Source organism: Marmota flaviventris, chromosome 1 (genome assembly GCF_047511675.1).
Source record: "Marmota flaviventris isolate mMarFla1 chromosome 1, mMarFla1.hap1, whole genome shotgun sequence".
In the NCBI taxonomy this organism is placed as follows: Eukaryota; Metazoa; Chordata; class Mammalia; order Rodentia; family Sciuridae; genus Marmota; species Marmota flaviventris.
Window position 1 is genome coordinate 81,160,412 of NC_092498.1, and position 576,716 is coordinate 81,737,127.

The window sequence follows — 576,716 nt, forward strand, 5'->3', positions numbered from 1 at the left end:
AAGAAAAGCGACTGAAAGAATAACCCCGGGAAAGGGGGTGGAGAGGAGGCGGCCCCAGCGCCCCGGCCCCCGGCAGGTCGGCGGCCAATCCGCTGGGGGAAGGGGTGGAGAGTCGGCGGCTCCGGCGGAGAGAGGCCTAGGGGGGTGGGGAGTCGGCCTGGCTCGCACCGCCCTGGCCCCGCCCCCGGCCCGCGCCACCGCCCGCGCCGCGCGCCGCCGCTGTCAATCAAGGGCGAGTCAGCCGGGCTCGGGCGGAGAGAGGAGCTGCTACGCCACAGCCCAGCGGCGGCCATTCGCGGAAAAAGAGGCAGAGCCTGTGCCAGCTACAGCCTCCTCCGAGCCACCGCGGGCGGGCGGGACCGGCCTCTCCTCCCGCCTCGCCCCCACCCCCACCCACCTCTATCCCAGTGTCTCCGTCTGAGGGTTTGTCCTGTTAATGCGGGATGAGCGGTACGTATTCTCCACCCCCCTCGGTCTCCTTCACCGCCTCCCTCTCCCTCCCTCCCCAGACCCTGCTCGGTTCTCCCCCCTCCCCCGGGGCCGCTGAGATGCTTTAAGGGGAGGAGGAGAGGGAGGGAGGGAATCAGGGGGAGGGAAGGAGGGTTGTGTTTTGTCTTAATGTCTGAGCTAGAACAACCTCCTTCTGGGTGTTGCTCTGGAGCCGATGGGTCGGGTTTCAAACCACGTTTTGTGATATCCCCCTCCTCCCTTCCCTCCTTCTCCCCCACCCCCTGCCGGTGTGCAGGGATCGCCGGTTTATGGAGATTAATGTTCGGGGGGAGGGGGGAGAAGTGAAGAGGGGGAAGACAAATAATAATAATCCTAATAACCTGTTGTCGTGTATGTGTGTATGGGGGGGTTTGTTGCAGATCAGAAGAAGGAGGAGGAGGAGGAGGCGGCGGCAGCGGCGATGGCTACAGAAGGAGGGAAAACCTCTGAGCCAGAGAATAACAATAAAAAAACCAAAACCTCAGGCTCCCAGGTAAAAGCCAACATACGGAAAAAAAAATCATCACGGAACATTAGGGAAGAAAGGGAGTTATGCCCTTTAAATGCCCAAAAGTAAAGAGCAAAATAAAAATGTTTATCCACTCAAAGCATCTTAAAGTGAGGAACTTAAATTGTAAATTCATGAAGATTTCACATATTTGAGGCTATAACGTTGTTTAAAATTACATCAGTAACTTATACTGTAAGAAAAAGGTGTGTATTTTCCCAAGGGCATTTTGAGCTTAGGTGAATAACACTTTAGGAAAGTTTGTTAGAATTTTTTTTTTTTTTTTTTTTTTACTTAAACTTTGTATTACAGGTTCTGTTTCCTTATCCATATAGTTCTTACCTGTGTTTGTTAATATTTCTTTTTTTATTTCTGCCACTTCTTGAGTAAGTTCTGATATGTAGAGCTGTCAAAATAAATAAATGACCCCCTCCCAACTTCTGGCCTCCACTAAATCCGCCCACTTTTTCCCCCCCTCTCCTTTACCATTCCATTTTGGTTAGGACTCTCAGCCCTCTCCTCTGGCTTTACTGGCAGCTACTTGCAGCAAAATAGGGACTCCTGGTGAAAATCAAGCAACTGGACAACAACAAATTATTATAGATCCAAGCCAAGGATTGGTGCAACTTCAGAATCAACCACAACAGCTAGAACTGGTAACAACGCAACTTGCTGGAAACGCTTGGCAACTTGTTGCCTCCACTCCTCCTGCTTCAAAAGAAAATAACGTTTCTCAACCAGCTTCTAGTTCATCTAGTTCTTCCAGCAGTAATAACGGGAGTGCATCTCCTACAAAAGCTAAATCAGGTAATTCTTCCACCCCTGGTCAATTTCAAGTCATACAAGTACAAAATCCAAGTGGTAGTGTACAGTACCAAGTGATTCCACAACTTCAAACAGTGGAAGGTCAGCAAATTCAAATCAATCCAACTAGTAGTTCATCTCTACAGGATTTGCAGGGTCAGATTCAGCTAATTTCTGCAGGTAATAATCAAGCTATACTCACAGCTGCTAATAGGACATCTTCTGGGAATATTCTTGCTCAAAACCTCGCAAATCAGACAGTTCCAGTCCAAATTAGACCTGGTGTTTCAATACCACTGCAATTACAGACCCTTCCTGGTACTCAGGCTCAAGTTGTAACAACCCTACCAATTAACATTGGAGGAGTGACTTTGGCTTTGCCAGTGATAAACAACGTGACTACTGGAGGAGGGACTGGACAAGTTGGCCAGCCTGCTACTACTACTGATAGTGGGACTTCTAATGGGAATCAGTTAGTTTCCACACCCACAACCACCACTGCTTCTGCCAGTACTATGCCGGAATCACCCTCCTCCTCCACCACCTGCACAACCACCGCTTCAACATCTCTAACAAGCAGTGACACATTAGTGAGCTCAGCAGATACAGGCCAGTATGCAAGCACATCAGCCAGTAGTTCTGAACGCACCATTGAAGAATCTCAAACACCTGCTGCTACTGAGTCTGAAGCACAGAGCTCCAGTCAGCTTCAGCCTAATGGAATACAGAATGCACAGGATCAATCAAATTCTCTTCAGCAAGTGCAAATTGTAGGCCAGCCTATCTTACAACAGATCCAGATCCAACAGCCTCAGCAACAGATTATTCAGGCTATTCCACCACAGTCATTTCAACTTCAGTCAGGGCAGACAATTCAGACCATCCAGCAGCAGCCTTTGCAGAATGTTCAACTTCAAGCAGTAAATCCGACTCAGGTGCTTATCAGGGCTCCAACTTTAACACCTTCAGGGCAAATCAGTTGGCAAACTGTACAGGTTCAGAATATTCAGAGTCTTTCAAATTTGCAAGTTCAGAATGCTGGGTTATCCCAACAATTAACCATCACCCCAGTGTCTTCAAGTGGTGGCACAACTCTTGCTCAGATTGCTCCTGTGGCTGTTGCTGGTGCCCCAATAACTTTGAATACTGCCCAGCTTGCATCAGTGCCTAACCTTCAGACAGTGAGCGTTGCCAATCTGGGTGCTGCAGGCGTTCAAGTGCAGGGAGTTCCAGTTACAATCACTAGTGTTGCAGGTAAGTTACAATGTGTTTTCTGTTTAACTACAGTATAAACAGTTTTTAGTAATGATCAACTAGTGCTTCTCTTTGCTAACTCTTAGATTTGATATGATCTTTGAAGTAAACAAATGATCATAAGGAATTAAAACCAAACAAGAATACAGTATGAACAGCCATAACTATAGCAATCAGTGTGACCTGTTCACATCTGTAGATTTTAGTGTCGGGTTTTATGTGTTAAATTTGTTAAATAGACCATTTTAAAAATTCTTCCATGAAACAAAATTTTCTCATTAGAATCCTAATTGTCTTCTGTAATTTAGACATCATGTTTGAGTACACTTGAACTCTTTAGAAAGAACTCTAGTTAAAATGATGTTCACCTGTTCTTCAGGAAAAGTAGGTTTAAATTGAAGTATGTATAGTTGAGAGTCTGTTGAAGTTTGAGTTCTGCTGTGTAATAAGTCTAGCTTTTTTTTTTTTTTTAAACTGGAAGTTATTGCTCAAATTTCAGCATCTTGTTGCCAGTGTTTTGTATTTTATTATACTGTGTTATTATAAAGTAGATATTGTTGCACTTAAGGAATAGAATTTGAAGTTGCAAATTGTTTCATTAACTTTTATGCCTACTTTTTGCTCTAATCAGGATTTGCTCTAGACTGTGAATTAATAGTTCTTTCATTAAAAATTTTTATTGTTTAAGTTTTGAGGTCATTGTATTATTTGTAGATGTTTAATGTGTGGTTGGTGGAAAGCAATATAAAAATGTAGACAGTAAAATGTCACTAATTTGGACTAACTGTAGAAAGGTCATTTTTAAACCAATTATAAAAGCAGTTGTTATTTGTTATGCATATAAATAGATACTGCTAAAGTACTTGGAAAACTAGTCCCTAGTAAGTAGTTTAATCTTTTTTGAAACAGTCTTATTGTACCTAATACTTGTTGACTTCTAGTAATTAAATATTTTTCATTGATTCTGGTTTGGTGAAAACCTAGTTGTGGTTTTAAGTGCTGTTGATACTTTTAAATCTTGTTAATTGAATATTTCTATTTTGGTAATCTGAAATAAACAAGCTTGTCACTTTTGAATGACCTTTCTTAACACAAGTTGCGAAAAAAATATACTAAAAGTTAATACATAGAGTAGATGCATACATGTAAAATTGGAAATTGCCTGATAGGACCTATTGATTCAGGAGAACATAGACTACATTTTTTTTTTCCTAGATACCCACTACCTCTAGACCAGTGCCATCCAATAGAACTTTCTGTGCTCTTGGAAATGTTCTCTCCCTGTCCTATCAAACATGTTAGCCACTAGTGACATGTGGCTATTGAGCACTTTAAAATGTGGCTAGTGCAACTGAAGAACAGGATTTTAAATGTTTATTTGAGTAGCCACATTTAGCTAATGGCTCCTATATTGATAGCACAGTAATCTTTTTAGTATTTTGATTTGATACTTTTTCCTCTATCACCATTACAGTACAATTATGTAAGTGATTCTCTGGCTTATAATCCTTAACTTGCTTTGTTCCTACTCATTTTCTAAACATTAACAGTGATTGGAGCATTTCAGAACAGTGTCTGCATTTGGTAGGTTGAGTGACAGTTTGCATTGTCACAGCAAAAGTTATTTCATCTTGACCTTTAAGTGTTAGTTAGTGAATTGTAGTAATTAAGAGAATTGAGTAATTTATAATTTAGATTAGAAGTAGCCACTTCTGCTCTTTAATTAATGTATGTTACAATCCAGAGGTTTCCCCTTCCCTGTTGAGAGTAAGCCAGTGTTCTGACCCCTCAACTCAAACTCACTTGAGTGGTTCATTTTAAACACAGGATCCAGCTTCTGGGATTAAGAATCACCTGGAAAATTTGAAAGAATCAAGGGTCTAATCATCAGCAGTAAACCAGAAGACAGAATATGGAAACAGAAGAGTATAGCTTGCCTCAGAAAATAGATTGACTGGCAAAAAAGGAAAAACTTTAGTTTTTAATTTCACAAATATATTTTGAGGATGGCTACTGTATGTTGAGCACTCCTAAGAGATGTGTTTATTTCTTTATTTTAATGGGTGATTTTTTTTTTTTTTTTAACTTAGAGAGTTCATATGCTTTAGGAGCTCCACTTTAAAAATGAGGAAAATTGAACTTTACATATTTGGATTTTTCCCCCTGAAGCCCAAGGACTTTAAGTTTTGTTGATGTTGCAGAGTTAATGTTCTAGTAGATCAGCTCCATTAATTTTTAAAAGAGATCCACATTACAAAGACCAGAAATTAATCCAGGTTTAGTTGTTTGCAGATTTTATCCTAATGCCTATCATGGTAGTTGCTTTTTGAAGTATGGTACTCAAGGTGATTGAGAAGGGTTGGGGACATAGTTCAGTGGTAGAGCACTCACCTAGCTTGTGTGAGGCCCTGGGTTAAACGCTCAGTACTCAAAAAAAAAAAAAAAAAAAAAAAAGAGAGAGAGAGACACACATAACAGTTTGGAATTGGGAGTAGTGCCCAGGAATGATTATAGTGGAGCTAATAAAATTGCTCTGTTTTCTTTGGTTTTGTGTTTTTAAGACTTTAAAGAGTAGAAGACCAAATATTTTAATGCTTTGAGAAGAGGAGAACAAATACTTACATATCCCTTTTATAAATGAACCCTGGAATTTCAGATCTGTAACTTCGTATCCCTATTCCATTTTAAATACCTTCTTGGTTATTTCATGTTTTTCTTCATGAGAATGTTTAATTTGTAGAAGTGTATTTACTCTTAATAGTCACAAGTTTTAAAAAATATTTTTAATTTTTAATTGACACATAATAGTTGTACTTATTCATGAGATATAGTTTGACATTTCAGTACATCTGTACAATGTATCACCCACCTCAGATGTTTATCATTTCTTTGTGTTGGGAACATTCAAATTCTCTCTATTAGTAATTTTGGAATATTCAATTAATTGTCAGCCACAGTTATCCTACTGAGGTTTGGAACATTAGAAATTACTACTCTTATTCAACTAACTGCCTGTGTACCCACTAACCATCCTCTCTCTGTCACCTCGCCTCTTCCCTGGTTCTGATAACCACTGTTCTGTTCTTCATGTTTTTGAGATAACTCTTTCTCTCTCAACATATAAATGAGAACACTGTCTATATTTGAAAACATTATTGGTCAGCTTTAGCAGAATGTTATAGGTAGCTCAAGGACAAAGGTTAAAACTTCTGCACCATCCATCCTCATTTTACTCTTCAGGGGGTATGGGGGAGATATGAATGATATGGACAAAGAATGGAAAAAAATCCTACAAAGCAAATCTAATGAAACCAGTTCTTGAATCTGGGGAGCTTTGCACTTTGTATTATGAAATGAGACGCTCTCTTTTCTTGCTAATGTACTCAAAATAGTATGTTTCTGTGCTTTGGTCTAATCTAAAAATTCTGATTTTTAGGCTAAGCATCTTTAACAATTAGTTAAAATTGTAGTAGGAAGTAAATACATGTGCTTTCTGCATGTTTCTTTATTGGGATTCTGAGATTAAAGGAAAAGTGGGGAACCTTATTTTAAGTTAAGCACAAAGATAACAACTAATTGTACTTTGGCTTAAGGACCTCTTTTGTTTTAACTAAGTGAGGAGAGTGCAGGTTTTGTTCAAATGAGAACTATCTTCATATTGTCCCTAGTTACCAAGTGAACTTCAGGAGTTAGACCTTAAAGAATTTAGAGTTTTTAGGAACCATTGGTATATATAATTGTAATTAACTTGGGCTGGCCAGAGCCAGTGATTTAGCTTATTTTGGGCTATAATCATCACATATAGTAACACATCATGCTATAGGCCTTTTGCTTGATGACTGGATACTGCTTTGTTAATTTTAGTGGAAATTACATTTGCTATGCTAGTTTTCCCACAAAGGAAGTTCCGACTTGATAAGATATTGCTGACGCTGAGACTCTTACCGAATTCCTTTATTTTTGTGGGGGCATTGAAGTTTAAACCTGGGGATATAGTATGAAGCCAGAAATTGGAAAGCCAGTTCTTCATTACTGGTAAATATGGGGACCAAATAACATAATTGAAATTTATGTTTAATTTATAAAACTAATTTAATCTAGTAGAATTATCCTCTTACATCCAGAGCTACTAAAAGTAGAAACTTGGCTTGAGATTTAACACAAATAAAGTTTTATTTTGCCATATAGGTTATATTAATTTGGATTTCACTACTAGGCATCTTAAAAGGTCTGTATATATACATAAACTTATACTCAATTTGGTGGTTTTTCAGACAAGTCAGATTTACTTTTGTAACTCTTATTTTCTTAAAATCTTCTAACACTCTTTGTTACAGATTAGAATTTGTTAACAAGGGACTTACATGTTATACCCTAATGAATGATTTGGGTTCTGAACTACCAGATTGGTTTTAGCCATTAGATAGTTTGTTCCTGTAAGATGAAAAGGACTCAAGTTAGAGACAACATTAATTTTTTAAAAGGGCATCTTCTGCAAAGGATTTCAGGATTGAGAAAGGAGCAAGGGAAAACACTTTCAATCATTTGCTTTCTAAATTCTAAATCAGGCTGGATGTTATAGCACTTACCTGTAATCCCAGTTAATCAAAAAGCTGAGAGAGGAAGATTGCAAATTCAAGGCCAAACTGGGCAATTTAGCAAAACCCTGTTACAAAAAAGAAGGTCTGGGGATATAGCTCAGTGGTAGAGCACCCCTGGGTTCAATCCCCCCCCCCCAAAAAAAAATATATATATATAAATAAATAAATAAATTAGTGTGTGTGTGTATATATATATATAAAAATCTTTCGAGTTTTGGGGCACTCCAGAATAGTAGATTTAAGAGAAAATAGAAAAGGAAGTTTGATTAGGAAGCTAGGGGAAGGGGATATATGTAGACATTGTAGAATTACAGAGATTTATAAAATGATAGTATTTTTTAATGGGAAAGGATCCTTGGCTTACTAGCTCTGACCTTTTGCTATTGCTGCTAAAGTCTGTTTATAAAAGCATTTTATTGTTTTAAGTGAAAGCAGAAATATGGGTCAGGTGTTGTAGTCTCCAATAAGTGGGAATGACACATTGAGGATTGATTAAAAATGGGGGGAACCTGGCCTGATACCAGACCATACACATATATGTCCTATTCTGTACTCTTCTGAACTGTAATGTACATGATGAGAGTTGTTTTACTACCTAATGAATGACCAAAGTGTGTCAAAGAAAATCTGTTTTAAATGCAAATTGCTTATAGAAGTAGGTGGTGGTAGATGAAGGCTTAATGAAGTTGTAGTTACTAAGGAAACTTCAAAATAATCGAGTTGCTCCCATCCTCATTCCTTAGCCCTATTATTAGAAATGAGTAAATTGAAGCCCAGAAAGGTTGAAAGACTTTCTTGTATTTTATGGCTAAGTGAGAGCTGGAATCTTGACTTCTGCTCCAGTTGTTTTTCCGGGTTTGTTATCCAGATCTCTTGTGAGAAAATGTAGCTGAAGTTTAGAAATCAAGGAGGGACAGCTCTCCACTTGAATTTGTCTTTCACAGGCTGTTCCTGTCTTCACTGAATATTCCAGCTCTTGTATATTAAGTATGATATTACTGGTGAAAAATAGAATTCTCTAGGTTTCCTTGTTACAGAATTTAATGGTGGGAACTAGGTGATAGTATTTTTCTCTTTCTTGAAAGAGCATGTTCAGAAAAAAAGATGTTAGTAAATTATTTTTATACCTTTATTTTATTTATTTATTTTTTTTAATGTGGTGCCAGGGATAGAACCCAGTGCCTCATGCATGCTAGGCAAGTGCTCTAGCCATAACTCCTACGTGTAAATTTTACATGTAGGTAAGGAAATCCTTGGGCTATAATGAAGTATCTTTTCCCAAACTGTAGTTAGAAATGGCTTTTTCTTTTAAATGAAACTTGTGAAGGAAAGAAGTAGACATTTATTGTTTACCTAATATGTGTTAGGTGCTGGACCAGCGTTTATATGGTCTTATTAAACCTTACAATATTCTTATAAGTATTGTGTCCATTTTATAGACAGCCTTACTGAGCTTTAATTTCTTTAGGAAACTATGACTGCCAGTAAGTGGGAACAGCATGATTCAAAGTCATCTTTGATTCCATTCCTATTGTTACATAAGAAGCTACAGGATAAGTCCACAGACTTTTGCGTCTGATATCTATGCGGAAATCTTTAAAAGGGCTGATTGGTGACTTTGAAAATTGAAATATTGACTGTGCAATTAAGCTCTCTCCTAACACCAATAATTTGTGGTACTGACATATAATAATGAACAGAAGTGGTAAATTCCAACTAGTGTGGCTACATGGAGACCTTGTTAAGCTCAGATTTATTGTATGTGGAGAATAGAAGGAGGAGCATAGGATTAAGAATGAAAACAAAAAATAGCATGTATCAGTGGTAAAACAGCCCTGGGTTCAATCTGCAGTACTGCCCTATCCTCATCTTCTTTCCTTAAGCTTTCTAATGAGTATACCAAGAAAGCAATGGCAGCACAATGACACAATTTCTGAATGGTTCATAACTGGTCACACAATCAGATGAAACCTGTTAATTGATTGTCTACGTTAATAGTTGTCTTTGGCATTTTGGCATGGGATTCTACCTTTGATACAGTCCTGTATAACTTTCTTTTTCAAGTACCAGTCTGGAAGATGACCTTATTTTATTTACTGAATTCAAAGATGAGACAAAGCTTGGAGATGGTGCTAATATGATAGGAGATAAAATTGAGATTCAGGGTGATCTTAAGAGGCTCCAATGCTGGGAAGATAAATACAACAGATAAGATCCTGTACTTAAAAGTGGGGAGTATTATATTTCTATAGGATAAAAAACCTGGCTTGCAGCAGGATTGTGAAAATGATTAGGGTTTTATTGGTTTAGTGTGGACTGAGAGTAGAGTATAGGTTTTTCTGTACTGCGTGCTTGTCATACTGCTTCTGCAATAATGTACACAGTTCTGGGTGGCATGTTTTAAGTGAGACATTGACAAACTAGCAAGCATATCAAGAAGGTTCCCAGAATGAAGAATGTGGAAAATATTTTATACTGGTAATAATTAAAGAAAGGCACTTTTTATTGTTAAGTGAGAACAAGAGAAAATGTGACAGCTATCTTTGGATATATGAAGGCCTGGTTTTTTTTTTTTTTTAAACCTAAATAGTTCTGTTTTGTTTGGCCCTGGGAAACACAACATGCATGTGTATACACACACACACACACACACAGTCTAGAACTAAACCACAATGGAATGATGTTTCATTAGTGATCTTTTGTCATTAAAGATTAGCTGTCCATCTGTCAGAGATTACTGTAGACTATTTTAAAAGACTTTCTTGTATATAAAGTTTGATTAGATGAACTGTGAGTTGACTTTCAATTTTAAAACTTAACATTCTATGGATATTTGAGTTTATGGACATATATACATCTGTCCAACCTGTGGTCAGAGAGTTCTATAAGTCTTAAACTTACCTGATAGAATAAGTAGGGTTTTGAGGAGGAAGTTTGAAGGTGATGTTTACCATTTTTCTTATCAGAGGCTATATAATACAGATTAATTCTATGATGCAATGAATGTTAAACTCATATATTAATATATTAATATGTTCTTCATTGTTTAGGTTTGTAGGTGCTGATGATAGACCCAGCCTGATTCCCTCTTAAAATTGGGATATTTTTCAGTATTATTTGCCCTTTAATTTGGTGAATATCAAAGCATTAGTATTTTAAACATACACTTTGGCACCCAGCACTGATTTGGTACTTATTAGCTCTTTAGTTACAGTTCTGTTTCTGATACTGTTACATTAGTATGAACAATATGATCACTTCTTGAGTGGAATTGGAGAACAGTTGGAAAGTCTGGGATCCTGAGATCAAACTCTGAGAAGCACTCACAGCTTTAAATTTGTTAATTTACCCTGTGGAGTATACAAATCCAGAATGTCTGTCTTTGGGGGTTCAAAATATCTAGCACCAGAAGTGTATGTATGTATGTATGTATTTATTTATTTGTTTGTGTGTGTGTGTGTGTGTGTGTGTGTGTGTGTGTGTGTATGTTTGGTGGTGCTTGTTTTTGAATTGAGACCAGAGAACCTTTTGAATAGGAAAGAAGTGTGATTCATACACCTGAAGGGTCTTTTCCTCAGAGATGATGATAAATGTAGTCAGGTATGGTTCAAGGAGCAGATTTGTTGTTTATTAACTTCAGAGGCAGGTACTGAGAGCATAGCAGAGGACTGAAAATTAAAACTTTTTGTATTTTTGCTTCCATGGTACCAATTAACTGTTCCACCCTGGGCAAACTTTGTATTTGGAGCTTCATCCTTGTTTTCATTTGTCGAATAGCAATATTAGTTCCTTCTGTCTTTACTTCATAGAGTAGTAAAGATCAGATGTATGTATAAAAAAACCTGTTATAAATAAAACTATATATGAGAGGTGATGATCTGGTACACTCTTAACCTAGTAACATCCACTAAAACAATGTGAAGTAATAAAGTGGGAGAAAGTTATTTTAGGTATGGATATTAGTATTTACATTGGAAGTAAATGAGTGGTTTACATAAGAGAAGTATCAAAACTTTGGCAAAGTTCAACCAAGGATATGAGGAGAGGTGTATGTACAAGTGAAAAAAGCAGTATTTCCATGTAGTAAGAATTAAATGTCTGCTTTGTGCTCTCAGCCTTTATTAGATTCTGAGAATACTCACCTGTCATTAAAAGGTGCTTATGTTGGGGAGATAAGGCTTATTATATACATGAAACAATTATCTGGAAATTGCAACTATATGAGATTTTAAACTTAAGTACTGGGTTTTGAGGAATGGCAAACAAGCATGAGACAAGTGAGATCAGGGTATTGGAGTAAACAAGTGACAAGTGAGATCAGGGTATTGGAGTAAACAATCAAGTCTTTCTTGAATGGATATAGGACTTGATAATAGGCCTCAAGGATTGGTTTGAAAACTGGACATCTGAGACTTTGAAAGTGGAGAGGTGAAGGAAGATGATGTCTTGAGTCAAGCTGCTGAACATGGAATGAACTTGACAGGGATCAAAGCATAAAGACCTCACTTGGAGCTTAGAGCTAACACAGGGAGTGGTATTCCATAGAGGTACAGGGGTATCCCAGAATAGTAGCTCATCCTGTGCTCAGTAGGTAGTATGACATCCGTGTTTCAGCTGGAGAAGTTGTATTTATTGAACCAGTTCCTAACATTTTGAAAAGGAGATTTTGCCAAATCAATAATAAAAGTAAGTTCAAATAACATCAATCTAGTGTGTAGAAGGAATTAAATGGGAATATTTGTGATGCAAATGATATATACTAGAATGTTTCTCTAACTAAAAGTGTGGAAAAGTTAGAAAGGAGCCCAGGAGCCCAGTTAAAAGGGTTTTGTTGAGGTAATTAAGTCATAAAGTCACAGTGCCCTCCAAAGACTATGGCAGTGAAGGAAATGGTTACTAGATATGAAAAACAGATTATTGAACTTTTTTTTAGTACCTAGAATGTTGAGAAATGGTAAGGGATTAGATAAAAACATCAGATTTGTTCTTTTCCCTATGTATCAAGTATGGTAATTGGTATTGAAACACTAATGATGAAGTGAGACATTTTCACCTTTACAGGATATATAATCTGTTGTGGGAGAGACTGTTTTTTATTTTCTTCTAAGATATACTTTGTACATTTTAATATATTTAACATTGAAATACACCTTATACTAAAAATCATTTCATAGTTTAATAGACTTTTTTCTTTCTTGAGGTCATTCACATCTTAGACTCAATGGAATATGATGTATATATAGTTTATTAGATTACAATGTGACATTTGGTTTATAAGAGCTATGAGTGAAGTGTTATGGAAGCCCATAGGAAAGGAGAACTGGTTCTGGGAATGTGTTCATGGAGAAGTTTATAACTGAGCTGGGATTTAAAAGAAAACTGAAAATTTGCCAAGTCAAAAGAAAGAGGAGTACTATTTCAGGTTATATTGGATGTCACATGTAGTTTGAAAATTCAATTAGTATTGTGTATACTTTATGGAATTTACACTTAGATTAAGTAATAATAGTATATATTAACAAATATGTATACATATGTATATATGTACATACACACACGTGTATTTTCTTCTCACGCCCTGGTGAACATTTCTCCATACATATGATCTTGATACTAGGAAAAATATACAGGCAGAGAACTTAGACTTAATAGAAGAATGGAATGAATGAATAGATCCTTGAAATAGATTCAAGATTCATACTTAAAGAATGAGAGTTTATGATTATAAAAGGAAAAGTGATCAGTAAAGTGAAATAAAGAGAATTTGTATCAGATTGCTTTATATATTTTTGGTAGACAATTGCAGGCAAAAACTTTAGAAGAAAGGGGAATTTGAAGAGAACTTGAAAGTGCGTACAGACTCCAGTTTGTTTCTCTCCATCTGAGGTTATATAGATGCTTCGTAAGGAGGCCATCAAGAGGGGTTTAGCACAGTTCTGTAAATAATGAGACAAGTCACCATAGCTTTTTGTTCACAGAAGCGGAGCTGCTTTTGCACAGGAGTATAGGAACCAGATAGTGATCTATGCTGTGGTAAGTGGGTACCTGTGCTTGGTTTGGGGCTGTGGGAGGGCTGGAAAACCCTTGTTTTGGTATAGTTGAGGATGTTGACACCAGGGAGTTGAAGGAGAAAAAGGAAGAGGAAAAGATTAGATGAATGTGATGTCAAATACTAACTGGATATATATAGGAGAAATATCTAAGATGCTTTATAAATCCTGTAGGTTTTCCCAGATAGCTAAATGTACTTATGAAGCAATTTGAGACATTTGACAGATATTGTCATACATACTATAAATTATAATGTTTGTTGAAACAGACATCTAAGTATTTGTGATTTTAGTTTTATGATGTTAAAGCATGCTGTAATTTTATTTCTAGAATTTCTCTTGTCCTCATTAGTAGGCTACAACTACCTATATTTATTTTTATAATAGAGCAGGTAAATGCTTTTAGTAATTCCTTGATAGACTTTTATCCATTTCACTGACTCCCACTAGTGGACTGTATCCATGAATTCAGTAAACAAATAGATACTCAGCATCTATATTGTGTGGCTTCATGTGTTCTTTATAAGGTTTAATATCATGGGACTGATCTCCTGTCCCATATATTCTAATGGGGAAAGAAATCATGCTGTTTTATTTCGTGAATAAGACAAGTAGTAAAGGGGTACTTCTTTCATCCTTATATTTTATATTTTGGCTGACATTTACTGCATGGTTGTAGTATACTAGATTATAGATGCAGCATGTGATGTAGTAACTCATTTAATCTTCAGAACACACTATAAGGTAAGTGTTGTCATCCCTCCTTTCAGGTGTAAAAAACTGATCTAGAGAGAAATAACTTGCTCAAGGCCATCTGGTAAATGATGGTTCCAGAACCCTATACTTTAACCTCACTGTGTATTCCCTATGTACTATAGTGTTTGTCTCCTGTGATCATTTATGAAATTAGTTCATTGGTTGTCTTTTATATGTTATACACTGTTTAAACACTGTGTTTATGGTAACTCATTTTTTTTTTCCACAATCCTATAAAGAAGGTAATGGGTGGTGACCTCAATTTATAGAACAAGGAACCGAAGCCATCAGAGGTGAATTTACTTAACAAGGTCATTCAGCCAGTAAGTTAGGGAACTAGGAAGAACAAATTCTTTATAAGATTGATCTAGGGCTGGGGATGTAGTTCAGTGGTAGAGTACTTACTTAGCATGTGTGAGGCCTGGGTTTGATCCCCAGCACTGGGCAGGGGTGGGGGTGGGGGGGTAGCGAGGGGAGGACTGGTTTAGATATCTAGATGAACAGAACTGTAATTGTAGTATAGTATGTTCAGTAAGGCACAGACATTCCTATATCTTTAAAAAAAAAAAAAAACTTTATTCATTTTTTATGTGGTGCCAGGGATCGAACCCAGTGCCTCATGCATGCTAGGCAAGCGCTCTACCACTGAGCCACAACCCTGGCCCCCAAACTTCTATATCATCAGCTGAGTGTTCCAGTCCTCATTTCTTTGGGGGCACAGGGCACATTAGTCACAGAGGGAATTAAAATGCCAAAAAAAAAAAAGTTTTTATTACTTTGATATCCCATTTTGATTGGAAATTTGAGGGTAGGAAGAATATTTTATATCTGTAGAATTTGTATTCTTCAGGTAATTCTGCATGTCATTTTATGTGAAATTAACTCAATTGACAGGGATGGTGCTGTGGCTTTATTGTTTTGTAGTAGATAAATAATAAGCAAGATCTGCCACTGTATATCAGACATTGTTCTAGATGCTGGGGAAATAAAATATGCCCATTCTCTATTCATGGGGACTATGCTTTATCTAGGTAAGTTGTGTTTTATCTCAATCTTAGAATGTCATTGGCTTTTTGAGGGGGAAGCAAGCCTGTTGTTGTTGTTGTTTGTTTTTTGTGGTTCTGGAGCTCAAATCTAGAGCCTCATGCATACTCAGCAAGCACTCCCCCTCTGAAGTACATCTCCTACCTGGTATTTTTAATTATTGAGGAAAAAAAATCAAGGCTCAGAAAGTTTAAATACTTTGCCCAATGTTACAAAATTAATACATGAAGATATTGGGGAAGGAACCTGAAGTCACTCTTGCTTTAAATCTCTTCCTGCTGTTTCATCATAATTTGTTGAGGCAAAGGAAATCATAGTTTCCATGAAAAGTTTTAAAGGAATTTTCTCTCTTTCCTTTTTTTTTTTTTTGCAATAAACTACCAAAGAGAATTGAAGACCAATTTACATTTTACAGAGGTTGATATATCAGAGTTCATTCACAATATTAAATTAAATAGATTAAATTTAATTTAGCTTTCATTTTCAAAACGTGATTGAGTTCATTTGTTTATCTGTATGTATGTTCATAGTATGTGTGCACATATATTCATTTACATATATATTTTCTTGTTAGAAAAATATTGAGGAATTGGGTATGATAGCACACACCATAATCCCAGCTACTATGGAGGCTGAGGCAGGAGGATGTCAAGTTCAGTTGGAGCCAATCTGGGCAATTTAGCAAGATTTTGTCTCAAAAAATAAAAAGGGTAAAGCTCAGTGGATTGGATTTGATCCCCAGTACTGGGGGGGGGGGGGAGAGACAAGAAAAGGGGATTATATTCTATGCCTATTCACCTTCTGTGTCCTCCCAGCACTACTTTATAATTAAGGTGTCACCCCATTTTGGAGTATTTACAAAAATTTGGTACACCTCTTCACATTTTCACCCTTACCCTAAAGGCACAAATAAAACTTGATTGTCAAAACCAAAGTATTCAAACAGCTTTCAGTGCTTTTTAAAGGCTTCTTTGGCAGCTGCCTGTCTTGGTACTGATAATCATGTATAATTTTCACATTGGAAGGCAAATATGTTTCATTCTGTAAGCAGTTTATGATTAGTAGAGGTTAACTGATACTATTTAAGAAAAACGCTCTGTACTGGAGAGCAGGTGTCTTTGTCATGCGTGATCTTTGGGAATAGCATCTGTTTTTTCTTTAGTGCAAGAAAATGCTAGTGTGTGTGTGTGCGCGCGCATGTATGTGTGTGTGTGTGGTGGTGGTGAAATAGTTGAGATAACTTTCGTTTAGTGTTAGAATACTGTAATTTTAAGCACAAATGTGTGGAGACTAGATTGGACTTAATTTTATTTCAGTGAATCAAGGGGAGTACTCAGATAAAATATCTAATTATTAATATTGTGAGTTTTAAAACTAATTACTAATATTGTGAGTTTTAAAATTGATTACCTTTTGAAAAACTGTCAGTATTTATAAAAAAAAGTAAAGTTTTGTTTTGGCAACTCTTTGAAGCCACATGTAATATTGAGTCTGTATCTATAGATAAAGATCTTTAAAGATCAATATCTATAGGTTGAAATTGTTGTTAAGGACTTACAGAATTTGTTTTAAGAAAATGATTTGTTTGCCAGCATCCTTCTAACTAGGCACAAGCCCTGCCTTGAACAACAACAAAGGTAGAAACCAGGCCTCTACATCCTTGGGCATTTAGATTGATGCAAACATTAAAGATGCCTGCTCAGAAACCAGTTGCCCTTTAAATCTGGGGAGTGTGCTTCCCTACCCCTGAGAACTCTAGCTTAAAAGCACAGTCCTGTGATAGTGCATACTGCCACAGTAACTTTCAGAAAGCTCTCCTGTCCGGTATTACCTTCTGACCTTTCCAAAAACCAATTCCTGATTTTTAGACCAAAGATTTTTATCCCTTGCGTTCTCTCTTTTTAATAACCATCTTAGCTTACCTGTTTATTACTTTAGCACCTCATGATTGGACTTCTAGTCAGTCTGTCCCATGGACAGTAGTTATGAAATCTAGAAATTTAGAAGTGGTGTTAGGTACATTTATTTTGAAATCTCCATTTCAAAGGAGAAAATATTTTACTTCTTATTCTAGAAAGGGAAGAATGTCACAATTGTTTTGTACTCCTACAGGTCTTATAAGAGGAGTGGTATCTTGTCATCTGCTAGAATTTTTTGCTAATGATATTGAGGCAGGGAGCCTACCAACTACCAACACAAATTTGAGATCAGGTTTTAGCTGATACTGTGGGAAAAAAGTACTATAGATGCTAATGTCAAGAATGCATTTACACAGTGGCTCCTTGTGAAGAATTTTTTAGTTAATAATAAAAGTAGAAACATTCGAAAAGCAATTTATTTAAATTATTTATTATTTTTAATAGATAAATTGTATGTGTTTACATGATGAAGTATATGTACATTGTGGTATGGTTAAATCTAGCTAATAAACAAATGTATTACTGCACATAATTATCGTTTTTCTGGTGAGAATACTTAACACCCATTCTCTAAAAGCAATTTTAACTACAATATTTGCTTGGACTTTATATTATAGGTTAACAAATTTATAACCATTTAAAAAATATGTAATTACCCATGATTACCAATAAATAAAAGATTTGTTTTGGTAATATGTCTTAGAAAGGTTACACTAGCATACTACTATTATTAAGAAGTTAAAAAGAGAAAATTGTGCATTCAAATACTACTTACAAGAACTATCAGTAATGAATTTGTTTCATTAGTTATTAAGAATTCTGCATGCTTTTAAATATGGTATTAGCCCCACACTTGTAGTAGTAAAGGTTATTGAGCAATTAATCTTTAGCGGTTGGGAAAGCTGTTTTTCCTCATAATAATCTTGTAGACTTGACTGAAAGTAGAGCTGACTTTATGGTGTTGGTGAAAGTAGCAGTGGTCAGAAACTAAGACCGAGGTTCAGTACCCTGTTCTGTCAGTTGTTGTCTGTCATTTTGGATTTCATTTAACTTTCTTGAGCCTCATTGTAAACATTATAAAATGAAAACAAGCTGCCTGCCAGACAAGGTTTTTCTGAGGATTAAACTGAATGATATGTGTGAAAATATTCTGTAAAGGCCAAAGCACTAAATAGTTAAGTTTACCTTTAGTCTTATACATTACTAAATGTGTATGCTTACTTAGCATTTTGTACTCTTATTTCCTAGTGCATGGCCATTTTTGTATCTGTGACATAGTACAATGCTGGTACATAGTGTTTAATAAATATTCAGTAAAAATAATTTTTTTAATGTATTCTCATACTTTGACTCTGGGGGATTTACCCAGTTCTTAGATAAACAAATAGTCTGCCATTGTGATTTTCAAATACAAACCAGTCAATCCAGAGCCCATATTTCAATCACCTCATAATTATGTCCTAATCACCTAGAACCAGGTACCAGACAATTAGGAAGTATGCCCCAAAACCCTCTAAAAATCATTTGAAGTAGTTGTCCTGAGCTTATTCTTTTTTGCAGAAAGCAGAAAGTGTGGCTCTGACTCTGGTATTCCCCACCCCTCCAATCCGTGGCATGGTCTGTTCCTCTTGGGAACTGTCAACAACAAAACTGTCTCTTCAATAGCAGTCAATTTTTTATTAATACATTATTTTGTGTATTTAATTTTTGCAGTACTGGGGATTGAATCCAGAGGTCATTTCCTGCTGCTAAGCTTATATCCCCAGCTCACCCCACCTTTTTGGTTTTTTTTTGAGATACAGTGTCACTAGGTTGCCCAGGCTGGCCTCAAACTTGTGTTCCTCCTGCCTTGGCCTCCTGAGTCACTGTGATTACAGGCATGAGCCACTGCACCTGGCTAATAGATTATTTTTAAATACTGGGCTACTAAATTATTTTTTTAAACAGTCCTTGTGCCAAAGAATCTTATCTTTAAGAAATAGTGTTAAAGTTTTCTTGGAAATAATTTGCATCAAGATTCAGAATGGTATTGAGATATATATGTTTGTATGTAAAGGTAAATATGTATGTGTCTGTATATAAAAATATTTTTTAACCTTACTGGAAGATGACAGGAATTCTGATCTCTAAGTTACCCTTACAGATCATTTTTGATTGATCTGTAAGGGTAACTTACATGTTACCCTTTTTTTAAAAAAATAAATTTTAAAAGTGAGACCCACATTGGAGATATAGTTTATCCAGATCAAACCTTTAGTTGTTGGCAATGCCAGAAGAACTCAGATCTAACTCCTTGAGGCATAAGTAGATACTCAAGTTCTATAAGGTTTTTATTAGGAAGAATATTATTAGAGGCAAGTTTTTCTTGCATCTCCTCTTCTCAAGGGAATAAGTTCTTAAAGTAAATGTTGTTTTCTCCTATCCCAGGTGACAGTGATTTGGTTGCTAAGTAATTGTTACAATTGGTGTAGCTTCTCCACTAGCAAAACTAAAATTTAAAATCTAATATGGTCATTTAAATTATTTTACATGCAAGTTTTTAGAGTAAACCCCATATAGTTTATGCCTGAATCTTGCTTTTTCGTGTGTGATTTTTCTTTTATTTTGCTTTCAGTATTAGATTCACAAACCAGGCAGCCTTTAAGCTGCTCTAAATGTTTTATCATAAACATTTTATAGCAAATGTAATTAATGATTAATAGTCATATTGTGAACAGGTAATATGGAGAAATTATTGACTAAAGAGATCAATGAATTATTGTGAAAAAGTGATTTAGGAAATGGGAATTTTTAAGGGTTTTTGGGTTTTGCTTTTGTTTATTTGGGGCTCATAATTTCAGAGGTCTTAGTCCATAGACGGCTGGCTTCATACTTTGGGCTTGAGATGAAGCAGGACATCTTGGCAGAAGAGTGCAGTGGAAGAAAGCATCTCAGGACATGCTATCAAGAAGCAGAAAGACTACACTCATCAGGGATAAAATATATACCCCAAAGACACAACTTCAGGGACCCACTTCTTCCCGAAACACTATCTGCCTACAACCACCACTCAGTTAATCCCTATCATGGGATTAATGCACTGATTAGATTAAGGCTCTCATAACCCAATCATTTCACTTATAAACTCTCATGCATTGTCTCACACATGAGCTTTTGGGGGATACTTTGTATCTAAACCATTCAGATAGGTCTTCGTTACCCTCAGAAAACTAAACGAAATGTAATTATTTTGGAAGGATAAATTAGTTTAAATTAATGTATTCTTGATGTAATGCTTAAACAAGGGTATAACTATTATTGAATCTCTGCCCATGAAAAAATTTTTTTATAGTGCATGTTAGTTTGTTCTAGGATTGCAAGTCACCTGCTCCCCAGGGAACCCAATATGATTTTTTAAATCATATTGAATAAAATATTTAGCAATTTCATTTTATAGTCCAATCCTAAATCTTGGTTGAATGATGTAGAATTATCTGGTTTATTCAGGAACTCAAGAGTTCTAAAAAATCTTTGATTCCCTGTCAGATTTTTCATATAGCCTTTTTTTTTTTTTTTTTTTTGGAGGGGGGTCAGCTTTTACACCTGGTTTCTAGGAATCCCAGAGATGTGCTTATTGCCATAACTTCCAGCTTTTGTAATGGAAAATACACAACTATAAATGAGATCTAATTAAGTAATGGTCCATTATACCACCACTAATACTTTAGTGCACTGATCATCTTGGCTTCCTCCAGACTTCCTCCATAGATTCCTTGTTTATTGTTGGTGCTTAATAAATATTTGAGTAGATTCAGCTTTACTGAAAATTTTTGAATAAAATTGAGTTTCTATAGGCATATGGGCATTTTCCTGAACTAAGTTATTTCAGGGACAAGTAGTTACATGGGCTGTAGAAAGCATATAGAAATTTTGGAGTTAGCTGCATGCAGTAGTGCCCACCTGCAATCCCATCAATTAGGGAGGCTGAATCAGAAGGGTTGCAAGTTCAAGGCCAGCTTCAACAACTTAGCAAGACCCTAAGCAATTTAGTAAAACCCTGTCTCAAAAAATAAGAAGGGTTGGGGATATAGCTCAGTGGTAAAGTACCCTTCGGTTAAATCCCCAGTTGCCTCCCAACACCCCCCACCAACAAAAGGAATTTTGAGTGTCTCTTTTGGAGTGTTTGCTTTTTTTGTAAATTAAATAAAAGACCATTTTATTATTTCTCTGGTAACATGAAAATATGAATATTCTGTATTATGACAAAATCTGGTTTTTTTCAGTGATATATATCTGCTTTACATTTACTTTGTGTTTTGTAACTGCTAATGAAAGTTAAACACGTTTTTGCTTGTGTTTTATTGTTAATAGTTCCTTTTCATACTGAAACATTGGATGTTCAGTGGATATCTGTTTTCTCTCTAGATGCTATAACTCTGGCCAGATTTTATTTTTTAGAATTTAAAATCATACACAATGCTTTGATTACTAATTAAAACTAAAATTTTTATATGACACAAATTTAGTAGCATCACAAATTTAGAAGCACTTAGTAACTTTTCAGGTTTCTTATGATGAAGTATTACTAAGTACAGTGTAGTGGTGTAGGCCTATAATCTCAGATACTCTGGAGGCTGAGGAAGGAGGATCCCAAGTTTGAGGTCAGCTTGGGTAACTTAGCTAGATCCTGTCCTAAAATTAAAAAAAAAAAAAAAAATTAAATTTAAAAAAGGATAGCTAGGGATGTAGTTCAGTGGTAGAGTACCCTGGGGCCTAGTCTAGTCCTCCAAACTGTTAAAAAAAAATTTTTTTAAAATATATAAATAAAAGCAAATTTTTTAAAAAATTATTTTTTTATTTAATTGTTATACTTGACAGCAGAATGCATTTCAATTCATAGTATACATATGGAGCACAATTTTTCGTTACTCTGGTTGTACACAAAGTAGAGTCACACTATTCGTTGTCTTCAAAAATGTACCTAGGGTAATGATGTCCATCTCATTCCACCATCTTTGCTACCCTCAGGCCCCCTCTCTTTTTTTCCCTCCCCCTTGCCCTATCCAAAGTTCCTCCATTCTTCCCATGCTCCCCCACCCCCACCCACATTATGGATCAACATCCATTTCTCAGAGAAAACATTTGGCCTTTGGTTTTTTGGTATTGGCTTACTTCACTTAGCATGATATTCTTCAGCTTTAGCTCCACCCATTCACCTGCAAATGCCATGATTTTATTCTCTTTTAATGCTGAGTAATATTTCATTGTGTATATATAGTTTCTTTATCCATTCATCTATTGAAGGGCATCTAGGTTGGTTCCACAATTCAGCTATTGTGAATTGTGTTGTTATAAACATTGATGTGACTGCTTCACTGTAGCACACTGTTTTTAAATTCTTTGGGTATAAACCAAGGAGTGGGATAGCTGGGTCAAATGGTGATTCCATTCCAAGTTTTCTAAGGAATCTCCATACTGCTTTCTAGATTGGTTGCACTAATTTGCAGTCCCATCAGCAATGTAAGAGTGTGCCTTTTTTCCCACAACCTTGCCAACACTTTTTGTTGCTTGTATTCTTAATAACTGTCATTCTGACTGGAGTGAGGTAAAAATCTCAAGAGTAGTTTTGATTTGCATTTCTCTAATTGCTAGAGATGTTGAACATTTTTTCATGTATCTATTGATCAATTGTGTATCTTCTTCTGAGAAGTGTCTATTCAGTTCCCTGGCCCTTTTATTGATTGGGTTATTTGGTTTTTTTTTTTTTTTTTTGGTTTTTTTTTTGGTGTTAATATTTTTGAGTTCTTTATATATCCTGGAGATTAGTGCTCTATCTGGTATGCATGTGGTAAAAATTTGCTCCTGTTCTGTAGACTCTCTCTTCACCTCCCTGATTGTTTCTTTTGCTGAGAAGAAGCTTTATAGTTTGAATCCATCCCTTTTATTGATTCCTGATTTTATTTCTTGCGCTCTATAGGAGTCTTGTTAAGGAAATCAGAGCCTAATCCAACATGATGAAGATTTGAGCCTACTTTTTCTTCTATTAGGCGTAGGATCTCTGGTCTAATTCCTAGATCCTTGATCCACTTTGAGTTGAGTTTTGTGCATGTTGAGAGTTAGGGGCGTAATTTCATTTTGCTGCATGTAGATTTCCAGTTTTTCCAGCACCATTTGTTGAAGAGGCTGTTTTTTTCCCAATGTATGTTTTTGGCACCTTTGTCTAATATGAGATAACTGTATTTATGTGGGTTTGTCTCTGTGTCCTCTATTATGTACCATTGGTCTACAAGTCTGTTTTGGTGCCAGAACCATGCTGTTTTTGTTACTGTTGCTCTGTAGTATAGTTTAAGGTCTGGTATAGTGATGCCACCTGCTTCACTCTTCTTGCTAAGGATTGCTTTGGTTTTTCTGGGTCTCTTATTTTTCCAGATGAATTTCATGATTGCTTTTTCTGCTTCTATGAGGAATGTCATTGGATTTTGATTAGAATTGCATTAAATCTGTATAATGCTTTTGGTAGTATGGTCATTTTGATAATATTCTGCCTATCCAAGAACAAGGGAGATTTTTCCATCTTCTAAGGTCTTCTTTAATTTCTTTCTTTAGCATTCTGTAGTTTTCATTGTAGAGGTCTTTCACCTCTTTTGTTAAGTTGATTCTTAAGTATTTTTTTTTAAATAAAAGCAATTTTGAGTATTAAAAAAAAAAGTTAAGCCATTCTCTGAATTTAAGTGCAGGTTGAACATACCTCACCTGAAATCCATAATGCTCTGAAATCAGAAGCTGTTCTCTTTTCTTTTTAATGGCAGTCATCAGATTGAACCCAGATAAATTGGAAATGTTTTGAGCACTGACTTGATGGCGAGAGTGGAAAATTCAACAACTGACTTTGTGTGATAGGTTGCTATCAAAATGCCAGCACACTGAAAATATACAAAATTATTTTCAGGCTATGTGTATAATATGTGTATGAAATATAAATGAATTTCATGTTGGACTTAGGTCACATCCCAAGATATCTCATTATGTTTATAAAAATATTCCCAAACCTGAAAAAGAGAATTGAAATCCAAAATAGCTGTGGTCTCAAGCATTTCGGATAAGGGATTGTCAACCTGTATTTACTACATCTAGAAATAAGAACAGTTTCATGTTCTTTTCCTTTTTTCAGAATCATCAAAGGTAAACAGGCCAGAAGTATTCTTTGATCACAAATAGATAATTTTCTGCCCAAGTTGATAAAAGCACATGACTTTTTTTCCCAAGGGATAACAAAATACAAATCTAAAATAGTAATTAAGCCTCCAGTGTGATTAAGGGGAAAGGGATATGATTGTAATCAATCGTTGGTTCTTTTCATTAGTTGTTCTTTTATTTATATCATTCATTTCTCATCTGTTGCCATACATAATGGTTAAGTGCACATATGTGGAAAGATTCTTGAACTATCTTAGTATGAGCAGTAAATTACATGAATCTAATTTTAAAAAACAGCAATATACAAATACATGGTCTTTTGGAGATAATTATTGTGTTGAAGACACTAGAAGAATAAAATACTCTTGATTTAAAGAGTTTTTAACTCTTAGAAGTTTTGATTATACTTTTATAGTGAAGTTCATTCCTTTCCTTGTCTGAATTCTCCTATAAAGTATTCAAATTAGTCTATAAAGTGCAGAAATGGTTGTCCTATCAAAGCTCATATATATAAATGAGATTTTGTTTTTTCAGTCATAGTGTCAATTAATCAGGTAAATGATAAAACCTTTTCTTTGCTTATGTTCTGATCTCCCCTCCTCTTCCATGGTTAGAATGATCCCCATTAAATTTTTATAGGAAAATTGTGGCTAGTTCATCTACACTTGAAAGTAGAAAGCTAGTATTTCCTCCTTGCTCAATATGCTGTTTGGAGATGCAGCTTAAAATAGCCATCTGTGGGGTTAGGTTAGACTGCTCTATGGCAGTGTAACAGTCTTGGACTAGCCTCCCTTGGCCCTACTGAGCAACTATTTTAAGCTGTGACCCTAAGAACTGACAGGGCATACTCTACCCTCTTACCTCTGAGTGCCAGTTCTGTATTTCCAGGGCTGGACAGATCAGCTATAAACTTCTTTGAAATTAAGGCTATCATTGTAATTTTGGAAATTCTTTTACCCACCTACCCTGGCTGCCAGATTGCCTTGATATATCAGGTTTCATTAAAATAAATATCATTGTAGGGGAGAAAAGATGATTAGGAAATCATAAACCCTATGTTTTACTCATTTATTTTAAGTAGTGCTCATTTGGGTGAACTTTCTATGCAAGAGAAAGATCCCAAGAGTCATTGATGATCACTGTGATAAGATTATGCTATTTTTAGATGGCTAATATACTAAGGTCTGATTCGGTGGTTGCTTTTGCCCATATTCTCTTCTCATGTCAGATTGCTTTTCCTTGTGTTTTTTTTTTTTTTCATTTTACCCATTTAATGTTTAGTATCTAGATTGCTTTCTCTTTTTCTCTGTGTGTTCCCACTTGAACAGCATATCTCTTTGTGATTATTTATGAACATTCCGACTTACAAAGTATAAACACAGTTAAGGGTAAGTGCTAGAACATAAAGGTGGAAATCTTTGCCTTCTAAAAGCTTAGGTTCTTGTTGAGGGGACACAGTATTCATTCATATAAAAGGTAGAACATAGGAATAATAGATGATGACATGTATTAAAAGTGAAATGAATGAAAAAAGGTAGTGATACTGAAATTAAGAGTGGAGTGAAGTCACTGAGAGCCATAGCAGAAATCCAAGACTTCATGAAACCCAGGAGACTTGAACTGATTCCTAAAGAAAAGAAGAGCCTTCACAAACATGAATAAAGAAGCAAAGCATATAGACTGAGGAGACAGCAGGTACAAAGAAAGGAATCTGGAATATGGTTCACATATTTAAGATAGAATGGGTAGACCATCTAAACTGTTGTGGAGCTTTTGTGGGAAATGCTAGAAGATGAAGTTGTCCAGATTGATAGAAGTCTGGTTTTAGAATGGTGGTGTCAGACCAAGGACAGGTGACAAGTCATTGAAGAGATGTGTGAAGGTGTATACTTTTTGAGGGGAGTTTCACTTGTAGTGCTGGATAATAAAACTAAAACACTAAGAGAAATAGGGAAATCAATTTTTATACCACAGATTTAGTCCAGATATCAATGATAAAAATCTGAACTTGATTTCAAGGTGTGATTTTTCAGGAGTCCTTAAGAAAAATTACAGTATTTGATTCATGATTATAGAGAGGAAAACTAAAGGAATTTTAGTAAGTGTAAGTATGGATGACCATGGGTATAATTGTACCACTGAAAGAAATAACATTGAGAAAAAGAATGGGGTGAACTTGAACTTTCATATTTGTTATGTTAGATTTACTATTTAGCTAATAGTAAATCGTTTTATTGGAAATGTTTAGTTTGTATTTGGAGACTAGATGTGAGAAGGGATCAGAATTGGCATTCTAGATTTGGAATTCTGCAGAGAGCTGGTGATTGAAATTGTGGTAATAAATGGAATTGATGAGACAACAGCTTTTGTTTGAAGTTCTGACACTGACCTTTGGGGACCAAAAGGAGACAGTTGAGCTAAGAATAAGAGCTGAGAAAGAATGAGTGAGTGAGAGAGAGCGAGAGAGAGAACACAGGATGATCTGTCAACAACGAAGAGGAATCTCAGTGTCGAATGTTATTAAGATGACTTGAAGAGTGAGAAAGTTTAATGGGTTTTGTATTTGAATTATTTGATGAGATCTAAGACCTATATTGTTCAATATGATAGCCAACATGTGGTTTTTTAAGGTAAAAGTAATTAAAAATTTACATCTTCAGTTGCATTAACCACATTTCATGTGCTATTAGCCATATGTGTCTAGAGGAGACCATATTGGAAAGCACTAATGTAGAACATTTTTATTGCCCCAGAAAGTCTGTAGGGGAGTGCAACTTTATAAAACTAAGGGATTTCTAAATAAAAAATTGGGGTGAGGGTTTAAATATGAGGGCATAGTGACAATATTAAGTGTATAATATACTTCAGAAAAGTTTGAAAACAGAGGAAGAACAACAGTATCTTGGAGGCTGATAGAGAAAGGCTTTGTAAGGCCATGATTTTGTTTTTTCATATAGTACCTATTTGTTGAGGGCCTGTTGTGTGCCAAGTACTGTGTTAGGTATAGATGATATAACACAAAAGAAGGCATGACAGAGTGTGTAAGTATATAATTGGATCAGGGATGTTAACGGGTTGGAAATCAGATTAGTTATGATATAGTGTGGTATTTTTTTAAATGGAAGGACTATCTTCTATGAGAACATTTAAATGTGGCTTTATAATAAAATGAGGGACTTTGTGAGGAAGGGTCCCTGAAGGAGGTAATGCAGGATAGTTCAGGTAGAATGACATCAGCCATACTGGCAAAGAAACATCTAATGCTGAAGGTCAGGCTCATGTAATGGCATGGTATAATCTGGGATTTATGGATAACTTCAGGTGCTGTGACCACGAGTTCATGTACTCAAGTCAAGGTGGTAAGGACCAGGTCAGAAATATTCTTTTCTTGATAAGGAATTTAAACTGCATCCTGAAAGTTACAGGCAGCCTTCAAGGGACCTTAAGTATAATATCATGGGCGAATTTGCGTCTTGGATTGCTTAGTGTGTACAGTGGAGAAAGGAGGACAATCTGGTTTCACAGAAATTGAGAGTATAGGAAGATGAATCTTCGGATAGGGAAGGACTTGAGTGTGTATTTTTCTTTTAAGATCTGATACAGATCTTTTCAGTTACTGAAATGCTCTTAATCTTGTATTTGTTGTGCCAGAGAATCTAGAAACCAAATAATAATCAAAATTAATTGGTGAGGGTTGACTCAGAGGATAGGGAAGTAGGTAATCTTTTGGACTAATAACCTATCCCAGCAGGTTATGTGTGAAGTATGAGAAAGGGTAAGGTTGTCATTAGGATTTTCCTCGGAACTGAAATTTCGTCCACTTCTATTGTGGTTATCTTTCTGATATTTGGAATATTGTCTTCCAGTTACAGTTGTTTTTCAAGATGGTAGTTCTCAATGAATGTTGATAAATTCTTACTATTCAGTACTTTTTTTCCACGTAGATAGATCAGGGAGATCTCTAGTTCTGCTGATGAATATAATCATTTCAAACCACACCAATATATTAACTTCTGAGCAAAATTAACTGTGAGCTTTTAACTCCCTTAACACAAATTTTAATACTTTAGTCTGTTTGCTTTTCAAAATAAAAATCAGGAAGAAAGGTTGGAAGTATAGTGTAAGAATTCTTGCCTAGCATACAAAAGGCCTGGCTTCAATTTCTAGTACAGCAAAACAGAATTGCATACAATTTCATTGAAAACAAAAAATTTAATTACAGGGGCTGGGGCTGGAGCTGGAGCTCAGTGGTAGAGTGCTTGCCAAGAGTGCGTGAGGCCCTGGGTTCAATCCTCAACACCACATAAAAATAAATAAATAAAATACAGATATTGTGTCCATCTATAACTAAAAAAAAAAATATTTAAAAAAAAATTGAATTACATACAATTTCATTGTGGCTAGTGAGGCCTGACTAGCCCAGCCCTAAAGTTCATTAAAAAGAAAGGAAGGAAGGAAATATTAAAAATTTGTTTCCAGTCAAATTAAGCATCCACTTATGTATATTTTGTACTTACAAATTATGTATTTTATAATTATTTTTATAAATTAAATTGTAATTATAATTATATGTACACATAAAACACATATGTATTCTGGTGTCAAGGAATTTCTAGTGATAGATAAAAAAGTTTGAGATACCACTTTTATCTGTTTTTTTGCAAACAGCATTCTCTTTGCTTGTTTTTTGGTTTTTTTGGGGGGGGTTTTATTTCCCCTTCTAGTACTGGGGATTGAATCCAGGGCCTAGCACATACTAGGCAAGTGTTCTACCACTAAACTATATCCCCAGTCCTTTCAAAATTTATTTTTGAGGCAGAGCCTCATCAAGTTGCTCATGCTGCCCTCAAACTTGGGATCCTCTTGCCTCTACTTTTGTGTTTGCTTGATTTTTTTTTCTTTTCTTGCTTTCTTTCTGTTTATTTATTTATTGGTACTGAGGATTGAATCCAGGGCCTTGTGCTTGTTAGAGGCAAGTGTTCCACTACTGAGCTACATCCATCTTTTTTTATTTTGAGACAGGATCTCACTAATCTGTCACCTGGGCTAGCCTTGAACCTGTGATCCTGTAGGGAAACACATAGTTGTAGCCTTGCATAAAACAAAGAAGTGTTTTGTATAATTTCCAAACCTCTAGGATATTATTGTTTTCACTTTCTACTGTGGAATCTTTTTAGTTGGGTCTATCAAATCTGTCAAAGCCTATTCCTAAATTTATATTGTCTTCTTTTCAAAAGATTTAATCTCAGAGTCATGTAGTTGTTAAAGGTAACATACAAGGTACCATATTTTAATTTTCCTATGTTCAATTTTAGTTTGTGATAGTAATGATATGAATGAAAACCATAAACATTAGTTGAGTTCTGATACTGTTTGATAATTATTAAATAGGTGGTTTTCATTGAAATGATAGTTGGGTTAATTTATTTATAAGTAGGTAGTAGACAGTTGAGGTTGCTTAGTTTTTCCATTTTCTGGGTTATATTACCTACCCAGTAATGTAACCTGATATTCACTATAACAAACAAACAAAAAGCTTGGAAATCATTATGTTTTCCATAGGAAGAAATAGGCCCAGCTGGCTACAGTGGCATACTCTTGTAATCCCAGTGGCTGGGAAGGCTGAGACAGGAGGATCATGAATTCAAAGCCAGCCTCAGCAACTTAGCCAAGCCCTAGGTGACTCAGTGAGGTCCTGTCTCTCTAAATAAAATATGAAAAAGGGCTAGGGATGTTGCTCAGTGGCTAAGCATCCCTGGGTTCAATCTTTGGTACAAAAAATTTAAAAAAGAAGAAGAATAGGTCCAGTTGGAGTATCTTGGGTCTGTTTTCTTATCTGTAAAATGAAGGTGTTAATGACTGACTGATTTACCTCAGTGGGTTTGTGTAAAGAGCATGAATCATGTTAATAATAGGTGAAGGAAATTCACAAGTTGTATCTTTATATTTTTTATTTCTATTTTCCTCTATGTTCCTTTTTGTTTAAAGTGTCCAAAGTTTGGTTAAAGTGTGTACACCATAAACAATATTTTCAACACATTAAACTAGGGGTCCTTAATAAGTAGAGCTACATAAAAGACCTGACTCCTTATACATAAATGGCAAAGGATATAAACACACAGTTCAAGAAATATTCAAATGACCAGTAAACATTTGAAAAACATGTTCAACTCTATTTATTTTTTAGTTTTTCGGCGGACACAACATCTTTGTTTGTATGTGGTGATGAGGATCGAACCCGGGCCGCACGCATGCCAGGCGAGTGTGCTACTGCTTGAGCCACATCCCCAGCCCCTCAACCCCCTTTTAAAGAAAATACTTTCAAATATTATATATTTATATTACATATAAAATATAATATTTAAATATTATATATTATATATCCTTTCAGATTTTTTCCCACTTTTTTCTCTTTTACTACATGTGAATGTCATTGTAGGAGCCTTATAGTACTATAATATAAACATTTACTAGGAACTCTGTTTTCATATAACCATATGCTTTAAAACAGACAGTACTTAAGTATTTCTATTGTTCTTTTTGACTGCTACATTACATTCCATCTTTCAACTCTTTCACAGCATTTATCTTCCCCCCCAATTCTTAGTTATTTGTTTCTGAATTTTCACTGTTAGAAACAGTTGCAATAAATATCCTTTGGTATGTGGAAAAAGAAAAGTTAAACAGAATGTAAGGGAAATGGGATTGCTGGAGAGGATTGAGTTTTAAATAGAACAGTTGGTGTAAGGCAGACAACATTGAGGAGGTGACATTAAACCAAAGATTTGAAGGAAGTAAGGAATTTTTATATACATAGTTTGGGGAAAGACTATTCTAGGCAGAGATAGAGAGCAGAAACATCACTTTGGAACTATGCTTATTATATTCAAGGAACAGAAAAAGGAATCAGCATGGCTGAGGTAGAATACACCTGGAGATGCTTTTAGGGAGGTAAATGTGACCAGTTTATGTAGGACTTTATAGGCAGTCATTAAGCAGAGTAATGACTTGATTTGACTTTACATTTTAGAGTGATCCTTCTGGCACCCTGGAACTTATTAATAGATAGGGCAGTGGTAGCAGAAAGACCACTTTGGAAGCTGTTGTGTTGTATTGTGATCAAGCAAGTGTCTTTGACAAAGTGTCTGGGATGTGGCTCAAGCGGTAGCGCGCTCGCCTGGCATGCATGCGGCCCCGGGTTCGATCCTCAGCACCACATACAAACAAAGATGTTGTGTCCGCCGAAAACTAAAAAATAAATATTAAAAAATTCTGTCTCTCTCTCTCTCTCTCTCTAAAAAAAAAAAAAAAATGCAAGCTGTGGGAATGATGGAGAAGTCCTTGAATGTTGGATAATTTTTGAAGGATGAGTCAGCAGGTTTGGTAATCAAATATAAAACAAAGCAAGAATCAAGAGTCATGGTGATTTCAAAGACTTTGGTCTAAGAGTTGATCAGATGGAGTTGGAGTTGTATACTTCAGAAATTTAAATTCTGATAAGGCCAAATTTATCAGTATTTTCCTTCATCTTTTGTATTGGAGTCTTGTTGAAAAGACTGGTTCTTCTGTATTTTCTTATAATATTTGTTATTTTGTTTTTACATTTAACTCTGTATGTATGTATGTATTTGTAGCATTAGGGGTTTAGTCCAGAGTCTCTCACATGCTAGGCAAATGCTCTACGTTTGAGCTACATCTCCAGCTCTATTTTTTTTTTTTTTTTGTCTGTCAAATAATTTAAAATTCTTACTGAATTTCTCTTTTGCATGAGATGCAGTAGTGTTCTCATACTTCTAGTGGAAATGTAAAGGAATGCAGCTCTTTTCATACACTCCTGAAATTCCATAGTCTGTATGAAATCTTATAAATGTTTCATACCTTTTGACCTAGTAATCTCACTTCTGGACTATCCGTTGAAAATAGTGAGTAAAAGTATTTTTGTTCAAGTAACTCATTATTTATGTTACTTATCATAAGTGGAAATAATCTAAATGTCTGATTGTAGAGCAGTAGTTTTATAAGTTATGTTGTATGTATATGATAAAATAATGTACACTTATTATCTTAAATGTAATAGCTTGGAAGTACTTATTAAGAATAATACAGAATCATTTTGTAGTAGAATTGCATCAGTATCAAAATGTGCTGAACAAAAGATTAGAAACAAATACATCAAAATGGTAATAAGTGGCAATCTATGGGTAATGGCTATATGCATGATTTTATTTCTTCCCTCTTAGTTTTCAATGGTGAGCATGCAGTATTCTTAAAACTCTTAATTAATTAATTAATTAATTTTTAATGGATGTGAGATTTTTCAAAATTTTGGTATTTGACATCTCAAACTTTATTATTGGCAAGCAATACTGTTAGCTGCCTTGCCTGTGAGGTATATTTTTAATACTCTTTTTTAAGAGAGATCTTGCTGAATTTGTTGAAAGTATGTTATAGGATAAATTCAATACCTGAGGGAGAAGAAATACAGTGACTTTGGTAGCAGGTTGTGACTTAAACCCCAGCTCAGCTCTTAAGTTGCCTGAATTCTGTGTTAATAAAGCTGGAGGGAATTAAGGTAAACGTCCACTTGCTCTTCTTATCATCTTGCCACCAACGTTACGTGTATATGGCAGACTAGCTAGCATCTAGGAGCATTCTGATGTATTACTGGCCTTGTTTCAGAAGAAAGCTTCTGCGTTTGTTTGAATTTTAAATTCCCATTCACTTTATTTAAGAAACAGTCACTGAATATTTCCAGTGTGCCAGGAACTTTGATAGCTAAAGTAAAAATGACACAAAACCACACAGATGTTCTCTGTCCTGAGCGGCCTTTGTTGGAAATAATTCTGTGACTAATACTATGATGGAATATCTGATTAGTGAAACTGGGAATTCTTAAATTCTAACTCAATCTTTATCATCTCTTGGGGAGCTAGGTATATGAGAAATCAAGTCAGAATGATACTTTGTTGCCTTAGGCAAGTTCCCCTTCCTCAAAACCCAGAGAACTAGGCTTGTGTACATAGAATATGTATTTTCCTTTATTAGTTAAACCTGCTTTCCCTTCTTTTTCTAAACTTATAAGCCTCAGAATTTAATACTCTATTGAAGTAAAAGACCACTCAATTGGTGACAAAGGTAAATGTGCAAGAAGTGAGTTTTTTGTTTTTGTTTTTCCTCTCAAATACCCATTCTAAATGTTGTTGAGTATCTCAAAGTCTATTGTCTTGCTGCCTTGGCCAAATTTCCATATTTGAGAAAAAAGAAAAGCCTAAAACAGTGGAATAAGAGAGATTGCCTGACTGCTGCAAGCAGCCTTGGAGTGCTTTTTTCCTCTGTTAGCATGGGAGAAAGAAAAAAGAAGGCTATACTCAGCCTGTTCTACCATAGTGTGTAACCACAATACCAAGAAATTTTGAGTTACTTAAAAATTTATTTCATAAAACTGTTTCAGAAGTATCAGGTGTCTGCATCTGTGCTGAGTATATACAGACTTTGCCCCTTGTCTGTATTCCCCCAAACAATGCAGCAAACTACTTATATAGCATTTACATTGTATTAGGTATTTATTATAAGTAATCTTTTAAAAAAAATAATTTAAAGTGGGTGGAGAATGCATAGATTATGTACAAATATTGTGCTATTCTGTATAAGGGACTTAAGCATCTGTAGATTTTGGTATCTGTATGTTGGGCAGGGCATGAGGGTGGGGATCCTGCTGGAACCAGACCCTTATCAATATTCAAGATGGCTGTGTTTATATTTAGAGAAGGGTATTCCCACAGAGTTCAGAGTGCTGTGGATACAGAGAAGGTTGAGATTACTTTGGCTGGGAGAGTCAGGGGTTTAAATTTGTTTAGTTAAATGCATGCTGTTTTCTTACTTGGTAATTTTTATTGTCTTTTCTTGGTTATTCCATATGTTTAACGTACTGTAAGTGCAGTTTTAAAAAACATTCCTTTATTTTTACAGCCAGGACCCACATGTTTGTTTCTGCTAATATGTTTTATCCTTATATTGCCACCCACTCAGTGGAGACTCGTAATAATAGCTAACATGTAATGAAAATTTTGTACCATAAGAGATTTGTAAGTATTAATGTAATTAATCTTTACATCAACTCTCTGAGATGGGAGCATTCTTTCATAAACGGATGATTTTTTTTTGTTTTTCAGTCTATTCATTTACTTGATATTGCTACCTCTGATGGTCAGAGTGTAGAACTATGTTGGAAAAAGGGTGATTATAAGATTTACTCAGTTTTACTTCAGGGTAATGTTAAACCATGCAAATAGATACTTTTTGGTCATATTATGCATAGTTTTTTTCCTAAGTGAAGAAGCTGAGTTAGTGTATATACTAATTTGAGAGGTGAAGCCTATGTTATAAAACATGAATGAATAACAATATCCTGTCTTTTTTATTGCTGTAGTGATGGTAAGTAATAGTCATTAGTGGTTTACATTTAGAAAACCAGTTAACTGTGCATAATACAAAAATGACTTTTCAATAAAGGGATTAATTTTGCTTAAATGATTGAGAAATAAGAAATGTCCATAAAAGTTAATCCTTTGTTATTCTTTTCTTCTGTATTTTCTCGGCGCGATTAATACATGTTGTTTACTGTAGAAATAGTAATAATGCTTTGTATTTATGTAGCATTTTTCATCTGAGGATCTCAGAATGTTTTTCAAATATCTCATGAATCCCCACAGTACTTCACTGAGATAGGTAGGTGGCAAGTATTATTATCTTCCTTTTACAGTTGGAGGGAGAAATTAAGCCACAAGGAAGGTTAACTGATTTATGTATGGCCCCATGAACTAGAGAAAGAGATACTCTGAGCTACTAAAATCAAAATTAATATTAAATTTTAGGAGAGTTGGCATATATGAGTCATTAACTCTTTTGTACATGACACAGATTATTAGAACAAATATATTAGTTTTAAAATACCTACATGGGGACTGGGGATATAGCTCAAAGTTAGAGTGCTTGCCTAGCATATGTAAGGCCCTAATTTTAATCCCTGTACTGCAAAAGTAAATAAATAAATTACATGGAATTATTTCCTTTCTTTAGAAATAGAGAATATCATTTACTCTCTTTTTTCCCCCTGTTCCTTTTTAGGTCAGCAGCAAGGACAAGATGGAGTGAAAGTCCAGCAAGCTACCATAGCTCCTGTAACGGTAGCAGTTGGAGGAATTGCTAATGCCACAATAGGTGCTGTTAGTCCTGATCAACTCACTCAAGTGCATTTGCAGCAAAGCCAGCAGACTTCTGACCAAGAGGTGCAACCTGGCAAGAGGCTTCGAAGAGTTGCCTGTTCCTGTCCTAATTGTAGGGAAGGAGAAGGAAGGTAAATGCTCTGTTTTCAACTCTTTTAACTCTCAAAGTTATAAAATCAGTACTCCCAATGAAATCGTTGGCTACCTACTTTGATTCCTAGAACCTCACTGACTTTGTTGCCTAGAATCTGAAATATGATATGAAGGGAATTAGACTATTCTAGGAGTGAGACTTGAGTGATCCTCTGCCTTGTACCTCATATTTTTTAAAAAGTGGATTTCTTTTATTTTGTAAAAATTTTAAACACCCTTGTTAATATAAAAATAACTCACACACCGTGACATTTTCCCATTTAGAGTATAGTTTGGTGGTTTTTATGTATTCACAGAATTGTACAAATATCACCATAATCAATTTTAGAATATTTTTTTATCCTCAAAAGAAGTCCTATTTTTTTTAAGAAGTCCTGTGTTCTTTAGCTCTCAATCTCCCAGCCCTCTCAGCCTACGCAAATGTGAGACTAATTTCTGCCTTTATAGATTTGTCTGTTCTAGACATTTCATATAAATAGAATCATGGAATTTATGGTCTTTTGTGGATGGCTTCTTTTATTTAGCATTAATGTTCTCAAGGTCTTTCCATATGATGACACGATTAATACTTCATTCCTTTTTTATGGATGAATAATTCCATATTGTGGACTGTATTTTGTTTTTCTCATCACTTGGTAGATATTTGGGATTTTTTCCCTGTTGAGAATCATGAATAATGTGTTGTAAACATTTGAGTAGAAGTGTTTGTGTGGATACAGGTTTTTCATTTCTCTTGTGTATGTGCCTTGGAATGGAATTGCTGGGTCATGTAGTTTAACCATTTGAGGAACTGCCAGGCTGTTTTCCAAAGTGACTGCACCATATTACATTTCTATCAGTGGTATGTAAGAATTCCAATTTTTTCATATCATTGCCACACTTGTCATTATCTGACTTGTTATATCCAATTGTAGGATTAAAGAGGGATCTCACTGTGGTTTTGACTGGAATTTTTCTGATGATTGTTGATGTTGACATCTTTTCATGCATTTCTTGGTCATTTGTATATCTTTGGAGAATAGTATCCTTTGCATCAAGCACCAATGGTTTTGAATTCAATTTTTTTTCTGTTTTCTTTTTTCCCCCCTTGGTTATTTCTGGTTTTGGTGTGATATTTAATTCATTGTCAAATCTAAGACCATGAAGAATCCTAATTTTCTTTTGAGAGTTTTATAGTTTTTACTCTTCAGATCTTTAATCAACTTAGGGTTAATTTTTGTATGTGGTATGAGGTAAGGGTTTTGTCCAACACCATTCATTTATTGACAAGACTATCCTTTCTCCCATTGACTAATCTTGGTAACCTTGTCAAAAATAATTTACCATAGACATATGGGTTTATTTCTGGACTTTTAATTCTGTTTTATTGAGCTTTATATTTATCTTTATGCCAGTATCACACTGTCATGATTACTGTGACTTTGTTATAACTTTTGAAATCAGGAAATGTGGTGTCTTTCAACTTTTGTTATTTTTCAAAATTTCACGTACTTAGCAAAACTTTCACTTTTATGTGACTTTTAGCATCAACTTGTCTGTTTTTATGAAGATGCTAGATGAGATTCTGATGAGAATTACATTGAATCTGCAAATCAATTTGGGGAATATTGCCAAGTTAACAATATTAAATCTTTTGACCAATGCAAATGAGAGGTTTTTCTAGTGATTTAGATTCTTGCTGATTTTTTGTCAGTGTTTTATAGTTTTTAGAATATAATTTTAGCATGTTTGTTAAATTTATTCTGATTTTATTCTTTTTGCATATTATAAATGACATGGTTTTCTTGATTATTCATTCTAGTTGTAAAACATAAACTTTTAATATATTGATCTGCTGGCCTAAAACTTTTGCTAAATTTTTTCATTAGTTCTAGTAGTTTTTTTTTTTTTTTTCAGTAGATCCCTTAGGATTTCTATATGTACGTTTATGGCATCTGTGAATAAAGATTTTACAATTTTCCACTCTAGAGAGAGAGTTCAGTTTCTCTCTTCCCCGCTCTCTCCTTCCCCTCACGTTAATTGCCTTGTCTAGAACTTTGAGTACAATGTTGAATAGAAGTGGCAAAAGTATACATCCTTGTTTTGTTTCTGATCTAGCTCTGAGTCCCTTTATCAAGTTAAGGAAACATCTTTCTATTCCTATTTTGTTGAGTATTTTTATTATGAAAGGATATTTGATTGTCTCATGTGCTTTCCTGCATTTGTTGTGGTGATCATGTGCTTATATTTTTATTTTACCAATATGTTATATTAATTGATTGTCAGATATTAAAGCATTTTGCATTTCTGGAACGTATCCAACTTGATCATGGTGTATAATTCTTTTTATATGTTGTTGGATTCACTTTGATAGTATACTGTCAAGAATTTTTACATCTATACCCAAAAGAGATACTGGTCTTTGGTTTTCTTTTCTTGTAATGTCCTTATCTGGTTTTGGGAATAGTAATACTGGCCCCATAGAATGACTGGAGATATGTTCTCTCCAGTTTTATTTTCGAAAACATTTTTGAAGAATTGATATTCTTTAAATGCTTTCTGGAATTGACCAGTAAAGCTCTTTATCTTGGACTTTACTTTTGGGTAGTTTTGATTACTAAATCAATCTCTTTTCTCATTATGGATTTATTCTGACCGACTGTTCCTGAGTCAGTTTTACATTTTGTCTCTAGAATTTGTCTGTCTAGTAATTCCTTTATAATTCTTTTTATTTTTGTAAGATTGATAGTGATGTCCCCTTTTTCATTAATGATTGAACTAATTTTGAGGTGAGCCTATATATCTAATGAAGCTGTTAAATCTCCCGATCCTCTTTTGTAATAATATTTATTTGTTTGAGACACCCTTAGACTTGAACTTATTCAGCTTCATTGTAAATTGTCACTTCCTTTAGGAAGAGATTTGGAACTCTCTGATGGTGTGCTTATCTCTTTCTGGGCAAAATTTGAGTCATGGCTTTCTAGCTGGTGGTTGAAAGATGGCACATTTCTCTCTGAGTGACACCCTGTTTTAGGAGCTGAGTGCATGGTGGCAGGGGTAGCAATAGCCTCAGGTCTTCTCATCTTGCCTCTTCCAGCTTAGAAGCTCCAATTTTTGAATTGTGAATGAAATAGCTTACTGTCCATTTGGGTCATAGATTTTTCATCTTGTCACATCCAAGGTAGTGCCTATGTTCCAGGGTTGGGGGCTGATGGAAAAAGGGAGTCTCAAGATTTCTCAGCCACACACTGACTAGAACTTAGTCACAACAGTGGGTAGCTGGGGGTAGGATGAGAAATGCTGAATCCTGCTCCTCCTGGGGATATAGCCCTTCAGCTAAGAGGTGGGAGGAAAAGGAACCCTGTTCTTGGCTGCATCTGTTTCCTGTGTCATGAAGATGGGAGCAAGAGGGGAAGGATTGAGTCTTGGTTCAAAAACCATAGGCTTGTGGTTGCTCTTACCAGTTCTGTTAGATTTTCTTGAATAAACGTGTGTTTACTGTTATTTGTTCCTAGAAGGACCATTGCCAGAAACAAAAATGGTATTTTGTTTTATAATTTTTACCAGTTTTGCTGGCAAGCAGATCCAAGGAACTCCTCCTCACACTGTCCTGCTGGAAATAAAATTCTGCACCTTATACTTTGAACAGGAGTTAGCCATCCTTTTGATATTTTAGAGGAGAATTTTAAAATGTCTTAAAAAGCTTAAAGAGATTATTCCCCCAAGGTGAGAGCCTGTGAGGGAAGGAACCTGAGGTCCATAGTAGACGTAAGCACTGAGGAAGTTTACAAGTTTTTAATAGCAATTTTTGTTCAATACACAAACCCGATTTATTTATTTTATTTGGTACTAGGAATTGGATTCCAGGGTGTTTAAGCACAGAGCTACCCCATCCTTTTCATTATTTTATGTTTCGAGACAGGGTCTTGCTAAATTGCTAAAGCTCTCAGTTGCTAAGGCTGGCCTTAAACTTGAGATCCTCCTGCCTCAGCCTCCCAAGTCTCTTTGGGATTTCAGGTATATACCAGCACACTTGGTTATTTTTTCTTTAATTGAAATCTTTCTGACTTTAACTGCTGTTGTGAGATTATGATTAAACAAACCTATTCAGAAAAGCATCATTTAATTATCTTGATTCCCTTTTAGTTTTTCATAGTTATAAACTTAGTTTTGAAAATGTAACTATTATTTGGTTTTGTTTTTTGGCAGGAGCAGTAATGAACCTGGAAAAAAGAAACAGCATATCTGTCATATTGAAGGATGTGGAAAAGTTTATGGCAAAACATCTCACCTCCGAGCACATCTTCGCTGGCATACTGGAGAAAGACCTTTTATATGCAACTGGATGTTTTGTGGTAAAAGATTCACAAGGAGTGATGAGCTTCAGAGACATAGAAGAACCCATACAGGTTAGTTGGTTTATTTTAGTAGGACTTGTATGTTTTACTTGTTTTTTTTGTTTGTTTGTTTAATACTTAGCTAACCTGTTGCTAAAATGTCCATCTGTCAGATTAGAAATATGCAAATGAAGAAGAAAGAATTCACTTTAGCAATTATATAAAAGATGTTGATGATAAAAATTTTTTTACTTCATTCCTGAAATGTGTTTTTTTCTACTTTTTGTAAGCTTTATCAATGTATTTAAATGATGTGGAGGAATTTGTTCCTTTTGCTTATCTTGTGTTCTTAGTTTGTTGAATTCCCATAATATTTTTCATCAGTGTTTAAATAGATAAACAGACAATTGGATTTTGATCTTAGAAGTGACCTTCATTAGTTTTGTTTTGTCTTTACAAATTCAGAAAATTCATCAAGAATAATATAACACATACCCAGTTCTCACTCAGAACTGACAGTTGTTGATATTTTATTTTCTGAGGGTCTAGGAATGTGAGACCCTGAGTTCAAATCCCAGGACCACAAAAAATAAAAAATTATATTTAGTAAAACAAATCTCTTTCAAAGTCAATATTGAAGACAACAGCTCCAGTGAATTTATTAATGTGTTAAAGTTTTTAGTGCATCTCTAATACCTTTACACAAATTATTCATGATTCTCTATATAAAATAATGTTTTGTGTAAATTAAAAAATGTTCCATAAATATGTTTCAGTCATAATTTTACTATGTTTTAAAAATTATTCAAGCACATATATGTGTATATTTTCAAGTATGTGTGCCTTAACAGCTATGTAGTATTCTGTCACATGACTGTACTACCTATATTAATTCATTTCCCAGTCTGTTGAGGTTATTGTTAGTTTTTTTTTTTTCTTTCACAAACTTTGTTGCTGTGAATATTCAGTGAACATGTGGAGAATTGTATTACTGGATACTAGAGAATGTGTATATGTGGTTATGCTAAATAATAGCTAAAGGATCTTCACAGTGGCCATTACAATCTGTACTCACTAGTAGGCGACATTAGTTTCCACTTTGCTGTGTGCTCACTTGTTAGCAGCATCAGGGCTCAGAAGTTTTTGTCTATCTACAATGGTTTCTATTTTTTTTTTATTTGTATTTTTCCTAATTATCAGTGAGATCAATCATCTTTTCATATGTGTGTGGGTCATTTATATATTTTTTTTCTGTTCATTTTTCTTTTCCTCATTTGTCTTTTGAATTGTTTTCTTTTTTCTTATTCATATTATATGTTGCAGATTCTATATTTCAAACAATTTTTTTATTGTGCTGTACTTTGTCATGCAGAAGTTCTATAGTTTTATTTAGTTAGATATAAATCTTTTGTTTTTTGCTTTTTGTTTATGACATTTTCTTCTTTCCCAGGATTTTTTAAAGTTTATTCAAACATTTTCTTTTAATGGCTTTAGTTTTCTTTTTATTAATTTGGCTTTTTAACAGTCAAGGTTTTTGGTTTGTTCAATCAGTTCTTTTTTTTTTTTTGGATGATCAAATGAATCAGGGCTGCAATTTTATTTCTCTTCCGTATGGAAAGTAATTCCTTTTTTGGGGGGCGGGCATACTGGGACTGAACCTAGGGGTACTGAAGTATATCCCTAGCCGTTTCATTTTTTTATTTTGAGATAGAGTTGCTAAGTTGCTGGAGGCTAACTTCAGACTCTTGCTTCTCCTGCCTTACAACCTCCTAAGTCACTAGAATTACAGGATGTGCCACTATGCCCAACTAGGAAGTCATTTATTGTCTACTCATTCTTTCTCTATTGATCTGTAATAATTATCATAGGTTTATATTAGGTCTTGACATCTGGGAAAGCAGTCCCCCTACGTCTGTCTGTCTGTCTGTCTCTCTCTCTCTCTCTCTCTCTCTGTCTCTCTGTCTCTGTCTCTCAGAACATTCACCCACTCTATTTAGAACATGCCTGTCATATATCAGTATTTAACTGCTGAACAAATTAGTTTAAGTAAATTATTGAATTAACCTTAACTTATACCAAGTATATGTGGAACAAAAGGAAGACAACTGACTCTTTTTCTTTTCATGGCAGGGAGCTGGGGATTGAACCCAGGAGCACTCTACCACTGAGCTACATCAGTCCTTTTTTTATTTTAAGACAAGTTGCTGAGGCTGGCCTCTAACTTGTGATCCTTCTCCCTCAGCCTCCTGAGTCAACTGAGATTAGAGGCATGTCCCCATGACTGGCTTAGAACTAACTTTTTTTTTTAATCAATTACCATTTATTAGATATTTTGAATATGTTGATTATAGCAGCAACTCTATGAGATAGAAATTAGCTCCTTTGTACAGTCTCAGAAAAGAAAAAATGTTAAATGCAAAATTATCTGATTTGACATGCACACATAGTAGTAACAACAATGAGTATTAGTTTATTGGCTCAATCCCTGGAGGACTTAGTACTAAAGCAGTGAGTTATAAGTTTTTTATAAAAGTTTTTATACCTTCCTGTATTTTATGAGGTTTTTAATGCCAACTCACCCTTGATATTGTCAACTATGATGTGATTAAAATTAATTCCTTAATAATGTTATATCTTTTGTGGGAAAATTATCTGCTATTTATGTCTATAGAAGAGGAATGTTGTATTTCCACCCTGGAATAGCAGTAAGAAAGTTTAAGGAAGTTAAGAAAAATTACAACTTTGATGTGGAATCTCACACTGTGATTGCATCATTTTGTCCAAAAAGATAATGTGTTTATAAAATCCTGATGTGCCACACATCTACATTCACACAGATATACAAGACAGGTTTACTAAAGGATTTACGTGTACATATGCTTTCAAGTTAAATATTAACAATTGTTTAGGCCATCTCTTTTTAAAAAAATATGATTCATGCCATCATCATCATCTACTAGCTTGATAATTGAGAATCAAATATACATTATGCATGTTTATTGATACAAATGTCTTAAATACACCCTATCCAAAATTGCTTTTTTTAAAAAAATTTTGTAGTTGCAGATGGACACAATACCTTTGTTTTATTTATTTATTATTTTATGTGGTGCTGAGGATCAAACCCAGTGCTTCACACATGCTAGGCAAGTGCTCTTCCAGTGAGCCACAGCCCCCCAAAATTGTTTAATTAAAATTTGTTAGGGACTAGGAATATAGCTTGATGGTAGAGCATTTACCTGTCATGTACAAGGCCCTATCACCAGCACCATGAAAAAAATAAAACATAGTAACACAAATAGTAAACTCAATATCAGCATACTTACAAATGTTACTTTTTAAAAAGATTTTAACATAATAACTTCTACATGTTTACTGAGTTTGTTGAAAACAAAATGAAGAAGTTGTAGATGTGGCTCAGTGGTACATCCTTTTGCCTAGCATGTGTGAGGCCCTGGGTTTGAGCCCAACACCACCAAAAAACAAACCAACAACAAAAAAAGTGTGTGTGTGTGTGTGTGTGTGTGTTTGTGTGTGTGAGAGAGAGAGAGAGAGAGAGAGAAAATACCTTTTGGAATAACTGTTGAGTGTTAAGTTGAAAGCCTTGACCATCCAGGGCAAGAACCATTTTATTCAGTGTTTAACCACTACTATCAGTAGAAACACATTGAATTACTATGAATGAATAAATGAGTTATTTTTAGTCACTGCTGAATATAGTGAATGATGTATTTGTTTGGGGGAAGAATGTAAAGGTCTTCAAAATGATACATGCATGTAGTGTTTAAAAATCAAATCCTATAAAGGAGCTTATATTTGCCTGGATTTCGATCTCTAGCACTGCAAATATTTTTAAAAGATTGTTTTTTTAAGTTACATTCTTCTTCATTTCATTAATTATTCTTTTTCCTCCTCCTCCTTGTTGTTGTACTAGAGATTGAACCCAGGGGTGCTTTACCACTGAGCTGCGTCCCACTTTTTATTTTGATACAGGGTCTTGCTAAATTGCTACAGCTAGCCCCAGGCTTGTGATCCTCTTGCTTCAACCTGCCAAGTAGCTGAGATTATGGTTATTCACCACCACACCCAGCTAGAAGATTATCTTTTCAAACTTTATATAGGCCACACATTATCTCTTGATTTACCCCTCTATAATATAGATATTACATGTCTGTTCTTCATTTTTTTTATCCTCTTAATTTCACTCACCTAAAAGGTTACCCTCTCTTTCTCTTGAGGTTTAAAATGCTTATATTTTCATCAATAAATGCTAATCTGTTTTTAATAGCTTAATTTTTTAAAGTTGAAAATTATTTAATAATTACATTATGATCATATATGTACTGTTATTGTTTTCTTCATATTGTTTTTAGTTTCTCTGGCAAGTTTCTACTTTTTTTTTTTTGTATTACCTAACTTTATCACTTTTGCAATTATTTCAAGTTTTCAAGAATAGAACCAACTTCATTCATTTTCTCTATATTCTGGAGATTCCATGTTTCTGATTGGACATGGACTGATTGTGTCGGAGTGCAGCACAGCTGTAATCATGAGATCTTTCTTGCCTGCTGTATGGTTTAGATCTCATATTGGTTCCAAAGATCTCATCATTTTTCTTGGTTTACTCCTTTCATTGCTGGAAAAATATTCTGAAATGCTTCCTAATCAAGAAAAGAAAGGGATAGTGATTTTGTCTGAAAACTTCTTTATTTTGCTTTTCCACTTAATTTGACTAATATAGTGTTCTAGATTCAAAATCATATTCCCTTAAAACATTAATTGCATTACTCTGTTGTCCTTTTCTTCTGTTTTACCAATTAAAAATCCATTGTCATTCTCTCTTTTTTTTTTTTTTTTTTTTTAAGGTGATGTGATTTTTTTTTTTTTTCCCCTACAACTTTGTTACTTTTTATTTTGGAATAATTTTATGCTTAATAAAGTTGAAAAGATATGTGAAGTTTTTATGTATTCTTTATGAAAGTTCCCTTGATGCTAACTTCTTATTAACCACAGTGACTTATGAAAACTAAGAAATTATCACCATACTGTTAGTTAAACTACAGACTTTGCCACAAATACACTTCTCTACGTTTAAATCTAGAATAACACATTGTATTTATTTGTCATGGCGCCTTAGTCTCTTGCAATATTTGGGATTTCCAAGTTCTTTTCTTATCTTTTATTGTCATTACACTTTGACAAACACTAGGTTAGGTATCTTGTAAGATGTGCCCTAATTTGGGTTTATCTAATGTTTTCTCATGATGAGACTAAATTATTAGATTGAATTAGATTATGAATTGTTGGAAAGAATATCAGAGGTTAATGCCTTTCTCATGTCATTTTATGAGGTGGATACCCAATGTAATTATGTCTTACCAATTTTTTTTAGTTGTAGATATATACAATGCCTTTGCTTTATTTTTATTTATTTTATGTCTCTTTGTTCTTTTATTTTCTGTGACATTCTTTACTCTGTCATATATTTCTATTGAATTGTTTTTTTCATTTCCAACAATGTCTTTTATTGTTCATGTTTTTTTTTATTTTTAATTTTTTTACTGCTTGCTGTTTTCATAAGATGGATGCAATGCAGGTGCTTGCTGTAAATATCTTGAGTTTTTCATATGTCATTCAATATAGTTTTTTGTCTCTATCTGGCTTTTTCTGAATTGTACAGTGAAACTTCTTTTTTATTCAAGTTAATCATGATAATTAAAGAATATGTTTAAGTGAAAGATTATGAAAACTTTATTATAGGCTGGTCACTTTCATTGTAAGCCTCTTGCGTGGGGCACTGTATCAACACTGGAAGATGTCTAATTAGCAAAGTTCAATAATATAACCCAAACCCAAGTAATGTTTCTTTAGATACATACAGATCCTCAAATATTTTGCTCCAATTTTTATTTATCCAAAAATTGATAGTAGGACTTATATTCCATGTATAGACTTTTTCTGTTTTATACTCTTTGTTTCCTTCTCACCATTTTGAGTCCCAGACTCTTCTTACAGGTTTCCTCAGAAGATAGATTGGCTCTCTTCTATAACATCTCTTCTTTGATAATCTCTGTTTTCATTTGCAAAAGTGTGACACCATCATTTTGTTGATAACTTCCTTTTCTATTTTTGTTGTAGTAAATATTTAACTTGTTTTTTCTTAACCTTCAAATTTACCGTTAATTTTCCTGTTAATTGGAAAATAGTACAACAATGTGACCAAGTCACATTGTCTATAATACATATGTTGTATAGATGTATATATTTAATGTGTTCATATGTTAATGTAGTTTACTTTTATGAATATTTTATTGTAGTTATCTTGCACACTTACTATACTATTAGAGAACTTTCACTTTTTAAGAAACATCTTTGATTTTATGAATTTAATTTTAAGTTCTGTGATTTGAAAAAAAAAATGGTTATTTCACACTAATGTGTTTGGCACATGCATACCTAATGTTTATTTTAAAACTTAAAAAAAAAAAAGAAAATTGGATCAAAAATAAGAACTCCATCACTTCCACTGAAATTTCCCCCAGTATTGTTTATATAGATGCCTCAGAAGTTAGTGAAATGGTCCAAACTGTTGTCTTTTAGTTCACTGTCAGCCACAATGGATCAAGCTGTCTGCAGCCTGTCAGTGCCATTTGATTACACTAAAAACTCTGGGGCATTAGTCTGTTTTCTTGAGCATCTGAATGACAATAGTGAAAATTAAACAATAACTGGCAACTGAGGAGTGAAACCAAACTTGTAAAACAGTGCATAATATGGGTGAGTTTCAGAGGTGTTTTTCACCAGTGTTTCTGATCCTGTGGGTGCTGCATAGGTATAGGCAAAAAACATAACTGCACAACTGGCCTTTGTTTTTTTTTTTTTTTTGGTACCAGGAATCAAACCTATAGAGGCTGTACAAATCCAGCCTGTTTGTTTGTTTGAGACAGGGTCTTGCTTAATTGCTTAGGAACCTACTAAGTTGCTGAAGCTGGCTTTGAACTTGTGATCCTTCTTGCCTTAGCGTCCCTAGTTACTGAGATTTTAGGTGTGCACTGCCACATCCAACAGAAGACACTACTGAAGAAACTCCTGTATCTTGAGAGAGAAGTAAGAAAAGAAAATTAAAGGAAAAAATCTTAAAAGGAGCCAAAGGAAAATAACACATTTTACATATGGGGGAACAAAAATTTGAATGATGGCAGATTTCTCCTCAGAAACTTTGGAGGCCTGAAAAAGAAAAGATCTGTCAGTTCAATATTTTATATCCAGTGGAAATATCCTGAGTAACAAAAGCCAAGTAAAGTTATTTTCAGATGAAGGAAGACTTAAAAAGTTTTTGGCATCAAATTTGCTCCAAAAGAAATGCTAAGGAAGTTCTTCATGGCAAAAATAAATATTGCTAGAGAGAAACTAGAAGGAAGAATAAATAATAAAAATTAAATGTAACTCCTATAAAATATGATATATTATAGAATTAGATAATTCTATAAATTAAATTAGAATACTAACTATTAAAATAATACAAAATATGGGGCTGGAGTTGTAGCTTAGCAGTAGAGCACTTGCCTTACATGTGTGAAGCACTGGGTTCAATTCTCAGCACCACATATAAAGAAGTAAATAAAATAAAGGTACATCAACAACTAAAAAATGTTTGTTAAAATCCAAAATAAAAAGGAAAGGGGAAAGGAAAATGAAAAACGAACAGAAAACAGATAATAAGGTGATAGACTTAATTCTAGTCAAATCAATAATTATATGGTTTAAACATACTAATTAAAATTGTCAAGATGACTTTTTTTTGTTTTATTTTAGAGGAAGGCCCCACTGGTGATTGAATCCAGGGATGCTTTACCACAGAACCACATCACTAGTCCTTGTTATTTTTATTTTAAGACAGGGTCTCGCTAAATGACTGAGACTGGCCTCAACTTTTCCTGCCTCAGTCTGTCAAGTAACTGGGATTACGGTCATGCACCACTGCACCTAACTATCAGATGGCCTTTTTTTTTTTTTTTTTAATGAACCAACTAATTACACTCAAAAACTCACTTTTAAATCTTATTCCAGCAAAGTTCACATTTTATTCAAGTGTAGATGAAGCCCAACATGGAGCCACATACTTGTAGTAATCCCAGATACTTGGAAGGTTGAGGCAGTTCACAAGTTTAATCCTAGTCTGAGCAATTTAGCCAGAATCTGTCTCAAAATAAGTAAAAAGAGCTATGGATGTAGCTCAGTGGAAGAGCAAGCACTAAGGTGCATGTAACACAAAGAGAGATCATGTTCTGTGCTATGAACACACCTTAACAAGTTAAAAAGAACAAATATCATTCAAAGTATATTCTCATCATCAGTGAATTAAACTACAAATCAAATAAAAATATCTGGAAAATCCCCAATGTTTGGAAATTAAATCACACATTTCTGATTAACTGATGGATCAAGAGGAAGTCTCTAGGGAAATTAGTAATTTTTTTTCAACTGAATGAAAATACAAATACTAAGACTTACAGGCCGGGTGCAGTGCCACATACCTATAATCCCAGTGGTTCGGGAAGCTGAGGTAGGAGGATTGAAAGGTCAAAGCCAGCTTCAGTAACTTAGTGAAGCCCTAAGCAACCCAGTGAGACCTTGTCTCTAAAATAAAGTTTTAAATGGGCTGGGGATGTGACTCAGTGGTTACATGCCCCTGAATTCAGTCACTGGTACCAAAAACAAAAACAAAAAAAATGTGTAGGATTCAGGTAAAGTGATGCTTAGAGTGGATTTATACCATTAAATCCTCCTATTAAAAAAAAAAAAAGGAATGCCGAATGCCTTCAGTCAGTAAACTAATAAGCTTTCATTGTAGGAAACTAGAACGTGAGCAAATTAAATCCAAAATAAGAAGTTAGGAAATAATAAAAAGCAGAAATAAATTGAAAATAGAAAAAAATAGAGAAATTTAATCAAACCAAAGGTGGAATGGATAGACATCATTATCCAAAGTACATGTATGAAGACACAAATTGGTACAACATACTTTATATACAACCAGAGATATGAAAAATTGTACTGTGTATACGTGTAATAAGAATTGTAATGCATTCCAGTGTCATTTTTTTAAATCAATTTTTTAAAAAGAGATAAAACTAGTAAGTCTTTTTAGGTAGACTGTCAAGAAAATTTACCAACATTACTAAAGACCCAGTAAACATTAAATGAGTAATAAAGGAGTGCTGAGCATAACTCTGCTTTCTAAATTTGAGAATCAACTCCTTAAAAGACACAAACTACAAATACTTGTTCAACAAGAAATAGATAAACATGAATAGTTCAATATTTGTTAAGAAATTGGATATGTACTTTAAAACTTTGAACAAAGAAAACCCAGGGCCCAGATGATTTGATTGTCCAATTATATCACTTAAGAAAGAAATATCAGTTCTACACAGTCTCTGAAAATTTATGAGGAAATACTGTACAACTCACTGTGCAAGGCCCACAGTGACCTAGCAAAACCAAAGACTTCACAAGGTAAGAAGGAGAACACTGCAGACCAATATCAAAAGTTTAGGTGTCAAAATTCTCAACAAAATGTTGACAAACTAAATTCAGCAATATGTAAACAAGATAGGCTATCATAACTAAGCAAAGTTTAATCCAGGAATTAAAAAATGTTTGAACATTTGAAAATCAGGTAGTATAATTACTAATGAAAGAAAAAAATCATTATTACTTAAATACAAGTAAATATTTGGCAAAATTCTGCATTTGTTTTTATAAAGAAGAGTTGAAGAAAACATCACACATATACCAGCTTAAAATAGCATGCTTTATTATCTCAGTTTCTTTAGGTCAGAAGTCTGAGTGGGCTCAGTTGATGGCCCTTCTCAGCATCTCACAGAACCAGAATCCAGGTGTCAGCAGGGCAACATTCTTTCATGAAGACTCTAGGAAAGTATCTGCTCCAAACTCATTCCACTTGGCAGTTAAATTCAGCTTTTTGCAGTGGTAGGACTAAGGTCCCTTTTTCCTTGCTGCTTGTCAACTGGGCTCCCAGTGTTTGCTTTTAGAGGCAGACTACCCATATTTTTTTTGCATTCTTGACATGTGACCCCATCCAGTTACTCAGGTCAGGTCCCTCTCACACTTTTAATCTCTCTGACACCAGGTAAAGTAAGTCCTCTGCTTTGACCAGCTCATGTGACCAGCCAACTTAGATAATTCAGAACACTCCCCCTATATTAGTTCTATAAGCTTAGTTACATCTGCAAAGTCTCTTTTACCGTGTAACACATTTATAGGTTTCAGGGATTGGATGTCTTTATAGGATCATTCTCTCTACCATAGTAACCAGTACCAACAGTTTTGATAATTAGATGCATTAATTATAAAAAGTAATCATATATTGTTAATAATTATAAAAGTAATTATTAAAAAAATATCATATATACTTAGTATAAGCACTGTATGTCCTTGAGTTAAAGTATACTGATAATGTTTGCTGAGGGTGGGAAATTTAGAAATTGTCTGACAAAACAACTTACTTCTCTGTGGAAAAGGTTAATAAACTGAAATGAGTCATTCCCTTAATGAAAAGAATTATACAACATAATTTGCACATATGAGATTCTAGGAAACTTTTCTTGCTTAAGATTAACTGGATGCCCACACCACTGAGTAGATGGGAAATCCTAACACAAACCACATCACCATTATTTCCCTTTTATCTTACCATTTGCCACTGAGTATCTGAGCGCTAGAATTTCTTTGGGACTGATAGCTCTACATGGTTACAAGTAACTCTCAAGAGAAAGGAAGCTTCCTTAAAGTGAGAGGCTCACTTGTTTATTTTTCATATCAGCAATGCCTGGCATGTTGTAGATAATCTACAGATTGTTATTGAAAAATTACTGAGTTTATGAATATCATAGTTAATACATATTTGTTAAATGGCCACTATGTACAGGTTGATCTCCAGCTATGTACTTATGAATGATTCCATGTCTTTAGGCTATCACCATCTGATTTTGATAATTCACAGCCTTTGTTGCTATAAAATAACATCAGTCTTTAGTTGCACTCTGGTAGAATAGCATAAAGAATTCAGACTGTAAATCTAATACCTGGCATGACTCTCAAGCAAATTAATTTCTGAAACTCAACTTTTTCATGTATAAAATAAAATATAAAATCAGATGCTGACAATTTTTCCAGTTTTAAATCTTGTTAACAGATTTTTTTTCTTTTAAATTTCTCTACTCCTTTCCCTCTCCGTCCCTCTCTCATGGTGGTGGTACTCTGTGGCACACTACCACTGAGTTATACCCCCTCAGCCCTTTTTATCTTTTAATGTTGAGACAAGGTTTCACTAAGTTGCCTAGGCTGGCCTCAAATTTGTAGTCCTTCTGCCTCAACCTACCAAGTAGCTAGATTGATTACAGGCTGTACCAGTGTGCCCAGAACAGTTATTTTTCTTTTAAAGAAAAATAAGAACATTGAAAAGGTAAAGGAGTTCAAGATTGAGCCTGAACTGCATTTAATATTTTCACCCTTACCTAAATGTCATCTGTATTTGTAATATTCATATCCCTTTACTGCCTTTTAGTTTGAATATCTTTTAAGAATTCATCTAAGGCGTTTAATTGTTTACTATTTCAAAAAAGTAAATGCAAACATATAACGGGAAAATATCTGATGTGGACAAACTTGAGCTTATAGATTTTGTCTTGGTATGTCAAAAGTAGATCCATAAAATGAAATCAGCTGAACTGAACTTTCTTATTATCCAAGTTCTGACAGACTGGAAAAACATCACTTTGTTTTATTAACTAACAATTTTAGAAGCTAATAGTCACCCATTTTAGATATCAGAATATACCAGTTAACCATATTTTTAATATTCCTTGTCCATTTTACACAAAAATAAGATGACCTTTTTTTTTTTTTTTTATAGTTAATTGTTTTTATTCCAGAGAACTGAAGTAGTTCTACTAGGACTGTCTTACATTTTGAAGACCGTATGTTTGTATAAGTGCATGAAGATCCCTTTGTATAATAGAAAGTAATATTATTTTTCTGTGAAACCTAAAAGCTTTATTTAATTTGAAATTCAGCATGTTCTTGCTTCCCATTTTTACCTTGTGAAAAACTCAGTACAATACTAAATTCCTGGCTTACTTTATTTAAAATAGTTCTAAAATATTTCATGCCTTGGGATTAAAACTGAAACCCAAGTAACAGTTTTAAAGATGAGTAGACATGATCATCTATTAGAAGCATTCTTCTGGTTGGGGAAACTGAGACCCAAAGTAGTTTTTTCACTTGTTCAGCTTTTATTGTTCAGCTTTTATTTAGTTCATAGTAGAACCAAGACTTTAACTTAAGTATCGTTTTCTCACTCACTGATTTTTCTCCTGTAGGACTTGTTTGATGGCATTTTAAAATAAAAACAGAAAACATTGTGCTTCTAAGTAAACTATACAAAAAAAAAAAAAAAAAATCATACCATAGAAAAAGTATGGTATGACCAGAAGAGAAATTATTGAAAATTACAGTTTTATTTAAGTTAAATGTATATAACTTCATTTACTGTTTTTCCTTATAGGTGAAAAAAGATTTGAATGCCCAGAATGTTCTAAAAGGTTTATGAGGAGCGATCATCTCTCCAAACATGTCAAAACGCACCAGAATAAGAAAGGAGGCGGGACAGCTCTTGCCATTGTTACCTCGGGAGAACTGGACTCATCTGTTACAGAGGTGCTTGGCTCCCCAAGAATTGTCACAGTTGCAGCCATTTCTCAAGATTCGAATCCAGCAACACCCAATGTTTCAACCAACATGGAAGAATTCTGAAAAGATATTTATAACAGAGACCTCTAGTGCTGCACTTAAGTTTACACACCTTTGAAAATCTGGAAATGGGCTGGTCAAGTGGATTACAGAGTAGGAAATCATGTTTTTATTCTTGGCTTCTTTAAGTATTCCAGGGTTTTGGTTCAACACATAAAGTGTTGAATTTTTAAAAATACAAAAACAAACTAATATACTGGAAACAGGTAGAAAAGTATTTCCTCCATACTATAAGTTGTAGTTATTTGGAAATATGTATCACATAACCTTTAAACAGAATCCTCCCCTCTCAAAGATCATGTATTAATATGTTTAAAAAGACAGACCTCAGTAGTTTGCAGGCTGGACCTTAATTGGACTTTTTTTCTTTGAAAGTACTTTGTTATAAATTCAGGCAGTAATAATTTACGTGATTTTTTTTTCCTCTTTCTCTATAGCACAGAAAACACATAGTTAATTGATGATAGAGATAATATTATATTTCCTTAGCTTGATTTTTGGAAAATCAATTCAAAATAGTTTTGGCCGTCTTTTCTAAATGTTAGAAATCCTTCAAAAGTTGAATTAGATTAAGTTCCAAAACAGTAATCTGAGATGTATCTCAGATCTTTATTACCACTACATTATAGTAGTGTGTATGCAGACAATCAGTGAAATCCAATTACTTTCTCCATTTTGGAGACACAGAGGAACTTAGAGCTAAATCTTAGGTTAAATTTTAGGTTGAAACCTTAGGAAAATGCTGGGAAGAAAATGATTAAACAACTCATAATAGCTTCAGAAAAATAAAATGAAGCAACTTAATGTGCATTGTTTTAAAGTTAGGATTGATTACATTCCTAACCCTAGGTTGAACCACAAAATTTCATTTTAAATGTTTATATTGGACATATTTGCATAGATTATAAATCATTTTGTAGTTTCATATTCTGTAAATATGAGTTATGTTGACAATGTGCAGAATTCTTTATGCTTTGACTTGGTAGCCAAAGAAAGAATTATCACACTTTTTTCAAAGTCAGCAGAAAATTATTTTTTAACTACATTATAATTTTTTGTTTTCCTTTACTAAAAATTGGCCATTCCCATTTTATTTTGAGTACTGTGCTAGAAGGTTAATTAGGAATTTATATCACAGTAATGTCTTCATATTATGTCAATAACTGAATTTTTCCTAAAAGTCTACACAGCCTAATAAATATATAAGAGATATATTATGAAGCAGAAATTATTTTTGAAGAATCAGAATACATTACAGTCAAATAGTGACTAAAGAAAAACATATTTCATCGTTTATGCAAGGATCTTATAGAAAGGGGTCTTATTAGGAAAGATGGCCAAAAGTTTCATATGAAAAAAATTGGATTATTCTGATAGCTTAAGCATTAGTAAGATGCTTACCGTTTTTAAAATTATTTACACAGAATCAAAAATAACATTGACCATTTAAAAACTAAAGTTTTTACCTGCTTGGTTTATTAACATCATTGGTTTGGGGACTGTTTGAATATAGGTACATGTTTTCTTGTGCATTCTCTATTATTTCAGGAAAAGTACTACTCATGTGAATTCTCTTCCAAAATTGTGATGTTTCTTGTATTTTTGATGAAGGAGAAATACTGTAATGATCACTGTTTACACTATGTACACTTTAGGCCAGCCCTTTGTAGCGTTATATAAAACTGAAGGTCTTTTGTGCTTTCAGTTTGTATAAAAAAGCTTTGAGATTAAAGGAAAAAAAAATTTTTACACTGTGGTTATAAATTTCAAGTTTCTTAAAGCTTTTGTAGACTTGTAACAAAGTCTTTAAATTTTAGTTGGATTTTGTAAATTGTTTTGTATATTTTATTTAATGTACTCTTAACAACTGATGTATCTGGCTTTAAGACATCAGAATCAGTTTGTTGTTTTGTTTGGTACAGAGGAGCATTTGGTAGTGTTCATTTTAATTTTATTATATAGGAGCTGAAACATCAAATATATATTTTATCTATCATTATGCTACACAATCAGTGCTATAAATTTTTTTATGCAAAGAAACTTTCTTAATGTTTTAATCATGTTTCCTCCGAGTGACACTTTTTGTTGTTGTTAATACCAAGTATGAGTACTCTGAATCATTATTCCATGAACCAGTTTTAATGCAAACCCATGTATGTTCATCAGAGATGGAAGTTATTTTTAATCAACAATAAGACCTATTATAAATTTATCAAACTGAATCTGGATAGCTTTATAGCATATAAAATATATTAATTTGTGTTAGCAGGTGCACATTTCACCACTGAAATTAGAAATATTTTGACAGTCTGTTCTGCATAACATTCTGAGTCCACTTTTCTGTCTATAAGAATCGTAAATTTCAGTGTCCTTTATTTGACTCAGTGGGATATAGCTGTTATAAGTAATAGGGCACAGATGTGCAGTAGAGTCTTGTTTAATGGCATTTCACTGTTCATTCCCTTTGCCACCATTATAAAACTTTTCTTTATTGTAATTATCAGTGCAAAGCTATGTATTTATCATGGTAGAACTCCAGTGTTAGAATAGTTTTTTCTTACAGTATACTTTCTTTGGTTAGGTTTGTGTATGTGTTGCTGATTACATTAGAACTTGATGTTAAGTCATTATTTATCACACTCTCATGAGAGCAGTAATAAAAGTGTGTAATCTAGGAGAAAAAGTTAATTTGTCAAACTTAGATAAGCATGATGTTTAGGTCCTATTTTTCAATTTTATAACTGTTTTATTGCAACAATATTTGTATTTAAGTCTCCATTTTAATGCCTTGTGGTGTTTTTTTATGCATGTCACTAAGTTGTCATCCCACATTGATGTGCAGCATAGGGTATTAAATCTACATAATGATTTTAAAACAGAAATAGTTGATGGTAAAATGTAAATGTTTTGCAAAAATTCCTTATAAAAAGTTTCGTAGTAACATTTCACTTGTAAATTTTTTTGTAAAAAAAAAAAAAAAAAAGCAGAAGAAGAAGAAAGAAAATGGAAAAAAAAAGAGAAAAAAGATGAATCCAGGAAAAAACCTTGTTTCCCATATCCTAGAATTTAGACAATTACTCTGCCAGCAAAGCCTCTGGGGCTGTAATTGACATTTTTACAGTGCTGATTTGTATAAAATTTGTTTTTTGTGGATTTGGAAATAAAAATCATGTACAAGTTGTTGCCTGCAATAACAATTGCAAGTAACCTATTAAAAATTCCCTTGAGTTTAACATGTTTCATTTAATTATGTATACTATAAAGCAGCAATAAATTGTTTGAACTATCAACCTTTTTATCACAGTGAACACTGAAAAGTAAAATGCTTCTCACTAGAAAATGCATTGGTAATCCCTCATAATTCCTGGTATTCAGATGTGGTCACCATTTCTCTGAACATACCGCCAAAGAATACCATTTCAAATTGCATGTTAATTTGTAACCATTGCTTTGAACATGTATGGAAATTAAATTTTGATTTAGAGATACTTTTTATTAAATATTTTCAGCAATAAATGTTAGGAAATTGTAGGAAGATCTAAAGCAAAAAAATCATTAAAATATTATTTAAGCTCTCAGAAGCACTAAGAAGTAGATCATGTGTATATATGCTACATAGTCTGTAAGCAAAAACTCTTTTCCTCTTGGGTGAGCCTTGCAGATCTCATGAAGAACCTAACTGACATAATGAAGACTGGTGACTTTAGTGAACAACATCTCCAAACGCTCAGATAAACAGCAAAGGCGGGCAGGGAACAGCTGAGGGATATCTGGCCAAAAGGAAGTAAACTGGTCCACTGGCCAAGAACTAGAGTCTTTAAATCTCTAGGAATCAGGGTCCATTATAGTGTATTGGGTAAAGAGCTTATATGGCAAAGCCCTAAAATCATGGTTATATTACAACTTAATGTATGTTCATAACAATGACTAAATCAAGGAGCGGTTAAATTTATGTCACTCTGCCAAATAAGACCACAAAAAATACATTTTGTTAATAGATTTTCTGTCAAAAACAGAAGTGTATATTTCTGTTACCTGAAAAATTTACATTTGGAGGCAACAGGAAGATAATGTATAAAAGAGTATAATGTGGGCTGGGGTTGTAGCTCAGTGGTAGAGTGCTTCCTAGCACGTGCAAGGTACTGAGTTTGATTTTTAGCACTGCATATAAATTAATTAAGTGTCCATCGACAACTAAAATATTCTTTTAAAAAAGGATAGTGCGGGGCTGGGGTTGTGGCTCAGCAGTAGAGCGCTTGCCTAGCACATGTGGGGCATTGGGTTCAATCCTCAGCGCCACATAAAAATTAAAGGTATGTGTCCAACTACAACTAAAATATTTTTTAAAAAAGGATAATGCAACTAGAAAATTAAGAAAATATGTTTAAATTTTTTTTAATATAGTAGCAATCTGGCTTTTTAACTTCTAGAAATTTTAACCACACAGGACAATCACAAAAGATGGGATAAATCACTTTATCATAGCTTTTTGACATAGAAATTTGTTCTAATAAATAGGGAAGTTGAAGCAATGCTAAAGAACATTACTTTGTATGTGTGCATATACGCCTGTATGCAGGGGAGTACAGAATCTAGGCAAGGCAAATGCTCTACCAATTAATTATGATGCCCAGCCTGACACTTCTGTATCCTTGGAGTGGTTCACAATGCCATCATTAAAGATGACTTCAATATCATGGGGGGGGGGGAGCTTATTCAGTATAGCTTATTATTTACAAGTTCAAATCTTAATCATAGGGGTGCAGAGGCTTCAGATGTCTTACACGAAATGTGAAATATTTTGTTCCTCAATGAATTTGAATAATGTATTGCAGTATTTACTGCTGGAGGAATAATGTCTGCTTAATATACACATAGCCAACTTGTAATTGTGTAGCAGAATATCTATGGCTTGATTTTCCATTCTTTTTTAAAAAGTTTTGCAGATTAGCATAAGCCTTGGGCTCTGCTAATGAAATCATTCATATTTGGATACCTGAGAGTAATCTCAAGTGGAAATAGTGGAAGAAACCAAGGAACAGAGAGAAAGAGGGGAGAAAAAGGAAGGAGCCTACAGACCTGTTTAGAATGCTGAGTTGCTTTCCATGGTGATAGCAAAGCACTGTGACAGAGATCATTAACTCCCCTATGGGGAGTACCCCACGGGGAGTCTGAGAATTAGGCTGGCTGGGTTCCTGGTTTAGGTGCTTACTAGCCATTCATCCTTGGCCAAGTTATTTTATTTTTCTGCATCTAAAACAATACCTCATGATATCTTATATCTATTAAGAAGTTAACAAAACCATATCAATCACCTAATAGTAATGTGTAATATGAGGATTTATTACTACTAATTATAAGTGAATCCAAAAGTCAGAGGTTATCTTAGTTCAGCCTACTATGGCAAAATAGCATAAACAATAGAAATTTATTTCTCACAGTTCCTAGAGGCTGGAAGTCCAAGGTCAGAAGTGCCAGCAGATTCAGTGCCTGCTGAGAGCCTGCTCCCTGGTCCATGCATTCTGGACACACTTCTAGCTGTGCCCTTGAAAGTAAAAAGGGCAAGACATCTTTCTGGGGCCTCTTGTAAGGACACTAATCCTGTTCAAGAGGGCTCCACTTTCACGATCTAATCACTTCGTAAAGGCCCATCTCCTGATAGAGTGGTAATCAGGTTTCAACATACAAATTTTGGAGGACACAAACACCCAGACTATCAGAGAGGGCATGGAATAGTTTCCAAACAGACCAATGCTGAAATTTTTTGCAAAGAAGCAAAAGTGAATTCTCAAAATCTCAAAGGAAAAAAAAACTTCAGTGGAAATTCCTCATTTCAACCATGTATTTTTCTCAAACTACCAGTAACGATAGCTAGGCCTAAACTACATCTGGAGGTCATTGCTTTGTTCTTAAAAATTTACAACCATCAGTCAAAATTTAAACATATATTAAATGAAGGGCTGCCCTATTCCTAGTTCAGTTCATTTCCCTTAAATGAACATAAAAGCAGTCAGGCATAGTGGCACACACCTGTAATACCAGCTACTTACAAGGCTGGGTAGTAAGCTAGTGTGGGGTACTCTAACCTCAAAATTATATGATGATCGTCTTCCTGGAGCATCCCAATCTACGTGCCACACTATAAACAGACTGCAGAGATATTGGAACACAGGAAGACCATGTCTACAGGAGAGATCCCAGGCTGAGGTAATGGGAGGCCAAACTGAAATGAACAGGATTCAAGACAGCTAAGAAATCAGATCCGGGAGCTAAGTTCAGACAAAAGCAGCATACAAAGAAAAAGAGCAGTTGTTTCAATTCTTCACTGAATCATGCCTTTCTAGGTGGTTAGTTTGGTTTAGATTGTGTTATTTATTATCTTGCTATGAAATGCCATCTAATAAACATTTTATTTGTAGTAGTAGTAGTATTTTTTGAGATGTGGAAGCCATAATGAAGTTATATTTTCTGCTGGTAAAATTGTTCCTAGCTTGTATAATTTTATGCTAGAACTAAATACATCAGTAATTCATGGTGCTGTGTCTGTAAAGGGCATCAAGGCTTCCAAGAATTTGGTCAATTTAAGTTTGAACACACTACTGTTGAGGAAAACACTGTAAAGACACACAATAAGCTAACTGGAAAAACATTCCAATTCAATTCAGTGCTATTGTAAAGAGTAAACAACTTTACCATAGCTACGTTATGTCTTCCCAGCTTTTTTATGTTAGGGTATTCTTTGTCAAGTTCATATGTGTATATGTGATGTGGAGCATCATGTGTTTTTCTAATTATGGTTGATAACTCAGTAAATTTGAAAGTTTTTTTGTATTGCAGTTGTTGCTTTTTTCTTGAATTATGTGGACATAAATATAACATTGTGAGAAAATTAAGCCCTATTATGATGACCTATATATTAGCTTGCTTAAATTTTCACACTTAAGGAGCAAATCATGACTAGTACAGGATCTGGAGTCCTACAGAAAGAATTTCTCTTTGTTTTATTTGTTTGTTTGGCTTTGCTTTTCAAAATATTGTGAATGCCAATTTGTACTATCAGTGTATATAAGTACATCTATTAGTTCCATAAATAGCTGGAAGTACTTTTATTCTTGTGTCCAATTGTAAATGTAAACTTTGACTTTAAAAAACAAATAAGCAAACCTCAAAATTTTGTTTAAGTTACCGTTTGTAGACATAGGTGGTGGTCTGTACTTTTAGGAAAAATGTTATCTCATTTTATAATATTAATTTTTAAATATTTAATGTTTAAATTTGTTTTGTAAATATTAATTTTCATTTAAACTTTATGCATATCTGAACCCATGATCTTTGACATTTCTCTAAAGAATCAGTGATGTGAGAAAAAAACACCAGAGAATATATTCAAATAAAATTATCTTCAGCTTATGCATTTTATTCTAAGTGAAAATAATGATCAGGTTTATGATTCATTTGTTTGGGTCTCTTGTAAGAGAAACATAAAATGTCATTTAACTCTGGCATTATTCAGAATATTTCCAAAATAATTATGATCTTTAAAAAAATCTAATAACTTCATTGCTTTAATTTTTTTGTAGCTGAACGATAGCTAGGCCTAAACTACATCTGGAGGACATTGCTTTGTTCTTAAAAATTTACAACCATCAGTCAAAATTTAGGCATACTTATATATTAAATGAAGAGCTGCCCTATTCCTAGTTCAGTTCATTTCCCTTAAATGAACATAAAAGCAGTCAGGCATAATGGCACACACCTGTAATACCAGCTACTTAGAAGGCTGGGTAGGAGGATTCCAAGATCAAGGTGAACCTAGGCAATTTAGTGAGACACTATCTCAATATAAAATTTTGAAAAGGGCTAGGTATTGCAGTTAAGAGGCAGAACACTCTTGGGTTCAATGACTAGTACACAGAAAGAAAGAGGGGAAAGCAATTATTGGTTCTCATCAGATACAAAGGAGCTATGGTCTGAATGTCTGTGTAATTCAGAAATTTGTATGTTGAAACCTAATCTTCAAGGCGATGATATTAAGAGGTGGGCCTTTGGAGGTGAACAGGAGATGGGGGTGCCCTCATAAAAGAGGCCCCAGAGAGCTAGCTAACCCTCTTCACCACGTGAAAGCGCAGAGAGAAGTTGCCATGTATGAACCAGAGAGTCCCTCCCCAGATGCCAAATCTACCAGAATTTTCATCTTGGATTTCTTAGTCTTGAGAACTGTGAGAAATAAATTTTTATTGTTTATAAGCCACCTAGTTTATACTATTTTTGTTGCAGCAGCCCAAACAAACTTGGACAATGGGTGACAGTAAAAATACTAAGAAGCCACAGCACAGTTTCATCCATCTGAAGGTCTCAGGGCAACTCTCCCTCCTCCCTCCCCTTGCCTTTATTGTTGATCTAGAGAAGATCTCAGGGTGGTAGTAAATTAATTAAATTTTACATAAGTAAAAATATAAATGAGCTGGATGTCTTGGTGCATATTGAGGAATTAGAAGTGCTAGCACCTCTTGGTATGGAATTAGTTCAATGTTTTAAGAACCAGTGTGGTAATACAAATGTCCCTCTGTAAAGTGGACCCTGGGTGGGTGGGTTTATGTTCTGCCTATGCCCCAGACTTTAATATGTGGATAGAAAACCCAGACTCCAAAACATCCAATTAACTGCTAATATAATTTGTGAAAAAGCCCATGCAAGTTACATAGCATTTTGCTAAGGCTTGTGAAAATCAAGAGAAAGGGAAAGTGGAGAAGTCATTTCACTTCAAGACAGTTGGGGTTGATTCAAAAATACCTGTAAAACTTGGATAAGAAAACACTTCATATTAAATTATGCTGGGCAAGGTGGCCCATGCCTACAATCTCATTGACTCAGGAGGCTGAGGCAGGAGGATCACAAGTTGGAGGTCAACTTCATCAATTTAGGGAGACCCTCAACAATTTATTGAGACACCGTTTCAAAAAATAACAATGTGTGTGGGGGTGTAGTTCAGTTCTGGTTTTGGGGGCGTTGTGTTTTTTGGTACCAGGGATTGAACAGAGGCACTTAACCCACTGAGCTACATCCCTAACCCCTTGTAAATTTTTTTTTTTTATTTTTATGTTTTATTTTGAGATGGGGTCTAGTTAAGTTACTGAGGCTGGCTTTGAACTTGAGATTCTCCTACTCTGGCTTCCTGAGCCACTGGGATTACAGGTGTGCACCACTGCACCCGGCTGTAGTTCAGTTCCCAAGCACCCTTGTGTTCAATCCCTACTACCAAAAAACAAACACACACACAAAAACCCTTTGGATTATTATACCTTTACAATTTTAAAAGGCAAATCAGAGAAATGGGTTAAGTTTTGCAGTTGGGGTGTTATATGAATAAATGTGATTGCTCCTTAAACTTTCTTTTCAGAGATTTTAAAAAGTATCTTCACAGTATTTATTAAATCTAAGACATGGTTGATTATATACCACTGAAAATACTCTGGCAATCATACAGCAACACAGTGCTTTAGTATAACTTACAAATTTTCTTTTGCACTATGAAAGGTCTTTCCAAGATTCACTTAGATATATTATCATGTATTGCTCTTTTACATATTTAAAATATAAATGAGCTGGATGTAGTGGTACATGCCTGTAATCCCAGCAGCTCCAGAGGCTGAGGCAAGAGGTGCATAGTTCAAAGTCAGCCTCAATTATTTAGCAAGATCCTAAGCAACTTAGTGTGAAACTTAGTGAGACCCTGTCTCAAAATAAAAATTAAAAAGGGATGGTAATGTGGCTCAGTGATTAAGTGCTCTTAGGTTCAATCCCAGTATCCAAAAAATACACACACACATACACACACACACAAATATGAAATTGTGTCTTCTTATCACTTTCTAATCATATTTTGCCTGAGAGTGGTAGTATTAAAACTATAACATTAAAGCTACTCAGGAGGCTGAGGCAGGAGGATCATAACCTTGAGGTCAATGTAGACAATTTAGCAAGACCCTGTCTCAAAAAATCAAAAAGATAGTGATGTGACCAGCGATAGAGAGCCCCTGGGTTCAATCCAGGGGTCAGGGTGGTGGGGAAGCCCTTATAATTATTTTTGATACTCCTCCTCTCAATAGGTGGAGACTAATTAATTCCCTTCCCATTGAGTGTTGGACTGCACTGAATGACTTTCTTCCAATCAATAGAATACAGTGGATGTGACAGTATGCAATTTCAGGGACTCATTCATTTGAAGTCACTGTAGTTTCTCTTTTAGTTGTTCTCCTGATTGGACACTTTGGGGGAGACCATATGCCATTTCACAGCCAACTGTATCCAGAGGTGGTGAGGAGCTGGCACATCTGTGAGCCTGGAGGAAATAGGGCACTCTATTTAGAGGCTGCAGCCTCAGCCCACATTTTGACTACAACCTCAAAGGGAGCCTTGACCTAGAATACCCAACTAAACCCCTTACAGATTTGTGATCAGCAGAAACCACATGAGCCGATAAATGTTGTTTCAGGTTGTATTTTGGAGGTAATTTGTTATACAACAGTAGATAATGAATATAGCATGAGTCATCAATTCTCAACCAATACCATCTTCTGCATCATGATGACCATTGATGATACAGCTTTTTTTTTTTTCATGGTTGTTTTGGTTTTTAAAAATTTTTTAAATCTTTCCCCTTTTTATTGGCACATTGTAATGATACATAACAGTGGGATTTGTTATAATATAGATGAGGCTTTTCTTTTTTTTATTTTTTATTGTTGGTTGTTCAAAACATTACAAATTTCTTGATATATCATATTTCACACTTTGATTCAAGTGGGTTATGAACTCCCATTTTTACCCCATATACAGATTGCAGGATTACATCAGTTACACATTCATTGATTTACATATTGCCATACTAGTGTCTGTTGTGTTCTGCTGCCTTTCCTATCCTCTACTATCCCCCCTCCCCTCCCCTCTCCTCTCCTCCCCTCCCCTCCCCTCTTCTCTCTCTACCCCCTCTACTGTCATTCATTTCTCCCCCTTGTATTATTTTTCCCTTTCCCCTCACTTCCTCTTCTATGTACTTTTGTATAACCCTGAGGGTCTCCTTCCATTTCCATGCAATTTCCCCTTCTCTCTCCCTTTCCCTCCCACCTCTCATCCCTGTTTAATGTTAATCTTCTTCTCCTGCTCTTCGTCCCTACTCTGTTCTTAGTTACTCTCCTTATATCAAAGAAGACATTTGGCATTTGTTTTTTAGGGATTGGCTAGCTTCACTTAGCATAATCTGCTCTAATGCCATCCATTTCCCTGCAAATTCTATGATTTTGTCATTTTTTAATGCAGAGTAATACTCCATTGTGTATAAATGCCACATTTTTTTTATCCATTCGTCTATTGAAGGGCATCTAGGTTGGTTCCACAGTCTTGCTATTGTGAATTGTGCTGCTATGAACATCGATGTAGCAATGTCCCTGTAGCATGCTCTTTTTAGGTCTTTATGGAATAGACCGAGAAGGGGAATAGCTGGGTCAAATGGTGGCTCCATTCCCAGCTTTCCAAGAAATCTCCATACTGCTTTCCAAATTGGCTGCACCAATTTGCAGTCCCACCAGCAATGTACAAGTGTACCCTTTTCCCCACGTCCTCACCAGCACTTGTTGTTGTTTGACTTCATAATGGCTGCCAATCTTACTGGAGTGAGATGGTATCTTAGGGTGGTTTTGATTTGCATTTCTCTGACAGCTAGAGATGGTGAGCATTTTTTCATGTACTTGTTGATTGACTGTATGTCCTCCTCTGAGAAGTGTCTGTTCAGGTCCTTGGCCCATTTGTTGATTGGGTTGTTTGTTTTCTTATTGTCTAATTTTTTGAGTTCTTTGTATACTCTGGATATTAGTGCTCTATCTGAAGTGTGAGGAGTAAAGATTTGTTCCCAGGGTGTAGGCTCCCTATTTACCTCTCTTATTGTTTCTTTTGCTGAGAAAAAACTTTTTAGTTTGAGTAAGTCCCATTTGTTGATTCTAGTTATTAAATTTTGTGCTATGGGTGTCCTATTGAGGAATTTGGAGCCCGACCCCACCGTATGTAGATCGGAGCCAACTTTTTCTTCTATCAGACGGCATGTCTCTGATTTGATATCAAGCTCCTTGATCCATTTTGAATTAACTTTTGTGCATGGTGAGAGAAAGGGATTCAGTTTCATTTTGTTGCATATGGATTTCCAGTTTTCCCAGCACCATTTGTTGAAGATGCTATCCTTCCTCCATTGTATGCTTTTAGCCCCTTTATCAAATATAAGATAGTTGTAGTTTTGTGGATTGGTTTCTGTGTCCTCTATTCTGTACCATTGGTCCACCCGCCTGTTTTGGTACCAGTACCATGCTGTTTTTGTTACTATTGCTCTGTAGTATAGTTTGAAGTCTGGTATCGCTATACCGCCTGATTCACACTTCCTGCTTAGCATTGTTTTTGCTATTCTGGGTCTTTTATTTTTCCATATGAATTTCATGATTGCTTTCTCTATTTCTACAAGAAATGCCGTTGGGATTTTGATTGGCATTGCATTAAACCTATAGAGAACTTTTGGTAATATCGCCATTTTGATGATGTTAGTTCTGCCTATCCATGAACCAGGGTATATTTTTCCATCTTTTAAGATCTTCTTCTATTTCTCTCTTTAGGGTTCTGTAGTTTTCATTGTATAAGTCTTTCACCTCTTTTGTTAGGTTGATTCCCAAGTATTTTATTTTTTTTGAAGATACTGTGAATGGAGTGGTTGTCCTCATTTCCATTTCAGAGGATTTGTCACTGATATACAGGAATGCCTTTGATTTATGCGTGTTGATTTTATATCCTGCCACTTTGCTGAATTCATTTATTAGCTCTAATAGTTTCTTTGTAGACCCTTTTGGGTCTGCTAGGTATAGAATCATGTCACCTGCAAATAGTGATAATTTAAGTTCTTCTTTCCCTATTTTTATGCCTTTAATTTCTTTCGTCTGTCTAATTGCTCTGGCCAGTGTTTCTAGAACTATGTTGAACAGAAGTGGAGAGAGAGGGCATCCCTGTCTTGTTCCAGATTTTAGAGGGAATGCCTTCAATTTTTCTCCATTCAGAATGATGCTAGCCTGAGGCTTAGCATAAATTGCTTTTACAATATTGAGGTAGGTTCCTGTTATCCCTAGTTTTTCTAGAGTTTTGAACATAAAGGGATGCTGTACTTTGTCAAATGCTTTTTCCGCATCTATCGAGATGATCATATGGTTCTTATTTTTAAGTCTATTGATGTGGTGAATAACATTTATTGATTTCCGTATATTGAACCAGCCTTGCATCCCAGGGATGAATCCTACTTGATCATGGTGCACAATTTTTTTCATATGTTTTTGTATCCGATTCGCCAGAATTTTATTGAGGATTTTTGCATCTAGGTTCATTAGAGATATTGGTCTGAAGTTTTCTTTCTTTGAAGTGTCTTTGTCTGGTTTAGGTATCAGGGTGATGTTGGCCTCGTAGAATGAATTTGGAAGTTCTCCCTCTTTTTCTATTTCCTGAAGTAGCTTGAAAAGTATTGGTATTAGTTCCTCTTTAAAGGTTTTGTAAAACTCTGCTGTATACCCATCCGGTCCTGGGCTTTTCTTAGTTGGTAGTCTTTTGATGGTTTCTTCTATTTCCTCAATTGATATTGGTCTGTTTAGGTTGTCTATATCCTCCTGACTCAATCTGGGCAGATCATATGACTTAAGAAATTTATCTATGCCTTCACTATCTTCTAATTTATTGGAGTATAAGGATTCAAAATAATTTTTGATTATCTTCTGTATTTCTGAAGTGTCTGTTGTGATATTGCCTTTTTCATCCCGTATGCTAGTAATTTGAATTCTCTCTCTTCTTCTCTTCACTAGCATGGCTAAGGGTCTGTCGATTTTGTTTATTTTTTCAAAGAACCAAGTTTTAGTTTTGTCAATTTTTTCAATTGTTTCTTTTGTTTCGATTTCATTAATTTCAGCTCTGATTTTAATTATTTCTTGCCTTCTACTTCTTTTGCTATTGTTTTGCTCTTCTTTTTCTAGGATTTTGAGATGAAGTATGAGATCATTTATTTGTTGGTTTTTTTTTTTTTAAGGAATGAACTCCAAGCAATGAATTTTCCTCTTAGAACTGCTTTCAATGTGTCCCATAGATTCCGATATGTTGTGTCTGTGTTTTCATTTATCTCTAAGAATTTTTTAATTTCCTCCTGATGTCTTCTATAACCCATTGATCATTCAGTAACCTATTGTTCATTCTCCAAGTGATGTATGCTTTTTCCTTCCTTCTTTTATCGTTGATTTTCAGTTTCATTCCATTATGATCAGATAAGATGCATGGTATTATCTCTACTCCTTTATATTGTCTAAGAGTTGCCCTGTGACATAATATATGATCTATTTTTGAGAAGGATCCATGTGCTGCTGAGAAAAAAGTGTAACTGCTTGATGTTGGGTGGTATACTCTATATATGTCAATTAAGTCTAGGTTATTAATTGTGTTATTGAGTTCTATAGTTTCCTTATTCAACTTTTGTTTGGAAGATCTGTTCAGTGGCGAGAGAGGTGTGTTGAAGTCTCCCATGATTATTGTATGGTGGTCTATTAGACTCTTGAACTTGAGAAGAGTTTGTTTGATGAACATAGCTGCACCATTGTTTGGGGCATATATATTTATGATTGTTATGTCTTGTTGGTGTATGGTTCCCTTGAGCAGTATGTAGTGTCCCTCTTTATCCCTTTTGATTAACTTTGGCTTGAAATCTATTTTATTTGATATGAGTATGGACACTCCTGCTTGTTTCCGAAGTCCATATGAGTGATATGATTTTTCCCAACCTTTCACCTTCAGCCTATGTATGTCTTTTCCTATCAAATGCGTCTCCTGTAGGCAGCATATTGTTGGGTCTTGTTTTGTGATCCATTCTACTAGCCTGTGTCTCTTAATTGGTGAGTTTAAGCCATTAACATTTAGGGTTATTATTGAGATATGGGTTGTTCTTCCAGCCATATTTGTTTATTTCTGTTACTAAACATGGTTTGTTTTCCTCTTTGATTATTTTCCCCCCCTTTACTGTCCTACCTCCCACTGTTGGTTTTCATTGTTATTTTCCATTTCCTCTTCCTGTAATGTTTTGCCAAGGATGTTTTGAAGAGGTGGTTTTCTAGCTGCAAATTCTTTTAACTTTTGTTTATCGTGGAAGGTTTTAATTTCATCTTCCATCTTGAAGCTTAATTTCGCTGGATACACAATTCTTGGTTGGAACCCATTTTCTTTCAGTGTTTGAAATATGTTATTCCAGGATCTTCTAGCTTTCAGAGTCTGTGTTGAAAGATCAGCTGTTATCCTGATTGGCTTACCCCTAAATGTAATCTGCTTCCTTTCTCTTGTAGCTTTTAAAATTCTCTCCTTTTTCTGTATGTTGGGCATCTTCATTATAATGTGTCTAGATGTGGATCTCTTATGATTTTGCACATTCGGCGTCCTGTAGGCTTCTAGGATTTGGGATTCTGTCTCATTCTTCAAGTCTGGGAAGTTTTCTCGTATTATTTCATTGAATAGACTGCTCATTCCTTTGGTTTAGAGTTCTGTACTTTCCTGTATCCCAATGACTCTTAAGTTTGGTCTCTTAATGTTATCCCATATTTCTTGGATGTTCTGCTCATGGTTTCTTAACAGACTTGCTGAGCTGTCTATGTTCTTTTCAAGTTGAAATACTTTGTCTTCATTGTCTGATGTTCTATCTTCTAAGTGTTCTACTCTGCTGGTAGTATTCTCCATTGAGTTTTTAAGTTAGTTTATTGCTTCCTGCATTTCTAGGATTTCTGTTTGTTTGTTTTTTATAACCTCTATCTCCCTGTATAGTTGATCCTTTGCTTCCTGGATTTGTTTGTGTAATTCATTGTCGAAGTGATCTTTCATTGTCTGATTTTGCTGTCTAATGTCTTCCTTGATACTCCGGATCATCTGAAGCATGTATATCCTGAATTGTTTATCTGACATTCCATCTGCTGCAGCTGTTGCCTCTTCTAAAGTTGAGTTGACCTGCATTGCTTGTGGTCCTTTCTTTCCTTGTCTTTTCATACTGCTTGCGTTTCTTTCTGCTTGGTGAAACTGTTGTGTTTTTGAAATGTTTTTTTTCCCCTATATATTTATATTGCTCTTGTATAGTTGAAAAGTCTCCCTTGCAGGGTCGGGCGGCGGTCTGCCTACCTTGCATGCGCAGGCGGCTGCTCTGCTCTCTCCTTACTCCAATTGGAGTGTCGTGACTACCACGCCGACAGGTCACTGGGCCTGTTCTGGGCGCGGGCGGCGGCTCTGTTCTGCCCCTACTCCAATTGGGGTGACGAGTGTACCACGCCGGCAGGCCACCGGGCCTGATCCGCCGGTCGGTTGCAGGTCTGCCTACCCTGCAGGCGCAGGCGGCGGCTCTGCTCTGCCCCCCCTCCAATTGGTGTGACTTGTCTACCACACCCGCAGCCCGCTGGGCCTGTTCCGGGCACGGGCGAAGGCTCTGTTCTGTTCCTACTCCAATTGGGGTGTTGTGACTACCACGCCGGCAGGTCGCTGGGCCTGTTCCTGGCACGGGCGGCGACTCTGCTCTGCCCCTACTCCAATTGGGGTGACATGTGTACCACGCCGGCAGGCTCCTGGGCCTGATCCGCCGGTCTGTCGCAGGTCTGCCTACCTTGCAGGCACGGGCAGCGGCTCTGCACTGCCCCTCCTACCACACCTGCGGACCGCTGGGCCTGATCTGCAGGTTGGTCGCAGGTCTGCTCACCCTGCGGGCACGGGTGGCGGTTCCGCTCCGCCCCCACTCCAATTGGGGTCATGTGACCACCACACCGACGGGGCGTGATCCAGGCGCGGGCGAAGGCTCTGCTCTGCCCCTACTCCAGTTGGGGTGACGTGTGTACCACGCTGGCAGGCCGCTGGGCCTGACCCGCCAGTCTGTCGCGGGTCTGCTTACCTTGCAGGCACGGGCGGCGGCTCTGCCCTGCCCCTCCTACCACGCCCGTGTACCACTGGGTCGCGGGTCTGCCCACCTTGCGGGCGCAGGTGGCGGCTCTGCTCCGCCCCCTCTCCAATTGGGGTCAGGCGACCACCACGCCGGCGAGCCGCTGGGCCTGCTCCGGGCGTGGGCGGCGGCCCGGCTCCTCCCCTCTGGCTCGACGACAAATGGAGAGAGACTCGGGTGTCTATGCCTCACCCTCCCTACCAGGAGACCAACTGTTTCTGTCGCTGCTGGTATTGATGAAGTTCTCTCCTCCGCCGCTTTCTGATGGCATCAGATCTCTGCCATGTTGGTATCCTATGCGAATGGCAGCATTTCGTTCCCTTTGCCAGGTAACCAAAGCAACTGGTGAGTCCTGACCGGCCCTCAGCAGGACCCGGACCGAGAAGCAGTTTCTGCGGGCTCCTTAGCCCTGGGCCAGGGCAGTTCCGGGAGCTGGAACTCGGCCGCTCCGTGCTTGGTGTATGCTCTGATAAGAGCAGGCTCCAAGAAGCAGTTTCCGCAGGTTCCTTAGCCCTGGGCCAGGGCAGCTCCGGGACTAGATGAGGCTTTTCTTGAAAGCGTGCTCCACTTTCACCTCCAGGAGTTTCCTCTATACTGACTCTATCCATTCTGCAAGTTCTGCTGCAGGTGTATGGGCAATAATAAATAACTACAAAGGACTTGTCTCCTGGTGGATCGCAAATGTAAGAGAGACCCTAATTAGAAAGACACTAAAATGTGGGGTGAAAGGTACATCATGGAATCAGTGAAGTACATTTAAAGTCATGCTTCTTATTTCCTTTTTGTTCTACCTTTCTCCTGTTAGACCTTGATCTTCTGCGTCTCAGGACAAACCACGTGTTCACAAAGGCTTACTTTGTCTGCATCCTCCACTTTACAGGAGGAGTGAAAGGCTAGGGAGATGTTGGGGAAAGAATGATCGGTGCAACTACAGAAATGCTTTACCCAACATCTCCCAGCCCAGGCAACCCTGGCTGTGATTGTCACAGAGGGGAGCACCCTCTTGAAACCCGCCTGAAATTACTGGTGGTAGTTGGGGGAGGGGATCGTTGGTGCTGGTAGAATTGGAGGCATGAATGAGGACACATTAAACCTTGGAGACTTGAGAATAAGCCAGTTTCATGTGATATTCTATATCCTGGAATAGTTCATTACCAGCATAACATATATTTAAGAGGAAAAGCAAGAATGCAAACAATACTTACTGGTTTATTAAGAAGACTTGGCTGTGTCACAATGGGTACACACCAAAGAAAATATAAAGGAAAGAAGCAGATCTATCTGACCTTACCACTGCAATCTCCTCTTTCAATCCTTCTCCATGAAATAAGATGCCACCCAGGAAAGGATTTTGTAAAGTGGTGAGCCCTGGCAAATGTAAGGCTTAATTACATTCGTTTTCCATCCTGCCTCCATGCTGGGAGAGATCACAGAGCCTCATTTAATTCCCACCTGTGCCTGATTTACAGCCCTTTCTCTGGGCTTTCTCTTCATTTCTAATCTCAAGGAAAGGTGTAAGGAACAGAAATAGAAATAATAACGCTTAATACGATTTAGGAGATAATTCAGAAGTAATTGTGCTTAAGACCTTTATAATTTTACTCTCTTACATATTGTTGGGAAGAATTTATTTAATCTGTCGATCTTTTTCCCTCTCTGGAACTAGGATTCCTAAAATAAATCTGCTTTTCCATCCTGATCCCCTCTAATTTAATTTATCTCTTTTTACAGGTTTCCTCTAGTCCTTCTCCCTTCAGAGTTCTAACTTTTCTCAAACTTGAATTTCTTGGTTCTAGAAGTCCTTTCTTCTTAGCATTTCTGTAGAGCTCCTTTCAATTTAACAAATATTTGAACAATGATATTGTTAGAGGGTCTATCTATGCTAGATGCTGCAGGAGGTAAAAAATTAATGACACAGTCCCTGACAGTGCCCACACAAAGGGCGTGGTTACTACCCATGAAAAATAAGAAAGCAACAAATAAGTATAATGCCAGGCAGAGCATGTTACACTGGAACAGGAGATTACTCCAGGTGTTGCGTGAGTATTTTCTCTCCTGAGAGTCTTGGCTTGGTTGCTTTTTCTGTCAGTCTTGGTCCTCAATAGTTTTTTTTCTGTCTAGATATTACATCATCAATCTTTGAAAAATCTATCAGTTTTATATGATACTTTGTCCTTTAACTCTTAAATTCATGCTTAAATACCACAATGATGATGCAGTTTTTTTAGTTTAGTTTGTTTTAAATTATTTTGTCCAAACCAGCAATAGTAAGACACTTTCGTTTTATTTCTGCTCTGTGTGGTCTTGACCTTATTAGGCTACATTTCTGCCTGTAACCTGCAAGTCCTCATTTGGGCTCAGCCCCTCTTTGCCTCCATCCTCATGTGCACCAAACAGCTGGTGACCTTAACAGCAGCTGCCTGATAGATTTGCCTTCGCCCACTTGTTTCTACGTCTTGATATCTCTGGACCAGATATTAAAATTCCTCAAGTCACATGGTTTTCTTAGTTTCACTCTGATTTTCCTTTTCTCCTTCCAAAATACTAAGTTGAGAACAGTCAAGGGCTTCTCCAGAAATAGTTTGTTTAATGTTTAGCCACACACTTAAAAAAAAAAAAGTCATGAAGTCTCTATCAGGCATGGGAAATCACATTAGTATAAAGTGCTATTTCCAGCACTGTTGTATATATTGGGGCATCTGAAACAAAACCATTTTCATATGTTGCTTGGTTGACTACCAGATACTCCCCTCACCCGCTTTTCCTCACTAAGAGAACCTAGATTTTGCTCAGACACCTCCTAGTGGCCATATCCTTAAGAAGAGATTGAAGATAAATCTTTGGTAAGCTAACCAAGAAGGTCTCATTTCTCGTGACAAATGCCAAGATTTAGACATGGGCGTGAGATGTCATTCTGGCCAAGCATATGTAGAAGGAAGTTTTCATAAGGCTTTGGGAGGTTGTTTGTGGGTTTTGTTGTTGTTGTTGTTTTGCTAAAAATGAAGATGTTCTTTGCTATGTTTTAATTGCCCCCTTTAAAAACTCATGTTAGAATATAATTGCCATTGTAACAGTACTAAGAGGGGGGTCTTATGGGAAGTGACTAGATCACAAAGGCTTCATCCTTATGAATGAATTGATGCTGTTATGGAGGTTATAAGGGAGTGGGTTCCTGATACAACAATGAGTTGGTCCCCCTTCTTGTGTATATATGGCATGCTCCCCTGCCCTTCCTCCCTTGTTATGATGCAACATTAGCCTTAATCAGATGCTGGCATCATACTCTTGGACTTCCCCATCTCTAGAATCTTCAGCCAAACTAATTTCTATTCTTAACAAATTAGCTGGTTCGTAGTATTTTGTTATAGCAGCAGCAAGCAAACTAAGATGTTTCCTTTTTTTGTGGGACCTAGTCACCTGCGTGGAATGCTAAAAAGCGTAGCTGCCACTTGGCAATCATGATAGAAGAATCACTGACTCACTGGGACCATAGTCTCATCCCTGCCTCATTGAATCAAACTGCCCACAAACTCTGTACATTCGGAGTTCTTGCGTGAGATTATCAATGTCCTTCCCATATATCATTTTTTAGTTAGATATTTTTGTTTACAGCAGTAGAGAGCAAAGCATTCTGTCTGACATGGCTTGTGGTAGAATTAGACACAATACTGAATCACTTTCAAGTCTACTTTTGTTGTTCTTTCCTCCTCCCCTCCAGGTACTCTGTTCCCCTTCAGTTGTGTGGAACCCTCCTACTCTTCTTGAACATTTTATCAAACTTGAAAAGAATTGTAAAATTGGATCATGTATCCTCACAGAATAATTGTGTGATTGGAACTGATAGGTTGAGGGAATTTTTAGGCATTAGCAAATGGTAGAAGTAACTGTATTTAGGATTCTGGAAATCATCATCTACTATTATTTATGAGGTTGGTACTGAAGACGAAGTCTGAATTCATCCTTGTGTTCAGCAGGAATCTACTTTCCCAAGAAGAGACAGTATTTATCTTGCATTAGGCAAGTTATTTGACTTCTCTCAGTGTCAGCCTCCTCATTTCTTACATAGAGATGATAGTTGTAGTATCTCAAGAGTCACTGTGAGGATTGTATGAGATACCTTGTTGTCCTCTTCAGATCCCTGAGCCATTCCTTCTTAGAGCTCTTGCCTTACTGTCACTCTTTCCAACACAATTTTTGTAAGTATTTTTAGTGCTTTCAGTAGCAACAGAGATGATCTTTCCAAAGCTTTATTTCTGGAAACCTCTTTTCTTACAGTGATCCTGAAGTTCATACAACTCAGCTACTGACCTACATGCTCCTACCCTAGACCTCTTCATTTCCAATAACTACAAATACTCAATTGTTTCACTTCCAACATCACATTCTCACTACCATATCTTATCCTTCTAGCAATCTTTCTCAGCTACTCAGACTTCAAGTGTCTTTAACTTCATCTGGTTGAGCAATCCATTGATTCTGTTTTTTTTTCTTTTCTTTTTTATTAAATTGATTTTATTTTTTTAAATACACAACAGTGAGATGCATTATAATTCTTATTACACATATAGAGCACAATTTTTCATATCTTTCTATATAAAGTATGTTCACGCCAGTTCATGTCTTTATACAGGTACTTTATTTTGTGTTTTTTTTTGCATTACAGTTCTTATTACACATATATACCACAATTTTTCATATCTCTGTTTGTTTATAAAGTAGGTTGACACCCAATTTGTGTCTTCATACATGTACTTTGGATAGTGATGTCTATCACATTCCACCATCCTTGCTAATCCCCTGCCTCCTCCCTTTCCCTCCCTCCCCTCTTCCCTATCTAGAATTCATCTATCCCTCCCATGCTCCTCCTCCCTACCCCACTATGAGTCAGCCTTCTTATATCAGAGAAAACATTCGGCATTTGTTTTTTGGGGGATTGGCTAACTTCACTTAGCATTATCTTCTCCAATGCCATCCATTTACCTGCAAATGCCATGATTTTATTCTCTTTTGTTGCTGAGTAAAATTCCATTGTGTATGTATGCCACATTTTTTTATCCATTCATCCACTGAAGGGCATCTAGATTGGCTCCACAGATTAGCTATTGTGAATTGTGCTGCTATAAACATCGATGTGGCTATGTCCCTGTAGTATGCTGTGTCTTCTTTGTACTGCCCCTAATCTCTTCCTATTGTTACTTCCCTCCTTACCCAACTTAAATACGTAGTAAAATATTAATGACTGGGACTGAGGTTGTGGCTCAGTGGTAGAGCACCTGCCTAGTGTGTGTGAGGCCCTGGGTTTGATTCTCAGCACCGCATATAAATAAATAAAGGTCCATTGACAACTAAAAAATATTTTTTAAAAATATGAATGACTAACTTCCATGTGCCCTCAACTCCCCTGCCCCAACCTCCCTCCATCAAACTATTTTGGCAAAACCAACCAATTATGGTTATATCCAGCCAACTCAGTTCCTACAACCATGCAGTTGAATAGAGCTAGAGAAAAACATCCAAATCCATGATAATCAAACTCAAATGGAATCTTAGTACTGCTTTGCAAACTGTTCATTTTGATGGCTCATTCACCTTCCAAGTCTTCTGAACCATTCTTTCACATCTTCTCTGTTATCAAGCTTTGAACATCTCTTCTCTATTCTGCACTCTCAGTTGATGACCCTGCTTCTATTTCTTTTTTTATTATTATTAGTTGTTCAAAAGATTACAAAGTTCTTGACATATCATATTTCATACATTTGATTCAAGCGGATTATGAACTCCCATTTTTACCCTATATACATATTGCAGATTCACATCGGTTACACATCCACTTTTTTACCTACTGCCATACTAGTGTATGTTGTATTCTGCTGCCTTTCCTATCCTCTACTATCCCCCCTCCTCTTCCCTTCCCTCCCCTTCCCTCCCCTCCCCTCCCCTCCCATCTTCTCTCCCTACCCCATCTACTGTAATTCATTTCTCTCTCTTGTTTTTTTCCCCTTTCCCCTCACTTCCTCTTATATGTAATTTTGTAACAATGAGGGTCTCCGTCCTTTACCATGCAATTTCCCTTCTCTCTCTCTTTCCCTCCCCCCTCTCGTCCCTGTTTAGTGGTGATCTTCTTCTCATGCTCTTCCTCTCTATTCTGTTCTTAGTTGTTCTCCTTATATCAAAGAAGACATTTGGCATTTGTTTTTTAGGGATTGGCTAGCTTCACTTAGCATAATCTGCTCTAGTGCCATCCATTTCCCTGCAAATTCCATGATTTTGTCATTTTTTAGTGCAGAGTAATACTCCATTGTGTATAAATGCCACATTTTTTTTATCCATTCATCTATTGAAGGGCATCTAGGTTGGTAGTCTAGCTATTGTGAATTGTGCTGCTATGAACATTGTTGTAGCAGTGTCCCTATAGTACGCTCTTTTAAGATCTTTAGGGAATAGTCCAAGAAGGGGAATAGCTGGGTCAAATGGTGGTTCCATTCCCAGCTTTTCAAGGAATCTCCATACTGCTTTCCAAGTTGGCCGCACCAATTTGCAGTCCCACCAGCAATGTACAAGTGTACCCTTTTCCCCACGTCCTCGCCTGCACTTGTTGTTGTTTGACTTCATAATGGCTGCCAATCTTACTGGAGTGAGATGGTATCTTAGGGTGGTTTTGATTTGCATTTCTCTGACTGCTAGAGATGGTGAGCATTTTTTCATGTACTTGTTGATTGATTGTATGTCCTCCTCTGAGAAGTGTCTGTTCAGGTCCTTGGCCCATTTGTTGATTGGGTTATTTGTTATCTTATTGTTTAATTTTTTGAGTTTTTTGTATACTCTGGATATTAGGGCTCTATCTGAAGTGTGAGGAGTAAAAATTTGTTCCTAGGATGTAGGCTCCCTGTTTACCTCTCTTATTGTTTCTCTTGCTGAGAAAAAACTTTTTAGTTTAAGTAAGTCCCATTTGTTGATTCTTGTTATTAACTCTTGTGCTATGGGTGTCCTATTAAGAAATTTGGAGCCCGACCCCACAATATGTAGAACGGAGCCAACTGCTTCTATTTCACCAGAAAATAAATAATCAGAAGAGAAACCTTCACTAATGTCCATCCCCACATTTACCAAACTGCCTGAATCTTCCTCTGCCTTTCCTTCTGCTTCTATGGACGCATTTCCACTCTTTACGTCTTGATTTCATCCTCTTCTTACCTGCTCAGATAACAATTCCTTTTCTTTCTCCATAGCACCAGCGATTTTCTCTTCCCTACTGAATCAATCTCATCAGAAAAATAAAATGCAAGGAGATATGTTTTTAAACAGGAAAGGATCTTTCAAAAAGAAAACTCCTGTGCCCTTGCCCCCTTCCTGATTTATTTCTCCACTCCTTCTAAAGTTTCCCATTCTCACTATCTTCAAATTTTCTTTTTCTATTCTCTCTTAAATTCTGCACCTCCCCCTCTTTGGTCCTGGGGGTTGGACCAGACTTTTGACCTCACCATTCCATTGACATAGTTCTTTGCTTGGTCATAAATGACCTCTCCATGTGACTAAGTCCAGAGGTTGATTCTCAATCTTCATCTATTGGCCTTCTCAGAAACATAAAGCACAGTTTCCAGAAATCCTTTTTTTTTTTTCCCCCTGGAATTTCTTTTCCTCTCTTGGCTTTTAGAACTTCACTTTCCCTTGGTTTTCTTATAGCAGCATTGTCTTCATATCCTCAGTCTTCTTTACCTGTTTCTCCCCTGCCCCAGGGTTTGGTCTTCATATGATCTCTTCCAGTCTTTTGACTTTAAATATCATCGCTGTGCTAATGACCCCCAAATTTATTTATCTAAATTGCACCTAACCCCAAAATCTATACATTCTATCCAACTGGTATTTCAATATCTCCACTTGCACATTGAATGAACATCTCACCTTTAACATGTCCACAAACAAACTCCTGGTTTCCTTCTTCAAGCCTGTGTTTTTAAGTTCCCTTATCTCAACACATTTCAAATCCAACCCTCACTTTGTCAAAAGAAAGATTGGATTAACCCATAATTGTTGCTTCTTATAGATCCTATATCTAAACCTTTAACATGCTGTTAGCTTTACTTTCAAAACGTATTCAGAATCTAACCACTTCTTATAACTTCTCATCACCCCCAATATTAAAACTGGTCTAAGCTATCATCATCTCTCACCTGTTATTACTATAGTTATTACTTGACTCTTTATTTTCTAGACACAGCAAGCAGCTAGAATCAGCCTTTTAAAACCCAAGGGAGATCTCAAACAATGGATCTTCCTTTGTATTAATTAGAATACAGGCTAAGGTGCTTCAACACAGAGATCCAAAATACCATAAAAAAGAAAACATTGATTTCTCTTCTATGTAACCGTTCAAAGGTACATGGGAAGTCCTGCTCCAGGAGTCCATCCTGTGAACCGAGATTTCTCTGTCTTGTTCTTCCTCCTATAGTACAGGTTTGCTAATGATGAATTCTCTCAGTTTCTGTTTCACTGAGAAATTTTTTATTTCTTGTTTGTTTTATTCTTCCAGCATTTTAAAGATGTCACTCCATTGTCTTCTGCCATGAAAGAAGTCTGTTGTAATTCTTTCCTTATAACACTGGTCCTCTCTCTCTGGTTGCCTCTAATATGTTCTCTGTCTTTTGTTTAAACAGCTTGACAGGATACAACTAGGTGTGTGTGTGTGGGGGGGGGTGTTTGCTTGGTATGTTTCTTGCTTGATGTCCTCTAAGTTTCTTAGATTTGTAGTTGGACATTGTTCATTGATTTCAGAAATATATATCAGCCATTTTTTTAAAAAGATTTCTTCTGCTTCATTATTTTTTTCTCTAATCATCTCTTTTTAGGATTCCAAGTCTGAGTCTGACACTGTTTGATATTGTTCCACAGCTTTTTAAAATTCTCTTTGTTTCAGTTTGGGTAATTTCTGTGGATCTATCTTCATGTTCACTGATTCCTTATAAGATGATCCTGTCATAGGCATTCTTCATGTCTGTTTCTGTGTATGTGTTTTTGTTTTGTTTTAGCATTTCCATTAGCTTTTTTAAAAATAGTTTTATCATTTTGGTGAATATCTTTATCCAATCTTTTCCATTAGTAACTTTAATAATTACTCATTATTACTTAAATCCCTGTCCATGAATTCCAACATCTGTTGGGTGTGCTAGTGCATGCCTGTACTCCCAGAAACTAGGGGAACTAAGGCCAGTTTTTGCCGCAGTCTGGCTGGGCACAAAATCACGAGCCACTCAAGCAGGAACAAACTTTATTTCTGAAACTCCCGCCAATGCCACGCACGCTCCCAGGAAATATGCCGAACCACACACGCGGCGTTCTCCTGGGCCACACTACACCAACAGGAAAATCCCTTCTGCGGAAACCCCTCCTACTGCATTTCCCCAACCAATGGGAACTCTCAGGGAGAGCTCCAAAGTAGCAGGCTGAGGCGGACAGCAGGGGTCTAATATCCAATTGAATGCAGATCTTAACATAATCATCTCAATGGCTTGCTGGTGTCACCTTTCAACCAAAAATGCCACACATCAATCCTACTTGGCTATGGCTCTCATCAAGTTTTAACGAAATCAGAGTCACCCAAACTAGAAATTTCATTTCTTAAACTAAGGCCAGTCCAAGGCTCATCTCAGCAACTGAATGAGACCCTAAGCAACTGAGTGATATCTTTCCTCAAAATAAGAAGAGGACTGGGGATGTAGCTCAGTGATAAAACACCCCTGAGTTCAAAACCTTGTACCAATAAATAAATAAATAAATAAAAAATCCCAACATCTATACCATATTGGAGTCTGTTTCTATTGGTTATTTTCCCTCTTGATAGTGATTTATTTGTTTTGTTTTTGTTTGTGTATGCTTCTCTCTCTCTCTCTCTTCTCTCTCTCTCTCTTTCTCTCTCTCTCTCTCTCTCACACACACACACACCACATATATTTTTTAAACTAAATACCAATAAGAAAAAAATAGAATTGTACTCTAATTTGGGTTTGCATTTTTCCTTTGTGAGGGAGGTTGAGCATCTTTCCATGTGTTTAGGGGTTATTTGCATGTCTGAATATGGTTCAACCTTCCATATTCATACTTTTGTCATCAAGTTGGAAAGATAAGAAATGGAGACAGGCAAATAATTTTCCTTCCTCCCTCCCCCCCCCCCCTTTTTCTTTCATTATTGGAGATTGAACCCAGGGAGCCTTACCACTGAGTTATATTCCTAGCCCTCTTTTTAAAAATTTTGAGGGTCTCACTAGGTCGTTTAGGACCTCACTGTGTTGCTGAGGTTGGTCTTCAACTTGCAATCCTCCTGCATCAGCCTTCAGAGTCACTGGGACTACAGGCCTGTTCCAACATATCCAGCCAGGCAAATTCTAAGAACACAACATAGGTTGCATACCTCATTTACTCTCACTTTCCTTTAGATATAAGGGAAATTAGGAAATGAAATATCTAGTTTGGGTGACTCTGATTCTATTAAAACTTGGAATGGGAGTCAGAGTTTTATTACCAGGAGCAATAAAGGATGAGTGGAATCTGGAGACAGCAGTTTCTGCGACATTTTTAAAGAAAATTCCAGCCATGCCAGGTGTGGTGGTGCACACCTATAATCCCAGAAACTCAGAAGGTTGAGGCAGGAGGACTGCAATTTCAAAGCCAGCCTCAGTAACTTAGCAAGGCCATAAGCAACTTAGCCTTCAGAACCTGTCTTAAAATTTAAAAGGCTGGGGATGTAGCACAATGGTAGAGTGCCCATGGGTTCAATCTCAGTACCAAAAAAAAAAAGGAAAAAGAAAAATTTCAGATGATGCCACAGCCATACATGATTTTGCTTCTTGTTTCTTATTTGTCTTCATCTCCTACTCTTCTCTCTCATTGACCTTGCTGTTTCTCCAAACACCAAACAGCCTCTCTTGTCAGTCTGCTTTCTCTTCCTTGCACCTGGAAGAGTCTTCTTCCAGAATCTGTGGCTCACTCACTCTCTCTCCCTGAAGTTCCTGCTCAAAATTGAGGATTCACTTGAAAACTGATGCTAACTAGCACCTTCCCCACCCCTGGCCCTTCACTCTTCTTTGCTTTTCTTCTTAGAATTTATCATTGTCTGGCCAGGTGCAGTGGTGTATGCATATAATCCCAGCAACCTGAGGCTGAGGCAGGAGGATCACAAGTTTGAGGTCAGCCTGGGCAACTTGGCAAGACCCTGTCTCAAAAAAACAAGATAACCAAAAACAACAACAACAAAAGAGAGAGAGAGAGAGAATAAAAAAGAAAAAAAACGGAAAAAACAACTTATCATGGGGCTGGGGTTGTGACTCAGTGGTAGAGCGCTTGTCTAGCATGTGTGAGGCACAGGGTTCGAGTCTCAGCACCACATATAAGCAAATAAATAAATAAAGATCCATCAATAACTAATAAAAATATTTTTAAAAACCCAACTTATCATAATCTCACAGAAAAAACATGCTGTGTCTTTGTTTAGTTTCTCATATTTTTCCCTTTCTACCTATTAATAAATCCTTATAATGCTTATAACTTGCCAGATATTTGGTATAAATTATTATTCTTTTTATGTATCCAAACTAAATGACTTCTCTCAACAACCCTATGGTGTGATATTCTACCTACTGGTGCCACACTATTGCTGCAGAACACATCTGGCCACAAACATGTTGCTAAAATGAGAATCATCTATTCTTGTTCATACACTGGTGGGCTGGTTGAGCATAGGCAGGACGTAATTGAACTTTCCCCTAAGCCATGAGTTGAGCCCAGGTGGCTCTTTCCACCAGCAGGCTATCTGGACATGTTCTTCCACAACTGGCAGAGGCTCAACAAAGCAAGCCTCCATGGCAGGACCAAGGAGGCAGGACATGAGGAAACCGAGGCACCTACAAGGTAAGTAGCTGGCCAAGGTCATGCATCTAGTACATGGTAGAAGTCGACTACGATTGGCCTAGTCCAGCCAGGACACCATATTTTGCGGTATAATTGTTGCTGCAGCATAATAGTCACGCCGTGTTTTTCTCAGTCCAAAAATTGGTTTGTAACCTTTCATATTGTAATTGTCATGTGGTATGATTCTGTCATTATGCTGCTTAAAAAGTAAAAAACAGCAATGCATTCAGCCGTGACATATGGATGCACAATTGTCTTCTCACACTGCCTTCTCACATTGTGAGAGGGGAGGCTAGACTTCTCAGTGCACTTGCATTGTCAGTGTATTTCCAAAAGCTGACTTATGTGGGTTGTTCAGAGTGCTGCAGCACTAACTGCAAACACATCTTCTATGTGTGGTGCTGAGATTAGTATGCCAGATAACAAAATCTATGAGAGTAATGCAGAATCTTTGAACACAGATATAATTGCGCACATCTCTCTTTGCAACACTGTAGCAACTTTTTTTCAAGTGTAATATTATTCCAACTACAATGCAGAAATCGTTCATGTACTAACTTTTTATTTTCAGACTGAAAAAGTGTTCACTAAACTGTTATGAAGAAACGCTGTGCATTGGTTTGGACTACTCAGTTTTAATGTATATTCATGAGTATTCCATGCATTATAATCTTGCACCAAACACAGTTTAGTAACAAATTATTTTAAAGTAATAACAACACAATTAAAAAAAAAAAAAAAAACTTCACAGGTGGGTTTGGTGGTGCACACCTCTTATTCCAGCAACCTGAGAGACTGAAACAGGAAGACTGAATGTTCAAGGCCAGCCTCAGCAATTTAGCAAGGCTTTCAGCAACTAAATGAAATCCTTTCTCAAAATAAAAAATAAAATGGACTGGGGATATAGCTTAGTGGTAAAGTAGTCCTGGGTTGAATCCCCAGTACAAAAAACAAAACAAAATAAAAAAATCATCATAAAATGGTTGCATCCCACTGTTTTGCAAAAAACAACTCCTTCACCCCCCCCAAAGAAAAACCACCCCCAAATGGGCAAAAAATCTGCAATAATTATTCAGTGAAATATAGTAAGTATATATATATTATAATATTATAATCACAGTATTAGGGCAGGATTTTTGTTGAGTTTGTTGTTGCAGTCTCAACACCTAAAACACTGCTTGGCACTTAGTGGGTGCTCAGTAAATATTTGTGGAACAAACAAATGAACTCAGTACAACACAAGGCACATAGCTGGTTCTTAAGAAATGGCAGATGTAACTGAGAAAAAATATTCAAAATTTGGGAATAAGATAAAGGAAAGATAGCATGGTCTTTCAAAACCATACTGGAATGTTGTTTAACTGGTACACCAAAACGTTATTTAATTATCTAGAGAAATGTTTTGTTTGTTTGTTTGTTTGGTTTTTGCGAGGGGTGCTCATTTTCTACTATGGATTAAAGACCCAAAGTCTGTGAAGCTATATATATGTATATATATTTTTTGATTCAGTACATATGTAAATTATTTCTGAAAAACAAATTATTCTGGGAACCTCCCAAAATCCTCCCCCTAAAACTTAACATTACATTGCCCTGCAGGACATAAATGAATATTGCATTTAACCTATCAATCTTATTTCAAGTCTCTGCAATGGAACCAACATCAGTGTTTCATTGCTTTTCTCATTATTGAGTTGAATAAGTCTTTGTCATGTTTTTCTGTAATTTGAGTTACATATTTAACTTTTTGAAAAGTGTACTTTAATATCAGCTGTATTATTTAAAAACTTTCCTGCTGAGGGTTGGGGATGTAGCTTAGTGGTAGAGCACTTGCCTAACTTGTATGAGGCCCTGGATTCCATCCCCAGCAACATGTGCACATGCTTGTGGCTTCCGCACCCCACACATCCTACTGAATCTGAAGGTGGTTATTCACTTCCAATTTAATTCAACTATTATATATTTTTTTTTCCTGTTTCTTTGGAGTAGGGGAATGCAAACTAGGAATACAGGAGTGAGAGGAGGGTCTGAGAACTTATTGCTAGGCTTTCATTCCAGCAACTTGGAGCCCAAAAGGTATCATGGACTAGACAAAGCAGGCTTGAAGTAATTATAAAGGCTTTCCACAAGCTTATGTTCATTCAAAATTCTGATCATATAACTAGAAAGCATATAGATGGTTATGAGAGACAATTATTATTTTGAAGAGAAAAATATCTGAGGCTCAAAATCTTCCTATAAACATAATCAACAGTCTAGTATTATATAAATTATTGAGGGCAACACTATCAGTAGCATCTATGGAAGAGAAGGGGTTCAAATCTTTATTTTATAATTAATAATTAACAAAGGGGAACCACTAAGAAGTTTTAGTTCAAAGACTCCCTTCTCAAAACTCTGGCTACTTAAAAAACGGGAACTTTCTTAAGAGTCTTTACAAGTTCCTGGCTTGGTGGTGCACACCTGTAATCCCAGCAGCTGAGGCAAATTTAAATCGAAAATTTAAAGCCAGTTTCACAAATTTAGCAAGTCCCTAAGCAACTTAGTGAGACCCTTGTCTCAATCAATCAATCAATCAATAAAATAAAAAGGGCTGGAGGTGTGGCTCATTGGTTGAGCTCCCCCAAGATTCAATCCCAGGTACCAAAAATTAAAAAAACAGTAATAATAATAAGTAAGTCTCTACAAGTACCACTTATAGACTATACTGAAATTCCATTTCATTTCAGTATTATGAAGACTTTTTTTGTGTGTGTGTGCCAGGGATTAAGCCCAGGGGTGCTTAACCGCCGAACCACATTCTCAGCCTTTTTTATTTTTCAATTTTGAGACAGTGAGACACTGTCTCACTAAGTTGCTTAGGGCCTCACTAAGTTGCTAGGCTGAACTGCGATCCTCCTGTCTCAGCCTCCTGAGCCCTGGGAGTACAGCATGGGCTACCATGCTATGAAGACTATGTTTTATCTAGTATTTTCCTCCCGTGCACTTTTACTCTTGAAAACTACAGACTTTTAGAACACACTGGAGTTTACGAAGAGCGCTTTACATTCTTTTTTTGGGGGGGGAGGGGGCGGTAATAACATTCTGGTGTTAGATTAAGGACGGGAATCAGGATTTTAGATACCAAGATCTTGGACTTCCACAACTCAGAAAGTTGAACGTGAGTTGACTCTTTTCTGGTAATACATGGATTATCTCGAGTAAAGGGAATAAAAACCCTGGACTTGAGCCCCGAATACCATTACATAATTCCCTTGTGACTTCGTGGCTTAGTTCCTTACCTATACAAGACTGACCAGTCGGAGCCCTGGCTTTCTAGAGGTCACACGAACTAACTAATCGAGGTAAAGGATTCAGCCTGGAGCTCCTCCCAAGATAGCACTGCTTAATTGAGAGCAGCTAATCAATACCGGGCTGTCACTGGGAGCCCCACAAAGACGTCGGGTAGGCAAAGGAGTGGACAGCCGTGGAGTGAACGGGTGGCGCAGACCCAATCAGGATACACACTTCTCCCCGCCAGGTTTCCCTCAGGCTGCGGACCTCGCCGGTGCTGGGCGGGGGCACCGGGCTCTCACTCCGCCCCAAGGAGCGGGGGCGGGGACGCCGTCCCCTGGGAAACGGGACGCGTTGCTTGTCCCGGGCCACCGCCTCGGTCTGCCGGGCTCGCAGTGCGCACAGTCTCGCGGCAGTTAAATAGAAGCAGGTCGGGGACGAGGGTCCGCGATCGCAAGGCAGGTGGGCACCTCCGGAGGTGAGCTGTGTCGGGGTGACCTCCTCCACTCCAGACTGCAGAGAGGTGCGCGCCAAGAGCTGACTGGCCGCGCGTTCCCTTGGATGTACCAAATGGCAGCCCGAGGCGCAAGCTCCGAGACTCAAGGTTTTCTGGAAGTCCCGACTTTGCGCCAGACCCCGGGGACCCGCCTGCAGGCCTCAGGTTCTATGGAGTTTGAAGAGGAGGAGGAGGAAGAGGAGGAAGCGGAGGCTAGGAGAGCCCGGAGTTTCGCTCAAGACCCGCGAGTGCGCTTCCTCCAAGGCCACCTGGAGCAGATGCTGGGACTCCGGGAGGAGAACTGGAACCAGTATTTGGCGAGTGAGGAAAATCGGCAGGTTCTTGGGGAATTTTTGGAGAGCATCAGCCCTGTCTGCCTTGTGTTCAGCGTCGCCACCACTGGGCGGCTCGCGGTCTCCCGGGAGGTAAGGGGAGAGGGGACCTGCCACGTCTCTGGACTGGTAAAACGGACGCTCTAGGTGGGAAAGTCCGGAGTGCCTCCTCATCCCGCACTCCCCGGGGCGCTTAAAAAAAAATTAGTTTGAGTTCTCTAGCCTGGAATTCGCAGAACCCCTCTCCTCTCACGTGCTCCCCTTTGCAGTTCAGTTTTATAGTTTTCAGTCCTTTTCATCTGACCGAGAATCTCCCATTGAGCTTCTTGAGACGGTAATGCAGGAAATCCAGGGTTTTCTGTAGAAAATAATTTCCGTCTCAGTCGCTCGTGGGTTACTCTGAAATCATATCCTTTAAAACATGTTTGGTAGAGTTCTTATAACTTATCACTGGTTAGTCTGACTACCTGTCAACCACATTCCATTCCGGGGAGAAATATCAGTCCTTAAAAAGGAGCGTCCAGGCAATATGTGCACAACTTGGTGATCCTTCCTTTCTCCCTCTTTTCCTCCTTTCCTTTTTATTTTTGAACTTATGTTGCTTGTCCACTAAAATCTGGTTACTATATCAAGAACAGCATTTGTAGTTAGCATTTTTCCTATGTGAAGAGCTTGGAGGAAGATTCGAGATCTTTAGGCAGTTGTGTCTCAGGTGAATGTTGTAAAGTGATATTAGCATCCTAGATGTCCTTAGGATAGTTGGAAAATAGGATCCCAGACACTAAAGTGTGACATGAAGATTGTCTGAGGGTTTTGTGAGTTTTGAAAATTTTTGTTTTGGTATTCTTCTAATTGTAACTTATTATTTAAAAGTCCTTCAGCCAAAAAAGTACTTTAATGTTGAGGAAGCTAAATAGAAATGACTCAATAGTTGTGAAAATGTTAGAATATCTTGGTTAAACACTTCTAATCTTTGCCTTGAAGACAGAAATACAAATTAGACTCTTGTGCCTTGTGTTTATCTCAGTTTGGCTTATGTCCAAAGAAGAGAATATTATTAAAAATAATTTTTAAGATTGAAACATTGTATCTGCTCTGTTTTAAATTATGAGATGTTATGCTATGTGTTGATTTGCTGTAATTGACATGCCTTTAAAGGTGGTATTTCCACACCAATAATACTGTGAAATTAATGTTATAAAAAAACAAAGAAAATTGTATGTACTTTGGAGAATAGGGAGGAACAGGAGAATGACCTTGTTTGTAAAGGTGGGCAAGATGCCAGGTTTTGTTTCTTATGTTAGCAATCTGGCTACAAATTGGGAATAGCAAATCCTGCTTGTTAACCAGGAAACTATATAGTGAACTTGCATTAATTATCTTGCTCTTGTTTCAGATTCCAAGAGATGCAAAACATAAAGTTGTTTATATTGCTAAGAAGATTACTGAAAGCATTGCAGTAAATGATTTATCTCGAACGCTTTTATTTGGAGAATTACCTGCATCATCTCTTGGGCATATAACTGCTTTCCTAGATGAGGTACTAGTCAATTCAAAAATATTTGAATTTTTCGTTTATCTCCATGATCCTTGGAATTATTTGACTATTGAAAAGAAAGAACACATAGAAGTCAGCAGTTTCTTTAGCCAGGTGGTTGGAGAGTAACAGCATTTAGATTGTTTCTGTAATGAGCCAATACTGACCCTAACACTCAACAAGTGGTAACTTGTTAGGTCATTCCTCCTTCCCTTCTTCCTCACCAAGTAATGGAAGTATATGTAAATCAACTTGAATTGGCTAGGTTCTTGCTCTTAGTTGTAGATTTTAAACTTCCCCTTCAGATACGATAAGCTTACACTTGAAAATGGGTATTATCCATTTTTCAGATTCTTGTTAGAAACTAACAGTTTGAAACTGTGATAGAAAGAATTAGAAATATTTGTCTTAAAACTCCCTTAACCCTTTGCTATTATTTGATCTGGAATCTCCCTCTGAAGGCCCATGTTTTCAAGACTTGGACCTCAGCTTGGTGCTAAAGGTAGGTAGTGGAACCTTTAAGAGGTGGAATCTAGCGAAAGGAAGTGATGTCATTGGGGCAATAAGGATATATAAGGACCCCAGCCAATTCCTTTCTCTTGGCTTCCTGGCTGCTGTGAGGTAAGAACCTTTCTCCGTCACCCAATCTGGCCATAAGGTGCTGCTACTTTGCTACCAGCACAAAAGCAATAGGGTCAACCAACTATATGGACTGAAACCTCTGAAACTGTGAGTCAAAATAAACCTTTCCTCCTTTAAGTTGATTATCTTGGGTACATTATCAGAATGACAGAAAAATGACTGATACATCCCTTTACATCAGGAGATGTTCTTTGAACCTATCACTGGTACTTTAACGTGCATTTGAATCACCTGGGGATTTTGTGGAAGGTAGACTGAATTTTTTGGCCTTCAGTGGAGCCCCAAAGTCTTTATTCCTTACCCGATGCTTTTTGCAGGCTATCTTTGGAAGTGTAGGTGTCATAGAATTAGAGCCGTGGTTTTCAAGCTTTACTGAACCTTAGGTTCACCTGGGGGAATATTCTAACATACCAATGACTGATAGCAATTCAGAATGTCTGTGGGAAGTTGTTCAGGCTTCCCAGCTGATTGTAAGGCATAGTAAGCACTGGAATCAGTGGTTCAGATACCTGTCCATGAAGTCAATTGTAAAAATTGTTTATTAAATTAGAACTCAGTAATCAGTCCTGCCAAGGCTATATGGTAGGTAAAATTGCTAGTACATTTATTAGTTATGATTTACCAATTTCCCTTTATCTCTCTTCTACTTCCTGAGTCTTGGCACTGTCTTCTTGAAAGGAGGTATTTTCTTGTTGTCTTCAGGCAGGCCAAGTCTCTTGCAACTAGCTCTAGTACTCTGCCTAGGCTCCCCTCTCCCTGCATCCACTAACTGGTTTTAGCTGATTATAGGGAGAGGCTGGGAAGAACATTTTCTATCTTTAGTACCTGGAACAGTTTTTGGTATGTAGCAGGTGCTCAAGAAATTTTTAGTGAATCTGATGAGTTTCTGTTGTAATTTGCATCTAGATGGCCATCAGCTGGGGCTTAGAAGGGCAAGACTACACTCTTCATGGAGATTCCCGCTCTACCATCTGTGTTTTGCAAAAGAGAGAAAACTGTCGAATTCCTTTGATATTTCTATCTCAGTACCAGAATCTGCTCTGCATTTAGAAAAAGGGTTAGATGAAAGAGTATGCCAATGTGTACATGTATTGGAAATATAAAACATCCAGAATTTAAGTTTAATAAGTGGTTTAGAAGGGTCTAAAATGAGCACTGGGAAAAAGAAAAAAAGTAAAGACATCACATTATTATGTGGTATGTATCAGGTGTTCAAAAAATTTTTATTACAAGGTTTATATTTGGTATGAATGAGGCTATAAGGTCTGACTATATATTTTTAGGTTAAAAGATCCAAGGATTTTCATAGCTTAGTACCCACTGTAATACAAAATTAGCTGTGTTCTAGAATGTGTCAGGGACTCCTAAACTTCTTTTTCCAGCCAAGATCTCTCTCCTGTCCTCCAAACTTGGAGAGCCACATTCCTTCCAGACACTTCCACTCTGTATAATTGACCTCTCAAAGTTGAACTTCTGGCCTTCCTCGACCTTCCTTTTCTGGCTTTACTTGTAGTTATTCCCAGATTAGTGGAGGTGAGTCCTTACAATTGTTTAAGGCAGAAGTCCTTGGAGTCATCCTTGACTCTGTGTCTCAATGTTATATTGATTCTGTTAGGAAATTGTGTATGTTCCGTCTTCAGAATACTTCCCAAATCAGTCCCCTGCCCCCCTCCACTGCTTCTTCCCTGATTCAGTTCACCTGTACCACTACCCTGTGTTACCGCCTTAGCCTTTTAAAAGATCCCCCTGCTTCTGTTGTGGCTCTCATTCACAACCTATTCCCAGCACAGCATTGGAATGAACTTTGTTGAAATATGAACCACAATATGTCACTTCTCACTGCCTTGGCTCCTGTTTTACTCACAATAAAGGCCCAAGGACTCATCGCCATTAAGACTTTCCTTTGGTGGCTGCTGCTGGGAATCTGCATTACTAGCATCACCTGGAACTATAGGACCTCAGATCCCACCATAGAGCTGCTAAGTCAGCTGATTGAGTAGAAGTGCTGAAAGCACTGGCCCCAAGTTTGTGGTCTGGCCTCTTCCTTCCTTCTCAGAATTCATCTCACTTGCTAACTACTAAACACCTCAGGCATACACTTGCCCTAGGGCCTTTGCGCTCACTGTTTCCTCCTCTTTCCCTGAATCTACTCAGCTAACCCCTTCTGGTCCTTTAAGTGCTGGGCTCAAATAGCTCTTTTCACTGAAGCTTCCCTCCTGGAAAGTAGGGGGGTTTTCCGAGGTGGAAACCAGGGTGAGGCAAGGACATATCCAAATCAGCAAAATTTTCATCATAGAAAAGCAACTCCAAACCAATGCATTAATTAAGATAAAATATTTTTAACAGTGAACATCTTATTAACTTGGCAAAAGAAATGGGTCTAATGAAACAGACTGAGGACCTGATACAGAGTAGATGTGAGCTAGTGAATTTGGAAGAGGTGAATTCAGCAGGAATAAAGGTGATAATACACATTCAAAGTCATAGCAAAATCCATATTACTTTGGAAAAAAATATACATAACACTAAACTATTTTTACAACTTTGTCAAGTTCCACTTTGCCACATTTGAAAATGTATTTTATTATTTTGACAAACATGAAATTACCTCCTAGTCTCATACTTTTTACTATTTAGTTAGTTTTAAAGGTAGAGTCGATTGCTGGAAACATTGTATTTTTTTTCTCATTTCTGGCATTATTTTAGCAACAAAATCCCCGAGTTTTGTTTTTTGTTTTTTGATTTTTGTTTTTGTTGGTTTTTTTTTGTTGTTGTTGTTTTCTTCCTCTGCACTGTCTTATTTGATACTCTTATTACAGCTTGAATGCAAATTTGAACTTCTAGCTCTTCTCCCCCACATCTCAACAAACACAAGAACCTCACACACAGGCCAAGGAAGCAACACACAGAAATATGGTTAGAGCATTCCTTACAACATTGCTTATAATATAAAAAATAGAGGGACTGGGGTTGTGGCTCAGGGGTAGAGCTCCCACCTACAATTAAAAAAAAAAATTACAAAAAAAAAAAAAAAGAGAGAGAGAGAGAGAGAAAGTAGTTACCAAATAGGGGAATGGGCAAAGTAGGAACATGCAATAGTTGCTTAAATGAACTAAGTCAAGATGTATTCACCTGAACAGACTCATTTTTAAAATGAAGGTGAGCGCAAAAAGTAAACTGGAGGTCAGTAATACTACCACTGAAATTCTGTGTGTGTGTGTGTGTGGGGGGGTAGGTTCTTGGGATTAAACCTGTGGCTTCATACTGCTAGACAAGCACTCTACCACTGACCTATACCCACAGCTCCTCTGCACTTTTTTGTGTTTTTTAAGTACTGGCATTCAAACCTACGGCTTCGAGGATGCCAGGCAAATTGTCTACCACTAAACTACATTCCTAGCCACAATTGATGATTTAAAAAAAAAAACAAAAAACTGTACTATATATTGTATGTAAGAAAATATACCCTAGGTGTGGTGATGCATACCTGTAATCCAGAGGCTAAGGAGGCAAAAGGATCACAAGTTCAAAGCCAGCCTCAGCAACTTAGTGAGGCCCTGTCTCAAAAAGTGGTCTGGAGATGTGGCTCAGTGGTTGAATGCCCCTGAGTTCAATCCCTGCTTATCTGCTCTGCACCCCCCCCCCCCCCCCCGCAAAAGAAACATGAATGAGGAGGGGTACACTACAACTGTAGAATAATGATCATCTCTTAAAAAGAGAAGGAAAGAGTTTCAGAGAAGATAATACAATTTTATTTTAACCTTCTTGAATAAGGATAAATAACATTGTAATGCAAATTTTTTTAAAAAATAAAAATGCCCTACAATCAACATTTAATGTAAAACATAGGATTAGTAGCACTACTAATCCATATGGAGTCTGAGGCAAAAGGTAAAGTGTTCATTAAATTTTTTGACAATTTTTCATGAAAATCTTTGAAGTGTGTGGGTGGCAATGGAGATTGAATCCAGGACCTCATACATGCTAGGCAAGCCCTCTAGCCCTGAGCTACATCCCCAACCTTTATTTTGAGACCAGTCTTGCCAAGTTACTGAGGGTGGCCTAGATTGCAATTTTACTGCCTCAGGCTTCTGAGTAGCTGGGATTATAGGTGTGCACCACTACATCTGGAAAATTTTGATGTAAAAATAGTTTTTAAATGTCCATCTTGATTTCCAAGTTCTTTGGTGCCCTCTTAAATTTTGTTCTCCAGGCAAGTATCTTAATTACTTTATCCCAGCTCATTCTTGAATCTTTGACTCACTAACATGTTCCAATCCCCAGAAATATTGTGTGGCACCTAGTAGGAGTTTGGTAATTATTTATTAAAGGAATGGAAGTTAAATGAAGGCTAAATGATGTGTTCTTATTAGAGACAAAACACTTCAGCTTTTTAGAGAAAAAAGCATATGATGTATGATGTCTACTTTTTGAGCAACATTTGAAAAGAATAGTTGGAAAATTCTATGCTGATAAGCCTAAAATTGCCAGTCATCATTTAATCAATATCGATTGCATACCTAGTTGGTGGCAGTTCTTGAACACTTGAGATAAGTAATGTACTTTTTGCCTTCAAAAAGAGTCCAGTGGGCTTGGGGTGTACCTGAGAGGTAGAATGCATGTTTAGTGCATGTGAGGCCCTGGGTTCCATCCCAAGCACTGGGAAAAAAAAAAAAAAAAACCAGCCTAATTAGGCAGAGAGAGAAACCAACAGCAATATGGCATGGTAGTCAGGGCTGTAATGGGGTTTAGCGGGGAGTGGTGGGAGTCCGGTGGCATCTTCCTACATTGGAAAGAGTGACAGGAGGTGAGGAGTCTTGAAGAAAATGAACCTAGGTCTTAGTTTGTCTGGGAAACTTCCAGTTTTAGCCTGTTACAGATAAGTTAATATGTGTTATTTTTAGTGCTTCCTTTTACTCTCAAAAGTATCCATATGTGGTATGCTGAATTATTTGGTTGCTTTGATGGACAAGGAGAAGATAGCTCGATGTAGAATATGGAAGCCATTCTGGGTATCAGAAGAAATATGCACCCTGGCACAAAGGTGGGGAAATGCAGGTTGAGTTTTTAGAAGTTTATGTACCCAGATAGGGGGATGAGCTGGGAGCTGGGAGGTGGGAGAAACAAGACTAGAGAAGCTGATAGAAAGTAAACAGACTTGTGATTTTTTTTTTTTTTAATTCAGATGGCTGCCAGCAAATCCCATTAGCCAAACTTAAGTCCTTGTGTTTATTGAAAGACGGTAACAGAAGTGCATGTCCTATGGAGGTTTTTGTCAGGTGGACCAAGTGGCTTAAACATTTGTTTCTCACCATTCTGGAGGCTGAGATCAGAGTGTCAGCTGGATAGAGTTCTTGGTCAAGGCTCTCTTCCTAGAGAGAAGTGGTACTGGGAAGGAGGGGGAGAGAGACTTGTTCATTTATCTCTGGTTGTATTTGCTCTTAGTAAACATGTCCAAATTATTTTGGGTCACAGAGAAAGTTTGGGATTTTCTTTACAAATCACAAAAACTGGACAATTTCCAATTGAACAAGAAAAACCCACAGACTAGTTGAATCAGTTTGTATGTAGCTATTAAAATTTATTATAATTAAAAAGCAAACTCCAGACCTATTTATCTTGTTTTATTTAAAGAAATGCTTTAGCTGTTTGCCTGAATAACGGCTTTTTCCAGAGCATGCAACTCAATCTCATAGCATTTTTTTCCCCCTGTAGTTCATAGCAGGAACATTAAGAGAAGCTGGCCGGGTCACAGAATAGTAGAATGAAAGTCTGAAACAGATACCCAGTAGGAATGTTGACACTGGAATTGTCCTCAGACCTGACTTTTAGAAAAAGCTTTGGTACTGGGGATTAAGTCTAGAAAGTAGCTTCTTAGTGGGTCTGTGCATGTTCATCCTTACAAGCCTATCTCTTCAGTCTGGTTTAAAAAGCCCCCGTCTTCCTCAGAGCCTGATTGTTGTCATTTCTCTCTAGGGTGCTAGTTCCAGCCCCACGTAGCCCAAACTGGCAGTTTCCCCTAAGCACTAGGATTCCTTAGTGCCCCATAATTCTGTGTTTCTGGCTGCAGTTTTCTGGAATGCTCTCTGTCTTATTCAGTTCAAGCTGTTGTAACAGAATACCATAGCCTGGGTGCCTTATAAATAATAAAATTTATTTCACATCCAGGCATGGTGGGGAATGCCTATAATCTCATCCACTCGGGAGGCTGAGGCAGGAGAATCACAAGTTCCAGGCTAGCCTCAGCAACTTAGTGAGCTCCTGTCTCAAAATAGATTAAAAATCAAAAAGGGCTGGGGATATGGCTCAGTGGTTAAGTGCCCCTGGTTGGTGTGTGTGTGTGTGTGTGTGTGGGGAGTATTTCACATAGCTCTGGGCTAAAAGTATGAGATGAAGACTGAAGATACTGGCAGATTTAAGCCTGGTTTATAGTTGGCACCTCCTAGTTTTGTCCTCATCTGTTGCAAGGGACAAATGAGCTCCTTTGAACCTTTTTTTCTTTTCTTTAACAAGGGCACCACCAATCCCAGAGCCCTCATAACCTAATCACTTCCTAAAGACCACTCTTTCTAATATGATCAACTTGAAGGCTAGGATTTCAACATATATATTTTGGGAAGACACAAACAATCTGACCATTGGTCTTGTCTTACCTCATCCTTTTGTCTTAAAGATTCAAGCCAAGTGACAATTTTTCTAGCAAGTCTTCCTAATATAATTGTATCCCAGAGTCAGGTATTTCTTCCATGTTTTCATGTTCATCCTGAACACACCTCTAATTATGGCAATGCTTACATTATGATTTCTGGTACTTCATCTATCCACTGAGCTTGTTGATCAGGGACTATTGATTGATCTCCATATTCATAGCTTGATGGATAGTAGGTGCTAAGTAATAATAATATCATTTGGAGAGATCTGTTTCAATACCATTTGAAAACAAAAGTGAATTTTCAGTTTTTCAGAATATTGTACAAGTCAAACATCCTCAATCCAAAAATTGAAAATCTGAATATTTTTTGAGCACAAACTTGATGCTACAAGTGGAAAATTCTATGCCATGGAATTTTGTTTCATGCACACAGTTATTAAAAATAATTGTATAAAATTACCTTCAGCTTACACAATAAAATGTATATGAAGCATAAGTGAATTTTGTGTTTAGACTTGTGTGTCAATCCCAAGATACCTCATTATGTATATTCAAATATTCCCAAGTCTCAAGAACCCTGAAATCAGAAACCCCTCTGGTCCCAGGTATTTTCAGTAAGGGGAGTTCAACCTGTGTTCTCCATGTGAACTTTAAAAAAGGTGGAATAACTATTTTCTGAGCATTTCAGCTAATTGAAATTTTATAGTTATAATGTGTATAATGTATCAGGAAAATATATCATACAAATGCATTCAAAATAAATAGTTATTGGAAAGGAGCAAGAAAGCAAGAAGAAACCAACTTTGGGAACTCAACCTGAGTTTCTTATGTAAAATAGGCTCCGGAAATACAAAAAAAAAAAAAAAAAAAAAACTTTTTAAGGGAGTCTGCACAACTTCTTGTTAAATACATAACCGAATGAACAAGCAATATCATTTCTACTACAAAGACCTTATATCTTATGTCAATTTGGTATCCTAGGAGATTTATGAAATTGAGTGGTTTTGTTGCCAATTTTTATGACAAGAAAATCTTTGAAGGAGCATATTGTCTTTAAATTAACTGCTTTTTAAAACATTTTTCTTTCTCTAGATATTAGTGCCTATTCTTTCTAATAAGACCAACCATAAATCCTGGTCGTGCTTTACTTCACAAGATATGGAACATCATGTAGAAGTCATGAAAAATAAGATGCATATTTTTAGAGGCAAAATGTCTAGAAGAACTCTTCTACCAATTCCCACTATTGCAGAAAACATTGACCTGGATCAGAATTATTCAGAGACCAAGTATGTAATTGTGTACATATTTCATACAGGATATTAAAATGGAGAGCCAGCAAACCCATTTATTATCACATCCTTAGCAAACTATTTGCAAAGTAATGAGTTATTTTAGCTACATTTTATTTTTAAATGTTATTTTATTTCAAGGTATACTTTCTAAAGGAAAACCTCATTATCTCAACAACAATATTCCTTTAGTAAAATATTTTTTGAGGATATGGCATATTAGAGACCTACTAAACACAGAATAAAATGCCATAGCTTCAGTTAAGAATGTAAAAATAATGGATTTTGAGGAAATAATATTTAGGAAACTAGTTTACAGATGCATAAAATACCTATTAAAATTCATATCTGTATTTGGATAATTCACTGTTGGATTATCATTTCAATATTTGTAGGCTGCAGTCAAATGAGAGGAGAATACTTCATGCAGTTGAATCTGTGGTTATTAATTGGTCACATCAAATCCAAGAAATTGTAGAAAAAGATTCTATGCAGCCTTTGCTGAGTGGTCTTCATCTCACTCCTCAAAGTGAGCTGGATTTCTGGACGATGAGGAGAGAGAATCTATCATGCACTTATAATCAAGTAAGTAGAGAGTCCTAGAAATTGTAAATTGAATAAGCAAAGAACTGTAGAGTGAGGTCTCCTGAGTAGTGATATCCAGTAATTTTAAAGGTTTAAAGCAATCTTTGTATGACTCAGTGTTCTGCTCTGATTTTACACCAAAGTGTATATGGTGTGCATTTTTAAAATTAATGGGGATTAAAGTAATTTTGCCTTTATGTGAATATTTTGACAGCATTTGAGATAATTGGAAATGTTTTGTGGCAGTGGAAAAAGAATATTCCCCAAGGGAAATGGTGAAGATGCCAAAATTCAATTAATCTAGTTGATTTAATTGATTTGGGAAGGAAAAGTGTCTTGCTTACTGGATACACAGCTTTGGAAGAGCTAACTTTGGTTCCTCTACTGGGTGCTTGATAAGAGACATCATTATCCAAAGTACATATTTGAAGTCACGAATTGGTGTCAACATACTATATATACAACCAGAGATATGAAAAATTGTGCTGTATATGTGTAGTAAGAATTGTAATGCATTCTGCTGTCATTTATTTTTTTAAAAATAAAAAATGTTCTAAAACGTAAGATGATCATTTACATGTTTTTTAGAGATTTTTCTGAAACAGATTAAGAAAGTTGGCATGGACTATGTAATGGTTTACGTGTGTAAACTAATTTTTTGAAATTTCAAATGAAAACTAAATCAAAATAAACTTATGAAAAAATTTTTAAATTATTTTTAGCTTGAAACAAAGTATGCCTTTGAGTATTAAATACTGTGTATATCGTATTGTGTGAGTGGAGGATAATTTAAATATTTTATTACAGACAGATTTAGTCATCTAGCTTACATTTATTAAAATTTTAAAAATATTTTTAGTTGTTGTTGGATCTTTATATGTGGTGCTAAGAATCAAACCCAGTGCCTCACACATGCTAGGCATGTACTCTATTACTGAGCCACAACTCCAGCCCCTTTTAAAAGTTTTTTTCCTTATTTAATTTAGCTTAAGGCTCCTGTTGTTCTCAAGATGGTCAAGATTCTGAAAACCAAAAAAAGCAGCTATTTTTCTACTTTGAAGGACATTTTCATGACTGTGGAAAATGGTAAAGACTCTTGTTCATGAAACGATGATGCTTGGTTCTTCTAACGATAGATTCATCTCACCCTTTATTCTCCAGCTATACTAAACTATTTTTAGTTTATCTGGTATATAGTGGGTACTTACTCAAATGGCCCTAGATTGAAGATCTTATTAGAATATCTGAGTGAAGGGAGGTGCCTGGGTATTTGGCAGAGGGTAAATGAAAGCCCCTACATAGAGGTTTTCCTATCAGCAGTCAGGCTGGGATTGTCTAGTTTTCTCCTGATCGGTGAATCTGTGCTTGATCTCCACCAGTTATTTGGCTTACAAGCACTCAAAGGCATCATTGATCTTTTGGTGAATATTAAATATGAAAATTATGAAAAGGTATCCAGTTAAAAAAAAAAAACTCTTCTCCATCCTTGTCCTCCCACCATTTACTTTGAGTTTTGCCCAAATAGAACAGTTCTCCCTAAGGTTTTTGATTTCTGTTCATATTTCTTTCTCTAGTTTAAACAAATATGGATGTACATAAAACTGAAGTTTTAAATAAGACTAAAAATAATATAAACAAGGCAGGCTTGGTGGCACACGCCTGTAATCCCAGTGGCTCAGAAAACTGAGGCAGGAGGATCGCAAGTTCAAAGCTAGCCTCAGCAACTTAACGAGGTCCTAAGCAAGTCCATGAGACCCTCTCTCTGAATAAAATATATAAAAGCTCTGGGGATGTTCAGTGGTTAAGTGCCCCAGGTTCAATTCCCATTACCAAACAATAAAAACTAAAAATAATAGCTGTTTTTGTTTGTTTCTAACACTAGAACATTTCACTTTTTTTCCCTACGTGACATTTAGAAAGTTAAGAAATAATTCAAATTTACTTTGGAAGTATTTTGATATATCTTTAGGATTATTGCCATGAATTTGGTTAGAAAAGATGGTGTAGGGGGACTATTTGGTCTAGGTTATCTCAGAATAGAATTGGTGTTCTAACTCTGCTTATTAAACATTTTAAATTTGCCAAGTCTCTGTCTGGATTTCATCGGCCAAACTGGCCAAAACACCATGGTTTTGGTGTGGTATTTCTCATTCTTGTGATTGTTAGTATTTTAGACCAAATAGATCTTTGTCATAAGGGGACATCCTTGCACTGTAAGATCTTAGCATTATCCCTGGCCTCTATACTGCTCCCGTTTGAGTTGTGCCAAAAATGTCTCCAGACATTAGCAGATGTCTCTTGGGACCAAAATCTCCCCTAAGAACCACTGGATAGAGGTTATCATATACATTATATTGTATGGAACACACAGTAGCTTTGTCCTCAGTGAATAGATACTATTAGCATTTATTTTGTGTGTGTGAGTATAAGATGAGCATTCTCTGTGGATAAAACTGCTACAGAAATAAATTCCAGGGGTTCTCATAGTCTTACCAGCAAATGTCCTGGAGATTCAGAAAAAAACAATTTTCAGTTGAGCCTATGGCCCAAAGGTATGGTCAGTTAGAGGTAGAAGGCCCGTCTCAAAAATGTCCTTGGTGCTCTACAAAATTATCAAACATGCTTAACATGTTTTAAGGGCACTTGCCTATTAGATGCAGTTATTTAACTTTGAAGTTAATATTGACAAAAATACACTAATTTGAAAACATGAGTATATCTGGGACATGGGTATGCTCTTTTCACAAAACTTTATTATTTGTTTTGTTTTTGCCACGCTGGGGATGGAACCCAGGGCTTTGCACATGGTAGGCAAGTGCTCTACCACTGAGCTACATGCCCAGCCTGCAAGGCTTTATTGTTGGTGCACAGATAGCTTGGTTATATGTATATCAAGCGGAGTAGTATGGGTGAGTGACAAAGGTCAGTGGGTGTTTGTTTTTTTAATGATCTTTTGGAATAACACATGAAAATAAGCTTTAACTTCATTCTCTACCTTCCTAAAAATAACCATTTTTCAGTTAATCAAAGGTATCTGTAGCCTCAGGAGCAAAGTGAAGTCTGATGGAGATCTATTTAGGGTACATTAAGAGGACTATCTTTAACCAAGAGAAGGTATGAACTTGATTAAGCAGTCACTAGCAGTATTGAACTATTTTTTCTTCATATCTATGAGATTTTTAAGAAGCATTGCTTTTATCATGCTTGACTGATTTTTGTTGTAAAATTCACACAGCATAAAATTAACCATCACACAGTGTAAACTCAGTGACATTTAGGACATTGCAGTACAACTATCTCTTCTGTCCAGTCCCAAAATATTTTCATCACTGTTCTTAATAATTAGTATCTTTGTGAGTACTGTAATAGAAGTTTTCTTAACCATTGCATCAGTTACTCTTGTAGGAAACTGGATTGGCCTGATAAATGATTGATTTGCGCTTGTCCCACGTACTGAGGAGGAATGAATGTTTTGGTGATGAAGCTTGTAATCCAACTCATAAAGTGACAGCAACATCACAGAGCTGTTTTATTCCCACAGTGTTTCCATGGGGTTGAGTAAATCTTTTTATACTGCAAGGATTTCCCCCCCTGAGTCTTCAGCCACAATTACTTATGCTATGTGAGTAACTAGACCAGCGCTCTCCTGAGTGGCTGCGTTACAAATGAACGGTGTATAAAGTTTTTCAAACTGCTCATATGTGGATTGTAAGATAAATAATGAAAAAGGAAAGATGATAACATTTAAGTACAGCCATGTCGTTGGACATGGTTCTCTTGAACTTGTAAAGCGAGTTTAGAAAAAAAAGAGACTACATCCTCTGCATGACAGTTCTCTTTCCTTTCAGCTCTTCTTGAAGCTCAGGACATAGAACTTTATCTGAGCCCTCTGAGAAGACACATTGAACGTCTCCAGGAAACAGAATTCCCACAGATCCACCAGCTAGTCGCCCCATTATTTCATACCATCTGTCTCATTTGGAGTCATTCCAAGTTTTACAGCACCCCTGCTCGGATTATAGTCTTATTGCAAGAGTTTTGTAATCTCTTCATTGAACAGGTATGAAGCATCAAAAATAGGAACAAGAAGAATCATTGTACCTCGAGCAGTGGTGCACACCTATAATTCTATTGGCTTGGGAGGCTGAGACAGGAGGATCGCAAGTTCAAAGCCAGCCTCAGCAATGGCAAGGTGCTAAACAACTCAGTGAGACTCTCTAAATAAAATAAAAAATAGGGCTGGGGATGTGGCTTAGAAGTTGAGTGCCTCTGCTTTCAGTCCCTGGTACCCACCCACCCCCAGTCCTCTTCCTCCCCCCCAAAAAATCATTGCCATGAGGTAGGTTGTATTGGATTAGTGAAGAAAAAAATCCAGATTACTATAAGAACACCATTTCCCTCTGTTTTCAGAAATGACTTTTATGGTTACAAAAGCCAGTAGCTTTTTTTTTTTTTTTTTTAATCCAAAATCCCAAAGGAGCTCTGGAAATTAGTGAGATACAGTCAAAGAACATATTGTTGGTGGGTTTTGTTTAACATCCTACTTTCAAAGAGATTTAAGGCAGATTCCAATAAAAGGTCAGTATGCAAAGTACCTTCTCTTTGGTTTCCACAAGATGCTGGCTGATAGAAGACTGTTAGGAATGAAGTGAAGTAGAGCATCTGCCCCCACCCCCAAATCATCTTTGACAGTTGTGGAATTGTATTAAAAGAATTTTGGTTCACTGTTGATCTTTAAAAATCTTTTATAATTATTTCTCTACCCTTAACATGCCAATTTTTTTTTTTTTTTTAAGTAGATCAGCTCCCTCTGCTTCCCCATCCTTTTCTGTGTGAAGTTTCATCCTTCTTGGGTTCATGGTGTCAACATATTGCATAATTTGAGAACTGAAAGATGCTTGGGTTCTGCAAAACCTGGTTGGTCTTAGTTGGGAGTATGTCCGGCTGCTCTGGCTACCATGATTAAAGAGTATAGACATGGTGCTTTAATCGGCACAAATTAATTTTCTCAGTTCTGGAGGCTGGAAGTCTGTGAGGAGGCTGAAGCAGGTTCATGTTCTGCTGAGGGCCCTCTTATTGGTTTGTAGGCAGCCAGCCACTTTCTTACTGTGTTCTAACTTAGTGATCATCTTCTCCTTATAAAGTGACAGTCCTGTTGGATTAGGGCCCCATCCTTATAATCTCTCTTAACCCCGATGATCTCCTGAAAACCATAGATCCAGAGATAGTCACATTGGAGTTAGCCTTTCATCGTATAAGTTTGGGAAGGACAAAATTCAGATAGGTTTCAGATGACTAAACAGATTTGAAAGATGTCATTTGCTCAATTTCCTTGAAGTTAGTGGAGAGCCAGACTAGATAAGCGATCTGCAGACTTGTGGTTTAGAGTTTCTGGAGTGTGAGATGAAGTTGTTAAGTCCCTCTTCCTCACCCCTTGAAGGAGGTGAGTGGTGTGTGGAAAAGTCTTGAGACTTGAACCAAGATAGATGCTAATCTATTAGAACCACTTAGGTAGGTTATATTACCCCTCTCTGAGCTTCAAGTTAATTTGTTGCTATATTTTATTGTCATTTCCTCTGGTTTCATTTTATTTCTGTTCCTGGTGTCAGACTTCATTTTGCTCCATTTCTAGGCAAGTGTCCTGGGCCCCAATGACTCTGATCTCCATGTGAAACACTGCTATCCCTGTTGGAGGGCCATAAATACAACTACTACTCCTCCAAATCTCCTTTTAGGAACCCTCTTCTCATAAAATTATCAAAACCATTTTACTGCAAAGCTCCATTAATGTACAAACTCAGAGGGGGCTTTTCATTGGTATAGGTTGCTTTTAAGAAGTCCTGGCTGCCTTTAAGCCTATAAACCTATTATCCGGGCCCCTAGTCTGTGTCAATAGCCAGAGTCTGCCAAGCTCCCGAGAGAATTCTGTGGCTTCTCCTGTTCCTTAGTTCTGGCTTCAGTCCAAAGGTTCCATTGACCTGATTTCTTTGATTGTCCAAATGGCAGATCCAGGATTTTTTAGTCAATCTGCCCTAATATGTTAAGAAGCAAAAATCCGCAATGAGCCAACACTCATTCCTGGATTCCTTAAAGAGCTAAGTGCCCTCTCTACTCCCCAATTGTTTGCTCATTTAATTTACATATTTAACAAACACTATATGGTGCTTATTGTTTTGCCAGGAACTACTTAATCCCTTTATAAAATATCAAATATTCAATTCTCAAGACTGTGGCATAGGTATTTTTAGTAGCTCCATTTTATAATTAGAAAACTGAAGTTGAGAGAACATAAATGGCTTTCTCAAGGTTACCTAAGTAGTAAGTGATGAATTGTATGTCCATTCTATGATGCTCCATATTTTTAAAGTTTTTATTTCTAATTAAAACATACATGATGTGCAAACAAGAATTGTAAAACATTCTTACAACATTTGTAGCAATGGGAAAAGTTTAACAATTCTAAAACCCTGAAACTCAGCATTTAACAATTTTTTCTTCCCCTAAAACTTATGCATAGTTATGCACTTTATGATACACACAATTTTATTACCTTCTTTGAAAATGACTTTTTGTTGCTGGATATACAAATTGTTGCCAGCCTTCTCTATTATAAACTACATGCGGAAAAAATTTTATGCTAAAGCCCCTTTTCTTTAACTTGGATAATTGGCTTAGTGTTAATTCAAAAGGTACAATCTTTTCATGACTCTTGAGCAATATTTAATATTTGCAAATTTTTTCCTAAAAGGATATTATTAATATGCTTGAAGTTTTACTACAACTTGCCAACTTTGAGCATTACCATTTTTAAAAAACTTGGGGTCATTTACTGGGAATTTAGCAGTATCCTGTAGTTTATTTGTACTTTGCATGATATGTGTGATTGTACATTTTATGTACTTTTTCAATTGTGTTTCTTCATCTATCCTTCATGTACTTCGCTTTCATGAATTTATTGATCCCATCGTTTCAGTAACGATAAACCATTTTTTAATTTGTTATGTAACTAAGGGTCATAATCTGTTATTAGAGGACATAAACTGGCATTCTGTCAGCTGCATTTTGCATAATTTATTTTTGTTACTGGGGAGTTAATCTAGGGATGCTTACCAATGAGCAACATCCCCAGCCTTTTTAATTTTTTATTTTGAGACAAAGTCTTGCTAAGTTGGTGAGGCTGGCCTTGAACTTGTGATCCTCCTTCCTCAACATAATGAGTTTCTAGCATTACAGGTGAGCACCTCCATGCCTGGCTTTTTTTTTTTTTTTAATTGCCAGTCTTAAATTTGATAGACTCCATTTAAATTCCAGTGTTTAGCCTCCACTGAAAAGTCAGAGATATTTTCACACTGGCTGTGTCATCCCGTTATCACAGTTGATTGCTGGTGCTTTGGGTGCCCCTTTCAATGGATCAGTTGCAGCCCAGATTACTGTCGTCCTCACAGTCTGCTGCTGCTCCTGATCTGCTTTACTCATCATCTGCCTGACCCAATGGATGGTTTCCAGTCACAGACAGAAACCCTGAATTACTTTAGAAGCAAATGTGCTTCTCCTTACTTGTTTCCTTACAGTGATCATTAACATTGTCACTTAGGTTAGCTCCACGCAAGGGATCATTGGATTTCCTGACATGGTGATACACATAAGTTTCAGCGATGGGGATTTTCTTAATGCCTTGACTAATTTCTCTGCTAATCCAACTTAAACTTCTAGTTCGTGTATGGTTACACCATAAGTCCACCACTCTTCTATTCTATGGTTTGATATCTCTATAGGTGAATATTGTTATCCATAAGATCTTGGGTGGAGAAGAATCAAAGTCTGAGCAGTCAAGCCTGGAGAAGAGGTATCAGTATTGAGCAAAAGAATCTATAAAAGCATATAAAGAACAGAGAAGAAGCAGGTGGGAAATGGGTGTTATTAGACAATATCATTGATCAATTGGCTAATTGATATGTAATTGGCTTACTGATATGTAAATTGATTAGCAGTACAGTTGTCTCTCAGTGTCCACAGAGGACTAGTTCCAAGATTCCCATGGCTACCCAAATCCTTGGATGCTCAATTTAATTGTATATGATGGTCTAGCATTTGTATATAACCAATGCATGTCATCTGGTATACTTTAAATCACCTGTAGATTACTTCTTATACCTACTACAATGCAAATGCTATGTGAACGGTAAAAACCAATAATACTGTATTGTTTGGGAAATGATGAAAAGAACAAGTCTGTTCATTTTCAGTACAGATACGATTTTTAAAAAATGTTTCCAATCTGTGGTGATTTGAATCCATGGATGTGGAGGGCTGGACAGGGCTGACTGTATTTGTTTATAGAACCTTCAAAGTAGGACCAGTTCATACTCAATCCTGTGGCTTTTTGTTTGTCCTGATACCATTAAGTATAAGATAATAGAGGTGTGTTTGGGTCTGCTCCAGAAACATTTGTAGGAGGTAGAAAGGAATTCAGAGTTTAAGAGCTAAAATGGATCTTGAGGTTCTCTAATTCATCTCTCTCATTTGCAGATAAGGAAATAGATCCTCTGAGACAACTTGCCCAGGTCTCTTGACTCCTGTGCGTTTCCCTCATAGTCTCTGCTGCCCAGTCCAATACTGTAGACCGGGTTTTATAATCTAGGATGTTAAGAGCTAGTCAGGTATATTATTTTAGGAGATCTTACTCAACAGTGGGCATATGAGTAAACTGAATTGGCTATGATGATCTTGTCTACATGCAGGCCAGCCGGCTAGCACAGGAATGAATACAGGGGTGGCTTGTCCAGTGATGTTACTTTGAGTTTAAGTAATTAGGTAACAGGAAGCTGAGAAGGGAAGGAAATTGAGTTCTCTCTATTCTCAACTTACTAAAACATCAAAGCATCATATACATAATGGTAAATGGAGTATACCATATACTATTCCAGAGTGTACACTGTTTTGAAATTCACACTATGAAGGGATCACTGGTGGTTCTCCTCCCTGTTCTGTGTTGGCAGCCTTCATGTAGAGATTAATTTCCAGCCAGAGGAGGAAATAAGAGCATAGACTGGGAATCAATGGCTGGAATTTGAAGTATTCTGATCAGTGTGGTTTTAGACACTGATCTTTTGGGCACTGGGAATTGAACCCAGGGGTGCTTTATCACTGAGCCCCAGCTCTTTGATTATATTTTATTTTGAGACAGTCTTGCTAAATTGCTGAGGCTGGCCTAAACCTGCAATCCTACCATCAAAGCCTCCCAAGCTGCTGAGAGTCCAGGTGTGCGCCACCACAGCTGGCGAGTGATTGTCTTATTGCTTTAAAAATGAGTGCCATACAGTCTGTCTTGAATGTAAAACTGTTGCATTAATGGGTTAGGAGATCATATGTCTACATTTAGGGGGGAAAAGGACCTCCATATGCAGCATGGAACTCAATGGTTTTAAAACATTCCATTCTTCACTGAGATCTTGAAAAACCTTATCAGCAGCCACAAAATTAAAGATACATAATTTAAACCTATAATCTATATGAGGTTAAAATGCACCAGAAAATAGTATACAAAAGAAACTCAGAAGGCAGTTTTTGAGGTCCTTGAAGGGAGGAATTCTAAATGTTCATGACAAATATAATGAGACCTAGATGGTGGTCCTCACAGGTGCTGGCTCAGAGCTCCATGGATCAGCTGGTCTTTTTCCTTTATTCTTTTTCTCTTTCAAAATAGTTAATGCAACATATCTCAGATTAAACATCTTAAAATGCCACTTAAGCCCCAAGAAGAGAAGTTTGCTAACCCAGGAGAATTTTTAGTGGCATAACCATCTAATCGGCTCTTAGTCATTTTTGCAAGTGACCCTGTACTTCAGGTAAAGTGATGATATTTTAAAAACCCACATTTTGACAGCTTTCCCTGCTGGCTTGTGTATTTCCTTATATGAAATAATTGTGCAGAATATTTGCTGGCAGAAATACCTGTGCAAATTCAGATTACACAGTTGTCATATAGCAAAAATTTAGTCATCGCTAGAATGTATAAATCCAGAAATAGTTGGTGTTTCCTGCATTATTATTCTACCTTATAAAATTTATGTCATTGAAGCCCAAGTGTCTGAATTTCCAGAATTCATGCTTTGTGTCTCAGCATTGCCAACCCAATTGTAGATGTTGTCATTTTAAAACTATGAATTGAAAAAGATGGTAACAGTGAACTTTTAAACATAGTCCTTTCCTTGAATCCTAGGCAATAGCTTATCTTTCACCTGAGGACCTCTTGAAAGGAGAAATCGAAGACTCCTTGGAAAAGGTGCAGGTTGCCATTAACATCTTAAAGAGTTTCAGACATTCTTTTTTCAACTATAGAAAACGATTGACAAGCTATTTCATGGGAAATAAAGATGTGAGAACTTGGGATTTCCCATCTCATCTGGTGTTTTGCAGATTTGACAAGTTCCTTGACCGTTTAATGAAAATAGAGGTATTTATTTATTGACTTTTTTATTCATATTGTGGGTGAGGTAAAAAAGCCAATAGCTTTCCACAGGATTCATGGACCAGCTTCTATGTGATGGGAGGAGGGCTCCCTTCTTATTCTCATGAGGAGCTCACAATGTCAGTGCTATAAGGATAGAAGAATGAATTTAAAAGATTTAATTTGGCTTTTATTCATTTTTCATTCTGTTATTATACCAATTATAAGTCTTTTTATCTATTAGTCTTTTTAAAATTCTAATTAGTTATATATGATAGTAGAATGCATTTTGACATATTGTACACAAATGGAGCACAACTTCTCATTCTTCTGGCTGTGCATGGTGCAGAGTCACTCCAGTAGTGTAATCACACATGTATATAGGGTAGTAATGTCTGCCTCTTTCTACTGTCCTTCCCATCCCTACAACTCCACCCCTTCTCTCACTCCCCTCTACGCAAACCAAAGTTTCTTCATTCTTCCCTACCCACCCCCATCCCGCTATGGATCAGCATTCACTTATCAGAGAAAACATTTGGCTTTTGTTTTTTTGGGATTGGATTATTTCACTTGGCATAATATTCTCTAGTTCCATCAATTTACCTGCAAATGCCATAATTTCATTCTTCTTTATGGCTGAGTAATATTCCATTGTGTCTAGGTACCACATTTTCTTTATCCATTCATCTGTTGAGGGGCATCTAGGTTGGTTCCATAGTTTAGCTGTTGTGAATTGAGCTGCTCTTATGGTTTACTAAGCTCCTGAATGCTACAAATCAGGAAGTTGTAAAAGATTCCCTTTTCCCTGATATGTTCAAGAGGAAATATATAAAACATGGTTTAAATTAAGATTGCAGGAAGATGATATGTCATGAGGAAGATGATATGTCATGAGCTGTGTAATGTTTTGAACAACCAATAAAAAAAAAAAGATTGCATACCTAAAAACCCATTTGATAATTTAAAATAATTACACTGTCTTCAGTATATGGGACTTACTGGGTAAGATATTTTTAAGTTTGGACTGAAAACATGGCCTTATTTTCAAACTCTAATAATTTGGGGCTTTTATCGTTGATATAAAGTTCATTGAATTTCTTTCAAAATTAGAGGTCTACGTTTTGAAAAATTCTAATTTTTGCTTAGCCAGCCGGACCATCTCATAAAGTCACTTAAATACCTAAGTAAGAGCAGCTTGCTCGTCCCTTTTATAACAGTCTCTGGAGCTCTCTTCCAAAAAAGGGACCTGCCTCACTATAAAGTGTAGGTGCCTGAAAATGTGAGTTTTGGATATCTCCTGGGGATCCGGCTTATAATTAGGAAGGTATAAAATTATAGGAGTCACATGTCTAACCATGGTAAGTTAGGGGGTCCTTGTATTGTGAGATGCTTTTCAGCAAATATAAAAATGGGAATTTGATTTTAAAACTTAATAATCACTTGGTTCAATTGTATCAGGAACAGTTTCTGTCATCTAAGTGTCCGTGGACTCACTGATTCAGAATGTTTGAAAATGTTCTCAGTTTGAAACTTTTGTGTTTTTACAAAGGATGTATTTGTCACCATGTTGGAATTTGAAAAGCTGGAAAGACTGGAATTTGGCGGTATCAGGGGAACAATTTTAAATGAGCAAATCTGCAAGATGAGTGAAGAATTTATAGAACTCTGTAAAGTCTTTAAACACAGCTCTTATGACCCGTCTGATTGCAACAACATGGTAATATTGTACCATTGCATTTTCATTTCCTAGGATTCTATATTTTTAAAGCTGGAAAAGGAAGGAGTTGCAGTGATAATAGGTACCATCTAGTCTGGCCCCTGTAGGACCAAAGAGGTTAAATGACTTGCCTGAAGTCTCTTAGCTTCTTGTGGTGGTGGGTCACAGATCAGAACTGAGGCCTTTGTATTTATTCTGGAACTGTTTCTGATATAACTAGACCTCAGTCTGGATTTGTTTCCTATGCATATTGAAAAGGAAATTTTCTATTGTAACTCATTTTAGTCTCATTTTTTTGATGTCCATGTAATTTATATGTTTTATTATAGTTTTTTCCCAAATCACTGAATATATTTTTGGTCTGTTTATCCAATTAGTTTCACCCCTTTCATTGCATCTATTACTAACCTATATGTTGTCTCTTATAATGTTATTTAGAGCTATTTATAATTTTATGTATTCAACCTCAGGAAATAGCAGTAACTCTCAGACTTAATCTGATTTAAATTGTGATTTAAGCTGCTTCTGTTCTCTGCCACCTGTGAGCATCCTGAAGCTCTAAGAAAAAAATAGAATTGTTTTAGTGGTTTGCCACAAACGGTGAAGGCTGAGTTAAAAAAATTAATTTGTTTTTTAAAATACAAAATATGAATTTATTCACTATTGTGTTTGTATTTGGCTAAGTAATTGAATCTTTAAAATCTACAAATCTATGTTAGCTTTATAATGATGGCATTCAGGTAAGTGTAGTCAATGGTAAGAGGACACTGCCATGTTGGTACCCTACAATTTGTGGATAAGTGGGAGAAGCCTACTGACATTCTGAGCCTGTCCTGATAGCCTGTGTGATGGCTGGCACTTGGAAGGCATTCAGTGAATGGGACACTTCCAGGAGCCAGTGACTCTGCCTGCCTGAGTGAACTATTGGAGGAAGACTGTGAAACTGGGCAGGAAATTTGAGTAGTAGGAGAGTTGTGCTTTCCTCATAATTATAGAAACTGGCAGGTTTCAGAATGCCAGGGTGAGAGACCTTGAGCAGGTTTCACTGATGTCACTACTTTGTCAATGCCCGGATCCTGATGTTCTTCCTTTGTCTGCCTGTGCAGTCACAAGAATGTGGGTGTAGACAGTGCATTTGTTTTAACTCATCTATCTGCTTGCTATTTGTATCTTGGAGGCCTATTTTACTTTGCACATAAGTAAAAGGACAAGGTCTGGGTTGGAGACCTCAACCTTCCCTTAAAGTCCCCCTTCATCTCCTATCTGATTACCTTGCTCTAAGATATAGTCTAGAAGCTGCTTAATGTTCATCATTCCTTAAAATTAACACAAGAATTAACTAAAATTTTACTTAACTGGTACACTTATGTTGAAGAAGACCTTTTTTTTGGGAAAGTGTCTCAATTATCACTACTGCCTAAAAATATTGCATCTATTATATATATTTGCATAATAAGCTGTTCATTAGGTGTGTTTTATCTGAGTCCATTATACATTGATTTTTATGGTGAAATTAGTAATTTTTATATGCATACATGTGGTACACATATGAAAGCAAGCACCCCTGCCCTTCCACTCCCAGTGCACACACCCTCATGCATCCTTCTCAGACCCCATTGACTGTACCATGCTTACATAGCAGGATAGGTCATGATTGGCGGGCCATCTACACTTTGGTACAGAAATGGTTTAAATGTATTCCATTAAATTAAAGAAATGATAACTAATTTACTTTCTGAAATGCTGTTTAGTTTTCTCTTCACCAATCTCAAGCCTGTTAATCAGGCTTTCAGTCTTAATTGGTGTGACAAAAGGTCTGCTGCTGATGGTCCATGTGCAGAATGTGGGGATTTTCTCAGTGTTAAATTTTGTATATGAGGTGTCTTCCTGAGCTCCTGTGTTAATGCAGGAGAGTTTGGAGGTAACATGATTGCATCATGAGCTGTAACCTAACCAGTCATCCTAGTTTGAATGAATTGGGTAGTAACTGAAGGCAGATGGGGTCTGGCTGGAGGAGGTGGGTCACTGGCATATGCCCTAGAGGAGGTTTATCTTCTCTGTGGAACAACACCCCCCTCCCTACCCCACTTCCTGGCCACCATGAATGGAGCAGTGCTTCTCAATCACACCCTTCTGCCATGATGTTCTGCGCCATCTTGGGCCCAGAGCAATGGAGTTGACCCACTATAGATTAAACCTCTGAAAATTGTGAGCCCCAAATAAATCTCTCCCTGGTCTAAGTTGGTCTTGTTGAGTATTTTGGTCACTGACAATAAAACTAGCTAACACATTTAGGCATTTAGATAAACATACTTTTTGGCTTCTCAATTATTAATACCAAATGGAAAGGTTACTTTAGGTATTTTCTTTGGCCTTTCCCACTTGAGATCTAGACAATTGTGAGACTGGATTTCTTTGTTGAATATGTTTAACAGCTACTTTGATACCATTATACTCAGTAGCTGTTCTTTGCTGGCATTCTGCATTGTCACTTAAAAAAAAATTTCTTGAATTACTAAGCAAGGATGGTGCTTGCTTCTTGAGGGGAATCTCGTGATTCCATTTAATCTCTTACACAGAGCCAATTAATATTTACTGAGTGCTGGGCATTGTGCCAGAATCTTCACATACTTCCTGCTAAATTCTCACTATAACCCTGAGAGTGGTTTCCCAGGCAAATGAAGGTTGAGTAAATTACCTGACATTGCAGTTTCCAGGTGATGGAACAGAGATTCAAATCCAGAGCTCTCATCTTCAAGCCCTGTGTTCTTTTCTCCTAGCTTCAGTATTTATTTTCCTCCTTACATCCTCACTGAAACCAAGGGAATAGGTTCATTTTAAAGACCTGTGTCCTGGGATGGAGTGGTCCACGTTTCGGTGTCCATTTTCCTGCTAATTTTCTAGGAGGGTTGTTCTGGTACCTAGCCTGCCATCGTATCGGGATCGAAGACACATTTTTAAAGGATTTGTGTAGTTTATCTGTACCAGCTATCTGAATCCTAGAACTAATCCATTTTCCCATTCTTGTCTACTGAACTATTAATTCTTTTAATATTGCTGTATATAGTGTTTTCTGATTTATACAAATTTCTTTTAGTCATCTATAAGATTTTGATATATATTTTTTTTCAATGTGACATTTAATGTTTAAAAACATTACTTTTGATTACTTTTGGGTGCATAGCACTTGACTAGCCTGTGTGAGGCACTGGGTTTGATCCTCAGCACCACATTAAAAAACAAACAAACAAAAACAAAGGCATCCTGTTCATTTACAACTACAAAAAAAAAAAAAAAAAAAACCCAAATAATACTTTTGTAAAGGTAATATTTACAAAAATGTTACCTGGCACCATTCTTACCTCTCAGTCTTTCCCCTTAGTTTTCCATTATTCCTTCCCAAAGGCATCTCTATTATGAATTTCTCACAAAATGTTCCAGAGAGATTTGATGGATATAATAATGTATATGTAGGTTTTGTTTGTTTTGTTTTCTGATTTTGCACAAATAGCTCCTTTGCATATCATCTATACCTTGCTTTCAACATTTTAACACTTAATATATTTTGACAGTCATTCCCACCTCCCCACCCCCATCCCCAGTACTGGGTATTGAACTTAGGGGGGATTTACCAGTGAGCAGCATTCACAGCCCTTTTTATTTTTTATTTTGAGACAAGGTAACACTCAGTAGCCCAGGGTAGCCTCAAAGTTTTGATCATCCTCCCTTAGCCATCCAAGTCAATGGGATTACAGGTGTGCACCACCACACCCAGGTTAGCAGACATTCTGTATCGCAACAATAGCATTGCTGCTTTTTAAAACAATTGCACATGATCTAGTTGATTCCATGGACTATAAAATGTTATTACAGTAGTTGATGTAATTATTTTAAAATTTAGTTAGAAACTTCTGCTTCTGGTAGAAGTGTACTTTTTCCTCCTCTTCCCACTAAATACAACCAAAATACTGGTCTTTATATTAAAAAAAAAAAAAAAAAAGGCCAGTATTTTTACTTTGAAAAGTGAAAAGGCAGCAAACTGGCTAAGGACTTTAGCACTCAAGAAACAACATGGTGATGAGTTTGCTGGGTTTTCTTGTTGCCCAGACTTGGAGCTGAATACACTGGCAACCTGGAAATACTAGTGGGCACAAATCAAGAAAAATCCAGTAAAAGACTATTTTTTATATTTTCTAACTGAAGGACTAAGAAGGGAGCCACCTACTAAAACAGAAAACTTAGAATGCAATTTCTCCAGTCTTGCCAAAACCACAGAAGAAACTGTCCCACTACTACCCCTGCCAGGAAAGGCTATGTGGAGAGTCTTGAGATATAGCAATCTGTATTAAAGTGCTCCAGCCTCTGCTGAGAGGTATTAGAGATAGGCAAGGAGGAGCCATGATTTTCATCTTTCCTGGCCAGGGATGAGCACTACTCTGTGGTGTCCAAGGAGTCCACATGGGAATCCTGAATCTTCTTTCTCCCCCAGTAGCATCCTCATTCCACTGGGCTTGTGTCAGAGGAAGCCCTGATAGAGAGTCAGGACTTTTACTGTGGCAAAATAGTAACAATACTGTGTGCACCATGGTGTTAGTAGAGATTACATAGGGAGCTAGACCTCTCACCCCAGCCTAGCTAAGCAAGGGGTCTCCCTACCCTTGGGCATAAATAGATGCTGAGTGGAGAACATCAACTTCTCTCTCCACCTGACAGTAATGAGCCTAAAATAGCATTAGAAAGTCAGCACAAGCAGGGTCTAAGGGCCAGGGTTGTGGCTCAGGGTTAGTGTGCTTGCTGTGCATATGTGAAGCACTGGGTTTAATCTCTGGCACCACATAAAAAAAATAAACAAAAGTATTGTGTTCATCTACAACTAAAAATTTTTTTTTTTGAAAAATCTTTAAAAAAAAGTCTAAGATCCAGTCTCATAGCAATTTGAAAATGTGTAGACGTCAATTGAATATTGCTTTTTATGTAGGGAACCAAGATCTTAATTGAACCACAAGACAACCAGTTGATGCCAGCACCAAGAAAATGGAGATGTAGAGATTATCTGACAAAGATTTTTAGATTGCCCATGCTAAATGTGCTTTAATAAACAATTATGAACAGGTTTGAAACAAATGAAAAAAATCGCCTCGGGAAGTATGAGTTTTTGAAAAATAAGAACAAAATTATTTTGCCTAATCGGGGTCCCTTGAGATTTGATGAAAGTTTTATGATTTTTTAATTTCTACAAAGTACATCATTGAGATTTTGATATGCCGCAGTCCGGCTGCAGCAAAATAACTGGGGGGTGATGAACAACTTGCGTACATTGATACAGCAGGAGTGGGAGCCGTTTATTGTAGGACAGGAGGGGTATATATGCATTCCACACAGCTTATCTTAATTAACATAAACTAGATACAGCAGTCAACCAATAAGGAATCTCCACACTTAATGGCTCACTGGCGTTACTTCACAAACCACTCCCTCTGGCAAAATGCCAGGCGCAATCCTGACTTGTTTACAGACCCTAACATTGATAGGGGTTATATTGATTCATATTAGCTTTTTTGTTGAAAGCTACCTGAGAAAAACAACTTAGGAGGAAAGGTTCATTTGGCTCATGGTTTCAGAGGTTTTTGTGTCCATGGTTACTAGGCTCTCTGGATTCCGGGCCTGTAGTGAGGCAGAACATCATGGCAGGGAGGGTGTGGTGAAGCAAAGCTGCTCATCTCATGATGGTCAGGAAGCAGAAGAGGCCAGGGATAAGATATAGTCCCCAAGGGAAATCTCCACTTTCCAGGACCCACTCCCTTCAACTAGCTTCCACCACTGATAGTTCCCACCACCTCTCAATACACTATTCAACCATCAGTGGGTTAACCCCTCAATGAAATCAGAGCCTCATGATCCAATTACTACCCAAAGCACCACCTCTGAACATAACTACATTGGGGACCAAGCCTTTAACACACGAGCCTTTGGGTGATATTTCGTATCTAAACTACAGGTAACTCAATAGATTACTTTGGATAATATCTTAATGATATTCTTCTGGTCTGTAAATGGATGTCTTTCTACTACTTACACCTTCTTTAACTTCTTGTAGCAATTATTTTGCAGTTTTTGGTGTTCAAATCTTTTGTCTCATTGGTTAAATTCATTCTCAACTACTGTATTCTTTTTAAAGCTATTGTAAATGTAATTATATTCTCTTTTCACTAGGGATTGAACCAGGGCCTTATACATGCTAGGCAAGCATTCTATCACTCAACTTCATCTCCAGTACTATTTTACAAGTTTTATTTTGAAGCATGGTCTTGCAAAATTGATGAGGATGGCCTTGAGCTTGTGATGCTCCTGCCTTTGCCTCTCCTGGAGCTGGGATTGCAGATGGTGCACCCTTTGAATTACCCAGTTTGGAATTGTTAATATCCTTTTTGGATTGTTCATTGTTAGTATATGTGTTTTAGTTGGTTTTCCCACTAAAAGTCAGTTTTTCCGTTACCAAAAGACCTGACAAGAACAATTTTAAGGAGGAAAAATTTATTTGGGGCTCACAGCTTCAGAGGTCTCAGTCATAGATAGCTGACTCCATTCCTTGGGTCCCAAAGTGTGGCAGATCATCGTGGCAAAAGGGTGTAATGGAGAAAAGTGTCTCAAGACATCACACTGGGAAGCAGAGAGTTTCCTTAAACAAGGACAAAATATATACCCCAAAGGCACACCTTTGAACCCACCTCTTGTAAACACACATTGCATGTGGGAATGCAAATGTCTTTATGAGGTTATTTCTCTCCTTTGTGTATATAGTCCCCAAGGGAAATCTCCACTTTCCAGGACTCCCTTCAACTAGCTTCCACCACTAACAGTTCCCACCACCTCCCAATAGACCATTCACCTATGAAGTCATCAGTGGGTTAACCCCTCAATGAAATCAGAGTCTTCAGAAGGAAGATTACTGGGTTACATAGTAGTTCTACTCTTTTTCCTTAGGAACCTCCATATGGTTTTTTCATAATGGTGATACCAATCAATAGTCCCACCAATATAAAAAGAATTGTACATGTCCAATGGGTATTTATTCTAGGAATTTAGGGTCATTTCATTCTTTAATTTGATTTGAAATCAATATTTATAGCTTTCAGCATAATTTCTATATTAATAGGCCAAAAAAAGAAAATTCCTTTCATCATGTTAATACAGAAAACAAATTTGAACAAATTCAACACCCATTCATGACCAAAACAAAACAAAACAAAACAAAACAAAATAAACCCTTAGTAAAACAGAACTTCCACAACTTGATTTAAAAAATTTTTTTGCAAAAACCTAAAGGAAACTTAATCCCAAGTCCTGAACACAAAGCATATAAGCTGCCTACTTATCATCCCTCTGAGATATTTAATAGACATCTCAAAATTAACAAGCTAAATTCTTGCTTTACCCATCCCCAAACCTAATTTATTTGTGTGTTTTACGGGAATTGAACCCAGGGTAGGGGAGCCTTACTCCTGATCACTTTTGCTAAAGTTTTGAGGACTATATTGAAAAGGAGTGGTGAGTGAACAGACTTGTCTTATTTCTGATTTTAGAATAAATGCTTCTAGTTTTTCTCTAGTTAGTATGATTTTAGCTTTGGGTTTGTCATCAATGGCCTTTATAATGTTGAGGTAAATTCGTTCGATCCCTAGTTTTCTTAGCATTTTTAATATGAACCAGTGCTGGACTTTATCAAAGGCATTTTCTGAACCTATTGAGATGATCATGTGATTTTTGTTCTTAATTCTATTTAAGTGGTGAATTATATTTATTGATTTGTGTATGTTCAACCAACCTTGCATCCTGTTATATTGATTCGTATTAGCTTTCTGTTGAAAGCTCTGTCCATGGCCTTGTATTTGCCATCTTCTGGCCTCAGCTTTCTGAGTTGTGGGATAACAGGGGTCTGCCACTGGCTCCAAATCCACTCTTGTCTGGCTTCTCCACAAAACTTGGAGTCATCCTAAACCCCACTCATTTCCTCACAAAGTGCCAAGTTCTTTCACATATACCCTGAAACCAGATCCATAATTCACTGGTTTTGCACTTGGCTGTCCAGGATGCATTGGTCTCTTCTCCACACCACAGCTTGAGAGCCTTTTACATGCTAAGTAAAATCATGACTTTCCTCTAATTAAAACCCTTCAATAGCTTCCCATGATGCTAATAAAGTCAACTTTGTAGTTTTCAAAATATGGAAACATTTTTATAATGATTCCTAAATAATACTAGGTCATCATTTATTCTCCAGTAAACATATATTGAGAAACAGCTATGAGCTGGGAACCTCATGAAATATTGGTACCATAACTGAAAAAATAAATCTGGCTATTAGGCTTATAGATTTAAAATCCAGGGGACAATACAGGTAGGTAATTATTACAAAGTGTGTTTGGTGCTAGAGTATGAAAAATGTAGGGCTGTGAGAACATTTGCAAGGGGTTCTTTTCCAGATATGAAAATAAATCAAGACCTGTAACATAAATAGAAATGAATCAAGTGAGGAGTTGGTGAGAGGTGGGGGCTGGGAGAAGAGATATGATAGGTGTTGCCAGATCCTAGAGTATAAAATTTAGAGAAGTGGCAGAATACTTAGGAACAGTGATTAAGGTTCAGACCACACAGGGTTACGCTCACTTTTGGATTTTATCTTAGGAAATTCAGAATTCTGAATCGAGATTACAAATTAAAGGATTATGAATAGGAGTGACATAAGATTTCTATTTTAGAAAGACTATTAAGGTTGCAGTTTGGTGGATGAATCGGAACAAGACTGTTGGCAAAGAGTAGTTAAGAGAGTGGCTAACATTATTCTAACTGTTCAGATGAATAGTGGTGGTCATCAGGCCAGGGTCGTGCCTGGGGAGATGGAAAACAAGGACCAAATCAAGATGACAGAAGAGAAGATGGGCAGCATTTGCCAGAGAGAGTGAGTCTAAGGAGTTACCCAAGTTTCTACTAGGGTGTGTAAAAAATCAGAACAACTTTATAGATAAGACAGTGAGTTCACTTTGTGCAAGATAAGCTTGAAATCCCAGCAGGACTTCCTAAGAGAGAGAGAGAGGGGTCCTGTCTGCAGTTCTAAATTTGGTTTCAGGAATGCACAAGTAAGGGGGAGAGATCTGGGATGGAGCTTAACATTTTTTTTTTTTCCTTCTGAAGTTGTTGCTGATCTCTAAGTGTTGGATAATGTTTGAGGATTATAAATTGTGTGCCCTGTGTTAATATACCAAGAAGCTGGACATGTCAGGCTTGTTAAAACTTGTTGGGAAGTTGTGTTTACTTTTAAGTCAGTGATCCTTGAATGGAGAGACTGCTTGGCTATAATTCAGGAGAAATAGAGACTTCCTGTTGGTGCTAAATATAACTGGTGTACAACACACAGTGTTCTAGAACTCTGCCATTGTGCACTGTTTTCCAGTGTGTGTGGAATTCAGCGTCACATGCTATCTTGGTCTGTTCAGGTTATTACAACAAAACAGTGTAAATCCAGTGTCTCATAAACTTGAGAAATTCAATTTTCATGGCTCTGGAGGTTGGCAAGTTCAAGATCAAGGTCACAGCAGATTTGGTGTATGGCAAAGGCTGCCTCAGGTTTTTAGAGCCTTTTTGCTGTGCCCTCAACTAGTGGGTGGGTCCAGGGGTCTCTGCAAGGCATCTGAATGCAGGTAATAGTCCCCTTCATTTAGAAGTGCTCTGCCCTCCTTTCCTAATTTCCTCCCAGAGGCCCTACTTCCTAATATGTTAGGATTTCAACATAGGAATTCGGAGGTAGGAGTTCACAGACAATCATAAGTATATTCCTCCATAGAAACAGCATCATAGTTGAGAGTCGGGCTCAGGACCCAGACCACCTGGCTTTAATTCTGGTCCTGTTGTTTACTATAAAGCGGTAACTCCTTTTTTTTTTTTTTTTTAATTTTGTTGTTGATGGACTTTTGTTTTATTTATTTATATGTGGTGCTGAGAATTGAACCCAGTGCCTTGAACATGCTAGGCAAGTGTTCCACTCCTCGGCCACAACTCCAACCCTGTGATTCTTCCTTTTTACACACCCTAGTACAAACCTGGGTCACTCCTTCTACTCCTGTCTCTGGCAAGTGCTATCCATCTTACCTCCTGTCTCTTGAGCAGGTTCCTGTCTTCCATCTCCTTGGACATGACCTTGGCCTGGTTCTTTTGCAAATTATTTAACTTCTCTGAATTTTTTGTCACTTTTAAAATGGAAAAAAAAAACTGCCTTTGACATAATGTTGTGAGAATCAAGTTAATGATAAGAAGCATTAACAGAACTAAATAAATGTTGTCATCATGATTATTAGTGACTGTTAACAATTAGAGTGCAGTTCATGTGGCAACAAAGGCCTTTGTTAATTCAAGTTAGTAGCAGGTGCTTCAGAGGACCCTGACTGTGATAGCCCCAGAGTTTCTGCATTCCTCCGACAGCTTTGCAGAAGATGGAATTGCAGTGCTCTGAGGATGCTAGTTATTCTCTCAACACTTCCTTCCTTCTAGTTATGGGAGTGAGTGGTTTCATATTATGAAACTGGGAGCTTGCTGCATATGAATAAGAAACTGAAAAGAAGCAATATTTGTTTGTCCTGTATCACTAATGTTTTCTCACAGACCTGTGGATTTTTAGTGCTCACCTGAAGAAATAGCATTTCCATGTAGGTTTTCTGTTCTGAAAAACTACCAAAAATATTCCCACTTGTCAATGGACTAAAGTTGTAATGAGGCTAGGTTCTTCCTCCTCCTCCTCCTCCTTCTTTCTGTTCAGAAAGCTTTACTTTTTGTTTATAATCAAAATGTGTTGGGGGAAGTGAGACACATGGATGCTTATGTGTGGGTATGGACTGAAGTTCTGGGACTGGGGTCTGAGCCAGGGAAAAGGGCTGTGGACGTGGAGACAACACTGAGCAGTCAGTGTCCCCAGCAGGCAGCCATTCGCTCAGTCAAATACAACTGTTCATTGATCTTCTTTGGGATCCTGTTATGAAAAATAAATTCAGAAAGTTAGGCCAGAGGTTTGGTGTGGTGGTATATGCCTATAATCCCAGTGGCTTGGGAGGCTGAGACAGGAAGGATCACAAGTTCAAAGCCAGCCTCAGCAATGGTGAGGCACTAAGCAACTCAATGAGACCTTGTTTCTAAATAAAACACAAAAATTGGACTGGGGATGTGGCTCAATGGTCAAGTGTCCCTGAGTTTAAACCCTGGTACCAAAATCAAAAAACAAACCCTCAAAATTAGGTCAGGCTTATGTGATTGTTATTTTCACTATTGGATTCTTTCCTGTAGATGAATATTTGACTTGGATTTTTACAGGAGTTTGAACATGATTATGCTGCATTTAAATCCCAAACTTTGGATTTTGACAGAAGGCTCGGGACAGTTGTTTGTGAAGGTTTTTGTAATTGCAATGGTTTGGAAGCTGCGTTTAAGGTGAGTTTGGAGGAAGCTAATGTGACAGTGTTTTATTACTGAATAATTTGGACTATTAGATGCCAGGCATGAGTACACTATTCTCTGAATAAGGTGAAGTATTAGGTAGATTAGTTGTATTCCCTGAAAATTCCATGAAAAATTCACACCGAAAAATAAACTTTGAATAACGCACTAATGAACAATGAAGTTTAGTTTGGCAAAGTCATTTTTAGGATGTTTAACTATTGATTTTTCTCTGGCATTCACAACATTTTAGTGCTCATTACCTTTAGAATAAGCTTGGCCTGGCCAATGAAATATTGATTCAACATTGAGCCTCAGTGAAAAGTGAAAAATGCCTGTTAATTCAGGAATTTTTTTCTTCCCCATTGTTTACATATGTTGGGTTCGCCTGCCTGCTATATTTCTCTGACTGAAACAAATAGCCATTTATACACTGTATTTCATCAGGTGTAAGACATCATCAGTTATCAGATACATCATTATTTATGTGTCAATAAGGAAAAAATGTAGCCAAATAATTGAGATTCCATTGACTCTATAATGCATTCAATTTCAGAGGTGTTAAAACATGAAAGAATCTTGTCATAGAACTGATGAAATGTGTATTCAGAATTGCATAAAACAAAAGCATCTGGATAGCTCCCCCACATTAAAGGCTTGTAATATGAAGAGTAGGGACACCAGGTGAAAGGTGCTTTTCAAAGAAGAGATCTTCACGTCAAGTGCAAATTCATCATCAGGTGACATTTCAAAAAGAAATTGAATGTTTGATAGTCAAAGAAACACAGCTGGGATCATGGGCACCATTTTTTGAGAGTAACAGTGCAAAACAATACAGCAGACAAATTTTTTTTAGAAGACATTGACTTTGACTTTCAAGTTCAAATGAATTAACCAGATAGTGGTGCACCCCCTCCCCATGTCCTTGTCCTCAATTGAGCATTTAAACATGGAGAATTCATGAGGATCAGATGGTACTTTGTTTAATAAAAAACAACAACAGCAAAAAGACTCTTGGGTGAAAAGGAGATGCTCTTAGCTAAAATATATAGCCCTATTATAAAATGACCTATAATCTTATCTCTCAGGTACAATGACTATTATATGTAACACTCACTGTTTGACTCAGTGTACATATATTTTTCTCTTGGACAAAGATGACAACATATTCTGATCCTCTTTTGAAACCTTTCCCACTTAGCCAAGAGTCATGAATATTTTTCTTGCTTTTGTATCAAAATTTGACCATATTATTTTTTAACATTTGTGTACTCCTCTATCATATTCATATTACTTGAAACTCATTTTCTTACATGCTGTTGTAAAATAACTGGAAGAAAGGAGAGTGAAATCTCAGTCACCTTCCATTTATAATTCAAGTCTTCTTGCCCTTCTACAGAGTCTATTAAGTACATGCCACTTGATTGTTTCTAAATATTTTTCTCTTACCTTGTCACCATGTGTTTTTTTAAAAAAACTTTCTCCATATTTGTACCTTGTCTACCGAAAAATTTATGTTTTGGAATCCTGCCTTTATGAACTTTGCAATGGGGGATCGGCTTCCAGCTTTTGTGAGGTTTAGGGAGGCTTTTGCAGGGCCTCATAGACAACAGGCACTCACTAACTGCTTGAAACCAATTGGATTAACTGGTAATTTGAGTATTGGAATGTCACACTGATGAGAGTGAGCTGCTGAAAGAGGAATGGCAGGGGAAAAAATGACAGGGTTGTATATTTTAAGGAAAGGGGGATTTTAACCATTGCTGCTAGTTGAGGAACTCTATTATTGGTCCCAGTGAAGAAATATTTGTAGGCTGCTTTCTGAAAATGGCAATGTAATGCCTACTCTGGATGAAGGCATGTCCCACAAAGGGAACCAAACACCGTTCACCTCTGGTATAAAACTGTAGTGCTTCAAAATCCAGAGTGCTCACACTCAATAAAACAAGAAAGCATGAATACATACTTTTAAAATTCACATGAAGATAAAATGAAGTAGGTAAGAAAAGTGTCTAGAAAAGACTTTAGGTGATTAAATATACCTAATCTCAAGTCTGAAATACTCCAGAATCCAAAACTTTTTGAGCTGTAACATAATGCCACTGGTGGAAAATTCCCACACTATGTACGAAACTACTAAAAATATTATATAAGATTACCTTGGGCTATGTATGTAAGGCATATAGGAAACATAAATGAATTTTGAATTTGAACCTCATCCCCAAGATATCTCATTATATATATGGAAGTATTTCCAAACTGAAAAATGTCTGAAATTCCAAACAGTGCTGGTACCAAGCATCTCAGATAAGTGATACTCAACTTGTATTTGAAAGCTAGAAAACTATGAAGTGTGTATGGTTGAGGGGTCCACAGTTTTTTAAAAAATATTTGAAAGAGGCAAACCTAGGGAAACATAAATGTTTTAGTTTGGACAGCAAGAATGTTGTTGTGAGAAGCTGTATTACATTATTAATCTGGGGAGTAGAAGAAACTTAAGGTAAGCCTCATGAATCTTAAGTGGAATATTTCAGGGGAGAAATGTAGGAATCCATTTTTAACCTTTTGAGGTCATTGTGAAGGAAGCATCTATATTCTTCTTAAAATAAGTCTTAGTTCTGTGAGAAGGAAGCAAGAGGTTCCAGAACAATGACCTTTATTTTCATTCTTGAGGGTGATTTTTACACATTTGTGATAATGAATATTATGATAATGTACACTAAGACCTTGTAACTTTTACTTTTTGTTTTTTCCACCTACCCAAAGAATATTTCCCATCCTTCCTTCCTTTGCATTTGAAGTTAGGTTCTACTAAGCAGGCAGGCAAGGTAAGATGTAGCAAGGAAACTACTGGTCTTGTTTCAGTTGAGCCGAATTTGATAAGTGTTTGAAAAATGATGTTGTGAAATAAATGTATTTCCTAATTGTTGCTGGAGAACACTTCTTTGTTAAACTCATGAGGCAGTGTTGACTTTTGAATTTACCTGAAGCCCAAATGCAACAAAACAATGGCTGCAAGAAGAAAGTTAATAATTTACATTTTGCTAGGTAGCTCCTAACCAAGATAATTTAAAAATATTTAGCAGTTTCTGTGATAGGTATAATTGATCTTACTAGAAAAAGCTGGAATTTGTGTAAATTGCCCCTTAAGATATATTTAGATTTATATTTTGGTTTGTATAACTTTTGTCATTATGTTGATGTTTTTCTTTTTTCTTTTTTTTTTTTTTTTCATTGAGTGTAGTTTCTGGAAATGTTTGCATCGCTTTTATAATGAAGCTATTTAAAAAAATAATAAGTTTTGAGAAATAACTAATATATTCCAAACAGAACAAAACTCTTTTTTCATCTTGCTAACAAGGCACAAGACTTCATATATACTTTTTCTGTCACCTTAAGTACATTTAGTTTTTTTGAGGTGTCATCTTTTAAAACACCTTCATAAGATGGGTAATAACATATGCTAAAGCCCATATGGAGTAACCAGATAACAAAAAAATGCCCCCTTTTCCACAAGTGACGTGTTCCAAGAACCCAAGGGGATGCCTGAATCCTTGAAGAGTATTGAACTCTATGTACTATTTTTTTTCTTATACATACATCTCATGATAAAGTTTAGTTTATAAATAAGGCATAGTAAGAGTAACAACAATAACTAACAACAAAACAAAAGTTCTTCAAAACTTAAATATCCACTTCTGGAATTTTCCATTTAATATATTCAGTTTCCACTGGTAATTTAAACTGTAGAAAGAAAAATCTGGATGAAGGGGAACTACTGTGATATAGTTTTCAGTGGCCTCTGCCAATAAGACACTACACCTTGAAGTGTATACCCAGGCATCACATGGCCTGGTTTAAAATCCCAGCTCTACTATGCCAAAATTTTAATTTGGGCAAGTTACTTCCTTCCCACAACTCGGTGTCCTCATCTGGAACGTGTGATAACAGCATTTTAAAATTTTTCTTATGGTGCTGGGGAATGAACCCAGGGCCTATGCATGAGAGGCAGGCATACTACCTACTGAGCTATATCCCCAGCCCATAACAGCATTTTTAAGGGCCCAATGTATAGCAAGCATCTGGCACATAGCATGATATAAACACTGATTCCTTAAAATATACACACGAAAATCCACATGAGCAGTAAACAAGATGGGATCAAGGGATCCGAGGTTTGGCTTTCATAGCTTTGTGGAAGCCAGTGGTAAATGTTAGTTTGAAACCTAGGGCAGGCAGTTCATTGAGCAAGAGGACCTGTGGACCTTCACTTCTGCTTTGCTGGTAATGTGATCCTGTTCATTCCCTGTTTCTGTCCCCTTTCACTTCACTTCTCTGCTTGCTAATAGTTTCTACTCACTTGTAACTTTAGCCAGCATGGATTCAGTGCTGACTTTGAATAAACAGAGAATCTGATTAGCTCAAGGCATTGATTTGAGCCAGGACATTTATGTCAAAGGAGTTATCCACTTGTGGAGTGGTTGTTTGGGACCAATGACCACTGCTATCCCAGGTTGCTGTCAGGGGTGGCTAGATCTTGTGGGTACACAAAGGTGATGGGAAGAACAGTTGGTGTACGTGGTACACTTGGTGTAATTACTGGTGGTGAAATCAGGAAGTCGTCCTCATGGATATGGGGATTCTTATATCTAAAGAATACTATGTTGGGGAAGAACAAATAACATAATTATCACATTTGCTTCTATTCTTACATACACAGTATTTTCAAAAATGTTCCCTGATGCCCAATAGGAAGTAGTATTAGATATGAGCAGGAACTTCTTACAGATGGGCTATTTCTGACCCCTCTCAGTTTCCAGTGAGAGAGAAGAATTACATATAGAATTTGATTTGTTGAATGTAATGCCATTTAGAAACAACATATTGAGGCAATGCAGGATTCTAGATCTTTCTTCTATTTCGTCATAGCAAAGGTTTAGTGGGGGAAATTGAGCTGAATATTTGTATTAAAAACTCACAGTTCTTAACCTTTCTTTAACTTTGATTTTTCTAGCTTTTGACTATATTTGGGAATTTTCTAGAGAAACCAGTTGTCATGGAAATTTTCAGCCCACATTACAGCACACTCATGAACATGTTGAATACAGAGTTGGATATGTGTAAGCAGTTATATAATGAACACATGGAACAGGTAAGTGGTGCTGAGGTTGATCATATTCACAGTATCATTTTTGTAGGTAATGGCCTAGATCTATATTTCATTATATCTAAAGATTAGATATAGACACTAAAATTTTTAAAAAACTTTTATTTAACTGGTTTCTTATGGAGATGGAGAACTTGCTTTAGGACCATAATTCTTCTAATCAAGATATGAAACACTTTATTTTTTATTTTTTGTAATACTAGGGATTGAACCCAAAGGCACTGAATCCATGCTGGCTAAAGTTACAAGTGAGTAGAAACTGTTAGCAAGCAGAGAAGCGAAGTGAAAGAGGAAAGAAACAGGGACTGACCAGCTCTTTTCTATTTTTTTTTTAATTTTTTATTGTTGGCTGTTCAAAACATTACATAGTTCTTGATATATCATATTTCACAATTTGATTCAAGTGGGTTATGAGCTCCCATTTTTACCCCATATACAGATTGCAGAATCACATCAGTTACACATCCATCTTTTCTATTTTTTGAGACAGGATTTTGCAAAGTTTCTGAGACTGGCCTTGGAACTTGCAATCCTCCTGCCTCAGCCTTCCTCATTGCTGGGATTACAGTCATGTGCCACTCACATAGGTTTTATACCAAACTACCAAAATGAACAGTTACTTACAAGGTTGTAAGGTTACTTACAGGCATCCTAACTAAATGTTCCTTCTCTTCCTCCTCACCAAAATATCAACTTGCAGATTGAACATGGTTGTGTAGTTCTTAACAAGAATATGCCATTTACTTCTGGAAATATCAAATGGGCCAGAGAGATCCTTGATCGTCTTCAAATGTTTTGGTCAAACTTTTCGTCTCTCCATTATCTGTAAGTACTGAGGCCTATGTCATGGTAAATTATCCTAAGGTTACGGGTGGTTTTTTATAGAGGGTAACAATCTGTTCCTATTAGCACTCAAGAGGTCATGGTCTCATTTAATTTTCTTCACTGGTTTGTTGAGGGCACTTCATCTCCATGGTTGTAATATTTTTGATGGGACTCATAGTACATATGTTTACATGTTTCCAGGTCCTTTTTTCTTTACACTTTCTTTCCTCTGTGGTATCTGTTATGATTCTTTGCTATTATTTTTTCTTTCTCCAGGAACAAACACACCTCTAATTATGCATTTCTCTCAACTTGTTGCTGTTGATATTTAGTAAAAGCTTTGGCGTTCCATTCATTTATAACTATATATTTTAAAGCAAAAACAATTCCAAAGCATTTTTTTTTGGTATTTATTTTTTCTCTCCCTGGCTGTTTATGATGTATAACATCACTATGTATATTATTGTAAAATAAGCAGAAATCAGTATATAGAAAAGTAGAAAAACCTTATTCCTACAGATTCTCGGACAATCCTGATGAAGCTGCAGTTTATCAGAAGTATGTCGAAATGACCACTTTACTAGACCAATTTGAAAATCATATCTATAATAAATGGAAAGCTAATGTGGATGAAATCTGTGAATTCAATTTGAATCAACCCTTGGTTAAATTCAGTGCCATAAATGGTCTTCTTAGTGTCAACTTTGACCCAAAGGTAGGGGTTTGGTTTCCTAAGATGTTTTATAGGTGCTATTCTTATCCTTAGTAAATCTCTGAAATATTTCCCGATAGACTTACATTTCCAATCATTCATACTTTATTTTGGGAAAATGTCAAGAGCTGTGAGGAATATAATTATAAACAACTTCCAGTAAGTCTTGCCTTAAAGATGTTTTCTAAGTCTTAATTAATTATTCTTTGTTATTTTTCTTATAATTATTTCTTGGCCTCCCCATTCTTTCTTGAGGGTGGGCTTCATTTCACTTTGTGTCTCTAGTTTCGTGTCTGGCACTTGGTAACACTTACTAAATGTTAGCTCGGCTGAACTGAATCATTAGTTTTTGCCAGATGGTTTCTGGCTTAAATATTTTTATAACAAATACTAGTTTTTTTGGTTCATTGAAGCTGTATCATAAGATTTGGGGACTGACTACATGGAATAAAAATCAGTCGTGTTTTTGGTAGATAGTGGTAAATTTCTATTTGTCATAGTTTCTTTAAAATAAAAAATAAGCTTGTGTATGGTGGTTAAACTCATGATGATTTTAATAAAACAAATAATATAAAAATAATACTAACAGTTAAATAAATATCCAGGATGAAGATTGCCTTTATTAAACAGATCTTTTGTTATGACATGATACATCATGTCACAAAGGGAAATTTCACATTTTGTCAATTTTCTCAATACATTTTGTCAATAAATTTCTCATTCATTACATGTTATGTAATAATATTGCGTATATAAACATTATTAGTGATCATGGTGATATGCACATGTGTACTTAAATTATATGGTACGTGTATGTACATATATATGGTATATATAGATAATATTCGATGTGTGTATATTTTAAACATCTCCAACTCTTTCAGCTTGCTAGATTAGGGGCATAAAATAAGCTTTCTTTTCTATTGAGTTCCCATAGATGTGCTTTACAATAAAGGGCAAAGTTATTTTAAGTTTTCATGATCAAAAACAACATCTGGCTGAATTTTTAGGTAGTAAAGATCATTGTGGGCTGGAGCTGGGGCTCAGTGGCAGAGTTCTTGCCCTGCACATGTGAGGCACTGGGTTCGATCCTCAGCACCACATGAAAATAAATAAACAAAATAAAGAAGGCTCTGCTGGAGCCCAGAATCTTCCACCAAAAAAAAAAAAAAAAAATATCATTGCTTCAGCCCAAAGCCATGCCAAGGGGGTGGGAGAGTTAGTCTTACATACTCCATGTTAGTTATGCTTTGTTTCTCTAAAATATATGCAAAGAATAGTATTATTTTCCAAAGGCTGAATGAACTGATATGTGGCTACTAACACACAATGCAGAGAAGTTCATTGGATTTAGACACAGGGGAATGAAGGAAAGAAGTGTGGAGAGGAATAGGAAAGACAGAATGAATTGGACATAACTTTCCTATGTTCACATATGAAAACATTCTTGTGGTTGTACATTACGTATGATATGTCAAAATACATCCTACTGTCATGATAACTGAAAAGAACAAATAAATTTTTTAAAGTAGCATTACTTTTATTTTACAAATGAAACTCAGAACTCAGTATTTGATCTAGAGGACAGAGGATTATTTCTACTTTGAGATTTCATAAAATAGCTTACAGAGACAGGTTTCTTGAAGTGTTTTAGAGATAGTGTGAATTACCATAGACTTACTCAAAATATACAGAATATTTTCTCTCTGAAAGAAATTATGACAAAATATGCTACTGTCCACCAAAAGCATGACAGGCCATTTCGTATGGCATGTGGATTCCCCGAATATCTTAACTCTCATGATGAAGTTTTAACTAACTTAAAAAAAAAAAAAAACTGGTATGTGTTATATACACGGTAGAGACTGTAAACCTCTATTAGGTTATGGAATGCATGATTTTTTGGTTTTAAAAAACATGAAACAAAAGTCAATCTTGATGATTTGGAAATGTAGTAACCATTGGATGAAATTATAAGTATTTCAAGTCAAACTTGTGTTGAAATAGAATGATATTTTTAAAATATGCAATAATTCTTGCTGCTGTTTGAATAGCTGGTAGCTGTGTTGAGAGAGGTGAAATACCTTTTGATGATGAAAAAATCGGACATACCATATTCAGCGCTTGCCATCTTCCAAAAAAGGAACACTATTTTAAAGGTTTGTGTGTTGGGGGGAATAGAGCATTTTTTTTTATTGAAAGTAATTTTAATTATTAGCATGTAGACCTAAGACATTTTGATGCTTCAAGGAGAGAAAAGAGTGAACATATTTGACCTTTTTTGTTTTGGGTATTCTTTGCTCAGTACATTGGAAACCTTGAACTTCTTGTACAAGGGTATAATAAGCTGAAGCAGACTCTTCTAGAAGTTGAGTACCCTCTGATTGAAGAAGAGCTGGGGGCTATTGATGAGCAACTGGAGGCAGCCGTGACATGGCTGACATGGCAGCATGACTGCTGGGGCTACGTGGAGAAGGTGCAGGCAGCCACTGCGGAGCTGGAGCGCAGGGTTGAACACACGCAGAACAACCTGCAGGTGATACAGCAGATGATGAGGGCCTGGGCTGAGTGTCCACTGCTGCCCAGGAGGGAGCACAGAAAAGAGGCTGCCTTGACTTTGGAGGACAAGGGCGATCTGTTTGCTAAAAAATACAAGTTAATCCAAGAAGATGGCTGCAAGATACACAACTTGGTAGAGGTAATTGCTTTGAAAATTTCAAAAGTTACTGATTTTTTATTCAATTGCTTTAGAGAAGAACAAATATACTTAACCTGATAATATAGACTTCTTTTTCCTTTTTTTTTCTCTGATATTGGGGATTGAATCCAGGGCATTTTACCATTGAGCTACATCCCTAGCCCTTTTTTCAATTTTGAGACAGAGTCTTACTAAATTGCAATCCTCCTGCCTCAGCCTTCAGACTTGCTGGGATTACAAATGTGTGCCAACAGGCCCTGTGTAAGATGCTTTTATTGAGCCTGAAGGAACTTTATGAATGGCCATGTGAAGCAGTTACAGTGAAAGAATTTGTGCGGCTTGTCTGTGATTTCTGTAGTCCTCACTACTCATATTCCTGAGGGAAGAGATTAGAATGTGAGATGTGTTGATCAAACAGAAAGGTTGGAGGCGGAATCCTTATCTTTGACAGGATTGCACCTACATTCCTGGTTGCTATTAATAGTTGCCACCAGTGTGGAACACCTCTTAGGTGTCAGACACCTTGTTTATATCATCTCCTGTAACCCTCTGAGCCGTCTAACAAAGGCAGCAGAATTACTGTCCTTTTAACAGACATTTGAGTTTTAAAATAGTAACAGATGCTATTTTTCTTTTTGGTATTGGGGATTGAACCCAGGAACAATTAACCACTGAGCCACATTCCCAGCCCTTTTTATATTTTATTTTAAAACAGGGTCTCACTAAGTTGACTAGGGCCTCACTAAATTGCTGAGGCTTCCTTTAAACTCACAATCCTCCTGCCTCCGCCTCCCAAGCTGCTGGGATTACAGGTGTGTAACAGGCACTATTTTACCAAAATAAGATAGGGAGTGGGGGCACAGTAACAAACAAAACCCAGCCCCTGTCTCATGGAATTTACACTCTAGTTGGGAAGATAGCAAGAGAAAATAACAAGTGCATAATAAACATGTCAGTTGTAACAGGAACAGTGATGAAAAATAAAGCAGAAATAAATGATGGGCTGCAGAAAACCAAAAAGGGGTGAAGTGCATTGGGTATCAGGAAAACGGGGTTCTAGAAGTGAAAGTGCAGGAACCTTTTAGATGGAGCAGGCTATCCAGTCCAAGGATCAGTTTGAGAGCCAGCATGACCAAAGCAGAATGTGTGTGTGTGTCAGGGGCGGGGTTGGGGGGTGGGAATGGTAGTAGGGGATGACATTTCACGGAGCTAAGAGCATACCAAGTGTGTGGCAGGCCATTCTGAGGATTTTGGATTTTAGTCTAGAAACAGCTGCCAGATTTTCTTGCTCAGAGGCTTTGTCTGTTGTCTGTAAGCCAAAGGTGAGCAAGGAAGTGTAGACAGACTATTAGGAGCTTACTCTTATAATCCAGGTGGGGAATAAGATACTTTGGATCAGGGTGGGAGAAAAGAGAAATCAAGGATGAGTCATTGAGTAGGAGAAGAGAGAGATCAAGGATGACTTCAGTGTTTTTAGTCTGAGCAGCTGGGCAAATGAACTTTCTCGTGAGGATATGGGGAAGACTGGTGGAACATGTTTTGTAGGAAGAAACAGGACTGGGCTTTGGATAGGTCAGAGATGTTTGCCCCAGCAGAGATTTTGAGTTGGCTGATATTGCCAATGTATGTTCAAGGACCGAGCCTAGATGAATAACCCAGAATTAAGAATTGTGAGCATATATATGATATTTAAGACATGGAGTTAGATGAGGTTACCCAGGAGATTGTCAATGGAGTAGAGGTCCAAGGGCTAGCCTTAACAGACTCTCTGAGGTCAGAAAGATGAGGAAGATCCTTCCAAAAATAGAATGGTAGCCTGGAAATTACATTTGGAAGGGGAAGAGTTCAGCTCTGTCCCATCCCAGCTTAGGATCCAAAACTAGGGCAGAGGTTGAGTGTCAGATGGGACAGATTAGAAGTTACTGATGACCTTGACTTGGTGGAGTGGCAGGGTGGAAGCCTGACTGGAGTAGACTAAGGAGGGAATGGGAGAAATGGGAATAAACACATCCAGTGAACTCTTAACAGATTGTTGTGGGGCATACTAAAAACTGGGTGGTACCTAGGACATGTATGTCAGGGTTAGAATTTCGTTTTTAATATTGGCTGATGTTCCTATGTCAATTGGGATGAATCAAAACATTCTTGGTACATCATTGTGGGAATGTAATCTAACAAATACATATAGATGTTGGCTTTAGGTAGAAGAATGGAGCATTTATTTGTAGTCAGGTATTCAATAGGTACATGTCTTATAGGTGGGCAGAGCTGGAAATGGGAATGTGGGTAAGTTGAATTCTTACTGTTCTTATTTCTTAAGAAAAAGGGACAAAAATAAGTGTATTCTTTATTTCTCCCAAGCATCTTGTTATATAGAATCTAAATAGGTATAGTCCTTAAAAACAGTTATTGTCCTTGAGCAGAGCAGGTGAACCTTTTCCCTTGGCTTCTCTATCCTGTAGCCATCAGTGTGATGAAAGTGCCCTTCCAAAAGCTGGAAGCCAGAGTTTTCAGTCTTGTGTCTTCTAGAAACAGGGCTTAAATTTTTCCATGTAAGAAGTGAAGGTCCTTGTCTCTAGGCTACCTCTCAGCTGGAGAACAATGGATTATAGTGTCCCTCCTGGAAATTGTGTGACCCATCCATCATCTAACACATCTTTATCAGCCTGTCATTCATGCATTCAAGACATATTTGCTGTGCGCCTCCTGTGTACTCAGCAACATTCTTGGTTTCTGAGATATATCAGTGAACAGAACTGACAAAGATCCTTGCTTTCATGGAGATGAAAGTCTAGTGATGGAAGAGAGAGAATGGAATTCAGATTAGAAAAGACGAGAGATGTTGAGAAGCAGCAAGTGCTGTAGATTAAAAGATAAGCAGGGCGAGGGAATTCTGGAGTGTGGAGTCGAGGGTGCATTTTAAACAGGATCAGGGTAGACTGCCATGAGAAGGTAAGGCTTTGACAAAGACTTGAAGGCTGTCAAGTCAGCCAGGTGAGCATTTGAGCAGAGTGTTAAGGCAAAGGCGATGGCTGCTTGGCAGGAGCTCCTTGGCCAGGCTGAAGGTAGACCAGGGAGGTGAGAGTAGTGGGAACAGAGGGAGCAAAGTAGAGGGTGATCAGGTAAGGCAGAATCTGGTCTTTATCCTGCAGTCCACAGAGTGTCCCTGATACATTTCAGAAGAGGAGTAAATACAACGTGACTTTGGTTTCCACAGGCTTTCTGGTTGTTATGTTGAGACTGTAGGGAGGTGAGGGAAGAAATGGTGAGACCTGGTAGGTTGCTCTAGCTATAATTTAGCTATCCTAGTGTAACTGAGCTGCTATAACAAAAGACCTTAAACTGGGCAGCTTGAAAACAATAGATGTTTATTTCTCCCAGTTCTGGAGATCCAGGTGTCAGCCTGGTCAGCTTCTGGGGAGAGCCCCCCTCCAGAATGTAAACTGCCATCTTCTCACTGTGACCCCAAGGTGAAAGAGTCAAACAAGCTCCCTCTGGCCTGTCTTATAAAAGCACTAGTCCTTTTTATGAAGGCTCTGCCCTTGTGACCTAATCACTTCCCCAGTCCCATCTCCTATTTCCACCACCTTGGGGTCTAGGATTTCAGCACATGAATTTGGGAGGACACAACATTCATACCCATCGTAACAGATGACAGTGCCTGGACCAGGTAGTAGCAGTGGAAATGTGAGAAGCAGCTGAATTCTGGAGATATTTTGTATGAAGTGGAACAATATCCTAACAAGATGGAAGTGGGAGGTAAAGAAAGAGACATAGAAGGCTTCATTTCTGATCAAGAGGAAGTTGCAGTGTATTCAGAGAGGAAAAGCTATGAGAGGAGCTGGGTAGGGAGATCAGGATTTCAGTTTTACATACGAGTTTGGGGTGCCCCTCCATCAAGCAGAAGAGCTGGTCATGTAATTAGATTTACGAGGCTGGAGTTGGGGGTAGAGGTCCACTCTGGAAATACAAATGAAAGAGGAGTGGCTGGCCATGAGAGTTAAGCCAGTAGAAGAGGTCACTGAGAACATGAGCACAGCTAAGCCATGGAAGAAAATGGAGGACAGTTGGCCAGGGCACTGTTCTCCCTTTGAGAGACTGGATTAGGGGCTGCCAGAAGTGCAGGAAAGGGGCAGTGGGACACACAGCAGAGGAAAACCAGGAGGGTGGCATCCAGGAAGCTAAGTGAAAGAAGCATTTTGTAGATTTTCTTACCACACAGTACGATGTGGTACACTTGATGTCTATGGTGCATATATGTATCAAATTCCAAGTTTGTCTGAAACATCTAAGTTGTGATTGTTCACACTCTTGACAGCTTGCCAGGACAGACTTTGTCTCTGCCATCTCTGATCACAGTCTGTATTAGCATCCTGCAGCTGCTAAAACAAAGCAACACAAATGGGGCTTTTAAAATGACAGAAATTTATTCCATCATAATCTGGGGACTGGAAGTTTACAATCAAAGAGTAGGTAAGGCCCCATTCCCTCTGGTACTCCAAGGCCTGAGTGGCCAATCAGAGGATTATGGGGTGTCCTCACATGTAAAGAAGGTATATATCTGGAAAAAAATTTTTTTTCTCAGCAGTGTCATAATTAAGCCCTGCCATTGAGTATTCCAGTCATTCCTTGGGTTTCTATGAATCATTATGTGATTTTTAGATCAGTCCTATAAACTGTTTATGCACGAGAATTTGTCTCATGGAGGACAGATAATGGATTACAATTTCTGGTACATATTCTATATAATAATTGTTTTAAAGTACTCCCCTAACTGTAGTGTAGGGGTTTTAAACCATTCAGATTTATTAATCTCCATTTAAATGCATTGAAAGTATGGCCCACACAAGACATGACTGGAAATGTAAGACAAGGTTTTGTGGAGCCTGTTCAGAGAATAAAGTTGGAATTTAGAAACTAATAAATGGGTTCTCCTTTTTCTTTAAGTCAAAAACCAAGCAGCTTTGAAATCACCATCTCCATTCACAGAACGAGGGAGAGCTTATCATTTGGGGGAATATAAGCCAACTTCCTACAGAAGTTTAATGTTTGTTCCCATACATTGTGTCCTTCGAGAGGCCCCACCCTGAACCTTTGGCTTGTCAGCATGTGACTGAAGCCAGTTCTGGGGTGCTGGTGAGGACTGGGGCTGGGAAACAGGACAGTGCGGAGGTGGCTGGCTCAGACTCTTTGTGCTATATCCTCTGGCTTGTGTGATGTCCCTGATTTCATTTGGAGAATGACAAAATCTTTCCAGGTGCAGAGAGAAAAGAAAGGGCAGAATCTTGGAAGAGTGGTCTGGAAGGGATCTAAGTGACCATTTGGTGACTTTCCTCTTTCTTCTTTCTTTTCCCTTTACCCTAATATGTGAAAATACATTTCCTGTAAATGCCACCAGTGATGTGAACCATCTCTCTAGGTATGAGAAAGCATATGTGATGTGTCACAAGAGGCCTACCCTGGGGGACACAAGAGGACTGGTTTCTAGTCCTAGCTCAGCTGCTAACTTCTTTTCTACCAGAGTGATAGTGTGTGATAGATCTTTGTTTGCCTATCTTCAGAATGAGTGAGACTGAACATGGTGCTTTTGAGGGATTGTTTTTTATCTTTTGCTCTAAGATCTATGCTTTTTCTTTCTACTGCCTACTAAGGAACTGGGCTGCTGTGTATAGCTTCTCAAGATGTGTACTGTGCAACTGCAGGAGTGTGGGTCACATAGACTATACAGCATCAAGGGTAGTAGATCTTAAATTCGGAACAACATACCCCTAGGATTCTCTTTCCTGCCCTGCCTTATCAGGAATTGGATTCACCTCTGTCATTGTGATTCTTGCACAGAGCATACACCTTATATCCTGGGTCATGTAGCCACAATAAAGATGATCAAAGATGGCAGAGAGTATAGTTTACCTCACAATCAGCTCTTGTTCCAGTATCCTTTTTTTTCTCTGTGCTCCAGTTTCTGCCTTGGCAACTGCTGTCTGTCCTGTGTAAACTAGGCAGACTTTGCCACGAAGATAGTTTCTCTGGAATCAGCCTTATCACCCACCTGACCTTTTCACATGGTTGCCTCTAGGCCTAGCTCATGATATGCCCAATTGCAGCTGTCCTTAGCTACCTCTCTGTCTTCTGGTCCTATTTTGCTTCACTGGCCCATCCATTATTTTGCCCACACTCTCTGGAAATGCAGGGGTGAAACAAGGCCACATTTTGGAAGCCTACAAGGAGCTGAGACTTTCCAGTCCAGCATTTCCCAAGCTGAGTTGCACATAGATACTTTGAAAAAAAGAAAGAAGAAGAAGAAGAAGAAGAAAGGACACAGTCTGTGTGTCTGAATAAAGTTTGGCAATGATTGCACTAAACCAAATTCCATGGACTTCAAATAATAGGGATGCTGGGAGTCTTCAAGTATAGGCTCAGGGCTGGGGCTATAGCTCAGTGGTTGAGCACTTGCCTCACATGCATGAGGCACTGGGTTCAATCCCCAGCACCACATAAAAAATAAATAAATAAACAAAGATATTAAAGAAAAATAAAAAGAATGGGCTCAGCCCTTCCCTGACTTATCTTCAGATATCCCATAACAGCCTTCTTAGAGGGACCAGTATGAGAAACCATTTCCTTTCAGGCAAGGCCACGTCCAGGCCCATGTTGAATTAGGACACAGTGGGAACTAGAGCCCAGATCTAATACTTGTAGCATTCACTGGGAAACTTGTGTGTTTCCTGTCTTTATCTGAAGATAGCAATCTTCACATTGATTTTTTTTTTTCTTTAAAGAATGACTTTTGAATGTACATAGTACTTGAACTCAGTGTCATAAAATCCTGCTCAGGTCTTTGCCGTCTGGCTTAACGTCTGCAACCCAGTGTTTGGATTTTCCTGTGAAATGCACTCCTTTCCTTAAAAAGCCACTTAAACAGAAAGCTTTTATCTTTATTTTCATTACTGTTAATAGTCATCTATTAATGCTTGTCTGTTGCTAGGAAAACAGGAAGCTCTTCAAAGTTGATCCTTCTCTGGATACCTGGAAAATCTATGTAGAATTCATCGATGACATGGTGGTGGAAGGCTTTTTCCAGGCAATAATGTGTGACTTAGACTTCTTTCTGACAAATACCGAGAAACAACCAAAACCTGCACCGTTTTTCCAAGTACAAATGATCTTAACACCCCCTGAGATTGTGTTTAAACCTTCTTTGGAGAGAGAGGCTGGGGATGGCTTCTATGATCTCGTAGAAGAAATGCTGTGCAACAGTTTTAGAATGTCTGCCCAGATGGAGCGAGTAGCAGCACATCTGGAAATCACCAATTATCAGGTATTTGAAAGTGGGTATTAGCTTTTTCCATTAATTCAGAAATAAACTAGGGTAGTGGGAATCACAAGGAAAGAAGTTGGTAAAACTTGCTTAATTTTTTTAGATTGAAATCTACTCTCCCTTTGAAAAATGACCTCTGCTATGTTGTATTGCACATAATTGGCATCAAGGTTCACTTGACTCTCTGCTTGGTTTTTCTTCTCCTTTAGAATGACATGGATAATATGTTAGGCCTGGCGGAGGTCAGGCGGGAGATAATGAATAGAGTGGCAGACGTCATCAGCAAAGTCTTGGATTTCAGAAACTCCCTGGAGACCTATGCATACCTCTGGGTGGATGACCGAGCTGAATTTATGAAGCATTTTCTCCAGTATGGTCATACTGCAGTATCCGAGGAAATGGATGCTCATGCCAATGAAGAAATCCCCGAACAACCACCAACTCTTGAACAATTCAAAGAACAGGCAAGGAAAACTCCCTAACTTATGTTGTAGTTAATTGGCTTTCTAATGGAGCTGTTGTAGTTATTTTGTTTTTTCTTATCTGTAGATTGATATTTATGAAGCTTTGTATGTTCAGATGAGCAAGTTTGATGACTTCAGAGTGTTTAATAGTTGGTTCAAGGTGGACATGAGACCTTTCAAAGTGAGCTTACTAAATGTGATTAAGAAGTGGAGCTGGATGTTTCAGGAGCATCTTTTGAGATTTGTCATTGACAGGTAGCCTTTATATTTTGATAGTCGAAGTTATACCAATTTTTTTTCTTGGTTGACTGCTTTCTAATTGAGATTGATTTTAAGACCATTGATACTGCTGATCTCATAATAGAAATAATGAGTAATGTTTAATCAGGTGCACAATGAAAATAAGATCCAATTAAAAGTCTTATGCTGCTAAATGTTTTAATGAATTTTTGTGTATGTATTTAATAGTCTGAATGAGCTGCAAGGATTCATGAAGGTGACAGATGGCGGACTTCAGAGACAACTGAGTGAAGGTGATCACGAGGGGTTAGTTGACATCATGGGCCACCTTCTGGCTGTAAGAAGCCGGCAGAGAGCCACTGATGAACTCTTCGAACCTCTGAAAGAAACCATTACACTCCTGGAAAGCTATGGCCAGAAGATGCCAGAACAAGTCTATGTTCAGCTGGAGGTGAGTGTGGAGGCTAAATACTCACAGGTACCTACATGTAGCATCTCTTGTGACCAGTGATTCACGTGCACCTTGTGACATCCTTGTAACAGTCCATACTATTATTTTTTTAGGTGGTTGTTTATTTTATGTTAGAAATCTGAAGCTAAGACATGAACTTTTTGAAGGTCACATAGGCAGTGAAGCCATCCAGCACTTAGCTATAGATGTTTCAAGACAGAAGACTCACTGTGTCCCTGTGCCTCACTGATGGAAAGCATTTGGGTTGGAGAGAGCCTCTCAGTTGCTCTTGGGAGTCCCAGGTTCACCATGATTCATACATGTGAAATAGACCCACAGTCTTCCTCATTCAAAACTGCCTGTCGGCTCAGAAGTGTTCTAGGCCTGGAAACATTTCGTGGACGTGCTAGTAAAGAATAAATAAATAAATAAAGCCTGGTTTGGATGGAGAAATCATTGTTTCCCAGACATATTTCTATGCTATCCTCGTATTTTCTGTGCTCTGGAAAGATTCAGTGGCTTCTGTGTGCCAAATGATGAACAAAGTCTTTTTAATTATAATTGAAATCGTGAACAAAAATCTCACAATTGAGGCTCTGTTCTCCTGCCCACATTGAAGTTCTGTGGATGGTGGGGGTGGAGGGGACTTCCAGGCTGGGCTTACATTTAACCTTGCAAATGTGATCAAGTGGACACATAAACTAGAAAGCTTTCATTGGATTCTAGCTCAGCCTATTTAGTTATCAGAGCACAAAATAAGATTGAAATTTGTAAGTACGTATAAGTCCATCTCACCGGCTTGCCTGGACACAGCAGTTAATATCATAGAGCATGCTTCCTATTTAGTAGACTATTCCTTGTGATTCGTTAAATGTTTTGGTTTGTCTATACTATACTAATTTCCCACTTTCTGTTTTGTTTTTTATTGAGATGAAATCCACATAAGAGCAACATGTTAAAGTATACAACCAGTGGCATTTAGTATGTTGGTAATGTTGTACAACCACTACTTGTATCTAGTTACAAAATATTTTTTTCACCCCAAAAAGAAACTATGTATCCATTAGTTGTCACTCTGTATCCGTTAGTTGTCAGTCTGTATCCATTAGTTGTTGCTCCCTATTCCCCTCCTCTTCCCTTGGCCAGTCTTGTTCTGTGTCCATGGGTTTACTTACTCTGGATATTTGCGACAAATTGAATTATATAACACACGATCTATTGTGTTTGCTTCTTTTTCCTGATGTAATGTTTTACCTTGTAGCACATACTGATATTCATTCCTTTTTATAGCTGGATGATATTCTATTGTTTGCTTATAATTCAGTTTACATACCCAATTATCTGTTGATGGACATTTGGGTTGTTTCCATCTTTTTGCAATTGTAAAAAATGCTGCTCTGAACATTGGTGCTTAAGTGTTTGCTTGAGTACCTGTTTTCAATTCTTTTTGATGTATACTTCAGAACGGAATTGCTGGGTCATATGGTGGTTTAACTTTTTGAGGAACTGCCAAACTGATTTTCACAGCGGCTGGGCTGTTTCATATCCCTCATTCTGTGTTGTGAGGATTAAATGCAACAGTATATTTATAAGTGTTCTCTTGACTATAGAAAATTACTATGTATGAATTATTAAATTCTACTCGAGCATAAAACTATCCTTGGTGCAGATAGTCCTGTTATGACATGGAGTGAGAGGAGAAGTTGTGGACAGGTAGATACTTCACATGACTGAGAGATGACAGAGTAGCACCAACTATAAATATTTCTTCTTTGAAGAAAGATTTGGATATTCTTTGAGTCATGTCTTGGACCTTGAGATAATTCATACAGAAGCCAGTCATAAAATAAGTCATGGAAGTAAGGGATTTTAGCCATGGCCTCCAGAATTTGTATTATAAAATTTGGCTCACTTCTCTAGGTTCTGGTAGTATTAAACATATTAGACTTTTCAGTATTTAGAAAGCAGGACACTTCAAGGTATAAGTATAGCCACATGCAAGTAATGTAGGCTGGTGAGGAAGAATAATGAGATTAAAGTTGCATATGGAGAGTAACAGGGCCCCAATTTTACTTTAGTTAAAGCAATTTGTAACAGTTATTTTGTTTCTCCATCATTATCATTGGTATCATTGCATTTTTTTTCAAAGGCTTATCTATGCATAATTCTGTGCTTTAAAGAAAAAAGCCCTTAGATGTGAAATTTAAACATTATCTCCTCAAAGTCAAGAATGAACATTTAGTTTTCTGATAAGGAGGCTGATTCATAGTAGGGTAGGGAAGGGGAACATGAGAGGAATAGATAAACTCTAGATAGGATAGAGAGGTTGGAGGGGAAGGGAGGGGTCATGGGGTTAGAAATGGTAGTGGAATGTGATGAACATCATTATCCAAAGTACATGTATGAAGACACTAATTTGTGTGAATATGCTTTGTATACAACCAGAGATATGAAAAATTGTGCTCTGTATGTGCAATGAGAATTGTAAAGCATTCCACTGTCATATACAAATTTTTAAAAAATGAACATTTACCCCCAATCATGTGGTCTGTGGGCGCAGCCTCTTTTCAGTCTGTTGCCCCTTTTCCATTCCTGTGATTCCCATTTTAATTCAGTTCTCGTTGCTTCTTAAGCCACTGTCCTGGCCTCTGAGTCCTCCTGCTTCCACAAGAGCCCACTTTATCTCCATCCTGTTTTGTACCTCAAAGATCTCACGTAATCTCTGCCTCTTTAAATCAGTTATTTCTTTGAGGCTCAGATTCAACATCACCTCCTTGATTGGATCGTTATAAGTTAGACTTCGGAGATATCTAATTTTTTAATTTTTAAGAAAATTTATTTCCATGAGGTGAAATCTACTTTGGAATCCCCAAACGTAAAGCAAATCTGCTGTGTTAGAGGAAGGCTAAGGGTCCTGAGCCTCCTGATGTGACTTCTCCTTCACTTCTTAGCCAAGGCTTCTGAAGGGACTCCACAGGATATTTAGGTTCCATGGAGTTGACTTGGAAATGGAAAGTGGGAGTCTGCATAGCTGAGGATGCAGGGTTTGCTGAGAGGAAGCACAAGGTGAAAAGGCAATGGCTTCAGTGCTGGTCTCTTGAGTTAGTTTGGTATTCCTGTCATGGCACCATATTGTCTCCTAATTGTACTGATGCCATGACCTGTTGGTCTCCTAGTGGACGTTAACGTATTCTGCGCTGTAGAATAGTTATTGTGTGTGTGTCTTGCTCAGATTATGTAACAGTTTAAGTCAAAGAATGTATTTTTCTTTTGAAGCACCCTCTCCACAACACAAAACTATTTATACTTAGTGCACTCTTCATAAGTGGCAGTTACTGAATCATTCATCCAATATTTATTGGAGATTACAAAATAGTCTGTAGGACCTTTGAGTTTTGCATTTCAGGGAAAGAAGTAGTTGTTGACCCCTCACCCCATCACTATGGGACACATCCATAACTTTGTTTTTCTATGACCAAACCAGTTCATTGTCCTGGGAGATGACCCAGAGAAACAATACTTTGTTAGTCTAGACACAAGGAATGCTTTTCAGTGGTAATTATGCACCCGGCTCTTTAAAGAAAATAACTTGTTTTTGACCTATTTGCATTATAGGCAAGGAGAGCAGAGTTGAGCTGGTATCTATTTATTGCTTTTGTTCAAAATTAAATAGGCATGGACCTTCCTTTTTGTCTCTTCTCCTTCAAAAATCCTAGTCATTGAAAGTAAACCAACTTCAACAGTAAAACTCTTCCTCAAGAAAAGAGTACTTGCAGAGCCTTGGGAGGCAGAGGAAAGTGGAGGCTGACATTAATTCACATTGCCATCTTTGCCCCACCAGATTGAAAGCATCTTTTTTATTTGCTAAATTGCTAAATGTGGCTGGCTTCCATTTCTAGTTGTTAGAGATTAGCAAAGTAATTTCCAGAGCACTTTGATTTTATTCCCATAACAGCAAAACAATTTGAGGATTTGTCTTTATTTTGAAAAGATTTCCACTGATTCTGAGATGAGAACAACTCTGGCACATGCTTGGAAGATACAAACCCAGACATGGCAGTGGATCAGCCTGCACTTCATCCCTGGCTCTGGGGCTTTTAGTCACTTTCTTTCTCTTTATTTTTTTCTTTTCTTTTTCTTTACTTTTTTTTTCTTGTAAACCCTATATGAAAGAATGAAAAGATTTCCTGGGTTAGAGTAAAAAAATTAAAATTACTTAATCCTATAGGGTTAAATTGTTTTTAGGAATTGAAGTAAATTCCCCTTCCACACCTTTGTTTTTGTAGGAATTACCTGAAAGATGGCAAATAACCAAAAAGATCGCAGCAACAGTCAGACATGAAGTCTCACCTCTCCAAAATGCAGAGGTCACTCTGATACGGAAGAAATGTATTTTGTTTGATGTAAGATAATTACCAAAGTTTTGTTTGCTTGTTTTCTAAGAAAGACTTTCCTAGGATAATTGAAGCTACTTGAGAATCACTTTTGTTGTTGTTGTTTTTGGTTCTGATCAGGAAAAGCAGGCAGAGTTCAGAGAGAGATTCCAAAGCTACGCCCCTCTTGGCTTTAATGCTGAAAATCCATACACAGTGCTTGATCAGGTAATATAGATCTCAAATGTCTTATATGCATTGTACTAGCTACTTACAAGATATGTTTAGACACTGAGATACTGCTATGTTTTGCCTTATCTTTGATATTAGTTATGGAAATTGAGGACTGTTTAAAACCCAGTGGTAAGCAGATTTACCCGAGTAAATTATGTTTTAAATCATGTCTCCAAATACCACCACCATCATCAAAGTAATCATTAGTGAAAGTGAAAACTACTGCTACTTCTTTTGAGTACTTATTACATGTCAAGAATTTTGTTAAACATATTTCACTTCATATTACATTTTAGTTCTCACAGCATCTCTGATATAGCTTCTATTACTTTTCCAATTTCAGATAAAGAATCAAGTGTTATAATTAAGTAACTTGTTGGAGATTACAGAGTTACCAAATGACTAACATAGGATTAAAGTTCTTGCTTTCTAAATAAAAAGCATCAAATTCTAGTCATCATATTACTTCACATGTGATACTTTAAAAAATTTGTTTTAGTTGTCTATAGACCTTTATTTTATTTATTTATTTTTATGTGGTGCTGAGGATCAAACCCAGTGCTCCACACATGCTGGGCAAGCACTCTACCTCTGAGCTACAACCCCAGCCCCACATGTCATACTTTTGTTAAGTAACTTTCAAGCATGGAAAAGTTCATATGTATTCATGACTTTGCACATGAATATTGTTGAATATTATAGTCTAGTCTAAGAATGAATACAGTGGGCATCTAATCTAAAATGGTGAATAATTCATAGAAGGCTTAGAAAGGCATTTTAAACTTTCATTGAGCAATTACACTGTTCTTTTCTTCTAAAAACATATCCCAGTGGTCCAAATGAGGAAAGAACTTAGGTTTAGAAGGAGGAGCTGGGACTCTGAATTCTCCATTCTGATTGTCACCCTGTTTGACCTAATGCTGGAGCTAGTCTGTCCCCTTAGACTGGTGTCCTGGTTGACACAATTGTTATCTCTTTCCAAATTTTGATTTTAATTTAATTGCTTTTAACTCAGAAAACACCATTCTATAGCATAAGGTCTTTTTTACTTGGCTGAAGAAAATTGGTTCGTATGTTCATTGAAAGGGAAGAAGTTAGAATATGATAATAAAATTTTGTTGTTGTTGTTGTTGTTAAGATTGTATCTGGATTGTAGATGGTCTGAACAGATTGTGGATGAGGAATTATTTTTTATTTGATTAACAAAAGTGTTATATGTAAATATTTATAACAGTGAATTGAATCTTACCATTTCTTTTCTATACCACAACAGCATAAAGTTACATGTTTAAAAGTCAGAGATGCTTATCCTTATAGGTACAGAATATATAGAAGGATACTTTAAATATACTAGGACTGGAACAACTTTTTCTTCAAGTCATTTTCTTGGTGTGATTGTTCAGTATACATATCTAATATTTATCTAATTAGACTCCACCAAAGGCATGACATTGTTATCAAAGGCAAAGATAAGATTGTGAAAGAAGCCAGATAGAAAAGACAGGTCACCTGTCAGAAATGATTGTGTCGATAGTATACCTCTCATCAGGAACCTGAAAGGCACTGGATGGTAGCTTTCAAATTCTGCCAAATGAAAGTATATTTCAATAATGAGAAAAATAAATATACTTTGGATAAACAAAATTGAAATTTATCACTAAAATAATTTCTAGTGCAAGTACCTCCCGAAAAGAATCAAGGAAGCCAAACGTCGTTATCAGAAAAGTCTAATTATATTGGCAAACCCCTGGTGGACTGAGCAAAGTAGGAAAAAGAAATAATAGTCTCTAGGATAAAATAGGGACTGATAGCATATAGAAAGAGCAGAAATTCAAAAATTCATGGAGCATAATTAAAACTGAATATAAAGTGAACATAATTTTTGAAATAATTTATTAAAATTATCTCAAGTAATGATTCTGAATAGTCATAAAATTACTAAAAATTAACCAGTAGTAAAACAAGAAAAACAACCAATAGTTCAAAAAAAAATCTTCCAACAAAGATTGTAAAATTCTAGGAAGTTTTGAAGAACCACTTCTCCTTCATGTGATTCCACAAACCAGAAGAATAAATACTCAGAAGCTATCTATGAAGCATCTGTAATTTTCATAAAAGGAATGAGAAAGGAAAAATTGTAGATCAGTCTTGAGTACATATCCTAAACAAAACAATCAAATTATACCAACTTAAGTTCATTCTAAGAAAACTTAACATTAGAAAATCAACTAATGTGATTATACATTTTGAAGAGAAAATCAAGTTATTGTCTCAAGAAGTGCCAAACTCTTTGAATGTCATTCAACTTTCATTCATGATAGAGGCTCTTGGAAGACATTTTAAACCATTAAAAGATAAAAAACTATTCATCAAACTTTATACACCAGGGACTGTGAAAAATCCTACTACCACTAGTGAAATAGAAGCCTAAACAACCATTATAAGTAGAATAAATATTTTTGCATGTTATAGTATTATATCGTACTAGAAATTAGTGAACTTCACTCACATCATCATGGATAGGTGTTCCTCAAAAATATTAATTGAGCAGCTGGATGTGGTGGCTCATGCTGTAATTCAAGTGGCTCAGACTGATGCAGGAGGACATGAGTTCAAAATCAGCCTTAGCAACTTAGTGACACCCTGTGCAACTTAGTAAGATCCTGTCTCAAAATATATAAAGAGCTGGGGATGTGGGTCAGAGGTTACAATTCTCAGTACCAAAAACAGAAAAAAAAATTGACATGTCTTTGGAAGAATAAAGCTATATAATATCAAAACCTTTAACTTTTTAGCACTTTGTAATACCTACATATGTAGTGAAAATAAGGAGACAAAAATTTAGGTTTTAGTGGTTTAATTAGCAACAGGAAAGAGAAAAATCAGAAAATTTGGGTTGACTACAATCCCAGAAACTCAGGAGGCTGAGACAGTAACATTTCATAAACTGGATGGGATCCATATAAACATACACATCTTTTTATGTGCATGAAATTTTTCATATTTGTAAAAAAAAAATTTAAAAATTCCATTTCTTGTTTGTAAAGGTATATATAGCCTGTGAAAACAAAAACAGAGTTCTTATATTTTCATTTTCCTAGTTGAAACTTTAATAGGCAGAATTGAGGTTGGGGAGACAGAAGCTTTGTATGCTTGGTCAAAGGATACCAAAGTTCAATTAGAAATAAGTTCGACTGATGTACAGTGAGCCCTCCATAGCTACACATTCTTTATCTTTAGATTCAACTACTGCAAATGAAAAATATTTTGGAAAAAAATTGCATATATACTGAATAATACAGACTTTTTTGTTCTTGTCACCTAAACAATATAGCTATTTATATGAGACATTTTAATTAGCCTAGGAATCATTTAAAGTATATGGGAGGATGCGTGTAGGTTATAAGCAAACACTACACCATTTTATATGAGGGAATTGAGCATCTGTGGACTTTGGCATTCCTGGTGTTTCTGAAACCAGTCCCAACAGATACCAAGGCATTAATGTATTGAACAGCCTGGTGAATGTAGTCAATAACAGTGTATTGTATTTTGAAAATTCCTAATGAAGTAGATCCAGTAGGAAATCTAATGAACATTGGAACGGTGTGAAAACATTGTTATCCATTTTTAAAAAGTAGATTTTAAGCGCTCTTGCCACCAAAAGATGTGAGGTAATACATGTTAATTAGCTTTATTGAGTTATGTCACACTGTATACATATTTTAAAATATGTTGTACATAAGTTTTTGTCAATTTAAAGAGTTAAAAGCTAATGGTACACAAAAGGATTAAGTGTTTTTTTTTTTAAATTGGTGCATTATAATAATACATGATAGTGGGTTTCACTGTACCATATTATACACATTATACACAATTTTTTTTTGTAACTGGGATTGAACCCAGGAACACTTAACCACCGAGTCATATCCCCAGCCCTGACACCCTTTTTAAAATATTTTACTTGGAGAAAGAGTTTCCCTAAGTTGCTGAGGCTGGCTTTGAACTTGTGATCCTCCTACTTCGGTCTCCTGAGCCTCTGGGATCATAGACATGTGCCACCACTCCTTGCACACATGGCATAATTTGATCAATCTCATTTCCCAGCAAAGTATTATTTTTCAAAGTTAAAAATGAACCAAAGTAATATAATTGTTTAAGATTGAGAGGAGAAAGAGGAAGTGTAAATTATAAAACAAAGCCAGTCCTTCTTTGCAAAGCTACTAACCAAGTTGAATGTCTACACTTAATCAAGAGCAGCTGGGATACAGACTGGAGAGTCACAGAAATGGCACCAGAACCAGAGACCAACTCCAGGAATGGCTTTTCTGCCTTAAAAGTTGTTCTTACACCTCCAACTTCCACCATGAAAATACATTAATTTGTTGATAAAAAACTAAAATTAAGAGATGACTCATTGAATAAGAAAAAAATGAGCCAGCTTATATTTGAGGAAAAATGTAAACTTTTCCACATAGATGAGGTGGTAGGTGAACCTTGGAGAGTTTGATCATAAGGAGAAATTTTTATATTGGGTTGTGTTTTTAAGCTCCTGTGTTTTATTTATGATTCTCCTGAGTGCCATTAATATTACCTAATAATGTTTAGGGTAATTTTAAAAACATAGTTTTTATTTTTAACTAAGTGATTATAGAAAGTTAATTTATTCTTACATAGAAATTTCTACAGCATAACCTTTTAGTCCATAGCACAGCCCCCAGCTGTACAATGAAAATCGATTGTTTCCATTGAAATCCTATGCCATAGCAAATTTGGCTGAAATGTGTATAAGGAAAGTATTGGTAACATTGTTGCACTTATTAACTTTCGCTTTTTTAAGTAGCTGTGAATCTGCTAGCTGAAAATTTTCTACATTTTACCAATAATAATACTGCAGAAATATTTTTTGGAATTTTCTTTTCAAAAATCAGAGTTTTTTCCACATTTATTATTGGTGCATTATGGTTGTGCATAATGATGGGCTTTATTACATATTCGTTTGTATGTGCACACAGTTTTATAATAATAGAATTTGGCCAATATCAAAGTTTGAAATAGTGAAGTAACCAGAACTACAGGACAGTGTGGCTTCTCTCTCTCTCTGGCACTTTGTGTGCAGGTGTTTTGTTTTGTTTGTTTTTCTCCTTAGGCAAATCAGGAGCTTGAGGCCTTAGAAGAAGAAATGATGCAGATGCAAGATTCTGCTCGTCTTTTCGAAGTGGCTCTTCCAGAGTACAGACAAATGAAGCAGTGTCGCAAAGAAATAAAATTGCTCAAGGGACTCTGGGATGTCATTATTTATGTTAGAGTAAGATGTGCTTTTGCAAAGCATGCTTCTTTTTTTCCTTTCAAAAATTCTTTTGTATACTTGTGCAATTGTTAGTGTCTATATCATTTTGTTTGGATTTAACATTTTAAAATATGTACACATTAGATTTTATCTCCCACCCTGAGAATTAGTGTTCATGCATCTCTGATAGTGGAAGCTGCTTCCCTGAATGTCATTTGTTTTTGTCTTTAGTATAGGATGAAACTTTGTAATGAGCTAAGTGACTCAGATCCTTTTGGGGGATTATATAGAATATAAATAAAAATTAATATATAAGTATATGTTACATATACACAGTCATTTGTGCATATAAACTAATGTATAAGACCATGCTTTATATGTGAGTGCATATAAAAAAGACTAAAAACAAAGTTAATTTGAGTGTGGTTAAGTTAAAAACTTAAGTACAAAATTAAGTTCTAGGGAACTTGGCATATTGCAAAATGTACTTTAAAAAATTTTCCTGTTAGTTGCAAGCCAAATAGAAATATGTTAAGATAGAAAATGTGATCAATAAAAGCTTAATGAAAGTTTTGTTTTATAATGGATAAAGATTTTCTTGTGAAAGCTGATTTTGTTTCATGATTATAACAGGATTATAGAAACCTGTTATTTAATAATATACTTATCAATATAGAGTACACAGGATTAAGTGATAATGACTGTGCATATATGGAATTTATAATTGCTACTAAAAATTAATATATCATAATGTTTTAGCCTCAAGCTTGACATGTTCTGACAGCTTTTTTGTTTTGGTGATAGGGAAGTTTTGACAAGTGCAATTAATATTTAAAAAATCGTCTTTCTACTGGATGATAGAGTCACTGTGTATCATCAGTTTATATATTTTGCTGTGGAGACTTGCTTTCACCAAATGTTGTTGACACTTTTATCTGCTTGTGCATTTTCAGAGAAGCATTGATAATTGGACTAAAACCCAGTGGAGACAGATTAATGTGGAACAGATGGATGTAGAGCTCAGAAGGTTTGCCAAGGCGAGTTCCATAACTGTCTATTACAACAATTTATCTTTCTCAGCACCACCTCCTTCCATCTTCCCTAACCTAGAATCTGGTGTGCTGGGCTACATGTCCTTATTTACTTCAAATAGAATGATATCAGATAGTATTTTTTTTTCCACTTTTAGTCAGTTGCACTTCTAATCAAGCCTGCCTTTCTGTGAATGAGTTGATGAACGCATATTAGGGCTAATGAATTTATGAGAAACAGCTATAATCATGAACTTCCTATGGTTGTCTAAACAGAGAGGAAGATTAAGAGTATCAGGGCTGAGGGGTTAGTTTGGGATTAAGTCCTTGATTTCCTTCCTTAGTTACCATGAGCATTTTGTAACTGAAAAAAAAGATACCTTTTGGTTCTGGAATTTGGGGCATCTAGTAGGAGTAGGCCACATCTAGATTTCCATGGAGTATTCTCATCCTTGCCATGGTTAGTCTAGCATCTCAGGGAGGTTCAGTATTTACAAAACTTAGCTTATTTGATTGTAGCGTCTAATACTTCCCATAACCATATGCCCTCTGAAGAGCATAGAACTTTGGATAAAGTTAAAAATGGCAAGGGGCCCGGTGCAGTGGTGCTCAACTATAATCCCAGCAGCTGGGAGGCAGGAGGGTTATAAATTTAAGGTCAGCCTCAGCAAGTAAGCTAGGCTTTCAGCAACTTAGACACTCTCTCAAAATAAAAAAAAAATCAAAAGGGCTGAGAATGTAGCTTTATGGTAAAATGCCCCTGGGTTCAATCCCCAGTATCCCCCCATCCTCCCTCACAAAACAACTTAAAAAGGCAGGGCCTGGCAGATGTGGTGGCATTTGCCTATAGTCCCAGCTGCTCACTCAGGAGACTGAAGCAGGAGGATTCTTTGAGCTCAGGAGTTCATGACCAGCCTGGGCAGCTCAGCAAGAACCCAGCTTTAAAAAAAAAAAAAAAAAAAAAAAAAAGGTGAGGGCCTTGTTCTTTCTTCTCATCCCAGAATATTTTTGCCCCTGACTTACTTAGTCTTGTGCTCAGCCACTACCAGTTCTGCCCAGTTTGCTCTCCCATATTATTCCAGTACCAAAGACCCTACTTAGAATGTTTTTATTTTTGTGTTTGTTATGGGATCATGGTACCTCATTCTGTACCCTTGGTTATCTCAGCACGGTGACAACTTAATTCCCACTTTCAACTGCAGATCTTTATTTTAGACAATTGCATTGTCCTCTGCTCTGTACTGAAATCCAGTTGATTTGTTGAGGGTTTTCTTATTCACAATTGCTGGTGTTATTCCCTATTTGACACATCTTAAAATCAGTGAAGACTTAAGTTCCATGCAAAAGGTAAGGATAACCACATTTCAGGGCTACCACTTGAACAATTCAGATATTGGAAAGGGTTGTCTTTGGGATCCGGATTGACAACCTCATTTTGTGCTTATTTGCATTTCTTCATTGCATATGTCCTGTGGTCTCTCAGGTCCCCACATTTGATGGCCCATGGGACATACACTTAGATCTTATGACCAAGAAACTGGTGTGTCCAGGTGGCTCATGTGTACTGGATTTGTGATACGTGAGCAAGCACATCCCTTTTCATTCTGATTTTGGTCCCAGCCCAGGTGTTTAAACGTCTTTACTCTATTTCTTAATCCAGTGATGGGGAAAATACATTTATTCTTCCACAGGAGGCAAATTATACAATGTATCATTACATCTAGGAAGCTGTTTCTCCCCTCCTACTTTCCTTTAGGAAATTTGGTCCCTGGACAAGGCGGTCCGCGTCTGGGAGGCATATGCAGGCTTGGAAGGTGCTGTAAAGGACATGACAACCTCCCTGAGAGCTGTCGCAGAGTTACAGAGCCCTGCCCTCAGGGACAGGCATTGGCACCAGCTGATGAAGGCCATTGGGGTGAGTGTCCTGGATCTCTGTGCAGTGTAATTCCTTGATTGCCATCTTCTGAAATGAGTGAAATGTTTGAAAAAGCCTCTAGTCATTTACCTGAGGCCAAATTCTTTGAGATAGGCTCAGTGGACTGGACCTCCAAAAAGCATAGTTTTCACCCTGTTTTATGTCTTTCTAGCTGTGTGATTTCAAGCAACTTGCTTAACCTCTCTAGTTAGTTTGTTTAATGAGTAAAATGAAGAATACTAACTGCTCTTATATATTAGAGGAAGAAGCAAATGAAATAATGTGAAAAGTTATTATAGAGCACCAAATGGTAGCAAAGAATCCTACTGCAGAGGGGACTAGAAGGCATAGAAGTGAATTTGGAGGGAGAGGGAGTTGTGACATTGCGATCCACCCTTCCCCCGCAGTTCACTGAGCATGGAGGCATCTTGATGGTCATCTGATGCTTTTAATCTTATGAAGACATAAAAATGATTGTCATGTGTCTGTGACACTTGGGTTCTCTCTTTCCCTTTCTGTGTCTATTGAAAATCAATTACATCTACCTTAAACTTGATTTAATTTATTCACTTCAGAAAAGGTGACCTTTATGAATTTAAAATACATAAAAGGAAGATCTGTCTGTGTGCCTTCTTCTCAAGCAAATCAAGAACTTGAGGTGCACACTGTGTAGAAAGGTTCTCATGATGTGAAGGAAGGTTGGAAGAATAGGGACACATGGGACCAGAGCCAGCCTAGCCTTTATGGCTCAACTCTAACATGGAGTCACTCTGGGGTCACTGGCCAGTTACTTGTTCTTTGTACCTTCATTGACTGTCCCATACAATAAAAATAATGCATCTCCAATTTGTTCACCAAGTCTGCATGACAAGCATTATTTACATTTGTTTAGGTCATAGATATGTAGTAAACACTCCACAAATGGTCCCTTAACCTGCTATCATCATTGTTATCATAGTCGTGATCATCATCATCATCATCATCATCATCATCATGATTAATTTCTCTAATCTTTTAGTCATCAAATATTTAGACCTTATAATTGATTTAATTTATTCACTCAGAAAATCTTTATTGAATCACCTACGTAGTTGATTGTGAACCCTGATCTCTAACCCCTTCTAATATTTCTACCAATATAATTTCATGTCAATTCAATCTCTGCCTGCCTGCTATACTTTTCTGCAAACTAGAAAAAGGTACTGTCTCTGGTAGAAAATATAGAAAAAAAAAAAAAGAATCCTCCTCCAGGCTGCCCCCAGAACAGCAGGGCAGAACCTGGGTTCAGTCTCCATGTGCCATTTGGGCCCGTATCCATTTCAGTGCATAAATTGCCCAACTATTCAGGGTGGCCCCATTGCACATCCCTGCTCATCCTTTCTCTAGGACAGACCTGATTCCCATCAGCTCTGGATTGAGGTCAAAAGCTCTACAGAGAGACAGTGGCCGACTCTTCTGGTTTTCCCAGGACTTTCTAGGTACAGGATTTAGCACTGAAAGTCCCACATACTAGAAAAGTCCTCAGTCCTGGGAAAACCTGAATTAAAGTCTCCCTTATGCAGAGAAGTGGGGGGTTCTAGGAAATAGTATAGGGTAGGGAGAGACAGGGGGCTGCAACTTCCAAGAAGCTGTGATTTGATATTCTTTGTAGGAGCAGGAAAGGAAATGGCTTTTCTGCAACCATGCGGCTGGGTCACCTCTCTCTTGCAAGGGACGTGGTTGAGTTTGGAAAGTAGAAGAGCCAAGTGCGTCTTAAGAACCAAATACTGGAGAGGGCTGGGAGGGGGGGACGTGTCAACAAGATAATGAAGAAATAAATGTGAATTATTTTTTCACATGGTAAGTATGAATAATGACTTTTTGTATTAGCGTATCTTTTTGCCAAGGAGCTAAGATTAAATTAGTGATAAAACTAGGTTAAATCACGGAAGCAGCTGGGAATTACGTGCAGTGAATAGGGTACTTCAGGAAGAAAAGACAAATGAGCTACTGCCTGATTCCTGGGACTTCAACCAAATTATAATAAATGAACAATAAGATCCTCTTTTTAAAAAATGGGTTTTCTGGGCAAAAGAGATAAGAAGCCTGTCGACAAAGGGAGGATCTGAGACAAAAGACAGTAGTTTAGTGTGAGTATGGTGGCGGCGTTGGCTTGTGGCCCAAGGTGCCTAAGCAACTGTGAGTTAAAGGACTGTATTGTCCATACTTTTCGGCACTCCAGGTATACCTGTGGCCCCCGTAAGTGTATTCTAGTTGTAATACATTCCTGTGGCTATTAGGTAAAGGGAGCCCTCATAGATATGCAGTGTCAATTCTACTTTTTTTCCTTCCTAATCAGGTTAACTTTTCAATAAATGAAGCCACAACACTGGCGGATCTGCTTGCATTGCAATTGCACAGAGTGGAAGATGATGTCCGAAGCATTGTGGACAAAGCTGTGAAGGAACTGGGGACCGAGAAGGTAGCATCTGCAGGGCTACCCTGAAGAGTCTCTTTTCTGAGCCTACTATTGTTCTTTAGCATAGATGCAAAACTCGTTTGGATACCCTGGGATGTGAAGACATGAATCCCAGTTTGCTCTGCTGGTTGGGTGGGTGAGTTGGGCAGGAAATGTCATCATTCAGAAGGACAGTAAAAGTTTCAAACAGGAGGTTGGACCAATCAAAGACAGCAGAAAGCACTTATGTGTAGGTAACCTTTACTGGGAGCAAGTGCCATTCCTGGTGCTTTGTTTATATGAACTCATTTAACCCTTGGAGGTAGGTGATATTATTATCTCTGTTTTACAGATGAGGAAACTGAGGCATAGAGAGGTACTTCACCCAGATTTACATAGGGAACTGCATTTGACATTCAGGCACTCAGAGTACTACCTGTCACCTGTACTGCTGACTACTGTGTAAATAATGTCTACTAGGCCTGTAGGTAATCTTTTGAGTCCCCTCCTGCTTGCAGAGTCTTATGGGGAAGGACGTAAAACTCAGATCCAATCTATGTTTGGTATGAATGTGATGTTCATTCCTTTGGTGTGGTAGAATTTATTCTGCAAACCTCATCACCATTAATTATTTAGAGGAAAAAGGTGAGGCCAGTACTATTTGATATTACTCTGCTTTTTAAAAAATTCATCAAAACATTAAAAATAATTCTAGGCAATAGCCTAGATATTGATCCTAAATTAAACTTTGTATACATTAATAGATTCATGCTTTTGATTACCAGGTTATTACTGAAATTAGCCAGACCTGGGCAACTATGGAGTTTTCTTATGAAGTTCACTATCGAACAAGCATTCCATTACTGAAGTCTGACGAACAACTTTTTGAAACTCTAGAGCACAACCAGGTAAGGTGGACAGTTTTATGATAGATTTTTAATACTAATGAATGACTTTAGATTTTTTTCTAAGTTCTAATACTCAACATTTATTCATTCATTGAGCAGCTACTTATTCTGGGCTCCACGTACTATACCATGTGGGGTCCGCAACTATAAACACTTATTTTTAAGAAACTTACACTTGAGGAAGGAAACAAATATAAGGCATCCAAAGAGTCTAATAAACATAGGCTTTCTGATTGGAGAAGGTGAAAATCTTGCAGAGGTCCCTAAAAGGTGATGGTGTGTAGGCTGAGCCTTGAAGGATGGGCTTGCATTCAACAGAAAAATAGACTTTAGAAAAGGATGTTTAGGCAAGGGCGACAATATTAATAGAATCTTGGAATGTCAGAAAGTATCTGTCATTCACAGTTATTTTAAGAATTTGTTTTCCTTGGATTATAGATTGTCCTTATGGAAAAATTGTAAAATAAAGCTAGAAATACAAATTGAGTACAGCGCATATGGTCTTGAATTCTAAGATGATAGGTGCTGGGATCTCTTTGGACAAGAAAGGTAGAAGAGATTATTTGGGGAACATAATACCTATAGTTAGACATAAAGCACTATGGAGAGAAACTGATATAGAGAGATGTCAGCATTATATATTCATGTGTTTAGTATGGAAAGTACTCATGTAAGGATGGAAAGTTAGACTAGAGCCCAACACAGAGGTTTAGTAGCATAGTAGGTTGAGAGGTCATTGTTGGTATCTTGAGAACTGTTGAGCTAGATAAAGAGGCATAGAAGATAAGCCAGCTAGCAAATGCCATCATTTCATTCTTCTTAAGTCTGAGTAATATTCCACTGTGAGTATATACCACATTTTCTTTGTTCATTCATCTGGCGAAGGGCACCTAGGTTGATTGTGTAGCAATAGCTATTGTGAATTGAGCTGCTATAAACATTGATGTGGCTGTGTCACTGTAGTATGCTGATTTTAAGTCTTTTGACTGAGGATTGAGATAACTGAGTCAAATATTGGTTCCATTCAAGTTTTCTGAGGAATCTCCATACTGTTTTCCAAAATAGTTGTACCAATTAATAGTCCCACCACCAATATTTAAGTGTACCTTTTTCTCCACCTGCTTGCCAACATTTATTGTTTCTTTTATTCTTGATAATTGCCTGTAAATGGATGAAACTAGAGATTCTCATGCTAAGTGAAATAAGCTGGGGCAATCCCCCCAAACAAAAGGCAGAATGTTCTCTGATATGTGGATGCTAACACACAATAAGGGGGGAAATGGAAGTTCATTGGATTAGACAAAGGGAAATAAAAGGCAGGAATGGGAATAGGAAAGACAATAGAATGAATTGGACATAACTTTACTACATTGATATATGAATATACAACCAGTGTAACTCCACATCATGTACAACCACAAGAGTGGGATCATAAGTTATACTCCATGTGTGTATAAGTCAAAATACACTCACTGTCATGTATATCCAAAAAGAAGAAAAAACAACTAGGAATTGAACCTTGAAAAAGGCTGCATTTTGGTTTATAAGAGAAGACAAAAGGGCAGAGAGAGAGGAGGAGGAGGGGCCTGGGAAATAATAGAAATAGGATTCTATGGTATCACAAAGACCTCAGAATGGGTTTTTCTCCCATAGATTCATCACTTGGGTTGGGTTAAATACCTAGTGGAGGAGAATGAGAAGAGGCCATTCCACTTAGTGACCTTGTGAGATTTCAGCATCTGAATGTGGTGAGCAGTGCCAACCAAACTCCACAGCATGAAAGCAAGCCATGGTGATAAGCCAGCTGCAGAGCTTAGTGGTCACCTGAAAACAGAGGGCAATGGAAGCTTGAGGGCCTAGCAGGCTGGAAGGAAGTTGCTTTTATATTTTGGAGACTGAAGCACACACACATACATGCGCATAACTTTGGAATGATTAACAGGCAGGGACCGGGGAAGAGTGATAAAAGAGCAGTTTAGCTGCACCCAAGGGCTCCATATTTTCTCCTGCCTGCAAAGAGATGCGTGGTCTTCTTGTAAAGACATCAAATGCAGCTGCTTATATTTTTCTCTTTTGGGAAAAATGCTAACATGAATATTTACTACCATTAATTCACTCATTCAGTCATTTAGCAAAAGCTTATTGAATGACTATTCTGGGCATTATATGTCAGGTCCAAGAATCCAGCAATAAGCAGAATGATGCCTTCCTTGTGGCACATGGTCTACCAATTCCACTACTCAGAGTTCTTTGCCTTTCTCTTAGGTTCAGTTGCAGACTCTCCTTCAAAGCAAGTATGTGGAATATTTCATTGAGCAAGTCTTAAGCTGGCAAAATAAATTAAACATACTAGACTCTGTCATCTTTACTTGGATGGAAGTCCAGCGAACTTGGTCACACTTGGAAAGCATTTTTGTCTGTTCAGAAGATATTCGAATCCAGCTTGTGGAAGACGCCAGAAGATTTGATGGGGTAGATGCTGAATTTAAGGTTTGTCAGAGACGAGTTGAATTCTATGCTTGGGAAGTTTTCAGAACATTATGAAAGTTTTGTAAAGAACCATGATTTGGAGTATCAGACTTACAAAAATGAATGCATTTTTTTCATTTCAATAAATGAGGGTCAGGAAACTTTTTTACATATATGGCCAGGTAGTGAATATTTTAGGTTTTGCAAATCTTGCAGCTTCTGTAGCATGAAGGAAAACAGACACTACATAAACGGGTATGACCATGCACTGAGAAAACCTTATTTATAGACACTAAAGTTTGAATTTCATAGAATTTTGATTTGTCACAAAATATGCTGCTTTGGGAATTTTCAACTATTTAAAAATGTAGAAACCATTCTTAGCAGAGTCATTCAAAAGCAGACAGCAAGCCATATTTGTTCCACGAGGCACTGATTGTTGATCCCTGCAGTAAGAAGGATAGGCTGAAAAGGGGAGACATGTAACAAATAATACTACCAGTTTGCCCCTGCTCCCATAAGAGTCATACAGAACACATGAAGATGTGCACATGACAATAAGAGGTGATTTAGAGATTTAGGGCAAAGAGCAGTAGCTATACTATTTTTACAAATGGGAGTTAATTTTTTTCTTCTTTTTACTCGGGTACTCTTCGAGATTCTGGGGTGTGTGTGTGTGTGTCTCTTCACCTCCTTCCCTTCTTATTCCCTCCTATTTATTGTTTTAACAATTTGGTTCAAAAGAGAAATTCCATGTGGGCTCACTACCATAACATTTCCTTTGACCAAAGCTGTGTGTTTATACATTGTCTTTGGTTCACCTAAAAATTTAAAAAGCAAAAGCAGACAGATACAGTGTCAGGCATTGTTAGTCTCATTAACCTTGCTTTCTCAGTGTATGTTTTTCCTTGTTTTTTAATCCCCAAAGTGGATGTAGAATTTAGAAATTTCCAGTGTCCATGTTGTATTTTCATGTAGGAGTTAATGTTGGAGACAGCCAAGATAAAAAATGTCTTAGAAGCAGCCTGTAGACCTCTTCTCTATGAAAAACTTAAGGATTTACAGTACAGGTAAGTATAGAGCTATCTAAAGTGGTTGGTTTGCTTTAATTTTATAATTTTTCTTTCATATACCTAAAAATATTTGACTTCATATTATTGCAGGTTCAATCTCTACTAAATTATTTTCTAATTTTGCTCCTAACTATCTAGTTGCCTTGTAGATTTTAGATGGTATACCTATTGGGAGTTAAATTCAAATATATCCTGTTTTTCAAAAGAACTATTATAATGGTAAAATTAGAATATTACATTGCAAGCATTGATGCAATTGACCAATTCTTTCATCAAACCATTATGCAGCTATTAATTGAACACCTGCTGTATGCTGAGAAGTAGGATGGTACTCATTTTAGTTTGTGTATATTTTTTTTTATTAGAAATTATCCACAGAGAGCCTGCTAACACTTTAGAAACCCTTTCCTGAGGGACATTTTAAAATTCATTTTCAAATATAATTCTACAATAGTTACTAGTCACACAAATATTCTGGCTTTTTATTTAAGATGGGCACATCAGCTCCTAAAATGAGAGGTTTGTCTACAGAATTTACTCATTTTTGTTTAGCCAATAATCTTTAGGGATTCTGGGTCTCTGACTCATTTTTGGTTAGCTAAGGACAATAAAGCAGAAATGATTCTAGATCATATGACTCCATTGAGGACCTGGGAGGATGGAAGACAGTTGTGTTTTGTAGACATTCAATGTGGGGTGTGGCAGGAAGGACCCTTCAGCAGTCACATTTTACTAATGTACTTGTGCTCAGCTTGAACAATGCCAATGGGTGAAATAAACCCAAGTCTGATATTTAGCCTCAATTAAGGGGTGTGTGTGTGTGTGTGTGTGTGTGTATGTATGTATGTATGTATGTATGTGTCCTCATCCTCCCAGTTTGTATGACTTATGCATCCATTGTAGCAGGGTGGTGGTGTCGAGGGGGGAGACACTGTTCAACAGTGAGCTTGTTGTGATGAATGGACAGGTGAAAGGAGTGGGTTTGTTCTGTTGAAGTGTCGACAAGTAAATGGGCAAGGTGTGCTTAAAAAGATTTTTTCATTCATCTAGGCTTTCTCTTTGTGAAAAAGCTCTTGCTGAATACTTGGAAACCAAGCGTGTAGCTTTTCCTCGCTTCTATTTCATCTCCTCCGCTGACTTACTTGACATTCTCTCAAAGGGAGCTCAGCCTAAACAGGTAATTTTTTTTTTTTAAAGTCTCACATTATACTGTGTTAGCTAAGGAATGCCCCAGTTTCCCTGTCATTATCAGGTGCCATCTGTCATGTCACATGTGCCAGGAACTAGAAAATCTGCAGTTAAAATTCTTAATGCAGCATACAGGATGTCAGAGGCTGTACTGAAAGAGGTCTGAAGAGTAACTGCCTGGTGTTTATTACAGGGGCAGGATATTGAGTGTGTGAACTTGGGGTCCTGAGAGAAGTCAACAGGGAGAAACATTGGCTCCAGGTTCCCCAGGTTCCAGGACAAGGCTGACGCATGTTGGCCAGGTGACCGCCTTCCTAGGGGAAAGTGGCCGCATGTGGGAACAAGATCATGGCTTGTACTTCCTTACCATTCCCTCAGTGCCAAAGAAACCTTCATAATTATTAAGTCAGACTAGACTTGAGTACTGTCATAGTTGGATTTGTATAATTTCAGAATCATCCTCTGTCTTCCCCTATCTATACAGAAATAATGCACCATCTCACTGATTCCTGCATCAATACTGAAAGCAAATAAAAATAGATACCATCTTTTACCATCTGAGGGGATAAACTGATCAGGGACAAAGTTTGTTCACATGTAAAGTATTCCTTTATGTCATCTTTTAGAGGATGTTGCCTCCCCCTTAGTCCTACCTAGTTGTCCCACTCACTTATTTTTACAGTTGTAAAAGCTGACAAAGGGGCCGTTCCTAGAGTACACTGTCACTGCAGATTATTTTGAAACTGAAGGTTATGATTTACCACTGGAGTTCTATCCAGTGGTTCTCAGGAAAAAAAAATCTTTAGGTATTTTCATGCCATTTTCTTTGGAATATGTATCTCTTTGCATCACAGTTTCCTGAATTTTGATGTTGTTTGGACGCAGACTTTATCTTGATTACTTCTTTCATGTTCATTTAACTTTGAATCTAAATTCAATTGGATGTCTATTGTTGCTTATAATACAAGTGAAATCTTGCGACTAGAGTTTTTGGTCAACTGTTTTAGGGTCCCTTATCAGGTGGTGTTTTGTATAGTCTAATCCCCAGATGGCTTTGCATATAAATTCTAATTAGATTGAGTAGGAGCATACTACATCCATTCCTTACATATTTATGTAGCATGCAGTTAGATGGCCTCTTTTTTAAAAATTTTAGTTGTGTTGGGAATCCAGGCTTTGTGCATGCTAAATGAACACACTACAACTGGGCTACGTCCTCAGCCTTACGTGCTTTTTAAAACAAACAAAAACAACAAAATGAATTTCAAATGTAATAGTCATAGTCACACTTATGCCCTAATAATTCCCTGTGGGTATCCTCAGCAGGAGCAGCGGGAGAACTCTGAGGTAGGGGGTTTCATGTCCTCGTCCAGGCATTCCTGAAAACCTTTCAAATCCAAATATTTACTATGCCAAGCAAATTTCCCATATGTAAATCAGAAGAAAGGTGGATAAGTCTGTAACTAGGATGCCATTTCTCTTTCTTTTAATGATAAACCTTAAATAGTCTGGTGACTATTTTATTGAGCAGTATTAAGTTCCATGGAATTACAAATATTGAACAGTTCAAATTTTTCTTCAATTCCTAATCCCAAATGTGCCCTACAGAGTCTCCATGCACTAGTAGCAGACCCCTTTATAATGTCTTGGGCAAATATCATAATTCCCTAGTTCTCTTTTGATATTAGAAAAAATGAATAAATAGCCAGGTGTGGCACACACCTGTAATCCCAGTGACTTGAGATGCAGAGGCAGAAAGATTACAAGTTCAAAGCCAGCCTCAGCAACTTAGCAAGACCCTATCTCAAAATAAAAAGAACTACTAATGAGGCTCAGTGGTAAAGCATCTCTGGGTTCAATCCCCAGTACCAAAATAAATAAACCATAAACCAAAACCAACTTAGCTAGCTGGAAATGACAGTTCATCTCTGTGTGAAGACCAGACTTTTACTTATGCACCTGGAGTTGAAGATTGGAGGCAGGCGTTGATTCATTTGTCCTCTTTCTACCCATTTATCATGGGGAGGGTTTACAGAGCTGTCTGTCCGTTGTTGCTGTCCTCCGAGTTTTTTTGGTACTAGGGATTGAGCCCAGGGCCTTATTCATGCTAAGCTCATGCTCTACCACTGAGCCTCACCCCAGCCCATGTTGCCCTGTTTCCATGATTGTTTGTGCCTCTCTGGTCAGCAGTGACTATCCATCTTTGCAATCAACAGTGAGGAGCCACATATTGGGTCCCTTGTAGACTAAGCTTGAAAGTCCTCAGGGGGCAAAGGGAACCTCCTGCAGGGAAGGGGTAAAATGGCAGAGCCAAGTGCTGCCCAGCTCTACTGACCCACCCTAACCCATATCTGCTGTCCTTGCAATGCACATGTACCTGATGTCTCTTTGTCCTTCATTGAAGTCCTAGGCTGGTGCTGGGGGAACAAATCACTCAATGTATTCTTGTCACCTATTCTCATCACCCTCCTTTGAAACCATTAAAAAATGTTTCGTGCCTTAGCCAGGCAACATCTTGGTTCATGCAGGTTGACATGCATCCCTGACACCAAACTTTTTTTTTTTTTTCCAAACTTCAGTGGTATGCTTTTTTAATCTTTAGTTCTTTTTATTTTCACAGCATGACTAGCTTATTTTACAGAGTACTACCTTCTCTCTTCCTCGTGACTTATTGCAGTGATCTGCCACCTATCTCATTCATAGTATTTTGCAATCATAGTCTAAATTCCTGTATTTCAAGTACATTCTTTAGTATTAGTATTAGGAATACTTTTTAATGAATAACTAGGTAATATAAGATGCTTAAAAGATTTTAAATCATAATCATACTGAGGTTAAATCATGGCATGGCAATTTCCAATGTCTTTGCCATGCTGATTAATACCAGCACTGGGCTGTAGGTAACACATTCATACAAGCAGGTGGATATATCTGCCTATTAGCTAAGTGGGTCAGACCATGTGGCTGTAGGGTAGACATGGTTTATGGTTCTCTTGAGCTGCCAGCTTGGAAATGATTACATTTCTGATATAGTTTGAAATTTCGAGGAGAATCCTATTATTTCAAATTGTGCTTAAAATGTGATTTCATTGAGACCTTTTTTGTTATACTACTTAAACCTTGAATAATTCAAATTCAAATAAGATGCTATCACACTGTTACTGATGGTCCATTATTAGAAAATGTGTTCAGCAGCCTTTGTGGTGCAAATAACCATTTCAGAGTGATTTATTGGGGCAGGGAATTGAGAAAGAGCAGCAAAGGGCAATTTGTATCATCTAGAGCCCTCGTTGGCTTCCATCCCTGAAAGAATTGGTTCTGCAGGGTCAACGTGCATTCTTGGTCACTGACTGTGGAATAGTTGATGCCTTTGGCAGTTATGCGGGACAGCATGGTCTTGCTACACTCTCCTACCCTCTTTGCAATATCAGAATCAGTTTCAGAGCACCAGACAAGGCTTTTGCATCTCTGCCTTTTGTGCTGACATTCCTAAATGTGCTCCCTGTAGTGTGACCGAGATAACATGGCAACTGCTGCTTGTGGAGTAGCAATGCAATTTCCCCATAAAAGACACCCTTTGTAGACAGATAACTCATCTTGACATCTTGTGAATGACTTGAATTCTTCAGACCCCTCTCCTCTACCCACCCACTCTCAATTTACGAGTGTTGGTCCAAGTGAGAGTTTCTGAAGTTAATTGTGGAATTTGATCAGCCTGTGCACATCAGCCAGGGAGGTCTGATACCACTAAAGCCTCCATCCTGTGAGCACAAGTTCCCAATTTAAGACACTGGGGTTGGAAGGAAGGAGCCATGCAGTTTGGTATGTCTAGAATGCCTTTGGCAATTATTAGCTGTCAGTAAGCTAAGATCGAGTTTTAAAGATTTTCTCAACCACAAACTCAGGCTGACCTCCTAAGGGCATGGATTATCTGAAGGACTGTGGGCTTAATATCACTGGTGAAACTCTCTCGTAGTTGCTCTGAAAATAAAACTTAAAGATGTACTTGCAGAATTCATGGGCATGGTACAGTAGCTTTGTGCAACTGGTATAAAGTTCTTGTGATTCACTAGTTGTGTTCTTTGACATTCTCAACCCCCCTTTACAAAAATATCCATGTCTGTTTTACAACTGAAGTAGTATAGTGACTAAAGTCAGATCAAATGACAACCATTTACATGCCTGTACCTTTCCAGGTTGTCATGCAGTGCCTTGGAATGGCTGACAAGCGAGTAGTTAAGACATTTGAATCTGATGATGTGAAAGGTCTTTTTTTTTTTTTTTTTTTTGGTCCTGGAAGAGTTTGCCCATGTTCTCTTCCCTTATCCACTCTGAGATCTTTAACTACTTTAAGATGTCTGACTTATGAAAAGCTTCTCCACAATGGAGCTATGCTGAAGAAAGACCAACTTTGGTGTCTGAGTATGACTCGCTGCATCTGTGTTCAGGGGTCATCACAAGTCACACATGTTATTAATCATTTGACAGGTGACAATGAGGAGCTGGCTTTTTAATTTAAGTAAGTTTCAAAAGATTCAAATTTAAAAACTGACATTCAGTTCAGTCATTTGAAAGTGTAAGTGTGTTCAAAATAACTTGGATGTACATTTGCCTCTGTATGTTTTATGGAACCTAAATATAGATCTGACATTCTTGATGAAAATTCCAAATTGGGGTACACAATAATTATAAAATACACACCTGGTTTCAAAGGCTTACTACACTATAGGAATGCAAAGTATTTCATTAAGCTTTATATTTCTCAAGTTAAAATAATAACTTGGATATACTAAGTTTAATATATTAAAATTTTTTTAGTTATTTTAATGTGGGAGCTAGCTGGGTGCAATAGAGCCTATAATTCCAGTGACTTGGGAGGCTAAGGCAGGAAGATCACAAGTTTGAGGCCAACCTGGACAACTTAGTGAAACCCTGCCTCAAATTTTTAAAAATAAATAATGAAAATGGCTGAGGGTGAAGCTCAGTGGTAAAGTGCCTCTGGGTTCAATCCCCAGTACCAAATTATTAACTTATTATTTTATGTGGGTGTTAGAAAGTGGCGATGGTAGAGCCAGGTATGGTGGCACATGCCTGTAATCCGAGCAGCTCAGGAAGCTGAGACAGGAGGGTTGTGAGTTCAAAGCCAGCCTCAGCAAAAGTGAGGTGCTAAGCAACTCAGTGAGACCCTGACTCTAAATCAAATACAAAATAGGGCTGGGGATGTGGCTCTTTGGTTGAGTGCCCCTGAGTTCAATCCCCATCACCCCCTCACCCACCAAAAAAGTTGCAGTGGTACAAATTGACCTGCAGTGCATTCTATAGAATGACTAAAAAATAAAGATAGAAAATGTAAAAAAATTAAAAAATACATATACTCAGGAATGCTTAATGTTTGCATCAAGGAAAGTCCTTTGAGGACCTGAACACTAATCTACATAAAAGGAAATCTGCCAACTTGTCTTTTAAGAAATCCCAAAGTTTCAGCAATGAGACAGATGACGCTCAACTGATACTTCTAATAGACTGTGAAAATTGGCATTCAGAAAGGTGCTTGTGAGAAATAGGATAAATATTAGGCCACAAGAAACATGGCTGGATCTTAAAGGGGCCAATATCTAGACGCCACATCCTACAAGCACAGTGTGTTTTTACAGATAGCTTCCATTTGGTTATCTTCAAGAGGGAGTAAAAATGTCTCTGCATTTGCATTCCAGGAATGAGGATGAGGGAACCCCTGCCTCCTCAGGCAAGGGAATAGTTCTCTTCAGAGAGTAAAGAGAAAAAAGGCTCAAAATGTAAATGGTTAGGTGAGGGCATGCAAGAATGAGTTTTAGTTGAAAGGAAATTGATACAAAAAAATCTAAGCTTTTCTAGAGGAAGTAGAAGGATGGAGGGATAACAGTTTCCTAATGTGGAGGAAGGGATTGCCCCCAAGTTTAGGTTAAGACTGAAGAAGGAATGGAGAAGAGGAAATAGAAAGAAACAGACCTGAAGATGGCCACGGCTTGACCATCTTGCCATTGACCATGTTTTCCTTCAACTGATGACAAGGTATAGAAACTGCTCATGAAAGTAGTTTTAGTCCCTGCCAAAGGAGAGCGGCATAATTAATGAAGATATCATATTTCAAATGCATTCCTTTATTTAAAAAATATGTGTGTACGTGCATGTAATATACATATCTATATGTTGTTGATGCACCTTTATTTTATTCATTTGTTTATATATATATATATATATATATATATATATATATATATATATATATTTTTTTTTTTTTTTTTGTTGTTGTTGTTGTTGTTGTTGTTTATATGTGGTGCTGAGAATCAAACCCAGTGCCTCACACATGCTAGGCAAGCACTCCACCACTGAGCCACAACCCTAGCTCTGCATTCCTTTAAATAAAGCAATCTGATACATAGAAGTTTAGGTGTTGACAAGAAAACAGAGAATCTAGTTTTTAAAATAAATTTGTTATAAACTACATTTCTAATGGATTATCATTAATTACCCCAAACTGGCTAATACAGTTAATCACAAATTACATATATTTTGTTCATTTGGCAAATGTGTTGCCATTGCTTTGAATTCTATTGCAGTTCTGTCACCAGGATTTTCTCCATAGCCCATTTTTAAGCTATACAATTATGTCAGGGTTATGGTAATGTGGGATTAAACTAAAATATTGCTTTAATGTTTTGAGATCCAACTATAAATGTTAAAATTGCAAGGTTCTGCCAGCAAGGAGTTCTAGGCCCTTCCATCCTTGGTTTCGTGTCACTTAACAAAGACACTTCTTCTCTAGTTTTACATCAATAGATAAGGGCCCCTGGCAAAGGACCATTTCTTCTGGGAACTTCCTGAAAAACCAGACAACATTGATCTGTTAAAATGCTGTGAAGACCATTTAAAGAGCATTGAGAAAATCAAGGTTTTGGGGGTAACGATATGAGCAGGAAGAGGCACAGTGAGGTCCACCTGCTGTGTAGCACTGCTTTGCCCTTTGAGATATTTGTTGATTCACAGTTGTGCTAGATCTACCAAGCTGATCAGAGCTTTCCTTAGTGTCAGAGAACATGAAAGGAGAAAAATAAGACAGTGAATACAGAGAGAATTGAACAAGAAGCAAGAAGACAGGGTTTTAAGGTCATTTGGTTATAAATTTGCTGGGGAGGACGGGCATTTACCTTCAAAATTTAAAAAAAAAATCATTTCTAAGCAGATATAAATCTAAATGTGAAAGATAAAACAGTGAAACAATGAGGAATATATGAGTCAGAGGACATCTTCATGATCTTGGGATAAGCAAAAATTTCTTAAATTGGACACAAAAATATTAACTCTAAAGGGCATGTTTGGATTTGACTATGTTGAAAATTTTTTAAACTTGGGTTTATCAAAAGATATTAAAAGACTAACAATGCAAACTACAAATTTGGGAAAGATGTTGTAATATATTAAACAAAAGATTCATAAGCAGAATATAATTGCTACAAAGAAAGACAGATATTCTAGAATACAAGTAAGAAAAGGCAGAATACTTAATCAATTCATAAAAGAAGATATATTCTAATGGATAGAAAACATGAAATGTAGCTCAACTTCATAAGCAAGCAGAGAAATGCAAATTAAAACTGCAAGGATGGCCCAAGTTCTGCTTCTGGCAGAGATGGAGTAATAGGAAATGGATTTATTCTTCTGTCTAAAACAGACAAGAACTTTGACAAAATATATGAAGCAGCCACTTTCTAGACACTGGACATCAGAAGTAGAAGACAGTGATTCATAGCAGAGTGAGAACATGTGGAGTGAGCTCCAGTTTGCTGCTTTAAGAGAATTTTTAGACCATGGCATGTGAAGGGAATCCAGGAAGAATCCAATTTGGCTGGAATTTTCAGAGCAGAATACCAAAGAGGAAAGAGATCTCCAGAAACGTATGGAGAGGCTTCTTGGAATAGTCAGCAGAGTTTTTGATTAATATAAATATATATATTAAGGGAGCAACCCAAGCCTGGAGAAAGATTCATCTGAGAGAATTAGAGAATTAATTCCCAGTGTTCTCACAGAGCTAGAAATAGTGTCTATTTCTACCAACTAGCCTGGGAAACCCTTATTATTTATGGATAGAGTACTGACAAAGTCTTGTTGGTAATGGGGAATAATTAGCCCTAAACACTACTCTATCCAGGTCAAACATTTTTTTCTACCAAACAAATCTTAATAGCAACATCCATAAGGATCACACTGTCTCCAAGTAATTTAACTCCTTCCAGAACAAAACTCAGGAATATAAGAATAAAAATATATTCAGCATTGAGCAGAATAGAGTTCACAGTGCCTGGCATCTTATTAGAGGTTACTGGGTTTGTGAAGAAGCAGGAATATTCACATAAAACCAGAAATCAAAACTGACCCAGAATTGAGACAGATATTAGTATTGGCAGACAAGGACATTGCAAGTTATTACATCTGTATTCCATATGTTTCAAAAGTTAAGTAGAGAGATGGAAATTATAAGAAAGTTCTGTGTGCAATTGGACTTTATAACATGTTGAGGGTGGGAGGGAGGCAGGAAAGGAGACAGAAAAAATATTTCCAAAAAAAAGGAAAAAGAACAACAAAATTTAAACTTTTCAAATTGAAGGAAAGTATAGTATAAATTTACAGTTTCAAGGCACTCAATAGGCCCAAACACAAGAAACAACAACAACAAAAAGCATTGAATTGATGAAATTGGTTAAACCCAGTAATAAATAAAACTAAATATTGCTCATACAGTTATAGTATGTACAAAGGAGCAAACATAAGGATTACGACAGACTTTGAATAGGAAACAATGGAGTGAGCAGACAATAGACAGCAATTTAAATCTGTTATAAGAAAAAGAATCTGTCAGCCTAAAAGTCTTTACCCAGTAAACACATCTTTTAAAAATAAAGGCAAAGATATTTTCAGACATTCAAAAGCTGGAAAATTTCATCAGCAAACTGGCACTACAAGAAATGTTAAAGGAAGTGCTTTAAGCAGAAGGAAGATGATACCAGATGGAAATCTGTATCTATGCACACAAAAAATATGAACATTGAAATGTTAACTGCATGGAACTAGATGAAGCAATGCACATTAGCCATCCTTCAGAAGGCAGATGGTATGGAAAGAGCAGAAACCTTGAAATCATATAGACACCAGTTTAAATACTGACTGTTGATACTATCTTGTTGCTTTGTTTCAGAACCTAAATTTCCTCATGTGCCAAATGGGAAGACAGTATGTACTATCTCTTTGGCTTTTAAGTGACAGATAAATAAACTGTATAAAGAAACAAGAAAAGTTCTTAGCATACACATAATGTTGTAAAGATGGTCACAAGTTCTTCCCCACCCTGTACCTGTACCCTTTCTTTTCGAAATTTATTATTAGTGCATTCATAGTCATACATAATATTGAAGTTCGTTTTGGTATAATCGTACAAGCGTGGCTTATAATTTGGTCCAATACGCTCTCCAGTACTTCCCCCTTCCCTCTTCTCCTCCCACATCCTTTTCTCCTTTCCTCTACTCTATGAGTTTTTCTTCTATTATAGTTTTTTTTTTAATTAGTGCATTATAGGTATACATCAAAGTGAAATTAACTCCCTGTGGTATGTTCCTATATGTACCTAGGAAAGTTTGGTCAGACTCGTTCCACTGTTCTTTCCTTTTCCTGTCCCTCCCCCATTCCCTTCAGTCCTCTTCTCCTACCCCACTCATCTCTGTTCTATTTTCATTTCAATAGCTCTAAACTAGAAGCAACCTAAATATCTCTTAACAATAGAATGGTAATTACATTGGGTGACAATCACACAGTGGAGTATCACATGGCAAGGAACACAGACAAGCCAACAATCTAGGTTATACCTAATAACATGAATAAATCTCACTAATGTGATGTTGAGCAATAGAAGGTAGACACAACAGAACACATACTGTGTGAGTGCTGTTTTGGGAAGAGAATGCTCGTATTTATAAAAGATAATGTCCATGTTTAAAGAAACAGTAATTGCTATAGATATCCAGACTTCTGTATGTTAATGTTCTGTTTTTTGTTGTTGTTGTTGTTTGCAGGGGGTGCTTACTGGGGATTAAACTCAGGGGCACGAGACCACTGAGCCACATTGCCAGACCTATTGTATTTTATTTAGAGAGAGGGTCTCACTGAGTTGCTTAGTACCTCACTTTTTTTTGTTGTTGTTGTTGCTAAGGCTGACTTTAAACTCTCTATCTTCCTGCCTCGGCCTCCCAAGCTGCTGGGATTACAGGCCTGCGCCACCATGCCTGGCTTGATGTTCTATTTTTTAATGATGGTGGTTACAAGAGTTTTGTTCTCTTTCTTAAAATTTATCACATAGTATGCACTTTTTTTTGCATTTTTTCTTTATAAGTGTTTCAGTTTCCAAAAGTTTATTTGAAATATTCCAGCATTTGTGTTGGGAACACATTTATATAAAATTATACAATATATGCATGCCAAAGATTTTAAGGAAGAAACAGAATCAACCCCATATGCACTGATGTGTGGCTATGTCTAAGTTATCTTAATAACTAAAAAATCGAATTACAAAATGCCATATATACTTTGATTATTTTTGGTAAAAACAAATCTGGGTTATGTAAGTAATTTTGCATTCATTTTTGGAAGTTTGAAAACAGTACAAATATATAGAAGATGAGAATAATATGCTTCTAGATGCTCTTTTTGAGTATTTCTAGTTTTTTATGTGTGCCTATGCTTATGTCCTAACATATATTTTATTAAAACTGGAATATTCCCCTATAATATGTTTAATAGCTATAAAAGTTTTGTTTTATGTATGTGCCATAACTGATTTAACCAGATTTAGACCTCAACCATGTTACATATCCTTATACCATCACCAATATTATTATTTTTGAAATAAAATAGAACAATTATCTATCATTTTAACAGATTAGTTTAATGCCCCCCTCCCCCTGGTGGTGCTAAGGATTGAACCCAGGGCCTCACACATACCAGGTAAGCACTCTACCACTGAGCCATATTCCCAGCCCCTAGCTTAAATTTTTATACATGTAAAAATAACACTCATATTCTATCTTATTCTAGAGGATAATATGCACAAAGATAGGATTGCCTACATTTGGTCATTATTTACGTTACAACTGTGAAGATCCTGACCAAATCGATAAATGAGTCAATGAATACACATCAGTGAATCCTGTGGTTCTCACCAGGCCTGGAGTGGTACCAGGCTCTTTGTATATTTCATCTCAGTTAATGACTAGCAGCATCTTTAGATAGATTGGACAAATATGAGACTAGATAGTAGAGACAAAACCATGCAGTTTGAAAATGTAATTAGAAAATGAGGTGATCTCATCTTCTCTGCTTTCTAGGTAAACAGCAGCTATAGGTCATGGGAATTGACCAAACATTTGATCCCTGGATTGGTTAGATTTTAAATTATAAAGTTATATATGAGAATGTCTCTGGCTCTATTGACAGATGGTATAAATTTTTACATTTAATAAGAAGTTCTCCAGAACTGTGCAGGATTCTAATATGAATCTCCACTACCAAGGATTGAGTAAATAACACAGTGCCCTGACAACACAGTTCACGTTTCAGACACTATGGTGTGTTCATGGTGAGTGGTCGCAAACACAAACGTCATTGCTAGCTCTTCAGTTCACAGAAGTCACTGCTAAATAATAGATGCACATTATGATCAATGACCAGTTATGTCCCATCTTCTAAATTCTGTCAGTGGTAAGCCACTGTGCATCTGTCATTTTGTTTACACACAGGCAGCGAGGCTTTTAGTTTGTGACTTCCTTGTCTCTAGGATGAACCCATGTGATGTTTTATAACAATAAATGATGGAAGGAAGGAGTAACAAAGTTGAAAGTATAGCAAAGATGAAACACTTAAGGCTGGAAGCGAAATTTGGATCAAACATTGATGGCATTACAAGAGAGACAGCCAATGGGGAAGGGTGACCTGCACCATTCCACAGTCCAGATACACAGCGGGGCAGCGCACGTGCTGAGAATGAAAGCAGGGGTTGTGACAGAAAGAAGTGATCCCAGAAGAAGCCAGCAAAACAAGGAACCCTCAAAAACCTCACTTTAAAGGAACTCTCAAAGAAATTTCATGACCCTGGAAGCTCAGAGAATAAAATGCTGGTGGCCAATCTAGATTTGAAATGAATGTGACAGCTTGCTAAGGCACAGAAAAGATGCTCATTCCCTATCATAAAGTTGTGCGAGGAAGAGGAGGAGGAGGAGGAGGCAAGTCCTATTAGTAAGTTACCTCTGCAAACTTTTCTACAAAGGAAAACACTTAAGTGTCAGTATGCTTAACATCTTCAATCATGGTGTACTAAATATTAATTAATAGTTTTTTCCATTGTCTATTTGTAACCAACTGGGAGATTTCAATGTTTTGAAGAAAAAAAAAAAAACTTTAAAGGTCTTTGCACTACCATTAGTTGCCCATTGATTGTTGTTGCTCAGTGTGGTTTCAGCTGGTGTGGTCATTGTTATGATCCCACACAACTATGGGAAGCCAGCCTTTCTGTATTCATTAGTATATAGATCCATCTAATTTACATATGTCAAGGGACTATTATTTAAATTTTCATTACTCACCTTTTAGACCCCACTTAAAATATGATGAAGCTTTGACTCCTTTAAGCGTTCACTTTTAATGTATTCTTTTTAGTCATAAAATAAAACATCTTTCCAAATATCTAGGAAGAAGGAATTTTAATTTTGTGAGAAATGGAAAGAGATGTCATTAGATATGGAATTAATTGGAGGGCAATAGGATCCATGTTCTTTTTTTTTTCCTCTTTTCTTTTTTAAAGGTCCTATTCTCTCAGACTTTAAATAACAGAATGTGAAAACATCCTACTTCGACCAGGCCAGCTATAAGAAATGGGAGAACTGCATGCTATGAGGTTTGCATTTCCTGGCCACCGGCTGAGTGACTATAGGGCCAGAAGTTTTTTTGAAATTATTTTCTCACCAAAGCAATAATGTGTGAGGGTGTCTGATAGTTTAGGTCTCATTTTTCCTACAGCTTTTCAACTGGATATTATCTAAGCCCATTATGCAGTAGAAGCCATTCAACATCTGTGCACTTCCTGGCCACTTCAGCTGTGAGAGTGAATTGTTAGAATATTGCAGAGACTTTCTGTGTATAAATGTCCTTTGGGTAATGCGCAGGGATGGAGGAGAATATGATAACCTGAGCATGATCAGTCAGCTACCACTCTGCCTACATTTAAAGGAAGCGAGAATCTCAAAATCTTATCTATTTTAAAACTTCGAAAACTTCTTGATATGATTTTCTTGAACCCCAAAACTGCAAATACAGCAAAAACATAAAGGCTAAATACTTCAGAGATTAAATCACCTTTAAAGAGTTCTTTCAGATGTTGGTGTTCACCTGGTCATGAAAATAACTTACATGGGTTGCTTTTGTTTCTAGAAGCTGTTGTTGTATAGGCAAACAAGTCTGGTTAAACTGCATTTCAAGAAAAACTTGTTACAAACATGAAGCCCATATATTGGGAAATGTTATGAAGTTTCAAACCATCTACTGATTATCAACAACTTATTTTTTTCTGTTGAGATAAAATTCATATAACATAAAATTAGCCATTTTATTTTTTTCACTTTTTTGTTATTGCATTCTATACATACTAGTGAGATTTGTTGTCACATATTCATACATGCATACCATATAAAAATAAAACTTGATCAATATTGTTCCCCAGATTTTCCCCTGGAACATTTTTCCCCCTGTTTTTTTATTGGTACATTATAGTTGTATATATTTATATTGTTACATATTCAAACATGCACACTGTGCACAATATATTTTGGCTAATATCACTCCCCAGTGATTTCCCTGCCTCCCACCCCTTGGTTCCTTTCCCTAACTGATCTCCCTTTGATTTTCATTAGATCATCCCCATCTTTCTTTTCATTTTTCCTCTCTAGCTTCTGTGAATGAGAGAGAACATATGACCCTTAACCTTCTGAGTTTGGCTTGACTTAGCATAAAATTTTCTAGTTCCATCCATTTTCCTCCAAGTGCCGCAATTTAATTTTTGTTTATGGCTGAATACAACTCCATTGTGTATATATACCACATTTTCTTTATCCATTCATTCCTCTATGGATATTTAGAATGGTTCCATAATTAGCTCTTGTGACTTGTGCTACTATAAACATGTATATGCATATATTGCTATAGTATGATGACTTTAATTCTTCAGAATAAATACTGAGGTGGGTATAGTGAGGTCATATAGTGGTTCTATGCCTAGCCTTTTGAGGAACCTCCATACTGATTTCCATAGTGGTTATACTAATTTACAATCCCACCAACAGTGTGAAAGTTTCCCTTTTTATCTACATCCTTTCCAGCATTTATTATTAGTAGTAGTGTTTTTGTTGTTGTTGTTGTTTTTGATGCCAGGGATTGAACTCAGGGGCCTTAACCACTGAGCCACATCTCCAGCCCTTTTTACATTTTATTTTGAGACAGGGTCTCACTAAGTTGTTTGGGGCCTTGTTAAATTGCTGAGGCTGACTTTGAATTCACAGTACTCTTGCCTCAGCCTCCTGAGCTGATGGGATTATAGGTATGTGCCACTACACCTGGCTTATTTTTTGTATTCATAATGACTGCCATTCTGATGGGTATGAGATGAAATCTCAATGTGATTTTGATTTGCATTTCTCTACTTGCTAATGATGTTGAACATTTTTTCATGTATTTGTTTGCCATTTGTATTTATTTTAAGAAATATCTTTTTATTTCACTCACCCATTTATTAAGTGGGTTATTTGAATTTTGGGTGTGAAGTTTTAGTTCTTTATGTATTCTAGATATTAATTCTCAGAAGAGTTGCTAGCAAAGATTTTCTCCCATTCTGTAAGTTCTGGTTTCACATTCCTAATTGTTTCCCTTGCTATGCAGAAGCTTTTTAATTTGATGCCATACCATTTATTAATTTTGGCATTATTTCTTGAGCTTTAGGGGTCCTATTGAGAAAGTCATTACCTGTGCCTATATGCTGGAGTGTGACCCTAAGTTTTCTTCTAGGTGTTGCACAGTTTTTTATTTAATTCCTAGGTCTTTGATCCATTTTGAGTTGATGTGCAAGGTGACAGACAAGGGTCTAGTTTCATTCTTCTACATATGAATAACCAGTTTTTCTTGCACCATTTGTTTAAAAGGCTGTTTTTTCTCCAATGCATGTTTTTGGCACATTTGTCAAGGATATGACGACTGAAGATAGGTGGGTTTGTCTCTCTGCCTTCAATTCTGTACTGTTGATCTATGTGTCTGTTTTTATGCCAGAACCACACAGTTTTTGCTACTGTAGCTCTGCAGTATAATTTGAAGTCAGGTATTGTGAGGTCTCCGACATTGCTTTTGTGTCTTAGAATTGCTTTGACCATTCTGGATCTTTTTATTCTTCTAAATAAATTTTAGACTCTTTTTTTCTAGTTCTGTGAAGAATGTTATTGGTATTTTGATGGGGATCACATTGAATCTGTATATTGTTTTTGGTAGTATGGCCATTGTAACAATATTAATTCTGCCTATCCATGAACATGGGAGATCTTTCCATCTTCTGAAGTCTTATTTAGTTCCTTTTTTTAGTGTTCCATAGTTTTCATTGTTGAGGTCTTTCACCTCGTTGGTTAGATTTATTCCTAGTGTTTTGTTGTTGTAGTTGTTTTTCTTTGCTTGTTTGAGGATATTGTGAATGGAATTGTTTTCCTGATTTCTTTCTCAGTAGATTCATTGTTGGTATATAGGAAGGCTATTAATCTTTGTATGTTGATTTTGTAACCTGCTACTTCATAAAAATTGTTCATTAACTAACAGTCTGTTGGTGGAGTTTGCTGGGTTTCTGTAATGTCATGGTGGTTGCTCTTTTTCATCTCTAATTTTATTAATTTGGGTTTTCTCTTTTTCTTTTGGTTAGTTAAAGGGCTTGTTTTGTTTTCAAAGAACCAACTTTATTTCATCAATCTTTTGTATTTTTTTTTATTCTCAGTTTCATTGATTTTGGCTCTGATTTTAATTATTTCCTTCCTTCTACTGGTTTTGGAATTATTTTGTTCTTTTTCAAGGACCTTGAGATGCATCATTAGTCTGCTTATTTGGGATATATCTGATTTTCTCATGTAGGCGCTCATCTCTATAGACTTTCTTCTTAGCACTGCCATCATAGTGTTCCAGAGGTTCTCATATGTTGTATCACTATTCTCATTGGAGTCTAAGAATTTTTTAATTTCTTCCTTGATTTCCTCTGTTTGGAAAATACACTTTTGAATGATGAATGGGCCAATCTCCATGTGTTTTTATAGTTCCTATAGAGTTTCGTCTTGTTGTTTATTTCTAAAAATTGGCCATTTTAAAGTGTATGTTTCACTGCTATTTTTTGCTTTCTCAGTGTTACGCAACCACCATCTCTTATCTAAGTTCCAAAACATTTAATCACTCCAAAATAAAACTTTATGTCCACTAAGCAGTTGCTCTTCATGCTCCCCTTTTCCTATAAGCCACCATTCTGCTGTCTGCATCTTTGGATTTACCTATTCTTGGTATTTCATATAAATGAGATGATTTAATACATGGCTTTTGTGAGTGGCTTCTTCCATTTAATGTGCCGTCAGAGGTAATGTTCATCCATGTTGTTGTGTGTATGTGTACTTCTTATGGCTGACCAATATTGCTTTGTGTATCTATATTGTAGTTTGTTTATCCATTCGTCCATTGATGGACATTTCAGTTTCCACATTTCAACAAATGTGAATAATGCTGCTGTGAACAGGGGTGTACAAATATCTGAGTACCTTTTTTTTTTTGTCCTTTTAGGAGTACACCTAGGAATGGAATTGGTAATTCTATTTTTAATTTTGCAAAGAAAGCTGTTTTCCACTTAGTGGGATTTATTTGCTCCGGGTATAAGGAAGGAACATTTATTGTTCTCACTTCTGTTGCTTCCTCTCAATTGATCTCTGTCCTTTCTTTAGTCCATCCTGAGACAGATGATGGAGTGACATGCCTGAAGATAAAGTCTGTTGTTTTTGCCTTCCTGTGTGTGAGTCTGCTGGGTGGGAGGCCTATTGTGGTCTGTGCTGACATGACTGTATGTGTGGTGCTGCTGAATCGGGTTGTGTTTGGAGGCCAGTTAGGTTTTAGGTTTTATTCTAGCAGAACAGGTGCTGGTATTTTGTCTTTTAATATAATCTTAATCTTTCTTTAGCTGTTAAATTGTAATCTTCCTTGAGTCCAGTGTGCTACTTATTGGGTTCCAATGGTAGGTGCAAAACTAAGGACATAAGAAGTTATAATGCCAGAGGTGTGTGACCTTTATTAATTTGGCTGGGAATTGTAGATTGAAAATCTCATTGCCATTCACTTTTAGCAATGTTGACTTAAGAGAAATTCACCTAATACTTCAGTTTCAATTTCCTTGTCAATGAAAATAGGGAAATATAATCTATCTATCTATCTTATGCCACAAGGATGTTATGGGGCTCGCTGAAGTATCAGAGCAACTAAATGATAACAATGGACCCCCAAAATCATAAGATTCTAATTTGCATACTGGCTTCACATATTTTGCCAGATTTTTAACAATATACACTAATAAAATCTGAATTTTAAAAAATTGACTTCAAACATCACAGCAGAATGATTGTCCTCAGGAATAATGTCTATATAGAGAAGTTGGCAAGTTTCTAATCTTCAAATAGAAAACGGGGGACTTTGCATGGTAAGTATTCACCAGCCAACACGTGGTGATGAACCCAGATGCCTGGCTATTCTCTTTCAAGGTCATTTCAAGGGCTGAAATTTGATAAGTGACCTTTATTTTGAGGAAAACCATTTTGAGATTACTTTATAATTCTATAAGGTAAGTTTTGTAACTTCATGTAGCGTTATCTTTAGATTACCAGGCTACATCTGCAGTAAGAAACATTCTTATCTTTTCTAATATTCTTGTCTTAGGTAACACGTCACCTTGCCAAACTGTTTGACAGCATCACAGATCTGCAGTTTGAAGATAATCAGGATGCGTCTGCTTACAGAGCAGTTGGGATGTACAGCAAAGAAAAGGAGTATGTTCCGTTCCAAGCCAAGTGTGAATGCATAGGCCATGTAAGATTTGATTATGAGGTTTTCTATGCCAGGGGAGTTAAATTGAATAAGAAAAAAACAACTCATGTCAAATCAGGCTCTGGTTGGTCTTGAGTTAGGAGATTCCTGTTTGCTGATATCCAGTGTGAGAGGGGGCTACTGTCCCAAGCTTCCTGGTGACTGGTCATTTAACTTCAGCACCCAGCAGGGTGTCAGAGATCCTGGGAATTGAACTAGACAGAATGGACTATGACAAATGGAATGAGTGGACTCCAGAAGTACTAGCAAATACAGTCCAGTGACTTGACCTTCTACAAAATGTGCTCTGTTCCACCACTCCTCAGAATGCAGGAAGGGTTAGATCCAAGCAGTGTCCAGAAGTAGGGTGGTTTTAAAGAGGCTTGTGGTTCAATATTCTGATATGAATGTTGTAAATGGCTGCTCATAAATAAGGCTGATTGAGTTGTGTGCACAGAGGTAACAGAATATTTTCTACAGTTACAGTTAAATACCTCAAAAACACCCTTAAGAATTATCCACAGAATGCCTACTTATAACTTATGACAGAACTTTTGATATATGCAGATGATTTAGGGAAATTGCATCTTTTTCTGATGAGGCTTATGTATCTTAGATTAACCCACAGAGTAACCAAGGGAGTAACCTGTGTCAGAGAACTGTTTGGGCTGGGACAGGGAGTTCCTTATAAAGTGTTCTTTGCAGAAATGTGATTGCAAGCTTATTTTATAAGTGTTTCCTTTACTCTTCTCTGTTGCCTTTTAATATTGTACCAGAAAAATCCTGCCAAATGAAGGGGAAGCAGATGGTAGAATACTTTGATTAAAATATATTTTTTGATCTCTTGGGCTTTTAGGATATTATTATAATGATTAGAAGAAGTCACCATAAACTATCTTGACAAAAGTGTGCTGCTGTCTGCTCCCTCCCTAGCAGACTGTTCATCTCCTGGCATGGTGCCCAGAGGGGAGAGTCCAACTGATGGATGTAGTTGTCACTAGCAGGAACCCTTGATATTGAAAGTTTTTATGATGCTCTAATTTATTCTATATAAGCAATTTATGCAAGAGACTTGGGGACATATACTGCATTCACTTAATTGCCTTTGTTTTACGATACGATGCTTTTTACTTTCTTATTAAACCTTTTACATTTTTATAATTGTTTCCTCCAAATTTAGTCTATTTATTTGACAAGTATTTACTGAATATCTACGGTGCATTGTATGCCAAGGTAGGTTTTTAGGGACCCAGAAATGAATAAGATATAACCCTTGTCATTGAGGACTCCTTGGCTCATCGAGGAAATGTATATCACATTATGAGTAATAATGGGAGGTGACAATTGTTGCCATAGAAAGTTAGGCAGAAGGTTTTGAAGTATTAAAAAGGAAAGGATGTAGCAAGCACTCCTCAGAACTTAGTTCTGATCATGCTGAATTAAGTCAGCATTGTTGGTGTAGTCATTTGAACACCACGAGCTGGTATGTTGACTGCCACATGTGTTTGGTCTTCCCAAATGGACTGGAATGTTCTTGAGGACAGGTGGCTGTATTGAGGACATGAGCCACAGAGTATATAGGAGCTGCACACATAATGACTGATTTACTGGCAGAACTTGTTATCTGGTGTCTTTATGAGTTGTGCTTAGTGATTAAAGCAGAGATACAGGACTCTGTTTTTTAGATCAGGGACCATTAACTCAAACATTAACAAAGCCCAGCTAATAAGAGATGTTGGGGCCGTGACCATGATGGTGCTTCCTTTTTTCGTACAGAAGAAGATGGATAGCTCATCAGCCTCCCCACTTCTCTTGAGAAGATGTTCTAGGAATGCTGCTTCCATCTTCACAAGAGAAGGGGAAGAAATCAGTTGTAAAATCTTCAGTATCTCACATGGTTCTAGAATTTATTCAATATAGTCTTTTTTGGCTGTACTCAATCATTTGCAAATAGTTATGAATCCTTTTACTTATTGATATTTGCAAATGAAGACAGATGCATTATTAACAAAGTACATCTGAACAGGGTGGAAAACTGACTAAGATATATTTGTGGGAACAAAATAAACTTGAAATGAAATTTTTTTAAAAAAAATTAACTTTCACAAGTCAGCAGTTGTCCTCTTTTTTATGTTCTCTTGCTGTCTTATTTTTGACAAGTGTGAAGATTAGAACCACTAGCGAATATAATTAAGATACTTACTAACAACACTGTCATGAGATTCAGAACTATGAAGTTATTAGAGAATTTTCAGGAGATTTAAATATTATCAGAAGATAATTTTTTAGAAATCAGTTTTCCATTATCCCCAAAACTCTTGAATATGACTCAGACCTCAGGTGGTGCTGCATTTGGTTTCTCAAAACACTGTCGGAGCTGGGGAGATTCTTGGTCTAGAACCTCTTAGTCTTTAAACCTGGAAAATGAATAATAGAGAACCCATGCTCTGTTTCGGCTGTGGAAACCTATTAGGCAGCTGGTATGTAAAATGCAATGAGGTGTGTCAGCATGAGAAGACGGGCTCATGTAGGAAAAAGACTTCATTAATCATTTGATCATTTGCTTATCCTCCCCTCTGTAGCTTTCTATAGGACTTTAAAGTGAATCCACACAAGGTCTTGCTTGCTGCGTGGCCTAGAGCTGGTGGGAAGGTAGAATGGTCCTCCTTCCATAGTTAACCCTATGCTACACATTCCATTTGTTTCTGAAGGTGGAAACTTGGCTTCTGCAGCTTGAACAGACCATGCAAGAGACGGTGCGCCAGTCTATCACCGAAGCCATAGTGGCCTACGAGGAAACACCCCGGGAACTGTGGATTTTCGATTTCCCAGCTCAGGTTGCACTGACCAGCTCACAAATATGGTGGACCACAGATGTTGGAATAGCCTTCAGTAGGCTGGAGGAAGGCTATGAAACAGCCCTGAAGGATTTCCATAAAAAACAGGTATTTTTATAGGTTTATGATTTTTGACACTTGAAGGGACTTAAAGAGGTAAGTTTCATTCATTCCTTTATCATTTACATTTGGATAAAAATACATTCTTAGTTTTCCATCCTTTGGAAGATGTGGTATTGGTTTCTATTTGAGATTATGATTGAATTTAAAGAAGTGGCTGATTTCTTCCTAGGGTGCTGTCTCTGTAATTCTAGTGCCTGAAGCTAAGTACTTAATTTTTATTTCATGGACATAAATAACTGAGATAATTAACTAAAACTCAATTTTATTATTCTCTGATAAAAATTACTTGCTGGTTAATCTGCTAATAATTGCTTTTTTATTACAACTGTTTTATATGTAATAATGACATTTTAAAATACTTAGTTAAAATAATATCCTGTCTTAACTTTTAGCTGTTGTCAATCACTGCTCAAACTTAAATCTTTCAACAAGCATATTTCTACTTATTTTACTCTAAATTTTTTTCTCTTAATTTTTCTCCCTTGCCTTCAACTTGTCATTTCTGTGCTTTTTTGAATATTTGCTTCTTATAATAATAATAATGATATTTTATAGATTATATCAATTTTATTTTCAATTTCATGATTTAGTATATGTTTATTGGCAAAAATACAAAAGAAGAAAATATGCTCATAAAATTAATGAAAAATATTTTTTTAAAAGCAAAATATAGATTCACTTTCTAGAAAAAACATTTGGCATATAAACATTTAAAGTTTTTCTTCTATTAACTAATTCTACCTTTGTGTGAGTGTATAGATGCCTATCTCTACATAAATATGTATCAATTTGTACTATTTATATATAAGTATAATTATACATATATAGTAGATGTATATCTATATTGGCAGGTATGCATAGAAAAGTATCCGTTTCTTTTACATGCCATATATTTTATTTGGTTAATTAATGTTTTCATTCAATATATTATCAGCCTTTTTTCTCATCATGATTATACATCAAATTTACACTAAAAATAACCAAATGGTATTAATTTATCTGGAAATTCCAGCAATTTTTTCCTCCCTCTATTTTCTTTGGGTTTCCTCTGATTGTCCAATTCTTAGGCAGGCTCTCGATTCTGTGGTTCCAGGGATAATGTTTGTGCTCTCAAGGCTCTTAAATTGTTTTGACAATTTAAAGTTCATAGATGAAAATCATTTATTCTGATCTCTAGTATCTCCTCTTTTTTAACAATTACTTGCCATTATTTTATGTTATTTTTTGAACCCTATTAATTGTGACATTATTTTAAATTGTACTTAAATTTACCAATGTTTTTTAGCAATGACTTATTTAATTTTCATCCCATTTCCTATTTCTGGATTTAATTCGTCTCCATAGTAGACCTTTTAGCAGTTCATGCAGTGAATGGTTGATTATCATTGGAAACCTTCTGGTTCTTTGTCTTTTTTATTTTGACTTTTGATATTTTTGCTAGGTATAGAATTCTAAATTGAGAGTTATTTTCTTTTCAAACTTTAAAACTATTTTTCCATTATCTTGTGGGTTTTATTTTTATAAAAGCTTCAGTTAAATTTGTTTTTCCTTTGTAATTAGTCTATTGGTTATGGCTGCTTTTAGGTGTTCTTTTTGTGGTTCTGATATTTTATTATACTATACATTATTGTAGGGGTTTTTTCCCCTTCAAATTTAGTATGCTAAAGACTCGGTGAACCTGAATCTTCATTTATATGTCTGTCTTCAACTTCAGAAAAATTTTCTTCCAGTTCTGATTTGAATAATTCTTTCTCTCCATTTGCTCTATTTTCTTCATCTAGAATTTTATTATATATTGAAACTTCTCATTCTGCCCCCTCCATCTCTTAAACTGTATTTTAAATTTCCCAACTCTTTACCTTTTTGTGCTATAATCCAAGTGATTTTTAAAATCTTCTCCCAACTTTACTAAATTTTTTTATAAATATGCTTCTGAGTTTACTAATCTCTTTCATAGCATATGTAGCATATGATTAAGAAAAAAAAAAAACCTCAGGTTATATAGGTTCAGATCTCAGTTTCTACCACTTACTTACCAGCTGTTTAACTTGGCTTTGGACAAGCTATCTATCTGCTCTATGTTTCATCATCTGTAAAGCAAGGATAGTGACAGTACCAGGATTATATATTATATATAACTAGTTAGATGAAACTGGTTAATATATGTAAAATGCTATTTTAAAGTACTTGACAAAATTTAAGTATGATGTGTTAGCCATTGCTTTTGTTATATTATGAAGTTGTTGGCAACAACAATGACAGTGTGTGAATATGATACATAATGATACATTCCCCCAATAATTGGCCATAAAATTTCCAAACATATAGAAAAATTGAAACAATAACAATTATGTGCATGCCTACCACCTAGATTCTATAATTAATATTTTGTTTCATTTCTCATATATTTGCTGTTTGTTTAGCTCTCCACCCATTCATCTTACATATATATATATATCATTCATTTCAAAAGAAATAACAGAAATCTGTAATCTTTGCCCCTAAACACTTTAAGTTTTTTTACTTTAAAGATTTCATGTATTTTATTTGGCAAATAAAAATTTTATTTATTTGGGCCAACATTGAGCTCAGTGGCAGAGCACTTGCCTAGCATGTGTGAGGCACAGAGTTTGATTCTAAGCACCACATATCAATAAATAAAATAAAGGTTCATTGACAACTAAAAAAAAAAAAAATTTAATTATTTATTGTGTATAACTTGATGTTTTGATATACATTGTGAAATGATTAAATCAAACTATTTAGCATATACATTACTTCACATAATAATTTTTGTGGTGAAAGCATTTAAAGTCTTAACAATTTTCAAATATATAATATTTTGTTATTAACTGTAGTCACCAATAATATACAATAGATCTCTTGAACTTGCTCCTTCTATCCAACTGGAGTTTTGTATCATTTGACTAACACTTTTCCAATCCCACCCCCACCCCCCTAACCCCTGCCTCTGGTACCCACCATTTCACTTTGTTTAAATACCAGTTCCACTTTGTCATGCTCCATTTATAAGTAAGCTCATGTAGTGTTTCTTTTTATGCCTTGTTTATTTCACTTAACATAATGTGTCCTAGGTTTCTCACTGTTACTGCAGATCCAGGATTTCCTTCTTTTTAAAAACTGAATAGTATTCCATTGCATGTATTTACCCCCATTTTTTTAAAAAAATAAATTCGCTCATCTATTCATGGACATGGAAGTTGATTATATGTCTTGACTATTATGTATAGTGTTGCCATGAACTTAGGACTGCAGATATCTCTTTGACATACTGATTTCAGTTCTTTTGAATGTATCCCCAGGATTGAGTTTTCTGGATGCTATGGTAGTTCCATTTTTACTTTTCTGAATAATTGCCATACTGTTTTCAATAATGGTAGTATAAAGATATAGTCTCACCAGTGGTGTACAAGGATTTCCTTATAGATACTTCACCTTACTTATTTCACTAGTTTAATTTCAGTAATTGCATCTCAACCTCCCAAAGTTCTTTTGGGTTTTTAAAAATCAGTTTTATGAATACCAGTCTTTCTACTGTGGTTTTCAGTCTTTCATTAGTTATTTCAGAGATGTTCGATACTTTTATTTAGATTGTTCTACCAATACTAGTTCTCTTGAGACTGGTTTTTGATACTGGGAATTGAACCCAGGGGCACTAAAGCACATTCTAGCCCTTTATCTTTTTAATTTCAAGATAGAGTTTTGCTATGTTGCCCAGGCTGCTCTCAAACATGTGATCGTCCTGCCTCAGCCTCCTGAGTCACTGGGATTATAGACATGCATTATCACTTTGGGCTCTGTGATTATTTATTAAAAGTTTATCAAAGTTTGCTTTTCCTGTCTCTACTGAGTTGCAACAATGTCCTCTGGTGTGTTTTTCCCCTCATTTATTGAAGATCTCTTATAGGTTCTGGATTAATTTTGTGGTTACTCCGTTTAGGACTTCCTGATCCCATTTGCAGGGTCCTTTTGGAACACCTCAGCTTCACATGACATAGACTTGAGATTTTGAGTGTTGTAAAGGATTTTATTGCTTTTCAAAGCACTAACGTATGTATTTCAAGCTTTCATGTTGCCTCTTTGCTTCCCCTTTGGTAACGATGGGCAGCTGCTCCTGCTGTTCTTCCTCCTTAGGCAATTCACATTCCAGGAGCTTTAACTTATTCAACTAGAGATCAGATTTGGCTATAATTGGTGATCTACCTAAACAAGTATTTTTTTACCTTTTCTTAAAAAGTATAATTATCTAAGATAATTATTTTAAATTCTATTTCCCTGAGGTCTTTTATGACCGTATGTATGATGATATTGGGATTAAATGCAAAATTCTGCATTTTGGAGTGTATATACCTGCTTTGTTTTTGAAAATTCTCAGATTTGAATTTTCCTTGGGGGGAAAAATGTGTTTTAAAGGCTTTTGACCTGGTAAGAAAGTATTTCTTCTCCTTCATTATTGAAATATGTGAGAAATTGAGAGTACAATTACATTTTGTACTTTAAAAAATTATCAACTATAGTATGCTGAGAAATTACCCAGAGACCTTTAATGAGATTCATAATCAACAACATAAAACTTTTCTCATTAACGGTCCATCTTCCCCCTACACACAAAGATTCAAAATTACTGTGTTTAGGAAAGAAATCTTATTTTGTTGCTTAAAGTCAATTTTGGCCTCACTCTCGGATGCTGAGAAATTGTTTAAAACCAGATTGTATACAAAATTTGTAATTTATCTTTATTTTGTCCTAACCCTTATTAACTGACTTGGAGAACCTGTCAATCCTGAAGTTACCCACTATATACCGGACACAAGTTTTTTGTTTTGTTTTTGTCTTTTTGCCTTCATATAAAAGTGGGATCTGATAGTTTCATGCTTTATAATCTACAGGGACCCATAATAAGTTGAGGAAAGCACATGTGTTTTACTTCTTTTCTCATCCAAAATTAAGTTGATATCATCAGGTTTCCCATTGCAGATAGAAAATGTTTTTTTTTTTAATTGTATTAAAATTGTAAAAACTTTTTTCTTGTCATTATTTCCTAAAAATATAGTATAACTATCTATATAGCATTTATGTTGTATTAGATACTATAAGTAATCTATATGTTAAAGTACAGGGAGAAGGTACATGGGTTATACCCAGAGACTATGCCTTTTTTTTTTTTTTTTTAATAAGGGACTTGTACATCTACAGATTTTGGTATCTGGTGGTGGTGGGGAGGCAATCCTGAAACCAAGTCCTTCTGGACACCAAGAGATGACTGCACATGGAATGGCAAGATATGAAAAATATATTCATGTTGTTCCTGGAAGTACTGGACCAGATAATGTGAAAGATACCAGGAATTTAACAACAGATGAAATTGAACTGATGGGTAACTAAGAGGGAACAAAATCAGTGCAGTCATTCAAAGATGAGGAAGTTCTAGTCAAATAGGGAATGACACATCCATTTTAACCCAGTGAAATTCCAGAGAAATTATAAACTGAGATTCAACAAATATAAAAAAAAGTCTATGGTCAGTGATTGGATTGAATGTAGAAGACATAGGCAGTTGGAACCTCTTCCACTCCCACCACACCTCAACTAATACTAATAAAGGTGTTTTTCCCCAGTAAAAATCCTGTGAAATAATTTGTAAAGTGAGCCATGTATAGAGGACTTCTGTCATGATTATGCCTTGACTATAGAGCAGGGGTTAGCCAACTTCTCCCATGAAGAAGCAGATGGCAAATGGTTTGCTTTCCCACAACTGAACATTTCTGTTGTGATGGTGAGAAAGAAGCTATAGGTAAATTTGTAAGCAAATGGGTATAGCTGGGTTCCAACAAAAATTTATTTATAAAGCCAGATGGTGGGCCAGGTTTGGCTCATGGCTTACAGTTTACCTCCTTTCTCTAGAGGAAAAAAGTGTAGAGTAGATCCTGTAGTAACTCAAGATCCACACCATGACAGATGGAGGTAAGAGAAAAAGACGATTTGTTACTTGTGTGCCATATGATTCCAATCTGATTCATTAACACTGTTCTTTGAACAGGCCAATAATATCAATTTTTTCAATTCAGAGGGAAAAATAAGAAAATATGCAATGGGTAAGGAACGGAAACATCCCTTTGAGTAGAGACTATAAAGTGACAAGGTAACTTTGTGGTATCATTTTGCTAATAAATAAATTAAAAATCTAAATAAATGGAGTATGGTGGTATACTCCTTTGGTGCCAGCTACTTGGGATGCTAAAGATTGCAAGTTTGAGACCAGACTGGACAACCTAGTGAGACTCTGCCTCAAAATTTGAAATAAAAAATGGCAGGGAAAGGACAGTGTAGCTCAGTACCCCTGAGTTATAAGGAGTACCCCTGGGTTTATTATTTTTTTTAAATCTAAATGGGTGAGTTTCTGTGAACACTTTTTTGCTGAGTTGATTCAAATGTGGTAGAAGATCCAAGTAGACACCCACAGAAATACTTAAAATTGTGTTTTAGTCAGTGTGTTGTCACTGTAACCAAATTACCCGACAAGAATAGCTTAGAGCAGGGCTCGGCTTCAGAGATCTCAGTCCATAGATGACCATCTCATTGCTCCAGGGCCAAAGTGTAGCAATATGTTGTGCAGAAGGTCCCAGTGGAGGAAAATTACTAGGCTCATGGTAGGGGAAGAAACCACAGGAAAGATGTAATTCTTTCAGGGTACTCCCTCAGTAACCCCCTCCTCCAACCATGCCCCACTCAGAATTTTTCTTTTGTAGTACACCTCACACAGTACAGTTTCCCAGTCAGTCCGTTCAAACTAGGAGACTGATTAGATCACGTCTTTCATAATCCAATCACTTTAGCTCTAACTATTCTACATTAACACAGGAGAGTTTGGGGAACAACTCTTAACCACTCCATAACAAATTGTAATCAAGGTACTATAATCAAATATGTGCACTCTACCATCCCCCACCTTCTCCTGCAATACAGCGCTGTTTTGGTGGGTTTTATTAGACATTTAAAATAACAGATGAATATCATGTTAAATCAACTGTTTGGGAGCATAAATGAAGATGGAAAGATTTTCTATTCCTTTTATAAAGTTCAAATAAACTTGATACAAAAACCAGACAAAGATACAATTCAAAACCCACACAATAATATAATACAAAAGAAAATTCTTTTGGTTTATCTTGTAAATTGGCATATCATCTTTGTTGTCTGGATTTTTCACTTAACGCGCTGTTGGTAGACAGTACTCATGGATCTCATGTTTCTGTATAGCTTATGATTAAAAGTACTGACTGCCTTTTGTTCTGGACTATATATTTCAGGATGTTCTGGACTGTATTTTCAGGTGAACATTCTGAAATATACAGTCCAGAAGATCAATATTGAGTCATTCCAGAAACAAAAGGCAGGTTGTCTTATTCTCTAGTATAATAAAAATATCTCTTTCTAGAGCAAAGGTCAGGCAAGCTTACTATCTTTTATAAAAGATTTGGGCTTCCTAAACTCAGAATGTTTTCTTTTGTAGTACAATTCACATAGCATGTAATGACTCTTTCTGAGTAGCCTTTGAAAGTTTGAACTTAGAGAACTAGTACAAATACAGATGCTCCAAGGTGACTTGGGCTATTGCTGTGAGTAATAAACTGTCCCTTATCTCTGACCCAGGAGTCTCTCTATCTTCTGCCAGCACCCATGAAACAGCAGTAAACTAGCAGATTAGTTTTCATGGTGACTCTTAGACCCTTCACACTTATTTACAAACATATTTTTGAGATTCATCTACCTTGTTGATGCATTTGCTATGCATCCTTTTTTAACTGTTAGGTAGTATTTCAATGTATCAATATACTACCTTTTTTATCCATTTTATTATTTGACTTCTTGATTTCCAGTGTGAGGTATAAGGCTGCTTTAAACATTCTTGAAAATAGTCTTTTTTTTTTTTATTGGTTGTTCAAAACATTACAAAGCTCTTGACATATCATATTTCATACATTAGGTTATGAACTCCCATTTTTACCCCAAATACAGATTGCAGAATCACATCGGCTACACATCCACATTTTTACATAATGCCATATTGAAAATAGTCTTTTTGTGGGTATTATGTTTTCATTTTGTCTGGGTAAATACCTAAAAGTGAAATTGCTTGGTAATAGAGAAGGTTTGTATTTAACCATCTAAGACACAACCAGTTTTCCATTATTGCATTCCCATCAAAAGTTTAACAGAATTCTATAAACTTCATACTTGGCTGTGTTAGGTGTTATTTTTTATAATTGCAGTCTTCCCAATGGCTATAAAATAATATCTCAGTGCATTTTCATTTGCAATTCTCTAATAGCTAAAGCTATTGGATTATTTCTCATGTATTAATCAATCTTTTGTCATGAAGATCTTTTGCTCCGTTTTTTAAAAATTGGGTATTTTACCTCTTTATTGTTGATTTGAGAATTTATTTTAGATATAAATCTTTTGTCAGAAAATAAGTAGACTTCTCATTTTCTTAATGGTGTTTAATAAGCAGAAAGTTATAATTTGATGTACCAAAATTTTCGTTGATGTGTATGAGAGTCATGCCTATCTAAAAGCCATGAAGATATCCTATTTCTCACAAGTTGCTTTATTGTTCTAGATTTTTCATTTAGAACTGTGATTTATACATTTTTTCTTTTTCCATTGACTTAACTTGGCATCTTGGTCAAAAGTCAATTGACTGTACATAAGTGGATCTATTTCTAGACTCTCTTGTTCCATTGATTTATTTTTTTTGTATATATGTCAAATCCATAGTCTTAATTATTATAACATTGTAGTAAATCTTGAAATCATGTTATATCCTCCAACTTGGTTCCCCCACACCAACAATTGTTTGGAATATTCTTAAGTTGTTTTCAGTATAAATTTTACTATCATGACATTTATTTTTAAAATCTATTTTTGGAGGCCTTATTAAACTTTTTTTCCAGTGCTAGGGATCCAACCCATGGTCTCACAAGCAAGTGCTCTAGCACTGAACTGTATCCTCGTCACAGTCTAATTAAATTTTGACTGGGGGGATGGGAGGGGAATTGAGGGGGCATGGGATTAGAAATGATGGTGGAAAATGGGAGTTCATAACCCACTTGAATCAAAGTGTGAAATATGATATGTCAAGAACTATGTAATGTTTTGAACAACCAACAATAAAAATTAAAAAAAAAAAAAAAGAAATGATGGTGGAATGTGATGGACATTATTATGCAAAGTACATGTATGAAGACACGAATTGGTGTGAATATACTTTGTATACAACCAGAGACATGAAAAATTGTGCCCTATATGTATAATAAGAATTACAATGCATTCCACTGTCAAATATAAATTTAAAATTAATTTAAAAAATTTTGACTGGGATGGCATTGGATCTAAATATAAATCTTGGGGGAATGAGCATCTCTATATTAATGGTTTATTGTTCTAATAGGACATTTCTAATTTCTCTCAGCAATGTTTTCTATGGTTTTCAATGTAGAATTTTTGTACTTTTCTCAGTATATATATATTTAAATATGTGATGTTTGATTCTGTTTTATATACTAATTAAGTTTTAAATTTATTTTCCAGTGATTGTGGCTGGTAATAGAAATATATTGCCTTTTAAATATTTACAAAGTCTTGGGACTTTGCCAAGTTTGTGTTCTTCATTTAGTAGTTTTAAGTGTGTGTGTGTGTATGCGCACGAGTACACGCCCGCGTAAATTCCATAGGACTTACTACATACATAATACATCATTTGTAAGCAATGAAATTTTTACTTTTTCATTGTTTTATTTGCTCTTTATTTCCTTTTCTTAAATTTTTGAGTCAGGACTCAGTACAATGTTGAACAGATGTAGTAAGAGTACCTTACATCATATCAGTACATCATATCAACTGAATGTTTCGCTATTATGCCTGATGTTATATGTCTTTACAGACATCCTTTATCGAATAAAGGAAAATGCTTCCTATTACTAGAGAGAGTTTTTATCTTGAAGACACCTTGAGCCTTGTCAAATCTGTTGAGATGGCCCTGTGGTTTGTATTAACTGTGAAGTTTTGAAAGTTAAGTCAACTTTGCACTCCTGAATAATGAACTCAATGTGATCCTTTATATCCATATCTTTATGTCTTTCCTGGACTCTGTTTGCTAACAGATTGTTAATGATTTTTGCCTTCATTATCAGTCATTGGTCTGTAATTCCTTCCCCTGTGATACCTTCTAAGTTTGGGATCAGGGTATTCTCAGAGGGAGCTGCCGAGGGTTGCATTTTCTTCTGTTTTGTGACAGTTTATGGCAAACCTCTCTGATATCTGGGCCTGGCATTTTTGGAATATTTTTTGTTATAAATTTATTTCTTTTATACACACACAGCTGTTTAGCTTTGGGGGCTGCTGTTTTTCTTGTGTCAGTTTTGGAAATTTTTACTTTTCAAAGTATTTCCCCATTTTGTTAGAGTCGGGGCCCTGGCTGAATCATCCGGTGCCTATTGTCTGTGGCTGCTTTCACACTATAATGGCAAAATAGAGGAGTCGTGACAGAGACCACATGGCCCAGAGAATCAGAAATGGTTACTGTCTGCCCTACACAGAAAGTATTTGTCTAACCTTGATCTGTTCTCCAATTTATTTTCACAGTTTGTTGTATTGTTTCAATATTGTCCATAGAATATCTAAGTTCTGGCCTGATGTCCCACTTTCATTCCTGGTATTGATAATTTATGTTTTCTGTTTTTTCCCATTAGACTTTTTAGGTGTTTATCAACTTTGTTGTCAAGAAACTAACATTTGACTTTGTTGACTTTCTATTGTTTGTTTAATAATTCACTCATTTGCATTTTTATTTTGGTTACTTTTTGTTTTTGTTCTATGAGTTTAATTTGTTCCTCTTTTTCAAATTTCTTCAGGTGGGAGCTTAGGTTATTGCCTTTACACCTTTTTTCTTTTCTAATATAAGCATTTGAAAGAACCTTTATAACTTGATGAAAAATATCTACCAGAAACCTGCAGAGAAAATCATACTTAATGGTGAAACTTTAAAATCATTTCCATTAGTGTCAAACATGAAGTAATTATGTTCACTTGTCTCCTACACTCTCTGCTCAATATTGTGCTAGTGGTTTTGGCAATACACTTAGAAAAGTAGGAAATGAACCTTGGAAAGGAAGGCAACAAATTGAGAATGCCTCTGATGATTTCAGAAGGCAGGACTTGGTCCTTTAACAATATTGTTTGCTTTGGCTGGTGGAAAGGAAAATCATTGTTTCAGATACTGCTTAAGGTGACCCATTGCTGGATTTCAGGATCCTTATTGCTATTGTTATGAAACAAGAACTTGAGTGTTAGGTCCAGTGGGAAAGGGGTCAAGAGTTCTGATAGCTGGTTCCTAAAGTGCTATCACAGCTATATTTTAAGTTGTATTTTGATTTGCTGAGCTCCAGATCTTAACATTCCTACAGAATAGCCTTTTCCAGTTTTTTTTTTTTTTTTCCACCATGTCCTAATTGTCCCCAAATTAGGGCATCTGCCATGGCTGAGGCTGGTAAAACTTCAGTGCTTCTATTGCAAAGAAGAACTTGCCATTTTGCCCTATTTAAACCTATAGTCCTTGGGGACACAGCTTCTTAAGTTCACACATGTGGCCTCTGTATACCAGACTGCCACAGGACCTAGGTCAGGACAGAATCAATGATCAGGAACCACGAGTTATGACCATGAGTTCCTGACACCGTTCTTCATGGAGAAGCTACCATCAGCCCACTAGGCCAGCTGGTCCTCTTTGGGGGAGACTACGGTCCTCTAGAAATGCATGCCATCTGAACTGAGTGGTGCCCAGGATTCACATCGTTTTCTTCAACACTTTTATGTTTACTAAAAAAGAAAATTCATAGGTGAAGAATACCAAGTTACTTCCCTCCACCCGCTACAACCATTGGAATCTTACTCTTGCCTGCCAAGGTACCCTGTGATACTATGTTTATGGGAGGGTTAAGTATTTGAAAATATACAGTCAAAGCTTAGGAGATTGTACTAAATTCTGGCTATGTGATTTTGAGCAAATTCTCTCATATTCTCATGTATAAAATTGGATATGTACTTCATCTGAGGGTTATGATACTTAAATTAGAATATGTACATGCAATACACATGTGTACACATAATGCATCCAGAAGCACTTAATAAATGTTAGCTCTTATCTGCTGATATCATCAGAGTGGAACTAGATCAGTGGCATTTGAGCTTCTGTCCCTTGCTTTGTACTGACCTCTATTAGGAGGGGAGGGTGACACCCACATTGTCCAGAGCCTCTTCTCTACCAGTGTTCTGGTTTCTCTCAGGATTGTCCTGACTTCCTTTTCTATTTCTGTCTTCAGTTTCTCACTCTGGCTTATTCCTGTTATTACATATGCCTAGATCTCTCCCGTTACATAAAAACAAAGATGGTTCCTTAATACCACATCACCTTCCATTTCCTGCCCTAGCTCTGTAACCTGTATCTTCACTAAAGTTTTGTTGAGCTAGTGTCACTACAGTTTTCCCTTGTTATCCTTGGGGGGATTCATTCCAAGATCCCTATAAATATGCAAACCCATGATGCTCAAGTCATTTATATGAAATGGTGTAGTGTTTGTCCATATCCTATGCATATCCTCCTGATTACATTATATCACTACCTCATTATGTATAATACTTAATGCAATGCTCAATAATTGATATACTTAATTGTTTAGGGAGTAAGGAGAAGTAAAAGTTCTATGCATGTTTGGTATGGATTAAGGGTTTTTCTCCCAAATATTTTCTATTCGTGGTTCTGTGGATCTATGGATCTATAGAGGTGGAATCCAGGGTGCAGCGGACCAACCAACAGTGCTTGTTCTTTCCCTTTGCTCCTAGACTCTCCACAGCCCATTTCTACCAGTAGATTCCATCTATTTCTGAGTTCTTAATGTTAGAAAACACTCCCTCCTCCTTCAAATACTCTCCTCACTTATATTCAAGATTATTTGAATTCCAATTTTTACTTAGAACATTTGGACTATTCTTCAATTTTCCTGGCTCCTCCTCTGATCCCTGAAATGTTTCTGTTTCTTATGACTCTGTCTTGGGTCCTTTTTTCTTTTCACCACATTACACATCCCTGGCTAATCTCACCCACTGCTCGGGATGCTCTGTTTTCTTTGTCAAATTGCTGGTGACTTTGAGTTCCAGCTCAGCTGTCTCTCCTGAAGCACAGTCAAAAGCATATTGGATTTGTATTGGAATTCTCACAGGGTACTCACAACACACATCAAAATAGCTGAACTCTTCTTCTTAAATCTGCTCTCCAGTGTTCCAAGTTTCAGAAAATGACATGAATGTTCTTCTCCAGTTGCGACACTAGGAGCTGGTTTGACTCTTCTTTCACCTACTGTCCAAGTCAACCACAGCTATCTTCAGTTGCCCCAGAGATGTCTGATTCCCCTGTTTTCTCAAACTGCTGCATTGATATCCTATTCCAAGCAGCCCTCCTCTGACCTGGGGGGCTGTAGCATCCTCCTCTGGGCTTTCTCCCTCTAGTCTTGTTTCCTTCCGATTCATTTCCCTTCCAGAGAAATCTTTTAAAATGCAATCTAATCATCACCCTCCTTCAGACTCCTTCAACACCATCAACACCATCAACCTGTGTGAGGTGACCAAGTACTGCCTGTTCTGGCCCTTGCTTTCCCCTTCAGCATCCTCATGCACCTGTTCTCTCTGCTCCTCTTCCTGCCATTCTGTACCTACATCTCCCTCACAGGGCCACCTGCTCTGTTCTGAACCTTCCCACAGGCTGCTTCAGTGGCTTAACACTGCTCCCCTGGGTAGTCAACTCCTGAATTCTTCACAACTAAAATCCTGCTCAGTCTTTCAGTCTCAGCTTAAATACTCTTTCCTCCAAAATGCCTTTCCACGCCCTAGATTAGACAAAGCCCTGTTTCTGTACTCTGCATGCTATCTAAGTCCTTTGTGTTTGTTTCATCAAACAATTATAATTATGTGTCTGTGCTCCTTGTTGGAGACAGTAACCACATGTGTCATCTTGTAGATGAGAGAACAAACTCTTGTTCTGGTGTGCATTGTCACTGTCCTTCGTTTACTCCTTTCTTCCTTTACTCCCTCATGCAGTGATTATGTGATGAGCACATTCCTTATGCTAGCTATGGTGCCAGGCAGGGTACAGAACAGGACACATGAGGGCCTCCATCCTTTAGAGTTAAAGTGGGGAGGTAATCAACAGGAGCTACATAAGACACTCATAAGCACCATAAGGAAAATAAATAGGTTTGAATGAATGGCCAGTAGGGTGTAGGAAATAGTATGCCAGGGAAAGCCAATCTGAAGAGGTACATTTGAACTAAGACTTCAATGTTGAGAGGAAGCCAACATACAAAGATCACAGGGAATAGGACTCCAGGCAGATGAAGCCCTTCCTGTGACCTTGAAGCAGTCATGATGAGCAACAAAGATAAGCCCAGTGTGGGAGGAGTGAGATACGATGGGGAAAGAGCAGTGCAGGGTCATGGAGGGCCTTGTGGATTGTACTCAGTTTCACTGCTTTATAGCCCCAGGTTTTTGCTATGCTAACATCCTAGTTAGAGCGAAGATGCAATTTTAAAATAGACAAATCAAGTTCCAGAGACTAAAGGTAGTGAACTGGAGGCAAGCAGCCTGGATCCAGTAGAAAATCAGCAATGCTGTGACCAATGGCAAGAATAAGTACTAATTGCAAGATAGGGTATATATTTTAAAAAGCTGCCAAGGACTGGTTTCTATGTCACAGACCATAAACTTGTATGTGATTATAGTGTGACCATATAGTAATTGCTACCTGATGCTACTGCCCCAATAATATTCATTTTATAACTACTATTTATTTGGTATGACTATAGAATTTTATTTCACATGAAACAGTATCATCAGGAAAGTCTTAATCTTGAGAGACAGCATAAGATCTCCAACATATGATGCTGTGCACATAATGGTGACAAGCTGTATTTTTAATCATCTTTCATTTGACTGAACTTCTGTGGAAAATGAATCAATAATGTGGAAATCACAGGTTGTTGGGAGTCTCAGCCAAGACAATGTTGACTGAAGGCGCTTGAAATTATAAATGTTCTTAAGGCATAAAGAGTACTTTTACTGTTAAGTCCATCACCAAATACTGGTGGTGGTGTAAGATTTGAGACAATGAAGACTGGATATCTTGACCCAGAAAAGAAAATATCCTTCTCCAAAACACCTATTTGCTAACCAACACGTATATAATTTCATTCAGAAACTTATGTGTGCATGGTCTAGTATGATACATTCATTTGTCCACTTAAGGCAAACCTCTGCCAGCTAACTCTTAAGTGACTCTGGGGATAAAGCACTGAATACAACAGTGTCCTTGCCTGCATGGAATTTAAAAGCTTGGGGATGATGAACACTGAACACATCACATGTGAAAAAATGATCACATCTTTGTTAAAATGTGACTATTTAAAAAATTATAATAAAGTAATTGTTAATAATATAACTTTGTTATATTATTATAATCATATTATTAGTAATAATATAAACATCCTTACTAATACTCATTTTTTACTTTTTGATAATGCCATGCTAATGGGTGTGAGATGACATCTCATTGTGGTTTCGGTTCTTATTTCCCTGATGATTAATGATGTTTAATGTTGGTTCATGTCAACATTGGTCAGTTTGTATGCACCTTTGGAGTGTCTATTTGGGTGTTTTGCTCATTTTAAATGAGGTGGTTTTATTTTTTAGTTGTATGGGTTGCTATTTCAGGTCATTAACCATTTTTCAGATACATGATTGGAAAATATTTCTTCTGTATGTTGCCTTTTCATTATTTTATTGTTTCCTGTGTATGCAGAAGTTTTTTTGTTGTTGTTTTTTAAGCTTGCTGGAGTCCCTTTGGGTTGGTTTTTGTTGTTTGCTTTTATTGAATGTGCTTTTGGTGTCAAGTCCCAATAAAAGCATTGCAATGGGCAGAAGCTTTTTCCCATGTTTTCTTTTATGAGTTTTATAGTTTTAGGTCTTACATTTACATCTTTGCTCTATTTTGCATTGAATGTGATTTTTTTTTTAATATGGACATCCAGTTTTCCTTGTCACATTTATTGAAAAAACTAAAACTGTCCTTTCCCCATTGTGTATTTTTTGTGCCTATCTTGAAAATTAGTTGAAAAATTATGTTTGGACTCTGTTCCATTGGCCAGTATATTTTAATGCTCATGCCACAGTGTTTTTATTATTATAGTTTTGTAATATGATTCAAAATCAGGAAATAGGTCTCCAGCTTTGTTCTTTTTCATTTGATTGTTTTAACTACTTAAGGTCTATTTTGGTTTCATACACATTTTAAGATTTTTTTTTCTTCATGAAAAATGTCGTTGGAATTTTGATATAGATTGCATTGAATTTATAGATTCCTTAGATAGTGTGGGCCTTTTGAAAACGTAAATCCCAGCAGCTTGGGAGACTGAGGCAGGAGGATTGCAAGTTCAAAGCCAGCCTCAGCAACTTAGCAAGGTCCTAAGCAACTTTGTGAGACCCTGTCTCAAAATGAAAAAGGGCTGGAGATGTGGCTTAATGGCTGGGGCCCCTGGGCTCAAGGCCTGGTACAAAAAAGAAAAAATTATTTCAATCTATGGACATGGGGTATCCTTCCATTTATTTGTATCTTTTTTCCATTTCTTTCATCAGTGCATAGATCTTGCATTTTCTTTTTTGGTGAGAATATAAATATTGTATGGCCACCATGGAAAACAGTAAAGAGGTTCCTCAAAAAATTAAAGATAGAGTTGCTCTATAATCTAGCAATCTCACTTCTGGGTATATGTTCAAAGGAAATAAAATAATGATTTTGACAAAATATCTGTACTCCTATGTATATTGCAATGATATTCAAAATAGTGAAGATATGGAGACAGCATAGATATGTGTTGATAGATGAAAAAAGAAAGCATTGTGTGTGTGTGTGTGTTTTCACACACCATGGAATTCTATTCAATCTAAAAGAAGGAAATCCTGTCATTTGCAATAACATGGATGAATCTGAAGAACATTGTGTTTAATGAAATAAGGAAGACAGAGAAACAAAAATACTGCATAATCTCACTTATGTGGAATAAAAAAAAAAAGTCAAACACATAGTGACATAGTTATGGTTACCAGGGGCTACCACAGGAAAGGGGAGATACTAGTCAAAGGGTTCAAACTTTCATTTATAAGACAAATACATTCTGAAGACCTCATATGCAACATGGGCAACTATAGCTAATGATGATATATTGTATACTTAAATTTACTAAGAGCAGATGTCGAGTATTCACACCAACCTAATCCCCTCCCCCCAAAACTAACTATGTGAGGTGGTGAATGTTTCAATCAGCTTGATTGTGGTAATTCCACAATGTATACATATATCAGAATACTACCCTGTACACATTAAAAAACATGCAATTTTGTCAGCCATTCTTCAATAAAGCTGGGGGATGGGGAGGAAGTAGATAAAATCTTATGAAGTGGTTGTCTCTCCTGATTCATAAATTTTATATTTTTTTAAGCAAGCTTTCTTTTGCATTTGATTTCAAATCTTTGCACTGCTTCTTGCTTAACTGCAGTCCTTCAGAGTTGTAGGTGATAGCTGAGCCTTGTGAAGGCTGGGACAGGTAACATGAGATATGATTGGTAAGACTTAGGCTCTGAAGTTAGACGAGGTGCCGCAGTCTGGCTGGGCACACAATCACGAGCCACCACACAGCTTGTAGATTCAAACAGCAACTCTTTATTCCTGAACTCACACCAGCCGTCTACAATCACGTTCTGGGGAAATCCACGTTCTCTGCCCAAATCCACTCCCACTGGGCTTCTGTCTCCCAAAAAATACTCTGAACCCCGTGAGAACTCAAGGGGAACTCGGGCAGCATGATACGCCCTATTCCCAGCAGGAATAATCTTAAACCTGGAACGCCCTAAACCCAATTATCCTAAACCGGGAACACCCTAATCCGCCCTGGTCCTTGAGCAAGGTCACCTACATGCAATGTCACTGCAACATGGGGTACGCTGGCAAGGAAATTGTCATACCTACTTGGCTAATGGCTCCCAGCAACGAGGCTCTTTGAATTCCCCCTCCCCCACTGCAATGTGGTAATACATCTATGACTCAGTTTCCTCATCTATAAGGTTAGGATGCTGATAGATTGCTGTAAGATTCAGTGAGATGATATAGGCAATGTGCTTAGTGCCTGGGAAACTGCATTCTCATTTCAAGTAAACTGTGCATATTAAGATTGTCATCTACCTTCTCCCTTCTCACTACAGTTATGTGACTTCGTGTTCAGATGCACAGCAATATTAGGGAAGTCTTCAGGGTTTAATGTTTTCTGGGATGTATGAATAGTACAGTCAGGAGCCTGGTTTTGACAGTCAGCTACCCAGGTCTGAGAGATTCTTATGAATTGCCATATTCATTATCAACTCTGTCCTGTGCTAACAGTTTGTAACTGTCTTTTGCAGAGTTAAAGAGAAAAGGGGACACTATTGCACCTAGGAGAGCATCTTTCAAACATTTCTGACAGGAATTTACCATAGAAATATTTTATATTAGATAAAGTTCACATGTATTATCTACATATTCAAAACAAAGTTTCGCTATAGACTATCTGCTTCTACTATCTGTAATGCAATATTTTCTATTTCATTAAGTTGTCATTACATGTTATTATATTTCCTTACTTTCCAAAGAAAAGACCAGCAGTTTGAAAAATATTTATCTGATATCCACAGGCCTAAAGAAGAATAGAAATATGAATAAGAACAATGAAATGAGATAATCCTTGGTCTAAATATTTCCTCAGTAATTATTATTATCTTGCACACAAAAACAAAACAGAATAAATACTAGTTGTTAGGTGAATTTTTATAAGGCAGAAAATAACTTGCCTTTAAGCCCTTCTTATAGTTTTGAGTTAGTCTTATTTTTCCTCTTAAAATTTGTAGTCACTCCTGTTCCACTAAAATTGTGGACTAGATCATCAGTAGAGGGTAATATCCATTCCAGGCAGCCAGGAAACCCCTCTTCTACTCCTGGCTGTGTCATTGTTCCCTAGGTAACTGGTCTACTCTGAGTTTCAGCTCCTTGACCTGTATGAGGGAGTAACAGTATTTGTGTTTCCCCAGGTTTCTTTGAGGATCAAATGGTATAATAATTAAAATTGTTTTGTAAACTAAAGTCCTCTTTTAAAATGTAAAGACTATTGGGCTGTTAGGTTATGCATTTGTAACTTTTCTCTTTTTTAAAAAAAATTTCTCCTAGATATCTCAATTGAATACACTGATTACACTTTTGCTGGGAGAACTTCCACCTGGAGACAGGCAGAAGATCATGACGATTTGTACTATAGATGTGCATGCCAGAGATGTGGTAGCAAAACTTATTTCTCAGAAGGCAAGTTGTTTGTAGAAACTTTATTTTTCCTAAAAATGGTATTTATGCCAGAGTAGTTCCAAGAAAGTCATTGTTTTTTCAAAGTTTATATAGTTTAATTAGTCCTGAGAAGCTCTAGTTATTTTTGGTGTGTTGATTTGGGTTAGCTAATATATTATCCTGAAGAGAGTAATCCCAAAAAAATATCCCAAAGGGTTTTTCCAATGCAGGAGCCTCCAATCATCCAAAAATCAATCCAAAAGAAAGGACCATGAAATGTCAGTGCATTTGTGTCCCTGTCTTCTGGCTTCTCTGTGCATAACCACATTGGCCCAAAAACCTGTGACTCTCACCTGTGTGACTTATGCAGCCAGTAGCAATAAGATGGTGTGTCATTTAAACCATCTGTGTGGCTTTGATCTACTTCCCCTTGAAGAAATTGATGTTGGTCATAATTCTGCCTTGCTTGGGTTATCCTGTGTCTTTTCCTGTCATAGCTAGATAATTCACTTATAAGAAGTTTTTCTAATCTATTCAGTGTTTTAGTGACGTATTTTCCTTATCTCTTCAAAAAGGCCATGTGTTCTTAGATGCTGTCAGTGTTTAATGTAAAAGGAGAATTTTTCTCACACTTTTCCCTTAAACTACATTTCTCCCTATGAATGCCAGAAATGCACTTGTCTATTGAACAATGTTGCCACAATCCCTCTCACCCACTTCCTTTAAACCCGTTTTCTGGGGGTGGTCATACTACAGTAAGACATTTCCTTTCCCAATTTAGATGCATGCAGGTATTATAAAATGCCTTCTGTTTATTTTCTACTTATTTCTACCCTTATTAAAATCAAAGTAAATGTAATTCTCTCTGAAAACTACAAGAAAATGCTTCTTTGTGTAAGCTATAAACACGCCTTGACCCAGCTTCAGTACCATTAGTGAGCAATGTTAATTTAATCCAAGATTGATCCTTGCAAAACACCATTTACCAAGTGTTCTCATTTTGAGAATGAACTGTTGATGACTACTCCTTGAACATGGCCTTGTACCTTTTGTACTGTTTTATCAGTCTGCTGATTCATTTGCAAGAGGATGAATTATGATTAAAGAGGCATACTTTGTTTTGTACTAAGGAGATCATTTGTCTAATTCTTGCCCATCTAAAATAAAATGCTGAACCCTGCATAGTCATCAATTAGTAGATAATAATTTTGGTAACTTCAAGAGATTTTCAAGGTCCCATATACCTTGAAAGAGGATATATATATAATATGTGTGTGTGTGTGTGTGTGTGCGCGCGCGCGCATTTAAAGCTGGCAGAGAAATATATAGTATTGAGTAAAGACATGAAAGAATAGCAATGAAAAAATAGTATTTGCTGTGATGAAATATGAAAAGTATCTATACTAAGAACAAACTGGTTTTAGAATGAACATGGCTGAAAGTATAGTTTATACTGAGATACAGAAATTATAGATTATGTCTCATTTTGTATAGAATGTATATTTCTTCATTGGATTTTGGTGATATGAGTATGAAGTAATAACATTAATCCTCTGGAGCAATTCATAAAGGAGAAGAAGCATTGCTTGAACAAATTGATATTGTTTCACATAAAAGCCACTTTAAAATGAAAACATATTACATACATATTTCTTATTAAGTAGTCAACCATCTATATGAAGTTACAGTTTGCAGTAGCATACAAGGGCTTTCCTATTCATGAGATTTTAGAAATAAAGTGAGAGCCAATACATCTGATTACATTAACAAAACTGTGGTCTCAAAATTATCAGGAGTCCTGTGTGTAATGAGTATGCACTGATTCCAGGTCGTCAGTCCCCAGGCTTTTGCTTGGCTATCTCAGCTTCGTCACCAGTGGGAGGACACCCAGAAACACTGCATTGTTAATATCTGTGATGCCCAGTTCCAGTACTTCTATGAATACTTAGGAAATAGTCCTCGACTGGTGATCACTCCTCTAACTGACAGGTAACAATTTCAAGTTTGAGTCAGATGAGAAAAATCAAGCCCAAAGTCTCCTAGCATGAGTGTTGATGTGTGACATTGAAAAGAAGGGAATGAGAGAAAATAATCAACAGTATGAAAGTAGCATGCGTGTTAACTGATGGTGTCAATAGTGAACATTGATTTTAGAGAAGAGTTAGAGAAGAGTGTGAATGGATGGGATGAAGAGGAGCAATAAACAAATAAGTTATTTTAGGTAATCATATGTTACAACAAAAAAGGATGATGTGTTTAAAAGTCTTTTGAAGGTAGAATCCACCATCGTTTGATACCCCTTACCTGAAATGCTTGGGGACCAGAAGAGTTTCAGATTAGGACTTTTTTGGATTTTGAAATATTGGCAGACTTTATGGTTGAATATCCTTACTCTGAAACTTTAAAGTATGAAGTGATTCAAATAGGGACTTTTTTGAATATTATGTCACCACTCAAAAAAGCTCATATTTTGGAGCCTTTGGGATACTCAGCATATACAGATTGAGAGAGCATTCAAGGTGAGACCTAGTGATAATGCAGAACCAGTTATGCACAAACCTGAGGTGCAGAGAAAAGGGGAATCGGGGCTCAGCACACATGAATAAAAGGGAAGAAGCATTTTTAAGTTTATCAATATGTGAAGATTGATGGCTTATTAAATTTTTAATTTCAAAAATTGCTGTGCACTTTATTTGAAAGTTAAAAGGAAGATGAGCACATACAAATATGTAACAACAAATCCCACTATTAATGTATAATTATAATGCACCAAAAATATGGAGAAAAGATGATGAATGTTCATTCTGATAGTGGATGTTTGCATTGTGTGTATCTTTTTATCATTTCATTCTCTGTATGAAATTGTTAACATTAACATCATGATGTCTTTTATGCATGTTCATCATGTCTTGTTTGATGCTGACCATCTCTTTGAGAGTTAGGCAGGTAGACAGTGTCTTTCCTATGTGGGCAGGTTCAGAGACAGACCAGTCAGCTTGTACCTGATAGACTAGTGCTGAAATACAGTGAATCAATTAGGAGGATGCAGGCTAAACTGCTCTTATAGAGAGACCACAAAATAAAATGGCCTAACTAACAGAAGCTGATGTCTCACATATCAGCCCAGAGCCAAGTGAACCAGCAGCATAGACTGGCAGGTGGCCAACATACCATCCAAGAATTCCATATTTGTTTCAGCCAGTGAAAAGGGGGATGGAGAACCCAGGTCACACATCTTCAAGGAAATTAGCTTAGGAGTGCCATTTCTGTACATATTATGTTGGTTGGAGCTTGGTCACTTGGCCACTCTTGTTTGGAAGATGGGTAGAAAATCTAGATATAGGTAGCCATGTCCATCCCAAACGTATAACCTCTGGAAAAGCCTACAAGAAGATATATAGTCTCTTCTACAGACGATTCTCATCTAGAAGTCTTTCCACTCCACTCATTGTAAGATGCACTTGGATATAAGATGCAGTGGATGTAAAATTCAAAAACACCTTCCATTTTTATAAGTAACTTCTTCTATTTGCAGAGTAGTTTGAATTCCTCAAGGCATTTTCTTTTGGCTTTCTTCATGTTTTTACAATAAACTTCACTTTATGGAGGTGAAAACTGAGACGTACTGATGTCAAAAGGATTAAGATTAACATCTGATGATCTGCAAAGTAGACACAGTCACTCGTGTCCTGACCTCCATGTATGTGTCCACTAGATCCATCTCTGTATTATGACAAAAATAATTTATAAACCTGAAGAAACACCAAATAAAGAGCATTATCCATTTGAGATCTTTGCTATTTATTAATCTTTCCTTCAAAACAAGAATTAAATTCTGTCTTTGCATGATTTTCTTCAGTCTTGAATCTTCTCTTTCCTGCAATAATATTACAGTAATATAAATGCATATAGCAACATTTCCAAAATGAATTCCTAAAATTATGTTTTATTATATTAAATTATGTTACTGCATATTTGCCTTATACATTGAAATAATTATATTTGCATATTATGTATTTATAAATTTACACAGCTAAGCTCTTAATATATTTATTAGGTAGTGATTTAATATGGTCAGTGTTTAATTCATACATAATCCAAGATTTCTATTTTTTTAAAATAAACAATAGCTTGAGATGTTGTCTGACATGTTAATAGTATCCTTACCCAGATAGATTAGAAATTCAATTACATTGCAAATTAACTGTTATTTGTATTCAAATACACACCTCTTAGGAAATGAGACCAATAAACAAATAAGCCAATCCATTCTTCTCTAGTAGTTTTAACCAACATAAAAATAAATTTGATATAAGATGTTCTGACATTGTAGCATGAACAAAGGACAAATACATTAATACTATGTGTTACTACCACATTCCCAACCTTAGCTGCTTAAATGTTTTTTAAGAAAATCAATTGCCCCTAATGTTTTATAGACATCTCATATGAGACTGTAATATTTGTTTTCTATTGTGAATAGGTGTTATATTACTCTAACTCAGTCACTTCATCTAACCATGAGCGGGGCTCCATCTGGCCCAGCGGGTACAGGGAAAACGGAAACCACCAAAGATCTTGGACGTGCCCTTGGCATGATGGTTTATGTATTCAACTGTTCAGAGCAAATGGACTACAAAGTAAGTTATGAAACAATGTATAAAATTCTAACAAAATGATTTCGGTTTGGAATGAGTCTTATCTGAGGTGCTTGGGACCAGAAGAGTGTGGATTCAGTTGTTTTCAGATTGAAATATTTGCTTATACACAATAAGGTATCTATCTTGGGGTTGGGTCCCAAGTCTAAACCCACTATTAATTTATATTTTATGTACATATACCTTTTACATAGACTGAAGGCAGTTTTGTATGATTGTTTTGATATTTTTGTGCATGAAATAGTTTCATGGCATAGAATTTTCTACTTGTTGCATCATGTTGGCACTAAAACATTTGGGAGTTTTGCAACATTTTGATTTGAAGATTGGGAAGACTCAACCTATAAATGCTTGAAATCCCCTTCAGCGCAACTCTGAATGCTTCATGTTGTCATTTAGTCCATAGGAAATGTCTACAAGGGGTTGGTGCAGACAGGAGCGTGGGGCTGCTTTGATGAGTTCAATCGCATTGCTGTGGAGGTCCTGTCCGTGGTGGCAGTGCAAGTGAAAATGATCCACGATGCCATCAGAAACAGGAAACAGAGGTGAGTGCCACACGGCTTTTTGCTCTCTCATTTCAAATAGAAAAAGTGACATGGAATAATGCAGGTAACTCCACCTCTCTGTTGTATGAAATAAGAAATAGTTAATTTTGAAGAATTATTTTTCATATTCTTCCATTTTATTACGGGTTTATTGTGTTGAATACAATAAAATCCTATCATGCTTCTTGAATCTCTAAAGAACGACTTCTATGATGCTAAATCTGGTGATCAGTTCTCTATCCTCTTTCTTGACTTTGCAGGAAGCATCTGACTCCCTACTGTGTGATTCACTTCTTCATGGGGTTTGCAGGACGCCACACCTCCCACTTTCCTCTGGCCTCCTGGCTGCATCTCACCTATAAGATGGGGAAAAGTTTAGCATCCACCTTGTAGATCACTGTGGTGATTCAGTGGACAGCACTGGGACAAGTGTCTTCCACATAGCAGGCACCACAGTAAAGCTAGCTATTGTGTTTTATTGTTTTTATTTTCTGAGCTATTAATATTGAGTATCACAGGGCTCAGTCTTTGAACTTCTTTCCTGTTTCTGTATTTTCTCCTTTGGTGATTTCATCTAGCGCTTTGGCTTTCAGAAACTATCTCCATGTTGCCAGCTCCCTCCCAGCTGGCTACCCTCCTGTCCCTCATCTCTAGACTTATGAAAACTGCTGCTTGTTGGGGCACCTCAGGACTCAGTTTGATGTCTCAGAAGCCTCTCATGTTTAATTTGCCTGAAATCAAAATCTTGGACTTTCCACCATCATCTGTTTGGTTAGTTGCCCCATCCCAGTAGATGAAAACTCAAAGTTCTTTTAGTAACTTGGGGAAAAAACTATTCACATATATCCAAAGTGTAACCACTTCCTGTATATGATGCCATGATCCAGATGGCAAAACAGCTGGCAATTAGGGTGTGATGGCTTAGTATGAGAAATAGACTACAGCACACAGCACAATTCTGGTTCTCTTTATAAACTCCTGTTTTTGTTTTTATACAAATGCAACCTCATTTATTTGGCTGATCTATCCCTCGCATTTTTTAAGGGTGTTTTGCTCAGTTAGCTATCATGTGCATGACGGCATCTTTAATCTCCCCATTGATGAAGGATTATCTTGCCCATTAGAACTACGAACCTGTTCTAGAAGTATTCAGCTTATCAGTGGACACATCCAGATGATTCCATCTTCTAGAAAACTTCTGTTTTTTCCCTATATGGGCCTGAAACACCAGTTTCCTATGTTTAGATGCCTGTTGTTTTACCTGCCCCTACCCTAATGCCACATTAGAGAAGTTCATCTCTTTTCTCTTTGATCCCCAGCCATATTTTATTAGTTCTTGCCTGACACCTAGAATATGAAGACTTCTTCATGTTTACCTTGATGAAAATCTTATTATATGAAACCCAGATGCCATTTGAGGCCCTCCTTTGTTGTGGAAATTTATGTAACTGACCATGCAGTGATTTCTGAAGATTCCCAGCCACACTTCCTGGGAGTCTCCTGTGTCCACATTTTGGAATCATGTCCCTTGATCCTTAGGCTGGCCATCTGCAGTCTGGAGTCTCTTCCATTGTTTGATGAGTTGATGAAATTCCCTTTGCCCTCAAGGAAGGATTTAAGAGATGGAAGCATGCCTGGACCACAAAGACTTGCAGTATCTTGTGGCCCACTTTGTAGAGGTCCACATCTTTGGCTGGTGGCTGTCCCTGCTATAGGGGGGTGAGATATGGCAATAGCTACTTGTCTCCCACTTTCTGAGCAGTCCTGTTTGCCTTCCCTTGCCTGCACCTAGAATATGAAGACTTCTCCATGTTTACCTTGACTCTGCAGAAATCGACCTGCTTTTAATTATCCAGTAGATAACATACTGTGAGTTCTAAACATGGTGGGTTTTTCCTCCAGATCTTTTCCCTCCCTGTTCTGGGTTAAAGGTCCAGCTCCACAATACTTGAGCCCTCCCCCCTTTTCAGCCAGAGATCTTGTTCAGACAGCCTTGCATTTTGTCTCCCTGCTCCATCTGAAAGTTTTTTTTCGACTCGTCTCTCAATTTGGCTCTTATAGCCCTTTACCATTCCATTACCCTGGCCATCAACAGCCTAATGGGGCCCTTGCAAATTTTTTCTGAAAATCATCGATTCTCTATGCTTTCAGGTGATAATGATAGCAATGGTCATAGCTAACATCTGTTGAGCATTTACCATTTCCTAATCAGGGTGGTCTTAACCAGACACTTTCATAATCTCTCTTAACTTCTCACATAATGAAATACGGTGGGTCATATTATTATCGTCTTTTATTATTAGAGGAAGGAATTGGAGCATAGAGAGGATAATTAACATGCCTAAAGTGATACAGTTGCATTCTGAACATTCACAGTCTGGCTCTAGAGCTAGCTGTCATAACCATCATGCCGTTTTACCTCTCAGTAATATCAGTAGATGTTTATTGAATAAATAGGGAGAAAGGAAGAGAGCCATGAGCAAATAGACAAAGACTGAGCAGGGAGCCCCTTTCTCCTCTCTGCATGGAGAATTTCCATCTATGCCGTATCCCACTCACGGACTGCAGCCCACATTGAAGGCAAAAATGCTCTCCCCTTTGATTCAGTGTTCAAACAGTCCAGCCCTCGTTTGTGTATTCTAGGACACTATGGTATGCTAAGATAAAAAAGAGTACTTCTCATATTGGTAATTCCTCTGGGGGAAGGGAGGATATTTTTTTAATAAACATGCTTCAAAACATATTCAAAATATGTATGCTTATGAATTTTAAAGAAATCACACAGAATACACAGCCTCCTAATGATAATTTGCATTTTGCAGTGTTTTGCATTTGTCAATGCACGTTCGTATTCAATGAGCACATTTAATTCCGTCGGCATTCTTTTTATGGTAGATTTGTATTTCTTGGAGAAGCTATCACACTGAAGCCATCAGTTGGAATATTTATTACTATGAACCCAGGATATGCTGGTCGAACAGAATTACCAGAAAATCTCAAAGCTCTTTTCAGGCAAGTGTTATGCTTTGCAACTTAGCATCTGGTACACTCATGCCACCTAACGTTGTTGGCTTGCACTGTTAAGTGATTTGTTTTTACTTGAGAATTCCTGTGGAAAACTCAGTATTTCTTGGGGATCCCTTTGTAATAAAAATTTTCCTCATGGTAAATTAATGCTTGTAAACTAGGAAACCAGGATTCAAAATCAGTATTTCAAAGTTATGTGGTAAGTTTAACTATTTTTTATGTTTTATTATAATTTTCACATATTATGAAATATTTGGGAAATATGGAAAAGAATAAAGAAAAAAATCTTAGAATCACCACCCAAAATAAAGGTTGTTGTAGGGTTTTTTTTCCAGTTTACATTGTATGGTACTAAGAAATTATAGTAAGCATGATTTTTATTTAGTTCTCTTCATTTAACATTTCTAAGATACGTATTTTCTTTTTTTTGGAGGTTCTTTGAAAGTATCATTTAATGTAGCTTTAAAAATGTCCCCCTCATGGCTTGTCTGTGGTTTTGAAACCATTCCTTATTGTCTGACACGTAGAGTTTTTTTTTCTTTTATATTTTTATGATTACAAAGTAGCCTATAAATATCTATGCACATAAAAATATTCTTATTTCTGATAATTATCCCAGAATAAATTGCTAAATGTAGAATTACTAGGTGAATGCCTATTGATGACTTGCTTTCTAAAAACCCTCTGCCAAGGAATATCTTTGCCAGCAGTCTATAAGGGAATCTATGCAACTACATCTGGTTCCATTATAATTCACTTATCTTTTTAAATCACCTTATTCAGGTATAATTTAATGCAATGATATGCTCCCATTTAAGCATGTAGTTGGTGAGCACTATGGCAGTCAAGATGCCAAAGGTACTTCACATACCCCCCTGAAGTTCTCATGCCTCTAAAGTTACCCCCAACACAAACACATACTTCAGACCTGTTCTCTATGATCATAGATTAAATAGCTTTCTTTGATACAAACGAACCTAGACAATATGTACTCACTTATATCTGGCATCTTTCTTTGATTATTATGGTTTTGAGATTCACCCCATCATTGAGCTTTCCAGTACTTTGGTGCTTTTTATCACTGATTGGTATGCTCTTACATACCTATTATCCTATTACAATTTGTTATTCATTCAGTTGATAGACATGCATTTAGTTTGGGGCTATTATAAATAAAGCTGATAGGAATATTGTTGTAAATCTTTGCATGAATGCATGTTTTTATTTCTTTTGGGTAAATAGCTAAGAATGGAATTGCTGGCTTGTATGGCGAATGTGTGTTTTACTTTTTAAAATCTGCAATCTCATTGCAAAGGGGATTGTGCCATTTTGCAACCTCACCATTAATACCTGAGAATTTCAGTCAGGTATTATATCAGTCATATGATCAGTCTTTTTAGTTTTTTCCAATCCAATAGATATGTAGTGGTGTGTCACTGTGGGTTTACTTTGCATTTCCATGCATTCTAATGATGAACATTTTTTCATGGATTTACTGGCCACCCTCTTACCATCTTTTGTGAAGTACTATATTCTACATAAATTTCCTTCATTAGATAGACACTGATCATTGCAAAGTTTTTCTCTTATTTTTGTGTCTAGCCTTTTGTCTTAATGATTAAATTTAATAAATTTATCAATTTGTTTTATATTATACTCAGGAAACTGCCTAGCACATGCTTGCAAAATTTTTTAATTGTTTTCTTCTACAAGTGAAGAGTGTTTTGTAGTTTTCATGTTTTTTCCCCTTTATTCTGTTAATGTGCTGAATTAGATTAATTTTCCAATGCTAAAGTCCTTCAGTATTGCATTCCTTGGATAAACCCCTCTTGGTCAGGTGTTATTTTTTACATGGATTGCTGATTCAGTATGTTGCTGTTTTGTTAAGTTTTTTTTTTTTTTTTTTTTAATCTGTGCTATGAGACTGGGGCTGGAGCTCAGTGGTAGAGAGCTTGCCTGGCATGTGTCAGGACCTGGGTTCAATCCCTAGTACTGAGAAGGAAAAAAAAAAAAAAACTATGATAACAGAAATATTGGTCTGTAGTGTTCTTTCTTATAATCTTTGTCTGGTTTTGGCATCACAATGATGCTAATATCATGAAATTAGCTGGCAAATGTTCTCTATTTTCTTAAGACTTTGTATAGGATTATTACTTATTTAGTCCATAATTTTTTGATAGAATTAATCAGTGAAGCCATCTGGACCTAGAGTTTTCTTCATGGGAATCTTTTTAATAATTGAATTTTTTGAAACATATGAAGCAATTGAGGGTTTAATTTTTTTCTTGAATGAGTTTTAATAATCTATATCTTGTAAGGAATTTTTTGTCTAGATTATCAAATGTGTTGGAATACATTTGTTCAAGTTACTCTTTCACTATTTATAGTGATGTCCTAAATTCCATGTCTGATGTGTGTAATTTGTCTTCTTTCTCTTTTTCCCTAAGGATAAGATAGAAGCATACCAGTTATATTTTTCTGGAGTTCTTAGGGTTAACAATATGTGTCTTTTATTTAGTGTGCCTTCAAAATAATATACCACTTTACATAATGTTGTAAGAACCTCTGTAGTAATTAGTGTGATTTTTTTCAGTTTTTTTAAATTTAAAATTTGCCTTCACACTCATCTAGATATTTAACCATATTTCGTTTGAATTTTCTATTTTTTTTATTTGCATAGTTTTCTCTATTTAATTTCAAAAAGAGTCCAGGAAAATTTGTGCTTACTAAAATACTCAGTCACATGTATGTGTGATGAATTTCCTAATCTTTTCATGTTTTTCAATGTAATTTATCTAATGAGAACTTATTTTGGTAGGTAATATGAAGTGAGTATTTAAGTAATCCTTCTCCCTAATAGTTAATCAAATATTCTAACATCCTATATTGAACGTTTTTCTTTTCTCATAATAACAGCTTTCTCTTACATAGTAATTTTATAATATAATACTTTATATTCTCTCAAAAAAAATTCTAGATAAACTCTCCTATAAATGAAATGTAATAATTACAGAACACCTAAAAAATAATAATAAAACAGGTATGCCTCTATCTTATGCTTAGGGAAAGTTATTTATTTATTTATTTTCATATGGTGCTAAGGATGGAACCCAGTGCCTCATGCATGTGAGCCACATTCTCTGCCACTGAGCCACAACCCTAGCCCCTTAGGGAAAGTTTTGTGTGAAAATTTTTCAACTTTTCAGGTTTTTAAAATATTTATGACCCAATTTATCTCATGTGTTTGTTTATCTGAGTCTCAAAATTTGAAACTGTTTAATGATGTGTTCATAAATCTTGTTTAAGGAATTAGATATGGCAGCATTTGTTAGTTTCAGTAAAATCTAAAGATTCTGCGTGGAGAAAGCATTGTTTATGAGTAGAGATTGTATGTTTGGGTCCTAGGAATCTCCTGATTCCACCACTTACAACACGTGGCCTCAGGCCAGCACATGTACTTTGGGAGATGTCAGTCTGTACTTCTGTAAATGCATGTAAGAGGAGTAGCTGCCTGATAGTATTGTGAGAATTAAGTGGAAGGATAAATTTAATACCCTAATATGGCATGGAGTTAAGTGCTCAGTAAATGTTATCTGTGGGTAGGGATGTAGCTCAGTGGTATAGTGCATGGTTAGCATGCGTGGGATCATGGGTTCAATAACCAACACCATAAAAGTCAATCAATATCTATATTAATTTGAGCTTAAAATATGTAAATATTGCTGGTCTTTTCTCTCCCCTGTTTACTTTTTAATCTTTATTTCCTCTATCATATGATGAATAGTAATAATGTGAGGAAAAGTAGGGGATCAGCTTAGATATATGAAATGTTCCATAACCTAAGAAATAAATCCTGGGGAATGTCTAGGATGATGTGATGTGCGTAAGGTAGACTGTAATTATATTTACCAAAACAGGTAGATAAATACTGCGATGTAGTTTTTTTATTTGTTTATAAGCAAGATTTATTTCTAACTAGATCCTAGCTTGATATTCTACAACATTTCCAAAAAAGTAATTAATAATCTGCCAAATAGAAAAGACAAGAATGTTGTTTTTTTAAAAAAAAGTCCACAAATTCTTCCTTGAGTTTGTGATTTTTAATTGTGATGTAGTTTTAAAACTCTAAAATAATGGGCTCGTTTGTTCTTGCTCCTTCTTTGTGCCTAGATTTAATTGAATGGCATGTTTTTTTACATGTTGCTATTACTGGCAACTATCTTTAGGAAAGACTTTTTGGAAGACACCTCCAAAGCCAGGTGAATTTAAAGCTATGTTTTTCTAGACTTTCATTTCAAAAGTTTCTCCAGGCTGGCCCCAGGCAGTGTTGTGCTAAAGATGGTTTATATAAGTTTTTGAGAGCTGATGGTTAAGTGTTCACAAATTGTATGAGCCGCTGGTTTAGCTGCTGACAAAAGATAAATTTTATCAACTCTATTTTTTTTTTTTTTTTTTTTGGTACCAGGGATTGAACTTGGGACACTCAACCTCTGAGCCATTTAGAGTCAGGGTCTTACTGAGTTGCTTAGTGCCTCACTTTTGCTGAGGCTGGCTTTGAACTTGCTACCCTCCTGTCTCAGCCTCCTGAGCTGCTGGGATTACAGGTGTGTGCCAACATGCCCAACAATATCAACTCTTGATTAAATAAATTATATCACACCAAAGGTCACAAATACTCAACTCGACTTCATGATTATTTTACTAATGGTTATGCTCTGAAGGTTAGTTGTGGTGTCTGTATAGTGCTGATCTACAGCACATCTCTCAGCATGGTGTTTAGGGATGGAAGGCTAGATTGAAAGCAGCCATGGTGAAGGGATTTATCCATGGAAATTAGCTAGCACTGTTTTGGGGATGGATGATCATTCCCTCTTTGCCAGTACACCGCTAGCCACTGGTAAAGCTGGCCTCTCATAGATCATCCACTGTTGTTCTTTTTTGCAGTGACAAACACCAGGCTGGTAAACCTACTGGAAGAACTTGAGCAGCTCTGTGGTAGGGTGCCTCCTTAGCACGCTGAATACCCTGTGTGTCATCCCCAGCACCAAATAAAACAGATAAAAAACAAAACCAAAACAAAACAAAAAGGAGTTTACAGACTATATATATTGATTTTTTTTAAGACTTCTTCATCCAGACTTTTCCATTTCTGACTTTACATCTTTTCCTAGGTAACCAGTCACTAGTGGATGTTTTTTAGTTGAATGGAAGGGTCTTGTAGCTGTGATTGACAGAGGTAATTGTGATCTGCTTAGGACTGGTGAGAATGTTGGTACAGATTAATCACTTGATTTAAGCAACTTGGACTCATGACCTTATCACATTTTAAAACTAAATTTCATGTTTATATTTTAGACCCTGTGCCATGGTGGCCCCTGACATAGAGCTGATCTGTGAAATCATGTTAGTTGCTGAAGGTTTTGTGGACGCACGCTCATTAGCCCGAAAGTTCATTTCATTGTACACGCTCTGCAAGGAGCTCCTGTCCAAGCAGGTGAAGGGTCTTTTGTTACTTTTCCTTGGTTTTTACATCCCATTAAAACAGCTTTGGAAATATGGATGTTGGGTAATTTAACATTCAAATTACACTTAGGAATTTCTGTATGTTACATAGAATTTTGAAAATCATATTTTACAAAATTTAATTTTTTTCTGAAAAAATGTTAAGGTGTTTTAGTGTTCTAACGCCTTATTTGTATTTAATAGTTTTTAAATCAATAGGCCATTTGTTTTTCTTCAGGTATTATCAATGCTGTAATTATAAAGGTAAATTTATGTTGCTTCTCTTTCTTGCTAAGAATATCACTTATTAGTGGGAGAAGGGGGAGTGTCCTAAGAGTGAGGTGATATTGATTTTCTGAAGAAATGTTAAAGGTTTTCTTCTTTGTTGGTAATCCTTTATTGAAGTTGTGTGTGTGTGTGTGTGTGTGTGTGTGTGTTTAACTTTGTTGTACAATTCCTTCCTCTCTGAAATGGGTCAGACTCGCACCTTCTCTACTCTCTAGTCATGAGCTTCTTGCAGGTTCATTAAAGTTGCTGATGTGCCACAAAATTTATACATGTCAGCATCAACATTTTAAAATTTGGCCTTGTGAACACCTTTGACTTTTGGCCTTCCATGACCTTTTGTTAATTCCTGGTGACATCAATTTGTAACTGTTATAGAATGAAAATATTAAAATACCAATTGCAATTAGAGTTACCTGTACTCTCCAAAGTATTTGTTTTAACTTGCCCACTGTCAGAGTGAGATATGGAACCTGAGGAATAAAGTTACGTCATTCTCTTAATAACTGTGAATTTATATTTTTCCAGGAAACCCATAAAATTTAATAACAGAAAAATATTTACAACATCATTAAATACAAAAACAGCATACCAAACTCAAAGCGATCTCAAATTTACATGTGTCTTTTATTTTATGTTGTATTGTGTATTTTCTCCACACAAGAAATGGCTGGAAAATGCATTGTGATTTTTAATCATTGTCTCTGGGTAGTAAGATTATTGGTATTTTCATTTTCTTGTAATCTTTTTCTAGCAATAAGCCCGTTAAAAATTTCATAATAGGAAAATTCAGAAGAAAAAATGTAACCAAACCCAACAAACATGAAATTGAAACCATGTTCATTCTCAGAAGTCATATGTAAACATTTAGTGAGCATTTATTGCATCCAGGTAATGGGCTTATTACTGCTGCTGATGAAGGAGTAGTATGCAAAACAAGTGAAACCATCACCCGTATTTTTTGTTTCAAAGAACTTAGGAGATTTAGTTACATGAAAAAGAGGAAATAGAGAATGAAAGATTATCAGTTTTCACTGGAAAGAGGAACCAATATTTATTGAACAAAATGCCATTACTACCTTTCAAAATCTTCACAAGACTTGAGTGTGGGTCGAGTTAAGCTTGTTTTACAGATGAGGAAACTAAGTCAAGTCACCTGTCCAAGGTCCATGGCAAACAAGTGGGGGCATTGTTTGAATTTCATTCCTTTAAAGTCTGTCTAGAATTTAAGAGGAAGGTGTTGGGAGTAAAGATAAAACACAGAAGTTAGGAGAAATGTTGTAAATGAGATGAGAGAAAAGAAGTCTGGCCAGAAGAGCTGAGTGAGACCCATAGCTCACAGGCGCCATTCCAAGCAGCAGGGATGGACTTGGGAGAAGAATCAGTGGACATTTTTTAACCAAAGGAAGAATATAATGGAGACGGCAAAGATGATTTTGGCAGTTCTTTACAATGTTTAAATGTTTAGGAGGGTCACCAAGTCCTCTTAAATTTATGTCCAGAATTTCTTTTACAGTCTCCCTTTAATATTGTTCCTATAAGGACTTAGCCCTCTCTCTGACCTTCTTACTCTCCAAACTCTGGTTCTTCCCCTCTTCTTCCCTCCTCAAAACCCATTCTATTTCTGTATCAGTGACTTTAAAATTACTTTTACCATGAACCACAGTGGGGGTGGGGGGGGGAGAGACCTTTTTCTGTTGACTCAGGATACGCGCCCATGCATAGGCACACACAGGAACAAGAGGACTGAGAATTTTCATCAAACATTCCTTGCCCTTCTTACTTGCATTGCACTCTGTGTCTTTTCTTTCCACTGTGCTCTGTTTTATTACTAACAAAAAACAGTGGTCAAGACCGGCTAAATTGATTTTGTTATCTGCTAATGGATTAAATGGCATATTTATGCATGTACGTATTGTTCCACAGCCCACAAAGCATTTATACGCATGTTAACTCATTTTACTCCTACAGCCTCTTGTGAAGTAGATGGACGTGTTTCTGCCTCTTTGCAGATATTGATTTTGAGGTTCAGAAGGCAAGGCCTAGCTGAGAAACGTTTGAGAGAGGGGTTTTACTATGTGGATTAGAGCTGGGCAAGGAAGAGAAGGTCAGTCCCATGAAATCAACTACATTTGAACCAAGTTTATTTAGTGCATCTTTACTGAGCACCTCCCCTGTGCCAGGTACTATGCTGGAACCTATAGAAAAAAAAGTGAATAAGATACATCTCTGTCTTCTAGGAACTCAGAGCCTGTGGAAGGGGCCTTCATCAGGGACAACCAGAGGAACTGGTTTATCATTGAATTTTAATAATATAGCTAAATAATATGAATATAATATATAATATTATATTTAGTGCCAGTCTCAGCACAGCGGTGTCTAAGTGATAAAGGGATAAGTAGGACAATTAGACATAGAGGCCAGGGAAGGGTAGAACAGCAGGGTCCTCACTGCACAGCTGGAGAGATGTGCTTGTGGTTGGAAGGAATGTAGGGAAGAATCAAGCTCCCACATTGGCAGGTTTATTGAAAGAGAAGAGTATAGGAGGTGGATGGAGCTGGGGGCAAAAAGTGCAGATAAGTGCTGTGGAAAGATTTGCTGACAGAGGCAGGAAAATGGGAAAGAAGCTGGACACTCACCACTGAAACACGATTTCCACAGTTTCAGAAAGGCAAAAAAAAAAAAAAAGACATTTTGATTCATTAAAGCATGCACTTACCTGAACTCTCTTAACTTTCAGCTTTTATTTCTAGAATAAGAATCTTTTCTTTTTATTTTTAGTTGTAGATGGACACAATACCTTTATTCATTTATCTTTATGTGGTGCTAAGGATCGAACCCAGGGCCTCACACATGCTAGGCAAATGCTCCACCACTGAGCCACAACCCTAGCCCATGGAATGAGAATCTTATTCCCTCTCTCAACTCTTGACCACATATACCTCTGCTTTGATTTTAGGATCATTATGATTGGGGACTTCGTGCTATTAAATCTGTCTTGGTTGTAGCTGGCTCCCTGAAACGAGGAGATAAAAATAGACCTGAAGATCAGGTACAGCAAGTACTAATATGATTTTCTTGAGTGAGTAACTGAATGTCTTCATAGAAATGAAAGTCTGTACCTGGGTGGTGAGGCAGGCATAGCCGACTTTAAAATTTAAAAAAACTTTTTTTAAAAAACCTAACATCTATTCTTAATGCAGTGTATTTTAAGGACTGGCATTTCTTATAAGAGGTCACAAGTGTTCTTGAATGTGGAGATACGATTCTAGGAAAGAAAATGTGATTTTATAAGTACTTTTGAAATATCAGCCACAAAAAGTATTTTGACAGTTATAATCAAGTGATTCAGTAATCTCTGTTTGATTTCCTTTGAGGAAACTAAGGAAACCTGATTAATTGAGTTGGGATATTAATTCTGAAAAGTCAGTGAAGTTACAACCTAATGGGAGAAATTGCATCCATTGCATGGGATGTTAAATGGGTAGGAAGCAGGAACGATGGTTGCCTAGCTCCAATGCAGGGGGGTTGTTCAAAGCCACACTGAAAATGTTCTTTCCATGAAGTACTGAGTGTAGTGGGTGTCCATGTCTGTGTGTCCATGAAGCATGGCTTTAGAAGTAGACAAAATCTAGATCCAATCTGTGAGTTTCTTTTTATATTAAGGTGTATTTATTATATGCCTTTTTATTTGCTAGTATTTCTCTTGGTCACAGTTTAGGTTTAGTCCACATTTTCTTTGTTCTTTTTGTTCTCCTGCTATGTGGTTATTGTTGATAGAATGCTCATCACAAAGATATCCTGATGTTTGAGTGACTGCTTTTAAAATCTAAAACCTTTTTCGGTTTTCAGCCAATAGAGAACTAAACGCTAAACTAAAAATGTTTGAGATTATCATTCTGATATCTCAGAGTACTTGGAACAAATTAATCTGACAGGTTTAATTTACAGTCTGGAATTTGGGGATGAAGGAGGGCAGGCGCTTTGCTTGCTGAAGGCAGAACAGAGTGTTGGCAGGGAAGGAACAGGGCTCGTTGCTGGATTGTCCTGAAGCTTATGCCTACTATCAGTTGAACCTTCTCATATTCTGTTATGTTGACTTAAAAGCACTTTACCTTCTCATAGATAGGATGCCCTCTATATAGAACAGTATCAACACCTCATGTTTCAGATGCCAGGGTTTTAAGGAGCATCTTAACTTATTAGGTGTTTGTTAGACATTGTAAGTGGGCAGTGGCAGGTGATGGAACTCGGGGGGACTCTACCCCTGAGCTACATCTCCAGCCCATTTTTGTTTTTTACTTTGAGATAGGGTATAACTAAGTTGCTGAGCCTAGCCCCCGATTTGCAATCCTCCTGCATCAGCCTCCTGAGTTGCTGGGATTACAGGCATGCCCAGCTGTATTGGCTCTTTTAAAAATTAATTTTAATTGGTAAATAAAAGCATAAAAATTTTACCTATTAGTGGGGTGACCTTTGATGTTTCAATACATGTATGCATTGTGTAATGTTTAAATCAGGTTGAACATATCTATCTCCTCAAATAGTTACTGTTTCTTCATGGTAAACCCTTTCTGCTGCCTGTTGAATTGTACTACATTGGCTTTCTGTTTTCCTACCTAGGTACTTATGCGAGCACTGAGGGACTTCAGTATGCCTAAAGTAGTGACCGATGATGTCCCGGTGTTTCTGGGCCTGATCGGGGACCTTTTTCCAGCCCTGGAGGTGCCCCGGAGAAGAAAGCCACACTTTGAGCAGATGGTCAGGCAGTCCACCCTGGAGCTTCGCCTGCAGCCAGAGGAGAGCTTCATCCTCAAAGTAAAAGGAGCATTTTGCTCTTTGTGGGAGTCGTCAGGATTCGCAGTGCAAATCACTGCTTCAGTGATGCTTATCCAGAACATTAACTTATATTACCCTGGCCTCAATATGGTCTTAATAAATATTCCCAAGAATTTTAATATGACAATCTTAACTAAAGTAAATCTAAGTAAATATTTTAGTAGTTCCATTCAGAAAGAAGGTATAAACGCAGAGATGATGAAGTTGTGGTTCAAAATGTATGTAAGCATACTTTCCATTTATAAAACATCTTAGTGACATGCACCAAAAATTTATTTTATTCCCTCTCTCCTCCATTTTAGGGAACATTGGCAGTAAAATCATTGGTGCTTGCTTTTAATGGGGGAGGAATGTCAACAAGCACAAAAATAACCTAGGAAGTTATATCTGGCTTACCAAAGTCTTGTGTGTGGGCATGATCAACTTGGGCTTAGTGATTACCTGGACATTATCATACATATATAATATGTATAATAAACATGATATCCATTTTAGATATTTTATGGGATATAAATCATTACTCAGTATGCAATGATTGGCTGTAGACTGTTTTTGTTCAAAGCTTTATGAAGAGTAGTACCATGTAATCAATTAAGAAATGGTTTAATTTATTTACTCCTATATTCTCCATGGGAGATCCAGAAGAAATGATACTTTGGACTTGTGATCTATTTTAATTTTCTTTGAACATGATGTCATCAGTGGAGGCCGGCTTGTGTTGTAAGGGGAAAAAAAATTGGGCAATAACAGGGTAGATTGTCTTTTTGTCACCGACTCATGAAAGGAAACCAGTGACCGTCTGTTTGGCCTGCAGGTAATCCAGCTTGAGGAACTGTTGACCTTGCGGCATTCTGTCTTTGTGGTTGGAAACGCAGGCACAGGAAAGAGTAAGGTACAGTAAATGGCCCGAGAACTTGCAGCCTGAGAAGACACTTTCAAAAAAAAAATTTTGTTGCTGTTCAATCGATTGAAACCATCTTCCCTTATATCAGGAAAGGGGATAAATAGAGTATTTCATTCACCTAGGAAAAGCAGTCTGAGATGGAAGGTGGGACTTTCCAGGTGAGAGGACTGCTACCCTCCACGCACCTTTAATTATGCACTCACACCTAGATTCTTTTATCAAAGGAACACATACTTTTTTTTTATTCCTATCATGTGCTGGGCTAGGTATACTACATGTTATTTTCTCTACATGGTGTTGATATGCTATAGGCATTGTTAGCCTCCATTTTTAGTTCACTGCTTGATTTTGTTTGGCCTTTCTGACAATCCTGGCAGCATACTTATTTTCTTGGTTGGCAGACAGTATGGGCAGAACCACATGCATTTTAATTCAGGATGCCTGGGTATAAACATATTTGGTAGCCAACAACTAAAAATAATCAGAATGGGCATTGGAGTTTTAGAGCATGGGTGTATATAGAACTTGCAAGTCCTTCAACCTGAATGCAAAGTGGAACAATTGCAAAGGGAGGCTCTGTATGGAGATTTTTCTAGTGATAAATGTAATAATTCAAATATCAAAGTAGATAACTGATAGGCCTATCATTATTTTGTTAGAGTAAGTTTCAGATGTAGGCCATGGTTCATGGAAGGATAAAATTAAATTCTATAATTTCCAGTAGATTAATGGTTTCTAAAAATATAAGCTTACTATTCCTAAGGCATTTAATTTCTTTCATCTAGTCTTTACCTATTCAGTTCAACATGTACTTAAGCTGATAAAACCAGATCACTGAAGTTTGGGGCCATGCTATTTAGTAATTTACCATTCTAAGGTCCTGGGCAATTGTTTATCAGTCTTTCAAAACCCCTAGGAGTAGGTCATGATGGTAAGTATTTAAAAAAAAAGCTATGGATTTTTGGAGAAAGCAAAAGGGATAGCTGGGGCAAATGTTTGGGTTAAGGTGACCTTTAATTAAGCAGACACATTCTAAGCATCTATTCTATAAGTTTATATCCTTAAGCTTCTTTTTCTCATTGTCTAGTGCAGGATTTTTCATCATTAGCCCTAGTAACATCCTAGACTGGATAAGTCTTCATTGTAGGAGGCTGTACAGGGCACTGTGAGGTGTTTAGCTGCATCTTGGCCCTCTAATCACTAAAAGCCCAGTAGCTTAATTCATCTTCCCCCAAGTCAAGACAACTTCCTCTAAAGGATCACTGCTCTGGGTCACTGAGTCATTCAAGTATGTCCAGACCAGCATCATGGGCATCACCTGGGCCCTTGCTGGACATGCAAATTACCACCTTATATATACCTATCCAATTAGAAACTCTGGGCCCAACAATCTGTTTTAATATCCTCTGGGAAGTCATGGTATGGGCTAAATTTGAGGAATAACTGATCTAAATAATTCTGGCAGGATGATTTTATAAACATGAACATGAATACTTACTTACATAGAGTCCTTCATTTTGCACCATGGGTAATAATCTCAAATGATAGTGACTTTCTCTAGTCTAAATGATAAAGAATCAGGTGAACTGACTGTCTCCCTACAGGTTTGTGGGATTAAACTTGTCAAGATGGAAATGCACCATGTGTCCATTTTTCCACCATTCTCAATCTTTGTACACAGGATATCTGGTAACATATAGTAAATAAGGAAAACCCTTTGGAAATCTTTTCCGTTAGTATTCATTTTCTTGGCTCCTCTTTCTTCCCCTCAGATTTTGAGAACACTGAACCGAACATATGTCAACATGAAACAGAAACCCGTTTGGAATGACTTAAACCCTAAAGCTGTGACAACAGATGAACTCTTTGGTTTCATACATCATGCTACCCGAGAATGGAAAGATGGCAAGTAGTATTTTCCCTTTTGAAGTGCTGAAATTTTTTTTTCTACCCAGAAAGCCATTTTTCAGAACAAGCCAATTTTAGTCATAGTTACAGATTTACTGTTTGTGTGTTGGCATTATTGGAAATATTGTAGAGCCCAACAGCTTTGTAACGTATAAATTAAAGCCAGATTTGAACGAGTAAATTATTTGCATTCAGCAGATTTGTACCAAGAGCTGGGTGTTTTATATTACATCATTGATGTAAGAGCTCCTTATAAACTAGGAGAGAAGCCAACACAAATGCTTCAGGAAACAAAGTGCCTGATAGAAGATGCCAACTAAGGATCAGACAGGTGTTATTTTAGCTGCCAGAGACAGGAGTCGAAGGTGCATGTTTCCTGCCCTCAAATCCAGAATCAGAAATGGTCTGAAATCTGAAACCTTTTGAGCATGTTTCTGCTTCAGATTTTTGGATTAAGGTTGCCTAATTGGTCAAGCCTGTGCAAATATCCCCAAATCCAGGAAAATCTGAAATCTGAACTACTTTTGGTCCTGAGCATTTTGGATCAGGGGTGCTGCCTATATCTGCAAACAAGCAGATGCTCTGGTTAAAATCTCATGTCTTCCCATTTCAGGAAGCACACTAACCTTGGTGTTGTCCTTGAGGTCCTCTCACTCTGACACCTACATTTAAGCTCACAACAGATCCCCTGGGCATTACCTTAAAATATAGATATTTATAGAATTCCAGTCCTTCTCACCTTCTCCATGATGTCACATAGTCAAGGCTCTACAGTCTCCCTCAGCACATCTTCCCTACGGATGTCAGAGGGTCACTCCAAGTTGTTACTTGTTGGCTACAGTTTCCAGTGGGTGCCCATCACCCTTAGAATCCAATCTTTTCCCACAGCCTGGTGATTGGGTATCCCCCGCCATCTCTGACTTTATTTCCTGCACATTGCATGTCACTTACTGTAATCATCAGTCCTAGCCTCTTGGCTGTTCCATGCATCTTCCCGTCACAGCCTTGGTACTTGATGCTCCTGCCATCCCCAGTGCTCTTTCTCTGAATGTCTGCATAGCTCGCTCCCTTAGATTATTTCAGTGTCTCACTGAATATCACATCAGAGAAAACTTTCCTGATGACCTAATATAAAGCAGGACACACAGTCATTCTTCATCTTCCTATCTTGTATATGCTCCTTTCTTCATCTCTAGGACCATTTTTACTTTTAGCCTAGCTGCTGCTGCTGCTTGGCTTTTTTTTTTTTTTTTAAATAATACTGGGAATTGAACAACCCAGGGGCACTCTACCACTGAGCTACATTTAGAGACAGGGTCTTGCTAAGTTGCTCAGGCTGGCCTTATACTTGCCATCCTCCTGCCTCAGTACTCCACCACCCCCAAGTACCTGGGATTACAGGCATACACCACTGTGCCAGACCTAGTTTCTTTTTATAAAAGATGATGCCAGGGAGAAAACCATGTTCTGTTTTTTTTTGGAAAATCTGTGGAAGCTGTTCAAATCAGGGACTATTAGAAAAGTTTGCTGGGTTCTGTATAAATCCTGGTGGCAGGTTCTACTAGATGCTGTCACTTACTTTTACATAAAATACTTCCCAGAGGACACACATCACACGCATGCACTAGCGCAGGATTGTTCATCCTGGTATTATTGAGTTTGAAAAGTCAGCAACTATTAAACATGCTGGGCGACACACAACAGATATGTCATAATGGCAAAGAGGACCATGGGTTTAAAATGTTTTTTTATCTGTACATTCTTGTGAAGTAATGAAAACTTAATAAAATGTCAATGACCAAATATGTCAAAGAGGTACTTCTGAGTGCTTTTTTAGCTTTAGAATTATGCCCTTTATATATTGTTTCAAAAGTAGAGAAAGGTGTTATAAACTAATATGTAATGTAAAACAGAGACTGAAATATGTGCATGGGAAAGGGTGGTCTTCATTTGGTCCAAGTTTTGCGTATTATGAATGGTTCCTTCTCTAAATCCCCACAACTGTCCTTGAAGGAAAGTAATGTTATCCATGTTTGACATACGGCAAAGCTCAGTCATAGAAGGTAAGGACTCCTCCCCAGGAGGTGAAAGTTGCTCTTTAGTAAATGGTAGAATTGGATCTGAAGTCCACATGTAGCACAAAGTATGTTATATATTGCCCACAAGAAAAAAAGCAGGAAAATTGTTTTTATACAGCTAATACAAATGTTTCCTGGAGAAATAATACAAATTTATTTTAGAAATATGCAGCACTCAACTCCATTTTCTATTAGCAGTGTTTACCCTTACTTTATAGGTCTCTTCTCATTCATTCTGCGAGAACAAGCAAATCTCATGCATGATGATCCAAAGTGGATAGTCCTGGATGGAGATATTGACCCCACGTGGATTGAATCACTAAATACGGTCATGGATGATAACAAAGTGAGTATACTGCAGTGTCAGTCTTTAAATAACAAACACAGCTCTTGAGAGTATAGAGAGTTCCAGTCACTTGTCAATGTTAATTCCATCTTGTACTTGTTAATCCAGTGCTCTCCTCATGTAATCACTATTTTGATAAATGACATTTTCCTCATATTTCTCTTAATTTCACAAAAATTTAAAGTAACACATTCTCCTTATTACTACAAATTTAACTTCCTTTAAAGTTAGATATATATGTAAGATTTAGTTTCACATTTCACCAGTTTCTAAGAGCTAGGCATACATTATTATATCTTACATGATCTTTGGTTAAATATAGAGTACTTAAGAGTATAAAAGAATGAGTTTGTGCTATATGATAATAGGTGAAGTTAGCTATTGAAATTAGCTAGTTCCTTTTACTTACAGACTGTATTTAAATGTTCCCTAAGCATATTGCCAAGGTTAATCGGTATCCCAGCAAAAGCCAAACATGATGGAACTGGCCTGTGAAATAGCAATTAAGCAATGTGAACTCTATTCTTGGGGACAGGATGGAGAAATCAGTAGCCATCATTTCTCCAGAATAGAATTAGTAACCACCTTACGTTAATAGTGGTTACTGCTTTCTGAACCAATACCTTGTTCATCAGAACACACAGGTCTGAGGTCATCATTCCTGCATGAGTTTCTATAGGACAATGAATAACTGTGGGGTTTCAGATTCTGGAGAATATTTATTTTTTGTGGTCTTCAGGCTGATCATGTCAACTTACATTTTTCCTGGTAATAATTACTGCAGTTATTTAAAGGTTGGCCTTTACAAGTCCATTTAGGCAATCTTGTTCCTTGAGGGTCAGTCAGACCACCTCAGAGATGAACTTAGGTCTTGATTCTGATGTGCTTCTAACTGGGGATGCTAAGCTTGCAGCCCTTGGCTCTTCCCGTTGGTTGTGGAAGCTAATTTGGCAGCCATTTCTCTTGCTCCCGATGACAGTTTGCCAGTGTTGACTGCTGTGCTGCTCATTCCAGGTGCTGACCCTAGCCAGCAATGAGCGGGTGGCCCTCACTCCCTCCATGAGGCTTCTGTTTGAGATACATCACTTGAGGACAGCAACCCCAGCAACTGTCTCTAGAGCTGGTATTCTATATGTGAACCCACAAGATTTGGGCTGGAATCCGTGAGTCTTTCTTTAATTTCTTTTTTGTTATGGCAAAATATATATATACTTACCATAAAATTTACCGTTGTTAAGTATACAGTTAGATCAGGGTTGTTAAGTACATTGACCTTGTTGTGTAACCATCACCACCATCCATCCACAGGATATTTTTCAGCTTCCCAAACTGAAACTCTGTAACCATTAAGCAACAACTCACATTCCTCCCTCTCCTTAGCTCCAGGCAGCCTTCATTCTTTGTCTCTGAATTTGATTATTGCAGGTATCTCATGTAAATGGAATCATATACCATTTGTCCTCTTGTGGTGGGTTTATTTCACCAATGTAATTTCCAATCCTTTTAAGGACATACCCAGAAGTAGAATTGCTGGATCATATGTGAATTCTGTTTTTAATTTTTTTCAGAACCTTTCATACTGTTTTCCACAGGGGCTGCACCATTCCACGTTCCTTCCCACAATGCACAAGAAAACTGTATCCAATTTCTCTTCATTCTCACCAATACTAATGCTTTTTTTTTTTCTTCATCTTTCCTTTTAGTAGCCATGCTAATTGGTGGGAGGTGGTATCTTATTATCATTTTGATTTGCATTTCTCTAATGATTAGTGATATAGAGCATGTTTCCATGTGCTTACATTTGCATATCTACTTTGGAGAATGTCAATACAAGTTCCATTTTCATTTTTTAAATAAATCTTAGGTTTCAAAAGCTAAATATTATGATTTTGGGGACGATATTAACAATTAAATTTAAGGCTCACTAGATGACTTTAAATTAGCCCCTGGATGTCTTTATCAGTTTTACTTGAACATTGCCTTGTCCACACACCTTGAATGATACAAACTCAGTAAATATTTGTTGGATTAATGAATAAATAACAGCTTATGTGATGCACTTAAATATAAGTAAATTAATGGGCATATATGTGTTTGTGCACATAATATGCATATATGAGCAGTGGAAATGCTTTGATTAAGGCCAAGTTTTTGTGCCCACTTGCTTACTTTTCAAATACTTACACTTTCCAGTTAGTGCTGGTTGTCACTTGTCACCTGCAGCAGTTCTACTCTGCATTGTAGGAACCACTGAATTCTGCAGGTAACCATGTGCTACCTGGCACATGTACTGTGTCAGATATCTTCTGTGTTCCTTTACAGACATACTCTCCCTTCTCTTCTGCTTGCTCTGTGCCCTGGGAAGCTGTCCCACATGAACTACATCACTGGGCTTCTTGCCCTCTGGCTTCTGGTTTATTTGGCCAATGAGGAGCCCTGGCAGGAAATGAGAGGAAGAGAGGAGGGTGAGGTCAGGCTATTTATTTCCTGGGCTCCCTCCCTGCAGGGTCACATTAGGATACTGTGTCCCTTAACTGCAGGTCACGGCTGCTCTTGAATTTCTCCATGAGGTGCCTTCACTCCAGGTTCTGGTAGACCTCCATTCTCATGACCCAGCAGGCACAGGTGCAGTACCCATTCCTTGTTATCACCCTGTGGTAGTCAGTTTTATGTCACTGTAACAAATTTCAGCTTATGAAAGAGAAGGTGTGGAGCCAGGCGTGGTGGCACATGCCTGTAATCCCAGAGGCTGAGGCAGGAGGATAGCGAGTTCCAAGCCAGCCTCAGCAACAGCAAGGCACTAAGCAACTCAGTGAGACCCAATCTCTAAACAAAATATAAAATAGGGCTGGGGATGTGGCTCAGTGGTTGAGTGCCCCTGAGTTCAATCCCTGGTAAGCATCCTCCTCAAAAATAAAAAACAGAAAAGAGAAGGTTTGTTTGACTCATGGTTGCAGAGGTTCCAGTCCTTGATCCCTCGGCCCCTGAGCTTTTCGCCCTGTGGTGAGCAGTGCATCAGGCAACATGTGGTGGAGCAGAACTGCTCACCTCATGGCCAGGATGCCAAAGAAAGAAAGAGACCCCAGTCTTCTTTAAGGGCATGCCCCCAATGCCCTAAAACTTCCCACTGGACCCCCACTAAGTCTTAAATTCCCACCTCCTCCCAGTCACACCACAGGCTGGGAAGCGAGTCTTTAACACAAGGGCCCTTGGGGGACATTCCAGATCCACACTGCAACACACCCAGGACCTAGCATTCTCCCTTCCAGTTTCTCTACTCCAGCGCCTTCCTGGATCCTCCCCTGTCATCCTCACTTGAGGATGACCTCTGCTTCCTGCCAGATGCCACCTAACATGCTCCTCCTTGTACTGATTTGCTCACGAAAGTCTTCTCTTTTAATTTGATAGCAAAGTAGAACCATGTCCAGGCTCTTCTGTTTTAACAGAGTTACCTGAATGTGGCTGGGGCAGGAGTGGGTTTTAGATGTCTAAAAGCACCTCTTGGAGTTGCTTCTGTGCTGGCTGAAGGAGTCACTCCAGTGTCCCTTGACTCTCCCACACAGAGACCTTGGGCTGTCTGTGCTGGTGGTAGCTTTCACTTCCTTCAGGGGAGTCCCCCACCCCTACTGGGGTGGTCTGATTTCCACAGTGACCTTCACAAAGCCTAGGTCTTCCAATCACATTGTGTGGAGTTTTGTGCTGACAAAAGCTTGGTCTAAATCCCATTTAAAAAAAGGACTTTTATCCAGTACATCAAAGTCCCAGGTTGCTGATAGAGGTGTCCAATGTGTATTCTTAGAGGTAAAGAGCTCCCTCTTCACCATTGAACTTCACTTTTTAGAGTTTTTTGTCTTATCTCAAATGAATGGGTAGGTTTTAATTTTCATGTGTGTGACTAAGAGTCTAGCCTAGTTACTTTCGAAAACAATGGGAATCTTCTCTAAAGGATATTTTTACCTCCCATTGCCAGAACATTTCAGTAAGCCCCCAGAAAATGGCTATTTCAGGGTTAGGGTATTTTTTCACTCCATAATTATTGGATAGTTTAGTACCTTATTTTAATGTAATAATGTGATAACTTTGCATGTATTAATTCATTTAGTATCCACTTAACTTCTGAGATCAATTAAATTTATTAACCCAGCTTTCCAAACTAATACCTAGGGTCTCACTTTTCCCAAATTTTTTGATTCCAAGTATTCAAAACTATAGAAAAATTGAAAAGATGCAAGGTACAACCACAGACCTTATTCCTACAGTCACCACTGTTACCATTTTACATTTGCTTACTCTGTGGCTAATATCCCCTGCCCTCTCCCTCTCTGTCTCCCCTCCCTCCCCCTCCCTCTCTCATAGGCATAGAAATATGTTTTACTAATATTTGCAGAAATATCTGAAAGTAAGTTGGAGATATTAAGATACTTCAACATTTATCTCCTAAAAGCCAAGATAGCCTTCTACATGAACACAATATAATTAATACACCTAAGAAATTTATTCTTAATGTTACCTAATAATCATTTTCAAATGTTGCCAAATATCCCAGTAATTTCCTCTGTCCCCTTTCCTTTTTTTAAATCTAGCATTCGAAGATGATGCATTGTCTCCATTGTCCCCTTGAACCCAGAACACTCCCCCATCTTATTCTTTCATGGCATTTACAGTTTTGGAAAGAACAAGTCAAGTGTCTTAAAGATGTCCCACTAGTGGTTGTAAATGGTGATTTCCTAGCTCAGTCATTCTATTTACATGTATTATGTGACAGTTTGTTGTGAAGAAATTTCTTGGACCTGATTCTCTTCTGTCTTTACTTTCTTCCTATTATTTTCTGTCTGATTTCTTTCTTTTAATTCAGTGGATTATGACCCACTACCAAGATTCTTTTGTATTCTCAATTGTCATAAATTTTGCCAAGAGGATAATCAAGCTAGTCTCATCTGTGTTCTTTTTTTTCACTTTACCTAAGTCTTCAGATATTTTGATGCCTCTGTTTCATCTCAGACTTTCCTCACTTGAGACCCAAATCAACCATTCCTCCAAGGAACTAGAAGGAATGACTTTTAGTAAAAATGGTATTTAGAATCCAAGATCAGTTCATTGCTACCAGTGTGTCATTGTGTCTAGGCTCTTTGAGGAAAAAAAAAAGTAGGATATATATTTTCCAAGCTTATATTAGAAAGAACTATGGGCAGAAGGACTTATGAAATACTATGTTCCTAATATCCATGTAGGGTACCATTTAGGGAATAAAGATTGTGCCAATATCCCTTAAATTTATTAGAACATTTTTGTTAAAGTGCATACCTGTGATCTCAGTGACTTGGGGGGCTGAGGGAGGAGTATCAGAAGTTCATGGTCAGTCTTACCAACTTAGCAAAGCCCTAAATAATTTAGGAAGACTCTATCTCAAAATAAAAATATAAAAAAAGGGCTAGGGATGTGACTCAGTATTTAAGCACCCTTACATTCAATCCCTAGTATCAAAAACAAACCAAAAAAAAATGTGTTTAATTAAAATTCAATGAGCTCCTTCAAATTAATTTCTGTCATACTTTACAGATATGGACCATATCAGATTAAACAACATCCTTAAAATCACATCAGCTGCAGAAATATAATAGTATTTTTTTTTAATTTTTTATTGTTGGCTGTTCAAAACATTACATAGTTCTTGATATATCATATTTCACAATTTGATTCAAGTGGGTTATGAGCTCCCATTTTTACCCCATATACAGATTGCAGAATCACATCAGTTACACATCCATTGATTTACATATTGCCATACTAGTGTCTGTTGTATTCTGCTGCCTTTCCTATCCTCTACTATCCCCCCTCCCCTCCCCTCCCCTCCCCTCTTCTCTCTCTGCCCTCTCTACTGACATTCGTTTGTCCCCCTTGTATTATTTTTCCCCTTCCCCTCACTTCCTCTTGTATGTACTTTTGTATAACTCTGAGGGTCTCCTTCCATTTCCATGCATTTTCCCTTCTCTCTCCCTTTCCCTCCCACCTCTCATCTCTGTTTAATGTTAATCTTCTTCTCATGCTCTTCGACCCTACTCTGTTCTTAGTTACTCTCCTTATATCAAAGAAGACATTTGGCATTTGTTTTTTAGGGATTGGCTAGCTTCACTTAGCATAATCTGCTCTAATGCCATCCATTTCCCTGTAAATTCTATGATTTTGTCATTTTTTAATGCAGAGTAATACTCCATTGTGTATAAATGCCACATTTTTTTTATCCATTCATCCATTGAAGGGCATCTAGGTTGGTTCCACAGTCTAGCTATTGTGAATTGTGCTGCTATGAACATCGATGTAGCAGTGTCCCTGTAGCATGCTCTTTTTAGGTCTTTAGGGAATAGACCGAGAAGGGGGATAGCTGGGTCAAATGGTGGCTCCATTCCCAGCTTTCCAAGAAATCTCCATACTGCTTTCCAAATTGGCTGCACCAATTTGCAGTCCCACCAGCAATGTACAAGTGTACCCTTTTCCCCACATCCTCGCCAGCACTTGTTGTTGTTTGACTTCATAATGGCTGCCAATCTAACTGGAGTGAGATGGTATCTTAGGGTGGTTTTGATTTGCATTTCTCTGACTGCTAGAGATGGTGAGCATTTAATATAATAGTATTTTAAGTCTCAATTCTAAATAAGTTTACTGGAAGTTTACTCAACAGTACATGTGTCTGTTAGGACCTTAAGAAATGGAGACAGAAGATAATTAAAAGGCAATTTCTGAAGATATAATCAATGATGGATTTTTTTTCTAATAGAAAGGCATGCAAATATACAGAAAGGGAAAACAAGCAATAAATTTTAAAATTCAATTGTAATTATATAGTATATAGTATATTAACAGTAGGGATTAAATCCAGGACCTTGTACTTACTAGGCAAATGCCCTACCATGAGCTACATCCTCAGCTCACCCCTCCCCCCATTTTTTGAGTCAAGGTTTCACTAAATAGCCAAGGGTGGCATGAACTTGTGATCTTTCTGCCTCAGTCTCCTGAGTAGCAGAGATCATAGGCACCCACTACTGTGCCCAGCTATAAATTATTGAAATTAAAATTATTTGAAAGTGAGTATCACACATTGCAAATGGGATTTACTAAACTATGTATTCCTTAGTTTGTGCATAACAAAAGGAAAAGGTGGAGCTATATCTGGAATTAGTTTGTTCCAAAAGAGGTTATTAATAACTTTTGAGAGCCACAACTTCAGATCATTACTTTCTTCTATTACTTCAGCTTAAAATGTCCTTTCAGCTTTGTGTGACTAATTCTCTCCCTTGCATCAGATGACATCATTGTTTTCTACACCTGCAATTGCATTCTCTTGTCTTTGAAGAATATATATACTTGTTAGTACACAGATTCAGAAATAAAGGGCATACACTGTGAATCAGCATGCCCTGCTGACTTGGGCCACTCTTCCAGGCCACCGTGAAAGGCAAACCTGAAGCTTGCCATGCAGAGCAGACTCTTTTTTTTTTGGTACCAGGAATTGAATTCAGGGGCACTAAATTACTGAGCCACATTCCCAGCCCTCAGAGCAGACTCTTAGTCTGATGACTTTGCTAACCTGATTGACAAGATCCAGTTCCAGACCGTTGAGTAATCATTTTAAAAGTTTTTTGAGACCTGGAGATTCTAGTAGCTGATTTCCAAACCTCAGGGATTTAGACTTCATGTAATAAAACTAGAGCTTTTCTGGAGGAGGGAAAAACAATACAGCTGACAGTGTGGACCTCATTCATAAATCCTTCAAAGTCAAATACTCTGTTAGTGACCTAGAAATTGGCATTAAGATGATACATGAAGGGGCATCACTAGGCAGGGATTTCCTGAGGCCACGGCTCCAGTGTGGGCAATCTCTTAGGTATGCAAGGGATAAAAATGCAATTTTAGGATATCATTTTCAATTTTACATTCTATGATAGTGGTACATTTCAGCTGATCATGATCAAATCTATAGCATCTTTTATAAATTAAAAGGAATTTTTTGTGAAATGGAAAGAATTGGAAACAAATACAGGTCTATGTCTTCAGTTTTGCCACTGCTGAAGATAATGGTCTTTCCTTATAAATTTTCTGTCCTTTAAATATCTACTTTTATTCCTAACTCTGAAAGTTTAGCAATAATCTCTCTCTGAAATTTTAAACTGTTTATACTTGTTGAGAATGTTGACATATTATGCACTGTGGCATATTTGACCCCTAAGAGAGGTCACTCATTGTCCTTCTTGTGGGGATCAGAATCTCTTCTTACTATGTCTCCTGGTTTGGTAGAGCTTGCTTCCTTCATGCCACTTGTGGAGGCCATTTATACAAGATCATCATTTGCTTATGGGTCTGGTCAATTTCCTTTGGGACTTTGGATACTACCACTGTGGCTCAATGAATAGTAATTACCTATCCCTAAATGCAGAAACTTTGGGGCTATTTTTGAGGCTACTACTCCTAGTTATTCTTGCAATGGCCTCTGCTCCCTCACACACTTGGAAGAGATTTGGGGGGAGACGGGACATATATTTTTTATATCAATCACAGCTGCCAATTCCTGTACCCTACCAGACACTACTTCACTCACAATGCACAGAGATGAAGAGGCAAGATCTGAACCCAGCTGCTAATTAGTAACCTTAACTGAGAATTGTTATATGTCAGGTAGTAATCTAAGTACTTTGTACATTTATATTTGTTCAGTTCTCAGAAGATAGTCTTTATTATTATTGTCTCAGCACAGTTAAAAAATGATGGCACTAGGATGACGATTCAGGCAGTCTGAATTTTAGAGTTTTGTCTCCCTGCACAGTCCTCTTCCCCTGCTCCCATGATAAACTGTGGATACCAAGATTCTATTCTGGCAGCTGATGAGCAATAAAAACCTGCTTTGCATTGTTCTGTGGTACCCACTCTCACTAGCATTGAGATAAACTTTATCAAATCACTCTCCTAAATCAAATCACTCTCCTAACCAGACTTCCATGAGAACAATTCCTCTTAGACCTGCAAAAGTTTTGACATCTGACATTTTGTAAGTCTAACCATGGTGTAAGATAGTTGACTATTTAATAAACCCTACCATGAAGTGTTGTGGAAAGCAAAGTGAGCTTTTTGTACAGTATTCAAAATGTGAAATCTGATTTGCTTAAAGCAAAGTGTAGCTACATTGATTGGCCTGTGGCCACACTGTCCTTCCAGCTGCAGAGTGTATTTTTTAGCTCTGCTTCCTCCTGGATCAGGACTTCCTCAGTGATTATTTTTCATTTAGCAACTCTTAGTTCACCCCCAGAGACTACTCTGGATGGTACTAAGTCATGTTTGCTGTATTAATACATAGGTTATTAATATGTTAGATGTATTTAATGTATCAAAATTAAAATTTTATAAGCTTAAGATTGATATACATACATATGTGAATAAATTTATAAAATCATGAGATCCTACTTCAGAGCCTGTGATTGGAAACACATTATTAGCTATTGGTTGTCAGAAATGTTGAGTCCAGGGGAAAAGGAGGACACTTGAAATTGTCCCTATGGAATTTTTACCTCTTTTGTAACTGATTTCTCATTATTAAATAATTGATGCCAAATTAATCAAGAAAAATGCCTGGCTATTGTCATAAATAAGGCCTCTTCCATGAAAACAGTTTGTCCCTGAGGGAATGACAGACTGCACTTCTTTCTAAATGCTGTATAATGGCCTCCTTTGCCCTCTGTTGTGTTTGGCTTCTAAGTGCTATTAGAAATTTCTTCTGCATTCTTTTCATTAAGTTAAAAATGGCCATTAAAGCAAGTTTTTAAAGGGCCATTTAAAAATATTTCTGCTTTGAGAAACAGAATGACCCCACTAAAGGGATTCCTGAAGTATTGCAGCAAGCTGTGTTAAGGGGAGCTCTGCACGTGGTGAAATTCTGCTTTTCAAGCCTGGTGTTCAGTAAAAGCTTTTCTGTGTGTCTTTTCAGGTATGTGGCCAGTTGGATAGACAGAAGGCAGCATCAATCAGAAAAGGCCAATTTAACTATTCTTTTTGATAAATATGTTCCGGCATGCTTGGATAAGCTGAGAACAAGCTTTAAAACCATCACCTCAATTCCAGAGAATAGCCTGGTGCAGGTTTGTCCTCAGTTACACTATCTGACATCCAGAATCCTGATGGAGCTTGATCAAGACAGCGCATGTTTTTCCTTGCATAGGAAGGTGGAAAGATTTCTGGGATTGTTAGGATGCTCCTACTTCAGACCCAGGTTTCCCTGGAACTTTTTGCAAACCCCTATCACACGCTGTTGCACTGTGTTGTCATTTGGGTTTGTGGTCAGTTTCTCAAGATTGTGAACCAAAGGGCTGAAGCCATACTCATTTTCCTATGCCCAGAGATTTACATAGTTCCTAGCATGTAGCAGGTGCTGAATGTATTAATGGAGTCATCATATTCCTGGAACAGAATTAGAAGAACAAGCAGCTTTAGTTTTCTACTCCTATGTAACTTCCACAGAGAAGGTTGTTTGGGATTGTTTGTTTTGTTTAGTGCTGCAGATTGAACCCAGGGGCTCTCTGCCTCTGAGATACATCTATAGCCCTTTATATTTTTTACTTTGAGACAGAGTCTTGCTAAGTTGCTAAGGTTGGCCTCAAACTTGTGATCCTTCTGCCTCAGTCTCCAGAGTTGCTGAAAATACAGGTGCACACCTCTGGGGCCAGCCTCAGTATATATTTTGGATAAAATGAATCTGTGCAATTAAAGATGTCCAACAGTGAGTAAGGGAGGGCATCCTAATTTTTTCTCACAGACTTCCCCTTCCCCAAAATATTTCTGATTACATGTCAATCTGCATGAAGATTTTGTAATATTCCTGGGATAATTTTCTGATCCTCCTTGTAAGTCAGCTGGTAAGAGTGAAGGGTATGTATGATTTGTTGTCATGGAAGCAAAAGGAAATAATTTACGGTGCACAGAAATGAAGATTGCTATCATAAACTCAGCGTGAAGAAAAGCTGTCCCCAGCCCTTGGAAATATCCAACTTCACAAAAGGGTCACAATTGAAACCTTTTTTTTTTTTTTTTTTCCTTTCCTGCAGGAACAAAATTGGTTCTAACTACTTTGTTACCACTAAGTTACTGTTACCAAATTTTGTTTGAAGCTAAATTAGAAATAGTGGCAGGCATAATAAGAAGGGAAAGTTCAGGTTTTTGGATAATTCACACACCAATTAAGTAAACGATAGTATTCAACAGTAATTATCTGAGGTATAATTTATTTCTGAAAGCAGGTCTGAATTTATTCATAATGAATTAATTATGTGGTTAGCCTAATTAGACTTCCTCTGGTGTAATCCTTGCAGAACCATGATCGTGTTCTTTCTCAAGTTGACTTGTGTATTTGTGCGATTCTCTGGTGTGAACTTTTTCATTCAAGAGTAGTGTGAAAATAGGTCAGTAGGAATTAATGTGACTTTTGCTCTCACTTCTTCCTTTTGTAGTATACAGAAATAGCATTTACCCCTAGCTCCTTGTAAGCTGCTGTCTTATGGAGTAGTTTTCTCTAGTTAGTTATAAGAATTCGAGACCATAGGGTACAAGAGAGTGACTTAAAATGGCTGTCTTTAAGAAATTCCAGTATAGGACAGTTCTTTAAAAAAAAAAATTGTTAAAGTATATTAACTCTTTGAGAATGAGGATTAACGTGTGATTTTGTTAATTGCTATGCAGAGCTCAAAGTGTTTTTCAAATTCTATGGGAGAAAATAGAATAATCATATGACTTATTAGAGTGTTCACCTAATAACATCACATTGAGACCATTTGGTCTGTTTAACTATTCCTTAAGACAATGTGATTTCTACTTGGAGCAAAACCCTGAGGTTTTTCTTGATAACAAATTGATGAGTTCTATTAAAAGATTGTTTCAAATTGGTAAACATGGACAATGTAAAACAGAAATCAAGCAAGAAGATTTAACAATATAACAGTTCTCAATTATTTAAAAAAAAAAAAAAACATTTCCCCATCTTTCATGGCTAGAAAAGAAAAATTCAGCCAGGTATGATGACACATGCCTTTAATCCCAAAGACTTGGGAGGCTGAATCAAGAGGATCGCAAGTTCAAGACCAGCCTTAGCAACTTACTAAGGACCTGTCTCAACAACTTACTAAGGACCTATCTCAAAATAAAAGGGACTGCAGATGTGTCTCAATGGTTAAGCATGCCCAGGTTTGATCTCTGGTGCAAAACAAAACAAAACAAAACAAAAAAACAATGCTGAGCTTGCATTACTGTGTAGGTTTGTGATAGTGATCAAATTCTGTTGTTGCCTCCAAAAACTGGGACAAGAATTTCTTTCATTTTTAGGGTCTGTAACAGTGCTAATTAAAGAGAACCATTTTGTGTTTTAGGAAACTAGCCCTAAATTTGTCTAACTCTGGTTATATTTCATATGGTAAAGCTTTTTGCTGCAGTACTGAAGGGATTGCTCTGAACATGCTTCACCTGCAGAGTTTGAAGAACAAGTTCCTGAACAGCATTTCTTCCAAGGTTAAATGTACTCTGCTGTCCAAAAAATGCCACTGGCAAGACTGCCAGTCCAGCTTTCTAAATTTATGACACCAGGTGGAAAAAATGGCTGCCAAAGCCAGAGAAAAGTGGGTTTCCTAGGGTCCCCAGGAGGATAGGTTTAGCAATGCCTGCCTGTCTACTGGAATCTTAAAGATTCATCCCCAACTATATTACAGATCATCACTTACCTATGAGGAAAGATGTCTTCTATAAATATATATATATGGGCACCAGGATTGAACTCGGGGGCACTCGAGCACTGAGTCACATCCCCAGCCCTATTTTGTATTTTATTTAGAGACAGGGTCTCACTTAGTTGCTCAGCACCTTGCTTTTGCTGAGGCTGGCTTTGAACTTGTGATTCTCCTGCTTTAGCCTCTGGAGCCACTGGGATTACAGGTGTGCACCATCGTGCCTAGCTTCAATATAGTTTTAAGTGAGAAAGCAAATTACAGAATACCATGTTACTTATGAATCCCTGTTTATAAAGAATGAAAATAGACAAATGTTCATTATTATTTTTCTCCTAGTTCATATATTTTCCTGGTTTATCCAGTGATTATTAATTTTAAATTTTTGTTTTTGAATAATTTCTTTTTACTTAGAGTATTAAATTGACTAAAAGTGATTTTAAAAATTGGAGGATTGACTTAGATGCCCAAGGCAATAATTTTTCTTTCTCCCAATGTTGAAAGCCACAGAGTTCTGAAAAATTATATAATCTCCTAAGGATAAAGTGGAGTTGTAATAAGAAGTCTTTTGAATCCATTAAAAAAAAACTCTTTGCCCCAAATGAATGGTTGTTTCTTTTTCTTTAGACCATTTGCACTCTTTTGGAGTGTTTGTTGACTCCTGAAAATGTACCTTTGGATAGCCCAAAAGAAGTTTATGAAGTCTATTTTGTCTTTGCTTGTATCTGGGCTTTTGGAGGCACCCTGCTTCGAGATCAGGTATGTTGAGAAATGGTTTATAGGCCCAGTTTTTCTTGCAGGGTTGGGGGTTGATATGTGGTTCCTATTGTTTTGCAATGCTGTGGTAACTCTTCTCTGCCTTGCCTTGCCTTGCCTTGCCTTCTCCTGAGTCTGTGCATTCTGGAGGCAATCCCAGGCAGGCAGGCAGTTGTCACCTCAGCTGACAGTGCAAGCCCATATCCTTCAGCCCAGCTCACCCCTCTGAGCTTGAGGCTGTGTGTCCACCTGCCTCCAGAGCATCACAGCTGCTTGCTGATCCACACACCAGCCACACTCTGTGCCTGTCACACACCCCTTCCTCTAGCCTACACCCAAATCTGCCCCTTCTCGTCAATCTCTTTTCACCTTAGTGATATATTCCTTTGAGTTGCTCTAGTTAAAAATGTGGGAAAATCACCATTCATTTTTTCCACATCCCGTGATCTCAGGATCTTTCAGTTTCTCTTACAAAATAGCTGCTGAATCTGTCCCTTCACTATCATTTGTATAGCAAAAATGCAGGAGTCAGTCATCTTTAGATTGCCCCAAGTTCTCACAGTAGCTTACCTCAGGCTGCCATAACAAATACCTTAGTGTGGCCAAAACAACAAATTGATTTCTCACCATGCTGGAGGCTGGAATTCCAAGATCACGGTGCCAGCGTGATTGGGTTTTATTGAGGACTATCTTTCTGGCCTCTTCTCTGTGTCCTCATGTGACAGAGGCAGCAATTTCTGCTGGCTCTTCTTACAAGATACTCATCCCATCATGACCTCATCTAAATTTAATCATCTCCCAGAGGCTCCATCTCCTAATACCATTGTGTGGGCAGTTGGGGCTTCTGCATCTGAATTGGCAGGGTGGGGCAGCAGCAGTGGTGGTGGTGACTCAGTGCATGGCATAGAGTAACCTTCAGATAGGGCTCCCTGTTTCTAGTTGCTCCCACAGAGGATCTTTCCCAGGATAATCATCTCTGAATCATTGTCAACCTTGCACCAGTTTCTTTCATTGGTCTTTACTTCAGCTTCAAGTGAATCTATCCTGCCTGCACCCTTTTTTTTTTAAATTTTTTTTTCTTGGCTTCTGAGTTCCAGTGGGAAACACTTAAAGTAAAATTTTGCATAAACACATACACTCCATAGACACAAATAGCCTAATTTACAAAAGTGAAAGAAACAGGCAGGTCTCATCTCCACTATCCACCTCCGTGTGGATTTCTCTCATGTCATCTTTATGTAAGTCTTCAAAGTATCCTCATTGTGCAGATCAAGGTCAGCTCAGGGGGTGAAGTACCTTGCTCAATGTACCACTGATGGGAAATGGTAGCAGCAGCATTTCCATCCAAGTTTGCTTTCCCCAATGGCCACATCTTCCAGGGTACCTCAGAACATATCATGGTCATTGTGCTTCCATGCATAACCCTGAATCTTCACATAAAAAACAGAGGGCACACAGTTTTCAGGCATGCCAAGTCTTTCCAAATGTGAACAGGGAAATTATATTGGAAGGCATCACACCAACAGTGACCCACATTTCTGTTGGTTTACTTGCTCTAGGTGCTAAAATAAAGGGCTGATGTAATCTCTGGGTCAGTTCTGCTTCTTGTCACTTAGTTACCATAACTTATAAATAAACTTGGTATTCATTTGGCTGTGTGGATCTTATAACAACCCTTGTCAGAAGTTAAATTCCCTTCTGTAATCTCCAAGTGCTTCCTAGCTTATAGTGGCCAATGCTACTTGTAGAAGGGTCATGGTACCTGCTTTCTCCTGAATTCATTGGCTTAGCCTCTGCTTCCATCCGTGCACCCCCATGTCTTCCCAGTAAACTCTGATCATGGAGTTCATAATTGTTTTCTTCCCCACTATAGAAAAATAAAGTGTTTTAGTTTATGAATGAATTGATAAAATGAATGAATGAATTGATAAAAATTTTTCACCGAAATAATTTTGATGATGAAATTGTTAGGTGAAGCAAATTTCTTCCTCCAGAAAAGGGTGCCAGGCAAGCGATAGTCCATGAATTAAGATCAAATTAGTTTGCTTTGGTGTAAGACCAATTTTTTTTAGGGTGATAAAATATCTCATGCTACCATCTGAAAATAATGTGAGTCTAAACTCATTAACTTGTCAATGGCAGAGGGTTGGAGAATGAGCTGGGCAGGTTTAGAAGGTGGTAGGAGAGGCCCTCCCTGCAAAGACTCTAAGAGTGGGCCATAGTTCCAGGACACAGAGTCATCAAAGCAAAAACAAATTTAAGAATTTTTTCTGGGAGTTGAGGTCTTAGATAAGATTGTTAAAGCAGTGGACTTAGATAATGCTTTTGGATTTTACCAAAATTCACTAGGTCAGTCCATCTTATGGACTAGGTTGCTCGGCCAGGTCACCCTCTGGATTTCAAGGGTTTTGACTGTTATTGGCACACAGATGCCATTTCCTTTCCTTTATTGTCTAAATCCTCATCTAGCAACAAAAATCTATTTTACCTATCATTGTATAAAAATAAGTATGTTTTAGTCAAGAAAACTGCCTGGAAGTTGGGAACTGGTCTCAGGATTTCAGCCAGACCTCTTACCCTGGGCCTTACCTTAAACAAGCCATGCCTTCCTCCATTTCTCTCTCCTTCTGCAGAGGTTCTCAGGTACAGAATTTCAAAGATCAACAAAGTTTCAATATTGTTTTGTTGGAATGACACAGGATTGCTAGCCATTTACTTTTTGTTTGTTTTAATTTATATATCCATTTACTTTTTAAGTAGAGGCATATATAAAATTCCTATTTAGTGGTACCATTGTTTTGTTTAAAAAAAAGTTTTAACAACAAAAGGACTAAGGAATCTATAAACTCAGAATAAAGGATAGTATTTTAATCAATCTTACCAATTTTTTAAAAGTACTCCTTTTTTCTTATTCTTCTCATTTTCCCATCAATTGGTGTGAACATGGGTATAAATCAATACCAGCACTTCATAACCACTGTCCTGTGGTAGCTGGCATAGTAATTTGCACAGTAACTCATTGAATAACTGAGGTCCACCTAACTATCTTGCTTTCTAAGTTAATAACTATTCCACTGTGTTTGTACCTCATGGATATGTGGCAATTACAGCTTTCTACCCCTGTGGCAGTAGCACTCATCATGACTAATATCTAGTTATTTATTAAACTTGGTGAGTTTCTCAATTCCATTCCAGAAGTTTCCTTTGTGAATATTCTTCTGTGTACAGCAAACTCTGTATTGAGCAGGCTTTGTAGGGGCTTTGGTGTTTTCAAAATTACCTTTAAAGCTGCAATAAAGATTTCTCTTGCTCTGCTTAGCTTTCTGACTATCCAGCCAACTTCAGCCGGTGGTGGCACAAAGAGATGAAAGCAGTGAAGTTTCCATCCCAGGAGACAATCTTTGATTATTATCTGGACCACAAAACTAAGAAATTTTTGCCTTGGGCTGACAAAATCCCCCAGTTTACCATGGATCCAGATGTACCTCTGCAGGTGGGTGTGTGCTACAGCAGTATTTGAGCCCTTTTTGTAAAAAATCTTTCTTTCTTGCCAGATGGATAAATTATTATTGTGTTGATATGCTCAGCATATAACATTTTTCTCAGAAGAATCTTAAGTACAGGAATGATTAGTGAGAGAGGCTTTTATTTCTGCAATATCCTTTTTTCTCCCAGTTTATTTCAACTTAATTCTGTTAACAGCTTTTTTCTCTTTTCTTTTTTTAGTTTTCCTAGAGACTTCAAGCGTTTTGTAAAAATTGGAGTCCTTGTTCTGTTAATTCTCTGGTTCTTATATCTGACCTTGCATTAATCTCTTAGCACTTTTCAAATACAGCTTTCATCTTTTACTTCCCCCTGTGAGCCATAAAATAAATACATTTAATCTTAATGTGGTTGTTTTAGATTCCCAAGACAGCCGACAAATCCAAATGAATCTTGTTTTCTTCTTTCTCTGAGATCGAGTTATTCTTTGACCCTCTTCTTATTCTACTTTCATGGGTTTTTTTTCCCCATTTTATTTAATATTTTTCTCAAAATCATGTCATTCTGATTCATCTTGGAGTTTTATCATTTCAAGCAACGCCGTATGTATAGAATACAGTTTGTATCAGAAAGCACCAAGGGTCACATCACAGAAAATCCAAAGTGTTTGTTTGCTGGAGCTGGGACTAGTACTACAAACTAAATGGGACCCCAGGAACCCTTGGCTCAGCTCTGGAGGCTGGAGATTCGGGTTCAGAGTGTTAGTGGGGTGGTTCCTTCTGAGAGCTGTGAGGCCCCTCTTTGGGCTACGGATGTTTGCCAGCTCCCTGGCAATGGTAGCTCAACACCAGTTCTCAACTGACCTTTTCCGTGTGTGTGTGTGTGTGTGTGTTCAAATCTGCCAGTTTGCACCACTAATCATTGTGTTAGGAGCCTCCTTAGGTTAGTTCACTAGAATTAGTATCATTTATTCAATAACAACATTACACGCTGAGCAGCTTAAATGATGGAAATTTATTTTCTCATCATTCTGGAGGCTGAAAGTCCAAATGAGCTTGTTGGAGGTTTTGTTTTTCCTCTCCTGCACTTGCATGTCCACACATGGTCTTTTCTCTGGGTGCACATCTTTGCACACTGCCTTGTCTCCCCCATGTCCATATTTCCTCCACATTAGCACTTCAGTCACGTTGCATTAGGGTTTACCCTGTGGCCTCATTTTAAGTTAGTTGCCTCTTCCAAGGGTCCTGTCTCCCAATAAGTCACATTCTCAGGTACTGGGAGTTAAGCCTTCAACATGTAAATTTTAGGAAGACAAAGCTTTGTCCTTTGAGTCTTCAAAATTCATGTCCTTCTAATGTGCAAAATATATTCACCCATCCTAACTGCCCCAAAGACTTTCCCCCTTCCAGCCTTAACTGTAAGTCTCACACCTTAGCCTGTGAAATTGGAGAAGTTATCTGCTTACAAAATACAACAGTGGGCAGGCATAGGATAGACATCTTTGTTCCAAAGGAAAAAAATCAGAAGGTAGACAGGGGTTATAGTTTCCCAAAATGTTTAAAACCTAGTAGAGCAACTTCAGTTAGATTGTTGCAACTGAGAATAATCCTCTTTGGCTCAAGACCCACTGAGAAGTTAGCCCTACCTTCTGGGCCCATTATGGGGGTAGTGTTGTCCCTGAGCTCAGCCCAATGTTCCAGCCCCACCCCCATAGCCCTATCCAGTAGTCCTTCCCCGAGGCCCTGGTTTGTAGCCTCTAGGCCCACTGAAGCCAGAGAAGGGGCCCACCTTCTGAAACTGAGGAGGAGACAGCCTTATCCTCCAGGGCTGTGCCTTTTGGGCCCAGGTGGCAGTGCTGCCATTTTAAATCTCTTAATTAACTTTGGGGTCATTTTCCCCTTTTCTAAAAAGATAACACATGATTGTAGTCAGATGGCTTTTTCTTGTAGATGTCCCATGACCTTCCCCAATTTTGTCCTGTCTCTATCCCCTTTAAGCTGAGAGACCAGGATCCCAAAATTACCTTCAAGAGCCTGCCCCCAGTGACCTGAGGACATCCCACTAGGCCTTATTTCTGAGATTCCACCACTGTTCAGTACTGCCACACTGTAACCTGGCCTTCAGCATGGACCTTTGGGGACCACTGATGAAAGCAAGAGGTGGCTTGGATAAAGTGGGAACTCTGCCAGGAGGGAAAAAGGAGGAGGCAACTAATGATGTCCCTTAAGTCTACTTTATGTATTTTGAAATCTTCAAACTACCTGAATTTTAGTTACTCAGCAATATTATCTAGCTGATTGAAGATTGAGAACATGATAGAATCAATCAAAAATACTGAAGACGTTAAAATTGGTATCATGAAGTTGGTGCACCTTATCAGTTAGCATCATTTATTCAATAGAGAGCTGTCCTCACAGTCCTCAAAGCTGTCCTCACACCTAGCAGTCTTACTCTGGACACAGTTGTACCAAATGTATTTATTGGGTTAACAGACTCTTAATGTGTTAGAAGAAAACTTGGAGGCCTGGCACAGTGGTGCGTGCCTGTAATCTCAGTGGCTGAGGAGGCTAAGGCAGGAGGATCTGTGAGTTCAAAGCCAGCCTCAGCAAAAGTGAGGCGCTAAGCAACTCAGTGAGACCCTGTCTCTAAATAAAATACAAAATAGGGCTAGGGATGTGGTTCAGTGGTTGAGTGCCTCTGAGTTCAATCCCTGATACCCAAGAAGAAAACCATGGAAATAGGTAATAATAAGTCCCCACTAGGCCTCTCATAAGTGCTTTAAATAGATTAACTAATCTTTACAGTAACCTAAGATATGGAGTGTTACTAGCCCTTTTCTTACATATGGAAAATAGGAAGAGATTAAGAAATCAGTCCATAGCTATGCTGGTAGTGGATATAGAATAACCAATGATCCTAGTTTGCCTGAGACTGTGGGAGTTTCAGAACACTAAATTTGAATTTTATTTATTTATTTATTTTTGGTACTGGGATTAAACCAGGGGTACTTAACCAATGAACCCCAACCCCTTTTTATTTTTTTTTTATTAGATGGGGTCTTACTAAATTACCTAGGGCCCCACTATGTTGCTAAGGCTGGGTTTGAACTTGCTATCCTCCTGCCTCAGCTTTCTGGGATGGATAGGGAGCCACTGGGATTACAGGCATACACCACTGCATCAGGCTAGATTTGAAATTTTAAAGTAGGAAATTCTGAGCAAACTAAGAAGAGTTGGTCACACTGTAACAGCAGATCAGATTTGAACCCAGACAGTTCTGCTCCAGAGTTGATGTTCTGAAGGGCATTCTATGTAGAGGGTAAGATGGAGCTTAGGCCCTGACTGACTCAGGTTGGAGTCCAAGTACCACTTCCTAGCCAGCTGTGCTAGTCACTATCACCAGTTACTTACGTTCTCTAAGCTTGAGCTTCATCATCTCTGAAGTGGAAATAATAACAAAAATCTCCCCATAGTACCTGTATCATGTGACAAGATACATGTAAACTATCTAGCATACATTGAGCTCTATCTACTAAGTGTTAACAATAGTGTTAACAATAGAACTAACATGTGAAGAAAAGAACCAATAACCAAAGTAGAAAGCAAATGATGACAACTGAGACCAAGAAAGGAGAAAAAATATAAACTGTCCTCTAAAGAAAAGGAAAAAAAAAAAGACCTTTTATTGTGGCACAGAACTGACTAGCTTCCAGTAGGCCCTATGTACCACTGAGATAAAAAGAGTTCTAGACTTAATGTTCATGTCATGATTCAATTTGGAACGATTCAGTTGCTATTCAGTGTATTCGAACCCAATGACGAACTGTATGCATTATACTTAACACCTGTTTCTTGTGAACAGTATAAATCCTGCTAGTAGTTTTTCCGTTTTATTTTGGTCTCTGTTTTAGTCAGCTTTTTTGCTGTTGTGACTGAAAACCTCACACAAACAATTTAGAGGAGGAAAAGTTTACTTGGGGGCTCATGGTTTCAGATGTCTCAATCCATAGACAGCAGACTCCATTCCTGAGGGCTTGAGGTGAGGTTTAATATTGTGGTAGAAGAGTGTGGTGGAAGGAAGCAGCTCACATGATGATCAGGACGCAGATAGAGATTCCACCTGCTAAATACAAATATATACACCAAAGCCACTCCCTCAATGCCCCACCTCCGTCCAGCCACATCCTACATGTCTTCAATTACTACTCATTTACTTCCATCAGGTGATTAGTTCACTGATTGGATTAAGGCTCTCGTAACCTGATCGCTTCTCCTCTAAACCCTTTTGCATTGTCTTACACGTGAACTTTTGGAGGGACACTCACATCCAAACCATAATAGTCTATGCAGCCAAACCGTCAGCTTTTAGTCCCTGCACAGAATTCCATTGCCTGCAGTCGACATCTGCTTACCCCTTTGTCCTGATCTTGCTTGTTAATCCATGTTCCCTGAGTCTAATTTTTCTTGGTGGTTTTCCTTTTGTTGAATTCCTGCAAGTCACTTTGAATTCCCTGTGAAACAATATGGTATATGAGTAAATTAATAGCCAATTTTCAAATGTAAAAAATCAAGCTTTAACTTTTAACAAGGTAATACATAGTAAGTTTCTGAAGTTCTTCAGCTTCCTGGCTCTTCCACTTGAAAGCCTCTTCCGCCTTCAACCACTCTCTCCCCACTCTGACCCTCTTTGGCTGGATTGTGCCATTTAATCTAACTGGGCCAAGGCATTGCCAGTTTCTGAAGAGTGGTGGCCAGCTTCTGGAATGTTCACTGTATTTCCTTCTGTGCCTCAGACGAGGTTGGGGGGAAGGTAGATATCCTGTGATAGAGAGTTTTATCGGGTAAAACTTGGTTCAAAAAATATACATCATTTGCTTATGTTGTGGCGCCTGGATGTCCTCGCCAGTTGTTCTCCAGCTGAGATGTCTGAAGGCTGGCAATTCAAAACTGAAAATTGGATGAAATCTCTCCCCACAGGCTGTTAACTTGAACTAACAATTCTTTGCATCTCAACTCTAAAGTGACTATGTAAGGTCAGATGTAAAATTTTGAAATGCTTGTCTCTGTCTGACCTTTCTCTCATTCTGGTGTCTCCCCCTCCTTCATAGAAAGTTCTGGTTCACACATCAGAGACAACCCGTCTTAGGTATTTCATTGAGTTGCTGCTCAAGAAAGGAAAACCACTCATGCTGGTTGGAAATGCTGGAGTGGGAAAAACGGTCTTTATGAGTGGAACACTGGCGAGCCTCTCTGAGGAATTCCTAGTATCCCGCGTGGTGTTCAACTACTACACGTCGTCTGCAGCCCTGCAGAGTGAGTGCTTCTCCTGCTACATAACAGGGGTGCAGATGTGAGTGAGAGGTAGAGATTGGCTATTAGCACGAGGAGTAGAAAGAGCTCTAGTTGCAGCGTACTTTGAAAGAGAGTTAGGATTTCAAATGTTTGAGGTCATACACAGGCAAAGAAGAAATCTGGAAGGATCTACTTAAGTAAAGACATGGAAGAGAAAATTGTGAGATAAATTCAGTGAATGTGGAAGATGACTGAAACATAGTAGGCAGAAGATGAGGAAAGACTAGAGTACAGAGTGGGGGTTTTGACGTACATGGAGTGAACAGTGGGTTTTCTGGATAATGAGACTTTTAATGTTAAAACTAGAATAGCCCAATCCTGGACAACCTGGGCTAGCTGACCACCATAACTGTAGAGAAGGCTGAGGTGCAACCAAGCAGATGGAGTTTCACGTGGGAGGAAGTGGTAAGCCATCAGGAGAAGCAAAGAAATGTCAGATGGGAGCCATGTTAGGAAGAGGTTTGTGAGGTGAGGAGAGAAGTCCTCCAGAGAGTGTCTAGCTGAGCATAATGCAGTCTTGGGCCAGAGTTGTAGAAAGGGAGGTGACAGGTTGGGAACAGGAGGCACCATTTATGGGCTGTTGCTTAGACAGGAGCCCAGGAGAAAGAGTCCTATGAGGCTCTGTAGCTGGCCAACTGAGAGAGTAGTAACCTCATCAGAAGCCCAGAAGGCAAAAGAGAGGTAGCTCTGAGTGGAGAAGAGATGATGTTAAAAGGAGTTTGAAAAGAAATTTGGAATTTGAAAATCCATGTGCCAATGGCTTATAGGAATTAATGGCCACTCAGCATTTGGAAATACGGGGCTGCTGCTTGGAAAAGGAGCACTTCTTTTTTTCATTTTTTTATTATTGTGATCATTTAACAAATTACACATATTTGTTGGCATCCTGGGAATATAACAATTCCTTGATCCCAAGGCCTTAATAGTCTGCTTGAAGAGTAAACATGGAATTAGATACTGTGTCTGAGACACACACTATTCAGGATTTTCCACACCCACGACTCTGACACATTGAAACCAAGTCATAGGCACCTGGAAAATATAACTTTCTAAACACATGGGTCATGTTTACTGTCCTCTGGAGCTTTGAATTTCAGTGGTGTGAGAGGAGAGGTGTTGGAGACTTTCTTGAGCCTCTCCTACAGTGTCCTTGGGAGACCAGACTACAGCAGCACCAGCAGTAGATGTCGGGGAGAGAAGTCTCAGGTCAGCAGGGAGGTAGTCTCAAATGTGACAGACAACGTGAGTGTATTGAGGTCCCCAGAAAAGGAGAGTCGGAGTGACCTTTGGCAACAGAAAGGATATCAGCAGGATAGTGTGACATAGGAGGAGGTAGCTGAAGACACATCCCTGGTATTTAACAGTCGGCAGGTGATACCTGAAACCATGAGATAGATAAGTCAACAGAAAAGGGAGGAGAATAAGAAAAAAAGATAACTAAGTGCAAAAAGTTTACATTTGGCCAGTAATTGGTAAATAGAATTATCTGTTTATATCAGGAATTCTTGAGAAACCTCTAGAGAAAAAAGCTGGTCGTAACTATGGTCCAGGAGGAAATAAAAAATTGGTTTATTTCCTTGATGATATGAACATGCCTGAAGTGGACTTATACGGCACTGTTCAGCCGCATGCTCTGATTCGACAGCATATTGATTATGGACATTGGTAAGCAATTATCTGTATTGTCTACCTAAATCCAATTATTATGGATGAATGTGTTTTTTAAATATTGTTTTTAGATTTTGACAGACCTTTATTTTATTCATTTATTTATATGTGGCACTGTGAATTGAACCCAGTGCCTCACACATGCTAGGCAAGTCCTCTACCACTGAGCCACAACCATAGCCCCATGAATGGACATTTTAAGATGAAATTGTCCCCAAGGTTTTTCTCTTTCAGGGAGCATTTCCTGCAATACTTTTTGGATTTAGACTGTATCCCTATCCATTATATTAGATGAAATAGTTTCCCTTTGTATCTTTGAAAGATTGGATTGAAAAGTAGCCTAGAAACATAGGGACTGTCAAGAGATTATGTTCTCTTTAAAAATTAATTCACTCCCAATTATTAAAGAGAAGCTTGGACTGAGGGTGTAGCTCAGTGGTACAATGCTTGCCTAATGTGAATGAGGTCCTGGGTTCAATCCCTAGCTCTCAGAGAGTGAAAGAGAGAGAGGAGGAGAGAGTAAAAGAAGGAGGGAAGGAGAGAGGGAGAGGAGGGAGGGAGGGGGAGAGAAAAAGGGCACTGACTCCAGTGTGTGGATTTGACATTCTACTTTCTGTCTTTCAGGTATGATAGACAAAAGGTGATGCTTAAAGAAATCCACCACTGCCAGTATGTTGCCTGCATGAATCCCACTGTGGGCAGCTTCACCATCAATCCAAGGCTGCAGGTAAGGTGTGTAATACAGCTCTCCCAAATAGCCCCCAGATGTAATGCTCAAAAATTATGAGTGCAAATTCTTGATGCTTGGTGCTTTTGAATACAAAGTAAAGTTCCTACTGGACATTTTGTTAAGCATATAAACTTTTTCTTAATTAGTAGATTTCCTTTTTTAAGAGCAGTTTTAGATTAACAGTAAAATGAGCTCAAAGTACAGTGTTCCTATATACTCCCCCCCACACTCCATTTTATCTTAGTATCAACCTGTTGCATTAGTTACAACTGTTGAGGAATATTGATACATTATTATTAACTAAAAACTAGAGTTTACACCAGGCCCATTCTTTTTTGGGGGGAGGGGTGCGATACGGGGGATTGAATTCAGGGGCACTTGACCACATCCCCAGCCCTATTTTGTATTTTTCATTTAGAGACAGGGTCTCTCTGGGTTGCTTAGCACTTCACTTTTGCTGAGGCTGGCTTTAAACTTGCCATCCTCCTGCCTCAACCTCCTGAGCCACTGGGATTATAGGTATGCACCACTGCACATGGCTAGACCCATTCTTTATATGAGACATTCTGTGTGTTCTCACAAACACATGAAGAGGGTATCCACTGTTATATCACCATGTAGAATAGTTTCACTGCCTTAAAATCTTCAGATATCCTGCTTTCCCTTCATTTGACCATATGCCCAGAAGTAGAATTACCAGGTCATATGGTAATTCTGTTTTTAACTTTCTGCTGTTCAGTTTTCCACAGTGGCTAAATCATTTTTCATTCCCAGCAGTGATGCACAGCATCCCAATTTCTTCATATTCTTGCCAACTCCTGTTATTTTCCATTTCCTTTTTTTTTTCATAGTAGCCCATGCTAATGTAGGTGAAGTGTCATCTGATTAGAGAATGAATTTGTATTTCCTTAATGATTAGTGATGTTGAACATGTGGTTATTGGCTGTTTGTGGTGAAATTTCTATTAAAATACTTTGCCTATTTTTGAATCAAGTGTTTTGTCGTTTCTATGTTTTAGGAGTTTCCTATATACTCTGAATATTCTTAAAAACTTATCTTGGGGCGGCGAGGGGAGTGCATTGCCCCCGTGTGCTGCTTCACTGTGTGGGAGTATGACAAGTCAGGACGGCTAAAGGCTATCTTGTTAGGAATTTCCAGCAATAGTGGGGTGCTCCGGAACCTGGAGGAAGGATTTCCATCGCACGAGGATCGGCTACGGGGACTCAAACGCGAGAGGTTTGTCGCACGGAGGGTAACACTGCTTATTCAGCAAATTGCCCCGCGGCTAGAGTCTGCAGCGCATGCTGGGAAACGAGGAGATAGCGACGCAGGGATACAGCGCTGCAGTTTCTGCCAGCCGTGCAAGCACCGTACTCAGGGCTGAATTCTGGGTTTGAGACGGGGGAAGGAAGCGGTCCATCTCGGTTCTCCACACCGGTCAGACCACAGAGGAGGCCAGCAGCCACCATGTTGGAAAGCTGACGTCACCATCCCTGTTTTCGACTGACCGCAGCTCATTCAGCCATAGAACAGGTAATTTCAGGCTGCCATTCGCCTGCGGCTTGCAGACAGAATGCTAGGGTTCAGTGCCTGGGGGCTTCTTAGAACCTGATCTTATCGGAGCGAACACCGAGCGCAGGGCGGCCGAGTTCCGGCTCCCGGAACCGCCCTGGCCCAGGGCTGGGGAGCCTGCGGAAGCTGCTTCTTGGACCCTGCTCCTATCAGAGCATACACCAAGCACTAAGCGGCCGAATTCCGGCTCCCGGAACTGAGCCTACGGGGACTGCTTCTTGGAGCCTACTCTTATCGGAGCTTACACCGAGCACGGAGCGGCCGAGTTCCGGCTCCCGGAACTGCCCTGGCCCAGGGCTAGGAGCCCACGGAAACTGCTTCTCGGTCCGGGTCCTGCTGAGGGCCGGTCAGGACTCACCCGTTGCCTTGGTTGCCCGGCAAGGGGAACGAAATGCTGCCATTCGCGTAGGATACCAACATGGCAGAGATCTGATGTCATCAGAAAGCGGCGGAGGAGAGAACTTCATCAATGCCAGCGGCGACAGAAACAGTTGGTCTCCTGGTAGGGGGGGTGAGGCACAGACACCCGAGTCTCCTCAATTTGTCGTCGAGCCAGAGGGGAGGAGCCGGGCCGCCGCCAGCGCCCGGAGCAGGCCCAGCGGCTCGCCAGCGTGGTGACCGCGTGACCCCAATTGGAGAGGGGGTGGAGCGGAGCCGCCACCCGCACCCGCAAGGTGGGCAGACCCGCGACCTAGTGGTACATGGGCGTGGTAAGAGGGGCAGGGCAGAGCCACCGCCCGCGCTTGCAAGGTAAACAGACCTGTCACAGACTGGCGGGTCAGGCCCAGTGGCCTGCCAGTGTGGTACACACGTCACCCCAACTGGAGTAGGGGCAGAGCAGATCCTTCTCCCACGCCCAGATCAGGCCCTGCCGGTGTGGTGGCTACGTGACCCCAATTGGAGTGGGAGCGGAGCGAAACCACCACCTGTGCCCGCAGGGTGAGCAGACCTGTGACCAACCTGCAGATCAGGCCCAGGGGTCCGCAGGCGTGGTAGGAGGGGAAGGGCAGATCCGCCGCCCGCGCCTCCAAGGTAGGCAGACCTGCGACAGACCGGTGGATCAGGCCCAGGAGCCTGCCGGCGTGGTACACACACCACCCTAATTGGAGTAGGGGCAGAGCAGAGTCACCGCCCGTGCCAGGAACAGGCCCAGCGACCTGCAGGCGGGATAGTCACGACACCCCAATTGGAGTAGGGGCAGAGCAGAGCCGCCACCCGTGCCCGAAAGGTGGGCAGATCTGCGACCAACCAGCGGGACAGGCCCAGTGGCCTGCCGGTACGACAGACACGTCACCCCATTTGGAGTAGGGGCAGACTAGAGCCGCCGCCCGCGCCTGCAGGGTAGGCAAACCTGCAGCCGACCGGCAGATCAGGCCCGGTGGCCTGCCGGCGTGGTACACTCGTCACCCCAATTGGAGTAGGGGCAGAACAGAGCCGCCGCCAGCGCCCAGAACAGGCCCAGTGACCTGCCGGCGTGGTAGCCACGACACCCCAATTGGAATAAGGAGAGAGCAGAGCCGCCGCCCGCGCCTGCAGGAAAGATACGCAAGCAGTATGAAAAGACAAGGAAAGAAAGGACCACAAGCAATGCAGGTCAACGCAACTTTAGAAGAGGTAACAGCTGCAGCAGATGGAATGTCAGATAAAGAATTCAGGATATACATGCTTCAGATGATCTGGAGTATCAAGGAAGACATTAGACAGCAAAATCAGACAATGAAAGATCACTTCGACAATGAATTACGCAAACAAATCCAGGAAGCAAAGGATCAACTATACAGGGAGATAGAGGTTATAAAAAACAAACAGAAATCCTAGAAATGCAGGAAGCAATAAACCAACTTAAAAACTCAATGGAGAATACTACCAGCAGAGTAGAACACTTAGAAGATAGAACATCAGACAATGAAGACAAAGTATTTCAACTGGAAAAGAACATAGACAGCTCAGCAAGTCTGTTAAGAAACCATGAGCAGAACATCCAAGAAATATGGGATAACATTAAGAGACCAAACTTAAGAGTCATTGGGATACAGGAAAGTACAGAACTCTAAACCAAAGGAATGAGCAGTCTATTCAATGAAATAATACGAGAAAACTTCCCAGACTTGAAGAATGAGACAGAATCCCAAATCCTAGAAGCCTACAGGACGCCGAATGTGCAAAATCATAAGAGATCCACACCTAGACACATTATAATGAAGATGCCCAACATACAGAATAAGGAGAGAATTTTAAAAGCTACAAGAGAAAGGAAGCAGATTACATTTAGGGGTAAGCCAATCAGGATAACAGCTGATCTTTCAACACAGACTCTGAAAGCTAGAAGATCCTGGAATAACATATTTCAAACACTGAAAGAAAATGGGTTCCAACCAAGAATTGTGTATCCAGAGAAATTAAGCTTCAGGATGGAAGATGAAATTAAAACCTTCCACGATAAACAAAAGTTTAAAGAATTCGCAGCTAGAAAACCATCTCTTCAAAACATCCTTGGCAAAACATTACAGGAAGAGGAAATGGAAAATAACAATGAAAACCAACAGTGGGAGGTAGGACAGTAAAGGGGGGGAAAATAATCAAAGAGGAAAACAAACCATGTTTAGTAACAGAAATAAACAAATATGGCTGGAAGAACAACCCATATCTCAATAATAACCCTAAATGTTAATGGCTTAAACTCACCAATTAAGAGACACAGGCTAGTAGAATGGATCACAAAACAAGACCCAACAATATGCTGCCTACAGGAGACGCATTTGATAGGAAAAGACATACATAGGCTGAAGGTGAAAGGTTGGGAAAAATCATATCACTCATATGGACTTCGGAAACAAGCAGGAGTGTCCATACTCATATCAAATAAAATGGATTTCAAGCCAAAGTTAATCAAAAGGGATAAAGAGGGACACTACATACTGCTTAAGGGAACCATACACCAACAAGACATAACAATCATAAATATTTATGCCCCAAACAATGGTGCAGCTATGTTCGTCAAACAAACTCTTCTCAAGTTCAAGAGTCTAATAGACCACCATACCATAATCATGGGAGACTTCAACACACCTCTCTCGCCACTGGACAGATCTTCCAAACAAAAGTTGAATAAGGAAACTATAGAACTCAATAACACAATTAATAACCTAGACTTAATTGACATATATAGAGTATACCACCCAACATCAAGCAGTTACACTTTTTTCTCAGCAGCACATGGATCCTTCTCAAAAATAGATCATATATTATGTCACAGGGCAACTCTTAGACAATATAAAGGAGTAGAGATAATACCATGCATCTTATCTGATCATAATGGAATGAAACTGAAAATCAACGATAAAAGAAGGAAGGAAAAAGCATACATCACTTGGAGAATGAACAATAGGTTACTGAATGATCAATGGGTTATAGAAGACATCAGGAGGAAATTAAAAAATTCTTAGAGATAAATGAAAACACAGACACAACATATCGGAATCTATGGGACACATTGAAAGCAGTTCTAAGAGGAAAATTCATTGCTTGGAGTTCATTCCTTAAAAAAAGAAAAAACCAACAAATAAATGATCTCATACTTCATCTCAAAATCCTAGAAAAAGAAGAGCAAAACAACAGCAAAAGAAGTAGAAGGCAAGAAATAATTAAAATCAGACCTGAAATTAATGAAATCGAAACAAAACAAACAATTGAAAAAATTGACAAAACTAAAAGTTGGTTCTTTGAAAAAATAAACAAAATCGACAGACCCTTAGCGATGCTAGCGAAGAGAAGAAGAGAGAGAACTCAAATTACTAGCATACGGGATGAAAAAGGCAATACCACAACAGACACTTCCGAAATACAGAAGATAATCAAAAACTATTTTGAATCCTTATACTCCAATAAATTAGAAGATAGTGAAGGCATAGATAAATTTCTTAAGTCATATGATCTGCCCAGATTGAGTCAGGAGGATATAGACAACCTAAACAGACCAATATCAATTGAGGAAATAGAAGAAACCATAAAAAGAGTACCAACTAAGAAAAGCCCAGGACCGGATGGGTATACAGCAGAATTTTACAAAACCTTTAAAGAAGAACTAATACCAATTCTTTTCAAGCTACTTCAGGAAATAGAAAAAGAGGGAGAACTTCCAAATTCATTCTATGAGGCCAACATCACCCTGATACCTAAACCAGACAAAGACACTTCAAAGAAAGAAAACTACAGACCAATATCTCTAATGAACCTAGATGCAAAAATCCTCAATAAAATTCTGGCGAATCGGATACAAAAACATATCAAAAAAATTGTGCACCATGATCAAGTAGGATTCATCCCTGGGATGCAAGGCTGGTTCAATATACGGAAATCAATAAATGTTATTCACCACATCAGTAGACTTAAAAATAAGAACCATATGATCATCTCGATAGATGCGGAAAAGCATTCGACAAAGTACAGCATCCCTTTATGTTCAAAACTCTAGAAAAACTAGGGATAACAGGAACATACCTCAATATTGTAAAAGCAATCTATGCTAAGCCTCAGGCTAGCATCATTTTGAATGGAGAAAAATTGAAGGCATTCCCTCTAAAATCTGGAACAAGACAGGGATGCCCTCTCTCTCCACTTCTGTTCAACATAGTTCTCGAAACACTGGCCAGAGCAATTAGACAGACGAAAGAAATTAAAGGCATAAAAATAGGAAAAGAAGAACTTAAATTATCACTATTTGCAGATGATATGATTCTATACCTAGCAGACACAAAAGGCTCTACACAGAAACTATTAGAGCTAATAAATGAATTCAGCAAAGTGGCAGGATATAAAATCAACACGCATAAATCAAAGGCATTCCTGTATATCAGCGACAAATCCTCTGAAATGGAAATGAGGACAACCACTCCATTCACAATATCTTCAAAAAAAAATAAAATACTTGGGAATCAACCTAACAAAAGAGGTGAAAGACTTATACAATGAAAACTACAGAACCCTAAAGAGAGAAATAGAAGAAGATCTTAGAAGATGGAAAAATATACCCTGTTCATGGATAGGCAGAACTAACATCATCAAAATGGCCATATTACCAAAAGTTCTCTATAGGTTTAATGCAATGCCAATCAAAATCCCAACAGCATTTCTTGTAGAAATAGAGAAAGCAATCATGAAATTCATATGGAAAAATAAAAGACCCAGAATAGCAAAAACAATGCTAAGCAGGAAGTGTGAATCAGGCGGTATAGCGATACCAGACTTCAAACTATACTACAGAGCAATAGTAACAAAAACAGCATGGTACTGGTACCAAAACAGGCGGGTGGACCAATGGTACAGAATAGAGGACACAGAAACCAATCCACAAAACTACAAGTATCTTATATTTGATAAAGGGGCTAAAAGCATGCAATGGAGGAAGGATAGCATCTTCAACAAATGGTGCTGGGAAAACTGGAAATCCATATGCAACAAAATGAAACTGAATCCCTTTCTCTCGCCATGCACAAAAGTGAATTCAAAATGGATCAAGGAGCTTGATATCAAATCAGAGACACGCCGTCTGATAGAAGAAAAAGTTGGCTACGATCTACATTCGGTGGGGTCGGGCTCCAAATTCCTCAATAGGACACCCATAGCACAAAAGTTAATAACTAGAATCAACAAATGGAACTTACTCAAACTAAAAAGTTTTTTCTCAGCAAAAGAAACAATAAGAGAGGTAAATAGGGAGCCTACACCCTGGGAACAAATCTTTACTCCTCACACTTCAGATAGAGCCCTAATATCCAGAGTATACAAAGAACTCAAAAAATTAGACAATAAGAGAACAAACAACCCAATCAACAAATGGGCCAAGGACCTGAACAGACACTTCTCAGAGGAGGACATACAGTCAGTCAACAAGTACATGAAAAAATGCTCACCATCTCTAGCTGTCAGAGAAATGCAAATCAAAACCACCCTAAGATACCATCTCACTCCAGTAAGATTGGCAGCCATTATGAAGTCAAACAACAACAAGTGCTGGTGAGGATGTGGGGAAAAGGGTACACTTGTACATTGCTGGTGGGACTGCAGATTGGTGCAGCCAATTTGGAAAGCAGTATGGAGATTTCTTGGAAAGCTGGGAATGGAGCCACCATTTGACCCAGCTATTCCCCTTCTTGGTCTATTCCCTAAAGACCTAAAAAGAGCATGCTACAGGGACACTGCTACATCGATGTTCATAGCAGCTCAATTCACAATAGCAAGACTGTGGAACCAACCTAGATGCCCTTCAATAGACGAATGGATAAAAAAAATGTGGCATTTATACACAATGGAGTATTACTCTGCATTAAAAAATGACAAAATCAGAATTTGCAGGGAAATGGATGGCATTAGAGCAGATTATGCTAAGTGAAGCTAGCCAATCCCTAAAAAACAAATGCCAAATGTCTTCTTTGATATAAGGAGAGTAACTAAGATCAGAGTAGGGACGAAGAGCAGGAGAAGAAGATTAACATTTAACAGGGATGAGATGTGGGAGGGAAAGGGAGAGAGAAGGAAAATTGCATGGAAATGGAAGGAGACCCTCAGGGTTATACAGTGGAGGGGGTAGAGAGAGAGGAGGGGAGGGGAGGGGAGAGGTGGGGAGGGGGGAGGGGGGAGGACGGGAAAGGCAGCGGAGCACAACAGACACTAGTATGGCAATATGTAAATCAATGGATGTGTAACTGATGTGATTCTGCAATCTGTGTATGGGGGGAAGGTGAGAGTTCATAACCCACTTGAATCAAAGTGTGGAATATGATATGTCAAGAAATTTGTAATGTTTTGAACAACCAACAATAAAAAATTAAAAAAAAAAAACTTGTACTGTCCCATAATTTTGCCTTTTCTAGAATATCATATAATTAGATTTACATAGAATGTAGCCTTTTTATACTGTTCTTTTACTTAGCAATATGCTCTTTAGGTTCATCCATGCCTTTTCATAATGTGAAATATAATTTCTTTTTATCACTGTTTAATATTCATTGCATGACTGCACGCAGTTTATTCCTTTACCCATTGAAGGGCAGCCTGGTTGCTCTGTCAGATTCTTGTTGCTGTGACCAAAATACCTGACAAGAACAACTTAGAGGAGAAAGTTTATTTTGGCTCACAGTTTCAGAAGTTTAGTCCATGGTCAGTCAACTTCATTGCTCTGGGCCTTAGGTGAGGCAGAGTTTCATGGCAGAAGGACATGGCAGGAGAAAATGGCTCAGCTTGTGGCAACTAGGAAGCAGAAAGAGAGTAAGAAACAATGGACAAAATATAAACCCAGGAGTCATGCCCCCAGTGACCTACATTTTCTAGCCATGTCTTACCCGCCTACCATTCAGATTGTGAATCTGTCAAATGAATTAATCCACAGATGAGGTTACAGCTATCATCATGTAATCATTTCACATCTGAACATTTCTGCATGTACACAGGACCTTTAGGGGGACACCTCATATCCAAATTATATACTGTTGCTTTCAAGTTTTGGGAAGGATGCGTAAAGCATAAATGCATAAACATTTGCGTAAGGTTTCTGTCTGCATGTGTCTTTTAATGGTAGTAACAGCTACCACCAATACATGTGCCTCAATAACATACAGTGGTGTCACTCACTTACCTGGAATCCACTCAGAGTGAGCTAAGTACCTCTGCTGGTCTTGGCTGAGCTTGCTTGTAATTGTCTAAGGGTTGACTGTCAGCTCTTGTAGTGTGGCTTCAGCTGGAGTAATTGGGACCACTAGGTTGTGCTTTTGTTTGTCTCATCCCTTGGTAGGTTTATAGAGTTCATGGAAAGTCAGAAGCTTAATAAATCAAGAAGAAACATGCAGGCCTCTGACAGTGACTGACATATTGTCACTTCTGTCTCATCCTATGGACTTGTGCAAGTCATCCAGCCAAACCCAGTGTCAGTGGAAGACACCAAGAAAGTTACATGACAGTGGTCTGGATACAGGGAAGAGTGAAAAAACTGAGCCACTTTGCAATTTTATGGTACAAATTATAATCCCTCTTTTGTACGACTCATCTTTGCTCTTTCTTTTCAGAGACATTTCACAGTATTTGCATTCAACTTTCCATCTTTGGATGCTCTAAACACCATCTATGGGCAAATCTTCAGTTTCCATTTCCAGCACCAAGAATTTGGCCCATCAGTTTTCAGAAGTGGCCCTTCTTTGATCCAGGCGACAATAGCGTTCCATCAGATGATGATGCAAACCTTTTTACCCACAGCTATAAAATTCCACTACATTTTTAATCTGAGAGACCTATCAAACATCTTCCAGGTACCCTGACTGCTCCATATTATCCTTCCCAAGTAGAGAAGTAATTGTAGGAATATTAATGCGTTCATTTATGGAACTTAACTTTAAAGCTATGCTATATAATTTTATGTACATTCTTTTATTTTATACTCATAAGCTTCTCTGTGAAGTAAATACAACAGGTTTATTATTTGCTTTTTTTTTTATCTTCAATTAGAACAGTGGTTTCCCCTCAGTTTGCATATTGTCTTAGTCTTTTGTGCTGCTATAACAAAGTGCCTGAAAATAGGTAGTTCATACATAATAGAAATTTATTTCTCACAGTATTGGAGGCTTGGAAGTCCAAAATCAAGACACAAGCATGTTTGGTGTCTGGTAAGGGTCTGATTAATGCTTCCAAGATGGTGACTTGAACACTGTGTCTTTCTGTGGTTGAGGAGATAGAAGGGCAGAGGGACAAGCACATAGCACCTCTTTAACATCATCTGCCCCCATGACTTAATTATCTCCCAAATTTGGGAAGATATTCAACTATGTCTCACTTAGCAATAGAAGCAGAGATAGAGATTTGGACTCCTTAAGTTGAGTGAGTGAGTGGTCATATTTTGGCATAAAACATTCATATGTGATTTTTAAAAAATGTATTCTAATTTGTTATATATGACAGTAGAATGCATTTCAATTAATATTACATATGTATAGCACAATTTTTCATATCTGGTTGTACACAAAGTAGAGTCACACCATTCATTTCTTTATACATGTACTTAGAGTAATGATGTCCATCTTATTCTCTTAACATATGTTAAGAGAAATAATTTTTAAATTTTTAAATTTGGTTTGATACTGAAAATCAGTTTACTTACCTAGTATGTTAGTCAGCTTTTTGTTACTGTAACAAATACCTGAAAGAATTGACTTATTAAGAGAGAAGTTATTTCACTCACAGTGTTAGGGGCTTCAATCCGTGATCATTTGGCACCATTGATTTGGGCATGGGACAGCACATCAAGACAGGAGTGCATGGTGAAATGAGACTGCTCACCTTGTGACCAGGAAACAAATGAGAGAAGAAGGGGCTAGGGTTTTATTATCACTTTCAGGGTCACAGTCCCAATGACCTAAAGACCTCCCACTAGGCCCCACCTCTTAAAGATTTTACTGCCTCTCGACAGCGCCATACTGGGGACCAAGCCTTTAGTCGTAGACCTTGCGAGGCAGGGGGTGCACTTAAGATTCAAATTATAGTATTTGGTAAAAGGACAGTGTTTGTATATTGAGTTTACAAAGGAAGAACTGAAAAAAGAGTTGAAAATTTAGAATTGAGGCAGATCCAACTAGTATGATCTACCCTGTATAGTAAATGTAGTTGGAAGGTTATTTATAATGTAAAATTCTCTTGTGAGAGAGAGAAGGGGGAAATCTTCATAGGATTTTTTTTATAACTCTTTTCAAAATTACTCCTAAACTGCCTCAGAACCCTAACACAGCATCAGATGATAGTTATTAATAACATGGATCATTTCTTTTCATATCTGTTTTATAGCAACTGCCAGAAAGACTATGCTTAATATAATATTGGTTTAAAAGCAGATTGGGGGGCTGGGGTTTGTAGCTCAGCAATATAGCACTCGCCCAGCATGTGCAAGGCCCTGGGTTCGATCCTCAGCACCACATAAAAATAAGTAAATAAATAAAGTCATGTGTCCAACTGTACCTAAAATTTTTAAAAATAAAAATTAAAAAAGCAGATTGGGAGCTGGGCGTAGTGGTGCCCACCTGTCATCCCAGCAGTTTGGGAGGCTGAGGCAGGAAGATGGCAAGTTCAAAACCAGCCTCAGCAAAAGTGAGGCACTAAGCAACTCAGTGAGACCTTGTCTCTAAATAAAATACAAAATAGGGCTGAGGATGTGGCTCGTGGTTGAGTGCCCCTGAGTTCAATCCCTGGTACCCCTCCACCCCAAAAAAAGCAGATTTGGAAGGGGCGGCTGGGGATATAGCTCAGTGGTAGGGTACTTGCCTAGCATGTGTTAGGTAGGCCCTGTGTTTGATTGCTGACCCCGTGAAAAGAAAACACAAAAACAAAACAGTTTGAATCTTAAGAAAGGGAAAGAAGACTCTAGGTAAAGTGGAATGTGGTCCTGCCTGCTCACCCTTCACAACCAGCCCATCAGGGGTACCTGATGCCTCCAAGTAATTTTTTAAAAAAAATATTTTTAGTTGTAGATAGACAAAATGCCTTTATTTTATTTATTTATTTATATGTGGTGCTGAGGATTGAACCCAATGCCTCACACGTGCTAGGCAAGTGCTCTACCATTGAGCTACAACCTCAGCCCCTTTTTTAGCCTTTTGAAGCTCAGTTCTACACAGCTCCCTGGTGTTCTGTAAGTGCTGAGCAAGCGCAGCACTCTCCATGACAAATGGGCCTGTATGAACCAGGATCCTGAAGGGCGGGGTAGAGTGGGCACAGGAGTCACGGTGTTTTGGTGCTAATCCCAGATCTGCCCACAAAATGTGAATTTGAGCAATTTACTTTGGTCTTATATTGTTTGTCAAGTGAAGGGGTAAGACTGATAGCAAATGATTTTTAAGTTTAAAAAAAATGCTTTCTGTGATATCCATGTTGTTTGTCTTTTGGTTCTGTGAACTCAATCCACCGGGAGACTTTATAAGTACAAGTACTCAGATGCGGTGTTTAGTTCATGAACTAATGAAATACAGTACTAGTTGTATTATTAAAAATGGGTATTGGCTTTCGTCATTTTTATTTTTTAACTAAAGACCTGCCCAGAACAATTTTTGAGGAGGAAAAGTTTATTTGAGGGCTCACAGTTTTAGAAGTCTTAGTCCACAGAAGGCCAGCTCCATTCCTTAGGGTTCAAGGTGAGGCAGAACATCATGGCAGAAGAGTTCGGTAGAGGGAAGCAGCTCACCTAATGGTCAGGAAGCAGAGAGAGTCCTTCCACTCACCAGATACGAAATATAGACCCCAAAGCCACTCCTTCAATGCCCACCCGCTCCAACCACACTTTGTCAGCCTCCAGTTACCACTCAGTTGATTCCATCAGGGGATTTATTCACTGATTGGTTAAGGCTCTCATAACCCAACCATTTTTTTTTTTTTTTTTTTTTTGAACTTTCCTGCATTGACTCACACGAGCTTTTAGGGAACACCTACATCCAAGGACCATAACATTCTGCCCCTGGCTCCCAAAAGCTCACACTCATCTGACAATGCGAAATACATTATAGTGGTATTACATTTTTTAATGTTGATTATCAGGAGGTGAAGTGTTCTTTTAAATTGCTAAGTTTAGCATACAGTTAAAAATAATTAAAATTAATGTATTTAGAATATAATAATCTTCTGAATTAAAGGTACATTTCCATTTTCACCTTATAGGGAATTTTGTTTGCTTCTCCTGAGTGTTTAAAAGTTCCAAATGACTTAATGCACCTGTGGCTCCATGAATCTTCCCGTGTTTATGGAGACAAACTGACAGACACAAAAGATAGTGATTTGTTTCAGAAAAAATTGCTGGAAACTGCTTATAAATATTTTGAAGTAAGTACATGAATTTCAGAGGTCATTACTTGCTGTGGTACCAGTTAGTGTTTAGGCCAAATTTGGAGAAGGACGTGAGTGAGTTGCAGGTCCCTTTTTACTGGGATTCCAAAACATTCTGGGTCTGGACTTGGGCGCACCCTCCCACTTACCTTCTCATGGAGGGATTGGCAGGCTTTTCCCTTGATAGGGTGCTCTGCCTCAAAGGAATCTTTCTCAATAGTTGATAGACCACAGTTTTCTTTTCCTCATCCTGTAGGGTGTCAACAGTCACGTGCTGCTCCAACAACCCCTTGTTTATTGCCACTTTGCTCATGGTGGGAGAGACCCATGTTATATGCCAGTAAAGGACTGGGAAGTGCTCAAGATGATTCTCCTGGAAACATTAGACAACTACAATGAGCTGAATGCCGCCATGCACCTGGTTTTATTTGAAGATGCCATGCAACATGTGTGAGTTGACTGGTCATGACATATTTTCATGAGTGTAACAAACATGTTGCTATTTTGTCATAATCTTAACATCTTATATAGGCACACTACTTTTTTCTGTACCATTATATACATGCAGATTTTCACTTTATTTCACTGTAGCTGTGTCAGATAAGCATATTAAGAAAGAAGATGAATGAGTCATTCAAAATCACATAGTTCCTAAGTGGGAGAGACAGGACTCAACCCGATTCTCCTGGAATGAGCAGGTTTTATGGGGTGCCCACTTGAGTGCCAAACAGGAAATAGCATTTCTTTAGTACTTTGGGGCAAATTAGAAAAAAAGAAGGAAGCATATTTTATTGGCAGAAAATTAAAGATAGCTGTCCTGGGGTGGAGCTTAACTGATAAGGCTCTCGCTCCCTCCTAACTGGGCACCTCATAGAGTGCACAACTGACCTACCTCTTGTCTCAGTCATTGTTCTTAGTGCTGGCTGGGGACACAGCAGCGAGCACCACAGCCCAGTCCCTTTTCGAATCGAGCTTATTTATTAGTGTCAACAATGGACATTTTTAAGGACATGAATAAATAAGCAGAAAAAGAAAAAGATTAGAAAGCAATGGGTCATGCTGAGAAATAAAATAGACTGATTCTAAGAAATAAGTTACTGATTGAGGATCCCTTATCTGAAATGCTTGGGTTCAGAAGTCTTGAGGATTTTGAAATTTTTGTTCAGATTTTGGAATATTTGCACATACATAATAAGATGTCTTAGGAGTGAAAACCAAGTTGAATCATAAAATTTATTTACATTTCCTGTGCATAACCTAAGGGTAATATTATACAACATTTGTAGTGGGTGTGTGTCTTGACTGTAACCTGTCACATGGTATCAGATGTGGAGTTTTCCATAAAGAGTTTTGGATTTTAGAGCATTTCAGGTTTCAAATTTTTGGATAAGGGACACTCAACCTGCATTTGGATTCCCAAAGAAGGCCTGGGTATCCATGGAAGGAGTTGACGTTTAAGCTGAAATCTAAATGATAAGCAAAGGTTCTGGGAAAGACTAGAAGAAGAACATTGCAGACCGAGGGCAGATTTCATGTTACCCTGAGGCAGGAATGTTCAAAAACAGAAAAAAGTCTCAAGGTGGGTGCAGCAGAGAGAGAAAATAGAGTGAGCAATATATGTCCAGGATGGAGAGCAGGGTGTGGTCTGACTGGTGAAGGGTGTTTCCTGGAACCAGGATAAGCACTTTGATGCCATTCTAAGTGCAGGGAGAAGCTGCTGGTGGATTTTAGCATGGGGATGACACAACGGACTCTAAGTCTAAAGAGCTCGCTTTGCCTCTGCTGGGTGAAGAGTCGATCGCATCTTTCCATCGAGTCCTGCTCTCCTGGTCCAGGTCACCCTCATCCTCACCAGCATTTCTGATCATTGACAGTGGACAAAGAGGAAAAAGGAACAAAACCATATCATTAGAAACAGGGAGGAGGAGGGAAGAATGAAGTAAGAGAATTCAAACAGTGAAAAAAACAAATGTGGAGAATTCAGTTTTTAGAATTTCTCTAAAATGTTTAGATTCAGTGCTTCACGAAGTGTGCAACCCTTATTGGGATCTCTTGTTATAAATACACGAAGCGCTGATGGTTTTACTGATCACTTTGCAGGGATCCTCTGCTTATACAGACAGGGTAGTTTTAATCGGCATCTAGGACTTTGGTATTCAGTAGGTTGTTCCGACAATGTTCCCGGCTGGTTAAGATACACTGACTGTGTTGTGGCTCTGGTGAAGCAAACCTCCCACCGACACTAGGGAAGCGTTTTCCCTGGTAGCCCTTCAGTGTGTGATTCCCCTGTGGCCTAACAGGTAAAGCCATGTCTTTGATCAGGGATTATGAGCTCAAGGCCGACTCATTCAGGTTGAAGATGATTTAAGAGCATGTCCTTGGGTATTGTAGAAAGGGAAATTGCCACTTAGGGAATCTCATGAGGCAGAAACTTTGAGGCAAGCTTTAGCATGAAATGCAAGCCTCGCTTGGAGCTTGGGGTCATAGCTTTCCCATGGTTGTTTTGTCATGTGGTCATGTAAGGTAAAATTTAATGGGATAACTGAGTTTGTAAAAATAATCTGTCTTTTCAGTTATTAGAGGTTTGGGGGAAATGTTCACCAGCACTGGTCTTAGTATAAATGACCCCAACTTCATTTTTTCACAAAGCACTATTTAAAAAAGAAAAGAAAACCTCAGGATCTTTCAGGGCCTGAAGTTTAAGTTCATTCCAAAGCAGGAACCTAGAGCAAAATGAAGGCTTACTGTTTTTTGCACTTGTGCATCTACAGACTTATATTGTGTTGTGCTATGTGTCTAATTGTAACGTAACTATGGCTTATTTTTCAACTTAACCTACATTTCACTCATATTAAAGCCAATTTTAAAAATTCCTAGTTGAATGATGTAGCAATGATGTCAACAGCATAAGAATCTGGAACCTCTTGGATGCTATAGAACAAGGGATTATTTGGCCTTACTGGAAACTTAAGCTTTGATGCTGGATAGTTTCAGTAAATAATTCAACAGTGGTCTATGCAGGAAAGGCTTTAATTGAAGGAAATAAGAGTCATGTTAAGAGGCAAGTGTTTAATCTACATGGTGAATTAAGTGGAGATGTATGTTGGCCTAAACAAATTCATTCTCTCTGACATAACTATACAGGAAGATTCCAGGCCTGCAAGGATATTCTCCCTTGATGTTCTTGTACATGGATGCTGATGTGGAATTGGGATCATTCTTGTTAATCAAGAAACTTCAAAGTTTAGACACAAGGCCTTGTATATGTTTTCAAGTATGGTGGCAAATGATAAAGCAAAAAGAGTCCAAAATGTTGCGAACCTGAGAACACTGGATAGACAAACAGGTGGAGGGCAGAGTAGGCAGCATCCTCTTTTGTTGGGGAAACATGGAAAGGGACTAGTGTTTTCAATAAAAATTGGAATTTAGTCTCTAAATACTTATCTTAAAAAAGCAAAACAGACCTATCCCAGGGCCTTTGAGATTTCATATTGGGATGGGTGCTCTTTTACCAGATGTCGAATCAGCCGAATCCTGAGAACCCCTCGGGGATACGCCCTTTTAATTGGAGTTGGGGGCAGTGGCAAGCAGAGCCTGTCCAGGCTGGCAGCTTACATTTGTAGCCTCGAGGTCTTTCAGATCACTCTGACAGAAGGGTATGGGATCCAAGAACTTCGGGTAAGTAAAGTCGACAGTGCTATCGTCCCTCACTCTCTATGCCCAAATCTGCAGATGTTCAAGGTCCTACTCTAAAATGGTGTTCATATTTGCATGCAACCTATTCATATCTTCATGTATACTTTAAATTATCTCTAGGTCACTTATAATACCTAATACAATGTAAAATGCCAGGTAAAACATAGTTATATTGTGTAGAAAAATGACAAGGAAAAAAATCTGTATGTGTCCAGTGCAGCTGCAGCGTGGTTTCCCAAATATTTTCTTATATATATATATAAAATTTTTTTCTAGTAAATGGTATAAAAATTTCATTGATCATTCTTTTTTTTTTAGTTTATTTTTTTCCCAAATATTTTTGATTACCTGTTTGCCTCAGAGGCTTCTGACCCTTCTCTCTGGCAGACAAAGTATATGCTGAGAGTGCTCCCCCTCAGCTGGGAGTCCTAGTTTGGGCCCAGGTCTCCTTGACTACAGGGAAGGGCAGCTCCTTAGAGGAGTTATTTACTCTGGATATTTTGTCTTCCTGGTCAAATTGGTAATAATACATTTTTATGTATTTTTATAAGTTTAATAAACCTGGCTCAGAAATATTTGATCCAGTGTTTGCTTACTCAAATATGTTTTTCCTTTGCATTAACTGACCCTGATGTTGAACTGTTAATAACCCTGTGTGAGAGAGGGTAGAAAGAAAAAGGCACTTTCTGGGTTGGGGATATAGCTCAATAGGTAGCGTGCTTGCCTCACATGCACAAGGCCTTGGGTTCAATCCCCAGCACCTCAATAAATAAATAAATAAATAAAGCACTTTCTTAGGACAAGTAGATTTCTTCCCTTTTAGATAGACTATGAGAATAAAATATCAAGAGCACATTCAGGAAACTGTGATGCTTTAAAAATTTTTCTCTTTCTTGTGGTAAACTTAAAACATAACTTTATTTATACTTATGATCAGTAAACAATCTAAAAACTCCAGTTAAAAGGCAAAGATTTTTCAAACTTAAAAAAAAATGAAGACTCAAATATATCCCATCAAAATGAATACTTTTCAACATAATGACACAAATAGGTCAAATAAAAAGTATAGAAAAGACATACCTTGAAACACTAATCGTAAGAGTTAGTGACTATGTTAACATTCATAAAAATAAACTTTAAGAAGTACCATGAAGAAAATAGAGGAATATTTTATAATAGTGAAAGAAAAAGTCATAAAATTTTTACTTCATAATTGTAATATTACTGAGAAAATGGTACTTTTAGTTTTAGAAAGTGCTATTTTAAATTATTAAAAATTCATGCTTTTAATGTTACTAGCTAAATAAAAAACTATTTTCAGTGAAAATAGAGTATTATTGGAATGAGCAGAAGCTGTCCTTCCATCCTGTTGCTGGAAGGAGGCATCCCTGAGAGTTCTACACCCTCTTAGAATGAAGCTGTCACTCATCAGCAGCTCCTTTCCACGCCCATGCTCCATTAAGCCACTTGTGTAGTTTAGCGTCATATAATATGACTCTCCTCATTGTATACCAGAAGTAGAGGTGACGTCATGCTGTCTTCCCCTGTGGCAAGTCTTTGGGAGGAAAGGCACAGAGCGCTGCCGCCATGCTGAAGTTCCCCTATTCTTCCCAGCACTCACTCAGGTACTCCCAACATCACATCAGCGTTTTAACAAAACATGAATGATGGCCTCTTTCCTTGCAGGTAGATCTTGCCAATTTGTACATCAGAACCGGAGCCAAGAACATGCCCACTGTGTTCCTGCTGACAGATGCCCACGTTCTAGATGAGAGCTTTCTCGTGCTGATTAATGACTTGCTGGCATCAGGTGATTAAACCAACACATTTCTTGAAAGATCTTCCCCAGTGACAAATTATCTGTAGTTTCAGTGAACTTTAAAGAGAGATAATTTGTCTTTGAGATGTTTGCTGGGACAGTCTTTGGGGAGAAACTTATAAACCTAACTAATTTGAGGTGTATTGCTTTCTTAGTTTGCTTATGGAGGAGAAGTGCCATAGAAAGGACTCCAGTGAAGTAAATGTTATTCCTACACATATGGGTTTAGTGGGTGTGTTCCTCATTGCTTGTCCTCAATGTTCTGTATGTCTGAAAACACAAAAAGAAAAAAAAATGATATTTCTCATTTCAAACTCTTAAGGTTTAAGCGGATCTTTATTTTATAAAACATATCAGACGTTAAAAAGTCTCATCTAAAGTTTAAATTGCAATCACCTGTAGTAATTCTCCTCTTTTTTGGGGTGGGGGATGCAGGAGAAATCCCAGATCTGTTCAGTGATGAAGATGCGGACAAGATAGTTTCTGGAATTCGTAATGAAGTTCGTGGTCTGGGCATAGTGGACTCCAGGGAAAACTGTTGGAAATTCTTTTTGGCCAGGGTCCAACTACAGCTCAAAGTAAGAAACCCTTGCTTTCCCTGCATATTGTTTAACAGTTGCTTTGGGCACTGTAATGTGAATCTGTAGCAGGAGTTATGTTACAGGTCTGAATTTCAGTGACTTTGGAAAGGATAAGTGCCCTTTAACAGGCTGTGTCTTCAGTGTGGTGCTCTCAGGTCTGCTGAGATGCTGGGCTCCTGGGAAGCCTTGGGCTGAGCCGAGTGTGCGGTGCCCAGCTGGACCTCATGTGTTTCTGTCCCAGCAGAGCTTACACTGTCACCACAGGCATCTGACAGGACAGGTGTAAACAGTGAGAGCATGTTCTGCTTCCTAAGTGGAATAGGTCACTCTGGAGGCACAATGTGCTGCATGTCAAGCAGGGATCAGAATTCATGGGGAGGAAGTTTCAGAAAGAGGAAATGGCAATTCTACAAGGGAGGAAAAACATGTTTGGTGAAACCTGAGATAGCCCTCCAAGACTGCAGCATGGAGTTCTTATGGGGAGACCATGATTAATAAGTCTGGGAAAATAAACTGAGATAAAGTAAGGAGTTTGTAAATCATTCAGTGAACAATAGGGAGAGTTTGGAGTTAAGTGACTGGGATGTCAATACTTCATGGCAAGTAATCTAGGGGTGTTACTCAAGTGTTCTGAGGTTTAACCCTGTGTTTTTCTCCTTAGGCTACTCTATGCTTTCGTGTATCATATGGGGATATGATACAACCAAATAACAGCTCCGTAAAGGAAAAGAATTATAAGAAAACTCTCCAAGTGTATGGCCAAAAGCTAATTTCAAAATGCTGTTACAGAAAATCCAGGCTTCCCAGTGTAAAAATAGTTTGTAACCTAAAAAGATTACTGCTTTACTCCTTCTGCTGTTGCTACACCTATCAAGTTAGTAACAGGTTCTGTGGCAGCTATAAAGCTAGAAGTATTTAAGGAAAGGGTATGGAGAGTGGTACTAGCCAGGGGTATATCTTGGTTTGAAGAAGGTGAAGGAGTAGACTAACACTCTGCAATTTCTAATTACACAGTAATCTTACTGAATAGTTCTAGGCTGATATTAGAAGGTTGGGACTTACGGTTCAGTTGCTTAAAGAGTTTTCTCCCCACCAAAGATGTGACTGAAACCAGACACAGAGGCACACATCTGTACTCTCAGTGATTCAGGAGGCCGAAATAGGAGAACTGCAAATTTAAGGCCACCCTAGGCTACTAAGGGAGACTATGTCTCAAGAAATAAAAAGGGATGGGAATGTAGCTCAGAGGTAGAACACCTCAGAGGTAGAACATGAACATCCATGGTACTACCAATTTTTTTTAAAAAAGAAATTATTGTTACTGAGTAGCAAGTCCAGGAATTTCTTCCCATTTCATGGTAATATGTTTGAATAACATTTTCTTTATGGAATGGGAAAACATTTTAATTTGAGGTAGTAATGTTATAAATCAGTGATTATCAAAGTCTGTTCCTCAGAGCTACAGAATCAATATCACCTAGAAACTTCTTAAAAATGTGAATTCTCCAATTCTATCCTAGACCTCCAGAAGCAGAAACTCTGTGGGTGGGGCCAAGAAAGCTAAGCTTTAACAAGCTTTCCAGATGATTCCAAGGCTTCCTGAAACTTGAGAATTATCATTATAAATAATGCCATTATGTGCATCCTTTATATCTTTCATGCTCAACTTTGCTTATTTCTATAGCATAAATTCCTAGAACAGCAATTGCTACATTCCATAGTTGCAACTTGGGATAGCTTTTTAACATGCCTGCACATCCTTTGATGCTATTGTTACTGACAGGGACTGACAGGGTCATGTACATCACCTCTCCTTGAATATGGATGAACTTATGACGGCTTCAACTAATACAGTAGAACCAAAGCAATGTGGAGTAAATTCTGTGGCTAACTCATAAAAGGGCAGTTTCTCTATCGAACTATACATATTGTTGTTTATAAGAGTTCTATGCATATAAAGTAAATAGCCTTATAGTTATATGTGTGCCATATATATTTCCCCTATTCTTTTATTTAGCTTTTAAGTATGCATATGATGCATGCTTGTTTACTTGCTTATAACTTTTGAATATCTTTTTTAAAGTTCATCTCTTAGATTAATGAGTGTTTTCCTTAGTGAATTTGGGGTTTCTTATGAATTTAGAAAAGTATTTTATTTCCCAAAATTATCTTCAATAAAGCAGATGAAAATCAATTCAGAGAAGCAAAAACTCAACCAACAGTTCCTTAGCCTCTCATATCAAAAAGTCCAGACTGGCTGGCTAACGCCCTTGGAGACCCAGGGTCTTATGTCTTGTCTTTCTTCCAGTTTTTATCCTGTTGCCTCCCACCTCCGGATCACAGAATGCCACAGGAGATTTTTATTGTAAGCAGGAAGAAGAAGGTGAAACAGATGTGAGGGTTACCTGGATCCGGAAACCAGTTCTCCCCAAAACCTTGAGCTGATATCTTACTGGTCACACTCTATCAACAGTTACCTGGGAGACTGGGAAGGGAATACTGGAAGTTGGCATGCTGCCTTTAAGCATAAAATTGAATACAGACTTCAGAATACGTCTGCCCCTAGATCTACTATGGGGTTACATCTCTATAAGCCCATCACAGGTTGAAGGTATTGTAGGTTGAAATGCATTCCACACACCTAACCTGTGAAGCATGGCAGCTCAGTAGCACCCTGCACTGTAGAGCCTCAGTCGTCACCTGTCATGATCACATGGCTGACTGGGAGCTGCTGCTGGCCGAGGCTGCCCAGCCTTGGGAGAGCATCCTACTACACACACTAGCCAGGGAAAGATCCAAATTCCAAATATGTTTTCTACTAAATGTGTTTTACTTCCACACCACTGTAGAGTTGAAAAATTGAAAGTGAACCATCACAAAGGAACCATCTATAGTTTTAAAAAAGTAACAGTATCAATCATTCCAGTGCCCATATGCTTTCATGAGCTATGTTTAAAACTACTACTTGTAGAATATATTTCTTTTTATATATAGTAGGGAGTGAGCTGAGAAGCTTTAGGTTATTTTTCCCCTAAAGAAATCGTTTTTATCTCAACACCATGTATTTATTTCTTCCCTTTAAGTTTCATATACTGCCTGTATTATTTGCCAAATGGCCATTTTTTTTTTATCTATTTCAGATTCAAATTTTATTGCTATCTCTCTAAGTTGATCCCAACATTACACTGTGCAAATTAGTACATCTTTTTTTAAAATATGTTTTAATACCTAATTGTGCTTTCTGGTCAAGTTTATATCTCTAAACAAGCATTAGATTTATTGTCAAATTCTAAACACTATTTTGATTCTGATAGAAATCATGCTAAATGCTTATTTTGGGGAGAATTTAATCTTTATGAAGTCTTTAAGTGTTTTTATAAAGCTTTGTAATAGCATCTTATTTGAGTATAGGAGAGCTATTGGTTTTCACTTTTATACCCAGCTACCTTGCTGCCTCGCTTATAGTTTCTAATGGCTCATTGATATATAGCCTGCAAGTGAAGTTATTTGGTCTTTTCCGCTATTCTGCTCATCAGTTCTCCTCATTGCTGTGGTAAACATTATAGAATAACTCAATATTAATGGTGATAATGAAAATTTTGTCTTGATTCTGACTTTAACAAGGATCTCTCTCGTGTTTCATTGTTATGTCATCTATTGGCTTTTGATGCAGGGTATATATTTTGTCAAAAAACTGTCTATTTACTAAATTCTTTTCCAGAGTCTGTTGAGATAATTATATGGTTCTTCTCCTTGGACTTGTATACAGCAGTTTTACATTTTTATATCCATCAGTCTTCCTTTGTGCATTGCCTTTGGTTCTGTACATAGGTAAGCCTTACCTAAACTGAAATCAGTTTGTGGTCCTCTCTGTTGATGTCTAATCATTTTGGAGAGGGGGGTACCAGGGGCACTCAACCACTGAGTCACATCCTCAGTCCTATTTTGTATTTTATTTAGAGACAGGGTCTCACTGAGTTGCTTAGCACTTTGCTTTTGCTGAAGCTGCCTATGAACTGATGATCCTCCTGCCTCAGCTTCCTGAGCTGCTGGGATTACAAGCAATGTGTCCCTGTGCCCAGCTAATCATTTTTATAGTTTGATATTTTATTGCTTAACTCGGCACAAACTGGAATTTATTTTGATGTTAAATATGAATAATTTTGTCCAAGGACTATTAATGAAATAACCTATTCCTTCCCTACTAAAATGGACAGAAGTTTGGTTTTGTTGCTGTGTTTACTGTTTTGTATTTAATGCTAAGAAAGAGCATTCTGAGGAATATATCCCTCAGAAAAAGGTATCCCACTTATAATGCCTTTTGCTTCTATCCCTTAGTTTGATACATTATGAGGGAGATAGTGGTCAGAACCATGACCTCTTTCCTTGAGTGAGAACCAATATGGCGAAAATGGGTCACCTTTTAGCTGAACGTGGCAGCTTCTTAGCAAATAATGTATATGACTCCCTAATCCTTAGAATTTTAAAAAGAATCCCAAATTACTGTTAGTTTCAGATAGCATGCTACTTACCAGCATATACTAAACACTTGGAGTTTCTGATGAGCTGGTATCTCCCTGCCTGTGTTCAGAGCTGGGTTCCATGGGAAGCTGACTGTGTCACAAGGGTTGTTAGCACACCTGGCAGGTCAAGCTGAATGATGTGCCGTTGCCACCCCATTACCCATGCTCACCACCCAAATTCGGTTCTCATTCAGAATGCAGGGCTATAAGAACCTGTTGGCATGCAGAACATAACCTCTGAATCTCATGAGGCTATTCCCATTAATGATCATCAGATGCATGTCCTTGGATTGCTACAAATAAGCCGATGAATAAGTGCCACATGATTTCTCTCCTTCACATTTGTACACATGGAGCTTTTCCTACATAATCTTCATCTTATATCATAGTATAACATTTTCTGTTTCTTTCCTGTTGATCTTTAGTTAACCCCCAAATTTTTCTTTCATGTTTTCCTTCCTGGCCATCTGATGCTATAGGGCAAAGGACAGTTGATTTCTGTAGCAGTTTCCCTGATTCTTTCCCTAGATGGTAGACATCCATCTGTCTTTTCTCTGTGTTTGGATGCATGGAGAGATCCATTTCTGATAATATTAGATATAGAAGCTCATTGTATAAAATTTAAAAATAGAGAACCATATAAAGAAAATAAAAACAATCCTTAATTGTTATCTGTAGATAACATTAATATATTTCCTTCCAGTTTTTTTTAATGTGTTTATAAACATATTTAAGGTGTGGATTTAAAACTAAAAATTTTTTGGTCACATCTCACACTATTGTCTTTAATTACCTTCTTTTATGCTATTTTGAGTGGAAGACTTTATAGGAAAAAAAGATATTAAAATAATTTCAGAATTTGGCATATGGAATGAACTGTTTAAATCAAATGTACATTGTTCTAAATAACCACTTACGTAAAACAAACTATACCCATTATCAAATTTCCTGTTGGTTTGTTGTGGTTTTTATTAATTTATATGAGCTCTTTTTGTATTGACTAGTATTCATGTGTCCATAATGTCTTTTTCTGTTTTACATGTTACCAGTTCTTCCTCAAGTTGGTAATAATTCTGGTAAATTTGTTTATGATGACGTTTTCCATTTTTATGTATTAAAACTGTCAGATTTTTTCCTTCATGACTTGCATGTTAAAGGCTTTTGGGGGATATATGTCTGCAGTGCATGTTTATAAAATATTACCCTGGATTTTATTTAAATTAATTCATAACATTTTAATGTTCAGCTCTGAATTTTTGTGTGTAGTCTAAGGTAGTTTTCCTATTTTTTTACCCTCAAATTGTCCTAATACCATTTATTGTATAATCTCTCTTCACTAATTTGAAATGTTACTTTTCTCATATTAAATGCCTACAAATGGTGGGCTCTGTTTCTGGCATCTGCTACGACCTGTTATTCTGTTCTTCTGTAGTTGCATATAAAACCCACACTGCTTTATTTATTGTAGCTTTCTAGTACATTCTGGAATCTAGTAGAGTAGAAACCCTTTCCTTTTCTACATTTACTTAGCTATTTGCTAAGTAAATAATTAATTTGCCAGATAAACTATGAGATCAGTTTGATATTTTAAAAAATCTAATGAGAATGTATAAACTGTATTGGGGATCATAGATCTCCTTAGAATACTGGATATTTAGCCTGGGTACAGAGGCTCATGCCTGTAATACCAGTGACTTGGGAGGCTTAGGCAGGAAGATTGAAAGTTCAAGCCAGCCTCAGCAACCTAGCAAGGTTCTAAGCAACTTGGTGAGACTCTGTCTCAAAATTAAAAAAAAAAAAAAGTCTGAGGATGTTGCTCAGTGATTAAGCACCTCTGAGTTTAATACCTAGTACTAAAATTTTTTTAAAAAAATTAAAACCAGGATATTTTAATTCATTTATCTATACTCTTTTATTTACTGTAACATAAGGTTTATTTCCTGCTAGTGTGAATTCACTTTCAATATTCTGTTTTTCCAAATATCATTTTGATGTTTTTAATCCAGCTTTATCCCATATAAACTTTAAAATCACTTCATGAAATTCTGTTAATCCTATTGGAAATTAATAGAATTGCTTAAAATTCATTAATGGATGTAAGAAGGACTGCATCTTTTTAATAATTGATCTCTTAGGAACGTGTCTTTAACTGACCTCTGATAAAGTAGCTGGTTATCTTCATGTTTCTTTTACATATCTCTCATTCATTTATCTTCTCAATATTTTATTGTATCTGTCCCTCCTGTTGAATTTCCAACACATCATTGTGGAAACAGAAGTAAGCAATCAGATGGAGGGAAGAGGAGGGATGGATAGGTGTGTGTTTACGTGTTGTTCTCTTCCCAGCTGTTTCTTTGAACACTCATTCCAATAGATTTTTACCTTTTGTTTAGACAAATGTGTAGATGGTTACATCATCTTTGTATTTTTATTCCTCCTCCTCTAATAATCTCTCCTTTTTCTGTATATTATACCCATGCTTTCTGAACAAATTTTAGAGCTGTTGTACCCATGTTTTTCTTGTTTTTTATTTTAATGCTAATAGCATTCTATCATCAAATGTAGGATGAAATATTAACTTGTGGTGTTTAAAATAGTTTTTAGGAAGAATTGTTGCAGTTTATCACATATTTTCTCATTGAAGCCTTATTTTCTTCCTTTGTCTTGGCCTGTCCTTGTATTATGGCCTTCTATCTTCCTCTTTTTCTAGCCTCTAGAGAGTTCCCAACCTTTTCTTCAGATTTTGTTTTTTAATCCAATTTTTTTATTTATATGGTACTGGGGATTGAAACCAGGGGTGCTTTACCACTGAGCTACATCTCCAGTTCTTTTTTTTTTTTTTTTTTTTTTTTAGTGTGTGTGTGTGTGTGTGTGTTATTGGGGATCAAACCCAGGGCCTTGGGCATATAAAGCAACCACTCTTCCAACAGAGCTATATATCCCCAGCCTCTTCAGGTTTCTATATTAAATTTGCTTGGCAATTTCTTTTTCTTCCGAAGGATGCTTTTTAATTTTGTTGGCTATATAGTATGTTTGTTCCACTTAGACTTTTTTCCCTTCTTCTTTCTTCTTGGATAGAAGAAAGCAATTCATATCTGAAGTTTGGCAACAGGTTTGGTGGGTGATTGGCTCTTGTCTCCTACTGCCTCATGCCACAGGAACCTGATCAACAGAAATGCTGGGTAACGCTGATATTCAGCAGCAGATTAACATGGTCTCACACAGTGTAAACCAAAAGATATAGTGCTAGCACAAATAATGTTCATGATGTATAATTTTTTTATTTTGTTTAAAAAGCTCAAATACTCACCTATTCAATAGAAAATGCAATATCATGGACTTGTACCTGTGTGATTGTAAAGTCAAGTCTCTTCAGTTCTGCATCTGGTTGAGGAACAGAACATCTGACTTCCTCTTCTTATAAGGATGGTAGTCTAGGATGGCTAAAAGGTGACATGGACAGTCTGTACTCCTGCCCCACATCTGCCTTTTGCCCTGATGGGGAAAAGGAAAGTTCTACTGCTTGCCTGGCTCTATGCCTCTACCCTGCTAATATGTCTTGCTTGTCAGGGCCATACCTCTGGATCTGGTACTCTAGTTCCTGCCCTCTCACTTTCTGGTATTAGACAACGTGAGTAGAATAAAAAGAACTTTAGGAGGATACAACAGATGCGACTTGTGCTCCATATCTGAGGTCCCCCATCCTTGAGTTTCCATAAAACAGCACAACCTCAAAAAATATTAGGACACAAGTATCAGTATTTTATTTGGCCTGGGAGGAATTATTTGAATCCATCATTTAGTTACTCCTTCACCTAACCATTCATAGGTCATGATGTGCTGGGCCCTGACAAGGGGATGAGGAACAAGAGCCAACCCACCTAGAGCTTACCTCATTGTTGGGAAGATAAACCCCAGATCCGGTAATGACACTAACAAATGCAAACTTAATGCTCTATAAATGAGAGAGAGGGATTACATAAGGTAGCAGAAGATCTGGTGGTAAAGATTCATGGACGTAAAGATAGGAAGAGTCTTGAAGACAATAATCATCTCCATTTTTCTAAATTACTTATTCCTTCATTTGTTATTTTTACTCTAATTTTTTTTTTCAGTGCTAGGGATTAGTCCCAGGGCCTCACACGTGCTAGCAAAGTGCCTTCCCATTGAACCACATCCCCAACCCTCATTATTTTGTGTTCTAAAAGGAAACTTCAACACCAGAAATAAAGGATATCCCTTTATATTGGGTAAGCTTTGCATTTTTAAAAGCATCTCCATGTTCTCCTTTTGCTAACATTCAGATCTGGGGTTGGCCAGTCGAGGACAAGGCCTGTCCCATGGAGAGGTGCCACATGGTCAGCAGCAGTACTTGCCTGCTCTACTGGCACAGCCCTATAGATTGGAAGCCAGAAACTTTGCATGACATAGTTCAAATACAGACCTATTTAAAATGGAGAAAATTCCAAATTTTCTTGGAAAAAAAGAAAACAAAAATCCATGATATGTAGTTATGGGCTGCCATTGGCATGGAGAATATAAGTGACCACTGCAGGCCCTGAGGTCAGGCAGAGCAAATGACCAAATTCCAACAGTGGAGATAGAAAGAAGAAAAAAAAATCAGCTAAGAAAATAAAGTTAAAAATGCTTCAGGCAGCTGTGCTCTCTTCTAAAAGCAAATTCTCATAAGTAAAAAAGCAAACCCTGAAACCACCATCTATGTATTTCCTGCGGAGGGGGCTCTCCAGGCTGTCCTCACTCCTCAGGCCTGGTGTGTGCTTTACTCTCTGTTGGGATTCCAAATACAATTTTCTTTATAAATAGGAGAGTTTCTATATGTTTAAAAAAGAAAGAAAAGTGAATTAAAATGCCCTGATATAAAACATTGCATCTAGTACAATTCTGGAATGTCCAATATTTACAAGTCAGAGGTCACAGAAATGGTTTCATTGGGTGCTATTAAAAAGGACATAAGTGTAAAAATGTACTGTTGTGTGTATGTTGAAGATACTGTTGGGTCTTTTTTTTTAAAAAAAAAAAGATCTGAACTTAAAAGGTTGTTACATGAGGGGGTAATACAGGAAGATAGAAGAATGATAAAATGAGACTAAAATTGTCAAAATGGGAAATAATTTTTGTGCCTAACTTCCATTCCTATGTGGGTTCTCTCAGTAAGATTCAGATCTTGTGGACTGGGGCTATAGCTCAGTTGGTAGAGTGTTTGCCTTGCATGTACAAGGCCCTGAGTTCGATCCCCAGCACCACAAATTAAAAAAAAAAAAAAAATCAGATCTTCTTATTCTTAGAAAACAGACGTGTGAAGATAAATGCAAATTTAAGTTGTGGATAGAAGCTGCTGAAGTAAGTATGTGGGAAGGTTACTTCTGAGAATGAACTATATCAACTGGAAAAAAATATAGAGTGGCTGTAGCAATTCAGATTCTATTACAAAGTGAAATGGACTAAGTCCTGTTGGTAATACACAAATAAGTATGCACTCACTATGGGATTGTACCTAAAAGAAATTGAGGCATGTTACAAAGCGCAATGAAATGTGGGTTATTGCAAATGAGTCATAACACCTGTGAGGGGGAAAAGAAGGGAAAAAAAGAATAGAAAATTCTATGGTATGGATTCCCAAAACAAGTTCCTGACATCCAAATGTTAGAGCTGCAGGAAATACATAGATGGTGATTTCAGGGTTTGCTTTTTTCCTGTGAGAATTTGCTTCTAGAAAAGAGCACAGCTGCCTGAAGCATTTTTAACTTTATTTTCTTAGCTGATTTTTTTTTTCTTTCTATCTTCACTGTTGGAATTTGGTCATTTGCAATTGGGAACTGTGTTTTGGGGGGGAGGGGTGGAAAGAACATCTATTTCAGTGCATTTAGGTACTTAAAAGTAGACAAATTCTGTTCAGATGAGGGATGGGACTGGCATCCTCCAGTCTGCCAACTCAAGGTATGCCTCAAGGAGAGGAAGTCTCAGATTGAACCCTAATTCAGAGTTTATTAACGAGAGACTCACGCACAGTTTTACAACCTTCTCTGTAAACTTGTTGCAATCCTAGCTATGTCCTTTTGGGAGTCTGACTAGCTCTTCTGTTGCAGGTGACTTTGGGGCAGATGGGAGGAACAACTCTATGGCAGGATTGAGCTGACCTTCTCTTTGGAGTCCTATCAAAAGATGGACTCTTTCCATAGTTCTTTGCCCCAGAACTAGTTGAAATCCAAAGTCTTGAGTGCAGTGATCAAGGGTTTAATTGCTGAGATACCTCCATATCTGGATTTTTCCTATTTCATTCATATATTGGTGAAGGTGGGGGTGCAGGTGCAGTATTTGACCTCAGATATATTGAACACTACTCATTTTATCAAGAAAAAAGCATGTCTCACATCTGTGATGCTGCATGGCTGACCATCATGTTGATGAGGGAAGTTAGCTCAGTTCCTGGTGGCTGGCTCAACAGTTTGGGCATTCATGACACTCTAAAATGCAGGTCGCCATACCCCACAGTCCGTATAGGCCCTGCTGGTGAACTTTAGATGTTTCTAAGAGTAATGAACATTCACATGCATGTCATAGCAGCCTGGGGTATTTTTTAAAATATTTTTTTTTATTTTTTATTCTTCTTAGACACACATGACAATTTTAAAAGTAAATTATACACAATATAGCACCCCTTTTCAATCATATGGTTTTGTATTTCTTATAAATCTTTTGCTATGTAATCTCTCCTGAAATTAAAGAAAATACAACAGGAAAATTATCCAGAGTGATTTCCCCCTATAATATGCTTCTTGTAGCAACAACTTGGGTTTACTCCAGGTTTTCTGTAAAATTGTGTGGAATATTTTACAAAAGAATAGACGAACCAATGGTTCCAGACATTAGCATGGGCTTCCAGAAAAATCTCATATAGCACTGCTTACTGAGAAAAGTTGGATGGTGGGGAAAATCTGTGCTGTCTTTATAGCATAACTAGGAATTATTATCAATAAATTAGACCAATAATTGCATCCTCAAGGATAGTATGGTATTATCAATTCCCTTCTTAGGAACTACTAATTACTAATGAATAACTATGTGTTATTGTTAACAACAAGGTCTTTGCTTTATATCAATTTATCTCCCAGGTTCTAGTTTAGATAGTAAAATTTAGATTATTTGTGATGGTTTATTTTAAATTCTCTAAACTTTCCAGTCCACTCTATAGGAAGAGACCTAGATTCCATGAGTATTTCACTAAGCAATGTCAGTAAAGCATTTTTGTGAGGCTGAGTAAATATGGTTTAGACACATTGTTCTCTAACATTTTTAAGACCTGATACTATGCCAATTATGAGTACAGAAGTAGATTAAATATAGAAGTCATGAAAATACTTGGGATTTCAAAATACCAAAAAAATGCTTTTTTTCCTCTGCTATAATTATGTGTAAATGAAGTTTCTAAAATTGGCACCAATGAGAAGTGATTTGGATATGGAAATCAACTTCTTGGGAAGAAAGGAGAAATATTAAATTGTAGGGAGAAAAGAAAGCCAAGAAACCTGAGGACTGAGATATAAGTGAAAATCATGCACTGGTACTTGGCACTTACAATATTAGAGCAATTATTCAATTGACAACTAGAGTATTGAATATAAGTGATCATCAGCTCATACATCACTAAAAACATTTTGCCATTAAAAAAAAAAAAAAAATCAGGCCTTATTTTACAACATATGCAAAAAACAACCAAGGTGACTTTAACATAAAAAAACTATAAAACTTCAGGAAGAGACCATGGAGGAAATCTTGATAGCATTGGTCTTTACAGTGACTTCTCAGATATGACATCACATGCACAGGAAACAACAGCAGAGATAAACAAATGAGAGTGCATTAAATTGAAAAGTTCCTGCACAGCAAAGAAAACCAACTATTGGGTGAAAAAAAATCAAACCGCAAAATGGGTGAAAATATTGAAGCCATGTATATAATAGGTCATGGAGACCTACGACCTATGCTTCAACAGTCAGAAAACAAGTTTGAAAAATGAACAATGGACTTGAAGAACCGTTTATCTAAAGAAGATGTGCCAGTGAGTGGCCAGTAAATATAGAAAAGATACTCAACCCTACTAATTATCAGGGAAATGTGTCACAATGAGATCTATGTGTGTCTGCTAGGACAGTTCTTTTTAATGGAAAATAATAAAGTGTTGGTATGGATATATGGAGCTATCAGAACTCTTGTATGCCATTGGTAAGAGTGTAAACCAGTGTAGCTGCAATCAAATTGACTATAATAATTCCTCAAAATATTAAAAATGAAATCACCAGATGATCTAGTAGTACCACTACTGGATATACATCCAGAGGAAATGAAGTCAGGATCGTGAGGAGGTATCTGCACTTGAACGTACATTGCAGCATTACTTGCAGTAGCCAAGACATGGAGACAGCCTAAATGTCTGTCCACAGATGGGTGGATGAAAACGTACATATGCACAATGGAATAAAATTCAGTGATTAAAAAGAAGAAAATCTTGTCATTTGCCACAACATGGATAAACCTGGAAGACATCATGCCAAGTGTAATAAGCCTGCCACTGAAGGACCAAAACTGCATGAACTCACTTATTTGAGGTATCTATACATTTTTATGAGTAATTAAATTCATAGAAATAAAGGAGACTGACTTTTGCCACAGGATCAAAAAAGGTAAATAATTTTTTTTAAAAAGTAGAAACAGATGCTGTTTAATAGGTATAGAGTTTCAGTCATGCACAATGAGAAAGTTCTAGAGGTCTGCTATATAACATTGTGCTCATAGTTAACAATATCCTGTACACTAAAAATTTGGTTGAATGTAGATCTTGTGATGTTTTTATCACAATAAAAAAGCTTAGACCTTAGGGTTTATTTAGCTTGAGTTGTTCAACATACATGGCATATAAAATAAACAACATAGAAATACCTGTTAAATGAGGTATTATATGGGTTGATATATGCTGGGGTTTTGTTTTTGACATGGATTTTTTTAAAACACTATGAGTAAAACAGTTTGTATCCTTTGAAAATGATTTCATCAATTACTTGATCTCAAGGTATCAGACTTGGAGCAACAAGGTCTTTGCTTTATATCAAGTACAACATTTCTAGAAAAGAAGAATCCAAGCCTCTCCCTCAGACCTTTTCTCAGGTGGTATGTCTTCCCCAGGGTCTTCAAGGTACTCAGGGACTTGGGGAAAGAGGCAGAGTCTCTTGTATTAGTACTTTCATTGGTGTTTCTCCTCTGAAAACCTTCAGTAGTTCAGAGGGGACCCTCACGAAGGGGAAGAAATGGGGTCAGACCCAACATCCTCCCACTGAGTTTCTGTGACACTACCCGGGCCAGATTCAGGCACTACCAACAGAATCCCCTGTGTGACTTAAGAAAGTGTGGAAGTAGACTGCTGGCCCTTCTTACCTGTGGCTTCCTCATCAGCAGATTCATCCTATGTGAATCAAATAATACTGAGAAAAAAAAATGCGTATGTACAAAATATGTAGAATTTTTTCTTGTCTTCATTCCCTAAACAATATAACATAATAAGCATTCACATAGCATTAGGTATAATCAGCAATCTAGAGATGATTTAAGAATATAGGAAATTATATGCAGGTTATATGCAAATACTGTCTGTGCCATTTTATATAAGGAACTTGAGCATCCTTGGAGTTTGGTATATCTGCAAAGGTCCTGGAACCAATCAGCAGACACCAAGAGATGATTTATTCAGATTTGAATTAACTCTTATTTTTTTAAATGTTTTTCCCCTGTCTTTTTTTCTTAATATTTATTTTTTAGTTATAGGTGGTCACAATATCTTTACTTTATTTTTATGTGGTGCTGTGGATTGAACCCAGTGCCTCACACATGCTAGGCAAGCACGCTACCACTGAGCAACAACCCCAACCCCAAGTAGCATTGTAATTTTTTTTGGGGGGGTGGTACTGAGAATTGAACCTAGGGCCTTGTGCATGTAAGGCAAGCACTCTACCAACTGAGCTACATCCCCAGCTCTTGAATTAACTTTTAAATCTTCAAAAACCATCAGATTTACATTGAAAACTGAAAAAAAAAAAATCCCAGGAGCATATTTAAACCAAAATTTAAAAATTCTTTTAAAAACTGAAGTGAGAACTCAAGCAGATGTATTTTCTTTTTAATGAAGGTAGAGATGAACACATACTCTGATAAGACATTTTTTTAAAGTCTGTTGCACAGTTCTGGGGAATCTGATGAATTACAGAATGGAAGGAAACAGTAGTTGAAAGTACTGGTGTTGCATCCTGGTGACTGACTTTTATTGCTGTAATGGTACTTGTGGAAGTGAGTAAAACGTCCCACTATGAATGATGATCATCAAACACGCCTGAAAGAAGAGGGACAGTTTTTGAGGGAAGCACACTGTGGTGTTTCTGTATGTCCCATGATGCGCCTTTGGACGGGTTTGCACTCATTAGTAAGAGGTTAAGGCTGCTCTCCACCGCGTGGAGCGTTGCTGTGTTTAATGTCACAGTTTGGCTGTGCTCCTTTCTTTCCTTGTCTGAGACTGCAGTGTCATTCTTCACTCACTCATCACCCTCCTGTTTCTGCCCTGCCCCCATGTCTCCACAGATCATTTTGTGTTTCTCTCCTGTTGGTCACACGCTGAGAGTGAGAGCTCGGAAGTTCCCAGCCATAGTCAACTGCACTGCTATTGACTGGTTTCACGCGTGGCCAAAAGAGGCTCTGGTCTCCGTCAGCAGGAGGTTCATTGAGGACATTGAGGGGATTGAGGTATGCTGGGTCTGCCTGAGTCCTTGTCTCACATGCAAACACCCTAAAAGTCCTCAGACATAACCAAAATACTCCTCTAAAAAAGCCATCCTTATTTAAGGTGATAAAAGCATCTGTGGTTTGCATTTAATGGAATACAATAACATTTCGTATGGAGACGGAGGCACACGGAGCACACTGGAGTATGTCCACATCATGTTCTGACTCATCCGAAGGCCAAGGCCATCCTTCATTAAATCATACTGGGCCTTACTGAATATAAACCCCTTAAGTTGACAACTAAAAACCTAAACCAAAGTGTTGTCACCCTTAGCCAAGGCATGCTCGATTTCTCACTGCATAAGGCAATTTATTGTGATTATTCTCGGGACAGTATTGGCCCCATCAGTTTCACAATAATATATCTGCTTACTTGTATTTTGAATATGTGTGTTATGGGGTAGGTTTGTCATTTCTTCTTTATGAAATTTGTATATGTTTTAAAATTGTTGCATGAAAGGTGGGGGGACCTTCAGGCATTCAGATTCAAAGAAAAAGAAATATAAACATGAAGCTGCAGTTAGATTTCCTAGAGAGGAAGTTTTATTTGTGAGCAGTGCCTTTCTGATGAGGTAGTTCAGGAAGGTGCTGGTGGCAAACATTTCCTAGAGAGCATTGTCTTCCTGCTCCACAGAGTGATAAGGTGAAAGGCACCTGGAATAGGTCCCACATTGAAAGTGACTCTCAGAGCGGGAGGTGGAATTAGGGGTCTGGGAGGGGTGATGTCAGTTCCTCAAGAAAGTTGATAATGAGCAGCCGGTTGTCATCTTCCTCAGTCCATAGGGCATAGCTACTACCTTCCAGAGCAGTCTTTGAACATTTTGTTGAATATCACATCTTTTGATCACCAGATGGTTAAATATCCAGGCATATTTGCATATTTAATTAATTTTTTATATGCAGCTAGCTTTATTGGTTGTTACATCATTTTTCCTTTGCCACTTTTTTTTTAAAGTAGCTGTGTGGTTAAGCACACAAGCAAATGTTCACTTTCACCTCCAGAATTTTGTAGAGGGGAACCTCTTTGGTCTTCTCCTCAAATGTTTGTTAAATCTAATTATGTCATGCTGGATTGCCAGGAGAGAACCCAAGCAGTAGCATTGAACTTGGAAGATTCATGTACAATAGATCCTTTAGGCATTCAGCTGCCTCTCTCTCCCTCTGTTCTCCACAATCACACTTACAACTTTTCCACTAATAAATAGAGAGGGAAATTATGTCTGCTAAAGGCTTACAGAAATCTTTTACACTTTGGTTAGTTTAGTAAAGAAGGAAAAAGAAGCAGAGTACTTTGTTTCTGAACTTTACTTTCTCAAGCGGTAGGAAGCCGGAGCTCACAGCATGGTTTAAGCTGATATTTGGCACAGTACTTTCGCAAGTTGCTTGTCTCTGGCTGCCTCTTGCTGGCTCTGTCCCATGAAGGTAGGTGCCACTTTGAAAACTGTTACCATGGAAGCAGCTTTGATATGCCAGTGACCATTGACATCTGCTGGATGAGGCAAGATTTGCATCATTGGAAGTCCAAAGGGCTCCTGCCAGGTGCTAAGCTCTGTCTGATGGTGTCATGACGCCTCCTATAGGATTCTGAGAGCCAAATAAGAATTTTGAAAGCACTCTACCCTTTCTATCAAGCTGAATTATGCCTCGAAACAAATTAGCCAGATGATTTCATTTCAGTGCAAGGTGCTTATTTAACTTTCCCACCTTCCTAATTTGTCGCTCAGGAGCAATAATTATGATTCACAGTGCCGTGTGTCCGTGTTCTCCTAAAAACACGTGGTGTCTTTTCTGTAGAGGTCAAAAACAGCTTTTAAATTTTTTGAATGAGTACTAATTTGATCACTTTCTTAGTTTTAATTTCAATCATTAAGACTGAAAGTTATCACTATAATTTAGGCACTTCTTAATTATCGACCTGATTTGATGAGTGTAAGGTATTTATACAAGGTGACCCCCTTTGGCCACAGAGGAAGGATTCATTAACAGCAAGCAGTTTTATGTAAGTTGACATATAATTTTTCCATCAATACACACTCAGCACCCAGTGGTATGGGTTCACTGCATCTAAATAAATGTTTGTGTTATTTTTCAGTTACCTGACACTGACTGATAGCTATCCAAAAAAAAAAAAAATTTTTTTTTGACCAAAACATTTTGACACTTAAGTGTCACCAGATATTTATCTCAAGACTTTATGTCAACATACACCATTTCTCATAGGAGATTTGAAAATGGAAATAGGAGGAGGTACTGTAAGGAGAGAGAAAGGGAAAGGCCCTCTGCCCATCCCTGGGAGTAGGGTTGGAAATGCTGTGGGAAGCAGCACACTGGGGAGGTGTTTGGGTAAAGACCTTGGTGATTTGTTAGTGTATGGGTTCCAGTTAGGAACATGCAAGAAGGCACAAGACACTAGGCATTAAAAGAAAAGCAGCAATTTTTGCTTCTCAGGACAAAACGAGCAATGGACATACTTGAAAACATGGCAAATAAAACGAGAAGTTAGTTAATGGAAATTTCTTAGATGAATTGCCTAGGGGTGAGATTTGTGTTGGGAAGTGTATAGATCTGAGCAAGATGGAGGAGCACAACCTTTTCAGGCACAGGGGCTAACTGGAGAGTTAAAGCTGTCTGCCCTAATGTGATGCCACTTACATGTGATCACAAAGCTTGGCGCCATCAGCCTTTTCAATAAAATGCAATTATTCTCCAGGCTCCCACCTCTTCAATCCAGAATTCGTTCTAGAGTTTAGCCTATGAATGACGTGTGTTGCTACCATTTTCCAAAAACAATCAAGAGATGTTCACTCAAAGAGGAAGGTCATTTTACTGCTATATTTAAAGACTTACTTTTCCAGTGGGTTCTTTTAAAAATTCTTGGGTCAAACAGGAACGGTATTAACATTTTTTTCAGTGATAGCTATGTTTATTAATTATTTTTACCCCCATTTTTTCTCTAAAATATAAATTAGGATTAATAGATATGAATAAAAAAGAAAATCTCATGGTATGGAAATTATATGAATTGGGGAGAAATGTCCTTTTTGTAAAGAATATGAAAACCATTTGGAAATATCAGTACAAAAACAAATACAACCGAATTGATCTTGAACCAACCTAAATCTCATCCAAGCTTTTGGGTGAGGAAAAACCCAAGTAGTTTCAACATCCTTTCCCATTCCTCTGTCCTTTCTCCTTTACCCACTCACATGAGGATCTGTCCATCCTGTATGCCTTGCTTGGTGCATGTTAATTGAACTGAGAATGGAGCTGCAGAAAGGAGAAGAGCACTCCTTTCCAGGAGTTACTCAGCTTTGTGAACTTTAGGATTCACTTTTAACAGTAAAGCAGAGTCCCACTTTTATGGTCACCCAGGAATCTGGATATACTTTAAGCCAGAAGCTTAACTCGTGGAGCCGTGAGCCCTCCAAGTCTGTGCTTCTGTGACTTTCTCAGGGTGCAGGCTTACCAGAACCAGCTCTACCATCTTTGTTTTATTGTTCTGTTAGGGAATAAAAGCTACCTCTTTCATGTTTAGGAACAGGTCAGGAAGACCATTGGTTTAGGCTGAACTTGATCTTCCTTTGACCAGTATGAGAGCTTCAAAATTAAAAACAGAAAAATTAAAAGCATAAGCAAACTAACAAAGTGCATTCACCAGACAAAGTAACAAATGGGAACCCCCCCCCCCAAAAAAAAATTACAATGCAATTTAGAAAACCACGTTTGCTGTCACAGTTGACACCTGTTGCTGCACTGCACAGTGGCGATCCTATCGGTGGCACTGCCACCCTGGGGCTAGTACTGCCCTGATCTTGCATTGCTTTTCTCTCCCATCAGTACTGTCATGAGGGGCCACTGGTTGCCTTGTCAACAGGTGAGGGATAGCCTATCCTCAAGCTAGCAAGGGCTCACCTGCTGCTGGACACCAGAGCCCATCATTGTCCCTCCTCATCTGGACTCTATCTCCAATGTTTGACTATTTCGAAAGAAGGAAAAGAAACAATAAAAAGGAGTAATTTTTGAGGGTAGGAGGAGGCATAGGGAATGTAGCAATGTACCCTGTTTTTCAGACCTCCAAATTTAACCTACATCCTAAGCCCTGCTCCTTGGCCGCCCCCAAGATGCTTTTCTGATGCTCTGAGATGCACAGGAGTCTTGGTAAAATGTGGTCCTGCTCATCTTATTCTTGATTGCATTTTCATTATTTAATAAATCACCTTAACTATCACAAGGGTCTAAATAATATATTCTCTTTTACCAGCCCCCAAATGAGTGAAATATAAAATAGATTTTATAACTCAGCAGTTTGACATTTCAAAAAATTAATACAGAAAAAAATTTCTGAGAAAAACTTTCAAGACTTACTATAGATAAGAATTATCCCAAGTTTAACTTCAAAAAAAGAAAAAAGATTCTTTCAATTGTCCCATTCCATTTGCTTTTTCCCCTTCCCTCCCTTGAAAACAATATTTTTGCAAGTCTAAATTTAATTTTACAGACGCATATAGTTGTTTTGGCTGGTCTCAGGAAGATATAAAATCCTAAATATTTGATTTAGTGCTGGCCTCTGGGTATTGGTGTCATTCAACTCTGCTGTCAGGTGTTTTCAACAAGGTGATCATAGTGGACACTCGCTCGGAGAGTCAGGTGGCCAGGGTACTTGGTGTGGCAGCAATGTTCCTGCTGAAGAACGGAGAACAGAGAACTGCCACACCAAGCAACAGAGAGTTGTTTGTGTGTTTACAGTGAGCCAGTGGAGAAACTGGAAATTATACTCTTTCTCTTAATGTAAGGAAAAAAGCAGTTTCATCTTGGCATATGATGATTCAAAGCAGACAGCATTGTTTTCCAAAGCAGCTTGGTGGGGCAACCTTGAATTTGTAACCATTTGAGGCTGACACTCTGCTTATTTTTATTTTTGACCTCCCCATGATTGGTTATGGAATGACTTACAGAGTGGCATCAACGGACGTTCACGAAGGGGCCAAATCTAGCAGGAATGATGTTCTTCCCTCGAAGTGAAAAATACAGTGTTACGCTGCCATCGCTGCAGTCCCGCAGCCGCCCTCTCGGCTCCCCCCTCAAAAGAAAACTGGAGATAAATGAATGGCAGAATAAATAATTTATGCTAATGAAATTACTGCAATTAGTAGTTCTACAATGACCCTTTTAAAAGCCACAGCTGTTAATGTCAGGAAGTGCTGTCACTACTGACCTTATCATAAGAGAAAGTGACAAATTGAGAATGCAGGGAAGACCAGTCATCAAAGAGGTCTGTTCTGGACCGATTAGAGTTTTCTGAAAAACAGTGTGAATTACAACCAGCTGCTCCCTGGCTCCTCCAGGCTCCCATGCTGTGCCATTTTGTTAAGCCCGATAACAATAGTTATTTTGCCCCATTGAGACAAGTTGTCTCGGGCCACTTCCAGCTCTACCGGAAACCACTTTTTCCATAGGAGACTTACAAATGAAACTGTTGTTAAAGAGAGCTTTCAGTGCCTCCGAAGAGCCTCCTCATAAGGATCATGGTTGGGCAGAGGCCAGGGATTTTTTTTTTTTTTTCTTTTTCTTCCTGTAAGGAGGTTACACTTGGCTGAGGAAGTATTTATCTGTGTTGTAGAAAGGTATGTGTGCACTGCTAACTCCAGTTAAAACAAGACTGGGCAGGAGTGAATTTCTGTTCATGTTTACATTGAAGCCAGGCTCTTAAAAAAAAATCCCCAAGGGAATAGGATTTAGATGAAGTTTATAGAACTTCCTTGTAAATTCCATTTTTCTGACTCCACTATTTGATAATGAAACAAAGACAAATTCAGGATTCTCACCTATAAATTTTATATGTAACCTTTGCTGAAACACTGTTTCAGTCACTAGTAAGATGGATTTTTAATACACAGAACAATCAAATCATGTGCGGGTTTTATACCCATGTAGAGATTTTTATTTTCACAAGGTTGGAAAGCTGTGTGTTTAGAGATGTTGCTCAGGAACAGCTGTTTTTCCCCCAGCAAGAATCGCCCTGTCTCTCCTGGCACCTCTGGTTGTAATATTGATGGTGCAGATTTGAAGCATTTAACTGCATCACCAGCCACTTGTGTGCAATGTTCCCAAAGACGTCTGAGCATTATTGACAACACTTTGGTAAATTATGTGTGACTTTCCTAAGAGTTGGTGTAGCTCATTTAATTCATATTAATTGATTTTTAGGCTCCCCTTGATTAATTGAACCTGGTTCATCTTGTACAGAATGCAATAAATAATCATTAAAATGAGGGAGATGTGACTCCACAAATTAAAAAGTTAACTACTTCAGAAGTCACAGAGGACACAATGGAAAGAATGGGTAGTGGGGGTTGGGGGCACAGAAGGAAATCTTCAAAGGAGAATTGTTCTGTTTTGTGTTTTATTTGGAGGTAGTGTCCCCCGCCCCCTCAAAAAAAATTATCATGATTTTTTTTCCCAGAAGCAGTGGCTTTTAAAAGCTTATTCAGTTTAGTTTTTTGTAGTTCTCATAACACTCTACTTGTCAATTTCAGCTTTTGTTTTTCCCATGATTTTGAAAGGTTATCAGTTTTCTTTGTCTGAAGTTTAGCTTGAAAGCAACATCAAAAAAAAAAAAGCCTCAGAATATTGTGTCTCTAATTTCTGTTTCACACACTTGATAGATAAAAACGAAGTTGTAAAGAACAATACTTATATCATATGTTGGCTTTTGAGTTTGGTATGTGGAGCACATAAAATTCCTTGATCATACAGAGTTGGTAGATAGATGGTTAGAAAAGTTGGAAGCTGTATTATAATCTCTCTAGTCCTGTGGATATCTCTTAAAGATTAAGTAAGTCTTCCAGTTTCTACTGTAATTTGTGCTGGAAAAAATTTTTAGGGGAAAAAATACTGTATAATTTTGTTGCTTTTTCTTCAATTTTTTTAATTTATAATTTTAACTTGAAAGGATTTCATAAAAATGCAATGTTTGTTTCCAGCCACTGTACAAGGATTGCATCAGCCTCTTCATGGCACATGTTCACACCAGTGTAAATGAAATGAGCACCAGGTATTACCAGAATGAGAGAAGACACAACTATACCACCCCAAAGAGTTTTCTAGAACAAATATCACTCTTTAAGAACCTACTAAAGAAGAAACAAAAAGAAGTTTTCCAGAAGAAAGAGCACTTGGTGAATGGCATCCAGAAGCTAAAAACCACTGCCTCTCAGGTATGACCAGGGTGTGCTCCCACAGAGTGAAACCTCTGCTCTTGCATAGAAAAACATGTTTCCTTTTGAAGCAGTGCCTGCCACATTTATACAAGATGCCTAGCTTTTAAATTTACAGCTTGAGGACACAAGGGATACATTATTACTGCTTTCCTGTCCAGAAAGAACAGGCCAGTTATTCTTTCACAACTGGTTTGGGGAGATACTTTCTCTTCTCTGCTGGAGCCCATGCAGGGCAGTGTGGGGTGTTGAAGGGGCAGACGCAGCCCATTTCCCTCTCCTGCCTCTGACTTCTCTGGGGCTCTGCTCTTGTGGTCAGGAGTTTTGCCATCCTAGAATGGAACTAGAATCACTTTTTGTCTCAGGTACTCAACCCTGATGAGGGCATCATTACCTGGCTGATGATGGGTGAAGTCCCCAAGTACAGCAGTTTTCTCTGACCTTGGTATCTGGTGTGCTGCTTTTAGTCCAAGTTCTCTAGGGTAAACATGCTCAGTAATGTCTTCATCCTCAGTAGTAAGGTTCCTACTATCTCCAAGGACCATATCTCTAACTTGCAGGTATAAAGCAGGAGAGATTTAGCACATGATATTAATCTCATTTCATTGGCAAAACACACAGGTTTGTGAAGTAGATGTTACTGCAGTTTTATACCTGAGCTTAAAGAGTTCAAGGCCAGAGAATCAGGGAGGGGTGGGATTGAACCCAGGTCTGTATTGTTCTATTTGCCCATGCGCTGTCCATGGTACCAAGGTACCTGTCTGTGACTGGTCAAAGGGATTAGAATGGAAGACAATGGAGACTTTGAAGAATAGCTCAGTCTTTCTCTGAGACAGCTGGGCTCTAAGTAAAATAAATTCTCACTGGTGCTCATCTCAAAATCAGAATTACTCATAGGTTTCTCAAAGTTTTGTCATCAGGTGCTGTTCTCATATGCTTTTCCAGGGACAGTTCTTCTTGAGCCCATTTTTTTTTTTCCATGAGGACTGGGTGGCTTATCTGTACCTAGGCTAGAAACAGGGCAAGACCCAGTTGGAGAACATATTTTAGCACTTTTTCACACTATTCTAGCACTCTGCAGCCTGAAGCACCACACAGCTCCTCCTCCTTGTTCCATACACCAGGAACAGCAATGTGATGAAACACTGATCTATAATGAGCTGTGGATGAAATAGGTTGGGCAAGAAAATTCAGAGTTTTCAGGACAGTAGGGACCAAATTCTAAATAGAACAAGTGTGGGGAGCCCCCAAGAGCACAGCCATATCTGCATTTGCTCCTTCCCCTTCCAATATATCTTACTCTTCTTCTCTTCCCCATTCTCGTCCTCCTTTTCTTCCCTCTACTCATCTCTCCTATTCTCTCACTTCAATCAAGATCCTTCCCCTCAGTAAAAGTTTTCCTGGGAGTCCTATTGAGCTAATATGATGTTGAACTAAGGTGATAAGGAAGGAGCTTTGTGTTACCAAGAATTTATATTCTTTTAATGATGCTCCAAACTGAACCTGTTGACTTTGCCCAGGAAATGATAGTGTTGCCACCCAGTGATGAGCTACTGATGGGAAGTCCCTGACCACTACCACCCCTCCAAAAAAAAAAATATCCCTGCCACACTTAGCTCTGTCATTTGTGAAATCAACTCTAAGGGAAAGTGGAATAGTATAGAATCCTGGGTCATCCCGGGGCAGCAGTGTGTCAGCCACAGGGAAGTAAAGAGAGAGTCTGTGGTTTGGTAATCACCCCAGTTATGTATTGGTAAGTCAGGGATGGGGGAGCTGATCCACTGTGTCTGCTGAGTACAGAGCTATGTGGGTCTCCCTGTTCTCCCTCAGTTAATAGGCAGGAAGTTTGTGAAGATGCACAAAGTCTTGATGAAGAAATGCAGGTGGTTTCTTTCTTCGTTAGTTATTTGCATAGGGAATGCTTTTAATAGCAGAAAAGTGGTTGGAATATTTAATAGCTAAGTGATAGGGTTTTTTTTAAAATTCAGTTTATTATGAACAGAAAGTCTAATTGCCTATGTAAGAGAACTGGGGAGCCTCATAGTATAAGAAGAGGTGGTATGTGGAGCAGAAAGCCTTCATTATGGAGCAAGCTCTGTGGGCCTCTCTGCCTTAAGCAATTCCACAGAACCATTGGGAATATAAGTATCTAAACCTTAACAATGTTTATGAATTATTATACAGCTATAAACCCCTTTCTCAGCCATATAACCCCTCTGGATGTCAGCTTAGGTCATCGCAGATAGCTATAGTGACATTTCTTTATCAATAAAAGTCCCCCTCCTAGAGCTAAAGTCACTTTGGATATTTTGGAGCTAACTGCTCCCTTAGAAACTGAAACCAGGGCTTGATGTAACAGTTCCCTAGTCTCTTGGCTAATTCTTTTGACTATAGCCTAAGAAGACTTGTTTCAATGGCTAAAAAGAATAGAGAAGCAAATGTTCACTCTATAAGGTTACCCTGAGTTCATAGAAAAGCTACAAGATCAATCTTAGATTAAACTATCATGATAGAAGCAGCAGTCATGATATGCTTTTGTAGGCAGAGGGTAAGTTCCTGTGTTGGGGTGGGGATTATATGCTTGCTTGGATGTAGTGGGATGTTGTTCTACAAGGTGAGACCACTAACATGTCTTCAGAAATGGAGTCTGAATAAATGTTTGAGTGTTCTTCAAATCTATGATTTTTTTTAAATTTTTTATTGTTGGTTGTTCAAAACATTACATAGTTCTTGATATATCATATTTCACACTTTGATTCAAGTGGGTTATGAACTCCCATAAATCTATGATTTTTAAAAACAGTAATATTCTGGAAAATGGATGGAGAGCTAATCACAATTTCAAACGGCTGAGTCAGTGATTTTTTTTCTCTAGCACTTCACTTTTACTTTGACTTTCATGATCCTCAAACTTAGAAACCTGGTGTGATACCTTGTGAACCTAGTGAAATTACAAATAAAAAATGGGCAGAATCTTTTTTTTTTTTTTTAGTTGCTATGTTTGTTGACAACTCAGACTGCACTCCACAAGAGCAGAGTGAGGTGATTTGGTGGTAGGCCAGGAAGAGAAAGGTACATCTGTGGGGCTCACTGAGCTTCTAGCCATACTGTGCTGATACCCCACAAATCGTGTACAGTTTGCCCTTCTTACTAAGTATGAAGTTCAATGTTGGGTTGTCCACATGACCACGAATTAAATGTCATACGAGGTGAGAAAAAATCAAGAAGACCATTTCATGTTAGGTGGGATAAATTTGCAACCAATTACTTAGCAGACAAACAAGGATAATTCATGACTTCAGCTTGTCTGAAGCCTCCAGCCATTTTCTGTTAGGGAATGCCAAGCATGGTTCTTCCAGCTTGCTACCAGACCTGTCTTCCTGTGGCTTCTGTTACCTTGAGCCTGAGCTGTATGGGATCAGAAAAACTGTCATGGAGTGTGTTGGAGACTTCTGTGAGTGCTTCCCCAAGAGCACAGATTGAGTAGCAAAGATAAACTTTTCGGTCTTGCAGATAATCATATTTCCTGTAAAATCACTGAGAACCAGGTGCAATAGCACACACCTATAATCTCAGAGTGCTAGAGACTGAGGCAGGGAGATCATGAGTTGGAAGCCAGCCTCAGCAACTTGGGGCCTAAGCAACTCAGAGTAACATTGTCTCTGAATAAAATACAAAAAGAGCTGGAGATGTGGCTCTGTGGTTAAGCTCCCTAGGTTCAATCCCCAGTAACAAAACAAAAACAAAACAAAAATAGTTGCAAATGAGAGTACAATAAAATCAGGGTAGAAATATGCATGACGCAAACCATTCGAGGTCTCTGAATCCATGCTAAAAAGCAAAGCTGAATCTGCTCTTTGTTGTTGTCAACACAAGTTACCCCAGAGTAATGACTTTTCCTTTAGGTGGGAGATCTGAAAGCCAGACTTGCCTCTCAAGAAGCCGAGTTACAGCTGAGAAATCAGGATGCTGAAGCTCTGATCACAAAGATCGGGCTTCAGACGGAGAAAGTGAGCCGGGAAAAGGCCATCGCGGACACCGAGGAGCGAAAGGTCAGGCTAATTCCCCCACTTAGAGTGCTGAGCTATATTTAGCACAAAATAAACCTTTGTAGGTGAACAATTTTGAACAACTTCCTCTCCAGGGAGCATAAAGTCTAAAGAATTATTATAGCTACACATGTAACAGCATTTCACACCATGATTACCACTTGACCTTTCCTTACATTATGCATTTTCCCAACCTTTTAGCTCTTTTAATGATATGAAAGAACAATAAATACTGAGCTCATTCAAGCATATAATGGATGTGGATCTTGAACATCAGGCCTATTTGTAATACAGTAAAGGTCAGGAAGTCACCTCTGAGGTTTCAAAAGGTTTTCAGTTTTTAGGCAAATTGAACAACTCAATTGTTAACAAAGCCCATTCCGTCACTTTGCAAGATGGTTTTCAAATTTTGCATTTTAATAATATAACTGGAGTTTATTATTAAGTCCTAAGCTAAATTTGTTCTTTTTGATTCAGTTGAGGCCCTGGCATTCTGTATTGTATTTTATTGTTGGAAACAATTATTTTTAAGATTATATAGTCTGCTTTCTTTGTACTCGGGTTTCAAGTGATTCTGAAATAAATACAACTTCATTTTTGTCTTCTTGAGCTGCAAATGGAAAACAAAAATTCTTATGTATCTTATTTCACAAAAGAAATAGCATAGTAAACAGATAATCAATAAATATTCTTTCTAGAAATTGTGGAGTAGACATTTCTTATTTTAGACAAAAGAACATAACCAGGACCTAGTTAGTAAAAATTTAAAAAAAAAATTGTAAATTGCATACACTCTCATTGATAGGCTTTATGTCATTATCCTTGCATTTTAGGATACGAGAACATATTTGAGTTTTTCTGGTGGTGTTGCCAGTCATTAGTGTATAATCAAGTTGTGTTTTTTTTTTCCTCTAACATATCATGCATGTTTTCCTTTATCTTACACAACTAAAGGCTAAAAAATACATTGAAAATCAGAACTCTAAACAAACAATTTTAAAAAGATACAGCATATTTATAATTGACAATAAGGCACATTTAGAATGACCCATAGGTATACAATTTCTAATTTGATAATAAATGTTGCCATTGTGTTTCAGGTAAGTGGAGAATGTCCTTAAAAGTATCATATTAAGCAATTAGATATCATCCAGGTGTGATTATCATAAGCTAATTCCACCCAGGAGATATTTTTTAGGCATTATAAAAATGTATGAGGTTCTAGTCATTATTATAACCTATTGCCACTGATACCTTTTGGAGGTCTTAAAAAAATGACAGGTATTCTAGGAGTATTTTCACAAGTGAATTCCTAAGGTAAAATCCTCATAAAGTAAAAAGGTGTTAGCAATTAGAACTCCTTTGATATATTGTTTTCTGAGGTTCATCAAACATGAAAAAGACATGTACTATAATGTATATCTAATCCATACCAAAACTTATACACACTTTCATTTTACCCATGGAGCTTAATTATAAACAAACATTAACTGAGTTTTTGTTTTTGTTTTTTTGTTTTGTTTTTTGGGGCCAGGCCCTCTTCTAGGCTCTTGGAGATACTTGACAAGCTAGGTGCACTCATGTAGCTTACATTTCAATGGAAAAGACTAACAGGAGACAAAATAACACTTCTAGAAACAATATATTATGAGTTAGATAAATGCTCTGACATAAATCTAATAGAAGTAATAGTAGAAGGAACTACTTTAAATTAGGTGATCAGGGAAAGGTCTATTTGTAATTAAACTACATAGAGGCAAGCAATTAACTAACACCTGAGTGCATGCTCTGGGCTCACACATGTCGTGTTTAGCAGTGTGCTAGATACTATGCAGTTGCTCAAAGGGGCAAAGGTGGACTCTCTGATTCTGTGAAATTGGGCTCCTCAGGCTTACTCCATGAGCCATCATTGTGAACTGCTCAGTTCACAAAGTACATTGTCACATTTAATATGACTAAACATATGTTGAGGTTTAGAGGCTGACAACCCATATAGAGAAGCAGGTTCAAATTATTGTTTCAAATTTTATGAAACAAGAACCATTCTTGTGACCAGCAATGACTTCAAGCAGCACAAGTACCAGTAAGCTTATGAAAATCTGTTCTCTTTCCACCATTGACTTATCAGCCCAAATTCTGAAATTCTAATGGTTCTGTGATAGCTTTCAAAATATGGTCCTCATGAGTAGCAATACCTTCCAAATTTAAATGATATAATATATTCTCTTCAAAAGCTGGATCTCCTTTTTGATTTTTGAATGGCTTTTAGTTTGTATGTGGGTTTTTTTTCCTAAATGTGGGTGGGTCCAGGTTTTGGAGGGCCATCAAGAGTTTCATATAGTCTGAAAGCAGGTAAGAGCAGTGTGTTAGTTTGCTAGTGCTGCCAGAACAAACTGTCACAAACTGGGAGGCTTCAATCACAGAAATTGTTTCTCCACAGCTGTGGCGGCTGATGTTAAAATCAAGGTTTTATCAGGCTTGCTTGCTGCTGAGGACTGTCTCTTTGGCTTATAAATGGCTGCCATCTTACTCTGTCCTCACCTGGCCTTTTCTGTATGAACACTCACCCCTGATGTCTCATTTATGTTTCCAAACTTCCACTAAGAACAACAATTAGATTAGGGCTCACCTGAATGGCCTCATTGTAGCTTTATCACATCCGTGAAGCCCCTATTACCAAGTAGAATCACATTTTGAGGTACTGGGCAGACACAGTACAGCTTATAACTAAGCAATTTGGGGAACTTTATTCTCTGTGTGAGAACCACAAAATTCTGTGAGCATCTTCAAGGAGCTGTTGATTACTAAATAGCAAAAGATTTTTGGTGTACCCAAGGATGAAACCGTCTTCAACTCTGCTTTAATGACCATGGTAGAGGGAAAGCACACCTCCTAGGCAATCCAGAAAGCTCTTCCCTCTTCTCCAGGTTGAGCCTCATCAACCCTATCCAGGAACCATCAGGTAGAGGAAATTGCATGCTGTAGTTGACCAAGTCAATGAGATATAGCAAATTTTCAGCATTCTGGTATAGTTGCACCTTAGGGTAAGAGGTAATAGAAATAAGTTGACCAATGTAGAGTGTTTTCTTCCTTTGTGTTTGTGGGGTTTTATTTAGTGTTCACGATTATCTTGTTTATAAATGTAACTCAAAGGAATAATACTCCATTAACGGTCAAGGGCTCCAGAGGATAAGAGTGGTTGCACCCCCGTCTCTTAGAAATAGCACTTAAAAGAACTTCTCTGTAAGGTTTCTCCTAGTACTAAAAGGCTATAATCCTGAGGACCAGAGGTGTGTCTCATAAATAGGGTGCTTTCCAAGCATGCCTACAGTCCTGGGTTTAATCCCCACCACACACACACACACACACACACACACACAAAGTCTAGGATTTTAAATCCAATTTTAAGTGATTTTAAAATGATGCCATGCTTTCTTTCATCTGAAACTGTATTCTCCAGCACACTGAATTTTTTTTTAGAATTTTCATGGTCCATTCCTGGCAGTGTTTGAGGGTTGTGATTTTGGAGTGGTTCTCAGTAAGCATGCAGAGTTTTCTTATTTACATTAACAGTAGCTGTGCATGCATTAGCAGGAGATCACATATCTACCCCGAACCAATTATGTTCATAAAAGGTGCAGTATACAGCAAAATAATGGTTAATCAGGAGAAGGGTAATTACCACTAATAAAGCTGTAGTAGACAACATAATTTGTTGTGAGCAGTGTTTAATTTTATGGTATGGTTAAACCTGTTCATTCCAAACCTATCTGAAGAAATTCACTTTTTGTTCACACTTGTGTTCCACAATCGCCATCACCACAGGACCCATCCCCTGAGTGCCGGTGCCTAGAGCTACAGCTTTGAGTCTCAGATTTTTGCTGAGGACTAACAATGCATTCTTCTTGGCCATTCAAATTCCATAGTTATCCTAAGAAGAGGTAAAAGTCCCCCAGCTTTGTATTATTGGTTTGGCTGAAGTTTACCAGCATGGTTCCCTGTGTCCATACAAGCAGTGTCCTTTTGACCTGTGAAGGGGTACCACTCAACCTGCCCCTGGAGACTATGTAGTAGTGTCATTGTTCCATTATCCAAAATGGATCTGGGCTCTTGTCTCTATGGTTTTTGATCAGGTCCTTGGAGAAACCAGTAATTGAACAACAACAAAAAATCTCCTTGTAATTAAGCATGCAATACATGACCACAGACAAGATTATCTTCTGCCCAATTGAATGAAAAGAACTTCACATCTGTTCTTAAAGAGAAACCAATGTTAGCAAAAATTAGATAAAAATTCAAGCAAGAATATTTGTACCCTAGATTGCTGATCCAGCTGGGATTTTCACTTGTCAGGGACTCAGGGAAAAAGAAAATTGAACAGAAGAATGCCTGCTTAATCTTGTTTTTATTATTAGCAGTACCTTATAATTAAATGAGTCAAAGCTCTTCTTGGAGGACTTTAATATTTGAATCCATTTGGTTTGGGATTTGTCATGTGTGTTTTGTACATTTACAAAGCTTTATATACATACTGTGCCTGAAGGGAAATTAGTTTTTATGACAAATTCCTCACCTATTCAAAGTTTAGACAAATGAATTATTTAACAGGTGCATGTGAGTCAATCTGCACTTTTCAATAGAGATCTCTGACATAATAATTTGTGTATGTGGGTTTATGTGCCTTTCCTCTCTGATTAGGTGGCAGCCATTCAGACGGAAGTGTCCCAGAAGCAGAGGGAATGTGAGGCCGACTTGCTAAAGGCTGAGCCAGCCCTGGTGGCTGCCACAGCTGCACTCAATACGCTCAACAGGGTATGATTTCTTGGCTTGTGGGTTTCCTCAAAATAATATTCAAAGGTTATTAGAGTTTTAATAACTGAGCAAAGAATATACCCATGCAGTCGTGCAGTTTTTTGAAAGAAAAAAATACATAAAAATATTAAAATCAAAACAACCTTTGAGATCATCTTTCTAGTTCAACTTCTTTTCCCATCCAGGTGTCTGTTCCCCTACCCCTTATCCTGTGACCACATCCAACACTATGTGGTATATAATTTTATGAAATCTAGCTGGATTGCACCCAAATCCAGTTTTCAAGTTATATGTTACTTTAAGAACTATGTGAGGGATTCTTTATTTCTTCTGGAATACAAAAAGTGCCTCAACTGTAAAGCAAAACAACAAAACTGGTAAGAGACCCTCATGGTAAGAGTAATAGGAGCAAAGATATCAAGGCTGGTCCCCCCATGACTCCCAGTTTCATATTAGATAGTAGCAAGAGCTCACTGAACATTTGAATTTGAGAAATATTCTTTGTTTGCCACCAGGGTATTGTAAGAAAAAATGAAATGGTGGGCAATATTATTTTAAGAGCCAATAACTAATGTTGCCCTGGGGTTCTGCCAGGTCTAAGTTTAAGATGTAACTTTAAAAAGTAAGGGATCAGAGAAACACTCAAATTCTTCTCTGAATATTTTATTTTAAAGAAATAATTTTGGCTATGAACAGTTTTATAAGAGTTTTACAGTATTACTGTAAAACTGAAAAATTTTTAAAGAATATAAATATATCATGGTAGAATATTATTACACATTTGAATACTGCCATCAAAATATTGTTAAAGACTAGCTATCAACGTGAGAAATGTTCCTAATAAGTTAATAAAGCAGATTGTGAAATAGGATATATCACAAATTTTTTTTTCTGGTAAGACTATCCTAGTCATAGGAAAAAAAAAATTAGAAAACAATAGAAGAGTATCTGGTTATCTCTTAATATTTATCTTCTATAGAGTTGCTTCCCCAGATTTGCAGATTTTCCTCTGATCTTTATTCAGACAAAATAAGTTAATGTCACTTAAAATACAAAGTTGAGTATATTTTTAATTTTTTAAAAATTTTATGGGTCCTTTTTAGTTATACTTGACAGCATTCCTTTTGATGTAATTATATAAGCATGGAATATAATTCTAATTGGGATTCTATTCTTATGGATGTACATGATGGTGGGATTTACTATGGTGTGTTCCTGTATCATTTATTTATTTATTTATTATTATTATTATTATTATTATTTATTATTTCAGATTTACTTCACTATCTTTCCTTTTCCTATCTCCTCTCCCTTCCCATCATTCCCCTTTGTCTAATCTAAATATCTATGATGAAACAATCTTGGTTAGCCAATTCTCAATTATTATTAACATGTTTCAAGAATTTGCTCGTGTTCTTACTTTCATGCCCAATGATTCTTCGTAATCATTTACCAAATAAATAGTCAATTTCTCATAAGGGAGCAGAGTCAGTTTCACCATTCAATATGGTTTTGTAAGCAAGAATTTATTTTGCAGCTTATAAAATAATCATAGGAAATAACCAGTTGTTTTTTAAATCGTGTATTATGAACCTATATGTGCTTCTTATAGATACTAACTCCTGCCCCAAAGCATTTGCCCTGGTTCTTGTAATTTAACCACTGATTCCATCTGTTGAGTAAATCAGTGCTGTGCTCTGAGGGGACCAGGCAGTAGGGAAGAAGCTTCAGACTATTTGGAACCCTCCCAGTTAAGAGTCATTGAACTATAATGGAAGATGTTTCTTGCTTGTGCACATAAAGCAGAAAAATGAAACTAAGAGACACTGAACTTAAGGAATCATATTTATGGGAGGGCTTGGTTAAAATACAAATATTACATTGATGGAACTGAATCCATAAATACTTTGTAGCCTCTGTGCTTACATAATTTTCCGGCCTCTATGAGCAGGGCTTTGCAGGACAGCTATAAACCAATGGATTCCTTTTCTTGGGAGCAAAAAAAAAGGTAGAAATCAGAGAAGTGCCCAGCAGGAACTGAGCTCCCAAGGATCTTAAGGTAGAGTCCCTGGGGGGGCAATGAACTGATAAACCATGACTGGTACAATGATGGGGTGGCACTGAAGTCCAGCTTGGAAACTTGCCTCTCCAGCCTTCCCTAATCCTGTGTGTGCATCAACGTTTTCTTCAGATCAACCTCACTGAGCTGAAAACCTTTCCCAACCCACCAAATGCAGTTACCAATGTCACTGCAGCTGTGATGGTCCTCCTGGCTCCCCGGGGTAGAGTGCCGAAAGACCGAAGTTGGAAAGCAGCTAAAATTTTCATGGGAAAGGTATGGGCCCGCCTGGGAAAATGAAAGTGCTGACAGTTTCTGTATTGCTGTCCGTGCTCTGGGGTAGTGCATGATAGCAAAAGATGTTCAAGTCTAAAGAAGCCATCTTTCTGGCTGTGTGTTCTCTAGGCCTGCAGCTTTTGTTAGCCATATTGGAGGTTAGCTCGGGGTTGTGGCATACCTAAGGCAGTGCCAGCTGCAGGTGGAAGGTTGCTAATTATTTGCAAAATTATGAAAGCCGTTAAGTGTAGGAGGGAGAAAATTACATGGGTTTCTTAGGCTTGAAAAATGTTACTAATGTACAAGAAGGTGAAGCAAAGGGGCTTTTTGGTATGTGTTTTGCTTTTTCTTTTCTCCCTTTCTTTTCTTCAAAATGTGAATACCTCCTGTGCTGGGCCTGAATATTTTACCCTGGGATAGAAGAGGTTTTAAAAGTGTCCATTGCTAATTCTAACTTCATAGTATAAAGACTGAAAAAGTCAAACAGTAGGATAAATGCTGCTTGCCAATTTTGCCTTTGTAATGTAAGTCCTAAAAGCTGGTTTTAACTTTTGATCTTGGAATTTTCTCTGCATCCAAAATGGGTTCATTGCAATAAGTCTTTTTGCTTTACAGGTTGATGATTTTTTGCAAGCGTTAATTAACTATGACAAAGAACACATTCCAGAGAACTGCCTCAAAGTGGTGAATGAACAGTATTTGAAAGACCCAGAGTTCAATCCAAACCTGATTCAGACCAAATCTTTTGCAGCAGCTGGTCTCTGTGCCTGGGTTATCAACATCATTAAATTCTATGAGGTATCATTCCTAATCTGATGGTTTACAGGCATTATCCACGTAGGGCCATAAGAATCAATTTCCACATCAGCAGAAAATGTAATTTGATATTTAGTTTTCTAAAGAAGGATATGCACTTTTAAGAAGAAGATATGAATGTGTTCAAGTTAACAGAATTCTATATAGGAGGATATTTTAAATGTTCAAAACTGTCTTTTTTTAAGAGTAAAATAATTAGCCACTCTAGATCAAAGAGCAGCAATTAATTTGATTTCAATTAGAGAAAAATTTGTTGCATGTATAAATCATGTTTATTTACATTAAAATATTTGATTCATGTTGACATGAAATAACTGCAACTCTGAATTCATGTTGAATTAAATCCCTGCTCTCAAGGCAAAAATACACGCAATCTTTATTGCAGGCATACTGAGATGAGGAAATAACTATTTGTTTCTTTTAGTATTTTAATGACAAACAGTGTTTTACCTGTAGATAGTCTAATCTGAAATTTGCAACATAGATAGATTATCATTTCTTTCATTCATTGATCAAATACTTATCAGCCAGCTATGTTCTTAACTCTTTGCAGAGTACTGAAAAGGAAACTATAACCCATGACTATGAGGAACTGTCTCAAGATTCTGAGACGTATGTTGTATTCAGATATGGAATTATAAAGAAAAAGTCAATTGTAGTTAATGTCATTCCTCAAGTGGTTTCCATAAAATAAGGTTATATCCTTCACACTGTGGAACCCCAGGAGCAGGACTTTGTTGATCTTTCTCTCATGGAAATCTTTTAGCCCAAGAGTTTACAGTAGGTGTATAGCGTCTCTCCATAATAAAATGCCTAAGCACTGTGTTCCATTGGTGAAAAGATGAGCACAGATCTGAACTATAGCTACGTTGTGTTGCTATAAATAAAGACAAGTTGACTTCCTTGGTCCACTCAAATTCTTAAATGGTTCCTTGAAATAACACATACTTAAAACAGGTGCTTCAAAAAGAAAGTGAAAGTGAATGTGTGGTTCATTATGTGCAAGAACATCTCCCACTTCCGGTGTTCAGAGAATTTCTCCATGCTTACTTTCTGCCTCAGAGTCTAGATTTAATCACAAATTTAGCTGTGTTTCATGCACCTGCACTTTCTAGTTATAGGAGGATTATCTCCATATTTGATAAAAAAAAAATCTTAGAATATTCATGGAGTTTGACCTCTAGAGCATTCTATGCAAGTACTTGTAACTCTAAGGTCCAGAATAAACAAGTAACCAATGGAGATCCAGAGAGAGAGTGGGAGGCTTTGTCTACTTTTCCTTAGCTGATGCCATGGTAAAGAAACAGCAAATTACTTGGTAAACTAGAGATTTTATTTGCGGAGTGCTCAGCCTATGTAAGGTCAAGTGATTATTCTTCCCATTCGCATCTGTATTGCCTTCTGAGTTAAACCCCACGTGGATTTTCAGGTCTATTGTGATGTCGAACCAAAACGCCAAGCATTAGCCCAAGCAAACTTAGAACTGGCGGCAGCTACTGAAAAACTTGAGGCCATCAGGAAAAAGCTTGTGGTAAGTGCAAAACATGAATCTAAAGAAGTTCCCACTGCCTCCTTAGGAACCCTTCTTCAGACATGGTTATGCGTAAGCTCTGCCCAACAGAAAGGAATTGGAGCTTCATGAATGTTTTCCCTTAGGTACCCATTCAATAGATGTTTCTGATAGGTGAAGTGCTGGGCACTGACTGGAAAAGTGGAAGCAGTCATGGTGTCTGCACTTAACTAATTTTCACAGTCTGGTAGGAGGAGGAAGGCAGGTAGCATGTGGGGCTTGAAAGCCCAGCTCCTCTAGGTGCGGTGGCACACGCCTGTAATCCCAGGGGCTCAGGAGACTGAGACAGGAGGATGGAGAGTTCAAAGCCAGCCTCATCAAAGAGAGAGGCACCAAGCAACTCAGTGAGTCTCTGTCTCTAAATAAAATGCAAAATAGGGCTGGGGATGTGGCTCAGTGGTCCAGTGTCCCTGAGTTAGCCCCCCAAAATATAAAAAAAAGTCCATATCCTGGCTCCATGATTTCTACTGGTCTATATCTTGGCTCCATGATTTATTGTTTCACCCCACGCAAGTTGTTTAACCTCTCTGAACTTCCATTTTCTCATCTCTGAAATAGGTACAGATTAAGCATTCCTTATTCAAAATCCAAAATGCTCCCAAATTCAAAACTTCTTTGGAGTTAAAGAAGTTTTTGGCTACCTGGCATCCAGTCTGTCGCCTTTAAGGGAAACCAGCCAGATATATCTTTGGAGAATTTTCTCTTATCACTAGATATGCTCAAGTGGGTGTTTTTAGCAGGATTGCCCTTCTCTGTTCTACCTATCAAGCTTTGTCAATTAAATTCCCCCCATCTCTCAAATTTGAATGATGGGCAGAAGGAGTAAAAGACTGAGAACAGTATTTGTACCTTTTACAGACTGTGTTCAGATAAGACTCGAGCAGTTCCTGTCTCCAAGTCCCCAAGCTTCTTGAAGGTTCTTTGCCTTTCCTTCCCCCCAGAGAGCTTTCCCATGTTCTTCCAGTAAATTCCCTTTAGGTCAAATAAGCTAGAGGGTTTTTTTTTTCCACCATGACCTAAGGTATCTAGATACTCTGCAGTGTATAGCACACAGTGGATGTTTTGTAAATATTAGTTCCTGCCCTTCCTGTTGAAACCTCTTATGTAGATGTTCCACTGTCAGGACTGGAGTTTGACAGAGAAGCCTGACTCAGGAACTTATATTTGGAAATTGTTGGCATAAAGATCATATGTGTAGAAAGATTGTCCTGTAGGAATGTGAGGACAAAGGAGCAGAGGGGGCTGAGGGTAGATGGCAGGGAGGATGTTCCTTATTTGGACTTTGTCCTGCCGTAGATACCTGAGAATATGAATGCAGCAGCCACTGAAGTCTAGAATCTGGTGCGTGCAGTAGCCACATAGCTACATCAGGCCTCTTTCAGAACAAGGCTGGAACTAGACCTACTTATGTGTGAACTCACTAGTCAATTGGGCAGAAAGGGAGGGGACTCCTAATAGCCCTAGCCTCCAATGTTTCAGAGCAAAGCTATTAAAAGCCAAGGAGGAGATCAACTTTCCAGATCAGAGCGCAAGACACTGACTCCTTGAATATACCAGAAAGAGATTGATTTGTGCTCTCATTTTACTGTTGGGTAATTATATTTACATTACGATTATTTAAATCTCAGAATCTTTCTCCTATGATACATACAATTTTAACACCTCTTGCAACCATCGACTCCCCCTTATTTTTTGAGTCTGCTTCCAAGAGACCTTCCTGATCCACACTCTCTGCACAGGCAACTTGACCCCCTACCCACCCCCACACACACACACTCTCTTCCTGTTTACTAGGTACCTCTTCCTAGCAGAGCACCAAGCATGCTTTTCAGTGATACCTGATGACTGGTTGAAGAAAAGCAGATTGACAGCAACAGCATCTGATTTGGACATGTCCAGGATACGCATGTTAACTTTACAAAAGTCATCCTCATTCATTGGTCAAAACTGGATTTTCTCTAGAAAAATGTTGCATCTACTGTTAGTGACTTTGGTAAAAATTAGAAACAATCTGATGTTCATAGGAAAAGTGCTGAGGATGCTGAAGACAACCATGAGTTAAATCCAAAGTTAAGACTTTCTGTGTTTGCACAACTAGTCATTCTTTGGACATAGCTACAACTAACTGGAAAGAACTATTCACACCATGTGTTTTCAGAAACCCGCAGAATAAGCAGAGGGTCATTTATCAGCCTCATAATTAAGTTATCAGAGAAAAGAAATACAAAATAATAGTTGAATTGACTTTTTGAAGAAAAAGTTCCCCTGCCCAAAGTGGAGATCAAGAGAGGAGTTACAAATGCAGCAGAATTCTGGCTGCAATTCCCTCAAGGGTCCAAGACCCTCTCAAGGCTACGTGGCTGGTCAGGCTAAGGACAAGGTAACTTTGCACAGTTTTTCTGTTGGCACACAGTATGAACTAGAGATCTCAGCCCAAGTGAAATTATAGTTTTTGCTAGCTTTCATTTTCTCCAGCGTTTCATTTCTCCTCCTCAGCTTTCCTGCTTCCTAACCTGTATCTCCTGCTGCCTTCTTACCTAGGACAGTGGGGGTATGTCTGATAGGAACAGCAGTACTGTCATGAAAAAATGATAATACCAGGGTGTTAATCTCTGTGCAATTGTTCTTTTGAGTTTCTAGTTTTAGATTCAAGGACAGCCTCATATTGAAGGTTGAGTGGAAAAAAAAATTTTTTTGCTAAGCTTTGTAGAAGAAAGGACATTGGGCTAGGGATATAGCTCAGTAGGTAGAGTGCTTGACTTGTATGCACAAGGCCCTGGGTCCTAATCCCCTATACCATAAAAAAAAAGGCTATCATGTGTCTTAAATGGAGCCTAAGAATGGCAATAAAGAAAATCTAAAACCAATCTCTTTAGGGTAGTATTTCTCAAAGTTATTCCCTGGACCAGCAGTAGCATCAGTGTTTCACAGGAACTGCTTAAAAGTAGATTCCAGACCCAGCCTTGATCTACTGAGTCAGAAACTTTGGCAGTGCAACCCTGGAATCCAGATTTTAACATGCCTTCCAGGTAGTTCTGTTGCGTGTTGTTTGATAATCACTAATTTAGGGGATCTGGATAGCTAGAGTTCTTGAATTGAGTTCTTCCATCTTTGATCCATTTATTTCTAGAAACTTGAAGCTAGAGTCTGTCAAGAACTGGGAAAGGAACAGAATTTTACCCTCCTGGCAAGCTAACAAGGTTAGATACCACAATTTCACATATACTAATAGACAACGTGGGACTTGTGAGTCAGAGAGGAAAGGATTTTATTACTCTGACAGCCAGCAGAGTGGACTTCATGTTTCCACCCACCTGTTACTTTTCCTTGCCTCCTGACTCCTGTGGGAGTAATGTTCTCAACTTTCCACAAAACTGTTTGGAGACAGGCTAATAGGTTTTTTTGTTTGCTTGTTTGTTTTTTGCTTTTAACATATTAAAGAATAAAATCTACTCCTTGCTCATAGGCCATTCAAAGACTGCTAGCAGGCTAGATCTAGTCTAGGGGCCATACTTTGCTGATCTTTGCTCTATACTAATATTGAAGACTATTTGGGATCTTGTGTTCTCTTACCTGCCCGTTTTCCCTGATTCTCCTAGGTCTGGCTTGGACTTTATTTCTCCATGAAGTTCCCCTAATGACCACCAGTTTCTCTGTTACGACATATAACTAGTGCATTAGAGCATGGCTTACCCGAACATACAGACTATCATTTCCACACTAACCCTGAGTTTCTTAAGGTCTTTAGTGTTTTATGCCTGGTATCTGACACATGGGAGATACCAAAAAAATTATTAGTTAAATGAACAAACAGATACCACACCTTATTTTACTTTTTTCCCTGCCTTTGGTACTGGGGATTGAACCAAAGGGTGCTTTACCACTGAACTACCCTCCCAGACCTTTTTATTTTTGAGACAGAGTCTCACTAAGTTGCTAAGGATCTCATTAGGTTGTTGAGGCTGTCCTTGGACTTGAAATCCTCTTCCTCAACCTTCCAAATCACTGGGATTACAGATGTACACCACTGTGCCTGGGTCACACCTTATATTTTAACTAAAACATTAATTTGTTCTGCTTGAGAGACTCAATATTCAGTTCAAGAAATACACATTTTAAAACAGTGGACTGGGCAGTCCAGAGAGCTAAATAAGGCTTAGTCCTCACTCTGTAAAATCTTATAGTGAATTTAATAAGTGCTATTTCATTTACTTGATGCAGTCAAGAGAGATTGCATTGTCTACCATTGAAGTATAAAGAATAGAGTGGTCAATTCTACATATAGAGATGAGGGTGGGGGATGCTCAGGAAGAATTTGGTGAAGCAGTTTTTTTCCCCCAAATTGAATCTTGAAAGATGGATAAATTTGGACTGGAAGATGGGGGTAGAGCATCCATGAAGGTACTATGGAAGAGAGACATGTGTTCTGTGGACAATGAGCAGCTTAGTGTGGCTAAAGAGTAGAGTATGGGAGTTGGTGAGTGGGGGTCATTTTGGTGAAATGGGAGCAAGGGGTAAAATTACCCCAGAACTTGCGCAAGGGATGAGGTAAATAGGCATTGTATTGGTGAGGAGATACCTAGCTTTATAATGCCTTTTAATGCCCCTACCCAAAACCAATTACAGACAGTCATGAATACTAATGATATTTTCTTTTAACCAGGTTATGGACAAAGCTTAGGGCCCTAGAATAGATTATCCTCATCATGAATCTGCAGGTCAAAATCAACAACCAATACTGTCACTTGTGGAGAGTCAATGAGGGTCTGTAGCTGGGGAACAGGAGGGATAAATGGGCCATTTTGGCTTTTGGAAAGATCATTCCAGGACAAGGGGAAGAGACAGGAAGCAGGATGAAAGTGAATGAGGGGAGCAGAGTGAAATGAGAGATGGTGAAGGAAAGGATTAGATCCAGTTCCTAAGAGAGCACAGGAGGATGATCCCTGAAAGAGATGGGAAATTGTTAGGTGAGAGAGAGCCAAGAGAGAATGAGATTGCAGGAACAAGGGGAGTGGAAATTCTAGGAGGAAGAGAGTCACCTCCAGGAACAGGTACCACAGGGTACCTGTGCACAGTCTCTGAAGCCACACAGAGGCTAAGTTCCAACTTAGTATTTCAGTACCTCCCAGCTGTGGGATGTTAAGTGACTAACTTCACTTTGTTGGCTCTGGTTTCCTCATCTGTAAAATGGGGAAATCCCTCATGGACTTATAGGACAAGTCAAGTGAGAGAACACAGGGCAAGTACTTAGAATAGTGTCTGGCATGTGCTAAAAGAGCATTAATTGTTGCTTATTAAAGTAGTTATTAAAGGATACAGGATGAGCATCTCTAATCTAAAATACCTGAGACTGAAAGTGTTTTGGATTTCCAATTTTTTTAATTTTAGGATATTCATATATACATAATGGAATATTTTAGGATGGGGCCAAGTTTAAACATGAAATTCATTTATATTTTACATACACCTTATTTATACATATAGGCTAAAAGTAATTTTATACATTTTTTTAAATGTGCCTACTTTTTGACTGTGAGCTATCCCTTGAGGTCAGGTGGACAGTTTCCCCTTCGGATTTCCATATTTGGGATGCTCATCTGTGGGTTTTAAATTTTTTTTTCATTTTTTCCCCACAATGATTAGCATATGGATGAAATAATAATAGTTTCACTGGTGGTTCTTACCAGATTTGTTGCAGTAAAATGGTAGAGGAGAACAAAAAAAAAATGATTGGAATAAAGGTCAGATTGAAATTGGTTAAAGAGATAATGGGTGGTAAGAAAAGACAAATAACAAGAATAGGGATTTTTTTTTTTCAGAGAAAAATTGGAGGGGGAGGGATAAAAGTGAAATTAAGACCCTCTGCAAAAAGGTTCTGAAAGCCTAATTTTATCTTAGAGTAACATCATCTGATGATTACCTATTTGCTTTGAGCTGTTGTGTGCAAAGCATGTACATTTTGTACACTTATTTTTATATTAAATTGATTGATCTGTACCACCTGGATTCCCTTCAAATCTCTGAAGCAGAGCTAGTGAGTATAAACTCAAGCTAACAACTGAACTTTCCCTCAAAGAAAGTAATAGACTTTCATGTTTCTGCTTGCTGTTTATCATAGCAAATTATTTCTGGTAAACTTTCCTCAGAGTTACATACCAAGGGCCAAATTTTACCCAAATATTTGTCATTAGTGGATTATGTTCCAGCTAAGTGAAGAGACCAACCAAATGAAAATTTGTGTTCCTTTTTGGGGGTTGGAGGAGTAGTACCAGAGATTGAACTCAGGAGCACTAGACCACTCAGCCACATCCCCAGCCCTATTTTGTATTGTATTTAGAGACAGGATATCACTGAATGGCTTAGAGCCTTGCTTTTGCTGAGGCTGGCTTTGAACTCGCCATCCTCCTGCCTCAGCCTCTTGAGCCACTGGGGTTATAGGCCTGTGCCACTGCGCCCAGCAGAATTTGTGTTCCTTTTAAAGAAAACTTCAGTGTTACTTCAGTACACCAACCTGACTTTCACCACATGCTTACTGAATGCTCTGTGCCCTGTTTCATGTGCATTAATGTACTTAATCCCACAAAAGCTGTATGAGGTATGTATAAATAGTAGTTCCATTTAACAAATAAGGAAATGTGAAACTCACAGAATGTGAATGGTGGGTTCAAAGTTCTGTGGCTCATAGAGGCAAAGAGGAACTAGACTCGAGCCATTTTAAACCCAATGTGAATACTCTTAACCACACACTATCCCAAGCTTAATAGTGCTATTTTTAATAAAAATTAATATATTCTAATGTCTGAGTTCATTCTTTTAAAATAACTGGGTCCTCTACACACAAGCCTTTCATCTTTCCTCATTCTCCAGAATGGTTTCATCTGCTCTCCTGTGCCCCTGGTGGAAAGTGGTCTTCCCCTAAATGTTGCCCCTCAAAATACACATATCTTTCCATTTTTTTAAATTTTTATTTTTTAGTTGTAGATGGACACAATATACTTATTTCATTAATTTATTTTTAAGGGGTGCTAAGGATTGAACCCAGTGCCTCATGCCTACAAGGCAAGCACTCTACCGCTGAGCTACAGCCCCAGCCCCCACCCCCTCCCAGGTTTTTATAAGACAATGGATTACCTCTGAGTTGCAATCCCATGTTTCCAGAGTAGAAAATCTGATAGGATGAATCAGGTCAGGTCTGAAGGGGCTCAATAAGTCACATCCCTTTTCACTACCTACATTATGAATCAAATGAGAAGAGTCAATAGGTTAAGAAACGCAGATCACCCTGGACATAAATAAAGCTGGTACTGGAGAAGGAGGCTTACACAGGACAGCAGAGGGTGATGGTGTACCCATAATGCATGAGTCTTAAGAGCACATCACTTGCTTCAGTCTCTCTCTGTACTCTGCTGAATGGAGAAGGAAGATAAGATGATCACATGGTGATCTGATAGTCTGCGGAGGCTCTGACATACTGTCATGACTGTATCCTCCTCCTCCTTTTCCTCCCCTAAAATATGTATGGTCAAAGAGCAAAGGAGAAAAAGCAGTTTGTTTTTCTTCAAGATAACAGATAATGACTGTACTATTTCTGTTTTAACTAAAAATGACTCAAGTTAACTTTGATTCTTATTCAGGATCTGGATCAAAATCTGAGCAAACTCACGGCTTCATTTGAAAAAGCAATAGCAGAGAAAGTCCGATGTCAAGAAGAGGTGAACCAAACCAACAAAACCATTGAACTAGCCAACAGACTTGTCAAGGAACTTGAGGCAAGATAACTTGTTCTTCTAAACTTTTCACTAAACATTCAGTTCAGCTTCTTTGGGTTGTATTATTTACTCACCATCAGTTATGACTAAGAGGAGAGTGAGTCAACAATAAATGGGAATAGGTAGTCACCACTCACACAGTGGGTCAAAATGGCCAGAAGGAAGTGACCAATCCTTTGTTTTATAGAAAAGAAAACATCAGTTACAATGTTTTTTTAACATAGTAAATTCAGTGTGACTTCAGCGTAGTTTTCAACAAAAGCAGGAAGAAGATATGCTCTTGTCAGAATTTAATTGTTTTGTATCCCTTGTAAAACAGGTACACCAGCTGTAGGTAGGTATCTACTTATTTTTTTTCTCTCCTTTCTTTTTAAGGACATTATGAAATCCTTTAAAAACAAAAATAAAGCCTGTCATAATATGTTATAAAACTCAGGACAACTAATAGGTAATTGTGATACAGAACTGTTGATCCTTTTAATATACATTTGCATTGAATTCTACCAGCAGACCATGACTTTTAAACCAAATCTGATTGATTTATGTTTTTGTTGCTACATTTTTTTATAAGTGACTGACATGCTAATATTAAGAGTAATTCCATAAGATAAATATTTTTAAATAATTCTCAATTTTTTTCCTGTATGAACATATGGTCTTTGACATAAATAAGTCACAAAAATTAAGATTTTACTTGCTTTATCATGTGGTATTAAACAATTCGGGCAAGTCTCTGAGCCTCTTCAACTTTGTTTTCTTTTCCATAAAATGGGAATGTGGATAATACCTACCTCACAAAGTTGTAATGAGTCTTGAAAGAGATAATGCCTATTCAAGTGTTTTCTGTCAGAAAGATAAATAATCCAAAAAAGAGATGGTCAAAGGATTGGGTAGACATTTCTCATCAGATTACATGCAGGTGGCCTGTAAGAACTTGAAAAGATGTTCAGCTTCATTTGCATTTCCTACTGCAGAACTACAAGGTGACCACTTTCATATCTTCTGTGATGATGATAATAAAAAAAAATCTTCGGCAGTATCAAGTATTTTTGGGGAACTAGAGAAAGTAAAATTCTACATACATTGCTGGTTGGAATGTAAGATGGCTCAGCCTCTGGAAAAGCTTGGTAGTTCCTCAAAATATTAAATATGAGGTAACTATGTGATTCAGTAATGCTATACATATCCAAAAGATTCGTATCCAAAAGAAATGAAAGCAAATGCCCACACCAAAACTCTACTGCCATTGATCATTGCAGCATTATTTGCAAGACCTAAAAGTTGAAACAATCCAAATATCTAGCCTCTGATGAGTGGATAAATAAAATATGGTTTATTCATACAGTAGATATTATACAGGTATAAAAAGGAATGAGTATTGATACATGCTACAACATTGATGGCCCTTGAAAACAACATACTAAGTGAAAAAAGTAAGACTCAAAAGGCTGCATATTGCATGATTTCATGTGTACAAAATGCTCCAAATAGGCAAATCTATAGATACAGAAAATACACTAGTGGTTAGAGGGGCCTGAGAAACAGGTGGAGTCCAGGGAGTGACTGCTCATAGACGAACAATTTTTCTTTGTGGTGAGGAAAATACTTTAAAATTAGATCGTGGAGATGATTGCCCAAGTCTCTAAATATACTAAAAACTACTTAGTTGCATATTTTAAAGGGTGATTTGCCTGGTGTAAGAATCATATCTCAGTAAATGTATTATTTTAAAGCATAAAGTATATAACTGCACTATTAGCATATAAAAAGTATACAACTGAAAAAGTATATCATGAAGTATCTAACAAATAAGTTTATAACTATATTATTAGAACTACATTTAGCTGGTAAGTGTATAACTGCACTCTTAGAAATGTGTTTCCATAGCAATGATAGAAAACTTGATTTACAGTGGCTTAAGCAAATAGAAGTTTATTGCCAAAAATGCTAGGGGTAGACCATCATATCATTGTTGATTTAGGTGATTAATGGTCAAATACCAACCTCTCCTGCTGTACCTCTTAGCACGTGGACATTTACCCTCATGCATTTTGCCTCATGGTCCCAAGATGCCTGCTACACCTTCAGATTTCTCAAGAGGAGGAAGGAAGCCTGCATCAGCTGGGTTTTCCTCTTTTGATTAAAATTTAAAAAGAAGAAAACCTTGAAGTTTTCATAGAGACCTCGCTAGCAGACTCCCACTTAAGTTTCTTTAGCCAGAACCAGATGTACAGTTCCTAACTGCAGAAGGGCCTGGGAAGGTGGGGTAGTGATTACTTCAGTCAATCACAGTCCTTCTCTTGAGACTGGATTCATTACCACCCAATTCAGAATGATGGTTCTCTTAGCAAGCGAGGAGAGAAAAATGTGTGTTGGGATGGTTGAACTGGTGATAGCCTACTTTCTCATATATTTAGGATTTTAAAAATTTAATTTAAATTTGCCACAAATTTAACCTTCTCTCCCCAACATTCTGAAACTGGTAGTTCATGGTATATAAACCTAGTTAATTCTGTAAAATGTGTTATTTTTTTCCATTTCAATAACTACAGGTCTTTTATTCCAAGTTTTCTAGCCAAAAGCTTTTGAATTACCCTTAGCTTTTTGCCCTTTATGACAAGCCACAGGGAATTCATTGGCATATCTTACTGGCCCTACCTTGGAAGTCCATTCAGAATCTCACCACCTCTCACTCCCTCCATACCCAGTGCTGGTCCACACCACCAGTATCCCACCCTCTAGTACCTCTCTGGCCTCCACCATTACCCCCTAATGTGCATTCCTCTCATTGCAGCTGAGCAATACCTTGAAAGGTCCATTCATGTCACCATGTTGCTCAGAACTCCCCAATAACTAACCACTTCACTCAGAACAATCCACAGGCTTTAAACACCCTGGGAGGCCATATGTGATCTGGCTGCTGGGTGCCTCTCTCCTCCGCTCTGCTCCTTTCCCTCTTGCTGCTGCTCCTCTGGTCTTCTCACCGTCCTCACACAGTTGCTGTCCTGTCTATGGCCTTTGGCTTTTTCTTCCACACAGCTTCCCCCTTCCCAGATGTCATGTCACTGACTCCCCACTTCTTCAGTCTCTGCCAAAAGTTACACTTATCACGTGGTCTCCTCAGACCTCCCTAAACAGAACACCCACCCTGCCGTCTCTATACACACACACACACGCACACACACACACGCACACACACACACACACACACTGCTCTGCTGCCCTCTTACACTTACTCAGCATTACATTTTTGTACCATGGATCATCGCGTGACAATTACAGATGTACATATACACACACACTTATTAACCCTCTTCCCCCACTAAAATATAAGCACTCAAGAACAAGAGCATCGTATGTTTTGTGAGTCACTTGATCCCAGGCACAGAGATTAGTCCCCAGCGTGTCACAAGCATCAAGAGTTATCTGCTGAAAGAATGAATGGATGCATTTTGGAAATCTCTTGTGTTTTGTTTTGTTTTGTTTTAAATTATGGAGCCCTTTGAAGACACATTCTTTAAGTCAGTTGAGAAATTTTACTCCTCCTAATAGGCACTACTACTCTCATTTAATTTGGTAAGATTTAAGCCCTTGAAAGCCCATCTATGAGGTACCTGAGAAAAAGAAGTACGTAGACTGTTTCTGAAGTGGTTATGGAATACCTGCGTTTTATCAAGGCTAAAGCAGGCTTTCCCCTTTGTCTCTCCCACATGGCCATATTTCCAAAGGCTTTGCTTTCTTGTGATGATTTAGACAATGACGGGGGGGGGCGGGGGGAAGCTTGTGTGTTGTTAACTAGGAAAAAATATATTTTTGAAGGATTAATTGAAGTTGTCAGATCTTTTCCTTTGAGGATAAATTCTTTCTGACTAGAACAGGAGACAGTTAACTTCTGAAAAACATCAAGACTGATGATTTTGTCTATATAGCATTGACCTGGAAGCTCAACCATTCAGACTAATAAATCAGGCAATTTATATTTAATCATTAACTAACTCCTGAGCTGAACAGCTGTTCAAAATTAGAAATGGGTCACCCCGGCCAGGACGACATTACGGGCAATCTATAATGCATTAGAATAAAATTACAGTGATTTTTAACTGTCTAGAAATTTATTACAGGACATGTTCCAACTCTTAAACCCTTGTTAGCCAGTGTCAGTAATGATTTATGTTGTGTGGGTGGTATAGTGAAATTATCGACGATTTCAATAGCCAATAAGTCTATGTTTAGTAAATCTTCAAATTTCAAAGCTGTTGTGGAGAATGAGGTGGGTGCACTTTATTGTTTATCATTTACAAACCAAAGACAACAAAGATGGAGGGTAGGCAAATGAGAGATTTCTCTGGAAAATTAATGGGCATGTTGTCTGTAGTGGAAAAAGTGATAAATTCTAAAAAGAGGACCAGAGAGCTGGAGTTCCTCAGCATTTAATTATATAGCAAACTTGGGGTGATCTCTATCAAGGAAAGCAAGGTGACACCTTAAAACAGCTTCGATAACCATTTCACATTCTGATCTCATGACCCCAGCATCCTAGGTATCAGGATGTCTTTCAGGAAACTGACATTTCAATCTGTTCTGACGTACATCATTTTGGGGTTCTGTGGACTTTCCTCTTTCACGAGAAAAGCACAATCCTTCAAGTTCCTGTTTTGCTTATACTGGCAAATTGCTGATTTTTTTTTCAGGTTCTATTAATTTCCATGTTGCTAGAATATTATACTAATTTTTAGCACGCCTTGATATAAAGTGAATTAGTGAACTATCCTGCAGTTCAGGCAATCCATACACATTTATTTCAGTTTTATTCAAATCCAATATTAAGGGCTCCACATACTTAACCTGTAAATCAGATCTTAAATGACCAACCCTCTAGATATAAGGACTTCAGTATTCTTTGAGTGTACTGTCTTCAAGGTTAGTGAAGTCCTGATTTCCATCTTTTTACATAGGTCATAGCTCCCTCCACTGATTTAATGATTATATTAGAAAAATAACCTTTAGTAACTACTGGCATAATTCTTTAATAGAATTTGAGATAGATGGCTATTTAAGCTTCATGTTTTAATTAGTTAACATGAATGATATTTGTCATTTTCTTTGCTATAATCGGTCCACTGAGCTTGTTTGTTAATGGGGAAAGGATACATCTAGGTCCATGTAGTGTTATTGCTGAAAAGTGCAAAGAATGGAGAACAGCTACACCGACATCCACAATCCTAACATCACTCATTCTTAGCCATAGCCTTTGGCCCTCCATGCTCAGACAGAGAAGTAACTGTCTTCCTCTCAAGAAGAACCCCAATCATGATTAAAGAGCAGGGCATCCAACTCTTGCTAAAGGAGATGTTAAACAACAAATGTCACATGGTACTAAAGTCAACTGAAGAGAATAAAACTATTTGGTTTAAAACACATGACAGTTTCAGCAGTCATGCTAACTGTTTACGATTTGCTCCTTCCAGAGATGGTACAGGGTGCCGCAGTCTTAAACTGTGCTATAAGGTAACTGCATTAAGTATTTGTTGATTTGACGCTCTTACTGCAATTACATGTGGATGATTTTATTGTTCAGTCAGAGAAGATTCGCTGGGGTCAGAATATTAAGTCCTTTGAAGCTCAAGAGAAGACGCTGTGTGGAGACGTCCTCCTTACCGCAGCATTTGTGTCTTACGTGGGGCCCTTCACCAAACAGTATCGTCAGGAACTGGTGCACTGCAAGTGGGTCCCATTTCTTCAACAGAAGGTGAGTTCAGCTCTTTATCTTGTCACCTTGTGGAAGCATCATATGGAAATTCTAGTAGTAAGAAAAAAAATATATATGCTAGGAACTTTTGTTACCCCTCTTATGGTAACTGACAGAGAGTTCTCCTGTGAAGATGTTCCTGGTATGTTGCACAGCTTCTGTTTTTAACAATGATTTCCACAGATAGGTGAAAAGTAATCATATAGAGTTATGGTTAGAAAAGTACATTTAACAAGAATGATAGAAATCAAATTTGGATTATATTACTGAATGGCACAAAATTTTGTTTTCTTACTGATATGGGTTATTTGTTAAGGATTTGCTTTTATTATAACTATTATCACATATTGAACTAATTAATGGGATTCGTTGTGCTGTTTTCCTATGTACACACATACATCACCCTTCTAACCCCGCTCCTTTGCCTCAGCACCCTTTCCAGTCCCTATGCAATAGTAATCCCTTTTCTACTTCCATCTCTTGTTTTGGGGGGGCTTTTGTTGTTTAGTTTCCACACGACAGAGGATATGAGATATTTGTCTTTCTGTGTTTGCTTATTTTGCTTAACATGTTGTTCTCCAGTTTCTTCCATTTGCCTGCAAATGACAGGATTTCATTATTTATAGCTGAATAGTACTCCATTGTATGTATATATACCATATTTTCTTCATCCTCTCATTTGCTGATGAGCATTTAGGCTGACTCCATATCTTGCCTATTGTGAATAGTGCTGCAATAAGCATGGGTATGCAGGTGTCTGTCTTGTATGTTGACTTCATTTCCTTCTAATGTATACCCAAGAGTGGGATAACTGGATCTTATAGTAGTTACATTTCTAGTTTTTTGAGGAACCTCCATACTATTTTCCATAGTATCCATATTAATTTACATTCTCACCACCAGTATATATGGGTTCTTTTACTCCACATCTTCACCAATATTTGTCATTGTTGGTGTCGTTTATAGTAGCCATTCTAACTGGGGTGAGATGGGATCTCAATATTTTTGATTTGCATTTCTCTGGATAATGATAATGAGCATTTAAAAAAATATTTCTTGGCCATTTGTATATCTTTAAGAAGCACCTATTCAGATCTTTTGCCCATGTTTAAAATGGATTGCTTGTTATGGTTTTTTGTTTGTTTGTTTTTTATTCCTTTAAAAATTCTGGGTATATAACCCTCTGTCAAATGATTAGCCAGCAAATGTTTTCTCCAATTCTGTAGTTAATATCTTCAGCTCTGATGATTGTTTCCCTGGCTCTGCAGAATCTTTTTAGTTTGATCTTATCCACTTTGTCAATTTTTACTTTTTTCTCCTGTACTTTGAGTCCTATCCAGAAAAATCACTGCTTGTACCACTATGTTGAACTATTTCTCCTTACATTTTTCTGTGGTGGTTTCAGAGTTTCAGGTGTTACATTAAGGTCTTCGATCCATTTCAAGTTGATTTTTGCTCAGTGTCAGAAAAACGAGTTCAGTTTTAATCTTCTGCATGTAGCCACGTGCAGTTCATTCTCTTTCTCTCTCCGGTTCATTCTCTCTCCCTCCATATCCCCGCCCCCAGCTAAAGGTTTCTCAATCTTTTCAAAGAACCAACGGTTTCATTCATCCTTTATAATTGTTCTCTGGTACTCTGCCATTTCTCCTCTGATCTTTATCATTTCTTTCCTTCTATTAATTTGGGGTTTGATTTGTTCTTTTTAAGACATTGAGATGCACCATTAGGTTGTTTATTTGATCACTCTCTATTTTTTTTTTTAGGTAGTCACTTATTTCCCCAATCTTCTCTCTTAGTACTGATTTTATTGAATCCTACAACTTTTGAAATGTTCAGTTTTAATTTGTTTCAAGAAATCTTTAAATTTCCCTTCTGATTTCTTCAATATCCCACTATTCATTCAAAAGTGTGTTGTTCATTTATGTGTTTGTATAATTTGTGTGTGTGTGTGTGTGTGGTGTTGGGGATTGAACCCAGGGCCTTGTGTATGCAAGTCAAGTACTCTGCCAACTGAGCTATAGCCCCTGCCCTGTGTTTGTATGATTTTTAAAGTTTCTCTCAATGCTGATTTCTAGTTTCAACCCATTGTGATCCAAAAAGATATATGATATGGTTCCAATTGTTTTTGAATTTGTTACGACTTATTTTGTAGCTCAGTATATGGTCTGTTTCTAGAAAATTGTATGCACTCATGAAAAGAAAAACTGTGTATTTTGCAGCTGTTGGATGGAATGTTCTATAAACATGTATTAGGGCCTGGGGGCTCAGTGGTAGAATACTTGCCTACTATGTATGAAGGCCCTGGGTTTGGGCCCTAGCTCCTGTAAATATCTGTCAAGCCCATTTGATCTATAGTGTTGTTTAAGTCAGATGTTTCTTTGCTGGATTTTTTTGGTCTGGGGTATCTACCCATTGGTGGGAGTGGGTATTGAAATCCTCCACTATTACTGTATTGAAGTTTATCTCTTCCTTTAGGTCTGATAGTATTTGTTTTATAAAAATGAGTGCTCTGACATTATGTGCATACAGATTTATAATTTTTATATCTTCTTGATGAATTGATCCCTTGATCATTATATTAGTGACCTTCTTTGTCTCTTCTTACTGATTTTTGTCTTAAAGTCTTTTTTGTCACATTTAAGTATAGCTACTCCTCGTTTTCAGAATCCCTATGCTTGGAATATAATTTTCCATTCTTTCACTTTCAGTCTTTGTGTCTCCTTACTGATAAGGTAATTATATTTTAGGCAGCATATTGTCGGGGCTTGTTTTTTAATCTATCCAGCCAGTCTGTCTTTTAATGGATAATCAAGTCCACATCTTCTGCTTTCAGAATAATTAATGAAAGTTATGGACTTGTGCCTGTCATTTTTTTTATTCTTCTGGTTGTTTTGAAAGTTCTTTTTTCCATTCTTCCTCTTTTATTCATCATTATGGTCTGGATGGTTTACTGTATTGATAGTGACTGATTCTTTTCGATATCTCATTTGTGTATCTACCCTTCTAGTGGGACTTGCACTTTCATTTGATATTGCAATTGTAGTTACCTTTCTTCCACTTCTGGGTGTAAGACTCCCTTAATCATCTTTCGTAAGGCTGGTCTAGTAATCATGAGTTCCCTTAATTTTTCTTATCTTGGAAAAAGTCTTTATTTCTATTGCAATTCTAAAAGACAGCCTTGCAACTATTTATTTTCAGGATTGAAATATATGCCTTACTGGCCTGTAGGGTTTCTCTGAGAAACCTGCCGTTAGACTACTGGGGTTGCCCTTAAATGTGACTTAGTGAAGATTTTAAAATTCTTTGCCCTGTACTTATGACAGTTTGACTATAATAGATCGTGGTGAGAATCTTTTCTGGTCATGTCTGTGGGAAGCCATTCTCGCACGTGATTGGGCACCACCCGGATTGGGTGTGAGGCGTTCTGGCCAAACTGTGTCGGAGCTATCCCCACCCTCTCCAGGTGCGAGAGCCTGTCCGTGTGGGGGTGTGACTGACCACTGACCCTGAGACCAATCACTGACCCTGACCTTGGAATGCTGCCCCCCTTGACCTTCATTGGATGGAATTTTCCCCTCTATTTCTTGTTCCCCAATAAAAGGCCACTCCCCCGTGTGCTCTCTCTCTCTCCTGCTAGTCCTGAGTAAGCCTTGCTGGGTGGTTGGAGGTGAGAGCCGTCTCAGACCTGGTCATAGAAAAAGGTAATTGAGTCTGTGTGTGTTTATTTTGATCTCACTAGTTAACTTCTATGCCACAAACCTCTTTAATGAAACCAGCGTGCTGGTCGCCTGGTGGACATGTCTACTTGGGTCCTATAGGTTTCCTGCATTTGGATGTCCATGTCTTACCACGATGAGGGAAGTTTTCTGCTATTATTTCACAGTACAGGTTTCGGTACCTTTACCTTTTATTTCTTCCCCTTTAAGTATACTGATGATACAGATATTGATCTTTTAGTGGTGTCCTAAAGATTTTGCATACTCCTTTCACTTTTTTTTAAAACTTCTGTCTGAAGATGATATTTCAATAGACATGTCTTCAAGCTCTTCTTGAAACTCTTCTATGTCTAGTCTTTCTTCCACTTGACCTAGTCTGTTGTTGAGGCTTTCAACTGAACTCTTTATATGACTTATATAGCTCTTTATTTCCAAGATTTCTGACTGGTTCTTTTTCAAAATCTCTCTTTGTTGAATTTTTTCATTTATATCTTGCACAATTTTCCCAATTTAATTTAATAATTTATCTATATTCTGAAGTTCATTTAGATTTTTTTTAAATCATTGTTTTGAATTCTTTAGCAAGTATTTCATCCACTTCAATATCTTTGGAATCCATTACCAGAGAATTATGAATTTTAGAAGGTGTCTTATTATGGTGTTTTCAAATATTTCTTGCATTCCTATGTTGAGATTTGTGCATCTGGTGAGATTTGTGATATGGAATGGTCTTAATTAAGCAGCTTTATCCTAAAAATGTGTCCTGAGGTATAGGTTTATTTTGCAATAGAGTTTATTTCCAGCCGGGTACCGCTGTGTAATCTCTCAGTAGCTTCTTTGGCTATGATTAGCAAGTTTAGGCATGGCACGTACCATGTTAGAGAGACCCATTGTCTCTCTGGGTCATACAGGAGTGAGGACACTCTAGCAGTTCAAGCAAATGTGGTATTGACAGCAATATGGGTTGAATATTATGTGGTAACTTCTCCAGTGAGAGTAGCCCCTAAAAGTTGATGAGAATTTCCTTACGTACGGCTAATACAGGCTCTATTAATTGAATGACTCTCAGTATTGGCTGTTGCAGTGTTGGTGAGGTACCTAAGCACTTGCTGTCTGATTAGACACTTGTGTGGGTCCAGGTGCTTTTCAGGGAGAGGAGGAGAAGGATTCACAGCACCACTTTATGGCACTCACACAGTCTTGTCAGCAGTGTGTGGTCAGGCAAGTGTGGGAGCCAATGCAGGGGACACATGTAGGTGAAGAGACAGGAAAAGTTAGGTCATTCATACCTGTTGCTACTGTGGGTGTGACTGTCCAGGAGCGGGACCTCAGCCCCCCACCCACAGCTATGCTCACCTGGGGACAGGGCATAGCCCATGAGCTTTTCTCTGCCTACCCCATTCTTTTCATTGTATCACCCACCAGGATTGAGCTTCACTGGGTCACAGCTGGAGCCAAACACGATTCCTCTCAGCTGAGATCCTGTAGGAGCAAGGGAGACTAGAACTGGGCCCCTCCTATGCAAAGTTTCTCTGACCTTAGGTTATGTGTCTTGTGGGGACAAGGCTACAGCTAATGTTGTGTCTCAGTTCTCAAAACTGTCCCAACAGTCCTCTGTGGGAGGAGGAGCACTGGAGACCCAGTTCTTTCTCTGCCTTGTTAGTAACAAACACCCACACACAGCCCTGGGAGAGGAGTAGCAGGAACCATGTGGGCAACCATGCTTAGTCCCGGTACCTGTACAAAACCACACGTGACTGGCCATGCCCCAGGTTTCAGAGGGCAGGCTCCCAGACCCCCTGGTTCCTGGGAATGGCACCCTCCATTCTCTTCCACATCACAACACCTTTTCCCCACACTCAGCAGGTTTGTATCACAGTTATTGTACCAAGCCAAAAATGGATTGTGAGACAGTCACCCCTGAGCCATCACAGTAGAATGCCTCAAGCTGGGAGTATGAAAGGGTTTCTGACCCTTAAAGCTGTCCAAACTCAGTCAAAGATAGCTCCTGGCTACATCACCCAGGGGGGTCACTAGGAAATGAAGTAAATTCTTTTTTCCCCAAAGCCAGACTACTGTAAAGATTTCTGTCATCGTATCTATTTAGGCTATAAACTAACAAGGGCCCTAAAACTTTCCAACTGTGAGGATTGCCAGCCTCTGCCCTGATAGCAGAAGAAAACCCCCCTCCCTAGCGATGGAGGTAGGACAGCAGTTTCTGGAATATTTTTTCTCTTATTATGCTGATGTCCCAGGTCTCTCAATTCTACAAGGTTTACATTTCTCTACCATTAAATTTCAGTCTTCTGTCATGGTCACTCACCTCACTATGCAACTGTACATCTATTGCCTTGATTCTTTGTGTAAGAGCAAGTGAGTGTTGGGTGCCTCTGTTCAGCTGTCTTGCCTGTCTTTCTCCCTTGAGGATTGTTCAAGACTGCTTTCAGATTACAATTGTAGCATTTCGTACACAGACATAAAAATAATTTACTCTTATGGAATGTTTTCTTTTATATACATAAGCTAAAGCAAAATAAGAGGGGAAGGGGGCAGTGATCAGATATCATAAGGTTAGAGGAATAGAAGACGACTGAGGGGAGGGAAGAGGGATGGGAAAGGGAAGGAAATGAATTCATATGACAAAATTATGCTATGTACATGTATATACATACCACAGTGAATTCCACCTCTATGTATATCCTCAAAGCTCCAATTAAAAATAAGCTAGGCACAGGGGCACATGCTTGTAATCTCGGGAGCTTGGCAGGCTGAGGCAAAATGATCTCAAGTCAAAGACAGCCTCAGCAACTTAGTGAGGCCCTAAGCAACTTAGTGAGACTCTTGTCTCAAAATAAAAATAAAAAGAAGGGCCGGGGATGTGCCTCAGTGGTTAACCCCTGCTTGGTTCAATCCCTGGTACCAAAAAAAAAAAAAAAATAGATAGATGTATAAATAAATAATTTACCCTAAGTTTGAAAACTCAAGCCTACAAGCAAAGTGAAATCACAGATTTGTAATATTTGAAATCATCTCATTTAAGATACTCCTTTTATAAATGAGAAAACTGAGACACAGGAAGTTTAATTAATTTGACTCCAGTTACAGAGAATGAGAAATTAGACTTCATGACTTTCAAATCCCTATTTTCTGTATAATAGTGTCATCTCGATTGATTAAATGGGTTCTTAGGGTACTTATCCAGCTGTTTCTGGTGTACATTTAAAAAATAACCTAACTCCCTCTGTATATTACTGTTCTACATCAGTGATTATGCCTCAGTATTCACACTAGCTGTTTTCATAATATAAGTACACACCGGTGGAATGTTTGCAATTTAAATAAAATCCAGTGTTTTAGGAAAGCTCATTACTAAAGGCATCCCATAATTAATCATTTTCATAGAAAAATACTATTGTGACTATTGTATTTCCTATATCTGTAGTTTAACATTGTTTTTATATTGAAGATTTCTAAAAAGAAATTTGCTTTTTTATTCCCTTTAAGTTTAAGGTTGCTACCACACCATAATGGGCATTCTGCAGATTTTGCCCAGTTCTTGGTACATTGTAAGTTTCAAAACTGTCAGTTTTCTATTTCTTCTCTTACCTTTTTTCTCAGTCTCACGTTCTCTAAGCTTGGTGTTTGCTCAGGTCACCCTTGAAACCATTTCACATAGACAGTGGTCCTCTCTGCATTAACAGTCTCTAGTAAATTATTCTTTTGCTTTCCAAAATTATTAGGAAAATTCACTTGGGACATGAAAACAATTGAATATCACGTTGTCTTTTTACTGCTCTATTGCTTACTTTGGGGCATGTATTGTCAGTATGAACTGATGAATGCTATCAGTCTTTTTACATTGTTTATGCTAGAAATTTGCTTCCAAATTTAGTTTTAAAATTGCTCTTTAATTGTTGGCAAAAACCTCATTTACTATAAGTGTTTATGGAAGGTTTCATATTAATTAATTTGTATTTTCTCATTTACTTAAAATTCCAAATATGGGATTCAGTAAAAAACAAAATTTTGCTCTGAAGGATTATAAAAATAAAAACAATGAAACTGATGGACTTATCCAAATTATCAAAACATTCTAAACATGCGAACAAAGCAAAATGATGATATTTAGATGGTATATGCTAAACCTATATTCACTTTAGCTGTGACAGGCTTGTATTTTACTGTGACTTCACAATTCCCCGGGGAGCCCTTGTCAGTTTTCAGTCATCACAGTGCTCTCTCCTTTCCCTGGAGTACCAATGCACCATGCAGACTGAGACATGGACCCCGAAAATGTGCCCACTCTGAGCATAACTAAACCAAGTGAAGAAAACTACTCCAAATTATATAAATGACATTTCTTTAGAAGACATTGTTTAGAAGACACCTGGAAGAGTCAGGCACAGTGGCACATGCCTATAATCCCAGCTGTTCAGGAGGCTGAGGTAGGGGGATCACAAGTTCAAGACCAGTTCAGGAGGCTGAGGTAGGGAGATCACAAGTTCAAGACCAGTCTAGACAGCTTAGCAGGACCCTGTGTCAAAGTGGGAAGGGCTGGGAATGTAGCTCAGTGGTAGAGTGCTTGCCCAGCATTTATGAGGCCCAGGGTTCAATCCTCAGTACTCAAAAAAAAAAAAAAAAAAAAAAAAAAGAACAAAAGAAAGACTTCTGGAAGAACGTGCTACATAAAACATAATAAATAAATGTGTATCCTTATGTAATCAAGTTGCCATTTCTGAGCTGCTTATCTTCTACTTCTAGATCAGTTGCAGTAAAATAAGACAATCTTATTGTATGAAGGTGTACCAGGGGGGCATAGGAGCTAAAATTATTCATTAATGTTAATATTTAAAATTAAATTTCCCTGGTTATATCCCCAAAGAGGCAAATCATTGTCTTCTCAGCATGTAGGACATTTTCTAGAATTGTACTTGCCTGTAGGTAACTGTCTCCTTTCTGTCTTTGGTTTGTCAGTTTGGCTTGGGTCTCTAAGGGATCCTAATAGTTTGCAAAATACCATAGTCACTTGCTACTTGGTTTTTGTGTGATTTATAAATCTGTAAACCAAGCATGACATTTATTGATGACTTCTTGACATATTTAAGGTAACCTTGGAAGGAACTATTTTATGAAAGAAGAGTCAATTCTTCTTACCACATCCTCAGAAATATGTACATTCAGTATACAGTACTATTTCTATATTAATAATATTCTAAAAATATCAGTTATACCTATATTGTAACAATTTAAAATATTTTGATGAAAAAATGTTTCCATACCAATACTACAAAAGAAAATGTCTTAATTTTTTTTCTAAAACTTTATCACAGTAGTTACAATATTTATGATATTCCTTAAATGTGAGTCACCTCCTTTTAAACTGGAATGGGCTTTATTTCCCCTAGTAGACTGAAATGACCAAAAAAAAAAAGAGGTGCTGGCTATGGTATGCTCTGTGATTTCCTGCACTCTCTTTTGCATAGAGTAGATACTAAAGCAATCCAAGCTATTGACTTTGGGTACAAGCACCATAGGTGCCCACATCTGCTACTCCTTTTATCTTCAGAAGCCAAAGTTATTCAAAGCTACCTATTGCTTTAAGTTGTATTAAGTAGAGGGCTGAAATAAAAACCATGTGTCTTTTGCTAATGGGAGGATGCTTATTCTAAAAGAAGCTAGATTGTTTGTGTCTTTAAGGAAATTACATATTAGGCCAGACAGCAAGACTTTACTCATATCACTAGGAGATTTTTTCCCCCCAATACTGAGGATGGAACTCAGGGCTTTGCATATGCCAGGCATGCTCTCTACCATTGAGCTATATCCCAGCCCTGATTCATTCATATTCAGGGACAGTGGAATATTGTACTCTTTTTCCTATATTGATACAATAACATTGTGTCCCAGCCTTACTGTGGGGGTCCTTTCAGCATTTTATTTGCTCAATCTCTGTGACCAACCAATGAGCCAAACTCCTATGGCTACTACGGCCTCCTCTTCTACCACGGGCAGGGCTGTCATTGCATGGAGGCATGTTTCCATGTTAGCCCCCCTACCAAGCCATGAGGGTGGCTGGCGCCTTATTCCTCTTGCTCATTTTTGTGAAGGAAGATAAGGAGAAAGGAAAATAGAAAAAGAGTGGAGAGGAAGAGATTAGGAAGATAGAAGGGAGATGAAGGAACCTGTTTTAAAGAATGAGGATCATACTTTACAAAACACACACACACACACACACACACACACACACACACACAACCATGATAAGGAATTCATTCATTCATGGAGGAATGTTTTTGCCTACCAAGCCATGGTGCTGGCTCTTTATTCATCTTGCTTATTTTGTTATCTCCAGACAGTGTTTCACAGATGCAAAAGGCACTTAGTAAATGTTTGAGAACTGATGACCAAAAGAAATTTAAAAGAGAAATCATTTGTGTAATGTTGGCTTGCAGACAAAGATGAAATGCCTGAATAAGATACTGTATTTAGGCATTGCTTATGTGGGGAGATTGCTCCATGGGAAATAAATCTCTGATATTCTATCATGCTTCCTAGTGTCTGAATTCCTTCTTGTTAAAATAGCTACAGGTGTAGGTGTAGGGCAAAGTCCCTTTCAGTAGAAGACAAGTAAATGCAGTTAATAAACCATTTAATAAACCCATAGCTCACAGGCTTCTGAGAGGTAAATACTGGGTTGATTAGATCAAATTGAATTTCTTGCTAAGAGTTGCATTTGGATTCTTAGAGTCCACAGTGAATTTGCATGTGTTCCCTTGGAGTCACTTTCTCCAGGTTGGAATCTGTGTTCTTGTCTGTCATACTGAGTCATCTTCCTCCACCTCATTGCCGGCTGATTGAACACAACTTTGACTCTAAAGGTTTCCATCCCGATAACGGAAGGCCTGGATGTGATTGCCATGTTGACGGATGATGCTACAATTGCTGCATGGAATAATGAAGGACTGCCCAATGACAGAATGTCAACCGAAAACGCCACCATCCTAACACACTGCGAGCGCTGGCCCCTGATGATAGATCCCCAGCAACAGGGAATTAAATGGATAAAGAATAAGTATGGAGCTGACCTGAAAGTCACACATTTAGGCCAGAAAGGGTATGTGATTTCTGAAGGGGATTGGCTTTATGTTTAAGTGTTATGTAGTAGTTCTGCTTATTATAAAGTTTTGGCATTTATTAGACCTCTCTACCAATTTAAAATACCATTTGAAATAGTATTTTTAAATACTATTTATTTGCCTGCTCATGTTCTTGTAAAGTACCTCTGTTGAAAAGTCATTGTGAGAGGCAGCATCCAGTTACTTGAAGAAAAATCAGATTGAAGGTTGGAACGAGCATCGTATTTAAGAGGAAAAATATATAAGCGTCTTAAGGGTAAAAATGAAAACATGTGTTATATTCCTTCTCTCTAGAGTGTTTGGTATATAGCATATGGTAAGACAAAAATTGCCAACTACACCTGTAGAATGATATTTAGAATTTTTTAGTCCTAAATATATCCTTTGCCGCTAGTAGGATCATACACAGTGCCAACATCGGATTCCTTACTTCTTAGTTTCATATTTCACTTGGGAGAACTGAACCTACTCTAAGACATTCTGCCACTGGAGCCTCATGGCTGTACTGTCTGATAAGGAGAATGCTGTCTTATCCATAGTTAGTCTTCAGTTAATGTTGAATAAATTATTATTTGGGGGGTTGTACTTTTTGACTTACTAATATTTCCTTTAACCCCTACCATCATCTTTTCACATACAAAGTGAAACAAGGAATTTTTATAGTTGTACAGTTAAATATGTTCCTTGCTTATCTGAATATATGGAGAGAATCATTTGGGGGGTCAGGAGACTTTTCTGGGAGAATGGAAATGAGAGGAAACAATAGTTCACCATTATATATGGCTGAACATAATGGTGTAAAATGTAAAGTCTTGATGAAATCTCAGGGCACTTGACAGATTAGAACTGTTAATTTAAAAGGGATCCATCCAAGGAATTCAAATTTACAATATTTGGGTCATTTATACTTTTTTCAGCCATTGGTGAAAGGCAACAAATTTACACTTGGAAAATAGGACTATAAAATTCATTTTAAAATCTGATCTCTGTTTTTTGTGTAATATAGTTTGAGAAGAATACTACTTTATAACAGATTTCTCAAAGTTGGTTTTCCCAATTAAAATAACTACCTTAAATAAAATTTATCATAGAAATGCTTTTTGGACAATTTCTCTGTGCTTATTTACATTTTATCATCTCAATCCTGATTGAATTGTAAGGTTTTTGAATGCCATTGAGACTGCATTGGCCTTTGGTGACATCATCTTAGTGGAAAACCTTGAGGAAACAATAGATCCAGTCCTTGACCCCCTGCTTGGCAGGAACACAATTAAAAAAGGAAAGTAAGTATTATTGAATTTTTAAGACATAACTTGTGCTTATGAGCTTGATGCATCTATTTCTTAGCCTTATATTTGGGCACAATCTACTGGGATGCTCTCGGTGATGTTTCTGAGTTTCCATTCCCTGCCACCTACATTCCAAGACCAAACCAACCTCAACACATCTCACACTCTACCAGACTGTGTATTTGATGGAGTTAGATTCTTTTTACCCAATTCCTGACTTAGAGATCAAAAAACTACTGTCACTGATTTGGGAACAGTTGCCTGTTTTTTAGTTTCATGTTTCTTCAGTTCAATAATTTGGAAAACACCTTCAGTATGTTTGTTTAGTATCTGCCCCATATCACTTGTACTTTTACTTACTTAATATTTTTCTTTAAATAGGATTTTAGTAATCACTGTTTCTTTAAGCCAGCCTGTACCTAGTAATAGTATCCATGAAATGATGGGTTTACTGTCCAAATTCTGTTTTATCCTAATATAATTCCAAAATATAACCATTCAAAAAATGCATTTGTAACTGGATCCCAGCATCATCCCCCTTACTAGCAGTGATGAGTTATCAATAACAGGGAAACACCCCACCTCACTCAGTGAGCTACATAAGGCAGTAAGCTGCCATTCCCCCAGGATGCTACATATTCTAGAACATTTTCCCAGGGGCATTGGAGACATTTCCAAGAAGTCATTGTGTCACTTTTCTATAAATGGGTGAAAGGTCAGATGCAGCAATTAGTCTCTAATCAAGCCAGAGTGGGCCTAGAGGAGACCTGCATTCCAAAGGCTCCTGGTGCCTCTTCAGTCAAGAAATCAACAGTCACTAAACTTACTTCATTGAATTTCCTACTGTTTTTTTTTTCTTTGTTTTGTTTTTCTTTCACAGAGGTATAATTTTAAAACGTCCCCAAACTCATTCTTTAACACCCACTCTCTGCCTCTAAGCTATCTCTCTCTTTTTTATCCCTAGCTTATTCCTGTCAACTTAAAGTGGAAATGGGCCCACTTAGGGGCGACTAACTTCTTATTCTCTACCCTGTTAGTAGGTTATTTATTATACAACTCAACAAGTTGATCCATTTAGAGTGACTGACAACTTGTAATTGTTTAATAAACCAAAATTTACCCAGATATGCATTTAGAACAATCTAATAAGCCACTTGACAAACTGTAACTTTTAACATTAATATAATTGTAGCTGTGTCTGATGTGTTAAAAATAAAGTGTAAAATCTTGAATGTCACTAACGTGAAATCCATGTTATTAAGGCGCTAACTCTATTATGAAGAACTTAAATTTTTGTCTGTGAAATAACGTATTCTCTGAGTCTTCACTTCAGCTTCCAATGGCACAATTTAGGTGTAGGAAATGTTATGATTCTCCCTCACAAATATATTTGAAATTTCCAAAATGTCATGATTTTACCTCAGTATGAATGTAATTAAGTATCAGTGAGGATTCCAGAGACCTTTGATTCCAGAGACTCTTAAAGAGTTTACAAGGAGCAACAAGTCTTTACCATTAAATGTCAGTTCAGCACAATTTATTCCAAAATAATACTATTACTGAATGTGCACTCTGTCTAGGACCTTCTAGAACTGATCTTACCATTCCAGATTTTTTTTTAAGGGAATGAAAATTTAAGATGCTCTGTAAGAATATAACAAGTGATAACTATTGCATGAAGTTTCTACTTCAACAAGCCTGACTACTCAACTCTTACATGTAAGAACAACCACTTGTTTGAAAGTGAATTTTAACTTCATATCTCTAGTTTTTCCTACTTCCCTCTTGGGCAGATGATTTTAATTTTTTACTTAGAGACTCAAGTAGTGAGTGCAGTCCTTATATATCCTGTGAGTTATTGAATGAAACTTCTCTGAGTACTGTTATTTGTCAGGCACTGTACTGGAGGTTGCAGATTCAAAATGTGATCACGTACAGATCCTTCCCTTAGGAAGCCACACTTCCTTGGTTGTAGGCAAACCTGTAAATACAAGAAGTGCGGTGCCATTGGCGTGATGATAGAAGTTCATGTGGCAGAGAGGCATGAGCTCCCAATAGAAACTTGAAAAGGCTCTATGAAAAATTGTACATTTGATTACTGTTATATCTAATGCAAGTCTCGAAAGATCAGCAGGCATTTTTCAGGTATATGGAGAACCCTGATGCCAAATAGCCAAACAGATGAAACAGCCAACAGTTTTGAAGAACAGCAAATGAAATTCAGTAGGATGGAGAGTCTGTGTTTGGGGGTAATAAGGTAACAGGGACTGGGTGAGAAGATACTGGAGACATAAGCAGGGCCACTAAAGTGGACTTCTTTTTTGACCCAAAGGTTGGCCTTTTCCTGTAGGTGGATAATTTTTTCCTGCACCCAAACCCATTCAAGGGGCCAGTCTCTATCAGTTACAGTAGTTGACAAAATCGGTTGTTTTCCACTGAAGAACAGTGCCTCTCTGAATTCTCCATATTTTCATTAAGAACCCTGAGGGGAAGTCAGTGGAGAAACTAATGAAGATTCCTGAGCACACTAGAAGTGACGTGACCAGAATTGCATTTGTGAAGGTCACATAGTTAGCAATGCGAAGTATTAACAGAAGGAGCCTGGACCTAAAGCCAGAGTCTAGCTAGCAAGTAATTGCAGTTACTCAGCTGAGACATAATCAGAGCCTAACCAAGGGCAGTGGCAGTGAGATGGAGATAGGAGGACCAACCAAAGTCAATGTCAACTCTTGGTTATTTGTTATTATTGGAAACAGGGGCGGGGGGTGGGGGAGGAATCATGGGTGATTTCCAGCCTTTAAGCAAGTAGATGATGATATGATTCACAGAGAGATGCCATACAAATAGGAGTAAGTGTGGAAAGAGAGGCAGTGAGTTCTCTTACTGGACAGATGTCCTTTTTGTTTTTTAAACACATTCTCAAAGAAAAGTCTAAGCAGTTGGATATGTGAGTCCAGAGCTTACGAAGGATATCTTAGCTGAACAAGTAGACTGGAGACAGCCATTTAGAGAAGTAGGTAGGCAGTGGGTAACAAGCCTGGCTACTCAACTTTTACATGTAGGAACAACCACTTGTCTGAAAGTGAATTTTAACTTCATGTCTCCAGTTTTTCCCACTCCCTCTTGGGCAGATGATTATAATTTCTTAGAGACTCTGGTTGTGAGCGGAGTTCTTACGTATCCTGTTAATCATTGAAGGAACCTTCTCTGAGTACTATTGTATGTCAGGCACTGTACTGGAGGTTGCTGAAGGAGTAGGTAGGTGCGATTGTCCAGGGAGATTGTATACACTCAGAAGATCAGAGCGTACCCTTGCTTCAGGTGAGACACACGGGCTGAGAGAGCTTAGCCGACGTCTGTTGGGATGCCCCTTGACTATACGAAGTGTAGTTATGTGGAGACTTGGTTTCTCAGCCAGCTCATCCAAGTTAATGGGCCACTGCCATCTTTCAGTAGACTTTCTGTGAGTGCCTCTTGCCAAATTAACACTCACTCCTCTACTTCTTTGATTCATTTTCCTCCTAAATCTTGTTCACCTTCCCATCCATGTTTTGAAATCCATGTTTATGTCCACACCTTCCTGTGTCATCCAGGCCTTTCATGTGCTCATACTGATGGAGCAGTCGCTTTGTTGCCTTTCCCTGCTCACTTGTCACCAACCCAGAGCATGGCTAAAATAACACCTCTTCTATCATCCCTGCCCCGCTCCTGAACTCACTAAGAATCCTCTTTAGCCAGTTGCATTGAATTGCACTGAAGATGCCTACCTATCTGTTACTTCTGCCTTTCCTTCCACCCACCTGTGTTTCACTGCTTCTTCACCCAGATCATCTCCCCTGCCGTGGTGTGCTTTTTCACTTACCTCTTTTCCCCCGCAAATCCCAGGTCCACTTTATTCTAGATTTTACTGCTATTTAATCAATAGCAGTTAGGTGTTACATGGAATTTAAAGTTTCTATTTTTAATGCTGCCCACACATAGCACATTCTGTTGTATGTCATCCTGCCTTTTTCGTTGTTCTCCTTACAGTATGTTTTGTTTTCCACTCTTGCATAGTCTTAATTCATTAAAAGTTCTCTGTAGACAGTTGCCGTGGCATACGCCTGACATCCCAGCAGCTTGGGAGTCTGGAGGCAGGAGAATCTCCAGTTCAAAGCCAGTCTCAGTAACTGAGCGAGACCCCAGCAACTTAGTGAGACACTGTCTCTAAATAAAATATAAAAAGGGGATGTGGCTCAGTTCTTGAGTGCCTCTGGGTTCAATTCCTAGCACCAAAAAAAAAAAAAAAAAAAGTTCTCTCTGAACAAGTTATATACTATATATAGGCTTTAAAAAAGATGATTAACAAAAAAATGGAACAATAATAATATAGACTTTTATTTTTTACTATGACAGATTGATATAAGAATCTTGAAAATTAAATAAATTAGTTAAAGCATTTAAAACACCTTTTGAAACATATTACTGGGTTGCCAAAAAAGGGGGGAAAAAGAACTCCAAAGCTGATTCTCCTGTAGATAACTGCTAAAACCTGATAATCCTTGTCTTCTGTGTTATGAGTGTACAGGGTTTGGATAAGTCTGAGGCCTACAGCTTAATACAGAATCTCTTAGAAGACTACCCATCCTCTCTATAGATTCCTGTATAAAGCCACACCTTCTGTGTAGTGGTAGGTTTCCTTTAAAGTAATAAACAAAACCCAGTGCTATATCAAGGAAATTTTGCTTTGGCACTGGGAAGAGGTGAAAAACATATCCCCTGTGATTTCTTAACCAGAAACTGTTTCTTTTATGAGTGTTCAAAATGCATTTTTACCATTTGATTGCCCTAAAACCCTTATTCCAATAATTTATTTTAAAGTGGCCTTGGGTTATTTATGCCTAGTAAATTGGACAGAAGCAAAGGAAAATCCAGAGTCCAGTTAGCAAATAATTGCAGTTACTCAGTTGAGACATGTGTGGATGGGAATAATAGCATAAATTCAGACCTTAGAAAATTGCCAAAGTTATAATTCCAAAGAACATGAGCTCATGAGCAAAAATCACAAAACACGCAAGGAAATGAGGCACCGTGAGCAAGAACTAATAGAATAGAATCCTAATCTTGTTGGATTATAATGTTACCTTATTTTATAATTTTATTATTAATAAGAATGTGCTTATTTTTTATTTTTGGTACCTCTTGTGTGAATTGTCTGTTTTTAACTTTTGTTGTTAAAAAAATCTAATTTTTCCATTAGATTTCTCATCACTTTTTCTCTTCCACTTATACTTTTTCTTTTTTTCTAGCATTATTTTGAATCCATTCTTTCCATAATATGTATCTTTCCACAGGATTCCACAAAGGTAAGAAGGTATGATCAATGTGAGGGATATGTGTATTTTCACAAGTGTTTTAGGATTTTAGATGAGTCTTATGTATCAGTTTACGGTTGTTAAAAACTAGCATTGAGGTAGAAGTACGAAGACGAAACTTAGTTCAAACCTTATTCTGCTATGTTGTAGTTTGGTGATTTGGAGTAAGTTTATGTTTTTCTGTGTTTATTTTTTTATCTGGTGAGAAAAAATACAGAGAGCGTATAGGTACATAAACATACTAAAAATATTCATAGGTGTTCAGTATATATTATCTGCCTTGAATAACTAACCAATGATAAATCCAATATATATTGGTGATTACGAGTATGAACCAGATGGTAAACCAGAGCTCTTGAGGTAAACATTGTCTTTTGGAAATGAGAAGTGTGAATAAAACATGAATGTAGTCATGAAGCAGATCAGCAGTTCAGGTTAAGGGAGAGAAGAAGGAAGGAATCAGTCATATCCTGGTATCTTAAGTTACCCCTAGAAGAGTAGAGATCTTTGATTTTGCTTTTAAAATTTCATTATTTTAATATGGATTCTATAATATACATGATATGTAAAACTTTTGAAGCATAATAATAGACCTGTATCTAGCATTCAAATTACCAGTATTTATCCACATTTTTTATTACTACATTATAACTGTAATGATGGGATTTGTTGTCACATATTCATACATGCTCACTGCACATAGTATAATTTGGCCAGTGTCACCCCCCAGCACTTCCCACCTCCCTCCTCACCTTCCACCCCTTGGTCCCTTTCCCCTGCTGATCTTCTTTTGATTTCCATGAGATCCACCTCCACCTTTCCTTTCCTTTGGCCTCTCTAGTTTCCACATACGAAAGAAAACATAAGACCCTTGACCTCCTGAGTTTGACTTATTTCACTTAACATAATGGTCTCTAGTTCCATCCATTTTTCTGCAAATGACATAATTTCATATTTTTTATGGTTGGATAAAACTCCATTGTGTGTATATATGCCACATTTTCTTTATCCATTCATCCATTGATGGACATGATGGACACCTTGGCTGATTTCATAGTTTGGCTTGTGAATTGTATTGCTGTAAGCATGGATATGCATGTATCTCTGTAGTGATGACTTTAATTCTTCAGGATAAATACTGAGGAGTGGGATAGCTGGGTCACATGATGGTTCCATGCCTAGTGTTTTGAGGAGCCTCCATACAGATTTCCATAGTGGTTGTACATAGTGGTTTACAATCCCATCAACAGTGCAAAATCTGTCCTTTTTCTCCTTGTCCTCTCCAGCATTTATTATTATTTGAATTCTTGTTGACTGCCATTCTGACAGGTGTGATATAAAAATCTCACTGTTGTTTTGTGGTATCAGTATTTTTAAGCCACTTTTGTGCTCCTTTCCTTTCCTATTCTGCCTCCTTTTCCAAAGGTAATCAAGATTCTGAATTTTTCTCATCACCTCATTAACTTATTTAAAATAGTTTTATTGTATATGTGTATATTCCTAAACAATATATTGTTTACCTTTGATTAAGACTTTATAAAAATTTCATCATACTGTATATAGTTTAAAGGGACTTTATTTTTTTTACTCAATATTGTTTATAAAATTTATATTATTGGTTTTAGCTCTAGTACTTTTTTCTTATTATTTATCTACCTATTTATTGTATTTATTTATTTTACTTACTTAACATATTTATTTTGGTAAGGTTGGAACCCAGAGCCTTGCAAATACTAAGAATGTGCTCTACTACTGAGCTATACCCAAGTTTCTAAATTTTTATTATTATTCAATGGGTGTGACTATTACTATATTTATTTAAAGTTCTTATAAAGAAAGTTTAGGTTATTTGCACTTTTTTTGCTGTTAGAGGCTATGCAGCTATGAATGTTGCTGGATATTCATGCACACATCTACAAACACTCACAGCAAACACTCTTCAGAGTTTGTGCTCTGACTGTTATAGTGGGTTGTAGAGTATATGCATAAACTGCTTTCAAAGTTAATGTTGAATAGTTTTCTAAAGTGTTTACAAGTTCATTTGCTTATCAGTGCTGTATAAAAGTTTTGGAGTCTTTCAAAAAAACTGAGTTAGAAACTTTCACTCTTGAGCCAACTTCTTAAGTACTTTTTTAAATTTTTAGATATACATGACAGTAAACTATCTTTTGACATATATACATGGAGTATAAATTATTCTAATTAGAATCCCATTCTTGCAGTTATACATGATGTGGAGTTTACTGGTCATGTATTCATATATGAACATAGGAAAATTATGTCTGATTCATCCTACTGTCTTTCCTTTTCCCACCCTTTCTTCCCTTCACTCTCCTTTGTCTAACTCACTGAACTTCTATTCTTCCTTCCCCCACTTATTGTGTGTTAGTATACACATATCAGACATTCTGCCTTTGGTCTGGGGGGATTGGCTTATTTCACTTAGCATGATAGTCTCCAGTTTCATTCATGTCCTGGTAATATGCCATAATTTCATTCTTCTTTATGGTTGAGTAATATTCCATCATGTATGTAAGTATGTATGTATGTATGAATATATATGAAAAAATATATCACATTTTCTTTATTCATCTGTTGAAGGGCAACTAGGTTGTTCCATAGCTTAGATATTATGAATTGACCTGCTATAACATTGATATGGCTGCATCGCTGTAGTATGCTCATTTTAAGTCCTTTGGATATATACCAGAGTGAGATAACTGGGTCAAATGGTGGTTCCATTCCAAGTTTTCTAAGGAATCTCCATACTGCTTTCCATAGTGGTTGAACCAATTTGCAGTCCCACCAGCAATATGCGAGTATACCTTTTTCCTCACATCTTCATTAATATTTATTGAAGAATACTTGTATTCTTGATAATTGTGATTTTGACTCAAGTGAGATAGGATCTCAGTGTAGTTTTAATTTGTATTTCTCTAATTGCTAAAGATGTTGAACAATTTTTCATATACTTGTTGACTATTCATGTTTCTTCTTCTGTGAAGTGCCTGTTTAGTTTCTTAGCCCATTTGTTGATTGGGTTATTTGTTTCTTTTTTTTTTTTTTTTTTTTTTTGAGTTCTTTGTATATCCTGGAGATTAATGCTTGATCTGAGGTGCAGGTGGCAAAGATTTTCTCTCATTTTGTAGGCTCTCTGTTCACGTTCTTTGTTGTTTCCTTTGCTATGAAGGAGCTTTTTAGTTGGATACCATCCCATTTATTAATTGTTAATTTTACTTCTTGTGCCCTTAGGAGCCTTGTTGAGGAAGCCAGTTCTTAAGCCAACATATTGGAGAGTTGGGCCTATAAAACTTCTAGAACTTATAAACAAATTCAGCAAAGTAACAGGATATAAAATTTTTAACACCCATAAATCAATTGTGCTCCTATACACCAATATGAATCAGCTGAAAGAGAAATTAGAAAAACTATCCCATTCATAATAGCCTTAAAAATAAATAAATTTATAAATAAATAAATTAATTAAATACTTGGGAATCAGTCTAACAAAAGAAGCAAAAGACCTCTTCAGCTATTTTTATAATCCAAAAGATTTTTGTATTTAATACTACTAGTTGCCTCTTCCTGTGAACCATTTCCACCTCCTGCTTTGGTTTTTCTACTCCTATTTTTGAGTGAAAAGTTTGAGGACACTGTATTTTCTTTCTTGTTTGCTTCCTTTCCTTTCCCTTCTCATCTTGTCCCTCTGATCCCCTCCTTCCTTTCCTGGACTGGAGATTGAACCCAGAGGTGCTCTACTAATGAGCTACATCCCCAGCCCTTTTTATTCTTTATTTTTAGACAGGATCTCACTGATTTGCCTAGGCTGGCCTTAAACTTGTGATCCTCCTGTCTCAGCCTTCTGAGTAGCTGGGAAAGGACATTATGTTTGCGTGGGGAGGGAAAAAAAAAAGTTTGGTTCATAAAAACCTAAGAAGTACTTTGAAAAATTTTTGATATTTTAATAATTATATTGTTTTACCTGACAAGATGTATGTTTAAAACAAAGTAAAAGCTTTCTTGTTCCTCCATTTAACTCTTTTAAAAAATAAAAAACTTGAAAAAATTTGTATGTATGCAAACTGGAAGAGAGAAGGAACAAATAGGACTAGATTGGTAGAAATAGGGATTTTTTTCTTTAATACAATAAATGAAAACTGAGAGAAAATGAGAAAATGTTGATATGCTTTATTTAACAGAGACATCCATTTGCAATGTGGTAACAGGAACAGAAAAATTTTGACTTTGGGCTGGGGATGTGGCTCAAGCGGTAGCGCGCTCACCTGGCATGCGTGCAGCCCGGGTTCGATCCTCAGCACCACATACAAACAAAGATGTTGTGTCCGCCGATAACTAAAAAATAAAATATTTAAAAAAAAAAAAAAAGAAAAATTTTGACGTTACCTTGATCACATTCCAAATTAATCCACGTGTTGGAACATTTTTCAGTGTAACCTCTGATCTCCAATGTTGAACATTTTACTTTGATTTTGCATCCTCTTTTATTTCTCTACTACTCTATACAATTACCTATGAGGATACCAGCACGTTTTCCTTTGTATTAAAAAAGATAAGAAACTATTGAAAGCAGAAAAAGAGGGAAGGACAGCCACACAGATTGCCAAGTAGATAAATTCACCTAGAGTGATTGCCTTTGTCATTCTCATCAAATGCAGGTGGGACAACACACATATTCATGAACCCACTGGAAAGTCACATCCCTCAGAAAGTTTTCAACTATTAATAGTGTTTTCATTTATTTCAGTTGTTTGTTTTGGGGGCCTTTTCAAACCACTGTTAGTTTATTCTTCCTAATAATGAATGTCTGAGAAATGCTTGTGATAGATACAGCGTAGTCCAAAAGTTGAAGTTCATTAATAATTGGAATGTTGTGGAGTATGAAGTAATGAATACTAATTACTCCTTTCATGTCTGACAGCTCCCTATGGACCAATACATCAGCCCAGACTTTAATTTGGTTCGAGTAATGGTTTCATCAATAGCACATTAAATCTGTGTTTGAGAAGATACACAGTTGAACCTGACCCACACAGTAGATACCTCTGTTACAAAATGGCCAGAGGCTGACAACAGCTGGGTAATTACAAATAATTAAATCCACCAAACTCCAGACAATCCTAATTTTAAATAAAATATCTTATCATATCAATTGACAGAAAACATATCTGGGAAGATTTATCAATATGTACTTTTTCCAAAGCAAATTTACTAGTTTACATGTTAGAGAAGTGCTGATCTATGAGGCATCTTTATAAAACTATCTCTCTTCAATCTTGCAAATCTCCCCAAATATTACTAAAGTCATTTTCAATCTTTAATCTTAACTGCAATAACCTTACCTCAAGATGAATTTCACTAGTTTCCGGGAATATTAATAATTTTAAAAAGATATTTTCAAACTGTCTTTAATGTTCCCATAATTGCTCTTTGAACAATGGTCTTTAAATAGTATGTCCTAGAAAGATACTTAAAATTGACCAGTAGAAATATTAGCTATTTTATATCAGTTTTCATTTTCATAGAAATAATACAGTAAAAAGGAGACAACACTTTACATTTATTTTAAAATGATTAGTTTTCCTGAAAGTTGTGTTAAGATGAGTAAGAAGAATTGCTTTGAGTGAACAAGTTTCCAGTTTGTTAAATATTACCATGTTGCTGTTGTTGGGGTTGATGTTATAGGATTTGACGATTGATTGTGAATCTGTTTGAATTAGGTCTTGAGTAGGACTAAAGATAGAACAAGTTAAGTTAAATCCCACACTGTGGTGGGATGCCCTGTCTGTCTTGAACTGGAAACTTAGGAAGTTAAAATCAACTCCAGAGATATATAGTTCTCTCATTATGTCCCTTTGGATAAGAATAGTTTCATTTGTAAGTTTGTTTGTGTCCATGTATAATCGAAGTTAGCATTCTAGTCTCTCCTACTTCTAAATTAAAAATAAAGTTTTATTGCCAAAAGAATAAATAAACCAACAGCCTTTCTATTGCTAAATTCAGTCCAGGTTTTTTGTTTGTTTGTTGTTTTTAAGTGTGACATTCAGGATTTACAGATAGTGCATTCTCACACTCACAGTGGTCTTTCCAGTAATTGTTAGACTTCATCTGAAAATAAATACCAACCCAGCTTGCAGGTAAAGAACCTTGGAATTTTTTCTTCAAAAAAAGCAATCTTTGAACAATAACATCAATGGAACCAGAATTTCTTTTGGTACCAAACTACGTATTTAAATACAGTTGTAGTGAAGTGTGTGTGCCCGTGCACCTGTGAGTATCTAAAGGGAAGTAATTTGATTTTCTTTTTCTGCTCTCCTTTCCTCTCTACAATGTTCTCTGGAGTTCTGAAACATCAATCTTATTTTTTTTTTCTTTTTAAAATTCTAATTGAAGTTTGCTTTTATCTTAGAGGGACATGTTGGTTATATTAACCGTGTGAAGCAGCAAGACAATTAACTCATTTCTATTCAGGACTCCTTTCCTTCCTTTCCTTGAATGTCTTGCCAGCTGTGCGGCTTTCAGCCAAATTTTCCTGAGGAAAGGGGTTTGACCAACTCACACAGCCCTTCCTGCTGGGTTGCTAAGTTACCACTCCCTCTTGCCGTTTGCTACACCTGATCTTTCTGGCTGCACACCCAGCCATAGCTGTAGGAGCTCACAAGTCTAACCTAGAAGCTTTTAATTTTAAACAGCAGGACATGCAGTAAGGCTTTTAGATGTTCATTGAAAAGTTGATTTCTTCTCTGGAGTGTTTCTTTATTTCCTCCAATGAGTGGAACTATGTTATTTATTTATCTTAACACCCACCTACTATCTCTTTACCTTGACAAAATGCCTCTGATGGGGCCACCAGAATGGAATTCCTCATATTTAGAGAACATGGTAGCTATCCGAAGAATCTAACTTAGGGGGAGGACCTTCCATATAATAGTTCACTAACTTAAGGAGATTTCCCTTCAAGCCCCAAATTTTATGAATCTTTATAAAACATTCCTATTGTAGCCATTTGTAGTAAGTACACTGATCAGTCACAGCAGTCTTTATCCTAAATAGAATATGTTGTTTTCCATTTTTTGGTTTCTAGACCCAGTAAAAAATAATGATGACTTTATTCTGGTCCTTAGAATATGTGATCCATAGAGAAATTCATTTGGGTTTTTAGGACCCAAAACTGATGGCATTTTTAACAATAGCTACACCAAATCTGAAGAACAGTTTTAATAAAAGTAAGAGAGACTTTTTTAGTTTCCAGATATACAATCTAGAAATAAGAATTCCAGACTAGAATCTCCCATTTCTGATTCTCATCTTTGTTATACCAATGCTGCTTCTACCAGGTCACAGGAATTCTGGTTTTCATGAAACTCTGATTAAGGGAGCCAGTGTTAGTCTGTCACAGAAGAGCTGTGAGAATTCACCAAGAAATCATTTCCATGTGGTTTCAAAGTAGTTTTCGTATCTTTCACAACAGTAATGACCTTCCATGACTTGAAATTAATTATTTATTAAGTCACTTGATCCCAGAACACTTTTTGACTAAATTTTGAATAAACTCTGAAAGGATCTTTATATTTCCAGTATATATGATTTTTATGCAAGTCTAACATACAAATTGTGAATTTCTGCTTAATATGGATTTGCAGATGATTGTTAGGATGAAATAACTCATTCATTCTGCTAACTGGTGAGCATTCTAACACACTTAAAATATAAACTTTTATATAAATTGAATGATTTTCTTTAAAAGTTTTATGAATTAATTCACATTATAAATATATTGGCCAGAAATCATAGATCTTAGGATTGGGCACAATCTTTGCTAGTCTCATAAACAAGGGCAGAATTTCTAACCAAAGATCATGAGGGAGGCGGGGGCTGTAGCTCAGTAGTAATGTGCTTGCCACTCTCGTGTGAGGTACTGGGTTTGATCCTCAGCACTACATAAAAATAAATAAATAAAGGTATTATATCCATCTATAAGTTAAAAAGCTTTAAAAAAAAAAAAAAAAAAGATTAGGAGGGCATTTGCTCTGAGCTGTGCCTATTTTTTCTCTTGCAACCATAGATTGGTTCTGAGTCAATCATCGTCTCTCAATACCCTCTTGCAATTGACAGGTCATGCAGGTTAACCAAGACTGACATTACAGAATGTCAGAGGAAATTAACTGGCATTGCAATGCTGTGAAATAAACTTTTTACTACGAGTCTAGAGGCCCGGGTTCTAGTCCCAGCTCTGCCACTAAGTGATGTGACCTTGGACAAGTCATAAATTCTTTGGAATTTATGATTTATTTATTTGGGTCCATTAAAAAAAAAACTGAACAATCTCCAGGGGTCCTGCTTGCTCTAAAATATCAGCTCTGCTAGGTGAAACAGAATGTTTTAACTTATCCCACATCCTAGTCATCTAGGCAAGCTCACTCCTTGAGACAGATGTATAAACACCCTGAGGGAGCAGCTGTACCCACATGGAGAGATTCTGCCCCCACTTGATTCTCACTGTGATGCAGTGAGAGGGTCCGTGTGTCCTGCTCCTGGCTGCAGTGGGGCTGGAAAATGGACTAAGAACATTTGCTTTAAGGAAGTAACCCCACTTTCCTGTTGCTGTTCTCACCTGCTATTTCTCCTCATTGGAGTTCAGAGCTCATGTCTTCCTTCCCTGCTTAAAAGTCAACCTCTGCGTTAGTGTCTTTCACAGAAACAACAAAGTGATTCTGTTTGCTTTTCCCACCCCTATGGTTAACTCCATTGTTTTTTGGACCCTTCAACTCATGAGAGAGCATTAACAGTCTGTTTAATTTTCCCAGATAGGAGATTAACCAAAAATTAACCTAGCAGCAGTGATAAAACCCACTGAGTCATTATGTAATTTTTGCCTTTCATAGATCATAAACACCCCAATTGAGGATAATTTACTGTCCCTGGGAAATCTAAAGCTATCAAATACTGTTTCCAAGCAAGATGTAAAACCCAATTTTTATGGGCAGGCATTCTGTTTTTCCATAGCAGAGTTCTCCCGCATCCTCCCATTAACTCTGTCTGTTCACAGAGAAAATCAGACCTATCAAAGCAGATATTTTCTGATTCTCAAACTGGGGTTTTTGAATGCCTCAGAGAATATGTAGGTGTGAAAGGGATACCCTGCAATGAAATCATCTGGGGTGTCTTCCAGAGCATTTCTTTAACTTAGATGTTTTGGTTCAATTTTTAATCAGTTAAAACTTGACCTGTGGGACTGGGTTGTGGCTCAGTGATAGAGTGCTTACCTCAAATGTATGAGGCCCTGGGTTCAATCCTCAGCACCACATATAAATAAACAAGTAAAATAAAGGTATTGTATCCATCTACAACTAAAAAATATATATTTAAAAACTTCACCTGTACCCTCTGGTACTGACATGGTCAGTATCCATGCTCCATGTTGAACATTCTCAAGTTTTATTTTGTTCTTAGAAGTTTGATGAGGGGAACTAGTTATGCACAGTGGCTGGTGGAGAAAATTAGCTATTATTGCTTTGAGACAATATTAACTCAGACTACTAACTAATATGGTACTCTAGAGAAGCCATGAGCCAACCATCTGTCATGTGACTCATGAGCTAAGATTGATATTTAAAGGGTTATAAGCAACAGGAATATATGACAAATGTATATGAACTAAGCCCAGAATATTTACTCTCTACCTTTTTCAACAAAAGTTCATCAGCCCCTGCTCTAGAGGGGATTTCTTACTTAACCTCCTCCAGGATAATATCCCTTATCCAAAATCCTGGGAACTAGAAGTCTTTCAGATTTTGTCTGTTTGTTTGTTTTTTATGGACTTTGGTATATTTGAATATACATGATGAGATATCTTGGGGATGTGACCCAAGAGTCTAAACACAAACTTCATTTGTTTTATGTACACTTTATACACATAGACTGAAGGTGATTTTATACAATATTTTTCGTGCGCCTGCATTTTGACTGTGACCCATCACATAAAGTCAAGTGTGCGATTTTTCACTTGTGCATCATGGTGGTGTCAAAAAGTTTCAAGCTGGGTGTGGTGGTGCACACCTGTAATCACAGCAGCTCCAGAGGCTGAGGCAGGAGTACCGCAAGTTCAAAGCCAGCCTCAGCAATAGTGAAGTGCTAAGCAACTCGGTGAGACCCTGTCTCTACATAAAATACAAAATAAGGCTGGGGATGTGGCTCAGTGATGGAGTTCCCCTGAGTTTAATCCCCAGTACCAAAAAAAAGTTTCAGGTTTTGGATTTTTCACTGTAGGGATGCACAGCCTGTACTTTCAACAGTAAATCATCTTATGCGTCATTTGTTTTAATTCTTATGCACACACACCATGCATATCTCAAAATCAATTGGACTTCCTAATCCTATCTGGTGAGGAGTCTCCTAGTACAAAATAATAAAAATTCTAGTCCTAATTTAGTCATTGTTCTTCCTTTAAATTTAAGATGCTAAAGCATAAAAATAATTACATTCTCTTTTCATCTGGGGATATAGGTTAGTGGTTAAAACACAAAGTTTATGAAATAGGAATTTAAACCTGGTGAAAACTCTCCAGTGAGTGAAGGAACATTCAAACAAGCTGACACCATAGAAGGTTGTAACAGGCATGGCATTTCTCTGAGACTCTCCACCAGGGAGGAATGAATTCGATCCAAGATGGAGTGGAAGTCAGAAATTGCAGAATTTACACAGAGGTGTAAGTACAGGCTTTATTGTGGAGACTCAAATGAATTTAAACTTTGGTATCTCTCATATGTAAAGTTCCAGGCAGTAATTACATAAGACCTTTACTCTTAAAGTTTCATTTAAAAGCCAGTTGTTCATGGTTAAGAGTAACACATGAGACAGTGCTAGCAAAGATTTCCTCGAAGCTACTTGTGAGATCAATTTTGGAAATATTTGGAAAGGAAAACTCAAATTTTGATGATGCTCTCCACGACAGACATGGTTAAATATGTTGTCAAAAAGAGGCAGATTCACTAAGAAAAAAATGTCCTTTTCAAAAAAAGATCATGCTGTGGCACACCTCATAACTCTCAGAGGATAAGCACAAACCTCTGAGAAACTATAATTGGTGTCGTTACTGACCTTACAGATCGAATCAAGTCCAAAAGATAATGATTTGGCCTTTAAGTGTATTTTTGGAGTTGGACAGCCATCAGCACAATATGTTAGAATTGTCCTAAGCAACTACTGATCTGCTTTCTGTCACTATTGATTTACGTGTTCTGGACATTTCCTCTAAAAGGATTCACAATGCTCTTTTATGACTGGTTTTATGACTTGGCATAATGTTTTGAAAATTCATCCATGTTATAGCATACAGTATCCATGAATTCACATCTGTGGGTGTGGTGGACCAACTTAAGAGACTTATGCATCCTTAGATTTTGGTAGTCACAGGTGATCCTAGAACTAATCCTCTGAGGGTACTGATGTCCAACATGTATATCAGTATTCCATTCCTTTTTATGGCCAAATAGCATCCCATGGATTAGATATGCCCATAGTGTTTATCCCATTCAAGTTGTTTTTACCTTTTGCTATTATGGATAACGCTGCTATGAACATTCATATGCAAATTTTGTGTTGACATACATTTTGAATTCTTTTTTAAAAAATTTTTCTTTAGTTGTAGATGAACACAATGACTTTTTATGTGGTGCTGAGGAAAAACCCAGTGCCTCACATATGCTAGGTGAGCACTCTATCCCTGAGCCAAAACACCAGCCCATACGTTTTCAATTCTTTTGGGTATGTACCCAGAAATGGAATTGCTGAAATGATTCAGGGAATTGCCAAATTGTTTTCCAGTGTTTGTGCAGTTTTACATTCCCACCAGCTACCTGTGCAAGGGTTCCAACTGCTCCTTATTTTTGCCAGCACTTTCTATCATTTGATTATAGTCATTCCAGTAGGTGAGAAGTGGTACCTTGCTATGGCTTTGATTTGCATTTCACTAATAACTAATGTTAAGAACCTTTCCATGTTCCGTTGGCCATTTATACATCTCAATGGGGAAAAGTCTATTCTACTCTTTTGCTTATCTTTTAATTGGTCAGATCTTTGGTCTTTGTATTCCTGTCACATTGTAGGAATTTGATACATATGAATAAATAAAATAAAAAAATGAATAAATCAATCAATAAAAAATAATATATTGCCTGTCATGAGAAAGTAAGAAACAGTTTTTGTGAGAGCAGAGACCATGCTTGTCTTGATAATAGTTATATGTCCTGTGCCTGGAAGACTCTGACAGCCTGGAGTGGTGTAGGTGTTAAGTCACTGTTAACTGGATGTTTTTGGTAATGTGTTTCATGATAACAGAAATAACAGAATAAATTATCAGACATACGATTATTTTAATGAGCATGACATCAACCAGAAAATATGTAGAAACAGGTGAACAGATGGTATCAGATTAGTGTTCTAGAAAATAGGGACTCAGGGCCACCATGCTGATGGATAAACTAGCAGTCCTGCCTGGTCCACTTACTATACTTGATCTCTGGTTCATTCACTTCTTATTGTTCTCAGTATGTATTTTTAACAATGATGTCAATACTCATCTTTTTTAACATTGTCCTTTTTTCAAAAGGAAAATGCATAATACACAGATATATTTTAGCTTTAGTCAGAAGTGGGTTGCTAGCTGAATCGCTCATTTTCTTCCTGGAAAAGAATTAAATGATAGGATGGCAGGAAAAAAAAATCCAAAACTAGATAAAGTAAATGAATGCACCTTTGAACTTAAAGAAGATTGTCAGAGTGGCTTATTTGGTGGCCTCTTTTTCAAGCTCATACAATCAACAGTTGTGATGTTTTCTGTTGTAAGATCACTCTGCAATGAAAAAATCTGACCGTTGGGTAAAAAAAGATATTAGGTCATGAGTTTGATCCATCCTTTGAAATTCTTTTGGGGGGTGAGTTGCTGGAGATTGAACCTTTGAAATTCTTAATTCCTATTCAGATGGTTAAAGCTTTGCTGGTTTAAAAACATAATTTTTATAATGTATACACATTAAAGCAAGTTGTTTCATAAAAACTTCTCTGAACAAATAGAGTAGCCAATACATGGAGGCACTTTCCTTACAAAAGATTTGATCTATAAGGCATAATTATAAAATATCCACCAATAACAACCTAAAATATAACTGTATTTTAGCATTCTGAGTATCTCTCCTCAAATTAAGAACTAAATGTTGCAATTAAGTGTTGAACCTGTCTCTTCTTTTGAGTACACTCAATTTTCCAAAGTTGATAAATTTAGTGAAATAACACTTCACTTGCAAGCCAATGAGACAGGTTGTAAATATTTTTTCTCAGATTATTTAGATTATATTTTTAATTTAAAATAATATGAGATTAGAATAGTATTTTGTCATTATAACATCTCTACAATCAAAATGGTTTATAAACTTAATAGGGAGGAATCCAAATTGATATGAAAATTTAAGAAAAAGAAGAGTGAATGCTCCTTATTTTAACCAGGCTCCCGTGAACCTTATGTGAACTTCCATCCCAGGCTACTTTTGCAGAAAAGTTTGAGAAGTTCAGTTTTCATGAATTTTGTTTTCTCTGACGCATGAATTGAAAAGCTCCCCATCTACTAGTTCTTATAGCAGGTTCCTAGCAGGAAAGAAAATGAAAAAGGCCAAAAATATCAGAAAATAATTTCAAGTATATATTTACTTTTAATAATTTAAGAAAAATAACATTAATACATTTATAATGTGTATGTGAGCATGTATATTTTAATATTTTATAAAATAAAAAAGATTTCACATACTTTTTAAGTATTTTTTTAGTTGTATAAATGAACACAATATCTTTGTTAATTTATTTTTATGTGATGCTGAGGATCTAACCCAAGCACTCTGGGAGCTATAGCCCCAGCCCAGATTTTATATATTATTTAACAATATACTTAAGTATAAATATCACATCAATATATTTAATATCAACAATATACTTTAATATCAATATACTTAATACATAGATATCACATCACACACATGTACATATTTTATCCTTAAAGAATAGCAATGTTTAACATATTTTTTATTTGTCTTGTTTTGGGGATTGAACTTAGGGGTGCTTTACCACTCAGTTCCATCCCAGTTCTTTTTTGAAATAGGTCTGACTAAGTTACAGAGGCTGACCTCAGACTTGCGATCCTTCTGCCTCAGCCTCCCTAGTCTCTGGGATTATAAGTGTACACCACCATGCCTGGCTTTAATATAATTTTAATCATAGAAAGTATAATGAAACTAACATTTACTCTTAAAGATTTTCTGTAAGATTGATGGTATTTACAATGCCAAGAGGTGAATGTTCTTATTGTTACCATTTCACATCAGAGGAAAAATAATCACACAGGGATTTGGTAGGAAATTCCTATTCTTCCTATTAAAAAAAAAAAAAAGACAGAGAGAGAAGCTGAAAAATCCCAAATCACCTGGTCTTCTGGCCTAGGTATGTTGTCAAAATGCAGTAGTGGAATGGCATTCCAGTGACAGCAATGGTTCATGACTCTTCTGAATGTCTGTATTTTGCCTCCTTTAGGTATATAAGGATTGGAGATAAGGAATGTGAATTCAACAAGAACTTTCGCCTTATCCTTCACACAAAACTGGCAAATCCTCACTATAAGCCAGAATTACAAGCTCAGACAACCCTCCTCAATTTCACAGTTACAGAAGATGGTCTTGAAGCCCAGCTGCTGGCAGAGGTAGTCAGTATTGAAAGGCCAGATTTGGAAAAACTCAAGGTAAAAATTATTAGATCATCCCCCCAACACTTATTTGTCATCTCCTTTGCAGAAATCATGGTGAAAATACAGAAATGTAAGGTAGGATTCTTGCATTCCAGGCTCTTCTAATTGAGAAAAATTATGATACATGTGAAAAGTTAATAAACAATTCAAAGTTGCTCCTTATAAATGCTGGTTGGTAAATGAATGGCGTTGGAGAAGTTAGTGCTAAATGAAGTTAGTCAATCCCAAAAAAACAAATGCTAAATGTTTTCTCTGATATAAGGAGGCTGACTCATAGTGTGGTAGGGAGGGGGAGCATGGGAGGAATAGACGAACTCTAGATAAGGCAGAGGGGTTGGAGGGAAAGGGAGGAGGCAGGGGATTAGCAAGGATGGTGAAATGTGATGGACATCATTATCCTAAGTACATGAATGAAGACAAAAAGAATTGGGTGTCAACATACTTTATATACAAAAAGAGATATGAAAAATTGTGGTATATATGTGTAATAAGAATTGTAATGCATTCCACTGTTGTGTATTTAAAAAATAAAATCAAATTAATTAAGTAAATAAATAAAAAATAAATACTGGTTGGTTAGGGTTACGCCACAGGTAGGAGACGCCTAGTCTCAGTCTTGTTTAGAGCACAGCATGAGGACTGGTACAAAGGCATGCTGCTCATGGAAACAGATATAGACCCAGGTAGGTTAGATGTTAATAGACCGATTTACCCAAGGAAAAAAATGTAGACTAATGAAGTAGACTGAAAAACTAAGGAGGCTATAACTGTCTGTAACAAAATACTTAAAAATGTATGGCTATAAGTATAATGATTAGGAAAAAATATTAAAATTAGTTAAATTCAGCATTTTTTGAAAACAAGAAAACATTAAAGTAAGCCTAAAAGTGTAGAAAGAAAGTGGTTATGAAAACAGAAAATAGTGACATAGAATATAAACAGATTAATAAAATTAAAACCTAGTTCGAGAGGGAAAAAAAGAAACTAAATAGATCTCTAGAAGAAATAAAAGAGAAAATGGGTGAAGCATATTAGGAAGAATAAAAAGAACACAGTGATTAAAACACATGAAAGAATTCAGTGCCCGCCTTTCTAACAGAAAATTTGAAAACTGAAATAGTGAAAATAGTATTTCTGTGATGTGAAAATTAAAGAGAATTTACTTGCTAACTTGATATATTCAAGGTTCTATTAGTACTTAATGCTTTTTTATGTACGAATAATATTCCCTTGTATGGATATAGAGTATTTTGTTTATTTGTCCCCTTCTCAGTCAATGGACATTTGGGGTTTTGTTTTTGTTTTTTTGCTTTGTGGCTGAGACATATAACACTACTATGAACAGTTCTAGGCAAAGTTTTTGTATGCACATATATTTTCATTTTCAGAATTGCTCAGTTACATGGTAACTCTATTTTGAATCAATTGGGAATTGCCAAACTGTTTTCAAAGTGGCTGCAAAATTGTATGCTTCTACCAGCTGTGTATCATCTTTAAAGGATATGAAGTGGTATGTCATTATGATTTTGTTTTTCATTTCCAGAAAGTAATAGTGTTGAGCATTTTTATTTACTGAACTTTTGCATGTCTTTTTTTTATTATGTTTTCTTTGCTTAGTTTTTGTGATGCTGGAGATAAAATCCAGAGCTTCAGGTATGCTAGGCAAGTGCTCTACCACTGAGCTACACCCCAGTCCCAAATTAGTTTTTTTTTAATGACTTGTAGAAGTTTTTCATATTCTAAATATTAGATTCTTATTGAGATCTGATTTACAAAAATTTTCTCCCATTTCATGTATTGTCTTTTCATTTTCTTAATGGTATCCTTTGAAGAACAAACTATTCTAATTTTGGCAAAGTCTAATTCATCTTTGTTTTTCTTTTGTTACTTATATTTTGTGTCATCTAAGAAACTACTGACAGACACAGTCATGGAGATTTACTTCGATGTTTCTTCTATGACTTTTTTAGTTTAAGTTTTTACATTTAGGTCTGTAATCAAATTAAACTTTGCATATGATATGAGGTAGGAAGTCAACTTCATTCTTTTACATGTGGATATCTAGTTGTCCTAGCATCATTGGGTGGAAAACATTATCTTTTCTCCTTGAATCGATTTTGCTCCTTGCCAAAGATCAGTTGACCATTTTTCTATGGACCTGTTTCTGGGTTTTTCTATATCATTCCACTGATTTGGTAATCTTTTCTTTCTCAATACCACACTCTCTTGATTACTATCCATTTGTAAGTCTTTAAATCAGGTATGGTCAGTTCTCTGCTTTTTCACATTGTACTATTAACAATTGTGGCTCTTATGCCTTTCAATATAAATTTTGGAATCAGTTATCAAAATCCATAAAATAATGTGCTGAGGTTTTGATCAAAATTGCTTCAGATCCTGGACAGGAATAATTGATATCTTAACAATATTGAATCTGCCTATCCATGAATATGGAACAACTTCCTATTTTTCACATCTTTGATTCTTTCATCAGGTCTTTTTTAATTTTGCTAGATCTATACCTAAGTGTATCAGTCATTTGGTGTTATTATAAACAGTATTGGGTTTTAAATTTCAAATTGCAATTGTTTGTTGCTGGTATATAGAAAAGCATTTGGCTTTTCAAGCAGATTTGCTATAATTGCTTATTAGTTGCAGGAGACTTTATTTTAATTCTTCAGAATTTTCTGTGTATACGATATCAAATTTTAGTACAGTGTGGAAAATTGGGGTGAAAGAGAACATTATCTTATTCCTGATCTTAGGGGGAACCCATCTAATTTTTCTTTGCATGAGAATGCAAATGTACACACTACCTTTATTTAATTTATTTATTTATATGTGGTGCTGAGGATGGAATCCAGTGCCTCACACATGCTAGGCAAGCATTCTTCCACTGAGCTACAGCCCTGCATGAGTTTTTGTTAGTTTTTTTCCTCTGGAAGTATAGGTCCACTTCATCTGAGTTATTAAATTTGTAGGCATCAAATTGTTCTCATGATTAGGTATGATGTTAGCTGTAAGTCTGTTTTAGTTTTCTTTATCAAATTGAGGAAGTTCCTCTCTCTTTCTAGTTTGCTGAAAGTTCTTACCATGAATGAATGTTGAATTTTATAAAATATGTTTTCTGTATCTGTTGATATGGCCATATTTCTCATCTTGAACTTGTTATGTAACAGATTATGTTACTCAATTTTGTATGTTGAATCGATCTTGCATACCTGGAATAAATCCCACTTAGTCATGATGTATAATTATTTTTATACATTGTCCAATTTGATTTGATAATAGTTAATTGAGGATATGTACATCTATACTCTTGAGAGATATTGGTCTGTAATTTTTTTGTTGTTGTTTTTGGGTTGTTTTTTTTTTTTTTTTGGTACCTGGGATTGAACTCAAGGGCACTCCATTTCTAAGCCACATCCCCAGCCCTATTTTGTATTTTATTTAGAACAGGGTCTCACTGAGTTGCTTAACACTTCGCTTTTGCAGAAGGTGGCTTTGAACTCATGATCCTCCTGTCTCAGCTTCCTGAGCTACTAGAATAACAGGCATGTGCCACCTCACCCAGCTCTTATAAAGTCTTATCCAATTTTTGTATTAGAGTGATATTGGCCTTAGACTATGAGTTAGGAAGTGTTCCTCCTACTTCTGTTTTCTAGAAATTGTACAGAACCAATATCACTTCTTTCTTAAGTCTATGATAGAACTCACTAGTGAAACCATCTGGACCTGGTATTCTTTTCTGGAAGGTTATTAATTATTGATTCAGTTTCTTTAATGGACATATGGCCTATTTGGATTATCTGATTCTCCTCTTATGAGTTTTTAGTAGATTGTGTCTCAAAGATATTGGTTCATTTCATTTAAGTGACTAAATTTGTTGACATAGAACTGTTCATAATATGTATTTTCCTTTAATATCCATGGAGTCAATCAGAAGTGAATCTATTCACTTCTGATATTAGTAACTAATAACTTTTCTCTGCTACCCCACCCCTTGCCCCCCGCCTGGTTTAGCCTAGCTAGGGGGTTATAAGTTTTGTTGATCCATTCAAGGAATCAGCTTTTGGTTTTGCTGATTTTCTCTATTGGCTTCATATTTTATTTATTTTTATTTTTTAAAAATCTTCTTTCCATTTTTTTTTAAATTTTTTTTGTAGTTGTAGATGGGCAGCATGCCTTTATTGTATTTGTTTCATTTTTATGTGGTGCTAAGGATCAAACTCAGTGCCTCACACATGCTAGGCAAGTGCTCTGTCACTGAGCCACAGCCCCAGGCCATGGCTTCATATTTTAAATGTCATTGATTTATGATTTGATTTTTATTATTTTCATCTGCTTGCTTTGGGATTTTGGTTTGTATTTTGCAGTACTACAGATTGAACCCAGGGGACTTTACTACTTTGAGCTACATCTACCTCTTTTTATTTTTATCTTGAGATACATAGTCTTATGAAGTTGATCAAGCTGGCCTCAAAGTTGTGGTGCTCCTTCCTCAGCCTCCTAATTCACTGGGATTCTAAGTGTGCACCACCACACCCAGCTGCTTGCTTTAGATTTATATTGGTCTTCTATCTCTAGTTTCCTAAGGTGAAACTTAGATAGTATTAACTTTAGATATTTTTGTCTTCTAATTCATACAGTCCATGCTATAAATTTTCCTCTAAGCACTTTTTTACTGCATTTTACAAATTTTAACACATCGTATTTTCATTTTTATTTATTTTAGTATATTTTGAATTTCTCTTGATATTTCTTCTTTGACCCATATGTTATTTAGAAGTATGTTGTTTCATTGCTACATACTTTGGGATGTTCTAGCTTGTCTTTCTGTTATTTCTCATTTAATTTTGTTGTGGTCTTGCAGCATACTTCATATAATTTCTTTTAAAAATTTTCAACTGTGTTAGATGGCCTAGTATGTGTTCCATCTTGGTGAGTGTTCCATGTGAACTTAGATCACTGTACATTCTGCTGTTGTTCAAAGGAGTATTGTATAAATATCACTAGATCCAGTTTATTTATTTGATGTTGCTCAGTTCGACTATGTCCTTACTGATCTGTCAGTTGACAATAAAGGAGTTTTGAGTTTTCCAACTACAAAGTGTACTTCTCTATTTCTCCTTACAGTTCTATGATTTTTTTTTTTTTGCCTATGTATTTTTGCACTCAGTTAAGTACACAAAAATTTTGTTTTCTTAGGGAACTGATCCCTTTGTTATTTTATAATTTTTCTTATTTTGATATTTGTTTTGTTTGAAATTAATACAGGTGCTCCAGCTTACTTGTTTACTTGTTTGTTTTTTGTTTGTTTGTTTATTTTCTCTCTTTTCTTTCCTGAGAAAGAATCTTGGTTGGTTGCCCAGGCTGGCCTCAAACTCACAATCCTCTTGCCTCAGCCTCCCAAGTAGGTTGGGATTAACACAATGCATCACCATACCTGGCTTTATCTGGCATATCTTTATCCATCCTATTGCAAGTTGAGTTTTGTAGACAACATAGAGTTTTTTGTTGTCATTTATCTACTCTGACTCTTGATTGATTTGAAGAATTCTATTGTTATTCACATAGTTGGATTAATATCTCCCATACTTTTTACTGTTTTTTATGTATTGTGTGTGTTCCGTGTTTTTTTGTCTTTTCCTCTTTCTGCCTTTGATTTTAATTGAGCAATTTATATTATTTCAATATTTCTTCTCTCTTAGTATATAAATTATGCTTTTTGTTTAAAAAAAGTAGTAGTTGCCTTAGTGTTTGCAGCATATTTATAACTAATCTAAATCTTCTTCAAATAACACTGTGCCATTTTACAGGTAGTGAATACCCCTTTTAATAGTGTATCCTCATTTCCTCTGTCCCATCCCTTGTGACATGGCTGTCATTCATTTTATTTATCCCTAAGTTATAATCTATGGATAAATTATTGATATTATATTTAACAAACAGATGATTAAGAGTAAGAAAAAATAAAATATTTTACTTTCTCTAGCACTCTTTCTTTATGTAGATCTGAATTTCTGACTTATCCCTTCCCTATGAAGAAATTATTTTGAACATTTATGGTAAGGTAGGTCTACTCCAGAAAAATCCTTCAATTTTTGTTTGTCTAAGAAAACCTTTATTTCTCCTTTGCTTTTGAAGGATAATTTGACAGGATATAGATTTCTAGGTTAGTTAGGTTCTTTCCTGCAAATATTTTAAATATTTTACTCTTTTCTTGGCTGCATAGTCGCATGTACCTCTTAAACATCTCCCTCCATAGATGAGGTATATTTTTCCCTGGATTCTTTCAGTACTATTTTTGTTATCTTTGATTTTCTGCAGTTTGAATGTGATATGCCCAAGTGTAGACTTGGTATTTATCTTGCTGAGTTTCCTGTGAGCTTCATGAATACGTGGTGCTTGTCATTAATTTTTAGATATTCTTAACCATTAGTCTTCTGATATTTATTCTGTCCTCTTTCCTCTTTCTTTCCTTCCGGTATTCCCACTACATGTATGTACTACACCTTTGTAATTATCTTATTGTACTTGGGCATTCGTTTCCTTTTTAAATTTTCATACTTTCTCTCCTTACTTTTCAGTTTAAGAGGTTTCTATTGACATACCTTCAGCTTCACTGTTTCCTCCCTTGATAGTATCCAGTCTTTTGATGAACCTGTCAAAAGCATTGTTTATTTTTGTTACAGCACTTTTTATTTTGAGCATTCTCTTTTTATTCTTTGAGTTTTCATCTCTCTGCTTACATTACCCATGTGATCCTGCATGTTGTCTATTTTTTCCAGTAGAGTTTTTAGTATATGAGGTATCATCTTTGGAGGGGAGAAGGGTTAACCAGGAATTAAACCCAGCAGTGATTAACCATTGAGCCATATCCCCAGCCCATTTGTTTGTTTGTTTGTTATAATTTTGAGACAAGAGCTCACTAAGTTGCTGAGGCTGGCTTTGAACTTGTGATCCTCCTATCTCAGCCTCCCAAACTGCTGCAATTACAGTTGTACACTACTGTGTCAGGCTAGTATTGTCATTTTTAAACCCTCACACAATGATTCCCAAATTTCTACCATACTTGGGTCTTATTCTGTGATTTTTTTTTTCTCTCTTCAAACTGTGCTTTTTTTTCTGTCATGTCTTGTAATTTTTTGTTGGAAGAAGGACGTGATGTATGAGATAATTAGAATTGAGGTAAATAGTGTTTTAGGGTAAAAATTTATGTGTACCTGGCTAGGACATTAGCTGTGTTTAATGTCCCCTATAGTGGAAGGTGTCATAGGCCTCAGTTTCCCTTTTTTTTAAATTTCCCTGTTGTTTTGAGTTTCCCTGAAAACTCCTTTTTTAAATAGAGTCTTTCAATTCTCTGAACTGCAATCTACTGTTCCCTACCAGTCCAGTGATAGAGTTCTGGAGTGGAAAGTATTCCATAAACTCATGATTCAATCTCAGAGGTGTTTTAGTAGGCTTGCACACTGGGCTTTTCCTCCTCTTCCTGTGTGACAGGAAGTCCTGAGGAGGCTGAGTAGTCTAATTGTCCTTCCCCCTAGGTCACCTTAGCCTCTGATAAAGTTGTTTTCCCAGCGGGCAAGTGTTTGTTAACAAGAATAGAAAGTTCTAGACATGTTCGAAATGATTACTTATCTCTGAGTTCAGCACAAAATGATTACTTTCCCTGCCCCTGCCCAGGGCAGGAGTAGATTTTTCTTTGCTCTTCTGTGAGAATTTGGTAGGGCTCCTGGAGGTAAAACAAAAGTGTGAAGGGCCCCTAACAGCTGAGCCCAGGAATTTTTAACTATCAAGCTCTGCCTCTAGCAATTAGCCAATTATGGTTTTAAATGTTCCAGTAGTGACTTCTCTGTACTTAAACTGTCCAGTTTTCAGGGTGGTAGTTTGCCCTGTGACCTCAGTTCTCTGGAGGAAGAATTATTGCTTAGCTTTGTCTTTTTATGGGAACAGAAATGAGTCTTCAAAAATCATGTCATGTCAGAGTGGAAACCAGAAGTTGCTGATATTAAACAGATTATTTCTACATGTTTATGATAATTAAATGATTGTAATAAATGTTCATGACCTGAGAGTACAGCTAGATCTTACCATGCCTCCTGAAATTTCAAAAGGAATTGTTTTTAGAGTATGATCAGTATGGTTTTAATGTTGTGCGCTTTATTATATATACACTGGCTATGAAATTTGTGATTAAGAAACTCCCTCTTAAAATTTTATATTTAGTCACCATTTCTCACATGTTCCTTGGTTTGTATTAGTTGGTTTTGACAAAGCACCAAAATGACTTTAAGATTGAGCTGAAGCACCTGGAGGATGACCTCCTCCTACGCCTTTCGGCAGCAGAGGGAAGCTTCCTAGATGACACCAACCTGGTGGAGAGGCTGGAGACTACAAAGGCCACCGCAGCAGAGATAGAGCACAAGGTAGGAAAGGGCAGACAATGCCTGGGGGTTTTCATGCTCTGTTTGAATGAAATGCTTGGGACTACAGTGCAATCAAAGTGGTTCTTCCTCTGAGAGGAATGATGTGTTGTGGAATTCAGGTCATTGAACGACATGCCCTTAAAAATTGGACAGTGTGGGATTTAGAGTGGAGATGGAAATGGTTGAGCTCCTACTTCTAATTCCTCAGAGTCCAGTCATTCACATTACACTCTGTCAGGCTATTATTTCTCTTGAGTGCCCAAATTTGAAGAAAACTGGAGCCTGCTGTCTTCTACGGTGGAAAAATCTAAAAAGGCTTAGCATTTGGCTTAGGCAAACTTATATCCTATAGTCTTAGCACAATTTCCCCAGTCTGTTGGCATTTTAGAGAAATCCTTGGAGCTGAAGATTTGTTCATAGGTCTGCAATGGCAGGAAACAGCAAGAGATGGTGTCCTGCTTCACTCAAATGCGTTGTTTACCCTGGGAAAATGATATTTCCCCAAAACTGGTGGAAATTTTCATCCAGTAGGCTTCTGGCTAAATGTGCAACACGAGTTTCCATATGCCATGTGCATGGTATGCACTTTGAACTTTCACACGTGGTCACTAACCCTTGACATTCCAATGTTTCCAAGTCAGCACTAGACCCTGATTTGCTTTCTAGAATATCCTCATTACTGAGCAATCTATTAATTACCCAACAGAAGTTGTGTCACCAAACATCCAATATATTTGTCTTAAATTAAGTCAGGAAATAGAATTCCAAATTACTCTATCCTTTTAAGAAAGTGAATTCTACGTAGCTGCTAAGATAGTAAAGATTAGGGCAATTAAGTAAATTAAGTCTTAGCTTTGAAGTTAACTTCTAATTGTCTCTTAGAGTATCACTTCCTGTCTTAACATATTGCATGTAAGTAACTTCCCTATTCTCTATATTTTATTTCCTTTTATACATAATACTATGAGTCAAGTTTATAGAAATACTTTGGGGAAATATTGTATCTTGTAAAGCCATGGACCTAGGTAAAAGAAACAGATACTGGATCCTTGAATAAAAATGAATATGTTGGTGGATGGTGGTAGTTTTTTTTTTTTTTTAATTATCTCTCTAAACATGCCCAGAGGCTAATACATAAAAGTAAATGGAAATACATGAGCATATGGATGATCTGGTGCAGTTAAAATTAGACGGTCATGACAGTATTTGTATAAATGCTTTTTAGTGAGCACTGCTATTGGATGTATTATTGACCTTGGCAGCTTTTGTATACCTTGTTGCCTAATAAAGTTGTTGGCATCAAATTGACTCAGCAGACTTTAAGAGCCATCCCTGGGAGGTGATATAGCTGGGTTATTAAGCCCTGAAAGAGAAAGGGGAGCTAGGAAGGTGACATTCCTGAGAAACAAACTCTATAGGACCCAAAACAATTAGTGTTGTTTCAATCTGTGATCTGTAAAGCAGCAGAAATCATTCACACTAAAACTCAATTTACGAAAAAAAAATATTTAAGAATATGGATTTAATAATATTAGAAAAGCTCAAGCAGTTAGATGCCATTTGTATTATTTATTTTAATATGAATCCTTTCTCATTTCAAATACATCCTTCCATTGCCTGGGTATGTTTGGAGAACATGAAGAGTAAGTTACTAATTTTGTTTGATCCCACCATAGGTGATTGAAGCCAAAGAAAATGAAAGAAAAATCAATGAGGCCCGAGAATGTTACAGACCAGTTGCAGCAAGAGCATCCCTTCTTTATTTTGTTATTAATGATCTCAGAAAAATCAACCCTATCTATCAATTCTCTTTGAAGGTAATGTTGAATTGGCTAAGAAAAATCAAAAACCTCAGAAGTTTCAATGTGTTTCAGGGAAATAGGAATTTATCTCTAAGTGGTCAGTATATCCATGAAGGACTCAAAGAATGTAGTAAACAACAATAAAAATATCAGCTCTCAGGAACTTTCATTCATAATTTTTAGTAAGGCTTTGAGCTAATGAGAGTATTGATGTGATTCATCACATTTGTGTGTTGTTTCTAAACAAAGTATGAAGGGTTTATTAAAATATAAAGGATTTTTCTTTGAGGTAACTATTCTGTCTTTGTGAAAATATAGGAATTTAGAGAATTCTCATGTTTTCTTGGTGAAGAAAAATAAATAAAAACTAGTCACTATGATATATGCAAGGCACTTATATACTAAAGCACTGCGAGAAAGCTATATAGTACAGTCCCTCTCATGGGCCTTGTTGCATAAGTCCTCAGAAAAGATTGACATACTGAATTCAGCCATATATAACAAGAACAATATAGTATGACTAAATGGAATTTATTGCAGAAGTGCAACTTGATTTAACATTCAAAAAAAGCACACAAGGTTATTCATCATATTAATAGAATAAAAGAAAACAAATGATCATTTCAATTAATGCAAAGAACCTAGCATATTTCAACACATGGTTTTAAAAGGAGAAAAACTTCTCAGCTGATAAGGAATATATGGTAACTTTTCAACATGATAAAAGGCATCTACAAAAACAAACAGCAAATGTAATGTTGAAAAATGAACAAGCACAGCTTTCTATTCAACACTATATTAGAAGTTATAGCAGTACAATAAGACAATAAAAGGCAAGAGTTTATAAAAGGAAAAGGAAAACTTTCATTTTTCACAGGTGATCTGATCATGTATGTTGAAAATCCTATGTAATCTACAAAAAAAGCTGGTAGAACTAAAAAAATGAGTCTTTAGTAATGTTGTATGATATAAAGTCAATATACAGAATCCCTCATATTTCTGTAGATAAGAGAAATAATTGGAAAACAAAATTAACAGCCCAGTAATATTTACAATGATTTCTAAAACCATGAAACTGTAAGGCATAATTTTAATAAAATGCATGCAAGATTTTTATACAAAACTATAAAATATTGTTGAAAAATTCAAAACATTATTAAATAGATGTGCTATGTTTATGAATTGGAATTCTTTTTAAGATGTTAATACTATCCCAGTTGATCTACAGATTCAATTTGGTCTCAGTCAAAAACCCCAGAAGATGTTTTTTGTTTTGTTTTGTTTTTTGATAGAAATCAAGTTGGTTCTAAATTTTGTATGGACATACAAAGGACTTTAAATAGCTCAGCAATTTTCCAGAAAACAAAGTTAGAAGCTGATCTTAAGATGTATTATAAACTTATACTCATCAAGATGGAATGTTGTTAGACTAAAAAATAAGAAGAGCTCACTGGAACTGAGTTACTGCAAGTGCAATGTCTGGTCAGCTGATTTTCAGCAGCTATGCCCAGATAGCTCCAGGAAGGTAGAACGGTTTTTACAGCTGAAGGTGCTGTGACCTCTGGACAACCATATGGAATCGCACAAACCTCAGCTGTTATACCATGGTATATACAAAGTTAATTCAAAACAAATTGGCTGAGCTATAAAATTTCTACCAAAAAAAAAAAAAAAAAAAAAAACAGGAAAAAAACTTTGGTCTTTGAGTTAGGTAAGATTTTTTTTTTTAACTCAGAGATTGAACCCAGGGGTGGTTAAGCACTAAGTCACACACACAGCCCTATTTATTTTTGAGACAGGGTCTCCCTTAGTTACTTAGGGCCTTGCTAAATCACTAAGACTGGTCTTGAACTTATGATCCTCCCGAGTTGGTAGGATTATAGGCATGTGCCACCATACCTTGCTTAGGCAAATATTTTTTTAGAATGGAACAGAAAGATAAAAAAAGAAGAAACAAATTGAATCTTATCATAATATAAAGTTTATGATCTTCAAAAGACACTGAAAATAAAAGGTAAAGCACAGACTAGCAAAACCAATATTCCTGATACATGTATCTAACAAAGAATTTGTATCAGGATACGTACATAACTTGTACAACTCAGTAATAAGTGTTGAATAGACGTGGCATATAATAAATAAGACATGTTTACCCTTAAGCACATTATAAATGTGCAACAATCATCAGAAAAAAATATGTGAATGGCTAAAATTTTAGAAGACAGTCAATACCAAGTGTAGCACAGATATGGTACTGCAACTTCCCCATTTCTGGAATGAATACAGATTGATAAAACTATTTTGGAAAGCAGTTTGATAATTTCTTAGGAAGTTAAATGTACGGTTGCAATATGATCCTTTGTTTTTACTCTAGGTATTCATCTAAGGGAAATGAAAGTACATGTCAACCAAAAACTTGTTCACAAATGTTCACAGGCACTTTATTCATAACAGCCAAAATTTGGAAACAATCCAAAGGACTGACAAGTGAATGGATATACAAATTTGGCACATCCATACATTGAGATGTTGCTCAAAATGTAAAGGTACACATTGCCTGATACACACCCAACCACTAGAAGGTCACCAAAACATTATGTTCAGAAAAAGCATCTGGAGTACCTACCATATAAACTTATGTGAAATTATAGAAAAGGCAAGGTTAATCTACAGTGACAGGCAAGATAGTTGACTGGGGCTGGGAATAGTGGTAGGAACTGACTGTAAAGAAGCATATGAAGACTTCTTTGCAGTGATTAAAGCAGAAAGGCTCTGTATCTTGATTATGGGGGTTGTCAGTGGAATATAGCCATTTGTCAAAACTCATCAAATGGTATATTTGATATGCACATTTCATTGTATTAAATTAGAAGTCAGAATATCAGATTAATACTTTGCCCATGCCTTCTTACCAGTATTTACTGTATGTATGTATCATTGCAGCCTATTCCTTTCATTCAAATATATACCAATCCATCAGTCTGTGGTCTCTGGTACCTGGCCACCAACCAAAAATAAACATATAAACAGATGTATTTCTACATACTTAAATGCATATCTGTGTGTATTAAATATATACATATATATGCATATATATATATGCATATATATATATATATATATGCATATATATATATATATATATATATATATATATATATATATGAATTTTTCCAGCCCACTACTACCAAGTATGAAAAGGTAATATAAACCAAGAGTGATTTTAACAGAAGAGAGGACCAAAGGGCATACTAAAAAATACCTGGGTAGAACCACAGGAAAAAAAAAAACCTGATTTAAAAATAGGTTCAGGACTTGAGCAGAAATTTCTCCAAAGAAAATTTGCCAATAAGAATACAAAAAAAGGTTCAATATCACTAGTTATTAGAGGAATGCAAATCAAAACCACAGTGAGGTAGCATCTCACACGTATTATAATTTTTTTAAAAAAGTGTTGTGGACATGGAGAAATTGGAATCCTTGTGCACTCTTGATGGAAGTATAAAATAGTTCCACTGCCATGGAAAACAGTATGGCAGTCCTTTAAAAAATTAAAAATATAATCACCACGTGACCCAGTAATTCCTTGTTGGAAAATATATCCAAAATAATTAAAAGAGGTTCTTAAAGATATAGCTCAATACCCATATTCATAGGAGCATTATTTACAATAGTCAAAAGATGGAATCAACCCAGATATCTTTTAATGGATTTACAAAATGTGATCTGTGCACACAGTGGGATATTTTGTATTTAAAAAAGAAAGAAGAAATTTTTGACACATGCTCCAACATGGTCGAACATTGAGGGCATTATCCTGAGTGAAATAAGCCAACCACAAAGACAAATCGTGCATGACTCCACTCATATGAAGTACCTGGAATAGTCAGACTCATAGATGCAAAAATGCAGAATGGAGATTGCAGGGTCAGAGGGTGGGGAGGGAGGAATGGATGATGGTGGTGGTTTAATAGGTACAGAGTTTCAGTTTAGCAGGATTAAAAAAAAATCTAGAGATTGGTGGCCCAATAACGTGAATATACTTTACTAAATTACACACTTAAATTTGGTAAATGGCAAATTTTATGTATATTTTACTGTAATTACAAAAATTTTAAAACTTTTTTAAGTACACAGGTGGAAGGAGAGTGCCTGATGCACCTTAGTTGCTAGGAGGGAAATGAGAGCAGATTGTATACAACTGCCTTAATGAGGACACTCACACACATGAGGAGCATTTACCTTGCACCAGGAGTTGTTTAAAAAATTCATATAATTGTAAAAATTCTACCTTTCTCTCCCCATAGATAAACCTTGACTGAGGCCTTGTGTTTTGAGGCTAGCTAGACATGCGGGTACCAATGGGCACCTTCTAATAGTCATTAAATCCCCCAGGCTTTCAACATGCTGTTCCACAGAGCAATTGAACAGGCTGACAAGGTGGAGGACCTGCAGGGGCGCATCTCTGTCCTAATGGAGAGCATCACCCACACCATCTTCCTCTACACCAGCCAGGCGCTGTTCGAGAAGGACAAGCTCACCTTCCTATCCCACATGGCTTTTCAGGTGAGGAGACTAGTCAGTTGAAAGCATCCCCAGGACCACAGGCAGACCCCTCTGTTTATCAGGTATTTTCCTTCTGCTTGACTGAAAGCAGAGCTGCCTTTCTTGGAAGCCTTTGATAGTGAGAGGAGAGTCTGAGGTTCTCATGGAGAAACAGAGTATGTGACAGCCCTCCCCTGGGCCACAGTGCTTTGGCTAAGCAGATATGCTTGGGTCCTGTCCAGAACCTTCCAGATCCTACCAAAAAGGTCCTTTAAGATTAGGATCTTGAGGGATGGGGCTGTGGCTCAGCGGTTAAGTGCTAGCCTAGCACATGCGAGGCACTGGGTTCGATTCTCAACACCATATAAAAATAAATAAAGGTATTGTGTTCAACTACAATATATATATATATAATATATATATATATATATATATATATACACACACACACACACACACACATATGTATGTATATATAATATATAATATATATGTACATATATATGTTTGTATATTTATATGTGCATTCTCATATATATATATATGTATGTATTAAAAGATTAGGATTTTGAGTCTGAATCTAAGAGGTCCAAGGACATCTCAGAGTCCTTTTAAAAAACAATGAATGGGAGATCCAACATGGCGGCGGGTGCAGAGAGATCAAGTCTCTGACCTCTTCAGCTGTGTGGGCATAGGGAGTTGTAAACCGTCTAAATGCTGTTTGCTCAGGATCACTAGGCAATGCTGAGCTGACATGGATCTGGGGCAAACAGTCTGGGCCTCTCAGAACACACACTGAGCCCGGATCGGCTGAATTCAAGCTCCCGTTCGCCTGCTTCTCGCAGACAAACTGCTGTGACTCAGCACTAAATGATCCCGCTGAAACAACTGGTTGGCCCTTCTGAACCTACGGAGGTTAATGCCAACTGAGCCTTCATAGGCAGTGGCCACAGGATTGAAACGGGGCTTGAGAGACCCAGTCAGGACCCACCCATTGCATTGGTCACCCGGTAAAGGGAACGAACTGTCGCCATTTGCATGGGATACCACCATGGCAGAGAACTGACGTCACCAGAATGCGGCGGAGGAGATAACTCCATTGAAACCGGCGGTGACAGTGACTTCTTCCCTTCCCTTCTAATACCTTTCCTCCCAAGCATCAAATAAATTTATAGGAGTAAACAGTAACTCAGCAGTCAAACAGAACAAGAAGTAACATGAGCAGCATGAAAAAGCAAGGAAGAAAAGGAGTACAAACAATGCAGGACAGCCTAAATATTCAGGAGGACCTAGAGGCATCAGAAAAATGGTCAAATAAAGAACTCAAGGATTACCTTAGACAGATGGAATGGAACCTTAAAGAGGATATGAGACAGCAAATTCAAACAGTGAAAGAACACATTAAAAATGAATTACATAAACAGATAAAAGAAAAAAATTAAGCATCTTTATCAGGAGATAGATATTATAAAAAAATCAAACAATTATTCTAGAAATGAAGGAAACTATAAACCAAATTGAAAACTCAAATGAGAGTATCACTAACAGAGTGGAGCAAGTAGAAGCCAGAACATCAGATAATGAAGACAAAATATATCATCTTGAAAAGAGTCTAGCCAACTCAGAAAGGCTGGTAAAAAATCACGAGAAAAACATCCAAGAGATATGGGATAACATAAAAAAACCAAACTTAAGAGTCATCAGGATAGAGGAAGGTATAGAGGTTCAAACCAAGGGAATGAGCAACCTGCTGAATGAAATAATTATAGAAAACTTTCCAGAAATAAAAAAGGAAACAGATATACAAATTGTAGATGCATACAGGACACCGAGCATACAAAATCACATTAGACCAACGCCAAGACACATTGTTATGAAGATATCCAATATACAGAACAAAGAGAAAATATTAAAAGCTACAAGAGAAAGGAGGCAGATTACATTCAGGGGTAAACCAATAAGGTTAACAACGGATTTTTCATCACAGACGCTGAAAGCGAGAAGATCCTGGAACAACGTATTTCAAACACTGAAAGACAATGGATGCCAACCAAGAATTTTGTATCCAGCAAAATTAAGCTTCAGGTATGACAACGAAATAAAAATCTTTCATGATAAACAAAAGCTAAAAGAATTTGCAGCCAGAAAACCAGCATTGCAAAGCATCTTGAGCAAAACACTACACGAGGAAGAAATGAAAAACAATAACCAAAACCATCAGTGGGAAGTGCCTCAGTAAAGACAGAGGGCAGGGGGAAAGCTAATCATGGAGAAACAAACTAAATTAAAAAAAAAAAAAAGATAAATAATCAAACATGGCTGGAAGTACAAACCATCTATCAATAGTAACTCTAAATGTTAATGGCCTAAACTCTCCAAAAAAGCGACATAGGCTGGTAACATGGATTAAAAATCAAATCCAACAATATGCTGCCTCCAGGAGACACATCTGATTGGAAAAGACATACACAGGCTGAAGGTGAAAGGTTGGGAAAAAATATACCACACACACGGTCCTCGTAAGCAAGCAGGGGTGGCCATCCTCATATCGAATAAAATCGACTTCAAGACTAAGTTAATCAAAAGGGATAAGGAAGGACATTATATACTGTTAAAAGGAACCATTCACCAACAGGACATAACAATTATCAGTATTTATGCACCAAATAATGGTGCTGCGACATTCATAAAACAAATTCTCCTCAAGTTCCAGAATCAAATAGACCACAACACAATAATTATGGGTGACTTCAGCACACCTCTCTCACCATTGGACAGATCCTCCAAACAAAAGTTGAATAAAGAAACTATAGAACTCAATATCACAATCAATAACCTAGACTTAACTGGCATATATAGAATATATCAACCATCATCAAGTGGATATACTTTTTTCTCAGCAGCACATGGATCCTTCTCAAAAATAGACCATATATTAAACCATAGGGCAACCCTCAGTAAATATAAAGGGGTGGAGATAATACCATGCATTTTATCTGATCATAATGGAATGAAACTGGAAATCAATGATAAAAGAAGGAAGGAAAAATCCTACATCACATGGAAAATGAACAATATATTACTGAATGATCAATGGGTTACAGAAGACATAAAGGATGAAATAAAAAAATTCTTAGAGATAAATGAAAATACAGACACAACATATCGGAATCTATGGGACACAATGAAAGCAGTTTTAAGAGGGAAATTCATCGCCTGGAGGTCATTCCTCAAAAAAAGAAAAAACCAACAAATAAATGAGCTCACACTTCATCTCAAAGCCCTAGAAAAGGAAGAGCAAAACAACAGCAAATGTAGCAGAAGGCAAGAAACAATTAAAATCAGAGCGGAAATCAACGAAATGGAAACAAAAGAAACTATTGAAAAAATTGACAAAACTAAAAGTTGGTTCTTTGAAAAAATAAATAAGATCGACAGACCCTTAGCCATGCTAATGAAGAGAAGAAGAGAGAGAACTCAAATTACTAACATACAGGATGAAAAAGGCAACATCACAACAGATACTACAGAAATACAGAAGATAATTAGGAATTATTTTGAAAACCTATATTCCAATAAAATAGAAGATAGTGAAGACATTGATAAATTTCTTAAGTCATATGATTTGCCCAGACTGAGTCAGGAGGATACACACAATTTGAACAGACCAATATCAATGGATGAAGTAGAAGAAGCAATCAAAAGACTACCAACCAAGAAAAGCCCAGGACCGGATGGGTATAGAGCAGAGTTTTACAAAACCTTTAAAGAAGAATTAATACCAATACTTTTCAAGTTATTTCAGGAAATGGAAAAAGAGGGAGCTCTTCCAAATTCATTCTATGAGGCCAAACATCACCCTGATTCTGAAACCAAAGACACCTCAAAGAAAGAAAACTACAGACCAATATCTCTAATGAACCTAGATGCAAAAATCCTCAATAAAATTCTGGCAAATCAGATACAAAACACATCAAAAAAATTGTGCACCATGATCAAGTAGGATTCATCCCTGGGATGCAAGGATGGTTCAATATACGGAAATCAATAAATGTTATTCACCACATCAATAGACTTAAAGATAAGAACCATATGATCATCTCAATAGATGCAGAAAAAGCATTCAACAAAGTACAGCATCACTTTATGTTCAAAACATTAGAAAAACTAGGGATAACAGGAACATACCTCAACATTGTAAAAGCTATCTATGCTAAGCCTCAGGCTAGCATCATTCTGAATGGAGAAAAATTGAAGGCATTCCCTCTAAAATCTGGAACAAGACAGGGATGCCCTCTCTCACCACTTCTGTTCAACATAGTTCTCGAAACACTGGCCAGAGCAATTAGACAGACGAAAGAAATTAAAGGCATCAAAATAGGAAAAGAAGAACTTAAATTATCACTATTTGCAGATGACATGATTCTATACCTAGCAGACCCAAAAGGGTCTACAAAGAAACTATTAGAGCTAATAAATGAATTCAGCAAAGTGGCAGGATATAAAATCAACACGCATAAATCAAAGGCATTCCTGTATATCAGCGACAAATCCTCTGAAATGGAAATGAGGACAACCACTCCATTCACAATATCTTCAAAAAAAATAAAATACTTGGGAATCAACCTAACAAAAGAGGTGAAAGACTTATACAATGAAAACTACAGAACCCTAAAGAGAGAAATAGAAGAAGATCTTAGAAGATGGAAAAATATACCCTGTTCATGGATAGGCAGAACTAACATCATCAAAATGGCGATATTACCAAAAGTTCTCTATAGGTTTAATGCAATGCCAATCAAAATCCCAACGGCATTTCTTGTAGAAATAGAGAAAGCAATCATGAAATTCATATGGAAAAATAAAAGACCCAGAATAGCAAAAACAATGCTAAGCAGGAAGTGTGAATCAGGCGGTATAGCGATACCAGACTTCAAACTATATTACAGAGCAATAGTAACAAAAACAGCATGGTACTGGTACCAAAACAGGCGGGTGGACCAATGGTACAGAATAGAGGACACAGAGACCAATCCACAAAGTTACAACTACCTTATATTTGATAAAGGGGCTAAAAGCATGCAATGGAGGAAGGATAGCATCTTCAACAAATGGTGCTGGGAAAACTGGAAATCCATATGCAACAAAATGAAGCTAAACGCCTTTCTCTCGCCATGCACAAAAGTTAACTCAAAATGGATCAAGGAGCTTGATATCAAATCAGAGACACTGCGTCTGATAGAAGAAAAAGTTGGCTCCAATCTACATATTGTGGGGTTGGGCTCCAAATTCCTTAATAGGACACCCATAGCACAAGAGTTAATAACAAGAATCAACAAATGGGACTTACTTAAACTAAACAGTTTTTTCTCAGCAAGAGAAACAATAAGAGAGGTAAATAGGGAGCCTACATCCTGGGAACAAATTTTTACTCCTCACACTTCAGATAGAGCCCTAATATCCAGAGTATACAAAGAACTCAAAAAATTAAACAATAAGAAAACAAATAACCCAATCAACAAATGGGCCAAGGACCTGAACAGACACTTCTCAGAGGAGGACATACAATCAATCAACAAGTACATGAAAAAATGCTCACCATCTCTAGCAGTCAGAGAAATGCAAATCAAAACCACCCTAAGATACCATCTCACTCCAGTAAGATTGACAGCCATTATGAAGTCAAACAACAAGAAGTGCTAGCGAGGATGTGGGGAAAAGGGTACTCTTGTACATTGCTGGTGGGACTGCAAATTGGTACGGCCAATCTGGAAAGCAGTATGGAGATTCCTGGGAAAGCTTGGAATGGAACCACCATTTGACCCAGCTATTGCTCTTCTCGGACTATTCCCTGAAGACCTTAAAAGAGCGTACTACAGGGATACTGCCACATTGATATTCATAGCAGCACAATTCACAATAGCTAGACTGTGGAACCAACCTAGATGCCCTTCAATAGATGAATGGATAAAAAAAAATGTAGCATTTATACACAATGAAGTATTACGCAGCACTAAAAAATGACAAAATCATGGAATTTGCAGGGAAATGGATGGCACTAGAGCAGATATGCTAAGTGAAGCTAGCCAATCCCTAAAAAACAAATGCCAAATGTCTTCTTTGATATAATGAGAGCAACTAAGAACAGAGCAGGGAGGAAGAGCAGGAGGAAAAGATTAACATTAAACAGAGACATGAGGTGGGAGGGAAAGGTAGAGAAAAGGGAAATTGCATGGAAATGGAAGGAGACCCTCATTGATATACAAAATTACATATAAGAGGTTATGAGGGGAATGGGAAAAAAAAAACAAGGAGAGAAATGAATTACAGTAGATGGGGTAGAGAGAGAAGATGGGAGGGGAGGGGAGGGGGGATAGTAGAGGATAGGAAAGGTAGTAGAATACAACAGTTACTAATATGGCATTATGTAAAAATGTGGATGTGTAGCCGATGTGATTCTGCAATCTGTATATGGGGTAAAAATGGGAGTTCATAACCCACTTGAATCTAATGTATGAAATATTATATGTCAAGAGTTTTGTAATGTTTTGAACAACCAATAAAAATAAATAAATAAATAAATAACAATGAATGGTTTATCCATATTGTTGCAAATGACATAATTTTATTTTTAAAGGTTGCATAGTATTCCTTTGCAAATAGTCAATAATAATGTATGTTTCAAAATAGCAAAAAGGGTAATGTTTTAGGTTAAATGTTCTCACTGCAAAAAATGATTATGAGGTGATAGATGCGTTAATTAGCTTTATTTAACCATTTTACAATGTAAACATATATCAAACAACACATTTTGTCCCATAAATATATAATATTATTTGTCACAAAAAAAATGTGTAAATAAATTACCTTCTAGGCTTAATGTCCCATCTTCATGAGACCAGCTTCCCTTTTAATCTTTTTCATATGGAAGATTAAAAAGGAAGCTTAAGTGGGAATTAAGGTGTCTGTGGTAAGAAAAAGAAGGAAAAATAATTCAACTTCAAGCTCCAGGTTCAGATGAAACAAGCCTGTTATCTTTTATTAACTAGTTTGCGATATGGTTCTTCCTGTCCCTCAAAACCTTGAGAGAAGATTTGTGCCTTGCCTGTTTCGTGTCTTCCAAAGGACCTTGCCCAGAAATGACATTTAGTAAGCACCTGATGTGCATAATAATAAGCTACCACTTCCCTTTTGATGTTTTTGATAATCACAGATGCCCTTAGGTTCTCTAAGAATATAAGTGTAGATGTTTTTGAATGCATGTGATAAACAGGAACAAGGCATTACAAAATGAAATACCTATTGTTAATTAACAGGAAAGAGTCAGGCATGATAATACATGATACACACATCTATTTAAAACTTCCTCTTGGATGCCATAAAGTAGAATCTATCTCAACTCCTGTCAATCTATGTAAATGAGATCTTCATTATCTATATGGATGATTACTCACTGTTGAAATAAACTGAATTAATAAAAATTAATTATTCACTAAGATAGTTTAATGAATTTTGAAAATATCTAGATTTTTTTAGATAGCATAAAACTCATCTGTTTAACTATAGAGGTATTATATTTCTACATGGAAATTAGGAATGCTTCATTTTTGCCTCCAAAATGTACTATGAACTTATGAGCTCTACAACCAGACTGTTTAAAGTTTATTCAAGTTAATTATGTTTGTTAAACAATTTTGAGCTTTACTCAAGATAATCTCACATATAAGAAAGATCTTTTATGTTCCTTGCAGCTTATTGAATATAGCACCTATACTAGATTAACTTACAATACTAGTTCTGCTCTGTTTAGTAATTAAGTCTATTGTCACCAGAGGCTTTCTCATTTTCTATCACAAATTTAAGATAAATTTATACCTTAATAGAAGATTAAATATAAAGCATATTTCAAATATGTTGCTAATAGCCATCATCATTAGAATTGGAATAAAGCAGGGCTGGGGTTATGGCTCAGAGGTAGAGCGCTCACCTAGCATGTGCAAGGCCCTGAGTTTGATCCTCAGCACCACATAAAAATAAATAATAAAAAGAATTTGAATAAGTCAGCCTTTGCAGTTATTTTTTTTAATCACATTTCCAGGAATGGTTTTGCGATTATGGACATACTCTCAGAATCTTTATTTCACCCATAGAATAGATGCTTGCCAGAATCCCAGCAGATTTGGCTCTGCCGATTCAGGCATATCTTCCCTGGTGACTGCTTCCTGGGTGGTGATTTCCATGTAAACCTCATGATCGTTTTCAATTTTGTGTATTCAAGATTTTGTTGAGAAAGAAAGAGGTCGACCCCCTTGAACTGGATTTTCTGCTCCGCTTTCCAGTTGAACACACCTGTCTAAGTCCCCTCGACTTTCTAACGACTCAGTCATGGAGTGCTATTAAGGTACATTGACAAGTTGGTTTCTCAATTTCTAAATATTACTTCAAATATTAGCTCTCACAAAAGGAGAAATATAGTTTTAAAGCTACGGGTGACATATTAGACACTATTTTATTTGTAAAAAACATGCTATATAATGTGATCTTTTGTTATATTCATATTATTAAATTGGTTAATTTCTTACTGGGAAGTAAAAGAGTTTTTGACCTATGTGTGGGTAGAAAAATTATGTATAGTCAGAACCTTTGATAAAAGTCAAGTTATATAAATGTGGGTTTTTTCAACTTAAATCTATTTTCTGCATTTCATTTTGTTAAATTATATTTTTTTGCTTTTCCTAAATTTTTTAAATTGCACAACAAAACAGGAGTTTATTCTCATTGTAAAATGTTAAAGCAAAATAATATCATAAAGAAAAAAGTGTCCTTCTACAACCCCAATTATCAATCCTTATTCCATTTTTCTGTCAGAAGAGCCTTACTTTCCTTTTTTTTTTTTTTTGGCAGCGGGGTACTGGGGATTGAACTCGGGGGCACTTGACCACTGAGCCACATCCCCAGCCCTATTTTGTATTTTATTTAGAAACAGAGTCTCACTGACTTATTTAGTGCCCAACTTTTGCTGAGGCTGGCTTTGAACTCATGATCCTCCTGTCTCAGTCTCCAGAGCTGTTGGGATTACAGGCAAGCACCACCGTGCCAACAGAAGATCCTGTTTTAAAGAATTCATTCTCCCAGGCTCTAGACTTCCTTAAAGCTGTTTGACCTATATTAAACTTTGCCCCATTTTTTTGTTCAAAGGAAAAAAATATTTCCATGCATTGAAAATAACTGTTATGAGGCTAGGGCTGTAGCTCACTGGTAGAGCACTTGTCTAGCATGTGTGATGCACTGGGTTCAATTCTTAGCACCACATATAAATAAATAAATAAAATAAAGGTACTGTGTCCATCTACAACTAAAAATCCTTTTTAAAATGTTATGTCTGGGGCTGGGGTCGTGGCTCAGTGGCAGAGTGCTTGCCTAGCATGTATGAGGCACGGTTCAATTCTCAGCACCACATATCAATAAATAAAAAAAATAAAGGTCCATTGACAACTAAACACAATTTTTAAAAAATGTTATGTCTTATTTTTTTATATTACATTAAGATTTTATTTTTAAAAACTAGTTTTGGCTAGCACAGTGGCACATACCTATAATCCCAGCCACATGGGAGTCTGGGGCAGGAGGATCACAAGTTGAAGGGCATCTACAGCAAGTTAGCAGGACCCTCGACCACTTAGTGAGACCCTGTCTTCAAATAAGATATAAAAAGCACTGAGGATGTGGCTCGGTGGTAAAGCATCCCTAGGTTCAATCCCTAGGACACCAACTCCCCACCCCACAAAAAAAGAAAAGAAAAAACCCTAGTATTTTGTTTTCTGTTTTATCTTTCTTGTTTGTGGAACTGAGAATTGAACCCCAGGGTGTGCTACCGCTGAACTATATCCCTTGGTTTTTTAATTCGTATTTTTTATTGTTGAAATGTGATCTCTGCAGAAAATAGCACATTCAAATGGGTGATAGAGTTTATCAAAGAATATATTTTTATATTGAGGGCAAGAATGAACCAGGGATGGAGAAGAGTGAACAAGGGATGGGGAAGAAAATAAGAGAGAAAGGAGCTCTTGGAACTTCTGAGAAATGAAGTTATGGGAGAGAGCTAATATTGTCATTGCCAAAGACATCCCAGCGGGAAAGAGCCGGCAAAGAAAAACCCTGCCCCTCTCTCTCCAGCCCCCAGTCTGCTGCAACTGCTTACCTTTGGCCAAACCCGGCAAAAGGAATGGGGAACTTGGCTGACATTATCCTTAGAGATCACCCTTAGGAAAAGAGAGAGTAGATCTGGAGGGGAGAATGAAGACTGGCCAGCATGATGTGCTGAGAGGGGACTAGATCACCCTCAAGTCTCTCAGGCTGGAAGCTGCTGTTCCCATCCGTTTCCTTTTGTACACCAGGCACTTGCCCTTATGGAAGAATTTCGAGGCATAGACAGAGATGTGGAAGGATCTTCCAAGCAGTGGAGAAAGTGGGTTGAATCTGAGTGTCCAGAAAAAGAAAAGTTACCACAAGAATGGAAGAAGAAAAGTTGGATACAGAAACTGATTATTTTAAGAGCAGTGCGCCCGGACAGGATGACATACGCTCTCAGGTAGGGAAGCTGACACTTCTGGAAATGCAAGTTAACATGGAGGAAACTTGGTCCTAGGGGTTAGGGGGGATTGGTGGAAGTGTCAACTGTCCATTTTGATGTGGTGTGATTCTGCTGAGATTTTGATGTTTCAATCAGTGCTATTGTTAAAATTCACTAACCACTCAACAGTGTGCTGGTCTATTGGCAGAACCAGCATATATCCTTCTTGAAAAGCTCAATTTTGAAATCAGAAGGGGAGATGGGGAATCTGATGGAAATATTCTTAGAAGAGAGATGGTGTCAGCAGAGTTCAAAGGCCGGGAACATGCATTATCCAAGAACAATTTCCATCATCTTTATTCAGTGGTAGCATTTTGGCTCTGAAGATTTAGCATGTCAGACCAAAAAAAAAAAAAAAAGATCCTTTTATGGAGCAACTCAGAATCCTATAACTTTACAACCAATGCAATTTAAAAGCAGAAATCCTTGTCTACATCTCTATTCCAGTGTCCTTTTTCTTTGCCCTTTTGGCTTCTAAATGGTAATATGCTGCTTAATTCACACAAGTCTTATTCTAATTTGAGTTCACCAACCTAAGAGTTCTTGACTTCCTCCCCTGTTGTGCTCCTCTTTCTTCAGTAGTGTTCATGTACCTCAGTTTTTTCCTTTGCTTTGTCTAGTTCAGCCAATTTTCCCTTTGCAGAAACCTCTGCTGATCCCTACTTTACAAGTTAATTCTGCTTAGTAGTACTTACTTTCTGCTAAATCTGATGCTGCTGGAAAATAATCTCTGCTTAATTGAGCTTCCCTGTGTTAGAAACACCCCAAAAAGCATTTGTATATTCATGAGAAGCCCAGCAGGCTGGAAAATTGCACTGTGGCAAATCTAATGAACTGTTAATAAGTAATCGGGGAATCTGGCAGGGGATTTGGGGGATACAAAACCATATGCAGGCAGGTGATGGTACTGGGGGGGGGTAATCTCAGAAGCCCCCCAAACAGAATGTAGGCCTCTGCTTTTCCGAGTTTCATAAGTACAGAGGGGTTTCATGGATACACCTCCTGCATAAATCTAGTTGGATTCATACAGTCATTCTAAAAAGCCACCCCACATAATACATGTGGCTTGCTTCTTTTCCTGTGTTTATGATTTAGGCTGATCCAAGTGAAGATGCTTTTCAAGATTGAAATCAATTATCATGTTTTAGCATATTCTTTTTTTAATAGAAATTTTGTGGAGGAAAAATTGGGTGCAAAGTATGTGGAGAGGACCAGATTGGATTTAGGAAAAGCATTTGAAGAAAGCAGCCCAGCCACGCCAGTATTCTTCATCCTGTCTCCAGGGGTGGATGCCCTTAAAGACCTTGAGGTGCTTGGTGAGTGGCCAGGGGGCTTACTGGCCTGCCCTTCCTCCCTATCTTTTACCTGCTGCCCACATGCCCTTCCTTTCTGTTCACAGTTGTCTTTTTTTTTTTTTTTTCATTTGTTGGAGATTGGGTGTATGGAAAATGTAAGACTAATAACACTGCAGTCTGAAGAAATGTTCAAATGGAACATTCATCTGGTTGGCATCATGCAAGTTTCTTTTGTACTGTTTCCCACCTTTTGAGTAGATGAGGGCCAGAGGGCAATTTTCTCCATGCTCATATAATCTTGTGCCCCCTGTAACTAAATAATGGTCATTAGAGCAAGTCTATTTGATTGTGCAAGGCACTGGCGCTTTGTGCTGCGGATTACTATTCCCCACGGTCTACACCAGGAATACCAGGTTAATGTAGCTGTGACCTGACTGTGCTCAATTTAAATGCGGCCTCACAAGGTGAGAGCTTGTGCATTTACCCAATGAACCCATCCTTCAAAAAAAAAAATGTGATATCTACCACATGTTGCTCCTTTATATGAGGGAAATGCTTTGCTACTCCTGCAGGAGTTTAGAAAGCTCCCTAACAATGCTGCCATCTATCAAAATGTCAAAAGCTTTATTATCATAAATCCAAAGGAACTGACTTCCACAGGCTTTTCTAATGCTTGCGGGAAGGCAGCTGTGGAGAGCTCACAAAGCCACTTGTGGAAACCACAGAGGTCTAGTTCAGATTCTCCAGGAAGGTGACCTGGAAGATGGCAGCAGTGACCACCGATGTACATTAGATCACTAAATTCAGACTCTCCTCACCTCTTTTCCACTGACATTTCCTCTCGCCATGTTGTATTCCCCCACAGGCAAAAGACTTGGGTTTACAATTGACTCAGGAAAATTCCACAATGTGTCTTTAGGACAAGGTCAAGAGACCGTGGCTGAAATGGCACTGCAGAAAGCTTCCAGAGGAGGACACTGGGTCATGCTCCAAGTGAGTATTAAGTCTTCCTAGAAAGTGACTGGGCACAGTGGCACATGCCTATAATCCCAGAGGTTTGAGAGGCTGAGTTCAAAGCCAGCTTCAGCAAAAGTGAGTTGCTAAACAACTCAATGAGACCCTGTATCTAAATAAAATACAAAATAAGGCTGGGGTTGTGACTCAGTGGTCGAGTGCCCCTGAATTCAATCCTTGGTCCTTGCCCCCCACCAGAAAAAAAAAAAAAAAAAAAAATATATATATATATATATATATATATTTCCCCCCCCCCCGGAAAACACTGAGCATGAACACAGGATAATGCAGAGCCACACTGCCCAGAGAGGGGGGAAGGGGTTTCTCATCATCACACATGGGGATTCAAGGAGCCAGGTGAGCACTCTCACATTCATGATACCTCTATGGGAATTAGGGACTCTGCTGAGAGGGATGATTCTCTTCCTTGGAGAGCCTGCCTAGTGCTTTAAAATTTTTAAATATTAGGAAGAATCCCATTTGTCTCCTGACTTACAGATGTCTGCAACACTACTGTAGCACTTGAGGACAAACAGGCTCCTAGAGATTGCCACCCTGTTGCTATGGTAGTAGCAGAAGTTGCATGTTGCTTTAACGTTGACAGAGTCCAGTGTGTATACACACACACACATTTATACAACTCTCACTGCCCCTAAGCATTTGGGTAGCTTTCTCTTGGTTTGTAAATTAAGGAGATTAGATCATTCCTTCCTCCCTTCTAGGGTTGGCATTACACAGGTATGTGATTCCACTAAATGGTAGAATCTTCTAGGGTGGTTTTCTTAGCCAGGGATTCTAACAGGAGCCCATGGAGCACAGGCCATCTCCAGGGGCCCCTGGGAGCTGTGCTGACTCCTCAGGCAAGCCCCTCTAGCTGTCAGCAGGTCTGGCAGCAGCCATTTGATTTGAGACACAATGATCCCGAAGATTACCTTGAGTAGGTGATCACAGGATACCTTATCTCCAATCGTTACAGTAAAGCTCCACAGATAAGTATTGTTTCCCATAGAACCTCTAGCATCCAGTATGTTGACACATGTTGTATTTTGCTTGAAATCAACTGGGTTCATAATGAAGCTGCCCAGAGTCCAAGGAGGCTTTCATCTGTAGGAATATATCCTTCTGTATTAATAATACCCACTGCTCAGATGACCTTGATAGAGAGCTTGGGACTTGGGATGGTGATGCTTCCCCTCCTGAGGCTCAGAATCAGATGTGCTAGAGTGGAGGTTTGTTTTTTCCCCCAGAGACAGCAGTTATTGCTCATCTACTTCAAAAATACTGAAATCTTCCCCAAAAGAAAGAATCTATTGAGAGTTCTCATGCACCCAAGAGCTCAGTACTGGAGAAAAGAGTAGAAGGGGTACAGTCATCCTCAAAAGAGCCTATGATTAGAGCCAGGTGTGTGTGGTGGTATGTGCCTGGAGTCCCAGCTACTCAAGAGGTAGCTGTGGTCCAAAAGACAGGACATAATTGAACTTAGAAAACGGGTTTTGTTACTCACTTTCCTGATTGGTATACTTAGGTATGAGAAGAACTCTTGTTAGAACCCCATAGCAAGCATGTAGGAGAGGAAACTTGGGTCTTTACTGGATTCATTTCCAGGGCTGCCAAGTCAAGGTGTCATAGACTGCATGACTTAATCCACAGAAATTTAATTTCTTGCAGTTCTGGAGGCTGGAAGTATGAGATCAAGGTGACAACTGGTCTGGTTTCCTCTGACACCTCCCTCCCTGACTTATAGATGGTCAAACTTGCCTATGTCTTTATCTGGTTTTATCAAGGCATCAGTCATATGGGGACATATGACTTTATTTAGTCTTAATTACCTCTTTGAAAGACTCCATCTCTGAATACTAATTGCATTGTGAAGTACTGGAAGTTATTGCTTTCACACCTGAGTTTTGGAAGGGACATAGTTCAGCCCAGGACTCCTGGCAATGTTCAGTATTTGCTATGGGAATAAAAGCCTAATGATGTGAACAACTGAATTGGCATAGGTCTTCCTACAACAAAAATTTCAAAGAATGCCTACGTTACTATTCCCTTCCTTGTTTGCCTTCGCCCTCTCTATTTCTGTACATATTATAATCTTAAACATTTTTCTTGTTGGAAATAATTATGTGTCCCTGGGTGTGATGTTTTAGTCACTGTTTCAAAACGTCTCCAAAACTGGAGGGCATATCAGATACAGCCTTCAGACCTCTCCTCCAGTACCAATGACCAGTCTCCACCCGTGAGTGTTTAGTGTTGAAAGAGCACATTTGTGAATCACAAGATAATTGTGATGATGGTGGTGGTGTTTGTGGTTTTGTGTGTGTAGCTTTTGACAGCTCTTTAATTTAAGAACAATGTCATGTTACAAATACACACATTCATTCTTAACAATAAATATTTGAAGTAGGTACATGTTTAGGAGGACATTCTGGTTTACAATGACAAATTCAATGTGAAACATTTAATATATTCAATATTCAACTGTTTTACCTTTTCCCCCCTTTTCTAACATAAAAAAAAGAAAATGTAAGTCATTGTTCTGAGTTTTAAACACACACACATATATGCTTGTGTGTATATATATGTTAGAAAAAGTTCTGATACTAGAATTCAAGTAATATGCTAAAATTTTATAGGAATCATAAGCCATACTGTCTTTCAGAATGTCCATTTGGTAGCAAAATGGTTAGGAACCTTGGAGAAACTTCTTGAAAGATACAGCCATGGAAGCCATGAAGATTACAGGGTGTTCATGAGTGCTGAGTCTGCCCGTACACCCGATGAGCACATCATCCCTCAAGGACTTCTGGAAAATTCCATTAAGATCACCAATGAGCCTCCCACAGGAATGCTAGCCAATTTGCATGCTGCTCTGTACAACTTTGATCCGGTAAGAAAGCAGAAGCAACCTGATCTGACAATAAAATCAGAGTTCTCACAAGACTCTAGAGACCATCTTCAACTCATGTGTCTCAGAGGATTGGTGTTAACAGCTCTGAGGGGAGGTGTGTATGAATGTGTGTAGAGTGTGTGTGTGTGTGTGTGTGTCTGTGTCTGTGTCTTAGTTTCTTAAAAGAACTGCCCTAGTCTGATGACTCAGAAATATATTTAATTTTCCCACGAAAACTATAGCCACATGTATAAGATATATAAACTCAATAATGCTTGAGGAACTTTCTCAAACTAGTATCTCTTACCACAGAAAAAGGAAAAGATTTTTTTTTTACCACATTTCACTGCCTAGTTGTCACAAATTTTATGCAAATTATGTTCCAAGAAGTGGAGTGAAACCATCATGTGAAGTTTTTCTTTATAATTGTGCCAGTAGTACTTAAGAATAATTTATTACTAAACTGTCTTTGGCACAGGATTAGGATGCACACAATCCTCATAAATATATGTTAACACAGTAACAGTTCCTTGACTGTGATGACAAGGAAAAAGTTTCAGTATGATGTTTCAGATCTGGTTTTTCTTTTTTTAGTTGTAGATGAATGCAATACCTTTATTTTATTTATTTATTTTTATGTGATGCTGAGGATCAAACCCAGAGCCTCACACATGCTAGGCAAGCGCTCTACCACTGAGCTACAATCCCAACCATCAGATCTCATTTATATTACTAAATTCAAAGTCCCCCCTTTTTTTCAGATTATAATCATGATAGCTTCTTATTTATATTTTAATTTCCTTTCAAAATAAAACAAATTAATACGTGTATACATGAATGATAGCCCAATTACCATTACTCTCGATACTCAAATTATTGTATCTATCTGTATCAAGACCAAGTCTTTCATTTTCCTTTGTTTCTATTTCTTTGCGTTCCTAGCTCTCCTTCTATTTTTTTTTTTTTTTTGAAATCCTAGGTAAATAGCAGTCTTATTAAAAATAGAATAAGTTGTGAAGAAGAAATAGACATGATTTGGTGATGATTATTCAGGCCCCTATTAGAAACGTTATCATTTTCCTTGAAGCCCCCCAACACACTTAACTTGTTCTCCAGTACTTTTTGGACCAATACCTAAACCAACTTTATGAGAAAATTATAATAATAGGCCACTTTAAGAATACAGTGTTGAAAAACATGGCTAATTTCTTAAATAATTGTGTAATTTATAGGCTATAGATATACAGAAGACTGTGTAAGCAATAGGCATTTGAAAATCTTGTTGAATCTTTTAAATATCTGCAATATGGCTTTTTAAGTGCACTATGGCAGACATATATTTGTCTTTTCATCATCTCTTAATTGATAATTTCTAATCAGTTATGACACTTTCAAGTTCTTCCCTAAAATAAGTGTAAAAGAGAGGAACTCGATATATTTACAATTTATCCATTCCCCTAAAAGAACTGTCTTAAACATGAAAGCGGGCATCTCTTGAACAAATATGCTTTTGCCCAATTATCCTTCAGCTTCTTATTTATTTATTTATTTGCTTGCTTGTTTATTTATTTATTTTTTGGAGGGGTGAGAATCCCCTTTGAGAATCTGATAATACTTTAGATATTTTCTCTAGAAAAATGCATATTCAAAAACATGTTGTATATAATGATAGAAGATTGTCCCAAAGCCTATGCATGAATTCTCCAGTTAAGAACACCCGTTCTAGTCTATTCTTGAAAGTAGCTGTTCTTCTGACTGCCATATAGAAAGTCAGAAAGACTTTTAAGAACTTTAAGGAGAACTGTTTTTTTTTTCTAGTGGGAGGAATACTCTTTTTTTGTTTATCTTTGCTTCTGGGTGTCTAACCCATGGCCAATATTCAATCAGTGAGCTACATCTGCAGCCCAAAGAGAATACTCTTAAGTGTTAAGGCTAAATTTGACCATATATAGCAAAAGGAAAGATCACCCACGTGATCCACTAAACTTCTCAAACCTATTTTATCCAAAATGAAAAAAAAAAAAGTCTAAGGAAGAGTCTTTAGTGAATGTCCACTTGTCATTATGTTTGAAAGTAAAATGCAGTTTTTAAAATGTCATTCAAGGGTATCAGCCTTGTCCTCCATGGCTATCTGTGAATAAGCTCCCAGCACTCTTTATCAGTCCAGATTCAAGTTGGCTACTTTTAAATGAAGTTCTTACAAAACAACAATGGCTTAAATGGGTTAAAAAATATTCCTGCCACGTGAGAGTTCTGGGTGCAGGCCCTTCAGAACTCATATGTGTCACCAGAAGATTGTCAGTAACCACATTTTTTACAGCTTACCATTGCACTATATTTAGGATACACCCATCATGTCCCAGGTGGTTGAGAGTATTGCCATTCCCATGTCCATGTGATCAAGAGAAGGGCAAGAGAAGAAACAAAGATGATGGCCAAGGGAACATGTTTGTTGTATTTTTAAAAAAGATGGTTCCTACAAATTAATACTGTAGTCCCATGTCATCTGTGGGGGAAAACAGATGACATGGGACTACAGTATTAATTGAAACCAAGAGTAGCAACAAGTCCTTTGTGTACTCTATTTTTTCCTGTGATATATACCTATGATAAAGTTTATAAATCCAGCACGGTAATAGATTCATAATAACAACTAATAATAAAATAGAGTAACTATAGCAAAGTGCTATGAAAACTATTTAAAACTTTTGAACTGTTTCTGGAATTTTAATATTTTTGGATGGTGGTTGGCCACAGGTAATTGAAAGTACAGAAAGTGAAACTACAAATAAGGGGTAACTACTATACATTTAAATATTTGCAATATGGCTTTTTTAAGTGCACTATGGCAGACAAAGATTTCTCCTTTCATGTTACTGATCAAATGTAATCACATTGCATTACCTAGCTGCAAAAGAGGCTGGTAAAAGCAGATTTACCTAATCATATGCCTAGCTAAAAATCAGCAATAAAACATTAAGACAGGTATAGAGGTCTCTGTAACAGTTTTACTCGTGTCTTCAAATCGCCTTGCGCATTCTCTATTGCTGCCGTGCCCAGTCTGATTAAAGTGTGTGATATGAGTAGAAAGTGGTGCATACTACCTGCTATGTCACCCAAGTGGGTTAAATAAATGTGTCCCAGTTGTTCTTGTTGCCCAGATGCCCCTCTTAGCTAAGGAAAACACCCAAGGGGACTAGGCAAGTAAATGTTCTGTTTGGGTGTTTTTGTATGCTTTAGTTTTCAAATCAAATCAGATCTGTATTTTTCATCCTCTCGAATTAGAATGTACCTCCTATCGTTGGAGGCACTTAATATTAGTGCTTTATTCCCTTGAGAATTCTAGGATAATCATGTGAATCTGATCATTAAAGTGACAAAGACATAAGGAACCATTTTTTTTTGTAGGATGCTTACCAACATCCATCTCTTTCAGTGTATTAGCATTTGCCTTTTGAAAAATGTCAGAAAGGAATACTGTTTGGGCTCTTTTCATACTAAAATAACCATATTTTTTTAAGACTAAGAATATGCATTTCTATTTCTGTGAAATTTGCAAGCAGAAACAAATAAATGGTAATTATGCATGTGAAGCCAGAGGCTCCGGGCCAGATAGCACTATCATGTATGTGTAAATTCATGTTCTCTGTTCACAATGTTATTTGTATATTTTCTGATATTAATTTGCTCATCATTTGGCTTGTAAAAATACAACTGGCCTGAAATATGGAATGGTAGGTAGACTCATACTTTTTCTTAGAGAAACCTGATTCATAATTTTGTTCATCAGCATTTATGTTATCAGAGCATAAGGAAATGGACATTGACACATACTTTTTAGAACTGAGGATAAAACCAAGTTATATGAAATAATAGATTGAGTTGATGTACTTCACTATTATAGTATTTGGGGTCTTATGTGACCTATCTGTCATTCAAGAGGCTGTTAAATGTCTTGCTAGATCATAATTCTGATGTGAAATTTTGATACTTATAGTGGGTCTCCTAGAAATTTCTTACACATGAACATATTTTTATATCCTTCAAGCTTAATTCCAATTATTTGGTTTTTCTTTTCTTCTTTTACAAGGTTGCCTTTTATTTGATGTTTAATTGTGGAAAAGTTATTTTTGATGATTATACATTGCCAAATCCCATAAGTTACCAAAAATGACCTGATGATTTAGAGAGACCTACTGACTTTGTTGGGTCTGCACTATACGTAGCCTGGCCAATTCTAGAACTGTATGTGGTGGTACCTGTGATTCTGATTGAAAGCATTATGGAAAGAAAGTAAACATTCTTTTGGTTCTGACCCACAGGGAAAAAAAAAAAATCTAGACTTGGTTTAGTACCAGCAGTCCCTTGGGAGACCAGAACTGAACTCCTTTCAAAAATCCTAAACATATTTTGAATAATGTCCATGTTGTCAGCTCCATCTGAAATTTTGACTGGCTGTAGTTTGACATCCTAGACAGTAATGTATAGATTGTGGCCTAATTGTCCCTTCCTGCCTAATACTAGCTGCAGGAGTTATCTCAACATCTTTTTGTTGTTTTCCACCTAGAACTGCCAACCTTGAGTAAAGTACATCTTCAAACTGTAGACTGGACAGCTGTTTTCTGCCTTCTTGTTTTACAGCTGTTGGGGCTCTAACCAGATCAGTGTAGCATGCTAGGATTCTACTTTTCCTCTACATTTTCAAAAACAAATCCCGCTAATCTAGTCCAAAGGCATTCCCACAGGCACAAGTTTTCCAATCCTTCCTGTGTCATTCACACATCCTAAGAGTAAATTTTACTCCTAGTTCATTGGAAGGAGACTGTGTGTCACAGTGGTTGTATTAGCTAAGGTCAAGCTGAGCTGCTATAACAAAGAGAATATCACAGTGGTGAGTCGAGCAAGACAGCAGTTTGTTCTCTCAAACACACTAGGCCGATCTATTCCTCCATCATCCACCTCCCATGCCTGACTCAAGGCTATCCTCTCATCATTTCTAGCCTTCAGAAAAGGGAAAAGAGTGACAGCGAGGGTAAGCCATTTTCTATTAAGCAAACAACATGGAATTTATATACATCAGTTCTGCTCAAATTCTGTTGACAAACACTTGGTTATCTGGTCCCTCTGGTTTGAAGGGAGGTGAGAAACAGTCTTCCAGCAGGTGGCCATGTGTCTAGATGATCTTTATTACTGTGGAACCAAGGAATGTATGGGTGAGAACAATGGATAGCTATGGTTAACTAGCATTCTACTGATGATGATTCTAAGGCCATGAAATGTTTTACAGGGGGAAAAAATGACATCCAGCAGTCTTACCATGGTTAAAATAAATTGCCTCATTTTCTAGTGAACTTAGAAGCACTCAAAATAACAAGCAAAATGGGAAGATTCCTTTTAAATCAACAGAGACGAAAATATCAAATAGCTACCTCTTGTGCTCTCTTGGAACTATAGTTACCTCTGTAGAATATCTCCCTCGAATTCTTCACAAGAGTATTGAAAACTCAGACCTTTGCAAACCATATAGATAGTCATGCATTTTTTTTTTTCCTTTTCTCACAGGATACACTTGAGATGTGCTCCAAGGAACAGGAGTTTAAAAGCATCCTCTTTTCTTTGTGCTACTTCCATGCCTGTGTTGCTGGAAGACTGAGGTTTGGTTCCCAAGGCTGGAGCCGGAGTTATCCTTTCAACCCTGGAGACCTCACCATCTGTGCCAATGTCCTGTACAACTACTTGGAGGCAAATCCCAATGTAAGTACTAGTGGTCAGATGATACCTTCTAAAGAGTACACTGAACCTGTCAGTCTTTAGGCATTATCAAAAATGGACCATGATTTCTTTCTTGGAAACTATTACTGAAATAGCTGACACTACATATGCCAAGTTTGAAAATAAACCACACCAACGGTTTTCCAGCAGTGGACGGTCGAACTTTATAAGATAGGTCAAAACAGTTCTACATCAGCAGCTTAGTGGAAAAAAAAAATGTCCTTCATTATGTTAACAAAAACAGTGGTTTACATGTGCATATATGCTGGATTCATTAGGCAGGTAATGAAGCATTTGCACAAATGTAATTACATACAGCAATTCTGACAGTTCATAACACTGCATTAATAATCACTACAATTAGTTCTGATGATGGAAGCAATTTACAGTGCGTCACATGTATAAATAATGGTGCATTTCCCGCATATGTCATTATTATGTATTAAGGATGCCACCTTGTTGTGACTTTCTCAGTAACGTTCCCCTTGATTTGAAGTTAAAGGTAGATGAATGATTTTATTTTGTAGCTAAAATGTGTTTTACAGATGGGAATGGGAATGCCTCATCAAGAACAGTTGTGTAAACTCTTATAAACCCCATGATTGGATTTCAAAAAGACCCATTCGTTCCGAAGGAGATCCTGGTTTAATCCTCACGTGGGGAACTTTTTCCATTAAGTCTGTTAAAATTGGGATATATTTGTCAAAATCAACCAGGTGTTGGACTCTCAGCCAACTCTCAGTTCTATAAAGGGCCTTTAAAGTCACCCATGCACGTGTCTAGGGAAGCATGGTTTTTTGATGTTCTTTTGGTTTTTATCAGTGTTTTCTTAAGCTTCAGTGTTGATTCGACTGCTGGGTACACAGCATGGGTATGTGCTCCCAAGGAACAAATTTTGAGCAAATTGTTTCCAAAATAAATGGTTTTAATATAGTTTGTGACAATCAATATTCCCTATCTTTTTTTTTTTTTTTTTTAATTTATGAAACTAGAGGCTGGGGATGTGGCTCAAGTGGTAGCGCGCTCGCCTGGCATGCGTGTGGCTCGGGTTCAATCCTCAGCACCACATACAAATAAAGATGTTGTGTCTTCCAAAAACTAAATAAATAAATAAATTTATGAAACTAAAAGCTAAGTCCACATGCCTGAAAGCACGCTTTGACTGAAGGAATGATTTTCTTGTGTTGATCTGTTTTGTTTATAATGTTAAACACATAAAATTGATTATTAGAATCATTCTGAGTAAAAAGATAAGTGGCACCTTTGATACTTAAGTTCAAGTCCTACATAACTGTCCCATGAAGATGAGCCCAGGAATACTGTCCTATGTGAGCTGAGCCCTGTATACAATGGAAGGTAGAAATGCAGCAAGAAGGGAGCTGCTAGGTATTTGTCTCCAGCTCTCATGTCCCAGTCTGGCAACACTGCTTGGCCAATTAAATTGTCTTGTGTCCTGCTGCTTCTCCAAGTGGGGTCCAGGGTAAATGCAGCTTCAGGTTTTTAACATAGTCTCATGTGTGACTCAAACGTCTGCATCCAAGTCATTTGCTATACATCACAAAGCAAGCTGTCACGTTTTGGGAAATAAGTTAATAGGTGCACATAGTTTAGTTCAAAATGCCCCTTTCAAGAAGGTATGTGTTGGGACCGGGGTTGTGGCTCAGTGGCATGGCAGAGCCCTTACCTAGCACATGCGAGGCACTGAGTTTGATCCTCAGCACCACATAAAAATAAACAAAATATAAGTATTGTGTCCATCTGCAACTAAAAAAAAATTTTACAAAAAGAAGGTATGTGTGAAACACAAAGATCGAGAGAGAATCACTTATTGAAAAGAACAGACCCTCTAGCTAATTAAAGTTTTCATGAAGATCCAGAACAGGCATTAATTAAATGTAACCAGAAGGGGAAATCAAATCAAGGGGTCTCTTTTACTCCACTTCAGCTCTATGGAAGGTCCACCCATGTAGTGGTACCTGGTGCATGGTGTAGAGAGCGTGCTGTAGCCTAGCCTCTTGTTTCTCATTCACATCAAGTCAGGGTAAAAGAAAGACATATTTGAGGTTCATTTATTCAAATTCAAATAAACTCGTAGCGAGTACACTGGAATAGTCGAAGCAATTTCACTTGTACTGTTCTGTCACATCGTGCAACAAGCGAAGGCTATAATTACGTTTTTACTTGAACCGTTGGGAGGCAATAGACTGCCCCAAGGGTATAAAGGTTCCTGTCTACGAAGGCTTCATCACAAACTGGCATGTTTTGTAAACCTGGAAGAAGCTAAAGGGGAGCAGAGAGAGGCTTCAAACCCTGCTAAGCCAAATGAAGAGGAGATACAGTGGATTCTTGAATAAAAATGGTACAGTCATTGGTTACAACCTTTATATCATTTGGCCAGTGAGGCCATAAACCAAGCCCTCAAGTCAACCCATGGGGCAAGATTGGTTTGTTGAGACTTCCAGAAGGTGATAGAATTCAAAATATGCCCCAAATTCAAATTGTCCAGCTATTTCTTTCTTTTCCTGAATCAGATCATACAAACTGATATAAATCAGGTCATAAAAACAGGTAACACTTCAAAGGTTCTCAGAACCAACATCTTCTCAAGATTTGGGGATGAGATCTTGAACAAATAAACTTTCCCTGCTGTAACATGTCCTAGGAATGAATCCATTTCCTTTGAAATCTGCATTAAAAGTACAGTGTTAGTAAATTTTCACCAAATATATTAGAACTCATAAAAAATAATTCTCCCAACAAATTCTGCAGACTTAGATGCTACTTGTACCTCTTTTAATGTTATTGTTTGGTTTTGGAGTTTTTTTTGTTGTTGATTTTGGTGCCAGGATTTGAACCTAGGGATGCTTTACCACTAAGCTACATCCCCAGATCTCAAATATTTTAATTTTGAGATCGATTCTCACTAAGTTCCTAAGGCTGGCCTCAGATTTGCAATCCTCTTGCCTCAGCCTCCCAAGTATCTGGAATTACAAATGTGCACCACTATGCCCTGCCTTCCGCTCTTCTTTTAAATGACCCTGACGACAGGGGCTTCAGGATGTTGTTAGTGGGGCAGGTGTCCTCTGGTTGGCCCTGTAGAGGCAGGTGCTTTGGGATCAGAAGTGAACATTTGCATGCTTTTGCCCCAGGTCCCGTGGGAAGACCTCCGTTACCTCTTTGGTGAGATCATGTACGGGGGCCACATCACAGATGACTGGGATCGCAAACTGTGTCGGGTGTATTTAGAAGAATTCATGAATCCATCTCTGGTAAGTCCTGTTTAAATTAATTCACCTGAGGAAAATGTTCTGGTAAGAATTTCTAAAACTTAATTTCATTCTACAGATGATTCTTGAGTGTTATTGAGGATTCTTGCCCTTTTGTGAGTGTGTTTTGGTCTACTTCCAGTGGGGTCTGATAATTTGTTAGGAATGTAGAATCTCAGGCCCCTTCCAGGATAGATAAAATTAGAATCCACATTTCTAGAAGACTCCACCAGGTCATTTCTGTGCTTGTGCAATGTGTCAAGGTAAAGCGCTCTCACACACCAACTTGGTGATCTCTCTCAACCCTGTGAGCTGTGCAAATCCAACAGTACTGCTCCTCCTCAGACCTAAACACGGAGGCATGTGACTGGCCCCAAGCCACTATGTGTAGACAAAAGCTTTGGCCAGAATATTAGTCTTTTAACTTCAATTGCAGAGCTCATTTCACTAGTTTTATTGTTTTGTTTTGTTTTGTTTGGATATTTTTTTTGCTTGTCACAATATCATGGACCAATCTAAATTTTGATCAGTAACACTTACAAAATAGATGCTCAAGAAAAATGTGGTGGATAAGCCTGTGAGGTGATGGGTTTGTTAGCTTGATTTAATATTCCACAATGTAAACCTGTTTCAAAACATCACATTATTATTCACAGTTACTGTCAATTAAAAATAAAACCTAGCCAGGCTATAAAACAAAGACATATAGTATCAAACTTGTATGATCCGAGAATCTTATTTGGATCTTGTTTCAAACAATAACAAAAAAAAATATATGACACAATGAGAAATTAATATATAATGGAAATTCAGAATTCCTATTAACATGTTATATAAGAAAGTAATCTAGTTATATTTAAAAAGAACAATGTGTTGATTTGAGAACCTGGTTTTCTTATTCTGTGAGGAAGGGGTAGATTATCACCGTGCTGGAAGACCAGGCCTCTTTTCTCATGTTAACCCTGTGTCTGTGGACAGGGCTGTGTTTTTTATAAAAATAATAGGTTCTTGTTACTCACAAAGGAAGCTAACAGTGGGTAGCCCTGCTTTCCTCATGTTCGTCTCTCATGTTCAGGTTCCTGGTTATTTTCCTGAAAGCCAAAGCCGTTTATCAGCTTTCCATTACTATGACAAAAAAAAAAAAAAACATAAGTTAGTCAACTTAAAAGGAGAAAAGGTTCATTTTGGCTTATGGCTTCAGAGGTTTTAGTCCATGGTTGCTTGGCCTGGGGCAGCACAGTCTATCATGGTGGGAGCACATACATGGTGGGGGCTTGTTCACCTCACCACAGGGAAGAAGCAGAGGAAGGAGTCAGGCCTGATACTCCCTTTGAGGGTAGGCCCACAGCTATGTCAAGAACTCCAATTAGGCCCCACCTCTTAAAGGTCCCACCACCTCCCAGTGGCACCACAGGCTGGTGACCAAACAATCAACATGTGGCCGTTGGAGGCCACTTCCCAACTACAACAGCACCCTACCACATCTCATTTCTCTTCCCAGTTGGGCAAGACACTTACTAGTTAGAGCCAGAGTATTTGTTGTTTGCTTGTTTTGAAGTAGCCCGAGCAAACTCTAAATTTCTTGGAAACCTCCCTCTCAGAGAAGTGCTGTACAGAGCCGATCACCCTCCTCCAGCTCATTTTGAGAAGTACTACGACCGTATACTTGAGAACCTGGTGTACTCTCGTCTACCTGTAAAACTGGCACATTATTTTTCACTACTTTGAATGTCAAACAATTTAGGGACAAGGCAGAAGAAAGAATTCCCTGCTACGTGACCATCCTTTACGTGTTTCTGTTCATTGCCAGTCTGCTCTTCCTGGCTTTTAATGATCAGGATTTCACGTGTCCAATATATTTCCAACTTACCACTGCTGAAGTTGCTCCTCTGGAGAGGTCAAGAAGCACGTTACCATGGAGACGGGAAAGCTAAACAGTGCCTGAGAGCAACCTTTACAGAGGCTGATTTCTCCAAATGATGCAGAGCGGGAGGCTCATGGAGACATTCCTTCCCCTGGCTCTGGCCTGTGGCTGCGGGAATTACTGTTGCCAAATGAGACAGTCCATTAACCTTCACAAGTCTGAACTCCCATTCAAATAATTGTAAAATAAATATAGGTGCTGCAACCTGAGGGGCATCACTGGTGTGTATGTAAGCCCTTTAGAGATGTAGGTACCTGACCTGCCACACAGATCTGGTGAGATGTTCAAGATCCAAGTGCTTCATTTGCAAGCTTGTGTCCCCACTGGACAGCGCTACCTTCTCATTCACCCAGGGAAATGAACGCACTTACTGACTCCATGTCAGAGGCTGCAGATCTATTATTTTGTTCTCATGCAAATGTTTCCTGCTCATGCTGTTTATATGATTAGCAATATGATCTAATGCTTTGCATCCTCAGGATGTCTTTTTGCCACTTTTCACATTGGTTGATGTATTTGCAATATAGTATCATTGGTTATATTGGAACATGATCAGAAAGCAACCGATTAATGGGTTGGGTTTAAAGTTCTTTTATGAGTGATATTTTACTGTTTGGAGGAATTACAAGTTTCTGGGCAGATAAAGGAATTTTGCCTTCAGAGAGAGTATCCCACTGACTGAATCTTTGCTCAAACTTAAGGACAAAAACACATTCTCATATAACACATATACTTGGCAGAAGTACGTTAAGTAATGCAGTAAATTATTTTGGGAAAATAATGTCTTTGGTCTCCTGGAAGTTATGTTCTGCAAATTATTTTGATGATATATACTAAGGATTAAGAGCTTGGGTTTCATGTAAAATCTTGTATTGGCTGTGTGATCTTAGACAAATTACTGAACTTTATCATCTATAAAACAAGAATGACCAACTCATACAGTTGTTGTCCAGTGTAAACATTCACAGTGTTAGAACAATATTCTTAATGTGTGGGAAATATTTTTATTAAGTGTAAATGTTTGTAACACAAATTTTATATTTCACTGTATACTACTTTATCTGTGGTAACAATGGAAGTTATTTATTAAACACACTTGCTGGGCCAGGGGTATCACACATTTCTCACTACTTGATCATTTCATTTAACCAAAAAGGAACTCGGGCTCAGGGAGATTTAACAGCTCATAAGCAGCAGAACCAGGATGTGAATGTGCTGTGGGAAAGGCCAGTATCTCTACACCACCCTGCACTGGCTGGAGTGCTGCCCAGTTTGAGGTGGTTGCAGCATAGGCCACAAAACACTGAGCCACGTGTCCTTTTCAGTATGTTCATGGCTGTACAACCATTATTACAATCTTCATCATACACCAGAAAACCCCTGCACCCATTAATGGTCCTCATTTGCCCCAGTGCTCCCCCCATACTGGCCGAGGGGCATCACTGGTGTGTATGTAGGTCTGGCTACTTCCCAGACCCTGGCAACCACAATCTACTTATTATGCTTACCTGTTCCGGGGATTTTATTTAAATGCAGTCTTTCAATATGTGGCCTTTTGTGTTTGGATCATGCACATGGTAGCATGCATCAGAACTTCACTCTTTTTTATGGCCCAATAGTCCTCCATTGTATAGGTACATCACATGTGTCTGCCCACCAGTGGACACTGGGCTGCCTCAGGCTTGAGGCTATTATGAACAATGTTGCAGTGCAACTGCAGGTATAAATTTTGTGCAGATTTATTTTTTTAATTCTTTTGGGAGTGTACTAGGAGTGGAATTGCTGGGTCCAGTGGTAACTGTTTAACATTTGGAGGAACCACCAAATTGTTTTCCAAAGTTATTGCACCCCTTTATATTCCCATCAGCAAATTAAAAGTTCTGTTTCCTCGCCACCCTCACCAACACTATTAATGTCCCCATTTTTTATTCTACCATCCTGATGGCGGTGAAGTGGTGTCATTGTCATAGTTTTGCTCTGCATGGAGGGAGGTTATTTGAGAAAGTGTTTTAATGCCTTAAAGAATTACCCATTCTAAAGAGACATTTCTCCGAACAACCTTGGTCCAAAGGTGGCCACTGTAGAGAGAACTCTGCAGTTAGGGCCCTATCAGCAAGCAGCAGGTTATCATAAAAGCCTGAGAGGAAAGAAGGCCTGGAGTCAGAATCAGAATTCACAGAGCTCCAGGAGTATATATCTTTAGTTTGATCTCTTTAGTTCTCTCACAATAAAAGGGGATGCAAGTTTATGAACCAAACCTTGCTTTTCAAACTTTACTTGTTGGGCACCAAAGTAGGAATTTACAGGGCATTTTAGATTTTGTTTTTCGTCCCAGAAAAGCAAGATGTACTTAAAATAACCGTAAAGATGTCCATAAAATAACCATCTGCCCCTAGGGCACAGGGAAGACCAAAACAAACATTTGTACAAGACTGCTCTAGGCCTAGATGTTTGCATACCTTATTAAATGTTCACAGCCACAACTATTAAGTTGCTATTATGAGCCCCATTTTACTGGTAAAAATATCTGAAATAAAGAGACTCATTTCTTAAAGCCACCCAGCCATCAAGGATGGGAATTGAACCCGATATGCCTGGCTGTGAGCCCTGAGTCCTTTCCCTTGGGCTTGGTGTTTCCTTTGCTTCACTTACACACTTACACATACAGAAGACCCCTTTCCCGTCTGTAGACTGTCTGGCGTTTCCAGAAAGCACGGGCTGTTTGCTTCCCACCAGCATTACAGAGTGTGCACTTAAATATTCAGCCCCCACAGCATCTTAACATCGCCAGGTGGTTCAGGTTTTAGTTAAATTTATGGCTTGAAATTGTTTTGAAGGACAGATTAACTTCAGCTTTTAAAAATTTCTTCCAGCTACCTGGTAAGCACTAACAGAGAAGACCAAGTCTTTGTAGAGAATAAAGTTCAATTTGGATGTATTTATCCTAATTTGGGATTTTGTTAATATTTTTGTTCATGTTTTTATTTGGGGTAATTTTATCATATGCTAATAATGGTGAGTTCAACTTTCCTATATCATTTTTTTATCATTGCATCAAATGACATCTAAACTTTTTGTACATAAATATGAAATGATAAAAATGTGAGCAATTGAATATAGCCAAGTCCAAGGATACTGGTGGTGGGAGAGTCTCACTGGTTCCTTCCTGTATTTCTGTATAATATAAAGGATATGATAACTTAAAAATCCTTCTAGCACATACACATACAAAAAAACTGACTCAGATATTTAAAATGCCCTTGAAATTTATGGAACATGTGAGTATTTTGCTAAGGTCACAGCTGCTCTAGGCAATCCAAGATTGCAGGCAAGGAACAAGCCACCATTAGTCACCAACATGTCTGTGAGAAATCACGCTTCCCTTGCCCCCATGAGACTCAGTTCCTCAAGAACAAGGTCACATGACATTTTACACTTTCAAGGTTTACTGTAGTATACTGGGTGATCATATTATTGAATAAATTAGTAATTACTGAGCACTGTCTCCAGGTGACAAGGAGACATGGTACAATATGCACAATAGAGAAATCTCACTTTTAGAAAATAACTTAGAAAATCTAGGCAAAGCTATAGTAGATGAGAACTGAGATACGGAGTTGGGATATCTGAGATTATAAACACTTGATTATATTTGTGGCTGGACACAACTTGGGCCCATAAAGTGTTTGGTTACATTTTGGAGATCTGTATTCTCCATGTTTAGAGGATCTGGTATTGCTACCATTCATATTGCCTTTATTCAAAATGTCCCCGTCTGTGGAGTCTACCCCCTCATCCAGCCTTAATGAAATCGATGGGCACCTTTATGGTTTTCATTCACTAGGCAACCATGCACTGAGCACCAGCAAGTGCTGGCCACTGACCCAGAGCCTCAGGGGCTTGAGACAAATACAGACTTTGCTCTGAGTAGCCCAAGATCCAAGAGAGGTGACGTGAATTTGACTTAGTATATACCCTCTAGGTACTGGGAATGTCAGGGAGATCAAGTAGCATGTAACCGAGTGGCCAGGACACAGGGATGGCACAGCACTTGCTCATTCCTTCTGTGCGTATACCACGCGGCCCCAAGCACACTGCAAACTGATTCTCCCCCGAGAACAGGATTCCTGTGTGCACTTCGGAATCTTCCCCTGGTGCCATAAATAGAACAGAATGGTTGGTTTTGAAACATTTTAGAGCCTGCTACTCATCAAGCATTATCCTGGGACCTTCTGGACAGAATTCCAGTCATTTAGGAAGTGAAGACTTATGCCTATGTAGCTTTGAAGTAACCAACTTTTCCTTTATGATTAAAGATTGAAGATGAACTTATGCTGGCACCAGGATTTGCTGCCCCACCCTACCTAGATTATTCGGGGTACCACCAGTACATAGAGGAGGCACTGCCTCCAGAAAGCCCGACCCTATACGGCCTCCACCCAAATGCTGAAATAGAATTCCTGACAGTGACATCCAGCGCTCTCTTCCGAACTCTGCTGGAGATGCAGCCCAGGAACTTGATCAGCAGTGAGGAACTCGGCCAATCCATGGAAGAAAAGGTACTGGGCCTTTTCTAAAAATTGAGTTATATCTTACATACACCAAAGATAATCTTAAATGTACAACTCAGTGAATTTTTTGCCTCCACGTGTACACATTCATGTTATCCGCAGGTAGATCAAAATACAGAACATTTTCAACAGTCCAGAAAGACACTTGTGCCCTTACCAGCCAATGCAACTCCCCAGGCCCCAAAGGGTTTGCTTGTTTCTGAATTTCAAGTGCATGGGATAGTACAGTACATATTCACTTGTCAAGCTCCTCCGCCGCTGCGCTATGCCCGTGAGATACGTCTGTTGTTCATGTGCTTAGTATTCTATGATGTGACCAGTTATCCACTTTTATGAATACCACAGCCATGAGCCTCTTCGTACAGTCTCTTGCCAAGAAATTAACTTCTAAAGGTATCTGTTCCTAATACCCATTTTTCTATACCCAGAAGTGGGACTGCAAGATCACAGGGCAGTGTTAAAGCTAGCTTTTAATAGTACTTCCAGTTCTCTCACTTGGTCTACCAGTTACACTCCCACCAGCAGCGAGGGCATGTGGTTTCCAGTTGCTCTACCTTGAGACTTTGTAGGGGATAACAATCTCGTGTTGGTTTTCCTTGTGTTCCTCATATGTGGAATACTATTGAGCATCTTCTCATGCAAAGTACTTATGACTTCCCTATTATTTGAGTTGTCAGTTTTTTTTCTCATGAACTTGCGAGAACTCTTTATTGTGGATGTGTATTCTTGATCAGGTATGTGAATTACAGGTAACTCCTCCAAATCTGTGGTTTGCCTTTCACTCATTTTCATGTGTTTTTGACTCTGTCATAATCTTTTTCACATAGTCTTGGGAGACTTTTTTTTGAAGATTTTTATTATTGAAGAATGATAGGGATGAAAAATGACTTTTTAATCTTTATTATCATTGTAGTATTGGCGATTGAACCCAAGAACAGTCTACCACTGAGCTACACCCCCAGCCTTTTTTAGCTGTATATGGACTCAATGCCTTTATTTGTTTTTACGTGGTGCTAGGATGAAACCCAGTGCCTCACACTTGCGAGGCAAGTGCTCTACCACAGCTACAACTCCAGCCCTAACTCCCCTCTTTTGAGATAGTCTCAAGTTGCTGAGGCTAGCCTCAAACTTACAATCCTCCTGCCTTAGCCTCTTGAGTCACTGGAATTACACACTTGCATCACTGTGCCTAGTTTTTTAAACTTTCACATTAAAATCTAGTTTCTCATTAATTTAAAACCTGAATAGCTGATTTTTCCCCAAAACAAATTAGCTCTTTTTTTTTTCAAAATTATTAATCAGGATTTAATTGACCAGAATTCAGGTTGTTCAAATGATACTCACTAAACATCAGATATAACTGTAGTATGATCCCACAAACTGTTTATTTCTTGAACTTTTTCAGTTATTTTTTGAAACAAGGTTGTTCGCTGAAACACTTGTAATTTGGAAACTTTAGAATTTATTGTAGTATGTTTTATCCTATGTACTAGCATCTTTTCTATAAGAATGTTACTTTAGAAAAAATGATGAACAAGGAAAAACTCATCCATTTGGGAAATAGCTATGTCTTAGTGAAAGCAGAGGTGGATGATGGACATCCATGTCTGGTTTTTCTGCTTCCATCTTTCCCACAAGGATGCTGTCATTACAACACCAGGATGCAGAGCATTCGCTTCAGCACCCAGAAAGGCAAGTGTATCCTGACAAAGGCTGTGTTAGGTGCTTACTGTAGGTACTTTAGGTATGCTAAGTGGCAACAGCTCTGGGCATTGTTTCAGAGATAAGCCATGGCAGCTGGAAAGGACCAATGAAGGAAAACAGAATTGTTTCCAGAAGTCACTCTAACCTCTGTACTGTGGTTCATATTGTCAACTGCTGCAAAAATGAGTTCAAGATTTCAGGCCCTGGCATTTTCCCTGACAGAATGCTCCAGCAACTTCCAAGTATGATGTCAGAACCACCAGCAGTAGCCTGAGAAATCAAGGAAAGAGGGAAAAGCTGCCTGAGGCTAATCATTTGCCTTTTGGGGTATTTACTGGTTTCTCCAGGTCAATGAAGCTGCATAGATAGAATATACATATGGGTAGGGTACTATAGACTTTATACATCTGGAATGTATAAATCTTCCATTTCTTCAAGGCAACTTTGTCTTATCATATCTTTATATACAAAGGGCATGTAGTTAATGATGAGTCTTAAACCCCTAACTGCTAACAAAAAATAAACTGCATATAAACATCAGTCTCCTCTGGAACTACATTTAGAATCTAATGGAGAAGAGATGGCTAGCAATGATGGTCTGCAATGAGGTAGTGGGCAGTGCCTCTCTGCCCACCTCCCAGAAGTAGGAGGCATCTCTAAAATGCCTTTGCAGGCATCTTTGGGAATTACAGGATATATTCTGGAACTTCAAAATGTATGGTATACAAAGACCAAATGTCCTCTCCGATAAGTGGAAGCTGATCCATAATGGGGGAGGCAGGGGGAGAATGGAGGAACTTTAGGCAAAGGGGAGGGAGGAAGGAAGGGTGAGGGGGCATGAGGGCAGGAAAGATGGTGGAATGAGATGGAGATCATTACCCTGGGTACATCTATGACTGCACCTGTGGTGTGACTCTACATCGTGTACAGAGAAATGAAAAGTTGTGCTCCATTTGTGTACAACAAATCAAAATGCATTCTGCTATCATGAATAACTAATTAGAACAAAAATAAAAAAATGTATGGTATAGGTGATCACCATAAACAAAGATGAAATAGGAGATAAATCTTTTGTGTATGTTAATGATTTAAGGTTAAGAATGTCTTGGACGACATTTTGGAGAAACTTCCAGAAGAGTTCAACATGGCAGAGATAATGCAGAAAAACTCAAATAGAAGTCCCTACGTTCTTGTTTGCTTCCAAGAATGTGAGAGGATGAATATTCTCATTCGAGAAATCCGAGCGTCACTTCAACAATTAGACCTTGGTTTGAAGGTAAGTTGAAAGTGAGGCTAAGCAGCCTTCCCCACATGGAAACTATTTACTATGTGGTCTTTTTTTCTCCATACCAGGGGGAGCTGACATTGTCTCCTGATGTGGAAGCCCAGCAGCTTGCATTGAGTTATGATATAGTCCCAGACACTTGGAGCAAACTGGCTTACCCATCTACTTACGGCCTAGCGCAGTGGTAAGCTACCCATCCCCCCTGCCACTGGCCATTATCTGCATCCATGGTGCCCAGCTGGTGTTCTGTTGACAGTGTAAGAACCCAGAAGACTCTGCTTTGTGACTGAACTTGGTCCCTCAGTGGGACAACTCTACCAGAGCAGAGAAGTGAGCAGAACCTCTCAGTGGATTTTTAACTCTGCGAAACACCCAAACTTAGGTTTTATATACCCAGAAATAAGGATTTATATGGTTACATCTTGTGATTAACAACTGTGGACTTTTCCCCACCGTTCTTTTGTGAAAATTTTTATATTTTTCACAGCTTTCCCCCCTAGCCTTTTCTGACTTGTTGGTTTAACAGTTTAATCACGTACCAGCCCTTATTTCAGTAGAGACATTGAAACATACACTTGATTCTTCCAAGTCAGCATTTTTCCCTTAGACCTGTTAACTTTCCTCCTAACATCAGGCTCCTTCTGGTCTTATTTTAGACAATAGTATTTTCATTTTGTTTATAGTCAATAATTTTTTTTAACAGTAGATCAGCTTTTTGCTCAGCAATGCTTTTCTCATCTTGTCAGGGCTCCCTTTTCTTTTACCATGGCATAAACCATGTGGAGGTTTGAGTGTCACATTCTTTGTGCGTCTGAACCAGCTTCGGCGACTTGATTGGAATTCTAAGGCACAATGACTATTTTTCCCTCCAGAACTTCAATTTTCTGTTTCCTAGTATAGACTGGAGGTGATCAGCCTGTTCCTATATATTCTTGTCATTCACAAGTTTCTCATTACCCTTGGTGTTCTTCAAGTGTACTGTTGTATTTGGGATGCTTTTAAATCTGAATCCAACTTGCTGCTGTGTGCTTACAAATATGAGAGTCCATTTATAGCTTCCATTGTGAAAATTTCTCCATGCCTATTTCCCTGTTGCCTTTTGCTCTCCTCTTGTTATCTATATTCATCCAAACTCCCAGTCTGTGTCTGCTGTTTTGGTGGATTTAATTGTTTCCAGGTGATCCTCATTATCTCTTTAACCATCTCCACACTGTTTTCTTCCCTTGACTGAATTATTTAAATTCCATTATTTTTTGAAGACTCATCTTTGTTATTTCCTGTTAGGAACCTTCCTGATGTTGCATTTACTGTGGTTGTTTATAACTGTCTGTCTTCATACCTGAATGACACTATGGCTGGTTATATAAATTTCACATTTTCAGGACTTGGGAGGCACCCCTGTTGTACCAGCTGTAGAGATGTCTGAGGCCGGCATTGTTTTTTCCTTTTATAAATGGCTTCATGTTTTCCTCTGGCTTCCCAGGGGATTTTTTTTTTTTTTTTTTTTTTTTAAATCTTCACAGGTCACTCAATAATTGTCTTACTATTTTCTAAGTATGTTCATGATTTTGAAGATTCAAATTTACAATTTGGGAAACTCACTTTATAGAATCCCTATTACACAGGGCTTTGTTTCTACTGTTATTTTTGCTCTAACCCTAATTTTTCCTTTCATATTTGTTTCAATTTCATTAAGTTTTATCTTGTATCCAATCCAATTTCATTACTTTTCCTTGTCTGCTCCCTTCCAAGTCATAATCGTATTTATATAAGCAGTCACTTCATTTTCTAGTTTTGTTGAAAACTGGCTGCAGTTTCTCCACATTAAGGTGACTGACAACTTCTGCCCTGGTTTTTGTTCTCTGTCCCTCTGTGTTGTCTTTGTACAGAGCCAGTGCTATTCCTCTGTATTATCTTTAAGTACATTTTTCCTAAATCAGCTATTTGAAAAAACTTTCATGTGGGGCCAGGCACAGGCCCATGTTCTCAGCAAGAATCTTCCTTTGTGTTGCCCGCATTTGAAGGTAAATTCCTCATCACATCCTAGAATCAGCCAAATGCCTCAGGCAGATAGATGTCCCTGCCATGGAGGTCTGGGGGTGACTCCTCACTCAACCCAGTTCCTGTGCAACTCTTAACCTTACAAGGTCCTAGAAAATGTCAATGCCAGCCCAGTGTTCATGATGCTGGAGAACTACTTTGCTGGCTTTTATGTTGAGGCTCATCTCTGTGTTTCACCCTTTACCCCTTTTTAACGGCCCTTAAACCTCATCTCAAGGTCTCTTTAGCCCCTTTGAGCCCGCTTCCTCATGGCTAGGTACTTCTTAACTTGCGTAACTATGAGGACTAGATGAGAGAACATGCAATACAGACAAGAATTTTCTCAAATGTGCCATAGTTGGCAGGTCCCCCTGCCCTGTAGCAACCTTTACCTTCCCCTTTCAGGTGATCATCACGTGGGAAGAATACTGTCACACACTGTTCCCTCTATTTTTTGCTGCCAACTCCAGTCTTAGACCCACCACGGCAGCCTTCTTCCATCCCTGACAAGGTGTTCTTTGCTGGGTTCCGAGTCCCGTACCTCATGTTGGCACTTATCAGTCCAACATTTGTGGGATGTCCTATATAGATAGATCCTCCTAGTGCTATATGGTGACTAAGTACGTTAATAAATACAGAGGGATGTTCCATATTCCCCTCTAGCGGTATTAACTCTAAGAGGTGCAGGTGTAAAATCTCAATAGGAAACACCCTCGTTCTTTAAAGAGACACCCCAAAAATCATCAGGTAAGCATTTTACTAGCTTTCAATGGTGTACTTTACCACCACCACTCCTCCCCAACCCTTCCTGCCAGAATCTTACTGGAAGACATCTGTTTTACTAAAAGGCAAGTTTATTTTCTCTTACCTTCCACTAACCAGGTTTAATGACTTTCTTCTGCGCTGCCGAGAGCTTGACATGTGGACCCAAGACCTAGCCCTTCCAGCCGTCGTGTGGCTCTCTGGCTTCTTTAATCCTCAGTCCTTCTTAACTGGTAAGAGCAGAAGTCCTGCCTTGCTTGATCTATGATGCATCCTCCCTGTTTGCTAATCTTCAAGCAGCTGCCATTAGAAGGAGTAGGAGTGACTAGGAAGAAAATAAAGGGGCCCTGGGTACGGTGAGCTCAAGTCAAGGGCCATGGGTCTGTCACAACTTCTCCACTCCTAGTTTGTAAAAGCAACCATAGACGGACATTACAGAAGCAAATGGCTGCTCCAATAAAATGTGATTTACAAATAGGTTGTCCTGTATGCCTTCATTTGCCAGGCAGGCCCTGCTCTATGGCAGCCATGTACAAATAAATGCCCAGAAGCTAAAAACCACCCTGTGGCGCTAAAGACTGCCTTGGCTTACTGGTAGCTCCTGGGAACCTATTCGCACTTTTATCCTAATCAATTCCTGTTCCCTCTCCTCCCAAAGCAATTATGCAGACTATGGCTCGAAAAAATGAGTGGCCACTGGACAGAATGTGCTTGACTGTTGATGTCACCAAAAAAACAAAGGAAGATTACAGCCATCCCCCAAGGGAAGGTGCATACCTCCACGGGCTCCTCATGGAAGGTGAGGCACCTCCAGTGTGAGTGAAAACTCTCCAGGTTCAAGTTGGGGATTGTCTCAGGATCCACTCAGTTAACTTCATACAAGTGGCTATCATTTAGCTCGTGTCCTCCAATGTGAACCAAATTGAGGCATGGGTGTTAATGCCCCCAGGATACTCAAGAGCTACAATGAAGTTACATTATTCTGCTTTGAGTATAATCAATTCAAAATCTTCTACTGTCTTAAAGTTGTTGGCAAAACTATCAAGACTTCTCCCAACCTTTAAGATGCCATTGTGTACCTCTGAGGAGGACTGGGATGTGGTTTTCCAGATTTACTTGGCCCTGTGTTTGTGGGACATCTAGTCCCTGTCAAGGTATTCCTTCTGCATTTTAAAGCAAATGCCACAGTTCAAATATTTAAAGGCTGGGAAGATGATGTAACTCTTAAGGGAGGACAAACTGATTATGATTTTATTGTTCAGCTATTGGGAACCATTACCTATGCCGGTTAAGTTAACTTCTGTTTCAAATCTCAGCCGCTGGGTTATGATGTTACTGATGAGCAGAAACATGACAAAACCAGAACATTTATTGCATCCAACAATCACTATCAACATGCCATACTGTTGCAACAGTTGTGTTTTTGCCACAGGTGCCCGATGGGACCCCCAGTCAGGAACCATTGTTGAAGCTCGCCTCAAGGAGTTGAAGTCCATGATGCCTGTCATCTTTGCCAAAGCCATACCCGTGGACAGACAAGAAACCAAACACACTTACGCGTGCCCTGTGTACAAAACCAAAACCAGAGGTCCCACCTACGTCTGGACTTTCAGATTAAAAAGCAAAGAGAAGACGGCTAAATGGGTGTTGGCAGGTGTGGCTCTGTTGCTAGAAGCGTAAGACGGTCCTTGCACTGGGACTTAACGTTCCTTGGCTGGAACACAGTGAGAACTTTTCATTTTGTCTCTGTTCTTATTATGCATGTATACTTTTTTTTCTACTGAAAGGCATAAAATGCATTCCAACTTATGTAACTTTTAGTAACTTACACATGCATTCATTTTTAAAATACTATCCTTAAAAAAGAAGCAAATGTACAAAAAATAACAGACACCTGTTCAGTCTCTATGTTCACTGATTTTAGCTTTCCTCAGTACCTCCTGAAGCCCCCTTCCTCAACTTGCACAAAACAGTTTGTCACATTTTCACCAAGGTTCCATCAAACAGACGTGCAGCTGAAGGAAGGGGGATTCAGTTATTATTAAACATGAAAATCTTTTAAAAATTAGCCCTTAAGTTCTTTGAAAAGCAGCAGGCCCTGTGAGACCTCTAGTGTCTGTAACCTGACAGTCCACAAAACCCTAGGTTCACTCGCGTTCCATGATTAATTGCACTTTGTAATTTTAGGGAACAATCTTCAGTACAAATTTCCAGCAATCTAGAGGAGGATAAATTATTACCGTTTGAGCTATGGTCACTCAAGGTAAGGCAAACTACAAGAAAAACAAGTCCTGTAAAAATAGCCTAGAGTGACCAGGAAGTTAAAGGCTGCTTCTATGTGTCTTTTCTGTAACTTACCTAAATTTTTAACTCTGCCCCATTTGAATTGTGCTTTTGAATCATCAGCAGATACCACACAGGGCTTGTGTGTGTATATATATATATACACACACATAGATTCCTCTGCTATGTTCCTGAGAAATCTTAAGCATATAAACATTTAAAAAAAAAATAGTATTCATCAACTCTATAAGAAATTTTGTATAAAAACAACTGTAAGAAATCTTAGGCACAAATGGTATGCACTTCTTGTTGGGGGTACCCCATGCTGACTTCGCAGGTTCCTCTCAATTGTCTTCCACCAGCTGCTTTTGTAAGCTGAGAAAAAGATGATAAGTAGCTGTTAAAGGTGAACAGAAAGCAGCATTCTAGGGAGATTTTTAAAACCCTATAGAGCATAAACCCTAATCTCCTGCCACTTCCAGAATAACTGTGTGTCCTGTTCGCCCCCAGTGACTCCCATATTCCAATTTACAGGTAACAAATCTGTGTCCTTTGCCCAGGTCCTGCCTGACCTCTGTGCTCACTAGGGTTATGGCTGCCTCTTACTGTCCTTACAGCTCCCTCTCAGCCTGTCCTTCTATTTTTCACAAGAGAAAATTCTGGCTCGAGGCGATGAAGAGTTGAATATTCTAACAAAGGAAGCAAACATAATAAGCCTGAGCTTCTCCCACACAGAGGCAGGCTGGACAGCACTCAAGGTGGTTTCTATAAATCAGCCAGGCAACAGCTCCTTGCCTAGAGGTTCTGCATTGCTGGGCCCCAGGATCACAACCGCCATTTCTGAACTAGTAGACTTACCTCTCCAGATATTCCTTAACATTATCATAACCATAAAACTTGGCCAGATGAATGAGGATCCCCGTGGCACAACGGCCATCACGCTTTCGACAATAACTGCAATTGCAGATTCCACGGCAGGGAGGACACATCCAATCCTAAAAAGAGATGATGGCAGCAATGTCCCATGGGATACAGGAGCTCATTGAGTCTGACTGAGCTGAGTCTCTATCTTTAGCAGTATGTCACTGTGGCCCAGAAAGGCTGACCACCCCACATCAGAGAAACAATGAGATATGTAGCTGGTCCTGTCTAAAACCAACATTTGATTGGTGGGCACCCTTGCTCAAGAGGAAGATTTTCAAGGAGCAAGTGCAGGACCCTCATACCAAGTGGCCCTGACTGTAAGAGCATGGGGTTTACAAAATCAAGGTATGAATTCCAGCTCTCCCAATAGGTGTACTTATTTTGAAATCACTTAACTTGAATAGTCTAATAAACTGGGCACACTCTATATACACCTTTCAAGTCACAAGATGAAGGTTAAGAACACAGACCAAGACTACTTAGGTCCAAGCATTACCTCATTTCACAAAGGGAACAAAGCATAGGCAGGTTTACCCACTTCATAAAAGAAAACAATAACAACTGAAAGAAAAATAACAGTGCTAGGCACACAGGAAACACTGTACTATAACACACACAGCCCCTGGCCTGCAAAAAAAGATCTCTGCTGGAGGAGAGGCACAGGGTTAACTTGTATGAAAACAACTCTGACATTAAAAAACCTGACAAAAACTCTTCTCCATTGGCCTGCTCATTCTCTTTCCAGAAGAAAATGGTATTTTTCGTCTCCCTCAGTCTTAAAATGTAGGAGGAAAATAGAAAGGGCTCTTCCAGGTCCCCCACCTTGGGCTCATTTCCCTTCCCCAAAGCGACTTAAAAGCAAACACACTTCCTACCGGGTCTAGCAATGCCGATCTCACGTCCTCCCCATAGCGATTCCGCAGGCATGGACCACAGAACTGTCCCCGTACCCCACCACAGCTCTGGTTCCGACACACTGTCTTGGTGTCAATGGTCTTCTGCCGACACTGATGGCACGTGTTACCCTGGGGAGGGGTGAGGGTGAGAGTGAGCACAGGGAGCAAGAGCTAGGGCCATGAGAAGAGATGCCAGTACTGCCCCTCTCCCACGGTCCCTAGGACAAACCCTGGAGGTTTCCACCAGATAGTGGGCACTTTGGTTCACAGAGCAGATGAGACTGAGCAGGGACCCCCCCAGAAAGAATGAAACAGTGGACAGGAGCAGAGACCAGAGGCAAGCTTGAGGCAACAGGTTCAGTGGTGACAGGCCCCAAGCAGCAACAATTTGGCTAAAGCCCTGAATACCTACAGGGTAAAATCTCCTAATTTAAAAATGTTGGCAATTCAATAAAAAACATTTAAATACTACCTTAAATTACTTATCCAAAAAAGAAAATGAGAAATAACAAAGCCCCTCTTTAAATCACCATATAGAAAAAAAATTCAATTTCCTCCCAAAGTTTTCTATGACTATATTATCCCCCATAACACTATCTTTTTCAATATTTAAGATACACTACTATGTAAGTAATAAAAATGTTAACAATTACACGTAAATATGATTTTATGCTTTTCTAAACTATTATCGCTGCCACCCCCCAGATTATAAGCATGCCTCAGTGACCCACCTCTCCTGATGAGGGTCACTGCACTAAGTCGTCTTTCTTTTCCAATGATGGCTGACCAAGACCCTACAATTTAGAGCCAGGTTCTGAGCCCACAAGGAGATGGCACAAGGGTATGAGTCCCGATACAGTTTAAAAACAACGTAGGAGTTTAAATACCAATGCCCTGGACTCTCAATCACAGTCATACAAATTATTCATAAAATATAATTTACCAAAACTTTATCATAGATTTTATCTCGCACAGTTATGGCAACATTGTCCAAGTCCTGTTCAGTAATATCCTCCACTGGTCGAAAAGAAGATATACGGCGACGTCGTCTATGCCCCTGGGATTTCCCCTGCAAAAGGACAGAAATTGGAATAAGATATGTTAAGCCATTTCAAACAGATTAAGAATCTTAAATTAACATTGATCATGTCCCTTCTCTATTTCCTGGGAACCCTGTCATCCATGTAGTTATTCACTGGGCTTCTCCCTATACCAAGCTTCCTTCTTGACAATACAGCAATAAACAAGAATTTGGGCTTTTGAGTTCAATTTTCTGCTGAAAATTTTGTGGAGACAGGGAAATGAACCTCATTGAACAGTTAAACCCACAAAGTAGAAGGCTCTAAAGTTCCACCCTCCAAACCAAAGCCAATCACAAGGAACCATCCCTGTACTTTCCCACACACAAAAGCACAAGGCTAGCTGGAGCTGTTCACAGGCTTTTACTGCTTCTGCTAGATATCAAGTTCAACCCACTTCATGAGCGGTAACCAATGAGCTGCTTCCCAGCTCAGTTTGGATAAAGGACTGTCAATGCAACCTATAGTTTAAAGCAGGGGCCTTCTCAAACTGTGGTCCCAGGGGCATAAGCATCACCAGGGAACTTGGAAATTAAAGGTCTTAGCTGCTGCAGACCTCCTGAGCCAGAAACTACCTGTAAACAGGCCTGGTTTAACAAGATGCATCACGTTTGAGGACCAATGGCTTACACAATAATTCAGTTATTACAGTCAGAAAATACCCCACTAGTTGTCTTCCTTCTTCTGATTGTATAAAACTCTTCAGCAAATTTGGTGGCAGAGATGGTAAAGTTTTCTAGAGCAAACTTCTCTGGGGGCCGCGCACTTCGGGTTGGGTTTGTGCGCCTGATGATCTGTCCCTCTGAGAAGGCCCGACGCACTGTTTTCTTCTTCTGAAACCAAAAACACAGACATGCACTTGAGTGCTCTCTTGAATAAAAGCCACTAGGCAACCAATTACTAAACATCAGCAATGGTGAGAATAATTTTAAGGAGTTTCACTTACCGAAGCTGAGGTTGGCGTTCGTACTGGGAATAAACCTGGCATTGAGTTCAATTCTGCCAATAACTGAGCGAGCTGAAGAACAGAAGAAAGCATCTTACATAAATCATTACTGCCAGAATGTTATGGTTTAGAATATGGAGTGTCCCCCAACAGCTCAGCAATCCTTGAACTGATGAGACTATGGGGACTCTTGGAGATGGACTAAATGTATTGTGAGATGATCATGAGCTTTTGGGGAGCAAGGGCTAAATGTTATGGTTTGGACATGAGGTGTCCCCAAAAAAACATGTGAGAAGGTTTAGAGGAAAAATGACTGGGTCATGAAAGCCTTAACTCCAATTAGTCCATTAGTCACCTGACGGGATTAACTGAGTGGTAACTGAAGGCAGGTGGGGCATTGGAGCCAGGGCTCTGGGGTATATATTTGTATCTGGCAAGTGGAGTCTGTGTGTGTGTGTTTGTGTGTGTGTCTGTCTGTCTGTCTGTCCCTCTCTCAAGGAATACAGCCCATTGTCTTTGCTTTGAGACCTCTGAAACTGGGAGTACCTAAATTTCCTTCTCTACACTTATGCTGGTCAGGTATTTTAGTTAGAACAGCAAAAAAGCTGACTAAAACACAGGTCCGTGTCATCCTACACCTCTAGCAAGCCTTTGATTTTGCTACTAAATAGCTTATACAAGCCTCAACAATCACATCACATCACCTCACGTGTCGAGATTTTATCTCCAGAGATGAGAAGCTGACAACACCATTCATCCGCGTCAACACAAGGATAGGACACAATGACAACAGTCCTGGAACGTCCAGAGCCTCAGGCACAAGGTTCCTGCCAGTAATTAGCTGTGCAAAACTGGGACAAATCATTTTGCATGCCTGAATCTCTCTCAGTTCCAACATGACCAAAACCCAACTGGCTCAACTAGGTGATTCTAAGAGAGCCCCCCAAATCTGATACTTTTAGGTAAATTTCTTGGCAACAGAAACAATTTCTGAAGACTTCTCCAAATGAACATCGACTAATACCAAGCAACACGTACTAATATGCCAATCAGAGAATTCAAATAGAATTTAGTTTTAGACTTGGTACCACTATAAAATCATATAGAACATAGTTCTTACTGAAGATGCAGATGACACTGAATTAAAAATTTCCATTAATCAAAGCCAAATGTGCTTTAGAATACAAATCGCCCCTAAGCAGGCTTTTAATTTTTTGAAGTAATGTATTGGACATGATTACATTAATATTTCCCCTTTGGAAAAAAAAAAAAGGACAGAGAGCCGGGCACAGTGGCACATGCCTGTAATCCCAGTGGCTCAGGAAGCTGAGGCAGGAGGAGCATGAGTTCAAAGCCAGCCTCAGCAAAAGCAAGTGCTAAGCAACTCAGTGAGACACTGTCTCTAAATAAAATACAAAATAGGGCTGGGGATGTGGCTCATTGATTGAATGCCTCTAAGTTCAATCCCTAGTACCACCCACCCCCAAAAAAAGGATAGAGGAAAAAATATTCCAAAATAAGTGATTAAGTGGTAAGATTATTTCTTAAAATTCTGTCAATACAAGGGCTGGGGTTGTGGCTTAGCAATACAATGCTCACCTAGAATGTGTGAGCACTGGGTTCGAGCCTTAGCATCAATTAAATAAACAAATAAATAAATAAATAAATAAAGGTATTGTGTCCAACTACAACTAAAAAAATATTTTAAAATTTTGTCAAAATTATAGAACAATGATTTTCAACAATGATCAGATTAAGTTATTAACCCCATTTAGAAAAAATAAATGCACATCAAGAATTTCACCTTGTTCTACTAACTATTCTAATAAAGACATTTAAAAGTGAATTTAGCCCCTGAGATTGTTCTAATCCCTAGACCTTTTCCCATTCCTTCAGAGATGTCTCCCAGGGGGGCAGTTTCCAGGCAGAAGCCGCCTGCCTGTCCTGCCCACAACTCTTACACACTCAGTGACAGCTTCTTTGCTTCTTTCTGCAGTTGCTTGGTCCTTCTCCTCCCCAGCACTCCTGATTTAGAACTCAACCTGACAATCAGGAAGCTTATAGGGTTCCCTGTAGGGCCTATAAATAAATGGTCCCAGGGGTCTCTTTCTGTTCTGAAACCAGAGCTGATCATGTAATAACAACTCTGGGTTCAGGAAAAGAAAATAGATATACACTCCTCAGAGTACACCCCCCTGACAGAAGCCAAGGTGGCAGGAGCTGAAGGGGCAGAGTCACCTGTGAGCCTTAGCACCTGCCATCAGAGCCCAGCCTACTCCTGGCACCTCCTGTGGGAGTCTCACCATGGCCTTGTTCTCCTTGATGTTCATGGTCCTCTTCAGCAGAGCATCCGAGCTCTCCTGGTTCTCGTCCCTGGAGTCATCCTCAGACTCAGAGGCAGAATCTTCCGTTTCCTTTGCCTGTTTACAGCTTTTATTTCTTACAAGATTTTTTTTACTATCCTGTAAATGTGAGCTAGAAAACAACAGCTCGGAAGAACTATTTTTATCTGATGTTTTTGCCAATTTCTTGGTTGGGAACTGCAAGGCTACTCGTAGGCCAATACTGCTTCTCCGAGACCTGCCTCTTCTAGGTGTAGCCTTTTCTTCCTCTTCATCTTCTTCTTTCTCACTCACCAAGGATGCTTTGCCATCATCACTTGAATCTGACTCCACGAGCTAATAAAAGAACAAAGACACTATAACCCTATACTGAGCCATGAGTTATAATCTACTCTATCAAAAAACAAACAAAAAACTCTACTCATTTAAAACCACCCAGACATTATTTTAGAAAGAAAAGCAATGAAAAGCTTCCCCTTCCTATTGTTAGATCACTCTGAACTCTTCACTTAAAGCATACATGAAGTTTGTCGGGGAAATAAACTCAAAGCATAAGTAATCTCCTACTGAACCCTGCACAGGTCATGCCCACCCACATGCTGAGTTCCATCAGTCAGGCTGAAAGCAAAACACTGACATGAGCAACCAAGGAGCGCATCAGGAAGTCAAGTAAAATGAGACTATGGGGTGTGCATGACCAGAGTTATCTTCAGATAAAAATGGCATGCAGAGGGGAAAAGTACTCATCTGCTCTAAATAGCAGGAACTGGACTCAAGAGTGGAGGAAAAGGAAAGCAGAATTCACCCTGGTGAAGTGACCAAGGAGCAGGCAGAGGACCTGCCAATGGTGGTGGGGGGGGGGGGGGTCGGGTTGTCATCCTCAGGGCAGACAGGGCTCTCCATCAAGGGAGCTCCCTCTCCTCCCTAGAAACTTCAGAACCACAGGGTGACATCAAGTCTGACAGCTCTACAGGCTTATGCACAGCTCTTGTTCAGTGGGCTCCAGAAAACTCTCACCCCAAATTTTCAAACCCCATGAAGTATAGGTCCTCAGTGTTACAAGCTCACTTGGTCTTGCAAGTGAGAGGCAGTAACATCACAGGTGATAGTTGGGAGACCTCCGAGATGTAATAGGGACTCTGAGCAATGGTGGAGGGGGTTAAATACTAGAGACCAAGGACATCACTTAGGCATCCTTTCTGGGCCACACGTGATAAAACAGCCTGGGAATGGCTGGCAGTGAATGCTGAAGATAGGCCACCATGAACAAAGAGGCAACAGGATGGACCAGGACCCAATCCAGTGACTCTGCCTCCTCCCAGGGACTCTTAAAATTCTAGGTGGACTCAAGATAGAAATGAGAAAGGAAGAAAAAATATGCAGAAAACTTCCAACTCTAGTGTACCCATCCACACATCCACACCACGCCAGTAGAGAACTAAGATTGCACCATGTTGACTGATCTATTTTTTATTTTTTTAAGTATCCTAAACTTTCCATGCTAATAGCTTCAGAATTCAGGGAGAACTTGGGACCTGCTCTATTTCTCTCACACTCATCATCTGCTCTGCCTCTCTTGACTAAGGATGTGGAGAAACACAATAGAGAACCAGGTGAGGAAAGCACACAGTCAACACAAGCACAGAAACAGGCCCAAGGACAAGAGCAAAGGTCGGCACCATGGCTGTGATTGTTCTGCACCTGGCCTGCAGACCACTAGAAACCGAGACTGTGGCAGGACCTATCAGAAGGGACAGTCTGGCCAGTTCTCATGAGCACAGGCAGGAGGCTGGGCTGGGAGGCTGGATCCCCCCAAAGGTTCACATGTGAAGGCTTGGTCCCCAGGGTGAGAACACTGGGAGGTCATGGAGCCTTTAGAAGGTGCTTAGTGAGAGGTCTTTAGATCATGGGGGAGGAGACCGTGCTGGTAAAGGACCCAAGTCTCTTCCTGGCTCTTTTGGCTTCCCGACCATGAGGTAAGTATTTTTGCTCTAACATGCATTCCCACTGTGATGTGATTCTTTACCACAGGCTCAAGGTCACAGGACTAACCAATCATGGGCTGGAAACCTCAAAATCGTGAATCAAAACAACCCATTTCTCCGTATACATTGATTATCCCAGGTATTTTGTCATAGCAAAAAAAAAAAAAACTAATAACATCGAAATTTCTCACCAAAATTTGAAAATAAAATTTGCAGGTAGACCTTATGAGTTATAATCTACTCTACATGATACTCCCAACTAATACCCGAAATGTGTATAGTCTAAGTGGGGAAAAGACTTGGGATAATCCACTTTTCCTCACTATAAGAAATACAAATTCTTCAACTGACTAGACATCACTTAGCTCAAGAACAGAAGATACCCATTAAGGTTTGCGAGAATTGTAGTGTCTTACTGGCAAGAAACTGGGGACCTGCTAGCCAAAACCCACAAACTGACACACAGCCAGCTTCTGTAAAGAAAGCCAGAGGAGAGCTGGGCCTCCAGGTTGGCTCTGTGTTGCTATTCACAGGAAAAAGCCACCACCTAATGAGGCCGCCTACCATCAGGGCGTTTCATGGCCTCAGCTCTCCCCATGGACGGTGAGGGACAAAGCCAACCTGGCAGTCACAGCTTATTTATACTTCCACACTGGTTCTGTGCCAAAAGTTGTTCTTTAGGACCCACCAAAGGAATAGGCTTAAACTATCTTCACCTTGATCACAAAGAAGGAAATGTTTGTTTACTTTCTGGATTAACCTATGTTGTTTTTCAGTTGATAGAAAACATTTTTGCACTTAAAAAAAAAATCCATACAATTGTCATGTTTTTAATGTGTCAGTTAATAACATAAATTCAACTTGAATTGTTTTTAAAAAATGGAAGGGTAAATAAATGTAATGTATTTTTGGATTGGAACTCAAGATATAGAAAGAGGACTTTACCAGAAAAACTGGTAAAATTTCAATAAAGTCTAGAATTTACTTAATAACACATTAATTTCTCAGTTTTGACAACTATATCATGATTATATATAGGGAAACTAGGTCAAATACATATAGGGACTCTCTGTACTATCTTTTAAATTTTATAAATGAAATTATTCCCAAATAAAAATACTTACAGAAAAAAAAGTCCAAAGGTTGGGTTTCAATGTTATCTTAGAATTCAAACATTACTTGGCAGAAAACTAAACACAATATGCAGAGTAAAAGGAAGAAATTTTAAAGGTGAAGGGCTGAGAGATTTCCCCAGGAGTCCAGGAGGAACAAGGATCACCTTTAAGGTTCAAAACCATGCTGGATTCCTGAAATCAACATGCACAGGGAAATCCCAATCTACACCACGGCTGCATTTCAAATCTAAGAATGTCACTTCACATACAACCAGAAAGGGCTGGAAGGAAACTGTTACCCAACACAGACTGAAAAGATAAAAGCAGCTCAAAAAATCTGAGATAAACTGGTAAGGATAATAAAGGATACCTGGGACACATCCCCAGAATCCCAAGGGGAAGACAAACGGATTTTTCTAAGAAAGGAACAGACCAGTGGACAGGAGATTAGCCTTACAGCAGCAATTCTTGTATTATGTTAATTGACTTATGAGACAAATACAAGAAGAAAATGAAATCTCTTCATTTGCGAAGTGACTACTTACGAATTTAAAGCTATAATTCAGAAACAGGACTAAAACTTTTATTGCCCACAATCCTTTGTGTTGATAATCATTACCATTACTTCTGGGTTACTGTTTACGTTCAGATCATTCTGCGTAAATCCTTCGAAGTCTTCATTCTCTGAGTCAGTGTCCTCTATAAAAATTCTTCTTAGCTCTTCTGTGAAGTATTTGGAATGGAAACGAACATCCTGCTAAATTAAAAACACATACATCAGAGAGACAGGAAGCACAATAGATGTGTGATGGGGGCGGGGAGGACAGGGAATCATTGGTTGGAGGGATGTGAGTCTTTGCTGGAGATGGATGGCGGTGACAGCCACCCAACACAGTGAAGGTACTTAATGTTACTGAACTGTGCGCTTAAAATGGTTAAGATGGCACATTTTATATAATAACAATTTTCCACCCCCACTCCCACCACCCCCACACGCATGTGCACACACACATTTTCTAAGGCTTACAGAAATAAAGACCTACAAATTAGGCAATTTCAAAAAATCAGAATGGTTGTTGCCTTAGTCACTTCTGGCATGACTGGTGAGTACTGTTAGAATTCAGCTTCTCCTGCCAAAGCTGGCAACCAGAAATGTCTGCTTTCACACAGAACTGCAAACACAGGGAGAGGAGAGACGAGGAGAAAACCTGGCTTCCTCCCACATGCCATTTTTCCCTAACAGCCAACCAGAGCCGGGGTCCCCTCCAAGTGGGTGAGCCTGGCTCCCTTTCACAGCAAGTTTCTCTGTAGGAAAGAACTGAGGACCCTCACACCCCTCCACCCACTGCCACAGGGGCTGGACTTGCTCCATTACCAATGACTTTGGGGGACTGGAGGAAAGCCACAATCCTCCTCACCCCCCAGAGGTGGGGTGAGCAACCACCGTGGTAGCAAGTTAAGCAGAGGGAAAGACTGATTGTCTTGACTGGTTCTTAAAACACAAAGATGTTTTCCAATAGTGAATTTTCCTCCTTCTGAAATACCATAAAGAAGGGACCAGCTCTTAAGAAAGTGGGTTCGGAAGAATGAAATAAAAAAGAAAGAACTACAGGCTCAAAGGGAGACCCCCAAGGGCAGCCATCTGCAAGCCTGCAATATTCCATCAGGGTGAGTCTGGGTCCCCAGTTTCCTGATGCCTCATCCTCCCATCCCCCAACATATCTACAACCCCTCACAACACCCCATTTGATTGAGACTCTTTAGCTCCCCCGCCTTTCCCTGACTTTAATTATATCCTTCTTCAAGCTCTGATATCTTTGGGGGGAAAAAATAGATATAATAGATGAGTGGAAAAACTTATAGGGGGGATAGAAAAGAAATGCCTACATCCAGCATTCTGTCAGCTTAAAAATGTCTCCTATGAATTATTATGGATAATTGGAGTGAGTTTGCTCAGAGCTAAATTACTTTCTTCCTTTGATGATAGCTGTGGTGCAGCTGCTTGAAAAACAAATACACACACAAAAGGGAAGTTTCTTTAAAGTGAAATTCAAATTGTGTTCAAGAGAGACCAGAGTAGGCTATACATGTAGTGCACAAGTTCAAGCAGCTTCCCTTGGCTGGTTAAATGTATCTCAAGTGTGTGGGGTGTAGCAAGCCTCGGATCAGGGCTTCTCATTAAGAAAGAATGAGTAGAACACAGCTGGCTACTGAGGAAACCCATCATGCACCTGAGGGCTAGAGACATCTGGCTCACAGAGCCCCGAGCCAGCCCCTGCAGGCTGTTTCAGGGAAATGGGGTCCATGTGTAAATTTCATTAAATATCCAAAGTTCCTACCCAGAGCCTGCAGGGAACAGGTCAGGGCTGGTAGCAGTGAGTTCCAACCTGCGCTCCCTCTAGCTTTTCCTATCCTTTGTGCAGGACTTGCAGGGCAGTGGACAGCCTGGGAGAAATCCCACCTTTGGTGGTCAGTCCTGATGGAGAAAAACTTAGCCATGGTCCTAAATTGAGGCCTAAGCTTTTATTTTGCTAACTCCAAAGGGTGTGAAAATGGTTTTTTACGTGGGTCTGTTTGGAGCTCATCTCCACTCCACACAGCCTCTCTGCTTTCCATCTCTCACAGCCCCCTGCTCTCTGGAACCTGTTCAGTATGCTTCAAAAGCAATACTCGGGCACCTCCATTCACCATGATCAAGATGGTAAGCAAGTAGCAGACTGGAAGGAGTTACACAGGCAGCTACATCTTTTATTTTGAAGCCCATGTGACATGAAAACAGATTAGAGAGCAATGGCCTACTGAACCAGTCAGATGGGCAACCATTTCCAGTACCCAGAACACCCAGGGGCCCTCATTCTGTATCATCAGTTGGGGTGCTGGATGCTTAAACAAGAGCAAAGGGACAACACAAGAACAAAAGGTCAGAGCCAGGGAAGATAGAAAGCACCCTCCCAGTAGGAGGTCTCCTCCTTCCAGGAGCTTATAATCTACAGCAGAGCCAAACAGGTCAAGTAACCATGGTGAATGTGCCAGTGGAGACACACACAACGTGGCAACATCAGGAAGAAAGTCCAGTGAGACCTCATGGAAGGAGCAGCATTCGAGCTGGACCAGAGCCAGGATCAGAGGAAGGATGAAGAGAGGGGTCAGTGGGAACAAAGGGCAATCAACCCAGTTTCTGAGCCGTGTATCCCAGCAGGTGGAAGAGCACCAGGGCAGTTAAGAGACTGTGAAGTGGTGGCCCTGTATCAGGAACATCACAGCTCGTTGCTTCCCAGGAGTGGATCCTTGAGTGACAGCACCTACAGCTGCCGAGTAAAGCTTTAGAGTCAATGCAGTAGTAAGAAACCACATGGCACACTGTCACAGGCCAACCTGTGAGACCTGGCTGGGGTCAGACCAGGGGTCCAGGAAGGAGAGAAGTGACTGTGTAAGTACCAGTCACCGCAGCAGAAGCAGCTCCTGTGTTTCTCAATGCCCAGGGTGTGCCAGGCTCTGCACTAGGCACTTCACACATGTCCTGTGCTGCTCAGAACACCCCTTAAGGTGAATCCAACAGGCTCTGCTCTCCCTCACTACCTGACCATTCTCAGAGAGAGACTAGAGAGGAGATGAGACCATAGCTCAGTCCATAAGGGATCCCAGTAGGGTCACTGGGGTAGGGGCCATGGGGGCTAGCACAGCTACAGAGGGAAGAGAAGGGAAGGGACGATATGAGAACACAGCAGAAGTTTCTAAATTAACTCCTGGATGGGAGCAGGTGGGGAGGGGCGAGGGGGGAAGGGTGTCAAGAACAACAGATGCAGATAAAGATGGGCAAATGGGGAAGCCAGACAGACAAGCAGAGGAGGGAAAATTTTGAGTTTCAGCTGTCCCTTGAACAACCAAGAGCAGTCCAACTGGCTGTCCACCTGGGGCTGGAGAGAGAAGCCACACTGCATTTGAAGAACATGGTGACAGTTGCAAGTAGGACTGCCCACTGCTAGGATCAAGCGGGGTGAAAAGGTCTGAGGACGAATTCTTAAGAGAACCCACGTTTAGGGACAAAGAAGAAATGACAACAAAAAGCGAATGGTATAACAGATGAAGAGACCCAGGAGTGGAAGGAGGCAGCTGGAGGGATCAAATGTTATAGTGACATCAAATAAGACAAGGATCACAGTGACCAGAAAGGCCCGTTGACCCCAGACAGCACAGCTCCCACTGAGGCCAGAACACACACAGTCACCCAAGTCGGAAAGCAGACTCTCTTGCAGGTAGCACTGGCTGCTTCCCTTCCTGGAGGTACCCAGCTGAAGCAAGGTGGGTTGAATTTACAGCCATTTAGAAGAGGCCACGGTGGAGAAGGAAGAATTTTGTGTCATGATGAACTCAGAAGAAAATGCCACTGAAGGCTAGAGATTTTGATTGTCCATTCTGTTGTTAAGGCACAATATAAACCTCCAGGAATCTCACTCTCAGAGGACTATAACTTGTGTTTGCTACAGAGCAAAGTAATTAAAGAAGGCATAAGACTCTCCCCAGCAGTTTCAGGCAGGAGGTGCTGATAGAATCTCGCTGCAGGACCAGAGTGAGGCAATTGTCTCATACTAACCGCACATTCCACGCGCCTCGTTGCACTGGCAGGGCTGGCTGTCCCCTGCCAGCCACGTGGGAGGACTCTGAATGCAGCCTCACCACAGGTAACAGCCCAGAGGTAGCAAAGGAAATGGATTTGCTCATGTGAGGTCCCTTTATTAAAAAAAAAAAAAAGTGTGTGTGCGTGTGCGTGGAGAGAGATAGGTAGAGTACATAGGAATAAAATACCAACATGTGAGCAAAGTGCTCCCACCAGTGTCTTGAGCATGAAAGGCACAGTCCTCTAAAATACAGCATTCATCTACTAACTCCTATCACCAAGCTCAGAACACTGGAATAAAAGAGCATCCAAACCAAGATCCCGGCTTCCAGAGGAACACACCTGCCCTGCCGACTAGAATCCCTACCTCTTTCCCAGGCTCCAGAGAGTCAAAACTATCACAGCTCTCCTCCGATGACAGAGTTTCCATGGGAACATCATCTCGGAAACCAACGAACTCTTCATCATCACTGGGGGCGTTAAAGATGTCAGCCACTTCTTTAGGGATCTGTTTTGTATTCAAAAAGAGAAGAAGGATAAAACGGAGGCTGTTGTAATCATTTAGGCAAACTCTCTAAAGCAGAGCAGGAATTACCATCTCATGATTTCATCACGCTGCCACAGTTGCCCAGGAGACCCCAGGAACCCTGGGCAAAAGATGCTTAAGACAAGACCTTATAGCAAAAGGTGTTGGGGGAAGAGTAAAATTTTTTCCAATTCTAGATACACACCCTATTTTACAGGAATATTAAGGATAAACCTAGATGAAAGGAGGGAGGGAGGGAGGAAAAAATAGGCATCAGTTTCTGGAAACCAACCAATGACCTCTTTTTCCTCTGACAATGGATTTGTCCTTAAATATCATTCATGTAAAAAAAAAAAAAACTCCATCGAGTGCCATTAAGCTCTTCTTTTCTTAAATATTTCTACCTATGGGGTTTTTATTTCTCTGTTGTTATGTGTTGACTCTGAGATATGAAAGTTCATATAATGAAACAAGTAGCTTTCCCCCTCTTTTATACTCAAAACTAATTTAAGCAGTCATGGAATTAATTCCAAGAGAATTTAAATGCCATTAGGGGCAATTATTCCCAGAGAGAATGTTGTCAGCACATTTGATCTAACAAATATGTATTAGCTGGGAATTCATTTTTGTATATTACCAATTTTTTCTCTCAACCCTTAAAAAGTTCAAACAACAGAAAAGTGGAAAAAAAATCAGAAATCACCTGTAGATTCCTCACCTGGTAACACCATTTGTCTTCACCTTTGCTTTCTTTCTCTTTTAATAAACATTAGGTTGAATTATAGGCATTTGCTGATGTTTTCGCCCTCAGAAAACAGCAGTTTAATAGAAGCCAACCGAATCCATGTACACCCACCCAAGAAAGCAATTTATAGACATACTAATTTGCTATAAAATACTTCAATGTACATCTCTCCAGGATAAGAACATCCTCCTGGATAACCACAAAACCACAACCAAACCTAAAATGATTGACATTAATTCAGTAATATAATTTGCTATAATTATTTAATTTTAATGTCTGGCACTGTACCCCCCAAAATTTTAAGACTTGTGTGTGTGTGTGTGTGTGTGTGTGCGTGGGGGTGGGGGAAATCCTCTCAAGCAAGGCTCGTGTATACTATTTGTTTTATATGACTTTTTTGTTTTTCCCCAACACTGACCCTTTTTGGATAACCTAGGACAACTGCCTGGGGGACTGGCATGCATCCTGAGCTTCTGTGACTGTTTCCTTAGATGAGATTCAGGTTAAATATTTTTGGCAACGATTCTCCCGAAGTGAGGCATACTTCTCAGTGCAATCACATTGAGATGCACAAACTGTCAAGTTATCCTACTTAACTAGTATTTTTAAAAAGGGTAATCATAAGGGCTTCCACATATATTTCAAAAGTCAGTGGAGTAACATAATGAACACACATGATGACTCCCCAGCAATCATCTACCCAGGGCTAATCTTGCTACATATTCATCCCACCCAACTGCCCTCTTTCCAAATTATGCAATGAAGCCTACATGAAAACTTCAAATGAGAAGGGTTCAGAGGGCTCTGGATAGCTGAGCTCACAACTTACAGGAAGGTGAGCCAGGGCTCGTCCATGTGCAGGGAGGGTGGTGCTCCCCAACTACTCAGAAAGGGAGGCTCCCATGCTGCAGACCCTTCACCCCAAGTATCTCTTCATCCGGTTATTCCTTTGTGCCCTTTAAAATACCCAGTAATAAACCAGTTACCATAGAAGGTATTTCCCTGAGTCCTATGAAGAGCTCTAGCAAATCAAACCCAAGGACAGGGGTAGGGGAACCCCAACTGGTAGCCCAGTGGTCAGAAGTTGTGAAGGCCCACACTCTCAACTAACATTGGAAATGGGGGCTCAACCTGTGGGGTCTGGCTAATCTCCAGGTAAGAGAGTCGGAACTGAATTAAATTTAAGAACACAACTGCTGGCTGACCCGTGGGAAGAAATCCTCACTCATTTTGGGCTCACAGGTGATCTGTTTCTGGGGGTAACGGAGGAGAAACAGTTTGGTTATGGTCTATATATTCAGACATTGCTTCTAGGCTTTTTGATTGGACGAAATAAAGGTATTTTAAATGCCTTACACCACAATACACAGTGACACTTTGAACTCACATCAAGTGGAACAAGATTCTTCCTTGCCTCCCCTAATCCCACGTTAGTGTCACCTTTCCCTATGATGAAAACCCCCGACTTCCAATATTTCTAACGTACTTATCCATGAGCTCTATCCACAATATACTCAAAACAGTGTCCATCACACCATCAATGTGCCGCCATGAGTAAAGAATGAAGTTCAAGTTTTCTTTGCAGTGCTTTCTATCCCTGGAACACAGCATCCCTATCTACTACAACCTTTTCTCAAGGTAACCAATCCTTGTCCCTGGAAATGCAAAGGTGCTTTCCAGGTACTTCCCATTTCATGGTGCAGTACATTAAGATATGCCCTCAAGGTTCAAGATCTAACAAAATCATTTTTACTGCTCCACTAAGACAGTCTCACGTGAAACTGACATTTTATTTTTACATTGAATGTATGACTAATGCAATGACTCCTAGCACAGTGTGCTGCTACCACCTTGACTCCTGCTAAAGGCCAGGAATTTTCTCCACCTTTGTTTTTGCACAATCATTGCAAATAAAAAAGAATAATAATATAAAGGAGTAAATAATGTCAGTATCATTAAGACAATAAATTACCCTCATGGGTCACTACAAGGTTCTCAGGGTCCCACAGAGCACCCTTTTACTGCATGCTAGCATAGAAAATGTTGTATAGTCAAAACTAACTTATACTCTGAATTTGTGTGTGAGTGTGTGTGTGTGTGTGTGTGTGTGTTGAAATGACCTTACATTCAGTCAGGTTCAGTTGAGAAATTACTAATTCCTAATCTACTTATTTTCATCACGATTTTAATGCTTGTTTCAAAATTACTAGAAATTAATAATTCAAAGAAATTTAACATTTGGTTTTCAGAGAACATAAATCCAAAGACTGGATTCTACGAGTCCAATGATGTTGGAGTTAACACACGCACTTTTCCATCATCTCATAAAAACTTTTCACCAGGAAGTACAATGATGCAATGAGCAGTGCTTCCCACCCTTATCTTGTCAGACACCTTCTGTTGTTGTTTAGCTATCAGAACTCACGCTCCAAGAGAATCCTGTGTGACAGACACACAGACAACACCTACGAAAGTGTAAACATGCCGTACATAGTTCACCCAACACCAAGTTCTACCCCTGAAGTGGTACTGAGACAGGGATGGTATGTCCACGTCAGTCTCTTTTTTTGGAGGGGGTGTGGGGACAGGACACTCGACCACTGAGCCACATCCCCAGCCCTGTTTTGTATTTTGTTTAGAGACAGGGTCTCACTGAGTTGCATAGTGCCTCACAGTTTCTGAGGCTCGCTTTGAACTCCCCTGATCCTCCTGCCTCAGCCTCCTGAGCTGCTGGGACTACAGGAGTGTGCTCAGTCTCTTTTTGACCTCTCACCATTTTGTACAAAAAGCTCTGCTGGCCCAGCTTATTTTAACACAAATGACTACAAGAGGGGCACTCCATGAACAGATTTATTGGAAGAAAATCCACAGAGAACAGAAAGTCTCAGAGATAGGAACAACAAACGGCTTCCAGTGGCCAGTACATCAGCCCCAGCATCACCATGTGGAGCCCCTCACTGTGTAAGGCCTGCACTTCTCAACCTTCCTCCTGCATCTGCTCCAGAGGTGCCATCAAGGGGCTGTAATTGTTAGAAACAAAGGGGAAGAACACACGTTGCAAAATGCATTCTTGGGGTACAAAGGACTCTGATTCTTGCTGCCAAACTTAAAGTTTGAGGATTTAGCAAAAATCTCTATCAAATATCCCTATGACCTTAATACAATGTTTAATTTAACAGACACAACAAAGGGGACAGGGTTTGTAAAACAGGAACCCAATAAAAAAGGGACACACTTCTAATGTCTGACCAGTTCAGCGGGTCAATACATTGACCTCACGAGCTTGCCATCTTCTTGGGCTGCGATCCACGGGGTAGCTGTGTGGTCCACACAAGGTGCAACTGACTTTTTTAAAGTGTCTGCTCCATTTGTTAACATCAATCCTAACATTCACCAAAAAAGAAAAATAAAGCAAATAACTGAAAAGGCAACACATTTCCCACCAGTGGCTATTTATGTAAGTTGAATTCACATAGAATTAGGATGACCTCAATCTAGTCAGCAAACAAAATCCGGAAAACTCCCTTCTGAAAGCTCTGTCATGATTCATAAAAATCGCAGACACATTCATGCCATCCCTGACTCTCATATACACTCTAGGTGTGTGTTCACTCTATCCTTACTGGAATTAACCATGGGACTATCAGTAAAAGTCAAGTGGGGACCAGGAGTCAATTCCCTGTCAAGGGCAGAGGCATGAGGATGGCATCCTTGAGCATCTGCACCAGGCCTGGCTGCATAGGCCATCAATAAATACTTGCTAAAAGCATTTAACCTGTATGACTTTGTAGTCTCTTACCTAGAAAAGGTGCATTTTCCTAGGAAAGGCACTGGGTCAAAAGGTACACTCTGTGACATTCCTATAAAAGAGGAATCAAGAATTTTCACCCAGAATGCTAGGACATCTACACACAACAGTGGTGGTCATAGCTCCTCTTCTGGAAAGGGCTGCAGATCTCACCTGTAGCCATATAAATTTCCCAAGAACTCATCTCTAGAACAGACACTGCTGCAATTCAGTGGGTTGGAGGGCCACCAGGCAAATGTAAAATGAGATGAGATGGTGCCCACCCATGAGGGAAGCCACTCCTGAACTCTAGCTAACCACTACCAGGCAGAAACAGGGGTCCAGTGTGCCTGACCTTCAATGTTCCCAGGAAAGCTAGGAATCTGAGTTTGGGTGGGAAGGACCAAATATCTCTGTGATGGATCTCAAACCTATTAAGAGAAAGCACAGAGCAGAATTATGGAATACCATGGAGCTGTCTAGAAATTCTAAAGTGCCAGAATTTCAACTAGTATTACTAGTAAATCTACTACTAGTACCTGGCATTAACTTTTGTGGGCACCAAAGTGTTAAGACAATTAAGAAAAATGTTAAATTAAAAATTGCCTTGTTCAGTGCAGCATTATTCACAAAAGCCAAAAGCTATCCAATGATCCATCAATGGGAGAATAAGCAAGATATGCCATACACATGCTATGGAATATTATTCAGCCATAAAAAGGAAGGAAATTCTGACAGGTGCCACAATATGAATGAACCTTGAGGGGTTTTTGCTAACTGAAATAAGCCAGCCACAAAATGACAAATTCTGTATGACTCCACTCATGAGGTACCTAGTGAGGGTAATTCCTGGCAACAGAATATAGAAAGGTGTTGAATGGATACAGAATTTCAGTTGCACAAGATGGAAAAAGTACTAGAGCTCCTCACCCTGCTTCACACACCCATGTACACATACTGGATGGTACTGAGCCATACATTTTAAATGGCTGAGACAATAAAAGTCATGTTATTTTTATCGTATTTTTTAAAAAATTCTACAATAAAAGAGATTTTAAAAGATAATTTAAAAATCAGGCGTGGTTCCCTCCTTAAAATAATCTTTTCTAAACAGACAGAACAATTATCACTGTGTCCCACTTCTAATGCTGCCTGCTGATTAGGGACGTGTGGTTGGAGAATCCAGCCTTCTCACCTAAGCCTCAGGTGTCCAGAGTCAGCTTTGAGCATGTGCATTACCACACCTCAACCCAGGTATCCTGACTTCAAAGTCCAAAAGTCACCTGAGAGTCTAGAGGGCAGAGCTGTTTGCAGAACCGTGTTTGGCTGAAACCCAGCACTGCTCCATCCCAAACAAGGTGTTGTAATAACAACCAATCCCCCAGTAGCTGGCTGCACCTTGCCAACTAGGTGCTTGTGTGGCAGCTCCTAAGAAAAAAACAAAGCAATGCGTTGGAGGTCTCCCTCTCACTTTGACCTCTGCCTCTGCCAGCCCAAGTCTTAATTAAAATTCAATAAAAAGCTGACAAACTATAAAAAGACGCCTCAAGCTGCCAGCTGGCTTTCCATCAAGTATTTACCTTTGAAAATAAATTAATGTGAAGCATCGCTAATTTAAAATTTTATACTGTAAAATTAAGCATAGTTTTTTAATTAAAGCTTTTCCATATCTTAATGGTATCTAAATGCATCCTTCCTTCCCGGATTTAAAAAAAAAAAAAAAAACCCTCCAACCCTCTTAGCCAGGAGGAACATATTCATCACCCATTAATTTCTAAAGAAAAAATAGTCAATTGATTCAAGGGCTGATGTGATAAAGCTTCAGGAAATTAAGCACACATATATGTCACCTGGAAACAAGCTCCATTTTAAGCCTAAGTCAAAAAAAAAAAAAAAAATTCACATACCCACACACACAGCTGCATTTTTGTTAAGTGTTTTGAGAGCCACTTGATGGCTGTGACTGCAGAATTTGCAGGGTGCACTGTCCTGCATCTGTGTAAGGGACCTATGTACAGAAGCAGCACTGCCTCCCCATGGATCTGCCTCATGGGAGGTTTTATGTCATTTTCTACCAAAAGCACGGTCAATTCTTTAAATCTTTTTCAAATAAATTGAACGGTCCATAAGAAACATACATTACCATGTATTATTTACAAGAACTAACTCAGAAATGGGTCACAGTCCCGAGTATGAAAACCTAAAACTACAGAGTCGGCATTGGTGGCACACACCTGCAAGTCCCAGGCTCTGAAGAGGCCAAGGCAGGGGAATCGCCTGAGCACAGGGGTTCAAGGCCAGCATGGACAACAGCAAGACTCCCTGTGACATTGGGTTAGGCAAAGAAACTCTTAAGACAACATCAGACATGCAATGCAGATTTTTAAAAATCTTGTTACAGCAGAACTTCTTTAAGAAAATTAAAAGGAAAGTCACAGATTGGGAGACAATATCTGCCGATCATTTATCTCATAAAGGACCTGGACTCAGATTATACAGGAAGAACTCTCAAAACTCAGTAACAAGGAAACATCCCAGATTTTAAAAAATAGACAAAAGGTCTGAACAGATCCCTCACCAAAGACATGCGTATGGCAGATAAGCACATGGAAAGATGTCTAACACCCTTGGTCATTAGGGAAATACAAATTAAAACTACAATGAGATACAACTATGTACTATTCGAAGGGTTTAAAAAATATGACCATATAGAAGCCAGGCATGGAGGTACACGCCTGTAATCCCAGCAACTTGGGAGGCTGAGATAGGAGGATCCCAAGTTCAAGGCCAACCTCAGCATCTTAGCGAGGCCCTAGGCAACTTAGGGGGACCCTGTCTCAAAAAATAAATACATAAATAAAAAGGACTGGGGATGTAGAATCAGTGGTAAAGTGCCCCTGGGTTAAAATCCCTAAGGATTTTTTAAAAAGATAATACCAAGGGCTGACAAGAGCAACCAACCCTCATATGTTGCTGACTGAAATGCAAAATAGTAGGGCCACTTTGAAAACTAATTTATCAATTTCTTATAAAGTTAAATATTCACTTACCATAGAGCCAACAATCCCACACCTGGGTATTTGTGTACATGAAATGAAAACATATGCAGGCAAAACTTGTATGTAGCAATTTTATTCCAAAACCAAGCAAAGATTCAAGTCAACTAGGGAACAAATAAACAGAAGTAGTTTTGTCCATACAAAAGAATCCTCTCAGTAACAAAAAAAGAATGAGTTACTGATACACAACATAAAAAAAAAATCTCAAACACATTATGCTAAGTGAAAAAAAGCTACATATTGTATGATTCCACCTACCTGATATTTTGCAAAAGGCAAAAACTACACAAACAGAAAAGAGACCTGTGGCTGCCTGGGGCGGGAGGTGGAGGGCTGACTATAAAGAGGCAAAGGGGAGTTTTGAGGAGTGATGGAATTGACTGGGATGTAATCACAAAGCTGCAGGTATGTGTCAAAACTCTTGGGACTGGGGGTGCATTAAATTCAACCTTAGTTGAGAAAGATAAATATGCAGAGACAGCTGAACAATACAGATCGCCCAGAAATGGATCCCAGCCATGAGTAAAACACAATCAAGGAAACACCACACATCAATGGGAAGGAAAATGTGCTTCCAGTGAATGATGCTGGCAAAATCAGCTGAGAAGAAAACAGGTAATTTTGCTTCTCTCCTGATGCAAATCAAAACAGAGTTACAGCAAACTACAAAGAGCAGTATGATTAAGGTGCACAGGCACCTGGCCTCCAAATGGGAAAGACTTTAGCCACCAACATAAAGAATATCAAGATGAGCTGGGTGCAGTGGCACACACCTGTAATCCCAGAGGCTCTGGAGGCTGAGGCGGGAGGATCATGAGTTCAAAGCCAGCCTCAGCAAAAGCCAGGTGCCAAGCAACTCAGTGAGAACCTGTCTCTAAATAAAATACAAAATAGGGCTGGGGATGTGGCTCAGTGGTTGAGTGCCCCAGAGTTCAATCCCTGGTACCAAAAAATAAAAATAAAAAGATGGGAAACTGTGTGTTTCTGGCCCCATAATAATTTAAAGCTTCTTATTTAAAACAAAATTTATAAAGAAAAAAAAAAGTTTGGGGCAAAGACTTGCCAATACAACAAATTATTAACATTACTCATGCAAATGAAACACATCCAAGAGTCACAGGGACAAAACAGAAAAACAAAGAAAAGTCAAATATTAGGTAACACAGAAGGGGTTAAAAACGTTTTAAAATTAAGTCTTCAGCCAAAGTAGTAATGAAAGGAATGTAAATTAAAATAGGTATCATTCTCATTTTGATGACATGACATTTTGTTTCAGTTTTTAAAGAACATGCTAAATCATGGGGAAGATGTGACAAGACAAACATCACAACACAGAACTGAATAGGAGGATAAACAGGCCCAAATTTTCAGAAAAGAAAATTGGTCATATACATCTGTATTTGTCAGCTTGTGTTACTACAACAAAACACCTGAGGCAGCTAGCTTGATAAAGAGCAAAGGATTAAGCTCAGCTTCAGAGGCTGGAAAGTCCAAAGAAAATGGTGTAGGAAATGGGCCTAGGCAAGGTGAAAGGTGGCATGTGGAAGTGTGCGTGAGGATAAGCAGTCATAGCCTGAAAGAGGTGCACATGTGTGGAAGAGCTCACACTGCCAAACTTAAACCCTATCCAAGTCACAGAAATATCTAAATTAGAACATTAAAAAAAAAAAAGTATATACAGTGAGATTTAAAAATTGCCAGGAAAATCTGGTTAAACTCAGGGTGATGGAGTACATAAACTACTACTAGCAGTTAAGAGAATCACAGAACCCAAGGATAATCAGGTTGTGATGGAATCACTTCATTCAGTTGATGCACTTCCCCTCACTCAAGAGGAGCAAACAGCAGCCTAGTCTTACACAAAGGCACAAACCTCATTAATGCCCCTACAAAAAATATAACTAAACACCCACACTGCACAGAGTATTTAGGAGTTACTCAACTAGGAAATCTAAGACCAATCAAAAACCACAGCAACAGAAAAGGAAAAATACACAAACTGGACTTCAACAAACTAATACTTTATGCATCAAAGATATTACCAAGAAAGTGAAAAGACAACCAACGTAATGGGAGAAATACTTGCAAATCAGATTTCTGTTAAGGATCTACTAACCCAGAATATACAAAGATCTCTTAAAATTCAAAAACAGAAAGACAAGCAACCAAGTCAAGAAATAGGCGAGGGATATGAACAGACCTTTCTCCCAAGGAAATAAAGGAATGACCAATGAGTACATGAAAAGATGTTGTTCAACACTATTCATCATCAGGGAAATGAAAATCCAGAACATGAAACGCTGCCAGGCACGGTGGCGCACACCTGTAATCCTAGAGGCTAGGGAGGCTGAGGCAGGAGGATCTCAACTTCAAAGCCAGCCTCAGCAACAACGAGGCACTAAACAACTCAGGGAGACCCTGTCTCTAAATAAAATACAAAATAGGGCTGGGATGTGACTCAGTGGTCGAGTGCCCCTGGGTTCAATCCCTGGAAACATCACCCCCAAAAAAGAAAAGAAACAAGACGCTAACTGACCTATTCTATAATAGCTTCAATCCAAAAGGAGAAGTGGGGGTGAGGATGCATAGAAATTAGAACACTTGCACATTGCAGATGGGACTATAAAAAGGCTCTGCAGCTCAGTGGTTCCTCAAAAAGTCACAACACAGAATTAACACATCACCCAGCAATTATACTCTGAACCATGTAATCAAAAGAACTGAAAACAGGTGTTCAAACATGAGCCCACATGTTCACGGCCTCACTGTTCATAATAGCCAAAAAAGTGGAAATGACCCAAATGTCCATCACAGATGAATGGTTAAACAAATTATAGCACATATATACCATTGGGCCATAAAAAGGAAAGCAGTACTGGTCCATGCTACAATGCAGACAAACCGGGAAAACATGCTAGGGACCAGAAACCAGGCACAAAAGATCACATATCATGCAATTCAACTTAAGTGAACTATCCACAACAGGCACACCTATAGATACCATAAGCAGATCAGTGGCTGCCTGGGCAGGAGGAAGGAGGAGAGAGGTTATTCTAAAAAGATACAGGGCTTCCTTGAAGGGTGATGACAATGTTTGGGAACTAGATATGAGGTGGTGGACACCCATTACGAATGTACTAAATGTCACTGAATGGTTCACTTCAAAATGGCTAATTTTCTGCTTTATGAATGTGACTTCAACAACAACAAAATTTAAGTCTCAGTTCATGATGATAACTTAAAAGGCCTCATCCCACTCTTCAAATTTGCTTATAATTATGTAAAACTCAGCAAGCAGGCTGCTAAATACGTGGATCACAGGAAGAACACAGCTCTTCACCAGGTTGGCAAGTGGTCTGTTGGCACCACTGAGCACAGTATTGGGCTATTGGTAAAGGTCCCTAAACTCCCTCCTAACCAGTCTGTTTCCCAGGACTTCCTTTAGCAATGGAGACTTCTGTATTATATCCCCCCAGGTTCTCCCATCAACCTGAACAGTGAAACCCTGCATTGCCATCATGGCTCCCAAGGGCCCCCATTCCTCTCCACTCTAGCTGCTCCGTGCCCTCCGACAACAACAGTCCCTTGTAAACGCACGAGGGGAGGGAGCACAGTCTGCCTCAGGACCTCTGCCTGCTCCACAGATGGGCAAGGGAGTCTTTTCTGGTCTCTGCTCAAATGCTTCCTCCTCAGTGGGACCTGCCCCTTGACCATTCTTCCTGAAGCAGGACCCTGAGAGCAGCCAATTTTTCTAACCCTTTCCCAACTAGGTTTCACTTCATTCTACTTATTGTTGCCTGCTATTTTATAAGTTTTAAAATACAATACAGTTATTAGCTACCTCTCCCACAAAATTTAAACCATGAGAGCACCAGGTGGGCAAAAACTTCTGTTTGTTCATCACTGTTCTCAGAGCCTGCAGAGAGAGAGCGAGCTCAAGTATTTTGAACACAATGGACATATTCATTAAATTAAAAAAAAAAAAAGCATGGTCAAACACAGGAATGAATGCAATGAAAAGTACAACTGCAAGGCTACACAAAACATTAAGTGATTATTTTTGGATTTGGAGATTATAAGAATAACAGAGAACAGTAAATGGCATTTTAATGTCAGACTACCTTCTTCTAATTATGGCTCCACCCAAAAGTTGAGTAACCAGGGCCAGGTTTCTTCACTTGCAAATGCAGAGAACAGTTCTGTAGTTATTATAAAGATTAAGCAACATATACAAGTACTTGCTATGGTTTGGATACAGTTTAGTGTATCCCCCCATCCCCCCAAAAAAGGTTTATATGATATAGGCTTGTTCCCCAAGATGCTGGTATTCTTATGCGGTGGGACATTTCAGAGATGCGGGTATGGGTTCAAAACAGACTGGGGGACCCGTCTCTTTCTAGCCTCCAGTTTTGAGATGTGATTCTTGCTCCTGTATGCATTCTTACCATCTACCATGGGGCTTTCCTCAGGTATTTCATTACAGCAATAAAAAACTGACTTACAGTATTCAATAAAGTCACCTGGCACACAGCCAACAACATGTATGTTTAAGAGTCCCTCTTAATTTTTTCTTTGCAATTTTTCTTTGAGAAATTTACATATAAAAAAACTCATCAGGGAGTAATATCAGCAAAGTAATAAACCAGGAAACTCTAAGGGTTTGCTTCCCCAAGGAGACAAAAAAAAAAGAAAAAAGAAAAAAGAAAAAAAAAAAAACCCAAGAATTGACTGAACTAACATTACAGGAGCTCTGGAAAATGGCCAAAGGTCTACAGCAACCAAGCAAATGCCCAACCAAGAAAAATAAATAAATCACCTACAATGACAATTGTAGAAAATTCTTCGGAATTTTTTTTCTCATTCTTTTCTATCCACTCCACAAGGCAATCTTAGTCTGGAGGGTACTGCAGTCTAGTTTCTTTTCCAGAAACCAGAATGATTCAGTGATTGTAACTTTTTTTTTTTTTTTTTTTTTTTTGGTACCAGGGATTGAACCCAGAGACTCTTAACCACTGAGACACATCCCCAGCCTTTTAAAAAATTTTAGATTATGATACAGGATCTCACTAAGTTGCTTAGGGCCTCTCTAAATTGCTGAGGCTGGCTTTGAATCTTCAATCCTCCTGCTTCAACCTCCCAAGCCACTGGGAGTACAGGTGTGCACTGCTAAGTGCAGTTTACAACATTCTAATCTATCAGGGAGCTGCCTGCAGGAATGGGACCTATCTCACCTCATTTGGACTCCAGATGGGGTCTTGAAATTTGCAGGGAGACTACAGACCTGCAGATGGTACAGATATCAGGTGTGGAAAAATATAAGAACTTCTGCAGCCCAGTAAGAATTGGGTGAGATACTTACAGAAATAGATTTAAAAAAAAAAAAGAAGAAGAAGAAGAAGAAAGAAAAGCCACAAATATGGGGACTTCACAAAGCTAGACACAGCTCCAGGCAAGACAATGTGTTCAGAAAATATCTGAGAAGACCTTAAGTTTTCAGACTCAGAACATGCCCAGCTAATCACTGTAGGATTCCCTGGCACAGAGCCAATCAGTAAGGACTGAAAGAAGTGGCTGTCTTATCAAATATCCAATTTTCAACAAAAGGCATACATAGAAACAGAAAGGAATAACATATTCAAAGGAGCAAATAAGCTGGGAGGGAGCACAGAAACTGGGAGGGAGCACAAACATTGCCCTTAAAGAGCAAAAGGAAGTACAAAGAACTAAAGCAAAATGACATAGAAGCAAAAGGAGTTTATCAACAAAGACAAATTATGAAAAAGGAACCAAACAGAAATTCTGGAGCTAAAGAAAATATAACCACCAAATAGGAAATTTCACAAGAGTAATTCAAATACATGTCTGAAGGCACAGTAATCAGCAAACTTGAAGGCACTTGAAAATATCAAGTGTGTCCAGTCAGAATGATAATTATCCAGAATACAAACAATAATAAATGCTGGAGAGAACGAGAAGAAAAAGAAACACTTTACACTGCTGATGGGATTGTAAATTAGTATATATCCACTATGGAAATCAATATAGTGGTTCCTCAAAAGACTAGACATGTAACCACCATATGACCCAGCTATTCTACTCCTTGGTAGTTGTCTTAATGAATTAAAGTTATCATACTATAGTGATAGAGGCAGTCCCATGTTTCTAGCAGCACAATTCCCATTAGACAAACAATGGAACCAGTCTGGGTATTCATCAATGGATAAATGGATAAAGAAAATGTGGTATGTATACAGAACGAAATTATATCATTTCCAGGAAAATGGATGGAACTAGAGATCATTATGTTAAGCAAAATAGGCCAAACTCAAAAAGTACTGTTAAGGGTCATATGTTTTCTCTTATATGTGGAAGCTGGAGAGGAAAAAGAAAGGTGGAATAGACAGGGATCACATGAAAATCAAAGGGAGATCAGTAGAGGTAAGGTACCGTGGGGTGGGGACTGGGAGGCGAGAAGTGCTGGGGAGTGATATTGGCCAAATTACATTGTTGTATTGTGTGCATGTACCAATATGTAATAACAAATCCCACCATTATGTACAACTACAATGCACCAATAAAAAATGTGGGGGAAAACATCCAATGTGAGGAAAGAAAATAAAGACGAATGAATACAGCTTAAAGAGATTTTTTTCAAACAGATCAATACATGAATTATGGGAGTCTGCAAAGGAGAGAATAGAGAGATTATTTAGTAAAATCATGTATATGACTATACAAATCCAAGCAGCTCAGTGAACTCCAAGTAATGTAAATCTGAAGAAACCTAAATGGTGACATGTATAATCAAACTGCTGAAAGACAAAGAATCTTAAAAGCATCAAGAGACAAACTACTTGTCACATCTAGGGCATATTCAATAATATTATCAGCTCATTTTTCAGCAGAGACCTTAGAGGCCAGATGCAGTATAATGGTTCATTTATAATACATTTAATATACTGAAAGGAAAAAAAAAAAAAAAACACTGTCAAACAAGAATTCTGCATTGGGGTGGGCGGGACTATCCTTCAAAAGTGAGACAGAAACTAAGACATTCAGATGTCTTAGTGAGTTCATTACCACTCAGTGAGTTCATTACCACTAGTAGCATCAGTAAACAGAAATGGTAAAGGACAGAGTGGTTCAGGTTGAAATGGAAGGACACCAGTGACTTAAAGTCATACCAAAACATATAGTTCTCAGGTAAAGATAAATACATGGAAATATAAAAATGAGTATTATTGTAAATTTAATTTTGTTTTGTTTTGTTTTTTTATTGTGGTGCTGGGGATTGAACCCAGGGCCTTGTGCAATAATTTGTAACTTTACTTTCTATTTTTTATAGGGAAAACTAACAAATCTGTCAGTGGATACACAAAGCATTGAGATGTAATTTATAATAGCATTGTACAGGAATAGTGTTTTTGTATGTCAGTAAAATCAAATTGATATCAAAGAGGTTGTTATTACCTTAGAATGTTATACATAATACTCATGATAACCACAGAGAATATATCGACAGAAAACACAAGAAAATGTGACTTAGAGTAAAAATATGTCACTACAAAGAAATCAACTAAATACAAAGAAACCCAGTAATGGAGGAAGAGGGACCAAAACAAGCCATTAAGATATAACTAAAATGCAAAAACTAAGCTGTTAAGACAGAAAACACAACAATTTAGTCATTTCCTACTAGTTATTACTTTAAATGTACATGGATTAAATTCCATAATCAAGAAAGTGGCTGGCAGAGATTTATAAAAGGCATTAACTACATGTTATCTACAAAAGATTTAGTTTAGATCAAACAAATAGGTTGAAAGTGAAAGTAAAAAAAGATGTTAAGTGCAAATAGTAGCCAAAAGAGATGGAATTGGCTAACACCAGACAAATAGATATTAATTTAAAATCCATTACAAAAGACAAAGACACTATTGACTGACAAAAAAAAAAAGTCAGTTCATGGGGCTGGGGTTGTGGCTCAGTGGTACAGCACTTGCCTAGCACATGCAAGGCACTAGGTTCAATCCTTAGCACCACATAAAAATAAATAAAAATAAAGGTATTGTGTCCAACTACAACTATAATATGTATACACACACACACATACACACACACGTGTGTGTATGTGTGTGTATGTCAATTCACTAAGAAGATAACAATTTTCAATGTATGCACCAAAATCAAAGCTCCAGGACGTATGAAGCAAACACTGACAGAATTGGAAGAAGGAAGTGACAGTTCTATAATAATGAAGACTTCAACACCTTACTTTCAATCATAGATTGAACAACCAAATAACAGCAATAAGAAAACAGAGGACATGAACAATACAATAAACCAACTAACAGACACATAAGACATTCTACCCAACAGGAAAACACACACATAAAAATTATCCAGGACAGACCATATGATAGTCCACAAAACATGTGAATGAATTTTAAGTGATTAATGTCATACAAGCAATTTTTTCTGAGCCCTAGAATAAAATTAGAAATCAGTAACGGAAGAAAAACAGGATAGCTCAAAAATATGCAGAAATCACATAACACACTCTTAATGGGATAAGTCAGAGAAGAAATCACAAGAGAAATTAGAAAATAATGGCTGAGCAGCCTTGATCTAAAAATCTAAAATCCAACATGCTCCAATGTCTGAAAATCTGATCTCCAACATGACGCCACAAGTGTGGAAATTCCATGCCGTGAAATTTTGTTTCATGCACAAATTTATTAAAAATATTGTATGAAATTACCTTCAGACTTCATGCATCAAATATATATGAAACATAAATGAATTTCATGTTCAGAATTGGGCCCCATTTCCCAACATATCTTATTATGTAAGTGCAAATATTCCACAATCCGAAAAAGAAATCTGAAATCTGAAACACGTTTGGTATCATTTTGGATGGGGGTACTCAACCTGTGCCTTTAAACAAATGCAAATAAAAATAAAACATACCAAAACTTACAGGATGCAGAAAAAAATATGCTAAGTGGGAAGTTTACTGATGTAAACACTCACTTATGTTAAAAGGGAAGACAGATCTCAAACCAAATTTACACATTAAAGAACAAGATAAAGTACAACCAACTAAACCCAAAGCCAGTGGAAAGAAGAAAATAATAACGATGAGAGCAAGAGACAAATAAAATAGAGAACAAACCAACAGAGAAAAATCAATGACACCAAATGTTGATTCTTTGAAAATATTCACAAAATTAAACTTTTAGTTACTTTAAAAAAAAAAAAAACTCAAAACTACTAAGTTCAGAAATGAAACTGGGACTTTACTACCAATCCTGTAGAAGTAAAAAAGGATTTTAAAGGAGTACTATAAATGATTATATACCAATAGTTGGATTATCTAGGTGAAACGGATAACCTTCTAATAACACAAAACCTATCAAGACCAAATTATGAAGAAACAGAGATCTGAATAAATCTATAACTTGTGGGGATTTGAAACCCTCCCAAACAAAGTAAAGCCCAGGTACCAATGGCCTCACTAGAGAGCTCTATCAAACACTGAAAGAAGAATTAACACCAGTCCTCCAAACTCTTCCAAAAAATAACTGAAGAGGAAGGAACACTTCCTGGAGCCTCTACAATCTAGCATTATCCTGATACCAAAGCCAAATACTATAAGAAAACTACAGAGCAACATCCTATATGAATTTTGATGCAAACATCCTCAACGAAATTTAACAACATAGCAAAAAGATTATACTAGATGACCAAATGAAACTTATCCCTGCAATGCAAGGTAGTTTGACACATGAAAATCAATTAATGTAAATACACCATATTAAAATAAAGAGGGGAAATGATCACCTTAGCTGATGTAAGGAAAAAAGCATCTGACAAAATTTAATACTTTTTTTCATGATTAAAAAGATAAATAAATCTCAGCAACAAGAATGGATGGAAATGTCATCCACCAAATAAAACCCACCCACAGCTAACATCATACTCAAGGGTGAATGAAAGACTCAAAGTTGTTGCCCCCTAAGATGAGGAACAAGACAAGCTTGCCTGCTTTCACCACATCTATCCAACATAGTACTGAAAGCTCGAGCCACAGCAGTCAAGCAAAGAAAGAAGAGTCATTCGAATCGGAAAGGAAGAAGTAAAACACACCTGTTAGATGACATGTCTGTATATGTACAGAACAGGAGAGGTGCCACAAAAAAAGTAGTCAGAGCTATTAACAAATTCAACAATGTTGCAGGACATAAAATCCCATATAAAAAATTAGCTGCGTTCTACACAGTAATAATAAAGAATCTGAAAAAGATACTTTAAAAAAATCAATTCCATTTAAAATGGCATTAAAAAGAATAATATTTAGGAATAAAGGTAACCAAATGGTACAGTTCTTACATACTGAAAAGTACAAAACATTACTGAAAACTTAAGGAAAACATAATAAAGACAAAGATATCCTATGTTCATGGGTTGAAATACAATATTGTTAAGATGACCACACTACCCAAGCCATCAACTGATTCAATGTAATCCCTATCAAAATACCAAGGATGTAATTGGGATTGTGGCTCGGTGTTAGAGCACTTGCCTAGCGTGTATGAGGCACTGGGTTCAAATCTCAGTACCACATATACATAAATAAACAAAATTAAAGACCATCAACAACTAAAAAATATATTTAAAAAAAAATACCAGGGATGTTTCCTATAGAATTAGAAGAGACTAACCTGAAATTCATATAGAATCTCAAGGGACCCTAAATAGAGTAATATCTTAAAAACAAAACCAGTGTTTGAAGACTCAACACTTCCTAATTTCAACACTTACAACACTTACAGTTATCAAAATGGTGCATACAGACCAACTGGAGAACAGAGAGCCTGAAACAACCTGACACAGCCAAATGACTTTGGTGACAAGAGTGATAAAACCATCCAATGGGGAAAGGGAAACAATATTCTTTTCAAAAAATGGTGCTGGGCAAACTTCATGAATCCACATGCAAAAGAATGAAGTTGGGCCTTACCTTTTTTTTTTTCTTATAAAAATGAACTCAAAATGAATCAAAGGCCTAGATACATAAAAGCTTCATGATAGTGGACTAGACTGTGATTTACTGGATACAGCAACAAATGATAAAATAGGTGAACTGAACTTCATCAAGATTAAAAACTTGGGGGAGAAGGAAGATGGCGGCGAGGGGAGTGCATTGTCCCCGTGTGCTGCTTCACTGTGTGGGAGTATGACAAGTCAGGACGGCTAAAGGATATTTTGTTAGGAATTTCCAGCAATAGTGGGGTGCTCCGGAACCTGGAGGAAGGATTTCCATCGCACGAGGATCGGCTACGGGGACTCAAACGCGAGAGGTTTGTTGCACGGTGGGTAACACTGCTTATTCAGCAAATCGCCCCGCGGCTAAAGTCTGCAGAGCGCACTGGGATAGAGACGCAGGGTTACAGCGCTGCAGTTTCTGCCAGCCGCGCAAGCACCGTACTCAGGGCTGAATTCTGGGTTCGAGACGGGGGAAGGAAGCGGTCCATCTAGGTTCTCCACACCGGTCAGACCACAGAGGAGGCCAGCAGCCACCATGTTGCTAAACTGACGTCACCACCCCTGTTTTCGACTGACCGCAGCTCATTCAGCCATAGATCAGGTAATTTCAGGCTGCAATTCACCTGCGGCTTGCAGACAGATTGCTAGGGTACAGCGCCTGGGTGCTTCTTAGAACCTGATCCTATCGGAGCGAACACCGAGCGCGGGGCGGCAGAGTTCCGGCTCCCGGAACCGTCCCGGAACCGCCCTGGCCCAGGGCTGCGGAGCCTGCGGAGGCTGCTTCTTGGACCCTGCGCCTATCAGAGCATACACCAAGCACTAAGCAGCCGAATTCCGGCTCCCGGAACTGAGCCCGCGGGACTGCTTCTTGGAGCTTACACTTATAGGAGCTTACACAGAGCACGGAGCGGCCGAGTTCCGGCTCCCGGAACCGACCTGGAACCGCCCTGGCCCAGGGCTGCGGAGCCTGTGGAGGCTGCTTCTTGGACCCTGCGCCTATCAGAGCATACACCAAGCACTAAGCAGCCGAATTCCGGCTCCCGGAACTGAGCCCGCGGGACTGCTTCTTGGAGCTTACACTTATAGGAGCTTACACAGAGCACGGAGCGGCCGAGTTCCGGCTCCCGGAACTTCCCTGGCCCGGGGCTAGGAACCCGCGGAAATTGCTTCTCGGTCCGGGTCCTGCTGAGGGCCGGTCAGGACTCACCCGTTGCTTTGGTTGCCTGGCAAGGGGAACGAAATGCTGCCATTCGCATAGGATACCAACATGGCAGAGATCTGATGTCAGCAGAAAGCGGCGGAGGAGAGAACTTCATCAATACCAGCGGTGACATAAGCAGTTGGTCTCCTGGTAGGGGGGGTGAGGCACAGTCACCCGAGTCTCCTCAATTTGTCCTCGAGCCAGAGGGGAGGAGCCAGGCCGCCGCCAGCGCCCAGAGCAGGCCCAGCGACTCGCCAGCGTGGTGACCGCGTGACCCCAATTGGAGAGGGGGCGGAGCGGAGCCGCCACCCGCACCCGCAAGGTGGGCAGACCCGCGACCCAGTGGTACATGGGCGTGGTAGGTGGGGCAGGGCAGAGCCGCCGTTCGCGCGGGCAAGGTAAACAGACCTGTGACAGCCTGGCGGGTCAGGCCCAGTGGCTTGCCAGTGTGGTACACACATCACCCCAACTGGAGTAGGGGCAGAGCAGATCCTTCTGCCACGCCCGGATCAGGCCCTGCCGGTGTGGTGGTCACGTGACCCCAATTGGAGTGGGGGCGGAGCGGAACCGCCAACCGTGTCCGCAGGGCGAGCAGACCAGTGATCAACCTGCAGATCAGGCCCAGGGGTCCGCAGGCGTGGTAGGAGGGGCAGGGCAGATCCGCCGCCCGCGCCTCCAAGGTAGGCAGACCTACAACAGACCGGCGGATCAGGCCCAGGAGCCTGCCGGCGTGGTACAAACACCACCCTAATTGGAGTAGTGGCAGAGCAGAGTCGCCGCCCGTGCCAGGAACAGGCCCAGCGTCCTGCAGGCGGGGTAGTCACGACACCCCAATTGGAGTAGGGGCAGAGCAGAGCCTCCACCCGTGCCCGAAAGGTGGGCAGATCTGCGACCAACCAGCGGGACAGGCCCAGTGGCCTGCCGGTAGGACAGACACGTCACCCCATTTGGAGTAGGGCAGAGTAGAGCCGTCTCCCGCACCTGCAGGGTAGGCAAACCTGCAACCGACCGGCGGATCAGGCCCGGTGGCCTGCCGGCCTGGTACACTCGTCACCCCAATCGGAGCAGGGGCAGAACAGAGCCGCCGCCAGCTCCCAGAACAGGCCCAGTGACCTGCCGGCGTGGTAGCCACGAAACCCCAATTGGAATAAGGAGAGAGCAGAGCCGCCGCCCGCACCTGCAGGAAAGATACGCAAGCAGTATGAAAAGACAAGGAAAGAAAGGACCACAAGCAATGCAGGTCAATGCAACTTTAGAAGAGGTAACAGCTGCAGCAGATGGAATGTCAGATAAAGAATTCAGGATATACATGCTTCAAATGATCTGGAGTATCAAGGAAGACATTAAACAGCAAAATCAGACAATGAAAGACCACTTCGACAACGAATTACGCAAACAAATCCAGGAAGCAAAGGAGCAACTATACAGGGAGATAGAGGTTATAAAAAACAAACAAACAGAAATCCTAGAAATGCAGGAAGCAATAAACCAACTTAAAAACTCAATGGAGAATACTACCAGCAGAGTAGAACACTTAGAAGATAGAACATCAGACAATGAAGACAAAGTATTTCAACTGGAAAAGAACATAGACAGCTCAGCAAGACTGTTAAGGAACCATGAGCAGAACATCCAAGAAATATGGGATAACATTAAGAGACCAAACTTAAGAGTCATTGGGATACAGGAAGGTACAGAGCTCCAAACCAAAGGAATGAGAAGTCTATTCAATGAAATAATACAAGAAAACTTCCCAGACTTGAAGAATGAGACAGAATCCCAAATCCTAGAAGCCTACAGGACGCCGAATGTGCAAAATCATAAGAGATCCACACCTAGACACATTATAATGAAGATGCTCAACATACAGAATAAGGAGAGAATTTTAAAAGCTACAAGAGAAAGGAAGCAGATTACATTTAGGGGTAAGCCAATCAGGATAACAGCTGATCTCTCAACACAGACTCTGAAAGCTAGAAGATCCTGGAATAACATATTTCAAACACTGAAAGAAAATGGGTTCCAACCAAGAATTGTGTATCCAGCGAAATTAAGCTTCAGGATGGAAGATGAAATTAAAACCTTCCACGATAAACAAAAGTTTAAAGAATTCGCAGCTAGAAAACCATCTCTTCAAAACATCCTCGCCAAAGCATTACAGGAAGAGGAAATGGAAAATAACAATGAAAACCAACAGTGGGAGGTAGGACAATAAAGGGGGGGGGAATAATCAAAGAGGAAAACAAACCATGTTTAGTAACAGAAATAAACAAATATGGCTGGAAGAACAACACATATCTCAATAATAACCCTAAATGTCAATGGCTTAAACTCACCAATTAAGAGACACAGGCTAGTAGAATGGATCACAAAACAAGACCCAACAATATGCTGCCTACAGGAGACGCATTTGATAGGAAAAGACATACATAGGCTGAAGGTGAAAGGTTGGGAAAAATCATATCACTCATATGGACTTCGGAAACAAGCAGGAGTGTCCATACTCATATCAAATAAAATAGATTTCAAGCCAAAGTTAATCAAAAGGGATAAAGAGGGACACTACATACTGCTTAAGGGAACCATACACCAACAAGACATAACAATCATAAATATTTATGCCCCAAACAATGGTGCAGCTATGTTCGTCAAACAAACTCTTCTCAAGTTCAAGAGTCTAATAGACCACCATACCATAATCATGGGAGACTTCAACACACCTCTCTCGCCACTGGACAGATCTTCCAAACAAAAGTTGAATAAGGAAACTATAGAACTCAATAACACTATTAATAACCTAGACCTAATTGACATATATAGAATATACCACCCAACATCAAGCAGTTACACTTTTTTCTCAGCAGCACATGGATCCTTCTCAAAAATAGATCATATATTATGTCACAGGGCAACTCTTAGACAATATAAAGGAGTAGAGATAATACCATGCATCTTATCTGATCATAATGGAATGAAACTGAAAATCAACGATAAAAGAAGGAAGGAAAAAGCATACATCACTTGGAGAATGAACAATAGGTTACTGAATGATCAATGGGTTATAGAAGACATCAAGGAGGAAATTAAAAAATTCTTAGAGATTAATGAAAACACAGACACAACATATCGGAATCTATGGGACACATTGAAAGCAGTTCTAAGAGGAAAATTCATTGCTTGGAGTTCATTCCTTAAAAAAAGAAAAAACCAACAAATAAATGATCTCATACTTCATCTCAAAATCCTAGAAAAAGAAGAGCAAAACAACAGCAAAAGAAGTAGAAGGCAAGAAATAATTAAAATCAGAGCTGAAATTAATGAAATCGAAACAAAAGAAACAATTGAAAAAATTGACAAAACTAAAAGTTGGTTCTTTGAAAAAATAAACAAAATCGACAGACCCTTAGCCATGCTAGCGAAGAGAAGAAGAGAGAGAACTCAAATCACTAACATATGGGATGAAAGAGGCAATATCACAACAGACACTTCAGAAATACAGAAGATAATCAAAAACTATTTTGAATCCTTATACTCCAACAAATTAGAAGATAGTGAAGGCATAGATAAATTTCTTAAGTCATATGATCTGCCCAGATTGAGTCAGGAGGATATAGAAAACCTAAACAGACCAATATCAATTGAGGAAATAGAAGAAACCATAAAAAGACTACCAACTAAGAAAAGCCCAGGTCCAGATGGGTATACAGCAGAATTTTACAAAACCTTTAAAGAAGAACTAATACCAATACTTTTCAAGCTACTTCAGGAAATAGAAAAGGAGGGAGAACTTCCAAATTCATTCTATGAGGCCAACATCACCCTGATACCTAAACCAGACAAAGACACTTCAAAGAAAGAAAACTACAGACCAATATCTCTAATGAACCTAGATGCAAAAATCCTCAATAAAATTCTGGCGAATCGGATACAAAAACATATCAAAAAAATTGTACACCATGATCAAGTAGGATTCATCCCTGGGATGCAAGGCTGGTTCAATATACGGAAATCAATAAATGTTATTCACCACATCAATAGACTTAAAGATAAGAACCATATGATCATCTCGATAGATGCGGAAAAAGCGTTCGACAAAGTACAGCATCCCTTTATGTTCAAAGCTCTAGAAAAACTAGGGATAACAGGAACATACCTCAATATTGTAAAAGCAATCTATGCTAAGCCTCAGGCTAGCATCATTCTGAATGGAGAAAAACTGAAGGCATTCCCTCTAAAATCTGGAACAAGACAGGGATGCCCTCTCTCTCCACTTCTGTTCAACATAGTTCTCGAAACATTGGCCAGAGCAATTAGACAGACGAAAGAAATTAAAGGCATAAAAATAGGAAAAGAAGAACTTAAATTATCAGTATTTGCAGATGATATGATTCTATACCTAGCAGACCCAAAAGGCTCTACAAAGAAACTATTAGAGCTAATAAATGAATTCAGCAAAGTGGCAGGATATAAAATCAACACGCATAAATCAAAGGCATTCCTGTATATCAGCGACAAATCCTCTGAAATGGAAATGAGGACAACCACTCCATTCAAAATATCTTCAAAAAAAATAAAATACTTGGGAATCAACCTAACAAAAGAGGTGAAAGACTTATACAATGAAAACTACAGAACCCTAAAGAGAGAAATAGAAGAAGATCTTAGAAGATGGAAAAATATACCCTGTTCATGGATAGGCAGAACTAACATCATCAAAATGGCGATATTACCAAAAGTTCTCTATAGGTTTAATGCAATGCCAATCAAAATCCCAACGGCATTTCTTGTAGAAATAGAGAAAGCAATCATGAAATTCATATGGAAAAATAAAAGACCCAGAATAGCAAAAACAATGCTAAGCAGGAAGTGTGAATCAGGCAGTATAGCGAAACCAGACTTCAAACTATACTACAGAGCAATAGTAACAAAAACAGCATGGTACTGGTACCAAAACAGACAGGTGGACCAATGGTACAGAATAGAGGACACAGAAACCAATCCACAAAACTACAACTTTCTTATATTTGATAAAGGGGCTAAAAACATGCAATGGAGGAAGGATAGCATCTTCAACAAATGGTGCTGGGAAAACTGGAAATCCATATGCAACAAAATGAAACTGAATCCCTTTCTCTCGCCATGCACAAAAGTTAATTCAAAATGGATCAAGGAGCTTGATATCAAATCAGAGACGCGCCGTCTGATAGAAGAAAAAGTTGGCTACGATCTACAGTCGGTGGGGTCGGGCTCCAAATTCCTCAATAGGACACCCATAGCACAAAAGTTAATAACTAGAATCAACAAATGGGACTTAATCAAACTAAAAAGTTTTTTCTCAGCAAAAGAAACAATAAGAGAGGTAAATAGGGAGCCTACACCCTGGGAACAAATCTTTACTCCTCACACTTCAGATAGAGCCCTAATATCCAGAGTATACAAAGAACTCAAAAAATTAGACAATAAGAGAACAAACAACCCAATCAACAAATGGGCCAAGGACCTGAACAGACACTTCTCAGAGGAGGACATACAGTCAGTCAACAAGTACATGGAAAAATGTTCAACATCTCTAGCTGTCAGAGAAATGCAAATCAAAACTACCCTAAGATACCATCTCACTCCAGTAAGATTGGCAGCCATTAAGAAGTCAAACAACAACAAGTGCTGGCGAGGATGTGGGGAAAAGGGTACACTTGTACATTGCTGGTGGGACTGCAGATCGGTGCAGCCAATTTGGAAAGCAGTATGGAGATTTCTTGGAAAGTTGGGAATGGAGCCACCATTTGACCCAGCTATTCCCCTTCTTGGTCTATTCCCTAAAGACCTAAAAATGGCATGCTACAGGGACACTGCTACATCGATGTTCATAGCAGCACAGTTCACAATAGCAAGACTGTGGAACCAACCTAGATGCCCTTCAATAGACGAATGGATAAAAAAAATGTGGCATTTATACACAATGGAGTATTACTCTGCATTAAAAAATGACAAAATCATAGAATTTACAGGGAAATGGATGGCATTAGAGCAGATTATGCTAAGTGAAGCTAGCCAATTCCTAAAAAATAAATGCCAAATGTCTTCTTTGATATAAGGAGAGTAACTAAGAACAGAGTAGGGACGAAGAGCAGGAGAAGAAGATTAACATTTAACAGGGATGAGAGGTGGGAGGGAAAGGGAGAGAGAAGGGAAATTGCATGGTAATGGAAGGAGACCCTCAGGGTTATACAGTGGAGGAGGTAGAGAGAGAGGAGGGGAGGGGAGGGGAGAGGTGGGGAGGGGGGAGGGTGGAGGACGGGAAAGGCAGTGGAGCACAACAGACACTAGTATGGCAATTTGTAAATCAATGGATGTGTAACTGATGTGATTCTGCAATCTGGGTATGGGGTAAAGGTGGGAGTTCATAACCCACTTGAATCAAAGTGTGGAATATGATATGTCAAGAAATTTGTAATGTTTTGAACAACCCACAATAAAAAATTAAAAAAAAAAAAAAAAAAGAAAGAAGAGATCTGGAAAAAAAAGAAAAAAAAAAGATTAAAAACTTGTGAAAAGGACACTAGTCAGTGAAAAGGCAACCTACAGAACAGGAGAAAATAAATCATATATATGACAAGGAATTAATATGCAGAATATAAAACCAACTTCAATTCAACAACTACAAAAACCTCAATTAACATTTGAATTAACATTCCCCCAAAGAAGACAAACAGAAGGCAACTGAGCACGTGAAAAGATGCTCAATATCAGGAATCATCAAGAAAATTATATCAAAACCATAAGGAGATACCACCTCTTAGTCAACAGAGCGGCCATCATATAAAAAAATAAAATAAACAACCTACCACCAATCAGCAAAGATGTGAAGAAAAACTGAACCCCTTGCACACTGCTAGTAGGAAGAGAAAATGCCAAACAGTAAGGTGTTTTATCTAAAAATGAAACTTAGAATTACTATATGGCCCAGCAACTGCACTTTTAGAAGTATAACCAAAAGAACTGAAAAGAGACACTCCCGCAGATATGTGGAAACTGTCACTCACTGTACATGAAAACATTATTTACAATAGCCAAAAGGTAGAAACAACCAAATGTCCTTTGATGAATGAATGGATTAAAAAAAATTGGTACATACACATAAAGGAATACTGGCAGATACAATGCAAAGGGAATGAGATATGATAAAAAGAGCATTATTCAACCTTAGAAAGAAATGAAATTCTGACACCCACTACAAGAATAAACCTTGAAACACTATGCTGAGTGAAATGAGCAAGCCACAAAACATTTTGCATGATTTCACTTGTATGAGATATGCAGGACAGCTGTGCGCCTGTTGTACACCTGGAATACGAGAGGCTGAGACAGGAGGATTGCGAGTTCAAAGCCAGCCTCAGCAATGGCAAGGCACTAAACAACTCAGTGAGACCCCGTCTCTAAATAAAATACAAAACAGGGCTGGGGATGTGGCTCAGTGGTTGAGCACCCATGAGTTCAATCCCTGGTACCCACCAACCCCGGGCCCCCACCCTCAAGAAAAGAAGAGATATGCAGGATCTCAAAACTCTCAGACAACAATAAGGAGAGAGATTACCAGGGGATTAGGGTGGGGGAGATGGATACAGAATTTCAGTTTAGAATGATTAAAAAAAAAAAAAAAAAACCTTCTGGAGGTAATGGTGATAGTTACACAACAGTAGTGATTATACTCAATCATGTATTTAAAAAATGGTCAAAATAGTTCATTTTATTGTGTGTATTTTATCCCAATAATAAAAGGCCCCAAAGTAATTAATGTTATTTTTAAAAGAGAAAATATACGCAGGGAGAAATATAGATATGTAATTTGTACAGGCTTAGAAGAGCTATTCAATAGCAGATACATGGCCAGTGAGTGGAATTTTGGCAGAGATGGATACATTTGGCAAGTACTGGTCTAGTCCCTTTTCCAGGGAGGTCTGCAGATAGGAACATGAAGCCAAAGTTAAGCATTCTCTGAACTCTGAGATGGACGATCAACTCAGACACGTCAGTTCCTGTGCTTTCAACGAGGCACCACTGGCAATCTGGACAGAACAAATTGTTTTGTCCTGGGGGCCTCTCCTGCCTGCCAGGTGGGCCTTAACACCCCTGAACTCCAAACCACCAAATAACAGGAGTACCTAACAGTCAAAAACAAAACCACATATCTCTATTACCACCACCAGGACCCCAGCTCACTCAGATGACAACCACAGAGCAAATCCAACACTGAAATATGAGCTCCTGGGTCTGTCAGGATGTAAAGTTAGAAAACAGCAGCAAACAACTCCAAAGCTCCGGGAATGGCTTAAAACAAAAAAAGCCTGCTTTCTTGTTCATACTGCATGTTCCTCACAGGCCGGGCAGTGGCTCTACTCCACGAAGAACTGGGTTGACCAGGCTGCCGGTATCCGGAATGCTGGCAGACGAAGTGCGGAAGGAATGAGATATGGTAAACAATCTGCTAGCGTTTGAAGAATCCCACCTAGAAGTGACTTGCCACACTTCTGCTCAGATTTAGTTGGCCAAAGCAAGTTAAACAGCCTGGTGTGTTTCAAGGGGCCAGGAAAGTGCAACACTGACATTTACCCAGCAAGAAAAGACAAGAAGATTAGAACAGAGTCCTGATGACTTCCAAACTATGCCTGAAGAGTGTTCCATAAGCAGAAGACACTATTTAAATATTAGTTATTAAAAGAGTGTAAAGTACTATTACTTTTCATTATCATCCCCACAATAGGTATTTATTAAGCATCTAATATCTGCTATGCACCACTCCAAAAGATGTGATAAAAAATGGGTCATATGCAGTAGGGTGAAACAATGTGATGTGACAAACAGTGAAATGGCAAGTAAGTCCAGAAGCTAGAGGTGTCCCCAAGACAGCATGTGACCCTACAGAGGAGGCAATGGTCAGGAAGACTTCTAGGGGCAGAAGATAGGGGTAGATAAGACTTGCTGGCCTTATCTACATAGCTGCGAGATGGACACAGTCTGGGGCAGGACATACAGAAGCTTCCCAGGTGGAGGCAGGGATCTGAAGGTGCCTGTCTTTCAGAGGAGGAAAGAGTCCCATGCTCACTCCAAGAAAGCAACACAGCACAGCTCTTCCAACTGCTGGGGGGACTCTCCCATTCTACAGTCCAGCCCTGGAAGCCTTTCTTCAAAATCTCCTAACATACATCTACCCTAAGGGCACTGACTGCGGCCATGGAAGGTGAGCTCCAGCAATGCCCCCAACACGCTGCTCAGGCTGTTGACACCACTAGGCTCCTGGTACTGGGCCACAGTGAATGACATACCAAGAGCACATCCTTCTGCGGTGCCTCCTTACAATTGCTTAGTCCAAGGAAGGTCAAGAGGACGCCCAGGCTCCCTCTTCCCTGAGCGAAGCTGGCAGTGGGGGAATGGGGAGACTTTTAAGTCAGGTAAAGGGAGAGGTACAAAGAGGTCTTGTGTATGGGGGACAAGGCTACATGGGGCCTGTGGACTTAACTACTCTATTAAAAAAAATAAACCTCACAAAAGGAAAAAAAAATCCTGGACTACTTGTCAGGGGGTTAAAAAAAATGAGAGTTAAAAAGAAACAATGAGGGCTGGGGTTGTGGAACAGTTGTAGAGCACTTGCCTAGCAAGTGTGAGGCACCGGGTTGGATTCTCAGCATCGCATATAAATAAATGAATGAAATAAAGGTCCATCAACATCTAAAAAAAAAGAACCGGGCATGGTGCTGTGCTGGGAGCCATTAGCCAAGTAGGTATGACAATTTCCTTGCCAGTGTACCCCATGTTGCAGTGACATTGAATGTAGGTGACCTTGCTCAAGGACCAAGGCGGATTAGGGTGTTCCCGGTTTAAGATAATCGGGTTTAGGGCATTCCTGGTTTAGGTTCCAGGTTTAAGGTTTAAGATTATTCCTGCTGGGAATAGGGCGTATCCTGCTGCCTGAGTTCCCCTTGAGTTCTCACGGGATTCAGACAGTATTTTTTGGGAGACAGAAGCCCAGTGGAGGTGGATTTGGGCAGAGAATGTGGATTTGGGCAGAGAACGTGGATTTCCCCAGAACGTGTTTGTAGAGTGCCGGTGTGAGTTCCGGAATAAAGAGTTGCTGTTTGAATCTACAAGCTGTGTGGTGGCTCGTGATTGTGTGCCCAGCCAGACTGCGGCATTTGGTGGCCCGCTGCTTTTATTCCTACAGGAGTATTTTGGCAAGAAGGTCCATTATTGTGGATACATTTATCTTATTCTCCTAACACTATTCTTACTAGGTATCCTGAGGCTGTAGGACAATTAATACTCAAAGGAATAAAAGCAGCAAAGGGAGTGTTTGGAATTTCTCCCAATAAAATTATTACTCCATATACTATGGATCAAATTGATGAGTTAGCTAATGAGTTAAATACTTGGGCAATAATCATGTGTAAATCTAATGTTTCATTTGATAATCATTTACCATCTAATCCTTTGTTGTCTTTTTGGTCTAAGCATCCTGTAGTTTTTCCTAAAATGACAAGAAAAACACCTATCATGAATGCTCCAAATATATTCACTGATGGGTCAAATAATGGTACAGCAGCAGTAGTTACCCCTGATCAAACTTTTACATTTTTAGTACCTAAACAATCAGCTCAAAAGGTAGAGCTTAATGCAGTTTTACAAGCTTTTTTGATGTTTAAAGATTCTGTATTTAATTTATTTTCTGATAGTCAGTATGTAGTTAATGCTATAGTATCTCTTGAAGATGCTGGTAGGATTTCCCCTTCTTCTACTGTTTTCTCTTTGTTTTCCACTATACAAAGTCTAATCTGGGACAGAAAAGATCCATTCTTTATAGGACATATCAGAGCACATACAGGATTGCCTGGAGCCCTTAGTTTGGGCAACGATTTAGCAGATAAAACTACACATGACATACATATTTTCTCTACATTTGAAGAAGCTACAAATTTTCATAAAAGGTTTCATGTTAATGCTAATACTTTACAAAAGCGTTTTAAAATAACTAAGGAACAAGCCAGACATATAATAAAACAATGTCAAAATTGTGTGACATTTTTACCACAAGTTAATCTTGGAGTCAATCCTAGAGGACTGATACCTAACCATATTTGGCAGATGGACGTCACACACTTGCCAGAATTTGGAAAATTAAAATATTTACACGTTACAGTCGATACTTCTTCTGGATTTTTGATGGGCTCCCTGCATGCCGGAGAAAAAACTAAAGATGTTATAGCTCATTGCTTACAAAATTTTGCCACTGTGGGCGTTCCTAAACAGTTAAAAACCGATAATGGTCCTGGCTATACCTCTACCTCTTTTAAACAATTTTGCTCATCATTTGGTATTACTCATATAACAGGAATCCCATACAATCCACAGGGACAAGGCATAGTTGAAAGAGCTCATCAAACTATTAAAACATACTTATTAAAGCAAAAGGAGGGAATTGGAAAGGGGTATATATCCCCCAAAGATAAACTTAAAATAACGCTTTTTACTCTAAACTTTTTAAATTTGGATTCATCAGGACTTAGTGCTGCGGAAAGGCACATGTATCCAAAAAATGTACATAAGCCTAAAGTACTTTGGAAAGATATTCTAACAGGACAATGGAAAGGTCCTGACCCAGTGATTGTCTGGAGTCGGGGCTCTGTTTGTGTTTCTCCACAGGGAGAACAGCAGCCGATTTGGATTCCAGAGAGACTAACTAAAACAATTTCTACAAATCGAAAAGAAGATGATTTGACTCAAATCCATAACAGCTGATATCCAGAACTCCAGCCTGGCCATTCTTACATCTGTGATAGTGATTAACCAGGGTGCTTTTTTCAATATCTATTTTATTATTGCATTTTTCCACATCATAAGGTTCTATTTTTATTTTTTGAGCTCATACAAACCTAGGTTAATGTTTTTCTGATCAGTTTTATTTTTTGACTGTGGAGTTTTTAAACATTGCAATGGAGATTTCACCCAGGTAAAGCTACAAGGCCTTTACTATTTTCTTATGTGTTGTACGTTTGTGTACACTCTTGTGTTTTGTGTTGTATGTCTGTATGTGCGTATGTCCATATTTCTTATATGAGGAGCGCTCATGAAAAAATGGATCCGAATTATTATTATTTTTTTTTATTCACGTGATTTAAATGGTTTAATTTAAATTAGGTAAACAGCTGTTAAGGATTGTTTTTAAAGTAGGTTAACAGATCTGTTTGTTTACTTTCACCTTTCCTTTTCATTATATTTAATAATTCTTTTCAGGATAATGTCCCTTTAGCATCATTGCCAGAATTCCCATCTCCATCCCAGTGCCGGTGAAGACAGCTTCTATGATAGCTATCACAGTAAACTGTATAAACTGATGCATCAATGAATATAACTCAACAAGTAATGCTCAATCAAGGAGTTAACTTACTTTGGGAGGAAACGGATTTGGGGAGGAAATGGACATATTGATAGATTCCTCCGCTTTGAACTGCTTGCAGAACTTGCCTGGACTATGTAACGATCGTTTGGTGCAGCGAATTGTGGTAATGCTGGCATATCTTTGCTGATGGTGTCACCAGTGATGCAATTTTTCCCAAGGAGCCATCAATTGGCTTGGTGTCGTGGCATTTCTGTATCCTCCTCCCTTCTGCTAGTGATGGTCTAAAATTTGGGGGCCAATGGCTTATGCTGGACCGGTAGTCAGTGACGGGTATGATCCAATTACAGTGGTATCAACCTAAGACAGGAGGCTGACGCCTAAAGGTCAGTTTTCCGATGACGGGTAAGAACCATATGTTGAATTGGACAACCTACCAGGCACGGTCCTTAAGCCACATTAACCTCACTCCCCCACTGGCACCAAGGCCAAATTTGGGGGCCAACAGAGGTGAGGCAAAGAACCTCACACACTGGTGCATAGACCTATCCACAAGTATGGCTGTATGCTGGACCGGTAGTCAGTGACGAGTATGATTCAATTGCAGTGGTATCAACCTAAGACAGGAGGCTGACGCCTAAAGGTCAGTTTTCCGATGACGGGTAAGAACCATATGTTGAATTGGACAACCTACCAGGCACGGTCCTTAAGCCACATTGCTTGTTGTTTAATTAATCAGAAGGGGGGAGATGCTGGGAGCCATTAGCCAAGTAGGTATGACAATTTCCTTGCCAGCGTACCCCATGTTGCAGTGACATTGAATGTAGGTGACCTTGCTCAAGGACCAAGGCGGATTAGGGTGTTCCCGGTTTAAGATAATCGGGTTTAGGGCATTCCTGGTTTAGGTTCCAGGTTTAAGGTTTAAGATTATTCCTGCTGGGAATAGGGCGTATCCTGCTGCCTGAGTTCCCCTTGAGTTCTCACGGGATTCAGACAGTATTTTTTGGGAGACAGAAGCCCAGTGGAGGTGGATTTGGGCAGAGAATGTGGATTTGGGCAGAGAACGTGGATTTCCCCAGAACGTGTTTGTAGAGTGCCGGTGTGAGTTCCGGAATAAAGAGTTGCTGTTTGAATCTACAAGCTGTGTGGTGGCTCGTGATTGTGTGCCCAGCCAGACTGCGGCATTTGTGCCCAGCCAGACTGCGGCAGTGCTGCACTCCTGTAATCCCAGCAACTCTGGAGGCTGAGGTAGGAGAATCGTGAGTTCAAAGCCATTCTCAGCAACTTAGCAAGGCATTTAGCAACTCGACACTGTCTGTAAATAAAATATAAAAACAACTCGACACTGTCTCTAAATAAAATATAAAAAAGAGCTGGGGATGTGGCTCAGTGGTTCAGCACCCCTTGGTTCAATCCCTAGTACCAAAAATAAATAAACAATGATATTAAACATACCATTATTGTTCTTAACTTTCCTTTTTAAACTGCGAATGGAAAACAAAACAACATTTTACATTTTAAAAAATGTTCTTAGGGGTTTCAACATCAACTAAAAAAAATTTTAACTCCCTTCCCCCCATTTAATATCCTTCAGAGTCACGGAGCTTTAAATAGATTTGGGGGAATGGGGAGTGGGAGGCAGTTAGTGCTTCTATCTCAAGGTTTATAGGTATGATTTCTGAATTTTACACTTGGTAGTCCGTGCTTCTCCAGCATGGGAGCTCAGTGACAGCCAGAGGGCTTCCAGGGCCACAAGTAGGGCAGGAGAGGGGAGTTTTTTTCCAAGAACTGTCCTTTCTAATTCTGTTTTTGTATTAAAATAAGTTTTAAAAAATGTATGCAGGAATAGAATACAAAATAGGTCTGACTTTGAAAGATAGAACTGAAGATTTATGAGGACATTCTTATGTAGGCAGCAGGAGCTGCTAGACCTGCAGGCCTCTGGGGCAGGCAGGAACTGGCTTCCACATTAGTTCAACAGAAAAATCTGAGCAGCTGTTACAGGATGTTCCAGCCCATCATAACTCATACTTCCACTCATTCGGCAATGACAGCCATAAATCACCCTTTTTTAAAAATTTCAACAAATATTTAACACCTACTATATGCCCTGTCCTTCACCCATCAGCTGGATGACCATGATTTGGGGTTACCAGTCACTACCTGGAGAAAATCCTGGAGACTTCACCACAGAGGAGGAGGAGGTCTACACCAGGCAAGTACTAAGATTGATGCCAAAGACCCAGAGTGCCAGTGCAAGGCACTCTTCAGGTACAAAGGACCCTCTTCGAACAGAAGGTTAAAGATGGGGAGCTGCCCCCACTACTGTGCTGCTCTTCATGGGGGTTTGAGGACACTGCGGAAAGGATTCTTGAGAAAGCCAGCATCACTGGCAGGGATCCGATCCCAGGAATCTGTTGCCCACACACCTGGCAGCCTGGGCTGGCACAGGCCTGAGGACTCATACTTCAGGATTCCATATGCCGTTCTTTAAATGTTCTATAGAAATGCAACAAAGAGGATAGACAGATATCGTTAGGTACACATCTTGGCAAAGTTTTAGAGTGCACTCGCCCTTTATAGCCAACACCTGCATCAGAAGGACTTTTTTTTTTTCTTTTTGCTCTTAGAAATCACCACTGTATAATGGTATAGATGGACTTCTAAGGCATTCAACCTCCAATCAAAACACATTTTCAGGAATGCAATCTAGGAGACTATTATCTTCTAAGTACGCAAGGCAAAAAAGGCAACTCTTAAAAAAAAAAAAAAAGTTAATTTCTGCCACACAGGAGAGAAACTCACCTTGGAGTGGCCTTCGTTCTGGGCCAATATGACCAACTTATACACAGTCCCCACCAACCCCAATCCAGTCACTCCCCTGCGCATCCACGAGCACCTGCCTGGGTCATCTTGGTTTTCTAAGCAGACCAGATGGTGGTAGAGAATGGGCCTCTAGGACAACCCTCTACTTTCACTCACATTAAAACACTCTAGATGGTTTAGATTCTGAGACAATAGTCATCATTTCAGTTTTCATGAGCCTTAGTACTAACCACAGTAAAAACTGCTTTCCCTCAGCCAATACAGCATAACAGAAGGGGAAACACCCTAGAAAAAAATGGTATCAGAGTCCCACCTAGTGAAAATCAGCCACATTCCCTTTGCCAGATGTTAAATACATTATAAACAAAGAATGATTTAAGACAAACATTAAAAAAAAAACAACCACTGTGTGACTTCATCACAAGTCATAAAATATATAATGTTTCCACTCTGGGACGTTTATTCCAAGTTCCTTTAAGAAAAATATTTTTCAAGAGAAAATTAATACATTAAATACACATCTACTAGCTGGGCACAGTGGCACCTATGATCCCAGCGCCTCAGGAGGATGAGACAGGAGAATCACGAGTTCAAAGCCAGCCTCAGCAAAAGCAAAGTGCTGGGCAACTCAGTGAGACCCTGTCTCTAAGTAAAATACAAAATAGGGCTGGGGATGTGGCTCAGTGGTTGAGTGTCCCCGAGTTCAATCCCCAGTACACCCCCCCCACACACACACACCCTACTCATTAACATTGTACAGTCGCTAAAACTGAAAGTACTAAGAAAAGCAGAATTCTGGGGTGGGGGATGTAGCTCAGAGGCAGAGCACTTGTCTACCACATGCCAGTCCCTAGGTTCAATCCCCAGCACCAAAAATTTAAAAAGCAGAATTCAAAGAGCAAGCAAACAAGATTCTGAAAAAATGACTCTTATTCCACAGGCCACTGCAAGATGGAAAGGATCCAGAAAATGAGGCACAGGGAGTACGGGAAGCAGAGCTGTGGCTCACCATTTTGCTGTCACGTCAGCTTATATCAACATGATGTTACTTACACAATACAAAAATCATATAAAAGTCATTCCTGTGTAAAAGCTTTACAGATCTTGTCATATTCCCAAAACGACAAATGTCAGTTTGACTTTACAGAGTATAAACCAAAATCCGGGCTGAACTGGCTAAATGGTACCACAATATATTTAAATAGCATGTTACACTCCACAGGTCCTTAAATCATCTCAGTGAGATGGCAAATAAGGCTGAGATTACTATCCTCATTATTTCAGAGAAAGCTAGTGACCCAACCAGTTCCTGTGATTCCAATGACAAGGAACAGGCAGTGGTTTTAGAGCCAGAATCCTAGATGAACAACTTCCTAGGTTGATTCTGGGCAAATGGGCCAACTTACAGCCTTATCTGTAAAATATAGATAATACAACCTACTTCACAAAACCACAGGGAGGATTAAATCGTAATCCCTAGTACAACATAACATAACTTTGAAAAGGCAAGGACAGTTTCCATTTCTTGAAAGAAAAGGGATGGTACTCCTCCCACCCCCAACCCCAAGGCTACCAAGGTCAGCAGGCTGCTGAGCTCTGGCAAAGGCAAAAGTGGCAAGGAGCTCCAGAGACACCTTGGGGGCCGGGTAGTAGGGGGGGACCACAGTGTCATGTTTTTGTTCTTCCACTATAACTAATAACGTGAGGCACTCAATGATCACCTGATAAAGGGACTAACCCAGGCAGCAAGTCCTCTGACAATTATGAAGAAAAGCCAAAGCATCAACTGTCTGTTTGAACTTAAACTTTGGCCCTTGTACAACAAAACTCCATGGCATATTCTGCAGTTGCATTCGGGGCATGAGCATTTACTACCACAAAAGGTAAACTTATTTAAGTGTTTACTTCAGCTACATGACTTCCCCTTGCCAAACATGCCTCTGAATGGTCCGACTGCAAAATATTCACAAACCACTGCTTTTCAAAGACAAAAAGGAAATAAAATGGTCCCACCAATGTTTTCTTACCTCTATCCCAACACCAAGTAGCCTGAATCAATTCCACTTTGGTAAATAAAGCTAGAAGTATATTATGAAACAAAACTAGATTTTGGAGGTAAAGATTCTAAACTATAACTCAGAGAGAGTAGCAAGGAGTAAAGGAAAATTCCTAAGAGCCATTCAAAACTAATACACTTGGATATTCTATTCAAATCGTTACTCTAAACTTTTTCATTAATATATTCAAGCATTCATAAATTTCTTTAAGTCACACATTATCTCGTGGTTTTCTGTCCTATGTACCTGCTGAGATCAGAACTGCTGTGGTCTCTGAGAATTTAGCTCTGCTTGTCAGTAGCCTTACGAAAGAACAAGTAGCCTTTTAAATATAGGACTATTAAAGTGGCAAAGCATTGTCCTGAGAAATCACACATGACTTCCCCTCTGTTACCAGCTTCTGGGGTTCTGGGCACAGATTTCAAGCCATAAGATCAGATGGGTTTTACTGCCTTAAGGGCAATACCAGAAAAATTCCCCTTTGCCCTTTCAACAGCATATTCCATGCATATGCATAACATTTAGCATCATTTCCTTCTCAAAGAGTGCAAAATGCAACCTGGAGCTAGAAAAGTGAAAAGAAGGAAAGTGACTTTCAGGACCTACCAGCCTCTCTGCTAAGGACCTGAGACTCAGGTCCAGTGAGCTGCACTGTTGTGAGTTTAGCAAGGGATCACACCCTTACCTCTGCTAAATATTGTTTCTGTCACTCAACATAAAAGCACAAAGATTCAGTGGTCAGTCTATAAAAAGACCACAGCCCATGGAAGGTGAAATCACTGTCAGAGAACACTGAATCCAACACACTGGTGGGGAGCAGAAACAGAGGCTTCAAAGCGGTTCCCAGTACAAATGAGTATCCCCTCAATCACTTGCTAACAGGTCTTCCTAAACTGCTCTGCTGCAATACCTTGCAGTTTTGTGCTTTCCAAAGGATGGAAATTATATTTACTGTATGAGTGAGATTAAAACACTCATACATGCTGGGCTGAGCCATAGTCACTGTGCAGAAATGCTACTTCAGGCATTCATCACAGTGCTTTATTCATAAGGCTGGGGGGACTGGGTAGAACCACACAAATTTAACATCTTGCAATGCCTGAAATGTTCATTAAGTGCTCTTATCTGCAGTCACCTGCCTACCCTACAGAATCACTCTCAGCTAATTTAAATTAAAGAGACAATAATCTGCTCACATTTAAATTATGATGAACAGGAATATTTCCACAGGAAAAAAATCATCACATCTTAATTTGCACTGCCAATTAGGAGGTCTTCAGAAAAGAAAAAAAAAAAAGATCATCTTACATATAGTAATTTACTCTAATTGGTGTATAATGGGTTGGATATAATTTGAGGATCACCCCCACATGGTAAATAGTTTAACATTTCAGAATTACCAAAAATTAGCCTCATTATCTGACAGTAAAATGTTCACTTCCAACTACACATTGTGGGACTTTCTGAATTTCCAAAGCTTAAAGTATGGATGTAAGTGATCAAAGTGCAAAGAACTTTCCAGCAGAACAACAAGTTTCAAGAGGGATACATGAAGACACATTTTCTAATGATGAAATTCACCAGAGTGCAAATCTCCTTCCAAAGGATTTTTTGTTTATTTTTAAGTCCTGGAGAGGCCAAAACTTCTAGAAGCAGAGGCCAAATGGCACGCGCACCTGCACGCACCCGCGTGCGTGTACACACACACACACACACACACACTAATCCTAACACTGGGCTCAGTCCTTAGCCTTCCTCATTGTTTTCCTGCTTTGCAAATCACCTCACTGGAGGCATTTCAAAAACAATACTCTCAAAACATCTATCAGATTTTTCTCAAACAACCACTTTTCAGAAAGGCTTTCAGAAATTACTAAGTAGCCAAAGCAATCATTAGTGGCTCAGGGCCTTCAGTTGCCAGCCGACTCTGGCAGGTGACAGCAGTCCGGCAATGCCAGAGGTGCAACCTCTTCCTGGGGCCCCAGAGCCCAGGTGGAGGAAAGAGGTAAATGCCAGCCAGAAGTTCTGGTGGAAGCTGTAGAGTCCAGAGGTTCTCACAAAAGCAAGAAATTCTGCCTTGCACAAAACATCTCAGGTTCCCATCAGCAGCGGGTGGCTGCTTCCTTCCCTCTTAAAAATTGTCTAAAAAAGTTGTTAATGCTTATCTCTGAATAAAAATGTATGTTCATTTTCACTTAAAGTTAGAGCTTTTTATAGAAGAGTTCATTTAAAAGTAATGAAAAGCTCTTTGAAAAAGGTAATATATAAATAAACATATATATATATATATATATATATATATATATATATATATATATATATATATATATATATAACCCTAAAATCTCGTTCACATTCCCACTACTCACTGAAACGTTTGAAAAACACTCAAGTATTTGTTAATAGGTTTTAAAGACCTGATAGATAGGCCCATAATGCGTAATTGGAGTCGTGCTGAGTACACGATCTGGGATCTTGCAGTAGTTTTTTAACTTGCACTAATGACGTTGCCATTTCCCCCAAGTGGTTACAAACTACTTGAAAACATTTTACAAAAAGTTCTAGAACAAACCCGCGAACAATTCCTTTTAAACTCCATTACCTAAATTAGGCTAAAGCTGACTCCCGATTGTTTTTTAGAAAATTCTCATTTCTTAAACTTCCTCATCTCTGTGCCAATTCCTCTAGGAAGGCGGGTGGTGCACCAAAACAAGCCCCCTCGCCCCCCCAGGTCTCGGGAGCGCAGCTAACATAGGCGCTCCGCCCCCCGCTACCTCCCTGTCCGCACTTCCTTGGAAAAGAGTCCACACCTGGGGCCCGCGGCCCTTCTGTGGCCCTTCTGCGACCCCGGGGCCACTCGGGACCGCCCCCTATACTTAGGTGGCACAGCCCGGCCCCACCCTGCACACCTGCAGGGCACGCCAGCTCCAAGGTTTGCAGAATGGAGCGCGCCCGATCCACAGAACCATGGCCAAGGGCCACGTTTCCATTCCGAGGCCAGGGGCAGGGCCGGGGTGCAAAAGAAAAAGCAATCCACGGGGCGACCGGGCTGCGGCCGGTGGCCAGACCCTCACCTGGGAGCGAGTCGCCAATTCCATCTTCCTTACGTGGCTCCAGCCTCCTCGTAGCACGCGGCCACTAGAGCCTGGTAGCCACGGGCGCAGCGCACCAAGACCTCCCCCAGGCCGCGCAGCTGGCGCGCTCGGCCAGGCGCTCGGGCGGGCCCGGGGATATGCGCACTCGGCGCCCGGGACAGGGGGAGCTCGCCGCACCGCCCACTCGGCGCCACGTCCCTAGGCCTCTAGCCTCTGGGCACTGACCCGACTTCGCGACCTGTGAACTTTACTTCTCAGGTGGTGCAAGACTGAGCTGTCCCTGAGCGCGACCAGAAGCGGATTCCGGTCCGTTCGCGTCTTGCTCCCCCCTGCAGCGGAGGGAGGGAGTGGAGCGGTCCAGCCAGGTTTCGCGCGGGAGAAAGTAGAAGAGGCAGTCCCGGCACAGCCTCCAGCTGGCATTCCTACTCGCTCTGCAAGTTCCTAGGGTTTCTTCCAGCTTGTGCTCTGGAGCGAGAACCTCTGCTGCAATCCACGTCTCCGATCCAAAAAAGAATTTTAGGGTGGCTACAGAGCTTGTTTTGTTTTGTTGTTGTTATAAAGGGGCGGAGTCTACCCTCTCCTATAACATTTGCTACTGGATTCACTTTTAAAACGGGCAACCCAAGCCCCCAGTTATTTTCCAAACCTCTAATAGGACCTGCAAACCCTCCTGGAATTTAGTCAGCCATTGTATACTAGGCCTCCACCCCTACTATATAGGGTTCGGGACTAGCACCTACCATGCCATGTTCTGTTGGAGTTTATTGTTTGGGAGACAGTTACCAACATAATGACATGACATAAATAAATGTACTAATAAAAGCAATAAGTAATAAAGTAACTTTGTTAATTTGATAATGTAATTAATGTTAGTCTGATCACAGCTAATTAATAATATATGTAATAGCGATGGTGCATATAAATGTAAAATTGGAGCAAAGACAGATACCATAAGGAAGAAAGAAAGTGGTTTTATAGTGACTTAAAACGGAGAAAATTTGGCAGAAGTCACGGAAGACTTCTTAGAGCTAGGGTAGGAAGAGTAGAGAATTAAATGAGTGAGAGGCCTTCTGAAAGGCCTGAAGCAGGAAAATGAAATCTTGAAATTGTGTACAAGCCTGTTTAGCACTACAGTCTTGAGTCCTTGTGGAATAGCCTGCATGCATAGGACCTTCTGCAGCCCCTCTCAGGGGCTTGGGATCTGATGTTCATCTTGTCTTTGTTGAAATAATGCTTGGAAATGGCCAAACATTTACTCAAGCTTGAAGAGAAAACTTTTGGGAATGATCCTTTCTTTCTTCCTTAGTTCAATAAACATGTATTATGTGATCTCAGTGTTCCAGCCCCTGGGGATGGTAGGACCAACAAAACTTTGTCTGATTTAAGAAAACGTTTTAAGCTTTATTCGATGATGTCAATTATGATTCTAGCCGTTTCATGTTTATCATGCTTGAGGTTTCCCCTTCATATAGTATCTCCTTGAATCTTCTCAGAAATCTTCCAGATTCCTTTGTAGCATCTATACTTTTCAAATAAGGGAATAGAATCTAAGATGATACATTGAGAGTAAGATCCCTGACTCCCTGCCAGTAAGTGACGTAAGACTGCCAAACTGCAAACAAGTTTTTTTTTTTTTTAATTGTTGTGGGAGAGTACCAGGGATTGAACTCAAAGCCACATCCCCAGTCCTATTTTGTTTTAGAGACAGGATCTCACTGAGTTGCTTAGCTACTTGCTTTTGCTGAGGTTTGCTTTGAAAGAGATCCTCCTTCCTCAGCCTCCAGAGCCATGGGATTACAGGCGTGTGCCACTGCAAATGATATTTTTTATGCCACCAGATCCAGCCTTCTTTCCATTTTTTTTTTTTTTTTACTTTTTCCCTTAAGCTGCTAGGAAGCTAGAGTTTAAAAAAAAATTCAATTAGAGCTTATCTTTTTTTTTTTTTAGATAGTAACAGCCCCCCCATGAACCAATGATTTCATTGGTATTTATTTCTTTTCACTGTAGGTTATGTCAAATCCCTTTTGAAAAGGGAGTATAGATTTGGTGTATGTCAGATTTTGCACAGCACTAGAAGCAGGCTACTGTACTTATAGTTTGGAAACCTATAAGCAGCTGAGCTTTTCTGCTTTAAAAATCTGCCAGAACCAGCCCTAAGTCTTCAGACGGCAACCTAGAAACACTTCCTTTACCCAGTAAAGTCCATGTACTTGAATGCTATTTTGCAATTCATTCTATAGCCGTGTTTTGTTGTCAGGGTTTGGTTCCATTCTGTTTAGGGAAATTCCTAAGGAACAAGAGGGATTTTAATATCACATTGTGGTAAGACTTTCTACTGATGGTTACTGATGGAGAAAAGTGTGAACACTGAGAAAATGATTGTCTCTTCTTGAGACAGTAGTATGCAGGGTACAACAGAGGAAATGTAGACATAATGTTTGCAAACAAACTTCTTCAAGAAGTCTATGTCTAGAAATCTATGCTTGCTTGCTTTTAAAATGTTTCTTTGAGAGAATAAGGAACTGTACTCCCCTTGAGCAAGGTAAAAAAAAAAATGTGATTAGAGACAGAAAGAGTTAAGATAATGCCACCCTAGATATGCTGCTCTGGCATACTGATGATTCTAATTTAAAGGAATTAAAAAAAAAATAGCATTAGCCTGGACAACAGTGAGATCCTGTATCAAAATACAATTTTTAAAAGGGTTGGGGAGGTGGAGCATTTGCCTAGCTGGATTGAGGGCCTGAGTTCAAGCCTCAGTACTGGTAGGAGGAGAGGGAGAGCAGGTACAGGAAGATTACATGACCTTCCTACAGTTTCTTAAAGACAGGAGATGAAATTTCTTCCCGAAGGATGCCTCCTTACAACACAAAGAAAGCAACATTCTTACCAAGGACAGGAAATTGAAGCAGAGGGAAATCTATACAGACCAACCTTGTTAACCTCACACTTAATCTTCTAGTCACTTCTCCCCCTGTTAACCACCCTAAGCCAAGGCCCTTTGACTTATCACGTTTTCACACATGACAACTTTGTCAACTTTAACTCTCTGGGTTTTCATTTATTTATGACAGCTCCCATGCTATCTAAAATTTGTATGAAGTAAATTTGTTTGATTTTCTCTTATTAATCTATTTTATGTCAGTTTAATTATCAGACCCAACTGGGCCCTTGGGAGGATGGAGGTGAGTAGGGGAGGATGGCCTCCCCCACCATGCTATCACTGAACCTACTTTAAATGCTATGAGAGTTGTGACTGGATGTCAGCCCTGGCCCTCAATGTTGGCACTGTAAAAGGTCCATACACCTCTGCCCTTGCCACAGGGCTAAGCTGTGGGCAAACTCCTCTGTCCATTCTTTTCTTTGTGGGGGAAGGGGTACCGGGGGTTTAACTCCAGGACACTCAACCACTGAGCCACATCCCCACCCCTATTTTGTATTTTATTTAGAAACAGGGTCTCACTGAGTTGCTTAGTGCCTCACTTTTGCTGAGGATTTGAACTCGCCATCTTCCTGCCTCAGCCTCTGGATTACACGGGATTATAGGTGTATGCCTTCTTTACAATGAAGAATCTTACCAGTTTGGCAGTCTGAACAACTCAGCAAAGAATTCACTTTTGGCAGACAACTGGAAGCAATGTAATTAATATCTGAATACTGCTCAGCTTTATATTTGATCATAAATAAATAAAGTGACAACTGAACAAGATAACACTATGTTCTCTATTTCTTGGTCACTTGAAATATCATCTCATTTTGATTAGACAAGACCTAACCCCAATCCTAATGTTTAAAAAAATCACTTGAATAGTTTTAGGAAAAAAATATCTCAACAATCAATAATCAAGTGTCTTTATACATCGAATACAGAAAAACACACATCCTGATCAAACTTTAATGGCCTATGATTCAACCAGAAAGTCAATGGCAATTGACTATTGGTATCAACTTGTAGAGCACTCCCCTTACTCCAAGCACCATGCTGAATGAGCCTTCGCATGCCTTTTCTCATTTAATCCTACAACTGTGAGAGCTCCACATCTGCTTCCCAAAAATAATGCTGTGAAAATAAGTTAAACACTATTTGTTAAGCATTTGGAATTTCTTAGAGATTCTATGTAAACTCCAAATATGATTAATGCAATCCACATTTCATAGGCTTTTGCAATATAGGGAATGCTATTATAATTTAGCCTATGAATATAAAATATGATTTTAACGGGGCACTGAAAAAGGATGAAAATGAAAATAGATAGTTCAATAATTTAAGGACTTATTTATTATAAAATAAAAGAGTAATAATCCATTTCTATTAGTACTGTGATAAATAGTATTTAAAGAACTGCTGCCTGATGCTGTGATGCATGCCTGTAATCCTAGTGGTTCAGGAGGCAGAGGCAGGAGGATGGCAAGTTCAAAGCCAGCCTCAGCAATGAGGAGGTGCTAAGCAACTCAGAGAGACTCTGACTCTAAATAAAAAATACAAAATGGGACTGGGGATATGGCTCAGTGGTTGAGTGACCCTGAGTTTTTTCACAATGAATTATTATAGGTCATACTTTTAAAATTAATATATAAAATATCAATAAACATCTATAAGAAATATCTTTTAGAGCTGGGGTCATAGCTCAGTGGCAGAATGCTTGCCTAGAATGTGTGAGGCATGGGGTTCAATTCTCAGCACCACACAAAAATAAATAAAAAAGTAAATAAATAAAGGCTAAAAATGCACATAATTTTTTAAAAAGAAATAACTTTTATATTTACATTACTTCTTAAAGGACAAAAAAATCAAATATTAATTCAATAGAAAAATGCAGAATATTTTTAAATGAAAGATTTTTAATATTGATTTTGCTAAAGTTAAATTAACCATCTAGAATTTCAGGAAAGAATTCTAAGGGCCAATATTAAGAGCTAAGGATGCAGCTTAGCAATAAAGTAGTTGCCTAACGTGCATGAGGTTCTGAGTTCAATCCCCCAATACTGGGGAGTGTGAGCTTTAATGCTTCTGCCATAAATTAATAATCTCAATTATTTGCAAACCTCATTCACAGCATTTGGCAAGCAACAATAGAAAGCCTTGGGCCATGAAATGAAAAATTTGGATTCAGAAATGTAAATCTTTAAATAATTGGCTCTACAAATATTTTGTAGTAATATTATAGTTATAGGGGGCGGTGTTATGGTTTGCATGTGAGGTGTTCCCCAAAAGCTCACTTGTGGGACAATGTAAGAAGGTTTGGAGGAGAAATGATTGGGTTGTAAGAGTCTTAACTCAATCAGTGATTTAATCCTCTATAGGGATTAACTGAATGGTAAATGAAGAGGTAGGGTATAACTGCAGGAGGTGGGAATCAGGGCGTGGTTTTGGTGTATATATTTGTATCTGGAGAGTGGAGTCTCTCTCTGGGCTTTTGGATCACCACAATGTGAGCTGCTTCCCTCTGCCATACTCTTCCACCTTGATGTTCAGCCTCAATTTGAGCCCTGAAGACTGGACTACGACCTCTGAAACTGAGAGCCCCCAAATAAACTTTTCTTTCTCTACAGTTGTTCTGGTCAGATCCTTTAGTCAGAGCAGCAAGAAAGCTGACTAAAGCGGGGGGAGCCCACAACCTTCCAGACCTTGTGAAATAGTTGTTATACTTACTATTCCTTTTCGAGGGGGCGCTGTGTGCCAGGGATTGAACCCAGGGGCTCTTTACCACTAAACTACATGCTCAGCCCTTTTGGTTTTTCATTTCGAGACAGGATCTCACTAAGTTTCCAACACTGACCTCAAATTTTCAATCTTCTGCCTCAACCTTGGAGTTGCTTGAATCATGGGTGTTCACTACCACACCTGGCCATCAATCCTTTTTTACTTGGAATTGTTGAGTATTTATATGTCGGGGATCAATATCAGAAAATCCATGGAATTGAGGTGATTTTTCATTAATTTATTTCTTTAAGCTTTCTGATGATTCTAGCAAACAGGTATGTATGAGAACCATTGTTCCCATGTAATTCAGAGGTTTGCAAAATGTGGTCTTGAATTCTGGTAAGAATCTGGCCCACACCACAGACCTACTGAATCAGAACCTCCAGCAGTGGAGCCCAGAATTAACCTTCCAAATGATTCTGATCCTTGCTCAAATTTAAGAGCTCTGTGTTGTAATCCAAAGTATACTTATTGCTCACCAACCAAGTGGCTTTGTGACTAATCGTTGAGCTTCATTTTGTCATCTGTAAAATGGGAATACTGCATGCCTGCCCAACCCACTCAACAGTAGTGTGTGTGTGTGTGTGTGTGTGTGTGTGGTGCCAATGGTTCTTTTATTCTTGCTTATTTTTAACTGACATGTTAAAATGGTATATATTTGTGTATATTATGAAGTTTTAACATATACATATACATACACACACACATCGTGGAATGACTAAATGAAACTGTTTAACATATACATTACCTCACATAATTACTATTTTTTGTGGCAAAAACATAAAATCTACTCTTACCAGCTTTCAAATATATAATTTTTTGTTATTAGATGCAGTCACTGTGACATATAATAGATCCTTGAATTTATTCCTCCTGTCTAACTGAAATTTTGTGTTCTTTGACCAACACCTTCCCAATTCTTGTAGCTCCCAAATAGTATTTTTTTTTTTAATGAACACTTATCCAGTGTGATTTACCTTTGAAGGCTAACATGCTGGCACTTGTAATGCAGTGGGTTTTGCTTTTTTGTTTTATGGTGCCAAGACTGAAACAGAAAATCAACACAATAATAGTACATGGAATTCTACTTTTTCAGAAACTGCTGGTGTTTTCTGGTGTGCTTGGGATGATACACACAATCTAAAATCAATATCAGAGCCTCCCTAATGCAGAAGGCACTCTGCCACTGAACTACATCCCCAGCCAGTGAAGTCATGTCAACAGTAGCAATTGGCCTATTCATTGAACAGTGATCATGTGCCAGAATCTGTTTACTTATTATTTCACTTGATCGTTGCCACAAACATGTATTGTATATAATATCCTCAATTTTCAGGTGAGAAAACTATAGCTTTGAGGGTCTAAGAAATTTGCCCAGGATGGCCCAGCAGAGCCACATTAGAACTCAGATCCACCCACTAATAAGCCGTACTCACTTACCTTTTTGGCTTTATTCAGCTAGCAGGAGAAAGGTGGCAGACAAAATTGAGGTTTTAATTAAGATAAATGAGAGAGAAGCCCTTTATGTACTATCATCCCAATATATTTATTTACTGTTCCCATAATTCTGAGTTTCTCTATTTGTTTCTGAAAATGATTGTTGTTGTTTATGGGCCACTTTTAGCAGGGATTCCTATATTCTTTCAAGAGTTGTCCCCCTACCCACCACTTCCCCTCCTGCCTTGCTTTTCTAAACTCTATGCATAGTCTAGACTTGAATGTGGTGAAATTTGTGCCGGATGATTATTTGAATCTGGTAATCTGATCATCACGTCTTTAACAGCTTTTCACTCTGCCCTGCTTATCCTGTCTGATTCTTTTATAGCTTCTGAGCCCAAACAAGCTCCTGACCTTGCTAACACCAGGAAATTTCTGACAGTATAAAACTCAAGGCCTAATCTTAAGACTATGTGATGAAACCAATAAATTCCAAGTTGAGGTCAGTACAACAGGACTTGGCCATTTCTGACAGTTACTTCAAGGCAAATCTGTACATGAAATAGGAGGAAGAAATAGGCTACTCTGAACGTGTTGAGCCCTCTCCCCTGCCAATCTGAGTTGTTTTATGTGTATATGTATATATGTGAATGTAATATGCATATATATTTAAAATATACATATATATATGCATATATACATGTTAAGATGTACATGTAGTACATATGTAAAAACATTATTTTATACTTGCAAATTTTACTTCACATATGTATATACATATACGTATATATTTGTGTATCTGTGTGTGTGTATATATATATATACATATATGTGTATATATACACACACACATATATGTATATATATATTTGTAAGCACAGCTTTGCTTTGTCAGAAAGCTCTTTTGGTGGGGGTTGGATACTGAGGATTGAACCCAGGGACACTATACCACTGAGCTACATTCTCAGCCCTTTTAATTTCTCATTTTGAGACAAGGTCTTACTAAGTTTAAGCTGAGAATCTTGTTAAATTGCTGAGACGGGTCTTGAACTTGCCATCTTCCTGCCTCTGCCTCCCAAGTCACTGGTATTACAGGTGTGCATCACCATGCCTGGCTGCCAAACAGCTCTTATAAACAGGAGGTGAACTGTTGCTATCAGACACTGGCTAAGGAAACTGAAATGTAATGATGATGTTATATTTAGCATCGTTTTGTTTTGAAGCAAAGCAACATTCTATCTCCCTGGCCCCTTCCTCTAGTCACTCCCACTCTATTGCTCCTCTCTGTTTTCTGCCTGAACACTCTGTCAAGCAGTTCATATACCAGAGCTTGCAGTTCTCCACAGAATCAGGAAAGAGAGGATTTTTAATGTAAGGAGGAACAGGCTTTGCAATTCCTTAGGAAATCTGGGGCATGTGAAAACCCAGACAGAAATCTATCATACTTCAAGCTTGAAACAAATGTCTCCAAAGTAATAAGAAAAAGCAAAACAAATAAAATCAAAATGATAATAACAATACATGGAGTTCTACTTTTTCAGAAACTGCGGGTATTTTCTCACTTATTCATACTTTGGATAATATGCACAACTAAAAACATGTTCAGAGAAGGGTGTATCATCCCTAAAGAAAAGGGGGGCAGTAAAACACCATGTCCCTGAATGCCTATTTTCTGTTCCCAAACAACCTTACTAAGTTAAGAGAACAATGAGAGCAAGCCTGGGCCTGAATACCCAGATTCATATTATCTTGAAGGACACTGGCTTTCTCTTATGCAGACCAGGAACTAAGGCAAGTTAGTGTTATCCATAGAAAGCGACTTTGTTGCATCTGCGCCAGGGCAGCTGCTCCTTAGGATGCTAGTCATACAAACAAACTAAGCCAGCTAATGCCAATGATGTCACTGCTTCTGCAGCCTAACATATAAAGTTAAAAGATAAGCAGCCTTCCAGTTCAAGATAATAGTTGGCCATTTTTATTCTTCCTTCTCAAGTTTCCACTAAGATGATGATAAAATTATAAGCAAATGTATGATGCCATAAGAGCAAAGAGAGCAGAAGAGATCAGGATGAGAGGTTTCCATGCCTTCTTGGGAGAAGCACAGGAAATGGGTGACTGAAAATACTTAGCTGAGTGGGAGAATTTGTAGTTGAAATCCAGAGGGCTTCATTGAAGAGAAAGTACCCAACCTGCTTCAGCAACCTGGAGACACTGGCTGTAGCTAGGCTTGGCTGAGGGCAGGGCAAGGCAAGACCAGGCTCTAAAGACAAGGGGATTGGCTCAACCCCAGACTCCTTCCTTTCCTCCTACACACTATACCAAGTGTCTGGAATCCCACCTGGAAGCACAAGACCAGAATCTTCATCTTCAGAGAGGGACTGGACAGACTAGGACAACACTCCTATCCTGACATCTGAGGGTCCTCAGGTGAAATGCCTAGTATTCTCACCTGTTGTTGGCTGCTGGCAAGCAAATTAGGTCCATGCCACCAGAGCTTACAGTCTGCATCATCTGGACTCCTCTTGAACATAAACAATAAAACAAGGAACATCACCCATTTTAGAAAATGTTTCAATGTAGAGAAATTCAAATAAGCTAACAGGAAAAGTAAACACAAAATAAAGGAGAGAATTAATACACTAGAAAGACATTTTTTAAAATCTGCTTTTTATAAGTTCAAAGAGATGCTAGGTGATATTACGCCCATATGTAAGAACAGAATACTATGAAAAAGGAACAAGAATAGAACAAGAAAGCAGGCGCAGTGGCACATACCCATAATGCTAGTGACTCAGGAGGGTGAGGCAGGATGAGACATGTTTGAGGCCAGCTTGGGCAACTTGGTGAAAAATTTAAAAAAAATTTTTAAAAATTTTTAATTAAATTAAAAGGACTGTGGATGTAGCTCAGTGGTAGTGCATCCCTGGGTTTAATTTCTTCTGAAAGAATCTATTGACTAGCTAATGTTTCAAGCCATAATATGGCCTCACCTCATGCAATTACAAGCTATGGTGAAATTTCAATACATGAAGTATAAAAAGAAGATCCTAAGTCCAGAAAGAATAGATCACAAGTATCAGAATAATATCAGATTTCTCAGCTGGTAGTGTGTCTCTAGAAGAAAATGGAGCAATATTTCCAAAGTCCAGAGATAAAAAGATTTTTTAACTATACTTAAACAACCATCAAAACTGGGTATATGTTAAAAATAACATCATTATTTTACACCTGCAAAATTTACTTCACATATATACATATATATGTATATATGTACATATGTAATACATACATATGTATACGTATACATCTTGTATATACATATGTATATACACATGAAGTAAATTTTATAGCTATAAAATAGTGGTTTTATTCTTATATATCTACATATTTATGTTTTACATATGTATATATACATGTGTGTATAATACATATTGGAATACATATTTTATGTATATTAGCTTGGATTGGTCAGATTAAATCATGGGAGAGGGCTCCAAAAGGAGGCCACTAGGAAAAAGGGAGAAACTTTCAACTCTAATCAGATGGAGCTTTTGGAAAAGTTCAAGGCTAACACATTTTCTTGGGGATGGGGGGCAGATGAGGTGATGTGAAACTTTAACGAAACACAAACTTGCCTTACAGAGAAACTCTAATTGTGGTGTACTTCTTGGCTCTGCATGTGTGACACTTGTAGAGAAATAATGATAAAAACATACTGAGACAGTGAAAGAGAAGCAAAAGGAGTGTTGAGAGGATATTTTTATCTGTCAAGAAAGAAGCCATTAAATAATGCCTCAAATTGAATAAATCCAAAAAAAAATCATATAAGCATATTGCTTTGGAATATTAAAATTGCAAGTAGAATTGCAGCTAAAAAATGTTGACTCTGGGAGTTGGGGAGACTGGAAAAATATGGTGGGAACTATTCTTTTTATTATAATCCTTTAAAAATATTACCAGGAGCTCATCTAGGTTGTATGGTACTTGAAGCTCATTTAACATAGTCAGAGGAAAGTCTTCTTTAAGCAAAAGAATACAATTTTATAAATAAAAATAATTATAAAAAGGAATATTCACTTAAAATTAAAAATGCCACAAAATCTACAAAGTTTTAAAAATGCAAATACCCCAAACATCACACAATACAGGGGAAAAACCATCACTTTCTCATTGAAAGGAAAGTGAGGAACTGGGAGACAGGTGAGCAAGAAATGGCAGAGATACACAAGAGAGTTTATTTGTCAGTGACCAAATAAAGGCCATCTCTCCACAGACCAAGAGAGGCAATACCAGCTTTGGGTTTGAGACTTTTATGGGGATGGCTCAGGGATTAGAGCCTAGAGGGTTAATGTGGACGATTGAGGGTGGGGGTGGTACATTTCTGGGCAGGAAAGCCTTAAAATGGCGGCTGTCTCTTGAGATGGCCACCCAGACGATAAGCAAGGACTCATTACTCAACTTCATGATAAGTCCTTGTAAGGTCTTTGCTTAGCATCTGGATGGCCATCTTAAGTGACAGCCGCCATTTTAAGAAAAAATTTGCTTTCCCTCATACCTCTCTCCATCTATGGAGAGATGTGCCTTTATTTGTCAGTTCTGACAAATAAACTCTTATGTGTACCTCTGCCTGGTCTCTGTCTTTCATTTCTCGCTCGCTCATCTCCCTGTTCCTTGCTTTCCTTTCAATCCCTATAATGCATTTTTCTGGTATTTTTGGTTACATATTTTTCAATTGCCTCTTCATTTGTAACATAAAAATAGCACAAGACCATTTTCTTTAGAGGGAACAAAAAGATAATCCAGTCTTTCTTTAGCACAAGTGACTGAAATTGTTCTTCAGTATACTGACAGTTTAAAGAAGTTTTCCTTAAGCTTCACAACTTGATATTAATAATGCATTTAAATCACTAGAATTTATGACAAGTTCGAGAAAAGCTGTGCTCTCTTTAATATTTGAACAGTAAAAGTTTAGAGAATTTAAATTTATTGGTGCCATGAATAGACTTAAGCACTCTTTGAAGATTCTCATAAACCAATTTGTCATTTGTGTTCTTCTTGCATGGTTGTGTTGTGCTGGCATCATTTTTTTGGCATTGCTGGACAAGGTCATGCTCAGTAGACAAGGCAGTGGGTTCGGCCTTTTCTCTCCCCATACTCTGCAATGCATTTTCCTGTGTCACTTTTCAAATCTCTTCTAAACCTACCTGATGCTAACAGCTCATGCTCCTAGTGGACATAACTCTCTCTTATTTGTGGAAAAGTAAATTCATAAGAGAAAAGAGGAATTTCACTCCAATCTTGGGAGTATTTGTGCATGAGCGATTTACCATAAGTAACAATTATTTGTATGTTTTGGTTCCACTGGTAATCTGTGACTTTCTAGATTTCCTTTGTGAACCAGGCCCTTTAGCTGGTATGTGTTTCTGAACTTGCTAACTTGTGTTTCAACAACCAGTAGAGAAAATTCTCTAATTTTGTCAGCATGCAAAACTATCCCTCAAGAAAATAATGGCTTCCTTTCTACAGATCCATACATAACAAAAGGCTGACTGTAGGGCAATTCAATGAAGAGTTCCATTAAGAGCGGTTTTCTTTTTTCCTTTCTTGACCTTGAGACCTTGATCTGCAGGAGAAGGTCAGGGCTTAACAGAACCTACAATTGTTGCCCCCGTTCTTGTTTTATTTGATCACATTCTTCCTAGTTGCTCTATGGAGTCTACTTTTAAGCCTTTTCTCCTCCCATTGTTTGCCATTTTGAAAATTTGTGGGTGGTAAGCCTATTTCACCTGGGAAAACACTTTGGAAATAGATTTTTCTTTTTCTTCTTTAATATCAACAATTTCAGCTCCCTAGTCGTCTTTTCTCACTAGCTCTTATTTTCTAAAAATCTGATCCAGAAAAAATAAAAAAAATTAAAAATAAATAAAAAATAAAAATCTGATCCCGGATTAAACAATCTTGAAGAAATTGAGAAGTTAAGTCAAAGCTTTCCTTGGAATTTAACAAATCATAAAATTAAAAATGTATTCTCTAATCTCACTATTTTGGTCACTAACTGGACACACACTAATGTTCTTGTGTTTTCCTGCTTTTGGGTTTACTAGATGTCTGAGCAGCCTGAAGCCCTTGGCCCTTTATGCCCAGGCTGACTTCTAGAAGCTAAAGATCTGCATCTCTATTTGAGGATTGTTTCCTGAACTGAAGAAGATTCAATGCCATGGGCAGTCAGAACTGCCAGGAAACTCTTCTGGGGCAGCCCTTAGCCAATGATGATTAGGAAAGTGACGTGAATACCTGGCTCGCTTGCCCCTTGGGTAGAGTAATTCTGTGTGTTTCACACTGTTTCCTGTAAGATCACAACTCAAGTTCCTGCCATGGTGCCTCCCACCTTCTCACCTCTCTATGGCTTCTCTCCTTCCCTGTGGGTGTTCCCTGCTCTTTCTCAAGTTCTTTGAATTTGACTCTCTATCTCAGGTCTGCTTCTGGGAACTTTGTGGGGTTGAGTCATAAGAGGATAAACTAAGCAATTTCATACAATCCAGTGCTGAACTATGCTTCTGTGATAACGCACTCAGTCCAAAACAGAACTAAATGTGTTGCTGCGTCCACAATAGGATCATCATTCATTTGCTCCCATCTTGGATGATGGGACTCCTTCAAGAAGCTTTTCCTAGCTAATTTTATTAGGTTGTTTACTTCATGGAAAGGCCTTTATTATAAACTTCACTATCCAGAGGAGCATTTTCCTTGTTCATATGAAGAAAAAAAAAAAAAAGATGTGGTTAGACTAGGTGTTTTCCTAAGTAACTTAAAGTTCCTCCTGTTTATGATTTTATGGGTTTTTTTCAAGGTTTTAGGCTTGTATGTTTGTTCTATTGGGGTTTCCTATCTCTCATATCAAATAAAACCATAAATAACCCAAATGCTCATCAACGGATGGACAGATGGGCAAATAAACTGCAATATATCCGTATGTGGCACAGTATTCAGATTTAAAAAGGAATGAAGGATCGTTTCATGCCACGACATGGAAAAACTTTGAAAACAGAATGCTCAGTAAAAAGAAGCTAAGTATAAAAGGAAGGAACTCTATAGAAACAGAGTGCAGGCTGGTGACTGCTAGGAGCTGAGGAGAGGGGGAGCTACTGTTTCCTGGAAAAAGAGCTTCTTTTGGGGATGATGAAAATGTTCTGGAGCTAGACGGAGATGGGCGTTGTACAAGACCATCAATATACTAAATGCCCCTGAATTATTCATTTTAAAATGGCTAATCTTATGTTTTATGTATTTAATTTCAATAAAAAGTTTTAGAATGATCTATAGATTGTTACTGAACATCTATATTTTTTCAGGCTAGAGTGAAAGATCTTTAGGTAAAAATGAGAATGAAGTATTACTGAAACAATACCTTTAATGGTAACAGGTACAGTTTATTAGACTCCTCTATGTCTTATACTTTACATTCATTATCTTTAATTATAGTGACCCTCACCTGTACTACACAGATGAGGACACCAGGGTTCAGAAGTGTTAAATCAATTAACTCAAGATTAGGAACCTAGGAACTGATAGAAATGAGATTTGTTACTGGGTCAATCTGGACATATATCAAGATAGTAGAGTAAAACCCACTATATCAACCTACATTAAATATAATTGAAGTAACACTCTAAGTAAGAGGCAGAGGTTGTCAGACTGATTTTTTTTTTTTTTTTTTAGTTCTCGGCGGACACAACATCTTTGTTGGTATGTGGTGCTGAGTATCGAACCCGGGCCGCACGCATGCCAGGCGAGCGCGCTACCGCTTGAGCCACATCCCCAGCCCCAGACTGATTTAAAAACAAAGCAGGATTCAGTTCTACTGTTCAAAAGAGAAACACCTTAAACATAGACACATAGAAGAAATATAGATGAATAGAAAAAGATGTACCACTTTAATAATAAGTAGAAAAAGCTGGTATGCTATATTAGAAGGAAAGTCAACTTCTCAATAAGCAGTATTAGGTAAAGATGTTGCATAATGATAAAAAATGAATTCATTTGGGTACTTAAAATTATTTAATCTCAATTTTTTCACTGATATCTGTCTTCACCACTCCTAATGTAAGTTCCTACCATTATCTGTTTTCTCCCTATTCCCATATTGTTTTGAGTTTCTTATACCCTAATCCATACTTCCAGACATCTCCACTATTGCCTTTGGAATTTCTTTGCATATAAATCTCCTCACAGATCTTAGATAACTAGCCCACATTCATGTACCTTGTTATAAGGTTCAAAATCATTCTCTCTCTCATTCCTTCCAAATCCTATCTCCTTTGGAATTACCACTTGGTGTATATTCTTCTGCCCTCAGTATGGTAAGCTTTATCTCCACACCACATCTTCCACTCATCCACATAGTCATATATCAGTCTTTGTCATGACCTGGAAATGTTCTACTTTGAACTCTTAAATTTGTGATGTTTGCTCTCTGATCACCTCCTTTCCTTTACTTTCATTCATTCAGTTTTTCATCAATAACAAAATCATTGGCTATTGACTATGTTCCAGTCACTGTTCTAGATGCTAGAAACATATCAGTTCACAAAATTTTTAAAAATTACGTATTAGTTCTGCTCCAGTTTGCTTATTCTCTGTCCACATCTCTTCTCCCATTTTATTAAAGAAATGAGTTGTTTTGTATTATTTTCCTAAAAAAAAAAAAAAATCAGCCCTCTTCTTTTTTACTTTTTCTAACCAACCCAAACTCCATACCTCCTATTGTCTCTAATCATTTTGTTTTCTTGTCCTTTAAACACTTACTCTGTAAAACTTTCATACTAAATTTCTACTTCCAGATAAGATGGAGTAACAGTAGCCAGATTTGCCTTACTGTCTGAAGCACTAAAATATCAGACAAATTTTATGATGTAACAGTTTTTAAATGTTGGACATCAGTAGGACAGTGGTCTCTGATAGAAGAAATAATAATGAAGGTCCTGTGATTGCCCCAGCTGACTTCCTAGTAGTTACAATTCAAGAAAGGAGAACCGAGGCAGAACCAGGCAGGCTCCCTGAATTGAGGAGATGGCATTGGGGGTCTGTGAAAGGCAATGCCCAGTTTGCATGGTGGAGGGAAGAGATCTGCCCAGAGACAAAGCAAGCTCCGGAGGGTAATAATCAGTACACACATGTGACAATACTATCCAAAGCCAGGGAAAACATCACCCAAAATGAGTAAGCAGAGCAATCCTTAAAAATCAAAAGGGTCAGGAATCATTCATAAGCCACCAGCTATAGTAAAAAAGCCTTCCAACACATGGGCATTGGATAGAGTTCTCTGAATGATCCTGTCTTAGTAATGGCCAAGCACTAGCTCTAGACTAAAGGTGCCTCTGTTCTCACCTTGTGAAGCTTAAAAGCAAGCCTCAAAAGGATCAAAGTGTCACTAATATGCTAATTGCATCCTAGAACAAGGCTCAAGGGTATTTCTTATAATTTTTCAAAAATACCTAGCACGCAACAAAATTCACTATGCCTGCCATTAAATTTAAAAAGAATCATCAAGCATGCAAAGAAGGAAAAAAAAAAACACATGATTCTTAATGAGGGGGGAAAAAACATCAAAAGAAACTGAGCTTGAAATGACACTTAATGATAAAAGTAGTACCAAGGACATCCAAACATTTTGATCAAGGAGGTAGACAGGCATGTGCATATTAAGCCACACATGAAAGTTCTATTAAAAGACTCAAATTGAACCTCTAAAGATGAAAGAGCACAATGTCTGAGATGAAAATCCTTACATTAATTTGATCCAAATCGCCTGATTTGTCCATTCTGCACCTTAGCTGCTAGGGACTCTGTGATATCACAGTGGTTTGTAACATCAATTCACATCTGTCAGCTTTATGTTCTTCATAGCTGTTCTATCATGTCCATGGTCATCTCCTTTCCCATGCCCTTAGTAGATTCTCCAAGCCTTTACCATTCATCATCGACCACCCATTGCCCTCCTGAGACGATGTGGGGATTGCATCACAGAAAAAAATGGAAGCCTTCCAACAGGACATCTTGCAACCACCTGCCCTCAATTTAATTTCACCACACCACACTGTCTTACTTTCTTTTTTTTTTCTTTAATTCTTTTTAATATTTACTTTTTGGTTGTAACTGGACACAACATCTTTATTTTATTTATTTATTTCTATGTGGTGCTGAGGATAGAACCCAGGGCCTCCCACGTGCTAGGCGAGCACTCTACCACTGAGCCACAATCCCAGCCCCACACTGTCTTACTTTCTTCCCCTCCTGCACATCTCATAGCTGGCCCCCTCCCTTCTTCTGGCCTGTGGATTTTATCCCTGCCCCTCTCACATTTCTCAAAGCCCTCTGAGACTGTGGCCTATCATCATTTCCTTTCTTAAGAATTTTCAAACTCTAGCTATATTCTGCTACTTTTTCTTATACGTTATAAATATAATACTTCTCTGCTCACCTCCAAGTAGCCTTCCCTTGGTTTTAGATTCTTCTCCTTTCTCTCTTTTCCGACACAATCAAGGAATTCTTTCTTAAGGAATAGTGTATATGAAGCTATAAAACATTTAGAAGAAAACACAGGAAAAGTTTCATGATATTGGATTTGGCAGGCATTTTCTGGTTGTAATGCTGAAAATATAGGCAACAAAAGAAAAAAATTGATTAATTGGACTACCTTAAAATTTTAAACTTCTGTGTATCACAGAGGACAAAACAGGGGAAAGATTAAGGAGTGGGAGAAAGATACTTGCAAATAATATATGTGATAATGGATTAATATTCAGAGTATTTAAAGCACTCCTATGACTCCACAATAAAAACTCAATTAAAAAAGAGCAAAGAACCTGAACAAATATTTCTCTATAACAATAGCCAAGAAGCACTTGTTCAAATATTGCTAATAATCAGAGAAATGCTAATCAAAACCATAAGAGACATTATTATACAGTCATTAGAATGGCTATTATAAAAACAATAGAAAATAGGAAGTATAGGTGGAAATGTGAAGAAACTGGACCCCTTGTGTCCTATTGATGGGAATATAAAATAGTTCAGCCACTTTGGAAATATCATGGTATGGCTATCCTCAAAAACTTAAAAGTGGCCTGGGCTCTGATTCAACATCTGTCACCATATTGGTCTCACCCTGAATCCCCCTAGTCTACTTAATAATTGCTTCCTTTCCACCAGTTTTCATTCCTGTGCTTCCACTTTCTTAATTTACCTTCCAAATTGCTGCCTGGGCTGTCAATCACAAGTCTGGTCATCTACCTCCCTATCTAAATTCCACCAAAATCTTTCCTGGATTGTGAGTGAGGTCACCTAGGCTGGTCCCTGCCTGGCTCTGGAGCCTCATCCCTCCCTTCTGTCCACATATGCAGCATGCTGCTCTGTGCTTTCACTTCTCAGGCACACTCTCCTCACAGCCTGACTTGGCTCCTGATTGTCCTTCAGGCCTTTCATGCGTCTGACTTCATCCTTGAGCAATCAGCATTTGCCTCTCACCTCTGGGCTGCAGGTGTTTTTTGGTTTGTCTTCTTTTCCCATCAGATGCTGAGCCCTGTGCTGAGAAAACTAGGATTGTGTACGTCCTTCACGTTACACATGTTTATTGAGCTGCTATTTAGTGGAAATTGCCATGCTAGCTCTTTCTGCCCTTATCATTTGTGTATAGAAAAATATTTGATATGCAGTGGAAAACTTGATAGATGTATGTTGAATTACATTTTAATTTTTTCAGTTTAATTAGCATTAATAAACTCCGTGAGGCGTCTGTCAAGTGTGAGATGTCACTCCTTGGGGAGTTGAAATCTCGTGAAAGAAGGTGAACAGTATTGATTCCCAGTCTCCACAATGCCTCACGGGAGAAGCCCGGCAGAACAGAGGATTTGTGAAAGAGAATCAGGAGTCCAAGAGTTTGACCAGCAATTAGTGGGAATTCAAACAGCAAATCTATGTTCTGGCTTACAAAAGCTCTCCCTTCTGAGCCGGAGAGACCAATCCAAAATGCAGTTAACAAATGAGACCTACCTGGGAGTCCACACTGAAAAGAAAGCCTCATCAGCAAGTCCCTAGCTTGGGCTAGGGAGACCACTTTCTACTTTCCCCCAATTCTACTCTCAGGTATGGATAATGGGAAATAAAATGAGAGGTCATTTTTAGTTTAGAATGGCCTGATTATTGACCCAAATCTGTTCCAATCTAGGTTCTGATATCATCAAAGTTATAACATAGCTCCAGGTTGGTCTTCCTCACACACTACTGGGCCACTGTACTCTCGTACTGCTCATGGAATCAGTCTCAGGAGCACCATGGGTTGCTACACACACCTGTGGGAGCAAATACCATGATCCAGACTCAAATTACTGAGACAAGGCTTCAATGGAAACACTCGAGTGACCAACTTTTGACCAACAATCGTAATGGCGTTACCAGCCAGCATGCGCTTTTCAGAAGATGGGCTCTTCTCCTCGTCGCTGAATAACTGGGGCTGTCAAAAGCCCTATGCTTCAGTTTCCTCATTTTTCTAATCAGAGCTACAAATTTTGTAGTCAATATCAGAGTAATTGTGAGGATTAAATGATCAAACATGTCAAGCTCCTCAAATTGTACCAGGCATATAATGTGATACAGAAGTTAGCTAGTTTGTCATTTGACAAGAGAGCAAAGTGACCCAGGCATTATTCTGAGCCCTTTGCATGGATAATTCCATTTGTTACCCATGCCCTTGTATGAGACAACACTCTGCATAGGTATCACACTCCTCTAGATACCTAAGAAACTGGAGGCACAAGTATATTTACACAAATATTAAATGAAGAGTCAAACTCAGGACTCTATGGCTTCACACTCTTATAATATCACTTAGCATCCTGGATCACAGCTGTTAGTTGACCTGTTTCATCTCTCTTTAAGAATAGAACCTTCTGGGCTGGGGTTGTGGCTGAGTGGTAGAGTGCTTGCCTAGTATGTGTGAGACACTGGGTTTGATTCTCAGAACCACATATAAATAAAATAAAGTCCATTGACAACTTAAAAATTAAATATTATTTAATTTATTATTATTAATATTAAAAAGAAAGAAAGACTAGAACCTTCTGAAGTCAAGTGCCTGCCACACTTGACTCATTGCTCTACTCCAGTGTAACAGTTTGGGTGGCCTAGGTTACGCTGCAGCAGTATTTTCAAAATCATAATGGATTAACCCAACCCAATCTGCTCATTCTTGCTATACATCTGCCTGAAACAGGTCATCAGGAAGACTCTACTCATGTCAGCCATTAGGGACCCAGCATGACAAGGGATCATCTCAACACTTACTTCCTTAATCACAGAAGCAGGAAACAGGGAATGTAAATGTAATAGGGAAATTTATACAGAAATAAACTCTATACTGGTTCTTAGAGTTTCAACTCAGAAGAGTCACACATAACTTCTGAACAAATTTCATTGACTCATGTGTATAATTTGTCCATAGCTACCTAAAGGGATAGAGAAATATAATCCTTTCATGTGCTTGGCAGGAAAACTAAAGTGTTTGTGAAGACTCATTCACAACCACACGCAGAGTAGTTATCACTATGCACAGAATAGGCATCCAACAAATACTCATGAAGTAAACATAAGCTATAGCAGACATTTAGATTAGAGATTCCCACACTTGGCTTTCCATTAGGATAACCTGAAATTTTAAAAATTGAATTTCAGATGCTAAGAGCCACAGCCAAGTAATATGATGCATGGCATTTTTGGTTGAAAGGTGACGCCAGCAAACCATTGAGATGATATGATTATGTTAAGATCTGCATTCATATGGATATTGGACTCCTGCTGTCCACCTCGGCCTGCTACAGGACTCCTGGAGAGTTCCCATTGGTTGGGGAAGTGCGGTAGGAGGGAATTCCGGAGGAGGGACTTCCTGTTGGAGTCCGGGAGAACGCTGCGTGGGTGGGTAGGCAATCTTCCCGGGAGCATACGGGGCATTGGCGGCAGTTTCAAAAATAAAGTTTGTTCCTGCTTGAGTGGCTCGTGATTTTGTGCCCAGCCAGACTGCGGCATTCAGAAGGTTAGGCTGTACTCCAGAAAACATGTATGGTGGATACATGTCATTATACATCTGTCCAAACCCATAGGCTGTACAAAATCAAGAGTGAACCTAAACATAAACTACAGAGCTTGGGTGACAATGATGTCAGTGTAGTCTCATTGATTGTTACAGACATACCATTGCAGAGGGGGATGTTGATAATATGGTTGGCTGTACATGTGGTGGGGAAGAGTTGGGAAATCTCTGTACTTGCAGTTTTGCTGTGAAACTAAAACTGCTCTAAAAATAGTCTATTAAAAAATGAGGTACTAGAATGAAGCTTATTTAATAGACTATTGACAAGTTGAATGGGACACAGTGTGATTCCAAAGAGATTTGTATTCAAGTTTGTATGGATAAATGTTATGAATATAACTACTTCAGAAATCATATGCTGTTTGAAAGTGTTAGAGAACTGTCAATGCCCTCACCAAAACCAGAGTGACTGAACAAGGCTATGTAGGACCTTCAAATCTTATATGGAACTTATGAAGAACAGGTCTGATTCAGAACAACAGTCTTCCAATCTAAATGAAAAGTCATGTTCCACAGAAAGAGATGTATGTGCACCCTTGAAGTTGTTCAGGCCAAGTCCTTCCATAATACAATAACTTCTTATGATACAATTAATGTTTCTAAGTAGATTTGTATCTTCTCATTTTCATGCACTCAGTGGCACCACTATGATACCAATATTTGTAGATGACAAGCATTGGCAATCTGTTCAAAGCACGAGGTCTGGAGAACCAGATATTTTTATTTGATTTTTTAAAAAAATATTTATTATTTTTTCGTTGTAGTTGGACACATTATCTTTATTTTATTCTTATGTGGTGCTGAGGATCGAACCCCGGGCCTCACACATGCTAGGGGGGCACTCTAACTCTGAGCCACAATCCCAGCCCCTGATTTTGTTTTTTTATCAAATATGCACTTACCTTTTTTGAGCTTTAAGAATTTAATTATGAAAAATACTTAGATTATTATAAAAAAGTACCAAATAATAAAATAAATTGTTAAAAATTTATATCAAAGAATGCAAGACAAAAAACATTATAGCATGAACATTTAGACTACTCTCCAAATATTCCTTTCAGAGTTGCTCCGTCTCAATTTCCCTGGCATCTTTCATGAATACTGAACCTTACCTAGTTTCCTAAAATTTCACTGGATTACCAACTAGCAGATGCAATATAGTTTTTCTTTCTTAGTCACTTAAAACAATGATTAGTATGCTTTGTCCTTAATTTTACAAAATATGGCATTTACTTCTGAACTGGAATATTCATTATAAAAATAACCACACCTAGATAACCTGGCTGAAAGAGAGGTTTTTTTTTTGTTTGACCCACCAGAAAACTTCTAGAACTAGTAAATGAATTGAGCAAAGTAGCAGGATATAAAATCAACAGCCATAAATCAAAGGCATTTCTGTACATCAGTGATAAATCCTCTAAAAGGAAAACTACCCATGGAAATAGGAAAAGCAGTCATGAAATTCATCTGGAAAAATAAGAGACCCAGAATAGCTAAACCAATCCTTAGCAAGAAGAGTAAAGCAGGGGGTATCACTATACCAGACCTTAAACTAGTAATAAAAAGAGCATGGTATTGGCACCAAAATATATTGGTAGGCCAATGGTACAGAATAGAGGACACAGAGGCTAACCCACATAATTATAGTTATCTTATATTAGACAAAGTCGCCAAAAACATACATTGGAGAAAAGATAGCCTCTTCAACAAATGGTGCCGGGAAAACTGGAAATCCATATGCAACAAAATGAAATTGCGCCCCCATCTCTCACCATACACAAAACTCAAAGTGGATCAAGGACCTAGGAATTAAACCAGAGACCCTGCACCTAATAGAAAAAAGCAGGCGCTAATCTCTATCATGTTGGATTAGGCCCCAACTTCCTTAATAAGACTCCTATAGCACAATAATTAAAATCAAGAATCAATAAATGGGATGGATTCAAACTAAAAAGTTTCTTCTCAGCAAAAGAAATAATCAGTGAGGTGAATAGAGAGCCCAGCACTTTTTAACATTTTATTTAGAGACAGGGTCTCACTGAGCTGTTTAGCCTTGCTTTTGCTGAGCCTGGCTTTGAACTCAAAATCCTCCTGCCTTAGCCTCCCAAGCTACTGGGATTACAGGCATGCACCACCACCCCACTGGCTGAAGGTTTTTGTTATTCTAGAGACAGGAGGATGCTGAGGGAAAGCAATTCTCTCTTTTGAGCACCCTCAGCCCCCACCACCCTTACTATCTTCCTTGATTTCAGTTGTCCCCTGGAATAAAAATGACTAGGCATTGTTGACCCAAATAACAACTGATCAAACACAGGTATTTATCAAGTAAAAAGAACCTCTAACATGCACATATTATATGATCCTCTAGAGCCTTAGATCAAGGGTGAGAACACCTCTTTATTCCCTAGCAGGCCACCAGGGTGAATCTAACTAGAGACACCATTTTTCATAGGTGCTTCCAGTTCTCTGTTGGAAAATGTGGGTTTTTAGCTGAGATTTTAGCTGAGAGCTTTCAGGGTGTGGGATTCACTCAGTTGCAGCTGGATGCCTTTCCTTTCATTGCTCTCCAGAGTGGGGTTAGGAATGACAGCCTGAAGGAGACCTGGTACTATAGGTATGTGGATGAGGAGTCAGCCCAACTCCAAGGTGGCACAATAAGCAAAGTAGGTAAAGGGCCCTACCACATTCACTTATGAATATGAAAGTAAGAGTTTTTATAAACAGCACATTTTTTGAAAAATCTAGAAATTAACAAGAGGCTGCACCCTAGCAATACCTTGAATTTACATATTACATTGCTGTTTACTCAGTGAAAAAATGAAATTCTAAGTGATGAGCTGTAAGATGCTGACCAGACTTCCAACCCTATGCAAACATACATGTGATATGTTTTTACATTTGTGTATTTACTATTTCAGTGTAGTCTTTGGATAGTGATAAATCTAGTCTTCCTTTCAATTATTTTAAGGTATTGTGTGTATCTACAACCAAAGAATAAGTACACCGGCTTCATCCATACCGTGAAACTTCTAAAATGGAACAGCGTGGTAAAGCACAGACATAAAGAGAACAGAAGAACAGACCTTCGTTTATACAGTAACATACATAATCCCAGAGATATTTTTGATTTATCTAATGATGAAGACAGACTTTTTTTGAACTTGGAACAATTTTTAGGATACAGTATTTCACTTAGTGTATAGAATTTAACTTAATTCACAATATTACATTTTGAATGTAAATTTGAATTAACATATAAGTTTTAAATGTCAAAGCCTCCCTAGAGAGCAAAAGGTTAGGTCAGTATTAGAAAATCCATTAATATCATACACCAAATTTATAATCTAAGAAAAAAATCATAATTATCTCCATATGTGTTAAAAAAAAACTTATGGCAAAATTCAATACTCATTCATGATTTTTTAAAAATACTCAAGAGAATAGAAAATGAGAAATACTTTGTTTATACATGTGTATGATGTGTGTATCCGAGTCCTAAAGCTGATATCTTATTTAATAGGAAAATATTAAACGTGTTTTCACTAAGATCACTAGCAAGGCAAAACCTCAGTGTCCATCAGCAGTTGAATGTGGGAAGAAAATGTGATATATGTACACAATAGAATGCTATTCAGCCTTTAGAGAGAAGAACATTCCATTGTCTTCAACAACATAGATGAATCTAGTGATCACCACAATATGTGAAATGTTATGCTCAAATTCGGGACCCTCAAAAGACCACCAGAGACCTAGATCGATGTAAGCAGCAAAGAGGTGTTTATTGCAAGCTAGCTCAGTCCTCCACGCGTGCACACAGCAACTGGTGACCCTGAGAGGCCCTGAGCCCAGGGTTTGCAGGAGTTTTATACATTCTTTGGGGAAGGCAGGGACCCCACATACATCATAGCATCTCTTAGCAAACCATCACACATCGAGGGAAAATCAAACAACAACTCTAAAACATGATTAGCACATTCACCGGTGGGAACAAGTTGGGTAGGGGTGATTGGTTAGTACAAGAGGGGGATTCGTTTGAACTGGTTGATTTAAACCAAGAGGGGTGTTCTGCTGAACTACATGGTTTCCCAATATGTTATCAACCACCATAAACCACTGGGAGGGTCATCTGGCATCCCAGGTATTTTTCCTGTCTCATGCTAATTGGTGACTACTAGGGGGTTGCTATGGGTCCCCACCTAGCCTGACTGAGTCAGGGACACCTGGCACAGCAGATCTCTCCTGATATTTGTAGATAAACAACTCAGCAGTGTGGGTATGTGCCTAGGAGTGCTCTGCGGGTCTTTCCAAGGACAAGGGTCACGCCCCTTCCTTGGACAGGCTTTGCTCTGAGGTAGGGGCTGGTTTTTCATGAAATACTCTTAAGAACAGAAAGACAAGGACTGCATGTTCTCACTTACAGGTAGAATATTTAGAAACAGAGAATAGAATGATAGTTCCCTGAGACTGGAAAAGTGTGTGTGTGGTGGGGGAGAGAGGTCAGAAGCTGTTGGTCAAAGGATACAAAAATCTACGTGAGATAAGAGGATTAAGTTCTCTTGTCCAATGTGGTGACTATAGTTAAGAATGGTGCATTGTATTCTTGAATATTACTAAAATCTTTTTTCAGTGTTCTCACCTGAAAAAAAAAAAAAGGTCAAGTCTGTGTGACTCATCTTAATTAGCTTGATTTAGTCATTTCACAATTTCATATTTCAAGATGATTTGTACACAATAAACATATACAATTTGCATTGGTTGATCAAAATTTTTGAAAGCTTAAAAATATTAGTAAATGAAAAAACAAGATATTCATTCTCCCTAAGTTAATGTATAAATTCAGGATAACCCCAATAAAAATATCAATAGACATTTTGTGAAGTTAAGTAAATCGACTAAAGTTCATATAGAAAGGCAAAGATGCAAAGGTAGCCAGGAAAACACTGAAAAGGAAGAACTATGAGGGAAGACTAAGCCCACTGGCTTCGTCCATACTCGGAAGCTTCTAAAACGTGAAAGCATGGTGAAGCACAGAATAAAAGAGAACAGAGGGACACAGTGGAGAACAGAGGGACACAGTGGAGCCCAGAGAGACCCAGGTGTACGTGGAGATGTGTGTAAATCAGAGTGGGCATCAAAACACTGCTGAAATGACAGTAGTTTAAATAAATGGTACAGTGACAACTGAAGGGCCATTTGTAATAAAAGATTGGATGACAGGGCCCGGGGCTATAGCTCAGTGGTAGAGCTCTTGCCTAGCATGTGTGAGGCACTGGGTTTGATCCTCAGCACCACATAGAAGTAAATAAATAAAGGTATTGTGTGTATCTACAACTAAAAAAATTTTTAAAAAAAGACTGAATGAGGCCCATATCCTATAAGATACACACAAAGAAACCCCAAACACTTCAGAGAATCTAAGTGCAAAAAGTGGAACTATACCTGTACTACACGAAAGCACTGTGAATCCTTCAACCTCACTGTAGGGAAACTTTTCAAATTAGAACTGATGTAGAGAAGCTACCAACAACAACAAAAAAATCAATGTATTTGATTATATAAAAATAAAAATTTGCATGCCCAAAACACTCTAATCAAAAGACAACTGGTGAGCTGGGGAAGAAAATATTTGCAACATATACTATAAGCAAAGAACTAATATGTATTTAAAAAATATGTATTAAAAAAAAAATTCCAGAAATTGAGGAACAAAATACTGAAACCTACTTTAAAATTTTGGGAAAGAACAGACCATTCTCAAAAAAGCATATAAGTATTGCCCTCAATTTTATGAAAATAAATTCAAGTTCACTTATTATTAAAGAAATGCAAGTTAACACAATACAGAAATACCATTTCTCATCTATCAGCATCATAATAATAAAAAGTACAATAACATGTGGTGTTGGTGAAGCTGTGGGGAAACTGGCACTCCTATTTAACTATTGGGACTGCAGACAAATATAACCCTTCAGGGACCCAAGGGGTGCCTTTAGGCAATATCTAACAAAACTTTATATATACTTATTTTTTCCAGATTTTAAAATCTTGAGAAAATATATGTACATTAAACTTACCATATTAAACCATTTTTAAGAATTCATTTCAGTGTCATGAAGTTTATTCACACTATTGAATAACCATCACCACCATTTATTTCCAGAACATTTTCATCATCCCCCCAAAAAACTGCACTCATCAAACACTAACTCCCATTCTCCCTCTCCCCAGTCCCCCCCACACCCTGTAACAACCATTCTACTTCATGTTTCTCTCTTTCACTAATAATTTGACTGCTTCATGTAACTCCTATAATGAAATTGTACAATGCTTATCCTTTCATGTCTGGCTCATTTCATGGAGATGTCCTCAGGGTTCATCTGTGTTGTGACATGCATCTGAATTTCCTTCCTTTTAAAGGCCAAATAATATTCCATTCATCTGTTGATGGGCATTTTGGCTATTGCGAATAATATGGCTATGAATTGGTTGTGTGAGCATCTGTTTGGGCCTTCGCTCTCAATTTTTTTGGTATATACCTGGAGCAGAATTGTCAAATCACATGGTAATTCTATGTTTGACTTTTTGAGGTGCCACCAAAGTGCCACCGCTGTACTTGACTTTTGACTGAGCAATCCTCCTTTCAGGAATTAACTTTGAAGTTACACATTCAGCAATACAAAATGCATAAGTAGAAGTTGTGTCCTATTGATGGCTTATATTGGGAAAACATGGGAAGCAAAAGTATAGGAATGATGAACCATAAATGCAAGAGATTGGTTTCCCACAGAGAATGGTTGAAAACTAGGTGGAAGGGATGGGAGGATGGAAATGGGACAGCAAGGACAGAAGGAAGCGCCTTTCAGCAGGATGCAATCTGTACAGCTCTGACTCTTAGAAGCATAGGAATTGTTTTTCCCTGAAAGAAAAACAATAAGAAAATTCGGAAAGTATGTTTTATTTTTTTTTTACTTGATGATGTAAAATTTAAGGATAAAAAAACAGTATACAAAATAGTAAGTAATCTTGTTAGTAAACATCAGAATTGTATAATAGGGGCTGGGGTTGTGGCTCAGCAGTAGAGCGCTCACCTAGCACGTGCAAGGCCCTGGGTTCGATCCTTAGCACCACATAAAAACAAATAAAGGTATTGTGTCCAACTACAACTAAAAAATAATAAATATTTTTTTAAAAAAAGAATTGTATAATAGTACAAGTAACAACTACCAGTAAAAAGAATCAAGTTTTCCATCATTGGAGAAAGATGTTATCAATCAAGTGAGGAAATGACTCAGAAGAATTGGAAGTAGATGGAATCACAGGCATCCGAAAACACCCTTATTTGCATAAGTGTGGAGTGGATGGTTAGATGGTAGTAAATGTGTGGGTCTGGGTTAGTGTGCATATCCCTAGTTCAGTTCTTTGCTCTGCTGGAAGGGCCCGGAAGCAATTATGGCCTAGTTGCAACGTAGTGTTTTTATCTTGCTTTCTAAATACTACTCTCAAATAAAAAGAACCACACTTCTCGGACAAGTGGTTGATACCAGGACTGGGGCAGTTGAAATATGAAATGAACCTGGAACATCTTATGCCCAACTGCAGGGAAGTGCTTACCAAGATGCAGGCAAGGAGCTCACCTGGAAGAGCTCCCAGTGGCCAAAGGTGAAATCAGTATGAGCACCATCTCTAGCAGTCAGAGAAATGCAAATCAAAACCACCCTAAGATACCATCTCACTCCAGTAAGATTGGCAGCCATTATGAAGTCAAACAACAATAAGTGCTGGCGAGGATGTGGGGAAAAGGGTACACTTGTACATTGCTGGTGGGACTGCAAATTGGTGCAGCCAATTTGGAAAGCAGTATGGAGATTTCTTGGAAAGCTGGGAATGGAACCACTATTTGACCCAGCTATTCCCCTTCTCGGTCTATTCCCTAAAGACCTAAAAAGAGCATGCTACAGGGACACTGCTACATCGATGTTCATAGCAGCACAATTCGCAATAGCAAGACTATGGAACCAACCTAGATGCCCTTCAATAGATGAATGGATTTAAAAAATGTGGCAGTTATACACAATGGAGTATTACTCTGCACTAAAAAATGACAAAATCATAGAATTTGCAGGGAAATGGATGGCATTAGAGCAGATTATGCTAAGTGAAGCTAGCCAATCCCTAAAAAACAAATGCCAAATGTTTTCTTTGATATAAGGAGAGTAACTAAGAACAGAGTTGGGAGGAAGAGCATGAGAAGAAGATTAACATTAAACAGGGGTGAGAGGTGGGAGGGAAAAGGAAAGAGAAGGGAAATTGCATGGAAATGGAAGGAGACCCTCATGGTTATACAAAATTACATACAAGAGGAAGTGAGGGGGAAGGGGAAAAAAAAACAAGGGGGAGAAATGAATTACAGTAGATGGGGTAGAGAGAGAAGATGGGAGGGGAGGGGATGGGGGATAGTAGAGGATAGGAAAGGCAGCAGAATACAACAGACACTAGTATAGCAATATGTAAAACAGTGGGTATGTAACCGATGTGATGCTGCAATCTGTATACGGGGTAAAAATGGGAGTTCATAACCCACTTGAATCAAAGTGTGAAATATGATTTGTCAAGAACTATGTAATGTTTTGAACAACCAACAATAAAAATTAAAGAAAAAAAAAAAGAAATCAGTATGAGCAAGCAAGAAAGAACGATAGCATTAGATTACAGCCCGTGGGCTAAAATACATATTCATGAGTCTATAGTGATATAAATAAATAGCTCAGTGAGTAAATAAATGAGGAGAAGGGACCCATCTTTTTCTTACAGAAGAAATCCAGTTAATAAATGCAGAAGAAATGGACGAACCATGGAGGAAAAAAACTACAGTAATAATTGTAGGCATCCATGGATGCTGAAATTAGTGGGTGAAAGTTTAAGGATGAGCAGGATATTGTTTTTGTTTCTTAACTTTTTTTTAGGATTAAATTGAAACTTATAGCAGAGTCACAAGATTATACAGAGAATATTAATAATCAGGATAGTCGTAAAGTATCTCCCCAATATACTTATGAATTTCTAATAGGAAAATAGTTGTTTTACTTTGGGAAACTGGGAAACTAGTAATGAGGGTTCATATCTTTAGTAATAGATACTAATATCACATAATGTGCAGAGAAGGGCACAAATCACTTCCATGATGTTCCTGCTAACACACAAAACCTCATCTCACTATGAAAAAATATCCGCCAAACCGGAGTGGCGGAACTTTCTATCAAATGACTGATTTAGTCTTCCAAGTGATGGGGTCAGGGAAGACAAGGAAGGACTGGGAAACTCATACCGGAAGAGACTGAGACACGACAACAAAATTCAACGTGGGACCCTAGATTGAGTCCTGGAACAGAAAAGGGATGTTAGTAGGAATTTAAATGAGGTTAGTAGATTCAGTTAATAGTTTTTCACACATGTTTAATTTCTCCGCATAATTTGCTAATGGAAGGTGTTAACATCAGGGGAGGCCGAGTGAAAGGTGTCAAGTTATTCTCTGTATAATCTTGTGACTCTAAGTTTAAATTTATTTCAAAAGAAAAGTTAAGAAACAAAAACAAAACACTTGCTGGACCATGGTTCTTCTCTATAAAAGGTGTGCGTTGAGTCATATTATGATTTATAAGAATCATTTGGGATTTAAAATCATGAGTCACCATTACTTGCCTCTCTGGGCAAACCTCCTCTCTCTACCCTCTATACTTGTGCTCCCCATCACCCCCATATTCTAAGGCAGGACTTTGTTTCTGATGGGGACAGCTCCCCAGAATGCTTGTTACTTTTCAAAAGTCACTGGGGCCCCTATTTTAGGAACTGAACCAGACCAAAATGGTCTTGCCTCAGCCTAGGGCAACGTTGGAAGATTAAATAAAATGAGAAATTAATAACCGAATTATTTATTCAATTCCTCCGATCCCATGGCAATATGAATTTTATATCAATAACTACCATTTATTGAAGAGTTATTCTGTGCAGTGCAGATCAGCAGGGTGTGTTTACCTCTAATCCCTCAGAGCCCTGTGGTGATTGGAACTTGTTGACTCCATTCCTCCCAGACAAGGAACCTGGGGCTCTGAGAGATCGAGCAACCGGCTCAGGTAGTGAGTGGAAGACCCAAGATGAAAGTCCTTTTGATCTTTCCACCACACAATTCTAGCTCTTCAGATGTAAACAAGTCAAAGAAATGCATTTAAAAACAAAGAAAGAGGGCTGGGGTTGTGACTCAGTGGTAGAGTGCTCCTCTTGCATGTTTGAGGCCCTGGGTTTGATCCTTAGCACCCACATAAAGATAAATAAAATAAAGGTCCATCTACAATTAAGAAAATATTAAAAACAACAACAAAAAAAAAAAAAAAAAAAAAAAAAAGAAAGGAAGGAAGGAAGAAAAGTAAAGAAAGAAAAGAAACAGGGGTTGGAGGTATAGCTCAGTGGCAGAGCACTTGCCCCTCACATGTGAGGCACTGGGTTGGATCCTCAGCACCACATAAAAGTAAATAAAAAATAAAGGTATTGTGTTCATCTACAACTAAAAATATACATATATTTTAAAAAGAAAGAAATGGTGCCAATCCTTAATTTCACACCTTTATCTTAAAGTAGAAGCAACAAGTAGAAAAATGATAGGAACACAGCCCAGGCTCTCAAACCCTCTTTTTTTTTTATTAAAAAAAAATTGTGTAAAATTTGGATGGGTGGGAAGAGAGAGTCAACCTTTCAAGCTCTGCTAATGTCAAGGATCAAGGCCTGGGAATGACCAACTACATGCATACTCAAATAAACAAAAGCACTTTCCCATTAGCACCAGCCACATTTTACCATGGAAGATCCTGTGATTTGCCCATTGCGGCAGGAGGGAGGGCTCTATAATATTTTCAAAAATCTTTCTCTGGTCCCTTTAGCCCCAAATGATGAGCTGTTTTATACAACAGTGCCATCTACTGGGAAGATACGGAATTACAGGCCATTTGACTTTTTTCAGTCTTCGCTGTTTCGCTGTTTAAAGGAGCTTAAAAAACGTTCATGTCTCCATCTCAGCTATTAGCAGCTCTATTTTATGAATAAATATATTTCCATAGAGTAAAGCCCTGGAGAATGCATTAAAATTCTCTAAAACCACATGCCAGTTTACAAATGTCGTGGAAGAGTTTCATTCTGGACTAGAATGTGGTTTTGTTTGTTTTTGTTTTTGTAGAAAGATAGAAATATTTATTTAGTGGCTGAAGCTAAGCACAATCACCATAACCCTCCTGCTAAAATATAAGCTACCTTTGAAGTTCCTTTGTGCTTTTGTATTTACAATATGGAATCACATTATTTCTCTTGTTCTGTAAACAGCTTCTTCCACTTAGTCATAGAGGTAACCATCATTCTTTCAGAATTTTTAATCCTCACTGTTTAGGTCAGTGCACATCTGTTTCATGCGGACAGCAGGGTCTCGAGGCGGTCTCCAGCCAACTCTAACCAGCAGTGTGGGTCTCTTCTGGGAGTTTATCCATTCACTAAAACACCTTCTATTAGTAAGAAGGCAAACAGGGAGCCGGATCCTGCCCGACACTCTAGTTTCCCCTCCTTTCTGACTATCCTTCTCTTGGAAGAGGGAAGTGCTATGAAGCCCAAGTTGAATCACGGGACAGAAAATAAATAAAAAGACCAGTTTGAAGAAGCGTCCCCGCTCTGAACCATGAGTTCTTCGTAGTTCCTTAAATATTTAGACTCTGGTGACTGAATTGGAAAAGACTGCTGATAACGCCATAATCCCAATTTGAAGAATTTGGAGCTCATTGGAGTTATTTTCAACAACCCCACTTTTCATAGGGAAACTTATAAGCTGTGATCCACCAAATGATTTCTCCCTGAACTTTTCTAAATTCTAAAAAAGAGCGATACTATTACTAATTAAAGGTTATCAATAGCATGAACACCTACAGGGGCTCAGCTTGATAATGTGCCTTTCCTCTTTATGCACTTCTTCATCTGGGCATGGTGCACAGGTGCCTATTCTGTGGCATCTGGAAGACTATTTTTTGAAACATGAAAATGTTTTTCAGCCCTCTTCTATCTACTTCTTTCACGCCTTTTTTTTTTTGGCCATATTAATGATTTACTTGACCAGGAGGCCTTGTTCAAGCCTTCAATTCCCCTTTAGAACAACATCCTTATGGGAAAATATGGGACACTGGGCTATGATTTACCACACAGTGTGGAAATAAAAAGTATGCCTGCTCTTCACTTAGGAATTCTGTGAGGACAAACGTGTCTCCTCAAGTGACAGAAGGGAAATGAAGCTTTATAAGAGACAAAGCATAGACTGATATCTCTGGCTTCTTTCCACAGTGCATTTTTCTTTTTATATGCATGGCCTATCCCTGACCAGGGCAATGGTTAAAAGATTGGACCTGGATACCTAGGTTTGAGTCTGGGCTCTGTACTTTCTAACCTGTGTGCTGGGCGAGTTGCTAATCTCTCTTTGTTCAATATCCTCATCTGTAAAATGGGAAGATGAAAATAATGGTGCATTATCTCATAGAGTTGTTAAGATGATTAAATAGATTAGTAATATATTTGGAATGGTGCCTTACAGAGAGAAAACCCTTAATAAATGTTTGCTACTATTGTCTACGTGATCGATGAAATCTTATACAAAGGTATTGACACAATTTACATGACATTAACAAAATCAACAATTTCTATTTGATGGGTGCTTACTAAACATTACATACTTTATTTTATTTGCTGCTTTACCCCCACTTTACAAATGGGAAACTGGAGTCTCAGAGAAACTAAGTAATTTTCCTAAGGTCACACAGCCACCAAGTGACAAAGTCCAGCTTAAAATCTAGGCATCTCCACTGCTAGTCTGTCAATACTCCATCACTAAACTTTATGACAGACCCCTCTTGTACTGTTAATCTTCTTGCATTGTCCATCTGCTGCAATAACAATAGTTTGGCTCATAGTTCAAAAGATGCATTTCTGACTGAAACCTGTCAAAAATTTCATCTTAAACTCCAGCTAATTTTAAGATTGATAGTTTCTGGGAGCATTTCCAAGGCCTGAGTGTCCAGCAAGTGTGCCTGGCCCTGGAGAGCTAGTGGTGAGCAAGACACAGTCCCTATGCTAAAGTTGCTCACAAGTTGGGGATAAAGTCAGACCACTAACAGGAACTTGTGAAGTGTTATGAACGTATTGCCAAATAAGGGTGGAATAAGATGTGTCCTTAGGAGAGGAGCCAACCTATTTCCTGGGGTGGTTAGTGGAGAACATCAAAAATGCTTCTTGGAGGAAGTGATAGATGAGCTTAAGACTTTACCTGTACCATCAGATTTAAAATAGCACCATTAGGGCATGCCCACTGCCTGGCTGGCATCAGGTAGACACCTAAGATATCATCTCACTTAATCTTCACTACAATTTTCTAGGAGTGGTGCTATGATTCCCTTTTTGAATAAGAGAAAACAGAGACTTTGAGAGTCTACCGAGCTAAGATCAGTTAGCTCTTAAGTAAGGCACCCAGGATTTAAACCTGACTTGTCTGACCATCATCCACTACAGCTTACTACCCCCAGTCTTCACATTGTCTTGGTGTTTGGAGCAGTTTAATCCAAATTAAATTTTGCCTTCCTACCAATCTGCATTTGGTTGTTTCACTTGTTTTAACAACCACTGTTCTCCAAATAAACAATTTCTAACTAAAAGAAAGAAAAGTTCTTATTTTCAGGGATCCAGCTTGACCTAACCAAAGCCATCTTGAATGGTAACCACCAAGATTGCCCCTGACTAACCATGGTATGTTTTCTCTACTTAGTTTCCAGCGTATTATAAATAAACAGAACCATTAACATGGTATATGAAACTTTATGATCAGACCTTGGCACCATCAGTGCCAGGAGTGTGCTTGACATCTTTGATTTTAGTTTGAGACAAATCAGGTACATTTGGACTTGCATGAAGTCACCTTTTCCCTTGACCATTATATGTGCCCCTTTCCTCGGACCCAAATTATGAAGATCCACTGGTCTTTCTGCTGCCTAAGACCATGCTTCTGTCAGTAAGTCCTCAATAAATGGCCCTCTGTGCAATCCTGAGTCTTCCTGCCTCTTTATTCAGCCTCCACAGCACCTTGCATCTAGTTCTCTTATACTGGGACCAAGTTTTCAGAATCATTATTCCAAATTATCGTGTTAATCGTGTCAACCTATTGAATCAGCTTTTCCTAAACTTTAAAAAGGTACATCTCTTTTGCAGAGTATGTTAGTCAGCTTTTTGTCACTGTGACCAAAATACCAACATAGAACAACATAAAAAAGGAAAAGTTTACTTTGGCTCATAGTTTCAGAGATTTAATTCATGGTTTGACCCAGGCCTAAGGTGAGGCAGAACATCATGGCTAAAGGGCATGGTGGAGGAGGTCTGCTCCGCTCATGGAGGCCAGGAAATGGTGTGTGTGGGGGATGCACAGAGAAGATTAATGTGTCCAGGGTACACCCCCAGTGACCCATCTCCTCCAGCCACAGCCCACCTGCCTATAGTTACCACCCAGGACAGTAGAGCTTTCAAACTATTAATCCATCCAAAGAATTAACCCACTGACTAGGTTCTAACTCTCATAATCCAATCAGTCACTCACCCGAGCATTTCTGCACTAACACAGGAGCTTTGGGGGGATACCTCCCATCCAAACCGTAACATAAAGTTTCACAGGTTCTGTGCGAAATGTTGGTAAAATGGGGGAGGCATTCAATTTGGGATTGATTTGGATGGATCTAAAGTCAATTTTCTATTTTAAACCCTACTAGAAACCTTTGGAATTATTTTGTTTGGAGGTTGTCCTAGTCAACACCAGGGAACTGGAAAGCAGATCTGATCCCTTGGGGAATCTTCAGGAGGAGATACATTACTTAATGCCCTCAAGACAGTCTCTTCTGTCAACACGAATCAGGGCACTGGAATATGTAGCAAGATGTAATTAGCGGGAAGGAAGAAAATGTGCAATAGCAAGACCCATACATCACAGCCTCCAGAAAACTCAGTTTTGATCAAAATGTTTTTTGGGGGCCTAGGACTGGGGATACTCTGGACCCTGACTGCCTTTCTTCTGTCTTTCCCTGAAATTTCTTCCCATTCCACGCTCTCCCCTTCCAACTTCAAAAACCCCAGCACACTCCTGTGGGCCAACCATGGCCAACTTCTTGCAGTTCCATAAATAGAACACCCTCTTTCTGCTTCTGGGCCCTTGAACATGTGTTGCCTTCTGCTCTTTCTCTGGCATGTCCTTCCCACATATATCCTTGACCTCTGGTTTCTTACACTTTCTTCATGATCCCATCTAGAGACTTATTTGAGTCCTCTTTTTAAAAATCAGGAATTTGTTTCTTGTGGCTTCTCATAAAGCCTTCTGAAAGTCTTTATTCTTTTTCATAAACCATTGCTCCAATTACTTGTTGCACATCTGTTTCCTGATAATCCTTAAGAAGGATAAGAACCACATTTTGTTCATCTCTGTACTCATTCCATCTTGAACAGTGCTACTAAGTTAGATCCTTAATAGTTAGATGAATGGATGATGGATGGACCGACAGTATTAAATGAGCACCAAAGTCTCATTGCACGCTCTCAGATGAGGTCAGAACTTTTCAGTAAAGATACCATTACTTACTCAAAAGTTGAAGATGAGGAATTTCAGACTTCAAGAAGAAAACATTTACGAAGAACCTATAGCAACAGGAACCTTTGACCCCAGTGATTTTTTCCCCCCAGCTTAGGCTAATTTTTGCATTTCATTGACCTGAGCTTAAAATGGGGAAGGGGTAAGGATGGGTGCATTTCTTTCTATAAATAGCACCTACAGATTTCTTGAAATAACAAGGCCACCTCAAATAGGCAAGGATAAAAGAAAATACCAGGCACTAAAGATAAAACATGGTGGTGATCTCTAGATACAGGGAAGACAAAGATGGCCCTGTGCCCTCCCATACTTCTGAATTCCAGAGCTTCCCTGGCGCACAAGGGCTGAGGGGTTTGAAGGCTTCATGCTTGCTACCCTGGTGAAACTCTGAGAATATAGATGATGTTTTTCTCTCCTTCCTTAAGGGAATGATGTCCTTTAGCATCCACGTTAAAGATGGTGGAAGAGCCAAGTTGTCTATGCCTATCCCCTTTCCATTTTGATATTTTTAGTGAAACAATGTTCAGGCCATAGAAGAATTGGACAGGGGAGGTTTCCATTAGTCAGGCTCTTATATTGTACGTCTTGCTCCGCCCCCTCTGTCCCCACTCTTGTTAGCACACCGCGTGCTTTGTGTCTACTTCAATTCTACCAATCTCTGCTGGTGGCACCATCACTGCTGCCTCCGGGGAAGTGATTATTGCAAATGTGCATGATTTGATCCACAATATACAGTATCGTGTGAAGCTTGCTTTTATTGCCTTCAGCCTTTTCTTTCTTACAATTTATTTTAATACGTTTGGAATTATTATCCCAAACATTAGCCAGCTGGCCCGCTGGGGTTTCCTTTGCTGGATTCTGGGTCTCTCTTTTTCTAATCCTCTCTTCATGGATAATCCACTCTAATGTTTCTTGGCTGTGGCAGGGGTTTTGCTATTACTACCTGTTGATTAGAAATTCACTTTGTCCTGTGTAGGTGGTTCTAATTGTTCGGTAATGAACACCTTATTTGAGTTGGCTGAGGTCAGAGTTACATGCATGAGATTTTTCTTTCTCCTTTCCAGATTTCTAGATGCTTACTTGTCTTTTCTTTTTTTCCTGAGCTACAATTCAGCTGGTCTTTAAAAACAACCTCAAAGACCAAAAAAAGAAAGAAACAAAGAAAAAAAAAAACAGAAAGTGAAAAGAAACTGGGAGGTAAAGTCAGAGAAAGGCTTTCATTTTCTCCCAGCTGTTCAGACCCCAGGTATGTGTCACTTTTTGTCTTGGCTACCCCCCCGCCATGGACCTTCAGGGCCCCTGCTGAGAGCTCCTCTAAAGAGCTGGAGGTTTGTCCTTTAGATGTGATTACAGAGTCCAGGAGGAGAAAAGGCAGATAAGTGGGGCTCTCAATCATTAGAGGCCTCCAGTATAAAAAAGGGTCAAGAATGGCAGGCAGGTTTGGTGGCCTGGCTGACTCTCTCTGCTCTGAAGACTCAGCTCAAAGCCCCTGCTGAGCCATCGCAATAAGAGACGTCCCCAGAACACCTGGGGAGGATGCAAAAGGAATGTACTTCCTAACACCCATGTCAAGAACATATGCCAAAGTCTCCACTTAGTTCATTTCTGTATTGAATGGAATATTTGTCCAAAGGTGTTCACAATTTTCAATAAGAAAACCATGGGCTACCTTTCACTTGAAATTCCAGAGAGATGATGATGATGATGATGATGGTGACGATGATGTTAAGTGCCATAATAACATCATCTCTTATACTTGATGATTTATTCTGTTTAAACCTGCACTTTGGAAGTTACGGGAGTTGTGTGAACACTTCCTGAGGGGACTATTATTTACATTTGTTTATCAGAATCTGGCATAATGCCTGGTATTTAGTAGAGAATTGATAAAAGGGAATGGAGGTGGGCTGGAGTTGTGGCTCAGTGGCAGAGTGCTTACCCAGCATGTGTGAGGCCTGGGTTCGACTCTCAGCACCGCATATAAATAAATAAAATAAAAAGTTCATGGACAACTAAAAAATATTTTTAAAAAATGGGAATGAGGGGGCAGCTGGAAGTGGGAACAATATGTGAAGCTGGAAGTGGGAACAATATGTGTTCAGTACAGACATTTGGAGAACACAGAAACACAAAAAAATAACTATTACTTCAAAATCCAACTGACAAGTAACCTTTGTTAATAGCTTATTCTTTTTAGGCAATTCTCTAAATTCATTTGTTTCATTGATTGCTAAATCCAGATTATGCTATATGTGTATCCTGCCTTTTAATTCAACTAACCACCAGTGTTTGACTGAGTTCAAATGCTGTTCAAACACAATTTCAAACTGCTGAAAATCACATTTTTAATGGCTAGATAATATTTATCTTTGAACCCATTGTCATTTCTTTAACATTGCTTCCTGTTAAGGGCATGGCTGTTCCCATATTATGTTTACAATAGATATTCTCTTCATCAGAGGTGTTATTCTTCTAGAGATTTCTTTTTAAAAAATAACAGCAGGTGTGAAATTTATATTATATTAGCGCATGCAATTATATTGAGCATTTAGTACAAAGTGTTATATTGCTTAACAACCAGAATTGGTTCAATATATCCACACAAATAAGGTGAATACCTTCCTTAATAACAACAAAAGTTTAATATAAGTTTTTGAAAATTAGAGGTTTTTAAAAAATATTTGTTATTTTATTGAATATTGGCCAGTTTGAAGCAAATATTTTGTTGTACCTCCCTTCTATATTATGTTCCTGAAATTTGTCAAACATAGTGTACTTCATATTGTCTGTCAATAATTATAATGGCAACAATCTTTCATGATGCTAAGGCTTTCCAAATATGAATTCTTTACTTTTGATTTTCCATGTCCAGTCCTTTTTGGTATCTTGGAAATCACCTGTCAAACTGAAGCCAGATTTAAAATTAGGCAGTCAGTGTAGTTAGGTAAATCGGGTCTAATATCGAGTGAAATCTAAAATGGAGGCCACGAGAATGAATTCCTGGAAAAGTTGAGCAACTCTTGAAATGTTAATGAAGTCCAGGAAACAGCCCCCAACAGATTTGAAGATAGCTCATCCCAAAGAAGTATTAATGAAGTCCTTCCTGCCCAGATTACTTCTTTGGCCAACCTGTGTTCCACCCCTCGGGCCTTCCAACCTATGTTACATTACTGAAAGAACTATAAAAAGGGAAAACAACAGCACTTCCACGGATTCCATCTCTTGGGTCCCCTTCTTCCTCCAGGAGAAGTCTTTTCTGCTGTCCTTTAATAAACTTCTAATTTCTACTTTGACCTTGCCTCGGTGTGCTTCTCTGGTGTTATTCTTCAACATTGGGGAAGCAAGGACTCGTCACCGGTCAACAGCGGTAACAAAACTGCTTTTGGAATTGTTTTTTACACTTGAAAAATTAATTAAAAGAATTTTGAAGATACATTTTATTTCGTGTTGATTGTGCTCAGGTGACTACTTTTTCCTAATGAAAATTTCTTTTAATCACTAACAAAATATATCTAGACCTATTTAATCCACATGATATATAAAATTATTTCCATATTTTAATATTTATTTTTTTATTTGTTTTTACAGAGTGGGGATCAAACCCAGATTCTTATTCATGCTAGGCAAGCTTTATACCACTGAGCTATATCGCCAGCACTCCTGACCCCTTTTTGTTTTTGCTATACCTAAAATTAATCAAGCATTTTCTATTTTTTGAAAACAACCACAGTCATGTTGCTCCATAGATTTTTTTTTTCTAGGAAACTGGGTGACTTCACCTCTCCTGCAACAATGATGCACCAATGGTTCAGAAGAAAGAGATGGCTAGTTGACCTATATTTCAGTTTCAAATTTTTTGGCACAAATATCACATTATCTAATGTATTTGAGAGGGAACTGTCACCCTGACATGCAGTCACCCTCCTTCTAAGTGTTTTCTCCCTAGAGACACACAGGTAGGGGTCAGAGAAGAGTGGAGGTGAAAGAAAGGGAGAAAAGACAGCTGTGGGGGGTGAGGAGGAGGGGACTTTGAACACCTCACTCTTTTGAGGAAAGGTCAAGAACAATCCCATGATGGGGCTGCTCTTTCTTCCCGCTCCAAGGCCCTCTCTACCCATGATTCCACCTGTTGAATTTTATTCTGATCCTTTTTGGATGGGAATGAGCATTTTTCCACTTCCTTGGGCCCCCTGGGCTGACCGTTCTGTTTTTATCCATGAGTCCCCAGAGCCTAGCAGGATGCCTGGCGTGATGATTGTCTGTCAATAATTATAATGGCAACAATTTTAATATGTATTCTAAAAATCAGAATGTGAACAAATGGACTCTAATTTAACAGCTAATATAATTATTATTATTTTTTAAATAAAAGCACTTAAAACTGAGAGTTCTAGGTAATCACTAACTAAAACAATTAGCTTAAAAACATGTACACTATTTCTATTATAACAATTTCTATTGTTAAACAGATTAAAGATTGTTAAAAGACTAAAGCCAGTTGGTGTGGTGGTTACACTTAAGATTAATGGGACTTAATGACAATTGAACAAGGGGCTTCCAGCAAGGCTTGCCCAGAAGCCTGAGTTATTCCATAGAAAGTTCTACATTGAGGTAAGTGGTTGTTTGTACAAGTTAATGATCTGATGAATTTTTCATATTTGCTGCTCAGAATAATTCTTCCTCTTCTGTACATACATAAGTACATTATTATTATTATTATTATTATTATTATTTTGTGGTGCTGGGGATTGAACCCAGGACGTTCTTCATGTGAGGCAAGCATTCTACCAACTAAGCATCTATATCCCCAGGCCCATACACAAATACATTCAAAAATCTTTTTGAAGTATATAATCCTGACTTCTTCCCAGCCTTGTCCCCCTTCCTCGGAGATGCTGATGTCTCAGGTGAGAGAGTTGCTTCTTCGTCAGTTGGGCTCACTCATGGGGTCTCACTAGGCCAGTGTCATGTGTTGGGTTCAAACAGAATGAGACTTGAACTCTAACTTTGGCACTTCCTAGCTGTGTTGCTTTGGGCACATTTCTTTTTTAAACTCTCAGTGCCCTGGTTTACTTATTTGTAAAAACAGAGACTATAACATCTACTCACTGGTATTAACTCTGCTAATCCTTTAATGTGCCTGACACAAGAGTTTGATCATGGTGATCGTTACTATTTGCCCCTTTTAAGTTATTTCTGTGCTTATTTCCCTTTAGCTCTCTGGCATTCATTTTCATCATTTCCTGTATATCTGGTTACTATATTAGCTAGACTTACCATGGCTGTCTTGGTGGAAGGCTCTAGAGTGATGATTGGAAGGGTGCACCTGAAGAAGGTTTAAGAGCTGCCCTCCAAGGGATGATCTGATCAGGGAACAGTTAAGATACAGTTTCTGTAGCTGAAGCAAATATTCAACTAAATAGTAATGGCTTCAGCAGCAGAGAAATTCATTAGCCCTCACACAATCATTGAGAGTAAGAAATTCAGGGTGATTTGGTGACTCCGTGGTGTTGGGGACCTTGGTTTCTGTATCCAGCATTCCATAGGCTATTTTCATCTCATCTGAGTCTAACCTATCCACATTCTAGGAAGTGGGAAGCAGAAAAACAACAAGGAGTAGCACGTGGCACATTTATTCTTTTCTTCTAAGGACATAACCTAGGAGTTGTATATATCACTTCCTCTTATGTTTCTTCTGCTAAAACATAGTCAGATGGCCACAAGGTGGAGGGAGGCCGAAACAACATGACCTTTATTCTGTGAGGTTACAGATTCAGCCATAATTCAGAAACTAACAAAAGAAGGGAGAATAGATTTTAGGAAATGAGGAACAAACACTCTTCTAGATACAAAATTTGGCCATCAGCTCTGAAAGTGCCAAGGAATCTTCTCAAAGTCCCAGAGGTGGTCACTCTCAGGAATGCTGGCTCATATTGAAAAGTTCATGAGAGACTTATGGGTAGAATCAGAATGTAATGAAAATTATTATATAAAAAAAAACACGACTTCCAAAGAGATTGGAAGGATGGCTTGTCACAAACATAATTGTTTCATGTATATAAACTACATAGGGGGCCAAATTTTTAGAGGGTTGCTTGGTGAGCAAAGAATCAGAACGTCTGAGTGCATAATGGCCTGGACCCTGCCAGCCGATTGCTTTCCTCCTCACACAACGGTTTCTTTTCTGGGCAGTATTCCAGTCGACCCTGCTAGCCATTATCTCCCAGACTTTCCATGAACCCTCTTGTGGACTTACCTCCTTTTGAGCAATGGATTATGTCTTTAGATTTGTTAATAACCCTCCAAGTTTAGTTTGTTCATATTGAACCCTGAGTCATTTCTTTCTATCTCACTGTTCTGTTCCTTATGCATTGGCTTATGGTTCTAGTCCCATCTACCAGGCTACTTCTATAATACTTAGAGCTCTCAGTAGTCATTTCATGTACATATAACACTTTTAGGATAAGACCCTCACCTCATATACCTTGGTACCCATGTTCTTCAGTATTTTCCACCACAGCACTCCCAAATGATATTGATGATGACCCAAGACAACAAACACCTCCACTGACATAAAGGTCACCTAAGTATAAGGTGGTCACAAAAACAAGGCTGGTGTCAGGAATAAAAAGTTAATGGAGGAGCTGGGACTGTGGCTCAGCGGTAGAGCGCTCGCCTAGCATGGGTGGGACCCGGGTTTGATCCTTAGCACCACATAAAAATAAAAGGCATTGTGTTGTGTCCATCTACACCTAAAAAATAAATATTTTAAAAAAAGTTAATGGAACTAGGTGTGGTGGCACACACCTGTAATCCCAGGGTTTAAGGAGGCTAAGGCAGGATTGCAAGTTCAAGACCAGCCTCAGCAACTTAGCAAGGCCCTGATCAAATTAGTGAGACCCTGTCTCAAAATAAAAAATAAAAAGGACTAGGGATGTGGCTCAGTGGTTAAACACCCCTGGGTTAAACTCCATGTACCAAAAAAAAAAAAAAAAAGTTAATGGAGATTTCATGATGGGGAATAGTTAGTAAATTCAAACACAGAAACTATATATTTTGTAGTTATAGTAGGAAAAATGAAAACATCGCATGTTTAAAAAAAAATTTAATGTGACCTGGTTGCATCTCCTCTGTATAGCAATAAAATTTCCAAACTGAGAGTGTTACTTTCCATAGCAGTTATATGTGTGTGTGTGTGTGTGTGTGTGTGTGTGTATGCATGCATACACATGCAACACACATGCATACTGTAACATAATGTTCTCCTGCTTCAGTTCTGGCTTTAGTGACTGATGTGGGGATGCATGACTGGCTTGGTGAAATTGGGTACTTAGCGATACTCAGACCAGATGCCCACTAGACACAATGCCAAAGAAAAATGTTGGCACCTTTTTCTTTTGGAGAGGTGACTGAATCTGATGATTCCGTGACAAGCTGGTTTGAGTCTGGGTAAAGTCACAGTCCATAAGCCCTCTGAACCTAGCAGATCAGGCAGAGGCTATTAAGCACAAATAGTTGGAATTTGTAACCCAGCCATTTCGGTGCCATGGAACTCATAAAAAGCCTTCTTTTTAGTCAAATGTCTAGGTGAGATCACCCTCTGTAGGGAAATAAGAATGGAAGTTTGGAAGGGAAAAATGTTTAAGTCCTGGATCCTGGAAATGTTTGCAGGTCAAACAAGAGGGCATAATGGAGAGCCCAAGAGCAGACTTGGAAGAGGTTTTCTCAGTGTCAGATAAAGGGAAACAAAGGAAACTGCATACCCAGAAAGCATAGAGCATGGGCCCAGAAAGGAATGGACAAGGGGCCACCGGTTATTTGATCATAATAAGTCTTGGATAACAACAAAACGGGTGCTGTAGTTGTAGGCCATTAAGGAAAAAAGAAAACATTATCAGGAAATAAAGAGAAATAGAAAGGCAGGTAGAATGAAATACTGGATCATGTGAACCTTCCTTCCTTAGCATTTTCCCTCCTTAGTATTCAGCTTTTGGGGATGGTGACATTTTGGCTATATCCCACATCAAAACTGTGTGATGATAGGAGAGCCATTTGAGCAAGAGAGTGAGCTGTTGTCATTAAAAATGAAGAATATGGGAATCCAGGACAAGTGGGAATGGCTGGCATAGATCCAGAGGGGATGTTTGCTATTCCTGAATGGGAGACAGAGGAATAGAGGAGACAGACCTGTCACCAGCTGGCTGTGCTGACAACTAAAAAACCACACAAACACAGAAATACTTTTTTCAAAGGTCAGGGATGGCTCAGAAACCTCAGGTGTCAGCTCCCATGCTGGAAGGCCAGGGGAGCAAGGGAGGCAAGAGGCAAGAGAGAGAGCACACCTGAAATTTGCCTTTTTACTGGGAAAAAGCCAGTCATAGAATATTCCACCCAAATAAGGCAAGGGATTGGGTTTTGAAGGGTGGAGTCTTGTGGTCAGCAGATTGACTGACATCTTGGAAAGCCACACCCATCTCAGGTGCTATGTGGGATCACAGGCAGAGCTAGAGGAAAGGCACACCTACAGCCCAATCAGGCAGTAATGGCAGGCCATTCCCCTCAGGTGCTCAAATGCGCATAGCTCACACACACAGCCCATGAGGGGCTCAAGAAGATACCCAGGAGGAGGAACTCTTGGACATCCATTGAAAGTGGTCCCCTCTGGGCTGACAGGTTCCATCAGGGAAGTGCACATCCTCCTCTGCTGCTCCTCTACCACCCGCAGTGTTGGCCTATTTTGTGATGGAATGGCTCTGCCCCACTTCCCCAGGAGGCAGAGTCCTAAGGGCAAGGTTATGACAACAGTTTTTATTTCATTTGGTAGGCTGATAAGTTGCCTTTTGTTGTTGTTTTGCAAAACAATTTCTATTGCTTTTCAGGCTCTTTCCACTGTGTTTGGAAGCAGAAGAGAGGCTGTTAGGAAGAGAACCACTGAAGAAGCTGGGAGATGCACATAGATGGGAGGGAGGCCTCTGGGCCTGGGAAGAGATGGGATTGGATCATTAAGGGAAGAAGCTGACAGATAAACATGAGCGTGTTCTGCCATCCCAAAAATATCATTAAGTCCCTAATAGGTGCTGGGCCGGAGCTTGGCACTTGTGTTAAGTTCAATAAAATAATAGCTTAGACCCCAGAAGAAGTTGGAATAGTTTTAAGGACTGAAGTTTGACTTTCCATGAAGAATGAACCAGAGGATAGATGGATGAGAGTCTAAAGGACTTGTAGTAGGACTTTAATGTCTGCAGAGTTATCCAGTTCATATGAAGATATGAAGAGAAATGAAAAACAAACCAAACCCAGAAATGCCTTCTAATGATAGTGGGTCTAGGAAAAAGGGCAAAGCTCACAGAGATACCAGACTCCCGGGCCCCTTTCTGCTCATTTCCTCATTGGTGCTAATAAGAACACAGTTTCTGAATTCCCAGAAGGGAAAAGAAAAGCCAGATTTGCAGTTGAGTGGAACCACAGTGTACCAGCACGATCAGGGACCTATTTGTTGTCACAAAAGCCAATGATATGAATTCATTCAGCCTCTATTGTTTATAATTCTTGCTTACATTTGCTGTCGTGTATTACATAAAATTTACACCCTTTGGGGATGGAAGAAGTTATTTTTATTTATCCTTCTTTGTTAGCTGTTTCATTTCACAATAATTAATCAAATCACCAATGCAGCATCAACTTGGGGAGCAAGGATTATTTGCTTTATTTGGCTTTTCTAACAGGGTATCTCAGAGGCTGAGGACTCTGTTGTAATGTGGGTCCTCTTATTGTATGACAGGTTGCAATTTTCTTGTAATGTTCAATGTGGTTCCTCTTGATAATTATGCTAAATTAAGTAGTCCTACACATTATAGAAATGTATGTTAAGATACATTAGCTAACATTAAAAATTTTAATTAAGTTCTGCAGATTGTAGAGATACATCATTAAATAAGAATTCACCTGAAATTCACAATTTAGTTATAACTCTATGCAATTCAGACAAATTCCTAATAGAGAGGTTGGGGATATCCTCAACCTCCCAGCCTTGTCTGTGACATAAAATTTTATGATGGGTACTTAGGTCACACATAAAAGAGAAATGCCCGGCTGGTTTGGAATTCATCTCAGATTTTCTCCTTTTTCTAATCTGTCCTGCTGTGTGTCTTTCTTCTCTTACTTCTCAAGTACCAGTAACAGGGGAATGGGCAGAAAGGCAACTTGACGGTTCCTGGGAAGTCTTAGTGGACAGGGTTGAAGAAGGAAAAGAAAGAAGCAGAGGGCCACACTATCCTGCTGACAGCTGGATTCGCTCTGCCTGGCCGAACAGGGATTTGTATCGGTGTCAGCTCTGTGACAGCAGCTTTTTCTGCAGGATTGGATGTCCTGATGACTATGAAAGAAGGAGACCTAGAAGACTATATCCTGCCCCTCATCCGGGGGTCCTAGTCCTCTCCACCCTGGGCTGGGCTTGTCAAGGTGCTGAGGCTGCACTAAGGGGGTCTATTGCCACATAAGAGGGTGCACTGTCCTGTCCCAGCAGGAGAAACCTAGTAGAAAACATGGCATTGAATTTAAAGGCGGCCACAATTTAAAAGGATTAAAACATCTGTAGCATGTTGATCCTCTGTACTAGTTAGGGATTTGATTGACTGATTGATTGATTGATTGATTGAAGCAGCTGGAATAATGTTGCTCTTCTCTCTTCCTCTCAAAGGTGGGGATTTATTGACATTGAAGAAACTCACAGTACCTACAGAAGAGCTGAGCCTGAGATCCTGGGCGCAGGGCAGGCCTTCTCTGGGACTCTATAGGACCAGATGAGTGCACTGGTTTCTGGAGCCATGACATGGATGAGACTCAGCGCCACCACTCCAGTGTGCAAGGTCTTAGCTGGGGCCCACATTCCAGGCTCAGCTGCAGTTAGAGGCCCCCCTATCCCACATTGGTCAGTGGTGGGCAGGAGGTCTAGCCCAGGCTGATCTGGGGGATCATCTCCTGTGTTTCAGAGCTTCCCAGAGGAGAGGCACTTGCTCTAGCCTGGCGATCACCTCGTCACTGTCTTCTACAGCAGTCCTCTGCACTGTACTCCACTCTTACCACAAGCTCTCCCTGACCCTAGGACTACCCACTTGGCAGCTAAGGACCAAGGTCGAGAGCTGGAGATGCCATTGTGGGCGTTCCTCCTCTCTCTCCCCTTCCTGACCCACACTTATTGATTTGAAGGTGCACTTAGTGCTCTTTCCCTGGGTCTAAAATTGCTGTTATGGTGTTCCCATCATTTTCATGGAAATAAAAGGTCTCACTATCTCTGAGAGCTGCACTTGACCATGGATTCTTTGCTGCCTCATCTTCTAAAATCAACACAAGTGTTTTATTACTTTTCTCCTTTAGTAGCTCTGCACAGCCTTTGGAATAAAACCAACACTGCATAGGGCTTATAAGCCCTTCATTATCTGACTCTTTCCTATGTATTGCCTTGCCTTGCCAGAGCCACTCAACTGTAAGTTTTTCACTGTTTCCTGAACTTGCCTGCTACTTTAATGACCCTCAGACCCTCCTTCTTTGTGTGCATTATTTCCTGTTCCTGATATTTTCCCTTCTCTTTCACTATTCCATTTAGGTGAGTACAGATGCATCTTGCAAGACTCAACATAAAAATCATCTCTTGTGCAAAACATCCCTGATCCCCTCAACCCTGATCCAACAATTTGTTTAATTCTCCATGCAACTAGTGAATATTTATTTTTAAATCCAAGTCCTCTTTGAGACTCTGAACTCTCCAAGGAGCTGTGTCTTGGTCAACTCTATAATGCCCAGAACAGAATCTCAAACCTTTCAGGTGCTCATTCATCTGTGTTGTTGGCTGGGCATTAACAACTGAGCAGACCACCCAAAGCATGTCATGTCTACCTGTCACACTTGTTAGCACTGGTCTTTTCCTAAAACATCTGAGCTGGCAAATATCAACACTCATTTTGTTACATCTTGAGGCGTGCATTTACGTAGCTGGCATGAATCTCAAGTCCATACAGTCACACATATAAGAATATCAAGTGTTGTATTTTCTCAAAGTTGACTTAATTTTTGAATCTGCCATCAATTCTGCTAGCTGGGAAATTCAACCCCCTTCTAATATTCTTCTGAGACAATTTATTAAGCAACTACTATGCACAATATATGTGGAAGATACACAGTTGAAAAGAATCTATCTGGATAGATACAAATATAATTGCACATTATATAAACTCATTCCACAGGATTTGAAGCAACACAAAACTGAATCAGAGAAAGATCTCTCTTATACATGAGTAGAGATATGAACATATATAGGACCTATATGAGTATATACATACATACACCTGCATAAACATGCACATGTGCACATATATACACACATATATTTTTAACTGCAGAAAAATATGCCATATATCATTTGTGATAAAGCATCATAATTTAGTGTGAACTTTAAAGAAACTTCCAAGGGAGCAAAGCTACAGATTTTCTATTAATTGCTTTTTAAAAAAGGAATTTTCAGTTAAGAAGATTAACTCTCTTTAAATCATTTGGTTTTCATGCTTTCTGTCATACTCCTCTTAGAGAAGCCCAAAATATGGATCTGGAAATCATACTGCTTCTAATGGAGATTTTAAAATGAACTTCTCTCTGTTTTACTTAAATAAAATTTAGAACCCATTAATTAAGAAACCTTTTTTTTTCCCATGTCATTCAGTTGGACTTAAAGATTTTTGGTTGAGTCTTAAGAAGGAATATTACCAAACTATGATGAATTGTGACAGATTTAAGATGTTCTATTTTTTTTTGCCAGAAAAAAATAATCAGAGAAACTATTCTATGGTTTTGGAATTATCAACCACTTTTTCTTTTATTTCTTATCATCTCTCTAAAGATTTTTGTGGTAACAATTGTGGTTACCACAAAAAAGGAGGAAAAAGTTGAACTCTGTCATCTATATGAATATTATTTTGGTCAAAGTAGGAATTTGCTACATGAATAAAATAATAATAAGAACACAGAGTATTAGGAGAGTTCAGATAGTTTTTTAGGTCATAGCTGATCAATCAGTCACTTTTGTTGTTGATGATGTTTAGCCCAGTGGTTCTCAAGCAGGACTAATTTCCCTGTTTGCTTTGGGAGGCATTGCAATGCCTCAAGGCATTTTGGGTAGTCACTCTGGGAAAGGGGCACTACTGGCATTTAGTGGATGGCAGTCAGGGATACTGCCAGACATCCTGCGATTCACAGGACAGCAGAGTTATGCAGCCCCAATGTCGATGGCCTGAAGTTGAGAAACCCTGGTTTAGCTATACAATACTTCCCTAGGATTCAAAGTTCTCCCCCATTATTTATTTTCAAAAGCAATCCTAGAAGGCCACCAGAAGGGAGAGATTAATGTTGTTTTGGCACCCTAGAATCCCACCTGTCTCCTTTACATTTGAGAAAAGTGTGAATACAGAGAGAGAAAATCACTTTGTCAAAACTTTTTTTTTAAACAAAATGTGACTTTGCTGCAAGTTCAAATGCCACCTCTTTTGCCATATCAGGTAACCTGGCTTACTCTTTCTCATTTGGAATGTTCCTGTTCCTTTGGGCTAATTCTCTCTCTGTATTTTAAAGGATGTTTGAGGAGATTTTTTTTTTTTTAATGGTATGGCCCAAAAGTGGTTGCTGTACTTTTTCAGGAATGCCCCTGGATTCCATCTGGAATCTAGATTTTTCTGTAGATTTATTCAGTCTCTGCTAAGTGTAGCATTTTGCAATTATTTAGTAGAAGCAAATAGATTAATAATAAAAAGGGGAAGGGAAAGATGGGGTGCACTGTATCCCGTGGAAGGAAAATGTCAAACTTCTCATTTATCTTTATTTCTTTTTATTTTTCATCATTTAGAAAAGTTCTTTTGCAGTGCTGGGAATCAAACCCAGGACTTCCTGCGTGATAAGTGAGCACTCTACTACCAAGCTACATCCCCAGCCCAGCAAAGTGGTTTCATATTAGACTATAGTTTGTAAAAAATATTTATAGAGTACTTGATCCCCCCAACCTCAGTACTGGGGGTTGAATGCAGGACCTTATGTATGGCAAGCAAGCACTCTACTGCTAAACAAGCACTATTCTGCTGGGCTATATGCCCAGCTCTTTATAGAATACTTGGAAAGATATCAAATTATTATTATTCTTTTGGGCACCTGTTACAAGTTAAATTGTGCCCCCCAAATCCTCCAAATTCACATATATAAGATCTAACTTTTAGCACTTAAGAATGTGACATTATTTGGGAATTAGCTTATTATAGCTCTAATTAATTAAGTTAGGATGAGGTGTGCCACAGTACAGCAGACCCCTCGTCTGACTTGTTCTTTTGAAAAGGGACAATTGGGACACAGATGTGTACACAAGGGAGATGCCATAGGAACATGAAAATGGCCATCTATGACCCAAGGAGAGATGGGGAACAGATCTTCCTCTTGCAGCCCTGAGAAACAACGAACTCTGCCAACACTTCAATTTCAAAGTTCTGGCCTCTAGAACTGTGAGAAAAATAAATGTGTTGAAGCCACCCGGCTTGTGGGACTTTGTTCTGGCAACCCCAGTTAATTAATGCAGGCTGCTTTGTATTTTGGTCCAGTCCTTGGTGAAGGTTCTCTGGATTCTCGTAATGTTTGAATTAAGTAGAGCTGTATTTCTCAAACTTTAATGTGCACATGAGTCACCTGGAGATCTTGCTAAAATGCAGTCTGTGATAGATGCAGTCTTGGGCTGAGACCTGTGATTTGATTTCTATCCAGCTCCGTGGTGCAGCCTGTCCACAGGCCCCACTTTGAGAAGCAAGACCACAGAGCCCCTGAGTAGCAGGACTCGCCGCTTTTCCATCCTGACTTCATGTTACACAATGTATTAGTGTTTCTGTGAGTGGGATCTGGACATTAATACTTTTAAAAAGCCCTTTAGTAATTATAATCTCTAGGCAGGTGTGAGAACCACTGAGCTAGGGCATGATATATTGGAGATTTCTCTTCTGTCATTAGCCTACTGACTTGATGAAATGGAGTCAGCCCACCACTGAAAAAGAGGTCAGTACGATTGGAACAGAGAGATGAAGGAGAGTAATAATGGGGGGGGGGGGCGGGATGCTGCAATACTGACAACATGGGCATAAGATGGGCTCACCCAGCCACTGGGGAATCATCCTAAATATCCATGAATGTAATTCTATTTCCTTGACTCCTGAAATTGCTAAGGATTTCACTTGCCTTCTCTACACCCAAATCCAGAAGTATTTTCTGAGCATCTATACTTTGAGGCTCAGCATTGCACTGCAGTGGGGTGGGGGTGGGGTGCTGTTGCAAAAGAAAGAAAAGGCCTGAGGTCTGCTTTTGAAGAGCTTTGATCATACAAAGACAATGGTGCCTAATGTAGGTTGATGGACCAATATTAGTACCACCGATGGGAAGGATTACAGGGTGCAGAAAGAAGGATTGCAATATAATAGGTACAGTCAGCCCTCCATATCCGTGGGTTTCCCATCTGAGGATTAAAGCAACTACAGGCTGAAAATATTTGGGTATGTAATGAACATGAACAGACTTTTTCTTCAATATATAATACAGTATAATATTGTTATGATTTGGATATGTGGTGTCCCCCAAAAGCTCATGTAGGAAACAATGCAAGAACGTTCAGAGGTGAGATGATTAGATTATGATAGTCTTAACCTAGTCAGTGGATTACTTTACTTAAATGGATAACTTAAATGGCAGGAAGGATGTGACTGGAAGCAGTAGGTCACTAGAGGAGTGCTTTGGGGTTTATATTTTGTTCCTGGTGAGTGGGACTCTGTTTCCTGGGTGTCATGTTCTAAGCTGATTTCCTCTACCATGCTCTTCTGCCATGATAGTCTAACCTCACATCAGCTTGGGACCAGAGCTATGGAGTCAGCCCAACACTGATTGAACCTCTGATCCCAAATAAACTTTTTCTCCTCTAAGTTGTTCTTGTATATTGGTCACAGCAACGTGACCAATGTATTTACATAACATTTACATTGTATTAGATACTATAAGTAATTTAGAGATTATTTAGAGTATACAAGAGGATTGGGTGGGCTACATGCAAATACGATGTCATTCTACACATGGGACTTGAGCATGGCAGGTTTTGGTATTCAGGAAGGGGGTCCTGGAACCTAGCCTCCTAAAACACTGAGGAATGACTATATTTGTTCAATCAGCCTGTCAGCCACACAATAGAATCTATTTATATTAAACTTACATAATTAATATAAGCACTTAGCTATAAAAAGCATCCCTGAATTGAACAGGAGCATTTTGCTGAATTGGAGGCTTTGGTTTGGGAAAGAGCTACAGTTCCTTATGATACTTAAGCCCTTTGCCTCATCCACGGCTCAGGACAGAAGCAAGTCAAGCTGCAGCCCCAGTAGTCCACCTGTCCCCATTCCTGGTGGCTTTCTCTGTGCCTGGGCCCTCCCACTGCGGTCTGAGTTGACCAACCAAGACAACCCCAGCTTGCAGGCCAGACCCACCAGCTCGCCATTGCTCCTTCTCAGCTGACTCTCTTGCTTGAAAACCCTTTACTTCTTTACCGGTCTGGTTTGCCAGAGTTAAAAATGGATCATAGCTTCTGTAGAAAACGAACTAATGGTATGTGAGTGGAGGTCTAGCATCAGGACCTTCAGTTCACCATGAAGGAAACATTACGACTAAATTATATAGCGGAGGCCTAAACTTTGCTTTTATTTATCCTTTTCCTGTTGGGGCCCTATACAGTAAAGAAATTATTTTGTTTTTCTTCCATAAAATTTTTAGCATGCAAATTGAGACAGCTCTATAGGGGCACGACGACAGCGTGGGGGGTTAATGTCGCATAATTTGTCTAAGCAGCGAGATCGGAGAGGCCGATTATTTAACTACATTTCCTGCAAGGCTTTTTTCTTAGTGGGATGACTCAGTTCCACATAAGCCCACAGTAGGGGGATCTCACTTGGGACAATTATATTGAATCATGTGCCTTCCCCAAACAATTTGCTCTGTGGGGAAGTCCCAACTCAGTGCCTGCCATCCTTTCACAGAACCTTATTTTATGCTCTTTGCCTCAGTGGGAGAGGAAATGGATGTTATCACTGTTGTGCCCAGAAAGAGCAATCTATGCTAGATACACATCATTTGAAGCAGACCCAGGGATTTCTTTTTTTTCCTTTAAAAGAAAGCAGGAAGGCTGCTTGGTGCCATGTGTATTGATACATAGTTGTTATAAAGTAAATAAACGAGGATGAAATCATGGGAGGAGAATTAAGTGGGGGCAAAGGCTTCAGGAGGCGTCCTGGGTAAACTGCATCAAGATGAAGTCTTCTCTAAGGTAGAACCGATCCCTGGATAGCTTGTGACCAGAAATTAATGGATGTACATGCAACACTCATTTAATTTGCCTAATTACAATTTGTTCACACCCGCACCACAGGGCTTTGTTACAAACGATTCCCCAGCTCGGTCCACCGGGTAGAGGGTAAAAGCATTGTCGCTCCAAGTGGTTTGTGGGGGAAATTTACATAAAGTATCTCCCCCACCAAATTATTAATTGGCTCCTGGGGAGGGCCTGGTTTCTGAGGTTCTGTTAATTACTATTCACGTCAAGGTTAAACAGCTGCCCCTGGTAAGCAGTACCTGTTAACCCGCCTGTGCCCCTCTGTGCTCCTGGCTGTCAGCAACATGTTTACATTCACAGCTAGGTAGCTCATGTCAACACATCCCTTCCACGAAAACAACAGAAAATGTTGCCTTGACACTGTTTATGCTGATCGCCCAAGGTTGTGTGGGTAGAATGTCAACAAGGAGTGGAGGAGGCTGGGGGTGCAGCCTGTTCTCTGCGGGCCTCACACAGTGTCAGGCAGTGGGGTCTTTTCACCGAGATGGAAAGAGAGCTCTTGGATCCCTTTTTTTTTCTCCCTCAATGCCAGGGCTGCAGCATTGCTACTCCGGTGAAAATATATTCTCAGCTCATCTCAGCAGCTATTAAAACTGTGAAGCATTCTGTTTTTGTTTGTTTGTTTGTTTTGTTTTGTTGATTTCTTCTCCCAGTCCCATGATCCACAGGATTAAAAGAGCCTTTGGGGGGAACATTATACTAAGATCTGTTACTTTGTTCTGCTAATTTTTCTGTCAGTTCTTATTCTGAGTGTACCAACATCAGTGAATTACAGACCAAGCTCTTAGGGCAGGAGCAGTCCCTGCTACATGGGCTATGGTCATGACTGCCACAGCTGTAGGCATCTGGATGTTAGTGATTCCGATGTGACCCTCAGGTCCTAACAGATCTCTTAAGGTCCCCCGCTGCAACCTACCTCAGTTGGAGTGTTAGACTAGTTCAGGTTACTGAATAGCCAGCCCACTTGGTCTTTTCTACTTCTTTCCCAAGCTAATGGACACATACTGCCCAACCTGAGCTACCACTGCAATTGAAAAACCACATTGCTTAGTTCATAGCTCATGTTCCATTTAGCCTGCTGGAGAGACCAATTTCAACAGCAAGAAGAGATGAAAAGACAGACATTAACCTAAAAATTTACTTTAAAAAGAAATCAAGAAATGGTCTAGAGCAGAGATTTGCAAAATAAAGCACACAGGCCAAGTCCAATGCCCTGCCAGCTTTTTAAAATAAAGCTTTGTTTGAATACATCATGTTCCTTTATGCACACATGGTCTGCTCTGAGCTGAGATTGACCTATGTTTAATATGTCAGAATGCTTATGTTCAACCTCAAATCCCCAGTGTGACTGTATTTATAGATGGGACTTTTAAGGAAGCGATTTACATTAGATGGATGGGGTTTAATGAGAAAGACACTTCTGCTACCCCTCCTCTGCATATAGGAAGGACATGAGCACATGGTGAGGAGGAGGCTGTTTGAAAGAAAAGGGGACCCTCACCAGAACCTGAGCATGCTAGAACCTTTTCTCAGATTTCCAGCTTCCCAAACAGTGAAAAAAAATTTCTATTGTTCAAACCAGCCATAGCTAAGGCATTGTCTGCAACTGCTTTTCTGCATGTCCAATCTGAGTAGTTGAACAGAAACTATAGGACATGAAAGGCCAAAAATATTTATTATCTGACTCTTTATCGAAGAAGTTTCCTGACCCCTGATATAGAATGCCACCCTTCCGCATCTATCGAGATGATCATATGGTTCTTATTTTTAAGTCTATTGATGTGGTGAATAACATTTATTGATTTCCGTATATTGAACCAGCCTTGCATCCCAGGGATGAATCCTACTTGATCATGGTGCACAATTTTTTTGATATGTTTTTGTATCCGAGTGGCCAGAATTTTATTGAGGATTTTTGCATCTAGGTTCATTAGAGATATTGGTCTGTAGTTTTCTTTCTTTGAAGTGTCTTTGTCTGGTTTAGGTATCAGGGTGATGTTGGCCTCGTAGAATGAATTTGGAAGTTCTCCCTCTTTTTCTATTTCCCGAAGTAGCTTGAAAAGTATTGGTATTAGTTCCTCTTTAAAGGTTTTGTAAAACTCTGCTGTATACCCAGTCTTTTGATGGTTTCTTCTATTTCCTCAATTGATATTGGTCTGTTTAGGTTGTCTATATCCTCCTGACTCAATCTGGGCAGATCATATGACTTAAGAAATTTATCTATGCCTTCACTATCTTCTAATTTATTGGAGTATAAGGATTCAAAATAATTTTTGATTATCTTCTGTATTTCTGAAGTGTCTGTTGTGATATTGCCTCTTTCATCCCGTATGTTAGTGATTTGAGTTCTCTCTCTTCTTCTCTTCGCTAGCATGGCTAAGGGTCTGTCGATTTTGTTTATTTTTTCAAAGAACCAACTTTTAGTTTTGTCAATTTTTTCAATTGTTTCTTTTGTTTCGATTTCATTAATTTCAGCTCTGATTTTAATTATTTCTTGCCTTCTACTTCTTTTGCTGTTGTTTTGCTCTTCTTTTTCTAGGATTTTGAGATGAAGTATGAGATCATTTATTTGTTGGTTTTTTCTTTTTTTAAGGAATGAACTCCAAGCAATGAATTTTCCTCTTAGAACTGCTTTCAATGTGTCCCATAGATTCCGATATGTTGTGTCTGTGTTTTCATTAATCTCTAAGAATTTTTTAATTCCCTCCTTGATGTCTTCTATAACCCATTGATCATTCAGTAACCTATTGTTCATTCTCCAAGTGATGTATGCTTTTTCCTTCCTTCTTTTATCGTTGATTTTCAGTTCCATTCCATTATGATCAGATAGGATGCATGGTATTATCTCTACTCCTTTATATTGTCTAAGAGTTTCCCTGTGACATAATATATGATCTATTTTTGAGAAGGATCCATGTGCTGCTGAGAAAAAAGTGTAACTGCTTGATGTTGGGTGGTATATTCTATATATGTCAATTAAGTATAGGTTATTAATTGTGTTATTGAGTTCTATAGTTTCCTTATTCAACTTTTGTTTGGAAGATCTGTCCAGTGGTGATAGAGGTGTGTTGAAGTCTCCCATGATTATTGTATGGTGGTCTATTAGACTCTTGAACTTGAGAAGAGTTTGTTTGATGAACATAGCTGCACCATTGTTTGGGGCATATATATTTATGATTGTTATGTCTTGTTGGTGTATGGTTCCCTTGAGCAATATGTAGTGTCCCTCTTTATCCCTTTTGATTAACTTTGGCTTGAAATCTATTTTATTTGATATGAGTATGGATACTCCTGCTTGTTTCCGAAGTCCATATGAGTGATATGATTTTTCCCAACCTTTCACCTTCAGCCTATGTATGTCTTTTCCTATCAAATGCGTCTCCTGTAGGCAGCATATGGAAAAATATACCCTGTTCATGGATAGGCAGAACTAACATCATCAAAATGGCGATATTACCAAAAGTTCTCTATAGGTTTAATGCAATGCCAATCAAAATCCCAATGGCATTTCTTGTAGAAATAGAGAAAGCAATCATGAAATTCATATGGAAAAATAAAAGACCCAGAATAGCAAAAACAATGCTAAGCAGGAAGTGTGAATCAGGCGGTATAGCGATACCAGACTTCAAACTATACTACAGAGCAATAGTAACAAAAACAGCATGGTACTGGTACCAAAACAGGCGGGTGGACCAATGGTACAGAATAGAGGACACAGAAACCAATCCACAAAACTACAACTATCTTATATTTGATAAAGGGTCTAAAAGCATGCAATGGAGGAAGGATAGCATCTTCAACAAATGGTGCTGGGAAAACTGGAAATCCATATGCAACAAAATGAAACTGAATCCCTTTCTCTCGCCATGCACAAAAGTTAATTCAAAATGGATCAAGGAGCTTGATATCAAATCAGAGACACGCCGTCTGATAGAAGAAAAAGTTGGCTACGATCTACATACTGTGGGGTCGGGCTCCAAATTCCTCAATAGGACACCCATAGCACAAAAGTTAATAACTAGAATCAACAAATGGGACTTACTCAAACTAAAAAGTTTTTTCTCAGCAAAAGAAACAATAAGAGAGGTAAATAGAGAGCCTACATCCTGGGAACAAATCTTTACTCCTCACACTTCAGATAGAGCCCTAATATCCAGAGTATACAAAGAACTCAAAAAATTAGACAATAAGAGAACAAACAACCCAATCAACAAATGGGCCAAGGACCTGAACAGACACTTCTCAGAGGAGGACATACAATCAATCAACAAGTACATGAAAAAATGCTCACCATCTCTAGCAGTCAGAGAAATGCAAATCAAAACCACCCTAAGATACCATCTCACTCCAGTTAGATTGGCAGCCATTATGAAGTCAAACAACAACAAGTGCTGGCGAGGATGTGGGGAAAAGGGTACACTTGTACATTGCTGGTGGGACTGCAAATTGGTGCAGCCAATTTGGAAAGCAGTATGGAGATTTCTTGGAAAGCTGGGAATGGAGCCACCATTTGACCCAGCTATTCCCCTTCTCGGTCTTTTCCCTAAAGACCTAAAAAGAACATGCTACAGGGACACTGCGACATCGATGTTCATAGCAGCACAATTCACAATAGCTAGACTGTGGAACCAACCTAGATGCCCTTCAATGGATGAATGGATAAAAAAAATGTGGCATTTATACACAATGGAGTATTACTCTGCATTAAAAAACGACAAAATCATAGAATTTACAGGGAAATGGATGGCATTAGAGCAGATTATGCTAAGTGAAGCTAGCCAATCCCTAAAAAACAAATGCCAAATGTCTTCTTTGATATAAGGAGAGTAACTAAGAACAGAGTAGGGTCGAAGAGCATGAGAAGAAGATTAACATTAAACAGGGATGAGAGGTGGGAGGGAAAGGGAGAGAGAAGGGAAAATGCATGGAAATGGAAGGAGACCCTCAGAGTTATTCAAAAGTACATACAAGAGGAAGTGAGGGGAAGGGGAAAAATAATACAAGGGGGACAAACGAATGTCAGTAGAGGGGGCAGAGAGAGAAGAGGGGAGGGGAGGGGAGGGGAGGGGGGATAGTAGAGGATAGGAAAGGCAGCAGAATACAACAGACACTAGTATGGCAATATGTAAATCAATGGATGTGTAACTGATGTGATTCTGCAATCTGTATATGGGGTAAAAATGGGAGCTCATAACCCACTTGAATCAAATTGTGAAATATGATATATCAAGAACTATGTAATGTTTTGAACAGACAACAATAAAAAATTAAAAAAAAAAATAGAATGCCACCCTTCAAAACCATGTACAGAGAATACAACTATTATATCAATAAGGGGATACTTGAAGATGTATTAGAAGCAAGTAGCAACATAGTGACTAAACACATGAATATAAAAAGCAGTTAATACAAAGATAGAGATTAGAAAAGACAGATATAGTTAAATGTAGAGATCAGTTATCGACAGAGGTGCATTGAAAGAAGTAAAGGAGCAAAACGAATGAATGTGAAGTTTGGGCCAGAATTCTGTATCAATGATTAATTTAATACTATTAACTCTTTGAAACCCAAGAATTACAAACTTAAATGCTCACAGCAAACAGACAGGTGACATGGGAAAGAACCTGTACTTCACCAAAATGACTGAATCTAGTCTATGCTTGGACAGCCCTCTGATTCATGAAAGCCACAAATATGGATTCTTACATGAATCTCCCAATTTTAAAAATTAAAAAGTCAATCCTACAGACTATTAAAAAAATTTGACCGATGAGCCACCACTTTGTGCTCCAGATTTGTTTGTGCCACATATATTTTATAAGATCTAATAAAAAGTTTTTTTCTTTATTGGCAATTGAGCCCAGAGCCTCACACATGCTGGGCTCTTTACCTCTATTGGGATCTCCAGTCCCCCACTACACTTTTAAAATTTTTGAGACAGGATCTCACTAAGTTGCCCAGGCTGGCCTTGAACTAGCAATCCCCCTGCCATACTTTTTAGAATTGCTGGGATAAATAAAATAATAAAGAAATTAATTTTTGTTTAAAGAAAAAGAAAATATCTCCTTTGGTGACTTCCTTAGTAATCACTGGGCGCATTGCTTCTAGGGAAGCTTGAGTTGCAGATAGGTTTGGTTGCAGTATTTCCCCCATGCTAATCCAAATTTAGCCCACGGATTAACCACTGGGGTGTCACATAAGCTCATTAGTCCTTCAGTGTAGGCAGGTGTAATGTGGCGTGATGCACAAAACCCAGGAAACATTGACTGATGGGCTCTAATTGCACCTAATTGCTTCCATTTGAACAAATAGTTATGTATTTCTCTACGTATGTATACATGTACACACACAATTTTTAAAAAGTCACACTAAATAAAGCAGCAAAAACATGTTCTAGGGAATCTCTAGGTCCCCACAATAATATGGCAGCAGGAAATCCTAAATGATACTGAATGATGACATCTCTCTCAGTTGGGCTGGGAAGAGAGGTTGTGAAATTTGATGTCTTGTTTTTATCTTCCTCAGTGCTGGGAATTGAACCTAGGTTCTCACACCTGCCAGATACATGCTTTACTATTGAGCCATACAGCCAGCAAAAATTTTACTGTTTCTGGCATGTCAACCTTTTTTTTTTTTAATGTAAGTTGACTTAAAAATTGCCATTATTTCTGACAGAAATAACAAGCAGAGAGAATAGGAAAAATATGTTTGAGCCCAAGCTTATAAATAATGTCAGAGCTCCAATCTATCTCTTGTGCTTTTCGAGGCCTTCTGAGGTAGGCTCTTCATGGTCACTTCATCTCTTTAAAAGCTCAAGTTCTGATGACATCTAACACATACTTTCTATGTAGTATCAACTCTTATCAGAGGAATTAGAACAATACTGGTTATTCATCAAAAAATTCTAAGTAAGGAAATATTTTAAAAGATTCATACATAGTTCAAACATCTTATTTCAGTGTAAAATTAGAAATGGATATTAACTTACCTATTTAATTTTTTTTTTTTGTGGCCAGTCAAGACTTTTCTTTAAAATTAGGCACTGTGGTTAGATCCCTCAACATCTTTCCTTCACCAACTGTAAACACAATCCTCCACACATCCTTCCCAATACACAGCTCCAGTTGCGTCCCTTGGTGCTAAGTGAAGAGTGAACATATGGGCAAAGCAATCTTAACACTTGAGCTCTTCCAGAACATGGGATGTCCTTGCCTCAGCTACTAATTTGACAGTGACTTCTTCTGGTGAACTTATTTTTATTAAGGCCTATTAATACAAATATGGCGTTCCCCTCTTAGGGGACAGACACCACCCTCCACGAGTGTCATCAGCTCAGTGGTTCTTGGGCTTCCAGAAGAATCAGGCAGATGCTCAGTATAATAAGAACAAGGCTCTTACCTAGAGGGGTCTGCTTGAATGGCACTGAATGAGACTATCAGGCTGGCCCCAAAAAGGACATGGGTGGATAGTTTTATGGCACCTGCAGGGTACACAGGACCCAGTGTCTTGCTTTGGTCCCCTGGTTGGGGATTCTAGTTGTGCCTGTGTTCTTCATCACGCCACTTGGTACATCTCGTCTTGTTGCCATCCTGAGTGTCAATCTAGGGATGTGCATTGCCCAATGCTGATAAGGTAGAGATAACAATAGTTACTTTAGTGACTATCCTACACCTGTGTTTCCCCCTCACTGTCATCAACTTGTTCCTTATCATCTAGCAGAGCCCCCATGTTAATTTCAAAACAGGGCAGACTGTTGTCCTATCTCAGTGGGTTTGTTGGTAGTGACCTTGCCCTCTCTGGCTTTTTGACATTTCTGCTGACCACACAGTTTCAGAAGACTGCGCTGACTTCCCAGCCTTCCACCTCCAGGTGCATTATCTCACTCCCAAGGCCTTGAAGACTGGTTCACTTTTTCACTCCTAATTTTCTGGTATGGTTGTTAACCCCATGACTGAGAGTGAGCTCGGCTGTCTTATAGCATGTAGGGATTTTAATCTCCCAATCCTGAAGAGTCCGGTTTTTCATGAGGGTCCCTATCTCACCAGCACTCACCCCAGGAAGCTGGGAGTCCTCCCCCAGGTGGCTCCCTTGGGTGCCCTTTATTCAATTGGATGTCAGGACATGCTCAATTTGTCTTTGCAGTTCTCCATATTTTGCCTTCTCTCTCTGCCCTTTGACTCACCCACTTCTTATTCAATGCTGCCCCCGCTGTTCTATACTCCACATGCCTGCCATGATGATCCTCCAAACTGCACTTCTGAAGACCTCACTGTCCTGGATCCATCCTTCGATGACTTCCACAGTGCCATCAGGATACTATTCAAGCTCTTCCTCCTGTCACGCACAGTGCAGCCTTCCCTCACATGTTCAAGCATGTGTCCACACACATGTGCACTTCAGTCCAACTGTACCCAACTGGAACACTCACCCAAACACAGCTATATGCTATTGCTTGCTCTGTTCTCTCAGTCATTGGCACCTTTTCTTGCCACGTCCCTTCATCCACTGGGATTGAGCTCATAGGTCACTTTACTCTGTGTAAGTGTTCCCTGAGCCTCTCCTCTGCACCCCGACAATGCCACTAAACTTTTTATTATTGAGTTGTGTTGTGATTGTCAATGCTTTTGTCTGTCTTTTCAATTGGACTGATGTTTCTCAAAGACATAGGTTTTCTATTTTGTTCTCTGAATCTCTAGCATGAATATAAAGCCTGAACTGTTCTGAGGTCAATAATTGTTGAATGAGCAAATAGGGAAAAGTCATAAAAAGAGATTGTGCTATGGCTGCCCACTAGAATGCTTTATTTAGTGATGAAGTGATGTACAACTGAGTAGCATAATTAAAATGAAATTGGTTTTACAGAACAGAATTTTTTAAAGTTTCTTAAAAGATGGGGGGAGGGAAAAGCATAGCTAGAGGGGATTTTACCTGTCCATTAAACAAAAGCACCTAAATGACTACCATAGAAGGATAAAATAATCTTTTTTTTACAATGGGGAGTTCGAGGACTATGGAAGATAAAATAGTTAAGCCACAATGGCACATTGTAGAGCCTGTTGTTGGACAGGAACACTGTCAAATGATAGCTACTGTTGTGATGGTTAATATTATTCCTTTTGAATTAGCAAAAATTAGATTGTATTATTTTACACATTTAATTGTTATTTTGAAGTCTTGAGGCATAGACATCAAGTGTGATAAAAATGAGCTTCTGGTTTATCCTTGAGACCATTTGTCAAAGTATGGAATTTACATGAGAGAACACCACTCTTAATCTCATAGCTAGTAATTTAAATGCCAGCTTTGTAATGTTTGGAAATGATTTGGAAAATAGAACAACATAGCCATTGTGACCAGAAGAAGTTGTCATCTAGTTATTTTCAAATGTTAACAAGCGTAGGAATCATGAAGATCTTATGAAATGCAGATTCAGGTGCAGGGGGTCTGGAATGGGACCTGAGATTCTGCATTTAAATAAGCTTCCGTGTGATGCTGGTGCTACTGGCTCATAGCCCATGTTTGAGTGGGAAAGTATGCCTCCATCTTGATTCATCTTAAGAATCTCTTGAAATCATGGTTAAAAACATGGATTGCTGCATTTTCTCCAAGTGTAAACACACACACACACACACACACACACACACACTCACACACACACTTTTTTGGAACAGAACTTTGGAGACTTGGAATGTGACTACTATATAATATATAATTATGTATTAGACACATTTCCTATAGAAACTCACTAATGTCAACTATACATTCCTCAATTTCATAGAGATTATTCACAATCTTCTTAAAAATTCAGAAATTTCAATAAAATTTTCAAATCAAAGTCTTTTCCTATATTTCACCTTTCAGTTCCATTGTTCTTAGCACTGTGTCATTCCTAATTATTTTATGAAGTAAGTTAATTCTCCAAATTTTGAAGATTTCTAGATAAATGCCTGGCTTAAATTCTATATCACAAATTTTCCAAAATTAAACCTTCAAAAAATATTTTTCTTATTTTCTTCCTTCTATTCTTAACATTTAGCTTGGATGTTGTTATGATTTAGATATGAGGTGTCCCCCAAATTCTCATGTGAGACAATACAAGACTCTTCAGGTGAAATGATTAGATTACAAGAGTTGTGACATAATCAATGGATCAACCCACTGATGTATATTGACCAGATGGTAACTCCAGGTAGGTAGAATGTGACTGGAGGAAGTAGGTCACTGGGGGTGTGACTTTGGGGTCTATATATTGTCCCTGGTGAGCAGAGTCCTCTCTCTGCTTCCTGGTTACCATGTCCTGAGCTGCTTTCTTACTCCACATCCTTTGCCATGACATTCTGCCTCACCTTGTGCCCAGAACTATGGAGCCACTCACTGTGAACTGAACCTTCAAAACCGTGAGCCCAAATAAACTTTTCCTCTCTATTTTTCTTGTCAGGTATTTTGGTCACACCAACACAGACCTGATTTACATGGATGTGAGATGGTATGTGATGCAATAATATTTATAGTTTGGTTTTGGGGCTGGTCACATTTAGAAGAAATCTCTTTCCCTATTGCCATGGTGTACCCACTAGGATAGATTCCCCTTTTACAAATGATGATAATGACTCAATGGCAGTGAAAACAGAGTATTTACGCAGTGCTTTCTAGATGGCAGCCATTTTCTAAGTGTTTTATATCAATCAATCTATACCACAAGTTGTCAAATATCATTATTTCCATTTTAAAGAGGAAGAAACTGAGATACTTCACCTAAGATCACACAGCTCATGAATGATGTTGCCAGGATTTCATCTCACACATCTGACTCTGCAGCCTGAGCTCCAGACCATTATAATCTATTATTGTCATAAATACTTAAGTCTAAATTTCTAGTTTCTAACCCCTTTATTTATTGAAATCTCAAAGCACCTACTGATGTTCTAGCACTCATTACCTTTAATACAGACAAGCAATATGAAGTGAACAGGATGACCCTCAGAGTTCTGTGTGTGTGTGTGCTTTGCACAACAGCAGGAGATATCGTTCCTCTTAGTGGTCCTCATAGATCTATGTAGTCATTACAACTTTGCAGGAGATGTCAATCAAATGTCCTGAGGAAAAACTACGTTTTTCCTAATCTGCATAGCCCTCGGTGGGGACTGAATTTTAGTATCTCTAATTATATGGACACAGCAGGTTGGAAAAAATGGTCAGAATGTTTTGAAGCTACTCCAATCACGAGATGGAGTCTATTTCTCCACCTCACGAGTCTAGATTGGCTAGTGACTTGGTTTAACCAAGAATGTGGTGAGAGCCATATTGTCCAATATGGTAGCCTTTATACAGGTTATATAGCCTTTTAGCCTCTGCTTCTGCCCTTTGGGAACACTTCTGTCATTCTACAAAGAAGGCCAGTCCAATCTACTGGAGAGTTAGAGGCCAAGTGAAGGAGAATTGAGGAGTCCAGCTGACATCCCCAGCTGAGTGTCACACCTGGAGAGAAAGCCCTGGACTCCTGTCATAGCTACGCTCAGCCTCAAGCTGGCTCAGAAGCTAAATGCAGCTGAATAAGTGGGCTCAGAAAAGCTCTGCAGAATAACTTCCCAGCCAACCTACAGACTGATAGGAATTAATTATTTTCTAAGCTACTAAGCTTTGAGGCTCATTGCTTTATATCAGTACACATGTGATGCAATGGTTTAAAATATTAATTAAATTCAAGGCAATAAGTATATTTCTAACTAATGATATTTGGAGAGTTGTTTAACATAATATAGCTTTTGGGTTTAATGACATTATTTTGTATAAAAGCCTGCAACTAAATTGGAGATTAAAGGGGATACATTTACTTTTAGTGATTTCCAAAATCACATATTTTTATAACTAGAGGTAACAAAGAAGATCATTAACTAAATGCATTACTACAAATCTGAGTTGTTAACATTGACTTTATAATCTGAGATTTGAAGCCAATAAATAGAAAAAATTTTAATGCCTACATTTTTATAGTCAATTTGATAATGTGTTAACAATAATATAAATCCCCTCTTTTGGAAAGGATAATATGCTATCAGAAATATGAATCTCTTTTTAAAGAAGGGATTCAGCTTCTAATTAAAAAGAAACTATGGCACAATCTTTTTAGATCTAAAACTCCCCCACTTTCCCCCAGTTACTGTGTTATAAATACCTCTTCTGTGTTGGTAACAAAACTTGTTAACTTGTTTTACGATAGAGCTTGTCTTTACCCACCTAAATTGTAGACCTTTATATTTTTATTGCTGTCAAAAGTTTGTAAAATACATTTTAGATAATTGTGGAAAATCATAAAACCTGCCTGGTGTGGGAAATAGTAAGAGTTCACAAATTACACTTCCTGTTAATCAGTTCAGACATAACTGAACTGCAAATGAACTTTTCTTTTTTTCCTGCTTCAAGCTAGCCCCATGCTCTCCAATCCCTGATGATTTCTTTTAATGGCAACAACAGGCCTTGTCTTTTCTCTACAGCAGTAACAAATATAAGAGCTTCTGACAATCTCAAGTGCTACACACAACCCAGAGCATTATTACTGTGAGACTAGCAGTAATAAAACATGATCTGCAAACAGATGAATACCTGCATAACTGCCAAACTGAATTACAATGGTAAAGTAGTTAAAAACAGCCAGTGGTTCCACCCCAGGGCAAAGAAGGCTGGTGGAAAGGTCACATCTCCTAGTCCCTTGATGGAAATTCCAAAAGTATATGTGTGCTTTTGGTCCCATTGCAAAGATTATTTGGAAGTTTTCTTAAGCTCAAAAATTCAAAAAGTAACCCATCCTATAAGCAGTTGACTATTTTAGTCTAGCATCTATTATTGGCATTTACTATGTAAAATTAGTAAGTAATGTATCAAAAATGAATGGTTGCCACATACAGTGGTTCATGCCTATAATCCCAGCATCTTGGGAGACTGAGACAGGAGGATCACCAGTTCAAAGCCAGCCTCAGCAAGAGTGAGGCACTAAGCAACTCAGTGAGATTCTGTCTCTAAATAAATACAAAATAGGGTTGGGGATGTGGCTCAGTGGTTGAGTGCTCCAAGTTCAATCCCCAGCACACATCCCCCCCCCCCACATACACAAAAGGAATGGCAGCTAGGCAGAGTGACACATCGCATACTTGTAATCCCAGTTGTTGGGGAGGCTGAGGCAGGAGGATTGCAGGTTTAAAGCCAGTCTCAGCAACTTAGTGAGGCTATATGCACCCTATTGAGACCCTGTCTCAAAATTAAAATTAATGAATTAAAAGGACTGGGGATGTGGCTTCATGGTTGTAAGCAGCATCTGCCATAGACAAATTGGGACATGCTGGGACTCACTAAGTTGCTGGCCATGAGGAACAGCAGCCATAGGCAGACTTGTCATGTCTGTTTGCAACTGATAAGGAGCTGTAAGGGACACTAGCCATAGGCATGCTTAAGCAATGACAGATTATAATTGATAGGGAGCACAGCTCCATGGACATGTGCAAAGAACATGCCCTGTTGCAATTACATCATTTCACTGGACATAACCAATGGACATTGACTCTCACTGGGTGTAACCAGTCACCAAAGTACACCACCAACTTGGAACTATATTTAAGCCATTTGTCCTGTCATACCAAGGAGGCTGCTTCAAGGACATCAGTGAGACTGGCTACCTTGCTGTCATCCCCGGATCGAGTCCACCATTTCCTGACATCCAACCACCAGACAATGACAATGTCTGCTCTTCTGCTAAGAGAAGTTGCGTGGCATTGGAGGTATTTGGGGACTCATGGTTGCCCTAGGATTGGGTAATCTGTGTGTAGTGTTAATCAGTGTGCATTAAATGCTACTCGGGGTGCTCCAGCACACCCAACAATTTTCGCATTAATTGTTTGAGTTTGATGATTGATATGATCGAATATATGCTTGCATTAAAGACAATCTGCCTCTGAGTAATTATTAACAGTGCTGCTCCCAACAGTGGTTAAGTGTCCTTAGGTTTAATTTTCTGGTAACAACAACAACAACAACAGAATGGTAGTGCATTAAATTTCTTTTGTTATCTTCTAAGGGTCAATTCATAAGTTTTTGGTTTCAATGTGCAGAGGTTAAAAAAATAGTTCTCATAAATGTAAATATTTTAGTTAGGAGTCAAACAGTAATATAAGATTCTGTGATACTTCCTTCGGAGCTGTGCATTAGAATGTTTTGTGTATCAGAAGGAATTTTCCCATCTGATAAAGAATGCATTAAAGCTAAGCATAGTGACTCTTGCCTGTAATCCCAGGGACTCAAAAAGCTGAGGCAGAAATATAGAAGTTCAAGGTCAGCCTAAGCAATTCAGCAAGAACCTCAGCAACTTTTTTTTTTGAAACCCTGTCTCAAAATCATTTTTTTTTAAATGAGGGGCTCTTTACCACTCTAGCTCAGTGGTAAAGCACCCTTGGGTTCCATCCCCAGAACCAAATCAAACCAAAACAAAGAATGCATTGAAGAATTTCATTGCCTTGAATTTGGAAAGAACTATCCAACCCAGCTTAATCTATTGTTTTATTTTACTTAAGGTTAATAACAAAGGGCTGGGAATATAGCTCAGTGGTCCAGTGTGCTTAGCACACACAAGGCAGGTCCTGGGTCCAATACCCAATACCACAAAAGAAAAAAGAAGAAGAAGGAGGAGAAAGAGAAGGAGAAGGAGAAGGAGAGAAAGAGGGAGGAGGAGGGGTAGGGGAAGGAGGAGAGGGACGGGGAGAAGGAGGAGGAGGGGTGAGATTGATAATAGTTCCATCTGTCTATACTTACCTGGGGTTAGTTTTCATTGAAAATGTGTCAAATGAGGATGTTAATAGATTTCACATAGAAAGGAAGAGTCCCATACCAGAGGAAGCCACCCTATTCCTTAGTAACTAGATGAAACAAGCTCTGCCTTCTGTCCATTTCATGTGCTGTGTGAATTCCTCACACCTTCTCCCACTTTATCTGGGCTTACATTGTAGGGGTATGCTGGCTCTCTGAGTCGCTCCTTCTGTGGCTTTAGTTGATTGTGAGGATGTTTTTACTCACTTGAAACCTCTGTCTCTTTCTTAATTGGTCTCATCCTAGATGTAAAATCCAACACTTTATTGATCCAAACTCCCACAAAAATACTACTCCAAAAGGGCCCTTGTACAAAACCCTGATTTGAATATTTAGGGAACATTGAGAGATTTTTTAAAAGATGTCAGCATCGAGCAAATAACTTCAAGTTATTTGCTGGATATTGTTCTTTTATTAAAATTAAAGTATCAATTTGTTTTTTAAAGGCAATGTATGCCCTTAGTAACAGAATCAAAACAGGAAAGAGCTCCCCAAAGCAAAACTCTTCCTCCCACCCTGGATCCTCAGGCCTCCAGTCTCAACATCCACAACACACACACAACTGACTTTTTCTAGTTTATTGTGCAATCTCCCAGAGCTTATCATCTGAGTATAAAAACTTGAGTAATTCTTATACTTTAAAGAAAATAAAAAAATGTTATCCTGGGGCTTGCTTTCTTTTCCCTATTAAATACTAATCTTCAAAATCACACATAATCATACAGAACTGTTTCTGTGCATGCTATTTATTGATGGATATATTTTAATCTACTTAATCAGACCCATTTTGTGAACATTTAAGTTGTTGCCAATCTTCTGTCATCACAATGCTGGAATATGTATACTTGCACATATGTATGTGACAGTGAAGTTAGTATATGTGTGGGATGAATTCTTGGAATAGGAAGTAATTGATCTAAGGACATTTAAAGAATTTTTGCTAGGTATTTTGAAATTGTGCTAATTTTTAAACATTTTTTAATTTTAAAAATTTATTTTTATTTTTATTTGTTATATTGGGGGTACCAGGGATTGAACTCAGGGGTACTCAACCACTGAGCACATCCCCATCCTTATTTTATTTAGAGACAGGGTCTCATTGAGTTGTTTAGCACCTCATTTTTGCTGAGGCTGGCTTTGAACTGGAGAACCTTGTGTCTCAGCCTCCCAAGCTGATGATTACAGGTGTGTGTTACTGGGCACACACCTTTTAATATAGAGGAAACCATATTATAAACCAAGTTTGATTCTTGATTTTTTTAAAACTGATTTTATATTATCCTTTCCCTATATTAACCAAAGCTCTTTCTACACATTTTTTCAGTGGTTGTAAAGTAGTTATTTATGTGGTAATATCATAGATAGTTAATTGTTTTTTGGCTGCTAATTTAGTTGTTTGCATCTTTTGCTATTTTAAAATAGCCTATCATAAACATCTTTGAGTAGAAATATCTACTCTCTCAAGTGTTAACTTCTAGAATAGGCTTTTAAAAGAGGAGTTATTGAGCTGAAGGATAAAATTGTATTTAAGACTCTTGATCCTTATAGCCAGATTTCTTTCTTGGAAAATAGTAACAATTAACATCACTGTCAACCATACAGGAGTGTGTCCAGCTTTTCATGTCCTCACCAATGGAATCACTACATAGTAAAAGAAAAATGTTATCTAATTGTTTTAATTTTAATTTATTTGCATATTTTTAAATTGTTTTGTAAAAGTATTTTGGCTTGCTAGTTTTATGAACTTCTTTTGCAAACACTGTGTGTGTGTGTGTGTGTGTGTGTATGGTTACAGGTATGTTTCAATTTTCTTATTGCATATTAAAATTGTCTGTGTATAGTTGGTGTATATATTAAAGTGAGGTGCATGTGTGTGTGTGTAAATATATTATGGTGGGAGCCAAAGTTCTCACTGCTGTAGTGAGATGAGCAAGAGGAGAAGACTTGAATGACCCCTATTAAAGTGGTTATAGTTGGGGACTTCAGTATGAAATTATACTTAGCTTAATATAGACACAGATGATTATATAGAGGAATATTTATAGATATATGCATGTGCATGTATTTGTATATGTATTATATCTACTTTCCTTGCTCTGTCTACTGAGAACCTATAGGCAGAAATATCCCAGGAGCAACAAGCACACCTAGCACCCAGATCTTGGTATCTAATATCATCCACCAGTGTCAATAACCAGGGCTCCTTGATGAAATGGCTGATTCTAGGACCCCGGGAGGTAGTATGCAAGGTAAGCCTAGAGCATCTTGTAGTGCCAAAGAGTAAGGAACAAATCACAACACAGCCATGGAGGTAATCCAAAGGGACATAGGAGCCAACTGAAAAAATCCTCAAGCCATAGCTGGAAAAATTTCAGTAATAAAATAAGTAAATATTGGATATACTATAAAACTCGATGTATATAATAAATACCATGAGACCTCACTCTCAAAACTATCATGGGCATCAAAAACAAATTAGGTTTGAAAATTTGTCACTGCCAATAGGAGCCTAAGTGTACATAATGACTAAATGTGATGTGGTATCTTTGGAGGGATCTTGGATCGGAAAAGTGACATTTGGTAAAAACTAAGGAAATCTGGGTTAACTATGGACTTTAGTTAACAATAATGTATTAATAGTGGTTAATCATAACAAACGTGTCATACTAATGTAAGATATTGATAACAGAGAAAATTGGGTGCCTTTAGGATATATAGGAACTTATGTTTTCCCATTCCATAAATCTAAAATTCTAAAAACTCTTAGAAGTTTAGAATAAAAAATTATTCCAAAATTCATATTACAAAGTATTTATGAGACAAAAATAAGGTTAAAGAATAAAATGAACACACTGTGCCCACTCTCCAGTTTATGATGTTTACCAACAGAATTGAAGTGCCCTTTGGATCCCTCCTCCATTATACTCTTTAGTCTCTTCTTCCAGAGGTAACCGCTATCCTGAATCTAGCATTCATTATTTACATGATGTTTATGACATTATTTTACATGCTTTATAATTTCACTTCATTGAATCATATTACATCACTCTTGCAAATGAGGCATTTAATGTTATGCTTATAAGATTCATGTAAGTTTATGTAGCTCTAATTCATTTATTTTCTCTGTTACCAAGTCTTCCATCATATGAATACACCCAAATCTATTGATCCCTTTGATAGACTGTAGGGTGTTCCTTCATCCCATATTTTAAAGTTCTCTTGTTTGTTTTTTCATTTGCCAAAGACACTGGGGAGTACTCACCAGCTGCTCCATTCCACAAGATACTGATACTCCGAATCTCAGTCTGGCTGCCTGACTCCTCTCCCCTTTATGTCTTCCCTCATCCTTTTCCTCTCAGATTGGCCTCGGGAGCTCCAAAGTCTTGTTTGCTTATTATGCACAGCTGTTCATCTCTCCTGTTCCCTTTCCCCTCCAACCTGCCTTTGCATAGTTACAAACCATCCAAGATCTCAGCTGAACAAAAGGGGCTTCTATTTCTTTGGTACCTCCATTCCATGCAAAACTACCAAAAAATAATAGTTTAAAAATTGTTCTAGCTAGGCACAGCAGTTGCATGCCTGTAATCCCAGCAACCCTAAAGGCTTAGATAGGAGAACTGCAAGTTCAAGGGCAGCCTCAGCAACTTAGCAAGACTCTATCACAAAATAAAAATATAAATAAATAATGAAAAAGGGCTGAGGATGTAGCTCAGTGGTAATGTGGTCCAGGTTCAATCACCAGCATAAAAACAAAACAAAACAAATAGAAAAACTTTTTCCTCTTAAAGTGAGCTTTAAAATACTTAGAGAAATATCCACAGTTCTTTTATAAAACAATATTTAATGCTATTGAATATCTTACTCTATAAGTAAGGACAATTCAAATATGATCTGAAATATAATCATAAGTAGTCTTAAGTAGTCTGTGCAAAATGAGTTTTCAATAAATTAAAATTTTTATAAAGCACATGGAGAGGAAAGAACTTGGAAAGAATCAGCTGTGTGTCAGGATCAGCATGCCCTAAGTGAAAGGGAATTTTATGTGACTCTTAGATTCTCTGAGTGTATCTATTTCCCCCTTCTTTCCATTTAAATCCATTTATAAGAGTAAAAGAAAAATTTGGATCTTTAAAGAGAAATATAAAAAATGAAAAACAAATTAGGTGTTGAAGAAAGACTTAGGTAAGTAGAATCAGTGTTTGAAGACTCTTGAAATCTAAAGGAAAAAGAGATTTTTGAATTTTTAAGTAGCTGCATTCAAAACTAGAGAGTAGCTCTCTGGTATTAAGGTACAAAAAAATTGTCACATTTAGATTTATATTGAGAAATGATTTAATAAGATTACATAAAACCTACACTGTTTCCACATTATGTTTTGGATATGAGGTGTCCCACAAAGCTCCTGTGTTAATGCAGAACATTGGATTGTAAGAGCTGTTTCTAACCAGTCTCTCCAGTTGGAATGGACTAACTGGATGATAACTGGGGATGATAACTGGGGCGTGGCTGGAGGATGTGGGTGATGGGAGGGGTGCCCTGGGAGACTTCTCTTCCATAAGACTCCTTCCCTTTTCTCTCTTTCTCAGTTGCCATGAAATGAGCACTTCTCCTCCACCGGGAGGAGAAGTAATACTCTCCCTTACCTCTGGTCCAATGGAGTTGACCTCTCTGAAATCACGAGCCAAAATAAACTTTTTCTTCTCTAAGTTGTTTGGGTATTTTGGTCACAGCGATGAAAAGCTGACTAACACATCCCCAAGGAGGAGACTATTTTTAATTCTTAAGAAGGAGATAGCTTTCTGATCTGCCATTTGCAGTGGAACTGCTACTAAGATGCAGATTTTTGTAAAACTTACAGAGAAAACCATCACTCTTAAGGTTGAACCCTCCAATGAAATAGGAAAATATAAAGGTCAACATCCAGGATAAGGAAGGAATTCTTTTGAATCAGCAAAGACTGGTCTTTGCCAGCAAGCAAAGTTGGATGCACTTTGACTACAACACCCAAAAGAAGTCCATTCTCCAGCTTGGGTTGATTACCCATAGCACTGAAGAGGAATTTAGGTACAAAACTATGAAAATGTAGCTGGGGGCAGGGGCAGTGAAAATGGAAAGAACTTATACAGCACATGGTCAACATCACTTAGCTAGACTGACTGGCTGCTAGGCGAGAAGAGGGAGAGGGGTCAGGGGTATTTATAGTTACAGAGTGGGGACCAGGGATCAGGGTGGTGCCATAGTCCAAAATGGAAACATAGGAGTTCACCACCCAGTCCATGACAATGCACCCATGGGAGCTGGCCCAAGGAGGACTGCAGAGAGATAGGATCTCCAAGAAGAAGGAGGGAGTGATTTGATAGTGAGAGAGCTACAAAGGAGATTGAAGAAGAAATGAAAATGGCAAAGGCAATGTGACAAAGTTTGCCAAGTGCAGAGCACCCCAATGTGGACTTAAAGAGCAAAAACCTCTTCCACTGTCAACTACAGCTGACTTGGTGATGTTCAGATAGAGCAGCTCTGTTTCTATACCTGTGACTTCTCTCCTGTCTGAACTGTTCAGTTTCTACAAGGGTCATGACAATAATTTTTTTCTGTTGTCCTGCCTTAGCAAGACTTGGAGAATCACATTGTACTTTTACAATGAAGAAATGTAGTATCCTAAAGGCTCGGTGTACCTACGAGTGCGACGAGAGGTAGAGAAACAGGAGAGAACCCCCTGCTCATGAAATGCCTCACTTGCAGGTGCTAAAATCAGGTTCCTCCTCCTCATCTCTGGAGGGGATGGGCATTTGGCTTGGCTAGCTGTTTTCTTCTACCTTGTTTTGTTCTTCTATATTTGTATCTATCATTCATTTCATCCATACCATGAGACCACACCTGTACATCTTCAGACTTCCTCAACAAAAGTTTTCTCTCTATCCAAAATATCTATCTCTTCCTTTTGTGAATCTGTGAACTTACTGTTAGGATGAATTGATCTGAGTTGAAACTCTACTGAGCATGAAGAAAACATGAATGCCAATAAGACTACATGTCATTCATTTGTTGATTCAGACACCCATTTACTGAGCATTTGATGTGTACCAATCACCAATATGGGTGCCTGGGTTACGAAATTCAGTAAGACATGGCTGTTGTTGCCAAGGAATCTGCAGAGAGGGGTAGATGCAGTAGTTGAGTTTTCTAGGTTGGTGCTGGAAAAAGGATCATCAAAAGATACAGCTGCCCCTCTCATAAGGGATTTTATTTTATTGATAATCCTAGGAGGTGTTTTCTTTGAAGGATCTAGATTTAATAAAGGAACCAAGGTTTTTTTGTTGTTTTTTTTTTCTGGTTGGTTGATGATTTTATAGGAGTAAAGGAGTACAGTCATAGCCATAGCTGGACTCCATTATAAACACCACCCCCAATTTAGTTGGTTGAAGTTGGTTTATGTCTAGGCTGGACATAAAAATAAGTTAATTGGGGGATTCAGTAAGTGGTGAAAGACGAGAAGTCTTTCCTGTGTGTATTTAAGATGCTGTTACTGGACATACTGAATATGGAGATTCTACCCTTGGTCTGTCTTTGTGTCTTCAGTTTAGAATCTACGATTGCTTAATACAAGTTAAATAGCAACTGGACTCTAATTCTTTTCAAATGCCCTTCTGCACTGGAGTTTCTTTGCCCTTCGGAAAATGAGGCAGCTGGGACCAAGACTTCTCAAACTAAAAAGAACTAGATGCCCGTGTGCACAACTTTGTTCTGCAGTGCAGAACAGCACGGAAAACAACATGATAGCTTCCTTTATGCACCACTGACAGGGGGTCTTGTTTGGCCTTCCCTAAGGAGAAGATGACTGGTTTGCGGCCATCACCTCCCTCTCTCCCACCACAACAGCAATTTTACTTTGTAATTCAAATAAGCCTTTCTCAAAAAAAAAAAAAAAAAAAAAAAAAACAAGTGGAACAGCTTTAAATCTTCTAAGGCAGTTAAGCAAATTTTGCATTTTATGAGCGAGGATAATCCTTTCAACATTTTCAGAAATAAGTTTACAAGCCCGCATGCCTGGTGAGCAATGGAAGCTGCGTGACAAATGGGGACACAGAGCGTCCTCCAGGCAATCTGTGTGACACGCAGTAAATCGTCCCGCTTTGGCAGGCCTGCAAGTGTGGTGAGAGCACAAGATCAATTCTCCCCCAGCCTCACAAAGGGTCCTTCATTGCTGATGGCTGTTAAACCAGAGGAGAAGCTTAATGAAGTAGATGCTGAAAGCTGACAGGAGTATTGGAAATGAATACCGAGAAAATGAAAATATTATGCACCAAATTGGCAGAACAGAAGACGGAGGGACTATTAGTGGACAGGAAAATAGAGCACGGCTGAGTGTTTTCTCAGGCCAGCTGGTGACAACAGAATATCTGTGCAAGGATGTAGTAAAATGAAAACCACACATGGGTTGGGGAATACTTGGAAACCCAAGTTATGCCACAGAAAGCAGTGCATAAATTGGAAGTTTAGGCCTGCCAGCGTTTTGAAAAATAAACATAGCTATGATGAAAGGGAATCTGCACATCTGAGCTGGAGAATAATGGGAAAGCAGAAGGAGCAATGAAAGACCAACAGGAAGCTGGATCTCAGGGCAGGAAACCTATTACCCCCTCTCTCGGCTATTTCTCCTTAGTCTGCTAATTCATTACTCTTTTTTTGTCTACTGTTGGGCATCATATTTATGCTTTCTTTTGCATTTTCCTTCTGTGAGCTTACACAAATGTGCCTGAAAAATAGCATTCCAATTCAAGTGGAAAGTCATTGTAAAACTGGGAAACATAATGTTTTACAGTTTTAACAGGTGTTATTAGTAGGTGTGTCTCACAGAAATAGCAGAGTGACAGAACAGAAGAATAAATACCTGGTAATCAATAAGTAGAAGAAAAGTGACAAGGGTATTATTCTCCTGCCTTCCAGAAAAAAAAAAGTTATAGCCATTGGAAAGAAAAAAAATATCATTGAGAAATGATCCTCTTACCAAGAGGCACTCTGCCTGTTCTGTTCAGCCAAGGCAGGAGAATTCTTATTTCTAGTCTCCGGGTCTGCCAAACATTGCTGTCATTGCCCATAGGAGTTGGATTGAAAATGGAACGTAGAGGATTACCATTATCCTGAGATTAGATTAGGATGATAGAAACAGGAGCGTGTTACCACGTCTCTACAGAAACCTGAGGGAAACTGAGGATCAGGAGTAATTTTATTGAAATAAATGAATTTTGATAACACTGGAAAATAGGAATGAAACAAGAACTTACACCATTAGGACTAAATCCTATGTACTAGATTTGTTTAGGATAGAAAACTGAATTGGTGGACCTAGATGTGGCTTTGGTATCTTCTTGATTGGTGTAGTAAGGGGTAAAAGGAACAGAGTATGCTGCGTTAGATCTATCTATCCATTGCACCACTGCTGAATGGGAAAGGGTTTATAGAACGTCAGAGCTGTCTTACCACAACCTCAAATAAATATGTGTTTTTTTTTATTGTCCTACCAACATGGTTTCAAATGGAATTGAATATTTCTATGGAGAATTTTTTTTTCTTTCTTTCTTTTTTTGCTTTCCTGGATGTTAGGTTGTTGGAGCTTTTCTGTTTCAATTCTCCAAAGGTGAGTCTGAGGAATTTAGGGTCTTGACTGAAGGAATTTATTTGCTCTCACCTTCCCGATGTGACCAGCTTTGAAGATCATGCCAAAGAAGGGAGTAGAGAAGATAGCAGAAGGGACAAAAGGGGAGGGAGAGGCGAGCAAAACAAAATGGATTATGAATTTGAAAATTGCCAATTATCTTGTATCATACAGCTCAGAGCCCTGGCACAATGATCAGCCACAATCCAGATTTTTCAGCTTAAATGGCTTTACATTCAAGCAAGCAAATTAACCATAAAATAGGGGGGGAAAAAAAAACAAAATATCCCAAGAAAGAATAAACTGCAGATAATAAGCACCAATCTGGTGTTGAATGCAGCCCAAGACACCAATTGTTTTAAGTCACGACCAAGACAGCTGAGCGCTCATCTCGGGGATGCAGCGTGAGGATGATTGCCTGCCATGAGTATCTTCTCTCACAAATAACAGTTTTTTCGCTCTTAATTTTCTGCTAAATTGGAAGCTAACTGCTTCCCACATTGTCATCGGAACACCTGCAGCTGTGCTGGATTTCTGCGCACCATTTCTTTTAGGTAAAACAGCACTCCGCTTCCTTCAGCGCCTCATTATGCCGAGGTCTTCCTTTCACTGCGCTGCGGCACTAATGATTCAGGCAGGCTGGTCAGTCATTAAGTGACAAGCAAATGATACCGTGTGCAACGTGTGAGTAATCGGTCTGAACAAATGAAATCACAGACTTGCCTTTCCCATCATTCATTTCACAAACAGTAGCAATGTGGTGCACAGCAGGTAGCCCGGTTAAAACCAGCCTTGTAAAACAAATTTCCTGCAGCCGGTTAAGGGAGCTGCCATGGGCTGGAGGCTTCAGGGACTGGATTGTGCCCAGAGGAGTTATGGAAGGTTGGGGTGGCAGGAGGCATGGCGAGAGGAGCTGGGGGGAGAGCCTCCATACATACATTAGAGTAATTAAGGGTTTCGTGTCTTATTGGTATGTTTTTCATTTGTATAGATCTCAGAAATGACTGTTGGATTAGCAGACCCCAAACATACAGCATACACTTCACTGTGCCTTGTCAGGGGGTAGCTGTTAAGAGACTGAAGCAAAGTTCCCAAATAAATGTTCTAAATTTGGAGTCCTGAAGACGTCATTGTAAATCAGATGGATTGCTAGGAAGCTGGTGATGCAAATCACAGTGATAAGAAGCTTCATGGCTCTTATTTTCTCAGTAGATTCTCTTCTGATTCACCAATTATGTTGCACACAATGCAAACTGACAGCTAATGGAAACCTGAGTTGTGGGTTAAAGTTTGAAATGCTTTTGTCAGCCTCGGGGCTAGGAGGTAAAGTGAGAGTGACCTGCAAATTCTTGTATCTCCCTACTTTTCCCTTCTGGCCTCTAGCTAATGGATCTCAGGCCTTGCTGGCTGGGGCAAGCAGAGCGGTTGACTTTTTGCTGGGAGTGGGGTCCCTCCTGAGGTTTTAATTGACATCAACTTTACTATTTTTCTCTAGAGCCTGCAGCTGGCTGATAGGGAAACTAGCATTGTTTTGGCTTAAAGGGTGTTGGGTCTTTTGTAGCAGTGCTCTGGGGTTGTGGGAAGACAAGCTGGAACTATATGTGTGACATCACCTCTTTTTTGTCCCACATCATCAGGGTCAAAACAGAACATGGTCTGATGTCTAGCACTATTTTTCATCTCTGGTCATCCTGCTCTTGGCTTCAAACTTATTCTTGGGCAGGTAGCATGAGCTTCCAAAGAAGGGCCTGAGTAGTCAATCTGGCTTGATTGGAACCCACACAATGTATCCACATTGCACAGGTAGGAAAGATAGTGAGGCAGCGTGTCCATGTGTCCAGACACTAGCATCAGCCAGCACTGACTCGCATTCTGACCTTCCTGGACCCTCACAGACCAAACTAGTGTCCTCAGCCTCCCTCTGTTCCATGACACACAGGATAACATATTGAACACTCCTAGTCTGAATCCAAGATTTGAAATGCTCCAAAATCTGAAACTTTTTCAGCACTGATATGATTCCACAAGAGGAAAATTCCATACTTGACTTCATGTGACAGGTCACAGTAAAAAAAAAAAAAAAATCTGTGTATTAAAGATATTGTGCAAAGTTACCTTCAGGCTATATGTATAAAATGTATATGAGACACACATGAAATTCATGTTTAGACTCAGATCTCTTTCCCAATGGTGTTTCATTGTGTAAATGCACGTATTCCCAAATCTAAAAAATATCCCAAATCCAGAACATTTTTAGTTTAGAACATTTGGATGAGAGATATCCAACCTGTATAGAAGTGAAAGGAAGAATGTTCCTCCAAAAAACCTTGAACACCATGAACTTCCTCTTAAGTCAGGCCGATATCCTTAGTCTGGGATGCTTTTTCGGATTAGCTTGAACTCATTAACTAAAGTTCTCAAAAAAAAAAAAAAAAAAAAAAAGACTTCTTTTAAGTGGACAATAAGGTGACTATTGCAAATAAAGCTTCCTTTCATAAGTATGAAATATGATCTCACCTCCACTATACCCAGCTGTAAATCTATCAAAATAAGAGTGACAACTCTAAGCTGTCCTTGACTTAAGAGAATGGTGCACATTTTTTTAAAGTTTCAAAAGTATATTATTGGATTAACACGTGCTTATTATAAATATATAAAGTTATATAAAATACTCTCTCCTTCTGTGTTTTTCTTCATTACAGGTAAAGCCACTTAAACCACTGGTATAAGGATGATGTACATGACCCCGGTTGTTTTCTATGTCATACCAACACATACCTGTGAGTAATCAGACCCTATACCTTCTTCTGCAACTGGCTTTTTTCTCTGATTGAGACATAGTGGACACCTTTTCATGTCCGCACATGGAGCATTATCTCATTTGTTTTAACATCTAAAGAACACAGTGGCCCATGAATGCATTTTAATTTTTAAACCAATCTTCTACTGATGTATAATTAGGTTGTTTCTACTTCTTACTCTACTGAAAATAACACTGTAGTGAAAACCCTGTGTGTATATCTTCATTTATGTGAGTATAATTACAGGGTAAATTCCTAAAACCAGAGTTACTGTACAGTTTAATCTTTGTCAGTCTGACACTTGATTGTTTTTCATATTTAATCTTTCTAAATTAAAAAAGAGACAAAAAATCTTTTCATGTTCCAAAGAAAGTTGTAATCCTTTTTTTTTTTTTGTCTGTGACTTGCTTACTCGCCCAGTTTGTGGTAAGACTCATAGGCTTTTCCTCACTATTTAAATGCGTGCATATCAGCATGTCTTCCAAATATTTGTTGCTACATTTAACTCATTTAGAGTGACTTTTGTCCTAAAGAATTTTTTGATTTATGCAATTTAACAACTCTTCTCTCTGATAACTTTTGGGATTTTCATTATATTTGAAAAGTCCTCCCCACTGTAGTATTATAAAAATATTCTTCCTTTAAGTTTTTTTTTTTTTAAGAATGTTTATGACTTGGTTCATCTGGAATGTGCTGTATGTAAGGGTGAGAGAGACCTGGCTTCACTTATTTCCACATGGTTTGCCATTGTCCCCAAATGCATTGTTCAGTAGTCATCTTAAGGAGCAGTGGCCATCCCAGATCACTGCCTCCTGGTAAGTGATCTTATGAATAAGATCACTTTAATCATGGGGTCTAGGCCTTAAACACTAAAAGCTCCACATATTCATAAGTTCTTCCATTTAAATGTCAACAATTTAAATTTAATGTAAGCTTGTTTCCAGATTCTGTTTCAAGACTTTAAAAAAAAATCATATTTATTTATTTATATTTTGCAGTGCTGGGGACTGAACCCAAGGCCTTGTGCATGTGAAGCAAACACTCTACCAACTGAGCTATATCCCCAGCCCCTGTTTCAAGACTCTTTACTTCTGCTGGTGCTGGCTTGCCTTTGGGTTCAAGGGCAGAACCACATCCATAATCTCATATTCAAAATGGTGAGATGCAAATAACTCGGAAAGCCCACGTTTTTCTTCTTTTTTAATGGTGCTAGGGATTAAACCCCGGGTTTTGTGCATGATAGACAAGTGCTCTCTACCACTGAGCTACTTCCCCAGGCCCTTTTACTGTGTTTTGAGATAGGCTGGATAACTTGCCCAGGCTGGCCTTGAGCTCACCATCCTCATGCCTCAGCCTCCTGAGTAGTGGAATTCCAGGTGTGTGCCACTGTTCTTGGCTCTTTTTCTTCTTAATTCACTTGATGATGAATGCTAGTTTGCCATAATAAGTTTGTTTATAGTCTCTATTCCATTTTATCTGAATATCTATGTTTCTTACTTAAGACCTATAGACACAGAGTGCATGTTCTTTTAAAATCGAAGACAATATAAATTTCAAAAACATCTGGTCCCCAGGATTTTGGAAAGGAGATTGCTGTTGTAGGGAGACTGATTTGTTATCCTGCATAGGAGCAGTAAATTTTCTGATAAGTTATGGTGAAGGTCAATAGAAATGAGGAAGGAGGAGGAAGAGAGGAGGAAGATAAGAATCAAAGCAGAAAATTATTTCACGAACAACTCCTTCTGTATAAAGCCATGGGATTTCATAGCAATCAAACTTAAGTTCAGTGGTACTGGGCTTGAGATTTGATTAAGCGAATCACAATCAGGAAGCTACCTGGATACTTTGCAAATCAAAACAAACCCAAAGGGTCTTGATATTTTGAACTTTTATCAATGTGAAAAGAAGAGCTGACTAGTATTATGAAGACCAATAAAATAATGTGCTTCTCCATTCCTTCAAGAATCTTATAGTCCTTCTTAGTATTCTGGGAAGAGGATCACTTCTATTCAAAGGGCAAACAGATTCTCCCCAACACACTTGAGACTGAGATTTTTAAAACCCTAGTAGAGGAAACCAGGACTGTGTCTGCTATAGTTCTTGGAGCTAAAGGACCAGAAATTAATAAGCACTTGGTCTCCCCCCACACACACTGGAAAAAAAATGGCAGAAAAGGAAAATTCTGTATTCAGCTCTAGCTGCACATCAGAATCATCTAGGGAACTTGTAAAAATATCCCCTCACACTTGCACATGATCAGATTCACCTGTTGGGCTTATAAAAACATAGGTTGCTGGCCTGTCTCTAAAGTTACGATTCAGCAGGGCTGAAGTGAGTCTAAGAATGTACATTTCTAGCAAATTCTCAGATGCTACTGGTGTAGCTGCTCCAGGGCTATCCCTTTGAGATGTTTGTATGATGAAACTGAGCATTACTAATTTTTCAGAGTTCCCCAGATAATCCTAACACGGCAGAGGGTCCTTGATAAGGCACAGAATTTTTCTATGCATACCTGACCAATGGTTCTCACTATTTCCTTCTACACTGCGACCAGATATTCATCTGCCTCCCCCACACTTCAGTACTTTTTATCAAGAAGATTCTTTACAGTGCAGTAGTTAAATTTTTTTTTTTTACAATTTAGATTTTCCAAGTACATAAAAACCCAAGATATAATTGGGAATAAGATTAGGAAATCTTATTAGGAAAAATCTTAAGAAAAATCTAATTTTAAAACACTTTTTTTTGGTTGTTGTTGGGTTCCTTAACAAATAGATATAGAAAATCTACAAAAGGCTAGAGCCTAATTTGGAGCATAGCCCCGAACAAAAGTAAATCCTGCTTAAAATTGCAATGAAGGAGAAATTCCAGACAACGTGCAACAAATAATACCCTTAGAAAAGATATTTATGTAGCAATGATTGTCAGTTCATTTCTGGAAACCCAATAATCTACTCTTACGAAAAACCCTTTAATAGAATTGTAAAGATGAATGTCAAGGGGCAACTAGGCATTTGCTTTGTTTGAAATTTCATGTTAACCCAAGATTTTGTTTGTCTGTTATTCCTAAATGCTGGAAGAGGCAGGGGACATCCTTTAACATGATAATTCACTCCCTGGCAGTCTGTGACATGAGACTGATTTGATTCTTCCTTTTTTTCTATTCTCTGGCAACAGTGCTTGGCTCTGGGAAAATAGCCACTTGACACTGGGGGGAAAAACTGGGAATTTTTTCATTTGTCTTTGTTTTCCACACCTGCTGTGAGGACAGGTAGAATCGGAGGGAACATGGTGCTAGAAGTTAGAGGACGCAGACTTCACTGCATGAAATGAGAGGAAACAAAACTTCAGAATTAATCCATACTGCAGGAGCAGTGTGCTTATTTATTTATTATCAATCTTATTTACATGCTTACAGAGGGCCACACCTAGCTAACTCAGCTGAGGGCAGGGGAGCTGTGTCACTCCTGAGCTAATACAACTAATTTGCCCAACACTCCAGGGTGGGGCTGGGCTTGTAGCTCAGTGGTACAGCGTTTGCCTAGCATGTGTGAGGCATTGGGTTTGATCCTCAGCATCACATTTAAAGATAATAATAATAAAATAAAGTTTACAAAAAAAGACTCCAGGGTGGGCTCAGTTCCCTTACTTGGTTGATTAACAAGACATCAAGCTGTCCATGACAAACAAGATTATCAAGTAGTTTTATTTATTTGGACCTGAAATAGCTGATAACCAAAGACATACTCAATGTCAAGGGATTTTTATGGTTAATTGCTTTTCAACCTTTACTTAGCTTTTTGATGTTAACACATCTGTGGCAGCAGACAGGATCAGTATTGCTAATCATGTTCCCAACAGTCCTTTCATTTGGTGGCAGTCATCCATGCCAAGGACCTCCTTTTCCCTGCCTCCACCAATGGGAGGTTCATTGGCCACTTGCATGACCCATACTACCCCCACCAGGTAGTCAGAAAGGGAAAGCAAAGAAGGTCAAGTGCAAACCATCCAGTTTTGCCTCTTGGCTGGTTCTACGTTGCAGTCAGCCTAGAATATAACTAGTCCGAAGTTGAATTTCATTCAATGCCAGATTAGAGCTACTGGTTCTGATGCTGGATGACCTTGTCCTTCAACTAGGGTCTGGCCATCATCATTGGCAATATAACTGATCATCACTGCAAAATCATTAGTGGATCTAGTAATGGAAAGAGCAGCTGCCTAGGACTTTTTTTGTCTTTCCTTCAATTTCATTTTTTGTTTCTTTCCCCATCACCCACCCACCTTGGCATGCTGTGAAATAATTGGGCCAACAGTCAAGAATACAAATGCCCCTTTTCCTAGGTCCTGAAAGTCTTTAAAAGCCATCCTCAATCACAGTTACTCAGGAGAATGAGGGAGGAGGATCACAGTTTTGAGACCAGCCATGGCAATTTAGTGAGACCCCATTGAAAAACAAAAAGGGCTGGAAATGTAGCTCCGTGGTAAAGTGCCCCTGGGTTCAATCCCCAGTGCCACAAAACAAACAAAACAACCACCCTCCTAAAGAGTTTTCCTACCCATCACACTAGGACCCACTGCTTAACATATTTTCTTGGAACATTCCCTGGTATTGTCCTTCTCTTAATTTCCAGGACACCCCCTACTGCATAAGCTTGGACCTACTCTCCAATGCATTTTTTTTTTTTTTTTTTTTTTGTATCAGGGATTGAACTCAGGAGCACTCAACCACTGAGCAACATCCCCAGTCCTATTTTTTTTAATTGTTATTTATTTGTTTGTTTGTTCTAATCAGTTATACATGACAACAGAATGCTCTTCAATTCATTGTACACAAATGGAGCATAATTTTTCACTTCTCTGGTTGTACACAATGTAGAGTCACACCATTTTGCAATCATATACATACCTAGGGTGATGATGTCTGTCTCATTGCACCATCTTCCTATTTGGTATTTTCTTTAGAGACAGGGTCTCACTGAGTTGTTTAACACTTTGCTTTTTCTGAAGCTGGCTTTGAACCCAAGATCCCCCTACCTCAGCCGCCTGAGCCACTGAGATTACAGGCATGTGCTACTGTGCCTGGCTTCAACGCATTGTTAACGCCCTGTTTTTGATAATGTTCCCAGGATTTCTCCCCAGTAACTCAAGCCCTACATTCACAAAGGATGGGGACTTATTTTCCTATCTTGTTCCCCCACAATCTTGCTTCTTCCCTTTGACAAAAGCTAGAGTCAAACCTGGAATGAAGTGTCATTTACATCAAACATCTGTCATGTTGGCTGCTTAGTGGCCAGACCCTGGGATTTCCCCTAAGACAAGTACATGATACATGTAACTGACAAATGGTCAGAATCCAGCTTACAGAAGCCATGGAGATCCCTTAGGAGAAGACAAACAAACCAAAAGAAAAAGGGACAATGATCTCAATTACAGGATCATTGAAAAAGAGAAAACTTGAACAGCCAATAAACAGTTAAGAATAACTCAACCTTACTAGTAGTCAAGGAAATGCAAATAAAGCCACCCTCAGATTAACAAAATCTTAAGGTTTAATCATATGAAATACTGACAGTCCGGGTTGGGGTGCATAGTCTCAGATCCTGCTGGGGAGACTGGATGTGTTCAGCCACTCTGGAGACATGGCAACAGGCAGCGTCTATCACATACAGTCCAGCTTTTTTTTCCCCAAAGTATAAATCCTAGAGAACCTCTCACAGCTGTATATAGGATTTGTCTTCAAGGATGCTCATAAAAATGTTTTTTGTAATGGCAGAAAAAAAGGAAATGTTTAAATATTTGTCTATAGAAAATGGAGAAACAAATATGATGTCTACAGTAGTCCACTCTTATCTGTGGAGGACACAATCCAAGATCCCCAGGGGCTGCCTGATGCCATGAACAGTGCTGGACCCTATATATACTATATTTTTTCCTATATGTATATTTCTATGATAAAGTTTAACTTATAAATTAGGCATAGTAAGGGATTAACAATAATGGATAAAATAAAACAATTATAAGAATAAGCTTATGAGTTATTTAAAATTTATTCATTATTTCTGGAATTTTCTATTTAATATTTTGGACCATGGTTGACTCAGGGAACTGAAACCTTAGAAAGGAAAACCTCAGATAAGAGAGGTACCACTATACTCATATAAAGGAATAGTGCACAGAATTTAAAATAAATGTTCTAAGAAGAACACATGTCACATACAAACCATGTTTACAGAAGCACAATTCATAATAGCCATGTCATGGAACCAATCTGGGTGTCCATCAACAGATGAACAGGTAAATAAAATGTGGTATGTATACATGGTCGAGTTTTTCTCAGTCCTAAGGAAGAGCATTCACAGAAAAACAGATGGAAGTGGAGAACATCAAGCTAAGTGAGATGATCCAGACTCAGAAGGACAAGGGTTGTATATTTTCTCTCATATGCAAAACCTAGAAAGGAAAAAAAAAAGGAGAAAAGGGAGCTCATGAAAACAGAAGTGAGACCAGTAGAGAAAGGGGATGGAGGGAGAAGAGGGAGGGAAAGGTGGGCAGGGAATGAAACAGACCAATTGATGCTGTGCACATGTACAAATATATCACAATCCCACTGTCATGTATAATTAGAAAGCACCAATAAAATTTTTTTACAAAGAATATGCATATCAACATGGGTCATTTTTTCAAACACAATGTAGTATAACAGAATTTCTATAGAGTTTAACTAAATATGGTGACTATGTGCACAATTTGTTCGATGATGGGACTGAAGCACAATTTCCTACTATTGAGCTGAACCCCCAGCCCTACATACTATTTCTAAACTCATTTACATGTAGTGAATGCATTGAATCAGACAGAAAAGATAGATATCACCTTTAATCCTGTAGTTACCTCTGGGGAGAGTGGGAGGGATGGGAAGAGGAAGGGCACAATGGGGCTCCAATAATATCCAAAACATTTTAGTACTTAAAAAATGAAGCCAATTGGCCAAAAAAGATTATGTATATCAAATATGGATGGGCCTATGAGTGATTTTTCATTGTATCTAAAATATTACTCTTCTTTTCATTTAGTATCATACTAACTTTCATCTTAGTCAAGGAAAAGGATCTTTTAACCCCTTGCTAACAATAAGGTCTTTTCTTCCTTCAGAATCTTGGTCCCCTTCTCCAGGGCATTTACATGAAGCACAATGGTGGAGGCAGAGCAGGAATACGGGCTGGGTGCTTGGGGTACCTTGGACCAACTAGCGTCTCTCTTCAGGATGCAGCTACTAGTCAGTGCTCAGACACTTCCAGAATGCTCTTTTGGTTTCATTCTCCTTTAAATGCTCAGAAGAAGAAACAAAGGGAGATGCCCCCCCATGGCGTTAAGTCAAACCCTTAATTTTATTTGAATATAGTTTTTTTGTCATTTAATTACTGCCATTTTTTCTTTTCTTTCATTCTTTCTCTCTCTCTCTCTTTTTTTAAGCTTCCAGATTGCTGTGTAATTTCTGCATCTATGCAGATTAGACTAAGAGTCCACAGAGACCCAGCCACGTAATTAAGGACAAAATGGAATCTTCTTCTTTATAGCCATCTTTCCCAATTGAAAGGAATGACATTTTCCATTTGTGAATCATGCAGGGCTAGCTTCGGGTTTTCACTTTGACAAATATTTTTCACTTAAAACCTGCTGCAGGGAATTTGCAGCTTCTTGTGTCAACATGGCAGTTTTGATCTGGATCCAATTCTAGGCAACACCAGTGGTCTCCGCATGAGACCCCTCAGGAGAAACTCCTCTCTCCTTCAGGGCTTTTCCTGGAGAGCTTTGGTAGGAATTCAGAATAGGATTTACTTCAGATTTGCAAAGACTTCCTAAGTGCACATGGGTGTCTTTTGGTTGTCCACCGGACCTTGGAGGCTAAATTACCTTCAACAATATAGATACAACAATGGTAGTTGGTCAGTATCTAGGAAACAGGTGGCCAACCCAAATTTGAGAATTTAAGGAAAGTTTGATAGAGCGACTGACATCGAGTAAAGGAACCACAAGATTAATGACCCTGGAGCTCTTACGGCCCCTCTGCTTCAACAGGCAAGGGAGGGAGGGGTATCTATAGCCAGAATGAACCGATAGGAGCCATGACAAACCATGGCAGGGAGGAGGTGGGGAAATAATTACCCCAAATCACTCTTTCCTTTTATTCTCTCATTGGTGTTCTCCAATGGCCAAACCCAACTGAACCCAGGGGTAAAGAAGCTCCTTGATTTCAAGTCAGTCTCATAAGCACAGAGTAAAGCAGAAGTAGGGGAGAGTGGATATCAGCATCTATGTTCTATAAGGCACTGAATGCTTGACATTCCACATTAAAAACTTTCCAAGGATAATATATTCCCTATTTTGGTGGGTGGAGGAGTCAAGTTTCTCAGGCAATTTACATATCATTTAGAGATGCTCTGATTCCCAAGCCAGTCCACCAGCTCAATGTTCTGCTTTGTGTATACATATACATGCTTCATTAGAGGAAGAGGTGGTAGGTTTTGTGCTGACCAGGAATGTATTAAAATAAGAGCAAATGCAAATGAATTCAGTAATAGCTGATTTCTCACATGGACAAGAAACTTTTCTTTGTACTTTCGTGTTTTGAAGACTATTGACAGAGATATCTAGATCATCAAAGAAAAAGTGTCCTATGTTCTATCAAATGTTAAAATTAATTCAAATTTTATATTTCTTAACTAGGATTCATATGACATTTGAAAACATTGTAAAATTTATTATTTCTATTCTAGAAGTGTTATTAGGATGAATAAAGCGCAATCACTATGCTCCAAGACAAAAACAAATTGGTCCTATTCTGCTTACTAGGAATGTAATGTCCTGGTTTCTTTCCACAAAATGGGTAAAGCCAGCATCAGACATAGGTGGAAAAAACCATAGTACTTCTGACCCCTCCCCACTCTATAACCCTCTCTGAATCCTTTCCCACTTAAGCCTCCTATTTCTTCAGTTAAATGGCAAACATTTTGTGCTTATGAGGGTCCTGGCACATAGTCATAGTATGTGCACAATAAATGTTAGCAGTAGAAGGAAGGAGGAACCAGGAGGAAAGAAAGTTCATAGACCATTCAGAATAAGGAAGTTTCTACGTAAATAAATTCAGAAAAATATTTTATTAGGAAGTTAACATCTGGGATGTACCTTAAATGATGAGTGATTCTAATAAATGAAGTGAGACTGGGATAAACAAAGGGGACTGTGTCAAAGAAGGCATTTGTAAATGTATTCAATGTTGGTTGTAAATGAGAAGTGGGTAATCAGTCATATTCTTGGAGTGCAGATTTTGGACTTAATTAGGTTAACAATAGAGGGCTATTAAAAGAATGGGTGAGGGGCATGGCAGCAATAATAAGAGTAGTAATATTTGTTGAACACATACTATGTAGCAGGTACTACATGAGTCCTTTACATGTGATGATTTATGCAGTCTCACATCATCCTATGAAATAGTTGATCTTAATCATTATGCTGGGTTAGGGGCTACCAGGGATTTCAAGATGGTTATATCAGTTCACAAATTCATATATACATTTTCTGGGGATGGGGAGGGAGGGAGTATTTTCATAGAATTTTTATTTAATTTTAATTTTTATAAAGAAAAGAGGTGTATTTTGGTTCATAGTTCTAATCCAGGGTCAAGAGACCACAACTGTTTCATAGAATTTTTAAATCTCAGGGCTAAAACGAGCTTCAACATTATTAGCTTTTTTGCTCTTCACTATAATTCTATAACATAGGTCTGATTATTAGCCAATTTTTAGACAAACTACACAGAAAGTTCAAGAAACTTGCCTGGATTCATGCAACTAGCAAGTAGTGGTGCGATAGCTTTTTATTTCAGGCAGTTTAACTCCAAAGTCCTTAATCTTTACCACCACTGTGCTGTTTGTGCACTTGAACATCCACTGTAAATCTGTTAGCTATCATCCATTAGCTCTGTTAAGGACTAGGGCTACAGAAATAGGTGGAAAGTAGCTCTTGTCTTCAAGGCAGCCAGGGTTTCATGGGGAATAGAGACACCTAGTCACAGACAATTGCAATGAATATGATACAAGCTATGGGGAGAGGGGTATCCACCTGGGGTGAGGGAACACAGAAATGGAGAGTTCACTGCCTGGAGGGTTCAGATAAAGCTTCCCATGGCAGGTGGTCACTAACTAGGTCAGGAGGACTATGCACTGGTGTAGCAAGAGTTGCAAGAACTCACTGGGTAGGAAGGTAATCTTTGCAATATAAAGAGATGATAGAGAACATGAGGTTGAGGAAATTGGTGAATATATATATATATATATATATATATATATATATAGAGAGAGAGAGAGAGAGAGAGAGAGAGAGAGAGAAGAAGAAGAAGAAGAAGAAGAAGAAGAAGAAGAAGGAGGAGGAGGAGGAGGAGGAGGAACATTCAGAGGATAAGATCAAAAGGTGCTGCAAATGGACCTGTTGGAAGGGTAAGTAAAGAGGACAGTACAGAACACTTCCCAGGATTCTGGTCTGGCATAGTGGGGTAGAAAGTAGGTGATCCCCAGGACAGGAAGTGAGGGAGAGGAAGATTTAGAAGCAGGAAGCTGGAGAGAAGGCTAATGTGGGGAGTTTCCGGTCACTTGTGGTTGGTGTGACGCCTCCTAGTGGAGGTGAGTGCAATGAACAATTGAAAACAAGGATCTAAAGGAAGAAAACTGAGCCATCCACTGTAACACCCAGGGTCTGTAATAGCCACCTGGAATATATCATTTGTTTGTTTTTTGAGTGCTGGGGATGGAACCCAGGGATGGTCTACCACTGATCCATATATCCCCAGCCCTCCCCCACCACCCTCCTTTTTTTTTTTTTGAGACAGGCTCTTGTTAAGCTGCCCAGACTGACCTTGAACTTATGCTCCTCCTGCCTCAGTCTCCCAAGTCACTGAGATTACAGGCATGTTCTACTGTGCCTGGAATAGATCATTTAATCATGAAGGTAAAACAAGTCTCCTTAAGGAAGGTGGTTTGGGAATATCAACCTAGACTATGTAGTACCAAAGCCCTTGGAACTCCACAGTGGTATTTTCTTAGAAGTAGAAATAGAGTTTTGGGATTTTATCTTTTGGAGGGAGAATTTGAATTTAGAAAAAGTGATGCAAATTACTCAGAATAACATATTTTGGTTAAAAATTCTTCCTCTAAGAGGAAGAAAGCAATGTTTTAAATTTGGAGTTGGTGCTTAGCTCTAAAGGTAATTTTAAAAGATTACTTATTCCTTTAAAAATAACATTGTCAGGAAATCCTATGTAGAATGGTCAAATGAGGTAGAGGAAATAAGGCAGATTTAGATTGCTGTGAGGGGAGATTAATAAGGAAGTAAATGGCTTCTGTTCAAGGGCCATCAAGTACAAGATTCTAGAAAGCAAATGCAGGCCAGGTCTAGGGGAGGCATCAGAGGTACCCAAGAAGGAGTATCTCCTTAAATTTTGTGCCCTAGATGCCTCTTTTTCACCTCCCTAGTCCTGGCCCTAATGATCTGATTAAAAATCATCCAGAGGCTGATTAAATAGCAGGTGGCATTTAGTCCATGGGAGATGAGAATGAGGCTGCTCCAATCTGCTCCCAGGTATTTCTGAAAGCCAGTGTCACCTGATGAGGACACAGCCTGCTATGCTCATCCCTGGCTGACTGCTGGAATCATCTTAAGAACTTTTTAAGAAACCAGAGCCTGGACACCTTCCCACCACAGATTCTGAGCTCACTGTTCAAGACCAAGACTCAGGCACTAGAATATTTTAACTTTCCCAGATGACTTTAATATTCAAATTGGGTCATGAAAGGTTTACCTAGAAAAGATGACAATGATGGGATGATGGATTGGGGGGAAATAAGGACAACATCAGATCCAGAAAGGAATGCTGACTGTGTGTCTGGCATTCAGTCCTTATGATTTATCAGTAACATTAATAATAATGCCCTTATTATAGGCATCATTATTATTAACATTATAACCTACTTTATGGACCAACACAACCATCCAGGGTGAGAGGGCTTGACCCACTTGAATAAAAAGATCTATCTGAGAAAAACACAAGACTACAAATAGCCCCTAGGAAGGGCTGGACCACTCAAGGTAAAGTTCACGCAACTGGGGAATCTCCATGAAGTCTCTTGAATGTACTCTGTCAGCAATGGCTGGTAAAGACGAGAAGGTGCCCTCGTGATGTTAAGTGTGGATAAAAGCAGATTGAAAATGTTTATTATACGCAGGTGGCCAACATTCATAGGATAATCTAGCTATTTGCCCAAATGCAGCTCTTTTGCGGTAAACTATAGAACAAGAGTAAAAGGGAGAACCCACCCCCCATATTTTTCATTTCATGGAAAGTTTTACGCTTTTTTTCCCCCTGCCCCTTCCTTCTCTCCTTGTCTCCTGACACCCTCTAATTAGTGCTCTCATCACTGCCTCTGGCACCGTGCATGCTGTAGGTGGCTGGCGTGACATTGGATGCCTGCCCCTGCAGTGCTATTAGGCACCCCGTGGCGTGCAAACAAAAAGCCCAGAAAGCCTGACCCAACTATTTTCCTATGAATAGAATGTGCTTTCTTTATCGAGATAAAAGGTGTTTGTGTGCATCTATTTGTAAAGAGATGAGATACACATATAGGCATAAACACAGGGGACCTTGTGTGTGTGTGTGTGTGTGTGTGTGTCTGTGTGTTGCATGTGAGTTTCTCAGTCTAAAAAGACTCAGGGTCAGAAATATTTTGGGGTGTCCTCAAATAGATTGGACGTTCCTGAAAGATTATTTCAACATTTGTTTTCATGTTTGAAAGACTCAGAGAGTGAAACTTTCATAAAGGAAACTGGAATCCAGTGAAAATTTCTTGATCTTGAGATTAAAGAAGCGCCCAGGAAATGGGTTGAAACCCTCTTTTTCCAAGTTTCATTAGGAGCATCTTAAGGTGGACTTCTTCCTTTGCCTTAGAGACAGAGATCTCAAAATACCTATGCAGCCCCCTTTTACCTCCAGCGTCAGGGGGAAAGAAAGAGGCCCCCTCCATGGTCAGATATCAGATTAGTATTTATCAAGCAACCACCAAGGACTGAGCATCCTGCCCGAGCATCTCATTCTCTGGAGAGCTATAGAACCATCCCTCTGAGATGCTAAAAGATGATGGTGGACAATGAAAATCTGGACTGAATATGGTAGCACAGGGGAGGATTTGCAAGGCAGAATGATTTTTCACTGGGGTGGTGACATATTTTGGAAAGTTCTAGTGCTAGCACTGAAGAATTAATGTAGCAAAGAGCATGACAAGTACATAGACCTATCAAAGCCCACTCTCTAAATTCAATGATGTGAACACTGCAGCAGTACTTGCTGATGGCCCTAACCTGGGAAGCAGGTAGTCTTTTTTGGCCCTGTGTGGACACACCTGGACCTGATACCTGTGTAAATGGTTGGTGGTAACAGGTGCTCCTTAGTTTACCACTGTGGGTAGTAGGGGCACACATCCCAGTGTACCTGTGCCAGTGCCAGTTAACACCTATTGACCTGGCATGCAACTCCTCTCACTCTTACAAGTGTCCAGGGTTGGGAGGTAAATTATATTGTCTCCCTTGTAGAAACTGAAACCACAGCAAGGACGTGATGTTGTATCCTTCCATCAGGACTGTAATAAAGGAATTGAAATTGAACCTGGTTGATCTAAAGCTAGGAAGATTCATTCCATTATTAATGGTAACTGGAGATTTTCTATGTTCTAAACAAAATGAACTGATTGTCAAGCTCTATGAAATGTCTGCCTCATTCAGTGCTTGGAGGGCTCTCCTGAGTTCCTGCACAGAAGTGGGTCCCTAGGCAAGGAGGCAAGCAGGGGCTGAGAGCTCCCTCCCCAGGCCATGCCAGAGGATGCTCCTTTTCTTTTCTTTTCTTTTTTTCCTTTTTGGTACCAGGGGTTGAAACCAAGGGCACTTAACCACTGAGCCAAACCCCAGCCCTTTTTACTTTTTATTTTGAGACTGGATCTCACTAGGTTGTTTACAGCCTTGCAAGTTGCTGAGGCTGGCTTCAAACCTGCAATCCTCCTGCCTCAGCCTCCTGAGCCACTGAGATTATAGGTGTGCATCAACATGTCTAGCTCATGATGCCCCTTCCTAACTCACCCAGGGCATCATGTGGCTGGTGGTGGCCTTAGACATGGTCCCTCACATTGGAAGGGGCTCCTTTTGTTGAAGAGACAAGATGAACATGTCACAAGACATGTTTGTGAAACCCTACAGGACAATACTATAATTAGATGCTAAATTAGCAGTGCCTGGGTCAGGGCAGAGCAGCCAATCAGTAAATGTTGAATAGATGAACAAATGGCATGGACCACTCTTTTAGAGGTGTGTGATGGATTCAGAGAAGGGAAATCTCAACCAGAGTTAGAGTCAAGTGACTTGTTTGAATGGATGAGGTGGGAACCTGTCAGGGGCTAGAAGGAAGTTCTCCTTCAAAGAATAGCCTGACACTTACAAGAAACAGCCCCCTGGGAGACATCCTGCCTGGGAGACATCCTGCAGCCATCTATCTCCCTGAGACATCCTGCGGCCATCTGTCTTCCTGAAACATCCTGAGGTTATCTCACCTTGTGAAGACATCCAGCAACTGCTGATAAGAGAGCTTCCCCATCCCCAGCATATAAATACCCCTGTGTGAACAATAAAAGTTTGCAGCTTGATCAGAACTCCTGTCTTGCTGTCATCCTTCGTGTCTCTTGTCCCTTCATTCCTCCCCACCTAGGTTCGCCGCCCACGTTGATGTGTCCTGCCGGCCGGGACAGGAACCCTGATGGAAGGCTGAGTTAGATCAAATGGATAGGGAGGATCTATGGGGTGAACAGAGTGAGGGGAGGAGCTGCCCATTTCATTGGGAACATTACAAGCACAGGAGTTCAGACAGCACAATAGGTTAATATGTGAGAGGAATGAAAGACAAGACTTTCTCTGCCTTCCTAAAACATAAAGGCAAGGGCCCATCCCTCTGAAGCCACCTTATACAATTTTGCCAAAAATAACAACTAATCGGTTTGATTTTTCCTGCATAAGGGAAAGGAATGATGTGGTTAGTTTTAGGATCAGATTATCTATTTATTAGTAAATAGGTAAATTATTGGAATTTTTTGGGGCGAGGAGTGGAAAACCAGGGATTGAACTCAGGGGCACTCGACCACTGAGCCACATCCCCATCCCAATTTTGTATTTTATTTAGAGACGGGGTCTCGCAGAATTGCCTAGTGCCTCACTTTTGCTGAGGCTGGCTTTGAACTCGCCATCTCCCTGCCTCAGCTTCCCGAGCTGTTGGAATTACAGGTGTTTGCCACCTTGATCAGTTAGAATTTGCCTTTTTTGACCTCAGAGTATGTATGAGTACTCTTGTGAGTTGATCCCCATGAAACCCCATTTTAGATATATCTTTGAATATATTCAGAGCATCTGAATTCTTCAAGGTGAGGGAAGAGTTTATGGCAACAATTCCAAATGCCCATGAGGAACCAATGGCAAACACAGATATGCTGAATGACAGGTCCCACAGCTCAAATGTCTTCGGGGGACAGACAGGTGTATGAATGTGTGGCTCTTTTATAGCACTCAAAATGAAGTTCAAGACCCACTTGGCGAATCAAAGAAATGGTCAGTGAGCTGAATGGAACCTCTGATTACCAGTTTGCACCTCACAGAACATGAGTTTGGTTTCTCAGTATTTCCATATAGCCTAGAATGTTTGAAAGTGCAATAAATAAAAGATCTTAGAATGGAAGTTCTATAAGACAAGGGACCCTTATCTTTGTGTCCCCCGATATTCCAAGTCTCTAGACCAGTTGCTGCATGTGGCCAACACTCAGCAAATGTTTGTTGAGTGAATGAATAGCCAAAGTCTGAGAGATTTTTCTTAATTATTTTCAGAGAAGAACTTCATGCCCATCAATGCTCTGTTTTTTAATGCTTAAAATTCAGCATTGATTTTATTGTCAGAGAACCTTTTAAATTTGTATTGTGAAACAGATCCAAATTCTTGATTTCATTGGGGAGAAATTGCCCAGGACCTTCAAACTCTGACAGTCTCCCTTTAAACCACATAGCAGGTATACTCAAAGTATATGGACTGAATATTTGTGTTTTTACAAGCCTGAGGTACTAAAAGCAAACATTCCTAAAACCCAAGCTTGCTAAACCTCTTTAAAAATAAATTGTATCTATCCTGAATTATTGGGGTTTCCAGGGCAAACTGAGGATTTGGCAATTTTATCTATTCTCAAGCCCTTTGACATCACAGTAAGGATGGAGGACAGCAACTATATCATAGATCTAAAAGGCATCTGTTTCCAACAATGTGTTAGAGAAAGGGCATATTTTGGGACTGGATCTAGGGCCTTGCTTGTTCTAGGCAAGCACTCTACCACTGGGTTCCCTATTTATTTTGAGACAGGGTCTAATTTTCCCAGGTTGGTCACAAACCTGGGAAACCTGAGATCCTTGACTCTAGTCTCCAGAATATCTGGGATTATAGATGTGAGCAACTATAGCTGGCTTAAATATCTCTGATTCATGATATGCTGACTCATTTCATTTGGATACAAAACCAGAAGTGGGCTAGCTAGATCATATAATAGATCTATTTTTGTTTTCTTGAGAAACCTCTATACTGTTCCCAATAATACCTATTCTGATTTATATACCCACCATAAATATGTATAATCATCATCATCAGGATGGAGGGACTTAAGGACTAATTAATTCCATTTTCTGTACCAATGAATATGGCCTTTGACAAACTACTCTATCTTCAAAAAGATAAAGACTGTGCCTTGAAATTGGTCTTCTCAATATAAATTATAATTAAGAATAAATCTGCAAATTACTCTACCTTACATATAAAGATAACAAGAATTCTAACAACCCAAATGAGCAGATTTGCAGAGTTACATTAAGGAAATGACAAGCAAAAATATATAGATATTTATTTATATCTGGGGGTTGATCTGTCTATATACAGATAGTTTGTGACTTACAATGTATTGTCTGACAATGTTTTGATTTTTAAGATGGTGAAAATCATACTGCGGCCTGGTGACCCAGACAGAGGCCCGCCCCACCACGCCTCAGGCGGTGATCGCCCCACGCCCGCGCGCAGTGAGCCACCCCGCTCTTAGGTTCCTTATTCACCAAAGCGTGGCTCCACAGCCCAACATCAGGGTACATATAGGCTTGAGGCTGCTACCGCCATAAAACTGGGATATCTCCACTTCTATCAAGGGACAACAATAAGGACCTGGTAAGACATCACCAAGGTCCCTGTGGGCCTGGCTGCACTAGAGATTTCCCTTTTAGGGGTGCTAACAGTTGTCCTGTTGCTGAGGTATCGGGGAGTCTTTCATGGGGTTTCTATCTCGTTTCTCCTACTAACAGCCAACTTCTTATGATGACCCTCTCACGTGTCATATAATCTAATACCTCCATATTCTCACATCTTACCTCATAAACATCTCAGGCAACCGCCAGTCCCCCTTTCTACCATAGAAACTGTAAACCATTATGCAAACCTAATGACTCTAAGGAAGAAGATAACCGAACTCATCATTTCTGATTATAGTGACAAAACTGTAAATGTAAAAATAGAAGCTAACTGATATATGGCTGCATGTTGGGTACATTGAGTGCTGTGATATTGATCTCTTCCTTAAAAGTGAGGTATTGGTAACTTTTAGGGACACTATAAAACAATAGGGCAGAAGCTGTAATACCTCAGAGCTACGCTGCGAGAGGAAGACACATAGACCTCACGAAAAAACAAGGGAGGAAAGTGCCCAAACAAATCAAGACAGTACAACAATAGAATCCATAGATAGCAGTAGGTGAAATGTAAGAGAAGGAGTTCAGAATGAATGATTTGGGAATTAAAGAAGAACCTAAGTGAGCAGATATAGGCAAAAATTGATCAGTCAACCAAGAGATGAGAACAAATACAGGCGACCATTGATCACACTAACAAAGAGATAAGAGAGCAAATACAGGTTGCAAGAGATTATTTCAACAAAGAGATAAAGATACTGAAACAAACAAACAAACAGAAATCCTTGAAATGAAAGAAACAATAAGCCAATTAAAAAACGCAATAGATAGCATCACCAACAGACTAGATCACTGGGAAGACAGACTAGATCACCTCAGACAATGAAGAAAAAATATACAATTTTGAAAATAAAGTTGACCTCACAGTGAAGATGGTAAGAAACCATGAACGGAATATCCAAGAATTATGGGATACCATCAAAAGACCAAATTTAAGATTTATTGGGATAGAGAAAGGTTCAGAGATTCAAACCAAAGAAATGCAAAATCTCTTCAATGAAATAATATCAGAAAATTTCCCAAGCATAAAGAATGAACTAGAAAATCAAATACACGAGGCCTATAGGACACCAAATGTACACAATTACAACAGATCTACACCAAGACACATTATAATGAAATGCCTAGAATACAGAATAAAGATAGAATTTTAAAGGCCACAAGAGAGAAAAATCAGATTACCTATAAGGGAAGACTAATTCGGATCTCAGCAGATTTTTCAACCCAGACTCTCAAAGTCAGGAGATCCTGGAACAACATATACCAAGCTCTAAAAGATAATGGATGCCAACCAAGAATCTTATATCCAGCAAAATTAAGCTTCAAATTTGACAATGAAATAAAAATCTTCCATGACAAACAAAAGCTAAAAGAATTTACAAGAAAGCCTGTATTAACCAACATTCTTGGCAAAATATTTCACAAGGAGGAAATGAAAAACAACAATGAAAATCTGCAAAAGGAAGAACTACAATAAAGGAAAAGCCAACCAAAGGAGAAACCAAGTCAAGCTAAATACCAAAAATAAACAAAAATAATTGGTAATACAAATCATGTCAAAATAATAATCCTAAATGTTAATGGCCTAAACTCACTAATCAAAAGACATAAACTGGTAGATTGGATTTTTAAAAAAGACCCAACAATATGCTGCCTCATCTCAAAGGAAAATACACCCACAGACTGAAGGTGAAAGGTTGCGACAAAATATACCATTCACATGGTCTACGTGAACAAGTAGGGGTTTCCATCCTCATATCAAATAAAGTAGACTTCAAGCCAAAGTTAATCAAAAGGGATAAAGATGGAAATTTCATACTGCTTAAGGGAACCATACATCAACAAGACATAACAGTTACAAATGTATATGTTCCAAACTATGGACATCTACATTCATCCATCGAACTCTTCTCAAGTTCAAGAGTCAAAGAGACCACAACACAATAATTCTGGGTGACATTAACACACTTCTTTCACTACTGGATAGATCTTCCAAACAAAAGCTAAACAAAGAAACTATAGAACTCAATAATAAAATCAATAGCTTACATTTAACTGACATATATAGAGTATATTATCCACATTTTCTTCTCAGCAGCACATGGATCCTTCTCTAAAATAGACTCTATATTATACCACAAAGCAATCTTAGTAAATACAAAAATGTAGAGATACTACCCTGCATTCTATCAGATCATAATTGAATGAAACTAGAAATCAATGATAAAATAAAAATAAAAGATATTCCAACACCTGGAGACTAAATAATATGCTACTGAATGAACAATGGGTTGCAAAAGATATTGAGGAGGAGATTAAAAAATTCTTAGAGGTAAATGAAAACACCGATATAATGTATCAAAATCTCTGGGACACTATGAAGGCAGTTCTAAGAGGAAAGTTCATTGCATGGAGTTCATTCCTTCAAAGAAGAAAAGTCAACAAATAAATGACCTAATATTACATCTCAAAGCCCTAGAAAAAGAAGAACAAATCAACCACAAAAGCAGTAGAGGACAGGAAATAACTAAAGTCAGAGCTAAAATCAATGAAATTGAAACAAAAGAAACAATTGAAAAAATTGACAAAACAAAAATTTGGTTCTTTGAAAACACAAATAAAATTGATAAACCATTAGCCATGCTAATGAAGAGAGAAAAAACTCAAATTACTAACATCCATGATGAAAAAGAAAATATTACAATGGACACTACAGAAATACAGAAGATAATTAGAAATTATTTTGAAAATTTGTATTCCAATAAAATAGAAAATATTGAAGGCATTGACAAATTTCTAGAGGCATATGATATGCCCAAACTAAATCAGGATGATATATATACAAGAGTTAAACAGATCAATCTCAAACAAGGAAATAGAGAATCTACAGAATGGGAGCAAATCTTTACCACAAGCACATCAGATAGAGCACTAATCTCTAGGATATATAAAGAACTCAAACACCTTAACACACACACACACACACACACAAAATAAGCCAATCAATAAATGGGCCAAGGAACTGAACAGACACTTCTCAGAAGAGGATATAATCAACAAACATATTAAAATCAAATACAAGAGGATAATCAACAAACATATTAAAAATGTTCAACATCTCTAGCAATTAGGGAAATGCGAATCAAAACTACCCTAAGATTTCCTCTCATTCCAGTCAGAATGGCAACTATCAAGAATACAAACAACACTAAGTCTTGGTGAGGATGTGGAGGAAAAGGCACACTCATTAATTGCTGGGGGACTGCAAATTGGTGCAGCCAATATGGAAAGCAGTATGGAGATTCTTTGGAAAACATAGAATAGAACCACCATTTGACCCAGCTATCCCACTCCTCATCTTATACCCAAAGGACTCAAAACCAGCATACTACAGGTACATAGCCATATCAGTGTTTATAGCAGCACAATTCACAATAGCTAAATTGTGGAACCAACTCAGATGCACTTCAGTAGATGAATGGATAAGGAAATTTTGCTATATATACACAATGGAACATTACTCAGCATTAAAGAGAATAAAATCATGACATTTGCAGGTAAGTGGATGGAGTTGGAGAATATAATGCTAAGTGAAGTCAATCCTCAAAAAACCAAAGGCTGAATGTTTTCTTTGACATGAGGATGCTGACTCATAATGGCGATGGAGGGGGGGGTATGGAAGGAATGAAGGAACTTTAGATAGGGCAAAGGGGAGGGAGCAAGGGGGTATGAATGATGGTGGAATGAGTTAGACATCATTACCCCTAAGTACATGTATGAAGAAACAAATTGTGTGAAAATACTTTGTGGACAATCAGTGACTTGAAAAATTGTGCTCTATATGTGTAATATGAAATGAACTGCATTCTGCCATTCATGTATAACAAATTAGAATAATAATAAAAATAAAAATAATAATTTAAAAAAAGATGGTGCAAATAATTAGAAAGATTTTGATCTTTTCCCAGACTAATGATATGGGTTACTATAGGATCCTCCCTCCCAACTTAGCTGCTTGATCATGAGGGCAAACAGCCCCTATTCTATAACAGTGTGCTATGTTGTTACGCTATGATGTTGGTAGGTTAGGTATATTAAATGAATTTTCACCTTATGATATTTTCAATTTATGACAGGTTTATTAGGATGGAACCTCATCCTAAGTCAAGCATCTGTATAATATCTGCCTCCCTTCCTCCCTCCATGTATATGGAGGCATTTACTATGCATACTATTAGCATCACAAAAGGAATCTATCATACTGCTAAAGACAGACAATTAGCTCATCTATCCAAACCACTGCACTCTTGTGCTTAAACAATGCACTTTCTATTATTTTCAACAGTATTTCTAGACTACATATTTGAGAGACTTTTATTAGTCTGTCAAAACTCTCCTTTGTGTACCACACCAAAAGAAAGAAAACCAAAGCAAGGAAAGCAAGGCTCGCTTTGATAGACTATTCATAGACTATCTAGTTTAATAACCTTCTCCTAAAGTTAAAAAAAAATGCTCCTTGTTTGGATCAGATGACATCAAAGTAAAGCAACAATAAGTTCTCAGTAGCCACAATATGTTCTCAGTAGATTGTGTTTAATTCAAGATAATGAAGGGGAAATACTTTACACAAGGCCTAGAACATAAGAGTAAAGTACAGCAATGGCTTTGCTTGCTTATTTATTTATTTAGGACTGGGTAAATGCACTTCACTAGACAGTGGTTCACAAATCTAGTTTGGCATGAAAACGAGCTGATGAATGTGTTCAAAATATAGATTCCTGGGGCTGGGATGTAGCTTAGTGGTAGAGTGCTTGCTAGCACACTGGAAGTCATTCCCAATACTGACAAAAAAGGATCCCAGTCTCCTACTCAGGCTCTCTGGGGAATCTAAACTCCTCAATCTACTTTAAAAAAAAATCTCACCAGGTTATTCTGGTGCAGATGATCCACCTGCTGCAAATGGAAACCACTGCCGTAGATGTTTCATTAAGGAATTTATTTTTCAACAATCCATTTTATTTTATAAAAAAGACAAAATGAATAATTTTATGCATATGCATATTATACACACACACACACATACATATATAGTGTGTGTGTATGTATTATGTAGTTGATCCTCAAAAAATAAGTATTTTGTCCTAATAAGCATTTTCTAATTTCCTCTTTGAACTAAAGTATGTGACAGAAGTCAATAAGCCTCTCAAAAAGTTTAGCTGGGAATAATCTAGATAGTGGGAAATTTAATCTCAACACATGTGTTGGCTGACTTCTGTAATATGAAAGACATGTAACTTATTTTTGAAACAGTGATCTGAAAACTTTCTTTGTGGAGAGGGGGAGGGAGGGAGGGAGGGAGGGAGGGAGAGAGAGAGAGAGAGAGAGAGAGAGAGAGAGAGAGAGAGAGAGAGATTGATTGATTTAGAAAATACTCTTCAAAAACTGGGCAGCTTTCAGAAATTCCCAGCACAAAACGGATCTGTCCGCTCTCTCTTCTGCTCAGCCTTCCCTACTATGAACAGTGCACTTGGAGCTTGATTGTGTACAAATGTTTAGACCTTCTCCTTAAAGGGCTGAAGGGGAGGTCTGGGTATAAAGGCGGGCCAGGGAGAACCCTTTCTGTGACTGAGGAGGCCACTTAAGTTATTGGGACCTAAATGGGTAACTGACTTTCGGCTGTGGTTGGGCATTCGCCACATCCTTGGGAGAGACATTTTGAATGGTGCTACAGTCTGATCTGTACCTGTATTCTGAGATGTGAATAATTTAGAGGGAAAATACTTGTCTTTTATTCTCTTTGATTCACCAACTACAGAGATATGCAATCAGAAAAGCCTAGACCTCAAATTTTCAGAGTTCGAGGCTAGGGGAATGCTGTGGAAAACAGTTACGTGCCAAGTGAGGAAGGATAAAACTGGCGTTTTCTTTCTTTCTCTCACAGAAAAAATTGAACCAGCTTGATCAAGGCAATGCTAATTGCCCTAACTCATGGGTTTCACTGATTGCTGATTGGCCACGTTAGGATGATCATAGTTTTATTCTAAGTAACAAATGGACAGAAACTTGAGTGTGACTTAGTAACATGGTTGTTAGTTAACGATCCACACAGGAAGAGCATTGAGGACAATTTTGCAGGCATGGCCCATGATATACTCACAAATGGGCACAGAAAATGACACCACTAGGAGAAGTCCTGAAGAAAGTAGATGCAAAACTGGGTCACACCATCCTGTCACCAATATCATCCGAGTAAATGCCTGCCTAGCATGCTACCTGTCACATTAAGTGCCACACAAATATATTAACTAAATAAATACCCAAATGACTTGAGCTATGAAAAATGTACCAGAAAAAATACTGGAAGGAATCTGACCATATGGTACTAGCATTTTTCTGTATTTTATACTTTCCTGCACTTTTTGTGCCAATTTTCTCACATCAGCATGCATTACTTGTGTAATTCAAAAAGACCAATAAAGATGAACAGAGTCTCCTTATTTTCTAATTCCTCAGGTTTCTCTGCCTGGACACTTGGAGGTCTGTTTTCCTATCATTGGCAATTACTTTCTTATTTTGCCCCTTGAAGGAATATTTTTTCCAATATTGAAAATGTAGCTGTGAAAGGAAGAAAAGATGCCTTTTTGCTTGGAAAGTATAAGGCAACTAAGCAAGTTAAGATAGAACTCAATAGAAAACAGCATTGGGCTTAAAAACAATCTAATAAGTAAACTGGAAAACTGTTCTCCAAGCAGGAGATGAAGTCACAGACAGCCCCACACTTAGGAGGGCTCCACTCATCATGGCACAAGAGTGATACACACTCAGTAAAAATCATGGTGAAGTTGAAGTGGGCACCCCCTTTCTCCACAGAAAAGCCCTCTTCACCATGGCTGATTTTGGGACTGTCAGCAAAAGAGTCTCTGCAAAAGAGTCCAATGTAGATAAACTTCCTATTTTCGTGTCACCCTGTTTACTTGGACACTGGCCGAGAAGATACCAGCACTCCAGGTGCTGGACACCCCCTTACTAGTTTTCACAAACATATCAAGTATAGTACTTTGAAGAAATGTGCAAACAAGGCCTCTGGCCTTGAGCTGGGGCTTCACAGAGATGTCTACATTTTTAAGATAAGTTACAAATGTTCTCCATGGTAGGGAGAGGAAAGAAAGGGGAGAAGAAGCTCTCTCCTTCTCAGGTGTTGTCCTTGAAGAGTTAACTTGCCCAGAACAGTGAAAGAAAAAGCTGCTTTTATGTGAACTTCTGCAGACTGTGAACTTCTGAGCCCCTCCCCTTACATGCTGGGTATAAAACTCTGAAACTCCCTGAACTTAGGGTTCATGGGATTAATTGATTACAGCAAAAGCTGTGCCCTCTGAACCTGGCTGCAGCCAAATAAAACTGTTTCCTGCTATCTTGGGTATCTTGCCTCGTTTGTCCCTTCAACAAAGTTTTAGTCTTTTCCTGAATTATGGATTCACTGTTGCATTTCCTCTTCTGATGCTGAACTGCCTTTATATGTCCTGCAGAAATTTAAAGAGCTGAAACATTCAGGCTCATGAAGGCAATTGACCAATACTTCAGTGTGCCGTGCTGCTAAGCTCTGATGTCAGGTAGCTTAGAAAGGTTAAATGCATTTTTTTTTTTACTTAGGATATTTTCAACTTACAATGGGCTTATTGGGCGAGATCCCATCCTTCATAGGTTATTGAAACTCTCCTGCCATTTATTCATTGTCTTTATGGAGCCAAAATGGAGCACGCTGATGAAAGCTCTGCAGGCTGGCTGAGACTTCCTGCACATTACTTTTCCTGCAACCATTCTCTCCCTTGTGTGTTATTGCCACACTCTTATTAATTATGCTATTTTTGTGATTGAGGGTCAGGCCAAACTTGTGGCCTATAGGAGACATCTTCAGTTTTTAGTCTTTTTTGTTTTTGTACTGAGGATTGAACCTAGGGGCACTTTACCACTGAGCCACATCCCCAACCCTTTTTTAGTTGGTCAGGCTGTGATACTCATGCCTCAGCCTCCTGACTAGCTGGGATTACAGGTGTGTGCCAATGCACCTGACAAATTCTTTCTGTCTTAATAGACACTGCAAATACCACTGGCTTTTAAACAAACAATCAATAACAACAACAACAAAAATTTCATGGACCATGAAACCTAAAGAAGTCCACAGCAAGTTCTGCCCACTGCTATGCCCTCAGGGAGAGAAGAGAGGCAGCTTCCTGAGGTCTGGAGGTGCAGACCTTAAATGGTGCTGGGGGTAGAGAATCTCTTGTTTGTATATCATGTGCTAGGTCCATTTGTATAGAAGTATCAAAGTCCTTTCACAACATCAATCACGTTGATCTCCTTACCTAGCTGTCAAGTATTGTCACTACAACTTTCTGCTTTTACAAGTGGGTGTATTGAGGCCCTGGGAGACGATGTGGCTTCCCCCACCTTTGCACTGCTTGCAAGTGGACAGCAGAGATAGCTTGGAACTGGGTTCAATTTTCTTTCAATACACCATCCTGCCTCTGTATATGCCCTGCACGAATTGAAAGCTGAAATGCTCATACCCAAGGCACTGAGATGCTCTAAAAGTCATTGGCACAAGGTGAACTATTCCCAGCAACTGATCCAACTCGATGTGTACATGGGTAAATAATTTTCTGTTAGACACCGTCATCATTAGTTTTCAACAATTACAATGCTTGTCCCTTTAGCCCTGAAAAATCGATGGAGAAGCTGTTCAGGTAGTTGTGATCCAAATTTCACAGATTTAGGAGTTTGGTTTTTCCAAGGTTCAGTAAAGCATGCAAATGACTGTGGAATGGCAATGCACTACTGACCCTTTTCAGGGCTGCTGACCACCATGGGTTGTTCTGTTCAGACTGTCATCTGGCGGCTGCTGCTTTAAAGCAATTACCCGTGGCCACTTAGTGACGGTATTAGGAAAGTTAAGTTGGGATTTTTCCCAACTCTTAATTTACCTCTCAATAAAAATTGAAAGTTAAAAAAAACTGGCTTGGCTGCAGCCTCTAAGTGTTTTTGAAAGACACAGCTGGGGCAGGTGGGTGTGAAACAAGCCATCTAACCAAGAACTCCAATTAGTTGGAGATGCTGGTGGTGAACTTGGAGTCAGCCTGGGGAGCTGTTTTCTGGGGGCAAAGGAACTGACAGTCTTTAGAGGGGGAAGTGAGACAAATTGTCTTATCCAGAGGTGTTTCTGTCCATTACATGGGTGTTTTCTTTCCTTTAATTGCTCATCTTAAATCCTATGCCATCAATAAAGAAATTTAGGAAGCTAGTTTCTAATGCCAAGAAATTTTTATTTCTCTGTGTGGTTATGTGGGACATTTAAAGAAGATCAACCTTATCTTCAATTTTAATGTTTTAAGTTTCTTTTTGCCAGTTTCAGGGATCAAATCCAGAGGTAATTAACCACTGAGCCACATCCCCAGCCCTATTTTGTATTTTATTTTTAAAGGCAGGGTCTCACTGAGTTGCTTAGCGCCTCATTTTTGCTGAGGCTGGCTATGAGCTTGCTCCTGCCTCAGCCTCCTGAGTCTCTAGAATTACCGGTGTGTGCCACCGTGCCTGGCTTTTTAATGTTTTATTTTGAGACAAGGTCTCGCTAATTTGCTGAGGGACTCGGTACATTGCTAAGGCTGGCCTTGAACTTACAAATCTCTTGCCTCAGCCCTCCTGAGCTGCTGGGATTACAGGGGAGTGCCACCACACCCAAATGTTTTAAGTTTCTTGCTTTAAAAATTATTTCAAATCCAAATATCTTTATAAATATTATAATAAAAGGAAAAAGAAAAAGATACAGGGAGAAAGCCAACAACAATGCTACCATCCAAGTGTTCACCTTTCCTTTGTTACATTTGTTGCAGGTGATTTTTAGGAAGAGGGTTTCTATTAAAGATGCTGAGGATTCATTCCATGGAACTAGACTTCAGTACTACTGCGGTGATGAAGTGGTCGGCTCTCAGAGGGTGACTATTGTTCCAACATGAGTGAACACCGGAAGGACTCTGGAAATCCACAGCTGACAACACGTTCTGCTCCTTCCCTACCTACCCTATAGCACTGTACGGTCTCCCACCTCCATGGCTGTATGCCGAGAATTCTTGACATTGAAAATTACCCTGGCTCCTGATAATTTAAGCAAGACTTAATTTAAACAAATGGTTCTGTTACCATCAGGCAAAGTCTTGGCAGAGAGTTAGAAAACTCTCAAAAAGGTTGAGTCTGTTTTATTCTACGTGTGCCTAATATTTTGCTTTATGTCTCTTTCTGGTTAGCAGTTACCACTGAGGCTTCATTTTTCTTGTTGCCCACTTTGTGTAGCTTAATTTCTCTACTCTCCCTCTAGCTAGAGTGTCTCTCTTTCTTTGACCCATTCCTTCCCAACTCCTGCTCTCCATTTTTTCACCAATGCTAGAGATCAAACCCACATAGGCTAAGCACCTGCTCTACCACTGAGCCACATCCCCAAGCCTGCCTTCCGCCTTCCTTTTCTCCCTATTTAGTAGGATGGTGGGTAGAGCATCCCCATGGCTTGCAAGAGGAAGTGCCCTGTAGGGGGCGCACTTCCTGTTTGGTTCATCTTGGGCAGCAGAATCTTAATTTGTATGTGAGAGGGGTGCAAAAGTGGCAATTTTTTTAAATGAGAAATGAAATTTTAAAAAGATGACAAATGTTACAAATATCACAAAGTCCATAGACATGGCATCATATATAATTTATATGATTAAAATATTAATAGATATATTACTGTAGGTAATATATAGTAATCCGCTAGCACAACACTGTTCTTTTTTTCCCTACATTTGGCTGCACATTTTTCATGATAATAGTTTTTGCAATATCAAAACAACTCAGTATTCTTAATTTTGTGTAAATTGTTGGGATTGATGTAAGATTAAGGAAGATCTCTATTTTCTTTTCCCAAATGTGAGTTTTAATACTTTAAGGTAGTGACTAATTTCAAATATTATAAATATTGAAGACACATATTTTTACTTTCTATGAACATTTTGCTTTGTGGGTTTTCTTTTTTTTTTATATTGGGGTATTTTGGTGAGCTTTTTTGCCACTGTAACCTGACAATAACAACTTTAAGAAGGAAAAGTTTATTTTGAGGCTCACTGTTTTCAGAGGTCTTAGTCCATAAACAGTTCACTCTATTCTTTGGGGCCAGAGGTGAGGTATAACATCATTGTGGAAAAGTGTGGCAGAGGAAAGTGGCTCAGGACATCCCACCAGGAAGCAGAGAGAGTCCCACTCAAAAAGGGCAAAATATGTACCTCAAAGGCACTTCCCCAGGGATTCACTTCCTCCAGCCACACCCTACCTGCCTACTGTTACTGATTAGGTTAAGGTTCTCATAACCCAATCATTTCACCTCTAAACTTTCTTGCATTGTCTCACACATGAATTTTGGGGGGACACCTCATATATAAACCATAACAGGGGGATTGAACCCAGAGGCACTTTGCCACTGAGCCACATCCCCAGCCCTATTTTGTATTTTATTTAGAGACAAGATCTCACTGAGTTGCTTAGCACCTCACTTTTGCTGAGGCTGGCTTTGAACTTGCAATCCTCCTGTCTGAGCCTTCCAAGCCACTGGGATGACAAGTGTGCACCACCGTGTCAGGCCATACCACATTTTCTTTATCTATTCATCTGTTGATGGACAACTAGGCTTATTCCATAGCTTAGCTGTTGTGAATTGTGCTGCAATAAACATAGGTATGCACGTATCACTATAGCATATTGGCTTTAATTCTTTAGGATAAATATTGAGTAGTGGTAGAGCTGGGTCATATGGTGGCTCTATGCCTAGTCTTTTAGGAACCTCCATACTGATTTCCATAATGATTGCACTAATTTACAATCCCAGCAACAGTGTAAAAGTGTTCCTTTTTCTCCATGTCTTCTCCAGCATTTATTATTATTTGATTTTTTAGATAACTGCAATTCTGACTAGAGTGAGAAGAAATCTCAGTCTAGTTTTGATTTTCATTCCCCTAATTGAACATTTTTTTCACATATTTTTGGTCATTTATATTTCTTTTGATAAGTGTCTGTTTAGTTAATTCACCTATTTATTAATTGGGTTATTTTATTCCATGCTATGTTTTTTGAGTTCTTTTGCATATTCTAGGTTTTAATCCTCTGTTAGAAGAGTAGCTAGCAAAGATTTTCTCCTATTCTGTAGGTTATTTCTTCACATTCTTAATTGTTTCCTTTGCAGTGCAGAAGCTTTTTAATTTGATGTCATCCATTTATTAACTCTCAGCCATTTGTTTTTCTGGAAGACACTTTTGAATCTGTTTATCATATATGTCACTGTTGTGATGGCCCAGGATCACTTTTTTTTTGTTCTGTTTTCCGTCCAAATAGAACTGCCTTGACCCAGTATTAGTGAGAACTAAATCCTCTACTTAAAAATACCATTTCTGATGACTGCATAAGTTTTATACAGACTGACTTTGGCTTTGTACATTCAAACAGTATTTCTCCTTCACAACATATATATTTTCGTGTTGAGCATCTTTGGGTCACAATGCCAGTTGAGGAAGCATAGTCAACCACCAGCATTATTCATAAAAGCCCTTCCCGCATGGGGGCAATCAACACAACCGAGCATAAATTCTTCTTACATGAAATAATTAGGAACCAAATAAACTATGAAACCTCAACCAAATGTATCTGCAATTCAGCTTTCTCTTAATCCCCAGTAACTGGAGCCACTCAAACATCACCAGGTACAAGATGTCATTAGAGGGAAAGTTGAAATGGGAAAGACAATGGTCTTGAATAGTTACAGTTAAAATATCTCATTTTTTTCAAGTTTACAAAAACATGATCCATGAACACATTCCTGGGTCATGCTCACGATCTTGGAAGAAGCTGTGCAAATGCATACTTCTGAAGCTTAAGCTTCATTATTCATTGCCTTCATTGTAAATATATTTCTACTATAGGAAAAGTGTAACTTGGGTTTTTTTAGAAACAAAAAATTTAAAGAATGACAGAAACATTATTCTGTAATGAGTATTAAAATTCTTCACATTTATGCAGATAAAAATCATACCTTTTGTACAGTAGCTATACGATGCAACTATTGAGTAACAATTCAGGCTCCCAGATTATGAAAGGCACTGGATGTCACTGTGGAGAGAGTGTGGACCAAGGAATTGATGAAGCATAGGTGAGCATGGCCACTAGAGCCAAGATATGGTCTTGGGTTTTATTCTAAGTTCTCCTAAACTTTGAGTAGATCTGATGTTTTAGAAGGCCCACGGGAGTTGCTATGCTGAGAATAGACTATAGGCAATGGAGGCTGTGAGCCCTGTTTGGAGATTGTTCTCACTTGGAATAAATTAAGTGAGAGCTGTGGGTGGATTGGTCTGGGCTGGTTGCTGTCAATTGGTTCTTGGGCATCAGGCCAAACAAATAATAATAATAATAATAATAATAATAATAATAATAATAATAATAATAAACACAACAAAAAACCCAGAACTCATTGCTATACAACAATATTTAGTCCTTGACCAGATTTGGGCCAGATCCCCTGTTAAATTTAGGATGGCTTCCATATTAAATCTCCAACATGCTTTCTGCATGCAACCCTATCAGAAATCTGTAGAAGTTCCATTCCTCAGATCAGGGGTCAGGATGACAGATTAAGAGCCCAGGCTTCCTTTATACAAATTGTTCAGAAGGATGACAAAGTTTTTGGGGTCAGACAGTCTCGGGATGGAATCAATCTCTGCCACTTAGAAACAAAATGACCCTGGACAAATTTATTGACCTCTTAAAATCTCAATTTCCTAAGGTGGCAATGGATAGAAAGAGACAATCAAATTTTGGGACAATGTATATAAGGGCTTGATGGAGTAGCAGGGATTTGGCAGCAATCAGACCCACAATGTGGCTGTGTCAGGGTGCAAACGTCCACTTTCTGCCCGTTGAAATATCCTTTGAAATAGTACACGGACTTCTGAAAAATCTCCAGGAAATTAACTTAGTCTGATTGTCGGTATTTTTCGAAGTAGGGGCTGCATCAGTCATGACCCAGAGGTGCTTGTTACAATTACAGGAAACTTTTCGTCTTGGGTAACATTTCGGTCTGTTTGAGAATTGTGATTATTTTCAGCTTAGTTTTGTACCCTCTCTCCCTGGTTCCCCCTGCGGAGTACGGCCGTTCCCAGCCTTCTGGAGTCTCTCAGGATCTCTCTTTCCCGACCATAGTGACACCTGCCGAGGCTGCACCGTACAGCTCAGGCGGCGGGAGCGCCCTGGCAGCCAGCAGCGGTGAGGGGACGGTCCTGCAGCCGAAGCGCAAAAGGGCCTAAGAGGAACCGCAGAGCAGTATCCCGCTGGCCCGGGGCTGGCCGGCAAGCTCTGGCAAGGGGATGGATGTCTTTCTGGAAACCAAAGGACCAGCGCCCTCCAGCGCTCGCCGGAGACTCGGTTTCCTTCAGAGCCCTACCAGCTGGTCATTCCCTGCAGCGCATGCCCTGCAGCCAGGGCTCGGCTACCACTCCCGCCCTATTGTGTGGGTCTCTACTTCCCCAACAGGAACTCTGCAGAGTGGAGAAAGTTCCCCCGGAGCAAATGGTAGGAGACTGATAAGGAAGGAGGAGCTGAGAGAGAAGGGCGAGAGAGCGATCATCAGAGCTTTCCAGGGAAGGTAACCCAAGGGGAGGAAAGCGGGCCGAGCAGCTGGTGAGCGGCAATCCTATCCGGGCGCTCGCTCAGCACCTCTGCCCACACCCCTCACCCCAGCGCCCCCTGTCGGGAGGCCAGCTTGATTTCCAGCCCTCCCTCACGTACAGGGTCTCTGCCCTGTGTTGTCACAGTTTGTTCCTTTCTGATTGTCAGCTCAGTAAAATAAGGGACCTTGTGCTTTATCCCGTGATGTACCTCGGAGACTGGCACAGATCAGACCCAGGCTGCCTGGCTCCAGAGCCCTCAGGGCTAACCATTGCACCGCACTGCCCCGTGTGAATGAATGTGTGGTAATCTTGGTGAATTCTATGGAAAAACATACAGGCTTTGAGACTGAAACTGGTGTCAGTAATGAGGAGAACTCTCTCTGACAGAGTGTTGAGAAAGAACCAGAACTCCTGGGGTCTCCAGGCTCTGTAAACCAATGCTCCAGTATCCATACCATAACCTGCTTCTAGCAGCTTTTTACCAGGCTTGGGGTTAGAGCAAATTTTTCTACATATTAGTCACTTGGAAGAAATGAAAAAATAAAATAAAAATAAAAACACAGTGGCTTAGAGCATCCCTTCCCCACCCCACACTCCTGAATCAGAATCTTGTAGGCTGAATCCCAGACATCAGTTCAGTACTCCTGAAAATTTCCCAGGTGATCCCAATATGCAGTCACAGCAGAGGGGAGGGAAAGCCACAGACACTGCTTTCTTTCAAAGTGTGGCCTCTGAGCATCTGGCTCAGAATCACTGGGTTGGTTTGTTTACAGTACAGATTCCTGCATCCCATCCATATTTACCAAGTCAGAATCTCTGGGAGTGGGCTATAGGATCTGCTCAAAAGAACAAGTTCCCAGGTAATTTTTTGTGCACACTGAAGTCTGAGGGCTGCTAGAGAAGTAGTTTTCAAAGTGTGTTATTGGATCAACAGCAGCATCTCCTGGAACTTGTTAGAAATGCAAATAATCTGGCCCCACCCCACATTTACTGTATCTGGAACTCTGGGAGGGGGACCCAGCAATCTGTGTTAGCAATCCCTGTGGGTAAGCTTGGTGGCCACCAAAGTTTGAAAACCAGGAATATGTCTCTGGAATCAGATGGCCCTGGGTTCAAACCCCAGCCTGATCACCCACTATTGGTGTGACTGGGCAGTTATTTAACTTCCCTGGACTTCATTTATTAGTTGGAGAGGGGTGTTATTGATTCAGTTGTGTACCTCTAAAGTACATATGTTGAAGTCCTAATTCCCAGTAACTCAAAATGTTCCCTTATAGGGCCATTGCCTGTGTGATTAGTTAAGATAGATCATGTTGGACTACCATGGGTCCCTAATCCGACATGACTAATGTCTTCATAACAAGGGGGATTTGGGGGACAGACATGCACACAGGGAGAATGTCATGTGAAGACTGAAGTTAGGTTGCTGCAAGCCAAGGGACTACCAGCACCAAGAGAAATACGTGGAACAGATCTTCCTGAAGGCCCTCCAAGGAGCACAGCCCTGCCCACACCTTGATCTAACATCCCGGCCTCAGACTGAGGGACATATCTCTGTTGTTTAAGCCACTCATAATGTGGTATTCTAGTACATCAGCCCCAGCAAACCAATATGAGGGCATTCGGTAGGATTATGTGAAATGCCATATCTAAAAGCACATAGCACAATGTTTGCTTCTAGAAATTTCTGAATGTTAGGTTTTGTTATTATTTAAAAGTGTTTCTTTACATAGCCTCCATAAGTAGGGATTAAACCTGAGAAGCAGGAAAAGGAACCAAGCAGGACATACCACCAATGGCCTGAGACAGGGGTGGGCGGTTGTGGTGTGCACCAGGCTTGTTTGGCCCCAGATGGAGGCTAAGAAACTGTGGACAGATGGCCATCATTTCTGGTCACCTCTGATCTGGACAAGAACCAAATGAAGAACCAGAGGCAATGGTGTGTTCAGCTCTGATGTAGCTTTCCTCATGTTTAAAGCTCTCTGCGGAGGCCTCAGTTGCCTTCCCTGAATTGTCCCAGCCCCTCCTGGTCATAAGTGGCCCTGTCACAGGGACCAGAGTTCATTACCAATGCCCTGATCTACTCTTACCCTGCAAAATGCCTTTGTGTATGTGTGTGTAAGGTTCATTAAATCAGCTGAAATGGAAATAAATGAAGCAGAATAGAAAGTTCCCTTTTCTCCACCCTCACAGCCTTGTTATCTGACAGTGCCACCTTTGAATAAGAGCCCATCCTCAGCAGGCAAGTACCTGCTGAGGTCCATTTGTCCTCCAGAGAGGGGAAAGGCACTGCATTTTTCCAGAGCTTCCTTCTGCACATGCTACCCAGCAATCAGAGATCGGTTTCTTTCTTCCTAACTGCAACAACGCTGCTGGCACTGAGGTGGATTATGGCCTATTTTGCAGTCTGTCTCAAGGCAGCTGGCAAGCCCAGCTTATCAGGAGGGGGCACTGCACAATCTCAGAGGCCTGTTTCTGTTTTAAAGTCTGTTCTACTTCTCCACTTCCCTAAGGTCATCTGCAGAACAGTTGCTATACCTCAGCAACTGCTCAATGTCAAGTGCAATCATCCCAGCAGGAGGGGTTGATGTCTGCTGCTGTCCTCCGTCCTGTGAAATGCCATATCTAAAAGCACATAGCACAATGTGGAGTTTCACGGCAAATTGAGGAGTTAATACCAGGCATCACAATGTGACCCTCAGGCTGCTGCTAGCTAACCTCCCTAGGTACAGTGCAAGCCCTTCTGCTCCAACCGGAATCGCCAACACCACAAAATGACAAACAGAACACGATAAGTTTAAATGTAATGGTGTTTATCTTAGCAAAAGCTCAATAACTATGATCCCTGAATAGGGCAGACCCCCAACCAGAGCAGATTCAGACAACTGCAGCCAACAACGCCATGGGATAGCAAGGTTAGGGAAGTGGAAGTGAGGCATGGAAAACAGCTTTATTGGCTTTGACCTAGACAATCAACCAGCCAATTGATTACAGCTTAACTAGTTAGTTGTTTACAGCTTAGTTAACTGGCTGTAGCACCTTCTGCAACTACTCCAAAAGTAGTTCCTGTGATTAAATTACTGGCTTATTCTGTTTGGCCGGTGGGCAGGTGCCTGCTCCAAATCTACAGCCTCCCACAAAATACGTAACAAAGAAAATCAGGAGCCCTAGGACAGTAACAGCACTCCGCATCGTGATCCTCTGCCATCATGAAACTCTCTGTCTTTCTTTAAAATAATTTAAAATTTTTTTTACACAAATGGTACACAACTTTTCATTTCTCCGATTGTACATGATGTAGAGGCACATCATTCATGAAATTGTATGGGTACATAGGGTGATAATGTCTGTCTCATTTCACCATATTTCTCCCCCGCCAATCCAAAGTTCCTCCATTCTTCCCTTGCCCCCCATCCCCCGCCATTATGGATCACATCCACTAATTGGAGAAAACATTTGGCCTTTGGTTTTTTTAGGGATTGGCTTACTTTGCTTAGTATAATATTCTCCAACTCTATCCATTTACCTGTAAATGCCATAATTTCATTCTTCTTTAAGTCTAAGATTCCATTATGTATATATACCACAGTTTCTTTATCCATTCATCTATTGAAGGGCATCTAAGTTGTTTCCACAGTTTAGCTATTGTGAATTGAGCTGCTATAAACATTGGCAACCTCTTCATCTTAAAAATGGATTCTTTGAAATGGATTTAATAAAACCCTGTCTTGGCTGGGTGTGGTGGTTCACGCCTGTAATGGGGAGGCTGAGGCAGGGGACTTGTGAATTCAAAGCCAGTCTCAGCAAAAGTGAGATATGAGAAGTAACTCAGTGAGACCCTGTCTCTAAATAAAATACAAAACAGGGCTGGGGATGTGGCTTAATGATGGAGTGCCCCTGAGTTCAATTCCCAGTACCCCCAAAGCCAAACAAACCAACAAACAAAAGCCCTTTTTTGGCTTTCCTCCTGAGGTTGTGAAAATTCAAATGTGTTTGTGGATTGTGAACCGCAGAGAGTGAGCCGCAGAAGCACAGTGGGGCAGGGAGATGGATTGTGGTTGTGAAAATGTCCTGCTTCCAGGGCAGGCATGGGTGACCCCGCTATGGTGGCTTTGTTCATATCTTTAAAGAATGCAGATGATGTTGGACAGGAAAAATAGATTGAGGAAGGGCAAAGTCAAGGGAACTTGAGTTCAATGGACAGTGACTGACTTATATTGTCTTTCACTTAATCCACTCAAAAATCAAGTCAGAGAGAAGTAATTAACCAAATGCCAAATCAAACGTTCTTAAAGTTTCTCAGTTTGGGGTGCACTTAGTGTGTCAGCATGCCTGAGCCAAAAGTCACACCCAACAGTTGTTTATTATGGAGCCAGATTCAAACAATTTAATAATTTTGTTGTCCTAACATTTTAGCACTCACTGGCAGATAAAGGCACAGACACTTGATCTCTTAATCCATATTAACTTTCTTAACCCACTACTATTTTATGGCCACTGAAATCCTAGCTTCTCATTGCAATGGCATCATCAAGAGGAATGTAGTGATTTAATGATGAAACCGAACTGCCTCAAATTAAAAGGCCAAGGGGTGTCAGGCAGGCACTGTCAGGCTTCCCTTGAAAACTGAAACTACCCCAGAGCACCCCCATGAGTTCACCTTGGTGCCCCAAGCTCCTCGGAGCACAGT

General features: G+C 38.3%; 3 protein-coding genes across 4 annotated transcripts; 2 read left to right on the forward strand and 1 right to left on the reverse strand.

Annotated features, from left to right (window-relative positions):
* Nucleotides 1–283: 283 nt before the first annotated feature.
* Sp4 (Sp4 transcription factor) lies at nt 284–56,422 on the forward strand. Its single transcript, XM_027932758.2, has 6 exons — nt 284–450; nt 870–982; nt 1,501–3,055; nt 35,729–35,957; nt 40,168–40,367; nt 52,888–56,422. The coding sequence occupies exons 1-6, from the start codon at nt 444–446 to the stop codon at nt 53,133–53,135; spliced, it is 2,352 nt and encodes a 783-aa protein (XP_027788559.1). The 5' UTR covers nt 284–443; the 3' UTR covers nt 53,136–56,422.
* A 29,477-nt stretch (nt 56,423–85,899) lies between these two features.
* Dnah11 (dynein axonemal heavy chain 11) lies at nt 85,900–403,913 on the forward strand. Its single transcript, XM_027932705.3, has 82 exons — nt 85,900–86,250; nt 87,554–87,697; nt 96,081–96,277; nt 96,676–96,865; nt 97,852–97,951; nt 100,714–100,925; nt 107,088–107,321; nt 108,865–109,032; nt 120,391–120,507; nt 125,528–125,665; nt 126,381–126,505; nt 127,025–127,220; nt 129,272–129,376; nt 129,523–129,915; nt 136,901–137,233; nt 137,443–137,697; nt 137,783–137,952; nt 138,166–138,388; nt 142,675–142,791; nt 142,903–142,989; nt 148,145–148,303; nt 149,239–149,322; nt 151,073–151,231; nt 153,570–153,692; nt 154,454–154,576; nt 156,842–157,066; nt 158,024–158,115; nt 159,169–159,295; nt 177,370–177,519; nt 180,228–180,461; nt 199,858–199,989; nt 201,797–201,957; nt 204,452–204,608; nt 205,026–205,171; nt 208,067–208,183; nt 213,554–213,692; nt 216,945–217,037; nt 218,609–218,803; nt 219,639–219,716; nt 221,501–221,640; nt 223,913–224,060; nt 225,075–225,223; nt 234,034–234,184; nt 237,440–237,571; nt 240,888–241,065; nt 246,163–246,363; nt 247,902–248,067; nt 248,695–248,797; nt 258,433–258,672; nt 262,058–262,219; nt 262,479–262,672; nt 265,738–265,900; nt 267,605–267,728; nt 268,173–268,315; nt 283,486–283,647; nt 290,670–290,903; nt 294,809–294,955; nt 299,651–299,764; nt 301,956–302,099; nt 302,715–302,897; nt 304,345–304,446; nt 312,120–312,254; nt 317,833–318,003; nt 328,598–328,833; nt 330,016–330,138; nt 350,094–350,298; nt 358,569–358,733; nt 360,410–360,550; nt 364,931–365,101; nt 373,359–373,481; nt 375,478–375,671; nt 376,881–377,029; nt 377,874–378,001; nt 380,682–380,909; nt 386,472–386,663; nt 389,831–389,950; nt 396,188–396,430; nt 399,240–399,422; nt 399,500–399,615; nt 402,354–402,466; nt 402,892–403,032; nt 403,666–403,913. The coding sequence occupies exons 1-82, from the start codon at nt 85,900–85,902 to the stop codon at nt 403,911–403,913; spliced, it is 13,554 nt and encodes a 4,517-aa protein (XP_027788506.2).
* On the reverse strand, nt 403,585–459,248 carry Cdca7l (cell division cycle associated 7 like). 2 transcript variants are annotated; one of them, XM_027932707.3, is made up of 10 exons: nt 459,134–459,248; nt 418,789–418,929; nt 414,423–414,557; nt 410,665–411,039; nt 408,362–408,433; nt 408,078–408,248; nt 407,280–407,405; nt 406,316–406,465; nt 405,375–405,511; nt 403,585–404,891 (listed from the first exon to the last, which is right to left on the reverse strand). In XM_027932707.3, exons 1-10 carry the CDS (start codon nt 459,155–459,157, stop codon nt 404,861–404,863), a joined length of 1,362 nt encoding a protein of 453 aa, XP_027788508.2. In that variant the 5' UTR covers nt 459,158–459,248; the 3' UTR covers nt 403,585–404,860. The 2 variants fall into 2 exon arrangements, with proteins under 2 accessions (XP_027788508.2, XP_027788507.2); XM_027932706.3 differs by having other exon boundaries at nt 414,423–414,560.
* Nucleotides 459,249–576,716: the final 117,468 nt, after the last annotated feature.

Bases quoted from the DNA above. Each gene is read 5' to 3' on its own strand.
- Sp4 (XM_027932758.2), top strand. The intron at 983-1,500 runs GTAAAAGCCAAC...CATTTTGGTTAG, and splicing joins CCAAAACCTCAGGCTCCCAG to GACTCTCAGCCCTCTCCTCT. The intron at 40,368-52,887 runs GTTAGTTGGTTT...TTTTCCTTATAG, and splicing joins ACATAGAAGAACCCATACAG to GTGAAAAAAGATTTGAATGC.
- Dnah11 (XM_027932705.3), top strand. From the start codon at position 85,900: ATGGCAGCCCGAGGCGCAAGCTCCGAGACTCAAGGTTTTCTGGAAGTC. The intron at 127,221-129,271 runs GTAGGGGTTTGG...CTGTTTGAATAG, and splicing joins GTGTCAACTTTGACCCAAAG to CTGGTAGCTGTGTTGAGAGA. The intron at 246,364-247,901 runs GTGAGTGCTTCT...TGTTTATATCAG, and splicing joins GTCGTCTGCAGCCCTGCAGA to GAATTCTTGAGAAACCTCTA.
- Cdca7l (XM_027932706.3), bottom strand. From the start codon at position 459,157: ATGGAATTGGCGACTCGCTCCCAG. The intron at 414,561-418,788 runs GTAGGGATTCTA...TTTTTAATTTAG, and splicing joins CTCTGGAGCCTGGGAAAGAG to CAGGATGTTCGTTTCCATTC. The intron at 405,512-406,315 runs GTAGGAAGTGTG...ATCTCTTTTTAG, and splicing joins GATCGGCATTGCTAGACCCG to GATTGGATGTGTCCTCCCTG.